We start from the raw sequence: 576,716 nt of genomic DNA, 5'->3' as shown, positions 1-576,716 counted from the left end.
GGGAGATTCAGCAGAAAGCTGATGTTGCTGATCCAGGAAAACACTGAGAGGTAGGCAGTAATCCTTTATAGAGCAAACTGAATGCACGATACTAACAATGTTGCTAGACCCTCTTATTTCTAACATTAAGGATTCTCTTACAGAAACTGCAGTTTTTCTCCCTTTTATTTATGGCGGTGATTTTGCACAAAGTTTAGGTTCCTCACCCATGAAAACGCTGAAAGTTAGGCAGCGTTCCTCTTGAAAACTAACTCAGTTCACCATGCTTAACAAGGTGCAAGACCCTCTTGCTTTTACTATTAATGCTTCTCTTCCAAGAGCTGCAGTGCTTCTCCTTTTCACTTGAGTGGGGTGATTCAACACAAAGGTGATATTGCTCATCCAGGAAAACACTGAGAGGAATGCAGTACTCCTTTAAGGAGCAAACTGAATTCACAATAGTAACCGAGTTCCTAGACCCTCTTGGTTCTAACATTAAGGATTCTCTTAGAAAAGTGCAGGTTTTCTCCCATTTACTTGTATGTGGTGATTTTGCACAAAGTTGATGATCCTCACCCATGAAAACGCTGACGGTTGGGCAGCGTTCCTTTGAAATCTAACTCAGTTCACCATTCTTAACAAGGTGCAAATCCTACTTGCTTGTAACATTAATGCTTCTCTTATAAGAGCTGCAGTGCTTCTCTCATTCACTTGAATGGGGAGATTCAGCCGAAAGGTGATGATGCTGATTAAGGAAAAACTGAGAGCTAGGCAGTACTCCTTTAAAGAGCAAACTGAATTCACCATACTAACCATGTTGCTAGACCCTCTTCTTTCTAACACAAGAGGAAGCTCTTAAAAAACTGCAGTTTTTCTCCCATTCACTTGTACGCGGTGATTTTCCACAAAGGTTCTGTTTCCCACCCATGAAAAGGCTGAAGGTTAGGCAGCGTTCCTTTCAAAAAGAAACACAGTTCACCATGCTTAACAAAGTGCAAGACCCTCTTGCTTGTAAAATTAATCCGTCTCTTACAAGAGCTACAGTGCTTCTCCCTTTCACTTGAATGCGGTGATTCAGCACAAACGTCATGTTTCTCATCCAGGAAACAGTGAGAAGTAGGCAGAATTCCTTTAAAGAGCAAAATGAATTCACAATAATAACCGAGTTAAATGACCCTCTTTTGTCTAACATTAACAATTCTCTTACAAACCTGGAGTCTTTCCCCATTTACCTGTATGTGGTGATGTTGCACAAAGATGAAGATCCTCACCCATGAAAATGCTGACAGATGGGTAGAATTCCTTTCAAAAGCTAACTCAGTTCACCATGCTTAACAAGGTGCAAGGCCCTCTTACTTGAAACAGTAATGCTTCTCTTACAAGAGCTACGGTGCTTCTCCCATTCACCTGAAAAGGGAGATTCAGCAGAAAGGTGATGTTGCTGATCCAGGAAACACTGAGAGCTAGGAAGTACTCCTTTAAACAGCAAACTGAATTCACCATACTAACCATGTTGCTAGACCCTCTTGTTTCTAACATAACAGGATTCTCCTAAAAAACTGCAGTTTTTCTCCCATTCACTTTTATGCGGTGATGTTGCACAAAGTTTATGTTCCTCACCCATGAAAAGGCTGAAGGTTAGGCAGCATTCCTTTCAAAAACTAACACAGTTCACCATGCTTAACAAGGTGCAAGACCGTCTTGCTTGTCAAATTAATCCTTCTCTTACAAGAGCTACAGTGCTTTTCCCTTTCACTTGAATGCGGTGATTCAGCACAAAGGTTATGTTGCTCATCCAGGGAAACGGTGCGAAGTAGGCAGAATTCCTTTAAAGAGCAAAATGAATTCACAATATTAACTAGGTTGCTAGACCCTCTTTTGTCTAACATTAAAGATTCTATTACAAACTTGCAATTTTTCCCCCATTTACTTGTATGTGGTGATTTTGCACAAAGTTGAAGATCCTCACCCATGAAAATGCTGACAGTTGGGCAGCATTCCTTTCAAAAGCTAACGCAGTTCAAAATGCTTAACAAGGTGCAAGGCCCTGTTATTTGTAACATTAATGCTTCTCTTGCAAGAGTTGCAGTGCTTCTCCCTTTCACTTCAATGGGGAGATTCAGCAGAAAAGTTATGTTGCTGATCCAGGAAACCCTGAGAGCTAGGAAGTACTCCTTTAAAGAGCAAACTGAATTCACCATACTAACCATGTTGCTAGACCCTCTTGTTTCTAACATACAAGGATTCTCTTAAAAAACTGCAGTTTTTCTCCCATTCACTTGTATGCGGTGATGCTGCACAAAGTTTATGTTTCTCACATATGAAAATGCTGAAGGTTAGGCTGCGTTCCTTCCAAAAACTAACACAGTTCCCCATGCTTAACGAGGTGCAAGACCCTCTTGCTTTTAGTATGAATGCTTCTCTTATAAGACCTGCAGCGTTTCCCTTTCACTTGAATGGGGAGATTCAGCAGAAAGGTGATGTTGCTGATCCAGGAAACACTGAGAGGTAGGCAGTACTCCTTTAAAGAGCAAAGTGAATTCACCATACTAACCATGTTGCTAGACCCTCTTGTTTCTAACATAAAACGATTCTCTTAAAAAACTGCAGTTTTTCTCCCATTCACTTTTATGCGGTGATGTTGCACAAAGTTTATGTTCCTCACTCATGAAAAGGCTGAAGGTTAGGCAGCATTCCTTTCAAAAACTAACACAGTTCACCATGCTTAACAAAGTGCAAGACCCTCTTGCTTGTAACATTAATCCTTCTCTTACAAGAGCTACAGTGCTTCTCCCTTTCACTTGAATGCGGTGATTCAGCACAAAGGTGATGTTTCTCATCCAGGAAAACAGTGAGAAGTAGGCAGAATTCCTTTAAAGAGCAAAATGAATTCACAATACTAACCAGGTTGCTAGACCCTCTTTTGTCTAACATTAAAGATTCTCTTACAAATCTGGAATCTTTCTGCCATTTACCTGTAGGTGGTGATTTTGCACAAAGTTGAAGATCCTCACCCATGAAAATGCTGACAGTTGGGCTGCATTCCTTTCAAAAGCTAACTCAGTTCACCATGCTTAACAAGGTGCAAGGCCCTGTTGCTTGTAACATTAATGCTTCTCTTGCAAGAGCTGCAGTGCTTCTCCCATTCACTTGAATGGGGTGATTCAGCAGAAAGGTGATGTTGCTCATCCAGGAAAACACTCAGAGTTATGCAGTAGTCCCTTGAAGAGCAAACTGAATTCAAAATGTTAACCATGTTGCTCGACCCTCTTTTTCCTAATATTAAAGATTCTCTTAGAAACCTGCAGTTTTTCTCCCATTTACTTGTATGCGGTGATTTAGCACAGTGTTGAAGATCTTCACCCATGAAAACGCTGACAGTTGGGCAGCGTTTCTTTCAAAAGCTAACTCAGTTCACCATGCTTAACAATGTGCATTAATGCTTCTCGTACAAGAGCTACGGTGCTTCTCCCATTCACCTGAAAAGGGAGATTCAGCAGAAAGGTGATGTTGCTGATCCAGGAAACACTGAGAGCTAGGAAGTACTCCTTTAAACAGCAAACTGAATTCACCATACTAACCATGTTGCTAGACCCTCTTGTTTCTAACATAAAAGGATTCTCCTAAAAAACTGCAGTTTTTCTCCCATTCACTTTTATGCGGTGATGTTGCACAAAGTTTATGTTCCTCACCCATGAAAAGGCTGAAGGTTAGGCAGCATTCCTTTCAAAAACTAACACAGTTCACCATGCTTAACAAGGTGCAAGACCGTCTTGCTTGTCAAATTAATCCTTCTCTTACAAGAGCTACAGTGCTTTTCCCTTTCACTTGAATGCGGTGATTCAGCACAAAGGTTATGTTGCTCATCCAGGGAAACGGTGCGAAGTAGGCAGAATTCCTTTAAAGAGCAAAATGAATTCACAATATTAACTAGGTTGCTAGACCCTCTTTTGTCTAACATTAAAGATTCTATTACAAACTTGCAATTTTTCCCCCATTTACTTGTATGTGGTGATTTTGCACAAAGTTGAAGATCCTCACCCATGAAAATGCTGACAGTTGGGCAGCATTCCTTTCAAAAGCTAACGCAGTTCAAAATGCTTAACAAGGTGCAAGGCCCTGTTATTTGTAACATTAATGCTTCTCTTGCAAGAGTTGCAGTGCTTCTCCCTTTCACTTCAATGGGGAGATTCAGCAGAAAAGTTATGTTGCTGATCCAGGAAACCCTGAGAGCTAGGAAGTACTCCTTTAAAGAGCAAACTGAATTCACCATACTAACCATGTTGCTGGACCCTCTTGTTTCTAACATACAAGGATTCTCTTAAAAAACTGCAGTTTTTCTCCCATTCACTTGTATGCGGTGATGCTGCACAAAGTTTATGTTTCTCACATATGAAAATGCTGAAGGTTAGGCTGCGTTCCTTCCAAAAACTAACACAGTTCCCCATGCTTAACGAGGTGCAAGACCCTCTTGCTTTTAGTATGAATGCTTCTCTTATAAGAGCTGCAGCGTTTCCCTTTCACTTGAATGGGGAGATTCAGCAGAAAGGTGATGTTGCTGATCCAGGAAACACTGAGAGGTAGGCAGTACTCCTTTAAAGAGCAAAGTGAATTCACCATACTAACCATGTTGCTAGACCCTCTTGTTTCTAACATAAAACGATTCTCTTAAAAAACTGCAGTTTTTCTCCCATTCACTTGTATGCGGTGATTTTCCACAAAAGTTATGTTTCTCACCCATGAAAAGGCTGAAGGTTAGGCAGCGTTCCTTTCAAAAACTAACACAGTTCACCATGCTTAACGAAGTGCAAGACCCTCTTGCTTGTAAAATTAATCCGTCTCTTACAAGCGCTACAGTGCTTCTCCCTTTCACTTGAATGCGGGGATTCAGCACAAAGGTGATGTTTCTCATCCAGGAAAACAGTGAGAAGTAGGCAGAATTCCTTTAAAGAGCAAAATGAATTCACAATACTAACCAGGTTGCTAGACCCTCTTTTGTCTAACATTAAAGATTCTCTTACAAACCTGGAATCTTTCTCCCATTTACCTGTATGTGGTGATTTTGCACAAAGTTGAAGATCCTCACCCATGAAAATGCTGACAGTTGGGCAGCGTTCCTTTTAAAAGCTAACTCAGTTCACCATGCTTAACAAGGTGTAAGGCCCTCTTGCTTGTAACATTCATTCTTCTCTTACAAGAGCTGCAGTGCTTCTCCCAATCACTTGAATGGGGAGATTCAGCAGAAAGGTGATGTTGCTCATCCAGGAAAACACTCAGAGTTACGCAGTAGTCCCTTAAAGAGCAAACTGAATTCAGAATATTAACCATGTTGCTCGACCCTCTTTTTCCTAACATTAAAGATTCTCTTAGAAACCTGCAGTTTTTCTCCCATTTGCTTGTATGCGGTGATTTTGCACAATGTTGAAGATCTTCACCCATGAAAACGCTGACAGTTGGGCAGCGTTTCTTTCAAAAGCTAACTCAGTTCACCATGCTTAACAAGGTGCATTAATGCTTCTCTTACAAGTGCTGCAGTGCTTCTCCCATACACCTGAAATGGGAGATTCAGCAGAAAGCTGATGTTGCTGATCCAGGAAAACACTGAGAGGTAGGCAGTAATCCTTTATAGAGCAAACTGAATGCACGATACTAACAATGTTGCTAGACCCTCTTATTTCTAACATTAAGGATTCTCTTACAGAAACTGCAGTTTTTCTCCCTTTTATTTATGGCGGTGATTTTGCACAAAGTTTAGGTTCCTCACCCATGAAAACGCTGAAAGTTAGGCAGCGTTCCTCTTGAAAACTAACTCAGTTCACCATGCTTAACAAGGTGCAAGACCCTCTTGCTTTTACTATTAATGCTTCTCTTCCAAGAGCTGCAGTGCTTCTCCTTTTCACTTGAGTGGGGTGATTCAACACAAAGGTGATATTGCTCATCCAGGAAAACACTGAGAGGAATGCAGTACTCCTTTAAGGAGCAAACTGAATTCACAATAGTAACCGAGTTCCTAGACCCTCTTGGTTCTAACATTAAGGATTCTCTTAGAAAAGTGCAGGTTTTCTCCCATTTACTTGTATGTGGTGATTTTGCACAAAGTTGATGATCCTCACCCATGAAAACACTGACGGTTGGGCAGCGTTCCTTTGAAATCTAACTCAGTTCACCATTCTTAACAAGGTGCAAATCCTACTTGCTTGTAACATTAATGCTTCTCTTATAAGAGCTGCAGTGCTTCTCTCATTCACTTGAATGGGGAGATTCAGCCGAAAGGTGATGATGCTGATTAAGGAAAAACTGAGAGCTAGGCAGTACTCCTTTAAAGAGCAAACTGAATTCACCATACTAACCATGTTGCTAGACCCTCTTCTTTCTAACACAAGAGGATGCTCTTAAAAAACTGCAGTTTTTCTCCCATTCACTTGTACGCGGTGATTATCCACAAAGGTTCTGTTTCCCACCCATGAAAAGGCTGAAGGTTAGGCAGCGTTCCTTTCAAAAAGAAACACAGTTCACCATGCTTAACAAAGTGCAAGACCCTCTTGCTTGTAAAATTAATCCGTCTCTTACAAGAGCTACAGTGCTTCTCCCTTTCACTTGAATGCGGTGATTCAGCACAAACGTCATGTTTCTCATCCAGGAAACAGTGAGAAGTAGGCAGAATTCCTTTAAAGAGCAAAATGAATTCACAATAATAACCGAGTTAAATGACCCTCTTTTGTCTAACATTAACGATTCTCTTACAAACCTGGAGTCTTTCCCCATTTACCTGTATGTGGTGATGTTGCACATAGATGAAGATCCTCACCCATGAAAATGCTGACAGATGGGTAGAATTCCTTTCAAAAGCTAACTCAGTTCACCATGCTTAACAAGGTGCAAGGCCCTCTTACTTGAAACAGTAATGCTTCTCTTACAAGAGCTACGGTGCTTCTCCCATTCACCCGAAAAGGGAGATTCAGCAGAAAGGTGATGTTGCTGATCCAGGAAACACTGAGAGCTAGGAAGTACTCCTTTAAACAGCAAACTGAATTCACCATACTAACCATGTTGCTAGACCCTCTTGTTTCTAACATAACAGGATTCTCCTAAAAAACTGCAGTTTTTCTCCCATTCACTTTTATGCGGTGATGTTGCACAAAGTTTATGTTCCTCACCCATGAAAAGGCTGAAGGTTAGGCAGCATTCCTTTCAAAAACTAACACAGTTCACCATGCTTAACAAGGTGCAAGACCGTCTTGCTTGTCAAATTAATCCTTCTCTTACAAGAGCTACAGTGCTTTTCCCTTTCACTTGAATGCGGTGATTCAGCACAAAGGTTATGTTGCTCATCCAGGGAAACGGTGCGAAGTAGGCAGAATTCCTTTAAAGAGCAAAATGAATTCACAATATTAACTAGGTTGCTAGACCCTCTTTTGTCTAACATTAAAGATTCTATTACAAACTTGCAATTTTTCCCCCATTTACTTGTATGTGGTGATTTTGCACAAAGTTGAAGATCCTCACCCATGAAAATGCTGACAGTTGGGCAGCATTCCTTTCAAAAGCTAACGCAGTTCAAAATGCTTAACAAGGTGCAAGGCCCTGTTATTTGTAACATTAATGCTTCTCTTGCAAGAGTTGCAGTGCTTCTCCCTTTCACTTCAATGGGGAGATTCAGCAGAAAAGTTATGTTGCTGATCCAGGAAACCCTGAGAGCTAGGAAGTACTCCTTTAAAGAGCAAACTGAATTCACCATACTAACCATGTTGCTAGACCCTCTTGTTTCTAACATACAAGGATTCTCTTAAAAAACTGCAGTTTTTCTCCCATTCACTTGTATGCGGTGATGCTGCACAAAGTTTATGTTTCTCACATATGAAAATGCTGAAGGTTAGGCTGCGTTCCTTCCAAAAACTAACACAGTTCCCCATGCTTAACGAGGTGCAAGACCCTCTTGCTTTTAGTATGAATGCTTCTCTTATAAGAGCTGCAGCGTTTCCCTTTCACTTGAATGGGGAGATTCAGCAGAAAGGTGATGTTGCTGATCCAGGAAACACTGAGAGGTAGGCAGTACTCCTTTAAAGAGCAAAGTGAATTCACCATACTAACCATGTTGCTAGACCCTCTTGTTTCTAACATAAAACGATTCTCTTAAAAAACTGCAGTTTTTCTCCCATTCACTTGTATGCGGTGATTTTCCACAAAAGTTATGTTTCTCACCCATGAAAAGGCTGAAGGTTAGGCAGCGTTCCTTTCAAAAACTAACACAGTTCACCATGCTTAACGAAGTGCAAGACCCTCTTGCTTGTAAAATTAATCCGTCTCTTACAAGCGCTACAGTGCTTCTCCCTTTCACTTGAATGCGGGGATTCAGCACAAAGGTGATGTTTCTCATCCAGGAAAACAGTGAGAAGTAGGCAGAATTCCTTTAAAGAGCAAAATGAATTCACAATACTAACCAGGTTGCTAGACCCTCTTTTGTCTAACATTAAAGATTCTCTTACAAACCTGGAATCTTTCTCGCATTTACCTGTATGTGGTGATTTTGCACAAAGTTGAAGATCCTCACCCATGAAAATGCTGACAGTTGGGCAGCGTTCCTTTTAAAAGCTAACTCAGTTCACCATGCTTAACAAGGTGTAAGGCCCTCTTGCTTGTAACATTCATTCTTCTCTTACAAGAGCTGCAGTGCTTCTCCCAATCACTTGAATGGGGAGATTCAGCAGAAAGGTGATGTTGCTCATCCAGGAAAACACTCAGAGTTACGCAGTAGTCCCTTAAAGAGCAAACTGAATTCAGAATATTAACCATGTTGCTCGACCCTCTTTTTCCTAACATTAAAGATTCTCTTAGAAACCTGCAGTTTTTCTCCCATTTGCTTGTATGCGGTGATTTTGCACAATGTTGAAGATCTTCACCCATGAAAACGCTGACAGTTGGGCAGCGTTTCTTTCAAAAGCTAACTCAGTTCACCATGCTTAACAAGGTGCATTAATGCTTCTCTTACAAGTGCTGCGGTGCTTCTCCCATACACCTGAAATGGGAGATTCAGCAGAAAGCTGATGTTGCTGATCCAGGAAAACACTGAGAGGTAGGCAGTAATCCTTTATAGAGCAAACTGAATGCACGATACTAACAATGTTGCTAGACCCTCTTATTTCTAACATTAAGGATTCTCTTACAGAAACTGCAGTTTTTCTCCCTTTTATTTATGGCGGTGATTTTGCACAAAGTTTAGGTTCCTCACCCATGAAAACGCTGAAAGTTAGGCAGCGTTCCTCTTGAAAACTAACTCAGTTCACCATGCTTAACAAGGTGCAAGACCCTCTTGCTTTTACTATTAATGCTTCTCTTCCAAGAGCTGCAGTGCTTCTCCTTTTCACTTGAGTGGGGTGATTCAACACAAAGGTGATATTGCTCATCCAGGAAAACACTGAGAGGAATGCAGTACTCCTTTAAGGAGCAAACTGAATTCACAATAGTAACCGAGTTCCTAGACCCTCTTGGTTCTAACATTAAGGATTCTCTTAGAAAAGTGCAGGTTTTCTCCCATTTACTTGTATGTGGTGATTTTGCACAAAGTTGATGATCCTCACCCATGAAAACGCTGACGGTTGGGCAGCGTTCCTTTGAAATCTAACTCAGTTCACCATTCTTAACAAGGTGCAAATCCTACTTGCTTGTAACATTAATGCTTCTCTTATAAGAGCTGCAGTGCTTCTCTCATTCACTTGAATGGGGAGATTCAGCCGAAAGGTGATGATGCTGATTAAGGAAAAACTGAGAGCTAGGCAGTACTCCTTTAAAGAGCAAACTGAATTCACCATACTAACCATGTTGCTAGACCCTCTTCTTTCTAACACAAGAGGAAGCTCTTAAAAAACTGCAGTTTTTCTCCCATTCACTTGTACGCGGTGATTTTCCACAAAGGTTCTGTTTCCCACCCATGAAAAGGCTGAAGGTTAGGCAGCGTTCCTTTCAAAAAGAAACACAGTTCACCATGCTTAACAAAGTGCAAGACCCTCTTGCTTGTAAAATTAATCCGTCTCTTACAAGAGCTACAGTGCTTCTCCCTTTCACTTGAATGCGGTGATTCAGCACAAACGTCATGTTTCTCATCCAGGAAACAGTGAGAAGTAGGCAGAATTCCTTTAAAGAGCAAAATGAATTCACAATAATAACCGAGTTAAATGACCCTCTTTTGTCTAACATTAACAATTCTCTTACAAACCTGGAGTCTTTCCCCATTTACCTGTATGTGGTGATGTTGCACAAAGATGAAGATCCTCACCCATGAAAATGCTGACAGATGGGTAGAATTCCTTTCAAAAGCTAACTCAGTTCACCATGCTTAACAAGGTGCAAGGCCCTCTTACTTGAAACAGTAATGCTTCTCTTACAAGAGCTACGGTGCTTCTCCCATTCACCTGAAAAGGGAGATTCAGCAGAAAGGTGATGTTGCTAATCCAGGAAACACTGAGAGCTAGGAAGTACTCCTTTAAACAGCAAACTGAATTCACCATACTAACCATGTTGCTAGACCCTCTTGTTTCTAACATAACAGGATTCTCCTAAAAAACTGCAGTTTTTCTCCCATTCACTTTTATGCGGTGATGTTGCACAAAGTTTATGTTCCTCACCCATGAAAAGGCTGAAGGTTAGGCAGCATTCCTTTCAAAAACTAACACAGTTCACCATGCTTAACAAGGTGCAAGACCGTCTTGCTTGTCAAATTAATCCTTCTCTTACAAGAGCTACAGTGCTTTTCCCTTTCACTTGAATGCGGTGATTCAGCACAAAGGTTATGTTGCTCATCCAGGGAAACGGTGCGAAGTAGGCAGAATTCCTTTAAAGAGCAAAATGAATTCACAATATTAACTAGGTTGCTAGACCCTCTTTTGTCTAACATTAAAGATTCTATTACAAACTTGCAATTTTTCCCCCATTTACTTGTATGTGGTGATTTTGCACAAAGTTGAAGATCCTCACCCATGAAAATGCTGACAGTTGGGCAGCATTCCTTTCAAAAGCTAACGCAGTTCAAAATGCTTAACAAGGTGCAAGGCCCTGTTATTTGTAACATTAATGCTTCTCTTGCAAGAGTTGCAGTGCTTCTCCCTTTCACTTCAATGGGGAGATTCAGCAGAAAAGTTATGTTGCTGATCCAGGAAACCCTGAGAGCTAGGAAGTACTCCTTTAAAGAGCAAACTGAATTCACCATACTAACCATGTTGCTAGACCCTCTTGTTTCTAACATACAAGGATTCTCTTAAAAAACTGCAGTTTTTCTCCCATTCACTTGTATGCGGTGATGCTGCACAAAGTTTATGTTTCTCACATATGAAAATGCTGAAGGTTAGGCTGCGTTCCTTCCAAAAACTAACACAGTTCCCCATGCTTAACGAGGTGCAAGACCCTCTTGCTTTTAGTATGAATGCTTCTCTTATAAGACCTGCAGCGTTTCCCTTTCACTTGAATGGGGAGATTCAGCAGAAAGGTGATGTTGCTGATCCAGGAAACACTGAGAGGTAGGCAGTACTCCTTTAAAGAGCAAAGTGAATTCACCATACTAACCATGTTGCTAGACCCTCTTGTTTCTAACATAAAACGATTCTCTTAAAAAACTGCAGTTTTTCTCCCATTCACTTTTATGCGGTGATGTTGCACAAAGTTTATGTTCCTCACTCATGAAAAGGCTGAAGGTTAGGCAGCATTCCTTTCAAAAACTAACACAGTTCACCATGCTTAACGAAGTGCAAGACCCTCTTGCTTGTAAAATTAATCCGTCTCTTACAAGAGCTACAGTGCTTCTCCCTTTCACTTGAATGCGGGGATTCGGCACAAAGGTGATGTTTCTCATCCAGGAAAACAGTGAGAAGTAGGCAGAATTCCTTTAAAGAGCAAAATGAATTCACAATACTAACCAGGTTGCTAGACCCTCTTTTGTCTAACATTAAAGATTCTCTTACAAACCTGGAATCTTTCTCCCATTTACCTGTAGGTGGTGATTGTGCACAAAGTTGAAGATCCTCACCCATGAAAATGCTGACAGTTGGGCTGCATTCCTTTCAAAAGCTAACTCAGTTCACCATGCTTAACAAGGTGCAAGGCCCTGTTGCTTGTAACATTAATGCTTCTCTTGCAAGAGCTGCAGTGCTTCTCCCATTCACTTGAATGGGGTGATTCAGCAGAAAGGTGATGTTGCTCATCCAGGAAAACACTCAGAGTTATGCAGTAGTCCCTTGAAGAGCAAACTGAATTCAAAATGTTAACCATGTTGCTCGACCCTCTTTTTCCTAACATTAAAGATTCTCTTAGAAACCTGCAGTTTTTCTCCCATTTACTTGTATGCGGTGATTTAGCACAATGTTGAAGATCTTCACCCATGAAAACGCTGACAGTTGGGCAGCGTTTCTTTCAAAAGCTAACTCAGTTCACCATGCTTAACAAGGTGCATTAATGCTTCTCTTACAAGAGCTACGGTGCTTCTCCCATTCACCTGAAAAGGGAGATTCAGCAGAAAGGTGATGTTGCTGATCCAGGAAACACTGAGAGCTAGGAAGTACTCCTTTAAACAGCAAACTGAATTCACCATACTAACCATGTTGCTAGACCCTCTTGTTTCTAACATAAAAGGATTCTCCTAAAAAACTGCAGTTTTTCTCCCATTCACTTTTATGCGGTGATGTTGCACAAAGTTTATGTTCCTCACCCATGAAAAGGCTGAAGGTTAGGCAGCATTCCTTTCAAAAACTAACACAGTTCACCATGCTTAACAAGGTGCAAGACCGTCTTGCTTGTCAAATTAATCCTTCTCTTACAAGAGCTACAGTGCTTTTCCCTTTCACTTGAATGCGGTGATTCAGCACAAAGGTTATGTTGCTCATCCAGGGAAACGGTGAGAAGTAGGCAGAATTCCTTTAAAGAGCAAAATGAATTCACAATACTAACCAGGTTGCTAGACCCTCTTTTGTCTAACATTAAAGATTCTATTACAAACTTGCAGTTTTTCTCCCCTTTACTTGTATGTGGTGATTTTGCACAAAGTTGAAGATCCTCACCCATGAAAATGCTGACAGTTGGGCAGCATTCCTTTCAAAAGCTAACTCAGTTCAAAATGCTTAACAAGGTGCAAGGCCCTGTTCCTTGTAACAGTAATGCTTCTCTTGCAAGAGTTGCAGTGCTTCTCCCTTTCACTTGAATGGGGAGATTCAGCAAAAGGTTATGTTGCTGATCCAGGAAACACTGAGAGGTAGGCAGTACTCCTTTAAAGAGCAAACTGAATTCACCATACTAACCATGTTGCTAGACCCTCTTGTTTCTAACATACAAGGATTCTCTTAAAAAACTGCAGTTTTTCTCCCATTCACTTGTATGCGGTGATGCTGCACAAAGTTTATGTTTCTCACATATGAAAATGCTGAAGGTTAGGCTGCGTTCCTTCCAAAAACTAACACAGTTCCCCATGCTTAACGAGGTGCAAGACCCTCTTGCTTTTAGTATGAATGCTTCTCTTATAAGAGCTGCAGCGTTTCCCTTTCACTTGAATGGGGAGATTCAGCAGAAAGGTGATGTTGCTGATCCAGGAAACACTGAGAGGTAGGCAGTACTCCTTTAAAGAGCAAAGTGAATTCACCATACTAACCATGTTGCTAGACCCTCTTGTTTCTAACATAAAACGATTCTCTTAAAAAACTGCAGTTTTTCTCCCATTCACTTGTATGCGGTGATTTTCCACAAAAGTTATGTTTCTCACCCATGAAAAGGCTGAAGGTTAGGCAGCGTTCCTTTCAAAAACTAACACAGTTCACCATGCTTAACGAAGTGCAAGACCCTCTTGCTTGTAAAATTAATCCGTCTCTTACAAGCGCTACAGTGCTTCTCCCTTTCACTTGAATGCGGGGATTCAGCACAAAGGTGATGTTTCTAATCCAGGAAAACAGTGAGAAGTAGGCAGAATTCCTTTAAAGAGCAAAATGAATTCACAATACTAACCAGGTTGCTAGACCCTCTTTTGTCTAACATTAAAGATTCTCTTACAAACCTGGAAACTTTCTCCCATTTACCTGTAGGAGGTGATTTTGCACAAAGTTGAAGATCCTCACCCATGAAAATGCTGACAGTTGGGCTGCATTCCTTTCAAAAGCTAACTCAGTTCACCATGCTTAACAAGGTGCAAGGCCCTGTTGCTTGTAACATTAATGCTTCTCTTGCAAGAGCTGCAGTGCTTCTCCCATTCACTTGAATGGGGTGATTCAGCAGAAAGGTGATGTTGCTCATCCAGGAAAACACTCAGAGTTATGCAGTAGTCCCTTGAAGAGCCAACTGAATTCAAAATGTTAACCATGTTGCTCGACCCTCTTTTTCCTAACATTAAAGATTCTCTTAGAAACCTGCAGTTTTTCTCCCATTTACTTGTATGCGGTGATTTAGCACAATGTTGAAGATCTTCACCCATGAAAACGCTGACAGTTGGGCAGCGTTTCTTTCAAAAGCTAACTCAGTTCACCATGCTTAACAAGGTGCATTAATGCTTCTCTTACAAGAGCTACGGTGCTTCTCCCATTCACCTGAAAAGGGAGATTCAGCAGAAAGTTGATGTTGCTGATCCAGGAAAACACTGAGAGGTAGGCAGTAATCCTTTATAGAGCAAACTGAATGCACGATACTAACAATGTTGCTAGACCCTCTTATTTCTAACATTAAGGATTCTCTTACAGAAACTGCAGTTTTTCTCCCTTTTATTTATGGCGGTGAATTTGCACAAAGTTTAGGTTCCTCACCCATGAAAACGCTGAAAGTTAGGCAGCGTTCCTCTTGAAAACTAACTCAGTTCACCATGCTTAACAAGGTGCAAGACCCTCTTGCTTTTACTATTAATGCTTCTCTTCCAAGAGCTGCAGTGCTTCTCCTTTTCACTTGAGTGGGGTGATTCAACACAAAGGTGATATTGCTCATCCAGGAAAACACTGAGAGGAATGCAGTACTCCTTTAAGGAGCAAACTGAATTCACAATAGTAACCGAGTTCCTAGACCCTCTTGGTTCTAACATTAAGGATTCTCTTAGAAAAGTGCAGGTTTTCTCCCATTTACTTGTATGTGGTGATTTTGCACAAAGTTGATGATCGTCACCCATGAAAACGCTGACAGTTGGGCAGCGTTCCTTTGAAATCTAACTCAGTTCACCATTCTTAACAAGGTGCAAATCCTACTTGCTTGTAACATTAATGCTTCTCTTATAAGAGCTGCAGTGCTTCTCTCATTCACTTGAATGGGGAGATTCAGCCGAAAGGTGATGATGCTGATTAAGGAAAAACTGAGAGCTAGGCAGTACTCCTTTAAAGAGCAAACTGAATTCACCATACTAACCATGTTGCTAGACCCTCTTCTTTCTAACACAAGAGGATGCTCTTAAAAAACTGCAGTTTTTCTCCCATTCACTTGTACGCGGTGATTTTCCACAAAGGTTCTGTTTCTCACCCATGAAAAGGCTGAAGGTTAGGCAGCGTTCCTTTCAAAAAGAAACACAGTTCACCATGCTTAACAAAGTGCAAGACCCTCTTGCTTGTAAAATTAATCCGTCTCTTACAAGAGCTACAGTGCTTCTCCCTTTCACTTGAATGCGGTGATTCAGCACAAACGTCATGTTTCTCATCCAGGAAACAGGGAGAAGTAGGCAGAATTCCTTTAAAGAGCAAAATGAATTCACAATAATAACCGAGTTAAATGACCCTCTTTTGTCTAACATTAACGATTCTCTTACAAACCTGGAGTCTTTCCCCATTCACCTGTATGTGGTGATTTTGCACAAAGATGAAGATCCTCACCCATGAAAATGCTGACAGATGGGTAGAATTCCTTTCAAAAGCTAACTCAGTTCACCATGCTTAACAAGGTGCAAGGCCCTCTTACTTGAAACAGTAATGCTTCTCTTACAAGAGCTGCAGTGCTTCTCCCATTCACTTGAATGGGGAGATTCAGCAGAAAGGTGATGTTGCTGATCCAGGAAACACTGAGAGCTAGGCAGTACTCCTTTAAAGAGCAAACTGAATTCACCATACTAACCATGTTGCTAGACCCTCCTGTTTCTAACATACAAGGATTCTCTTAAAAAACTGCAGATTTTCTCCCATTCACTTGTAGGCGGTGATGTTGAACAAAGTTTATGTTCCTCACATATGAAAAGGCTGAAGGTTAGGCTGCGTTCCTTTCAAAAACAAACACAGTTCACCATGCTTAACGAGGTGCAAGACCCTCTTGCTTTTAGTATTAATGCTTCTCTTATAAGAGCTGCAGTGTTTCCCTTTCACTTGAATGGGGAGATTCAGCAGAAAGGTGATGTTGCTGATCCAGGAAACACTGAGAGGTAGGCAGTACTCCTTTAAAGAGCAAACTGAATTCACCATACTAACCATGTTGCTAGACCCTCTTGTTTCTAACATAAAAAGATTCTCTTAAAAAACTGCAGTTTTTCTCCCATTCACTTGTATGCGGTGATTTTCCACAAAGTTTATGTTTCTCACCCATGAAAAGGCTGAAGGTTAGGCAGCGTTCCTTTCAAAAACTAACACAGTTCACCATGCTTAACGAAGTGCAAGACCCTCTTGCTTGTAAAATTAATCCGTCTCTTACAAGCGCTACAGTGCTTCTCCCTTTCACTTGAATGCGGGGATTCAGCACCAAGGTGATGTTTCTAATCCAGGAAAACAGTGAGAAGTAGGCAGAATTCCTTTAAAGAGCAAAATGAATTCACAATACTAACCAGGTTGCTAGACCCTCTTTTGTCTAACATTAAAGATTCTCTTACAAACCTGGAAACTTTCTCCCATTTACCTGTAGGAGGTGATTTTGCACAAAGTTGAAGATCCTCACCCATGAAAATGCTGACAGTTGGGCTGCATTCCTTTCAAAAGCTAACTCAGTTCACCATGCTTAACAAGGTGCAAGGCCCTGTTGCTTGTAACATTAATGCTTCTCTTGCAAGAGCTGCAGTGCTTCTCCCATTCACTTGAATGGGGTGATTCAGCAGAAAGGTGATGTTGCTCATCCAGGAAAACACTCAGAGTTATGCAGTAGTCCCTTGAAGAGCAAACTGAATTCAAAATGTTAACCATGTTGCTCGACCCTCTTTTTCCTAACATTAAAGATTCTCTTAGAAACCTGCAGTTTTTCTCCCATTTACTTGTATGCGGTGATTTAGCACAATGTTGAAGATCTTCACCCATGAAAACGCTGACAGTTGGGCAGCGTTTCTTTCAAAAGCTAACTCAGTTCACCATGCTTAACAAGGTGCATTAATGCTTCTCTTACAAGAGCTACGGTGCTTCTCCCATTCACCTGAAAAGGGAGATTCAGCAGAAAGTTGATGTTGCTGATCCAGGAAACACTGAGAGCTAGGAAGTACTCCTTTAAACAGCAAACTGAATTCACCATACTAACCATGTTGCTAGACCCTCTTGTTTCTAACATAAAAGGATTCTCCTAAAAAACTGCAGTTTTTCTCCCATTCACTTTTATGCGGTGATGTTGCACAAAGTTTATGTTCCTCACCCATGAAAAGGCTGAAGGTTAGGCAGCATTCCTTTCAAAAACTAACACAGTTCACCATGCTTAACAAGGTGCAAGACCGTCTTGCTTGTCAAATTAATCCTTCTCTTACAAGAGCTACAGTGCTTTTCCCTTTCACTTGAATGCGGTGATTCAGCACAAAGGTTATGTTGCTCATCCAGGGAAACGGTGAGAAGTAGGCAGAATTCCTTTAAAGAGCAAAATGAATTCACAATATTAAGCAGGTTGCTAGACCCTCTTTTGTCTAACATTAAAGATTCTATTACAAACTTGCAATTTTTCCCCCATTTACTTGTATGTGGTGATTTTGCACAAAGTTGAAGATCCTCACCCATGAAAATGCTGACAGTTGGGCAGCATTCCTTTCAAAAGCTAACGCAGTTCAAAATGCTTAACAAGGTGCAAGGCCCTGTTATTTGTAACATTAATGCTTCTCTTGCAAGAGTTGCAGTGCTTCTCCCTTTCACTTCAATGTGGAGATTCAGCAGAAAAGTTATGTTGCTGATCCAGGAAACCCTGAGAGCTAGGAAGTACTCCTTTAAAGAGCAAACTGAATTCACCATACTAACCATGTTGCTAGACCCTCTTGTTTCTAACATACAAGGATTCTCTTAAAAAACTGCAGTTTTTCTCCCATTCACTTGTATGCCGTGATGCTGCACAAAGTTTATGTTTCTCACATATGAAAATGCTGAAGGTTAGGCTGCGTTCCTTCCAAAAACTAACACAGTTCCCCATGCTTAACGAGGTGCAAGACCCTCTTGCTTTTAGTATGAATGCTTCTCTTATAAGAGCTGCAGCGTTTCCCTTTCACTTGAATGGGGAGATTCAGCAGAAAGGTGATGTTGCTGATCCAGGAAACACTGAGAGGTAGGCAGTACTCCTTTAAAGAGCAAAGTGAATTCACCATACTAACCATGTTGCTAGACCCTCTTGTTTCTAACATAAAACGATTCTCTTAAAAAACTGCAGTTTTTCTCCCATTCACTTGTATGCGGTGATTTTCCACAAAAGTTATGTTTCTCACCCATGAAAAGGCTGAAGGTTAGGCAGCGTTCCTTTCAAAAACTAACACAGTTCACCATGCTTAACGAAGTGCAAGACCCTCTTGCTTGTAAAATTAATCCGTCTCTTACAAGAGCTACAGTGCTTCTCCCTTTCACTTGAATGCGGGGATTCAGCACAAAGGTGATGTTTCTCATCCAGGAAAACAGTGAGAAGTAGGCAGAATTCCTTTAAAGAGCAAAATGAATTCACAATACTAACCAGGTTGCTAGACCCTCTTTTGTCTAACATTAAAGATTCTCTTACAAACCTGGAGTCTTTCCCCATTTACCTGTATGTGGTGATCTTGCACAAAGATGAAGATCCTCACCCATGAAAATGCTGACAGATGGGTAGAATTCCTTTCAAAAGCTAACTCAGTTCACCATGCTTAACAAGGTGCAAGGCCCTCATAGTTGAAACAGTAATGCTTCTCTTACAAGAGCTGCAGTGCTTCTCCCATTCACTTGAATGGGGAGATTCAGCAGAAAGGTGATGTTGCTCATCCAGGAAAACACTCAGAGTTACGCAGTAGTCCCTTAAAGAGCAAACTGAATTCAGAATATTAACCATGTTGCTCGACCCTCTTTTTCCTAACATTAAAGATTCTCTTAGAAACCTGCAGTTTTTCTCCCATTTGCTTGTATGCGGTGATTTTGCACAATGTTGAAGATCTTCACCCATGAAAAGGCTGACAGTTGGGCAGCGTTTCTTTCAAAAGCTAACTCAGTTCACCATGCTTAACAAGGTGCATTAATGCTTCTCTTACAAGTGCTGCGGTGCTTCTCCCATACACCTGAAATGGGAGATTCAGCAGAAAGCTGATGTTGCTGATCCAGGAAAACACTGAGAGGTAGGCAGTAATCCTTTATAGAGCAAACTGAATGCACGATACTAACAATGTTGCTAGACCCTCTTATTTCTAACATTAAGGATTCTCTTACAGAAACTGCAGTTTTTCTCCCTTTTATTTATGGCGGTGAATTTGCACAAAGTTTAGGTTCCTCACCCATGAAAACGCTGAAAGTTAGGCAGCGTTCCTCTTGAAAACTAACTCAGTTCACCATGCTTAACAAGGTGCAAGACCCTCTTGCTTTTACTATTAATGCTTCTCTTCCAAGAGCTGCAGTGCTTCTCCTTTTCACTTGAGTGGGGTGATTCAACACAAAGGTGATATTGCTCATCCAGGAAAACACTGAGAGGAATGCAGTACTCCTTTAAGGAGCAAACTGAATTCACAATAGTAACCGAGTTCCTAGACCCTCTTGGTTCTAACATTAAGGATTCTCTTAGAAAAGTGCAGGTTTTCTCCCATTTACTTGTATGTGGTGATTTTGCACAAAGTTGATGATCGTCACCCATGAAAACGCTGACAGTTGGGCAGCGTTCCTTTGAAATCTAACTCAGTTCACCATTCTTAACAAGGTGCAAATCCTACTTGCTTGTAACATTAATGCTTCTCTTATAAGAGCTGCAGTGCTTCTCTCATTCACTTGAATGGGGAGATTCAGCCGAAAGGTGATGATGCTGATTAAGGAAAAACTGAGAGCTAGGCAGTACTCCTTTAAAGAGCAAACTGAATTCACCATACTAACCATGTTGCTAGACCCTCTTCTTTCTAACACAAGAGGATGCTCTTAAAAAACTGCAGTTTTTCTCCCATTCACTTGTACGCGGTGATTTTCCACAAAGGTTCTGTTTCTCACCCATGAAAAGGCTGAAGGTTAGGCAGCGTTCCTTTCAAAAAGAAACACAGTTCACCATGCTTAACAAAGTGCAAGACCCTCTTGCTTGTAAAATTAATCCGTCTCTTACAAGAGCTACAGTGCTTCTCCCTTTCACTTGAATGCGGTGATTCAGCACAAACGTCATGTTTCTCATCCAGGAAACAGGGAGAAGTAGGCAGAATTCCTTTAAAGAGCAAAATGAATTCACAATAATAACCGAGTTAAATGACCCTCTTTTGTCTAACATTAACGATTCTCTTACAAACCTGGAGTCTTTCCCCATTCACCTGTATGTGGTGATTTTGCACAAAGATGAAGATCCTCACCCATGAAAATGCTGACAGATGGGTAGAATTCCTTTCAAAAGCTAACTCAGTTCACCATGCTTAACAAGGTGCAAGGCCCTCTTACTTGAAACAGTAATGCTTCTCTTACAAGAGCTGCAGTGCTTCTCCCATTCACTTGAATGGGGAGATTCAGCAGAAAGGTGATGTTGCTGATCCAGGAAACACTGAGAGCTAGGCAGTACTCCTTTAAAGAGCAAACTGAATTCACCATACTAACCATGTTGCTAGACCCTCCTGTTTCTAACATACAAGGATTCTCTTAAAAAACTGCAGATTTTCTCCCATTCACTTGTAGGCGGTGATGTTGAACAAAGTTTATGTTCCTCACATATGAAAAGGCTGAAGGTTAGGCTGCGTTCCTTTCAAAAACGAACACAGTTCACCATGCTTAACGAGGTGCAACACCCTCTTGCTTTTAGTATTAATGCTTCTCTTATAAGAGCTGCAGTGTTTCCCTTTCACTTGAATGGGGAGATTCAGCAGAAAGGTGATGTTGCTGATCCAGGAAACACTGAGAGGTAGGCAGTACTCCTTTAAAGAGCAAACTGAATTCACCATACTAACCATGTTGCTAGACCCTCTTGTTTCTAACATAAAAAGATTCTCTTAAAAAACTGCAGTTTTTCTCCCATTCACTTGTATGCGGTGATTTTCCACAAAGTTTATGTTTCTCACCCATGAAAAGGCTGAAGGTTAGGCAGCGTTCCTTTCAAAAACTAACACAGTTCACCATGCTTAACGAAGTGCAAGACCCTCTTGCTTGTAAAATTAATCCGTCTCTTACAAGCGCTACAGTGCTTCTCCCTTTCACTTGAATGCGGGGATTCAGCACAAAGGTGATGTTTCTAATCCAGGAAAACAGTGAGAAGTAGGCAGAATTCCTTTAAAGAGCAAAATGAATTCACAATACTAACCAGGTTGCTAGACCCTCTTTTGTCTAACATTAAAGATTCTCTTACAAACCTGGAATCTTTCTCCCATTTACCTGTAGATGGTGATTTTGCACAAAGTTGAAGATCCTCACCCCTGAAAATGCTGACAGTTGGGCTGCATTCCTTTCAAAAGCTAACTCAGTTCACCATGCTTAACAAGGTGCAAGGCCCTGTTGCTTGTCACATTAATGCTTCTCTTGCAAGAGCTGCAGTGCTTCTCCCATTCACTTGAATGGGGTGATTCAGCAGAAAGGTGATGTTGCTCATCCAGGAAAACACTCAGAGTTATGCAGTAGTCCCTTGAAGAGCAAACTGAATTCAAAATGTTAACCATGTTGCTCGACCCTCTTTTTCCTAACATTAAAGATTCTCTTAGAAACCTGCAGTTTTTCTCCCATTTACTTGTATGCGGTGATTTAGCACAATGTTGAAGATCTTCACCCATGAAAACGCTGACAGTTGGGCAGCGTTTCTTTCAAAAGCTAACTCAGTTCACCATGCTTAACAAGGTGCATTAATGCTTCTCTTACAAGAGCTACGGTGCTTCTCCCATTCACCTGAAAAGGGAGATTCAGCAGAAAGTTGATGTTGCTGATCCAGGAAACACTGAGAGCTAGGAAGTACTCCTTTAAACAGCAAACTGAATTCACCATACTAACCATGTTGCTAGACCCTCTTGTTTCTAACATAAAAGGATTCTCCTAAAAAACTGCAGTTTTTCTCCCATTCACTTTTATGCGGTGATGTTGCACAAAGTTTATGTTCCTCACCCATGAAAAGGCTGAAGGTTAGGCAGCATTCCTTTCAAAAACTAACACAGTTCACCATGCTTAACAAGGTGCAAGACCGTCTTGCTTGTCAAATTAATCCTTCTCTTACAAGAGCTACAGTGCTTTTCCCTTTCACTTGAATGCGGTGATTCAGCACAAAGGTTATGTTGCTCATCCAGGGAAACGGTGAGAAGTAGGCAGAATTCCTTTAAAGAGCAAAATGAATTCACAATATTAAGCAGGTTGCTAGACCCTCTTTTGTCTAACATTAAAGATTCTATTACAAACTTGCAATTTTTCCCCCATTTACTTGTATGTGGTGATTTTGCACAAAGTTGAAGATCCTCACCCATGAAAATGCTGACAGTTGGGCAGCATTCCTTTCAAAAGCTAACGCAGTTCAAAATGCTTAACAAGGTGCAAGGCCCTGTTATTTGTAACATTAATGCTTCTCTTGCAAGAGTTGCAGTGCTTCTCCCTTTCACTTCAATGTGGAGATTCAGCAGAAAAGTTATGTTGCTGATCCAGGAAACCCTGAGAGCTAGGAAGTACTCCTTTAAAGAGCAAACTGAATTCACCATACTAACCATGTTGCTAGACCCTCTTGTTTCTAACATACAAGGATTCTCTTAAAAAACTGCAGTTTTTCTCCCATTCACTTGTATGCCGTGATGCTGCACAAAGTTTATGTTTCTCACATATGAAAATGCTGAAGGTTAGGCTGCGTTCCTTCCAAAAACTAACACAGTTCCCCATGCTTAACGAGGTGCAAGACCCTCTTGCTTTTAGTATGAATGCTTCTCTTATAAGAGCTGCAGCGTTTCCCTTTCACTTGAATGGGGAGATTCAGCAGAAAGGTGATGTTGCTGATCCAGGAAACACTGAGAGGTAGGCAGTACTCCTTTAAAGAGCAAAGTGAATTCACCATACTAACCATGTTGCTAGACCCTCTTGTTTCTAACATAAAACGATTCTCTTAAAAAACTGCAGTTTTTCTCCCATTCACTTGTATGCGGTGATTTTCCACAAAAGTTATGTTTCTCACCCATGAAAAGGCTGAAGGTTAGGCAGCGTTCCTTTCAAAAACTAACACAGTTCACCATGCTTAACGAAGTGCAAGACCCTCTTGCTTGTAAAATTAATCCGTCTCTTACAAGAGCTACAGTGCTTCTCCCTTTCACTTGAATGCGGGGATTCAGCACAAAGGTGATGTTTCTCATCCAGGAAAACAGTGAGAAGTAGGCAGAATTCCTTTAAAGAGCAAAATGAATTCACAATACTAACCAGGTTGCTAGACCCTCTTTTGTCTAACATTAAAGATTCTCTTACAAACCTGGAGTCTTTCCCCATTTACCTGTATGTGGTGATCTTGCACAAAGATGAAGATCCTCACCCATGAAAATGCTGACAGATGGGTAGAATTCCTTTCAAAAGCTAACTCAGTTCACCATGCTTAACAAGGTGCAAGGCCCTCATACTTGAAACAGTAATGCTTCTCTTACAAGAGCTGCAGTGCTTCTCCCATTCACTTGAATGGGGAGATTCAGCAGAAAGGTGATGTTGCTCATCCAGGAAAACACTCAGAGTTACGCAGTAGTCCCTTAAAGAGCAAACTGAATTCAGAATATTAACCATGTTGCTCGTCCCTCTTTTTCCTAACATTAAAGATTCTCTTAGAAACCTGCAGTTTTTCTCCCATTTGCTTGTATGCGGTGATTTTGCACAATGTTGAAGATCTTCACCCATGAAAAGGCTGACAGTTGGGCAGCGTTTCTTTCAAAAGCTAACTCAGTTCACCATGCTTAACAAGGTGCATTAATGCTTCTCTTACAAGTGCTGCGGTGCTTCTCCCATACACCTGAAATGGGAGATTCAGCAGAAAGCTGATGTTGCTGATCCAGGAAAACACTGAGAGGTAGGCAGTAATCCTTTATAGAGCAAACTGAATGCACGATACTAACAATGTTGCTAGACCCTCTTATTTCTAACATTAAGGATTCTCTTACAGAAACTGCAGTTTTTCTCCCTTTTATTTATGGCGGTGAATTTGCACAAAGTTTAGGTTCCTCACCCATGAAAACGCTGAAAGTTAGGCAGCGTTCCTCTTGAAAACTAACTCAGTTCACCATGCTTAACAAGGTGCAAGACCCTCTTGCTTTTACTATTAATGCTTCTCTTCCAAGAGCTGCAGTGCTTCTCCTTTTCACTTGAGTGGGGTGATTCAACACAAAGGTGATATTGCTCATCCAGGAAAACACTGAGAGGAATGCAGTACTCCTTTAAGGAGCAAACTGAATTCACAATAGTAACCGAGTTCCTAGACCCTCTTGGTTCTAACATTAAGGATTCTCTTAGAAAAGTGCAGGTTTTCTCCCATTTACTTGTATGTGGTGATTTTGCACAAAGTTGATGATCCTCACCCATGAAAACGCTGACAGTTGGGCAGCGTTCCTTTGAAATCTAACTCAGTTCACCATTCTTAACAAGGTGCAAATCCTACTTGCTTGTAACATTAATGCTTCTCTTATAAGAGCTGCAGTGCTTCTCTCATTCACTTGAATGGGGAGATTCAGCCGAAAGGTGATGATGCTGATTAAGGAAAAACTGAGAGCTAGGCAGTACTCCTTTAAAGAGCAAACTGAATTCACCATACTAACCATGTTGCTAGACCCTCTTCTTTCTAACACAAGAGGATGCTCTTAAAAAACTGCAGTTTTTCTCCCATTCACTTGTACGCGGTGATTTTCCACAAAGGTTCTGTTTCTCACCCATGAAAAGGCTGAAGGTTAGGCAGCGTTCCTTTCAAAAAGAAACACAGTTCACCATGCTTAACAAAGTGCAAGACCCTCTTGCTTGTAAAATTAATCCATCTCTTACAAGAGCTACAGTGCTTCTCCCTTTCACTTGAATGCGGTGATTCAGCACAAACGTCATGTTTCTCATCCAGGAAACAGGGAGAAGTAGGCAGAATTCCTTTAAAGAGCAAAATGAATTCACAATAATAACCGAGTTAAATGACCCTCTTTTGTCTAACATTAACGATTCTCTTACAAACCTGGAGTCTTTCCCCATTTACCTGTATGTGGTGATTTTGCACAAAGATGAAGATCCTCACCCATGAAAATGCTGACAGATGGGTAGAATTCCTTTCAAAAGCTAACTCAGTTCACCATGCTTAACAAGGTGCAAGGCCCTCTTACTTGAAACAGTAATGCTTCTCTTACAAGAGCTGCAGTGCTTCTCCCATTCACTTGAATGGGGAGATTCAGCAGAAAGGTGATGTTGCTGATACAGGAAACACTGAGAGCTAGGCAGTACTCCTTTAAAGAGCAAACTGAATTCAACATACTAACCATGTTGCTAGAACCTCTTGTTTCTAACATGAAAGGATTCTCCTAAAAAACTGCAGTTTTTCTCCCATTCACTTGTATGCGGTGATGTTGCACAAAGTTTATGTTCCTCACCCATGAAAAGGCTGAAGGTTAGGCAGCATTCCTTTCAACAACTAACACAGTTCGCCATGCTTAACAAGGTGCAAGACCGTCTTGCTTGTCAAATTAATCCTTCTCTTACAAGAGCTACAGTGCTTTTCCCTTTCACTTGAATGCGGTGATTCAGCACAAAGGTTATGTTGCTCATCCAGGGTAACGGTGAGAAGTAGGCAGAATTCCTTTAAAGAGCAAAATGAATTCACAATACTAACCAGCTTGCTAGACCCTCTTTTGTGTAACATTAAAGATTCTATTACAAAGTTGCCGTTATTCTCCCATTTAGTTGTATGTGGTGATTTTGCACAAAGTTGAAGATCCTCCCCCATGAAAATGCTGACAGTTGGGCAGCATTCCTTTCAAAAGCTAACTCAGTTCAAAATGCTTAACAAGGTGCAAGGCCCTGTTCCTTGTAACATTAATGCTTCTCTTGCAAGAGTTGCAGTGCTTCTCCCTTTCACTTGAATGGGGAGATTCAGCAAAAGGTTATGTTGCTGATCCAGGAAACCCTGAGAGCTAGGCAGTACTCCTTTAAAGAGCAAACTGAATTCACCATACTAACCATGTTGCTAGACCCTCCTGTTTCTAACATACAAGGATTCTCTTAAAAAACTGCAGATTTTCTCCCATTCACTTGTATGCGGTGATGTTGAACAAAGTTTATGTTCCTCACATATGAAAAGGCTGAAGGTTAGGCTGCGTTCCTTTCAAAAACTAACACAGTTCACCATGCTTAACGAGGTGCAAGACCCTCTTGCTTTTAGTATTAATGCTTCTCTTATAAGAGCTGCAGTGTTTCCCTTTCACTTGAATGGGGAGATTCAGCAGAAAGGTGATGTTGCTGATCCAGGAAACACTGAGAGGTAGGCAGTACTCCTTTAAAGAGCAAACTGAATTCACCATACTAACCATGTTGCTAGACCCTCTTGTTTCTAACATAAAAAGATGCTCTTAAAAAACTGCAGTTTTTCTCCCATTCACTTGTATGCGGTGATTTTCCACAAAGTTTATGTTTCTCAACCATGAAAAGGCTGAAGGTTAGGCAGCGTTCCTTTCAAAAACTAACACAGTTTACCATGCTTAACAAAGTGCAAGACCCTCTTGCTTGTAACATTAATCCTTCTCTTACAAGAGCTACAGTGCTTCTCCCTTTCACTTGAATGCGGTGATTCAGCACAAAGGTGATGTTTCTAATCCAGGAAAACAGTGAGAAGTAGGCAGAATTCCTTTAAAGAGCAAAATGAATTCACAATACTAACCAGGTTGCTAGACCCTCTTTTGTCTAACATTAAAGATTCTCTTACAAATCTGGAATCTTTCTCCCATTTACCTGTAGGAGGTGATTTTGCACAAAATTGAAGATCCTCACCCATGAAAATGCTGACAGTTGGGCTGCATTCCTTTCAAAAGCTAACTCAGTTCACCATGCTTAACAAGGTGCAAGGCCCTGTTGCTTGTAACATTAATGCTTCTCTTGCAAGAGCTGCAGTGCTTCTCCCATTCACTTGAATGGGGTGATTCAGCAGAAAGGTGATGTTGCTCATCCAGGAAAACACTCAGAGTTATGCAGTAGTCCCTTGAAGAGCAAACTGAATTCAAAATGTTAACCATGTTGCTCGACCCTCTTTTTCCTAACATTAAAGATTCTCTTAGAAACCTGCAGTTTTTCTCCCATTTACTTGTATGCGGTGATTTAGCACAATGTTGAAGATCTTCACCCATGAAAACGCTGACAGTTGGGCAGCGTTTCTTTCAAAAGCTAACTCAGTTCACCATGCTTAACAAGGTGCATTAATGCTTCTCTTACAAGAGCTACGGTGCTTCTCCCATTCACCTGAAAAGGGAGATTCAGCAGAAAGGTGATGTTGCTGATCCAGGAAACACTGAGAGCTAGGAAGTACTCCTTTAAACAGCAAACTGAATTCACCATACTAACCATGTTGCTAGACCCTCTTGTTTCTAACATAAAAGGATTCTCCTAAAAAACTGCAGTTTTTCTCCCATTCACTTGTATGCGGTGATGTTGCACAAAGTTTATGTTCCTCACCCATGAAAAGGCTGAAGGTTAGGCAGCATTCCTTTCAAAAACTAACACAGTTCACCATGCTTAACAAGGTGCAAGACCGTCTTGCTTGTAACATTAATCCTTCTCTTACAAGAGCTACAGTGCTTTTCCCTTTCACTTGAATGCGGTGATTCAGCACAAAGGTTATGTTGCTCATCCAGGGAAACGGTGAGAAGTAGGCAGAATTCCTTTAAAGAGCAAAATGAATTCACAATACTAACCAGGTTGCTAGACCCTCTTTTGTCTAACATTAAAGATTCTATTACAAACTTGCAGATTTTCTCCCCTTTACTTGTATGTGGTGATTTTGCACAAAGTTGAAGATCCTCACCCAGGAAAATGCTGACAGTTGGGCAGCATTCCTTTCAAAAGCTAACTCAGTTCAAAATGCTTAACAAGGTGCAAGGCCCTGTTCCTTGTAACATTAATGCTTCTCTTGCAAGAGTTGCAGTGCTTCTCCCTTTCACTTGAATGGGGAGATTCAGCAAAAGGTTGTTGCTGATCCAGGAAACACTGAGAGGTAGGCAGTACTCCTTTAAAGAGCAAACTGAATTCACCATACTAACCATGTTGCTAGACCCTCTTGTTTCTAACATACAAGGATTCTCTTAAAAAACTGCAGTTTTTCTCCCATTCACTTGTATGCGGTGATGCTGCACAAAGTTTATGTTTCTCACATATGAAAATGCTGAAGGTTAGGCTGCGTTCCTTCCAAAAACTAAAACAGTTCACCATGCTTAACCAGGTGCAAGACCCTCTTGCTTTTAGTATTAATGCTTCTCTTATAAGAGCTGCAGTGTTTCCCTTTCACTTGAATGGGGAGATTCAGCAAAAGGTGATGTTGCTGATCCAGGAAACACTGAGAGGTAGGCAGTACTCCTTTAAAGAGCAAAGTGAATTCACCATACTAACCATGTTGCTAGACCCTCTTGTTTCTAACATAAAACGATTCTCTTAAAAAACTGCAGTTTTTCTCCCATTCACTTGTATGCGGTGATTTTCCACAAAAGTTATGTTTCTCACCCATGAAAAGGCTGAAGGTTAGGCAGCGTTCCTTTGAAAAACTAACACAGTTCACCATGCTTAACGAAGTGCAAGACCCTCTTGCTTGTAAAATTAATCCGTCTCTTACAAGCGCTACAGTGCTTCTCCCTTTCACTTGAATGCGGGGATTCAGCACAAAGGTGATGTTTCTAATCCAGGAAAACAGTGAGAAGTAGGCAGAATTCCTTTAAAGAGCTAAATGAATTCACAATACTAACCAGGTTGCTAGACCCTCTTTTGTCTAACATTAAAGATTCTCTTACAAACCTGGAAACTTTCTCCCATTTACCTGTAGGAGGTGATTTTGCACAAAGTTGAAGATCCTCACCCATGAAAATGCTGACAGTTGGGCTGCATTCCTTTCAAAAGCTAACTCAGTTCACCATGCTTAACAAGGTGCAAGGCCCTGTTGCTTGTAACATTAATGCTTCTCTTGCAAGAGCTGCAGTGCTTCTCCCTTTCACTTGAATGGGGTGATTCAGCAGAAAGGTGATGTTGCTCATCCAGGAAAACACTCAGAGTTATGCAGTAGTCCCTTGAAGAGCAAACTGACTTCAAAATGTTAACCATGTTGCTCGACCCTCTTTTTCCTAACATTAAAGATTCTCTTAGAAACCTGCAGTTTTTCTCCCATTTACTTGTATGCGGTGATTTAGCACAATGTTGAAGATCTTCATCCATGAAAACGCTGACAGTTGGGCAGCGTTTCTTTCAAAAGCTAACTCAGTTCACCATGCTTAACAAGGTGCATTAATGCTTCTCTTACAAGAGCTACGGTGCTTCTCCCATTCACCTGAAAAGGGAGATTCAGCAGAAAGGTGATGTTGCTGATCCAGGAAACACTGAGAGCTAGGAAGTACTCTAAACAGCAAACTGAACTCACCATACTAACCATGTTGCTAGACCCTCTTGTTTCTAACATAAAAGGATTCTCCTAAAAAACTGCAGTTTTTCTCCCATTCACTTTTAGGCGGTGATGTTGCACAAAGTTTATGTTTCTCACCCATGAAAGGCTGAAGGTTAGGCAGCATTCCTTTCAAAAACTAACACAGTTCACCGTGCTTAACAAGGTGCACAGACCGTCTTGCTTGTCAAATTAATCCTTCTCTTACAAGAGCTACAGTGCTTTTCCCTTTCACTTGAAAGCGGTGATTCAGCACAAAGGTTATGTTGCTCATCCAGGGAAACGGTGAGAAGTAGGCAGAATTCCTTTAAAGAGCAAAATGAATTCACAATACTAACCAGGTTGCTTGATCCTCTTTTGTCTAACATTAAAGATTCTATTACAAACTTGCAGTTTTTCTCCCGTTTACTTGTATGTGGTGATTTTGCACAAAGTTGAAGATCCTCACCCATGAAAATGCTGACAGTTGGGCAGCATTCCTTTCAAAAGCTAACTCAGTTCAAACTGCTTAACAAGGTGCAAGGCCCTGTTCCTTGTAACATTAATGCTTCTCTTGCAAGAGTTGCAGTGCTTCTCCCTTTCACTTGAATGGGGAGATTCAGCAGAAAGGTTATGTTGCTGATCCAGGAAACCCTGAGAGCTAGGCAGTACTCCTTTAAAGAGCAAACTGAATTCACCATCCTAACCATGTTGCTAGACCCTCTTGTTTCTAACATACAAGGATTTTCTTAAAAAACTGCAGTTTTTCTCCCTTTCACTTGTATGCGGTGATTTTGCACAAAGGTTATGTTTCTCACCCATGAAATGGCTGAAGGTTAGTATGCGTTCCTTTCAAAAACTAACACAGTTCACCATGCTTAACGAGGTGCAAGACCCTCTTGCTTTTAGTATGAATGCTTCTCTTATAAGAGCTGCAGCGTTTCCCTTTCACTTGAATGGGGAGATTCAGCAGAAAGTTGATGTTGCTGATCCAGGAAACACTGAGAGGTAGGCAGTACTCCTTTAAAGAGCAAACTGAATTCACCATACTAACCATGTTGCTAGACCCTCTTGTTTCTAACATAAAAGGATTCTCCTAAAAAACTGCAGTTTTTCTCCCATTCACTTTTAGGCGGTGATGTTGCACAAAGTTTATGTTCCTCACCCAAGAAAAGGCTGAAGGTTAGGCAGCATTCCTTTCAAAAACTAACACAGTTCACCATGCTTAACAAGGTGCAAGACCGTCTTGCTTGTCAAATTAATCCTTCTCTTACAAGAGCTACAGTGCTTCTCCCTTTCACTTGAATGCGGTGATTCAGCACAAAGGTGATGTTTCTCATCCAGGAAAACAGTGAGAAGTAGGCAGAATTCCTTTAAAGAGCAAAATGAATTCACAATACTAACCAGGTTGCTAGACCCTCTTTTGTCTAACATTAAAGATTCTCTTACAAACCTGGAATCTTTCTCCCATTTACCTGTAGGTGGTGATTTTGCACAAAGTTGAAGATCCTCACCCATGAAAATGCTGACAGTTGGGCTGCATTCCTTTCAAAAGCTAACTCAGTTCACCATGCTTAACAAGGTGCAAGGCCCTGTTGCTTGTAACATTAATGCTTCTCTTGCAAGAGCTGCAGTGCTTCTCCCTTTCACTTGAATGGGGAGATTCAGCAGAAAGGTTATGTTGCTGATCCAGGAAACTCTGAGAGCAAGGCAGTACTCCTTTAAAGAGCAAACTGAATTCACCATCCTAACCATGTTGCTAGACCCTCTTGTTTCTAACATACAAGGATTTTCTTAAAAAACTGCAGTTTTTCTCCCTTTCACTTGTATGCGGTGATTTTGCACAAAGGTTATGTTTCTCACCTATGAAATGGCTGAAGGTTAGTATGCGTTCCTTTCAAAAACTAACACAGTTCACCATGCTTAACGAGGTGCAAGACCCTCTTGCTTTTAGTATGAATGCTTCTCTTATAAGAGCGGCAGCGTTTCCCTTTCACTTGAATGGGGAGATTCAGCAGAAAGATGATGTTGCTGATCCAGGAAACACTGAGAGGTATGCTGTACTCCTTTAAAGACCAAACTGAATTCAACATACTAACCATGTTGCTAGACCCTCTTGTTTCTAACATAGAACGATTCTCTTAAAAAACTGCAGTTTTTCTCCCATTCACTTGCATGCGGTGATTTTCCACAAAAGTTATATTTCTCACCCATGAAAAGGCTGAAGGTTAGGCAGCGTTCCTTTCAAAAACTAACACAGTTCACCAAGCTTAACAAAGTGCAAGACCCTCTTGCTTGTAAAATTAATCCTTCTCTTACAAGAGCTACAGTGCTTCTCCCTTTCCCTTGAATGCGGTGATTCAGCACAAAGGTGATGTTTCTCATCCAGGAAAACAGTGAGAAGTAGGCAGAATTCCTTTAAAGAGCAAAATGAATTCACAATACTAACCAGGTTGCTAGACCGTCTTTTGTCTAACATTAACGATTCTCTTACAAACCTGGAGTCTTTCTCCAATTTACCTCTATGTGGTGATTTTGCACAAAGATGAAGATCCTCACCCATGAAAATGCTGACAGTTGGGCAGCATTCCTTTCAAAAGCTAACTCAGTTCACCATGCTTAACAAGGTGCAAGGCCCTCTTACTTGAAACAGTAATGCTTCTCTTACAAGAGCTGCAGTGCTTCTCCCATTCACTTGAAAAGGGAGATTCAGAAGAAAGGTGATGTTGCTGATCCAGGAAACACTGAGAGCTAGGCAGTACTCCTTTAAAGAGCAAACTGAATTCACCATACTAACCATGTTGCTAGACCCTCTTGTTTCTAACATAAAAGGATTCTCCTAAAAAACTGCAGTTTTTCTCCCATTCACTTGTATGCGGTGATGTTGCACAAAGTTTATGTTCCTCACCCATGAAAAGGCTGAAGGTTAGGCAGCATTTCTTTCAAAAACTAACACAGTTCACCATGCTTAACAAGGTGCAAGACCGTCTTGCTTGTCAAATTAATCCTTCTCTTACAAGAGCTACAGTGCTTTTCCCTTTCACTTGAAAGCGGTGATTCAGCACAAAGGTTATGTTGCTCATCCAGGGAAACGGTGAGAAGTAGGCAGAATTCCTTTAAAGAGCAAAATGAATTCACAATACTAACCAGGTTGCTTGATCCTCTTTTGTCTAACATTAAAGATTCTATTACAAACTTGCAGTTTTTCTCCCGTTTACTTGTATGTGGTGATTTTGCACAAAGTTGAAGATCCTCACCCATGAAAATGCTGACAGTTGGGCAGCATTCCTTTCAAAAGCTAACTCAGTTCAAAATGCTTAACAAGGTGCAAGGCCCTGTTCCTTGTAACATTAATGCTTCTCTTGCAAGAGTTGCAGTGCTTCTCCCTTTCACTTGAATGGGGAGATTCAGCAAAAGGTTATGTTGCTGATCCAGGAAACCCTGAGAGCTAGGCAGTACTCCTTTAAAGAGCAAACTGAATTCACCATACTAACCATGTTGCTAGACCCTCCTGTTTCTAACATACAAGGATTCTCTTAAAAAACTGCAGATTTTCTCCCATTCACTTGTATGCGGTGATGTTGAACAAAGTTTATGTTCCTCATATATGAAAAGGCTGAAGGTTAGGCTGCGTTCCTTTCAAAAACTAACACAGTTCACCATGCTTAACGAGGTGCAAGACCCTCTTGCTTTTAGTATTAATGCTTCTCTCATAAGAGCTGCAGTGTTTCCCTTTCACTTGAATGGGGAGATTCAGCAGAAAGGTGATGTTGCTGATCCAGGAAACACTGAGAGGTAGGCAGTACTCCTTTAAAGAGCAAACTGAATTCACCATACTAACCATGTTGCTAGACCCTCTTGTTTCTAACATAAAAAGATTCTCTTAAAAAACTGCAGTTTTTCTCCCATTCACTTGTATGCGGTGATTTTCCACAAAGTTTATGTTTCTCAACCATGAAAAGGCTGAAGGTTAGGCAGCGTTCCTTTCAAAAACTAACAAAGTTTACCATGCTTAACAAAGTGCAAGACCCTCTTGCTTGTAACATTAATCCTTCTCTTACAAGAGCTACAGTGCTTCTCCCTTTCACTTGAATGCGGTGATTCAGCACAAAGGTGATGTTTCTAATCCAGGAAAACAGTGAGAAGTAGGCAGAATTCCTTTAAAGAACAAAATGAATTCACAATACTAACCAGGTTGCTAGACCCTCTTTTGTCTAACATTAAAGATTCTCTTACAAATCTGGAATCTTTCTCCCATTTACCTGTAGGTGGTGATTTTGCACAAAGTTGAAGATCCTCACCCATGAAAATGCTGACAGTTGGGCTGCATTCCTTTCAAAAGCTAACTCAGTTCACCATGCTTAACAAGGTGCAAGGCCCTGTTGCTTGTAACATTAATGCTTCTCTTGCAAGAGCTGCAGTGCTTCTCCCATTCACTTGAATGGGGTGATTCAGCAGAAAGGTGATGTTGCTCATCCAGGAAAACACTCAGAGTTATGCAGTAGTCCCTTGAAGAGCAAACTGAATTCAAAATGTTAACCATGTTGCTCGACCCTCTTTTTCCTAACATTAAAGATTCTCTTAGAAACCTGCAGTTTTTCTCCCATTTACTTGTATGCGGTGATTTAGCACAATGTTGAAGATCTTCACCCATGAAAACGCTGACAGTTGGGCAGCGTTTCTTTCAAAAGCTAACTCAGTTCACCATGCTTAACAAGGTACATTAATGCTTCTCTTACAAGAGCTACGGTGCTTCTCCCATTCACCTGAAAAGGGAGATTCAGCAGAAAGGTGATGTTGCTGATCCAGGAAACACTGAGAGCTAGGAAGTACTCCTTTAAACAGCAACCTGAATTCACCATACTAACCATGTTGCTAGACCCTCTTGTTTCTAACATAAAAGGATTCTCCTAAAAAACTGCAGTTTTTCTCCCATTCACTTTTATGCGGTGATGTTGCACAAAGTTTATGTTCCTCACCCATGAAAAGGCTGAAGGTTAGGCAGCATTCCTTTCAAAAACTAACACAGTTCACCATGCTTAACAAGGTGCAAGACCGTCTTGCTTGTCAAATTAATCCTTCTCTTACAAGAGCTACAGTGCTTTTCCCTTTCACTTGAATGCGGTGATTCAGCACAAAGGTTATGTTGCTCATCCAGGGAAACGGTGAGAAGTAGGCAGAATTCCTTTAAAGAGCAAAATGAATTCACAATATTAAGCAGGTTGCTAGACCCTCTTTTGTCTAACATTAAAGATTCTATTATAAACTTGCAATTTTTCCCCCATTTGCTTGTATGTGGTGATTTTGCACAAAGTTGAAGATCCTCACCCATGAAAATGCTGACAGTTGGGCAGCATTCCTTTCAAAAGCTAACGCAGTTCAAAATGCTTAACAAGGTGCAAGGCCCTGTTATTTGTAACATTAATGCTTCTCTTGCAAGAGTTGTAGTGCTTCTCCCTTTCACTTCAATGGGGAGATTCAGCAGAAAAGTTATGTTGCTGATCCAGGAAACCCTGAGACCTAGGAAGTACTCCTTTAAAGAGCAAACTGAATTCACCATACTAACCATGTTGCTAGACCCTCTTGTTTCTAACATACAAGGATTCTCTTAAAAAACTGCAGTTTTTCTCCCATTCACTTGTATGCGGTGATGCTGCACAAAGTTTATGTTTCTCACATATGATAATGCTGAAGGTTAGGCTGCGTTCCTTCCAAAAACTAACACAGTTCCCCATGCTTAACGAGGTGCAAGACCCTCTTGCTTTTAGTATGAATGCTACTCTTATAAGAGTTGCAACGTTTCCCTTTCACTTGAATGGGGAGATTCAGCAGAAAGGTGATGTTGCTGATCCAGGAAACACTGAGAGGTAGGCAGTACTCCTTTAAAGAGCAAAGTGAATTCACCATACTAACCATGTTGCTAGACCCTCTTGTTTCTAACATAAAACGATTCTCTTAAAAAACTGCAGTTTTTCTCCCATTCACTTGTATGCGGTGATTTTCCATAAAAGTTATGTTTCTCACCCATGAAAAGGCTGAAGGTTAGGCAGCGTTCCTTTCAAAAACTAACACAGTTCACCATGCTTAACGAAGTGCAAGACCCTCTTGCTTGTAAAATTAATCCGTCTCTTACAAGCGCTACAGTGCTTCTCCCTTTCACTTGAATGCGGGGATTCAGCACAAAGGTGATGTTTCTCATCCAGGAAAACAGTGAGAAGTAGACAGAATTCCTTTAAAGAGCAAAATGAATTCACAATACTAACCAGGTTGCTAGACCCTCTTTTGTCTAACATTAAAGATTCTCTTACAAATCTGGAATCTTTCTAACATTTACCTGTAGGTGGTGATTTTGCACAAAGTTGAAGATATTCACCCATGAAAATGCTGACAGTTGGGCTGCATTCCTTTCAAAAGCTAACTCAGTTCACCATGCTTAACAAGGTGCAAGGCCCTGTTGCTTGTAACATTAATGCTTCTCTTGCAAGAGCTGCAGTGCTTCTCCCATTCACTTGAATGGGGTGATTCAGCAGAAAGGTGATGTTGCTCATCCAGGAAAACACTCAGAGTTATGCAGTAGTCCCTTGAAGAGCAAACTGAATTCAAAATGTTAACCATGTTGCTCGACCCTCTTTTTCCTAACATTAAAGATTCTCTTAGAAACCTGCAGTTTTTCTCCCATTTACTTGTATGCGGTGATTTAGCACAATGTTGAAGATCTTCACCCATGAAAACGCTGACAGTTGGGCAGCGTTTCTTTCAAAAGCTAACTCAGTTCACCATGCTTAACAAGGTGCATTAATGCTTCTCTTACAAGAGCTACGGTGCTTCTCCCATTCACCTGAAAAGGGAGATTCAGCAGAAAGGTGATGTTGCTGATCCAGGAAACACTGAGAGCTAGGAAGTACTCCTTTAAACAGCAAACTGAATTCACCATACTAACCATGTTGCTAGACCCTCTTGTTTCTAACATAAAAGGATTCTCCTAAAAAACTGCAGTTTTTCTCCCATTCACTTTTATGCCGTGATGTTGCACAAAGTTTATGTTCCTCACCCATGAAAAGGCTGAAGGTTAGGCAGCATTCCTTTCAAAAACTAACACAGTTCGCCATGCTTAACAAGGTGCAAGACCGTCTTGCTTGTCAAATTAATCCTTCTCTTACTAGATCTACAGTGCTTTTCCCTTTCACTTGAATGCGGTGATTCAGCACAAAGGTTATGTTGCTCATCCAGGGAAACGGTGAGAAGTAGGCAGAATTCCTTTAAAGAGCAAAATGAATTCACAATATTAAGCAGGTTGCTAGACCCTCTTTTGTCTAACATTAAAGATTCTATTACAAACTTGCAATTTTTCCCCCATTTACTTGTATGTGGTGATTTTGCACAAAGTTGAAGATCCTCACCCATAAAAATGCTGACAGTTGGGCAGCATTCCTTTCAAAAGCTAACGCAGTTCAAAATGCTTAACAAAGTGCAAGGCCCTGTTATTTGTAACATTAATGCTTCTCTTGCAAGAGTTGCAGTGCTTCTCCCTTTCACTTCAATGGGGAGATTCAGCAGAAAAGTTATGTTGCTGATCCAGGAAACCCTGAGAGCTAGGAAGTACTCCTTTAAAGAGCAAACTGAATTCACCATACTAACCATGTTGCTAGACCCTCTTGTTTCTAACATACAAGGATTCTCTTAAAAAGCTGCAGTTTTTCTCCCATTCACTTGTATGCCGTGATGCTGCACAAAGTTTATGTTTCTCACATATGAAAATGCTGAAGGTTAGGCTGCGTTCCTTCCAAAAACTAACACAGTTCCCCATGCTTAACGAGGTGCAAGACTCTCTTGCTTTTAGTATGAATGCTTCTCTTATAAGAGCTGCAGCGTTTCCCTTTCACTTGAATGGGGAGATTCAGCAGAAAGGTGATGTTGCTGATCCAGGAAACACTGAGAGGTAGGCAGTACTCCTTTAAAGAGCAAAGTGAATTCACCATACTAACCATGTTGCTAGACCCTCTTGTTTCTAACATAAAACGATTCTCTTAAAATACTGCAGTTTTTCTCCCATTCACTTGTATGCGGTGATTTTCCACAAAAGTTATGTTTCTCACCCATGAAAAGGCTGAAGGTTAGGCAGCGTTCCTTTCAAAAACTAACACAGTTCACCATGCTTAACGAAGTGCAAGACCCTCTTGCTTGTAAAATTAATCCGTCTCTTACAAGAGCTACATTGCTTCTCCCTTTCACTTGAATGCGGGGATTCAGCACAAAGGTGATGTTTCTCATCCAGGAAAACAGTGAGAAGTAGGCAGAATTCCTTTAAAGAGCAAAATGAATTCACAATACTAACCAGGTTGCTAGACCCTCTTTTGTCTAACATTAAAGATTCTCTTACAAACCTGGAGTCTTTCCCCATTTACCTGTATGTGGTGATCTTGCACAAAGATGAAGATCCTCACCCATGAAAATGCTGACAGATGGGTAGAATTCCTTTCAAAAGCTAACTCAGTTCACCATGCTTAACAAGGTGCAAGGCCCTCATACTTGAAACAGTAATGCTTCTCTTACAAGAGCTGCTGTGCTTCTCCCATTCACTTGAATGGGGAGATTCAGCAGAAAGGTGATGTTGCTCATCCAGGAAAACACTCAGAGTTACGCAGTAGTCCCTTAAAGAGCAAACTGAATTCAGAATATTAACCATGTTGCTCGACCCTCTTTTTCCTAACATTAAAGATTCTCTTAGAAACCTGCACTTTTTCTCCCATTTGCTTGTATGCGGTGATTTTGCACAATGTTGAAGATCTTCACCCATGAAAAGGCTGACAGTTGGGCAGCGTTTCTTTCAAAAGCTAACTCAGTTCACCATGCTTAACAAGGTGCATTAATGCTTCTCTTACAAGTGCTGCGGTGCTTCTCCCATACACCTGAAATGGGAGATTCAGCAGAAAGCTGATGTTGCTGATCCAGGAAAACACTGAGAGGTAGGCAGTAATCCTTTATAGAGCAAACTGAATGCACGATACTAACAATGTTGCTAGACCCTCTTATTTCTAACATTAAGGATTCTCTTACAGAAACTGCAGTTTTTCTCCCTTTTATTTATGGCGGTGAATTTGCACAAAGTTTAGGTTCCTCACCCATGAAAACGCTGAAAGTTAGGCACCGTTCCTCTTGAAAACTAACTCAGTTCACCATGCTTAACAAGGTGCAAGACCCTCTTGCTTTTACTATTAATGCTTCTCTTCCAAGAGCTGCAGTGCTTCTCCTTTTCACTTGAGTGGGGTGATTCAACACAAAGGTGATATTGCTCATCCAGGAAAACACTGAGAGGAATGCAGTACTCCTTTAAGGAGCAAACTGAATTCACAATAGTAACCGAGTTCCTAGACCCTCTTGGTTCTAACATTAAGGATTCTCTTAGAAAAGTGCAGGTTTTCTCCCATTTACTTGTATGTGGTGATTTTGCACAAAGTTGATGATCGTCACCCATGAAAACGCTGACAGTTGGGCAGCGTTCCTTTGAAATCTAACTCAGTTCACCATTCTTAACAAGGTGCAAATCCTACTTGCTTGTAACATTAATGCTTCTCTTATAAGAGCTGCAGTGCTTCTCTCATTCACTTGAATGGGGAGATTCAGCCGAAAGGTGATGATGCTGATTAAGGAAAAACTGAGAGCTAGGCAGTACTCCTTTAAAGAGCAAACTGAATTCACCATACTAACCATGTTGCTAGACCCTCTTCTTTCTAACATAAGAGGATGCTCTTAAAAAACTGCAGTTTTTCTCCCATTCACTTGTACGCGGTGATTTTCCACAAAGGTTATGTTTCTCACCCATGAAAAGGCTGAAGGTTAGGCAGCGTTCCTTTCAAAAAGAAACACAGTTCACCATGCTTAACAAAGTGCAAGACCCTCTTGCTTGTAAAATTAATCCGTCTCTTACAAGAGCTACAGTGCTTCTCCCTTTCACTTGAATGCGGTGATTCAGCACAAACGTCATGTTTCTCATCCAGGAAACAGGGAGAAGTAGGCAGAATTCCTTTAAAGAGCAAAATGAATTCACAATAATAACCGAGTTAAATGACCCTCTTTTGTCTAACATTAACGATTCTCTTACAAACCTGGAGTCTTTCCCCATTTACCTGTATGTGGTGATTTTGCACAAAGATGAAGATCCTCACCCATGAAAATGCTGACAGATGGGTAGAATTCCTTTCAAAAGCTAACTCAGTTCACCATGCTTAACAAGGTGCAAGGCCCTCTTACTTGAAACAGTAATGCTTCTCTTACAAGAGCTGCAGTGCTTCTCCCATTCACTTGAATGGGGAGATTCAGCAGAAAGGTGATGTTGCTGATCCAGGAAACACTGAGAGCTAGGCAGTACTCCTTTAAAGAGCAAACTGAATTCACCATACTAACCATGTTGCTAGAACCTCTTGTTTCTAACATGAAAGGATTCTCCTAAAAAACTGCAGTTTTTCTCCCATTCACTTGTATGCGGTGATGTTGCACAAAGTTTATGTTCCTCACCCATGAAAAGGCTGAAGGTTAGGCAGCATTCCTTTCAACAACTAACACAGTTCGCCATGCTTAACAAGGTGCAAGACCGTCTTGCTTGTCAAATTAATCCTTCTCTTACAAGAGCTACAGTGCTTTTCCCTTTCACTTGAATGCGGTGATTCAGCACAAAGGTTATGTTGCTCATCCAGGGTAACGGTGAGAAGTAGGCAGAATTCCTTTAAAGAGCAAAATGAATTCACAATACTAACCAGCTTGCTAGACCCTCTTTTGTGTAACATTAAAGATTCTATTACAAAGTTGCAGTTATTCTCCCATTTAGTTGTATGTGGTGATTTTGCACAAAGTTGAAGATCCTCCCCCATGAAAATGCTGACAGTTGGGCAGCATTCCTTTCAAAAGCTAACTCAGTTCAAAATGCTTAACAAGGTGCAAGGCCCTGTTCCTTGTAACATTAATGCTTCTCTTGCAAGAGTTGCAGTGCTTCTCCCTTTCACTTGAATGGGGAGATTCAGCAAAAGGTTATGTTGCTGATCCAGGAAACCCTGAGAGCTAGGCAGTACTCCTTTAAAGAGCAAACTGAATTCACCATACTAACCATGTTGCTAGACCCTCCTGTTTCTAACATACAAGGATTCTCTTAAAAAACTGCAGATTTTCTCCCTTTCACTTGTATGCAGTGATGTTGAACAAAGTTTATGTTCCTCACATATGAAAAGGCTGAAGGTTAGGCTGCGTTCCTTTCAAAAACTAACACAGTTCACCATGCTTAACGAGGTGCAAGACCCTCTTGCTTTTAGTATTAATGCTTCTCTTATAAGAGCTGCAGTGTTTCCCTTTCACTTGAATGGGGAGATTCAGCAGAAAGGTGATGTTGCTGATCCAGGAAACACTGAGAGGTAGGCAGTACTCCTTTAAAGAGCAAACTGAATTCACCATACTAACCATGTTGCTAGACCCTCTTGTTTCTAACATAAAAAGATTCTCTTAAAAAACTGCAGTTTTTCTCCCATTCACTTGTATGCGGTGATTTTCCACAAAGTTTATGTTTCTCAACCATGAAAAGGCTGAAGGTTAGGCAGCGTTCCTTTCAAAAACTAACACAGTTCACCATGCTTAACGAAGTGCAAGACCCTCTTGCTTGTAAAATTAATCCGTCTCTTACAAGAGCTACAGTGCTTCTCCCTTTCACTTGAATGCGGGGATTCAGCACAAAGGTGATGTTTCTCATCCAGGAAAACAGTGAGAAGTAGGCAGAATTCCTTTAAAGAGCAAAATGAATTCACAATACTAACCAGGTTGCTAGACCCTCTTTTGTCTAACATTAAAGATTCTCTTACAAACATGGAGTCTTTCCCCATTTACCTGTATGTGGTGATCTTGCACAAAGATGAAGATCCTCACCCATGAAAATGCTGACAGATGGGTAGAATTCCTTTCAAAAGCTAACTCAGTTCACCATGCTTAACAAGGTGCATTAATGCTTCTCTTACAAGAGCTACGGTGCTTCTCCCATTCACCTGAAAAGGGAGATTCAGCAGAAAGGTGATGTTGCTGATCCAGGAAACACTGAGAGCTAGGAAGTACTCTAAACAGCAAACTGAACTCACCATACTAACCATGTTGGTAGACCCTCTTGTTTCTAACATAAAAGGATTCTCCTAAAAAACTGCAGTTTTTCTCCCATTCACTTTTAGGCGGTGATGTTGCACAAAGTTTATGTTTCTCACCCATGAAAGGCTGAAGGTTAGGCAGCATTCCTTTCAAAAACTAACACAGTTCACCATGCTTAACAAGGTGCAAGACCGTCTTGCTTGTCAAATTAATCCTTCTCTTACAAGAGCTACAGTGCTTTTCCCTTTCACTTGAATGCGGTGATTCAGCACAAAGGTTATGTTGCTCATCCAGGGAAACGGTGAGAAGTAGGCAGAATTCCTTTAAAGAGCAAAATGAATTCCCAATACTAACCAGGTTGCTAGATCCTCTTTTGTGTAACATTAAAGATTCTATTACAAACTTGCAGTTTTTCTCCCCTTTACTTGTATGTGGTGATTTTGCACAAAGTTGAAGATCCTCACCCATGAAAATGCTGACAGTTGGGCAGCATTCCTTTCAAAAGCTAACTCAGTTCAAAATGCTTAACAAGGTGCAAGGCCCTGTTCCTTGTAACATTAATGCTTCTCTTGCAAGAGTTGCAGTGCTTCTCCCTTTCACTTGAATGGGGAGATTCAGCAGAAAGGTTATGTTGCTGATCCAGGAAACCCTGAGAGCAAGGCAGTACTCCTTTAAAGAGCAAACTGAATTCACCATCCTAACCATGTTGCTAGACCCTCTTGTTTCTAACATACAAGGATTTTCTTAAAAAACTGCAGTTTTTCTCCCTTTCACTTGTATGCGGTGATTTTGCACAAAGGTTATGTTTCTCACCCATGAAAAGGCTGAAGGTTAGGCAGCATTCCTTTCAAAAACTAACACAGTTCACCATGGTTAACAAGGTGCAAGACCGTCTTGCTTGTCAAATTAATCCTTCTCTTACAAGAGCTACAGTGCTTTTCCCTTTCACTTGAAAGCGGTGATTCAGCACAAAGGTTATGTTGCTCATCCAGGGAAACGGTGAGAAGTAGGCAGAATTCCTTTAAAGAGCAAAATGAATTCACAATACTAACCAGGTTGCTTGATCCTCTTTTGTCTAACATTAAAGATTCTATTACAAACTTGCAGTTTTTCTCCCGTTTACTTGTATGTGGTGATTTTGCACAAAGTTGAAGATCCTCACCCATGAAAATGCTGACAGTTGGGCAGCATTCCTTTCAAAAGCTAACTCAGTTCAAACTGCTTAACAAGGTGCAAGGCCCTGTTCCTTGTAACATTAATGCTTCTCTTGCAAGAGTTGCAGTGCTTCTCCCATTCACTTGAATGGGGTGATTCAGCAGAAAGGTGATGTTGCTCATCCAGGAAAACACTCAGAGTTATGCAGTAGTCCCTTGAAGAGCAAACTGAATTCAAAATGTTAACCATGTTGCTCGACCCTCTTTTTCCTAACATTAAAGATTCTCTTAGAAACCTGCAGTTTTTCTCCCATTTACTTGTATGCGGTGATTTAGCACAATGTTGAAGATCTTCACCCATGAAAACGCTGACAGTTGGGCAGCGTTTCTTTCAAAAGCTAACTCAGTTCACCATGCTTAACAAGGTGCATTAATGCTTCTCTTACAAGAGCTACGGTGCTTCTCCCATTCACCTGAAAAGGGAGATTCAGCAGAAAGGTGATGTTGCTGATCCAGGAAACACTGAGAGCTAGGAAGTACTCCTTTAAACAGCAAACTGAATTCACCATACTAACCATGTTGCTAGACCCTCTTGTTTCTAACATAAAAGGATTCTCCTAAAAAACTGCAGTTTTTCTCCCATTCACTTTTATGCGGTGATGTTGCACAAAGTTTATGTTCCTCACCCATGAAAAGGCTGAAGGTTAGGCAGCATTCCTTTCAAAAACTAACACAGTTCACCATGCTTAACAAGGTGCAAGACCGTCTTGCTTGTCAAATTAATCCTTCTCTTACAAGAGCTACAGTGCTTTTCCCTTTCACTTGAATGCGGTGATTCAGCACAAAGGTTATGTTGCTCATCCAGGGAAACGGTGAGAAGTAGGCAGAATTCCTTTAAAGAGCAAAATGAATTCACAATACTAACCAGGTTGCTAGACCCTCTTTTGTCTAACATTAAAGATTCTATTACAAACTTGCAGTTTTTCTCCCCTTTACTTGTATGTGGTGATTTTGCACAAAGTTGAAGATCCTCACCCATGAAAATGCTGACAGTTGGGCAGCATTCCTTTCAAAAGCTAACTCAGTTCAAAATGCTTAACAAGGTGCAAGGCCCTGTTCCTTGTAACAGTAATGCTTCTCTTGCAAGAGTTGCAGTGCTTCTCCCTTTCACTTGAATGGGGAGATTCAGCAAAAGGTTATGTTGCTGATCCAGGAAACACTGAGAGGTAGGCAGTACTCCTTTAAAGAGCAAACTGAATTCACCATACTAACCATGTTGCTAGACCCTCTTGTTTCTAACATACAAGGATTCTCTTAAAAAACTGCAGTTTTTCTCCCATTCACTTGTATGCGGTGATGCTGCACAAAGTTTATGTTTCTCACATATGAAAATGCTGAAGGTTAGGCTGCGTTCCTTCCAAAAACTAACACAGTTCCCCATGCTTAACGAGGTGCAAGACCCTCTTGCTTTTAGTATGAATGCTTCTCTTATAAGAGCTGCAGCGTTTCCCTTTCACTTGAATGGGGAGATTCAGCAGAAAGGTGATGTTGCTGATCCAGGAAACACTGAGAGGTAGGCAGTACTCCTTTAAAGAGCAAAGTGAATTCACCATACTAACCATGTTGCTAGACCCTCTTGTTTCTAACATAAAACGATTCTCTTAAAAAACTGCAGTTTTTCTCCCATTCACTTGTATGCGGTGATTTTCCACAAAAGTTATGTTTCTCACCCATGAAAAGGCTGAAGGTTAGGCAGCGTTCCTTTCAAAAACTAACACAGTTCACCATGCTTAACGAAGTGCAAGACCCTCTTGCTTGTAAAATTAATCCGTCTCTTACAAGCGCTACAGTGCTTCTCCCTTTCACTTGAATGCGGGGATTCAGCACAAAGGTGATGTTTCTAATCCAGGAAAACAGTGAGAAGTAGGCAGAATTCCTTTAAAGAGCAAAATGAATTCACAATACTAACCAGGTTGCTAGACCCTCTTTTGTCTAACATTAAAGATTCTCTTACAAACCTGGAAACTTTCTCCCATTTACCTGTAGGAGGTGATTTTGCACAAAGTTGAAGATCCTCACCCATGAAAATGCTGACAGTTGGGCTGCATTCCTTTCAAAAGCTAACTCAGTTCACCATGCTTAACAAGGTGCAAGGCCCTGTTGCTTGTAACATTAATGCTTCTCTTGCAAGAGCTGCAGTGCTTCTCCCATTCACTTGAATGGGGTGATTCAGCAGAAAGGTGATGTTGCTCATCCAGGAAAACACTCAGAGTTATGCAGTAGTCCCTTGAAGAGCCAACTGAATTCAAAATGTTAACCATGTTGCTCGACCCTCTTTTTCCTAACATTAAAGATTCTCTTAGAAACCTGCAGTTTTTCTCCCATTTACTTGTATGCGGTGATTTAGCACAATGTTGAAGATCTTCACCCATGAAAACGCTGACAGTTGGGCAGCGTTTCTTTCAAAAGCTAACTCAGTTCACCATGCTTAACAAGGTGCATTAATGCTTCTCTTACAAGAGCTACGGTGCTTCTCCCATTCACCTGAAAAGGGAGATTCAGCAGAAAGTTGATGTTGCTGATCCAGGAAAACACTGAGAGGTAGGCAGTAATCCTTTATAGAGCAAACTGAATGCACGATACTAACAATGTTGCTAGACCCTCTTATTTCTAACATTAAGGATTCTCTTACAGAAACTGCAGTTTTTCTCCCTTTTATTTATGGCGGTGAATTTGCACAAAGTTTAGGTTCCTCACCCATGAAAACGCTGAAAGTTAGGCAGCGTTCCTCTTGAAAACTAACTCAGTTCACCATGCTTAACAAGGTGCAAGACCCTCTTGCTTTTACTATTAATGCTTCTCTTCCAAGAGCTGCAGTGCTTCTCCTTTTCACTTGAGTGGGGTGATTCAACACAAAGGTGATATTGCTCATCCAGGAAAACACTGAGAGGAATGCAGTACTCCTTTAAGGAGCAAACTGAATTCACAATAGTAACCGAGTTCCTAGACCCTCTTGGTTCTAACATTAAGGATTCTCTTAGAAAAGTGCAGGTTTTCTCCCATTTACTTGTATGTGGTGATTTTGCACAAAGTTGATGATCGTCACCCATGAAAACGCTGACAGTTGGGCAGCGTTCCTTTGAAATCTAACTCAGTTCACCATTCTTAACAAGGTGCAAATCCTACTTGCTTGTAACATTAATGCTTCTCTTATAAGAGCTGCAGTGCTTCTCTCATTCACTTGAATGGGGAGATTCAGCCGAAAGGTGATGATGCTGATTAAGGAAAAACTGAGAGCTAGGCAGTACTCCTTTAAAGAGCAAACTGAATTCACCATACTAACCATGTTGCTAGACCCTCTTCTTTCTAACACAAGAGGATGCTCTTAAAAAACTGCAGTTTTTCTCCCATTCACTTGTACGCGGTGATTTTCCACAAAGGTTCTGTTTCTCACCCATGAAAAGGCTGAAGGTTAGGCAGCGTTCCTTTCAAAAAGAAACACAGTTCACCATGCTTAACAAAGTGCAAGACCCTCTTGCTTGTAAAATTAATCCGTCTCTTACAAGAGCTACAGTGCTTCTCCCTTTCACTTGAATGCGGTGATTCAGCACAAACGTCATGTTTCTCATCCAGGAAACAGGGAGAAGTAGGCAGAATTCCTTTAAAGAGCAAAATGAATTCACAATAATAACCGAGTTAAATGACCCTCTTTTGTCTAACATTAACGATTCTCTTACAAACCTGGAGTCTTTCCCCATTCACCTGTATGTGGTGATTTTGCACAAAGATGAAGATCCTCACCCATGAAAATGCTGACAGATGGGTAGAATTCCTTTCAAAAGCTAACTCAGTTCACCATGCTTAACAAGGTGCAAGGCCCTCTTACTTGAAACAGTAATGCTTCTCTTACAAGAGCTGCAGTGCTTCTCCCATTCACTTGAATGGGGAGATTCAGCAGAAAGGTGATGTTGCTGATCCAGGAAACACTGAGAGCTAGGCAGTACTCCTTTAAAGAGCAAACTGAATTCACCATACTAACCATGTTGCTAGACCCTCCTGTTTCTAACATACAAGGATTCTCTTAAAAAACTGCAGATTTTCTCCCATTCACTTGTAGGCGGTGATGTTGAACAAAGTTTATGTTCCTCACATATGAAAAGGCTGAAGGTTAGGCTGCGTTCCTTTCAAAAACAAACACAGTTCACCATGCTTAACGAGGTGCAAGACCCTCTTGCTTTTAGTATTAATGCTTCTCTTATAAGAGCTGCAGTGTTTCCCTTTCACTTGAATGGGGAGATTCAGCAGAAAGGTGATGTTGCTGATCCAGGAAACACTGAGAGGTAGGCAGTACTCCTTTAAAGAGCAAACTGAATTCACCATACTAACCATGTTGCTAGACCCTCTTGTTTCTAACATAAAAAGATTCTCTTAAAAAACTGCAGTTTTTCTCCCATTCACTTGTATGCGGTGATTTTCCACAAAGTTTATGTTTCTCACCCATGAAAAGGCTGAAGGTTAGGCAGCGTTCCTTTCAAAAACTAACACAGTTCACCATGCTTAACGAAGTGCAAGACCCTCTTGCTTGTAAAATTAATCCGTCTCTTACAAGCGCTACAGTGCTTCTCCCTTTCACTTGAATGCGGGGATTCAGCACCAAGGTGATGTTTCTAATCCAGGAAAACAGTGAGAAGTAGGCAGAATTCCTTTAAAGAGCAAAATGAATTCACAATACTAACCAGGTTGCTAGACCCTCTTTTGTCTAACATTAAAGATTCTCTTACAAACCTGGAAACTTTCTCCCATTTACCTGTAGGAGGTGATTTTGCACAAAGTTGAAGATCCTCACCCATGAAAATGCTGACAGTTGGGCTGCATTCCTTTCAAAAGCTAACTCAGTTCACCATGCTTAACAAGGTGCAAGGCCCTGTTGCTTGTAACATTAATGCTTCTCTTGCAAGAGCTGCAGTGCTTCTCCCATTCACTTGAATGGGGTGATTCAGCAGAAAGGTGATGTTGCTCATCCAGGAAAACACTCAGAGTTATGCAGTAGTCCCTTGAAGAGCAAACTGAATTCAAAATGTTAACCATGTTGCTCGACCCTCTTTTTCCTAACATTAAAGATTCTCTTAGAAACCTGCAGTTTTTCTCCCATTTACTTGTATGCGGTGATTTAGCACAATGTTGAAGATCTTCACCCATGAAAACGCTGACAGTTGGGCAGCGTTTCTTTCAAAAGCTAACTCAGTTCACCATGCTTAACAAGGTGCATTAATGCTTCTCTTACAAGAGCTACGGTGCTTCTCCCATTCACCTGAAAAGGGAGATTCAGCAGAAAGTTGATGTTGCTGATCCAGGAAACACTGAGAGCTAGGAAGTACTCCTTTAAACAGCAAACTGAATTCACCATACTAACCATGTTGCTAGACCCTCTTGTTTCTAACATAAAAGGATTCTCCTAAAAAACTGCAGTTTTTCTCCCATTCACTTTTATGCGGTGATGTTGCACAAAGTTTATGTTCCTCACCCATGAAAAGGCTGAAGGTTAGGCAGCATTCCTTTCAAAAACTAACACAGTTCACCATGCTTAACAAGGTGCAAGACCGTCTTGCTTGTCAAATTAATCCTTCTCTTACAAGAGCTACAGTGCTTTTCCCTTTCACTTGAATGCGGTGATTCAGCACAAAGGTTATGTTGCTCATCCAGGGAAACGGTGAGAAGTAGGCAGAATTCCTTTAAAGAGCAAAATGAATTCACAATATTAAGCAGGTTGCTAGACCCTCTTTTGTCTAACATTAAAGATTCTATTACAAACTTGCAATTTTTCCCCCATTTACTTGTATGTGGTGATTTTGCACAAAGTTGAAGATCCTCACCCATGAAAATGCTGACAGTTGGGCAGCATTCCTTTCAAAAGCTAACGCAGTTCAAAATGCTTAACAAGGTGCAAGGCCCTGTTATTTGTAACATTAATGCTTCTCTTGCAAGAGTTGCAGTGCTTCTCCCTTTCACTTCAATGTGGAGATTCAGCAGAAAAGTTATGTTGCTGATCCAGGAAACCCTGAGAGCTAGGAAGTACTCCTTTAAAGAGCAAACTGAATTCACCATACTAACCATGTTGCTAGACCCTCTTGTTTCTAACATACAAGGATTCTCTTAAAAAACTGCAGTTTTTCTCCCATTCACTTGTATGCCGTGATGCTGCACAAAGTTTATGTTTCTCACATATGAAAATGCTGAAGGTTAGGCTGCGTTCCTTCCAAAAACTAACACAGTTCCCCATGCTTAACGAGGTGCAAGACCCTCTTGCTTTTAGTATGAATGCTTCTCTTATAAGAGCTGCAGCGTTTCCCTTTCACTTGAATGGGGAGATTCAGCAGAAAGGTGATGTTGCTGATCCAGGAAACACTGAGAGGTAGGCAGTACTCCTTTAAAGAGCAAAGTGAATTCACCATACTAACCATGTTGCTAGACCCTCTTGTTTCTAACATAAAACGATTCTCTTAAAAAACTGCAGTTTTTCTCCCATTCACTTGTATGCGGTGATTTTCCACAAAAGTTATGTTTCTCACCCATGAAAAGGCTGAAGGTTAGGCAGCGTTCCTTTCAAAAACTAACACAGTTCACCATGCTTAACGAAGTGCAAGACCCTCTTGCTTGTAAAATTAATCCGTCTCTTACAAGAGCTACAGTGCTTCTCCCTTTCACTTGAATGCGGGGATTCAGCACAAAGGTGATGTTTCTCATCCAGGAAAACAGTGAGAAGTAGGCAGAATTCCTTTAAAGAGCAAAATGAATTCACAATACTAACCAGGTTGCTAGACCCTCTTTTGTCTAACATTAAAGATTCTCTTACAAACCTGGAGTCTTTCCCCATTTACCTGTATGTGGTGATCTTGCACAAAGATGAAGATCCTCACCCATGAAAATGCTGACAGATGGGTAGAATTCCTTTCAAAAGCTAACTCAGTTCACCATGCTTAACAAGGTGCAAGGCCCTCATACTTGAAACAGTAATGCTTCTCTTACAAGAGCTGCAGTGCTTCTCCCATTCACTTGAATGGGGAGATTCAGCAGAAAGGTGATGTTGCTCATCCAGGAAAACACTCAGAGTTACGCAGTAGTCCCTTAAAGAGCAAACTGAATTCAGAATATTAACCATGTTGCTCGACCCTCTTTTTCCTAACATTAAAGATTCTCTTAGAAACCTGCAGTTTTTCTCCCATTTGCTTGTATGCGGTGATTTTGCACAATGTTGAAGATCTTCACCCATGAAAAGGCTGACAGTTGGGCAGCGTTTCTTTCAAAAGCTAACTCAGTTCACCATGCTTAACAAGGTGCATTAATGCTTCTCTTACAAGTGCTGCGGTGCTTCTCCCATACACCTGAAATGGGAGATTCAGCAGAAAGCTGATGTTGCTGATCCAGGAAAACACTGAGAGGTAGGCAGTAATCCTTTATAGAGCAAACTGAATGCACGATACTAACAATGTTGCTAGACCCTCTTATTTCTAACATTAAGGATTCTCTTACAGAAACTGCAGTTTTTCTCCCTTTTATTTATGGCGGTGAATTTGCACAAAGTTTAGGTTCCTCACCCATGAAAACGCTGAAAGTTAGGCAGCGTTCCTCTTGAAAACTAACTCAGTTCACCATGCTTAACAAGGTGCAAGACCCTCTTGCTTTTACTATTAATGCTTCTCTTCCAAGAGCTGCAGTGCTTCTCCTTTTCACTTGAGTGGGGTGATTCAACACAAAGGTGATATTGCTCATCCAGGAAAACACTGAGAGGAATGCAGTACTCCTTTAAGGAGCAAACTGAATTCACAATAGTAACCGAGTTCCTAGACCCTCTTGGTTCTAACATTAAGGATTCTCTTAGAAAAGTGCAGGTTTTCTCCCATTTACTTGTATGTGGTGATTTTGCACAAAGTTGATGATCGTCACCCATGAAAACGCTGACAGTTGGGCAGCGTTCCTTTGAAATCTAACTCAGTTCACCATTCTTAACAAGGTGCAAATCCTACTTGCTTGTAACATTAATGCTTCTCTTATAAGAGCTGCAGTGCTTCTCTCATTCACTTGAATGGGGAGATTCAGCCGAAAGGTGATGATGCTGATTAAGGAAAAACTGAGAGCTAGGCAGTACTCCTTTAAAGAGCAAACTGAATTCACCATACTAACCATGTTGCTAGACCCTCTTCTTTCTAACACAAGAGGATGCTCTTAAAAAACTGCAGTTTTTCTCCCATTCACTTGTACGCGGTGATTTTCCACAAAGGTTCTGTTTCTCACCCATGAAAAGGCTGAAGGTTAGGCAGCGTTCCTTTCAAAAAGAAACACAGTTCACCATGCTTAACAAAGTGCAAGACCCTCTTGCTTGTAAAATTAATCCGTCTCTTACAAGAGCTACAGTGCTTCTCCCTTTCACTTGAATGCGGTGATTCAGCACAAACGTCATGTTTCTCATCCAGGAAACAGGGAGAAGTAGGCAGAATTCCTTTAAAGAGCAAAATGAATTCACAATAATAACCGAGTTAAATGACCCTCTTTTGTCTAACATTAACGATTCTCTTACAAACCTGGAGTCTTTCCCCATTCACCTGTATGTGGTGATTTTGCACAAAGATGAAGATCCTCACCCATGAAAATGCTGACAGATGGGTAGAATTCCTTTCAAAAGCTAACTCAGTTCACCATGCTTAACAAGGTGCAAGGCCCTCTTACTTGAAACAGTAATGCTTCTCTTACAAGAGCTGCAGTGCTTCTCCCATTCACTTGAATGGGGAGATTCAGCAGAAAGGTGATGTTGCTGATCCAGGAAACACTGAGAGCTAGGCAGTACTCCTTTAAAGAGCAAACTGAATTCACCATACTAACCATGTTGCTAGACCCTCCTGTTTCTAACATACAAGGATTCTCTTAAAAAACTGCAGATTTTCTCCCATTCACTTGTAGGCGGTGATGTTGAACAAAGTTTATGTTCCTCACATATGAAAAGGCTGAAGGTTAGGCTGCGTTCCTTTCAAAAACGAACACAGTTCACCATGCTTAACGAGGTGCAACACCCTCTTGCTTTTAGTATTAATGCTTCTCTTATAAGAGCTGCAGTGTTTCCCTTTCACTTGAATGGGGAGATTCAGCAGAAAGGTGATGTTGCTGATCCAGGAAACACTGAGAGGTAGGCAGTACTCCTTTAAAGAGCAAACTGAATTCACCATACTAACCATGTTGCTAGACCCTCTTGTTTCTAACATAAAAAGATTCTCTTAAAAAACTGCAGTTTTTCTCCCATTCACTTGTATGCGGTGATTTTCCACAAAGTTTATGTTTCTCACCCATGAAAAGGCTGAAGGTTAGGCAGCGTTCCTTTCAAAAACTAACACAGTTCACCATGCTTAACGAAGTGCAAGACCCTCTTGCTTGTAAAATTAATCCGTCTCTTACAAGCGCTACAGTGCTTCTCCCTTTCACTTGAATGCGGGGATTCAGCACAAAGGTGATGTTTCTAATCCAGGAAAACAGTGAGAAGTAGGCAGAATTCCTTTAAAGAGCAAAATGAATTCACAATACTAACCAGGTTGCTAGACCCTCTTTTGTCTAACATTAAAGATTCTCTTACAAACCTGGAATCTTTCTCCCATTTACCTGTAGATGGTGATTTTGCACAAAGTTGAAGATCCTCACCCCTGAAAATGCTGACAGTTGGGCTGCATTCCTTTCAAAAGCTAACTCAGTTCACCATGCTTAACAAGGTGCAAGGCCCTGTTGCTTGTAACATTAATGCTTCTCTTGCAAGAGCTGCAGTGCTTCTCCCATTCACTTGAATGGGGTGATTCAGCAGAAAGGTGATGTTGCTCATCCAGGAAAACACTCAGAGTTATGCAGTAGTCCCTTGAAGAGCAAACTGAATTCAAAATGTTAACCATGTTGCTCGACCCTCTTTTTCCTAACATTAAAGATTCTCTTAGAAACCTGCAGTTTTTCTCCCATTTACTTGTATGCGGTGATTTAGCACAATGTTGAAGATCTTCACCCATGAAAACGCTGACAGTTGGGCAGCGTTTCTTTCAAAAGCTAACTCAGTTCACCATGCTTAACAAGGTGCATTAATGCTTCTCTTACAAGAGCTACGGTGCTTCTCCCATTCACCTGAAAAGGGAGATTCAGCAGAAAGTTGATGTTGCTGATCCAGGAAACACTGAGAGCTAGGAAGTACTCCTTTAAACAGCAAACTGAATTCACCATACTAACCATGTTGCTAGACCCTCTTGTTTCTAACATAAAAGGATTCTCCTAAAAAACTGCAGTTTTTCTCCCATTCACTTTTATGCGGTGATGTTGCACAAAGTTTATGTTCCTCACCCATGAAAAGGCTGAAGGTTAGGCAGCATTCCTTTCAAAAACTAACACAGTTCACCATGCTTAACAAGGTGCAAGACCGTCTTGCTTGTCAAATTAATCCTTCTCTTACAAGAGCTACAGTGCTTTTCCCTTTCACTTGAATGCGGTGATTCAGCACAAAGGTTATGTTGCTCATCCAGGGAAACGGTGAGAAGTAGGCAGAATTCCTTTAAAGAGCAAAATGAATTCACAATATTAAGCAGGTTGCTAGACCCTCTTTTGTCTAACATTAAAGATTCTATTACAAACTTGCAATTTTTCCCCCATTTACTTGTATGTGGTGATTTTGCACAAAGTTGAAGATCCTCACCCATGAAAATGCTGACAGTTGGGCAGCATTCCTTTCAAAAGCTAACGCAGTTCAAAATGCTTAACAAGGTGCAAGGCCCTGTTATTTGTAACATTAATGCTTCTCTTGCAAGAGTTGCAGTGCTTCTCCCTTTCACTTCAATGTGGAGATTCAGCAGAAAAGTTATGTTGCTGATCCAGGAAACCCTGAGAGCTAGGAAGTACTCCTTTAAAGAGCAAACTGAATTCACCATACTAACCATGTTGCTAGACCCTCTTGTTTCTAACATACAAGGATTCTCTTAAAAAACTGCAGTTTTTCTCCCATTCACTTGTATGCCGTGATGCTGCACAAAGTTTATGTTTCTCACATATGAAAATGCTGAAGGTTAGGCTGCGTTCCTTCCAAAAACTAACACAGTTCCCCATGCTTAACGAGGTGCAAGACCCTCTTGCTTTTAGTATGAATGCTTCTCTTATAAGAGCTGCAGCGTTTCCCTTTCACTTGAATGGGGAGATTCAGCAGAAAGGTGATGTTGCTGATCCAGGAAACACTGAGAGGTAGGCAGTACTCCTTTAAAGAGCAAAGTGAATTCACCATACTAACCATGTTGCTAGACCCTCTTGTTTCTAACATAAAACGATTCTCTTAAAAAACTGCAGTTTTTCTCCCATTCACTTGTATGCGGTGATTTTCCACAAAAGTTATGTTTCTCACCCATGAAAAGGCTGAAGGTTAGGCAGCGTTCCTTTCAAAAACTAACACAGTTCACCATGCTTAACGAAGTGCAAGACCCTCTTGCTTGTAAAATTAATCCGTCTCTTACAAGAGCTACAGTGCTTCTCCCTTTCACTTGAATGCGGGGATTCAGCACAAAGGTGATGTTTCTCATCCAGGAAAACAGTGAGAAGTAGGCAGAATTCCTTTAAAGAGCAAAATGAATTCACAATACTAACCAGGTTGCTAGACCCTCTTTTGTCTAACATTAAAGATTCTCTTACAAACCTGGAGTCTTTCCCCATTTACCTGTATGTGGTGATCTTGCACAAAGATGAAGATCCTCACCCATGAAAATGCTGACAGATGGGTAGAATTCCTTTCAAAAGCTAACTCAGTTCACCATGCTTAACAAGGTGCAAGGCCCTCATACTTGAAACAGTAATGCTTCTCTTACAAGAGCTGCAGTGCTTCTCCCATTCACTTGAATGGGGAGATTCAGCAGAAAGGTGATGTTGCTCATCCAGGAAAACACTCAGAGTTACGCAGTAGTCCCTTAAAGAGCAAACTGAATTCAGAATATTAACCATGTTGCTCGTCCCTCTTTTTCCTAACATTAAAGATTCTCTTAGAAACCTGCAGTTTTTCTCCCATTTGCTTGTATGCGGTGATTTTGCACAATGTTGAAGATCTTCACCCATGAAAAGGCTGACAGTTGGGCAGCGTTTCTTTCAAAAGCTAACTCAGTTCACCATGCTTAACAAGGTGCATTAATGCTTCTCTTACAAGTGCTGCGGTGCTTCTCCCATACACCTGAAATGGGAGATTCAGCAGAAAGCTGATGTTGCTGATCCAGGAAAACACTGAGAGGTAGGCAGTAATCCTTTATAGAGCAAACTGAATGCACGATACTAACAATGTTGCTAGACCCTCTTATTTCTAACATTAAGGATTCTCTTACAGAAACTGCAGTTTTTCTCCCTTTTATTTATGGCGGTGAATTTGCACAAAGTTTAGGTTCCTCACCCATGAAAACGCTGAAAGTTAGGCAGCGTTCCTCTTGAAAACTAACTCAGTTCACCATGCTTAACAAGGTGCAAGACCCTCTTGCTTTTACTATTAATGCTTCTCTTCCAAGAGCTGCAGTGCTTCTCCTTTTCACTTGAGTGGGGTGATTCAACACAAAGGTGATATTGCTCATCCAGGAAAACACTGAGAGGAATGCAGTACTCCTTTAAGGAGCAAACTGAATTCACAATAGTAACCGAGTTCCTAGACCCTCTTGGTTCTAACATTAAGGATTCTCTTAGAAAAGTGCAGGTTTTCTCCCATTTACTTGTATGTGGTGATTTTGCACAAAGTTGATGATCCTCACCCATGAAAACGCTGACAGTTGGGCAGCGTTCCTTTGAAATCTAACTCAGTTCACCATTCTTAACAAGGTGCAAATCCTACTTGCTTGTAACATTAATGCTTCTCTTATAAGAGCTGCAGTGCTTCTCTCATTCACTTGAATGGGGAGATTCAGCCGAAAGGTGATGATGCTGATTAAGGAAAAACTGAGAGCTAGGCAGTACTCCTTTAAAGAGCAAACTGAATTCACCATACTAACCATGTTGCTAGACCCTCTTCTTTCTAACACAAGAGGATGCTCTTAAAAAACTGCAGTTTTTCTCCCATTCACTTGTACGCGGTGATTTTCCACAAAGGTTCTGTTTCTCACCCATGAAAAGGCTGAAGGTTAGGCAGCGTTCCTTTCAAAAAGAAACACAGTTCACCATGCTTAACAAAGTGCAAGACCCTCTTGCTTGTAAAATTAATCCATCTCTTACAAGAGCTACAGTGCTTCTCCCTTTCACTTGAATGCGGTGATTCAGCACAAACGTCATGTTTCTCATCCAGGAAACAGGGAGAAGTAGGCAGAATTCCTTTAAAGAGCAAAATGAATTCACAATAATAACCGAGTTAAATGACCCTCTTTTGTCTAACATTAACGATTCTCTTACAAACCTGGAGTCTTTCCCCATTTACCTGTATGTGGTGATTTTGCACAAAGATGAAGATCCTCACCCATGAAAATGCTGACAGATGGGTAGAATTCCTTTCAAAAGCTAACTCAGTTCACCATGCTTAACAAGGTGCAAGGCCCTCTTACTTGAAACAGTAATGCTTCTCTTACAAGAGCTGCAGTGCTTCTCCCATTCACTTGAATGGGGAGATTCAGCAGAAAGGTGATGTTGCTGATACAGGAAACACTGAGAGCTAGGCAGTACTCCTTTAAAGAGCAAACTGAATTCAACATACTAACCATGTTGCTAGAACCTCTTGTTTCTAACATGAAAGGATTCTCCTAAAAAACTGCAGTTTTTCTCCCATTCACTTGTATGCGGTGATGTTGCACAAAGTTTATGTTCCTCACCCATGAAAAGGCTGAAGGTTAGGCAGCATTCCTTTCAACAACTAACACAGTTCGCCATGCTTAACAAGGTGCAAGACCGTCTTGCTTGTCAAATTAATCCTTCTCTTACAAGAGCTACAGTGCTTTTCCCTTTCACTTGAATGCGGTGATTCAGCACAAAGGTTATGTTGCTCATCCAGGGTAACGGTGAGAAGTAGGCAGAATTCCTTTAAAGAGCAAAATGAATTCACAATACTAACCAGCTTGCTAGACCCTCTTTTGTGTAACATTAAAGATTCTATTACAAAGTTGCCGTTATTCTCCCATTTAGTTGTATGTGGTGATTTTGCACAAAGTTGAAGATCCTCCCCCATGAAAATGCTGACAGTTGGGCAGCATTCCTTTCAAAAGCTAACTCAGTTCAAAATGCTTAACAAGGTGCAAGGCCCTGTTCCTTGTAACATTAATGCTTCTCTTGCAAGAGTTGCAGTGCTTCTCCCTTTCACTTGAATGGGGAGATTCAGCAAAAGGTTATGTTGCTGATCCAGGAAACCTGAGAGCTAGGCAGTACTCCTTTAAAGAGCAAACTGAATTCACCATACTAACCATGTTGCTAGACCCTCCTGTTTCTAACATACAAGGATTCTCTTAAAAAACTGCAGATTTTCTCCCATTCACTTGTATGCGGTGATGTTGAACAAAGTTTATGTTCCTCACATATGAAAAGGCTGAAGGTTAGGCTGCGTTCCTTTCAAAAACTAACACAGTTCACCATGCTTAACGAGGTGCAAGACCCTCTTGCTTTTAGTATTAATGCTTCTCTTATAAGAGCTGCAGTGTTTCCCTTTCACTTGAATGGGGAGATTCAGCAGAAAGGTGATGTTGCTGATCCAGGAAACACTGAGAGGTAGGCAGTACTCCTTTAAAGAGCAAACTGAATTCACCATACTAACCATGTTGCTAGACCCTCTTGTTTCTAACATAAAAAGATGCTCTTAAAAAACTGCAGTTTTTCTCCCATTCACTTGTATGCGGTGATTTTCCACAAAGTTTATGTTTCTCAACCATGAAAAGGCTGAAGGTTAGGCAGCGTTCCTTTCAAAAACTAACACAGTTTACCATGCTTAACAAAGTGCAAGACCCTCTTGCTTGTAACATTAATCCTTCTCTTACAAGAGCTACAGTGCTTCTCCCTTTCACTTGAATGCGGTGATTCAGCACAAAGGTGATGTTTCTAATCCAGGAAAACAGTGAGAAGTAGGCAGAATTCCTTTAAAGAGCAAAATGAATTCACAATACTAACCAGGTTGCTAGACCCTCTTTTGTCTAACATTAAAGATTCTCTTACAAATCTGGAATCTTTCTCCCATTTACCTGTAGGAGGTGATTTTGCACAAAATTGAAGATCCTCACCCATGAAAATGCTGACAGTTGGGCTGCATTCCTTTCAAAAGCTAACTCAGTTCACCATGCTTAACAAGGTGCAAGGCCCTGTTGCTTGTAACATTAATGCTTCTCTTGCAAGAGCTGCAGTGCTTCTCCCATTCACTTGAATGGGGTGATTCAGCAGAAAGGTGATGTTGCTCATCCAGGAAAACACTCAGAGTTATGCAGTAGTCCCTTGAAGAGCAAACTGAATTCAAAATGTTAACCATGTTGCTCGACCCTCTTTTTCCTAACATTAAAGATTCTCTTAGAAACCTGCAGTTTTTCTCCCATTTACTTGTATGCGGTGATTTAGCACAATGTTGAAGATCTTCACCCATGAAAACGCTGACAGTTGGGCAGCGTTTCTTTCAAAAGCTAACTCAGTTCACCATGCTTAACAAGGTGCATTAATGCTTCTCTTACAAGAGCTACGGTGCTTCTCCCATTCACCTGAAAAGGGAGATTCAGCAGAAAGGTGATGTTGCTGATCCAGGAAACACTGAGAGCTAGGAAGTACTCCTTTAAACAGCAAACTGAATTCACCATACTAACCATGTTGCTAGACCCTCTTGTTTCTAACATAAAAGGATTCTCCTAAAAAACTGCAGTTTTTCTCCCATTCACTTGTATGCGGTGATGTTGCACAAAGTTTATGTTCCTCACCCATGAAAAGGCTGAAGGTTAGGCAGCATTCCTTTCAAAAACTAACACAGTTCACCATGCTTAACAAGGTGCAAGACCGTCTTGCTTGTAACATTAATCCTTCTCTTACAAGAGCTACAGTGCTTTTCCCTTTCACTTGAATGCGGTGATTCAGCACAAAGGTTATGTTGCTCATCCAGGGAAACGGTGAGAAGTAGGCAGAATTCCTTTAAAGAGCAAAATGAATTCACAATACTAACCAGGTTGCTAGACCCTCTTTTGTCTAACATTAAAGATTCTATTACAAACTTGCAGATTTTCTCCCCTTTACTTGTATGTGGTGATTTTGCACAAAGTTGAAGATCCTCACCCAGGAAAATGCTGACAGTTGGGCAGCATTCCTTTCAAAAGCTAACTCAGTTCAAAATGCTTAACAAGGTGCAAGGCCCTGTTCCTTGTAACATTAATGCTTCTCTTGCAAGAGTTGCAGTGCTTCTCCCTTTCACTTGAATGGGGAGATTCAGCAAAAGGTTGTTGCTGATCCAGGAAACACTGAGAGGTAGGCAGTACTCCTTTAAAGAGCAAACTGAATTCACCATACTAACCATGTTGCTAGACCCTCTTGTTTCTAACATACAAGGATTCTCTTAAAAAACTGCAGTTTTTCTCCCATTCACTTGTATGCGGTGATGCTGCACAAAGTTTATGTTTCTCACATATGAAAATGCTGAAGGTTAGGCTGCGTTCCTTCCAAAAACTAACACAGTTCACCATGCTTAACCAGGTGCAAGACCCTCTTGCTTTTAGTATTAATGCTTCTCTTATAAGAGCTGCAGTGTTTCCCTTTCACTTGAATGGGGAGATTCAGCAAAAGGTGATGTTGCTGATCCAGGAAACACTGAGAGGTAGGCAGTACTCCTTTAAAGAGCAAAGTGAATTCACCATACTAACCATGTTGCTAGACCCTCTTGTTTCTAACATAAAACGATTCTCTTAAAAAACTGCAGTTTTTCTCCCATTCACTTGTATGCGGTGATTTTCCACAAAAGTTATGTTTCTCACCCATGAAAAGGCTGAAGGTTAGGCAGCGTTCCTTTGAAAAACTAACACAGTTCACCATGCTTAACGAAGTGCAAGACCCTCTTGCTTGTAAAATTAATCCGTCTCTTACAAGCGCTACAGTGCTTCTCCCTTTCACTTGAATGCGGGGATTCAGCACAAAGGTGATGTTTCTAATCCAGGAAAACAGTGAGAAGTAGGCAGAATTCCTTTAAAGAGCTAAATGAATTCACAATACTAACCAGGTTGCTAGACCCTCTTTTGTCTAACATTAAAGATTCTCTTACAAACCTGGAAACTTTCTCCCATTTACCTGTAGGAGGTGATTTTGCACAAAGTTGAAGATCCTCACCCATGAAAATGCTGACAGTTGGGCTGCATTCCTTTCAAAAGCTAACTCAGTTCACCATGCTTAACAAGGTGCAAGGCCCTGTTGCTTGTAACATTAATGCTTCTCTTGCAAGAGCTGCAGTGCTTCTCCCATTCACTTGAATGGGGTGATTCAGCAGAAAGGTGATGTTGCTCATCAAGGAAAACACTCAGAGTTATGCAGTAGTCCCTTGAAGAGCAAACTGAATTCAAAATGTTAACCATGTTGCTCGACCCTCTTTTTCCTAACATTAAAGATTCTCTTAGAAACCTGCAGTTTTTCTCCCATTTACTTGTATGCGGTGATTTAGCACAATGTTGAAGATCTTCACCCATGAAAACGCTGACAGTTGGGCAGCGTTTCTTTCAAAAGCTAACTCAGTTCACCATGCTTAACAAGGTGCATTAATGCTTCTCTTACAAGAGCTACGGTGCTTCTCCCATTCACCTGAAAAGGGAGATTCAGCAGAAAGTTGATGTTGCTGATCCAGGAAACACTGAGAGCTAGGAAGTACTCCTTTAAACAGCAAACTGAATTCACCATACTAACCATGTTGCTAGACCCTCTTGTTTCTAACATAAAAGGATTCTCCTAAAAAACTGCAGTTTTTCTCCCATTCACTTTTATGCGGTGATGTTGCACAAAGTTTATGTTCCTCACCCATGAAAAGGCTGAAGGTTAGGCAGCATTCCTTTCAAAAACTAACACAGTTCACCATGCTTAACAAGGTGCAAGACCGTCTTGCTTGTCAAATTAATCCTTCTCTTACAAGAGCTACAGTGCTTTTCCCTTTCACTTGAATGCGGTGATTCAGCACAAAGGTTATGTTGCTCATCCAGGGAAACGGTGAGAAGTAGGCAGAATTCCTTTAAAGAGCAAAATGAATTCACAATATTAAGCAGGTTGCTAGACCCTCTTTTGTCTAACATTAAAGATTCTATTACATACTTGCAATTTTTCCCCCATTTACTTGTATGTGGTGATTTTGCACAAAGTTGAAGATCCTCACCCATGAAAATGCTGACAGTTGGGCAGCATTCCTTTCAAAAGCTAACGCAGTTCAAAATGCTTAACAAGGTGCAAGGCCCTGTTATTTGTAACATTAATGCTTCTCTTGCAAGAGTTGCAGTGCTTCTCCCTTTCACTTCAATGTGGAGATTCAGCAGAAAAGTTATGTTGCTGATCCAGGAAACCCTGAGAGCTAGGAAGTACTCCTTTAAAGAGCAAACTGAATTCACCATACTAACCATGTTGCTAGACCCTCTTGTTTCTAACATACAAGGATTCTCTTAAAAAACTGCAGTTTTTCTCCCATTCACTTGTATGCCGTGATGCTGCACAAAGTTTATGTTTCTCACATATGAAAATGCTGAAGGTTAGGCTGCGTTCCTTCCAAAAACTAACACAGTTCCCCATGCTAAACGAGGTGCAAGACCCTCTTGCTTTTAGTATGAATGCTTCTCTTATAAGAGCTGCAGCGTTTCCCTTTCACTTGAATGGGGAGATTCAGCAGAAAGGTGATGTTGCTGATCCAGGAAACACTGAGAGGTAGGCAGTACTCCTTTAAAGAGCAAAGTGAATTCACCATACTAACCATGTTGCTAGACCCTCTTGTTTCTAACATAAAACGATTCTCTTAAAAAACTGCAGTTTTTCTCCCATTCACTTGTATGCGGTGATTTTCCACAAAAGTTATGTTTCTCACCCATGAAAAGGCTGAAGGTTAGGCAGCGTTCCTTTCAAAAACTAACACAGTTCACCATGCTTAACGAAGTGCAAGACCTTCTTGCTTGTAAAATTAATCCGTCTCTTACAAGAGCTACAGTGCTTCTCCCTTTCACTTGAATGCGGGGATTCAGCACAAAGGTGATGTTTCTCATCCAGGAAAACAGTGAGAAGTAGGCAGAATTCCTTTAAAGAGCAAAATGAATTCACAATACTAACCAGGTTGCTAGACCCTCTTTTGTCTAACATTAAAGATTCTCTTACAAACCTGGAATCTTTCCCCATTTACCTGTATGTGGTGATCTTGCACAAAGATGAAGATCCTCACCCATGAAAATGCTGACAGATGGGTAGAATTCCTTTCAAAAGCTAACTCAGTTCACCATGCTTAACAAGGTGCAAGGCCCTCATACTTGAAACAGTAATGCTTCTCTTACAAGAGCTGCAGTGCTTCTCCCATTCACTTGAATGGGGAGATTCAGCAGAAAGGTGATGTTGCTCATCCAGGAAAACACTCAGAGTTACGCAGTAGTCCCTTAAAGAGCAAACTGAATTCAGAATATTAACCATGTTGCTCGACCCTCTTTTTCCTAACATTAAAGATTCTCTTAGAAACCTGCAGTTTTTCTCCCATTTGCTTGTATGCGGTGATTTTGCACAATGTTGAAGATCTTCACCCATGAAAAGGCTGACAGTTGGGCAGCATTTCTTTCAAAAGCTAACTCAGTTCACCATGCTTAACAAGGTGCATTAATGCTTCTCTTACAAGTGCTGCGGTGCTTCTCCCATACACCTGAAATGGGAGATTCAGCAGAAAGCTGATGTTGCTGATCCAGGAAAACACTGAGAGGTAGGCAGTAATCCTTTATAGAGCAAACTGAATGCACGATACTAACAATGTTGCTAGACCCTCTTATTTCTAACATTAAGGATTCTCTTACAGAAACTGCAGTTTTTCTCCCTTTTATTTATGGCGGTGAATTTGCACAAAGTTTAGGTTCCTCACCCATGAAAACGCTGAAAGTTAGGCAGCGTTCCTCTTGAAAACTAACTCAGTTCACCATGCTTAACAAGGTGCAAGACCCTCTTGCTTTTACTATTAATGCTTCTCTTCCACGAGCTGCAGTGCTTCTCCTTTTCACTTGAGTGGGGTGATTCAACACAAAGGTGATATTGCTCATCCAGGAAAACACTGAGAGGAATGCAGTACTCCTTTAAGGAGCAAACTGAATTCACAATAGTAACCGAGTTCCTAGACCCTCTTGGTTCTAACATTAAGGATTCTCTTAGAAAAGTGCAGGTTTTCTCCCATTTACTTGTATGTGGTGATTTTGCACAAAGTTGATGATCGTCACCCATGAAAACGCTGACAGTTGGGCAGCGTTCCTTTGAAATCTAACTCAGTTCACCATTCTTAACAAGGTGCAAATCCTACTTGCTTGTAACATTAATGCTTCTCTTATAAGAGCTGCAGTGCTTCTCTCATTCACTTGAATGGGGAGATTCAGCCGAAAGGTGATGATGCTGATTAAGGAAAAACTGAGAGCTAGGCAGTACTCCTTTAAAGAGCAAACTGAATTCACCATACTAACCATGTTGCTAGACCCTCTTCTTTCTAACACAAGAGGATGCTCTTAAAAAACTGCAGTTTTTCTCCCATTCACTTGTACGCGGTGATTTTCCACAAAGGTTCTGTTTCTCACCCATGAAAAGGCTGAAGGTTAGGCAGCGTTCCTTTCAAAAAGAAACACAGTTCACCATGCTTAACAAAGTACAAGACCCTCTTGCTTGTAAAATTAATCCGTCTCTTACAAGAGCTACAGTGCTTTTCCCTTTCACTTGAATGCGGTGATTCAGCACAAAGGTTATGTTGCTCATCCAGGGTAACGGTGAGAAGTAGGCAGAATTCCTTTAAAGAGCAAAATGAATTCACAATACTAACCAGCTTGCTAGACCCTCTTTTGTGTAACATTAAAGATTCTATTACAAAGTTGCAGTTATTCTCCCATTTAGTTGTATGTGGTGATTTTGCACAAAGTTGAAGATCCTCCCCCATGAAAATGCTGACAGTTGGGCAGCATTCCTTTCAAAAGCTAACTCAGTTCAAAATGCTTAACAAGGTGCAAGGCCCTGTTCCTTGTAACATTAATGCTTCTCTTGCAAGAGTTGCAGTGCTTCTCCCTTTCACTTGAATGGGGAGATTCAGCAAAAGGTTATGTTGCTGATCCAGGAAACCCTGAGAGCTAGGCAGTACTCCTTTAAAGAGCAAACTGAATTCACCATACTAACCATGTTGCTAGACCCTCCTGTTTCTAACATACAAGGATTCTCTTAAAAAACTGCAGATTTTCTCCCATTCACTTGTATGCGGTGATGTTGAACAAAGTTTATGTTCCTCACATATGAAAAGGCTGAAGGTTAGGCTGCGTTCCTTTCAAAAACTAACACAGTTCACCATGCTTAACGAGGTGCAAGACCCTCTTGCTTTTAGTATTAATGCTTCTCTTATAAGAGCTGCAGTGTTTCCCTTTCACTTGAATGGGGAGATTCAGCAGAAAGGTGATGTTGCTGATCCAGGAAACACTGAGAGGTAGGCAGTACTCCTTTAAAGAGCAAACTGAATTCACCATACTAACCATGTTGCTAGACCCTCTTGTTTCTAACATAAAAAGATTCTCTTAAAAAACTGCAGTTTTTCTCCCATTCACTTGTATGCGGTGATTTTCCACAAAGTTTATGTTTCTCAACCATGAAAAGACTGAAGGTTAGGCAGCGTTCCTTTCAAAAACTAACACAGTTTACCATGCTTAACAAAGTGCAAGACCCTCTTGCTTGTAACATTAATCCTTCTCTTACAAGAGCTACAGTGCTTCTCCCTTTCACTTGAATGCGGTGATTCAGCACAAAGGTTATGTTGCTCATCCAGGGAAACGGTGAGAAGTAGGCAGAATTCCTTTAAAGAGCAAAATGAATTCACAATATTAAGCAGGTTGCTAGACCCTCTTTTGTCTAACATTAAAGATTCTATTATAAACTTGCAATTTTTCCCCCATTTACTTGTATGTGGTGATTTTGCACAAAGTTGAAGATCCTCACCCATGAAAATGCTGACAGTTGGGCAGCATTCCTTTCAAAAGCTAACGCAGTTCAAAATGCTTAACAAGGTGCAAGGCCCTGTTATTTGTAACATTAATGCTTCTCTTGCAAGAGTTGTAGTGCTTCTCCCTTTCACTTCAATGGGGAGATTCAGCAGAAAAGTTATGTTGCTGATCCAGGAAACCCTGAGAGCTAGGAAGTACTCCTTTAAAGAGCAAACTGAATTCACCATACTAACCATGTTGCTAGACCCTCTTGTTTCTAACATACAAGGATTCTCTTAAAAAACTGCAGTTTTTCTCCCATTCACTTGTATGCGGTGATGCTGCACAAAGTTTATGTTTCTCACATATGATAATGCTGAAGGTTAGGCTGCGTTCCTTCCAAAAACTAACACAGTTCCCCATGCTTAACGAGGTGCAAGACCCTCTTGCTTTTAGTATGAATGCTACTCTTATAAGAGCAGCAACGTTTCCCTTTCACTTGAATGGGGAGATTCAGCAGAAAGGTGATGTTGCTGATCCAGGAAACACTGAGAGGTAGGCAGTACTCCTTTAAAGAGCAAAGTGAATTCACCATACTAACCATGTTGCTAGACCCTCTTGTTTCTAACATAAAACGATTCTCTTAAAAAACTGCAGTTTTTCTCCCATTCACTTGTATGCGGTGATTTTCCACAAAAGTTATGTTTCTCACCCATGAAAAGGCTGAAGGTTAGGCAGCGTTCCTTTCAAAAACTAACACAGTTCACCATGCTTAACGAAGTGCAAGACCCTCTTGCTTGTAAAATTAATCCGTCTCTTACAAGCGCTACAGTGCTTCTCCCTTTCACTTGAATGCGGGGATTCAGCACAAAGGTGATGTTTCTAATCCAGGAAAACAGTGAGAAGTAGACAGAATTCCTTTAAAGAGCAAAATGAATTCACAATACTAACCAGGTTGCTAGACCCTCTTTTGTCTAACATTAAAGATTCTCTTACAAATCTGGAATCTTTCTCCCATTTACCTGTAGGTGGTGATTTTGCACAAAGTTGAAGATATTCACCCATGAAAATGCTGACAGTTGGGCTGCATTCCTTTCAAAAGCTAACTCAGTTCACCATGCTTAACAAGGTGCAAGGCCCTGTTGCTTGTAACATTAATGCTTCTCTTGCAAGAGCTGCAGTGCTTCTCCCATTCACTTGAATGGGGTGATTCAGCAGAAAGGTGATGTTGCTCATCCAGGAAAACACTCAGAGTTATGCAGTAGTCCCTTGAAGAGCAAACTGAATTCAAAATGTTAACCATGTTGCTCGACCCTCTTTTTCCTAACATTAAAGATTCTCTTAGAAACCTGCAGTTTTTCTCCCATTTACTTGTATGCGGTGATTTAGCACAATGTTGAAGATCTTCACCCATGAAAACGCTGACAGTTGGGCAGCGTTTCTTTCAAAAGCTAACTCAGTTCACCATGCTTAACAAGGTGCATTAATGCTTCTCTTACAAGAGCTACGGTGCTTCTCCCATTCACCTGAAAAGGGAGATTCAGCAGAAAGGTGATGTTGCTGATCCAGGAAACACTGAGAGCTAGGAAGTACTCTTTTAAACAGCAAACTGAATTCACCATACTAACCATGTTGCTAGACCCTCTTGTTTCTAACATAAAAGGATTCTCCTAATAAACTGCAGTTTTTCTCCCATTCACTTTTATGCCGTGATGTTGCACAAAGTTTATGTTCCTCACCCATGAAAAGGCTGAAGGTTAGGCAGCATTCCTTTCAAAAACTAACACAGTTCGCCATGCTTAACAAGGTGCAAGACCGTCTTGCTTGTCAAATTAATCCTTCTCTTACTAGATCTACAGTGCTTTTCCCTTTCACTTGAATGCGGTGATTCAGCACAAAGGTTATGTTTCTCATCCAGGGAAACGGTGAGAAGTAGGCAGAATTCCTTTAAAGAGCAAAATGAATTCACAATATTAAGCAGGTTGCTAGACCCTCTTTTGTCTAACATTAAAGATTCTATTACAAACTTGCAATTTTTCCCCCATTTACTTGTATGTGGTGATTTTGCACAAAGTTGAAGATCCTCACCCATAAAAATGCTGACAGTTGGGCAGCATTCCTTTCAAAAGCTAACGCAGTTCAAAATGCTTAACAAAGTGCAAGGCCCTGTTATTTGTAACATTAATGCTTCTCTTGCAAGAGTTGCAGTGCTTCTCCCTTTCACTTCAATGGGGAGATTCAGCAGAAAAGTTATGTTGCTGATCCAGGAAACCCTGAGAGCTAGGAAGTACTCCTTTAAAGAGCAAACTGAATTCACCATACTAACCATGTTGCTAGACCCTCTTGTTTCTAACATACAAGGATTCTCTTAAAAAGCTGCAGGTTTTCTCCCATTCACTTGTATGCCGTGATGCTGCACAAAGTTTATGTTTCTCACATATGAAAATGCTGAAGGTTAGGCTGCGTTCCTTCCAAAAACTAACACAGTTCCCCATGCTTAACGAGGTGCAAGACCCTCTTGCTTTTAGTATGAATGCTTCTCTTATAAGAGCTGCAGCGTTTCCCTTTCACTTGAATGGGGAGATTCAGCAGAAAGGTGATGTTGCTGATCCAGGAAACACTGAGAGGTAGGCAGTACTCCTTTAAAGAGCAAAGTGAATTCACCATACTAACCATGTTGCTAGACCCTCTTGTTTCTAACATAAAACGATTCTCTTAAAATACTGCAGTTTTTCTCCCATTCACTTGTATGCGGTGATTTTCCACAAAAGTTATGTTTCTCACCCATGAAAAGGCTGAAGGTTAGGCAGCGTTCCTTTCAAAAACTAACACAGTTCACCATGCTTAACGAAGTGCAAGACCCTCTTGCTTGTAAAATTAATCCGTCTCTTACAAGAGCTACAGTCCTTCTCCCTTTCACTTGAATGCGGGGATTCAGCACAAAGGTGATGTTTCTCATCCAGGAAAACAGTGAGAAGTAGGCAGAATTCCTTTAAAGAGCAAAATGAATTCACAATACTAACCAGGTTGCTAGACCCTCTTTTGTCTAACATTAAAGATTCTCTTACAAACCTGGAGTCTTTCCCCATTTACCTGTATGTGGTGATCTTGCACAAAGATGAAGATCCTCACCCATGAAAATGCTGACAGATGGGTAGAATTCCTTTCAAAAGCTAACTCAGTTCACCATGCTTAACAAGGTGCAAGGCCCTCATACTTGAAACAGTAATGCTTCTCTTACAAGAGCTGCTGTGCTTCTCCCATTCACTTGAATGGGGAGATTCAGCAGAAAGGTGATGTTGCTCATCCAGGAAAACACTCAGAGTTACGCAGTAGTCCCTTAAAGAGCAAACTGAATTCAGAATATTAACCATGTTGCTCGACCCTCTTTTTCCTAACATTAAAGATTCTCTTAGAAACCTGCAGTTTTTCTCCCCTTTGCTTGTATGCGGTGATTTTGCACAATGTTGAAGATCTTCACCCATGAAAAGGCTGACAGTTGGGCAGCGTTTCTTTCAAAAGCTAACTCAGTTCACCATGCTTAACAAGGTGCATTAATGCTTCTCTTACAAGTGCTGCGGTGCTTCTCCCATACACCTGAAATGGGAGATTCAGCAGAAAGCTGATGTTGCTGATCCAGGAAAACACTGAGAGGTAGGCAGTAATCCTTTATAGAGCAAACTGAATGCACGATACTAACAATGTTGCTAGACCCTCTTATTTCTAACATTAAGGATTCTCTTACAGAAACTGCAGTTTTTCTCCCTTTTATTTATGGCGGTGAATTTGCACAAAGTTTAGGTTCCTCACCCATGAAAACGCTGAAAGTTAGGCAGCGTTCCTCTTGAAAACTAACTCAGTTCACCATGCTTAACAAGGTGCAAGACCCTCTTGCTTTTACTATTAATGCTTCTCTTCCAAGAGCTGCAGTGCTTCTCCTTTTCACTTGAGTGGGGTGATTCAACACAAAGGTGATATTGCTCATCCAGGAAAACACTGAGAGGAATGCAGTACTCCTTTAAGGAGCAAACTGAATTCACAATAGTAACCGAGTTCCTAGACCCTCTTGGTTCTAACATTAAGGATTCTCTTAGAAAAGTGCAGGTTTTCTCCCATTTACTTGTATGTGGTGATTTTGCACAAAGTTGATGATCGTCACCCATGAAAACGCTGACAGTTGGGCAGCGTTCCTTTGAAATCTAACTCAGTTCACCATTCTTAACAAGGTGCAAATCCTACTTGCTTGTAACATTAATGCTTCTCTTATAAGAGCTGCAGTGCTTTTCTCATTCACTTGAATGGGGAGATTCAGCCGAAAGGTGATGATGCTGATTAAGGAAAAACTGAGAGCTAGGCAGTACTCCTTTAAAGAGCAAACTGAATTCACCATACTAACCATGTTGCTAGACCCTCTTCTTTCTAACACAAGAGGATGCTCTTAAAAAACTGCAGTTTTTCTCCCATTCACTTGTACGCGGTGATTTTCCACAAAGGTTCTGTTTCTCACCCATGAAAAGGCTGAAGGTTAGGCAGCGTTCCTTTCAAAAAGAAACACAGTTCACCATGCTTAACAAAGTGCAAGACCCTCTTGCTTGTAAAATTAATCCGTCTCTTACAAGAGCTACAGTGCTTCTCCCTTTCACTTGAATGCGGTGATTCAGCACAAACGTCATGTTTCTCATCCAGGAAACAGGGAGAAGTAGGCAGAATTCCTTTAAAGAGCAAAATGAATTCACAATAATAACCGAGTTAAATGACCCTCTTTTGTCTAACATTAACGATTCTCTTACAAACCTGGAGTCTTTCCCCATTTACCTGTATGTGGTGATTTTGCACAAAGATGAAGATCCTCACCCATGAAAATGCTGACAGATGGGTAGAATTCCTTTCAAAAGCTAACTCAGTTCACCATGCTTAACAAGGTGCAAGGCCCTCTTACTTGAAACAGTAATGCTTCTCTTACAAGAGCTGCAGTGCTTCTCCCATTCACTTGAATGGGGAGATTCAGCAGAAAGGTGATGTTGCTGATCCAGGAAACACTGAGAGCTAGGCAGTACTCCTTTAAAGAGCAAACTGAATTCACCATACTAACCATGTTGCTAGAACCTCTTGTTTCTAACATGAAAGGATTCTCCTAAAAAACTGCAGTTTTTCTCCCATTCACTTGTATGCGGTGATGTTGCACAAAGTTTATGTTCCTCACCCATGAAAAGGCTGAAGGTTAGGCAGCATTCCTTTCAACAACTAACACAGTTCGCCATGCTTAACAAAGTGCAAGACCGTCTTGCTTGTCAAATTAATCCTTCTCTTACAAGAGCTACAGTGCTTTTCCCTTTCACTTGAATGCGGTGATTCAGCACAAAGGTTATGTTGCTCATCCAGGGTAACGGTGAGAAGTAGGCAGAATTCCTTTAAAGAGCAAAATGAATTCACAATACTAACCAGCTTGCTAGACCCTCTTTTGTGTAACATTAAAGATTCTATTACAAAGTTGCAGTTATTCTCCCATTTAGTTGTATGTGGTGATTTTGCACAAAGTTGAAGATCCTCCCCCATGAAAATGCTGACAGTTGGGCAGCATTCCTTTCAAAAGCTAACTCAGTTCAAAATGCTTAACAAGGTGCAAGGCCCTGTTCCTTGTAACATTAATGCTTCTCTTGCAAGAGTTGCAGTGCTTCTCCCTTTCACTTGAATGGGGAGATTCAGCAAAAGGTTATGTTGCTGATCCAGGAAACCCTGAGAGCTAGGCAGTACTCCTTTAAAGAGCAAACTGAATTCACCATACTAACCATGTTGCTAGACCCTCCTGTTTCTAACATACAAGGATTCTCTTAAAAAACTGCAGATTTTCTCCCTTTCACTTGTATGCAGTGATGTTGAACAAAGTTTATGTTCCTCACATATGAAAAGGCTGAAGGTTAGGCTGCGTTCCTTTCAAAAACTAACACAGTTCACCATGCTTAACGAGGTGAAAGACCCTCTTGCTTTTAGTATTAATGCTTCTCTTATAAGAGCTGCAGTGTTTCCCTTTCACTTGAATGGGGAGATTCAGCAGAAAGGTGATGTTGCTGATCCAGGAAACACTGAGAGGTAGGCAGTACTCCTTTAAAGAGCAAACTGAATTCACCATACTAACCATGTTGCTAGACCCTCTTGTTTCTAACATAAAAAGATTCTCTTAAAAAACTGCAGTTTTTCTCCCATTCACTTGTATGCGGTGATTTTCCACAAAGTTTATGTTTCTCAACCATGAAAAGGCTGAAGGTTAAGCAGCGTTCCTTTCAAAAACTAACACAGTTTACCATGCTTAACAAAGTGCAAGACCCTCTTGCTTGTAACATTAATCCTTCTCTTACAAGAGCTAAAGTGCTTCTCCCTTTCACTTGAATGCGGTGATTCAGCGCAAAGGTGATGTTTCTCATCCAGGAAAACAGTGAGAAGTAGGCAGAATTCCTTTAAAGAGCAAAATGAATTCACAATACTAACCAGGTTGCTAGACCCTCTTTTGTCTAACATTAAAGATTCTCTTACAAATCTGGAATCTTTCTCCCATTTACCTGTAGGTGGTGATTTTGCACAAAGTTGAAGATATTCACCCATGAAAATGCTGACAGTTGGGCTGCATTCCTTTCAAAAGCTAACTCAGTTCACCATGTTTAACAAGGTGCAAGGCCCTGTTGCTTGTAACATTAATGCTTCTCTTGCAAGAGCTGCAGTGCTTCTCCCATTCACTTGAATGGGGTGATTCAGCAGAAAGGTGATGTTGCTCATCCAGGAAAACACTCAGAGTTATGCAGTAGTCCCTTGAAGAGCAAACTGAATTCAAAATGTTAACCATGTTGCTCGACCCTCTTTTTCCTAACATTAAAGATTCTCTTAGAAACCTGCAGTTTTTCTCCCATTTACTTGTATGCGGTGATTTAGCACAATGTTGAAGATCTTCACCCATGAAAACGCTGACAGTTGGGCAGCGTTTCTTTCAAAAGCTAACTCAGTTCACCATGCTTAACAAGGTGCATTAATGCTTCTCTTACAAGAGCTACGGTGCTTCTCCCATTCACCTGAAAAGGGAGATTCAGCAGAAAGGTGATGTTGCTGATCCAGGAAACACTGAGAGCTAGGAAGTACTCCTTTAAACAGCAAACTGAATTCACCATACTAACCATGTTGCTAGACCCTCTTGTTTCTAACATAAAAGGATTCTCCTAAAAAACTGCAGTTTTTCTCCCATTCACTTTTATGCGGTGATGTTGCACAAAGTTTATGTTCCTCACCCATGAAAAGGCTGAAGGTTAGGCAGCATTCCTTTCAAAAACTAACACAGTTCGCCATGCTTAACAAGGTGCAAGACCGTCTTGCTTGTCAAATTAATCCTTCTCTTACTAGAGCTACAGTGCTTTTCCCTTTCACTTGAATGCGGTGATTCAGCACAAAGGTTATGTTGCTCATCCAGGGAAACGGTGAGAAGTAGGCAGAATTCCTTTAAAGAGCAAAATGAATTCACAATATTAAGCAGGTTGCTAGACCCTCTTTTGTCTAACATTAAAGATTCTATTACAAACTTGCAATTTTTCCCCCATTTACTTGTATGTGGTGATTTTGCACAAAGTTGAAGATCCTCACCCATAAAAATGCTGACAGTTGGGCAGCATTCCTTTCAAAAGCTAACGCAGTTCAAAATGCTTAACAAGGTGCAAGGCCCTGTTATTTGTAACATTAATGCTTCTCTTGCAAGAGTTGCAGTGCTTCTCCCTTTCACTTCAATGGGGAGATTCAGCAGAAAAGTTATGTTGCTGATCCAGGAAACCCTGAGAGCTAGGAAGTACTCCTTTAAAGAGCAAACTGAATTCACCATACTAACAATGTTGCTAGACCCTCTTGTTTCTAACATACAAGGATTCTCTTAAAAAGCTGCAGTTTTTCTCCCATTCACTTGTATGCGGTGATCCTGCACAAAGTTTATGTTTCTCACATATGAAAATGCTGAAGGTTAGGCTGCGTTCTTTCCAAAAACTAACACAGTTCACCATGCTTAACGAGGTGCAAGACCCTCTTGCTTTTAGTATGAATGCTTCTCTTATAAGAGCTGCAGCGTTTCCCTTTCACTTGAATGGGGAGATTCAGCAGAAAGGTGATGTTGCTGATCCAGGAAACACTGAGAGGTAGGCAGTACTCCTTTAAAGAGCAAAGTGAATTCACCATACTAACCATGTTGCTAGACCCTCTTGTTTCTAACATAAAACGATTCTCTTAAAAAACTGCAGTTTTTCTCCCATTCACTTGTATGCGGTGATTTTCCACAAAAGTTATGTTTCTCACCCATGAAAAGGCTGAAGGTTAGGCAGCGTTCCTTTCAAAAACTAACACAGTTCACCATGCTTAACGAAGTGCAAGACCCTCTTGCTTGTAAAATTAATCCGTCTCTTACAAGAGCTACAGTGCTTCTCCCTTTCACTTGAATGCGGGGATTCAGCACAAAGGTGATGTTTCTCATCCAGGAAAACAGTGAGAAGTAGGCAGAATTCCTTTAAAGAGCAAAATGAATTCACAATACTAACCAGGTTGCTAGACCCTCTTTTGTCTAACATTAAAGATTCTCTTACAAACCTGGAATCTTTCTCCCATTTACCTGTAGGTGGTGATTTTGCACAAAGTTGAAGATCCTCACCCATGAAAATCCTGACAGTTGGGCAGCATTCCTTTCAAAAGCTAACTCAGTTCACCATGCTTAACAAGGTGCAAGGCCCTGTTGCTTGTAACATTAATGCTTCTCTTGCAAGAGCTGCAGTGCTTCTCCCTTTCACTTGAATGGGGTGATTCAGCAGAAAGGTGATGTTGCTCATCCAGGAAAACACTCAGAGTTATGCAGTAGTCCCTTGAAGAGCAAACTGACTTCAAAATGTTAACCATGTTGCTCGACCCTCTTTTTCCTAACATTAAAGATTCTCTTAGAAACCTGCAGTTTTTCTCCCATTTACTTGTATGCGGTGATTTAGCACAATGTTGAAGATCTTCATCCATGAAAACGCTGACAGTTGGGCAGCGTTTCTTTCAAAAGCTAACTCAGTTCACCATGCTTAACAAGGTGCATTAATGCTTCTCTTACAAGAGCTACGGTGCTTCTCCCATTCACCTGAAAAGGGAGATTCAGCAGAAAGGTGATGTTGCTGATCCAGGAAACACTGAGAGCTAGGAAGTACTCTAAACAGCAAACTGAACTCACCATACTAACCATGTTGCTAGACCCTCTTGTTTCTAACATAAAAGGATTCTCCTAAAAAACTGCAGTTTTTCTCCCATTCACTTTTAGGCGGTGATGTTGCACAAAGTTTATGTTTCTCACCCATGAAAGGCTGAAGGTTAGGCAGCATTCCTTTCAAAAACTAACACAGTTCACCGTGCTTAACAAGGTGCACAGACCGTCTTGCTTGTCAAATTAATCCTTCTCTTACAAGAGCTACAGTGCTTTTCCCTTTCACTTGAAAGCGGTGATTCAGCACAAAGGTTATGTTGCTCATCCAGGGAAACGGTGAGAAGTAGGCAGAATTCCTTTAAAGAGCAAAATGAATTCACAATACTAACCAGGTTGCTTGATCCTCTTTTGTCTAACATTAAAGATTCTATTACAAACTTGCAGTTTTTCTCCCGTTTACTTGTATGTGGTGATTTTGCACAAAGTTGAAGATCCTCACCCATGAAAATGCTGACAGTTGGGCAGCATTCCTTTCAAAAGCTAACTCAGTTCAAACTGCTTAACAAGGTGCAAGGCCCTGTTCCTTGTAACATTAATGCTTCTCTTGCAAGAGTTGCAGTGCTTCTCCCTTTCACTTGAATGGGGAGATTCAGCAGAAAGGTTATGTTGCTGATCCAGGAAACCCTGAGAGCTAGGCAGTACTCCTTTAAAGAGCAAACTGAATTCACCATCCTAACCATGTTGCTAGACCCTCTTGTTTCTAACATACAAGGATTTTCTTAAAAAACTGCAGTTTTTCTCCCTTTCACTTGTATGCGGTGATTTTGCACAAAGGTTATGTTTCTCACCCATGAAATGGCTGAAGGTTAGTATGCGTTCCTTTCAAAAACTAACACAGTTCACCATGCTTAACGAGGTGCAAGACCCTCTTGCTTTTAGTATGAATGCTTCTCTTATAAGAGTTGCAGCGTTTCCCTTTCACTTGAATGGGGAGATTCAGCAGAAAGTTGATGTTGCTGATCCAGGAAACACTGAGAGGTAGGCAGTACTCCTTTAAAGAGCAAACTGAATTCACCATACTAACCATGTTGCTAGACCCTCTTGTTTCTAACATAAAAGGATTCTCCTAAAAAACTGCAGTTTTTCTCCCATTCACTTTTAGGCGGTGATGTTGCACAAAGTTTATGTTCCTCACCCAAGAAAAGGCTGAAGGTTAGGCAGCATTCCTTTCAAAAACTAACACAGTTCACCATGCTTAACAAGGTGCAAGACCGTCTTGCTTGTCAAATTAATCCTTCTCTTACAAGAGCTACAGTGCTTCTCCCTTTCACTTGAATGCGGTGATTCAGCACAAAGGTGATGTTTCTCATCCAGGAAAACAGTGAGAAGTAGGCAGAATTCCTTTAAAGAGCAAAATGAATTCACAATACTAACCAGGTTGCTAGACCCTCTTTTGTCTAACATTAAAGATTCTCTTACAAACCTGGAATCTTTCTCCCATTTACCTGTAGGTGGTGATTTTGCACAAAGTTGAAGATCCTCACCCATGAAAATGCTGACAGTTGGGCTGCATTCCTTTCAAAAGCTAACTCAGTTCACCATGCTTAACAAGGTGCAAGGCCCTGTTGCTTGTAACATTAATGCTTCTCTTGCAAGAGCTGCAGTGCTTCTCCCTTTCACTTGAATGGGGAGATTCAGCAGAAAGGTTATGTTGCTGATCCAGGAAACTCTGAGAGCAAGGCAGTACTCCTTTAAAGAGCAAACTGAATTCACCATCCTAACCATGTTGCTAGACCCTCTTGTTTCTAACATACAAGGATTTTCTTAAAAAACTGCAGTTTTTCTCCCTTTCACTTGTATGCGGTGATTTTGCACAAAGGTTATGTTTCTCACCTATGAAATGGCTGAAGGTTAGTATGCGTTCCTTTCAAAAACTAACACAGTTCACCATGCTTAACGAGGTGCAAGACCCTCTTGCTTTTAGTATGAATGCTTCTCTTATAAGAGCGGCAGCGTTTCCCTTTCACTTGAATGGGGAGATTCAGCAGAAAGATGATGTTGCTGATCCAGGAAACACTGAGAGGTATGCTGTACTCCTTTAAAGACCAAACTGAATTCAACATACTAACCATGTTGCTAGACCCTCTTGTTTCTAACATAGAACGATTCTCTTAAAAAACTGCAGTTTTTCTCCCATTCACTTGCATGCGGTGATTTTCCACAAAAGTTATATTTCTCACCCATGAAAAGGCTGAAGGTTAGGCAGCGTTCCTTTCAAAAACTAACACAGTTCACCAAGCTTAACAAAGTGCAAGACCCTCTTGCTTGTAAAATTAATCCTTCTCTTACAAGAGCTACAGTGCTTCTCCCTTTCCCTTGAATGCGGTGATTCAGCACAAAGGTGATGTTTCTCATCCAGGAAAACAGTGAGAAGTAGGCAGAATTCCTTTAAAGAGCAAAATGAATTCACAATACTAACCAGGTTGCTAGACCGTCTTTTGTCTAACATTAACGATTCTCTTACAAACCTGGAGTCTTTCTCCAATTTACCTCTATGTGGTGATTTTGCACAAAGATGAAGATCCTCACCCATGAAAATGCTGACAGTTGGGCAGCATTCCTTTCAAAAGCTAACTCAGTTCACCATGCTTAACAAGGTGCAAGGCCCTCTTACTTGAAACAGTAATGCTTCTCTTACAAGAGCTGCAGTGCTTCTCCCATTCACTTGAAAAGGGAGATTCAGAAGAAAGGTGATGTTGCTGATCCAGGAAACACTGAGAGCTAGGCAGTACTCCTTTAAAGAGCAAACTGAATTCACCATACTAACCATGTTGCTAGACCCTCTTGTTTCTAACATAAAAGGATTCTCCTAAAAAACTGCAGTTTTTCTCCCATTCACTTGTATGCGGTGATGTTGCACAAAGTTTATGTTCCTCACCCATGAAAAGGCTGAAGGTTAGGCAGCATTTCTTTCAAAAACTAACACAGTTCACCATGCTTAACAAGGTGCAAGACCGTCTTGCTTGTCAAATTAATCCTTCTCTTACAAGAGCTACAGTGCTTTTCCCTTTCACTTGAAAGCGGTGATTCAGCACAAAGGTTATGTTGCTCATCCAGGGAAACGGTGAGAAGTAGGCAGAATTCCTTTAAAGAGCAAAATGAATTCACAATACTAACCAGGTTGCTTGATCCTCTTTTGTCTAACATTAAAGATTCTATTACAAACTTGCAGTTTTTCTCCCGTTTACTTGTATGTGGTGATTTTGCACAAAGTTGAAGATCCTCACCCATGAAAATGCTGACAGTTGGGCAGCATTCCTTTCAAAAGCTAACTCAGTTCAAAATGCTTAACAAGGTGCAAGGCCCTGTTCCTTGTAACATTAATGCTTCTCTTGCAAGAGTTGCAGTGCTTCTCCCTTTCACTTGAATGGGGAGATTCAGCAAAAGGTTATGTTGCTGATCCAGGAAACCCTGAGAGCTAGGCAGTACTCCTTTAAAGAGCAAACTGAATTCACCATACTAACCATGTTGCTAGACCCTCCTGTTTCTAACATACAAGGATTCTCTTAAAAAACTGCAGATTTTCTCCCATTCACTTGTATGCGGTGATGTTGAACAAAGTTTATGTTCCTCACATATGAAAAGGCTGAAGGTTAGGCTGCGTTCCTTTCAAAAACTAACACAGTTCACCATGCTTAACGAGGTGCAAGACCCTCTTGCTTTTAGTATTAATGCTTCTCTCATAAGAGCTGCAGTGTTTCCCTTTCACTTGAATGGGGAGATTCAGCAGAAAGGTGATGTTGCTGATCCAGGAAACACTGAGAGGTAGGCAGTACTCCTTTAAAGAGCAAACTGAATTCACCATACTAACCATGTTGCTAGACCCTCCTGTTTCTAACATACAAGGATTCTCTTAAAAAACTGCAGTTTTTCTCCCATTCACTTGTATGCGGTGATTTTCCACAAAGTTTATGTTTCTCAACCATGAAAAGGCTGAAGGTTAGGCAGCGTTCCTTTCAAAAACTAACAAAGTTTACCATGCTTAACAAAGTGCAAGACCCTCTTGCTTGTAACATTAATCCTTCTCTTACAAGAGCTACAGTGCTTCTCCCTTTCACTTGAATGCGGTGATTCAGCACAAAGGTGATGTTTCTAATCCAGGAAAACAGTGAGAAGTAGGCAGAATTCCTTTAAAGAACAAAATGAATTCACAATACTAACCAGGTTGCTAGACCCTCTTTTGTCTAACATTAAAGATTCTCTTACAAATCTGGAATCTTTCTCCCATTTACCTGTAGGTGGTGATTTTGCACAAAGTTGAAGATCCTCACCCATGAAAATGCTGACAGTTGGGCTGCATTCCTTTCAAAAGCTAACTCAGTTCACCATGCTTTACAAGGTGCAAGGCCCTGTTGCTTGTAACATTAATGCTTCTCTTGCAAGAGCTGCAGTGCTTCTCCCATTCACTTGAATGGGGTGATTCAGCAGAAAGGTGATGTTGCTCATCCAGGAAAACACTCAGAGTTATGCAGTAGTCCCTTGAAGAGCAAACTGAATTCAAAATGTTAACCATGTTGCTCGACCCTCTTTTTCCTAACATTAAAGATTCTCTTAGAAACCTGCAGTTTTTCTCCCATTTACTTGTATGCGGTGATTTAGCACAATGTTGAAGATCTTCACCCATGAAAACGCTGACAGTTGGGCAGCGTTTCTTTCAAAAGCTAACTCAGTTCACCATGCTTAACAAGGTACATTAATGCTTCTCTTACAAGAGCTACGGTGCTTCTCCCATTCACCTGAAAAGGGAGATTCAGCAGAAAGGTGATGTTGCTGATCCAGGAAACACTGAGAGCTAGGAAGTACTCCTTTAAACAGCAACCTGAATTCACCATACTAACCATGTTGCTAGACCCTCTTGTTTCTAACATAAAAGGATTCTCCTAAAAAACTGCAGTTTTTCTCCCATTCACTTTTATGCGGTGATGTTGCACAAAGTTTATGTTCCTCACCCATGAAAAGGCTGAAGGTTAGGCAGCATTCCTTTCAAAAACTAACACAGTTCACCATGCTTAACAAGGTGCAAGACCGTCTTGCTTGTCAAATTAATCCTTCTCTTACAAGAGCTACAGTGCTTTTCCCTTTCACTTGAATGCGGTGATTCAGCACAAAGGTTATGTTGCTCATCCAGGGAAACGGTGAGAAGTAGGCAGAATTCCTTTAAAGAGCAAAATGAATTCACAATATTAAGCAGGTTGCTAGACCCTCTTTTGTCTAACATTAAAGATTCTATTATAAACTTGCAATTTTTCCCCCATTTGCTTGTATGTGGTGATTTTGCACAAAGTTGAAGATCCTCACCCATGAAAATGCTGACAGTTGGGCAGCATTCCTTTCAAAAGCTAACGCAGTTCAAAATGCTTAACAAGGTGCAAGGCCCTGTTATTTGTAACATTAATGCTTCTCTTGCAAGAGTTGTAGTGCTTCTCCCTTTCACTTCAATGGGGAGATTCAGCAGAAAAGTTATGTTGCTGATCCAGGAAACCCTGAGACCTAGGAAGTACTCCTTTAAAGAGCAAACTGAATTCACCATACTAACCATGTTGCTAGACCCTCTTGTTTCTAACATACAAGGATTCTCTTAAAAAACTGCAGTTTTTCTCCCATTCACTTGTATGCGGTGATGCTGCACAAAGTTTATGTTTCTCACATATGATAATGCTGAAGGTTAGGCTGCGTTCCTTCCAAAAACTAACACAGTTCCCCATGCTTAACGAGGTGCAAGACCCTCTTGCTTTTAGTATGAATGCTACTCTTATAAGAGTTGCAACGTTTCCCTTTCACTTGAATGGGGAGATTCAGCAGAAAGGTGATGTTGCTGATCCAGGAAACACTGAGAGGTAGGCAGTACTCCTTTAAAGAGCAAAGTGAATTCACCATACTAACCATGTTGCTAGACCCTCTTGTTTCTAACATAAAACGATTCTCTTAAAAAACTGCAGTTTTTCTCCCATTCACTTGTATGCGGTGATTTTCCATAAAAGTTATGTTTCTCACCCATGAAAAGGCTGAAGGTTAGGCAGCGTTCCTTTCAAAAACTAACACAGTTCACCATGCTTAACGAAGTGCAAGACCCTCTTGCTTGTAAAATTAATCCGTCTCTTACAAGCGCTACAGTGCTTCTCCCTTTCACTTGAATGCGGGGATTCAGCACAAAGGTGATGTTTCTCATCCAGGAAAACAGTGAGAAGTAGACAGAATTCCTTTAAAGAGCAAAATGAATTCACAATACTAACCAGGTTGCTAGACCCTCTTTTGTCTAACATTAAAGATTCTCTTACAAATCTGGAATCTTTCTCCCATTTACCTGTAGGTGGTGATTTTGCACAAAGTTGAAGATATTCACCCATGAAAATGCTGACAGTTGGGCTGCATTCCTTTCAAAAGCTAACTCAGTTCACCATGCTTAACAAGGTGCAAGGCCCTGTTGCTTGTAACATTAATGCTTCTCTTGCAAGAGCTGCAGTGCTTCTCCCATTCACTTGAATGGGGTGATTCAGCAGAAAGGTGATGTTGCTCATCCAGGAAAACACTCAGAGTTATGCAGTAGTCCCTTGAAGAGCAAACTGAATTCAAAATGTTAACCATGTTGCTCGACCCTCTTTTTCCTAACATTAAAGATTCTCTTAGAAACCTGCAGTTTTTCTCCCATTTACTTGTATGCGGTGATTTAGCACAATGTTGAAGATCTTCACCCATGAAAACGCTGACAGTTGGGCAGCGTTTCTTTCAAAAGCTAACTCAGTTCACCATGCTTAACAAGGTGCATTAATGCTTCTCTTACAAGAGCTACGGTGCTTCTCCCATTCACCTGAAAAGGGAGATTCAGCAGAAAGGTGATGTTGCTGATCCAGGAAACACTGAGAGCTAGGAAGTACTCCTTTAAACAGCAAACTGAATTCACCATACTAACCATGTTGCTAGACCCTCTTGTTTCTAACATAAAAGGATTCTCCTAAAAAACTGCAGTTTTTCTCCCATTCACTTTTATGCCGTGATGTTGCACAAAGTTTATGTTCCTCACCCATGAAAAGGCTGAAGGTTAGGCAGCATTCCTTTCAAAAACTAACACAGTTCGCCATGCTTAACAAGGTGCAAGACCGTCTTGCTTGTCAAATTAATCCTTCTCTTACTAGATCTACAGTGCTTTTCCCTTTCACTTGAATGCGGTGATTCAGCACAAAGGTTATGTTGCTCATCCAGGGAAACGGTGAGAAGTAGGCAGAATTCCTTTAAAGAGCAAAATGAATTCACAATATTAAGCAGGTTGCTAGACCCTCTTTTGTCTAACATTAAAGATTCTATTACAAACTTGCAATTTTTCCCCCATTTACTTGTATGTGGTGATTTTGCACAAAGTTGAAGATCCTCACCCATAAAAATGCTGACAGTTGGGCAGCATTCCTTTCAAAAGCTAACGCAGTTCAAAATGCTTAACAAAGTGCAAGGCCCTGTTATTTGTAACATTAATGCTTCTCTTGCAAGAGTTGCAGTGCTTCTCCCTTTCACTTCAATGGGGAGATTCAGCAGAAAAGTTATGTTGCTGATCCAGGAAACCCTGAGAGCTAGGAAGTACTCCTTTAAAGAGCAAACTGAATTCACCATACTAACCATGTTGCTAGACCCTCTTGTTTCTAACATACAAGGATTCTCTTAAAAAGCTGCAGTTTTTCTCCCATTCACTTGTATGCCGTGATGCTGCACAAAGTTTATGTTTCTCACATATGAAAATGCTGAAGGTTAGGCTGCGTTCCTTCCAAAAACTAACACAGTTCCCCATGCTTAACGAGGTGCAAGACTCTCTTGCTTTTAGTATGAATGCTTCTCTTATAAGAGCTGCAGCGTTTCCCTTTCACTTGAATGGGGAGATTCAGCAGAAAGGTGATGTTGCTGATCCAGGAAACACTGAGAGGTAGGCAGTACTCCTTTAAAGAGCAAAGTGAATTCACCATACTAACCATGTTGCTAGACCCTCTTGTTTCTAACATAAAACGATTCTCTTAAAATACTGCAGTTTTTCTCCCATTCACTTGTATGCGGTGATTTTCCACAAAAGTTATGTTTCTCACCCATGAAAAGGCTGAAGGTTAGGCAGCGTTCCTTTCAAAAACTAACACAGTTCACCATGCTTAACGAAGTGCAAGACCCTCTTGCTTGTAAAATTAATCCGTCTCTTACAAGAGCTACATTGCTTCTCCCTTTCACTTGAATGCGGGGATTCAGCACAAAGGTGATGTTTCTCATCCAGGAAAACAGTGAGAAGTAGGCAGAATTCCTTTAAAGAGCAAAATGAATTCACAATACTAACCAGGTTGCTAGACCCTCTTTTGTCTAACATTAAAGATTCTCTTACAAACCTGGAGTCTTTCCCCATTTACCTGTATGTGGTGATCTTGCACAAAGATGAAGATCCTCACCCATGAAAATGCTGACAGATGGGTAGAATTCCTTTCAAAAGCTAACTCAGTTCACCATGCTTAACAAGGTGCAAGGCCCTCATACTTGAAACAGTAATGCTTCTCTTACAAGAGCTGCTGTGCTTCTCCCATTCACTTGAATGGGGAGATTCAGCAGAAAGGTGATGTTGCTCATCCAGGAAAACACTCAGAGTTACGCAGTAGTCCCTTAAAGAGCAAACTGAATTCAGAATATTAACCATGTTGCTCGACCCTCTTTTTCCTAACATTAAAGATTCTCTTAGAAACCTGCACTTTTTCTCCCATTTGCTTGTATGCGGTGATTTTGCACAATGTTGAAGATCTTCACCCATGAAAAGGCTGACAGTTGGGCAGCGTTTCTTTCAAAAGCTAACTCAGTTCACCATGCTTAACAAGGTGCATTAATGCTTCTCTTACAAGTGCTGCGGTGCTTCTCCCATACACCTGAAATGGGAGATTCAGCAGAAAGCTGATGTTGCTGATCCAGGAAAACACTGAGAGGTAGGCAGTAATCCTTTATAGAGCAAACTGAATGCACGATACTAACAATGTTGCTAGACCCTCTTATTTCTAACATTAAGGATTCTCTTACAGAAACTGCAGTTTTTCTCCCTTTTATTTATGGCGGTGAATTTGCACAAAGTTTAGGTTCCTCACCCATGAAAACGCTGAAAGTTAGGCACCGTTCCTCTTGAAAACTAACTCAGTTCACCATGCTTAACAAGGTGCAAGACCCTCTTGCTTTTACTATTAATGCTTCTCTTCCAAGAGCTGCAGTGCTTCTCCTTTTCACTTGAGTGGGGTGATTCAACACAAAGGTGATATTGCTCATCCAGGAAAACACTGAGAGGAATGCAGTACTCCTTTAAGGAGCAAACTGAATTCACAATAGTAACCGAGTTCCTAGACCCTCTTGGTTCTAACATTAAGGATTCTCTTAGAAAAGTGCAGGTTTTCTCCCATTTACTTGTATGTGGTGATTTTGCACAAAGTTGATGATCGTCACCCATGAAAACGCTGACAGTTGGGCAGCGTTCCTTTGAAATCTAACTCAGTTCACCATTCTTAACAAGGTGCAAATCCTACTTGCTTGTAACATTAATGCTTCTCTTATAAGAGCTGCAGTGCTTCTCTCATTCACTTGAATGGGGAGATTCAGCCGAAAGGTGATGATGCTGATTAAGGAAAAACTGAGAGCTAGGCAGTACTCCTTTAAAGAGCAAACTGAATTCACCATACTAACCATGTTGCTAGACCCTCTTCTTTCTAACATAAGAGGATGCTCTTAAAAAACTGCAGTTTTTCTCCCATTCACTTGTACGCGGTGATTTTCCACAAAGGTTATGTTTCTCACCCATGAAAAGGCTGAAGGTTAGGCAGCGTTCCTTTCAAAAAGAAACACAGTTCACCATGCTTAACAAAGTGCAAGACCCTCTTGCTTGTAAAATTAATCCGTCTCTTACAAGAGCTACAGTGCTTCTCCCTTTCACTTGAATGCGGTGATTCAGCACAAACGTCATGTTTCTCATCCAGGAAACAGGGAGAAGTAGGCAGAATTCCTTTAAAGAGCAAAATGAATTCACAATAATAACCGAGTTAAATGACCCTCTTTTGTCTAACATTAACGATTCTCTTACAAACCTGGAGTCTTTCCCCATTTACCTGTATGTGGTGATTTTGCACAAAGATGAAGATCCTCACCCATGAAAATGCTGACAGATGGGTAGAATTCCTTTCAAAAGCTAACTCAGTTCACCATGCTTAACAAGGTGCAAGGCCCTCTTACTTGAAACAGTAATGCTTCTCTTACAAGAGCTGCAGTGCTTCTCCCATTCACTTGAATGGGGAGATTCAGCAGAAAGGTGATGTTGCTGATCCAGGAAACACTGAGAGCTAGGCAGTACTCCTTTAAAGAGCAAACTGAATTCACCATACTAACCATGTTGCTAGAACCTCTTGTTTCTAACATGAAAGGATTCTCCTAAAAAACTGCGGTTTTTCTCCCATTCACTTGTATGCGGTGATGTTGCACAAAGTTTATGTTCCTCACCCATGAAAAGGCTGAAGGTTAGGCAGCGTTCCTTTCAAAAACTAACACAGTTCACCAAGCTTAACGAAGTGCAAGACCCTCTTGCTTGTAAAATTAATCCTTCTCTTACAAGAGCTACAGTGCTTCTCCCTTTCACTTGAATGCGGTGATTCAGCACAAAGGTGATGTTTCTCATCCATTAAAACAGTGAGAAGTAGGCAGAATTCCTTTAAAGAGCAAAATGAATTCACAATACTAACCAGGTTGCTAGACCCTCTTTTGTCTAACATTAAAGATTCTCTTACAAACCTGGAATCTTTCTCCCATTTACCTGTAGGTGGTGATTTTGCACAAAGTTGAAGATCCTCACCCATGAAAATGCTGACAGTTGGGCTGCATTCCTTTCAAAAGCTAACTCAGTTCACCATGCTTAACAAGGTGCAAGGCCCTGTTGCTTGTAACATTAATGCTTCTCTTGCAAGAGCTGCAGTGCTTCTCCCTTTCACTTGAATGGGGTGATTCAGCAGAAAGGTGATGTTGCTCATCCAGGAAAACACTCAGAGTTATGCAGTAGTCCCTTGAAGAGCAAACTGACTTCAAAATGTTAACCATGTTGCTCGACCCTCTTTTTCCTAACATTAAAGATTCTCTTAGAAACCTGCAGTTTTTCTCCCATTTACTTGTATGCGGTGATTTAGCACAATGTTGAAGATCTTCATCCATGAAAACGCTGACAGTTGGGCAGCGTTTCTTTCAAAAGCTAACTCAGTTCACCATGCTTAACAAGGTGCATTAATGCTTCTCTTACAAGAGCTACGGTGCTTCTCCCATTCATCTGAAAAGGGACATTCAGCAGAAAGGTGATGTTGCTGATCCAGGAAACACTGAGAGCTAGGAAGTACTCTAAACAGCAAACTGAATTCACCATCCTAACCATGTTGCTAGACCCTCTTGTTTCTAACATACAAGGATTCTCCTAAAAAACTGCAGTTTTTCTCCCATTCACTTGTATGCGGTGAGGTTGCACAAAGTTTATGTTCCTCACCCATGAAAAGGCTGAAGGTTAGGCAGCATTCCTTTCAAAAACTAACACAGTTCACCATGGTTAACAAGGTGCAAGACCGTCTTGCTTGTCAAATTAATCCTTCTCTTACAAGAGCTACAGTGCTTTTCCCTTTCACTTGAAAGCGGTGATTCAGCACAAAGGTTATGTTGCTCATCCAGGGAAACGGTGAGAAGTAGGCAGAATTCCTTTAAAGAGCAAAATGAATTCACAATACTAACTAGGTTGCTTGATCCTCTTTTGTCTAACATTAAAGATTCTATTACAAACTTGCAGTTTTTCTCCCGTTTACTTGTATGTGGTGATTTTGCACAAAGTTGAAGATCCTCACCCATGAAAATGCTGACAGTTGGGCAGCATTCCTTTCAAAAGCTAACTCAGTTCAAACTGCTTAACAAGGTGCAAGGCCCTGTTCCTTGTAACATTAATGCTTCTCTTGCAAGAGTTGCAGTGCTTCTCCCTTTCACTTGAATGGGGAGATTCAGCAGAAAGGTTATGTTGCTGATCCAGGAAACCCTGAGAGCTAGGCAGTACTCCTTTAAAGAGCAAACTGAATTCACCATCCTAACCATGTTGCTAGACCCTCTTGTTTCTAACATACAAGGATTTTCTTAAAAAACTGCAGTTTTTCTCCCTTTCACTTGTATGCGGTGATTTTGCACAAAGGTTATGTTCCTCACCCATGAAATGGCTGAAGGTTAGTATGCGTTCCTTTCAAAAACTAACACAGTTCACCATGCTTAACGAGGTGCAAGACCCTCTTGCTTTTAGTATGAATGCTTCTCTTATAAGAGCTGCAGCGTTTCCCTTTCACTTGAATGGGGAGATTCAGCAGAAAGGTGATGTTGCTGATCCAGGAAACACTGAGAGGTATGCAGTACTCCTTTAAAGACCAAACTGAATTCAACATACTAACCATGTTGCTAGACCCTCTTGTTTCTAACATAAAACGATTCTCTTAAAAAACTGCAGTTTTTCTCCCATTCACTTGCATGCGGTGATTTTCCACAAAAGTTATGTTTCTCACCCATGAAAAGGCTGAAGGTTAGGCAGCGTTCCTTTCAAAAACTAACACAGTTCACCAAGCTTAACGAAGTGCAAGACCCTCTTGCTTGTAAAATTAATCCTTCTCTTACAAGAGCTACAGTGCTTCTCCCTTTCACTTGAATGCGGTGATTCAGCACAAAGGTGATGTTTCTCATCCATTAAAACAGTGAGAAGTAGGCAGAATTCCTTTAAAGAGCAAAATGAATTCACAATACTAACCAGGTTGCTAGACCCTCTTTTGTCTAACATTAAAGATTCTCTTACAAACCTGGAATCTTTCTCCCATTTACCTGTAGGTGGTGATTTTGCACAAAGTTGAAGATCCTCACCCATGAAAATGCTGACAGTTGGGCTGCATTCCTTTCAAAAGCTAACTCAGTTCACCATGCTTAACAAGGTGCAAGGCCCTGTTGCTTGTAACATTAATGCTTCTCTTGCAAGAGCTGCAGTGCTTCTCCCTTTCACTTGAATGGGGTGATTCAGCAGAAAGGTGATGTTGCTCATCCAGGAAAACACTCAGAGTTATGCAGTAGTCCCTTGAAGAGCAAACTGACTTCAAAATGTTAACCATGTTGCTCGACCCTCTTTTTCCTAACATTAAAGATTCTCTTAGAAACCTGCAGTTTTTCTCCCATTTACTTGTATGCGGTGATTTAGCACAATGTTGAAGATCTTCATCCATGAAAACGCTGACAGTTGGGCAGCGTTTCTTTCAAAAGCTAACTCAGTTCACCATGCTTAACAAGGTGCATTAATGCTTCTCTTACAAGAGCTACGGTGCTTCTCCCATTCATCTGAAAAGGGACATTCAGCAGAAAGGTGATGTTGCTGATCCAGGAAACACTGAGAGCTAGGAAGTACTCTAAACAGCAAACTGAATTCACCATCCTAACCATGTTGCTAGACCCTCTTGTTTCTAACATACAAGGATTCTCCTAAAAAACTGCAGTTTTTCTCCCATTCACTTGTATGCGGTGAGGTTGCACAAAGTTTATGTTCCTCACCCATGAAAAGGCTGAAGGTTAGGCAGCATTCCTTTCAAAAACTAACACAGTTCACCATGGTTAACAAGGTGCAAGACCGTCTTGCTTGTCAAATTAATCCTTCTCTTACAAGAGCTACAGTGCTTTTCCCTTTCACTTGAAAGCGGTGATTCAGCACAAAGGTTATGTTGCTCATCCAGGGAAACGGTGAGAAGTAGGCAGAATTCCTTTAAAGAGCAAAATGAATTCACAATACTAACCAGGTTGCTTGATCCTCTTTTGTCTAACATTAAAGATTCTATTACAAACTTGCAGTTTTTCTCCCGTTTACTTGTATGTGGTGATTTTGCACAAAGTTGAAGATCCTCACCCATGAAAATGCTGACAGTTGGGCAGCATTCCTTTCAAAAGCTAACTCAGTTCAAACTGCTTAACAAGGTGCAAGGCCCTGTTCCTTGTAACATTAATGCTTCTCTTGCAAGAGTTGCAGTGCTTCTCCCTTTCACTTGAATGGGGAGATTCAGCAGAAAGGTTATGTTGCTGATCCAGGAAACCCTGAGAGCTAGGCAGTACTCCTTTAAAGAGCAAACTGAATTCACCATCCTAACCATGTTGCTAGACCCTCTTGTTTCTAACATACAAGGATTTTCTTAAAAAACTGCAGTTTTTCTCCCTTTCACTTGTATGCGGTGATTTTGCACAAAGGTTATGTTTCTCACCCATGAAATGGCTGAAGGTTAGTATGCGTTCCTTTCAAAAACTAACACAGTTCACCATGCTTAACGAGGTGCAAGACCCTCTTGCTTTTAGTATGAATGCTTCTCTTATAAGAGCTGCAGCGTTTCCCTTTCACTTGAATGGGGAGATTCAGCAGAAAGTTGATGTTGCTGATCCAGGAAACACTGAGAGGTAGGCAGTACTCCTTTAAAGAGCAAACTGAATTCACCATACTAACCATGTTGCTAGACCCTCTTGTTTCTAACATAAAAGGATTCTCCTAAAAAACTGCAGTTTTTCTCCCATTCACTTTTAGGCGGTGATGTTGCACAAAGTTTATGTTCCTCACCCAAGAAAAGGCTGAAGTTTAGGCAGCATTCCTTTCAAAAACTAACACAGTTCACCATGCTTAACAAGGTGCAAGACCGTCTTGCTTGTCAAATTAATCCTTCTCTTACAAGAGCTACAGTGCTTTTCCCTTTCACTTGAATGCGGTGATTCAGCACAAAGGTTATGTTGCTCATCCAGGGAAACGGTGAGAAGTAGGCAGAATTCCTTTAAAGAGCAAAATGAATTCACAATACTAACCAGGTTGCTAGATCCTCTTTTGTCTAACATTAAAGATTCTATTACAAACTTGCAGTTTTTCTCCCCTTTACTTGTATGTGGTGATTTTGCACAAAGTTGAAGATCCTCACCCATGAAAATGCTGACAGTTGGGCAGCATTCCTTTCAAAAGCTAACTCAGTTCAAAATGCTTAACAAGGTGCAAGGCCCTGTTCCTTGTAACATTAATGCTTCTCTTGCAAGAGTTGCAGTGCTTCTCCCTTTCACTTGAATGGGGAGATTCAGCAGAAAGGTTATGTTGCTGATCCAGGAAACCCTGAGAGCAAGGCAGTACTCCTTTAAAGAGCAAACTGAATTCACCATCCTAACCATGTTGCTAGACCCTCTTGTTTCTAACATACAAGGATTTTCTTAAAAAACTGCAGTTTTTCTCCCTTTCACTTGTATGCGGTGATTTTGCACAAAGGTTATGTTTCTCACCCATGAAATGGCTGAAGGTTAGTATGCGTTCCTTTCAAAAACTAACACAGTTCACCATGCTTAACGAGGTGCAAGACCCTCTTGCTTTTAGTATGAATGCTTCTCTTATAAGAGCTGCAGGGTTTCCCTTTCACTTGAATGGGGAGATTCAGCAGAAAGGTGATGTTGCTGATCCAGGAAACACTGAGAGGTATGCAGTACTCCTTTAAAGACCAAACTGAATTCAACATACTAACCATGTTGCTAGACCCTCTTGTTTCTAACATAAAACGATTCTCTTAAAAAACTGCAGTTTTTCTCCCATTCACTTGCATGCGGTGATTTTCCACAAAAGTTATGTTTCTCACCCATGAAAAGGCTGAAGGTTAGGCAGCGTTCCTTTCAAAAACTAACACAGTTCACCAAGCTTAACAAAGTGCAAGACCCTCTTGCTTGTAAAATTAATCCTTCTCTTACAAGAGCTACAGTGCTTCTCCCTTTCACTTGAATGCGGTGATTCAGCACAAAGGTGATGTTTCTCATCCATTAAAACAGTGAGAAGTAGGCAGAATTCCTTTAAAGAGCAAAATGAATTCACAATACTAACCAGGTTGCTAGACCCTCTTTTGTCTAACATTAAAGATTCTCTTACAAACCTGGAATCTTTCTCCCATTTACCTGTAGGTGGTGATTTTGCACAAAGTTGAAGATCCTCACCCATGAAAATGCTGACAGTTGGGCTGCATTCCTTTCAAAAGCTAACTCAGTTCACCATGCTTAACAAGGTGCAAGGCCGTGTTGCTTGTAACATTAATGCTTCTCTTGCAAGAGCTGCAGTGCTTCTCCCTTTCACTTGAATGGGGTGATTCAGCAGAAAGGTGATGTTGCTCATCCAGGAAAACACTCAGAGTTATGCAGTAGTCCCTTGAAGAGCAAACTGACTTCAAAATGTTAACCATGTTGCTCGACCCTCTTTTTCCTAACATTAAAGATTCTCTTAGAAACCTGCAGTTTTTCTCCCATTTACTTGTATGCGGTGATTTAGCACAATGTTGAAGATCTTCATCCATGAAAACGCTGACAGTTGGGCAGCGTTTCTTTCAAAAGCTAACTCAGTTCACCATGCTTAACAAGGTGCATTAATGCTTCTCTTACAAGAGCTACGGTGCTTCTCCCATTCATCTGAAAAGGGAGATTCAGCAGAAAGGTGATGTTGCTGATCCAGGAAACACTGAGAGCTAGGAAGTACTCTAAACAGCAAACTGAATTCACCATCCTAACTATGTTGCTAGACCCTCTTGTTTCTAACATACAAGGATTCTCCTAAAAAACTGCAGTTTTTCTCCCATTCACTTGTATGCGGTGAGGTTGCACAAAGTTTATGTTCCTCACCCATGAAAAGGCTGAAGGTTAGGCAGCATTCCTTTCAAAAACTAACACAGTTCACCATGGTTAACAAGGTTCAAGACCGTCTTGCTTGTCAAATTAATCCTTCTCTTACAAGAGCTACAGTGCTTTTCCCTTTCACTTGAAAGCGGTGATTCAGCACAAAGGTTATGTTGCTCATCCAGGGAAACGGTGAGAAGTAGGCAGAATTCCTTTAAAGAGCAAAATGAATTCACAATACTAACCAGGTTGCTAGATCCTCTTTTGTCTAACATTAAAGATTCTATTACAAACTTGCAGTTTTTCTCCCGTTTACTTGTATGTGGTGATTTTGCACAAAGTTGAAGATCCTCACCCATGAAAATGCTGACAGTTGGGCAGCATTCCTTTCAAAAGCTAACTCAGTTCAAACTGCTTAACAAGGTGCAAGGCCCTGTTCCTTGTAACATTAATGCTTCTCTTGCAAGAGTTGCAGTGCTTCTCCCTTTCACTTGAATGGGGAGATTCAGCAGAAAGGTTATGTTGCTGATCCAGGAAACCCTGAGAGCTAGGCAGTACTCCTTTAAAGAGCAAACTGAATTCACCATCCTAACCATGTTGCTAGACCCTCTTGTTTCTAACATACAAGGATTTTCTTAAAAAACTGCAGTTTTTCTCCCTTTCACTTGTATGCGGTGATTTTGCACAAAGGTTATGTTTCTCACCCATGAAATGGCTGAAGGTTAGTATGCGTTCCTTTCAAAAACTAACACAGTTCACCATGCTTAACGAGGTGCAAGACCCTCTTGCTTTTAGTATGAATGCTTCTCTTATAAGAGCTGCAGCGTTTCCCTTTCACTTGAATGGGGAGATTCAGCAGAAAGTTGATGTTGCTGATCCAGGAAACACTGAGAGGTAGGCAGTACTCCTTTAAAGAGCAAACTGAATTCACCATACTAACCATGTTGCTAGACCCTCTTGTTTCTAACATAAAAGGATTCTCCTAAAAAACTGCAGTTTTTCTCCCATTCACTTTTAGGCGGTGATGTTGCACAAAGTTTATGTTCCTCACCCAAGAAAAGGCTGAAGGTTAGGCAGCATTCCTTTCAAAAACTAACACAGTTCACCATGCTTAACAAGGTGCAAGACGTCTTGCTTGTCAAATTAATCCTTCTCTTACAAGAGCTACAGTGCTTTTCCCTTTCACTTGAATGCGGTGATTCAGCACAAAGGTTATGTTGCTCATCCAGGGAAACGGTGAGAAGTAGGCAGAATTCCTTTAAAGAGCAAAATGAATTCACAATACTAACCAGGTTGCTAGATCCTCTTTTGTCTAACATTAAAGATTCTATTACAAACTTGCAGTTTTTCTCCCCTTTACTTGTATGTGGTGATTTTGCACAAAGTTGAAGATCCTCACCCATGAAAATGCTGACAGTTGGGCAGCATTCCTTTCAAAAGCTAACTCAGTTCAAAATGCTTAACAAGGTGCAAGGCCCTGTTCCTTGTAACATTAATGCTTCTCTTGCAAGAGTTGCAGTGCTTCTCCCTTTCACTTGAATGGGGAGATTCAGCAGAAAGGTTATGTTGCTGATCCAGGAAACCCTGAGAGCAAGGCAGTACTCCTTTAAAGAGCAAACTGAATTCACCATCCTAACCATGTTGCTAGACCCTCTTGTTTCTAACATACAAGGATTTTCTTAAAAAACTGCAGTTTTTCTCCCTTTCACTTGTATGCGGTGATTTTGCACAAAGGTTATGTTTCTCACCCATGAAATGGCTGAAGGTTAGTATGCGTTCCTTTCAAAAACTAACACAGTTCACCATGCTTAACGAGGTGCAAGACCCTCTTGCTTTTAGTATGAATGCTTCTCTTATAAGAGCTGCAGCGTTTCCCTTTCACTTGAATGGGGAGATTCAGCAGAAAGGTGATGTTGCTGATCCAGGAAACACTGAGAGGTATGCAGTACTCCTTTAAAGACCAAACTGAATTCAACATACTAACCATGTTGCTAGACCCTCTTGTTTCTAACATAAAACGATTCTCTTAAAAAACTGCAGTTTTTCTCCCATTCACTTGCATGCGGTGATTTTCCACAAAAGTTATGTTTCTCACCCATGAAAAGGCTGAAGGTTAGGCAGCGTTCCTTTCAAAAACTAACACAGTTCACCAAGCTTAACAAAGTGCAAGACCCTCTTGCTTGTAAAATTAATCCTTCTCTTACAAGAGCTACAGTGCTTCTCCCTTTCACTTGAATGCGGTGATTCAGCACAAAGGTGATGTTTCTCATCCATTAAAACAGTGAGAAGTAGGCAGAATTCCTTTAAAGAGCAAAATGAATTCACAATACTAACCAGGTTGCTAGACCCTCTTTTGTCTAACATTAAAGATTCTCTTACAAACCTGGAATCTTTCTCCCATTTACCTGTAGGTGGTGATTTTGCACAAAGTTGAAGATCCTCACCCATGAAAATGCTGACAGTTGGGCTGCATTCCTTTCAAAAGCTAACTCAGTTCACCATGCTTAACAAGGTGCAAGGCCCTGTTGCTTGTAACATTAATGCTTCTCTTGCAAGAGCTGCAGTGCTTCTCCCTTTCACTTGAATGGGGTGATTCAGCAGAAAGGTGATGTTGCTCATCCAGGAAAACACTCAGAGTTATGCAGTAGTCCCTTGAAGAGCAAACTGACTTCAAAATGTTAACCATGTTGCTCGACCCTCTTTTTCCTAACATTAAAGATTCTCTTAGAAACCTGCAGTTTTTCTCCCATTTACTTGTATGCGGTGATTTAGCACAATGTTGAAGATCTTCATCCATGAAAACGCTGACAGTTGGGCAGCGTTTCTTTCAAAAGCTAACTCAGTTCACCATGCTTAACAAGGTGCATTAATGCTTCTCTTACAAGAGCTACGGTGCTTCTCCCATTCACCTGAAAAGGGAGATTCAGCAGAAAGGTGATGTTGCTGATCCAGGAAACACTGAGAGCTAGGAAGTACTCTAAACAGCAAACTGAATTCACCATACTAACCATGTTGCTAGACCCTCTTGTTTCTAACATAAAAGGATTCTCCTAAAAAACTGCAGTTTTTCTCCCATTCACTTGTATGCGGTGAGGTTGCACAAAGTTTATGTTCCTCACCCATGAAAAGGCTGAAGGTTAGGCAGCATTCCTTTCAAAAACTAACACAGTTCACCATGGTTAACAAGGTGCAAGACCGTCTTGCTTGTCAAATTAATCCTTCTCTTACAAGAGCTACAGTGCTTTTCCCTTTCACTTGAAAGCGGTGATTCAGCACAAAGGTTATGTTGCTCATCCAGGGAAACGGTGAGAAGTAGGCAGAATTCCTTTAAAGAGCAAAATGAATTCACAATACTAATCAGGTTGCTAGATCCTCTTTTGTCTAACATTAAAGATTCTATTACAAACTTGCAGTTTTTCTCCCGTTTACTTGTATGTGGTGATTTTGCACAAAGTTGAAGATCCTCACCCATGAAAATGCTGACAGTTGGGCAGCATTCCTTTCAAAAGCTAACTCAGTTCAAACTGCTTAACAAGGTGCAAGGCCCTGTTCCTTGTAACATTAATGCTTCTCTTGCAAGAGTTGCAGTGCTTCTCCCTTTCACTTGAATGGGGAGATTCAGCAGAAAGGTTATGTTGCTGATCCAGGAAACCCTGAGAGCTAGGCAGTACTCCTTTAAAGAGCAAACTGAATTCACCATCCTAACCATGTTGCTAGACCCTCTTGTTTCTAACATACAAGGATTTTCTTAAAAAACTGCAGTTTTTCTCCCTTTCACTTGTATGCGGTGATTTTGCACAAAGGTTATGTTTCTCACCCATGAAATGGCTGAAGGTTAGTATGCGTTCCTTTCAAAAACTAACACAGTTCACCATGCTTAACGAGGTGCAAGACCCTCTTGCTTTTAGTATGAATGCTTCTCTTATAAGAGCTGCAGCGTTTCCCTTTCACTTGAATGGGGAGATTCAGCAGAAAGGTGATGTTGCTGATCCAGGAAACACTGAGAGGTATGCAGTACTCCTTTAAAGACCAAACTGAATTCAACATACTAACCATGTTGCTAGACCCTCTTGTTTCTAACATAAAACGATTCTCTTAAAAAACTGCAGTTTTTCTCCCATTCACTTGCATGCGGTGATTTTCCACAAAAGTTATGTTTCTCACCCATGAAAAGGCTGAAGGTTAGGCAGCGTTCCTTTCAAAAACTAACACAGTTCACCAAGCTTAACAAAGTGCAAGACCCTCTTGCTTGTAAAATTAATCCTTCTCTTACAAGAGCTACAGTGCTTCTCCCTTTCACTTGAATGCGGTGATTCAGCACAAAGGTGATGTTTCTCATCCATTAAAACAGTGAGAAGTAGGCAGAATTCCTTTAAAGAGCAAAATGAATTCACAATACTAACCAGGTTGCTAGACCCTCTTTTGTCTAACATTAAAGATTCTCTTACAAACCTGGAATCTTTCTCCCATTTACCTGTAGGTGGTGATTTTGCACAAAGTTGAAGATCCTCACCCATGAAAATGCTGACAGTTGGGCTGCATTCCTTTCAAAAGCTAATTCAGTTCACCATGCTTAACAAGGTGCAAGGCCCTGTTGCTTGTAACATTAATGCTTCTCTTGCAAGAGCTGCAGTGCTTCTCCCTTTCACTTGAATGGGGTGATTCAGCAGAAAGGTGATGTTGCTCATCCAGGAAAACACTCAGAGTTATGCAGTAGTCCCTTGAAGAGCAAACTGACTTCAAAATGTTAACCATGTTGCTCGACCCTCTTTTTCCTAACATTAAAGATTCTCTTAGAAACCTGCAGTTTTTCTCCCATTTACTTGTATGCGGTGATTTAGCACAATGTTGAAGATCTTCATCCATGAAAACGCTGACAGTTGGGCAGCGTTTCTTTCAAAAGCTAACTCAGTTCACCATGCTTAACAAGGTGCATTAATGCTTCTCTTACAAGAGCTACGGTGCTTCTCCCATTCATCTGAAAAGGGAGATTCAGCAGAAAGGTGATGTTGCTGATCCAGGAAACACTGAGAGCTAGGAAGTACTCTAAACAGCAAACTGAATTCACCATTCTAACTATGTTGCTAGACCCTCTTGTTTCTAACATACAAGGATTCTCCTAAAAAACTGCAGTTTTTCTCCCATTCACTTGTATGCGGTGAGGTTGCACAAAGTTTATGTTCCTCACCCATGAAAAGGCTGAAGGTTAGGCAGCATTCCTTTCAAAAACTAACAAAGTTCACCATGGTTAACAAGGTGCAAGACCGTCTTGCTTGTCAAATTAATCCTTCTCTTACAAGAGCTACAGTGCTTTTCCCTTTCACTTGAAAGCGGTGATTCAGCACAAAGGTTATGTTGCTCATCCAGGGAAACGGTGAGAAGTAGGCAGAATTCCTTTAAAGAGCAAAATGAATTCACAATACTAACCAGGTTGCTTGATCCTCTTTTGTCTAACATTAAAGATTCTATTACAAACTTGCAGTTTTTCTCCCCTTTACTTGTATGTGGTGATTTTGCACAAAGTTGAAGATCCTCACCCATGAAAATGCTGACAGTTGGGCAGCATTCCTTTCAAAAGCTAACGCAGTTCAAAATGCTTAACAAGGTGCAAGGCCCTGTTCCTTGTAACATTAATGCTTCTCTTGCAAGAGTTGCAGTGCTTCTCCCTTTCACTTGAATGGGGAGATTCAGCAGAAAGGTTATGTTGCTGATCCAGGAAACCCTGAGAGCAAGGCAGTACTCCTTTAAAGAGCAAACTGAATTCACCATCCTAACCATGTTGCTAGACCCTCTTGTTTCTAACATACAAGGATTTTCTTAAAAAACTGCAGTTTTTCTCCCTTTCACTTGTATGCGGTGATTTTGCACAAAGGTTATGTTTCTCACCCATGAAATGGCTGAAGGTTAGTATGCGTTCCTTTCAAAAACTAACACAGTTCACCATGCTTAACGAGGTGCAAGACCCTCTTGCTTTTAGTATGAATGCTTCTCTTATAAGAGCTGCAGCGTTTCCCTTTCACTTGAATGGGGAGATTCAGCAGAAAGGTGATGTTGCTGATCCAGGAAACACTGAGAGGTATGCAGTACTCCTTTAAAGACCAAACTGAATTCAACATACTAACCATGTTGCTAGACCCTCTTGTTTCTAACATAAAACGATTCTCTTAAAAAACTGCAGTTTTTCTCCCATTCACTTGCATGCGGTGATTTTCCACAAAAGTTATGTTTCTCACCCATGAAAAGGCTGAAGGTTAGGCAGCGTTCCTTTCAAAAACTAACACAGTTCCCCAAGCTTAACAAAGTGCAAGACCCTCTTGCTTGTAAAATTAATCCTTCTCTTACAAGAGCTACAGTGCTTCTCCCTTTCACTTGAATGCGGTGATTCAGCACAAAGGTGATGTTTCTCATCCATTAAAACAGTGAGAAGTAGGCAGAATTCCTTTAAAGAGCAAAATGAATTCACAATACTAACCAGGTTGCTAGACCCTCTTTTGTCTAACATTAAAGATTCTCTTACAAACCTGGAATCTTTCTCCCATTTACCTGTAGGTGGTGATTTTGCACAAAGTTGAAGATCCTCACCCATGAAAATGCTGACAGTTGGGCTGCATTCCTTTCAAAAGCTAACTCAGTTCACCATGCTTAACAAGGTGCAATTCCGTGTTGCTTGTAACATTAATGCTTCTCTTGCAAGAGCTGCAGTGCTTCTCCCTTTCACTTGAATGGGGTGATTCAGCAGAAAGGTGATGTTGCTCATCCAGGAAAACACTCAGAGTTATGCAGTAGTCCCTTGAAGAGCAAACTGACTTCAAAATGTTAACCATGTTGCTCGACCCTCTTTTTCCTAACATTAAAGATTCTCTTAGAAACCTGCAGTTTTTCTCCCATTTACTTGTATGCGGTGATTTAGCACAATGTTGAAGATCTTCATCCATGAAAACGCTGACAGTTGGGCAGCGTTTCTTTCAAAAGCTAACTCAGTTCACCATGCTTAACAAGGTGCATTAATGCTTCTCTTACAAGAGCTACGGTGCTTCTCCCATTCATCTGAAAAGGGAGATTCAGCAGAAAGGTGATGTTGCTGATCCAGGAAACACTGAGAGCTAGGAAGTACTCTAAACAGCAAACTGAATTCACCATCCTAACTATGTTGCTAGACCCTCTTGTTTCTAACATACAAGGATTCTCCTAAAAAACTGCAGTTTTTCTCCCATTCACTTGTATGCGGTGAGGTTGCACAAAGTTTATGTTCCTCACCCATGAAAAGGCTGAAGGTTAGGCAGCATTCCTTTCAAAAACTAACACAGTTCACCATGGTTAACAAGGTGCAAGACCGTCTTGCTTGTCAAATTAATCCTTCTCTTACAAGAGCTACAGTGCTTTTCCCTTTCACTTGAAAGCGGTGATTCAGCACAAAGGTTATGTTGCTCATCCAGGGAAACGGTGAGAAGTAGGCAGAATTCCTTTAAAGAGCAAAATGAATTCACAATACTAACCAGGTTGCTTGATCCTCTTTTGTCTAACATTAAAGATTCTATTACAAACTTGCAGTTTTTCTCCCCTTTACTTGTATGTGGTGATTTTGCACAAAGTTGAAGATCCTCACCCATGAAAATGCTGACAGTTGGGCAGCATTCCTTTCAAAAGCTAACGCAGTTCAAAATGCTTAACAAGGTGCAAGGCCCTGTTCCTTGTAACATTAATGCTTCTCTTGCAAGAGTTGCAGTGCTTCTCCCTTTCACTTGAATGGGGAGATTCAGCAGAAAGGTTATGTTGCTGATCCAGGAAACCCTGAGAGCAAGGCAGTACTCCTTTAAAGAGCAAACTGAATTCACCATCCTAACCATGTTGCTAGACCCTCTTGTTTCTAACATACAAGGATTTTCTTAAAAAACTGCAGTTTTTCTCCCTTTCACTTGTATGCGGTGATTTTGCACAAAGGTTATGTTTCTCACCCATGAAATGGCTGAAGGTTAGTATGCGTTCCTTTCAAAAACTAACACAGTTCACCATGCTTAACGAGGTGCAAGACCCTCTTGCTTTTAGTATGAATGCTTCTCTTATAAGAGCTGCAGCGTTTCCCTTTCACTTGAATGGGGAGATTCAGCAGAAAGGTGATGTTGCTGATCCAGGAAACACTGAGAGGTATGCAGTACTCCTTTAAAGACCAAACTGAATTCAACATACTAACCATGTTGCTAGACCCTCTTGTTTCTAACATAAAACGATTCTCTTAAAAAACTGCAGTTTTTCTCCCATTCACTTGCATGCGGTGATTTTCCACAAAAGTTATGTTTCTCACCCATGAAAAGGCTGAAGGTTAGGCAGCGTTCCTTTCAAAAACTAACACAGTTCCCCAAGCTTAACAAAGTGCAAGACCCTCTTGCTTGTAAAATTAATCCTTCTCTTACAAGAGCTACAGTGCTTCTCCCTTTCACTTGAATGCGGTGATTCAGCACAAAGGTGATGTTTCTCATCCATTAAAACAGTGAGAAGTAGGCAGAATTCCTTTAAAGAGCAAAATGAATTCACAATACTAACCAGGTTGCTAGACCCTCTTTTGTCTAACATTAAAGATTCTCTTACAAACCTGGAATCTTTCTCCCATTTACCTGTAGGTGGTGATTTTGCACAAAGTTGAAGATCCTCACCCATGAAAATGCTGACAGTTGGGCTGCATTCCTTTCAAAAGCTAACTCAGTTCACCATGCTTAACAAGGTGCAATTCCGTGTTGCTTGTAACATTAATGCTTCTCTTGCAAGAGCTGCAGTGCTTCTCCCTTTCACTTGAATGGGGTGATTCAGCAGAAAGGTGATGTTGCTCATCCAGGAAAACACTCAGAGTTATGCAGTAGTCCCTTGAAGAGCAAACTGACTTCAAAATGTTAACCATGTTGCTCGACCCTCTTTTTCATAACATTAAAGATTCTCTTAGAAACCTGCAGTTTTTCTCCCATTTACTTGTATGCGGTGATTTAGCACAATGTTGAAGATCTTCATCCATGAAAACGCTGACAGTTGGGCAGCGTTTCTTTCAAAAGCTAACTCAGTTCACCATGCTTAACAAGGTGCATTAATGCTTCTCTTACAAGAGCTACGGTGCTTCTCCCATTCATCTGAAAAGGGAGATTCAGCAGAAAGGTGATGTTGCTGATCCAGGAAACACTGAGAGCTAGGAAGTACTCTAAACAGCAAACTGAATTCACCATCCTAACTATGTTGCTAGACCCTCTTGTTTCTAACATACAAGGATTCTCCTAAAAAACTGCAGTTTTTCTCCCATTCACTTGTATGCGGTGAGGTTGCACAAAGTTTATGTTTCTCACCCATGAAAAGGCTGAAGGTTAGGCAGCATTCCTTTCAAAAACTAACACAGTTCACCATGGTTAACAAGGTGCAAGACCGTCTTGCTTGTCAAATTAATCCTTCTGTTACAAGAGCTACAGTGCTTTTGCCTTTCACTTGAAAGCGGTGATTCAGCACAAAGGTTATGTTGCTCATCCAGGGAAACGGTGAGAAGTAGGCAGAATTCCTTTAAAGAGCAAAATGAATTCACAATACTAACCAGGTTGCTTGATCCTCTTTTGTCTAACATTAAAGATTCTATTACAAACTTGCAGTTTTTCTCCCGTTTACTTGTATGTGGTGATTTTGCACAAAGTTGAAGATCCTCACCCATGAAAATGCTGACAGTTGGGCAGCATTCCTTTCAAAAGCTAACTCAGTTCAAACTGCTTAACAAGGTGCAAGGCCCTGTTCCTTGTAACATTAATGCTTCTCTTGCAAGAGTTGCAGTGCTTCTCCCTTTCACTTGAATGGGGAGATTCAGCAGAAAGGTTATGTTGCTGATCCAGGAAACCCTGAGAGCTAGGCAGTACTCCTTTAAAGAGCAAACTGAATTCACCATCCTAACCATGTTGCTAGACCCTCTTGTTTCTAACATACAAGGATTTTCTTAAAAAACTGCAGTTTTTCTCCCTTTCACTTGTATGCGGTGATTTTGCACAAAGGTTATGTTTCTCACCCATGAAATGGCTGAAGGTTAGTATGCGTTCCTTTCAAAAACTAACAGAGTTCACCATGCTTAACGAGGTGCAAGACCCTCTTGCTTTTAGTATGAATGCTTCTCTTATAAGAGCTGCAGCGTTTCCCTTTCACTTGAATGGGGAGATTCAGCAGAAAGTTGATGTTCCTGATCCAGGAAACACTGAGAGGTAGGCAGTACTCCTTTAAAGAGCAAACTGAATTCAACATACTAACCATGTTGCTAGACCCTCTTGTTTCTAACATAAAACGATTCTCTTAAAAAACTGCAGTTTTTCTCCCATTCACTTGTATGCGGTGATTTTCCACAAAAGTTATGTTTCTCAACCATGAAAAGGCTGAAGGTTAGGCAGCGTTCCTTTCAAAAACTAACACAGTTCACCATGCTTAACAAAGTGCAAGACCCTCTTGCTTGTAACATTAATCCTTCTCTTACAAGAGCTACAGTGCTTCTCCCTTTCACTTGAATGCGGTGATTCAGCACAAAGGTGATGTTTCTCATCCAGGAAAACAGTGAGAAGTAGACAGAATTCCTTTAAAGAGCAAAATGAATTCACAATACTAACCAGGTTGCTAGACCGTCTTTTGTCTAACATTAACGATTCTCTTACAAACCTGGAGTCTTTCTCCCATTTACCTCTATGTGGTGATTTTGCACAAAGATGAAGATCCTCACCCATGAAAATGCTGACAGTTGGGCAGCATTCCTTTCAAAAGCTAACTCAGTTCACCATGCTTAACAAGGTGCAAGGCCCTCTTACTTGAAACAGTAATGCTTCTCTTACAAGAGCTGCAGTGCTTCTCCCATTCACTTGAAAAGGGAGACTCAGAAGAAAGGTGATGTTGCTGATCCAGGAAACACTGAGAGCTAGGCAGTACTCCTTTAAAGAGCAAACTGAATTCACCATACTAACCATGTTGCTAGACCCTCTTGTTTCTAACATAAAAGGATTCTCCTAAAAAACTGCAGTTTTTCTCCCATTCACTTGTATGCGGTGATGTTGCACAAAGTTTATGTTCCTCACCCATGAAAAGGCTGAAGGTTAGGCAGCATTTCTTTCAAAAACTAACACAGTTCACCATGCTTAACAAGGTGCAAGACCGTCTTGCTTGTCAAATTAATCCTTCTCTTACAAGAGCTACAGTGCTTTTCCCTTTCACTTGAAAGCGGTGATTCAGCACAAAGGTTATGTTGCTCATCCAGGGAAACGGTGAGAAGTAGACAGAATTCCTTTAAAGAGCAAAATGAATTCACAATACTAACCAGGTTGCTAGATCCTTTTTTGTCTAACATTAAAGATTCTATTACAAACTTGCAGTTTTTCTCCCGTTTACTTGTATGTGGTGATTTTGCACAAAGTTGAAGATCCTCACCCATGAAAATGCTGACAGTTGGGCAGCATTCCTTTCAAAACTAACTCAGTTCAAACTGCTTAACAAGGTGCAAGGCCCTGTTCCTTGTAACATTAATGCTTTTCTTGCAAGAGTTACAGTGCTTCTCCCTTTCACTTGAATGGGGAGATTCAGCAGAAAGGTTATGTTGCTGATCCAGGAAACCCTGAGAGCTAGGCAGTACTCCTTTAAAGAGCAAACTGAATTCACCATCCTAACCATGTTGCTAGACCCTCTTGTTTCTAACATACAAGGATTTTCTTAAAAAACTGCAGTTTTTCTCCCTTTCACTTGTATGCGGTGATTTTGCACAAAGGTTATGTTTCTCACCCATGAAATGGCTGAAGGTTAGTATGCGTTCCTTTCAAAAACTAACACAGTTCACCACGCTTAACGAGGTGCAAGACCCTCTTGCTTTTAGTATGAATGCTTCTCTTATAAGAGCTGCAGCGTTTCCCTTTCACTTGAATGGGGAGATTCAGCAGAAAGGTGATGTTGCTGATCCAGGAAACACTGAGAGGTAGGCAGTACTCCTTTAAAGAGCAAACTGAATTCACCATACTAACCATGTTGCTAGACCTTCTTGTTTCTAACATAAAACGATTCTCTTAAAAAACTGCAGTTTTTCTCCCATTCACTTGTATGCGGTGATTTTCCACAAAAGTTTTGTTTCTCAACCATGAAAAGGCTGAAGGTTAGGCAGCGTTCCTTTCAAAAACTAACACAGTTCACCATGCTTAACAAAGTGCAAGACCCTCTTGCTTGTAACATTAATCCTTCTCTTACAAGAGCTACAGTGCTTCTCCCTTTCACTTGAATGCGGTGATTCAGCACAAAGGTGATGTTTCTCATCCAGGAAAACAGTGAGAAGTAGACAGAATTCCTTTAAAGAGCAAAATGAATTCACAATACTAACCAGGTTGCTAGACCCTCTTTTGTCTAACATTAAAGATTCTCTTACAAACCTGGAATCTTTCTCCCATTTACCTGTAGGTGGTGATTTTGCACAAAGTTGAAGATCCTCACCCATGAAAATGCTGACAGTTGGGCAGCATTCCTTTCAAAAGCTAACTCAGTTCACCATGCTTAACAAGGTGCAAGGCCCTGTTGCTTGTAACATTAATGCTTCTCTTGCAAGAGCTGCAGTGCTTCTCCCTTTCACTTGAATGGGGTGATTCAGCAGAAAGGTGATGTTGCTCATCCAGGAAAACACTCAGAGTTATGCAGTAGTCCCTTGAAGAGCAAACTGACTTCAAAATGTTAACCATGTTGCTCGACCCTCTTTTTCCTAACATTAAAGATTCTCTTAGAAACCTGCAGTTTTTCTCCCATTTACTTGTATGCGGTGATTTAGCACAATGTTGAAGATCTTCATCCATGAAAACGCTGACAGTTGGGCAGCGTTTCTTTCAAAAGCTAACTCAGTTCACCATGCTTAACAAGGTGCATTAATGCTTCTCTTACAAGAGCTACGGTGCTTCTCCCATTCACCTGAAAAGGGAGATTCAGCAGAAAGGTGATGTTGCTGATCCAGGAAACACTGAGAGCTAGGAAGTACTCTAAACAGCAAACTGAACTCACCATACTAACCATGTTGCTAGACCCTCTTGTTTCTAACATAAAAGGATTCTCCTAAAAAACTGCAGTTTTTCTCCCATTCACTTTTAGGCGGTGATGTTGCACAAAGTTTATGTTTCTCACCCATGAAAGGCTGAAGGTTAGGCAGCATTCCTTTCAAAAACTAACACAGCTCACCATGCTTAACAAGGTGCAAGACCGTCTTGCTTGTCAAATTAATCCTTCTCTTACAAGAGCTACAGTGCTTTTCCCTTTCACTTGAATGCGGTGATTCAGCACAAAGGTTATGTTGCTCATCCAGGGAAACGGTGAGAAGTAGGCAGAATTCCTTTAAAGAGCAAAATGAATTCCCAATACTAACCAGGTTGCTAGGTCCTCTTTTGTGTAACATTAAAGATTCTATTACAAACTTGCAGTTTTTCTCCCCTTTACTTGTATGTGGTGATTTTGCACAAAGTTGAAGATCCTCACCCATGAAAATGCTGACAGTTGGGCAGCATTCCTTTCAAAAGCTAACTCAGTTCAAAATGCTTAACAAGGTGCAAGGCCCTGTTCCTTGTAACATTAATGCTTCTCTTGCAAGAGTTGCAGTGCTTCTCCCTTTCACTTGAATGGGGAGATTCAGCAGAAAGGTTATGTTGCTGATCCAGGAAACCCTGAGAGCAAGGCAGTACTCCTTTAAAGAGCAAACTGAATTCACCATCCTAACCATGTTGCTAGACCCTCTTGTTTCTAACATACAAGGATTTTCTTAAAAAACTGCAGTTTTTCTCCCTTTCACTTGTATGCGGTGATTTTGCACAAAGGTTATGTTTCTCACCCATGAAATGGCTGAAGGTTAGTATGCGTTCCTTTCAAAAACTAACACAGTTCACCATGCTTAACGAGGTGCAAGACCCTCTTGCTTTTAGTATGAATGCTTCTCTTATAAGAGCTGCAGCGTTTCCCTTTCACTTGAATGGGGAGATTCAGCAGAAAGGTGATGTTGCTGATCCAGGAAACACTGAGAGGTATGCAGTACTCCTTTGAAGACCAAACTGAATTCAACATACTAACCATGTTGCTAGACCCTCTTGTTTCTAACATAAAACGATTCTCTTAAAAAACTGCAGTTTTTCTCCCATTCACTTGTATGCGGTGATTTTCCACAAAAGTTATGTTTCTCAACCATGAAAAGGCTGAAGGTTAGGCAGCGTTCCTTTCAAAAACTAACACAGTTCACCATGCTTAACAAAGTGCAAGACCCTCTTGCTTGTAACATTAATCCTTCTCTTACAAGAGCTACAGTGCTTCTCCCTTTCACTTGAATGCGGTGATTCAGCACAAAGGTGATGTTTCTCATCCAGGAAAACAGTGAGAAGTAGACAGAATTCCTTTAAAGAGCAAAATGAATTCACAATACTAACCAGGTTGCTAGACCGTCTTTTGTCTAACATTAACGATTCTCTTACAAACCTGGAGTCTTTCTCCCATTTACCTCTATGTGGTGATTTTGCACAAAGATGAAGATCCTCACCCATGAAAATGCTGACAGTTGGGCAGCATTCCTTTCAAAAGCTAACTCAGTTCACCATGCTTAACAAGGTGCAAGGCCCTCTTACTTGAAACAGTAATGCTTCTCTTGCAAGAGCTGCAGTGCTTCTCCCATTCACTTGAAAAGGGAGATTCAGAAGAAAGGTGATGTTGCTGATCCAGGAAACACTGAGAGCTAGGCAGTACTCCTTTAAAGAGCAAACTGAATTCACCATACTAACCATGTTGCTAGACCCTCTTGTTTCTAACATAAAAGGATTCTCCTAAAAAACTGCAGTTTTTCTCCCATTCACTTGTATGCGGTGATGTTGCACAAAGTTTATGTTCCTCACCCATGAAAAGGCTGAAGGTTAGGCAGCATTTCTTTCAAAAACTAACACAGTTCACCATGCTTAACAAGGTGCAAGACCGTCTTGCTTGTCAAATTAATCCTTCTCTTACAAGAGCTACAGTGCTTTACCCTTTCACTTGAAAGCGGTGATTCAGCACAAAGGTTACGTTGCTCATCCAGGGAAACGGTGAGAAGTAGACAGAATTCCTTTAAAGAGCAAAATGAATTCACAATACTAACCAGGTTGCTAGATCCTTTTTTGTCTAACATTAAAGATTCTATTACAAACTTGCAGTTTTTCTCCCGTTTACTTGTATGTGGTGATTTTGCACAAAGTTGAAGATCCTCACCCATGAAAATGCTGACAGTTGGGCAGCATTCCTTTCAAAACTAACTCAGTTCAAACTGCTTAACAAGGTGCAAGGCCCTGTTCCTTGTAACATTAATGCTTCTCTTGCAAGAGTTGCAGTGCTTCTCCCTTTCACTTGAATGGGGAGATTCAGCAGAAAGGTTATGTTGCTGATCCAGGAAACCCTGAGAGCTAGGCAGTACTCCTTTAAAGAGCAAACTGAATTCACCATCCTAACCATGTTGCTAGACCCTCTTGTTTCTAACATACAAGGATTTTCTTAAAAAACTGCAGTTTTTCTCCCTTTCACTTGTATGCGGTGATTTTGCACAAAGGTTATGTTTCTCACCCATGAAATGGCTGAAGGTTAGTATGCGTTCCTTTCAAAAACTAACAGAGTTCACCATGCTTAACGAGGTGCAAGACCCTCTTGCTTTTAGTATGAATGCTTCTCTTATAAGAGCTGCAGCGTTTCCCTTTCACTTGAATGGGGAGATTCAGCAGAAAGTTGATGTTCCTGATCCAGGAAACACTGAGAGGTAGGCAGTACTCCTTTAAAGAGCAAACTGAATTCAACATACTAACCATGTTGCTAGACCCTCTTGTTTCTAACATAAAACGATTCTCTTAAAAAACTGCAGTTTTTCTCCCATTCACTTGTATGCGGTGATTTTCCACAAAAGTTATGTTTCTCAACCATGAAAAGGCTGAAGGTTAGGCAGCGTTCCTTTCAAAAACTAACACAGTTCACCATGCTTAACAAAGTGCAAGACCCTCTTGCTTGTAACATTAATCCTTCTCTTACAAGAGCTACAGTGCTTCTCCCTTTCACTTGAATGCGGTGATTCAGCACAAAGGTGATGTTTCTCATCCAGGAAAACAGTGAGAAGTAGACAGAATTCCTTTAAAGAGCAAAATGAATTCACAATACTAACCAGGTTGCTAGACCGTCTTTTGTCTAACATTAACGATTCTCTTACAAACCTGGAGTCTTTCTCCCATTTACCTCTATGTGGTGATTTTGCACAAAGATGAAGATCCTCACCCATGAAAATGCTGACAGTTGGGCAGCATTCCTTTCAAAAGCTAACTCAGTTCACCATGCTTAACAAGGTGCAAGGCCCTCTTACTTGAAACAGTAATGCTTCTCTTACAAGAGCTGCAGTGCTTCTCCCATTCACTTGAAAAGGGAGACTCAGAAGAAAGGTGATGTTGCTGATCCAGGAAACACTGAGAGCTAGGCAGTACTCCTTTAAAGAGCAAACTGAATTCACCATACTAACCATGTTGCTAGACCCTCTTGTTTCTAACATAAAAGGATTCTCCTAAAAAACTGCAGTTTTTCTCCCATTCACTTGTATGCGGTGATGTTGCACAAAGTTTATGTTCCTCACCCATGAAAAGGCTGAAGGTTAGGCAGCATTTCTTTCAAAAACTAACACAGTTCACCATGCTTAACAAGGTGCAAGACCGTCTTGCTTGTCAAATTAATCCTTCTCTTACAAGAGCTACAGTGCTTTTCCCTTTCACTTGAAAGCGGTGATTCAGCACAAAGGTTATGTTGCTCATCCAGGGAAACGGTGAGAAGTAGACAGAATTCCTTTAAAGAGCAAAATGAATTCACAATACTAACCAGGTTGCTAGATCCTTTTTTGTCTAACATTAAAGATTCTATTACAAACTTGCAGTTTTTCTCCCGTTTACTTGTATGTGGTGATTTTGCACAAAGTTGAAGATCCTCACCCATGAAAATGCTGACAGTTGGGCAGCATTCCTTTCAAAACTAACTCAGTTCAAACTGCTTAACAAGGTGCAAGGCCCTGTTCCTTGTAACATTAATGCTTCTCTTGCAAGAGTTACAGTGCTTCTCCCTTTCACTTGAATGGGGAGATTCAGCAGAAAGGTTATGTTGCTGATCCAGGAAACCCTGAGAGCTAGGCAGTACTCCTTTAAAGAGCAAACTGAATTCACCATCCTAACCATGTTGCTAGACCCTCTTGTTTCTAACATACAAGGATTTTCTTAAAAAACTGCAGTTTTTCTCCCTTTCACTTGTATGCGGTGATTTTGCACAAAGGTTATGTTTCTCACCCATGAAATGGCTGAAGGTTAGTATGCGTTCCTTTCAAAAACTAACACAGTTCACCACGCTTAACGAGGTGCAAGACCCTCTTGCTTTTAGTATGAATGCTTCTCTTATAAGAGCTGCAGCGTTTCCCTTTCACTTGAATGGGGAGATTCAGCAGAAAGGTGATGTTGCTGATCCAGGAAACACTGAGAGGTAGGCAGTACTCCTTTAAAGAGCAAACTGAATTCACCATACTAACCATGTTGCTAGACCTTCTTGTTTCTAACATAAAACGATTCTCTTAAAAAACTGCAGTTTTTCTCCCATTCACTTGTATGCGGTGATTTTCCACAAAAGTTATGTTTCTCAACCATGAAAAGGCTGAAGGTTAGGCAGCGTTCCTTTCAAAAACTAACACAGTTCACCATGCTTAACAAAGTGCAAGACCCTCTTGCTTGTAACATTAATCCTTCTCTTACAAGAGCTACAGTGCTTCTCCCTTTCACTTGAATGCGGTGATTCAGCACAAAGGTGATGTTTCTCATCCAGGAAAACAGTGAGAAGTAGACAGAATTCCTTTAAAGAGCAAAATGAATTCACAATACTAACCAGGTTGCTAGACCCTCTTTTGTCTAACATTAAAGATTCTCTTACAAACCTGGAATCTTTCTCCCATTTACCTGTAGGTGGTGATTTTGCACAAAGTTGAAGATCCTCACCCATGAAAATGCTGACAGTTGGGCAGCATTCCTTTCAAAAGCTAACTCAGTTCACCATGCTTAACAAGGTGCAAGGCCCTGTTGCTTGTAACATTAATGCTTCTCTTGCAAGAGCTGCAGTGCTTCTCCCTTTCACTTGAATGGGGTGATTCAGCAGAAAGGTGATGTTGCTCATCCAGGAAAACACTCAGAGTTATGCAGTAGTCCCTTGAAGAGCAAACTGACTTCAAAATGTTAACCATGTTGCTCGACCCTCTTTTTCCTAACATTAAAGATTCTCTTAGAAACCTGCAGTTTTTCTCCCATTTACTTGTATGCGGTGATTTAGCACAATGTTGAAGATCTTCATCCATGAAAACGCTGACAGTTGGGCAGCGTTTCTTTCAAAAGCTAACTCAGTTCACCATGCTTAACAAGGTGCATTAATGCTTCTCTTACAAGAGCTACGGTGCTTCTCCCATTCACCTGAAAAGGGAGATTCAGCAGAAAGGTGATGTTGCTGATCCAGGAAACACTGAGAGCTAGGAAGTACTCTAAACAGCAAACTGAACTCACCATACTAACCATGTTGCTAGACCCTCTTGTTTCTAACATAAAAGGATTCTCCTAAAAAACTGCAGTTTTTCTCCCATTCACTTTTAGGCGGTGATGTTGCACAAAGTTTATGTTTCTCACCCATGAAAGGCTGAAGGTTAGGCAGCATTCCTTTCAAAAACTAACACAGCTCACCATGCTTAACAAGGTGCAAGACCGTCTTGCTTGTCAAATTAATCCTTCTCTTACAAGAGCTACAGTGCTTTTCCCTTTCACTTGAATGCGGTGATTCAGCACAAAGGTTATGTTGCTCATCCAGGGAAACGGTGAGAAGTAGGCAGAATTCCTTTAAAGAGCAAAATGAATTCCCAATACTAACCAGGTTGCTAGGTCCTCTTTTGTGTAACATTAAAGATTCTATTACAAACTTGCAGTTTTTCTCCCCTTTACTTGTATGTGGTGATTTTGCACAAAGTTGAAGATCCTCACCCATGAAAATGCTGACAGTTGGGCAGCATTCCTTTCAAAAGCTAACTCAGTTCAAAATGCTTAACAAGGTGCAAGGCCCTGTTCCTTGTAACATTAATGCTTCTCTTGCAAGAGTTGCAGTGCTTCTCCCTTTCACTTTAATGGGGAGATTCAGCAGAAAGGTTATGTTGCTGATCCAGGAAACCCTGAGAGCAAGGCAGTACTCCTTTAAAGAGCAAACTGAATTCACCATCCTAACCATGTTGCTAGACCCTCTTGTTTCTAACATACAAGGATTTTCTTAAAAAACTGCAGTTTTTCTCCCTTTCACTTGTATGCGGTGATTTTGCACAAAGGTTATGTTTCTCACCCATGAAATGGCTGAAGGTTAGTATGCGTTCCTTTCAAAAACTAACACAGTTCACCATGCTTAACGAGGTGCAAGACCCTCTTGCTTTTAGTATGAATGCTTCTCTTATAAGAGCTGCAGCGTTTCCCTTTCACTTGAATGGGGAGATTCAGCAGAAAGGTGATGTTGCTGATCCAGGAAACACTGAGAGGTATGCAGTACTCCTTTGAAGACCAAACTGAATTCAACATACTAACCATGTTGCTAGACCCTCTTGTTTCTAACATAAAACGATTCTCTTAAAAAACTGCAGTTTTTCTCCCATTCACTTGTATGCGGTGATTTTCCACAAAAGTTATGTTTCTCAACCATGAAAAGGCTGAAGGTTAGGCAGCGTTCCTTTCAAAAACTAACACAGTTCACCATGCTTAACAAAGTGCAAGACCCTCTTGCTTGTAACATTAATCCTTCTCTTACAAGAGCTACAGTGCTTCTCCCTTTCACTTGAATGCGGTGATTCAGCACAAAGGTGATGTTTCTCATCCAGGAAAACAGTGAGAAGTAGACAGAATTCCTTTAAAGAGCAAAATGAATTCACAATACTAACCAGGTTGCTAGACCGTCTTTTGTCTAACATTAACGATTCTCTTACAAACCTGGAGTCTTTCTCCCATTTACCTCTATGTGGTGATTTTGCACAAAGATGAAGATCCTCACCCATGAAAATGCTGACAGTTGGGCAGCATTCCTTTCAAAAGCTAACTCAGTTCACCATGCTTAACAAGGTGCAAGGCCCTCTTACTTGAAACAGTAATGCTTCTCTTGCAAGAGCTGCAGTGCTTCTCCCATTCACTTGAAAAGGGAGATTCAGAAGAAAGGTGATGTTGCTGATCCAGGAAACACTGAGAGCTAGGCAGTACTCCTTTAAAGAGCAAACTGAATTCACCATACTAACCATGTTGCTAGACCCTCTTGTTTCTAACATAAAAGGATTCTCCTAAAAAACTGCAGTTTTTCTCCCATTCACTTGTATGCGGTGATGTTGCACAAAGTTTATGTTCCTCACCCATGAAAAGGCTGAAGGTTAGGCAGCATTTCTTTCAAAAACTAACACAGTTCACCATGCTTAACAAGGTGCAAGACCGTCTTGCTTGTCAAATTAATCCTTCTCTTACAAGAGCTACAGTGCTTTACCCTTTCACTTGAAAGCGGTGATTCAGCACAAAGGTTACGTTGCTCATCCAGGGAAACGGTGAGAAGTAGACAGAATTCCTTTAAAGAGCAAAATGAATTCACAATACTAACCAGGTTGCTAGATCCTTTTTTGTCTAACATTAAAGATTCTATTACAAACTTGCAGTTTTTCTCCCGTTTACTTGTATGTGGTGATTTTGCACAAAGTTGAAGATCCTCACCCATGAAAATGCTGACAGTTGGGCAGCATTCCTTTCAAAACTAACTCAGTTCAAACTGCTTAACAAGGTGCAAGGCCCTGTTCCTTGTAACATTAATGCTTCTCTTGCAAGAGTTGCAGTGCTTCTCCCTTTCACTTGAATGGGGAGATTCAGCAGAAAGGTTATGTTGCTGATCCAGGAAACCCTGAGAGCTAGGCAGTACTCCTTTAAAGAGCAAACTGAATTCACCATCCTAACCATGTTGCTAGACCCTCTTGTTTCTAACATACAAGGATTTTCTTAAAAAACTGCAGTTTTTCTCCCTTTCACTTGTATGCGGTGATTTTGCACAAAGGTTATGTTTCTCACCCATGAAATGGCTGAAGGTTAGTATGCGTTCCTTTCAAAAACTAACACAGTTCACCATGCTTAACGAGGTGCAAGACCCTCTTGCTTTTAGTATGAATGCTTCTCTTATAAGAGCTGCAGCGTTTCCCTTTCACTTGAATGGGGAGATTCAGCAGAAAGGTGATGTTGCTGATCCAGGAAACACTGAGAGGTAGGCAGTACTCCTTTAAAGAGCAAACTGAATTCACCATACTAACCATGTTGCTAGACCTTCTTGTTTCTAACATAAAACGATTCTCTTAAAAAACTGCAGTTTTTCTCCCATTCACTTGTATGCGGTGATTTTCCACAAAAGTTATGTTTCTCAACCATGAAAAGGCTGAAGGTTAGGCAGCGTTCCTTTCAAAAACTAACACAGTTCACCATGCTTAACAAAGTGCAAGACCCTCTTGCTTGTAACATTAATCCTTCTCTTACAAGAGCTACAGTGCTTCTCCCTTTCACTTGAATGCGGTGATTCAGCACAAAGGTGATGTTTCTCATCCAGGAAAACAGTGAAAAGTAGACAGAATTCCTTTAAAGAGCAAAATGAATTCACAATACTAACCAGGTTGCTAGACCCTCTTTTGTCTAACATTAAAGATTCTCTTACAAACCTGGAATCTTTCTCCCATTTACCTGTAGGTGGTGATTTTGCACAAAGTTGAAGATCCTCACCCATGAAAATGCTGACAGTTGGGCTGCATTCCTTTCAAAAGCTAACTCAGTTCACCATGCTTAACAAGGTGCAAAGCCCTGTTGCTTGTAACATTAATGCTTCTCTTGCAAGAGCTGCAGTGCTTCTCCCTTTCACTTGAATGGGGTGATTCAGCAGAAAGGTGATGTTGCTCATCCAGGAAAACACTCAGAGTTATGCAGTAGTCCCTTGAAGAGCAAACTGACTTCAAAATGTTAACCATGTTGCTCGACCCTCTTTTTCCTAACATTAAAGATTCTCTTAGAAACCTGCAGTTTTTCTCCCTTTTACTTGTATGCGGTGATTTAGCACAATGTTGAAGATCTTCATCCATGAAAACGCTGACAGTTGGGCAGCGTTTCCTTCAAAAGCTAACTCAGTTCACCATGCTTAACAAGGTGCATTAATGCTTCTCTTACAAGAGCTACGGTGCTTCTCCCATTCACCTGAAAAGGGAGATTCAGCAGAAAGGTGATGTTGCTGATCCAGGAAACACTGAGAGCTAGGAAGTACTCTAAACAGCAAACTGAACTCACCATACTAACCATGTTGCTAGACCCTCTTGTTTCTAACATAAAAGGATTCTCCTAAAAAACTGCAGTTTTTCTCCCATTCACTTTTAGGCGGTGATGTTGCACAAAGTTTATGTTTCTCACCCATGAAAGGCTGAAGGTTAGGCAGCATTCCTTTCAAAAACTAACACAGTTCACCGTGCTTAACAAGGTGCAAGACCGTCTTGCTTGTCAAATTAATCCTTCTCTTACAAGAGCTACAGTGCTTTTCCCTTTCACTTGAAAGCGGTGATTCAGCACAAAGGTTATGTTGCTCATCCAGGGAAACGGTGAGAAGTAGGCAGAATTCCTTTAAAGAGCAAAATGAATTCCCAATACTAACCAGGTTGCTAGATCCTCTTTTGTGTAACATTAAAGATTCTATTACAAACTTGCAGTTTTTCTCCCCTTTACTTGTATGTGGTGATTTTGCACAAAGTTGAAGATCCTCACCCATGAAAATGCTGACAGTTGGGCAGCATTCCTTTCAAAAGCTAACTCAGTTCAAAATGCTTAACAATGTGCAAGGCCCTGTTCCTTGTAACATTAATGCTTCTCTTGCAAGAGTTGCAGTGCTTCTCCCTTTCACTTGAATGGGGAGATTCAGCAGAAAGGTTATGTTGCTGATCCAGGAAACCCTGAGAGCAAGGCAGTACTCCTTTAAAGAGCAAACTGAATTCACCATCCTAACCATGTTGCTAGACCCTCTTGTTTCTAACATACAAGGATTTTCTTAAAAAACTGCAGTTTTTCTCCCTTTCACTTGTATGCGGTGATTTTGCACAAAGGTTATGTTTCTCACCCATGAAATGGCTGAAGGTTAGTATGCGTTCCTTTCAAAAACTAACACAGTTCACCATGCTTAACGAGGTGCAAGACCCTCTTGCTTTTAGTATGAATGCTTCTCTTATAAGAGCTGCAGCGTTTCCCTTTCACTTGAATGGGGAGATTCAGCAGAAAGGTGATGTTGCTGATCCAGGAAACACTGAGAGGTATGCAGTACTCCTTTAAAGACCAAACTGAATTCAACATACTAACCATGTTGCTAGACCCTCTTGTTTCTAACATAAAACGATTCTCTTAAAAAACTGCAGTTTTTCTCCCATTCACTTGTATGCGGTGATTTTCCACAAAAGTTATGTTTCTCAACCATGAAAAGGCTGAAGGTTAGGCAGCGTTCCTTTCAAAAACTAACACAGTTCACCATGCTTAACAAAGTGCAAGACCCTCTTGCTTGTAACATTAATCCTTCTCTTACAAGAGCTACAGTGCTTCTCCCTTTCACTTGAATGCGGTGATTCAGCACAAAGGTAATGTTTCTCATCCAGGAAAACAGTGAGAAGTAGACAGAATTCCTTTAAAGAGCAAAATGAATTCACAATACTAACCAGGTTGCTAGACCGTCTTTTGTCTAACATTAACGATTCTCTTACAAACCTGGAGTCTTTCTCCCATTTACCTCTATGTGGTGATTTTGCACAAAGATGAAGATCCTCACCCATGAAAATGCTGACAGTTGGGCAGCATTCCTTTCAAAAGCTAACTCAGTTCACCATGCTTAACAAGGTGCAAGGCCCTCTTACTTGAAACAGTAATGCTTCTCTTACAAGAGCTGCAGTGCTTCTCCCATTCACTTGAAAAGGGAGATTCAGAAGAAAGGTGATGTTGCTGATCCAGGAAACACTGAGAGCTAGGCAGTACTCCTTTAAAGAGCAAACTGAATTCACCATACTAACCATGTTGCTAGACCCTCTTGTTTCTAACATAAAAGGATTCTCCTAAAAAACTGCAGTTTTTCTCCCATTCACTTGTATGCGGTGATGTTGCACAAAGTTTATGTTCCTCACCCATGAAAAGGCTGAAGGTTAGGCAGCATTTCTTTCAAAAACTAACACAGTTCACCATGCTTAACAAGGTGCAAGACCGTCTTGCTTGTCAAATTAATCCTTCTCTTACAAGAGCTACAGTGCTTTACCCTTTCACTTGAAAGCGGTGATTCAGCACAAAGGTTATGTTGCTCATCCAGGGAAACGGTGAGAAGTAGACAGAATTCCTTTAAAGAGCAAAATGAATTCACAATACTAACCAGGTTGCTAGATCCTTTTTTGTCTAACATTAAAGATTCTATTACAAACTTGCAGTTTTTCTCCCGTTTACTTGTATGTGGTGATTTTGCACAAAGTTGAAGATCCTCACCCATGAAAATGCTGACAGTTGGGCAGCATTCCTTTCAAAACTAACTCAGTTCAAACTGCTTAACAAGGTGCAAGGCCCTGTTCCTTGTAACATTAATGCTTCTCTTGCAAGAGTTGCAGTGCTTCTCCCTTTCACTTGAATGGGGAGATTCAGCAGAAAGGTTATGTTGCTGATCCAGGAAACCCTGAGAGCTAGGCAGTACTCCTTTAAAGAGCAAACTGAATTCACCATCCTAACCATGTTGCTAGACCCTCTTGTTTCTAACATACAAGGATTTTCTTAAAAAACTGCAGTTTTTCTCCCTTTCACTTGTATGCGGTGATTTTGCACAAAGGTTATGTTTCTCACCCATGAAATGGCTGAAGGTTAGTATGCGTTCCTTTCAAAAACTAACACAGTTCACCATGCTTAACGAGGTGCAAGACCCTCTTGCTTTTAGTATGAATGCTTCTCTTATAAGAGCTGCAGCGTTTCCCTTTCACTTGAATGCGGAGATTCAGCAGAAAGGTGATGTTGCTGATCCAGGAAACACTGAGAGGTAGGCAGTACTCCTTTAAAGAGCAAACTGAATTCACCATACTAACCATGTTGCTAGACCTTCTTGTTTCTAACATAAAACGATTCTCTTAAAAAACTGCAGTTTTTCTCCCATTCACTTGTATGCGGTGATTTTCCACAAAAGTTATGTTTCTCAACCATGAAAAGGCTGAAGGTTAGGCAGCGTTCCTTTCAAAAACTAACACAGTTCACCATGCTTAACAAAGTGCAAGACCCTCTTGCTTGTAACATTAATCCTTCTCTTACAAGAGCTACAGTGCTTCTCCCTTTCACTTGAATGCGGTGATTCAGCACAAAGGTGATGTTTCTCATCCAGGAAAACAGTGAGAAGTAGACAGAATTCCTTTAAAGAGCAAAATGAATTCACAATACTAACCAGGTTGCTAGACCCTCTTTTGTCTAACATTAAAGATTCTCTTACAAACCTGGAATCTTTCTCCCATTTACCTGTAGGTGGTGATTTTGCACAAAGTTGAAGATCCTCACCCATGAAAATGCTGACAGTTGGGCAGCATTCCTTTCAAAAGCTAACTCAGTTCACCATGCTTAACAAGGTGCAAGGCCCTGTTGCTTGTAACATTAATGCTTCTCTTGCAAGAGCTGCAGTGCTTCTCCCTTTCACTTGAATGGGGTGATTCAGCAGAAAGGTGATGTTGCTCATCCAGGAAAACACTCAGAGTTATGCAGTAGTCCCTTGAAGAGCAAACTGACTTCAAAATGTTAACCATGTTGCTCGACCCTCTTTTTCCTAACATTAAAGATTCTCTTAGAAACCTGCAGTTTTTCTCCCATTTACTTGTATGCGGTGATTTAGCACAATGTTGAAGATCTTCATCCATGAAAACGCTGACAGTTGGGCAGCGTTTCTTTCAAAAGCTAACTCAGTTCACCATGCTTAACAAGGTGCATTAATGCTTCTCTTACAAGAGCTACGGTGCTTCTCCCATTCACCTGAAAAGGGAGATTCAGCAGAAAGGTGATGTTGCTGATCCAGGAAACACTGAGAGCTAGGAAGTACTCTAAACAGCAAACTGAACTCACCATACTAACCATGTTGCTAGACCCTCTTGTTTCTAACATAAAAGGATTCTCCTAAAAAACTGCAGTTTTTCTCCCATTCACTTTTAGGCGGTGATGTTGCACAAAGTTTATGTTTCTCACCCATGAAAGGCTGAAGGTTAGGCAGCATTCCTTTCAAAAACTAACACAGTTCACCATGCTTAACAAGGTGCAAGACCGTCTTGCTTGTCAAATTAATCCTTCTCTTACAAGAGCTACAGTGCTTTTCCCTTTCACTTGAATGCGGTGATTCAGCACAAAGGTTATGTTGCTCATCCAGGGAAACGGTGAGAAGTAGGCAGAATTCCTTTAAAGAGCAAAATGAATTCACAATACTAACCAGGTTGCTAGATCCTCTTTTGTGTAACATTAAAGATTCTATTACAAACTTGCAGTTTTTCTCCCCTTTACTTGTATGTGGTGATTTTGCACAAAGTTGAAGATCCTCACCCATGAAAATGCTGACAGTTGGGCAGCATTCCTTTCAAAAGCTAACTCAGTTCAAAATGCTTAACAAGGTGCAAGGCCCTGTTCCTTGTAACATTAATGCTGCTCTTGCAAGAGTTGCAGTGCTTCTCCCTTTCACTTGAATGGGGAGATTCAGCAGAAAGGTTATGTTGCTGATCCAGGAAACCCTGAGAGCAAGGCAGTACTCCTTTAAAGAGCAAACTGAATTCACCATCCTAACCATGTTGCTAGACCCTCTTGTTTCTAACATACAAGGATTTTCTTAAAAAACTGCAGTTTTTCTCCCTTTCACTTGTATGCGGTGATTTTGCACAAAGGTTATGTTTCTCACCCATGAAATGGCTGAAGGTTAGTATGCGTTCCTTTCAAAAACTAACACAGTTCACCATGCTTAACGAGGTGCAAGACCCTCTTGCTTTTAGTATGAATGCTTCTCTTATAAGAGCTGCAGCGTTTCCCTTTCACTTGAATGGGGAGATTCAGCAGAAAGGTGATGTTGCTGATCCAGGAAACACTGAGAGGTATGCAGTACTCCTTTAAAGACCAAACTGAATTCAACATACTAACCATGTTGCTAGACCCTCTTGTTTCTAACATAAAACGATTCTCTTAAAAAACTGCAGTTTTTCTCCCATTCACTTGTATGCGGTGATTTTCCACAAAAGTTATGTTGCTCAACCATGAAAAGGCTGAAGGTTAGGCAGCGTTCCTTTCAAAAACTAACACAGTTCACCATGCTTAACAAAGTGCAAGACCCTCTTGCTTGTAACATTAATCCTTCTCTTACAAGAGCTACAGTGCTTCTCCCTTTCACTTGAATGCGGTGATTCAGCACAAAGGTGATGTTTCTCATCCAGGAAAACAGTGAGAAGTAGACAGAATTCCTTTAAAGAGCAAAATGAATTCACAATACTAACCAGGTTGCTAGACCGTCTTTTGTCTAACATTAACGATTCTCTTACAAACTTGGAGTCTTTCTCCCATTTACCTCTATGTGGTAATTTTGCACAAAGATGAAGATCCTCACCCATGAAAATGCTGACAGTTGGGCAGCATTCCTTTCAAAAGCTAACTCAGTTCACCATGCTTAACAAGGTGCAAGGCCCTCTTACTTGAAACAGTAATGCTTCTCTTACAAGAGCTGCAGTGCTTCTCCCATTCACTTGAAAAGGGAGATTCAGAAGAAAGGTGATGTTGCTGATCCAGGAAACACTGAGAGCTAGGCAGTACTCCTTTAAAGAGCAAACTGAATTCACCATACTAACCATGTTGCTAGACCCTCTTGTTTCTAACATAAAAGGATTCTCCTAAAAAACTGCAGTTTTTCTCCCATTCACTTGTATGCGGTGATGTTGCACAAAGTTTATGTTCCTCACCCATGAAAAGGCTGAAGGTTAGGCAGCATTTCTTTCAAAAACTAACACAGTTCACCATGCTTAACAAGGTGCAAGACCGTCTTGCTTGTCAAATTAATCCTTCTCTTACAAGAGCTACAGTGCTTTTCCCTTTCACTTGAAAGCAGTGATTCAGCACAAAGGTTATGTTGCTCATCCAGGGAAACGGTGAGAAGTAGACAGAATTCCTTTAAAGAGCAAAATGAATTCACAATACTAACCAGGTTGCTAGATCCTTTTTTGTCTAACATTAAAGATTCTATTACAAACTTGCAGTTTTTCTCCCGTTTACTTGTATGTGGTGATTTTGCACAAAGCTGAAGATCCTCACCCATGAAAATGCTGACAGTTGGGCAGCATTCCTTTCAAAACTAACTCAGTTCAAACTGCTTAACAAGGTGCAAGGCCCTGTTCCTTGTAACATTAATGCTTCTCTTGCAAGAGTTGCAGTGCTTCTCCCTTTCACTTGAATGGGGAGATTCAGCAGAAAGGTTATGTTCCTGATCCAGGAAACCCTGAGAGCTAGGCAGTACTCCTTTAAAGAGCAAACTGAATTCACCATCCTAACCATGTTGCTAGACCCTCTTGTTTCTAACATACAAGGATTTTCTTAAAAAACTGCAGTTTTTCTCCCTTTCACTTGTATGCGGTGATTTTGCACAAAGGTTATGTTTCTCACCCATGAAATGGCTGAAGGTTAGTATGCGTTCCTTTCAAAAACTAACACAGTTCACCATGCTTAACGAGGTGCAAGACCCTCTTGCTTTTAGTATGAATGCTTCTCTTATAAGAGCTGCAGCGTTTCCCTTTCACTTGAATGGGTAGATTCAGCAGAAAGGTGATGTTGCTGATCCAGGAAACACTGAGAGGTAGGCAGTACTCCTTTAAAGAGCAAACTGAATTCACCATACTAACCATGTTGCTAGACCTTCTTGTTTCTAACATAAAACGATTCTCTTAAAAAACTGCAGTTTTTCTCCCATTCACTTGTATGCGGTGATTTTCCACAAAAGTTATGTTTCTCAACCATGAAAAGGCTGAAGGTTAGGCAGCGTTCCTTTCAAAAACTAACACAGTTCACCATGCTTAACAAAGTGCAAGACCCTCTTGCTTGTAACATTAATCCTTCTCTTACAAGAGCTACAGTGCTTCTCCCTTTCACTTGAATGCGGTGATTCAGCACAAAGGTGATGTTTCTCATCCAGGAAAACAGTGAAAAGTAGACAGAATTCCTTTAAAGAGCAAAATGAATTCACAATACTAACCAGGTTGCTAGACCCTCTTTTGTCTAACATTAAAGATTCTCTTACAAACCTGGAATCTTTCTCCCATTTACCTGTAGGTGGTGATTTTGCACAAAGTTGAAGATCCTCACCCATGAAAATGCTGACAGTTGGGCAGCATTCCTTTCAAAAGCTAACTCAGTTCACCATGCTTAACAAGGTGCAAGGCCCTCTTACTTGAAACAGTAATGCTTCTCTTACAAGATCTGCAGTGCTTCTCCCATTCACTTGAAAAGGGAGATTCAGAAGAAAGGTGATGTTGCTGATCCAGGAAACACTGAGAGCTAGGCAGTACTCCTTTAAAGAGCAAACTGAATTCACCATACTAACCATGTTGCTAGACCCTCTTGTTTCTAACATAAAAGGATTCTCCTAAAAAACTGCAGTTTTTCTCCCATTCACTTGTATGCGGTGATGTTGCACAAAGTTTATGTTCCTCACCCATGAAAAGGCTGAAGGTTAGGCAGCATTTCTTTCAAAAACTAACACAGTTCACCATGCTTAACAAGGTGCAAGACCGTCTTGCTTGTCAAATTAATCCTTCTCTTACAAGAGCTACAGTGCTTTTCCCTTTCACTTGAAAGCAGTGATTCAGCACAAAGGTTATGTTGCTCATCCAGGGAAACGGTGAGAAGTAGACAGAATTCCTTTAAAGAGCAAAATGAATTCACAATACTAACCAGGTTGCTAGATCCTTTTTTGTCTAACATTAAAGATTCTATTACAAACTTGCAGTTTTTCTCCCGTTTACTTGTATGTGGTGATTTTGCACAAAGTTGAAGATCCTCACCCATGAAAATGCTGACAGTTGGGCAGCATTCCTTTCAAAACTAACTCAGTTCAAACTGCTTAACAAGGTGCAAGGCCCTGTTCCTTGTAACATTAATGCTTCTCTTGCAAGAGTTGCAGTGCTTCTCCCTTTCACTTGAATGGGGAGATTCAGCAGAAAGGTTATGTTGCTGATCCAGGAAACCCTGAGAGCTAGGCAGTACTCCTTTAAAGAGCAAACTGAATTCACCATCCTAACCATGTTGCTAGACCCTCTTGTTTCTAACATACAAGGATTTTCTTAAAAAACTGCAGTTTTTCTCCCTTTCACTTGTATGCGGTGATTTTGCACAAAGGTTATGTTTCTCACCCATGAAATGGCTGAAGGTTAGTATGCGTTCCTTTCAAAAACTAACACAGTTCACCATGCTTAACGAGGTGCAAGACCCTCTTGCTTTTAGTATGAATGCTTCTCTTATAAGAGCTGCAGCGTTTCCCTTTCACTTGAATGGGGAGATTCAGCAGAAAGGTGATGTTGCTGATCCAGGAAACACTGAGAGGTAGGCAGTACTCCTTTAAAGAGCAAACTGAATTCACCATACTAACCATGTTGCTAGACCTTCTTGTTTCTAACATAAAACGATTCTCTTAAAAAACTGCAGTTTTTCTCCCATTCACTTGTATGCGGTGATTTTCCACAAAAGTTATGTTTCTCAACCATGAAAAGGCTGAAGGTTAGGCAGCGTTCCTTTCAAAAACTAACACAGTTCACCATGCTTAACAAAGTGCAAGACCCTCTTGCTTGTAACATTAATCCTTCTCTTACAAGAGCTACAGTGCTTCTCCCTTTCACTTGAATGCGGTGATTCAGCACAAAGGTGATGTTTCTCATCCAGGAAAACAGTGAAAAGTAGACAGAATTCCTTTAAAGAGCAAAATGAATTCACAATACTAACCAGGTTGCTAGACCCTCTTTTGTCTAACATTAAAGATTCTCTTACAAACCTGGAATCTTTCTCCCATTTACCTGTAGGTGGTGATTTTGCACAAAGTTGAAGATCCTCACCCATGAAAATGCTGACAGTTGGGCTGCATTCCTTTCAAAAGCTAACTCAGTTCACCATGCTTAACAAGGTGCAAGGCCCTGTTGCTTGTAACATTAATGCTTCTCTTGCAAGAGCTGCAGTGCTTCTCCCTTTCACTTGAATGGGGTGATTCAGCAGAAAGGTGATGTTGCTCATCCAGGAAAACACTCAGAGTTATGCAGTAGTCCCTTGAAGAGCAAACTGACTTCAAAATGTTAACCATGTTGCTCGACCCTCTTTTTCCTAACATTAAAGATTCTCTTAGAAACCTGCAGTTTTTCTCCCATTTACTTGTATGCGGTGATTTAGCACAATGTTGAAGATCTTCATCCATGAAAACGCTGACAGTTGGGCAGCGTTTCTTTCAAAAGCTAACTCAGTTCACCATGCTTAACAAGGTGCATTAATGCTTCTCTTACAAGAGCTACGGTGCTTCTCCCATTCACCTGAAAAGGGAGATTCAGCAGAAAGGTGATGTTGCTGATCCAGGAAACACTGAGAGCTAGGAAGTACTCTAAACAGCAAACTGAATTCACCATACTAACCATGTTGCTAGACCCTCTTGTTTCTAACATAAAAGGATTCTCCTAAAAAACTGCAGTTTTTCTCCCATTCACTTTTAAGCGGTGATGTTGCACAAAGTTTATGTTCCTCACCCATGAAAAGGATGAAGGTTAGGCAGCATTCCTTTCAAAAACTAACACAGTTCACCATGCTTAACAAGGTGCAAGACCGTCTTGCTTGTCAAATTAATCCTTCTCTTAAAAGAGCTACAGTGCTTTTCCCTTTCACTTGAAAGCGGTGATTCAGCACAAAGGTTATGATGCTCATCCAGGGAAACGGTGAGAAGTAGGCAGAATTCCTTTAAAGAGCAAAATGAATTCACAATACTAACCAGGTTGCTAGATCCTCTTTTGTGTAACATTAAAGATTCTATCACAAACTTGCAGTTTTTCTCCCGTTTACTTGTATGTGGTGATTTTGCACAAAGTTGAAGATCCTCACCCATGAAAATGCTGACAGTTGGGCAGCATTCCTTTCAAAAGCTAACTCAGTTCACCATGCTTAACAAGGTGCAAGGCCCTCTTACTTGAAACAGTAATGCTTCTCTTACAAGAGCTGCAGTGCTTCTCCCATTCACTTGAAAAGGAGATTCAGCAGAAAGGTGATGTTGCTGATCCAGGAAACACTGAGAGCTAGGCAGTACTCCTTTAAAGAGCAAACTGAATTCACCATACTAACCATGTTGCTAGACCCTCTTGTTTCTAACATAAAAGGATTCTCCTAAAAAACTGCAGTTTTTCTCCCATTCACTTGTATGCGGTGATGTTGCACAAAGTTTATGTTCCTCACCTATGAAAAGGCTGAAGGTTAGGCAGCATTTCTTTCAAAAACTAACACAGTTCACCATGCTTAACAAGGTGCAAGACCGTCTTGCTTGTCAAATTAATCCTTCTCTTACAAGAGCTACAGTGCTTTTCCCTTTTACTTGAAAGCGGTGATTCAGCACAAAGGTTATGTTGCTCATCCAGGGAAACGGTGAGAAGTAGACAGAATTCCTTTAAAGAGCAAAATGAATTCACAATACTAACAAGGTTGCTAGATCCTTTTTTGTCTAACATTAAAGATTCTATTACAAACTTGCAGTTTTTCTCCCGTTTACTTGTATGTGGTGATTTTGCACAAAGTTGAAGATCCTCACCCATAAAAATGCTGACAGTTGGGCAGCATTCCTTTCAAAAGCTAACTCAGTTAAAACTGCGTAACAAGGTGCAAGGCCCTGTTCCTTGTAACATTAATGCTTCTCTTGCAAGAGTTGCAGTGCTTCTCCCTTTCACTTGAATGGGGAGATTCAGCAGAAAGTTTATGTTGCTGATCCAGGAAACCCTGAGAGCTAGGCAGTACTCCTTTAAAGAGCAAACTGAATTCACCATACTAACCATGTTGCTAGACCCTCTTGTTTCTAACATACAAGGATTCTCCTAAAAAACTGCAGTTTTTCTCCCATTCACTTGTATGCGGTGATGTTGCACAAAGTTTATGTTCCTCACCCATGAAAAGGCTGAAGGTTAGGCAGCATTCCTTTCAAAAACTAACACAGTTCACCATGCTTAACAAGGTGCAAGACCGTCTTGCTTGTCAAATTAATCCTTCTCTTACAAGAGCTACAGTGCTTTTCCCTTTCACTTGAAAGCGGTGATTCAGCACAAAGGTTATGTTGCTCATCCAGGGAAATGGTGAGAAGTAGGCAGAATTCCTTTAAAGAGCAAAATGAATTCCCAATACTAACCAGGTTGCTAGATCCTCTTTTGTCTAACATTAAAGATTCTATTACAAACTTGCAGTTTTTCTCCCGTTTACTTGTATGTGGTGATTTTGCACAAAGTTGAAGATCCTCACCCATGAAAATGCTGACAGTTGGGCAGCATTCCTTTCAAAAGCTAACTCAGTTCAAAATGCTTAAGAAGGTGCAAGGCCCTGTTCCTTGTAACATTAATGTTTCTCTTGCAAGAGTTGCAGTGCTTCTCCCTTTACTTGAATGGGGAGATTCAGCAGAAAGGTTATGTTGTTGATCCAGGAAACCCTGAGAGCTAGGCACTACTCCTTTAAAGAGCAAACTGAATTCACCATACTAACCATGTTGCTAGACCCTCCTCTTTCTAACATACAAGGATTCTCTTAAAAAACTGCAGTTTTTCTCCCATTCACTTGTATGCGGTGATGTTGAACAATGTTTATGTTCCTCACATATGAAAAGGCTGAAGGTTAGGCTGCGTTCCTTTCAAAAACTAACACAGTTCACCATGCTTAACGAGGTGCAAGACCCTCTTGCTTTTAGTATTAATGCTTCTCTTATAAGAGCTGCAGCGTTTCCCTTTCACTTGAATGGGGAGATTCAGCAGAAAGGTGATGTTGCTCATCCAGGAAACACTGAGAGGTAGGCAGTACTCCTTTAAAGAGCAAACTGAATTCACCATACTAACCATGCTGCTAGACCCTCTTGTTTCTAACATAAAACGATTCTCTTAAAAAACTGCAGTTTTTCTCCCATTCACTTGTATGCGGTGATTTTCCACAAAAGTTATGTTTCTCAACCATGAAAAGGCTGAAGGTTAGGCAGCGTTCCTTTCAAAAACTAACACAGTTCACCATGCTTAACAAAGTGCAAGACCCTCTTGCTTGTAACATTAATCCTTCTCTTACAAGAGCTACAGTGCTTCTCCCTTTCACTTGAATGCGGTGATTCAGCACAAAGGTCATGTTTCTCATCCAGGAAAACAGTGAGAAGTAGGCAGAATTCCTTTAAAGAGCAAAATGAATTCACAATACTAACCAGGTTGCTAGACCCTCTTTTGTCTAACATTAAAGATTCTCTTACAAACCTGGAATCTTTCTCCCATTTACCTGTAGGTGGTGATTTTGCACCAAGTTGAAGATCCTCACCCATGAAAATGCTGACAGTTGGGCTGCATTCCTTTCAAAAGCTAACTCAGTTCACCATGCTTAACAAGGTGCAAGGCCCTGTTGCTTGTAACATTAATGCTTCTCTTGCAAGAGCTGCAGTGCTTCTCCCTTTCACTTGAATGGGGTGATTCAGCAGAAAGGTGATGTTGCTCATCCAGGAAAACACTCAGAGTTATGCAGTAGTCCCTTGAAGAGCAAACTGACTTCAAAATGTTAACCATGTTGCTCGAACCTCTTTTTCCTAACATTAAAGATTCTCTTAGAAACCTGCAGTTTTTCTCCCATTTACTTGTATCCGGTGATTTAGCACAATGTTGAAGATCTTCATCCATGAAAACGCTGACAGTTGGGCAGCGTTTCTTTCAAAAGCTAACTCAGTTCACCATGCTTAACAAGGTGCATTAATGCTTCTCTTACAAGAGCTACGGTGCTTCTCCCATTCACCTGAAAAGGGAGATTCAGCAGAAAGGTGATGTTGCTGATCCAGGAAACACTGAGAGCTAGGAAGTACTCTAAACAGCAAACTGAATTCACCATACTAACCATGTTGCTAGACCCTCTTGTTTCTAACATACAAGGATTCTCCTAAAAAACTGCAGTTTTTCTCCCATTCACTTGTAGGCGGTGAGGTTGCACAAAGTTTATGTTCCTCACCCATGAAAAGGCTGAAGGTTAGGCAGCATTCCTTTCAAAAACTAACACAGTTCACCATGCTTAACAAGGTGCAAGACCGTCTTGCTTGTCAAATTAATCCTTCTCTTACAAGAGCTACAGTGCTTTTCCCTTTCACTTGAAAGCGGTGATTCAGCACAAAGGTTATGTTGCTCATCCAGGGAAACGGTGAGAAGTAGGCAGAATTCCTTTAAAGAGCAAAATGAATTCACAATACTAACCAGGTTGCTTGATCCTCTTTTGTCTAACATTAAAGATTCTATTACAAACTTGCAGTTTTTCTCCCGTTTACTTGTATGTGGTGATTTTGCACAAAGTTGAAGATCCTCACCCATGAAAATGCTGACAGTTGGGCAGCATTCCTTTCAAAAGCTAACTCAGTTCAAACTGCTTAACAAGGTGCAAGGCCCTGTTCCTTGTAACATTAATGCTTCTCTTGCAAGAGTTGCAGTGCTTCTCCCTTTCACTTGAATGGGGAGATTCAGCAGAAAGGTTATGTTGCTGATCCAGGAAACCCTGAGAGCTAGGCAGTACTCCTTTAAAGAGCAAACTGAATTCACCATCCTAACCATGTTGCTAGACCCTCTTGTTTCTAACATACAAGGATTTTCTTAAAAAACTGCAGTTTTTCTCCCTTTCACTTGTATGCGGTGATTTTGCACAAAGGTTATGTTTCTCACCCATGAAATGGCTGAAGGTTAGTATGCGTTCCTTTCAAAAACTAACACAGTTCACCATGCTTAACGAGGTGCAAGACCCTCTTGCTTTTAGTATGAATGCTTCTCTTATAAGAGCTGCAGCGTTTCCCTTTCACTTGAATGGGGAGATTCAGCAGAAAGGTGATGTTGCTGATCCAGGAAACACTGAGAGGTAGGCAGTACTCCTTTAAAGAGCAAACTGAATTCACCATACTAACCATGTTGCTAGACCCTCTTGTTTCTAACATAAAACGATTCTCTTAAAAAACTGCAGTTTTTCTCCCATTCACTTGTATGCGGTGATTTTCCACAAAAGTTATGTTTCTCAACCATGAAAAGGCTGAAGGTTAGGCAGCGTTCCTTTCAAAAACTAACACAGTTCACCATGCTTAACAAAGTGCACGACCCTCTTGCTTGTAAAATTAATCCTTCTCTTACAAGAGCTACAGTGCTTCTCCCTTTCACTTGAATGCGGTGATTCAGCACAAAGGTGATGTTTCTCATCCAGGAAAACAGTGAGAAGTAGGCAGAATTCCTTTAAAGAGCAAAATGAATTCACAATACGAACCAGGTTGCTAGACCCTCTTTTGTCTAACATTAAAGATTCTATTACAAATTTGGAGTTATTCTCCCATTTACTTGTATGTGGTGATTTTGCACAAAGTTGAAGATCCTCACCCATGAAAATGCTGACAGTTGGGCAGCATTCCTTTCAAAAGCTAACTCAGTTCAAAATGCTTAAGAAGGTGCAAGGCCCTGTTCCTTGTAACATTAATGTTTCTCTTGCAAGAGTTTCAGTGCTTCTCCCTTTCACTTGAATGGGGAGATTCAGCAGAAAGGTTATGTTGTTGATCCAGGAAACCCTGAGAGCTAGGCACTACTCCTTTAAAGAGCAAACTGAATTCACCATACTAACCATGTTGCTAGACCCTCCTCTTTCTAACATACAAGGATTCTCTTAAAAAACTGCAGTTTTTCTCCCATTCACTTGTATGCGGTGATGTTGAACAATGTTTATGTTCCTCACATATGAAAAGGCTGAAGGTTAGGCTGCGTTCCTTTCAAAAACTAACACAGTTCACCATGCTTAACGAGGTGCAAGACCCTCTTGCTTTTAGTATTAATGCTTCTCTTATAAGAGCTGCAGCGTTTCCCTTTCACTTGAATGGGGAGATTCAGCAGAAAGGTGATGTTGCTGATCCAGGAAACACTGAGAGGTAGGCAGTACTCCTTTAAAGAGCAAACTGAATTCACCATACTAACCATGTTGCTAGACCCTCTTGTTTCTAACATAAAAGGATTCTCCGAAAAAACTGCAGTTTTTCTCCCATTCACTTGTATGCGGTGATGTTGCACAATGTTTATGTTCCTCACCCATGAAAGGCTGAAGGTTAGGCAGCATTCCTTTCAAAAACTAACACAGTTCACCATGCTTAACAAGGTGCAAAGCCGTCTTGCTTGTCAAATTAATCCTTCTCTTACAAGAGCTACAGTGCTTTTCCCTTTCACTTGAATGCGGTGATTCAGCACAAAGGTTATGTTGCTCATCCAGGGAAACGGTGAGAAGTAGGCAGAATTCCTTTAAAGAGCAAAATGAATTCCCAATACTAACCAGGTTGCTAGATCCTCTTTTGTCTAACATTAAAGATTCTATTACAAACTTGCAGTTTTTCTCCCGTTTACTTGTATGTGGTGATTTTGCACAAAGTTGAAGATCCTCACCCATGAAAATGCTGACAGTTGGGCAGCATTCCTTTCAAAAGCTAACTCAGTTCAAAATGCTTAACAAGGTGCAAGGCCCTGTTCCTTGTAACATTAATGCTTCTCTTGCAAGAGTTGCAGTGCTTCTCCCTTTCACTTGAATGGGGAGATTCAGCAGAAAGGTTATGTTGCTGATCCAGGAAACCCTGAGAGCTAGGCAGTACTCCTTTAAAGAGCAAACTGAATTCACCATCCTAACCATGTTGCTAGACCCTCTTGTTTCTAACATACAAGGATTTTCTTAAAAAACTGCAGTTTTTCTCCCTTTCACTTGTATGCGGTGATTTTGCACAAAGGTTATGTTTCTCACCCATGAAATGGCTGAAGGTTAGTATGCGTTCCTTTCAAAAACTAACACAGTTCACCATGCTTAACGAGGTGCAAGACCCTCTTGCTTTTAGTATGAATGCTTCTCTTATAAGAGCTGCAGCGTTTCCCTTTCACTTGAATGGGGAGATTCAGCAGAAAGGTGATGTTGCTGATCCAGGAAACACTGAGAGGTAGGCAGTACTCCTTTAAAGAGCAAACTGAATTCACCATACTAACCATGTTGCTAGACCCTCTTGTTTCTAACATAAAACGATTCTCTTAAAAAACTGCAGTTTTTCTCCCATTCACTTGCATGCGGTGATTTTCCACAAAAGTTATGTTTCTCACCCATGAAAAGGCTGAAGGTTAGGCAGCGTTCCTTTCAAAAACTAACACAGTTCACCAAGCTTAACAAAGTGCAAGACCCTCTTGCTTGTAAAATTAATCCTTCTCTTACAAGAGCTACAGTGCTTCTCCCTTTCACTTGAATGTGGTGATTCAGCACAAAGGTGATGTTTCTCATCCAGGAAAACAGTGAGAAGTAGGCAGAATTCCTTTAAAGAGCAAAATGAATTCACAATACTAACCAGGTTGCTATACCTTCTTTTGTCTAACATTAACGATTCTCTTACAAACCTGGAGTCTTTCTCCCATTTACCTCTATGTGGTGATTTTGCACAAAGATGAAGATCCTCACCCATGAAAATGCTGACCGTAGGGCAGCATTCCTTTCAAAAGCTAACTCAGTTCACCATGCTTAACAAGGTGCAAGGCCCTCTTACTTGAAACAGTAATGCTTCTCTTACAAGAGCTGCAGTGCTTTTCCCTTTCACTTGAAAGCGGTGATTCAGCACAAAGGTTATGTTGCTCATCCAGGGAAACGGTGAGAAGTAGGCAGAATTCCTTTAAAGAGCAAAATGAATTCCCAATACTAACCAGGTTGCTAGATTCTCTTTTGTCTAACATTAAAGATTCTATTACAAACTTGCAGTTTTTCTCCCGTTTACTTGTATGTGGTGATTTTGCACAAAGTTGAAGATCCTCACCCATGAAAATGCTGACAGTTGGGCAGCATTCCTTTCAAAAGCTAACTCAGTTCAAACTGCTTAACAAGGTGCAAGGCCCTGTTCCTTGTAACATTAATGCTTCTCTTGCAAGAGTTCCAGTGCTTCTCCCTTTCACTTGAATGGGGAGATTCAGCAGAAAGGTTATGTTGCTGATCCAGGAAACCCTGAGAGCAAGGCAGTACTCCTTTAAAGAGCAAACTGAATTCACCATCCTAACCATGTTGCTAGACCCTCTTGTTTCTAACATACAAGGATTTTCTTAAAAAACTGCAGTTTTTCTCCCTTTCACTTGTATGCGGTGATTTTGCACAAAGGTTATGTTTCTCACCCATGAAATGGCTGAAGGTTAGTATGCGTTCCTTTCAAAAACTAACACAGTTCACCATGCTTAACGAGGTGCAAGACCCTCTTGCTTTTAGTATGAATGCTTCTATTATAAGAGCTGCAGCGTTTCCCTTTCACTTGAATGGGGAGATTCAGCAGAAAGGTGATGTTGCTGATCCAGGAAACACTGAGAGGTAGGCAGTACTCCTTTAAAGAGCAAACTGAATTCACCATACTAACCATGTTGCTAGACCCTCTTGTTTCTAACATAAGACGATTCTCTGAAAAAACTGCAGTTTTTCTCCCATTCACTTGTATGCGGTGATTTTCCACAAAAGTTATGTTTCTCAACCATGAAAAGGCTGAAGGTTAGGCAGCGTTCCTTTCAAAAACTAACACAGTTCACCATGCTTAACAAAGTGCACGACCCTCTTGCTTGTAAAATTAATCCTTCTCTTACAAGAGCTACAGTGCTTCTCCCTTTCACTTGAATGCGGTGATTCAGCACAAAGGTGATGTTTCTCATCCAGGAAAACAGTGAGAAGTAGGCAGAATTCCTTTAAAGAGCAAAATGAATTCACAATACGAACCAGGTTGCTAGACCCTCTTTTGTCTAACATTAAAGATTCTATTACAAATTTGCAGTTATTCTCCCATTTACTTGTATGTGGTGATTTTGCACAAAGTTGAAGATCCTCACCCATGAAAATGCTGACATTTGGGCAGCATTCCTTTCAAAAGCTAACTCAGTTCAAAATGCTTAAGAAGGTGCAAGGCCCTGTTCCTTGTAACATTAATGTTTCTCTTGCAAGAGTTGCAGTGCTTCTCCCTTTCACTTGAATGGGGAGATTCAGCAGAAAGGTTATGTTGTTGATCCAGGAAACCCTGAGAGCTAGGCACTACTCCTTTAAAGAGCAAACTGAATTCACCATACTAACCATGTTGCTAGACCCTCCTCTTTCTAACATACAAGGATTCTCTTAAAAAACTGCAGTTTTTCTCCCATTCACTTGTATGCGGTGATGTTGAACAATGTTTATGTTCCTCACATATGAAAAGGCTGAAGGTTAGGCTGCGTTCCTTTCAAAAACTAACACAGTTCACCATGCTTAACGAGGTGCAAGACCCTCTTGCTTTTAGTATTAATGCTTCTCTTATAAGAGCTGCAGCGTTTCCCTTTCACTTGAATGGGGAGATTCAGCAGAAAGGTGATGTTGCTGATCCAGGAAACACTGAGAGGTAGGCAGTACTCCTTTAAAGAGCAAACTGAATTCACCATACTAACCATGTTGCTAGACCCTCTTGTTTCTAACATAAAAGGATTCTCCGAAAAAACTGCAGTTTTTCTCCCATTCACTTGTATGCGGTGATGTTGCACAAAGTTTATGTTCCTCACCCATGAAAGGCTGAAGGTTAGGCAGCATTCCTTTCAAAAACTAACACAGTTCACCATGCTTAACAAGGTGCAAGACCGTCTTGCTTGTCAAATTAATCCTTCTCTTACAAGAGCTACAGTGCTTTTCCCTTTCACTTGAATGCGGTGATTCAGCACAAAGATTATGTTGCTCATCCAGGGAAACGGTGAGAAGTAGGCAGAATTCCTTTAAAGAGCAAAATGAATTCCCAATACTAACCAGGTTGCTAGATCCTCTTTTGTCTAACATTAAAGATTCTATTACAAACTTGCAGTTTTTCTCCCGTTTACTTGTATGTGGTGATTTTGCACAAAGTTGAAGATCCTCACCCATGAAAATGCTGACAGTTGGGCAGCATTCCTTTCAAAAGCTAACTCAGTTCAAAATGCTTAACAAGGTGCAAGGCCCTGTTCCTTGTAACATTAATGCTTCTCTTGCAAGAGTTGCAGTGCTTCTCCCTTTCACTTGAATGGGGAGATTCAGCAGAAAGGTTATGTTGCTGATCCAGGAAACCCTGAGAGCTAGGCAGTACTCCTTTAAAGAGCAAACTGAATTCACCATCCTAACCATGTTGCTAGACCCTCTTGTTTCTAACATACAAGGATTTTCTTAAAAAACTGCAGTTTTTCTCCCTTTCACTTGTATGCGGTGATTTTGCACAAAGGTTATGTTTCTCACCCATGAAATGGCTGAAGGTTAGTATGCGTTCCTTTCAAAAACTAACACAGTTCACCATGCTTAACGAGGTGCAAGACCCTCTTGCTTTTAGTATGAATGCTTCTCTTATAAGAGCTGCAGCGTTTCCCTTTCACTTGAATGGGGAGATTCAGCAGAAAGGTGATGTTGCTGATCCAGGAAACACTGAGAGGTAGGCAGTACTCCTTTAAAGAGCAAACTGAATTCACCATACTAACCATGTTGCTAGACCCTCTTGTTTCTAACATAAAACGATTCTCTTAAAAAACTGCAGTTTTTCTCCCATTCACTTGCATGGGGTGATTTTCCACAAAAGTTATGTTTCTCACCCATGAAAAGGCTGAAGGTTAGGCAGCGTTCCTTTCAAAAACTAACACAGTTCACCAAGCTTAACAAAGTGCAAGACCCTCTTGCTTGTAAAATTAATCCTTCTCTTACAAGAGCTACAGTGCTTCTCCCTTTCACTTGAATGTGGTGATTCAGCACAAAGGTGATGTTTCTCATCCAGGAAAACAGTGAGAAGTAGACAGAATTCCTTTAAAGAGCAAAATGAATTCACAATACTAACCAGGTTGCTAGACCCTCTTTTGTCTAACATTAACGATTCTCTTACAAACCTGGAGTCTTTCTCCCATTTACCTCTATGTGGTGATTTTGCACAAAGATGAAGATCCTCACCCATGAAAATGCTGACAGTTGGGCAGCATTCCTTTCAAAAGCTAACTCAGTTCAAAATGCTTAAGAAGGTGCAAGGCCCTGTTCCTTGTAACATTAATGTTTCTCTTGCAAGAGTTGCAGTGCTTCTCCCTTTCACTTGAATGGGGAGATTCAGCAGAAAGGTTATGTTGTTGATCCAGGAAACCCTGAGAGCTAGGCACTACTCCTTTAAAGAGCAAACTGAATTCACCATACTAACCATGTTGCTAGACCCTCCTCTTTCTAACATACAAGGATTCTCTTAAAAAACTGCAGTTTTTCTCCCATTCACTTGTATGCGGTGATGTTGAACAATGTTTATGTTCCTCACATATGAAAAGGCTGAAGGTTAGGCTGCGTTCCTTTCAAAAACTAACACAGCTCACCATGCTTAACGAGGTGCAAGACCCTCTTGCTTTTAGTATTAATGCTTCTCTTATAAGAGCTGCAGCGTTTCCCTTTCACTTGAATGGGGAGATTCAGCAGAAAGGTGATGTTGCTGATCCAGGAAACACTGAGAGGTAGGCAGTACTCCTTTAAAGAGCAAACTGAATTCACCATACTAACCATGTTGCTAGACCCTCTTGTTTCTAACATAAAAGGATTCTCCGAAAAAACTGCAGTTTTTCTCCCATTCACTTGTATGCGGTGATGTTGCACAAAGTTTATGTTCCTCACCCATGAAAGGCTGAAGGTTAGGCAGCATTCCTTTCAAAAACTAACACAGTTCACCATGCTTAACAAGGTGCAAGACCGTCTTGCTTGTCAAATTAATCCTTCTCTTACAAGAGCTACAGTGCTTTTCCCTTTCACTTGAATGCGGTGATTCAGCACAAAGATTATGTTGCTCATCCAGGGAAACGGTGAGAAGTAGGCAGAATTCCTTTAAAGAGCAAAATGAATTCCCAATACCAACCAGGTTGCTAGATCCTCTTTTGTCTAACATTAAAGATTCTATTACAAACTTGCAGTTTTTCTCCCGTTTACTTGTATGTGGTGATTTTGCACAAAGTTGAAGATCCTCACCCATGAAAATGCTGACAGTTGGGCAGCATTCCTTTCAAAAGCTAACTCAGTTCAAAATGCTTAACAAGGTGCAAGGCCCTGTTCCTTGTAACATTAATGCTTCTCTTGCAAGAGGTGCAGTGCTTCTCCCTTTCACTTGAATGGGGAGATTCAGCAGAAAGGTTATGTTGCTGATCCAGGAAACCCTGAGAGCTAGGCAGTACTCCTTTAAAGAGCAAACTGAATTCACCATCCTAACCATGTTGCTAGACCCTCTTGTTTCTAACATACAAGGATTTTCTTAAAAAACTGCAGTTTTTCTCCCTTTCACTTGTATGCGGTGATTTTGCACAAAGGTTATGTTTCTCACCCATGAAATGGCTGAAGGTTAGTATGCGTTCCTTTCAAAAACTAACACAGTTCACCATGCTTAACGAGGTGCAAGACCCTCTTGCTTTTAGTATGAATGCTTCTCTTATAAGAGCTGCAGCGTTTCCCTTTCACTTGAATGGGGAGATTCAGCAGAAAGGTGATGTTGCTGATGCAGGAAACACTGAGAGGTAGGCAGTACTCCTTTAAAGAGCAAACTGAATTCACCATACTAACCATGTTGCTAGACCCTCTTGTTTCTAACATAAAACGATTCTCTTAAAAAACTGCAGTTTTTCTCCCATTCACTTGCATGCGGTGATTTTCCACAAAAGTTATGTTTCTCACCCATGAAAAGGCTGAAGGTTAGGCAGCGTTCCTTTCAAAAACTAACACAGTTCACCAAGCTTAACAAAGTGCAAGACCCTCTTGCTTGTAAAATTAATCCTTCTCTTACAAGAGCTACAGTGCTTCTCCCTTTCACTTGAATGTGGTGATTCAGCACAAAGGTGATGTTTCTCATCCAGGAAAACAGTGAGAAGTAGACAGAATTCCTTTAAAGAGCAAAATGAATTCACAATACTAACCAGGTTGCTAGACCCTCTTTTGTCTAACATTAACGATTCTCTTACAAACCTGGAGTCTTTCTCCCATTTACCTCTATGTGGTGATTTTGCACAAAGATGAAGATCCTCACCCATGAAAATGCTGACAGTTGGGCAGCATTCCTTTCAAAAGCTAACTCAGTTCACCATGCTTAACAAGGTGCAAGGCCCTCTTGCTTGTACCATTAATCCTTCTCTTACAAGAGCTACAGTGCTTCTCCCTTTCACTTGAATGCGGTGATTCAGCACAAAGGTGATGTTTCTCATCCAGGAAAACAGTGAAAAGTAGACAGAATTCCTTTAAAGAGCAAAATGAATTCACAATACTAACCAGGTTGCTAGACCCTCTTTTGTCTAACATTAAAGATTCTCTTACAAACCTGGAATCTTTCTCCCATTTACCTGTAGGTGGTGATTTTGCACAAAGTTGAAGATCCTCACCCATGAAAATGTTGACAGTTGGGCTGCATTCCTTTCAAAAGCTAACTCAGTTCACCATGCTTAACAAGGTGCAAGGCCCTGTTGCTTGAAACATTAATGCTTCTCTTGCAAGAGCTGCAGTGCTTCTCCCTTTCACTTGAATGGGGTGATTCAGCAGAAAGGTGATGTTGCTCATCCAGGAAAACACTCAGAGTTATGCAGTAGTCCCTTGAAGAGGAAACTGACTTCAAAATGTTAACCCTGTTGCTCGACCCTCTTTTTCCTAACATTAAAGATTCTCTTAGAAACCTGCAGTTTTTCTCCCATTTACTTATATGCGGTGATTTAGCACAATGTTGAAGATCTTCATCCATGAAAACGCTGACAGTTGGGCAGCGTTTCTTTCAAAAGCTAACTCAGTTCACCATGCTTAACAAGGTGCATTAATGCTTCTCTTACAAGAGCTACGGTGCTTCTCCCATTCACCTGAAAAGGGAGATTCAGCAGAAAGGTGATGTTGCTGATCCAGGAAACACTGAGAGCTAGGAAGTACTCTAAACAGCAAACTGAATTCACCATACTAACCATGTTGCTAGACCCTCCTCTTTCTAACATACAAGGATTCTCTTAAAAAACTGCAGTTTTTCTCCCATTCACTTGTATGCGGTGATGTTGAAAAATGTTTATGTTCCTCACATATGAAAAGGCTGAAGGTTAGGCTGCGTTCCTTTCAAAAACTAACACAGTTCACCATGCTTAACGTGGTGCAAGACCCTCTTGCTTTTAGTATGAATGCTTCTCTTATAAGAGCTGCAGCGTTTCCCTTTCACTTGAATGGGGAGATTCAGCAGAAAGGTGATGTTGCTGATCCAGGAAACACTGAGAGGTAGGCAGTACTCCTTTAAAGAGCAAACTGAATTCACCATACTAACCATGTTGCTAGACCCTCTTGTTTCTAACATAAAAGGATTCTCCGAAAAAACTGCAGTTTTTCTCCCATTCACTTGTATGCAGTGATGTTGCACAAAGTTTATGTTCCTCACCCATGAAAGGCTGAAGGTTAGGCAGCATTCCTTTCAAAAACTAACACAGTTCACCATGCTTAACAAGGTGCAAGACCGTCTTGCTTGTCAAATTAATCCTTCTCTTACAAGAGCTACAGTGCTTTTCCCTTTCACTTGAATGCGGTGATTCAGCACAAAGGTTATGTTGCTCATCCAGGGAAACGGTGAGAAGTAGGCAGAATTCCTTTAAAGAGCAAAATGAATTCCCAATACTAACCAGGTTGCTAGATCCTCTTTTGTCTAACATTAAAGATTCTATTACAAACTTGCAGTTTTTCTCCCGTTTACTTGTATGTGGTGGTTTTGCACAAAGTTGAAGATCCTCACCCATGAAAATGCTGACAGTTGGGCAGCATTCCTTTCAAAAGCTAACTCAGTTCAAACTGCTTAACAAGGTGCAAGGCCCTGTTCCTTGTAACATTAATGCTTCTCTTGCAAGAGTTGCAGTGCTTCTCCCTTTCACTTGAATGGGGAGATTCAGCAGAAAGGTTATGTTGCTGATCCAGGAAACCCTGAGAGCTAGGCAGTACTCCTTTAAAGAGCAAACTGAATTCACCATCCTAACCATGTTGCTAGACCCTCTTGTTTCTAACATACAAGGATTTTCTTAAAAAACTGCAGTTTTTCTCCCTTTCACTTGTATGCGGTGATTTTGCACAAAGGTTATGTTTCTCACCCATGAAATGGCTGAAGGTTAGTATGCGTTCCTTTCAAAAACTAACACAGTTCACCAAGCTTAACAAAGTGCAAGACCCTCTTGCTTGTAAAATTAATCCTTCTCTTACAAGAGCTACAGTGCTTCTCCCTTTCACTTGAATGTGGTGATTCAGCACAAAGGTGATGTTTCTCATCCAGGAAAACAGTGAGAAGTAGGCAGAATTCCTTTAAAGAGCAAAATGAATTCACAATACTAACCAGGTTGCTAGACCCTCTTTTGTCTAACATTAACGATTCTCTTACAAACCTGGAGTCTTTCTCCCATTTACCTGTAGGTGGTGATTTTGCACAAAGTTGAAGATCCTCACCCATGAAAATGCTGACAGTTGGGCAGCATTCCTTTCAAAAGCTAACTCAGTTCACCATGCTTAACAAGGTGCAAGGCCCTCTTACTTGAAACAGTAATGCTTCTCTTACAAGAGCTGCAGTGCTTCTCCCATTCACTTGAAAGGGAGATTCAGCAGAAAGGTGATGTTGCTGATCCAGGAAACACTGAGAGCTAGGCAGTACTCCTTTAAAGAGCAAACTGAATTCACCATACTAACCATGTTTCTAGACCCTCTTGTTTCTAACATAAAAAGATTCTCCTAAAAAACTGCAGTTTTTCTCCCATTCACTTGTATGCGGTGATGTTGCACAAAGTTTATGTTCCTCACCCATGAAAAGGCTGAAGGTTAGGCAGCATTCCTTTCAAAAACTAACACAGTTCACCATGCTTAACAAGGTGCAAGACCGTCTTGCTTGTCAAATTAATCCTTCTCTTACAAGAGCTACAGTGCTTTTCCCTTTCACTTGAAAGCGGTGATTCAGCACAAAGGTTATGTTGCTCATCCAGGGAAACAGTGAGAAGTAGGCAGAATTCCTTTAAAGAGCAAAATGAATTCTCAATACTAACCAGGTTGCTAGATTCTCTTTTGTCTAACATTAAAGATTCTATTACAAACTTGCAGTTTTTCTCCCCTTTACTTGTATGTGGTGATTTTGCACAAAGTTGAAGATCCTCACCCATGAAAATGCTGACAGTTGGGCAGCATTCCTTTCAAAAGCTAACTCAGTTCAAACTGCTTAACAAGGTGCAAGGCCCTGTTCCTTGTAACATTAATGCTTCTCTTGCAAGAGTTGCAGTGCTTCTCCCTTTCACTTGAATGGGGAGATTCAGCAGAAAGGTTATGTTGCTGATCCAGGAAACCCTGAGAGCAAGGCAGTACTCCTTTAAAGAGCAAACTGAATTCACCATCCTAACCATGTTGCTAGACCCTCTTGTTTCTAACATACAAGGATTTTCTTAAAAAACTGCAGTTTTTCTCCCTTTCACTTGTATGCGGTGATTTTGCACAAAGGTTATGTTTCTCACCCATGAAATGTCTGAAGGTTAGTATGCGTTCCTTTCAAAAACTAACACAGTTCACCATGCTTAACGAGGTGCAAGACCCTCTTGCTTTTAGTATGAATGCTTCTCTTATAAGAGCTGCAGCGTTTCCCTTTCACTTGAATGGGGAGATTCAGCAGAAAGGTGATGTTGCTGATCCAGGAAACACTGAGAGGTAGGCAGTACTCCTTTAAAGAGCAAACTGAATTCACCATACTAACCATGTTGCTAGACCCTCTTGTTTCTAACATAAGACGATTCTCTGAAAAAACTGCAGTTTTTCTCCCATTCACTTGTATGCGGTGATTTTCCACAAAAGTTATGTTTCTCAACCATGAAAAGGCTGAAGGTTAGGCAGCGTTCCTTTCAAAAACTAACACAGTTCACCATGCTTAACAAAGTGCACGACCCTCTTGCTTGTAAAATTAATCCTTCTCTTACAAGAGCTACAGTGCTTCTCCCTTTCACTTGAATGCGGTGATTCAGCACAAAGGTGATGTTTCTCATCCAGGAAAACAGTGAGAAGTAGGCAGAATTCCTTTAAAGAGCAAAATGAATTCACAATACGAACCAGGTTGCTAGACCCTCTTTTGTCTACAATTAAAGACTCTATTACAAATTTGCAGTTATTCTCCCATTTACTTGTATGTGGTGATTTTGCACAAAGTTGAAGATCCTCACCCATGAAAATGCTGACAGTTGGGCAGCATTCCTTTCAAAAGCTAACTCAGTTCAAAATGCTTAAGAAGGTGCAAGGCCCTGTTCCTTGTAACATTAATGTTTCTCTTGCAAGAGTTGCAGTGCTGCTCCCTTTCACTTGAATGGGGAGATTCAGCAGAAAGGTTATGTTGTTGATCCAGGAAACCCTGAGAGCTAGGCACTACTCCTTTAAAGAGCAAACTGAATTCACCATACTAACCATGTTGCTAGACCCTCCTCTTTCTAACATACAAGGATTCTCTTAAAAAACTGCAGTTTTTCTCCCATTCACTTGTATGCGGTGATGTTGAACAATGTTTATGTTCCTCACATATGAAAAGGCTGAAGGTTAGGCTGCGTTCCTTTCAAAAACTAACACAGTTCACCATGCTTAACGAGGTGCAAGACCCTCTTGCTTTTAGTATTAATGCTTCTCTTATAAGAGCTGCAGTGTTTCCCTTTCACTTGAATGGGGAGATTCAGCAGAAAGGTGATGTTGCTGATCCAGGAAACACTGAGAGGTAGGCAGTACTCCTTTAAAGAGCAAACTGAATTCACCATACTAACCATGCTGCTAGACCCTCTTGTTTCTAACATAAAACGATTCTCTTAAAAAACTGCAGTTTTTCTCCCATTCACTTGTATGCGGTGATTTTCCACAAAAGTTATGTTTCTCAACCATGAAAAGGCTGAAGGTTAGGCAGTGTTCCTTTCAAAAACTAACACAGTTCACCATGCTTAACAAAGTGCAAGACCCTCTTGCTTGTAACATTAATCCTTCTCTTACAAGAGCTACAGTGCTTTTCCCTTTCACTTGAATGCGGTGATTCAGCACAAAGGTGATGTTTCTCATCCAGGAAAACAGTGAGAAGTAGGCAGAATTCCTTTAAAGAGCAAAATGAATTCACAATACTAACCAGGTTGCTAGACCCTCTTTTGTCTAACATTAAAGATTCTCTTACAAACCTGGAATCTTTCTCCCATTTACCTGTAGGTGGTGATTTTGCACGAAGTTGAAGATCCTCACCCATGAAAATGCTGACAGTTGGGCTGCATTCCTTTCAAAAGCTAACTCAGTTCACCATGCTTAACAAGGTGCAAGGCCCTGTTGCTTGTAACATTAATGCTTCTCTTGCAAGAGCTGCAGTGCTTCTCCCTTTCACTTGAATGGGGTGATTCAGCAGAAAGGTGATGTTGCTCATCCAGGAAAACACTCAGAGTTATGCAGTAGTCCCTTGAAGAGCAAACTGACTTCAAAATGTTAACCATGTTGCTCGAACCTCTTTTTCCTAACATTAAAGATTCTCTTAGAAACCTGCAGTTTTTCTCCCATTTACTTGTATCCGGTGATTTAGCACAATGTTGAAGATCTTCATCCATGAAAACGCTGACAGTTGGGCAGCGTTTCTTTCATAAGCTAACTCAGTTCACCATGCTTAACAAGGTGCATTAATGCTTCTCTTACAAGAGCTACGGTGCTTCTCCCATTCACCTGAAAAGGGAGATTCAGCAGAAAGGTGATGTTGCTGATCCAGGAAACACTGAGAGCTAGGAAGTACTCTAAACAGCAAACTGAATTCACCATACTAACCATGTTGCTAGACCCTCTTGTTTCTAACATAAAAGGATTCTCCTAAAAAACTGCAGTTTTTCTCCCATTCACTTTTAGGCGGTGATGTTGCACAAAGTTTATGTTCCTCACCCATGAAAAGGATGAAGGTTAGGCAGCATTCCTTTCAAAAACTAACACAGTTCACCATGCTTAACAAGGTGCAAGACCGTCTTGCTTGTCAAATTAATCCTTCTCTTACAAGAGCTACAGTGCTTTTCCCTTTCACTTGAATGCGGTGATTCAGCACAAAGGTTATGTTGCTCATCCAGGCAAACGGTGAGAAGTAGGCAGAATTCCTTTAAAGAGCAAAATGAATTCACAATACTAACCAGGTTGCTAGATCCTCTTTTGTGTAACATTAAAGATTCTATTACAAACTTGCAGTTTTTCTCCCCTTTACTTGTATGTGGTGATTTTGCACAAAGTTGAAGATCCTCACCCATGAAAATGCTGACAGTTGGGCAGCATTCCTTTCAAAAGCTAACTCAGTTAACCATGCTTAACAAGGTGCAAGGCCCTCTTACTTGAAACAGTAATGCTTCTCTTACATGAGCTGCAGTGCTTCTCCCATTCACTTGAAAGGGGAGATTCAGCAGAAAGGTGATGTTGCTGATCCAGGAAACACTGAGAGCTAGGCAGTACCCCTTTAAAGAGCAAACTGAATTCACCATCCTAACCATGTTGCTAGACCCTCTTGTTTCTAACATAAAACGATTCTCTTAAAAAACTGCAGTTTTTCTCCCATTCACTTGTATGCGGTGATGTTGCACAAAGTTTATGTTCCTCACCCATGAAAAGGCTGAAGGTTAGGCAGCATTCCTTTCAAAATCTAACAAAGTTCACCATGCTTAACAAGGTGCAAGACCGTCTTGCTTGTCAAATTAATCCTTCTCTTACAAGAGCTACAGTGCTTTTCCCTTTCACTTGAAAGCGGTGATTCAGCACAAAGGTTATGTTGCTCATCCAGGGAAACGGTGAGAAGTAGGCAGAATTCCTTTAAAGAGCAAAATGAATTCCCAATACTAACCAGGTTGCTAGATTCTCTTTTGTCTAACATTAAAGATTCTATTACAAACTTGCAGTTTTTCTCCCGTTTACTTGTATGTGGTGATTTTGCACAAAGTTGAAGATCCTCACCCATGAAAATGCTGACAGTTGGGCAGCATTCCTTTCAAAAGCTAACTCAGTTCAAACTGCTTAACAAGGTGCAAGGCCCTGTTCCTTGTAACATTAATGCTTCTCTTGCAAGAGTTGCAGTGCTTCTCCCTTTCACTTGAATGGGGAGATTCAGCAGAAAGGTTATGTTGCTGATCCAGGAAACCCTGAGAGCTAGGCAGTACTCCTTTAAAGAGCAAACTGAATTCACCATCCTAACCATGTTGCTAGACCCTCTTGTTTCTAACATACAAGGATTTTCTTAAAAAACTGCAGTTTTTCTCCCTTTCACTTGTATGCGGTGATTTTGCACAAAGGTTATGTTTCTCACCCATGAAATGGCTGAAGGTTAGTATGCGTTCCTTTCAAAAACTAACACAGTTCACCATGCTTAACGAGGTGCAAGACCCTCTTGCTTTTAGTATGAATGCTTCTCTTATAAGAGCTGCAGCGTTTCCCTTTCACTTGAATGGGGAGATTCAGCAGAAAGGTGATGTTGCTGATCCAGGAAACACTGAGAGGTAGGCAGTACTCCTTTAAAGAGCAAACTGAATTCACCATACTAACCATGTTGCTAGACCCTCTTGTTTCTAACATAAAACGATTCTCTTAAAAAACTGCAGTTTTTCTCCCATTCACTTGTATGCGGTGATTTTCCACAAAAGTTATGTTTCTCAACCATGAAAAGGCTGAAGGTTAGGCAGCGTTCCTTTCAAAAACTAACACAGTTCACGATGCTTAACAAAGTGCAAGACCCTCTTGCTTGTAACATTAATCCTTCTATTACAAGAGCTACAGTGCTTCTCCCTTTCACTTGAATGCGGTGATTCAGCACAAAGGTGATGTTTCTCATCCATTAAAACAGTGAGAAGTAGGCAGAATTCCTTTAAAGAGCAAAATGAATTCACAATACTAACCAGGTTGCTAGACCCTCTTTTGTCTAACATTAAAGATTCTCTTACAAACCTGGAATCTTTCTCCCATTTACCTGTAGGTGGTGATTTTGCACAAAGTTGAAGATCCTCACCCATGAAAATGCTGACAGTTGGGCTGCATTCCTTTCAAAAGCTAACTCAGTTCACCATGCTTAACAAGGTGCAAGGCCCTGTTGCTTGTAACATTAATGCTTCTCTTGCAAGAGCTGCAGTGCTTCTCCCTTTCAGTTGAATGGGTGATTCAGCAGAAAGGTGATGTTGCTCATCCAGGAAAACACTCAGAGTTATGCAGTAGTCCCTTGAAGAGCAAACTGACTTCAAAATGTTAACCATGTTGCTCGACCCTCTTTTTCCTAACATTAAAGATTCTCTTAGAAACCTGCAGTTTTTCTCCCATTTACTTGTATGCGGTGATTTAGCACAATGTTGAAGATCTTCATCCATGAAAACGCTGACAGTTGGGCAGCGTTTCTTTCAAAAGCTAACTCAGTTCACCATGCTTAACAAGGTGCATTAATGCTTCTCTTACAAGAGCTACGGTGCTTCTCCCATTCACCTGGAAAGGGAGATTCAGCACAAAGGTGATTTTGCTGATCCAGGAAACACTGAGAGCTAGGAAGTACTCTAAACAGCAAACTGAATTCACCATCCTAACTATGTTGCTAGACCCTCTTGTTTCTAACATACAAGGATTCTCCTAAAAAACTGCAGTTTTTCTCCCATTCACTTGTAGGCGGTGAGGTTGCACAAAGTTTATGTTCCTCACCCATGAAAAGGCTGAAGGTTAGGCAGCATTCCTTTCAAAAGCTAACACAGTTCACCATGGTTAACAAGGTGCAAGACCGTCTTGATTGTCAAATTAATCCTTCTCTTACAAGAGCTACAGTGCTTTTCCCTTTCACTTGAAAGCGGTGATTCAGCACAAAGGTTATGTTGCTCATCCAGGGAAACGGTGAGAAGTAGGCAGAATTCCTTTAAAGAGCAAAATGAATTCACAATACTAACCAGGTTGCTTGATCCTCTTTTGTCTAACATTAAAGATTCTATTACAAACTTGCAGTTTTTCTCCCGTTTACTTGTATGTGGTGATTTTGCACAAAGTTGAAGATCCTCACCCATGAAAATGCTGACAGTTGGGCAGCATTCCTTTCAAAAGCTAACTCAGTTCAAACTGCTTAACAAGGTGCAAGGCCCTGTTCCTTGTAACATTAATGCTTCTCTTGCAAGAGTTGCAGTGCTTCTCCCTTTCACTTGAATGGGGAGATTCAGCAGAAAGGTTATGTTGCTGATCCAGGAAACCCTGAGAGCTAGGCAGTACTCCTTTAAAGAGCAAACTGAATTCACCATCCTAACCATGTTGCTAGACCCTCTTGTTTCTAACATACAAGGATTTTCTTAAAAAACTGCAGTTTTTCTCCCTTTCACTTGTATGCGGTGTTTTTGCACAAAGGTTATGTTTCTCACCCATGAAATGGCTGAAGGTTAGTATGCGTTCCTTTCAAAAACTAACACAGTTCACCATGCTTAACGAGGTGCAAGACCCTCTTGCTTTTAGTATGAATGCTTCTCTTATAAGAGCTGCAGCGTTTCCCTTTCACTTGAATGGGGAGATTCAGCAGAAAGTTGATGTTGCTGATCCAGGAAACACTGAGAGGTAGGCAGTACTCCTTTAAAGAGCAAACTGAATTCACCATACTAACCATGTTGCTAGACCCTCTTGTTTCTAACATAAAAGGATTCTCCAAAAAACTGCAGTTTTTCTCCCATTCACTTTTAGGCGGTGATGTTGCACAAAGTTTATGTTCCTCACCCAAGAAAAGGCTGAAGGTTAGGCAGCATTCCTTTCAAAAACTAACACAGTTCACCATGCTTAACAAGGTGCAAGACCGTCTTGCTTGTCAAATTAATCCTTCTCTTACAAGAGCTACAGTGCTTTTCCCTTTCACTTGAATGCGGTGATTCAGCACAAAGGTTATGTTGCTCATCCAGGGAAACGGTGAGAAGTAGGCAGAATTCCTTTAAAGAGCAAAATGAATTCACAATACTAACCAGGTTGCTAGATCCTCTTTTGTCTAACATTAAAGATTCTATTACAAACTTGCAGTTTTTCTCCCCTTTACTTGTATGTGGTGATTTTGCACAAAGTTGAAGATCCTCACCCATGAAAATGCTGACAGTTGGGCAGCATTCCTTTCAAAAGCTAACTCAGTTCAAAATGCTTAACAAGGTGCAAGGCCCTGTTCCTTGTAACATTAATGCTTCTCTTGCAAGAGTTGCAGTGCTTCTCCCTTTCACTTGAATGGGGAGATTCAGCAAAAGTTATGTTGCTGATCCAGGAAACACTGAGAGGTAGGCAGTACTCCTTTAAAGAGCAAACTGAATTCACCATACTAACCATGTTGCTAGACCCTCTTGTTTTTAACATAAAAAGATTCTCTTAAAAAACTGCAGTTTTTCTCCCATTCACTTGTATGCGGTGATTTTCCACAAAGGTTATGTTTCTCAACCATGAAAAGGCTGAAGGTTAGGCAGCGTTCCTTTCAAAAACTAACACAGTTCACCATGCTTAACAAAGTGCAAGACCCTCTTGCTTGTAATATTAATCCTTCTCTTACAAGAGCTACAGTGCTTCTCCCTTTCACTTGAATGCGGTGATTCAGCACAAACGTGATGTTTCTCATCCAGGAAAACAGTGAGAAGTAGGCAGAATTCCTTTAAAGAGCAAAATGAATTCACAATACTAACCAGGTTGCTAGACCCTCTTTTGTCTAACATTAAAGATACTCTTACAAACCTGGAATCTTTCTCCCATTTACCTGTAGGTGGTGATTTTGCACAAAGTTGAAGATCCTCACCCATGAAAATGCTGACAGTTGGGCTGCATTCCTTTCAAAAGCTAACTCAGTTCACCATGCTTAACAAGGTGCAAGGCCCTGTTGCTTGTAACATTAATGCTTCTCTTGCAAGAGCTGCAGTGCTTCTCCCTTTCACTTGAATGGGGAGATTCAGCAGAAAGGTTATGTTGCTGATCCAGGAAACCCTGAGAGCTAGGCAGTACTCCTTTAAAGAGCAAACTGAATTCACCATACTAACCATGTTGCTAGACCCTCTTGTTTCTAACATAAAACGATTCTCTTAAAAAACTGCAGTTTTTCTCCCATTCACTTGTATGCGGTGATGTTGCACAAAGTTTATGTTCCTCACCCATGAAAAGGCTGAAGGTTAGGCAGCATTCCTTTCAAAATCTAACACAGTTCACCATGCTTAACAAGGTGCAAGACCGTCTTGCTTGTCAAATTAATCCTTCTCTTACAAGAGCTACAGTGCTTTTCCCTTTCACTTGAATGCGGTGATTCAGCACAAAGGTGATGTTTCTCATCCATTAAAATAGTGAGAAGTAGGCAGAATTCCTTTAAAGAGCAAAATGAATTCACAATACTAACCAGGTTGCTAGACCCTCTTTTGTCTAACATTAAAGATTCTCTTACAAACCTGGAATCTTTCTCCCATTTACCTGTAGGTGGTGATTTTGCACAAAGTTGAAGATCCTCACCCATGAAAATGCTGACAGTTGGGCTGCATTCCTTTCAAAAGCTAACTCAGTTCACCATGCTTAACAAGGTGCAAGGCCCTGTTGCTTGTAACATTAATGCTTCTCTTGCAAGAGCTGCAGTGCTTCTCCCTTTCACTTGAATGGGGTGATTCAGCAGAAAGGTGATGTTGCTCATCCAGGAAAACACTCAGAGTTATGCAGTAGTCCCTTGAAGAGCAAACTGACTTCAAAATGTTAACCATGTTGCTCGACCCTCTTTTTCCTAACATTAAAGATTCTCTTAGAAACCTGCAGTTTTTCTCCCATTTACTTGTATGCGGTGATTTAGCACAATGTTGAAGATCTTCATCCATGAAAACGCTGACAGTTGGGCAGCGTTTCTTTCAAAAGCTAACTCAGTTCACCATGCTTAACAAGGTGCATTAATGATTCTCTTACAAGAGCTACGGTGCTTCTCCCATTCACCTGAAAAGGGAGATTCAGCAGAAAGGTGATGTTGCTGATCCAGGAAACACTGAGCTAGGAAGTACTCTAAACAGCAAACTGAATTCACCATCCTAACTATGTTGCTAGACCCTCTTGTTTCTAACATACAAGGATTCTCCTAAAAAACTGCAGTTTTTCTCCCATTCACTTGTATGCGGTGAGGTTGCACAAAGTTTATGTTACTCACCCATGAAAAGGCTGAAGGTTAGGCAGCGTTCCTTTCAAAAACTAACACAGTTCACCATGCTTAACAAAGTGCACGACCCTCTTGCTTGTAAAATTAATCCTTCTCTTACAAGAGCTACAGTGCTTCTCCCTTTCACTTGAATGCGGTGATTCAGCACAAAGGTGATGTTTCTCATCCAGGAAAACAGTGAGAAGTAGGCAGAATTCCTTTAAAGAGCAAAATGAATTCACAATACGAACCAGGTTGCTAGACCCTCTTTTGTCTAACATTAAAGATTCTATTACAAATTTGCAGTTATTCTCCCATTTACTTGTATGTGGTGATTTTGCACAAAGTTGAATATCCTCACCCATGAAAATGCTGACAGTTGGGCAGCATTCCTTTCAAAATCTAACTCAGTTCAAAATGCTTAAGAAGGTGCAAGACCCTGTTCCTTGTAACATTAATGTTTCTCTTGCAAGAGTTGCAGTGCTTCTCCCTTTCACTTGAATGGGGAGATTCAGCAGAAAGGTTATGTTGTTGATCCAGGAAACCCTGAGAGCTAGGCACTACTCCTTTAAAGAGCAAACTGAATTCACCATACTAACCATGTTGCTAGACCCTCCTCTTTCTAACATACAAGGATTCTCTTAAAAAACTGCAGTTTTTCTCCCATTCACTTGTATGCGGTGATGTTGAACAATGTTTATGTTCCTCACATATGAAAAGGCTGAAGGTTAGGCTGCGTTCCTTTCAAAAACTAACACAGTTCACCATGCTTAACGAGGTGCAAGACCCTCTTGCTTTTAGTATTAATGCTTCTCTTATAAGAGCTGCAGCGTTTCCCTTTCACTTGAATGGGGAGATTCAGCAGAAAGGTGATGTTGCTGATCCAGGAAACACTGAGAGGTAGGCAGTACTCCTTTAAAGAGCAAACTGAATTCACCATACTAACCATGTTGCTAGACCCTCTTGTTTCTAACATAAAAGGATTCTCCGAAAAAACTGCAGTTTTTCTCCCATTCACTTGTATGCGGTGATGTTGCACAATGTTTATGTTCCTCACCCATGAAAGGCTGAAGGTTAGGCAGCATTCCTTTCAAAAACTAACACAGTTCACCATGCTTAACAAGGTGCAAGACCGTCTTGCTTGTCAAATTAATCCTTCTCTTACAAGAGCTACAGTGCTTTTCCCTTTCACTTGAATGCGGTGATTCAGCACAAAGGTTATGTTGCTCATCCAGGGAAACGGTGAGAAGTAGGCAGAATTCCTTTAAAGAGCAAAATGAATAACCAATACTAACCAGGTTGCTTGATCCTCTTTTGTCTAACATTAAAGATTCTATTACAAACTTGCAGTTTTTCTCCCGTTTACTTGTATGTGGTGATTTTGCACAAAGTTGAAGATCCTCACCCATGAAAATGCTGACAGTTGGGCAGCATTCCTTTCAAAAGCTAACTCAGTTCAAAATGCTTAACAAGGTGCAAGGCCCTGTTCCTTGTAACATTAATGCTTCTCTTGCAAGAGTTGCAGTGCTTCTCCCTTTCACTTGAATGGGGAGATTCAGCAGAAAGGTTATGTTGCTGATCCAGGAAACCCTGAGAGCTAGGCAGTACTCCTTTAAAGAGCAAACTGAATTCACCATCCTAACCATGTTGCTAGACCCTCTTGTTTCTAACATACAAGGATTTTCTTAAAAAACTGCAGTTTTTCTCCCTTTCACTTGTATGCGGTGATTTTGCACAAAGGTTATGTTTCTCACCCATGAAATGGCTGAAGGTTAGTATGCGTTCCTTTCAAAAACTAACACAGTTCACCATGCTTAACGAGGTGCAAGACCCTCTTGCTTTTAGTATGAATGCTTCTCTTATAAGAGCTGCAGCGTTTCCCTTTCACTTGAATGGGGAGATTCAGCAGAAAGGTGATGTTGCTGATCCAGGAAACACTGAGAGGTAGGCAGTACTCCTTTAAAGAGCAAACTGAATTCACCATACTAACCATGTTGCTAGACCCTCTTGTTTCTAACATAAAACGATTCTCTTAAAAAACTGCAGTTTTTCTCCCATTCACTTGCATGCGGTGATTTTCCACAAAAGTTATGTTTCTCACCCATGAAAAGGCTGAAGGTTAGGCAGCGTTCCTTTCAAAAACTAACACAGTTCACCAAGATTAACAAAGTGCAAGACCCTCTTGCTTGTAAAATTAATCCTTCTCTTACAAGAGCTACAGTGCTTCTCCCTTTCACTTGAATGTGGTGATTCAGCACAAAGGTGATGTTTCTCATCCAGGAAAACAGTGAGAAGTAGGCAGAATTCCTTTAAAGAGCAAAATGAATTCACAATACTAACCAGGTTGCTAGACCCTCTTTTGTCTAACATTAACGATTCTCTTACAAACCTGGAGTCTTTCTCCCATTTACCTCTATGTGGTGATTTTGCACAAAGATGAAGATCCTCACCCATGAAAATGCTGACCGTTGGGCAGCATTCCTTTCAAAAGCTAACTCAGTTCACCATGCTTAACAAGGTGCAAGGCCCTCTTACTTGAAACAGTAATGCTTCTCTTACAAGAGCTGCAGTGCTTCTCCCATTCACTTGAAAGGGGAGATTCAGCAGAAAGGTGATGTTGCTGATCCAGGAAACACTGAGAGCTAGGCAGTACTCCTTTAAAGAGCAAACAGAATTCACCATACTAACCATGTTGCTTGACCCTCTTGTTTCTAACATAAAAGGATTCTCCTAAAAAACTGCAGTTTTTCTCCCATTCACTTGTATGCGGTGATGTTGCACAAAGTTTATGTTCCTCACCCATGAAAAGGCTGAAGGTTAGGCAGCATTCCTTTCAAAAACTAACACAGTTCACCATGCTTAACAAGGTGCAAGACCGTCTTGCTTGTCAAATTAATCCTTCTCTTACAAGAGCTACAGTGCTTTTCCCTTTCACTTGAAAGCGGTGATTCAGCACAAAGGTTATGTTGCTCATCCAGGGAAACGGTGAGAAGTAGGCAGAATTCCTTTAAAGAGCAAAATGAATTCCCAATACTAACCAGGTTGCTAGATTCTCTTTTGTCTAACATTAAAGATTCTATTACAAACTTGCAGTTTTTCTCCCGTTTACTTGTATGTGGTGATTTTGCACAAAGTTGAAGATCCTCACCCATGAAAATGCTGACAGTTGGGCAGCATTCCTTTCAAAAGCTAACTCAGTTCAAACTGCTTAACAAGGTGCAAGGCCCTGTTCCTTGTAACATTAATGCTTCTCTTGCAAGAGTTGCAGTGCTTCTCCCTTTCACTTGAATGGGGAGATTCAGCAGAAAGGTTATGTTGCTGATCCAGGAAACCCTGAGAGCAAGGCAGTACTCCTTTAAAGAGCAAACTGAATTCACCATCCTAACCATGTTGCTAGACCCTCTTGTTTCTAACATACAAGGATTTTCTTAAAAAACTGCAGTTTTTCTCCCTTTCACTTGTATGCGGTGATTTTGCACAAAGGTTATGTTTCTCACCCATGAAATGGCTGAAGGTTAGTATGCGTTCCTTTCAAAAACTAACACAGTTCACCATGCTTAACGAGGTGCAAGACCCTCTTGCTTTTAGTATGAATGCTTCTCTTATAAGAGCTGCAGCGTTTCCCTTTCACTTGAATGGGGAGATTCAGCAGAAAGGTGATGTTGCTGATCCAGGAAACACTGAGAGGTAGGCAGTACTCCTTTAAAGAGCAAACTGAATTCACCATACTAACCATGTTGCTACACCCTCTTGTTTCTAACATAAGACGATTCTCTGAAAAAACTGCAGTTTTTCTCCCATTCACTTGTATGCGGTGATTTTCCACAAAAGTTATGTTTCTCAACCATGAAAAGGCTGAAGGTTAGGCAGCGTTCCTTTCAAAAACTAACACAGTTCACCATGCTTAACAAAGTGCACGACCCTCTTGCTTGTAAAATTAATCCTTCTCTTACAAGAGCTACAGTGCTTCTCCCTTTCACTTGAATGCGGTGATTCAGCACAAAGGTGATGTTTCTCATCCAGGAAAACAGTGAGAAGTAGGCAGAATTCCTTTAAAGAGCAAAATGAATTCACAATACTAACCAGGTTGCTAGACCCTCTTTTGTCTAACATTAACGATTCTCTTACAAACCTGGAGTCTTTCTCCCATTTACCTCTATGTGGTGATTTTGCACAAAGATGAAGATCCTCACCCATGAAAATGCTGACCGTTGGGCAGCATTCCTTTCAAAAGCTAACTCAGTTCACCATGCTTAACAAGGTGCAAGGCCCTCTTACTTGAAACAGTAATGCTTCTCTTACAAGAGCTGCAGTGCTTCTCCCATTCACTTGAAAGGGGAGATTCAGCAGAAAGGTGATGTTGCTGATCCAGGAAACACTGAGAGCTAGGCAGTACTCCTTTAAAGAGCAAACAGAATTCACCATACTAACCATGTTGCTTGACCCTCTTGTTTCTAACATAAAAGGATTCTCCTAAAAAACTGCAGTTTTTCTCCCATTCACTTGTATGCGGTGATGTTGCACAAAGTTTATGTTCCTCACCCATGAAAAGGCTGAAGGTTAGGCAGCATTCCTTTCAAAAACTAACACAGTTCACCATGCTTAACAAGGTGCAAGACCGTCTTGCTTGTCAAATTAATCCTTCTCTTACAAGAGCTACAGTGCTTTTCCCTTTCACTTGAAAGCGGTGATTCAGCACAAAGGTTATGTTGCTCATCCAGGGAAACGGTGAGAAGTAGGCAGAATTCCTTTAAAGAGCAAAATGAATTCCCAATACTAACCAGGTTGCTAGATTCTCTTTTGTCTAACATTAAAGATTCTATTACAAACTTGCAGTTTTTCTCCCGTTTACTTGTATGTGGTGATTTTGCACAAAGTTGAAGATCCTCACCCATGAAAATGCTGACAGTTGGGCAGCATTCCTTTCAAAAGCTAACTCAGTTCAAACTGCTTAACAAGGTGCAAGGCCCTGTTCCTTGTAACATTAATGCTTCTCTTGCAAGAGTTGCAGTGCTTCTCCCTTTCACTTGAATGGGGAGATTCAGCAGAAAGGTTATGTTGCTGATCCAGGAAACCCTGAGAGCAAGGCAGTACTCCTTTAAAGAGCAAACTGAATTCACCATCCTAACCATGTTGCTAGACCCTCTTGTTTCTAACATACAAGGATTTTCTTAAAAAACTGCAGTTTTTCTCCCTTTCACTTGTATGCGGTGATTTTGCACAAAGGTTATGTTTCTCACCCATGAAATGGCTGAAGGTTAGTATGCGTTCCTTTCAAAAACTAACACAGTTCACCATGCTTAACGAGGTGCAAGACCCTCTTGCTTTTAGTATGAATGCTTCTCTTATAAGAGCTGCAGCGTTTCCCTTTCACTTGAATGGGGAGATTCAGCAGAAAGGTGATGTTGCTGATCCAGGAAACACTGAGAGGTAGGCAGTACTCCTTTAAAGAGCAAACTGAATTCACCATACTAACCATGTTGCTACACCCTCTTGTTTCTAACATAAGACGATTCTCTGAAAAAACTGCAGTTTTTCTCCCATTCACTTGTATGCGGTGATTTTCCACAAAAGTTATGTTTCTCAACCATGAAAAGGCTGAAGGTTAGGCAGCGTTCCTTTCAAAAACTAACACAGTTCACCATGCTTAACAAAGTGCACGACCCTCTTGCTTGTAAAATTAATCCTTCTCTTACAAGAGCTACAGTGCTTCTCCCTTTCACTTGAATGCGGTGATTCAGCACAAAGGTGATGTTTCTCATCCAGGAAAACAGTGAGAAGTAGGCAGAATTCCTTTAAAGAGCAAAATGAATTCACAATACGAACCAGGTTGCTAGAACCTCTTTTGTCTAACATTAAAGATTCTATTACAAATTTGCAGTTATTCTCCCATTTACTTGTATGTGGTGATTTTGCACAAAGTTGAAGATCCTCACCCATGAAAATGCTGACAGTTGGGCAGCATTCCTTTCAAAAGCTAACTCAGTTCAAAATGCTTAAGAAGGTGCAAGGCCCTGTTCCTTGTAACATTAATGTTTCTCTTGCAAGAGTTGCAGTGCTTCTCCCTTTCACTTGAATGGGGAGATTCAGCAGAAAGGTTATGTTGTTGATCCAGGAAACCCTGAGAGCTAGGCACTACTCCTTTAAAGAGCAAACTGAATTCACCATACTAACCATGTTGCTAGACCCTCCTCTTTCTAACATACAAGGATTCTCTTAAAAAACTGCAGTTTTTCTCCCATTCACTTGTATGCGGTGATGTTGAAAAATGTTTATGTTCCTCACATATGAAAAGGCTGAAGGTTAGGCTGCGTTCCTTTCAAAAACTAACACAGTTCACCATGCTTAACGAGGTGCAAGACCCTCTTGCTTTTAGTATTAATGCTTCTCTTATAAGAGCTGCAGCGTTTCCCTTTCACTTGAATGGGGAGATTCAGCAGAAAGGTGATGTTGCTGATCCAGGAAACACTGAGAGGTAGGCAGTACTCCTTTAAAGAGCAAACTGAATTCACCATACTAACCATGTTGCTAGACCCTCTTGTTTCTAACATAAAAGGATTCTCCGAAAAAACTGCAGTTTTTCTCCCATTCACTTGTATGCGGTGATGTTGCACAAAGTTTATGTTCCTCACCCATGAAAGGCTGAAGGTTAGGCAGCATTCCTTTCAAAAACTAACACAGTTCACCATGCTTAACAAGGTGCAAGACCGTCTTGCTTGTCAAATTAATCCTTCTCTTACAAGAGCTACAGTGCTTTTCCCTTTCACTTGAATGCGGTGATTCAGCACAAAGGTTATGTTGCTCATCCAGGGAAACGGTGAGAAGTAGGCAGAATTCCTTTAAAGAGCAAAATGAATTCCCAATACTAACCAGGTTGCTAGATCCTCTTTTGTCTAACATTAAAGATTCTATTACAAACTTGCAGTTTTTCTCCCGTTTACTTGTATGTGGTGATTTTGCACAAAGTTGAAGATCCTCACCCATGAAAATGCTGACAGTTGGGCAGCATTCCTTTCAAAAGCTAACTCAGTTCAAAATGCTTAACAAGGTGCAAGGCCCTGTTCCTTGTAACATTAATGCTTCTCTTGCAAGAGTTGCAGTGCTTCTCCCTTTCACTTGAATGGGGAGATTCAGCAGAAAGGTTATGTTGCTGATCCAGGAAACCCTGAGAGCTAGGCAGTACTCCTTTAAAGAGCAAACTGAATTCACCATCCTAACCATGTTGCTAGACCCTCTTGTTTCTAACATACAAGGATTTTCTTAAAAAACTGCAGTTTTTCTCCCTTTCACTTGTATGCGGTGATTTTGCACAAAGGTTATGTTTCTCACCCATGAAATGGCTGAAGGTTAGTATGCGTTCCTTTCAAAAACTAACACAGTTCACCATGCTTAACGAGGTGCAAGACCCTCTTGCTTTTAGTATGAATGCTTCTCTTATAAGAGCTGCAGCGTTTCCCTTTCACTTGAATGGGGAGATTCAGCAGAAAGGTGATGTTGCTGATCCAGGAAACACTGAGAGGTAGGCAGTACTCCTTTAAAGAGCAAACTGAATTCACCATACTAACCATGTTGCTAGACCCTCTTGTTTCTAACATAAAACGATTCTCTTAAAAAACTGCAGTTTTTCTCCCATTCACTTGCATGCGGTGATTTTCCACAAAAGTTATGTTTCTCACCCATGAAAAGGCTGAAGGTTAGGCAGCGTTCCTTTCAAAAACTAACACAGTTCACCAAGCTTAACAAAGTGCAAGACCCTCTTGCTTGTAAAATTAATCCTTCTCTTACAAGAGCTACAGTGCTTCTCCCTTTCACTTGAATGTGGTGATTCAGCACAAAGGTGATGTTTCTCATCCAGGAAAACAGTGAGAAGTAGACAGAATTCCTTTAAAGAGCAAAATGAATTCACAATACTAACCAGGTTGCTAGACCCTCTTTTGTCTAACATTAACGATTCTCTTACAAACCTGGAGTCTTTCTCCGATTTACCTCTATGTGGTGATTTTGCACAAAGATGAAGATCCTCACCCATGAAAATGCTGACAGTTGGGCAGCATTCCTTTCAAAAGCTAACTCAGTTCACCATGCTTAACAAGGTGCAAGGCCCTCTTACTTGAAACAGTAATGCTTCTCTTACAAGAGCTGCAGTGCTTCTCCCATTCACTTGAAAGGGGAGATTCAGCAGAAAGGTGATGTTGCTGATCCAGGAAACACTGAGAGCTAGGCAGTACTCCTTTAAAGAGCAAACTGAATTCACCATACTAACCATGTTGCTAGACCCTCTTGTTTCTAACATAAAAGGATTCTCCTAAAAAACTGCAGTTTTTCTCCCATTCACTTGTATGCGGTGATGTTGCACAAAGTTTATGTTCCTCACCCATGAAAAGGCTGAAGGTTAGGCAGCATTCCTTTCAAAAACTAACACAGTTCACCATGCTTAACAAGGTGCAAGACCGTCTTGCTTGTCAAATTAATCCTTCTCTTACAAGAGCTACAGTGCTTTTCCCTTTCACTTGAAAGCGGTGATTCAGCACAAAGGTTATGTTGCTCATCCAGGGAAACGGTGAGAAGTAGGCAGAATTCCTTTAAAGAGCAAAATGAATTCCCAATACTAACCAGGTTGCTAGATTCTCTTTTGTCTAACATTAAAGATTCTATTACAAACTTGCAGTTTTTCTCCCGTTTACTTGTATGTGGTGATTTTGCACAAAGTTGAAGATCCTCACCCATGAAAATGCTGACAGTTGGGCAGCATTCCTTTCAAAAGCTAACTCAGTTCAAACTGCTTAACAAGGTGCAAGGCCCTGTTCCTTGTAACATTAATGCTTCTCTTGCAAGAGTTGCAGTGCTTCTCCCTTTCACTTGAATGGGGAGATTCAGCAGAAAGGTTATGTTGCTAATCCAGGAAACCCTGTGAGCAAGGCAGTACTCCTTTAAAGAGCAAACTGAATTCACCATCCTAACCATGTTGCTAGACCCTCTTGTTTCTAACATACAAGGATTTTCTTAAAAAACTGCAGTTTTTCTCCCTTTCACTTGTATGCGGTGATTTTGCACAAAGGTTATGTTTCTCACCCATGAAATGGCTGAAGGTTAGTATGCGTTCCTTTCAAAAACTAACACAGTTCACCATGCTTAACGAGGTGCAAGACCCTCTTGCTTTTAGTATGAATGCTTCTCTTATAAGAGCTGCAGCGTTTCCCTTTCACTTGAATGGGGAGATTCAGCAGAAAGGTGATGTTGCTGATCCAGGAAACACTGAGAGGTAGGCAGTACTCCTTTAAAGAGCAAACTGAATTCACCATACTAACCATGTTGCTAGACCCTCTTGTTTCTAACATAAGACGATTCTCTGAAAAAACTGCAGTTTTTCTCCCATTCACTTGTATGCGGTGATTTTCCACAAACGTTATGTTTCTCAACCATGAAAAGGCTGAAGGTTAGGCAGCGTTCCTTTCAAAAACTAACACAGTTCACCATGCTTAACAAAGTGCACGACCCTCTTGCTTGTAAAATTAATCCTTCTCTTACAAGAGCTACAGTGCTTCTCCCTTTCACTTGAATGCGGTGATTCAGCACAAAGGTGATGTTTCTCATCCAGGAAAACAGTGAGAAGTAGGCAGAATTCCTTTAAAGAGCAAAATGAATTCACAATACGAACCAGGTTGCTAGACCCTCTTTTGTCTAACATTAAAGACTCTATTACAAATTTGCAGTTATTCTCCCATTTACTTGTATGTGGTGATTTTGCACAAAGTTGAAGATCCTCACCCATGAAAATGCTGACAGTTGGGCAGCATTCCTTTCAAAAGCTAACTCAGTTCAAAATGCTTAAGAAGGTGCAAGGCCCTGTTCCTTGTAACATTAATGTTTCTCTTGCAAGAGTTGCAGTGCTTCTCCCTTTCACTTGAATGGGGAGATTCAGCAGAAAGGTGATGTTGCTGATCCAGGAAACCCTGAGAGCTAGGCAGTACTCCTTTAAAGAGCAAACTGAATTCACCATACTAACCATGTTGCTAGACCCTCTTGTTTCTAACATACAAGGATTTTCTTAAAAAACTGCAGTTTTTCTCCCTTTCACTTGTATGCGGTGATTTTGCACAAAGGTTATGTTTCTCACCCATGAAATGGCTGAAGGTTAGTATGCGTTCCTTTCAAAAACTAACACAGTTCACCATGCTTAACGAGGTGCAAGACCCTCTTGCTTTTAGTATGAATGCTTCTCTTATAAGAGCTGCAGCATTTCCCTTTCACTTGAATGGGGAGATTCAGCAGAAAGGTGATGTTGCTGATCCAGGAAACACTGAGAGGTAGGCAGTACTCCTTTAAAGAGCAAACTGAATTCACCATACTAACCATGTTGCTAGACCCTCTTGTTTCTAACATAAAACGATTCTCTTAAAAAACTGCAGTTTTTCTCCCATTCACTTGTATGCGGTGATTTTCCACAAAAGTTATGTTTCTCAACCATGAAAAGGCTGAAGGTTAGGCAGCGTTCCTTTCAAAAACTAACACAGTTCACGATGCTTAACAAAGTGCAAGACCCTCTTGCTTGTAACATTAATCCTTCTCTTACAAGAGCTACAGTGCTTCTCCCTTTCACTTGAATGCGGTGATTCAGCACAAAGGTGATGTTTCTCATCCAGGAAAACAGTGAGAAGTAGGCAGAATTCCTTTAAAGAGCAAAATGAATTCACAATACTAACCAGGTTGCTAGACCCTCTTTTGTCTAACATTAAAGATTCTCTTACAAACCTGGAATCTTTCTCCCATTTACCTGTAGGTGGTGATTTTGCACAAAGTTGAAGATCCTCACCCATGAAAATGCTGACAGTTGGGCAGCATTCCTTTCAAAAGCTAACTCAGTTCACCATGCTTAACAAGGTGCAAGGCCCTGTTGCTTGTAACATTAATGCTTCTCTTGCAAGAGCTGCAGTGCTTCTCCCTTTCACTTGAATGGGGTGATTCAGCAGAAAGGTGATGTTGCTCATCCAGGAAAACACTCAGAGTTATGCAGTAGTCCCTTGAAGAGCAAACTGACTTCAAAATGTTAACCATGTTGCTCGACCCTCTTTTTCCTAACATTAAAGATTCTCTTAGAAACCTGCAGTTTTTCTCCCATTTACTTGTATGCGGTGATTTAGCACAATGTTGAAGATCTTCATCCATGAAAACGCTGACAGTTGGGCAGCGTTTCTTTCAAAAGCTAACTCAGTTCACCATGCTTAACAAGGTGCATTAATACTTCTCTTACAGGAGCTACGGTGCTTCTCCCATTCACCTGAAAAGGGAGATTCAGCAGAAAGGTGATGTTGCTGATCCAGGAAACACTGAGAGCTAGGAAGTACTCTAAACAGCAAACTGAATTCACCATCCTAACTATGTTGCTAGACCCTCTTGTTTCTAACATACAAGGATTCTCCTAAAAAACTGCAGTTTTTCTCCCATTCACTTGTATGCGGTGAGGTTGCACAAAGTTTATGTTCCTCACCCATGAAAAGGCTGAAGGTTAGGCAGCATTCCTTTCAAAAACTAACACAGTTCACCATGGTTAACAAGGTGCAAGACCGTCTTGCTTGTCAAATTAATCCTTCTCTTACAAGAGCTACAGTGCTTTTCCCTTTCACTTGAAAGCGGTGATTCAGCACAAAGGTTATGTTGCTCATCCAGGGAAACGGTGAGAAGTAGGCAGAATTCCTTTAAAGAGCAAAATGAATTCACAATACTAACCAGGTTGCTTGATCCTCTTTTGTCTAACATTAAAGATTCTATTACAAACTTGCAGTTTTTCTCCCGTTTACTTGTATGTGGTGATTTTGCACAAAGTTGAAGATCCTCACCCATGAAAATGCTGACAGTTGGGCAGCATTCCTTTCAAAAGCTAACTCAGTTCAAACTGCTTAACAAGGTGCAAGGCCCTGTTCCTTGTAACATTAATGCTTCTCTTGCAAGAGTTGCAGTGCTTCTCCCTTTCACTTGAATGGGGAGATTCAGCAGAAAGGTTATGTTGCTGATCCAGGAAACCCTGAGAGCTAGGCAGTACTCCTTTAAAGAGCAAACTGAATTCACCATCCTAACCATGTTGCTAGACCCTCTTGTTTCTAACATACAAGGATTTTCTTAAAAAACTGCAGTTTTTCTCCCTTTCACTTGTATGCGGTGATTTTGCACAAAGGTTATGTTTCTCACCCATGAAATGGCTGAAGGTTAGTATGCGTTCCTTTCAAAAACTAACACAGTTCACCATGCTTAACGAGGTGCAAGACCCTCTTGCTTTTAGTATGAATGCTTCTCTTATAAGAGCTGCAGCGTTTCCCTTTCACTTGAATGGGGAGATTCAGCAGAAAGTTGATGTTGCTGATCCAGGAAACACTGAGAGGTAGGCAGTACTCCTTTAAAGAGCAAACTGAATTCACCATACTAACCATGTTGCTAGACCCTCTTGTTTCTAACATAAAAGGATTCTCCTAAAAAACTGCAGTTTTTCTCCCATTCACTTTTAGGCGGTGATGTTGCACAAAGTTTATGTTCCTCACCCAAGAAAAGGCTGAAGGTTAGGCAGCATTCCTTTCAAAAACTAACACAGTTCACCATGCTTAACAAGGTGCAAGACCGTCTTGCTTGTCAAATTAATCCTTCTCTTACAAGAGCTACAGTGCTTTTCCCTTTCACTTGAATGCGGTGATTCAGCACAAAGGTTATGTTGCTCATCCAGGGAAACGGTGAGAAGTAGGCAGAATTCCTTTAAAGAGCAAAATGAATTCACAATACTAACCAGGTTGCTAGATCCTCTTTTGTCTAACATTAAAGATTCTATTACAAACTTGCAGTTTTTCTCCCCTTTACTTGTATGTGGTGATTTTGCACAAAGTTGAAGATCCTCACCCATGAAAATGCTGACAGTTGGGCAGCATTCCTTTCAAAAGCTAACTCAGTTCAAAATGCTTAACAAGGTGCAAGGCCCTGTTCCTTGTAACATTAATGCTTCTCTTGCAAGAGTTGCAGTGCTTCTCCCTTTCACTTGAATGGGGAGATTCAGCAAAAGTTATGTTGCTGATCCAGGAAACACTGAGAGGTAGGCAGTACTCCTTTAAAGAGCAAACTGAATTCACCATACTAACCATGTTGCTAGACCCTCTTGTTTTTAACATAAAAAGATTCTCTTAAAAAACTGCAGTTTTTCTCCCATTCACTTGTATGCGGTGATTTTCCACAAAGGTTATGTTTCTCAACCATGAAAAGGCTGAAGGTTAGGCAGCGTTCCTTTCAAAAACTAACACAGTTCACCATGCTTAACAAAGTGCAAGACCCTCTTGCTTGTAACATTAATCCTTCTCTTACAAGAGCTACAGTGCTTCTCCCTTTCACTTGAATGCGGTGATTCAGCACAAAGGTGATGTTTCTCATCCAGGAAAACAGTGAGAAGTAGGCAGAATTCCTTTAAAGAGCAAAATGAATTCACAATACTAACCAGGTTGCTAGACCCTCTTTTGTCTAACATTAAAGATTCTCTTACAAACCTGGAATCTTTCTCCCATTTACCTGTAGGTGGTGATTTTGCACAAAGTTGAAGATCCTCACCCATGAAAATGCTGACAGTTGGGCTGCATTCCTTTCAAAAGCTAACTCAGTTCACCATGCTTAACAAGGTGCAAGGCCCTGTTGCTTGTAACATTTATGCTTCTCTTGCAAGAGCTGCAGTGCTTCTCCCTTTCACTTGAATGGGGTGATTCAGCAGAAAGGTGATGTTGCTCATCCAGGAAAACACTCAGAGTTATGCAGTAGTCCCTTGAAGAGGAAACTGACTTCAAAATGTTAACCCTGTTGCTCGACCCTCTTTTTCCTAACATTAAAGATTCTCTTAGAAACCTGCAGTTTTTCTCCCATTTACTTGTATGCGGTGATTTAGCACAATGTTGAAGATCTTCATCCATGAAAACGCTGACAGTTGGGCAGCGTTTCTTTCAAAAGCTAACTCACTTCACCATGCTTAACAAGGTGCATTAATGCTTCTCTTACAAGAGCTACGGTGCTTCTCCCATTCACCTGAAAAGGGAGATTCAGCAGAAAGGTGATGTTGCTGATCCAGGAAACACTGAGGGCTAGGCAGTATTCCTTTAAAGAGGAAACTGAATTCACCATACTAACCATGTTGCTAGACCCTCTTGTTTCTAACATAAAAGGATTCTCCTAAAAAACTGCAGTTTTTCTCCCATTCACTTTTAGGCGGTGATGTTGCACAAAGTTTATGTTCCTCACCCATGAAAAGGATGAAGGTTAGGCAGCATTCCTTTCAAAGACTAACACAGTTCACCATGCTTAACAAGGTGCAAGACCGTCTTGCTTGTCAAATTAATCCTTCTCTTACAAGAGCTACAGTGCTTTTCCCTTTCACTTGAATGCGGTGATTCAGCACAAAGGTTATGTTGCTCATCCAGGGAAACGGTGAGAAGTAGGCAGAATTCCTTTAAAGAGCAAAATGAATTCACCATACTAACCATGTTGCTAGACCCTCTTGTTTCTAACATAAAAGGATTCTCCTACAAAACTGCAGTTTTTCTCCCATTCACTTTTAGGCGGTGATGTTGCACAAAGTTTATGTTCCTCACCCATGAAAAGGCTGAAGGTTAGGCAGCATTCCTTTCAAAAACTAACACAGTTCACCATGCTTAGCAAGGTGCAAGACCGTCTTGCTTGTCAAATTAATCCTTCTCTTACAAGAGCTACAGTGCTTTTCCCTTTCACTTGAATGCGGTGATTCAGCACAAAGGTTATGTTGCTCATCCAGGGAAACGGTGAGAAGTAGGCAGAATTCCTTTAAAGAGCAAAATGAATTCACAATATTAACCAGGTTGCTAGATCCTCTTTTGTCTAACATTACAAATTCTATTACAAACTTGAAGTTTTTCTCCCCTTTACTTGTATGTGGTGATTTTGCACAAAGTTGAAGATCCTCACCCATGAAAATGCTGACAGTTGGGCAGCATTCCTTTCAAAAGCTAACTCAGTTCAAAATGCATAACAAGGTGCAAGGCCCTGTTCCTTGTAACATTAATGCTTCTCTTGCAAGAGTTGCAGTGCTTCTCCCTTTCACTTGAATGGGGAGATTCAACAGAAAGGTTATGTTGCTGATCCAGGAAACCCTGAGAGCAAGGCAGTACTCCTTTAAAGAGCAAACTGAATTCACCATCCTAACCATGTTGCTAGACCCTCTTGTTTCTAACATACAAGGATTTTCTTAAAAAACTGCAGTTTTTCTCCCTTTCACTTGTATGCGGTGATTTTGCACAAAGGTTATGTTTCTCACCCATGAAATGGCTGAAGGTTAGTATGCGTTCCTTTCAAAAACTAACACAGTTCACCATGCTTAACGAGGTGCAAGGCCCTCTTGCTTTTAGTATGAATGCTTCTCTTATAAGAGCTGCAGCGTTTCCCTTTCACTTGAATGGGGAGATTCAGCAGAAAGGTGATGTTGCTGATCCAGGAAACACTGAGAGGTAGTCAGTACTCCTTTAAAGAGCAAACTGAATTCACCATACTAACCATGTTGCTAGACCCTCTTGTTTCTAACATAAAACGATTCTCTTAAAAAACTGCAGTTTTTCTCCCATTCACTTGTATGCGGTGATTTTCCACAAAAGTTATGTTTCTCAACCATGAAAAGGCTGAAGGTTAGGCAGCGTTCCTTTCAAAAAATAACACAGTTCACCATGCTTAACAAAGTGCACGACCCTCTTGCTTGTAAAATTAATCCTTCTCTTACAAGAGCTACAGTGCTTCTCCCTTTCACTTGAATGCGGTGATTCAGCACAAAGGTGATGTTTCTCATCCAGGAAAACAGTGAGAAGTAGGCAGAATTCCTTTAAAGAGCAAAATGAATTCACAATACTAACCAGGTTGCTAGACCCTCTTTTGTCTAACATTAACGATTCTCTTACAAACCTGGAGTCTTTCTCCCATTTACCTCTATGTGGTGATTTTGCACAAAGATGAAGATCCTCACCCATGAAAATGCTGACAGTTGGGCAGCATTCCTTTCAAAACCTAACTCAGTTCACCATGCTTAACAAGGTGCAAGGCCCTCTTACTTGAAACAGTAATGCTTCTCTTACATGAGCTGCAGTGCTTCTCCCTTTCACTTGAATGGGGAGATTCAGCAAAAGTTATGTTGCTGATCCAGGAAACACTGAGAGGTAGGCAGTACTCCTTTAAAGAGCAAACTGAATTCACCATACTAACCATGTTGCTAGACCCTCTTGTTTTTAACATAAAAAGATTCTCTTAAAAAACTGCAGTTTTTCTCCCATTCACTTGTATGTGGTGATTTTCCACAAAGGTTATGTTTCTCAACCATGAAAAGGCTGAAGGTTAGGCAGCGTTCCTTTCAAAAACCAACACAGTTCACCATGCTTAACAAAGTGCAAGACTCTCTTGCTTGTAACATTAATCCTTCTCTTACAAGAGCTACAGTGCTTCTCCCTTTCACTTGAATGCGGTGATTCAGCACAAAGGTGATGTTTCTCATCCAGGAAAACAGTGAGAAGTAGGCAGAATTCCTTTAAAGAGCAAAATGAATTCACAATACTAACCAGGTTGCTAGACCCTCTTTTGTCTAACATTAAAGATTCTCTTACAAACCTGGAATCTTTCTCCCATTTACCTGTAGGTGGTGATTTTGCACAAAGTTGAAGATCCTCACCCATGAAAATGCTGACAGTTGGGCTGCATTCCTTTCAAAAGCTAACTCAGTTCACCATGCTTAACAAGGTGCAAGGCCCTGTTGCTTGTAACATTAATGCTTCTCTTGCAAGAGCTGCAGTGCTTCTCCCTTTCACTTGAATGGGGTGATTCAGCAGAAAGGTGATGTTGCTCATCCAGGAAAACACTCAGAGTTATGCAGTAGTCCCTTGAAGAGGAAACTGACTTCAAAATGTTAACCCTGTTGCTCGACCCTCTTTTTCCTAACATTAAAGATTCTCTTAGAAACCTGCAGTTTTTCTCCCATTTACTTGTATGCGGTGATTTAGCACAATGTTGAAGATCTTCATCCATGAAAACGCTGACAGTTGGGCAGCGTTTCTTTCAAAAGCTAACTCAGTTCACCATGCTTAACAAGGTGCATTAATGCTTCTCTTACAAGAGCTACGGTGCTTCTCCCATTCACCTGAAAAGGGAGATTCAGCAGAAAGGTGATGTTGCTGATCCAGGAAACACTGAGGGCTAGGCAGTATTCCTTTAAAGAGGAAACTGAATTCACCATACTAACCATGTTGCTAGACCCTCTTGTTTCTAACATAAAAGGATTCTCCTAAAAAACTGCAGTTTTTCTCCCATTCACTTTTAGGCGGTGATGTTGCACAAAGTTTATGTTCCTCACCCATGAAAAGGCTGAAGGTTAGGCAGCATTCCTTTCAAAAACTAACACAGTTCACCATGCTTAGCAAGGTGCAAGACCGTCTTGCTTGTCAAATTAATCCTTCTCTTACAAGAGCTACAGTGCTTTTCCCTTTCACTTGAATGCGGTGATTCAGCACAAAGGTTATGTTGCTCATCCAGGGAAACGGTGAGAAGTAGGCAGAATTCCTTTAAAGAGCAAAATGAATTCACAATACTAACCAGGTTGCTAGATCCTCTTTTGTGTAACATTAAAGATTCTATTACAAACTTGCAGTTTTTCTCCCGTTTACTTGTATGTGGTGATTTTGCACAAAGTTGAAGATCCTCACCCATGAAAATGCTGACAGTTGGGCAGCATTCCTTTCAAAAGCTAACTCAGTTCAAAATGCTTAACAAGGTGAAAGGCCCTGTTCCTTGTAACATTAATGCTTCTTTTGCAAGAGTTGCAGTGCTTCTCCCCGTCACTTGAATGGGGAGATTCAGCAAAAGGTTATGTTGCTGATCCAGGAAACACTGAGAGGTAGGCAGTACTCCTTTAAAGAGCAAACTGAATTCACCATACTAACCATGTTGCTAGACCCTCTTGTTTCTAACATAAAAGGATTCTCCTAAAAAACTGCAGTTTTTCTCCCATTCACTTTTAGGCGGTGATGTTGCACAAAGTTTATGTTCCTCACCCATGAAAAGGCTGAAGGTTAGGCAGCATTCCTTTCAAAAACTAACACAGTTCACCATGCTTAGCAAGGTGCAAGACCGTCTTGCTTGTCAAATTAATCCTTCTCTTACAAGAGCTACAGTGCTTTTCCCTTTCACTTGAATGCGGTGATTCAGCACAAAGGTTATGTTGCTCATCCAGGGAAACGGTGAGAAGTAGGCAGAATTCCTTTAAAGAGCAAAATGAATTCACAATATTAACCAGGTTGCTAGATCCTCTTTTGTCTAACATTACAAATTCTATTACAAACTTGAAGTTTTTCTCCCCTTTACTTGTATGTGGTGATTTTGCACAAAGTTGAAGATCCTCACCCATGAAAATGCTGACAGTTGGGCAGCATTCCTTTCAAAAGCTAACTCAGTTCAAAATGCTTAACAAGGTGCAAGGCCCTGTTCCTTGTAACATTAATGCTTCTCTTGCAAGAGTTGCAGTGCTTCTCCCTTTCACTTGAATGGGGAGATTCAACAGAAAGGTTATGTTGCTGATCCAGGAAACCCTGAGAGCAAGGCAGTACTCCTTTAAAGAGCAAACTGAATTCACCATCCTAACAATGTTGCTAGACCCTCTTGTTTCTAACATACAAGGATTTTCTTAAAAAACTGCAGTTTTTCTCCCTTTCACTTGTATGCGGTGATTTTGCACAAAGGTTATGTTTCTCACCCATGAAATGGCTGAAGGTTAGTATGCGTTCCTTTCAAAAACTAACACAGTTCACCATGCTTAACGAGGTGCAAGACCCTCTTGCTTTTAGTATGAATGCTTCTCTTATAAGAGCTGCAGCGTTTCCCTTTCACTTGAATGGGGAGATTCAGCAGAAAGGTGATGTTGCTGATCCAGGAAACACTGAGAGGTAGGCAGTACTCCTTTAAAGAGCAAACTGAATTCACCATACTAACCATGTTGCTAGACCCTCTTGTTTCTAACATAAAACGATTCTCTTAAAAAACTGCAGTTTTTCTCCCATTCACTTGTATGCGGTGATTTTCCACAAAAGTTATGTTTCTCAACCATGAAAAGGCTGAAGGTTAGGCAGCGTTCCTTTCAAAAAATAACACAGTTCACCATGCTTAACAAAGTGCACGACCCTCTTGCTTGTAAAATTAATCCTTCTCTTACAAGAGCTACAGTGCTTCTCCCTTTCATTTGAATGCGGTGATTCAGCACAAAGGTGATGTTTCTCATCCAGGAAAACAGTGAGAAGTAGGCAGAATTCCTTTAAAGAGCAAAATGAATTCACAATACTAACCAGGTTGCTAGACCCTCTTTTGTCTAACATTAACGATTCTCTTACAAACCTGGAGTCTTTCTCCCATTTACCTCTATGTGGTGATTTTGCACAAAGATGAAGATCCTCACCCATGAAAATGCTGACAGTTGGGCAGCATTCCTTTCAAAAGCTAACTCAGTTCACCATGCTTAACAAGGTGCAAGGCCCTCTTACTTGAAACAGTAATGCTTCTCTTACATGAGCTGCAGTGCTTCTCCCATTCACTTGAAAGGGGAGATTCAGCAGAAAGTTGATGTTGCTGATCCAGGAAACACTGAGAGCTAGGCAGTACCCCTTTAAAGAGCAAACTGAATTCACCATCCTAACCATGTTGCTAGACCCTCTTGTTTCTAACATAAAACGATTCTCTTAAAAAACTGCAGTTTTTCTCCCATTCACTTGTATGCGGTGATGTTGCACAAAGTTTATGTTCCTCACCCATGAAAAGGCTGAAGGTTAGGCAGCATTCCTTTCAAAATCTAACACAGTTCACCATGCTTAACAAGGTGCAAGACCGTCTTGCTTGTCAAATTAATCCTTCTCTTACAAGAGCTACAGTGCTTTTCCCTTTCACTTGAAATCGGTGATTCAGCACAAAGGTTATGTTGCTCATCCAGGGAAACGGTGAGAAGTAGGCAGAATTCCTTTAAAGAGCAAAATGAATTCCCAATACTAACCAGGTTGCTAGATTCTCTTTTGTCTAACATTAAAGATTCTATTACAAACTTGCAGTTTTTCTCCCGTTTACTTGTATGTGGTGATTTTGCACAAAGTTGAAGATCCTCACCCATGAAAATGCTGACAGTTGGGCAGCATTCCTTTCAAAAGCTAACTCAGTTCAAACTGCTTAACAAGGTGCAAGGCCCTGTTACTTGTAACATTAATGCTTCTCTTGCAAGAGTTGCAGTGCTTCTCCCTTTCACTTGAATGGGGAGATTCAGCAGAAAGGTTATGTTGCTGATCCAGGAAACCCTGAGAGCTAGGCAGTACTCCTTTAAAGAACAAACTGAATTCACCATACTAACCATGTTGCTAGACCCTCTTGTTTCTAACATACAAGGATTTTCTTAAAAAACTGCAGTTTTTCTCCCTTTCACTTGTATGCGGTGATTTTGCACAAAGGTTATGTTTCTCACCCATGAAATGGCTGAAGGTTAGTATGCGTTCCTTTCAAAAACTAACACAGTTCACCATGCTTAACGAGGTGCAAGACCCTCTTGCTTTTAGTATGAATGCTTCTCTTATAAGAGCTGCAGCGTTTCCCTTTCACTTGAATGGGGAGATTCAGCAGAAAGGTGATGTTGCTGATCCAGGAAACACTGAGAGGTAGGCAGTACTCCTTTAAAGAGCAAACTGAATTCACCATACTAACCATGTTGCTAGACCCTCTTGTTTCTAACATAAAACGATTCTCTTAAAAAACTGCAGTTTTTCTCCCATTCACTTGTATGCGGTGATTTTCCACAAAAGTTATGTTTCTCAACCATGAAAAGGCTGAAGGTTAGGCAGCGTTCCTTTCAAAAACTAACACAGTTCACGATGCTTAACAAAGTGCAAGACCCTCTTGCTTGTAACATTAATCCTTCTCTTACAAGAGCTACAGTGCTTCTCCCTTTCACTTGAATGCGGTGATTCAGCACAAAGGTTATGTTGCTCATCCAGGGAAACGGTGAGAAGTAGACAGAATTCCTTTAAAGAGCAAAATGAATTCACAATACTAACCAGGTTGCTAGACCCTCTTTTGTCTAACATTAAAGATTCTCTTACAAACCTGGAATCTTTCTCCCATTTACCTGTAGGTGGTGATTTTGCACAAAGTTGAAGATCCTCACCCATGAAAATGCTGACAGTTGGGCTGCATTCCTTTCAAAAGCTAACTCAGTTCACCATGCTTAACAAGGTGCAAGGCCCTGTTGCTTGTAACATTAATGCTTCTCTTGCAAGAGCTGCAGTGCTTCTCCCTTTCACTTGAATGGGGTGATTCAGCAGAAAGGTGATGTTGCTCATCCAGGAAAACACTCAGAGTTATGCAGTAGTCCCTTGAAGAGCAAACTGACTTCAAAATGTTAACCATGTTGCTCGACCCTCTTTTTCCTAACATTAAAGATTCTCTTAGAAACCTGCAGTTTTTCTCCCATTTACTTGTATGCGGTGATTTAGCACAATGTTGAAGATCTTCATCCATGAAAACGCTGACAGTTGGGCAGCGTTTCTTTCAAAAGCTAACTCAGTTCACCATGCTTAACAAGGTGCATTAATGCTTCTCTTACAAGAGCTACGGTGCTTCTCCCATTCACCTGAAAAGGGAGATTCAGCAGAAAGGTGATGTTGCTGATCCAGGAAACACTGAGAGCTAGGAAGTACTCTAAACAGCAAACTGAATTCACCATCCTAACTATGTTGCTAGACCCTCTTGTTTCTAACATACAAGGATTCTCCTAAAAAACTGCAGTTTTTCTCCCATTCACTTGTATGCGGTGAGGTTGCACAAAGTTTATGTTCCTCACCCATGAAAAGGCTGAAGGTTAGGCAGCATTCCTTTCAAAAACTAACACAGTTCACCATGGTTAACAAGGTGCAAGACCGTCTTGCTTGTCAAATTAATCCTTCTCTTACAAGAGCTACAGTGCTTTTCCCTTTCACTTGAAAGCGGTGATTCAGCACAAAGGTTATGTTGCTCATCCAGGGAAACGGTGAGAAGTAGGCAGAATTCCTTTAAAGAGCAAAATGAATTCACAATACTAACCAGGTTGCTTGATCCTCTTTTGTCTAACATTAAAGATTCTATTACAAACTTGCAGTTTTTCTCCCGTTTACTTGTATGTGGTGATTTTGCACAAAGTTGAAGATCCTCACCCATGAAAATGCTGACAGTTGGGCAGCATTCCTTTCAAAAGCTAACTCAGTTCAAACTGCTTAACAAGGTGCAAGGCCCTGTTCCTTGTAACATTAATGCTTCTCTTGCAAGAGTTGCAGTGCTTCTCCCTTTCACTTGAATGGGGAGATTCAGCAGAAAGGTTATGTTGGTGATCCAGGAAACCCTGAGAGCTAGGCAGTACTCCTTTAAAGAGCAAACTGAATTCACCATCCTAACCATGTTGCTAGACCCTCTTGTTTCTAACATACAAGGATTTTCTTAAAAAACTGCAGTTTTTCTCCCTTTCACTTGTATGCGGTGATTTTGCACAAAGGTTATGTTTCTCACCCATGAAATGGCTGAAGGTTAGTATGCGTTCCTTTCAAAAACTAACACAGTTCACCATGCTTAACGAGGTGCAAGACCCTCTTGCTTTTAGTATGAATGCTTCTCTTATAAGAGCTGCAGCGTTTCCCTTTCACTTGAATGGGGAGATTCAGCAGAAAGTTGATGTTGCTGATCCAGGAAACACTGAGAGGTAGGCAGTACTCCTTTAAAGAGCAAACTGAATTCACCATACTAACCATGTTGCTAGACCCTCTTGTTTCTAACATAAAAGGATTCTCCTAAAAAACTGCAGTTTTTCTCCCATTCACTTTTAGGCGGTGATGTTGCACAAAGTTTATGTTCCTCACCCAAGAAAAGGCTGAAGGTTAGGCAGCATTCCTTTCAAAAACTAACACAGTTCACCATGCTTAACAAGGTGCAAGACCGTCTTGCTTGTCAAATTAATCCTTCTCTTACAAGAGCTACAGTGCTTTTCCCTTTCACTTGAATGCGGTGATTCAGCACAAAGGTTATGTTGCTCATCCAGGGAAACGGTGAGAAGTAGGCAGAATTCCTTTAAAGAGCAAAATGAATTCACAATACTAACCAGGTTGCTAGATCCTCTTTTGTCTAACATTAAAGATTCTATTACAAACTTGCAGTTTTTCTCCCCTTTACTTGTATGTGGTGATTTTGCACAAAGTTGAAGATCCTCACCCATGAAAATGCTGACAGTTGGGCAGCATTCCTTTCAAAAGCTAACTCAGTTCAAAATGCTTAACAAGGTGCAAGGCCCTGTTCCTTGTAACATTAATGCTTCTCTTGCAAGAGTTGCAGTGCTTCTCCCTTTCACTTGAATGGGGAGATTCAGCAAAAGTTATGTTGCTGATCCAGGAAACACTGAGAGGTAGGCAGTACTCCTTTAAAGAGCAAACTGAATTCACCATACTAACCATGTTGCTAGACCCTCTTGTTTTTAACATAAAAAGATTCTCTTAAAAAACTGCAGTTTTTCTCCCATTCACTTGTATGCGGTGATTTTCCACAAAGGTTATGTTTCTCAACCATGAAAAGGCTGAAGGTTAGGCAGCGTTCCTTTCAAAAACTAACACAGTTCACCATGCTTAACAAAGTGCAAGACCCTCTTGCTTGTAACATTAATCCTTCTCTTACAAGAGCTACAGTGCTTCTCCCTTTCACTTGAATGCGGTAATTCAGCACAAAGGTGATGTTTCTCATCCAGGAAAACAGTGAGAAGTAGGCAGAATTCCTTTAAAGAGCAAAATGAATTCACAATACTAACCAGGTTGCTAGACCCTCTTTTGTCTAACATTAAAGATTCTCTTACAAACCTGGAATCTTTCTCCCATTTACCTGTAGGTGGTGATTTTGCACAAAGTTGAAGATCCTCACCCATGAAAATGCTGACAGTTGGGCTGCATTCCTTTCAAAAGCTAACTCAGTTCACCATGCTTAACAAGGTGCAAGGCCCTGTTGCTTGTAACATTAATGCTTCTCTTGCAAGAGCTGCAGTGCTTCTCCCTTTCACTTGAATGGGGTGATTCAGCAGAAAGGTGATGTTGCTCATCCAGGAAAACACTCAGAGTTATGCAGTAGTCCCTTGAAGAGGAAACTGACTTCAAAATGTTAACCCTGTTGCTCGACCCTCTTTTTCCTAACATTAAAGATTCTCTTAGAAACCTGCAGTTTTTCTCCCATTTACTTGTATGCGGTGATTTAGCACAATGTTGAAGATCTTCATCCATGAAAACGCTGACAGTTGGGCAGCGTTTCTTTCAAAAGCTAACTCAGTTCACCATGCTTAACAAGGTGCATTAATGCTTCTCTTACAAGAGCTACGGTGCTTCTCCCATTCACCTGAAAAGGGAGATTCAGCAGAAAGGTGATGTTGCTGATCCAGGAAACACTGAGGGCTAGGCAGTATTCCTTTAAAGAGGAAACTGAATTCACCATACTAACCATGTTGCTAGACCCTCTTGTTTCTAACATAAAAGGATTCTCCTAAAAAACTGCAGTTTTTCTCCCATTCACTTTTAGGCGGTGATGTTGCACAAAGTTTATGTTCCTCACCCATGAAAAGGATGAAGGTTAGGCAGCATTCCTTTCAAAAACTAACACAGTTCACCATGCTTAACAAGGTGCAAGACCGTCTTGCTTGTCAAATTAATCCTTCTCTTACAAGAGCTACAGTGCTTTTCCCTTTCACTTGAATGCGGTGATTCAGCACAAAGGTTATGTTGCTCATCCAGGGAAACGGTGAGAAGTAGGCAGAATTCCTTTAAAGAGCAAAATGAATTCACAATACTAACCAGGTTGCTAGATCCTCTTTTGTGTAACATTAAAGATTCTATTACAAACTTGCAGTTTTTCTCCCGTTTACTTGTATGTGGTGATTTTGCACAAAGTTGAAGATCCTCACCCATGAAAATGCTGACAGTTGGGCAGCATTCCTTTCAAAAGCTAACTCAGTTCAAAATGCTTAACAAGGTGAAAGGCCCTGTTCCTTGTAACATTAATGCTTCTCTTGCAAGAGTTGCAGTGCTTCTCCCTTTCACTTGAATGGGGAGATTCAGCAAAAGGTTATGTTGCTGATCCAGGAAACACTGAGAGGTAGGCAGTACTCCTTTAAAGAGCAAACTGAATTCACCATACTAACCATGTTGCTAGACCCTCTTGTTTCTAACATAAAAGGATTCTCCTAAAAAACTGCAGTTTTTCTCCCATTCACTTTTAGGCGGTGATGTTGCACAAAGTTTATGTTCCTCACCCATGAAAAGGCTGAAGGTTAGGCAGCATTCCTTTCAAAAACTAACACAGTTCACCATGCTTAACAAGGTGCAAGACCGTCTTGCTTGTCAAATTAATCCTTCTCTTACAAGAGCTACAGTGCTTTTCCCTTTCACTTGAATGCGGTGATTCAGCACAAAGGTTATGTTGCTCATCCAGGGAAACGGTCAGAAGTAGGCAGAATTCCTTTACAGAGCAAAATGAATTCACAATATTAACCAGGTTGCTAGATCCTCTTTTGTCTAACATTAAAAATTCTATTACAAACTTGAAGTTTTTCTCCCCTTTACTTGTATGTGGTGATTTTGCACAAAGTTGAAGATCCTCACCCATGAAAATGCTGACAGTTGGGCAGCATTCCTTTCAAAAGCTAACTCAGTTCAAACTGCTTAACAAGGTGCAAGGCCCTGTTCCTTGTAACATTAATGCTTCTCTTGCAAGAGTTGCAGTGCTTCTCCCTTTCACTTGAATGGGGAGATTCAGCAGAAAGGTTATGTTGCTGATCCAGGAAACCCTGAGAGCTAGGCAGTACTCCTTTAAAGAGCAAACTGAATTCACCATCCTAACCATGTTGCTAGACCCTCTTGTTTCTAACATACAAGGATTTTCTTAAAAAACTGCAGTTTTTCTCCCTTTCACTTGTATGCGGTGATTTTGCACAAAGGTTATGTTTCTCACCCATGAAATGGCTGAAGGTTAGTATGCGTTCCTTTCAAAAACTAACACAGTTCACCATGCTTAACGAGGTGCAAGACCCTCTTGCTTTTAGTATGAATGCTTCTCTTATAAGAGCTGCAGCGTTTCCCTTTCACTTGAATGGGGAGATTCAGCAGAAAGTTGATGTTGCTGATCCAGGAAACACTGAGAGGTAGGCAGTACTCCTTTAAAGAGCAAACTGAATTCACCATACTAACCATGTTGCTAGACCCTCTTGTTTCTAACATAAAAGGATTCTCCTAAAAAACTGCAGTTTTTCTCCCATTCACTTTTAGGCGGTGATGTTGCACAAAGTTTATGTTCCTCACCCAAGAAAAGGCTGAAGGTTAGGCAGCATTCCTTTCAAAAACTAACACAGTTCACCATGCTTAACAAGGTGCAAGACCGTCTTGCTTTTCAAATTAATCCTTCTCTTACAAGAGCTACAGTGCTTTTCCCTTTCACTTGAATGCGGTGATTCAGCACAAAGGTTATGTTGCTCATCCAGGGAAACGGTGAGAAGTAGGCAGAATTCCTTTAAAGAGCAAAATGAATTCACAATACTAACCAGGTTGCTAGACCCTCTTTTGTCTAACATTAAAGATTCTCTTACAAACCTGGAATCTTTCTCCCATTTACCTGTAGGTGGTGATTTTGCACAAAGTTGAAGATCCTCACCCATGAAAATGCTGACAGTTGGGCTGCATTCCTTTCAAAAGCTAACTCAGTTCACCATGCTTAACAAGGTGCAAGGCCCTGTTGCTTGTAACATTAATGCTTCTCTTGCAAGAGCTGCAGTGCTTCTCCCTTTCACTTGAATGGGGTGATGTTGCTCATCCAGGAAAACACTCAGAGTTATGCAGTAGTCCCTTGAAGAGCAAACTGACTTCAAAATGTTAACCATGTTGCTCGACCCTCTTTTTCCTAACATTAAAGATTCTCTTAGAAACCTGCAGTTTTTCTCCCTTTTACTTGTATGCGGTGATTTAGCACAATGTTGAAGATCTTCATCCATGAAAACGCTGACAGTTGGGCAGCGTTTCTTTCAAAAGCTAACTCAGTTCACCATGCTTAACAAGGTGCATTAATGCTTCTCTTACAAGAGCTACGGTGCTTCTCCCATTCACCTGAAAAGGGAGATTCAGCAGAAAGGTGATGTTGCTGATCCAGGAAACACTGAGAGCTAGGAAGTACTCTAAACAGCAAACTGAATTCACCATACTAACCATGTTGCTAGACCCTCTTGTTTCTAACATAAAAGGATTCTCTTAAAAAACTGCAGTTTTTCTCCCATTCACTTGTATGCGGTGATTTTCCACAAAGGTTATGTTTCTCACCCATGAAAGGCTGAAGGTTAGGCAGCATTCCTTTCAAAAACTAACACAGTTCACCATGCTTAACAAGGTGCAAGACCGTCTTGCTTGTCAAATTAATCCTTCTCTTACAAGAGCTACAGTGCTTTTCCCTTTCACTTGAATGCGGTGATTCAGCACAAAGGTTATGTTGCTCATCCAGGGAAACGGTGAGAAGTAGGCAGAATTCCTTTAAAGAGCAAAATGAATTCCCAATACTAACCAGGTTGCTAGATCCTCTTTTGTGTAACATTAAAGATTCTATTACAAACTTGCAGTTTTTCTCCCCTTTACTTGTATGTGGTGATTTTGCACAAAGTTGAAGATCCTCACCCATGAAAATGCTGACAGTTGGGCAGCATTCCTTTCAAAAGCTAACTCAGTTCAAAATGCTTAACAAGGTGCAAGGCCCTGTTCCTTGTAACATTAATGCTTCTCTTGCAAGAGTTGCAGTGCTTCTCCCTTTCACTTGAATGGGGAGATTCAGCAGAAAGGTTATGTTGCTGATCCAGGAAACCCTGAGAGCAAGGCAGTACTCCTTTAAAGAGCAAACTGAATTCACCATCCTAACCATGTTGCTAGACCCTCTTGTTTCTAACATACAAGGATTTTCTTAAAAAACTGCAGTTTTTCTCCCTTTCACTTGTATGCGGTGATTTTGCACAAAGGTTATGTTTATCACCCATGAAATGGCTGAAGGTTAGTATGCGTTCCTTTCAAAAACTAACACAGTTCACCATGCTTAACGAGGTGCAAGACCCTCTTGCTTTTAGTATGAATGCTTCTCTTATAAGAGATGCAGCGTTTCCCTTTCACTTGAATGGGGAGATTCAGCAGAAAGGTGATGTTGCTGATCCAGGAAACACTGAGAGGTATGCAGTACTCCTTTAAAGACCAAACTGAATTCAACATACTAACCATGTTGCTAGACCCTCTTGTTTCTAACATAGAACGATTCTCTTAAAAAACTGCAGTTTTTCTCCCATTCACTTGCATGCGGTGATTTTCCACAAAAGTTATGTTTCTCACCCATGAAAAGGCTGAAGGTTAGGCAGCGTTCCTTTCAAAAACTAACACAGTTCACCAAGCTTAACAAAGTGAAAGACCCTCTTGCTTGTAAAATTAATCCTTCTCTTACAAGAGCTACAGTGCTTCTCCCTTTCACTTGAATGCGGTGATTCAGCACAAAGGTGATGTTTCTCATCCAGGAAAACAGTGAGAAGTAGGCAGAATTCCTTTAAAGAGCAAAATGAATTCACAATACTAACCAGGTTGCTAGACCGTCTTTTGTCTAACATTAACGATTCTCTTACAAACCTGGAGTCTTTCTCCCATTTACCTCTATGTGGTGATTTTGCACAAAGATGAAGATCCTCACCCATGAAAATGCTGACAGTTGGGCAGCATTCCTTTCAAAAGCTAACTCAGTTCACAATGCTTAACAAGGTGCAAGGCCCTCTTACTTGAAACAGTAATGCTTCTCTTACAAGAGCTGCAGTGCTTCTCCCATTCACTTGAAAAGGGAGATTCAGAAGAAAGGTGATGTTGCTGATCCAGGAAACACTGAGAGCTAGGCAGTACTCCTTTAAAGAGCAAACTGAATTCACCATCCTAACCATGTTGCTAGACCCTCTTGTTTCTAACATAAAAGGATTCTCCTAAAAAACTGCAGTTTTTCTCCCATTCACTTGTATGCGGTGATGTTGCACAAAGTTTATGTTCCTCACCCATGAAAAGGCTGAAGGTTAGGCAGCATTTCTTTCAAAAACTAACACAGTTCACCATGCTTAACAAGGTGCAAGACCGTCTTGCTTGTCAAATTAATCCTTCTCTTACAAGAGCTACAGTGCTTTTCCCTTTCACTTGAAAGCGGTGATTCAGCACAAAGGTTATGTTGCTCATCCAGGGAAACGGTGAGAAGTAGACAGAATTCCTTTAAAGAGCAAAATGAATTCACAATACTAACCAGGTTGCTAGATCCTTTTTTGTCTAACATTAAAGATTCTATTACAAACTTGCAGTTTTTCTCCCGTTTACTTGTATGTGGTGATTTTGCACAAAGTTGAAGATCCTCACCCATGAAAATGCTGACAGTTGGGCAGCATTCCTTTCAAAAGCTAACTCAGTTCAAAATGCTTAACAAGGTGCAAGGCCCTGTTCCTTGTAACATTAATGCTTCTCTTGCAAGAGTTGCAGTGCTTCTCCCTTTCACTTGAATGGGGAGATTCAGCAGAAAGGTTATGTTGCTGATCCAGGAAACCCTGAGAGCAAGGCAGTACTCCTTTAAAGAGCAAACTGAATTCACCATCCTAACCATGTTGCTAGACCCTCTTGTTTCTAACATACAAGGATTTTCTTAAAAAACTGCAGTTTTTCTCCCTTTCACTTGTATGCGGTGATTTTGCACAAAGGTTATGTTTATCACCCATGAAATGGCTGAAGGTTAGTATGCGTTCCTTTCAAAAACTAACACAGTTCACCATGCTTAACGAGGTGCAAGACCCTCTTGCTTTTAGTATGAATGCTTCTCTTATAAGAGATGCAGCGTTTCCCTTTCACTTGAATGGGGAGATTCAGCAGAAAGGTGATGTTGCTGATCCAGGAAACACTGAGAGGTATGCAGTACTCCTTTAAAGACCAAACTGAATTCAACATACTAACCATGTTGCTAGACCCTCTTGTTTCTAACATAGAACGATTCTCTTAAAAAACTGCAGTTTTTCTCCCATTCACTTGCATGCGGTGATTTTCCACAAAAGTTATGTTTCTCACCCATGAAAAGGCTGAAGGTTAGGCAGCGTTCCTTTCAAAAACTAACACATTTCACCAAGCTTAACAAAGTGAAAGACCCTCTTGCTTGTAAAATTAATCCTTCTCTTACAAGAGCTACAGTGCTTCTCCCTTTCACTTGAATGCGGTGATTCAGCACAAAGGTGATGTTTCTCATCCAGGAAAACAGTGAGAAGTAGGCAGAATTCCTTTAAAGAGCAAAATGAATTCACAATACTAACCAGGTTGCTAGACCGTCTTTTGTCTAACATTAACGATTCTCTTACAAACCTGGAGTCTTTCTCCCATTTACCTCTATGTGGTGATTTTGCACAAAGATGAAGATCCTCACCCATGAAAATGCTGACAGTTGGGCAGCATTCCTTTCAAAAGCTAACTCAGTTCACAATGCTTAACAAGGTGCAAGGCCCTCTTACTTGAAACAGTAATGCTTCTCTTACAAGAGCTGCAGTGCTTCTCCCATTCACTTGAAAAGGGAGATTCAGAAGAAAGGTGATGTTGCTGATCCAGGAAACACTGAGAGCTAGGCAGTACTCCTTTAAAGAGCAAACTGAATTCACCATCCTAACCATGTTGCTAGACCCTCTTGTTTCTAACATAAAAGGATTCTCCTAAAAAACTGCAGTTTTTCTCCCATTCACTTGTATGCGGTGATGTTGCACAAAGTTTATGTTCCTCACCCATGAAAAGGCTGAAGGTTAGGCAGCATTTCTTTCAAAAACTAACACAGTTCACCATGCTTAACAAGGTGCAAGACCGTCTTGCTTGTCAAATTAATCCTTCTCTTACAAGAGCTACAGTGCTTTTCCCTTTCACTTGAAAGCGGTGATTCAGCACAAAGGTTATGTTGCTCATCCAGGGAAACGGTGAGAAGTAGACAGAATTCCTTTAAAGAGCAAAATGAATTCACAATACTAACCAGGTTGCTAGATCCTTTTTTGTCTAACATTAAAGATTCTATTACAAACTTGCAGTTTTTCTCCCGTTTACTTGTATGTGGTGATTTTGCACAAAGTTGAAGATCCTCACCCATGAAAATGCTGACAGTTGGGCAGCATTCCTTTCAAAACTAACTCAGTTCAAACTGCTTAACAGGGTGCAAGGCCCAGTTCCTTGTTACATTAATGCTTCTCTTGCAAGAGTTGCAGTGCTTCTCCCTTTCACTTGAATGGGGAGATTCAGCAGAAAGGTTATGTTGCTGATCCAGGAAACCCTGAGAGCTAGGCAGTACTCCTTTAAAGAGCAAACTGAATTCACCATACTAACCATGTTGCTAGACCCTCTTGTTTCTAACATACAAGGATTCTCCTAAAAAACTGCAGTTTTTCTCCCATTCACTTGTATGCGGTGATGTTGCACAAAGTTTATGTTCCTCACCCATGAAAAGGCTGAAGGTTAGGCAGCATTCCTTTCAAAAACTAACACAGTTCACCATGCTTAACAAGGTGCAAGACCGTCTTGCTTGTCAAATTAATCCTTCTCTTACAAGAGCTACAGTGCTTTTCCCTTTCACTTGAAAGCGGTGATTCAGCACAAAGGTTATGTTGCTCATCCAGGGAAACGGTGAGAAGTAGGCAGAATTCCTTTAAAGAGCAAAATGAATTCCCAATACTAACCAGGTTGCTAGATCCTCTTTTGTCTAACATTAAAGATTCTATTACAAACTTGCAGTTTTTCTCCCGTTTACTTGTATGTGGTGATTTTGCACAAAGTTGAAGATCCTCACCCATGAAAATGCTGACAGTTGGGCAGCATTCCTTTCAAAAGCTAACTCAGTTCAAACTGCTTAACAAGGTGCAAGGCCCTGTTCCTTGTAACATTAATGCTTCTCTTGCAAGATTTGCAGTGCTTCTCCCTTTCACTTGAATGGGGAGATTCAGCAGAAAGGTTATGTTGCTGATCCAGGAAACCCTGAGAGCTAGGCAGTACTCCTTTAAAGAGCAAACTGAATTCACCATCCTAACCATGTTGCTAGACCCTCTTGTTTCTAACATACAAGGATTTTCTTAAAAAACTGCAGTTTTTCTCCCTTTCACTTGTATGCGGTGATTTTGCACAAAGGTTATGTTTCTCACCCATGAAATGGCTGAAGGTTAGTATGCGTTCCTTTCAAAAACTAACACAGTTCACCATGCTTAACGAGGTGCAAGACCCTCTTGCTTTTAGTATGAATGCTTCTCTTATAAGAGCTGCAGCGTTTCCCTTTCACTTGAATGGGGAGATTCAGCAGAAAGGTGATGTTGCTGATCCAGGAAACACTGAGAGGTAGGCAGTACTCCTTTAAAGAGCAAACTGAATTCACCATACTAACCATGTTGCTAGACCTTCTTGTTTCTAACATAAAACGATTCTCTTAAAAAACTGCAGTTTTTCTCCCATTCACTTGTATGCGGTGATTTTCCACAAAAGTTATGTTTCTCAACCATGAAAAGGCTGAAGGTTAGGCAGCGTTCCTTTCAAAAACTAACACAGTTCACCATGCTTAACAAAGTGCAAGACCCTCTTGCTTGTAACATTAATCCTTCTCTTACAAGAGCTACAGTGCTTCTCCCTTTCACTTGAATGCGGTGATTCAGCACAAAGGTGATGTTTCTCATCCAGGAAAACAGTGAGAAGTAGACAGAATTCCTTTAAAGAGCAAAATGAATTCACAATACTAACCAGGTTGCTAGACCCTCTTTTGTCTAACATTAAAGATTCTCTTACAAACCTGGAATCTTTCTCCCATTCACCTGTAGGTGGTGATTTTGCACAAAGTTGAAGATCCTCACCCATGAAAATCCTGACAGTTGGGCAGCATTCCTTTCAAAAGCTAACTCAGTTCACCATGCTTAACAAGGTGCAAGGCCCTGTTGCTTGTAACATTAATGCTTCTCTTGCAAGAGCTGCAGTGCTTCTCCCTTTCACTTGAATGGGGTGATTCTGCAGAAAGGTGATGTTGCTCATCCAGGAAAACACTCAGAGTTATGCAGTAGTCCCTTGAAGAGCAAACTGACTTCAAAATGTTAACCATGTTGCTCGACCCTCTTTTTCCTAACATTAAAGATTCTCTTAGAAACCTGCAGTTTTTCTCCCATTTACTTGTATGCGGTGGTTTAGCACAATGTTGAAGATCTTCATCCATGAAAACGCTGACAGTTGGGCAGCGTTTCTTTCAAAAGCTAACTCAGTTCACCATGCTTAACAAGGTGCATTAATGCTTCTCTTACAAGAGCTACGGTGCTTCTCCCATTCACCTGAAAAGGGAGATTCAGCAGAAAGGTGATGTTGCTGATCCAGGAAACACTGAGAGCTAGGAAGTACTCTAAACAGCAAACTGAACTCACCATACTAACCATGTTGCTAGACCCTCTTGTTTCTAACATAAAAGGATTCTCTTAAAAAACTGCAGTTTTTCTCCCATTCACTTGTATGCGGTGATTTTCCACAAAGGTTATGTTTCTCACCCATGAAAGGCTGAAGGTTAGGCAGCATTCCTTTCAAAAACTAACACAGTTCACCATGCTTAACAAGGTGCAAGACCGTCTTGCTTGTCAAATTAATCCTTCTCTTACAAGAGCTACAGTGCTTTTCCCTTTCACTTGAATGCGGTGATTCAGCACAAAGGTTATGTTGCTCATCCAGGGAAACGGTGAGAAGTAGGCAGAATTCCTTTAAAGAGCAAAATGAATTCCCAATACTAACCAGGTTGCTAGATCCTCTTTTGTGTAACATTAAAGATTCTATTACAAACTTGCAGTTTTTCTCCCCTTTACTTGTATGTGGTGATTTTGCACAAAGTTGAAGATCCTCACCCATGAAAATGCTGACAGTTGGGCAGCATTCCTTTCAAAAGCTAACTCAGTTCAAAATGCTTAACAAGGTGCAAGGCCCTGTTCCTTGTAACATTAATGCTTCTCTTGCAAGAGTTGCAGTGCTTCTCCCTTTCACTTGAATGGGGAGATTCAGCAGAAAGGTTATGTTGCTGATCCAGGAAACCCTGAGAGCAAGGCAGTACTCCTTTAAAGAGCAAACTGAATTCACCATCCTAACCATGTTGCTAGACCCTCTTGTTTCTAACATACAAGGATTTTCTTAAAAAACTGCAGTTTTTCTCCCTTTCACTTGTATGCGGTGATTTTGCACAAAGGTTATGTTTATCACCCATGAAATGGCTGAAGGTTAGTATGCGTTCCTTTCAAAAACTAACACAGTTCACCATGCTTAACGAGGTGCAAGACCCTCTTGCTTTTAGTATGAATGCTTCTCTTATAAGAGATGCAGCGTTTCCCTTTCACTTGAATGGGGAGATTCAGCAGAAAGGTGATGTTGCTGATCCAGGAAACACTGAGAGGTATGCAGTACTCCTTTAAAGACCAAACTGAATTCAACATACTAACCATGTTGCTAGACCCTCTTGTTTCTAACATAGAACGATTCTCTTAAAAAACTGCAGTTTTTCTCCCATTCACTTGCATGCGGTGATTTTCCACAAAAGTTATGTTTCTCACCCATGAAAAGGCTGAAGGTTAGGCAGCGTTCCTTTCAAAAACTAACACAGTTCACCAAGCTTAACAAAGTGAAAGACCCTCTTGCTTGTAAAATTAATCCTTCTCTTACAAGAGCTACAGTGCTTCTCCCTTTCACTTGAATGCGGTGATTCAGCACAAAGGTGATGTTTCTCATCCAGGAAAACAGTGAGAAGTAGGCAGAATTCCTTTAAAGAGCAAAATGAATTCACAATACTAACCAGGTTGCTAGACCGTCTTTTGTCTAACATTAACGATTCTCTTACAAACCTGGAGTCTTTCTCCCATTTACCTCTATGTGGTGATTTTGCACAAAGATGAAGATCCTCACCCATGAAAATGCTGACAGTTGGGCAGCATTCCTTTCAAAAGCTAACTCAGTTCACAATGCTTAACAAGGTGCAAGGCCCTCTTACTTGAAACAGTAATGCTTCTCTTACAAGAGCTGCAGTGCTTCTCCCATTCACTTGAAAAGGGAGATTCAGAAGAAAGGTGATGTTGCTGATCCAGGAAACACTGAGAGCTAGGCAGTACTCCTTTAAAGAGCAAACTGAATTCACCATCCTAACCATGTTGCTAGACCCTCTTGTTTCTAACATAAAAGGATTCTCCTAAAAAACTGCAGTTTTTCTCCCATTCACTTGTATGCGGTGATGTTGCACAAAGTTTATGTTCCTCACCCATGAAAAGGCTGAAGGTTAGGCAGCATTTCTTTCAAAAACTAACACAGTTCACCATGCTTAACAAGGTGCAAGACCGTCTTGCTTGTCAAATTAATCCTTCTCTTACAAGAGCTACAGTGCTTTTCCCTTTCACTTGAAAGCGGTGATTCAGCACAAAGGTTATGTTGCTCATCCAGGGAAACGGTGAGAAGTAGACAGAATTCCTTTAAAGAGCAAAATGAATTCACAATACTAACCAGGTTGCTAGATCCTTTTTTGTCTAACATTAAAGATTCTATTACAAACTTGCAGTTTTTCTCCCGTTTACTTGTATGTGGTGATTTTGCACAAAGTTGAAGATCCTCACCCATGAAAATGCTGACAGTTGGGCAGCATTCCTTTCAAAAGCTAACTCAGTTCAAAATGCTTAACAAGGTGCAAGGCCCTGTTCCTTGTAACATTAATGCTTCTCTTGCAAGAGTTGCAGTGCTTCTCCCTTTCACTTGAATGGGGAGATTCAGCAGAAAGGTTATGTTGCTGATCCAGGAAACCCTGAGAGCAAGGCAGTACTCCTTTAAAGAGCAAACTGAATTCACCATCCTAACCATGTTGCTAGACCCTCTTGTTTCTAACATACAAGGATTTTCTTAAAAAACTGCAGTTTTTCTCCCTTTCACTTGTATGCGGTGATTTTGCACAAAGGTTATGTTTATCACCCATGAAATGGCTGAAGGTTAGTATGCGTTCCTTTCAAAAACTAACACAGTTCACCATGCTTAACGAGGTGCAAGACCCTCTTGCTTTTAGTATGAATGCTTCTCTTATAAGAGATGCAGCGTTTCCCTTTCACTTGAATGGGGAGATTCAGCAGAAAGGTGATGTTGCTGATCCAGGAAACACTGAGAGGTATGCAGTACTCCTTTAAAGACCAAACTGAATTCAACATACTAACCATGTTGCTAGACCCTCTTGTTTCTAACATAGAACGATTCTCTTAAAAAACTGCAGTTTTTCTCCCATTCACTTGCATGCGGTGATTTTCCACAAAAGTTATGTTTCTCACCCATGAAAAGGCTGAAGGTTAGGCAGCGTTCCTTTCAAAAACTAACACATTTCACCAAGCTTAACAAAGTGCAAGACCCTCTTGCTTGTAAAATTAACCCTTCTCTTACAAGAGCTACAGTGCTTCTCCCTTTCACTTGAATGCGGTGATTCAGCACAAAGGTGATGTTTCTCATCCATTAAAACAGTGAGAAGTAGGCAGAATTCCTTTAAAGAGCAAAATGAATTTACAATACTAACCAGGTTGCTAGACCCTCTTTTGTCTAACATTAAAGATTCTCTTACAAACCTGGAATCTTTCTCCCATTTACCTGTAGGTGGTGATTTTGCACAAAGTTGAAGATCCTCACCCATGAAAATGCTGACAGTTGGGCTGCATTCCTTTCAAAAGCTAACTCAGTTCACCATGCTTAACAAGGTGCAAGGCCCTGTTGCTTGTAACATTAATGCTTCTCTTGCAAGAGCTGCAGTGCTTCTCCCTTTCACTTGAATGGGTGATTCAGCAGAAAGGTGATGTTGCTCATCCAGGAAAACACTCAGAGTTATGCAGTAGTCCCTTGAAGAGCAAAATGACTTCAAAATGTTAACCATGTTGCTCGACCCTCTTTTTCCTAACATTAAAGATTCTCTTAGAAACCTGCAGTTTTTCTCCCATTTACTTGTATGCGGTGATTTAGCACAATGTTGAAGATCTTCATCCATGAAAACGCTGACAGTTGGGCAGCGTTTCTTTCAAAAGCTAACTCAGTTCACCATGCTTAACAAGGTGCATTAATGCTTCTCTTACAAGAGCTACGGTGCTTCTCCCATTCATCTGAAAAGGGAGATTCACCAGAAAGGTGATGTTGCTGATCCAGGAAACACTGAGAGCTAGGAAGTACTCTAAACAGCAAACTGAATTCACCATCCTAACTATGTTGCTAGACCCTCTTGTTTCTAACATACAAGGATTCTCCTAAAAAACTGCAGTTTTTCTCCCATTCACTTGTATGCGGTGAGGTTGCACAAAGTTTATGTTCCTCACCCATGAAAAGGCTGAAGGTTAGGCAGCATTCCTTTCAAAAACTAACACAGTTCACCATGGTTAACAAGGTGCAAGACCGTCTTGCTTGTCAAATTAATCCTTCTCTTACAAGAGCTACAGTGCTTTTCCCTTTCACTTGAAAGCGGTGATTCAGCACAAAGGTTATGTTGCTCATCCAGGGAAACGGTGAGAAGTAGGCAGAATTCTTTTAAAGAGCAAAATGAATTCACAATACTAACCAGGTTGCTTGATCCTCTTTTGTCTAACATTAAAGATTCTATTACAAACTTGCAGTTTTTCTCCCGTTTACTTGTATGTGGTGATTTTGCACAAAGTTGAAGATCCTCACCCATGAAAATGCTGACAGTTGGGCAGCATTCCTTTCAAAAGCTAACTCAGTTCAAACTGCTTAACAAGGTGCAAGGCCCTGTTCCTTGTAACATTAATGCTTCTCTTGCAAGAGTTGCAGTGCTTCTCCCTTTCACTTGAATGGGGAGATTCAGCAGAAAGGTTATGTTGCTGATCCAGGAAACCCTGAGAGCTAGGCAGTACTCCTTTAAAGAGCAAACTGAATTCACCATCCTAACCATGTTGCTAGACCCTCTTGTTTCTAACATACAAGGATTTTCTTAAAAAACTGCAGTTTTTCTCCCTTTCACTTGTATGCGGTGATGTTGCACAAAGGTTATGTTTCTCACCCATGAAATGGCTGAAGGTTAGTATGCGTTCCTTTCAAAAACTAACACAGTTCACCATGCTTAACGAGGTGCAAGACCCTCTTGCTTTTAGTATGAATGCTTCTCTTATAAGAGCTGCAGCGTTTCCCTTTCACTTGAATGGGGAGATTCAGCAGAAAGTTGATGTTGCTGATCCAGGAAACACTGAGAGGTAGGCAGTACTCCTTTAAAGAGCAAACTGAATTCACCATACTAACCATGTTGCTAGACCCTCTTGTTTCTAACATAAAAGGATTCTCCTAAAAAACTGCAGTTTTTCTCCCATTCACTTTTAGGCAGTGATGTTGCACAAAGTTTATGTTCCTCACCCAAGAAAAGGCTGAAGGTTAGGCAGCATTCCTTTCAAAAACTAACACAGTTCACCATGCTTAACAAGGTGCAAGACCGTCTTGCTTGTCAAATTAATCCTTCTCTTACAAGAGCTACAGTGCTTTTCCCTTTCACTTGAATGCGGTGATTCAGCACAAAGGTTATGTTGCTCATCCAGGGAAACGGTGAGAAGTAGGCAGAATTCCTTTAAAGAGCAAAATGAATTCCCAATACTAACCAGGTTGCTAGATCCTCTTTTGTCTAACATTAAAGATTCTATTACAAACTTGCAGTTTTTCTCCCCTTTACTTGTATGTGGTGATTTTGCACAAAGTTGAAGATCCTCACCCATGAAAATGCTGACAGTTGGGCAGCATTCCTTTCAAAAGCTAACTCAGTTCAAAATGCTTAACAAGGTGCAAGGCCCTGTTCCTTGTAACATTAATGCTTCTCTTGCAAGAGTTGCAGTGCTTCTCCCTTTCACTTGAATGGGGAGATTCAGCAAAAGTTATGTTGCTGATCCAGGAAACACTGAGAGGTAGGCAGTACTCCTTTAAAGAGCAAACTGAATTCACCATACTAACCATGTTGCTAGACCCTCTTGTTTTTAACATAAAAAGATTCTCTTAAAAAACTGCAGTTTTTCTCCCATTCACTTGTATGCGGTGATTTTCCACAAAGGTTATGTTTCTCAACCATGAAAAGGCTGAAGGTTAGGCAGCGTTCCTTTCAAAAACTAACACAGTTCACCATGCTTAACAAAGTGCAAGACCCTCTTGCTTGTAACATAAATCCTTCTCTTACAAGAGCTACAGTGCTTCTCCCTTTCACTTGAATGCGGTGATTCAGCACAAAGGTGATGTTTCTCATCCAGGAAAACAGTGAGAAGTAGGCAGAATTCCTTTAAAGAGCAAAATGAATTCACAATACTAACCAGGTTGCTAGACCGTCTTTTGTCTAACATTAAAGATTCTCTTACAAACCTGGAATCTTTCTCCCATTTACCTGTAGGTGGTGATTTTGCACAAAGTTGAAGATCCTCACCCATGAAAATGCTGACAGTTGGGCTGCATTCCTTTCAAAAGCTAACTCAGTTCACCATGCTTAACAAGGTGCAAGGCCCTGTTGCTTGTAACATTAATGCTTCTCTTGCAAGAGCTGCAGTGCTTCTCCCTTTCACTTGAATGGGGAGATTCAGCAGAAAGGTTATGTTGCTGATCCAGGAAACCCTGAGAGCAAGGCAGTACTCCTTTAAAGAGCAAACTGAATTCACCATCCTAACCATGTTGCTAGACCCTCTTGTTTCTAACATACAAGGATTTTCTTAAAAAACTGCAGTTTTTCTCCCTTTCACTTGTATGCGGTGATTTTGCACAATGTTGAAGATCTTCATCCATGAAAACGCTGACAGTTGGGCAGCGTTTCTTTCAAAAGCTAACTCAGTTCACCATGCTTAAAAAGGTGCATTAATGCTTCTCTTACAAGAGCTACGGTGCTTCTCCCATTCACCTGAAAAGGGAGATTCAGCAGAAAGGTGATGTTGCTGATCCAGGAAACACTGAGAGCTAGGAAGTACTCTAAACAGCAAACTGAACTCACCATACTAACCATGTTGCTAGACCCTCTTGTTTCTAACATAAAAGGATTCTCCTAAAAAACTGCAGTTTTTCTCCCATTCACTTTTAGGCGGTGATGTTGCACAAAGTTTATGTTCCTCACCCATGAAAGGCTGAAGGTTAGGCAGCATTCCTTTCAAAAACTAACACAGTTCACCATGCTTAACAAGGTGCAAGACCGTCTTGCTTGTCAAATTAATCCTTCTCTTACAAGAGCTACAGTGCTTTTCCCTTTCACTTGAATGCGGTGATTCAGCACAAAGGTTATGTTGCTCATCCAGGGAAACGGTGAGAAGTAGGCAGAATTCCTTTAAAGAGCAAAATGAATTCCCAATACTAACCAGGTTGCTAGATCCTCTTTTGTGTAACATTAAAGATTCTATTACAAACTTGCAGTTTTTCTCCCCTTTACTTGTATGTGGTGATTTTGCACAAAGTTGAAGATCCTCACCCATGAAAATGCTGACAGTTGGGCAGCATTCCTTTCAAAAGCTAACTCAGTTCAAAATGCTTAACAAGGTGCAAGGCCCTGTTCCTTGTAACATTAATGCTTCTCTTGCAAGAGTTGCAGTGCTTCTCCCTTTCACTTGAATGGGGAGATTCAGCAGAAAGGTTATGTTGCTGATCCAGGAAACCCTGAGAGCAAGGCAGTACTCCTTTAAAGAGCAAACTGAATTCACCATCCTAACCATGTTGCTAGACCCTCTTGTTTCTAACATACAAGGATTTTCTTAAAAAACTGCAGTTTTTCTCCCTTTCACTTGTATGCGGTGATTTTGCACAAAGGTTATGTTTCTCACCCATGAAATGGCTGAAGGTTAGTATGCGTTCCTTTCAAAAACTAACACAGTTCACCATGCTTAACGAGGTGCAAGACCCTCTTGCTTTTAGTATGAATGCTTCTCTTATAAGAGCTGCAGCGTTTCCCTTTCACTTGAATGGGGAGATTCAGCAGAAAGGTGATGTTGCTGATCCAGGAAACACTGAGAGGTATGCAGTACTCCTTTAAAGACCAAACTGAATTCAACATACTAACCATGTTGCTAGACCCTCTTGTTTCTAACATAAAACGATTCTCTTAAAAAACTGCAGTTTTTCTCCCATTCACTTGTATGCGGTGATTTTCCACAAAAGTTATGTTTCTCAACCATGAAAAGGCTGAAGGTTAGGCAGCGTTCCTTTCAAAAACTAACACAGTTCACCATGCTTAACAAAGTGCAAGACCCTCTTGCTTGTAACATTAATCCTTCTCTTACAAGAGCTACAGTGCTTCTCCCTTTCACTTGAATGCGGTGATTCAGCACAAAGGTGATGTTTCTCATCCAGGAAAACAGTGAGAAGTAGACAGAATTCCTTTAAAGAGCAAAATGAATTCACAATACTAACCAGGTTGCTAGACCGTCTTTTGTCTAACATTAACGATTCTCTTACAAACCTGGAGTCTTTCTCCCATTTACCTCTATGTGGTGATTTTGCACAAAGATGAAGATCCTCACCCATGAAAATGCTGACAGTTGGGCAGCATTCCTTTCAAAAGCTAACTCAGTTCACCATGCTTAACAAGGTGCAAGGCCCTCTTACTTGAAACAGTAATGCTTCTCTTGCAAGAGCTGCAGTGCTTCTCCCATTCACTTGAAAAGGGAGATTCAGAAGAAAGGTGATGTTGCTGATCCAGGAAACACTGAGAGCTAGGCAGTACTCCTTTAAAGAGCAAACTGAATTCACCATCCTAACCATGTTGCTAGACCCTCTTGTTTCTAACATAAAAGGATTCTCCTAAAAAACTGCAGTTTTTCTCCCATTCACTTGTATGCGGTGATGTTGCACAAAGTTTATGTTCCTCACCCATGAAAAGGCTGAAGGTTAGGCAGCATTTCTTTCAAAAACTAACACAGTTCACCATGCTTAACAAGGTGCAAGACCGTCTTGCTTGTCAAATTAATCCTTCTCTTACAAGAGCTACAGTGCTTTTCCCTTTCACTTGAAAGCGGTGATTCAGCACAAAGGTTATGTTGCTCATCCAGGGAAACGGTGAGAAGTAGACAGAATTCCTTTAAAGAGCAAAATGAATTCACAATACTAACCAGGTTGCTAGATCCTTTTTTGTCTAACATTAAAGATTCTATTACAAACTTGCAGTTTTTCTCCCGTTTACTTGTATGTGGTTATTTTGCACAAAGTTGAAGATCCTCACCCATGAAAATGCTGACAGTTGGGCAGCATTCCTTTCAAAACTAACTCAGTTCAAACTGCTTAACAAGGTGCAAGGCCCTGTTCCTTGTAACATTAATGCTTCTCTTGCAAGAGTTGCAGTGCTTCTCCCTTTCACTTGAATGGGGAGATTCAGCAGAAAGGCTATGTTGCTGATCCAGGAAACCCTGAGAGCTAGGCAGTACTCCTTTAAAGAGCAAACTGAATTCACCATCCTAACCATGTTGCTAGACCCTCTTGTTTCTAACATACAAGGATTTTCTTAAAAAACTGCAGTTTTTCTCCCTTTCACTTGTATGCGGTGATTTTGCACAAAGGTTATGTTTCTCACCCATGAAATGGCTGAAGGTTAGTATGCGTTCCTTTCAAAAACTAACACAGTTCACCATGCTTAACGAGGTGCAAGACCCTCTTGCTTTTAGTATGAATGCTTCTCTTATAAGAGCTGCAGCGTTTCCCTTTCACTTGAATGGGGAGATTCAGCAGAAAGGTGATGTTGCTGATCCAGGAAACACTGAGAGGTAGGCAGCACTCCTTTAAAGAGCAAACTGAATTCACCATACTAACCATGTTGCTAGACCTTCTTGTTTCTAACATAAAACGATTCTCTTAAGAAACTGCAGTTTTTCTCCCATTCACTTGTATGCGGTGATTTTCCACAAAAGTTATGTTTCTCAACCATGAAAAGGCTGAAGGTTAGGCAGCGTTCCTTTCAAAAACTAACACAGTTCACCATGCTTAACAAAGTGCAAGACCCTCTTGCTTGTAACATTAATCCTTCTCTTACAAGAGCTACAGTGCTTCTCCCTTTCACTTGATTGCGGTGATTCAGCACAAAGGTGATGTTTCTCATCCAGGAAAACAGTGAGAAGTAGACAGAATTCCTTTAAAGAGCAAAATGAATTCACAATACTAACCAGGTTGCTAGACCCTCTTTTGTCTAACATTAAAGATTCTCTTACAAACCTGGAATCTTTCTCCCATTTACCTGTAGGTGGTGATTTTGCACAAAGTGGAAGATCCTCACCCATGAAAATGCTGACAGTTGGGCAGCATTCCTTTCAAAAGCTAACTCAGTTCACCATGCTTAACAAGGTGCAAGGCCCTGTTGCTTGTAACATTAATGCTTCTCTTGCAAGAGCTGCAGTGCTTCTCCCTTTCACTTGAATGGGGTGATTCAGCAGAAAGGTGATGTTGCTCATCCAGGAAAACACTCAGATTTATGCAGTAGTCCCTTGAAGAGCAAACTGACTTCAAAATGTTAACCACGTTGCTCGACCCTCTTTTTCCTAACATTAAAGATTCTCTTAGAAACCTGCAGTTTTTCTCCCATTTACTTGTATGCGGTGATTTAGCACAATGTTGAAGATCTTCATCCATGAAAACGCTGACAGTTGGGCAGCGTTTCTTTCAAAAGCTAACTCAGTTCACCATGCTTAACAAGGTGCATTAATGCTTCTCTTACAAGAGCTACGGTGCTTCTCCCATTCACCTGAAAAGGGAGATTCAGCAGAAAGGTGATGTTGCTGATCCAGGAAACACTGAGAGCTAGGAAGTACTCTAAACAGCAAACTGAACTCACCATACTAACCATTTTGCTAGACCCTCTTGTTTCTAACATAAAAGGATTCTCCTAAAAAACTGCAGTTTTTCTCCCATTCACTTTTAGGCGGTGATGTTGCACAAAGTTTATGTTTCTCACCCATGAAAGGCTGAAGGTTAGGCAGCATTCCTTTCAAAAACTAACACAGTTCACCATGCTTAACAAGGTGCAAGACCGTCTTGCTTGTCAAATTAATCCTTCTCTTACAAGAGCTTCAGTGCTTTTCCCTTTCACTTGAATGCGGTGATTCAGCACAAAGGTTATGTTGCTCATCCAGGGAAACGGTGAGAAGTAGGCAGAATTCCTTTAAAGAGCAAAATGAATTCCCAATACTAACAAGGTTGCTAGATCCTCTTTTGTGTAACATTAAAGATTCTATTACAAACTTGCAGTTTTTCTCCCCTTTACTTGTATGTGGTGATTTTGCACAAAGTTGAAGATCCTCACCCATGAAAATGCTGACAGTTGGGCAGCATTCCTTTCAAAAGCTAACTCAGTTCAAAATGCTTAACAAGGTGCAAGGCCCTGTTCCTTGTAACATTAATGCTTCTCTTGCAAGAGTTGCAGTGCTTCTCCCTTTCACTTGAATGGGGAGATTCAGCAGAAAGGTTATGTTGCTGATCCAGGAAACCCTGAGAGCAAGGCAGTACTCCTTTAAAGAGCAAACTGAATTCACCATCCTAACCATGTTGCTAGACCCTCTTGTTTCTAACATACAAGGATTTTCTTAAAAAACTGCAGTTTTTCTCCCTTTCACTTGTATGCGGTGATTTTGCACAAAGGTTATGTTTCTCACCCATGAAATGGCTGAAGGTTAGTATGCGTTCCTTTCAAAAACTAACACAGTTCACCATGCTTAACGAGGTGCAAGACCCTCTTGCTTTTAGTATGAATGCTTCTCTTATAAGAGCTGCAGCGTTTCCCTTTCACTTGAATGGGGAGATTCAGCAGAAAGGTGATGTTGCTGATCCAGGAAACACTGAGAGGTATGCAGTACTCCTTTAAAGACCAAACTGAATTCAACATACTAACCATGTTGCTAGACCCTCTTGTTTCTAACATAAAACGATTCTCTTAAAAAACTGCAGTTTTTCTCCCATTCACTTGTATGCGGTGATTTTCCACAAAAGTTATGTTTCTCAACCATGAAAAGGCTGAAGGTTAGGCAGCGTTCCTTTCAAAAACTAACACAGTTCACCATGCTTAACAAAGTGCAAGACCCTCTTGCTTGTAACATTAATCCTTCTCTTACAAGAGCTACAGTGCTTCTCCCTTTCACTTGAATGCGGTGATTCAGCACAAAGGTGATGTTTCTCATCCAGGAAAACAGTGAGAAGTAGACAGAATTCCTTTAAAGAGCAAAATGAATTCACAATACTAACCAGGTTGCTAGACCGTCTTTTGTCTAACATTAACGATTCTCTTACAAACCTGGAGTCTTTCTCCCATTTACCTCTATGTGGTGATTTTGCACAAAGATGAAGATCCTCACCCATGAAAATGCTGACAGTTGGGCAGCATTCCTTTCAAAAGCTAACTCAGTTCACCATGCTTAACAAGGTGCAAGGCCCTCTTACTTGAAACAGTAATGCTTCTCTTACATGAGCTGCAGTGCTTCTCCCATTCACTTGAAAGGGGAGATTCAGCAGAAAGGTGATGTTGCTGATCCAGGAAACACTGAGAGCTAGGCAGTACCCCTTTAAAGAGCAAACTGAATTCACCATCCTAACCATGTTGCTAGACCCTCTTGTTTCTAACATAAAACGATTCTCTTAAAAAACTGCAGTTTTTCTCCCATTCACTTGTATGCGGTGATGTTGCACAAAGTTTATGTTCCTCACCCATGAAAAGGCTGAAGGTTAGGCAGCATTCCTTTCAAAATCTAACACAGTTCACCATGCTTAACAAGGTGCAAGACCGTCTTGCTTGTCAAATTAATCCTTCTCTTACAAGAGCTACAGTGCTTTTCCCTTTCACTTGAAAGCGGTGATTCAGCACAAAGGTTATGTTGCTCATCCAGGGAAACGGTGAGAAGTAGGCAGAATTCCTTTAAAGAGCAAAATGAATTCCCAATACTAACCAGGTTGCTAGATCCTCTTTTGTCTAACATTAAAGATTCTATTACAAACTTGCAGTTTTTCTCCCGTTTACTTGTATGTGGTGATTTTGCACAAAGTTGAAGATCCTCACCCATGAAAATGCTGACAGTTGGGCAGCATTCCTTTCAAAAGCTAACTCAGTTCAAACTGCTTAACAAGGTGCAAGGCCCTGTTACTTGTAACATTAATGCTTCTCTTGCAAGAGTTGCAGTGCTTCTCCCTTTCACTTGAATTGGGAGATTCAGCAGAAAGGTTATGTTGCTGATCCAGGAAACCCTGAGAGCTAGGCAGTACTCCTTTAAAGAGCAAACTGAATTCACCATACTAACCATGTTGCTAGACCCTCTTGTTTCTAACATACAAGGATTTTCTTAAAAAACTGCAGTTTTTCTCCCTTTCACTTGTATGCGGTGATTTTGCACAAAGGTTATGTTTCTCACCCATGAAATGGCTGAAGGTTAGTATGCGTTCCTTTCAAAAACTAACACAGTTCACCATGCTTAACTAGGTGCAAGACCCTCTTGCTTTTAGTATGAATGCTTCTCTTATAAGAGCTGCAGCGTTTCCCTTTCACTTGAATGGGGAGATTCAGCAGAAAGGTGATGTTGCTGATCCAGGAAACACTGAGAGGTAGGCAGTACTCCTTTAAAGAGCAAACTGAATTCACCATACTAACCATGTTGCTAGACCCTCTTGTTTTTAACATAAAAAGATTCTCTTAAAAAACTCCAGTTTTTCTCCCATTCACTTGTATGCGGTGATTTTCCACAAAGGTTATGTTTCTCAACCATGAAAAGGCTGAAGGTTAGGCAGCGTTCCTTTCAAAAACTAACACAGTTCACCATGCTTAACAAAGTGCAAGACCCTCTTGCTTGTAACATTAATCCTTCTCTTACAAGAGCTACAGTGCTTCTCCCTTTCACTTGAATGCGGTGATTCAGCACAAAGGTGATGTTTCTCATCCAGGAAAACAGTGAGAAGTAGGCAGAATTCCTTTAAAGAGCAAAATGAATTCACAATACTAACCAGGTTGCTAGACCCTCTTTTGTCTAACATTAAAGATTCTCTTACAAACCTGGAATCTTTCTCCCATTTACCTGTAGGTGGTGATTTTGCACAAAGTTGAAGATCCTCACCCATGAAAATGCTGACAGTTGGGCTGCATTCCTTTCAAAAGCTAACTCAGTTCAAACTGCTTAACAAGGTGCAAGGCCCTGTTCCTTGTAACATTAATGCTTCTCTTGCAAGAGTTGCAGTGCTTCTCCCTTTCACTTGAATGGGGAGATTCAGCAGAAAGGTTATGTTGTTGATCCAGGAAACCCTGAGAGCTAGGCACTACTCCTTTAAAGAGCAAACTGAATTCACCATACTAACCATGTTGCTAGACCCTCCTCTTTCTAACATGCAAGGATTCTCTTAAAAAACTGCAGTTTTTCTCCCATTCACTTGTATGCGGTGATGTTGAACAATGTTTATGTTCCTCACATATGAAAAGGCTGAAGGTTAGGCTGCGTTCCTTTCAAAAACTAACACAGTTCACCATGCTTAACGAGGTGCAAGACCCTCTTGCTTTTAGTATTAATGCTTCTCTTATAAGAGCTGCAGCGTTTCCCTTTCACTTGAATGGGGAGATTCAGCAGAAAGGTGATGTTGCTGATCCAGGAAACACTGAGAGGTAGGCAGTACTCCTTTAAAGAGCAAACTGAATTCACCATACAAACCATGTTGCTAGACCCTCTTGTTTCTAACATAAAAGGATTCTCCGAAAAAACTGCAGTTTTTCTCCCATTCACTTGTATGCGGTGATGTTGCACAAAGTTTATGTTCCTCACCCATGAAAGGCTGAAGGTTAGGCAGCATTCCTTTCAAAAACTAACACAGTTCACCATGCTTAACAAGGTGCAAGACCGTCTTGCTTGTCAAATTAATCCTTCTCTTACAAGAGCTACAGTGCTTCTCCCTTTCACTTGAATGGGGAGATTCAGCAGAAAGGTTATGTTGCTGATCCAGGAAACCCTGAGAGCAAGGCAGTACTCCTTTAAAGAGCAAACTGAATTCACCATCCTAACCATGTTGCTAGACCCTCTTGTTTCTAACATACAAGGATTTTCTTAAAAAACTGCAGTTTTTCTCCCTTTCACTTGTATGCGGTGATTTTGCACAAAGGTTATGTTTCTCACCCATGAAATGGCTGAAGGTTAGTATGCGTTCCTTTCAAAAACTAACACAGTTCACCATGCTTAACGAGGTGCAAGACCCTCTTGCTTTTAGTATGAATGCTTCTCTTATAAGAGCTGCAGCGTTTCCCTTTCACTTGAATGGGGAGATTCAGCAGAAAGGTGATGTTGCTGATCCAGGAAACACTGAGAGCTAGGAAGTACTCTAAACAGCAAACTGAACTCACCATACTAACCATGTTGCTAGACCCTCTTGTTTCTAACATAAGACGATTCTCTGAAAAAACTGCAGTTTTTCTCCCATTCACTTGTATGCGGTGATTTTCCACAAAAGTTATGTTTCTCAACCATGAAAAGGCTGAAGGTTAGGCAGCGTTCCTTTCAAAAACTAACACAGTTCACCATGCTTAACAAAGTGCACGACCCTCTTGCTTGTAAAATTAATCCTTCTCTTACAAGAGCTACAGTGCTTTTCCCTTTCACTTGAATGCGGTGATTCAGCACAAAGGTTATGTTGCTCATCCAGGGAAACGGTGAGAAGTAGGCAGAATTCCTTTAAAGAGCAAAATGAATTCCCAATACTAACCAGGTTGCTAGATCCTCTTTTGTGTAACATTAAAGATTCTATTACAAACTTGCAGTTTTTCTCCCCTTTACTTGTATGTGGTGATTTTGCACAAAGTTGAAGATCCTCACCCATGAAAATGCTGACAGTTGGGCAGCATTCCTTTCAAAAGCTAACTCAGTTCAAAATGCTTAACAAGGTGCAAGGCCCTGTTCCTTGTAACATTAATGCTTCTCTTGCAAGAGTTGCAGTGCTTCTCCCTTTCACTTGAATGGGGAGATTCAGCAGAAAGGTTATGTTGCTGATCCAGGAAACCCTGAGAGCAAGGCAGTACTCCTTTAAAGAGCAAACTGAATTCACCATCCTAACCATGTTGCTAGACCCTCTTGTTTCTAACATACAAGGATTTTCTTAAAAAACTGCAGTTTTTCTCCCTTTCACTTGTATGCGGTGATTTTGCACAAAGGTTATGTTTCTCACCCATGAAATGGCTGAAGGTTAGTATGCGTTCCTTTCAAAAACTAACACAGTTCACCATGCTTAACGAGGTGCAAGACCCTCTTGCTTTTAGTATGAATGCTTCTCTTATAAGAGCTGCAGCGTTTCCCTTTCACTTGAATGGGGAGATTCAGCAGAAAGGTGATGTTGCTGATCCAGGAAACACTGAGAGGTATGCAGTACTCCTTTAAAGACCAAACTGAATTCAACATACTAACCATGTTGCTAGACCCTCTTGTTTCTAACATAAAACGATTCTCTTAAAAAACTGCTGTTTTTCTCCCATTCACTTGTATGCGGTGATTTTCCACAAAAGTTATGTTTCTCAACCATGAAAAGGCTGAAGGTTAGGCAGCGTTCCTTTCAAAAACTAACACAGTTCACCATGCTTAACAAAGTGCAAGACCCTCTTGCTTGTAACATTAATCCTTCTCTTACAAGAGCTACAGTGCTTCTCCCTTTCACTTGAATGCGGTGATTCAGCACAAAGGTGATGTTTCTCATCCAGGAAAACAGTGAGAAGTAGACAGAATTCCTTTAAAGAGCAAAATGAATTCACAATACTAACCAGGTTGCTAGACCGTCTTTTGTCTAACATTAACGATTCTCTTACAAACCTGGAGTCTTTCTCCCATTTACCTCTATGTGGTGATTTTGCACAAAGATGAAGATCCTCACCCATGAAAATGCTGACAGTTGGGCAGCATTCCTTTCAAAAGCTAACTCAGTTCACCATGCTTAACAAGGTGCAAGGCCCTCTTACTTGAAACAGTAATGCTTCTCTTACATGAGCTGCAGTGCTTCTCCCATTCACTTGAAAGGGGAGATTCAGCAGAAAGGTGATGTTGCTGATCCAGGAAACACTGAGAGCTAGGCAGTACCCCTTTAAAGAGCAAACTGAATTCACCATCCTAACCATGTTGCTAGACCCTCTTGTTTCTAACATAAAACGATTCTCTTAAAAAACTGCAGTTTTTCTCCCATTCACTTGTATGCGGTGATGTTGCACAAAGTTTATGTTCCTCACCCATGAAAAGGCTGAAGGTTAGGCAGCATTCCTTTCAAAATCTAACACAGTTCACCATGCTTAACAAGGTGCAAGACCGTCTTGCTTGTCAAATTAATCCTTCTCTTACAAGAGCTACAGTGCTTTTCCCTTTCACTTGAAAGCGGTGATTCAGCACAAAGGTTATGTTGCTCATCCAGGGAAACGGTGAGAAGTAGGCAGAATTCCTTTAAAGAGCAAAATGAATTCCCAATACTAACCAGGTTGCTAGATCCTCTTTTGTCTAACATTAAAGATTCTATTACAAACTTGCAGTTTTTCTCCCGTTTACTTGTATGTGGTGATTTTGCACAAAGTTGAAGATCCTCACCCATGAAAATGCTGACAGTTGGGCAGCATTCCTTTCAAAAGCTAACTCAGTTCAAACTGCTTAACAAGGTGCAAGGCCCTGTTACTTGTAACATTAATGCTTCTCTTGCAAGAGTTGCAGTGCTTCTCCCTTTCACTTGAATTGGGAGATTCAGCAGAAAGGTTATGTTGCTGATCCAGGAAACCCTGAGAGCTAGGCAGTACTCCTTTAAAGAGCAAACTGAATTCACCATACTAACCATGTTGCTAGACCCTCTTGTTTCTAACATACAAGGATTTTCTTAAAAAACTGCAGTTTTTCTCCCTTTCACTTGTATGCGGTGATTTTGCACAAAGGTTATGTTTCTCACCCATGAAATGGCTGAAGGTTAGTATGCGTTCCTTTCAAAAACTAACACAGTTCACCATGCTTAACGAGGTGCAAGACCCTCTTGCTTTTAGTATGAATGCTTCTCTTATAAGAGCTGCAGCGTTTCCCTTTCACTTGAATGGGGAGATTCAGCAGAAAGGTGATGTTGCTGATCCAGGAAACACTGAGAGGTAGGCAGTACTCCTTTAAAGAGCAAACTGAATTCACCATACTAACCATGTTGCTAGACCCTCTTGTTTCTAACATAAGACGATTCTCTGAAAAAACTGCAGTTTTTCTCCCATTCACTTGTATGCGGTGATTTTCCACAAAAGTTATGTTTCTCAACCATGAAAAGGCTGAAGGTTAGGCAGCGTTCCTTTCAAAAACTAACACAGTTCACCATGCTTAACAAAGTGCACGACCCTCTTGCTTGTAAAATTAATCCTTCTCTTACAAGAGCTACAGTGCTTCTCCCTTTCACTTGAATGCGGTGATTCAGCACAAAGGTGATGTTTCTCATCCAGGAAAACAGTGAGAAGTAGGCAGAATTCCTTTAAAGAGCAAAATGAATTCACAATACGAACCAGGTTGCTAGACCCTCTTTTGTCTACAATTAAAGACTCTATTACAAATTTGCAGTTAATCTCCCATTTACTTGTATGTGGTGATTTTGCACAAAGTTGAAGATCCTCACCCATGAAAATGCTGACAGTTGGGCAGCATTCCTTTCAAAAGCTAACTCAGTTCAAAATGCTTAAGAAGGTGCAAGGCCCTGTTCCTTGTAACATTAATGTTTCTCTTGCAAGAGTTGCAGTGCTTCTCCCTTTCACTTGAATGGGGAGATTCAGCAGAAAGGTTATGTTGTTGATCCAGGAAACCCTGAGAGCTAGGCACTACTCCTTTAAAGAGCAAACTGAATTCACCATACTAACCATGTTGCTAGACCCTCCTCTTTCTAACATGCAAGGATTCTCTTAAAAAACTGCAGTTTTTCTCCCATTCACTTGTATGCGGTGATGTTGAACAATGTTTATGTTCCTCACATATGAAAAGGCTGAAGGTTAGGCTGCGTTCCTTTCAAAAACTAACACAGTTCACCATGCTTAACGAGGTGCAAGACCCTCTTGCTTTTAGTATTAATGCTTCTCTTATAAGAGCTGCAGCGTTTCCCTTTCACTGGAATGGGGAGATTCAGCAGAAAGGTGATGTTGCTGATCCAGGAAACACTGAGAGGTAGGCAGTACTCCTTTAAAGAGCAAACTGAATTCACCATACAAACCATGTTGCTAGACCCTCTTGTTTCTAACATAAAAGGATTCTCCGAAAAAACTGCAGTTTTTCTCCCATTCACTTGTATGCGGTGATGTTGCACAAAGTTTATGTTCCTCGCCCATGAAAGGCTGAAGGTTAGGCAGCATTCCTTTCAAAAACTAACACAGTTCACCATGCTTAACAAGGTGCAAGACCGTCTTGCTTGTCAAATTAATCCTTCTCTTACAAGAGCTACAGTGCTTTTCCCTTTCACTTGAATGCGGTGATTCAGCACAAAGGTTATGTTGCTCATCCAGGGAAACGGTGAGAAGTAGGCAGAATTCCTTTAAAGAGCAAAATGAATTCCCAATACTAACCAGGTTGCTAGATCCTCTTTTGTCTAACATTAAAGATTCTATTACAAACTTGCAGTTTTTCTCCCGTTTACTTGTATGTGGTGATTTTGCACAAAGTTGAAGATCCTCACCCATGAAAATGCTGACAGTTGGGCAGCATTCCTTTCAAAAGCTAACTCAGTTTAAAATGCTTAACAAGGTGCAAGGCCCTGTTCCTTGTAACATTAATGCTTCTCTTGCAAGAGTTGCAGTGCTTCTCCCTTTCACTTGAATGGGGAGATTCAGCAGAAAGGTTATGTTGCTGATCCAGGAATCCCTGAGAGCTAGGCAGTACTCCTTTAAAGAGCAAACTGAATTCACCATCCTAACCATGTTGCTAGACCCTCTTGTTTCTAACATACAAGGATTTTCTTAAAAAACTGCAGTTTTTCTCCCTTTCACTTGTATGCGGTGATTTTGCACAAAGGTTATGTTTCTCACCCATGAAATGGCTGAAGGTTAGTATGCGTTCCTTTCAAAAACTAACACAGTTCACCATGCTCAACGAGGTGCAAGACCCTCTTGCTTTTAGTATGAATGCTTCTCTTATAAGAACTGCAGCGTTTCCCTTTCACTTGAATGGGGAGATTCAGCAGAAAGGTGATGTTGCTGATCCAGGAAACACTGAGAGGTAGGCAGTACTCCTTTAAACAGCAAACTGAATTCACCATACTAACCATGTTGCTAGACCCTCTTGTTTCTAACATAAAACGATTCTCTTAAAAAACTGCAGTTTTTCTCCCATTCACTTGCATGCGGTGATTTTCCACAAAAGTTATGTTTCTCACCCATGAAAAGGCTGAAGGTTAGGCAGCGTTCCTTTCAAAAACTAACACAGTTCACCAAGCTTAACAAAGTGCAAGACCCTCTTGCTTGTAAAATTAATCCTTCTCTTACAAGAGCTACAGTGCTTCTCCCTTTCACTTGAATGTGGTGATTCAGCACAAAGGTGATGTTTCTCATCCAGGAAAACAGTGAGAAGTAGGCAGAATTCCTTTAAAGAGCAAAATGAATTCACAATACTAACCAGGTTGCTAGACCCTCTTTTGTCTAACATTAACGATTCTCTTACAAACCTGGAGTCTTTCTCCCATTTACCTCTAGGTGGTGATTTTGCACAAAGATGAAGATCCTCACCCATGAAAATGCTGACAGTTGGGCAGCATTCCTTTCAAAAGCTAACTCAGTTCACCATGCTTAACAAGGTGCAAGGCCCTCTTACTTGAAACAGTAATGCTTCTCTTACAAGAGCTGCAGTGCTTCTCCCATTCACTTGAAAGGGGAGATTCAGCAGAAAGGTGATGTTGCTGATCCAGGAAACACTGAGAGCTAGGCAGTACTCCTTTAAAGAGCAAACTGAATTCACCATACTAACCATGTTGCTAGACCCTCTTGTTTCTAACATAAAAGGATTCTCCTAAAAAACTGCAGTTTTTCTCCCATTCACTTGTATGCGGTGATGTTGCACAAAGTTTATGTTCCTCACCCATGAAAAGGCTGAAGGTTAGGCAGCATTCCTTTCAAAAACTAACACAGTTCACCATGCTTAACAAGGTGCAAGACCGTCTTGCTTGTCAAATTAATCCTTCTCTTACAAGAGCTACAGTGCTTTTCCCTTTCACTTGAAAGCGGTGATTCAGCACAAAGGTTATGTTGCTCATCCAGGGAAACGGTGAGAAGTAGGCAGAATTCCTTTAAAGAGCAAAATGAATTCCCAATACTAACCAGGTTGCTAGATTCTCTTTTGTCTAACATTAAAGATTCTATTACAAACTTGCAGTTTTTCTCCCGTTTACTTGTATGTGGTGATTTTGCACAAAGTTGAAGATCCTCACCCATGAAAATGCTGACAGTTGGGCAGCATTCCTTTCAAAAGCTAACTCAGTTCAAACTGCTTAACAAGGTGCAAGGCCCTCTTCCTTGTAACATTAATGCTTCTCTTGCAAGAGTTGCAGTGCTTCTCCCTTTCACTTGAATGGGGAGATTCAGCAGAAAGGTTATGTTGCTGATCCAGGAAACCCTGAGAGCTAGGCAGTACTCCTTTAAAGAGCAAACTGAATTCACCATCCTAACCATGTTGCTAGACCCTCTTGTTTCTAACATACAAGGATTTTCTTAAAAAACTGCAGTTTTTCTCCCTTTCACTTGTATGCGGTGATTTTGCACAAAGGTTATGTTTCTCACCCATGAAATGGCTGAAGGTTAGTATGCGTTCCTTTCAAAAACTAACACAGTTCACCATGCTTAACGAGGTGCAAGACCCTCTTGCTTTTAGTATGAATGCTTCTCTTATAAGAGCTGCAGCGTTTCCCTTTCACTTGAATGGGGAGATTCAGCAGAAAGTTGATGTTGCTGATCCAGGAAACACTGAGAGGTAGGCAGTACTCCTTTAAAGAGCAAACTGAATTCACCATACTAACCATGTTGCTAGACCCTCTTGTTTCTAACATAAAAGGATTCTCCTAAAAAACTGCAGTTTTTCTCCCATTCACTTTTAGGCGGTGATGTTGCACAAAGTTTATGTTCCTCACCCAAGAAAAGGCTGAAGGTTAGGAAGCTTTCCTTTCAAAAACTAACACAGTTCACCATGCTTAACAAGGTGCAAGACCGTCTTGCTTGTCAAATTAATCCTTCTCTTACAAGAGCTACAGTGCTTTTCCCTTTCACTTGAATGCGGTGATTCAGCACAAAGGTTATGTTGCTCATCCAGGGAAACGGTGAGAAGTAGGCAGAATTCCTTTAAAGAGCAAAATGAATTCCCAATACTAACCAGGTTGCTAGATCCTCTTTTGTCTAACATTAAAGATTCTATTACAAACTTGCAGTTTTTCTCCCCTTTACTTGTATGTGGTGATTTTGCACAAAGTTGAAGATCCTCACCCATGAAAATGCTGACAGTTGGGCAGCATTCCTTTCAAAAGCTAACTCAGTTCAAACTGCTTAACAAGGTGCAAGGCCCTGTTCCTTGTAACATTAATGCTTCTCTTGCAAGAGTTGCAGTGCTTCTCCCTTTCACTTGAATGGGGAGATTCAGCAAAAGTTATGTTGCTGATCCAGGAAACACTGAGAGGTAGGCAGTACTCCTTTAAATAGCAAACTGAATTCACCATACTAACCATGTTGCTAGACCCTCTTGTTTTTAACATAAAAAGATTCTCTTAAAAAACTGCAGTTTTTCTCCCATTCACTTGTATGCGGTGATTTTCCACAAAGGTTATGTTTCTCAACCATGAAAAGGCTGAAGGTTAGGCAGCGTTCCTTTCAAAAACTAACACAGTTCACCATGCTTAACAAAGTGCAAGACCCTCTTGCTTGTAACATTAATCCTTCTCTTACAAGAGCTACAGTGCTTCTCCCTTTCACTTGAATGCGGTGATTCAGCACAAAGGTTATGTTTCTCATCCAGGAAAACCGTGAGAAGTAGGCAGAATTCCTTTAAAGAGCAAAATGAATTCACAATACTAACCAGGTTGCTAGACCCTCTTTTGTCTAACATTAAAGATTCTCTTACAAACCTGGAATCTTTCTCCCATTTACCTGTAGGTGGTGATTTTGCACAAAGTTGAAGATCCTCACCCATGAAAATGCTGACAGTTGGGCTGCATTCCTTTCAAAAGCTAACTCAGTTCACCATGCTTAACAAGGTGCAAGGCCCTGTTGCTTGTAACATTAATGCTTCTCTTGCAAGAGCTGCAGTGCTTCTCCCTTTCACTTGAATGGGGAGATTCAGCAGAAAGGTTATGTTGCTGATCCAGGAAACCCTGAGAGCTAGGCAGTACTCCTTTAAAGAGCAAACTGAATTCACCATACTAACCATGTTGCTAGACCCTCTTGTTTCTAACATAAAACGATTCTCTTAAAAAACTGCAGTTTTTCTCCCTTTCACTTGTATGCGGTGATGTTGCACAAAGTTTATGTTCCTCACCCATGAAAAGGCTGAAGGTTAGGCAGCATTCCTTTCAAAATCTAACACAGTTCACCATGCTTAACAAGGTGCAAGACCGTCTTGCTTGTCAAATTAATCCTTCTCTTACAAGAGCTACAGTGCTTTTCCCTTTCACTTGAATGCGGTGATTCAGCACAAAGGTGATGTTTCTCATCCATTAAAACAGTGAGAAGTAGGCAGAATTCCTTTAAAGAGCAAAATGAATTCACAATACTAACCAGGTTGCTAGACCCTCTTTTGTCTAACATTAAAGATTCTCTTACAAACCTGGAATCTTTCTCCCATTTACCTGTAGGTGGTGATTTTGCACAAAGTTGAAGATCCTCACCAATGAAAATGCTGACAGTTGGGCTGCATTCCTTTCAAAAGCTAACTCAGTTCACCATGCTTAACAAGGTGCAAGGCCCTGTTGCTTGTAACATTAATGCTTCTCTTGCAAGAGCTGCAGTGCTTCTCCCTTTCACTTGAATGGGGTGATTCAGCAGAAAGGTGATGTTGCTCATCCAGGAAAACACTCAGAGTTATGCAGTAGTCCCTTGAAGAGCAAACTGACTTCAAAACGTTAACCATGTTGCTCGACCCTGTTTTTCCTAACATTAAAGATTCTCTTAGAAACCTGCAGTTTTTCTCCCATTTACTTGTATGCGGTGATTTAGCACAATGTTGAAGATCTTCATCCATGAAAACGCTGACAGTTGGGCAGCGTTTCTTTCAAAAGCTAACTCAGTTCACCATGCTTAACAAGGTGCATTAATGCTTCTCTTACAAGAGCTACGGTGCTTCTCCCATTCACCTGAAAAGGGAGATTCAGCAGAAAGGTGATGTTGCTGATCCAGGAAACACTGAGAGCTAGGAAGTACTCTAAACAGCAAACTGAATTCACCATCCTAACTATGTTGCTAGACCCTCTTGTTTCTAACATACAAGGATTCTCCTAAAAAACTGCAGTTTTTCTCCCATTCACTTGTATGCGGTGAGGTTGCACAAAGTTTATGTTCCTCACCCATGAAAAGGCTGAAGGTTAGGCAGCATTCCTTTCAAAAACTAACACAGTTCACCATGGTTAACAAGGTGCAAGACCGTCTTGCTTGTCAAATTAATCCTTCTCTTACAAGAGCTACAGTGCTTTTCCCTTTCACTTGAAAGCGGTGATTCAGCACAAAGGTTATGTTGCTCATCCAGGGAAACGGTGAGAAGTAGGCAGAATTCCTTTAAAGAGCAAAATGAATTCACAATACTAACCAGGTTGCTTGATCCTCTTTTGTCTAACATTAAAGATTCTATTACAAACTTGCAGTTTTTCTCCCGTTTACTTGTATGTGGTGATTTTGCACAAAGTTGAAGATCCTCACCCATGAAAATGCTGACAGTTGGGCAGCATTCCTTTCAAAAGCTAACTCAGTTCAAACTGCTTAACAAGGTGCAAGGCCCTGTTCCTTGTAACATTAATGCTTCTCTTGCAAGAGTTGCAGTGCTTCTCCCTTTCACTTGAATGGGGAGATTCAGCAGAAAGGTTATGTTGCTGATCCAGGAAACCCTGAGAGCTAGGCAGTACTCCTTTAAAGAGCAAACTGAATTCACCATCCTAACCATGTTGCTAGACCCTCTTGTTTCTAACATACAAGGATTTTCTTAAAAAACTGCAGTTTTTCTCCCTTTCACTTGTATGCGGTGATTTTGCACAAAGGTTATGTTTCTCACCCATGAAATGGCTGAAGGTTAGTATGCGTTCCTTTCAAAAACTAACACAGTTCACCATGCTTAACGAGGTGCAAGACCCTCTTGCTTTTAGTATGAATGCTTCTCTTATAAGAGCTGCAGCGTTTCCCTTTCACTTGAATGGGGAGATTCAGCAGAAAGTTGATGTTGCTGATCCAGGAAACACTGAGAGGTAGGCAGTACTCCTTTAAAGAGCAAACTGAATTCACCATACTAACCATGTTGCTAGACCCTCTTGTTTCTAACATAAAAGGATTCTCCTAAAAAACTGCAGTTTTTCTCCCATTCACTTTTAGGCGGTGATGTTGCACAAAGTTTATGTTCCTCACCCAAGAAAAGGCTGAAGGTTAGGCAGCATTCCTTTCAAAAACTAACACAGTTCACCATGCTTAACAAGGTGCAAGACCGTCTTGCTTGTCAAATTAATCCTTCTCTTACAAGAGCTACAGTGCTTTTCCCTTTCACTTCAATGCGGTGATTCAGCACAAAGGTTATGTTGCTCATCCAGGGAAACGGTGAGAAGTAGGCAGAATTCCTTTAAAGAGCAAAATGAATTCACAATACTAACCAGGTTGCTAGATCCTCTTTTGTCTAACATTAAAGATTCTATTACAAACTTGCAGTTTTTCTCCCCTTTACTTGTATGTGGTGATTTTGCACAAAGTTGAAGATCCTCACCCATGAAAATGCTGACAGTTGGGCAGCATTCCTTTCAAAAGCTAACTCAGTTCAAAATGCTTAACAAGGTGCAAGGCCCTGTTCCTTGTAACATTAATGCTTCTCTTGCAAGAGTTGCAGTGCTTCTCCCTTTCACTTGAATGGGGAGATTCAGCAAAAGTTATGTTGCTGATCCAGGAAACACTGAGAGGTAGGCAGTACTCCTTTAAAGAGCAAACTGAATTCACCATACTAACCATGTTGCTAGACCCTCTTGTTTTTAACATAAAAAGATTCTCTTAAAAAACTGCAGTTTTTCTCCCATTCACTTGTATGCGGTGATTTTCCACAAAAGTTATGTTTCTCAACCATGAAAAGGCTGAAGGTTAGGCAGCGTTCCTTTCAAAAACTAACACAGTTCACCATGCTTAACAAAGTGCAAGACCCTCTTGCTTGTAACATTAATCCTTCTCTTACAAGAGCTACAGTGCTTCTCCCTTTCACTTGAATGCGGTGATTCAGCACAAAGGTGATGTTTCTCATCCAGGAAAACAGTGAGAAGTAGGCAGAATTCCTTTAAAGAGCAAAATGAATTCACAATACTAACCAGGTTGCTAGACCCTCTTTTGTCTAACATTAAAGATTCTCTTACAAACCTGGAATCTTTCTCCCATTTACCTGTAGGTGGTGATTTTGCACAAAGTTGAAGATCCTCACCCATGAAAATGCTGACAGTTGGGCTGCATTCCTTTCAAAAGCTAACTCAGTTCACCATGCTTAACAAGGTGCAAGGCCCTGTTGCTTGTAACATTAATGCTTCTCTTGCAAGAGCTGCAGTGCTTCTCCCTTTCACTTGAATGGGGAGATTCAGCAGAAAGGTTATGTTGCTGATCCAGGAAACCCTGAGAGCTAGGCAGTACTCCTTTAAAGAGCAAACTGAATTCACCATACTAACCATGTTGCTAGACCCTCTTGTTTCTAACATAAAACGATTCTCTTAAAAAACTGCAGTTTTTCTCCCTTTCACTTGTATGCGGTGATGTTGCACAAAGTTTATGTTCCTCACCCATGAAAAGGCTGAAGGTTAGGCAGCATTCCTTTCAAAATCTAACACAGTTCACCATGCTTAACAAGGTGCAAGACCGTCTTGCTTGTCAAATTAATCCTTCTCTTACAAGAGCTACAGTGCTTTTCCCTTTCACTTGAATGCGGTGATTCAGCACAAAGGTTATGTTTCTCATCCAGGAAAACCGTGAGAAGTAGGCAGAATTCCTTTAAAGAGCAAAATGAATTCACAATACTAACCAGGTTGCTAGACCCTCTTTTGTCTAACATTAAAGATTCTCTTACAAACCTGGAATCTTTCTCCCATTTACCTGTAGGTGGTGATTTTGCACAAAGTTGAAGATCCTCACCCATGAAAATGCTGACAGTTGGGCTGCATTCCTTTCAAAAGCTAACTCAGTTCACCATGCTTAACAAGGTGCAAGGCCCTGTTGCTTGTAACATTAATGCTTCTCTTGCAAGAGCTGCAGTGCTTCTCCCTTTCACTTGAATGGGGTGATTCAGCAGAAAGGTGATGTTGCTCATCCAGGAAAACACTCAGAGTTATGCAGTAGTCCCTTGAAGAGCAAACTGACTTCAAAATGTTAACCATGTTGCTCGACCCTGTTTTTCCTAACATTAAAGATTCTCTTAGAAACCTGCAGTTTTTCTCCCATTTACTTGTATGCGGTGATTTAGCACAATGTTGAAGATCTTCATCCATGAAAACGCTGACAGTTGGGCAGCGTTTCTTTCAAAAGCTAACTCAGTTCACCATGCTTAACAAGGTGCATTAATGCTTCTCTTACAAAAGCTACGGTGCTTCTCCCATTCACCTGAAAAGGGAGATTCAGCAGAAAGGTGATGTTGCTGATCCAGGAAACACTGAGAGCTAGGAAGTACTCTAAACAGCAAACTGAATTCACCATCCTAACCATGTTGCTAGACCCTCTTGTTTCTAACATACAAGGATTCTCCTAAAAAACTGCAGTTTTTCTCCCATTCACTTGTATGCGGTGAGGTTGCACAAAGTTTATGTTCCTCACCCATGAAAAGGCTGAAGGTTAGGCAGCATTCCTTTCAAAAACTAACACAGTTCACCATGGTTAACAAGGTGCAAGACCGTCTTGCTTGTCAAATTAATCCTTCTCTTACAAGAGCTACAGTGCTTTTCCCTTTCACTTGAAAGCGGTGATTCAGCACAAAGGTTATGTTGCTCATCCAGGGAAACGGTGAGAAGTAGGCAGAATTCCTTTAAAGAGCAAAATGAATTCACAATACTAACCAGGTTGCTTGATCCTCTTTTGTCTAACATTAAAGATTCTATTACAAACTTGCAGTTTTTCTCCCGTTTACTTGTATGTGGTGATTTTGCACAAAGTTGAAGATCCTCACCCATGAAAATGCTGACAGTTGGGCAGCATTCCTTTCAAAAGCTAACTCAGTTCAAACTGCTTAACAAGGTGCAAGGCCCTGTTCCTTGTAACATTAATGCTTCTCTTGCAAGAGTTGCAGTGCTTCTCCCTTTCACTTGAATGGGGAGATTCAGCAGAAAGGTTATGTTGCTGATCCAGGACACCCTGAGAGCTAGGCAGTACTCCTTTAAAGAGCAAACTGAATTCACCATCCTAACCATGTTGCTAGACCCTCTTGTTTCTAACATACAAGGATTTTCTTAAAAAACTGCAGTTTTTCTCCCTTTCACTTGTATGCGGTGATTTTGCACAAAGGTTATGTTTCTCACCCATGAAATGGCTGAAGGTTAGTATGCGTTCCTTTCAAAAACTAACACAGTTCACCATGCTTAACGAGGTGCAAGACCCTCTTGCTTTTAGTATGAATGCTTCTCTTATAAGAGCTGCAGCGTTTCCCTTTCACTTGAATGGGGAGATTCAGCAGAAAGTTGATGTTGCTGATCCAGGAAACACTGAGAGGTAGGCAGTACTCCTTTAAAGAGCAAACTGAATTCACCATACTAACCATGTTGCTAGACACTCTTGTTTCTAACATAAAAGGATTCTCCTAAAAAACTGCAGTTTTTCTCCCATTCACTTTTAGGCGGTGATGTTGCACAAAGTTTATGTTCCTCACCCAAGAAAAGGCTGAAGGTTAGGCAGCATTCCTTTCAAAAACTAACACAGTTCACCATGCTTAACAAGGTGCAAGACCGTCTTGCTTGTCAAATTAATCCTTCTCTTACAAGAGCTACAGTGCTTTTCCCTTTCACTTCAATGCGGTGATTCAGCACAAAGGTTATGTTGCTCATCCAGGGAAACGGTGAGAAGTAGGCAGAATTCCTTTAAAGAGCAAAATGAATTCACAATACTAACCAGGTTGCTAGATCCTCTTTTGTCTAACATTAAAGATTCTATTACAAACTTGCAGTTTTTCTCCCCTTTACTTGTATGTGGTGATTTTGCACAAAGTTGAAGATCCTCACCCATGAAAATGCTGACAGTTGGGCAGCATTCCTTTCAAAAGCTAACTCAGTTCAAAATGCTTAACAAGGTGCAAGGCCCTGTTCCTTGTAACATTAATGCTTCTCTTGCAAGAGTTGCAGTGCTTCTCCCTTTCACTTGAATGGGGAGATTCAACAGAAAGGTTATGTTGCTGATCCAGGAAACCCTGAGAGCAAGGCAGTACTCCTTTAAAGAGCAAACTGAATTCACCATCCTAACCATGTTGCTAGACCCTCTTGTTTCTAACATACAAGGATTTTCTTAAAAAACTGCAGTTTTTCTCCCTTTCACTTGTATGCGGTGATTTTGCACAAAGGTTATGTTTCTCACCCATGAAATGGCTGAAGGTTAGTATGCATTCCTTTCAAAAACTAACACAGTTCACCATGCTTAACGAGGTGCAAGACCCTCTTGCTTTTAGTATGAATGCTTCTCTTATAAGAGCTGCAGCGTTTCCCTTTCACTTGAATGGGGAGATTCAGCAGAAAGGTGATGTTGCTGATCCAGGAAACACTGAGAGGTAGGCAGTACTCCTTTAAAGAGCAAACTGAATTCACCATACTAACCATGTTGCTAGACCCTCTTGTTTCTAACATAAAACGATTCTCTTAAAAAACTGCAGTTTTTCTCCCATTCACTTGTATGCGGTGATTTTCCACAAAAGTTATGTTTCTCAACCATGAAAAGGCTGAAGGTTAGGCAGCGTTCCTTTCAAAAAATAACACAGTTCACCATGCTTAACAAAGTGCACGACCCTCTTCCTTGTAAAATTAATCCTTCTCTTACAAGAGCTACAGTGCTTCTCCCTTTCACTTGAATGCGGTGATTCAGCACAAAGGTGATGTTTCTCATCCAGGAAAACAGTGAGAAGTAGGCAGAATTCCTTTAAAGAGCAAAATGAATTCACAATACTAACCAGGTTGCTAGACCCTCTTTTGTCTAACATTAACGATTCTCTTACAAACCTGGAGTCTTTCTCCCATTTACCTCTATGTGGTGATTTTGCACAAAGATGAAGATCCTCACCCATGAAAATGCTGACAGTTGGGCAGCATTCCTTTCAAAAGCTAACTCAGTTCACCATGCTTAACAAGGTGCAAGGCCCTCTTACTTGAAACAGTAATGCTTCTCTTACATGAGCTGCAGTGCTTCTCCCTTTCACTTGAATGGGGAGATTCAGCAAAAGTTATGTTGCTGATCCAGGAAACACTGAGAGGTAGGCAGTACTCCTTTAAAGAGCAAACTGAATTCACCATACTAACCATGTTGCTAGACCCTCTTGTTTTTAACATAAAAAGATTCTCTTAAAAAACTGCAGTTTTTCTCCCATTCCCTTGTATGCGGTGATTTTCCACAAAGGTTATGTTTCTCAACCATGAAAAGGCTGAAGGTTAGGCAGCGTTCCTTTCAAAAACCAACACAGTTCACCATGCTTAACAAAGTGCAAGACCCTCTTGCTTGTAACATTAATCCTTCTCTTACAAGAGCTACAGTGCTTCTCCCTTTCACTTGAATGCGGTGATTCAGCACAAAGGTGATGTTTCTCATCCAGGAAAACAGTGAGAAGTAGGCAGAATTCCTTTAAAGAGCAAAATGAATTCACAATACTAACCAGGTTGCTAGACCCTCTTTTGTCTAACATTAAAGATTCTCTTACAAACCTGGAATCTTTCTCCCATTTACCTGTAGGTGGTGATTTTGCACAAAGTTGAAGATCCTCACCCATGAAAATGCTGACAGTTGGGCTGCATTCCTTTCAAAAGCTAACTCAGTTCACCATGCTTAACAAGGTGCAAGGCCCTGTTGCTTGTAACATTAATGCTTCTCTTGTAAGAGCTGCAGTGCTTCTCCCTTTCACTTGAATGGGGTGATTCAGCAGAAAGGTGATGTTGCTCATCCAGGAAAACACTCAGAGTTATGCAGTAGTCCCTTGAAGAGGAAACTGACTTCAAAATGTTAACCCTGTTGCTCGACCCTCTTTTTCCTAACATTAAAGATTCTCTTAGAAACCTGCAGTTTTTCTCCCATTTACTTGTATGCGGTGATTTAGCACAATGTTGAAGATCTTCATCCATGAAAACGCTGACAGTTGGGCAGCGTTTCTTTCAAAAGCTAACTCAGTTCACCATGCTTAACAAGGTGCATTAATGCTTCTCTTACAAGAGCTACGGTGCTTCTCCCATTCACCTGAAAAGGGAGATTCAGCAGAAAGGTGATGTTGCTGATCCAGGAAACACTGAGGGCTAGGCAGTATTCCTTTAAAGAGGAAACTGAATTCACCATACTAACCATGTTGCTAGACCCTCTTGTTTCTAACATAAAAGGATTCTCCTAAAAAACTGCAGTTTTTCTCCCATTCACTTTTAGGCGGTGATGTTGCACAAAGTTTATGTTCCTCACCCATGAAAAGGATGAAGGTTAGGCAGCATTCCTTTCAAAAACTAACACAGTTCACCATGCTTAACAAGGTGCAAGACCGTCTTGCTTGTCAAATTAATCCTTCTCTTACAAGAGCTACAGTGCTTTTCCCTTTCACTTGAATGCGGTGATTCAGCACAAAGGTTATGTTGCTCATCCAGGGAAACGGTGAGAAGTAGGCAGAATTCCTTTAAAGAGCAAAATGAATTCACAATACTAACCAGGTTGCTAGATCCTCTTTTGTGTAACATTAAAGATTCTATTACAAACTTGCAGTTTTTCTCCCGTTTACTTGTATGTGGTGATTTTGCACAAAGTTGAAGATCCTCACCCATGAAAATGCTGACAGTTGGGCAGCATTCCTTTCAAAAGCTAACTCAGTTCAAAATGCTTAACAAGGTGAAAGGCCCTGTTCCTTGTAACATTAATGCTTCTCTTGCAAGAGTTGCAGTGCTTCTCCCTTTCACTTGAATGGGGAGATTCAGCAAAAGGTTATGTTGCTGATCCAGGAAACACTGAGAGGTAGGCAGTACTCCTTTAAAGAGCAAACTGAATTCACCATACTAACCATGTTGCTAGACCCTCTTGTTTCTAACATAAAAGGATTCTCCTAAAAAACTGCAGTTTTTCTCCCATTCACTTTTAGGCGGTGATGTTGCACAAAGTTTATGTTCCTCACCCATGAAAAGGCTGAAGGTTAGGCAGCATTCCTTTCAAAAACTAACACAGTTCACCATGCTTAGCAAGGTGCAAGACCGTCTTGCTTGTCAAATTAATCCTTCTCTTACAAGAGCTACAGTGCTTTTCCCTTTCACTTGAATGCGGTGATTCAGCACAAAGGTTATGTTGCTCATCCAGGGAAACGGTGAGAAGTAGGCAGAATTCCTTTAAAGAGCAAAATGAATTCACAATATTAACCAGGTTGCTAGATCCTCTTTTGTCTAACATTACAAATTCTATTACAAACTTGAAGTTTTTCTCCCCTTTACTTGTATGTGGTGATTTTGCACAAAGTTGAAGATCCTCACCCATGAAAATGCTGACAGTTGGGCAGCATTCCTTTCAAAAGCTAACTCAGTTCAAAATGCTTAACAAGGTGCAAGGCCCTGTTCCTTGTAACATTAATGCTTCTCTTGCAAGAGTTGCAGTGCTTCTCCCTTTCACTTGAATGGGGAGATTCAACAGAAAGGTTATGTTGCTGATCCAGGAAACCCTGAGAGCAAGGCAGTACTCCTTTAAAGAGCAAACTGAATTCACCATCCTAACCATGTTGCTAGACCCTCTTGTTTCTAACATACAAGGATTTTCTTAAAAAACTGCAGTTTTTCTCCCTTTCACTTGTATGCGGTGATTTTGCACAAAGGTTATGTTTCTCACCCATGAAATGGCTGAAGGTTAGTATGCGTTCCTTTCAAAAACTAACACAGTTCACCATGCTTAACGAGGTGCAAGACCCTCTTGCTTTTAGTATGAATGCTTCTCTTATAAGAGCTGCAGCGTTTCCCTTTCACTTGAATGGGGAGATTCAGCAGAAAGGTGATGTTGCTGATCCAGGAAACACTGAGAGGTAGGCAGTACTCCTTTAAAGAGCAAACTGAATTCACCATACTAACCATGTTGCTAGACCCTCTTGTTTCTAACATAAAACGATTCTCTTAAAAAACTGCAGTTTTTCTCCCATTCACTTGTATGCGGTGATTTTCCACAAAAGTTATGTTTCTCAACCATGAAAAGGCTGAAGGTTAGGCAGCGTTCCTTTCAAAAAATAACACAGTTCACCATGCTTAACAAAGTGCACGACCCTCTTGCTTGTAACATTAATCCTTCTCTTACAAGAGCTACAGTGCTTCTCCCTTTCACTTGAATGCGGTGATTCAGCACAAAGGTGATGTTTCTCATCCAGGAAAACAGTGAGAAGTAGGCAGAATTCCTTTAAAGAGCAAAATGAATTCACAATACTAACCAGGTTGCTAGACCCTCTTTTGTCTAACATTAACGATTCTCTTACAAACCTGGAGTCTTTCTCCCATTTACCTCTATGTGGTGATTTTGCACAAAGATGAAGATCCTCACCCATGAAAATGCTGACAGTTGGGCAGCATTCCTTTCAAAAGCTAACTCAGTTCACCATGCTTAACAAGGTGCAAGGCCCTCTTACTTGAAACAGTAATGCTTCTCTTACATGAGCTGCAGTGCTTCTCCCTTTCACTTGAATGGGGAGATTCAGCAAAAGTTATGTTGCTGATCCAGGAAACACTGAGAGGTAGGCAGTACTCCTTTAAAGAGCAAACTGAATTCACCATACTAACCATGTTGCTAGACCCTCTTGTTTTTAACATAAAAAGATTCTCTTAAAAAACTGCAGTTTTTCTCCCATTCCCTTGTATGCGGTGATTTTCCACAAAGGTTATGTTTCTCAACCATGAAAAGGCTGAAGGTTAGGCAGCGTTCCTTTCAAAAACCAACACAGTTCACCATGCTTAACAAAGTGCAAGACCCTCTTGCTTGTAACATTAATCCTTCTCTTACAAGAGCTACAGTGCTTCTCCCTTTCACTTGAATGCGGTGATTCAGCACAAAGGTGATGTTTCTCATCCAGGAAAACAGTGAGAAGTAGGCAGAATTCCTTTAAAGAGCAAAATGAATTCACAATACTAACCAGGTTGCTAGACCCTCTTTTGTCTAACATTAAAGATTCTCTTACAAACCTGGAATCTTTCTCCCATTTACCTGTAGGTGGTGATTTTGCACAAAGTTGAAGATCCTCACCCATGAAAATGCTGACAGTTGGGCTGCATTCCTTTCAAAAGCTAACTCAGTTCACCATGCTTAACAAGGTGCAAGGCCCTGTTGCTTGTAACATTAATGCTTCTCTTGCAAGAGCTGCAGTGCTTCTCCCTTTCACTTGAATGGGGTGATTCAGCAGAAAGGTGATGTTGCTCATCCAGGAAAACACTCGGAGTTATGCAGTAGTCCCTTGAAGAGGAAACTGACTTCAAAATGTTAACCCTGTTGCTCGACCCTCTTTTTCCTAACATTAAAGATTCTCTTAGAAACCTGCAGTTTTTCTCCCATTTACTTGTATGCGGTGATTTAGCACAATGTTGAAGATCTTCATCCATGAAAACGCTGACAGTTGGGCAGCGTTTCTTTCAAAAGCTAACTCAGTTCACCATGCTTAACAAGGTGCATTAATGCTTCTCTTACAAGAGCTACGGTGCTTCTCCCATTCACCTGAAAAGGGAGATTCAGCAGAAAGGTGATGTTGCTGATCCAGGAAACACTGAGGGCTAGGCAGTATTCCTTTAAAGAGGAAACTGAATTCACCATACTAACCATGTTGCTAGACCCTCTTGTTTCTAACATAAAAGGATTCTCCTAAAAAACTGCAGTTTTTCTCCCATTCACTTTTAGGCGGTGATGTTGCACAAAGTTTATGTTCCTCACCCATGAAAAGGATGAAGGTTAGGCAGCATTCCTTTCAAAAACTAACACAGTTCACCATGCTTAACAAGGTGCAAGACCGTCTTGCTTGTCAAATTAATCCTTCTCTTACAAGAGCTACAGTGCTTTTCCCTTTCACTTGAATGCGGTGATTCAGCACAAAGGTTATGTTGCTCATCCAGGGAAACGGTGAGAAGTAGGCAGAATTCCTTTAAAGAGCAAAATGAATTCACAATACTAACCAGGTTGCTAGATCCTCTTTTGTGTAACATTAAAGATTCTATTACAAACTTGCAGTTTTTCTCCCGTTTACTTGTATGTGGGGATTTTGCACAAAGTTGAAGATCCTCACCCATGAAAATGCTGACAGTTGGGCAGCATTCCTTTCAAAAGCTAACTCAGTTCAAAATGCTTAACAAGGTGAAAGGCCCTGTTCCTTGTAACATTAATGCTTCTCTTGCAAGAGTTGCAGTGCTTCTCCCTTTCACTTGAATGGGGAGATTCAGCAAAAGGTTATGTTGCTGATCCAGGAAACACTGAGAGGTAGGCAGTACTCCTTTAAAGAGCAAACTGAATTCACCATACTAACCATGTTGCTAGACCCTCTTGTTTCTAACATAAAAGGATTCTCCTAAAAAACTGCAGTTTTTCTCCCATTCACTTTTAGGCGGTGATGTTGCACAAAGTTTATGTTCCTCACCCATGAAAAGGCTGAAGGTTAGGCAGCATTCCTTTCAAAAACTAACACAGTTCACCATGCTTAGCAAGGTGCAAGACCGTCTTGCTTGTCAAATTAATCCTTCTCTTACAAGAGCTACAGTGCTTTTCCCTTTCACTTGAATGCGGTGATTCAGCACAAAGGTTATGTTGCTCATCCAGGGAAACGGTGAGAAGTAGGCAGAATTCCTTTAAAGAGCAAAATGAATTCACAATATTAACCAGGTTGCTAGATCCTCTTTTGTCTAACATTACAAATTCTATTACAAACTTGAAGTTTTTCTCCCCTTTACTTGTATGTGGTGATTTTGCACAAAGTTGAAGATCCTCACCCATGAAAATGCTGACAGTTGGGCAGCATTCCTTTCAAAAGCTAACTCAGTTCAAAATGCTTAACAAGGTGCAAGGCCCTGTTCCTTGTAACATTAATGCTTCTCTTGCAAGAGTTGCAGTGCTTCTCCCTTTCACTTGAATGGGGAGATTCAACAGAAAGGTTATGTTGCTGATCCAGGAAACCCTGAGAGCAAGGCAGTACTCCTTTAAAGAGCAAACTGAATTCACCATCCTAACCATGTTGCTAGACCCTCTTGTTTCTAACATACAAGGATTTTCTTAAAAAACTGCAGTTTTTCTCCCTTTCACTTGTATGCGGTGATTTTGCACAAAGGTTATGTTTCTCACCCATGAAATGGCTGAAGGTTAGTATGCGTTCCTTTCAAAAACTAACACAGTTCACCATGCTTAACGAGGTGCAAGACCCTCTTGCTTTTAGTATGAATGCTTCTCTTATAAGAGCTGCAGCGTTTCCCTTTCACTTGAATGGGGAGATTCAGCAGAAAGGTGATGTTGCTGATCCAGGAAACACTGAGAGGTAGGCAGTACTCCTTTAAAGAGCAAACTGAATTCACCATACTAACCATGTTGCTAGACCCTCTTGTTTCTAACATAAAACGATTCTCTTAAAAAACTGCAGTTTTTCTCCCATTCACTTGTATGCGGTGATTTTCCACAAAAGTTATGTTTCTCAACCATGAAAAGGCTGAAGGTTAGGCAGCGTTCCTTTCAAAAAATAACACAGTTCACCATGCTTAACAAAGTGCACGACCCTCTTGCTTGTAACATTAATCCTTCTCTTACAAGAGCTACAGTGCTTCTCCCTTTCACTTGAATGCGGTGATTCAGCACAAAGGTGATGTTTCTCATCCAGGAAAACAGTGAGAAGTAGGCAGAATTCCTTTAAAGAGCAAAATGAATTCACAATACTAACCAGGTTGCTAGACCCTCTTTTGTCTAACATTAACGATTCTCTTACAAACCTGGAGTCTTTCTCCCATTTACCTCTATGTGGTGATTTTGCACAAAGATGAAGATCCTCACCCATGAAAATGCTGACAGTTGGGCAGCATTCCTTTCAAAAGCTAACTCAGTTCACCATGCTTAACAAGGTGCAAGGCCCTCTTACTTGAAACAGTAATGCTTCTCTTACATGAGCTGCAGTGCTTCTCCCTTTCACTTGAATGGGGAGATTCAGCAAAAGTTATGTTGCTGATCCAGGAAACACTGAGAGGTAGGCAGTACTCCTTTAAAGAGCAAACTGAATTCACCATACTAACCATGTTGCTAGACCCTCTTGTTTTTAACATAAAAAGATTCTCTTAAAAAACTGCAGTTTTTCTCCCATTCCCTTGTATGCGGTGATTTTCCACAAAGGTTATGTTTCTCAACCATGAAAAGGCTGAAGGTTAGGCAGCGTTCCTTTCAAAAACCAACACAGTTCACCATGCTTAACAAAGTGCAAGACCCTCTTGCTTGTAACATTAATCCTTCTCTTACAAGAGCTACAGTGCTTCTCCCTTTCACTTGAATGCGGTGATTCAGCACAAAGGTGATGTTTCTCATCCAGGAAAACAGTGAGAAGTAGGCAGAATTCCTTTAAAGAGCAAAATGAATTCACAATACTAACCAGGTTGCTAGACCCTCTTTTGTCTAACATTAAAGATTCTCTTACAAACCTGGAATCTTTCTCCCATTTACCTGTAGGTGGTGATTTTGCACAAAGTTGAAGATCCTCACCCATGAAAATGCTGACAGTTGGGCTGCATTCCTTTCAAAAGCTAACTCAGTTCACCATGCTTAACAAGGTGCAAGGCCCTGTTGCTTGTAACATTAATGCTTCTCTTGCAAGAGCTGCAGTGCTTCTCCCTTTCACTTGAATGGGGTGATTCAGCAGAAAGGTGATGTTGCTCATCCAGGAAAACACTCGGAGTTATGCAGTAGTCCCTTGAAGAGGAAACTGACTTCAAAATGTTAACCCTGTTGCTCGACCCTCTTTTTCCTAACATTAAAGATTCTCTTAGAAACCTGCAGTTTTTCTCCCATTTACTTGTATGCGGTGATTTAGCACAATGTTGAAGATCTTCATCCATGAAAACGCTGACAGTTGGGCAGCGTTTCTTTCAAAAGCTAACTCAGTTCACCATGCTTAACAAGGTGCATTAATGCTTCTCTTACAAGAGCTACGGTGCTTCTCCCATTCACCTGAAAAGGGAGATTCAGCAGAAAGGTGATGTTGCTGATCCAGGAAACACTGAGGGCTAGGCAGTATTCCTTTAAAGAGGAAACTGAATTCACCATACTAACCATGTTGCTAGACCCTCTTGTTTCTAACATAAAAGGATTCTCCTAAAAAACTGCAGTTTTTCTCCCATTCACTTTTAGGCGGTGATGTTGCACAAAGTTTATGTTCCTCACCCATGAAAAGGATGAAGGTTAGGCAGCATTCCTTTCAAAAACTAACACAGTTCACCATGCTTAACAAGGTGCAAGACCGTCTTGCTTGTCAAATTAATCCTTCTCTTACAAGAGCTACAGTGCTTTTCCCTTTCACTTGAATGCGGTGATTCAGCACAAAGGTTATGTTGCTCATCCAGGGAAACGGTGAGAAGTAGGCAGAATTCCTTTAAAGAGCAAAATGAATTCACAATACTAACCAGGTTGCTAGATCCTCTTTTGTGTAACATTAAAGATTCTATTACAAACTTGCAGTTTTTCTCCCGTTTACTTGTATGTGGGGATTTTGCACAAAGTTGAAGATCCTCACCCATGAAAATGCTGACAGTTGGGCAGCATTCCTTTCAAAAGCTAACTCAGTTCAAAATGCTTAACAAGGTGAAAGGCCCTGTTCCTTGTAACATTAATGCTTCTCTTGCAAGAGTTGCAGTGCTTCTCCCTTTCACTTGAATGGGGAGATTCAGCAAAAGGTTATGTTGCTGATCCAGGAAACACTGAGAGGTAGGCAGTACTCCTTTAAAGAGCAAACTGAATTCACCATACTAACCATGTTGCTAGACCCTCTTGTTTCTAACATAAAAGGATTCTCCTAAAAAACTGCAGTTTTTCTCCCATTCACTTTTAGGCGGTGATGTTGCACAAAGTTTATGTTCCTCACCCATGAAAAGGCTGAAGGTTAGGCAGCATTCCTTTCAAAAACTAACACAGTTCACCATGCTTAGCAAGGTGCAAGACCGTCTTGCTTGTCAAATTAATCCTTCTCTTACAAGAGCTACAGTGCTTTTCCCTTTCACTTGAATGCGGTGATTCAGCACAAAGGTTATGTTGCTCATCCAGGGAAACGGTGAGAAGTAGGCAGAATTCCTTTAAAGAGCAAAATGAATTCACAATATTAACCAGGTTGCTAGATCCTCTTTTGTCTAACATTACAAATTCTATTACAAACTTGAAATTTTTCTCCCCTTTACTTGTATGTGGTGATTTTGCACAAAGTTGAAGATCCTCACCCATGAAAATGCTGACAGTTGGGCAGCATTCCTTTCAAAAGCTAACTCAGTTCAAAATGCTTAACAAGGTGCAAGGCCCTGTTCCTTGTAACATTAATGCTTCTCTTGCAAGAGTTGCAGTGCTTCTCCCTTTCACTTGAATGGGGAGATTCAACAGAAAGGTTATGTTGCTGATCCAGGAAACCCTGAGAGCAAGGCAGTACTCCTTTAAAGAGCAAACTGAATTCACCATCCTAACCATGTTGCTAGACCCTCTTGTTTCTAACATACAAGGATTTTCTTAAAAAACTGCAGTTTTTCTCCCTTTCACTTGTATGCGGTGATTTTGCACAAAGGTTATGTTTCTCACCCATGAAATGGCTGAAGGTTAGTATGCGTTCCTTTCAAAAACTAACACAGTTCACCATGCTTAACGAGGTGCAAGACCCTCTTGCTTTTAGTATGAATGCTTCTCTTATAAGAGCTGCAGCGTTTCCCTTTCACTTGAATGGGGAGATTCAGCAGAAAGGTGATGTTGCTGATCCAGGAAACACTGAGAGGTAGGCAGTACTCCTTTAAAGAGCAAACTGAATTCACCATACTAACCATGTTGCTAGACCCTCTTGTTTCTAACATAAAACGATTCTCTTAAAAAACTGCAGTTTTTCTCCCATTCACTTGTATGCGGTGATTTTCCACAAAAGTTATGTTTCTCAACCATGAAAAGGCTGAAGGTTAGGCAGCGTTCCTTTCAAAAAATAACACAGTTCACCATGCTTAACAAAGTGCACGACCCTCTTGCTTGTAACATTAATCCTTCTCTTACAAGAGCTACAGTGCTTCTCCCTTTCACTTGAATGCGGTGATTCAGCACAAAGGTGATGTTTCTCATCCAGGAAAACAGTGAGAAGTAGGCAGAATTCCTTTAAAGAGCAAAATGAATTCACAATACTAACCAGGTTGCTAGACCCTCTTTTGTCTAACATTAACGATTCTCTTACAAACCTGGAGTCTTTCTCCCATTTACCTCTATGTGGTGATTTTGCACAAAGATGAAGATCCTCACCCATGAAAATGCTGACAGTTGGGCAGCATTCCTTTCAAAAGCTAACTCAGTTCACCATGCTTAACAAGGTGCAAGGCCCTCTTACTTGAAACACTAATGCTTCTCTTACATGAGCTGCAGTGCTTCTCCCTTTCACTTGAATGGGGAGATTCAGCAAAAGTTATGTTGCTGATCCAGGAAACACTGAGAGGTAGGCAGTACTCCTTTAAAGAGCAAACTGAATTCACCATACTAACCATGTTGCTAGACCCTCTTGTTTTTAACATAAAAAGATTCTCTTAAAAAACTGCAGTTTTTCTCCCATTCCCTTGTATGCGGTGATTTTCCACAAAGGTTATGTTTCTCAACCATGAAAAGGCTGAAGGTTAGGCAGCGTTCCTTTCAAAAACCAACACAGTTCACCATGCTTAACAAAGTGCAAGACCCTCTTGCTTGTAACATTAATCCTTCTCTTACAAGAGCTACAGTGCTTCTCCCTTTCACTTGAATGCGGTGATTCAGCACAAAGGTGATGTTTCTCATCCAGGAAAACAGTGAGAAGTAGGCAGAATTCCTTTAAAGAGCAAAATGAATTCACAATACTAACCAGGTTGCTAGACCCTCTTTTGTCTAACATTAAAGATTCTCTTACAAACCTGGAATCTTTCTCCCATTTACCTGTAGGTGGTGATTTTGCACAAAGTTGAAGATCCTCACCCATGAAAATGCTGACAGTTGGGCTGCATTCCTTTCAAAAGCTAACTCAGTTCACCATGCTTAACAAGGTGCAAGGCCCTGTTGCTTGTAACATTAATGCTTCTCTTGCAAGAGCTGCAGTGCTTCTCCCTTTCACTTGAATGGGGTGATTCAGCAGAAAGGTGATGTTGCTCATCCAGGAAAACACTCAGAGTTATGCAGTAGTCCCTTGAAGAGGAAACTGACTTCAAAATGTTAACCCTGTTGCTCGACCCTCTTTTTCCTAACATTAAAGATTCTCTTAGAAACCTGCAGTTTTTCTCCCATTTACTTGTATGCGGTGATTTAGCACAATGTTGAAGATCTTCATCCATGAAAACGCTGACAGTTGGGCAGCGTTTCTTTCAAAAGCTAACTCAGTTCACCATGCTTAACAAGGTGCATTAATGCTTCTCTTACAAGAGCTACGGTGCTTCTCCCATTCACCTGAAAAGGGAGATTCAGCAGAAAGGTGATGTTGCTGATCCAGGAAACACTGAGGGCTAGGCAGTATTCCTTTAAAGAGGAAACTGAATTCACCATACTAACCATGTTGCTAGACCCTCTTGTTTCTAACATAAAAGGATTCTCCTAAAAAACTGCAGTTTTTCTCCCATTCACTTTTAGGCGGTGATGTTGCACAAAGTTTATGTTCCTCACCCATGAAAAGGATGAAGGTTAGGCAGCATTCCTTTCAAAAACTAACACAGTTCACCATGCTTAACAAGGTGCAAGACCGTCTTGCTTGTCAAATTAATCCTTCTCTTACAAGAGCTACAGTGCTTTTCCCTTTCACTTGAATGCGGTGATTCAGCACAAAGGTTATGTTGCTCATCCAGGGAAACGGTGAGAAGTAGGCAGAATTCCTTTAAAGAGCAAAATGAATTCACAATACTAACCAGGTTGCTAGATCCTCTTTTGTGTAACATTAAAGATTCTATTACAAACTTGCAGTTTTTCTCCCGTTTACTTGTATGTGGTGATTTTGCACAAAGTTGAAGATCCTCACCCATGAAAATGCTGACAGTTGGGCAGCATTCCTTTCAAAAGCTAACTCAGTTCAAAATGCTTAACAAGGTGAAAGGCCCTGTTCCTTGTAACATTAATGCTTCTCTTGCAAGAGTTGCAGTGCTTCTCCCTTTCACTTGAATGGGGAGATTCAGCAAAAGGTTATGTTGCTGATCCAGGAAACACTGAGAGGTAGGCAGTACTCCTTTAAAGAGCAAACTGAATTCACCATACTAACCATGTTGCTAGACCCTCTTGTTTCTAACATAAAAGGATTCTCCTAAAAAACTGCAGTTTTTCTCCCATTCACTTTTAGGCGGTGATGTTGCACAAAGTTTATGTTCCTCACCCATGAAAAGGCTGAAGGTTAGGCAGCATTCCTTTCAAAAACTAACACAGTTCACCATGCTTAGCAAGGTGCAAGACCGTCTTGCTTGTCAAATTAATCCTTCTCTTACAAGAGCTACAGTGCTTTTCCCTTTCACTTGAATGCGGTGATTCAGCACAAAGGTTATGTTGCTCATCCAGGGAAACGGTGAGAAGTAGGCAGAATTCCTTTAAAGAGCAAAATGAATTCACAATATTAACCAGGTTGCTAGATCCTCTTTTGTCTAACATTACAAATTCTATTACAAACTTGAAGTTTTTCTCCCCTTTACTTGTATGTGGTGATTTTGCACAAAGTTGAAGATCCTCACCCATGAAAATGCTGACAGTTGGGCAGCATTCCTTTCAAAAGCTAACTCAGTTCAAAATGCTTAACAAGGTGCAAGGCCCTGTTCCTTGTAACATTAATGCTTCTCTTGCAAGAGTTGCAGTGCTTCTCCCTTTCACTTGAATGGGGAGATTCAACAGAAAGGTTATGTTGCTGATCCAGGAAACCCTGAGAGCAAGGCAGTACTCCTTTAAAGAGCAAACTGAATTCACCATCCTAACCATGTTGCTAGACCCTCTTGTTTCTAACATACAAGGATTTTCTTAAAAAACTGCAGTTTTTCTCCCTTTCACTTGTATGCGGTGATTTTGCACAAAGGTTATGTTTCTCACCCATGAAATGGCTGAAGGTTAGTATGCGTTCCTTTCAAAAACTAACACAGTTCACCATGCTTAACGAGGTGCAAGACCCTCTTGCTTTTAGTATGAATGCTTCTCTTATAAGAGCTGCAGCGTTTCCCTTTCACTTGAATGGGGAGATTCAGCAGAAAGGTGATGTTGCTGATCCAGGAAACACTGAGAGGTAGGCAGTACTCCTTTAAAGAGCAAACTGAATTCACCATACTAACCATGTTGCTAGACCCTCTTGTTTCTAACATAAAACGATTCTCTTAAAAAACTGCAGTTTTTCTCCCATTCACTTGTATGCGGTGATTTTCCACAAAAGTTATGTTTCTCAACCATGAAAAGGCTGAAGGTTAGGCAGCGTTCCTTTCAAAAAATAACACAGTTCACCATGCTTAACAAAGTGCACGACCCTCTTGCTTGTAAAATTAATCCTTCTCTTACAAGAGCTACAGTGCTTCTCCCTTTCACTTGAATGCGGTGATTCAGCACAAAGGTGATGTTTCTCATCCAGGAAAACAGTGAGAAGTAGGCAGAATTCCTTTAAAGAGCAAAATGAATTCACAATACTAACCAGGTTGCTAGACCCTCTTTTGTCTAACATTAACGATTCTCTTACAAACCTGGAGTCTTTCTCCCATTTACCTCTATGTGGTGATTTTGCACAAAGATGAAGATCCTCACCCATGAAAATGCTGACAGTTGGGCAGCATTCCTTTCAAAAGCTAACTCAGTTCACCATGCTTAACAAGGTGCAAGGCCCTCTTACTTGAAACAGTAATGCTTCTCTTACATGAGCTGCAGTGCTAATCCCTTTCACTTGAAAGGGGAGATTCAGCAGAAAGTTGATGTTGCTGATCCAGGAAACACTGAGAGCTAGGCAGTACCCCTTTAAAGAGCAAACTGAATTCACCATCCTAACCATGTTGCTAGACCCTCTTGTTTCTAACATAAAACGATTCTCTTAAAAAACTGCAGTTTTTCTCCCATTCACTTGTATGCGGTGATGTTGCACAAAGTTTATGTTCCTCACCCATGAAAAGGCTGAAGGTTAGGCAGCATTCCTTTCAAAATCTAACACAGTTCACCATGCTTAACAAGGTGCAAGACCGTCTTGCTTGTCAAATTAATCCTTCTCTTACAAGAGCTACAGTGCTTTTCCCTTTCACTTGAAATCGGTGATTCAGCACAAAGGTTATGTTGCTCATCCAGGGAAACGGTGAGAAGTAGGCAGAATTCCTTTAAAGAGCAAAATGAATTCACAATACTAACCAGGTTGCTAGACCCTCTTTTGTCTAACATTAAAGATTCTCTTACAAACCTGGAATCTTTCTCCCATTTACCTGTAGGTGGTGATTTTGCACAAAGTTGAAGATCCTCACCCATGAAAATGCTGACAGTTGGGCTGCATTCCTTTCAAAACCTAACTCAGTTCACCATGCTTAACAAGGTGCAAGGCCCTGTTGCTTGTAACATTAATGCTTCTCTTGCAAGAGTTGCAGTGCTTCTCCCTTTCACTTGAATGGGGTGATTCAGCAGAAAGGTGATGTTGCTCATCCAGGAAAACACTCAGAGTTATGCAGTAGTCCCTTGAAGAGCAAACTGACTTCAAAATGTTAACCATGTTGCTCGACCCTCTTTTTCCTAACATTAAAGATTCTCTTAGAAACCTGCAGTTTTTCTCCCATTTACTTGTATGTGGTGATTTAGCACAATGTTGAAGATCTTCATCCATGAAAACGCTGACAGTTGGGCAGCGTTTCTTTCAAAAGCTAACTCAGTTCACCATGCTTAACAAGGTGCATTAATGATTCTCTTACAAGAGCTACGGTGCTTCTCCCATTCACCTGAAAAGGGAGATTCAGCAGAAAGGTGATGTTGCTGATCCAGGAAACACTGAGCTAGGAAGTACTCTAAACAGCAAACTGAATTCACCATCCTAACTATGTTGCTAGACCCTCTTGTTTCTAACATACAAGGATTCTCCTAAAAAACTGCAGTTTTTCTCCCATTCACTTGTATGCGGTGAGGTTGCACAAAGTTTATGTTCCTCACCCATGAAAAGGCTGAAGGTTAGGCAGCATTCCTTTCAAAAACTAACACAGTTCACCATGGTTAACAAGGTGCAAGACCGTCTTGCTTGTCAAATTAATCCTTCTCTTACAAGAGCTACAGTGCTTTTCCCTTTCACTTGAAAGCGGTGATTCAGCACAAAGGTTATGTTGCTCATCCAGGGAAACGGTGAGAAGTACTCAGAATTCCTTTAAAGAGCAAAATGAATTCACAATACTAACCAGGTTGCTTGATCCTCTTTTGTCTAACATTAAAGATTCTATTACAAACTTGCAGTTTTTCTCCCGTTTACTTGTATGTGGTGATTTTGCACAAAGATGAAGATCCTCACCCATGAAAATGCTGACAGTTGGGCACCATTCCTTTCAAAAGCTAACTCAGTTCAAAATGCTTAACAAGGTGCAAGGCCCTGTTCCTTGTAACATTAATGCTTCTCTTGCAAGAGTTGCAGTGCTTCTCCCTTTCACTTGAATGGGGAGATTCAGCAGAAAGGTTATGTTGCTGATCCAGGAAACCCTGAGAGCTAGGCAGTACTCCTTTAAAGAGCAAACTGAATTCACCATCCTAACCATGTTGCTAGACCCTCTTGTTTCTAACATACAAGGATTTTCTTAAAAAACTGCAGTTTTTCTCCCTTTCACTTGTATGCGGTGATTTTGCACAAAGGTTATGTTTCTCACCCATGAAATGGCTGAAGGTTAGTATGCGTTCCTTTCAAAAACTAACACAGTTCACCATGCTTAACGAGGTGCAAGACCCTCTTGCTTTTAGTATGAATGCTTCTCTTATAAGAGCTGCAGCGTTTCCCTTTCACTTGAATGGGGAGATTCAGCAGAAAGGTGATGTTGCTGATCCAGGAAACACTGAGAGGTAGGCAGTACTCCTTTAAAGAGCAAACTGAATTCACCATACTAACCATGTTGCTAGACCCTCTTGTTTCTAACATAAGACGATTCTCTGAAAAAACTGCAGTTTTTCTCCCATTCACTTGTATGCGGTGATTTTCCACAAAAGTTATGTTTCTCAACCATGAAAAGGCTGAAGGTTAGGCAGCGTTCCTTTCAAAAACTAACACAGTTCACCATGCTTAACAAAGTGCACGACCCTCTTGCTTGTAAAATTAATCCTTCTCTTACAAGAGCTACAGTGCTTCTCCCTTTCACTTGAATGCGGTGATTCAGCACAAAGGTGATGTTTCTCATCCAGGAAAACAGTGAGAAGTAGGCAGAATTCCTTTAAAGAGCAAAATGAATTCACAATACGAACCAGGTTGCTAGACCCTCTTTTGTCTACAATTAAAGACTCTATTACAAATTTGCAGTTAATCTCCCATTTACTTGTATGTGGTGATTTTGCACAAAGTTGAAGATCCTCACCCATGAAAATGCTGACAGTTGGGCAGCATTCCTTTCAAAAGCTAACTCAGTTCAAAATGCTTAAGAAGGTGCAAGGCCCTGTTCCTTGTAACATTAATGTTTCTCTTGCAAGAGTTGCAGTGCTTCTCCCTTTCACTTGAATGGGGAGATTCAGCAGAAAGGTTATGTTGTTGATCCAGGAAACCCTGAGAGCTAGGCACTACTCCTTTAAAGAGCAAACTGAATTCACCATACTAACCATGTTGCTAGACCCTCCTCTTTCTAACATACAAGGATTCTCTTAAAAAACTGCAGTTTTTCTCCCATTCACTTGTATGCGGTGATGTTGAACAATGTTTATGTTCCTCACATATGAAAAGGCTGAAGGTTAGGCTGCGTTCCTTTCAAAAACTAACACAGTTCACCATGCTTAACGAGGTGCAAGACCCTCTTGCTTTTAGTATTAATGCTTCTCTTATAAGAGCTGCAGCGTTTCCCTTTCACTTGAATGGGGAGATTCAGCAGAAAGGTGATGTTGCTGATCCAGGAAACACTGAGAGGTAGGCAGTACTCCTTTAAAGAGCAAACTGAATTCACCATACAAACCATGTTGCTAGACCCTCTTGTTTCTAACATAAAAGGATTCTCCGAAAAAACTGCAGTTTTTCTCCCATTCACTTGTATGCGGTGATGTTGCACAAAGTTTATGTTCCTCACCCATGAAAGGCTGAAGGTTAGGCAGCATTCCTTTCAAAAACTAACACAGTTCACCATGCTTAACAAGGTGCAAGACCGTCTTGCTTGTCAAATTAATCCTTCTCTTACAAGAGCTACAGTGCTTTTCCCTTTCACTTGAATGCGGTGATTCAGCACAAAGGTTATGTTGCTCATCCAGGGAAACGGTGAGAAGTAGGCAGAATTCCTTTAAAGAGCAAAATGAATTCCCAATACTAACCAGGTTGCTAGATCCTCTTTTGTCTAACATTAAAGATTCTATTACAAACTTGCAGTTTTTCTCCCGTTTACTTGTATGTGGTGATTTTGCACAAAGTTGAAGATCCTCACCCATGAAAATGCTGACAGTTGGGCAGCATTCCTTTCAAAAGCTAACTCAGTTTAAAATGCTTAACAAGGTGCAAGGCCCTGTTCCTTGTAACATTAATGCTTCTCTTGCAAGAGTTGCAGTGCTTCTCCCTTTCACTTGAATGGGGAGATTCAGCAGAAAAGTTATGTTGCTGATCCAGGAATCCCTGAGAGCTAGGCAGTACTCCTTTAAAGAGCAAACTGAATTCACCATCCTAACCATGTTGCTAGACCCTCTTGTTTCTAACATACAAGGATTTTCTTAAAAAACTGCAGTTTTTCTCCCTTTCACTTGTATGCGGTGATTTTGCACAAAGGTTATGTTTCTCACCCATGAAATGGCTGAAGGTTAGTATGCGTTCCTTTCAAAAACTAACACAGTTCACCATGCTCAACGAGGTGCAAGACCCTCTTGCTTTTAGTATGAATGCTTCTCTTATAAGAACTGCAGCGTTTCCCTTTCACTTGAATGGGGAGATTCAGCAGAAAGGTGATGTTGCTGATCCAGGAAACACTGAGAGGTAGGCAGTACTCCTTTAAACAGCAAACTGAATTCACCATACTAACCATGTTGCTAGACCCTCTTGTTTCTAACATAAAACGATTCTCTTAAAAAACTGCAGTTTTTCTCCCATTCACTTGCATGCGGTGATTTTCCACAAAAGTTATGTTTCTCACCCATGAAAAGGCTGAAGGTTAGGCAGCGTTCCTTTCAAAAACTAACACAGTTCACCAAGCTTAACAAAGTGCAAGACCCTCTTGCTTGTAAAATTAATCCTTCTCTTACAAGAGCTACAGTGCTTCTCCCTTTCACTTGAATGTGGTGATTCAGCACAAAGGTGATGTTTCTCATCCAGGAAAACAGTGAGAAGTAGGCAGAATTCCTTTAAAGAGCAAAATGAATTCACAATACTAACCAGGTTGCTAGACCCTCTTTTGTCTAACATTAACGATTCTCTTACAAACCTGGAGTCTTTCTCCCATTTACCTCTATGTGGTGATTTTGCACAAAGATGAAGATCCTCACCCATGAAAATGCTGACAGTTGGGCAGCATTCCTTTCAAAAGCTAACTCAGTTCACCATGCTTAACAAGGTGCAAGGCCCTCTTACTTGAAACAGTAATGCTTCTCTTACAAGAGCTGCAGTGCTTCTCCCATTCACTTGAAAGGGGAGATTCAGCAGAAAGGTGATGTTGCTGATCCAGGAAACACTGAGAGCTAGGCAGTACTCCTTTAAAGAGCAAACTGAATTCACCATACTAACCATGTTGCTAGACCCTCTTGTTTCTAACATAAAAGGATTCTCCTAAAAAACTGCAGTTTTTCTCCCATTCACTTGTATGCGGTGATGTTGCACAAAGTTTATGTTCCTCACCCATGAAAAGGCTGAAGGTTAGGCAGCATTCCTTTCAAAAACTAACACAGTTCACCATGCTTAACAAGGTGCAAGACCGTCTTGCTTGTCAAATTAATCCTTCTCTTACAAGAGCTACAGTGCTTTTCCCTTTCACTTGAAAGCGGTGATTCAGCACAAAGGTTATGTTGCTCATCCAGGGAAACGGTGAGAAGTAGGCAGAATTCCTTTAAAGAGCAAAATGAATTCCCAATACTAACCAGGTTGCTAGATTCTCTTTTGTCTAACATTAAAGATTCTATTACAAACTTGCAGTTTTTCTCCCGTTTACTTGTATGTGGTGATTTTGCACAAAGTTGAAGATCCTCACCCATGAAAATGCTGACAGTTGGGCAGCATTCCTTTCAAAAGCTAACTCAGTTCAAACTGCTTAACAAGGTGCAAGGCCCTGTTCCTTGTAACATTAATGCTTCTCTTGCAAGAGTTGCAGTGCTTCTCCCTTTCACTTGAATGGGGAGATTCAGCAGAAAGGTTATGTTGCTGATCCAGGAAACCCTGAGAGCAAGGCAGTACTCCTTTAAAGAGCAAACTGAATTCACCATCCTAACCATGTTGCTAGACCCTCTTGTTTCTAACATACAAGGATTTTCTTAAAAAACTGCAGTTTTTCTCCCTTTCACTTGTATGCGGTGATTTTGCACAAAGGTTATGTTTCTCACCCATGAAATGGCTGAAGGTTAGTATGCGTTCCTTTCAAAAACTAACACAGTTCACCATGCTTAACGAGGTGCAAGACCCTCTTGCTTTTAGTATGAATGCTTCTCTTATAAGAGCTGCAGCGTTTCCCTTTCACTTGAATGGGGAGATTCAGCAGAAAGGTGATGTTGCTGATCCAGGAAACACTGAGAGGTAGGCAGTACTCCTTTAAAGAGCAAACTGAATTCACCATACTAACCATGTTGCTAGACCCTCTTGTTTCTAACATAAGACGATTCTCAGAAAAAACTGCAGTTTTTCTCCCATTCACTTGTATGCGGTGATTTTCCACAAAAGTTATGTTTCTCAACCATGAAAAGGCTGAAGGTTAGGCAGCGTTCCTTTCAAAAACTAACACAGTTCACCATGCTTAACAAAGTGCACGACCCTCTTGCTTGTAAAATTAATCCTTCTCTTACAAGAGCTACAGTGCTTCTCCCTTTCACTTGAATGCGGTGATTCAGCACAAAGGTGATGTTTCTCATCCAGGAAAACAGTGAGAAGTAGGCAGAATTCCTTTAAAGAGCAAAATGAATTCACAATACGAACCAGGTTGCTAGACCCTCTTTTGTCTAACATTAAAGATTCTATTACAAATTTGCAGTTATTCTCCCATTTACTTGTATGTGGTGATTTTGCACAAAGTTGAAGATCCTCACCCATGAAAATGCTGACAGTTGGGCAGCATTCCTTTCAAAAGCTAACTCAGTTCAAAATGCTTAAGAAGGTGCAAGGCCCTGTTCCTTGTAACATTAATGTTTCTCTTGCAAGAGTTGCAGTGCTTCTCCCTTTCACTTGAATGGGGAGATTCAGCAGAAAGGTTATGTTGTTGATCCAGGAAACCCTGAGAGCTAGGCACTACTCCTTTAAAGAGCAAACTGAATTCACCATACTAACCAAGTTGCTAGACCCTCCTCTTTCTAACATACAAGGATTCTCTTTAAAAACTGCAGTTTTTCTCCCATTCACTTGTATGCGGTGATGTTGAACAATGTTTATGTTCCTCACATATGAAAAGGCTGAAGGTTAGGCTGCGTTCCTTTCAAAAACTAACACAGTTCACCATGCTTAACGAGGTGCAAGACCCTCTTGCTTTTAGTATGAATGCTTCTCTTATAAGAGCTGCAGCGTTTCCCTTTCACTTGAATGGGGAGATTCAGCAGAAAGGTGATGTTGCTGATCCAGGAAACACTGAGAGGTAGGCAGTACTCCTTTAAAGAGCAAACTGAATTCACCATACAAACCATGTTGCTAGACCCTCTTGTTTCTAACATAAAAGGATTCTCCGAAAAAACTGCAGTTTTTCTCCCATTCACTTGTATGCGGTGATGTTGCACAAAGTTTATGTTCCTCACCCATGAAAGGCTGAAGGTTAGGCAGCATTCCTTTCAAAAACTAACACAGTTCACCATGCTTAACAAGGTGCAAGACCGTCTTGCTTGTCAAATTAATCCTTCTCTTACAAGAGCTACAGTGCTTTTCCCTTTCACTTGAATGCGGTGATTCAGCACAAAGGTTATGTTGCTCATCCAGGGAAACGGTGAGAAGTAGGCAGAATTCCTTTAAAGAGCAAAATGAATTCCCAATACTAACCAGGTTGCTAGATCCTCTTTTGTCTAACATTAAAGATTCTATTACAAACTTGCAGTTTTTCTCCCGTTTACTTGTATGTGGTGATTTTGCACAAAGTTGAAGATCCTCACCCATGAAAATGCTGACAGTTGGGCAGCATTCCTTTCAAAAGCTAACTCAGTTTAAAATGCTTAACAAGGTGCAAGGCCCTGTTCCTTGTAACATTAATGCTTCTCTTGCAAGAGTTGCAGTGCTTCTCCCTTTCACTTGAATGGGGAGATTCAGCAGAAAGTTTATGTTGCTGATCCAGGAATCCCTGAGAGCTAGGCAGTACTCCTTTAAAGAGCAAACTGAATTCACCATCCTAACCATGTTGCTAGACCCTCTTGTTTCTAACATACAAGGATTTTCTTAAAAAACTGCAGTTTTTCTCCCTTTCACTTGTATGCGGTGATTTTGCACAAAGGTTATGTTTCTCACCCATGAAATGGCTGAAGGTTAGTATGCGTTCCTTTCAAAAACTAACACAGTTCACCATGCTTAACGAGGTGCAAGACCCTCTTGCTTTTAGTATGAATGCTTCTCTTATAAGAACTGCAGCGTTTCCCTTTCACTTGAATGGGGAGATTCAGCAGAAAGGTGATGTTGCTGATCCAGGAAACACTGAGAGGTAGGCAGTACTCCTTTAAACAGCAAACTGAATTCACCATACTAACCATGTTGCTAGACCCTCTTGTTTCTAACATAAAACGATTCTCTTAAAAAACTGCAGTTTTTCTCCCATTCACTTGCATGCGGTGATTTTCCACAAAAGTTATGTTTCTCACCCATGAAAAGGCTGAAGGTTAGGCAGCGTTCCTTTCAAAAACTAACACAGTTCACCAAGCTTAACAAAGTGCAAGACCCTCATGCTTGTAAAATTAATCCTTCTCTTACAAGAGCTACAGTGCTTCTCCCTTTCACTTGAATGTGGTGATTCAGCACAAAGGTGATGTTTCTCATCCAGGAAAACAGTGAGAAGTAGGCAGAATTCCTTTAAAGAGCAAAATGAATTCACAATACTAACCAGGTTGCTAGACCCTCTTTTGTCTAACATTAACGATTCTCTTACAAACCTGGAGTCTTTCTCCCATTTACCTCTATGTGGTGATTTTGCACAAAGATGAAGATCCTCACCCATGAAAATGCTGACAGTTGGGCAGCATTCCTTTCAAAAGCTAACTCAGTTCACCATGCTTAACAAGGTGCAAGGCCCTCTTACTTGAAACAGTAATGCTTCTCTTACAAGAGCTGCAGTGCTTCTCCCATTCACTTGAAAGGGGAGATTCAGCAGAAAGGTGATGTTGCTGATCCAGGAAACACTGAGAGCTAGGCAGTACTCCTTTAAAGAGCAAACTGAATTCACCATACTAACCATGTTGCTAGACCCTCTTGTTTCTAACATAAAAGGATTCTCCTAAAAAACTGCAGTTTTTCTCCCATTCACTTGTATGCGGTGATGTTGCACAAAGTTTATGTTCCTCACCCATGAAAAGGCTGAAGGTTAGGCAGCATTCCTTTCAAAAACTAACACAGTTCACCATGCTTAACAAGGTGCAAGACCGTCTTGCTTGTCAAATTAATCCTTCTCTTACAAGAGCTACAGTGCTTTTCCCTTTCACTTGAAAGCGGTGATTCAGCACAAAGGTTATGTTGCTCATCCAGGGAAACGGTGAGAAGTAGGCAGAATTCCTTTAAAGAGCAAAATGAATTCCCAATACTAACCAGGTTGCTAGATTCTCTTTTGTCTAACATTAAAGATTCTATTACAAACTTGCAGTTTTTCTCCCGTTTACTTGTATGTGGTGATTTTGCACAAAGTTGAAGATCCTCACCCATGAAAATGCTGACAGTTGGGCAGCATTCCTTTCAAAAGCTAACTCAGTTCAAACTGCTTAACAAGGTGCAAGGCCCTGTTCCTTGTAACATTAATGCTTCTCTTGCAAGAGTTGCAGTGCTTCTCCCTTTCACTTGAATGGGGAGATTCAGCAGAAAGGTTATGTTGCTGATCCAGGAAACCCTGAGAGCAAGGCAGTACTCCTTTAAAGAGCAAACTGAATTCACCATCCTAACCATGTTGCTAGACCCTCTTGTTTCTAACATACAAGGATTTTCTTAAAAAACTGCAGTTTTTCTCCCTTTCACTTGTATGCGGTGATTTTGCACAAAGGTTATGTTTCTCACCCATGAAATGGCTGAAGGTTAGTATGCGTTCCTTTCAAAAACTAACACAGTTCACCATGCTTAACGAGGTGCAAGACCCTCTTGCTTTTAGTATGAATGCTTCTCTTATAAGAGCTGCAGCGTTTCCCTTTCACTTGAATGGGGAGATTCAGCAGAAAGGTGATGTTGCTGATCCAGGAAACACTGAGAGGTAGGCAGTACTCCTTTAAAGAGCAAACTGAATTCACCATACTAACCATGTTGCTAGACCCTCTTGTTTCTAACATAAGACGATTCTCAGAAAAAACTGCAGTTTTTCTCCCATTCACTTGTATGCGGTGATTTTCCACAAAAGTTATGTTTCTCAACCATGAAAAGGCTGAAGGTTAGGCAGCGTTCCTTTCAAAAACTAACACAGTTCACCATGCTTAACAAAGTGCACGACCCTCTTGCTTGTAAAATTAATCCTTCTCTTACAAGAGCTACAGTGCTTCTCCCTTTCACTTGAATGCGGTGATTCAGCACAAAGGTGATGTTTCTCATCCAGGAAAACAGTGAGAAGTAGGCAGAATTCCTTTAAAGAGCAAAATGAATTCACAATACGAACCAGGTTGCTAGACCCTCTTTTGTCTAACATTAAAGATTCTATTACAAATTTGCAGTTATTCTCCCATTTACTTGTATGTGGTGATTTTGCACAAAGTTGAAGATCCTCACCCATGAAAATGCTGACAGTTGGGCAGCATTCCTTTCAAAAGCTAACTCAGTTCAAAATGCTTAAGAAGGTGCAAGGCCCTGTTCCTTGTAACATTAATGTTTCTCTTGCAAGAGTTGCAGTGCTTCTCCCTTTCACTTGAATGGGGAGATTCAGCAGAAAGGTTATGTTGTTGATCCAGGAAACCCTGAGAGCTAGGCACTACTCCTTTAAAGAGCAAACTGAATTCACCATACTAACCAAGTTGCTAGACCCTCCTCTTTCTAACATACAAGGATTCTCTTTAAAAACTGCAGTTTTTCTCCCATTCACTTGTATGCGGTGATGTTGAACAATGTTTATGTTCCTCACATATGAAAAGGCTGAAGGTTAGGCTGCGTTCCTTTCAAAAACTAACACAGTTCACCATGCTTAACGAGGTGCAAGACCCTCTTGCTTTTAGTATTAATGCTTCTCTTATAAGAGCTGCAGCGTTTCCCTTTCACTTGAATGGGGAGATTCAGCAGAAAGGTGATGTTGCTGATCCAGGAAACACTGAGAGGTAGGCAGTACTCCTTTAAAGAGCAAACTGAATTCACCATACAAACCATGTTGCTAGACCCTCTTGTTTCTAACATAAAAGGATTCTCCGAAAAAACTGCAGTTTTTCTCCCATTCACTTGTATGCGGTGATGTTGCACAAAGTTTATGTTCCTCACCCATGAAAGGCTGAAGGTTAGGCAGCATTCCTTTCAAAAACTAACACAGTTCACCATGCTTAACAAGGTGCAAGACCGTCTTGCTTGTCAAATTAATCCTTCTCTTACAAGAGCTACAGTGCTTTTCCCTTTCACTTGAATGCGGTGATTCAGCACAAAGGTTATGTTGCTCATCCAGGGAAACGGTGAGAAGTAGGCAGAATTCCTTTAAAGAGCAAAATGAATTCCCAATACTAACCAGGTTGCTAGATCCTCTTTTGTCTAACATTAAAGATTCTATTACAAACTTGCAGTTTTTCTCCCGTTTACTTGTATGTGGTGATTTTGCACAAAGTTGAAGATCCTCACCCATGAAAATGCTGACAGTTGGGCAGCATTCCTTTCAAAAGCTAACTCAGTTTAAAATGCTTAACAAGGTGCAAGGCCCTGTTCCTTGTAACATTAATGCTTCTCTTGCAAGAGTTGCAGTGCTTCTCCCTTTCACTTGAATGGGGAGATTCAGCAGAAAGGTTATGTTGCTGATCCAGGAATCCCTGAGAGCTAGGCAGTACTCCTTTAAAGAGCAAACTGAATTCACCATCCTAACCATGTTGCTAGACCCTCTTGTTTCTAACATACAAGGATTTTCTTAAAAAACTGCAGTTTTTCTCCCTTTCACTTGTATGCGGTGATTTTGCACAAAGGTTATGTTTCTCACCCATGAAATGGCTGAAGGTTAGTATGCGTTCCTTTCAAAAACTAACACAGTTCACCATGCTTAACGAGGTGCAAGACCCTCTTGCTTTTAGTATGAATGCTTCTCTTATAAGAACTGCAGCGTTTCCCTTTCACTTGAATGGGGAGATTCAGCAGAAAGGTGATGTTGCTGATCCAGGAAACACTGAGAGGTAGGCAGTACTCCTTTAAACAGCAAACTGAATTCACCATACTAACCATGTTGCTAGACCCTCTTGTTTCTAACATAAAACGATTCTCTTAAAAAACTGCAGTTTTTCTCCCATTCACTTGCATGCGGTGATTTTCCACAAAAGTTATGTTTCTCACCCATGAAAAGGCTGAAGGTTAGGCAGCGTTCCTTTCAAAAACTAACACAGTTCACCAAGCTTAACAAAGTGCAAGACCCTCATGCTTGTAAAATTAATCCTTCTCTTACAAGAGCTACAGTGCTTCTCCCTTTCACTTGAATGTGGTGATTCAGCACAAAGGTGATGTTTCTCATCCAGGAAAACAGTGAGAAGTAGGCAGAATTCCTTTAAAGAGCAAAATGAATTCACAATACTAACCAGGTTGCTAGACCCTCTTTTGTCTAACATTAACGATTCTCTTACAAACCTGGAGTCTTTCTCCCATTTACCTCTATGTGGTGATTTTGCACAAAGATGAAGATCCTCACCCATGAAAATGCTGACAGTTGGGCAGCATTCCTTTCAAAAGCTAACTCAGTTCACCATGCTTAACAAGGTGCAAGGCCCTCTTACTTGAAACAGTAATGCTTCTCTTACAAGAGCTGCAGTGCTTCTCCCATTCACTTGAAAGGGGAGATTCAGCAGAAAGGTGATGTTGCTGATCCAGGAAACACTGAGAGCTAGGCAGTACTCCTTTAAAGAGCAAACTGAATTCACCATACTAACCATGTTGCTAGACCCTCTTGTTTCTAACATAAAAGGATTCTCCTAAAAAACTGCAGTTTTTCTCCCATTCACTTGTATGCGGTGATGTTGCACAAAGTTTATGTTCCTCACCCATGAAAAGGCTGAAGGTTAGGCAGCATTCCTTTCAAAAACTAACACAGTTCACCATGCTTAACAAGGTGCAAGACCGTCTTGCTTGTCAAATTAATCCTTCTCTTACAAGAGCTACAGTGCTTTTCCCTTTCACTTGAAAGCGGTGATTCAGCACAAAGGTTATGTTGCTCATCCAGGGAAACGGTGAGAAGTAGGCAGAATTCCTTTAAAGAGCAAAATGAATTCCCAATACTAACCAGGTTGCTAGATTCTCTTTTGTCTAACATTAAAGATTCTATTACAAACTTGCAGTTTTTCTCCCGTTTACTTGTATGTGGTGATTTTGCACAAAGTTGAAGATCCTCACCCATGAAAATGCTGACAGTTGGGCAGCATTCCTTTCAAAAGCTAACTCAGTTCAAACTGCTTAACAAGGTGCAAGGCCCTGTTCCTTGTAACATTAATGCTTCTCTTGCAAGAGTTGCAGTGCTTCTCCCTTTCACTTGAATGGGGAGATTCAGCAGAAAGGTTATGTTGCTGATCCAGGAAACCCTGAGAGCAAGGCAGTACTCCTTTAAAGAGCAAACTGAATTCACCATCCTAACCATGTTGCTAGACCCTCTTGTTTCTAACATACAAGGATTTTCTTAAAAAACTGCAGTTTTTCTCCCTTTCACTTGTATGCGGTGATTTTGCACAAAGGTTATGTTTCTCACCCATGAAATGGCTGAAGGTTAGTATGCGTTCCTTTCAAAAACTAACACAGTTCACCATGCTTAACGAGGTGCAAGACCCTCTTGCTTTTAGTATGAATGCTTCTCTTATAAGAGCTGCAGCGTTTCCCTTTCACTTGAATGGGGAGATTCAGCAGAAAGGTGATGTTGCTGATCCAGGAAACACTGAGAGGTAGGCAGTACTCCTTTAAAGAGCAAACTGAATTCACCATACTAACCATGTTGCTAGACCCTCTTGTTTCTAACATAAGACGATTCTCAGAAAAAACTGCAGTTTTTCTCCCATTCACTTGTATGCGGTGATTTTCCACAAAAGTTATGTTTCTCAACCATGAAAAGGCTGAAGGTTAGGCAGCGTTCCTTTCAAAAACTAACACAGTTCACCATGCTTAACAAAGTGCACGACCCTCTTGCTTGTAAAATTAATCCTTCTCTTACAAGAGCTACAGTGCTTCTCCCTTTCACTTGAATGCGGTGATTCAGCACAAAGGTGATGTTTCTCATCCAGGAAAACAGTGAGAAGTAGGCAGAATTCCTTTAAAGAGCAAAATGAATTCACAATACGAACCAGGTTGCTAGACCCTCTTTTGTCTAACATTAAAGATTCTATTACAAATTTGCAGTTATTCTCCCATTTACTTGTATGTGGTGATTTTGCACAAAGTTGAAGATCCTCACCCATGAAAATGCTGACAGTTGGGCAGCATTCCTTTCAAAAGCTAACTCAGTTCAAAATGCTTAAGAAGGTGCAAGGCCCTGTTCCTTGTAACATTAATGTTTCTCTTGCAAGAGTTGCAGTGCTTCTCCCTTTCACTTGAATGGGGAGATTCAGCAGAAAGGTTATGTTGTTGATCCAGGAAACCCTGAGAGCTAGGCACTACTCCTTTAAAGAGCAAACTGAATTCACCATACTAACCAAGTTGCTAGACCCTCCTCTTTCTAACATACAAGGATTCTCTTTAAAAACTGCAGTTTTTCTCCCATTCACTTGTATGCGGTGATGTTGAACAATGTTTATGTTCCTCACATATGAAAAGGCTGAAGGTTAGGCTGCGTTCCTTTCAAAAACTAACACAGTTCACCATGCTTAACGAGGTGCAAGACCCTCTTGCTTTTAGTATTAATGCTTCTCTTATAAGAGCTGCAGCGTTTCCCTTTCACTTGAATGGGGAGATTCAGCAGAAAGGTGATGTTGCTGATCCAGGAAACACTGAGAGGTAGGCAGTACTCCTTTAAAGAGCAAACTGAATTCACCATACAAACCATGTTGCTAGACCCTCTTGTTTCTAACATAAAAGGATTCTCCGAAAAAACTGCAGTTTTTCTCCCATTCACTTGTATGCGGTGATGTTGCACAAAGTTTATGTTCCTCACCCATGAAAGGCTGAAGGTTAGGCAGCATTCCTTTCAAAAACTAACACAGTTCACCATGCTTAACAAGGTGCAAGACCGTCTTGCTTGTCAAATTAATCCTTCTCTTACAAGAGCTACAGTGCTTTTCCCTTTCACTTGAATGCGGTGATTCAGCACAAAGGTTATGTTGCTCATCCAGGGAAACGGTGAGAAGTAGGCAGAATTCCTTTAAAGAGCAAAATGAATTCCCAATACTAACCAGGTTGCTAGATCCTCTTTTGTCTAACATTAAAGATTCTATTACAAACTTGCAGTTTTTCTCCCGTTTACTTGTATGTGGTGATTTTGCACAAAGTTGAAGATCCTCACCCATGAAAATGCTGACAGTTGGGCAGCATTCCTTTCAAAAGCTAACTCAGTTTAAAATGCTTAACAAGGTGCAAGGCCCTGTTCCTTGTAACATTAATGCTTCTCTTGCAAGAGTTGCAGTGCTTCTCCCTTTCACTTGAATGGGGAGATTCAGCAGAAAGGTTATGTTGCTGATCCAGGAATCCCTGAGAGCTAGGCAGTACTCCTTTAAAGAGCAAACTGAATTCACCATCCTAACCATGTTGCTAGACCCTCTTGTTTCTAACATACAAGGATTTTCTTAAAAAACTGCAGTTTTTCTCCCTTTCACTTGTATGCGGTGATTTTGCACAAAGGTTATGTTTCTCACCCATGAAATGGCTGAAGGTTAGTATGCGTTCCTTTCAAAAACTAACACAGTTCACCATGCTTAACGAGGTGCAAGACCCTCTTGCTTTTAGTATGAATGCTTCTCTTATAAGAACTGCAGCGTTTCCCTTTCACTTGAATGGGGAGATTCAGCAGAAAGGTGATGTTGCTGATCCAGGAAACACTGAGAGGTAGGCAGTACTCCTTTAAACAGCAAACTGAATTCACCATACTAACCATGTTGCTAGACCCTCTTGTTTCTAACATAAAACGATTCTCTTAAAAAACTGCAGTTTTTCTCCCATTCACTTGCATGCGGTGATTTTCCACAAAAGTTATGTTTCTCACCCATGAAAAGGCTGAAGGTTAGGCAGCGTTCCTTTCAAAAACTAACACAGTTCACCAAGCTTAACAAAGTGCAAGACCCTCATGCTTGTAAAATTAATCCTTCTCTTACAAGAGCTACAGTGCTTCTCCCTTTCACTTGAATGTGGTGATTCAGCACAAAGGTGATGTTTCTCATCCAGGAAAACAGTGAGAAGTAGGCAGAATTCCTTTAAAGAGCAAAATGAATTCACAATACTAACCAGGTTGCTAGACCCTCTTTTGTCTAACATTAACGATTCTCTTACAAACCTGGAGTCTTTCTCCCATTTACCTCTATGTGGTGATTTTGCACAAAGATGAAGATCCTCACCCATGAAAATGCTGACAGTTGGGCAGCATTCCTTTCAAAAGCTAACTCAGTTCACCATGCTTAACAAGGTGCAAGGCCCTCTTACTTGAAACAGTAATGCTTCTCTTACAAGAGCTGCAGTGCTTCTCCCATTCACTTGAAAGGGGAGATTCAGCAGAAAGGTGATGTTGCTGATCCAGGAAACACTGAGAGCTAGGCAGTACTCCTTTAAAGAGCAAACTGAATTCACCATACTAACCATGTTGCTAGACCCTCTTGTTTCTAACATAAAAGGATTCTCCTAAAAAACTGCAGTTTTTCTCCCATTCACTTGTATGCGGTGATGTTGCACAAAGTTTATGTTCCTCACCCATGAAAAGGCTGAAGGTTAGGCAGCATTCCTTTCAAAAACTAACACAGTTCACCATGCTTAACAAGGTGCAAGACCGTCTTGCTTGTCAAATTAATCCTTCTCTTACAAGAGCTACAGTGCTTTTCCCTTTCACTTGAAAGCGGTGATTCAGCACAAAGGTTATGTTGCTCATCCAGGGAAACGGTGAGAAGTAGGCAGAATTCCTTTAAAGAGCAAAATGAATTCCCAATACTAACCAGGTTGCTAGATTCTCTTTTGTCTAACATTAAAGATTCTATTACAAACTTGCAGTTTTTCTCCCGTTTACTTGTATGTGGTGATTTTGCACAAAGTTGAAGATCCTCACCCATGAAAATGCTGACAGTTGGGCAGCATTCCTTTCAAAAGCTAACTCAGTTCAAACTGCTTAACAAGGTGCAAGGCCCTGTTCCTTGTAACATTAATGCTTCTCTTGCAAGAGTTGCAGTGCTTCTCCCTTTCACTTGAATGGGGAGATTCAGCAGAAAGGTTATGTTGCTGATCCAGGAAACCCTGAGAGCAAGGCAGTACTCCTTTAAAGAGCAAACTGAATTCACCATCCTAACCATGTTGCTAGACCCTCTTGTTTCTAACATACAAGGATTTTCTTAAAAAACTGCAGTTTTTCTCCCTTTCACTTGTATGCGGTGATTTTGCACAAAGGTTATGTTTCTCACCCATGAAATGGCTGAAGGTTAGTATGCGTTCCTTTCAAAAACTAACACAGTTCACCATGCTTAACGAGGTGCAAGACCCTCTTGCTTTTAGTATGAATGCTTCTCTTATAAGAGCTGCAGCGTTTCCCTTTCACTTGAATGGGGAGATTCAGCAGAAAGGTGATGTTGCTGATCCAGGAAACACTGAGAGGTAGGCAGTACTCCTTTAAAGAGCAAACTGAATTCACCATACTAACCATGTTGCTAGACCCTCTTGTTTCTAACATAAGACGATTCTCAGAAAAAACTGCAGTTTTTCTCCCATTCACTTGTATGCGGTGATTTTCCACAAAAGTTATGTTTCTCAACCATGAAAAGGCTGAAGGTTAGGCAGCGTTCCTTTCAAAAACTAACACAGTTCACCATGCTTAACAAAGTGCACGACCCTCTTGCTTGTAAAATTAATCCTTCTCTTACAAGAGCTACAGTGCTTCTCCCTTTCACTTGAATGCGGTGATTCAGCACAAAGGTGATGTTTCTCATCCAGGAAAACAGTGAGAAGTAGGCAGAATTCCTTTAAAGAGCAAAATGAATTCACAATACGAACCAGGTTGCTAGACCCTCTTTTGTCTAACATTAAAGATTCTATTACAAATTTGCAGTTATTCTCCCATTTACTTGTATGTGGTGATTTTGCACAAAGTTGAAGATCCTCACCCATGAAAATGCTGACAGTTGGGCAGCATTCCTTTCAAAAGCTAACTCAGTTCAAAATGCTTAAGAAGGTGCAAGGCCCTGTTCCTTGTAACATTAATGTTTCTCTTGCAAGAGTTGCAGTGCTTCTCCCTTTCACTTGAATGGGGAGATTCAGCAGAAAGGTTATGTTGTTGATCCAGGAAACCCTGAGAGCTAGGCACTACTCCTTTAAAGAGCAAACTGAATTCACCATACTAACCAAGTTGCTAGACCCTCCTCTTTCTAACATACAAGGATTCTCTTTAAAAACTGCAGTTTTTCTCCCATTCACTTGTATGCGGTGATGTTGAACAATGTTTATGTTCCTCACATATGAAAAGGCTGAAGGTTAGGCTGCGTTCCTTTCAAAAACTAACACAGTTCACCATGCTTAACGAGGTGCAAGACCCTCTTGCTTTTAGTATTAATGCTTCTCTTATAAGAGCTGCAGCGTTTCCCTTTCACTTGAATGGGGAGATTCAGCAGAAAGGTGATGTTGCTGATCCAGGAAACACTGAGAGGTAGGCAGTACTCCTTTAAAGAGCAAACTGAATTCACCATACAAACCATGTTGCTAGACCCTCTTGTTTCTAACATAAAAGGATTCTCCGAAAAAACTGCAGTTTTTCTCCCATTCACTTGTATGCGGTGATGTTGCACAAAGTTTATGTTCCTCACCCATGAAAGGCTGAAGGTTAGGCAGCATTCCTTTCAAAAACTAACACAGTTCACCATGCTTAACAAGGTGCAAGACCGTCTTGCTTGTCAAATTAATCCTTCTCTTACAAGAGCTACAGTGCTTTTCCCTTTCACTTGAATGCGGTGATTCAGCACAAAGGTTATGTTGCTCATCCAGGGAAACGGTGAGAAGTAGGCAGAATTCCTTTAAAGAGCAAAATGAATTCCCAATACTAACCAGGTTGCTAGATCCTCTTTTGTCTAACATTAAAGATTCTATTACAAACTTGCAGTTTTTCTCCCGTTTACTTGTATGTGGTGATTTTGCACAAAGTTGAAGATCCTCACCCATGAAAATGCTGACAGTTGGGCAGCATTCCTTTCAAAAGCTAACTCAGTTTAAAATGCTTAACAAGGTGCAAGGCCCTGTTCCTTGTAACATTAATGCTTCTCTTGCAAGAGTTGCAGTGCTTCTCCCTTTCACTTGAATGGGGAGATTCAGCAGAAAGGTTATGTTGCTGATCCAGGAATCCCTGAGAGCTAGGCAGTACTCCTTTAAAGAGCAAACTGAATTCACCATCCTAACCATGTTGCTAGACCCTCTTGTTTCTAACATACAAGGATTTTCTTAAAAAACTGCAGTTTTTCTCCCTTTCACTTGTATGCGGTGATTTTGCACAAAGGTTATGTTTCTCACCCATGAAATGGCTGAAGGTTAGTATGCGTTCCTTTCAAAAACTAACACAGTTCACCATGCTTAACGAGGTGCAAGACCCTCTTGCTTTTAGTATGAATGCTTCTCTTATAAGAACTGCAGCGTTTCCCTTTCACTTGAATGGGGAGATTCAGCAGAAAGGTGATGTTGCTGATCCAGGAAACACTGAGAGGTAGGCAGTACTCCTTTAAACAGCAAACTGAATTCACCATACTAACCATGTTGCTAGACCCTCTTGTTTCTAACATAAAACGATTCTCTTAAAAAACTGCAGTTTTTCTCCCATTCACTTGCATGCGGTGATTTTCCACAAAAGTTATGTTTCTCACCCATGAAAAGGCTGAAGGTTAGGCAGCGTTCCTTTCAAAAACTAACACAGTTCACCAAGCTTAACAAAGTGCAAGACCCTCATGCTTGTAAAATTAATCCTTCTCTTACAAGAGCTACAGTGCTTCTCCCTTTCACTTGAATGTGGTGATTCAGCACAAAGGTGATGTTTCTCATCCAGGAAAACAGTGAGAAGTAGGCAGAATTCCTTTAAAGAGCAAAATGAATTCACAATACTAACCAGGTTGCTAGACCCTCTTTTGTCTAACATTAACGATTCTCTTACAAACCTGGAGTCTTTCTCCCATTTACCTCTATGTGGTGATTTTGCACAAAGATGAAGATCCTCACCCATGAAAATGCTGACAGTTGGGCAGCATTCCTTTCAAAAGCTAACTCAGTTCACCATGCTTAACAAGGTGCAAGGCCCTCTTACTTGAAACAGTAATGCTTCTCTTACAAGAGCTGCAGTGCTTCTCCCATTCACTTGAAAGGGGAGATTCAGCAGAAAGGTGATGTTGCTGATCCAGGAAACACTGAGAGCTAGGCAGTACTCCTTTAAAGAGCAAACTGAATTCACCATACTAACCATGTTGCTAGACCCTCTTGTTTCTAACATAAAAGGATTCTCCTAAAAAACTGCAGTTTTTCTCCCATTCACTTGTATGCGGTGATGTTGCACAAAGTTTATGTTCCTCACCCATGAAAAGGCTGAAGGTTAGGCAGCATTCCTTTCAAAAACTAACACAGTTCACCATGCTTAACAAGGTGCAAGACCGTCTTGCTTGTCAAATTAATCCTTCTCTTACAAGAGCTACAGTGCTTTTCCCTTTCACTTGAAAGCGGTGATTCAGCACAAAGGTTATGTTGCTCATCCAGGGAAACGGTGAGAAGTAGGCAGAATTCCTTTAAAGAGCAAAATGAATTCCCAATACTAACCAGGTTGCTAGATTCTCTTTTGTCTAACATTAAAGATTCTATTACAAACTTGCAGTTTTTCTCCCGTTTACTTGTATGTGGTGATTTTGCACAAAGTTGAAGATCCTCACCCATGAAAATGCTGACAGTTGGGCAGCATTCCTTTCAAAAGCTAACTCAGTTCAAACTGCTTAACAAGGTGCAAGGCCCTGTTCCTTGTAACATTAATGCTTCTCTTGCAAGAGTTGCAGTGCTTCTCCCTTTCACTTGAATGGGGAGATTCAGCAGAAAGGTTATGTTGCTGATCCAGGAAACCCTGAGAGCAAGGCAGTACTCCTTTAAAGAGCAAACTGAATTCACCATCCTAACCATGTTGCTAGACCCTCTTGTTTCTAACATACAAGGATTTTCTTAAAAAACTGCAGTTTTTCTCCCTTTCACTTGTATGCGGTGATTTTGCACAAAGGTTATGTTTCTCACCCATGAAATGGCTGAAGGTTAGTATGCGTTCCTTTCAAAAACTAACACAGTTCACCATGCTTAACGAGGTGCAAGACCCTCTTGCTTTTAGTATGAATGCTTCTCTTATAAGAGCTGCAGCGTTTCCCTTTCACTTGAATGGGGAGATTCAGCAGAAAGGTGATGTTGCTGATCCAGGAAACACTGAGAGGTAGGCAGTACTCCTTTAAAGAGCAAACTGAATTCACCATACTAACCATGTTGCTAGACCCTCTTGTTTCTAACATAAGACGATTCTCAGAAAAAACTGCAGTTTTTCTCCCATTCACTTGTATGCGGTGATTTTCCACAAAAGTTATGTTTCTCAACCATGAAAAGGCTGAAGGTTAGGCAGCGTTCCTTTCAAAAACTAACACAGTTCACCATGCTTAACAAAGTGCACGACCCTCTTGCTTGTAAAATTAATCCTTCTCTTACAAGAGCTACAGTGCTTCTCCCTTTCACTTGAATGCGGTGATTCAGCACAAAGGTGATGTTTCTCATCCAGGAAAACAGTGAGAAGTAGGCAGAATTCCTTTAAAGAGCAAAATGAATTCACAATACGAACCAGGTTGCTAGACCCTCTTTTGTCTAACATTAAAGATTCTATTACAAATTTGCAGTTATTCTCCCATTTACTTGTATGTGGTGATTTTGCACAAAGTTGAAGATCCTCACCCATGAAAATGCTGACAGTTGGGCAGCATTCCTTTCAAAAGCTAACTCAGTTCAAAATGCTTAAGAAGGTGCAAGGCCCTGTTCCTTGTAACATTAATGTTTCTCTTGCAAGAGTTGCAGTGCTTCTCCCTTTCACTTGAATGGGGAGATTCAGCAGAAAGGTTATGTTGTTGATCCAGGAAACCCTGAGAGCTAGGCACTACTCCTTTAAAGAGCAAACTGAATTCACCATACTAACCATGTTGCTAGACCCTCCTCTTTCTAACATACAAGGATTCTCTTAAAAAACTGCAGTTTTTCTCCCATTCACTTGTATGCGGTGATGTTGAACAATGTTTATGTTCCTCACATATGAAAAGGCTGAAGGTTAGGCTGCGTTCCTTTCAAAAACTAACACAGTTCACCATGCTTAACGAGGTGCAAGACCCTCTTGCTTTTAGTATTAATGCTTCTCTTATAAGAGCTGCAGCGTTTCCCTTTCACTTGAATGGGGAGATTCAGCAGAAAGGTGATGTTGCTGATCCAGGAAACACTGAGAGGTAGGCAGTACTCCTTTAAAGAGCAAACTGAATTCACCATACTAACCATGTTGCTAGACCCTCTTGTTTCTAACATAAAAGGATTCTCCGAAAAAACTGCAGTTTTTCTCCCATTCACTTGTATGCGGTGATGTTGCACAAAGTTTATGTTCCTCACCCATGAAAGGCTGAAGGTTAGGCAGCATTCCTTTCAAAAACTAACACAGTTCACCATGCTTAACAAGGTGCAAGACCGTCTTGCTTGTCAAATTAATCCTTCTCTTACAAGAGCTACAGTGCTTTTCCCTTTCACTTGAATGCGGTGATTCAGCACAAAGGTTATGTTGCTCATCCAGGGAAACGGTGAGAAGTAGGCAGAATTCCTTTAAAGAGCAAAATGAATTCCCAATACTAACCAGGTTGCTAGATCCTCTTTTGTCTAACATTAAAGATTCTATTACAAACTTGCAGTTTTTCTCCCGTTTACTTGTATGTGGTGATTTTGCACAAAGTTGAAGATCCTCACCCATGAAAATGCTGACAGTTGGGCAGCATTCCTTTCAAAAGCTAACTCAGTTCAAAATGCTTAACAAGGTGCAAGGCCCTGTTCCTTGTAACATTAATGCTTCTCTTGCAAGAGTTGCAGTGCTTCTCCCTTTCACTTGAATGGGGAGATTCAGCAGAAAGGTTATGTTGCTGATCCAGGAAACCCTGAGAGCTAGGCAGTACTCCTTTAAAGAGCAAACTGAATTCACCATCCTAACCATGTTGCTAGACCCTCTTGTTTCTAACATACAAGGATTTTCTTAAAAAACTGCAGTTTTTCTCCCTTTCACTTGTATGCGGTGATTTTGCACAAAGGTTATGTTTCTCACCCATGAAATGGCTGAAGGTTAGTATGCGTTCCTTTCAAAAACTAACACAGTTCACCATGCTTAACGAGGTGCAAGACCCTCTTGCTTTTAGTATGAATGCTTCTCTTATAAGAGCTGCAGCGTTTCCCTTTCACTTGAATGGGGAGATTCAGCAGAAAGGTGATGTTGCTGATCCAGGAAACACTGAGAGGTAGGCAGTACTCCTTTAAAGAGCAAACTGAATTCACTATACTAACCATGTTGCTAGACCCTCTTGTTTCTAACATAAAACGATTCTCTTAAAAAACTGCAGTTTTTCTCCCATTCACTTGCATGCGGTGATTTTCCACAAAAGTTATGTTTCTCACCCATGAAAAGGCTGAAGGTTAGGCAGCGTTCCTTTCAAAAACTAACACAGTTCACCAAGCTTAACAAAGTGCAAGACCCTCTTGCTTGTAAAATTAATCCTTCTCTTACAAGAGCTACAGTGCTTCTCCCTTTCACTTGAATGTGGTGATTCAGCACAAAGGTGATGTTTCTCATCCAGGAAAACAGTGAGAAGTAGGCAGAATTCCTTTAAAGAGCAAAATGAATTCACAATACTAACCAGGTTGCTAGACCCTCTTTTGTCTAACATTAACGATTCTCTTACAAACCTGGAGTCTTTCTCCCATTTACCTCTATGTGGTGATTTTGCACAAAGATGAAGATCCTCACCCATGAAAATGCTGACAGTTGGGCAGCATTCCTTTCAAAAGCTAACTCAGTTCACCATGCTTAACAAGGTGCAAGGCCCTCTTACTTGAAACAGTAATGCTTCTCTTACAAGAGCTGCAGTGCTTCTCCCATTCACTTGAAAGGGGAGATTCAGCAGAAAGGTGATGTTGCTGATCCAGGAAACACTGAGAGCTAGGCAGTACTCCTTTAAAGAGCAAACTGAATTCACCATACTAACCATGTTGCTAGACCCTCTTGTTTCTAACATAAAAGGATTCTCCTAAAAAACTGCAGTTTTTCTCCCATTCACTTCTTTGCGGTGATGTTGCACAAAGTTTATGTTCCTCACCCATGAAAAGGCTGAAGGTTAGGCAGCATTCCTTTCAAAAACTAACACAGTTCACCATGCTTAACAAGGTGCAAGACCGTCTTGCTTGTCAAATTAATCCTTCTCTTACAAGAGCTACAGTGCTTTTCCCTTTCACTTGAAAGCGGTGATTCAGCACAAAGGTTATGTTGCTCATCCAGGGAAACGGTGAGAAGTAGGCAGAATTCCTTTAAAGAGCAAAATGAATTCCCAATACTAACCAGGTTGCTAGATCCTCTTTTGTCTAACATTAAAGATTCTATTACAAACTTGCAGTTTTTCTCCCGTTTACTTGTATGTGGTGATTTTGCACAAAGTTGAAGATCCTCACCCATGAAAATGCTGACAGTTGGGCAGCATTCCTTTCAAAAGCTAACTCAGTTCAAAATGCTTAACAAGGTGCAAGGCCCTGTTCCTTGTAACATTAATGCTTCTCTTGCAAGAGTTGCAGTGCTTCTCCCTTTCACTTGAATGGGGAGATTCAGCAGAAAGGTTATGTTGCTGATCCAGGAAACCCTGAGAGCAAGGCAGTACTCCTTTAAAGAGCAAACTGAATTCACCATCCTAACCATGTTGCTAGACCCTCTTGTTTCTAACATACAAGGATTTTCTTAAAAAACTGCAGTTTTTCTCCCTTTCACTTGTATGCGGTGATTTTGCACAAAGGTTATGTTTCTCACCCATGAAATGGCTGAAGGTTAGTATGCGTTCCTTTCAAAAACTAACACAGTTCACCATGCTTAACGAGGTGCAAGACCCTCTTGCTTTTAGTATGAATGCTTCTCTTATAAGAGCTGCAGCATTTCCCTTTCACTTGAATGGGGAGATTCAGCAGAAAGGTGATGTTGCTGATCCAGGAAACACTGAGAGGTAGGCAGTACTCCTTTAAAGAGCAAACTGAATTCACCATACTAACCATGTTGCTAGACCCTCTTGTTTCTAACATAAGACGATTCTCTGAAAAAACTGCAGTTTTTCTCCCATTCACTTGTATGCGGTGATTTTCCACAAAAGTTATGTTTCTCAACCATGAAAAGGCTGAAGGTTAGGCAGCGTTCCTTTCAAAAACTAACACAGTTCACCATGCTTAACAAAGTGCACGACCCTCTTGCTTGTAAAATTAATCCTTCTCTTACAAGAGCTACAGTGCTTCTCCCTTTCACTTGAATGCGGTGATTCAGCACAAAGGTGATGTTTCTCATCCAGGAAAACAGTGAGAAATAGGCAGAATTCCTTTAAAGAGCAAAATGAATTCACAATACGAACCAGGTTGCTAGACCCTCTTTTGTCTAACATTAAAGACTCTATTACAAATTTGCAGTTATTCTCCCATTTACTTGTATGTGGTGATTTTGCACAAAGTTGAAGATCCTCACCCATGAAAATGCTGACAGTTGGGCAGCATTCCTTTCAAAAGCTAACTCAGTTCAAAATGCTTAAGAAGGTGCAAGGCCCTGTTCCTTGTAACATTAATGTTTCTCTTGCAAGAGTTGCAGTGCTTCTCCCTTTCACTTGAATGGGGAGATTCAGCAGAAAGGTGATGTTGCTGATCCAGGAAACCCTGAGAGCTAGGCAGTACTCCTTTAAAGAGCAAACTGAATTCACCATCCTAACCATGTTGCTAGACCCTCTTGTTTCTAACATACAAGGATTTTCTTAAAAAACTGCAGTTTTTCTCCCTTTCACTTGTATGCGGTGATTTTGCACAAAGGTTATGTTTCTCACCCATGAAATGGCTGAAGGTTAGTATGCGTTCCTTTCAAAAACTAACACAGTTCACCATGCTTAACGAGGTGCAAGACCCTCTTGCTTTTAGTATGAATGCTTCTCTTATAAGAGCTGCAGCATTTCCCTTTCACTTGAATGGGGAGATTCAGCAGAAAGGTGATGTTGCTGATCCAGGAAACACTGAGAGGTAGGCAGTACTCCTTTAAAGAGCAAACTGAATTCACCATACTAACCATGTTGCTAGACCCTCTTGTTTCTAACATAAAACGATTCTCTTAAAAAACTGCAGTTTTTCTCCCATTCACTTGTATGCGGTGATTTTCCACAAAAGTTATGTTTCTCAACCATGAAAAGGCTGAAGGTTAGGCAGCATTCCTTTCAAAATCTAACACAGTTCACCATGCTTAACAAGGTGCAAGACCGTCTTGCTTGTCAAATTAATCCTTCTCTTACAAGAGCTACAGTGCTTTTCCCTTTCACTTGAATGCGGTGATTCAGCACAAAGGTGATGTTTCTCATCCATTAAAACAGTGAGAAGTAGGCAGAATTCCTTTAAAGAGCAAAATGAATTCACAATACTAACCAGGTTGCTAGACCCTCTTTTGTCTAACATTAAAGATTCTCTTACAAACCTGGAATCTTTCTCCCATTTACCTGTAGGTGGTGATTTTGCACAAAGTTGAAGATCCTCACCCATGAAAATGCTGACAGTTGGGCTGCATTCCTTTCAAAAGCTAACTCAGTTCACCATGCTTAACAAGGTGCAAGGCCCTGTTGCTTGTAACATTAATGCTTCTCTTGCAAGAGCTGCAGTGCTTCTCCCTTTCACTTGAATGGGGTGATTCAGCAGAAAGGTGATGTTTCTCATCCAGGAAAACAGTGAGAAGTAGACAGAATTCCTTTAAAGAGCAAAATGAATTCACAATACTAACCAGGTTGCTAGACCCTCTTTTGTCTAACATTAACGATTCTCTTACAAACCTGGAGTCTTTCTCCCATTTACCTCTATGTGGTGATTTTGCACAAAGATGAAGATCCTCACCCATGAAAATGCTGACAGTTGGGCAGCATTCCTTTCAAAAGCTAACTCAGTTCACCATGCTTAACAAGGTGCAAGGCCCTCTTACTTGAAACAGTAATGCTTCTCTTACATGAGCTGCAGTGCTTCTCCCTTTCACTTGAATGGGGAGATTCAGCAAAAGTTATGTTGCTGATCCAGGAAACACTGAGAGGTAGGCAGTACTCCTTTAAAGAGCAAACTGAATTCACCATACTAACCATGTTGCTAGACCCTCTTGTTTTTAACATAAAAAGATTCTCTTAAAAAACTGCAGTTTTTCTCCCATTCCCTTGTATGCGGTGATTTTCCACAAAGGTTATGTTTCTCAACCATGAAAAGGCTGAAGGTTAGGCAGCGTTCCTTTCAAAAACCAACACAGTTCACCATGCTTAACAAAGTGCAAGACCCTCTTGCTTGTAACATTAATCCTTCTCTTACAAGAGCTACAGTGCTTCTCCCTTTCACTTGAATGCGGTGATTCAGCACAAAGGTGATGTTTCTCATCCAGGAAAACAGTGAGAAGTAGGCAGAATTCCTTTAAAGAGCAAAATGAATTCACAATACTAACCAGGTTGCTAGACCCTCTTTTGTCTAACATTAAAGATTCTCTTACAAACCTGGAATCTTTCTCCCATTTACCTGTAGGTGGTGATTTTGCACAAAGTTGAAGATCCTCACCCATGAAAATGCTGACAGTTGGGCTGCATTCCTTTCAAAAGCTAACTCAGTTCACCATGCTTAACAAGGTGCAAGGCCCTGTTGCTTGTAACATTAATGCTTCTCTTGCAAGAGCTGCAGTGCTTCTCCCTTTCACTTGAATGGGGTGATTCAGCAGAAAGGTGATGTTGCTCATCCAGGAAAACACTCAGAGTTATGCAGTAGTCCCTTGAAGAGGAAACTGACTTCAAAATGTTAACCCTGTTGCTCGACCCTCTTTTTCCTAACATTAAAGATTCTCTTAGAAACCTGCAGTTTTTCTCCCATTTACTTGTATGCGGTGATTTAGCACAATGTTGAAGATCTTCATCCATGAAAACGCTGACAGTTGGGCAGCGTTTCTTTCAAAAGCTAACTCAGTTCACCATGCTTAACAAGGTGCATTAATGCTTCTCTTACAAGAGCTACGGTGCTTCTCCCATTCACCTGAAAAGGGAGATTCAGCAGAAAGGTGATGTTGCTGATCCAGGAAACACTGAGGGCTAGGCAGTATTCCTTTAAAGAGGAAACTGAATTCACCATACTAACCATGTTGCTAGACCCTCTTGTTTCTAACATAAAAGGATTCTCCTAAAAAACTGCAGTTTTTCTCCCATTCACTTTTAGGCGGTGATGTTGCACAAAGTTTATGTTCCTCACCCATGAAAAGGATGAAGGTTAGGCAGCATTCCTTTCAAAAACTAACACAGTTCACCATGCTTAACAAGGTGCAAGACCGTCTTGCTTGTCAAATTAATCCTTCTCTTACAAGAGCTACAGTGCTTTTCCCTTTCACTTGAATGCGGTGATTCAGCACAAAGGTTATGTTGCTCATCCAGGGAAACGGTGAGAAGTAGGCAGAATTCCTTTAAAGAGCAAAATGAATTCACAATACTAACCAGGTTGCTAGATCCTCTTTTGTGTAACATTAAAGATTCTATTACAAACTTGCAGTTTTTCTCCCGTTTACTTGTATGTGGTGATTTTGCACAAAGTTGAAGATCCTCACCCATGAAAATGCTGACAGTTGGGCAGCATTCCTTTCAAAAGCTAACTCAGTTCAAAATGCTTAACAAGGTGAAAGGCCCTGTTCCTTGTAACATTAATGCTTCTCTTGCAAGAGTTGCAGTGCTTCTCCCTTTCACTTGAATGGGGAGATTCAGCAAAAGGTTATGTTGCTGATCCAGGAAACACTGAGAGGTAGGCAGTACTCCTTTAAAGAGCAAACTGAATTCACCATACTAACCATGTTGCTAGACCCTCTTGTTTCTAACATAAAAGGATTCTCCTAAAAAACTGCAGTTTTTCTCCCATTCACTTTTAGGCGGTGATGTTGCACAAAGTTTATGTTCCTCACCCATGAAAAGGCTGAAGGTTAGGCAGCATTCCTTTCAAAAACTAACACAGTTCACCATGCTTAGCAAGGTGCAAGACCGTCTTGCTTGTCAAATTAATCCTTCTCTTACAAGAGCTACAGTGCTTTTCCCTTTCACTTGAATGCGGTGATTCAGCACAAAGGTTATGTTGCTCATCCAGGGAAACGGTGAGAAGTAGGCAGAATTCCTTTAAAGAGCAAAATGAATTCACAATATTAACCAGGTTGCTAGATCCTCTTTTGTCTAACATTACAAATTCTATTACAAACTTGAAGTTTTTCTCCCCTTTACTTGTATGTGGTGATTTTGCACAAAGTTGAAGATCCTCACCCATGAAAATGCTGACAGTTGGGCAGCATTCCTTTCAAAAGCTAACTCAGTTCAAAATGCTTAACAAGGTGCAAGGCCCTGTTCCTTGTAACATTAATGCTTCTCTTGCAAGAGTTGCAGTGCTTCTCCCTTTCACTTGAATGGGGAGATTCAACAGAAAGGTTATGTTGCTGATCCAGGAAACCCTGAGAGCAAGGCAGTACTCCTTTAAAGAGCAAACTGAATTCACCATCCTAACCATGTTGCTAGACCCTCTTGTTTCTAACATACAAGGATTTTCTTAAAAAACTGCAGTTTTTCTCCCTTTCACTTGTATGCGGTGATTTTGCACAAAGGTTATGTTTCTCACCCATGAAATGGCTGAAGGTTAGTATGCGTTCCTTTCAAAAACTAACACAGTTCACCATGCTTAACGAGGTGCAAGACCCTCTTGCTTTTAGTATGAATGCTTCTCTTATAAGAGCTGCAGCGTTTCCCTTTCACTTGAATGGGGAGATTCAGCAGAAAGGTGATGTTGCTGATCCAGGAAACACTGAGAGGTAGGCAGTACTCCTTTAAAGAGCAAACTGAATTCACCATACTAACCATGTTGCTAGACCCTCTTGTTTCTAACATAAAACGATTCTCTTAAAAAACTGCAGTTTTTCTCCCATTCACTTGTATGCGGTGATTTTCCACAAAAGTTATGTTTCTCAACCATGAAAAGGCTGAAGGTTAGGCAGCGTTCCTTTCAAAAAATAACACAGTTCACCATGCTTAACAAAGTGCACGACCCTCTTGCTTGTAAAATTAATCCTTCTCTTACAAGAGCTACAGTGCTTCTCCCTTTCACTTGAATGCGGTGATTCAGCACAAAGGTGATGTTTCTCATCCAGGAAAACAGTGAGAAGTAGGCAGAATTCCTTTAAAGAGCAAAATGAATTCACAATACTAACCAGGTTGCTAGACCCTCTTTTGTCTAACATTAACGATTCTCTTACAAACCTGGAGTCTTTCTCCCATTTACCTCTATGTGGTGATTTTGCACAAAGATGAAGATCCTCACCCATGAAAATGCTGACAGTTGGGCAGCATTCCTTTCAAAAGCTAACTCAGTTCACCATGCTTAACAAGGTGCAAGGCCCTCTTACTTGAAACAGTAATGCTTCTCTTACATGAGCTGCAGTGCTTCTCCCTTTCACTTGAATGGGGAGATTCAGCAAAAGTTATGTTGCTGATCCAGGAAACACTGAGAGGTATTCAGTACTCCTTTAAAGAGCAAACTGAATTCACCATACTAACCATGTTGCTAGACCCTCTTGTTTTTAACATAAAAAGATTCTCTTAAAAAACTGCAGTTTTTCTCCCATTCCCTTGTATGCGGTGATTTTCCACAAAGGTTATGTTTCTCAACCATGAAAAGGCTGAAGGTTAGGCAGCGTTCCTTTCAAAAACCAACACAGTTCACCATGCTTAACAAAGTGCAAGACCCTCTTGCTTGTAACATTAATCCTTCTCTTACAAGAGCTACAGTGCTTCTCCCTTTCACTTGAATGCGGTGATTCAGCACAAAGGTGATGTTTCTCATCCAGGAAAACAGTGAGAAGTAGGCAGAATTCCTTTAAAGAGCAAAATGAATTCACAATACTAACCAGGTTGCTAGACCCTCTTTTGTCTAACATTAAAGATTCTCTTACAAACCTGGAATCTTTCTCCCATTTACCTGTATGTGGTGATTTTGCACAAAGTTGAAGATCCTCACCCATGAAAATGCTGACAGTTGGGCTGCATTCCTTTCAAAAGCTAACTCAGTTCACCATGCTTAACAAGGTGCAAGGCCCTGTTGCTTGTAACATTAATGCTTCTCTTGCAAGAGCTGCAGTGCTTCTCCCTTTCACTTGAATGGGGTGATTCAGCAGAAAGGTGATGTTGCTCATCCAGGAAAACACTCAGAGTTATGCAGTAGTCCCTTGAAGAGGAAACTGACTTCAAAATGTTAACCCTGTTGCTCGACCCTCTTTTTCCTAACATTAAAGATTCTCTTAGAAACCTGCAGTTTTTCTCCCATTTACTTGTATGCGGTGATTTAGCACAATGTTGAAGATCTTCATCCATGAAAACGCTGACAGTTGGGCAGCGTTTCTTTCAAAAGCTAACTCAGTTCACCATGCTTAACAAGGTGCATTAATGCTTCTCTTACAAGAGCTACGGTGCTTCTCCCATTCACCTGAAAAGGGAGATTCAGCAGAAAGGTGATGTTGCTGATCCAGGAAACACTGAGGGCTAGGCAGTATTCCTTTAAAGAGGAAACTGAATTCACCATACTAACCATGTTGCTAGACCCTCTTGTTTCTAACATAAAAGGATTCTCCTAAAAAACTGCAGTTTTTCTCCCATTCACTTTTAGGCGGTGATGTTGCACAAAGTTTATGTTCCTCACCCATGAAAAGGATGAAGGTTAGGCAGCATTCCTTTCAAAAACTAACACAGTTCACCATGCTTAACAAGGTGCAAGACCGTCTTGCTTGTCAAATTAATCCTTCTCTTACAAGAGCTACAGTGCTTTTCCCTTTCACTTGAATGCGGTGATTCAGCACAAAGGTTATGTTGCTCATCCAGGGAAACGGTGAGAAGTAGGCAGAATTCCTTTAAAGAGCAAAATGAATTCACAATACTAACCAGGTTGCTAGATCCTCTTTTGTGTAACATTAAAGATTCTATTACAAACTTGCAGTTTTTCTCCCGTTTACTTGTATGTGGTGATTTTGCACAAAGTTGAAGATCCTCACCCATGAAAATGCTGACAGTTGGGCAGCATTCCTTTCAAAAGCTAACTCAGTTCAAAATGCTTAACAAGGTGAAAGGCCCTGTTCCTTGTAACATTAATGCTTCTCTTGCAAGAGTTGCAGTGCTTCTCCCTTTCACTTGAATGGGGAGATTCAGCAAAAGGTTATGTTGCTGATCCAGGAAACACTGAGAGGTAGGCAGTACTCCTTTAAAGAGCAAACTGAATTCACCATACTAACCATGTTGCTAGACCCTCTTGTTTCTAACATAAAAGGATTCTCCTAAAAAACTGCAGTTTTTCTCCCATTCACTTTTAGGCGGTGATGTTGCACAAAGTTTATGTTCCTCACCCATGAAAAGGCTGAAGGTTAGGCAGCATTCCTTTCAAAAACTAACACAGTTCACCATGCTTAACAAGGTGCAAGACCGTCTTGCTTGTCAAATTAATCCTTCTCTTACAAGAGCTACAGTGCTTTTCCCTTTCACTTGAATGCGGTGATTCAGCACAAAGGTTATGTTGCTCATCCAGGGAAACGGTGAGAAGTAGGCAGAATTCCTTTAAAGAGCAAAATGAATTCACAATATTAACCAGGTTGCTAGATCCTCTTTTGTCTAACATTACAAATTCTATTACAAACTTGAAGTTTTTCTCCCCTTTACTTGTATGTGGTGATTTTGCACAAAGTTGAAGATCCTCACCCATGAAAATGCTGACAGTTGGGCAGCATTCCTTTCAAAAGTTAACTCAGTTCAAAATGCTTAACAAGGTGCAAGGCCCTGTTCCTTGTAACATTAATGCTTCTCTTGCAAGAGTTGCAGTGCTTCTCCCTTTCACTTGAATGGGGAGATTCAACAGAAAGGTTATGTTGCTGATCCAGGAAACCCTGAGAGCAAGGCAGTACTCCTTTAAAGAGCAAACTGAATTCACCATCCTAACCATGTTGCTAGACCCTCTTGTTTCTAACATACAAGGATTTTCTTAAAAAACTGCAGTTTTTCTCCCTTTCACTTATATGCGGTGATTTTGCACAAAGGTTATGTTTCTCACCCATGAAATGGCTGAAGGTTAGTATGCGTTCCTTTCAAAAACTAACACAGTTCACCATGCTTAACGAGGTGCAAGACCCTCTTGCTTTTAGTATGAATGCTTCTCTTATAAGAGCTGCAGCGTTTCCCTTTCACTTGAATGGGGAGATTCAGCAGAAAGGTGATGTTGCTGATCCAGGAAACACTGAGAGGTAGGCAGTACTCCTTTAAAGAGCAAACTGAATTCACCATACTAACCATGTTGCTAGACCCTCTTGTTTCTAACATAAAACGATTCTCTTAAAAAACTGCAGTTTTTCTCCCATTCACTTGTATGCGGTGATTTTCCACAAAAGTTATGTTTCTCAACCATGAAAAGGCTGAAGGTTAGGCAGCGTTCCTTTCAAAAAATAACACAGTTCACCATGCTTAACAAAGTGCACGACCCTCTTGCTTGTAAAATTAATCCTTCTCTTACAAGAGCTACAGTGCTTCTCCCTTTCACTTGAATGCGGTGATTCAGCACAAAGGTGATGTTTCTCATCCAGGAAAACAGTGAGAAGTAGGCAGAATTCCTTTAAAGAGCAAAATGAATTCACAATACTAACCAGGTTGCTAGACCCTCTTTTGTCTAACATTAACGATTCTCTTACAAACCTGGAGTCTTTCTCCCATTTACCTCTATGTGGTGATTTTGCACAAAGATGAAGATCCTCACCCATGAAAATGCTGACAGTTGGGCAGCATTCCTTTCAAAAGCTAACTCAGTTCACCATGCTTAACAAGGTGCAAGGCCCTCTTACTTGAAACAGTAATGCTTCTCTTACATGAGCTGCAGTGCTTCTCCCTTTCACTTGAATGGGGAGATTCAGCAAAAGTTATGTTGCTGATCCAGGAAACACTGAGAGGTAGGCAGTACTCCTTTAAAGAGCAAACTGAATTCACCATACTAACCATGTTGCTAGACCCTCTTGTTTTTAACATAAAAAGATTCTCTTAAAAAACTGCAGTTTTTCTCCCATTCCCTTGTATGCGGTGATTTTCCACAAAGGTTATGTTTCTCAACCATGAAAAGGCTGAAGGTTAGGCAGCGTTCCTTTCAAAAACCAACACAGTTCACCATGCTTAACAAAGTGCAAGACCCTCTTGCTTGTAACATTAATCCTTCTCTTACAAGAGCTACAGTGCTTCTCCCTTTCACTTGAATGCGGTGATTCAGCACAAAGGTGATGTTTCTCATCCAGGAAAACAGTGAGAAGTAGGCAGAATTCCTTTAAAGAGCAAAATGAATTCACAATACTAACCAGGTTGCTAGACCCTCTTTTGTCTAACATTAAAGATTCTCTTACAAACCTGGAATCTTTCTCCCATTTACCTGTATGTGGTGATTTTGCACAAAGTTGAAGATCCTCACCCATGAAAATGCTGACAGTTGGGCTGCATTCCTTTCAAAAGCTAACTCAGTTCACCATGCTTAACAAGGTGCAAGGCCCTGTTGCTTGTAACATTAATGCTTCTCTTGCAAGAGCTGCAGTGCTTCTCCCTTTCACTTGAATGGGGTGATTCAGCAGAAAGGTGATGTTGCTCATCCAGGAAAACACTCAGAGTTATGCAGTAGTCCCTTGAAGAGGAAACTGACTTCAAAATGTTAACCCTGTTGCTCGACCCTCTTTTTCCTAACATTAAAGATTCTCTTAGAAACCTGCAGTTTTTCTCCCATTTACTTGTATGCGGTGATTTAGCACAATGTTGAAGATCTTCATCCATGAAAACGCTGACAGTTGGGCAGCGTTTCTTTCAAAAGCTAACTCAGTTCACCATGCTTAACAAGGTGCATTAATGCTTCTCTTACAAGAGCTACGGTGCTTCTCCCATTCACCTGAAAAGGGAGATTCAGCAGAAAGGTGATGTTGCTGATCCAGGAAACACTGAGGGCTAGGCAGTATTCCTTTAAAGAGGAAACTGAATTCACCATACTAACCATGTTGCTAGACCCTCTTGTTTCTAACATAAAAGGATTCTCCTAAAAAACTGCAGTTTTTCTCCCATTCACTTTTAGGCGGTGATGTTGCACAAAGTTTATGTTCCTCACCCATGAAAAGGATGAAGGTTAGGCAGCATTCCTTTCAAAAACTAACACAGTTCACCATGCTTAACAAGGTGCAAGACCGTCTTGCTTGTCAAATTAATCCTTCTCTTACAAGAGCTACAGTGCTTTTCCCTTTCACTTGAATGCGGTGATTCAGCACAAAGGTTATGTTGCTCATCCAGGGAAACGGTGAAAAGTAGGCAGAATTCCTTTAAAGAGCAAAATGAATTCACAATACTAACCAGGTTGCTAGATCCTCTTTTGTGTAACATTAAAGATTCTATTACAAACTTGCAGTTTTTCTCCCGTTTACTTGTATGTGGTGATTTTGCACAAAGTTGAAGATCCTCACCCATGAAAATGCTGACAGTTGGGCAGCATTCCTTTCAAAAGCTAACTCAGTTCAAAATGCTTAACAAGGTGAAAGGCCCTGTTCCTTGTAACATTAATGCTTCTCTTGCAAGAGTTGCAGTGCTTCTCCCTTTCACTTGAATGGGGAGATTCAGCAAAAGGTTATGTTGCTGATCCAGGAAACACTGAGAGGTAGGCAGTACTCCTTTAAAGAGCAAACTGAATTCACCATACTAACCATGTTGCTAGACCCTCTTGTTTCTAACACAAAAGGATTCTCCTAAAAAACTGCAGTTTTTCTCCCATTCACTTTTAGGCGGTGATGTTGCACAAAGTTTATGTTCCTCACCCATGAAAAGGCTGAAGGTTAGGCAGCATTCCTTTCAAAAACTAACACAGTTCACCATGCTTAGCAAGGTGCAAGACCGTCTTGCTTGTCAAATTAATCCTTCTCTTACAAGAGCTACAGTGCTTTTCCCTTTCACTTGAATGCGGTGATTCAGCACAAAGGTTATGTTGCTCATCCAGGGAAACGGTGAGAAGTAGGCAGAATTCCTTTAAAGAGCAAAATGAATTCACAATATTAACCAGGTTGCTAGATCCTCTTTTGTCTAACATTACAAATTCTATTACAAACTTGAAGTTTTTCTCCCCTTTACTTGTATGTGGTGATTTTGCACAAAGTTGAAGATCCTCACCCATGAAAATGCTGACAGTTGGGCAGCATTCCTTTCAAAAGCTAACTCAGTTCAAAATGCTTAACAAGGTGCAAGGCCCTGTTCCTTGTAACATTAATGCTTCTCTTGCAAGAGTTGCAGTGCTTCTCCCTTTCACTTGAATGGGGAGATTCAACAGAAAGGTTATGTTGCTGATCCAGGAAACCCTGAGAGCAAGGCAGTACTCCTTTAAAGAGCAAACTGAATTCACCATCCTAACCATGTTGCTAGACCCTCTTGTTTCTAACATACAAGGATTTTCTTAAAAAACTGCAGTTTTTCTCCCTTTCACTTATATGCGGTGATTTTGCACAAAGGTTATGTTTCTCACCCATGAAATGGCTGAAGGTTAGTATGCGTTCCTTTCAAAAACTAACACAGTTCACCATGCTTAACGAGGTGCAAGACCCTCTTGCTTTTAGTATGAATGCTTCTCTTATAAGAGCTGCAGCGTTTCCCTTTCACTTGAATGGGGAGATTCAGCAGAAAGGTGATGTTGCTGATCCAGGAAACACTGAGAGGTAGGCAGTACTCCTTTAAAGAGCAAACTGAATTCACCATACTAACCATGTTGCTAGACCCTCTTGTTTCTAACATAAAACGATTCTCTTAAAAAACTGCAGTTTTTCTCCCATTCACTTCTATGCGGTGATTTTCCACAAAAGTTATGTTTCTCAACCATGAAAAGGCTGAAGGTTAGGCAGCGTTCCTTTCAAAAACTAACACAGTTCACCAAGCTTAACAAAGTGCAAGACCCTCTTGCTTGTAAAATTAATCCTTCTCTTACAAGAGCTACAGTGCTTCTCCCTTTCACTTGAATGCGGTGATTCAGCACAAAGGTGATGTTTCTCATCCAGGAAAACAGTGAGAAGTAGGCAGAATTCCTTTAAAGAGCAAAATGAATTCACAATACTAACCAGGTTGCTAGACCGTCTTTTGTCTAACATTAACGATTCTCTTACAAACCTGGAGTCTTTCTCCCATTTACCTCTATGTGGTGATTTTGCACAAAGATGAAGATCCTCACCCATGAAAATGCTGACAGTTGGGCAGCATTCCTTTCAAAAGCTAACTCAGTTCACCATGCTTAACAAGGTGCAAGGCCCTGTTGCTTGTAACATTAATGCTTCTCTTGCAAGAGCTGCAGTGCTTCTCCCTTTCACTTGAATGGGGTGATTCAGCAGAAAGGTGATGTTGCTCATCCAGGAAAACACTCAGAGTTATGCAGTAGTCCCTTGAAGAGCAAACTGACTTCAAAATGTTAACCATGTTGCTCGACCCTCTTTTTCCTAACATTAAAGATTCTCTTAGAAACCTGCAGTTTTTCTCCCATTTACTTGTATGCGGTGATTTAGCACAATGTTGAAGATCTTCATCCATGAAAACGCTGACAGTTGGGCAGCGTTTCTTTCAAAAGCTAACTCAGTTCACCATGCTTAACAAGGTGCATTAATGCTTCTCTTACAAGAGCTACGGTGCTTCTCCCATTCACCTGAAAAGGGAGATTCAGCAGAAAGGTGATGTTGCTGATCCAGGAAACACTGAGAGCTAGGAAGTACTCTAAACAGCAAACTGAACTCACCATACTAACCATGTTGCTAGACCCTCTTGTTTCTAACATAAAAGGATTCTCCTAAAAAACTGCAGTTTTTCTCCCATTCACTTTTAGGCGGTGATGTTGCACAAAGTTTATGTTTCTCACCCATGAAAGGCTGAAGGTTAGGCAGCATTCCTTTCAAAAACTAACACAGTTCACCATGCTTAACAAGGTGCAAGACCGTCTTGCTTGTCAAATTAATCCTTCTCTTACAAGAGCTACAGTGCTTTTCCCTTTCACTTGAATGCGGTGATTCAGCACAAAGGTTATGTTGCTCATCCAGGGAAACGGTGAGAAGTAGGCAGAATTCCTTTAAAGAGCAAAATGAATTCCCAATACTAACCAGGTTGCTAGATCCTCTTTTGTGTAACATTAAAGATTCTATTACAAACTTGCAGTTTTTCTCCCCTTTACTTGTATGTGGTGATTTTGCACAAAGTTGAAGATCCTCACCCATGAAAATGCTGACAGTTGGGCAGCATTCCTTTCAAAAGCTAACTCAGTTCAAAATGCTTAACAAGGTGCAAGGCCCTGTTCCTTGTAACATTAATGCTTCTCTTGCAAGAGTTGCAGTGCTTCTCCCTTTCACTTGAATGGGGAGATTCAGCAGAAAGGTTATGTTGCTGATCCAGGAAACCCTGAGAGCAAGGCAGTACTCCTTTAAAGAGCAAACTGAATTCACCATCCTAACCATGTTGCTAGACCCTCTTGTTTCTAACATACAAGGATTTTCTTAAAAAACTGCAGTTTTTCTCCCTTTCACTTGTATGCGGTGATTTTGCACAAAGGTTATGTTTCTCACCCATGAAATGGCTGAAGGTTAGTATGCGTTCCTTTCAAAAACTAACACAGTTCACCATGCTTAACGAGGTGCAAGACCCTCTTGCTTTTAGTATGAATGCTTCTCTTATAAGAGCTGCAGCGTTTCCCTTTCACTTGAATGGGGAGATTCAGCAGAAAGGTGATGTTGCTGATCCAGGAAACACTGAGAGGTATGCAGTACTCCTTTAAAGACCAAACTGAATTCAACATACTAACCATGTTGCTAGACCCTCTTGTTTCTAACATAAAACGATTCTCTTAAAAAACTGCAGTTTTTCTCCCATTCACTTGTATGCGGTGATTTTCCACAAAAGTTATGTTTCTCAACCATGAAAAGGCTGAAGGTTAGGCAGCGTTCCTTTCAAAAACTAACACAGTTCACCATGCTTAACAAAGTGCAAGACCCTCTTGCTTGTAACATTAATCCTTCTCTTACAAGAGCTACAGTGCTTCTCCCTTTCACTTGAATGCGGTGATTCAGCACAAAGGTGATGTTTCTCATCCAGGAAAACAGTGAGAAGTAGACAGAATTCCTTTAAAGAGCAAAATGAATTCACAATACTAACCAGGTTGCTAGACCGTCTTTTGTCTAACATTAACGATTCTCTTACAAACCTGGAGTCTTTCTCCCATTTACCTCTATGTGGTGATTTTGCACAAAGATGAAGATCCTCACCCATGAAAATGCTGACAGTTGGGCAGCATTCCTTTCAAAAGCTAACTCAGTTCACCATGCTTAACAAGGTGCAAGGCCCTCTTACTTGAAACAGTAATGCTTCTCTTACAAGAGCTGCAGTGCTTCTCCCATTCACTTGAAAAGGGAGATTCAGAAGAAAGGTGATGTTGCTGATCCAGGAAACACTGAGAGCTAGGCAGTACTCCTTTAAAGAGCAAACTGAATTCACCATCCTAACCATGTTGCTAGACCCTCTTGTTTCTAACATAAAAGGATTCTCCTAAAAAACTGCAGTTTTTCTCCCATTCACTTGTATGCGGTGATGTTGCACAAAGTTTATGTTCCTCACCCATGAAAAGGCTGAAGGTTAGGCAGCATTTCTTTCAAAAACTAACACAGTTCACCATGCTTAACAAGGTGCAAGACCGTCTTGCTTGTCAAATTAATCCTTCTCTTACAAGAGCTACAGTGCTTTTCCCTTTCACTTGAAAGCGGTGATTCAGCACAAAGGTTATGTTGCTCATCCAGGGAAACGGTGAGAAGTAGACAGAATTCCTTTAAAGAGCAAAATGAATTCACAATACTAACCAGGTTGCTAGATCCTTTTTTGTCTAACATTAAAGATTCTATTACAAACTTGCAGTTTTTCTCCCGTTTACTTGTATGTGGTGATTTTGCACAAAGTTGAAGATCCTCACCCATGAAAATGCTGACAGTTGGGCAGCATTCCTTTCAAAACTAACTCAGTTCAAACTGCTTAACAAGGTGCAAGGCCCTGTTCCTTGTAACATTAATGCTTCTCTTGCAAGAGTTGCAGTGCTTCTCCCTTTCACTTGAATGGGGAGATTCAGCAGAAAGGTTATGCTGCTGATCCAGGAAACGCTGAGAGCTAGGCAGTACTCCTTTAAAGAGCAAACTGAATTCACCATCCTAACCATGTTGCTAGACCCTCTTGTTTCTAACATACAAGGATTTTCTTAAAAAACTGCAGTTTTTCTCCCTTTCACTTGTATGCGGTGATTTTGCACAAAGGTTATGTTTCTCACCCATGAAATGGCTGAAGGTTAGTATGCGTTCCTTTCAAAAACTAACACAGTTCACCATGCTTAACGAGGTGCAAGACCCTCTTGCTTTTAGTATGAATGCTTCTCTTATAAGAGCTGCAGCGTTTCCCTTTCACTTGAATGGGGAGATTCAGCAGAAAGGTGATGTTGCTGATCCAGGAAACACTGAGAGGTAGGCAGTACTCCTTTAAAGAGCAAACTGAATTCGCCATACTAACCATGTTGCTAGACCTTCTTGTTTCTAACATAAAACGATTCTCTTAAAAAACTGCAGTTTTTCTCCCATTCACTTGTATGCGGTGATTTTCCACAAAAGTTATGTTTCTCAACCATGAAAAGGCTGAAGGTTAGGCAGCGTTCCTTTCAAAAACTAACACAGTTCACCATGCTTAACAAAGTGCAAGACCCTCTTGCTTGTAACATTAATCCTTCTCTTACAAGAGCTACAGTGCTTCTCCCTTTCACTTGAATGCGGTGATTCAGCAAAAAGGTGATGTTTCTCATCCAGGAAAACAGTGAAAAGTAGACAGAATTCCTTTAAAGAGCAAAATGAATTCACAATACTAACCAGGTTGCTAGACCCTCTTTTGTCTAACATTAAAGATTCTCTTACAAACCTGGAATCTTTCTCCCATTTACCTGTAGGTGGTGATTTTGCACAAAGTTGAAGATCCTCACCCATGAAAATGCTGACAGTTGGGCTGCATTCCTTTCAAAAGCTAACTCAGTTCACCATGCTTAACAAGGTGCAAGGCCCTGTTGCTTGTAACATTAATGCTTCTCTTGCAAGAGCTGCAGTGCTTCTCCCTTTCACTTGAATGGGGTGATTCAGCAGAAAGGTGATGTTGCTCATCCAGGAAAACACTCAGAGTTATGCAGTAGTCCCTTGAAGAGCAAACTGACTTCAAAATGTTAACCATGTTGCTCGACCCTCTTTTTCCTAACATTAAAGATTCTCTTAGAAACCTGCAGTTTTTCTCCCTTTTACTTGTATGCGGTGATTTAGCACAATGTTGAAGATCTTCATCCATGAAAACGCTGACAGTTGGGCAGCGTTTCTTTCAAAAGCTAACTCAGTTCACCATGCTTAACAAGGTGCATTAATGCTTCTCTTACAAGAGCTACGGTGCTTCTCCCATTCACCTGAAAAGGGAGATTCAGCAGAAAGGTGATGTTGCTGATCCAGGAAACACTGAGAGCTAGGAAGTACTCTAAACAGCAAACTGAACTCACCATACTAACCATGTTGCTAGACCCTCTTGTTTCTAACATAAAAGGATTCTCCTAAAAAACTGCAGTTTTTCTCCCATTCACTTTTAGGCGGTGATGTTGCACAAAGTTTATGTTTCTCACCCATGAAAGGCTGAAGGTTAGGCAGCATTCCTTTCAAAAACTAACACAGTTCACCATGCTTAACAAGGTGCAAGACCGTCTTGCTTGTCAAATTAATCCTTCTCTTACAAGAGCTTCAGTGCTTTTCCCTTTCACTTGAATGCGGTGATTCAGCACAAAGGTTATGTTGCTCATCCAGGGAAACGGTGAGAAGTAGGCAGAATTCCTTTAAAGAGCAAAATGAATTCCCAATACTAACCAGGTTGCTAGATCCTCTTTTGTGTAACATTAAAGATTATATTACAAACTTGCAGTTTTTCTCCCCTTTACTTGTATGTGGTGATTTTGCACAAAGTTGAAGATCCTCACCCATGAAAATGCTGACAGTTGGGCAGCATTCCTTTCAAAAGCTAACTCAGTTCAAAATGCTTAACAAGGTGCAAGGCCCTGTTCCTTGTAACATTAATGCTTCTCTTGCAAGAGTTGCAGTGCTTCTCCCTTTCACTTGAATGGGGAGATTCAGCAGAAAGGTTATGTTGCTGATCCAGGAAACCCTGAGAGCAAGGCAGTACTCCTTTAAAGAGCAAACTGAATTCACCGTCCTAACCATGTTGCTAGACCCTCTTGTTTCTAACATACAAGGATTTTCTTAAAAAACTGCAGTTTTTCTCCCTTTCACTTGTATGCGGTGATTTTGCACAAAGGTTATGTTTCTCACCCATGAAATGGCTGAAGGTTAGTATGCGTTCCTTTCAAAAACTAACACAGTTCACCATGCTTAACGAGGTGCAAGACCCTCTTGCTTTTAGTATGAATGCTTCTCTTATAAGAGCTGCAGCGTTTCCCTTTCACTTGAATGGGGAGATTCAGCAGAAAGGTGATGTTGCTGATCCAGGAAACACTGAGAGGTATGCAGTACTCCTTTAAAGACCAAACTGAATTCAACATACTAACCATGTTGCTAGACCCTCTTGTTTCTAACATAAAACGATTCTCTTAAAAAACTGCAGTTTTTCTCCCATTCACTTGTATGCGGTGATTTTCCACAAAAGTTATGTTTCTCAACCATGAAAAGGCTGAAGGTTAGGCAGCGTTCCTTTCAAAAACTAACACAGTTCACCATGCTTAACAAAGTGCAAGACCCTCTTGCTTGTAACATTAATCCTTCTCTTACAAGAGCTACAGTGCTTCTCCCTTTCACTTGAATGCGGTGATTCAGCACAAAGGTGATGTTTCTCATCCAGGAAAACAGTGAGAAGTAGACAGAATTCCTTTAAAGAGCAAAATGAATTCACAATACTAACCAGGTTGCTAGACCGTCTTTTGTCTAACATTAACGATTCTCTTACAAACCTGGAGTCTTTCTCCCATTTACCTCTATGTGGTGATTTTGCACAAAGATGAAGATCCTCACCCATGAAAATGCTGACAGTTGGGCAGCATTCCTTTCAAAAGCTAACTCAGTTCACCATGCTTAACAAGGTGCAAGGCCCTCTTACTTGAAACAGTAATGCTTCTCTTACAAGAGCTGCAGTGCTTCTCCCATTCACTTGAAAAGGGAGATTCAGAAGAAAGGTAATGTTGCTGATCCAGGAAACACTGAGAGCTAGGCAGTACTCCTTTAAAGAGCAAACTGAATTCACCATACTAACCAGGTTGCTAGATCCTTTTTTGTCTAACATTAAAGATTCTATTACAAACTTGCAGTTTTTCTCCCGTTTACTTGTATGTGGTGATTTTGCACAAAGTTGAAGATCCTCACCCATGAAAATGCTGACAGTTGGGCAGCATTCCTTTCAAAACTAACTCAGTTCAAACTGCTTAACAAGGTGCAAGGCCCTGTTCCTTGTAACATTAATGCTTCTCTTGCAAGAGTTGCAGTGCTTCTCCCTTTCACTTGAATGGGGAGATTCAGCAGAAAGGTTATGTTGCTGATCCAGGAAACCCTGAGAGCTAGGCAGTACTCCTTTAAAGAGCAAACTGAATTCACCATCCTAACCATGTTGCTAGACCCTCTTGTTTCTAACATACAAGGATTTTCTTAAAAAACTGCAGTTTTTCTCCCTTTCACTTGTATGCGGTGATTTTGCACAAAGGTTATGTTTCTCACCCATGAAATGGCTGAAGGTTAGTATGCGTTCCTTTCAAAAACTAACACAGTTCACCATGCTTAACGAGGTGCAAGACCCTCTTGCTTTTAGTATGAATGCTTCTCTTATAAGAGCTGCAGCGTTTCCCTTTCACTTGAATGGGGAGATTCAGCAGAAAGGTGATGTTGCTGATCCAGGAAACACTGAGAGGTAGGCAGTACTCCTTTAAAGAGCAAACTGAATTCACCATACTAACCATGTTGCTAGACCTTCTTGTTTCTAACATAAAACGATTCTCTTAAAAAACTGCAGTTTTTCTCCCATTCACTTGTATGCGGTGATTTTCCACAAAAGTTATGTTTCTCAACCATGAAAAGGCTGAAGGTTAGGCAGCGTTCCTTTCAAAAACTAACACAGTTCACCATGCTTAACAAAGTGCAAGACCCTCTTGCTTGTAACATTAATCCTTCTCTTACAAGAGCTACAGTGCTTCTCCCTTTCACTTGAATGCGGTGATTCAGCACAAAGGTGATGTTTCTCATCCAGGAAAACAGTGAGAAGTAGACAGAATTCCTTTAAAGAGCAAAATGAATTCACAATACTAACCAGGTTGCTAGACCCTCTTTTGTCTAACATTAAAGATTCTCTTACAAACCTGGAATCTTTCTCCCATTTACCTGTAGGTTGTGATTTTGCACAAAGTTGAAGATCCTCACCCATGAAAATGCTGACAGTTGGGCAGCATTCCTTTCAAAAGCTAACTCAGTTCACCATGCTTAACAAGGTGCAAGGCCCTGTTACTTGTAACATTAATGCTTCTCTTGCAAGAGCTGCAGTGCTTCTCCCTTTCACTTGAATGGGGTGATTCAGCAGAAAGGTGATGTTGCTCATCCAGGAAAACACTCAGAGTTATGCAGTAGTCCCTTGAAGAGCAAACTGACTTCAAAATGTTAACCATGTTGCTCGACCCTCTTTTTCCTAACATTAAAGATTCTCTTAGAAACCTGCAGTTTTTCTCCCATTTACTTGTATGCGGTGATTTAGCACAATGTTGAAGATCTTCATCCATGAAAACGCTGACAGTTGGGCAGCGTTTCTTTCAAAAGCTAACTCAGTTCACCATGCTTAACAAGGTGCATTAATGCTTCTCTTACAAGAGCTACGGTGCTTCTCCCATTCACCTGAAAAGGGAGATTCAGCAGAAAGGTGATGTTGCTGATCCAGGAAACACTGAGAGCTAGGAAGTACTCTAAACAGCAAACTGAACTCACCATACTAACCATGTTGCTAGACCCTCTTGTTTCTAACATAAAAGGATTCTCCTAAAAAACTGCAGTTTTTCTCCCATTCACTTTTAGGCGGTGATGTTGCACAAAGTTTATGTTTCTCACCCATGAAAGGCTGAAGGTTAGGCAGCATTCCTTTCAAAAACTAACACAGTTCACCATGCTTAACAAGGTGCAAGACCGTCTTGCTTGTCAAATTAATCCTTCTCTTACAAGAGCTACAGTGCTTTTCCCTTTCACTTGAATGCGGTGATTCAGCACAAAGGTTATGTTGCTCATCCAGGGAAACGGTGAGAAGTAGGCAGAATTCCTTTAAAGAGCAAAATGAATTCCCAATACTAACCAGGTTGCTAGATCCTCTTTTGTGTAACATTAAAGATTCTATTACAAACTTGCAGTTTTTCTCCCCTTTACTTGTATGTGGTGATTTTGCACAAAGTTGAAGATCCTCACCCATGAAAATGCTGACAGTTGGGCAGCATTCCTTTCAAAAGCTAACTCAGTTCAAAATGCTTAACAAGGTGCAAGGCCCTGTTCCTTGTAACATTAATGCTTCTCTTGCAAGAGTTGCAGTGCTTCTCCCTTTCACTTGAATGGGGAGATTCAGCAGAAAGGTTATGTTGCTGATCCAGGAAACCCTGAGAGCAAGGCAGTACTCCTTTAAAGAGCAAACTGAATTCACCATCCTAACCATGTTGCTAGACCCTCTTGTTTCTAACATACAAGGATTTTCTTAAAAAACTGCAGTTTTTCTCCCTTTCACTTGTATGCGGTGATTTTGCACAAAGGTTATGTTTCTCACCCATGAAATGGCTGAAGGTTAGTATGCGTTCCTTTCAAAAACTAACACAGTTCACCATGCTTAACGAGGTGCAAGACCCTCTTGCTTTTAGTATGAATGCTTCTCTTATAAGAGCTGCAGCGTTTCCCTTTCACTTGAATGGGGAGATTCAGCAGAAAGGTGATGTTGCTGATCCAGGAAACACTGAGAGGTAGGCAGTACTCCTTTAAAGAGCAAACTGAATTCACCATACTAACCATGTTGCTAGACCCTCTTGTTTCTAACATAAAACGATTCTCTTAAAAAACTGCAGTTTTTCTCCCATTCACTTGTATGCGGTGATTTTCCACAAAAGTTATGTTTCTCAACCATGAAAAGGCTGAAGGTTAGGCAGCGTTCCTTTCAAAAACTAACACAGTTCACCATGCTTAACAAAGTGCAAGACCCTCTTGCTTGTAACATTAATCCTTCTCTTACAAGAGCTACAGTGCTTCTCCCTTTCACTTGAATGCGGTGATTCAGCACAAAGGTGATGTTTCTCATCCAGGAAAACAGTAAGAAGTAGACAGAATTCCTTTAAAGAGCAAAATGAATTCACAATACTAACCAGGTTGCTAGACCGTCTTTTGTCTAACATTAACGATTCTCTTACAAACCTGGAGTCTTTCTCCCATTTACCTCTATGTGGTGATTTTGCACAAAGATGAAGATCCTCACCCATGAAAATGCTGACAGTTGGGCAGCATTCCTTTCAAAAGCTAACTCAGTTCACCATGCTTAACAAGGTGCAAGGCCCTCTTACTTGAAACAGTAATGCTTCTCTTACAAGAGCTGCAGTGCTTCTCCCATTCACTTGAAAAGGGAGATTCAGAAGAAAGGTGATGTTGCTGATCCAGGAAACACTGAGAGCTAGGCAGTACTCCTTTAAAGAGCAAACTGAATTCACCATACTAACCATGTTGCTAGACCCTCTTGTTTCTAACATAAAAGGATTCTCCTAAAAAACTGCAGTTTTTCTCCCATTCACTTGTATGCGGTGATGTTGCACAAAGTTTATGTTCCTCACCCATGAAAAGGCTGAAGGTTAGGCAGCATTTCTTTCAAAAACTAACACAGTTCACCATGCTTAACAAGGTGCAAGACCGTCTTGCTTGTCAAATTAATCCTTCTCTTACAAGAGCTACAGTGCTTTTCCCTTTCACTTGAAAGCGGTGATTCAGCACAAAGGTTATGTTGCTCATCCAGGGAAACGGTGAGAAGTAGACAGAATTCCTTTAAAGAGCAAAATGAATTCACAATACTAACCAGGTTGCTAGATCCTTTTTTGTCTAACATTAAAGATTCTATTACAAACTTGCAGTTTTTCTCCCGTTTACTTGTATGTGGTGATTTTGCACAAAGTTGAAGATCCTCACCCATGAAAATGCTGACAGTTGGGCAGCATTCCTTTCAAAACTAACTCAGTTCAAACTGCTTAACAAGGTGCAAGGCCCTGTTCCTTGTAACATTAATGCTTCTCTTGCAAGAGTTGCAGTGCTTCTCCCTTTCACTTGAATGGGGAGATTCAGCAGAAAGGTTATGTTGCTGATCCAGGAAACCCTGAGAGCTAGGCAGTACTCCTTTAAAGAGCAAACTGAATTCACCATCCTAACCATGTTGCTAGACCCTCTTGTTTCTAACATACAAGGATTTTCTTAAAAAACTGCAGTTTTTCTCCCTTTCACTTGTATGCGGTGATTTTGCACAAAGGTTATGTTTCTCACCCATGAAATGGCTGAAGGTTAGTATGCGTTCCTTTCAAAAACTAACACAGTTCACCATGCTTAACGAGGTGCAAGACCCTCTTGCTTTTAGTATGAATGCTTCTCTTATAAGAGCTGCAGCGTTTCCCTTTCACTTGAATGGGGAGATTCAGCAGAAAGGTGATGTTGCTGATCCAGGAAACACTGAGAGGTAGGCAGTACTCCTTTAAAGAGCAAACTGAATTCACCATACTAACCATGTTGCTAGACCTTCTTGTTTCTAACATAAAACGATTCTCATAAAAAACTGCAGTTTTTCTCCCATTCACTTGTATGCGGTGATTTTCCACAAAAGTTATGTTTCTCAACCATGAAAAGGCTGAAGGTTAGGCAGCGTTCCTTTCAAAAACTAACACAGTTCACCATGCTTAACAAAGTGCAAGACCCTCTTGCTTGTAACATTAATCCTTCTCTTACAAGAGCTACAGTGCTTCTCCCTTTCACTTGAATGCGGTGATTCAGCACAAAGGTGATGTTTCTCATCCAGGAAAACAGTGAGAAGTAGACAGAATTCCTTTAAAGAGCAAAATGAATTCACAATACTAACCAGGTTGCTAGACCCTCTTTTGTCTAACATTAAAGATTCTCTTACAAACCTGGAATCTTTCTCCCATTTACCTGTAGGTTGTGATTTTGCACAAAGTTGAAGATCCTCACCCATGAAAATGCTGACAGTTGGGCAGCATTCCTTTCAAAAGCTAACTCAGTTCACCATGCTTAACAAGGTGCAAGGCCCTGTTACTTGTAACATTAATGCTTCTCTTGCAAGAGCTGCAGTGCTTCTCCCTTTCACTTGAATGGGGTGATTCAGCAGAAAGGTGATGTTGCTCATCCAGGAAAACACTCAGAGTTATGCAGTAGTCCCTTGAAGAGCAAACTGACTTCAAAATGTTAACCATGTTGCTCGACCCTCTTTTTCCTAACATTAAAGATTCTCTTAGAAACCTGCAGTTTTTCTCCCATTTACTTGTATGCGGTGATTTAGCACAATGTTGAAGATCTTCATCCATGAAAACGCTGACAGTTGGGCAGCGTTTCTTTCAAAAGCTAACTCAGTTCACCATGCTTAACAAGGTGCATTAATGCTTCTCTTACAAGAGCTACGGTGCTTCTCCCATTCACCTGAAAAGGGAGATTCAGCAGAAAGGTGATGTTGCTGATCCAGGAAACACTGAGAGCTAGGAAGTACTCTAAACAGCAAACTGAACTCACCATACTAACCATGTTGCTAGACCCTCTTGTTTCTAACATAAAAGGATTCTCCTAAAAAACTGCAGTTTTTCTCCCATTCACTTTTAGGCGGTGATGTTGCACAAAGTTTATGTTTCTCACCCATGAAAGGCTGAAGGTTAGGCAGCATTCCTTTCAAAAACTAACACAGTTCACCATGCTTAACAAGGTGTAAGCCCGTCTTGCTTGTCAAATTAATCCTTCTCTTTCAAGAGCTACAGTGCTTTTCCCTTTCACTTGAATGCGGTGATTCAGCACAAAGGTTATGTTGCTCATCCAGGGAAATGGTGAGAAGTAGGCAGAATTCCTTTAAAGAGCAAAATGAATTCCCAATACTAACCAGGTTGCTAGATCCTCTTTTGTGTAACATTAAAGATTCTATTACAAACTTGCAGTTTTTCTCCCCTTTACTTGTATGTGGTGATTTTGCACAAAGTTGAAGATCCTCACCCATGAAAATGCTGACAGTTGGGCAGCATTCCTTTCAAAAGCTAACTCAGTTCAAAATGCTTAACAAGGTGCAAGGCCCTGTTCCTTGTAACATTAATGCTTCTCTTGCAAGAGTTGCAGTGCTTCTCCCTTTCACTTGAATGGGGAGATTCAGCAGAAAGGTTATGTTGCTGATCCAGGAAACCCTGAGAGCAAGGCAGTACTCCTTTAAAGAGCAAACTGAATTCACCATCCTAACCATGTTGCTAGACCCTCTTGTTTCTAACATACAAGGATTTTCTTAAAAAACTGCAGTTTTTCTCCCTTTCACTTGTATGCGGTGATTTTGCACAAAGGTTATGTTTCTCACCCATGAAATGGCTGAAGGTTAGTATGCGTTCCTTTCAAAAACTAACACAGTTCACCATGCTTAACGAGGTGCAAGACCCTCTTGCTTTTAGTATGAATGCTTCTCTTATAAGAGCTGCAGCGTTTCCCTTTCACTTGAATGGGGAGATTCAGCAGAAAGGTGATGTTGCTGATCCAGGAAACACTGAGAGGTATGCAGTACTCCTTTAAAGACCAAACTGAATTCAACATACTAACCATGTTGCTAGACCCTCTTGTTTCTAACATAAAACGATTCTCTTAAAAAACTGCAGTTTTTCTCCCATTCACTTGTATGCGGTGATTTTCCACAAAAGTTATGTTTCTCAACCATGAAAAGGCTGAAGGTTAGGCAGCGTTCCTTTCAAAAACTAACACAGTTCACCATGCTTAACAAAGTGCAAGACCCTCTTGCTTGTAACATTAATCCTTCTCTTACAAGAGCTACAGTGCTTCTCCCTTTCACTTGAATGCGGTGATTCAGCACAAAGGTGATGTTTCTCATCCAGGAAAACAGTGAGAAGTAGACAGAATTCCTTTAAAGAGCAAAATGAATTCACAATACTAACCAGGTTGCTAGACCGTCTTTTGTCTAACATTAACGATTCTCTTACAACCTGGAGTCTTTCTCCCATTTACCTGTAGGTGGTGATTTTGCACAAAGATGAAGATCCTCACCCATGAAAATGCTGACAGTTGGGCAGCATTCCTTTCAAAAGCTAACTCAGTTCACCATGCTTAACAAGGTGCAAGGCCCTCTTACTTGAAACAGTAATGCTTCTCTTACAAGAGCTGCAGTGCTTCTCCCATTCACTTGAAAAGGGAGATTCAGAAGAAAGGTGATGTTGCTGATCCAGGAAACACTGAGAGCTAGGCAGTACTCCTTTAAAGAGCAAACTGAATTCACCATACTAACCATGTTGCTAGACCCTCTTGTTTCTAACATAAAAGGATTCTCCTAAAAAACTGCAGTTTTTCTCCCATTCACTTGTATGCGGTGATGTTGCACAAAGTTTATGTTCCTCACCCATGAAAAGGCTGAAGGTTAGGCAGCATTTCTTTCAAAAACTAACACAGTTCACCATGCTTAACAAGGTGCAAGACCGTCTTGCTTGTCAAATTAATCCTTCTCTTACAAGAGCTACAGTGCTTTTCCCTTTCACTTGAAAGCGGTGATTCAGCACAAAGGTTATGTTGCTCATCCAGGGAAACGGTGAGAAGTAGACAGAATTCCTTTAAAGAGCAAAATGAATTCACAATACTAACCAGGTTGCTAGATCCTTTTTTGTCTAACATTAAAGATTCTATTACAAACTTGCAGTTTTTCTCCCGTTTACTTGTATGTGGTGATTTTGCACAAAGTTGAAGATCCTCACCCATGAAAATGCTGACAGTTGGGCAGCATTCCTTTCAAAACTAACTCAGTTCAAAATGCTTAACAAGGTGCAAGGCCCTGTTCCTTGTAACATTAATGCTTCTCTTGCAAGAGTTGCAGTGCTTATCCCTTTCACTTGAATGGGGAGATTCAGCAGAAAGGTTATGCTGCTGATCCAGGAAACCCTGAGAGCTAGGCAGTACTCCTTTAAAGAGCAAACTGAATTCACCATCCTAACCATGTTGCTAGACCCTCTTGTTTCTAACATACAAGGATTTTCTTAAAAAACTGCAGTTTTTCTCCCTTTCACTTGTATGCGGTGATTTTGCACAAAGGTTATGTTTCTCACCCATGAAATGGCTGAAGGTTAGTATGCGTTCCTTTCAAAAACTAACACAGTTCACCATGCTTAACGAGGTGCAAGACCCTCTTGCTTTTAGTATGAATGCTTCTCTTATAAGAGCTGCAGCGTTTCCCTTTCACTTGAATGGGGAGATTCAGCAGAAAGGTGATGTTGCTGATCCAGGAAACACTGAGAGGTAGGCAGTACTCCTTTAAAGAGCAAACTGAATTCACCATACTAACCATGTTGCTAGACCTTCTTGTTTCTAACATAAAACGATTCTCTTAAAAAACTGCAGTTTTTCTCCCATTCACTTGTATGCGGTGATTTTCCACAAAAGTTATGTTTCTCAACCATGAAAAGGCTGAAGGTTAGGCAGCGTTCCTTTCAAAAACTAACACAGTTCACCATGCTTAACAAAGTGCAAGACCCTCTTGCTTGTAACATTAATCCTTCTCTTACAAGAGCTACAGTGCTTCTCCCTTTCACTTGAATGCGGTGATTCAGCACAAAGGTGATGTTTCTCATCCAGGAAAACAGTGAAAAGTAGACAGAATTCCTTTAAAGAGCAAAATGAATTCACAATACTAACCAGGTTGCTAGACCCTCTTTTGTCTAACATTAAAGATTCTCTTACAAACCTGGAATCTTTCTCCCATTTACCTGTAGGTGGTGATTTTGCACAAAGTTGAAGATCCTCACCCATGAAAATGCTGACAGTTGGGCTGCATTCCTTTCAAAAGCTAACTCAGTTCACCATGCTTAACAAGGTGCAAGGCCCTGTTGCTTGTAACATTAATGCTTCTCTTGCAAGAGCTGCAGTGCTTCTCCCTTTCACTTGAATGGGGTGATTCAGCAGAAAGGTGATGTTGCTCATCCAGGAAAACACTCAGAGTTATGCAGTAGTCCCTTGAAGAGCAAACTGACTTCAAAATGTTAACCATGTTGCTCGACCCTCTTTTTCCTAACATTAAAGATTCTCTTAGAAACCTGCAGTTTTTTTCCCTTTTACTTGTATGCGGTGATTTAGCACAATGTTGAAGATCTTCATCCATGAAAACGCTGACAGTTGGGCAGCGTTTCTTTCAAAAGCTAACTCAGTTCACCATGCTTAACAAGGTGCATTAATGCTTCTCTTACAAGAGCTACGGTGCTTCTCCCATTCACCTGAAAAGGGAGATTCAGCAGAAAGGTGATGTTGCTGATCCAGGAAACACTGAGAGCTAGGAAGTACTCTAAACAGCAAACTGAACTCACCATACTAACCATGTTGCTAGACCCTCTTGTTTCTAACATAAAAGGATTCTCCTAAAAAACTGCAGTTTTTCTCCCATTCACTTTTAGGCGGTGATGTTGCACAAAGTTTATGTTTCTCACCCATGAAAGGCTGAAGGTTAGGCAGCGTTCCTTTCAAAAACTAACACAGTTCACCATGCTTAACAAGGTGCAAGACCGTCTTGCTTGTCAAATTAATCCTTCTCTTACAAGAGCTTCAGTGCTTTTCCCTTTCACTTGAATGCGGTGATTCAGCACAAAGGTTATGTTGCTCATCCAGGGAAACGGTGAGAAGTAGGCAGAATTCCTTTAAAGAGCAAAATGAATTCCCAATACTAACCAGGTTGCTAGATCCTCTTTTGTGTAACATTAAAGATTCTATTACAAACTTGCAGTTTTTCTCCCCTTTACTTGTATGTGGTGATTTTGCACAAAGTTGAAGATCCTCACCCATGAAAATGCTGACAGTTGGGCAGCATTCCTTTCAAAAGCTAACTCAGTTCAAAATGCTTAACAAGGTGCAAGGCCCTGTTCCTTGTAACATTAATGCTTCTCTTGCAAGAGTTGCAGTGCTTCTCCCTTTCACTTGAATGGGGAGATTCAGCAGAAAGGTTATGTTGCTGATCCAGGAAACCCTGAGAGCAAGGCAGTACTCCTTTAAAGAGCAAACTGAATTCACCATCCTAACCATGTTGCTAGACCCTCTTGTTTCTAACATACAAGGATTTTCTTAAAAAACTGCAGTTTTTCTCCCTTTCACTTGTATGCGGTGATTTTGCACAAAGGTTATGTTTCTCACCCATGAAATGGCTGAAGGTTAGTATGCGTTCCTTTCAAAAACTAACACAGTTCACCATGCTTAACGAGGTGCAAGACCCTCTTGCTTTTAGTATGAATGCTTCTCTTATAAGAGCTGCAGCGTTTCCCTTTCACTTGAATGGGGAGATTCAGCAGAAAGGTGATGTTGCTGATCCAGGAAACACTGAGAGGTATGCAGTACCCCTTTAAAGACCAAACTGAATTCAACATACTAACCATGTTGCTAGACCCTCTTGTTTCTAACATAAAACGATTCTCTTAAAAAACTGCAGTTTTTCTCCCATTCACTTGTATGCGGTGATTTTCCACAAAAGTTATGTTTCTCAACCATGAAAAGGCTGAAGGTTAGGCAGCGTTCCTTTCAAAAACTAACACAGTTCACCATGCTTAACAAAGTGCAAGACCCTCTTGCTTGTAACATTAATCCTTCTCTTACAAGAGCTACAGTGCTTCTCCCTTTCACTTGAATGCGGTGATTCAGCACAAAGGTGATGTTTCTCATCCAGGAAAACAGTGAGAAGTAGACAGAATTCCTTTAAAGAGCAAAATGAATTCACAATACTAACCAGGTTGCTAGACCGTCTTTTGTCTAACATTAACGATTCTCTTACAAACCTGGAGTCTTTCTCCCATTTACCTCTATGTGGTGATTTTGCACAAAGATGAAGATCCTCACCCATGAAAATACTGACAGTTGGGCAGCATTCCTTTCAAAAGCTAACTCAGTTCACCATGCTTAACAAGGTGCAAGGCCCTCTTACTTGAAACAGTAATGCTTCTCTTACAAGAGCTGCAGTGCTTCTCCCATTCACTTGAAAAGGGAGATTCAGAAGAAAGGTGATGTTGCTGATCCAGGAAACACTGAGAGCTAGGCAGTACTCCTTTAAAGAGCAAACTGAATTCACCATACTAACCAGGTTGCTAGATCCTTTTTTGTCTAACATTAAAGATTCTATTACAAACTTGCAGTTTTTCTCCCGTTTACTTGTATGTGGTGATTTTGCACAAAGTTGAAGATCCTCACCCATGAAAATGCTGACAGTTGGGCAGCATTCCTTTCAAAACTAACTCAGTTCAAACTGCTTAACAAGGTGCAAGGCCCTGTTCCTTGTAACATTAATGCTTCTCTTGCAAGAGTTGCAGTGCTTCTCCCTTTCACTTGAATGGGGAGATTCAGCAGAAAGGTTATGTTGCTGATCCAGGAAACCCTGAGAGCTAGGCAGTACTCCTTTAAAGAGCAAACTGAATTCACCATCCTAACCATGTTGCTAGACCCTCTTGTTTCTAACATACAAGGATTTTCTTAAAAAACTGCAGTTTTTCTCCCTTTCACTTGTATGCGGTGATTTTGCACAAAGGTTATGTTTCTCACCCATGAAATGGCTGAAGGTTAGTATGCGTTCCTTTCAAAAACTAACACAGTTCACCATGCTTAACGAGGTGCAAGACCCTCTTGCTTTTAGTATGAATGCTTCTCTTATAAGAGCTGCAGCGTTTCCCTTTCACTTGAATGGGGAGATTCAGCAGAAAGGTGATGTTGCTGATCCAGGAAACACTGAGAGGTAGGCAGTACTCCTTTAAAGAGCAAACTGAATTCACCATACTAACCATGTTGCTAGACCTTCTTGTTTCTAACATAAAACGATTCTCTTAAAAAACTGCAGTTTTTCTCCCATTCACTTGTATGCGGTGATTTTCCACAAAAGTTATGTTTCTCAACCATGAAAAGGCTGAAGGTTAGGCAGCGTTCCTTTCAAAAACTAACACAGTTCACCATGCTTAACAAAGTGCAAGACCCTCTTGCTTGTAACATTAATCCTTCTCTTACAAGAGCTACAGTGCTTCTCCCTTTCACTTGAATGCGGTGATTCAGCACAAAGGTGATGTTTCTCATCCAGGAAAACAGTGAGAAGTAGACAGAATTCCTTTAAAGAGCAAAATGAATTCACAATACTAACCAGGTTGCTAGACCCTCATTTGTCTAACATTAAAGATTCTCTTACAAACCTGGAATCTTTCTCCCATTTACCTGTAGGTTGTGATTTTGCACAAAGTTGAAGATCCTCACCCATGAAAATGCTGACAGTTGGGCAGCATTCCTTTCAAAAGCTAACTCAGTTCACCATGCTTAACAAGGTGCAAGGCCCTGTTACTTGTAACATTAATGCTTCTCTTGCAAGAGCTGCAGTGCTTCTCCCTTTCACTTGAATGGGGTGATTCAGCAGAAAGGTGATGTTGCTCATCCAGGAAAACACTCAGAGTTATGCAGTAGTCCCTTGAAGAGCAAACTGACTTCAAAATGTTAACCATGTTGCTCGACCCTCTTTTTCCTAACATTAAAGATTCTCTTAGAAACCTGCAGTTTTTCTCCCATTTACTTGTATGCGGTGATTTAGCACAATGTTGAAGATCTTCATCCATGAAAACGCTGACAGTTGGGCAGCGTTTCTTTCAAAAGCTAACTCAGTTCACCATGCTTAACAAGGTGCATTAATGCTTCTCTTACAAGAGCTACGGTGCTTCTCCCATTCACCTGAAAAGGGAGATTCAGCAGAAAGGTGATGTTGCTGATCCAGGAAACACTGAGAGCTAGGAAGTACTCTAAACAGCAAACTGAACTCACCATACTAACCATGTTGCTAGACCCTCTTGTTTCTAACATAAAAGGATTCTCCTAAAAAACTGCAGTTTTTCTCCCATTCACTTTTAGGCGGTGATATTGCACAAAGTTTATGTTTCTCACCCATGAAAGGCTGAAGGTTAGGCAGCATTCCTTTCAAAAACTAACACAGTTCACCATGCTTAACAAGGTGCAAGACCGTCTTGCTTGTCAAATTAATCCTTCTCTTTCAAGAGCTACAGTGCTTTTCCCTTTCACTTGAATGCGGTGATTCAGCACAAAGGTTATGTTGCTCATCCAGGGAAACGGTGAGAAGTAGGCAGAATTCCTTTAAAGAGCAAAATGAATTCCCAATACTAACCAGGTTGCTAGATCCTCTTTTGTGTAACATTAAAGATTCTATTACAAACTTGCAGTTTTTCTCCCCTTTACTTGTATGTGGTGATTTTGCACAAAGTTGAAGATCCTCACCCATGAAAATGCTGACAGTTGGGCAGCATTCCTTTCAAAAGCTAACTCAGTTCAAAATGCTTAACAAGGTGCAAGGCCCTGTTCCTTGTAACATTAATGTTTCTCTTGCAAGAGTTGCAGTGCTTCTGCCTTTCACTTGAATGGGGAGATTCAGCAGAAAGGTTATGTTGTTGATCCAGGAAACCCTGAGAGCTAGGCACTACTCCTTTAAAGAGCAAACTGAATTCACCATACTAACCATGTTGCTAGACCCTCCTCTTTCTAACATACAAGGATTCTCTTAAAAAACTGCAGTTTTTCTCCCATTCACTTGTATGCGGTGATGTTGAACAATGTTTATGTTCCTCACATATGAAAAGGCTGAAGGTTAGGCTGCGTTCCTTTCAAAAACTAACACAGTTCACCATGCTTAACGAGGTGCAAGACCCTCTTGCTTTTAGTATTAATGCTTCTCTTATAAGAGCTGCAGCGTTTCCCTTTCACTTGAATGGGGAGATTCAGCAGAAAGGTGATGTTGCTGATCCAGGAAACACTGAGAGGTAGGCAGTACTCCTTTAAAGAGCAAACTGAATTCACCATACTAACCATGCTGCTAGACCCTCTTGTTTCTAACATAAAACGATTCTCTTAAAAAACTGCAGTTTTTCTCCCATTCACTTGTATGCGGTGATTTTCCACAAAAGTTATGTTTCTCAACCATGAAAAGGCTGAAGGTTAGGCAGCGTTCCTTTCAAAAACTAACACAGTTCACCATGCTTAACAAAGTGCAAGACCCTCTTGCTTGTAACATTAATCCTTCTCTTACAAGAGCTACAGTGCTTCTCCCTTTCACTTGAATGCGGTGATTCAGCACAAAGGTGATGTTTCTCATCCAGGAAAACAGTGAGAAGTAGGCAGAATTCCTTTAAAGAGCAAAATGAATTCACAATACTAACCAGGTTGCTAGACCCTCTTTTGTCTAACATTAAAGATTCTCTTACAAACCTGGAATCATTCTCCCATTTACCTGTAGGTGGTGATTTTGCACAAAGTTGAAGATCCTCACCCATGAAAATGCTGACAGTTGGGCTGCATTCCTTTCAAAAGCTAACTCAGTTCACCATGCTTAACAAGGTGCAAGGCCCTGTTGCTTGTAACATTAATGCTTCTCTTGCAAGAGCTGCAGTGCTTCTCCCTTTCACTTGAATGGGGTGATTCAGCAGAAAGGTGATGTTGCTCATCCAGGAAAACACTCAGAGTTATGCAGTAGTCCCTTGAAGAGCAAACTGACTTCAAAATGTTAACCATGTTGCTCGAACCTCTTTTTCCTAACATTAAAGATTCTCTTAGAAACCTGCAGTTTTTCTCCCATTTACTTGTATCCGGTGATTTAGCACAATGTTGAAGATCTTCATCCATGAAAACGCTGACAGTTGGGCAGCGTTTCTTTCAAAAGCTAACTCAGTTCACCATGCTTAACAAGGTGCATTAACGCTTCTCTTACAAGAGCTACGGTGCTTCTCCCATTCACCTGAAAAGGGAGATTCAGCAGAAAGGTGATGTTGCTGATCCAGGAAACACTGAGAGCTAGGAAGTACTCTAAACAGCAAACTGAATTCACCATACTAACCATGTTGCTAGACCCTCTTGTTTCTAACATAAAAGGATTCTCCTAAAAAACTGCAGTTTTTCTCCCATTCACTTTTAGGCGGTGATGTTGCACAAAGTTTATGTTCCTCACCCATGAAAAGGATGAAGGTTAGGCAGCATTCCTTTCAAAAACTAACACAGTTCACCATGCTTAACAAGGTGCAAGACCGTCTTGCTTGTCAAATTAATCCTTCTCTTACAAGAGCTACAGTGCTTTTCCCTTTCACTTGAATGCGGTGATTCAGCACAAAGGTTATGTTGCTCATCCAGGGAAACGGTGAGAAGTAGGCAGAATTCCTTTAAAGAGCAAAATGAATTCACAATACTAACCAGGTTGCTAGATCCTCTTTTGTGTAACATTAAAGATTCTATTACAAACTTGCAGTTTTTCTCCCCTTTACTTGTATGTGGTGATTTTGCACAAAGTTGAAGATCCTCACCCATGAAAATGCTGACAGTTGGGCAGCATTCCTTTCAAAAGCTAACTCAGTTCACCATGCTTAACAAGGTGCAAGGCCCTCTTACTTGAAACAGTAATGCTTCTCTTACATGAGCTGCAGTGCTTCTCCCATTCACTTGAAAGGGGAGATTCAGCAGAAAGGTGATGTTGCTGATCCAGGAAACACTGAGAGCTAGGCAGTACCCCTTTAAAGAGCAAACTGAATTCACCATCCTAACCATGTTGCTAGACCCTCTTGTTTCTAACATAAAACGATTCTCTTAAAAAACTGCAGTTTTTCTCCCATTCACTTGTATGCGGTGATGTTGCACAAAGTTTATGTTCCTCACCCATGAAAAGGCTGAAGGTTAGGCAGCATTCCTTTCAAAATCTAACACAGTTCACCATGCTTAACAAGGTGCAAGACCGTCTTGCTTGTCAAATTAATCCTTCTCTTACAAGAGCTACAGTGCTTTTCCCTTTCACTTGAAAGCGGTGATTCAGCACAAAGGTTATGTTGCTCATCCAGGGAAACGGTGAGAAGTAGGCAGAATTCCTTTAAAGAGCAAAATGAATTCCCAATACTAACCAGGTTGCTAGATTGTCTTTTGTCTAACATTAAAGATTCTATTACAAACTTGCAGTTTTTCTCCCGTTTACTTGTATGTGGTGATTTTGCACAAAGTTGAAGATCCTCACCCATGAAAATGCTGACAGTTGGGCAGCATTCCTTTCAAAAGCTAACTCAGTTCAAACTGCTTAACAATGTGCAAGGCCCTGTTCCTTGTAACATTAATGCTTCTCTTGCAAGAGTTGCAGTGCTTCTCCCTTTCACTTGAATGGGGAGATTCAGCAGAAAGGTTATGTTGCTGATCCAGGAAACCCTGAGAGCAAGGCAGTACTCCTTTAAAGAGCAAACTGAATTCACCATACTAACCATGTTGCTAGACCCTCTTGTTTCTAACATACAAGGATTTTCTTAAAAAACTGCAGTTTTTCTCCCTTTCACTTGTATGCGGTGATTTTGCACAAAGGTTATGTTTCTCACCCATGAAATGGCTGAAGGTTAGTATGCGTTCCTTTCAAAAACTAACACAGTTCACCATGCTTAACTAGGTGCAAGACCCTCTTGCTTTTAGTATGAATGCTTCTCTTATAAGAGCTGCAGCGTTTCCCTTTCACTTGAATGGGGAGATTCAGCAGAAAGGTTATGTTGCTGATCCAGGAAACCCTGAGAGCAAGGCAGTACTCCTTTAAAGAGCAAACTGAATTCACCATACTAACCATGTTGCTAGACCCTCTTGTTTCTAACATAAAACGATTCTCTTAAAAAACTGCAGTTTTTCTCCCATTCACTTGTATGCGGTGATTTTCCACAAAAGTTATGTTTCTCAACCATGAAAAGGCTGAAGGTTAGGCAGCGTTCCTTTCAAAAACTAACACAGTTCACCATGCTTAACAAAGTGCACGACCCTCTTGCTTGTAAAATTAATCCTTCTCTTACAAGAGCTACAGTGCTTCTCCCTTTCACTTGAATGCGGTGATTCAGCACAAAGGTGATGTTTCTCATCCAGGAAAACAGTGAGAAGTAGGCAGAATTCCTTTAAAGAGCAAAATGAATTCCCAATACTAACCAGGTTGCTTGATCCTCTTTTGTCTAACATTAAAGATTCTATTACAAACTTGCAGTTTTTCTCCCGTTTACTTGTATGTGGTGATTTTGCACAAAGTTGAAGATCCTCACCCATGAAAATGCTGACAGTTGGGCAGCATTCCTTTCAAAAGCTAACTCAGTTCAAACTGCTTAACAAGGTGCAAGGCCCTGTTCCTTGTAACATTAATGCTTCTCTTGCAAGAGTTGCAGTGCTTCTCCCTTTCACTTGAATGGGGAGATTCAGCAGAAAGGTTATGTTGCTGATCCAGGAAACCCTGAGAGCTAGGCAGTACTCCTTTAAAGAGCAAACTGAATTCACCATCCTAACCATGTTGCTAGACCCTCTTGTTTCTAACATACAAGGATTTTCTTAAAAAACTACAGTTTTTCTCCCTTTCACTTGTATGCGGTGATTTTGCACAAAGGTTATGTTTCTCACCCATGAAATGGCTGAAGGTTAGTATGCGTTCCTTTCAAAAACTAACACAGTTCACCATGCTTAACGAGGTGCAAGACCCTCTTGCTTTTAGTATGAATGCTTCTCTTATAAGAGCTGCAGCGTTTCCCTTTCACTTGAATGGGGAGATTCAGCAGAAAGGTGATGTTGCTGATCCAGGAAACACTGAGAGGTAGGCAGTACTCCTTTAAAGAGCAAACTGAATTCACCATACTAACCATGTTGCTAGACCCTCTTGTTTCTAACATAAAACGATTCTCTTAAAAAACTGCAGTTTTTCTCCCATTCACTTGCATGCGGTGATTTTCCACAAAACTTATGTTTCTCACCCATGAAAAGGCTGAAGGTTAGGCAGCGTTGCTTTCAAAAACTAACACAGTTCACCAAGCTTAACAAAGTGCAAGACCCTCTTGCTTGTAAAATTAATCCTTCTCTTACAAGAGCTACAGTGCTTCTCCCTTTCACTTGAATGTGGTGATTCAGCACAAAGGTGATGTTTCTCATCCAGGAAAACAGTGAGAAGTAGGCAGAATTCCTTTAAAGAGCAAAATGAATTCACAATACTAACCAGGTTGCTAGACCCTCTTTTGTCTAACATTAACGATTCTCTTACAAACCTGGAGTCTTTCTCCCATTTACCTCTATGTGGTGATTTTGCACAAAGATGAAGATCCTCACCCATGAAAATGCTGACAGTTGGGCAGCATTCCTTTCAAAAGCTAACTCAGTTCACCATGCTTAACAAGGTGCAAGGCCCTCTTACTTGAAACAGTAATGCTTCTCTTACAAGAGCTGCAGTGCTTCTCCCATTCACTTGAAAGGGAGATTCAGCAGAAAGGTGATGTTGCTGATCCAGGAAACACTGAGAGCTAGGCAGTACTCCTTTAAAGAGCAAACTGAATTCACCATACTAACCATGTTGCTAGACCCTCTTGTTTCTAACATAAAAGGATTCTCCTAAAAAACTGCAGTTTTTCTCCCATTCACTTGTATGCGGTGATGTTGCACAAAGTTTATGTTCCTCACCCATGAAAAGGCTGAAGGTTAGGCAGCATTCCTTTCAAAAACTAACACAGTTCACCATGCTTAACAAGGTGCAAGACCGTCTTGCTTGTCAAATTAATCCTTCTCTTACAAGAGCTACAGTGCTTTTCCCTTTCACTTGAAAGCGGTGATTCAGCACAAAGGTTATGTTGCTCATCCAGGGAAACGGTGAGAAGTAGGCAGAATTCCTTTAAAGAGCAAAATGAATTCCCAATACTAACCAGGTTGCTAGATTCTCTTTTGTCTAACATTAAAGATTCTATTACAAACTTGCAGTTTTTCTCCCGTTTACTTGTATGTGGTGATTTTGCACAAAGTTGAAGATCCTCACCCATGAAAATGCTGACAGTTGGGCAGCATTCCTTTCAAAAGCTAACTCAGTTCAAACTGCTTAACAAGGTGCAAGGCCCTGTTCCTTGTAACATTAATGCTTCTCTTGCAAGAGTTGCAGTGCTTCTCCCTTTCACTTGAATGGGGAGATTCAGCAGAAAGGTTATGTTGCTGATCCAGGAAACCCTGAGAGCAAGGCAGTACTCCTTTAAAGAGCAAACTGAATTCACCATCCTAACCATGTTGCTAGACCCTCTTGTTTCTAACATACAAGGATTTTCTTAAAAAACTGCAGTTTTTCTCCCTTTCACTTGTAAGCGGTGATTTTGCATAAAGGTTATGTTTCTCACCCATGAAATGGCTGAAGGTTAGTATGCGTTCCTTTCAAAAACTAACACAGTTCACCATGCTTAACGAGGTGCAAGACCCTCTTGCTTTTAGTATGAATGCTTCTCTTATAAGAGCTGCAGCGTTTCCCTTTCACTTGAATGGGGAGATTCAGCAGAAAGGTGATGTTGCTGATCCAGGAAACACTGAGAGGTAGGCAGTACTCCTTTAAAGAGCAAACTGAATTCACCATACTAACCATGTTGCTAGACCCTCTTGTTTCTAACATAAGACGATTCTCTGAAAAAACTGCAGTTTTTCTCCCATTCACTTGTATGCGGTGATTTTCCACAAAAGTTATGTTTCTCAACCATGAAAAGTTTGAAGGTTAGGCAGCGTTCCTTTCAAAAACTAACACAGTTCACCATGCTTAACAAAGTGCACGACCCTCTTGCTTGTAAAATTAATCCTTCTCTTACAAGAGCTACAGTGCTTCTCCCTTTCACTTGAATGCGGTGATTCAGCACAAAGGTGATGTTTCTCATCCAGGAAAACAGTGAGAAGTAGGCAGAATTCCTTTAAAGAGCAAAATGAATTCACAATACGAACCAGGTTGCTAGACCCTCTTTTGTCTACAATTAAAGACTCTATTACAAATTTGCAGTTATTCTCCCATTTACTTGTATGTGGTGATTTTGCACAAAGTTGAAGATCCTCACCCATGAAAATGCTGACAGTTGGGCAGCATTCCTTTCAAAAGCTAACTCAGTTCAAAATGCTTAAGAAGGTGCAAGGCCCTGTTCCTTGTAACATTAATGTTTCTCTTGCAAGAGTTGCAGTGCTTCTCCCTTTCACTTGAATGGGGAGATTCAGCAGAAAGGTTATGTTGTTGATCCAGGAAACCCTGAGAGCTAGGCACTACTCCTTTAAAGAGCAAACTGAATTCACCATACTAACCATGTTGCTAGACCCTCCTCTTTCTAACATACAAGGATTCTCTTAAAAAACTGCACTTTTTCTCCCATTCACTTGTATGCGGTGATGTTGAACAATGTTTATGTTCCTCACATATGAAAAGGCTGAAGGTTAGGCTGCGTTCCTTTCAAAAACTAACACAGTTCACCATGCTTAACGAGGTGCAAGACCCTCTTGATTTTAGTATTAATGCTTCTCTTATAAGAGCTGCAGTGTTTCCCTTTCACTTGAATGGGGAGATTCAGCAGAAAGGTGATGTTGCTGATCCAGGAAACACTGAGAGGTAGGCAGTACTCCTTTAAAGAGCAAACTGAATTCACCATACTAACCATGTTGCTAGACCCTCTTGTTTCTAACATAAAAGGATTCTCCTAAAAAACTGCAGTTTTTCTCCCATTCACTTTTAGGCGGTGATGTTGCACAAAGTTTATGTTCCTCACCCAAGAAAAGGCTGAAGGTTAGGCAGCATTCCTTTCAAAAACTAACACAGTTCACCATGCTTAACAAGGTGCAAGACCGTCTTGCTTGTCAAATTAATCCTTCTCTTACAAGAGCTACAGTGCTTTTCCCTTTCACTTGAATGCGGTGATTCAGCACAAAGGTTATGTTGCTCATCCAGGGAAACGGTGAGAAGTAGGCAGAATTCCTTTAAAGAGCAAAATGAATTCACAATACTAACCAGGTTGCTAGACCCTCTTTTGTCTAACATTAAAGATTCTCTTACAAACCTGGAATCTTTCTCCCATTTACCTGTAGGTGGTGATTTTGCACAAAGTTGAAGATCCTCACCCATGAAAATGCTGACAGTTGGGCTGCATTCCTTTCAAAAGCTAACTCAGTTCACCATGCTTAACAAGGTGCAAGGCCCTGTTGCTTGTAACATTAATGCTTCTCTTGCAAGAGCTGCAGTGCTTCTCCCTTTCACTTGAATGGGGTGATTCAGCAGAAAGGTAATGTTGCTCATCCAGGAAAACACTCAGAGTTATGCAGTAGTCCCTTGAAGAGCAAACTGACTTCAAAATGTTAACCATGTTGCTCGACCCTCTTTTTCCTAACATTAAAGATTCTCTTAGAAACCTGCAGTTTTTCTCCCATTTACTTGTATGCGGTGATTTAGCACAATGTTGAAGATCTTCATCCATGAAAACGCTGACAGTTGGGCAGCGTTTCTTTCAAAAGCTAACTCAGTTCACCATGCTTAACAAGGTGCATTAATGCTTCTCTTACAAGAGCTACGGTGCTTCTCCCATTCACCTGAAAAGGGAGATTCAGCAGAAAGTTGATGTTGCTGATCCAGGAAACACTGAGCTAGGAAGTACTCTAAACAGCAAACTGAATTCACCATCCTAACTATGTTGCTAGACCCTCTTGTTTCTAACATACAAGGATTCTCCTAAAAAACTGCAGTTTTTCTCCCATTCACTTGTATGCGGTGAGGTTGCACAAAGTTTATGTTCCTCACCCATGAAAAGGCTGAAGGTTAGGCAGCATTCCTTTCAAAAACTAACACAGTTCACCATGGTTAACAAGGTGCAAGACCGTCTTGCTTGTCAAATTAATCCTTCTCTTACAAGAGCTACAGTGCTTTTCCCTTTCACTTAAAAGCGGTGATTCAGCACAAAGGTTATGTTGCTCATTCAGGGAAACGGTGAGAAGTAGGCAGAATTCCTTTAAAGAGCAAAATGAATTCCCAATACTAACCAGGTTGCTAGATCCTCTTTTGTCTAACATTAAAGATTCTATTACACACTTCCAGTTTTTCTCCCGTTTACTTGTATGTGGTGATTTTGCACAAAGTTGAAGATCCTCACCCATGAAAATGCTGACAGTTGGGCAGCATTCCTTTCAAAAGCTAACTCAGTTCAAAATGCTTAACAAGGTGCAAGGCCCTGTTCCTTGTAACATTAATGCTTCTCTTGGAAGAGTTGCAGTGCTTCTCCCTTTCACTTGAATGGGGAGATTCAGCAGAAAGGTTATGTTGCTGATCCAGGAAACCCTGAGAGCTAGGCAGTACTCCTTTAAAGAGCAAACTGAATTCACCATCCTAACCATGTTGCTAGACCCTCTTGTTTCTAACATACAAGGATTTTCTTAAAAAACTGCAGTTTTTCTCCCTTTCACTTGTATGCGGTGATTTTGCACAAAGGTTATGTTTCTCACCCATGAAATGGCTGAAGGTTAGTATGCGTTCCTTTCAAAAACTAACACAGTTCACCATGCTTAACGAGGTGCAAGACCCTCTTGCTTTTAGTATGAATGCTTCTCTTATAAGAGCTGCAGCGTTTCCCTTTCACTTGAATGGGGAGATTCAGCAGAAAGGTGATGTTGCTGATCCAGGAAACACTGAGAGGTAGGCAGTACTCCTTTAAAGAGCAAACTGAATTCACCATACTAACCATGTTGCTAGACCCTCTTGTTTCTAACATAAAACGATTCTCTTAAAAAACTACAGTTTTTCTCCCATTCACTTGCATGCGGTGATTTTCCACAAAAGTTATGTTTCTCACCCATGAAAAGGCTGAAGGTTAGGCAGCGTTCCTTTCAAAAACTAACACAGTTCACCAAGCTTAACAAAGTGCAAGACCCTCTTGCTTGTAAAATTAATCCTTCTCTTACAAGAGCTACAGTGCTTCTCCCTTTCACTTGAATGTGGTGATTCAGCACAAAGGTGATGTTTCTCATCCAGGAAAACAGTGAGAAGTAGGCAGAATTCCTTTAAAGAGCAAAATGAATTCACAATACTAACCAGGTTGCTAGACCCTCTTTTGTCTAACATTAACGATTCTCTTACAAACCTGGAGTCTTTCTCCCATTTACCTCTATGTGGTGATTTTGCACAAAGATGAAGATCCTCACCCATGAAAATGCTGACAGTTGGGCAGCATTCCTTTCAAAAGCTAACTCAGTTCACCATGCTTAACAAGGTGCAAGGCCCTCTTACTTGAAACAGTAATGCTTCTCTTACAAGAGCTGCAGTGCTTCTCCCATTCACTTGAAAGGGAGATTCAGCAGAAAGGTGATGTTGCTGATCCAGGAAACACTGAGAGCTAGGCAGTACTCCTTTAAAGAGCAAACTGAATTCACCATACTAACCATGTTGCTAGACCCTCTTGTTTCTAACATAAAAGGATTCTCCTAAAAAACTGCAGTTTTTCTCCCATTCACTTGTATGCGGTGATGTTGCACAAAGTTTATGTTCCTCACCCATGAAAAGGCTGAAGGTTAGGCAGCATTCCTTTCAAAAACTAACACAGTTCACCATGCTTAACAAGGTGCAAGACCGTCTTGCTTGTCAAATTAATCCTTCTCTTACAAGAGCTACAGTGCTTTTCCCTTTCACTTGAAAGCGGTGATTCAGCACAAAGGTTATGTTGCTCATCCAGGGAAACGGTGAGAAGTAGGCAGAATTCCTTTAAAGAGCAAAATGAATTCCCAATACTAACCAGGTTGCTAGATTCTCTTTTGTCTAACATTAAAGATTCTATTACAAACTTGCAGTTTTTCTCCCGTTTACTTGTATGTGGTGATTTTGCACAAAGTTGAAGATCCTCACCCATGAAAATGCTGACAGTTGGGCAGCATTCCTTTCAAAAGCTAACTCAGTTCAAACTGCTTAACAAGGTGCAAGGCCCTGTTCCTTGTAACATTAATGCTTCTCTTGCAAGAGTTGCAGTGCTTCTCCCTTTCACTTGAATGGGGAGATTCAGCAGAAAGGTTATGTTGCTGATCCAGGAAACCCTGAGAGCAAGGCAGTACTCCTTTAAAGAGCAAACTGAATTCACCATCCTAACCGTGTTGCTAGACCCTCTTGTTTCTAACATACAAGGATTTTCTTAAAAAACTGCAGTTTTTCTCCCTTTCACTTGTATGCGGTGATTTTGCATAAAGGTTATGTTTCTCACCCATGAAATGGCTGAAGGTTAGTATGCGTTCCTTTCAAAAACTAACACAGTTCACCATGCTTAACGAGGTGCAAGACCCTCTTGCTTTTAGTATGAATGCTTCTCTTATAAGAGCTGCAGCGTTTCCCTTTCACTTGAATGGGGAGATTCAGCAGAAAGGTGATGTTGCTGATCCAGGAAACACTGAGAGGTAGGCAGTACTCCTTTAAAGAGCAAACGGAATTCACCATACTAACCATGTTGCTAGACCCTCTTGTTTCTAACATAAGACGATTCTCTGAAAAAACTGCAGTTTTTCTCCCATTCACTTGTATGCGGTGATTTTCCACAAAAGTTATGTTTCTCAACCATGAAAAGGCTGAAGGTTAGGCAGCGTTCCTTTCAAAAACTAACACAGTTCACCATGCTTAACAAAGTGCACGACCCTCTTGCTTGTAAAATTAATCCTTCTCTTACAAGAGCTACAGTGCTTCTCCCTTTCACTTGAATGCGGTGATTCAGCACAAAGGTGATGTTTCTCATCCAGGAAAACAGTGAGAAGTAGGCAGAATTCCTTTAAAGAGCAAAATGAATTCACAATACGAACCAGGTTGCTAGACCCTCTTTTGTCTACAATTAAAGACTCTATTACAAATTTGCAGTTATTCTCCCATTTACTTGTATGTGGTGATTTTGCACAAAGTTGAAGATCCTCACCCATGAAAATGCTGACAGTTGGGCAGCATTCCTTTCAAAAGCTAACTCAGTTCAAAATGCTTAAGAAGGTGCAAGGCCCTGTTCCTTGTAACATTAATGTTTCTCTTGCAAGAGTTGCAGTGCTTCTCCCTTTCACTTGAATGGGGAGATTCAGCAGAAAGGTTATGTTGTTGATCCAGGAAACCCTGAGAGCTAGGCACTACTCCTTTAAAGAGCAAACTGAATTCACCATACTAACCATGTTGCTAGACCCTCCTCTTTCTAACATACAAGGATTCTCTTAAAAAACTGCACTTTTTCTCCCATTCACTTGTATGCGGTGATGTTGAACAATGTTTATGTTCCTCACATATGAAAAGGCTGAAGGTTAGGCTGCGTTCCTTTCAAAAACTAACACAGTTCACCATGCTTAACGAGGTGCAAGACCCTCTTGCTTTTAGTATTAATGCTTCTCTTATAAGAGCTGCAGTGTTTCCCTTTCACTTGAATGGGGAGATTCAGCAGAAAGGTGATGTTGCTGATCCAGGAAACACTGAGAGGTAGGCAGTACTCCTTTAAAGAGCAAACTGAATTCACCATACTAACCATGCTGCTAGACCCTCTTGTTTCTAACATAAAACGATTCTCTTAAAAAACTGCAGTTTTTCTCCCATTCACTTGTATGCGGTGATTTTCCACAAAAGTTATGTTGCTCAACCATGAAAAGGCTGAAGGTTAGGCAGCGTTCCTTTCAAAAACTAACACAGTTCACCATGCTTAACAAAGTGCAAGACCCTCTTGCTTGTAACATTAATCCTTCTCTTACAAGAGCTACAGTGCTTCTCCCTTTCACTTGAATGCGGTGATTCAGCACAAAGGTGATGTTTCTCATCCAGGAAAACAGTGAGAAGTAGACAGAATTCCTTTAAAGAGCAAAATGAATTCACAATACTAACCAGGTTGCTAGACCCTCTTTTGTCTAACATTAAAGATTCTCTTACAAACCTGGAATCTTTCTCCCATTTACCTGTAGGTGGTGATTTTGCACAAAGTTGAAGATCCTCACCCATGAAAATGCTGACAGTTGGGCTGCATTCCTTTCAAAAGCTAACTCAGTTCACCATGCTTAACAAGGTGCAAGGCCCTGTTGCTTGTAACATTAATGCTTCTCTTGCAAGAGCTGCAGTGCTTCTCCCTTTCACTTGAATGGGGTGATTCAGCAGAAAGGTGATGTTGCTCATCCAGGAAAACACTCAGAGTTATGCAGTAGTCCCTTGAAGAGCAAACTGACTTCAAAATGTTAACCATGTTGCTCGACCCTCTTTTTCCTAACATTAAAGATTCTCTTAGAAACCTGCAGTTTTTCTCCCTTTTACTTGTATGCGGTGATTTACCACAATGTTGAAGATCTTCATCCATGAAAACGCTGACAGTTGGGCAGCGTTTCTTTCAAAAGCTAACTCAGTTCACCATGCTTAACAAGGTGCATTAATGCTTCTCTTACAAGAGCTACGGTGCTTCTCCAATTCACCTGAAAAGGGAGATTCAGCAGAAAGGTGATGTTGCTGATCCAGGAAACACTGAGAGCTAGGAAGTACTCTAAACAGCAAACTGAATTCACCATACTAACCATGTTGCTAGACCCTCTTGTTTCTAACATAAAAGGATTCTCCTAAAAAATTGCAGTTTTTCTCCCATTCACTTTTAGGCGGTGATGTTGCACAAAGTTTATGTTCCTCACCAATGAAAAGGATGAAGGTTAGGCAGCATTCCTTTCAAAAACTAACACAGTTCACCATGCTTAAAAAGGTGCAAGACCGTCTTGCTTGTCAAATTAATCCTTCTCTTACAAGAGCTACAGTGCTTTTCCCTTTCACTTGAAAGCGGTGATTCAGCACAAAGGTTATGTTGCTCATCCAGGGAAACGGTGAGAAGTAGGCAGAATTCCTTTAAAGAGCAAAATGAATTCACAATACTAACCAGGTTGCTAGATCCTCTTTTGTGTAACATTAAAGATTCTATTACAAACTTGCAGTTTTTCTCCCGTTTACTTGTATGTGGTGATTTTGCACAAAGTTGAAGATCCTCACCCATGAAAATGCTGACAGTTGGGCAGCATTCCTTTCAAAAGCTAACTCAGTTCAAACTGCTTAACAAGGTGCAAGGCCCTGTTCCTTGTAACATTAATGCTTCTCTTGCAAGAGTTGCAGTGCTTCTCCCTTTCACTTGAATGGGGAGATTCAGCAGAAAGGTTATGTTGCTGATCCAGGAAACCCTGAGAGCAAGGCAGTACTCCTTTAAAGAGCAAACTGAATTCACCATCCTAACCGTGTTGCTAGACCCTCTTGTTTCTAACATACAAGGATTTTCTTAAAAAACTGCAGTTTTTCTCCCTTTCACTTGTATGCGGTGATTTTGCACAAAGGTTATGTTTCTCACCCATGAAATGGCTGAAGGTTAGTATGCGTTCCTTTCAAAAACTAACACAGTTCACCATGCTTAACGAGGTGCAAGACCCTCTTGCTTTTAGTATGAATGCTTCTCTTATAAGAGCTGCAGCGTTTCCCTTTCACTTGAAAGGGGAGATTCAGCAGAAAGGTGATGTTGCTGATCCAGGAAACACTGAGAGGTAGGCAGTACTCCTTTAAAGAGCAAACTGAATTCACCATACTAACCATGTTGCTAGACCCTCTTGTTTCTAACATAAAACGATTCTCTTAAAAAACTGCAGTTTTTCTCCCATTCACTTGTATGCGGTGATTTTCCACAAAAGTTATGTTTCTCAACCATGAAAAGGCTGAAGGTTAGGCAGCGTTCCTTTCAAAAACTAACACAGTTCACCATGCTTAACAAAGTGGAAGACCCTCTTGCTTGTAACATTAATCCTTCTCTTACAAGAGCTACAGTGCTTCTCCCTTTCACTTGAATGCGGTGATTCAGCACAAAGGTGATGTTTCTCATCCAGGAAAACAGTGAGAAGTAGGCAGAATTCCTTTAAAGAGCAAAATGAATTCACAATACTAACCAGGTTGCTAGACCCTCTTTTGTCTAACATTAAAGATTCTCTTACAAACCTGGAATCTTTCTCCCATTTACCTCTAGGTGGTGATTTTGCACAAAGTTGAAGATCCTCACCCATGAAAATGCTGACAGTTGGGCTGCATTCCTTTCAAAAGCTAACTCAGTTCACCATGCTTAACAAGGTGCAAGGCCCTGTTGCTTGTAACATTAATGCTTCTCTTGCAAGAGCTGCAGTGCTTCTCCCTTTCACTTGAATGGGGTGATTCAGCAGAAAGGTGATGTTGCTCATCCAGGAAAACACACAGAGTTATGCAGTAGTCCCTTGAAGAGCAAACTGACTTCAAAATGTTAACCATGTTGCTCGACCCTCTTTTTCCTAACATTAAAGATTCTCTTAGAAACCTGCAGTTTTTCTCCCATTTACTTATATGCGGTGATTTAGCACAATGTTGAAGATCTTCATCCATGAAAACGCTGACAGTTGGGCAGCGTTTCATCAAAAGCTAACTCAGTTCACCATGCTTAACAAGGTGCATTAATGCTTCTCTTACAAGAGCTACGGTGCTTCTCCCATTCACCTGAAAAGGGAGATTCAGCAGAAAGGTGATGTTGCTGATCCAGGAAACACTGAGAGCTAGGAAGTACTCTAAACAGCAAACTGAATTCACCATACTAACCATGTTGCTAGACCCTCCTCTTTCTAACATACAAGGATTCTCTTAAAAAACTGCAGTTTTTCTCCCATTCACTTGTATGCGGTGATGTTGAACAATGTTTATGTTCCTCACATATGAAAAGGCTGAAGGTTAGGCTGCGTTCCTTTCAAAAACTAACACAGTTCACCATGCTTAACGAGGTGCAAGACCCTCTTGCTTTTAGTATTAACGCTTCTCTTATAAGAGCTGCAGCGTTTCCCTTTCACTTGAATGGGGAGATTCAGCAGAAAGGTGATGTTGCTGATCCAGGAAACACTGAGAGGTAAGCAGTACTCCTTTAAAGAGCAAACTGAATTCACCATACTAACCATGTTGCTTGACCCACTTGTTTCTAACATAAAAGGATTCTCCGAAAAAACTGCAGTTTTTCTCCCATTCACTTGTATGCGGTGATGTTGCACAAAGTTTATGTTCCTCACCCATGAAAGGCTGAAGGTTAGGCAGCATTCCTTTCAAAAACTAACACAGTTCACCTTGCTTAACAAAGTGCAAGACCCTCTTGCTTGTAACATTAATCCTTCTCTTACAAGAGCTACAGTGCTTCTCCCTTTCACTTGAATGCGGTGATTCAGCACAAAGGTGATGTTTCTCATCCAGGAAAACAGTGAGAAGTAGGCAGAATTCCTTTAAAGAGCAAAATGAATTCACAATACTAACCAGGTTGCTAGACCCTCTTTTGTCTAACATTAAAGATACTCTTACAAACCTGGGATCTTTCTCCCATTTACCTGTAGGTGGTGATTTTGCACAAAGTTGAAGATCCTCACCCATGAAAATGCTGACAGTTGGGCTGCATTCCTTTCAAAAGCTAACTCAGTTCACCATGCTTAACAAGGTGCAAGGCCCTGTTGCTTGTAACATTAATGCTTCTCTTGCAAGAGCTGCAGTGCTTCTCCCTTTCACTTGAATGGGGAGATTCAGCAGAAAGGTTATGTTGCTGATCCAGGAAACCCTGAGAGCTAGGCAGTACTCCTTTAAAGAGCAAACTGAATTCACCATACTAACCATGTTGCTAGACCCTCTTGTTTCTAACATAAAACGATTCTCTTAAAAAACTGCAGTTTTTCTCCCTTTCACTTGTATGCGGTGATGTTGCACAAAGTTTATGTTCCTCACCCATGAAAAGGCTGAAGGTTAGGCAGCATTCCTTTCAAAATCTAACACAGTTCACCATGCTTAACAAGGTGCAAGACCGTCTTGCTTGTCAAATTAATCCTTCTCTTACAAGAGCTACAGTGCTTTTCCCTTTCACTTGAATGCGGTGATTCAGCACAAAGGTGATGTTTCTCATCCATTAAAACAGTGAGAAGTAGGCAAAATTCCTTTAAAGAGCAAAATGAATTCACAATACTAACCAGGTTGCTAGACCCTCTTTTGTCTAACATTAAAGATTCTCTTACAAACCTGGAATCTTTCTCCCATTTACCTGTAGGTGGTGATTTTGCACAAAGTTGAAGATCCTCACCCATGAAAATGCTGACAGTTGGGCTGCATTCCTTTCAAAAGCTAACTCAGTTCACCATGCTTAACAAGGTGCAAGGCCCTGTTGCTTGTAACATTAATGCTTCTCTTGCAAGAGCTGCAGTGCTTCTCCCTTTCACTTGAATGGGGTGATTCAGCAGAAAGGTGATGTTGCTCATCCAGGAAAACACTCAGAGTTATGCAGTAGTCCCTTGAAGAGCAAACTGACTTCAAAATGTTAACCATGTTGCTCGACCCTCTTTTTCCTAACATTAAAGATTCTCTTAGAAACCTGCAGTTTTTCTCCCATTTACTTGTATGCGGTGATTTAGCACAATGTTGAAGATCTTCATCCATGAAAACGCTGACAGTTGGGCAGCGTTTCTTTCAAAAGCTAACTCAGTTCACCATGCTTAACAAGGTGCATTAATGCTTCTCTTACAAGAGCTACGGTGCTTCTCCCATTCACCTGAAAAGGGAGATTCAGCAGAAAGGTGATGTTGCTGATCCAGGAAACACTGAGCTAGGAAGTACTCTAAACAGCAAACTGAATTCACCATCCTAACTATGTTGCTAGACCCTCTTGTTTCTAACATACAAGGATTCTCCTAAAAAACTGCAGTTTTTCTCCCATTCACTTGTATGCGGTGAGGTTGCACAAAGTTTATGTTCCTCACCCATGAAAAGGCTGAAGGTTAGGCAGCATTCCTTTCAAAAACTAACACAGTTCACCATGGTTAACAAGGTGCAAGACCGTCTTGCTTGTCAAATTAATCCTTCTCTTACAAGAGCTACAGTGCTTTTCCCTTTCACTTGAAAGCGGTGATTCAGCACAAAGGTTATGTTGCTCATCCAGGGAAACGGTGAGAAGTAGGCAGAATTCCTTTAAAGAGCAAAATGAATTCACAATACTAACCAGGTTGCTTGATCCTCTTTTGTCTAACATTAAAGATTCTACTACAAACTTGCAGTTTTTCTCCCGTTTACTTGTATGTGTTGATTTTGCACAAAGTTGAAGATCCTCACCCATGAAAATGCTGACAGTTGGGCAGCATTCCTTTCAAAAGCTAACTCAGTTCAAACTGCTTAACAAGGTGCAAGGCCCTGTTCCTTGTAACATTAATGCTTCTCTTGCAAGAGTTGCAGTGCTTCTCCCTTTCACTTGAATGGGGAGATTCAGCAGAAAGGTTATGTTGCTGATCCAGGAAACCCTGAGAGCTAGGCAGTACTCCTTTAAAGAGCAAACTGAATTCACCATCCTAACCATGTTGCTAGACCCTCTTGTTTCTAACATACAAGGATTTTCTTAAAAAACTGCAGTTTTTAACCTTTCACTTGTATGCGGTGATTTTGCACAAAGGCTATGTTTCTCACCCATGAAATGGCTGAAGGTTAGTATGCGTTCCTTTCAAAAACTAACACAGTTCACCATGCTTAACGAGGTGCAAGACCCTCTTGCTTTTAGTATGAATGCTTCTCTTATAAGAGCTGCAGCGTTTCCCTTTCACTTGAATGGGGAGATTCAGCAGAAAGGTGATGTTGCTGATCCAGGAAACACTGAGAGGTAGGCAGTACTCCTTTAAAGAGCAAACTGAATTCACCATACTAACCATGTTGCTAGACCCTCTTGTTTCTAACATAAAACGATTCTCTTAAAAAACTGCAGTTTTTCTCCCATTCACTTGTATGCGGTGATTTTCCACAAAAGTTATGTTTCTCAACCATGAAAAGGCTGAAGGTTAGGCAGCGTTCCTTTCAAAAACTAACACAGTTCACCATGCTTAACAAAGTACACGACCCTCTTGCTTGTAAAATTAATCCTTCTCTTACAAGAGCTACAGTGCTTCTCCCTTTCACTTGAATGCGGTGATTCAGCACAAAGGTTATGTTGCTCATCCAGGAAAACAGTGAGAAGTAGGCAGAATTCCTTTAAAGAGCAAAATGAATTCACAATACGAACCAGGTTGCTAGACCCTCTTTTGTCTAACATTAAAGATTCTATTACAAATTTGCAGTTATTCTCCCATTTACTTGTATGTGGTGATTTTGCACAAAGTTGAAGATCCTCACCCATGAAAATGCTGACAGTTGGGCAGCATTCCTTTCAAAAGCTAACTCAGTACAAAATGCTTAAGAAGGTGCAAGGCCCTGTTCCTTGTAACATTAATGTTTCTCTTGCAAGAGTTGCAGTGCTTCTCCCTTTCACTTGAATGGGGAGATTCAGCAGAAAGGTTATGTTGTTGATCCAGGAAACCCTGAGAGCTAGGCACTACTCCTTTAAAGAGCAAACTGAATTCACCATACTAACCATGTTGCTAGACCCTCCTCTTTCTAACATACAAGGATTCTCTTAAAAAACTGCAGTTTTTCTCCCATTCACTTGTATGCGGTGATGTTGAACAATGTTTATGTTCCTCACATATGAAAAGGCTGAAGGTTAGGCTGCGTTCCTTTCAAAAACTAACACAGTTCACCATGCTTAACGAGGTGCAAGACCCTCTTGCTTTTAGTATTAATGCTTCTCTTATAAGAGCTGCAGCGTTTCCCTTTCACTTGAATGGGGAGATTCAGCAGAAAGGTGATGTTGCTGATCCAGGAAACACTGAGAGGTAGGCAGTACTCCTTTAAAGAGCAAACTGAATTCACCATACTAACCATGTTGCTAGACCCTCTTTTTTCTAACATAAAAGGATTCTCCGAAAAAACTGCAGTTTTTCTCCCATTCACTTGTATGCGGTGATGTTGCACAAAGTTTATGTTCCTCACCCATGAAAGGCTGAAGGTTAGGCAGCATTCCTTTCAAAAACTAACACAGTTCACCATGCTTAACAAGGTGCAAGACCGTCTTGCTTGTCAAATTAATCCTTCTCTTACAAGAGCTACAGTGCTTTTCCCTTTCACTTGAATGCGGTGATTCAGCACAAAGGTTATGTTGCTCATCCAGGGAAACGGTGAGAAGTAGGCAGAATTCCTTTAAAGAGCAAAATGAATTCCCAATACTAACCAGGTTGCTAGATCCTCTTTTGTCTAACATTAAAGATTCTATTACAAACTTGCAGTTTTTCTCCCGTTTACTTGTATGTGGTGATTTTGCACAAAGTTGAAGATCCTCACCCATGAAAATGCTGACAGTTGGGCAGCAGTCCTTTCAAAAGCTAACTCAGTTCAAACTGCTTAACAAGGTGCAAGGCCCTGTTCCTTGTAACATTAATGCTTCTCTTGCAAGAGTTGCAGTGCTTCTCCCTTTCACTTGAATGGGGAGATTCAGCAGAAAGGTTATGTTGCTGATCCAGGAAACCCTGAGAGCTAGGCAGTACTCCTTTAAAGAGCAAACTGAATTCACCATCCTAACCATGTTGCTAGACCCTCTTGTTTCTAACATACAAGGATTTTCTTAAAAAACTGCAGTTTTTCTCCCTTTCACTTGTATGCGGTGATTTTGCACAAAGGTTATGTTTCTCACCCATGAAATGGCTGAAGGTTAGTATGCGTTCCTTTCAAAAACTAACACAGTTCACCATGCTTAACGAGGTGCAAGACCCTCTTGCTTTTAGTATGAATGCTTCTCTTATAAGAGCTGCAGCGTTTCCCTTTCACTTGAATGGGGAGATTCAGCAGAAAGGTGATGTTGCTGATCCAGGAAACACTGAGAGGTAGGCAGTACTCCTTTAAAGAGCAAACTGAATTCACCATACTAACCATGTTGCTAGACCCTCTTGTTTCTAACATAAAACGATTCTCTTAAAAAACTGCAGTTTTTCTCCCATTCACTTGCATGCGGTGATTTTCCACAAAAGTTATGTTTCTCAACCATGAAAAGGCTGAAGGTGAGGCAGCGTTCCTTTCAAAAACTAACACAGTTCACCAAGCTTAACAAAGTGCAAGACCCTCTTGCTTGTAAAATTAATCCTTCTCTTACAAGAGCTACAGTGCTTCTCCCTTTCACTTGAATGTGGTGATTCAGCACAAAGGTGATGTTTCTCATCCAGGAAAACAGTGAGAAGTAGGCAGAATTCCTTTAAAGAGCAAAATGAATTCACAATACTAACCAGGTTGCTAGACCCTCTTTTGTCTAACATTAACGATTCTCTTACAAACCTGGAGTCTTTCTCCCATTTACCTCTATGTGGTGATTTTGCACAAAGATGAAGATCCTCACCCATGAAAATGCTGACAGTTGGGCAGCATTCCTTTCAAAAGCTAACTCAGTTCAAAATGCTTAAAAAGGTGCAAGGCCCTGTTCCTTGTAACATTAATGTTTCTCTTGCAAGAGTTGCAGTGCTTCTCCCTTTCACTTGAATGGGGAGATTCAGCAGAAAGGTGATGTTGCTGATCCAGGAAACACTGAGAGCTAGGCAGTACTCCTTTAAAGAGCAAACTGAATTCACCATACTAACCATGTTGCTAGACCCTCTTGTTTCTAACATACAAGGATTTTCTTAAAAAACTGCAGTTTTTCTCCCTTTCACTTGTATGCGGTGATTTTGCACAAAGGTTATGTTTCTCACCCATGAAATGGCTGAAGGTTAGTATGCGTTCCTTTCAAAAACTAACACAGTTCACCATGCTTAACGAGGTGCAAGACCCTCTTGCTTTTAGTATGAATGCTTCTCTTATAAGAGCTGCAGCATTTCCCTTTCACTTGAATGGGGAGATTCAGCAGAAAGGTGATGTTGCTGATCCAGGAAACACTGAGAGGTAGGCAGTACTCCTTTAAAGAGCAAACTGAATTCACCATACTAACCATGTTGCTAGACCCTCTTGTTTCTAACATAAAACGATTCTCTTAAAAAACTGCAGTTTTTCTCCCATTCACTTGTATGCGGTGATTATCCACAAAAGTTATGTTTCTCAACCATGAAAAGGCTGAAGGTTAGGCAGCGTTCCTTTCAAAAACTAACAGAGTTCACGATGCTTAACAAAGTGCAAGACCCTCTTGCTTGTAACATTAATCCTTCTCTTACAAGAGCTACAGTGCTTCTCCCTTTCACTTGAATGCGGTGATTCAGCACAAAGGTGATGTTTCTCATCCAGGAAAACAGTGAGAAGTAGGCAGAATTCCTTTAAAGAGCAAAATGAATTCACAATACTAACCAGGTTGCTAGACCCTCTTTTGTCTAACATTAAAGATTCTCTTACAAACCTGGAATCTTTCTCCCATTTACCTGTAGGTGGTGATTTTGCACAAAGTTGAAGATCCTCACCCATGAAAATGCTGACAGTTGGGCAGCATTCCTTTCAAAAGCTAACTCAGTTCACCATGCTTAACAAGGTGCAAGGCCCTGTTGCTTGTAACATTAATGCTTCTCTTGCAAGAGCTGCAGTGCTTCTCCCTTTCACTTGAATGGGGTGATTCAGCAGAAAGGTGATGTTGCTCATCCAGGAAAACACTCAGAGTTATGCAGTAGTCCCTTGAAGAGCAAACTGACTTCAAAATGTTAACCATGTTGCTCGACCCTCTTTTTCCTAACATTAAAGATTCTCTTAGAAACCTGCAGTTTTTCTCCCATTTACTTGTATGCGGTGATTTAGCACAATGTTGAAGATCTTCATCGATGAAAACGCTGACAGTTGGGCAGCGTTTCTTTCAAAAGCTAACTCAGTTCACCATGCTTAACAAGGTGCATTAATGCTTCTCTTACAAGAGCTACGGTGCTTCTCCCATTCACCTGAAAAGGGAGATTCAGCAGAAAGGTGATGTTGCTGATCCAGGAAACACTGAGAGCTAGGAAGTACTCTAAACAGCAAACTGAATTCACCATCCTAACTATGTTGCTAGACCCTCTTGTTTCTAACATACAAGGATTCTCCTAAAAAACTGCAGTTTTTCTCCCATTCACTTGTATGCGGTGAGGTTGCACAAAGTTTATGTTCCTCACCCATGAAAAGGCTGAAGGTTAGGCAGCATTCCTTTCAAAAACTAACACAGTTCACCATGGTTAACAAGGTGCAAGACCGTCTTGCTTGTCAAATTAATCCTTCTCTTACAAGAGCTACAGTGCTTTTCCCTTTCACTTGAAAGCGGTGATTCAGCACAAAGGTTATGTTGCTCATCCAGGGAAACGGTGAGAAGTAGGCAGAATTCCTTTAAAGAGCAAAATGAATTCACAATACTAACCAGGTTGCTTGATCCTCTTTTGTCTAACATTAAAGATTCTATTACAAACTTGCAGTTTTTCTCCCGTTTACTTGTATGTGGTGATTTTGCACAAAGTTGAAGATTCTCACCCATGAAAATGCTGACAGTTGGGCAGCATTCCTTTCAAAAGCTAACTAAGTTCAAACTGCTTAACAAGGTGCAAGGCCCTGTTCCTTGTAACATTAATGCTTCTCTTGCAAGAGTTGCAGTGCTTCTCCCTTTCACTTGAATGGGGAGATTCAGCAGAAAGGTTATGTTGCTGATCCAGGAAACCCTGAGAGCTAGGCAGTACTCCTTTAAAGAGCAAACTGAATTCACCATCCTAACCATGTTGCTAGACCCTCTTGTTTCTAACATACAAGGATTTTCTTAAAAAACTGCAGTTTTTAACCTTTCACTTGTATGCGGTGATTTTGCACAAAGGTTATGTTTCTCACCCATGAAATGGCTGAAGGTTAGTATGCGTTCCTTTCAAAAACTAACACAGTTCACCATGCTTAACGAGGTGCAAGACCCTCTTGCTTTTAGTATGAATGCTTCTCTTATAAGAGCTGCAGCGTTTCCCTTTCACTTGAATGGGGAGATTCAGCAGAAAGGTGATGTTGCTGATCCAGGAAACACTGAGAGGTAGGCAGTACTCCTTTAAAGAGCAAACTGAATTCACCATACTAACCATGTTGCTAGACCCTCTTGTTTCTAACATAAAAGGATTCTCCTAAAAAACTGCAGTTTTTCTCCCATTCACTTTTAGGCGGTGATGTTGCACAAAGTTTATGTTCCTCACCCAAGAAAAGGCTGAAGGTTAGGCAGCTTTCCTTTCAAAAACTAACACAGTTCACCATGCTTAACAAGGTGCAAGACCGTCTTGCTTGTCAAATTAATCCTTCTCTTACAAGAGCTACAGTGCTTTTCCCTTTCACTTGAATGCGGTGATTCAGCACAAAGGTTATGTTGCTCATCCAGGGAAACGGTGAGAAGTAGGCAGAATTCCTTTAAAGAGCAAAATGAATTCCCAATACTAACCAGGTTGCTAGATCCTCTTTTGTCTAACATTAAAGATTCTATTACAAACTTGCAGTTTTTCTCCCCTTTACTTGTATGTGGTGATTTTGCACAAAGTTGAAGATCCTCACCCATGAAAATGCTGACAGTTGGGCAGCATTCCTTTCAAAAGCTAACTCAGTTCAAACTGCTTAACAAGGTGCAAGGCCCTGTTCCTTGTAACATTAATGCTTCTCTTGCAAGAGTTGCAGTGCTTCTCCCTTTCACTTGAATGGGGAGATTCAGCAAAAGTTATGTTGCTGATCCAGGAAACACTGAGAGGTAGGCAGTACTCCTTTAAAGAGCAAACTGAATTCACCATCCTAACCATGTTGCTAGACCCTCTTGTTTTTAACATAAAAAGATTCTCTTAAAAAACTGCAGTTTTTCTCCCATTCACTTCTATGCGGTGATTTTCCACAAAGGTTATGTTTCTCAACCATGAAAAGGCTGAAGGTTAGGCAGCGTTCCTTTCAAAAACTAACACAGTTCACCATGCTTAACAAAGTGCAAGACCCTCTTGCTTGTAACATTAATCCTTCTCTTACAAGAGCTACAGTGCTTCTCCCTTTCACTTGAATGCGGTGATTCAGCACAAAGGTGATGTTTCTCATCCAGGAAAACAGTGAGAAGTAGGCAGAATTCCTTTAAAGAGCAAAATGAATTCACAATACTAACCAGGTTGCTAGACCCTCTTTTGTCTAACATTAAAGATTCTCTTACAAACCTGGAATCTTTCTCCCATTTACCTGTAGGTGGTGATTTTGCACAAAGTTGAAGATACTCACCCATGAAAATGCTGACAGTTGGGCTGCATTCCTTTCAAAAGCTAACTCAGTTCACCATGCTTAACAAGGTGCAAGGCCCTGTTGCTTGTAACATTAATGCTTCTCTTGCAAGAGCTGCAGTGCTTCTCCCTTTCACTTGAATGGGGAGATTCAGCAGAAAGGTTATGTTGCTGATCCAGGAAACCATGAGAGCTAGGCAGTACTCCTTTAAAGAGCAAACTGAATTCACCATACTAACCATGTTGCTAGACCCTCTTGTTTCTAACATAAAACGATTCTCTTAAAAAACTGCAGTTTTTCTCCCTTTCACTTGTATGCGGTGATGTTGCACAAAGTTTATGTTCCTCACCCATGAAAAGGCTGAAGGTTAGGCGGCATTCCTTTCAAAATCTAACACAGTTCACCATGCTTAACAAGGTGCAAGACCGTCTTGCTTGTCAAATTAATCCTTCTCTTACAAGAGCTACAGTGCTTTTCCCTTTCACTTGAATGCGGTGATTCAGCACAAAGGTGATGTTTCTCATCCATTAAAACAGTGAGAAGTAGGCAGAATTCCTTTAAAGAGCAAAATGAATTCACAATACTAACCAGGTTGCTAGACCCTCTTTTTTCTAACAGTAAAGATTCTCTTACAAACCTGGAATCTTTCTCCCATTTACCTGTAGGTGGTGATTTTGCACAAAGTTGAAGATCCTCACCCATGAAAATGCTGACAGTTGGGCTGCATTCCTTTCAAAAGCTAACTCAGTTCACCATGCTTAACAAGGTGCAAGGCCCTGTTGCTTGTAACATTAATGCTTCTCTTGCAAGAGCTGCAGTGCTTCTCCCTTTCACTTGAATGGGGTGATTCAGCAGAAAGGTGATGTTGCTCATCCAGGAAAACACTCAGAGCTATGCAGTAGTCCCTTGAAGAGCAAACTGACTTCAAAATGTTAACCATGTTGCTCGACCCTCTTTTTCCTAACATTAAAGATTCTCTTAGAAACCTGCAGTTTTTCTCCCATTTACTTGTATGCGGTGATTTAGCACAATGTTGAAGATCTTCATCCATGAAAAGGCTGACAGTTGGGCAGCGTTTCTTTCAAAAGCTAACTCAGTTCACCATGCTTAACAAGGTGCATTAATGCTTCTCTTACAAGAGCTACGGTGCTTCTCCCATTCACCTGAAAAGGGAGATTCAGCAGAAAGGTGATGTTGCTGATCCAGGAAACACTGAGAGCTAGGAAGTACTCTAAACAGCAAACTGAATTCACCATCCTAACTATGTTGCTAGACCCTCTTGTTTCTAACATACAAGGATTCTCCTAAAAAACTGCAGTTTTTCTCCCATTCACTTGTATGCGGTGAGGTTGCACAAAGTTTATGTTCCTCACCCATGAAAAGGCTGAAGGTTAGGCAGCATTCCTTTCAAAAACTAACACAGTTCACCATGGTTAACAAGGTGCAAGACCGTCTTGCTTGTCAAATTAATCCTTCTCTTACAAGAGCTACAGTGCTTTTCCCTTTCACTTGAAAGCGGTGATTCAGCACAAAGGTTAGGTTGCTCATCCAGGGAAACGGTGAGAAGTAGGCAGAATTCCTTTAAAGAGCAAAATGAATTCACAATACTAACCAGGTTGCTTGATCCTCTTTTGTCTAACATTAAATATTCTATTACAAACTTGCAGTTTTTCTCCCGTTTACTTGTATGTGGTGATTTTGCACAAAGTTGAAGATCCTCACCCATGAAAATGCTGACAGTTGGGCAGCATTCCTTTCAAAAGCTAACTCAGTTCAAACTGCTTAACAAGGTGCAAGGCCCTGTTCCTTGTAACATTAATGCTTCTCTTGCAAGAGTTGCAGTGCTTCTCCCTTTCACTTGAATGGGGAGATTCAGCAGAAAGGTTATGTTGCTGATCCAGGAAACCCTGAGAGCAAGGCAGTACTCCTTTAAAGAGGAAACTGAATTCACCATCCTAACCATGTTGCTAGACCCTCTTGTTTCTAACATACAAGGATTTTCTTAAAAAACTGCAGTTTTTCTCCCTTTCACTTGTATGCGGTGATTTTGCACAAAGGTTATGTTTCTCACCCATGAAATGGCTGAAGGTTAGTATGCGTTCCTTTCAAAAACTAACACAGTTCACCATGCTTAACGAGGTGCAAGACCCTCTTGCTTTTAGTATGAATGCTTCTCTTATAAGAGCTGCAGCGTTTCCCTTTCACTTGAATGGGGAGATTCAGCAGAAAGGTGATGTTGCTGATCCAGGAAACACTGAGAGGTAGGCAGTACTCCTTTAAAGAGCAAACTGAATTCACCATACTAACCATGTTGCTAGACCCTCTTGTTTCTAACATAAGACGATTCTCTGAAAAAACTGCAGTTTTTCTCCCATTCACTTGTATGCGGTGATTTTCCACAAAAGTTATGTTTCTCAACCATGAAAAGGCTGAAGGTTAGGCAGCGTTCCTTTCAAAAACTAACACAGTTCACCATGCTTAACAAAGTGCACGACCCTCTTGCTTGTAAAATTAATCCTTCTCTTACAAGAGCTACAGTGCTTCTCCCTTTCACTTGAATGCGGTGATTCAGCACAAAGGTGATGTTTCTCATCCAGGAAAACAGTGAGAAGTAGGCAGAATTCCTTTAAAGAGCAAAATGAATTCACAATACGAACCAGGTTGCTAGACCCTCTTTTGTCTACAATTAAAGACTCTATTACAAATTTGCAGTTATTCTCCCATTTACTTGTATGTGGTGATTTTGCACAAAGTTGAAGATCCTCACCCATGAAAATGCTGACAGTTGGGCAGCATTCCTTTCAAAAGCTAACTCAGTTCAAAATGCTTAAGAAGGTGCAAGGCCCTGTTCCTTGTAACATTAATGTTTCTCTTGCAAGAGTTGCAGTGCTTCTCCCTTTCACTTGAATGGGGAGATTCAGCAGAAAGGTTATGTTGTTGATCCAGGAAACCCTGAGAGCTAGGCACTACTCCTTTAAAGAGCAAACTGAATTCACCATACTAACCATGTTGCTAGACCCTCCTCTTTCTAACATACAAGGATTCTCTTAAAAAACTGCAGTTTTTCTCCCATTCACTTGTATGCGGTGATGTTGAACAATGTTTATGTTCCTCACATATGAAAAGGCTGAAGGTTAGGCTGCGTTCCTTTCAAAAACTAACACAGTTCACCATGCTTAACGAGGTGCAAGACCCTCTTGCTTTTAGTATTAATGCTTCTCTTATAAGAGCTGCAGTGTTTCCCTTTCACTTGAATGGGGAGATTCAGCAGAAAGGTGATGTTGCTGATCCAGGAAACACTGAGAGGTAGGCAGTACTCCTTTAAAGAGCAAACTGAATTCACCATACTAACCATGTTGCTAGACCCTCTTGTTTCTAACATAAAAGGATTCTCCTAAAAAACTGCAGTTTTTCTCCCATTCACTTTTAGGCGGTGATGTTGCACAAAGTTTATGTTGCTCACCCAAGAAAAGGCTGAAGGTTAGGCAGCTTTCCTTTCAAAAACTAACACAGTTCACCATGCTTAACAAGGTGCAAGACCGTCTTGCTTGTCAAATTAATCCTTCTCTTACAAGAGCTACAGTGCTTTTCCCTTTCACTTGAAAGCGGTGATGCAAGCACAAAGGTTATGTTGCTCATCCAGGGAAACGGTGAGAAGTAGGCAGAATTCCTTTAAGCAGCAAAATGAATTCCCAATACTAACCAGGTTGCTAGATCCTCTTTTGTCTAACATTAAAGATTCTATTACAAACTTGCAGTTTTTCTCCCCTTTACTTGTATGTGGTGATTTTGCACAAAGTTGAAGATCCTCACCCATGAAAATGCTGACAGTTGGGCAGCATTCCTTTCAAAAGCTAACTCAGTTCAAACTGCTTAACAAGGTGCAAGGCCCTGTTCCTTGTAACATTAATGCTTCTCTTGCAAGAGTTGCAGTGCTTCTCCCTTTCACTTGAATGGGGAGATTCAGCAGAAAGGTTATGTTGCTGATCCAGGAAACCCTGAGAGCAAGGCAGTACTCCTTTAAAGAGCAAACTGAATTCACCATCCTAACCATGTTGCTAGACCCTCTTGTTTCTAACATACAAGGATTTTCTTAAAAAACTGCAGTTTTTCTCCCTTTCACTTGTATGCGGTGATTTTGCACAAAGGTTATGTTTCTCACCCATGAAATGGCTGAAGGTTAGTATGCGTTCCTTTCAAAAACTAACACAGTTCACCATGCTTAACGAGGTGCAAGACCCTCTTGCTTTTAGTATGAATGCTTCTCTTATAAGAGCTGCAGCGTTTCCCTTTCACTTGAATGGGGAGATTCAGCAGAAAGGTGATGTTGCTGATCCAGGAAACACTGAGAGGTAGGCAGTACTCCTTTAAAGAGCAAACTGAATTCACCATACTAACCATGTTGCTAGACCCTCTTGTTTCTAACATAAGACGATTCTCTGAAAAAACTGCAGTTTTTCTCCCATTCACTTGTAGGCGGTGATTTTCCACAAAAGTTATGTTTCTCAACCATGAAAAGGCTGAAGGTTAGGCAGCGTTCCTTTCAAAAACTAACACAGTTCACCATGCTTAACAAAGTGCACGACCCTCTTGCTTGTAAAATTAATCCTTCTCTTACAAGAGCTACAGTGCTTCTCCCTTTCACTTGAATGCGGTGATTCAGCACAAAGGTGATGTTTCTCATCCAGGAAAACAGTGAGAAGTAGGCAGAATTCCTTTAAAGAGCAAAATGAATTCACAATACGAACCAGGTTGCTAGACCCTCTTTTGTCTACAATTAAAGACTCTATTACAAATTTGCAGTTATTCTCCCATTTACTTGTATGTGGTGAATTTGCACAAAGTTGAAGATCCTCACCCATGAAAATGCTGACAGTTGGGCAGCATTCCTTTCAAAAGCTAACTCAGTTCAAAATGCTTAAGAAGGTGCAAGGCCCTGTTCCTTGTAACATTAATGTTTCTCTTGCAAGAGTTGCAGTGCTTCTCCCTTTCACTTGAATGGGGAGATTCAGCAGAAAGGTTATGTTGTTGATCCAGGAAACCCTGAGAGCTAGGCACTACTCCTTTAAAGAGCAAACTGAATTCACCATACTAACCATGTTGCTAGACCCTCCTCTTTCTAACATACAAGGATTCTCTTAAAAAACTGCAGTTTTTCTCCCATTCACTTGTATGCGGTGATGTTTAACAATGTTTATGTTCCTCACATATGAAAAGGCTGAAGGTTAGGCTGCGTTCCTTTCAAAAACTAACACAGTTCACCATGCTTAACGAGGTGCAAGACCCTCTTGCTTTTAGTATTAATGCTTCTCTTATAAGAGCTGCAGTGTTTCCCTTTCACTTGAATGGGGAGATTCAGCAGAAAGGTGATGTTGCTGATCCAGGAAACACTGAGAGGTAGGCAGTACTCCTTTAAAGAGCAAACTGAATTCACCATACTAACCATGCTGCTAGACCCTCTTGTTTCTAACATGAAACGATTCTCTAAAAAAACTGCAGTTTTTCTCCCATTCACTTGTATGCGGTGATTTTCCACAAAAGTTATGTTTCTCAACCATGAAAAGGCTGAAGGTTAGGCAGCGTTCCTTTCAAAAACTAACACAGTTCACCATGCTTAACAAAGTGCAAGACCCTCTTGCTTGTAACATTAATCCTTCTCTTACAAGAGCTACAGTGCTTCTCCCTTTCACTTGAATGCGGTGATTCAGCACAAAGGTGATGTTTCTCATCCAGGAAAACAGTGAGAAGTAGACAGAATTCCTTTAAAGAGCAAAATGAATTCACAATACTAACCAGGTTGCTAGACCCTCTTTTGTCTAACATTAAAGATTCTCTTACAAACCTGGAATCTTTCTCCCATTTACCTGTAGGTGGTGATTTTGCACAAAGTTGAAGATCCTCACCCATGAAAATGCTGACAGTTGGGCTGCATTCCTTTCAAAAGCTAACTCAGTTCACCATGCTTAACAAGGTGCAAGGCCCTGTTGCTTGTAACATTAATGCTTCTCTTGCAAGAGCTGCAGTGCTTCTCCCTTTCACTTGAATGGGGTGATTCAGCAGAAAGGTGATGTTGCTCATCCAGGAAAACACTCAGAGTTATGCAGTAGTCCCTTGAAGAGCAAACTGACTTCAAAATGTTAACCATGTTGCTCGACCCTCTTTTTCCTAACATTAAAGATTCTCTTAGAAACCTGCAGTTTTTCTCCCATTTACTTGTATGCGGTGATTTAGCACAATGTTGAAGATCTTCATCCATGAAAACGCTGACAGTTGGGCAGCGTTTCTTTCAAAAGCTAACTCAGTTCACCATGCTTAACAAGGTGCATTAATGCTTCTCTTACAAGAGCTACGGTGCTTCTCCCATTCACCTGAAAAGGGAGATTCAGCAGAAAGGTGATGTTGCTGATCCAGGAAACACTGAGAGCTAGGAAGTACTCTAAACAGCAAACTGAATTCACCATACTAACCATGTTGCTAGACCCTCTTGTTTCTAACATAAAAGGATTCTCCTAAAAAACTGCAGTTTTTCTCCCATTCACTTTTAGGCGGTGATGTTGCACAAAGTTTATGTTCCTCACCCATGAAAAGGATGAAGGTTAGGCAGCATTCCTTTCAAAAACTAACACAGTTCACCAAGCTTAACAAGGTGCAAGACCGTCTTGCTTGTCAAATTAATCCTTCTCTTACAAGAGCTACAGTGCTTTTCCCTTTCACTTGAATGCGGTGATTCAGCACAAAGGTTATGTTGCTCATCCAGGGAAACGGTGAGAAGTAGGCAGAATTCCTTTAAAGAGCAAAATGAATTCACAATACTAACCAGGTTGCTAGATCCTCTTTTGTGTAACATTAAAGATTCTATTACAAACTTGCAGTTTTTCTCCCCTTTACTTGTATGTGGTGATTTTGCACAAAGTTGAAGATCCTCACCCATGAAAATGCTGACAGTTGGGCAGCATTCCTTTCAAAAGCTAACTCAGTTCACCATGCTTAACAAGGTGCAAGGCCCTCTTACTTGAAACAGTAATGCTTCTCTTACATGAGCTGCAGTGCTTCTCCCATTCACTTGAAAGGGGAGATTCAGCAGAAAGGTGATGTTGCTGATCCAGGAAACACTGAGAGCTAGGCAGTACCCCTTTAAAGAGCAAACTGAATTCACCATCCTAACCATGTTGCTAGACCCTCTTGTTTCTAACATAAAACGATTCTCTTAAAAAACTGCAGTTTTTCTCCCTTTCACTTGTATGCGGTGAGGTTGCACAAAGTTTATGTTCCTCACCCATGAAAAGGCTGAAGGTTAGGCAGCATTCCTTTCAAAAACTAACACAGTTCACCATGGTTAACAAGGTGCAAGACCGTCTTGCTTGTCAAATTAATCCTTCTCTTACAAGAGCTACAGTGCTTTTCCCTTTCACTTGAAAGCGGTGATTCAGCACAAAGGTTATGTTGCTCATCCAGGGAAACGGTGAGAAGTAGGCAGAATTCCTTTAACGAGCAAAATGAATTCACAATACTAACCAGGTTGCTTGATCCTCTTTTGTCTAACATTAAAGATTCTATTACAAACTTGCAGTTTTTCTCCCGTTTACTTGTATGTGGTGATTTTGCACAAAGTTGAAGATCCTCACCCATGAAAATGCTGACAGTTGGGCAGCATTCCTTTCAAAAGCTAACTCAGTTCAAACTGCTTAACAAGGTGCAAGGCCCTGTTCCTTGTAACATTAATGCTTCTCTTGCAAGAGTTGCAGTGCTTCTCCCTTTCACTTGAATGGGGAGATTCAGCAGAAAGGTTATGTTGCTGATCCAGGAAACCCTGAGAGCAAGGCAGTACTCCTTTAAAGAGCAAACTGAATTCACCATCCTAACCATGTTGCTAGACCCTCTTGTTTCTAACATACAAGGATTTTCTTAAAAAACTGCAGTTTTTCTCCCTTTCACTTGTATGCGGTGATTTTGCACAAAGGTTATGTTTCTCACCCATGAAATGGCTGAAGGTTAGTATGCGTTCCTTTCAAAAACTAACACAGTTCACCATGCTTAACGAGGTGCAAGACCCTCTTGCTTTTAGTATGAATGCTTCTCTTATAAGAGCTGCAGCGTTTCCCTTTCACTTGAATGGGGAGATTCAGCAGAAAGGTGATGTTGCTGATCCAGGAAACACTGAGAGGTAGGCAGTACTTCTTTAAAGAGCAAACTGAATTCACCATACTAACCATGTTGCTAGACCCTCTTGTTTCTAACATAAGACGATTCTCTGAAAAAACTGCAGTTTTTCTCCCATTCACTTGTATGCGGTGATTTTCCACAAAAGTTATGTTTCTCAACCATGAAAAGGCTGAAGGTTAGGCAGCGTTCCTTTCAAAAACTAACACAGTTCACCATGCTTAACAAAGTGCACGACCCTCTTGCTTGTAAAATTAATCCTTCTCTTACAAGAGCTACAGTGCTTCTCCCTTTCACTTGAATGCGGTGATTCAGCACAAAGGTGATGTTTCTCATCCAGGAAAACAGTGAGAAGTAGGCAGAATTCCTTTAAAGAGCAAAATGAATTCACAATACGAACCAGGTTGCTAGACCCTCTTTTGTCTACAATTAAAGACTCTATTACAAATTTGCAGTTATTCTCCCATTTACTTGTATGTGGTGATTTTGCACAAAGTTGAAGATCCTCACCCATGAAAATGCTGACAGTTGGGCAGCATTCCTTTCAAAAGCTAACTCAGTTCAAAATGCTTAAGAAGGTGCAAGGCCCTGTTCCTTGTAACATTAATGTTTCTCTTGCAAGAGTTGCAGTGCTTCTCCCTTTCACTTGAATGGGGAGATTCAGCAGAAAGGTTATGTTGTTGATCCAGGAAACCCTGAGAGCTAGGCACTACTCCTTTAAAGAGCAAACTGAATTCACCATACTAACCATGTTGCTAGACCCTCCTCTTTCTAACATACAAGGATTCTCTTAAAAAACTGCATTTTTTCTCCCATTCACTTGTATGCGGTGATGTTGAACAATGTTTATGTTCCTCACATATGAAAAGGCTGAAGGTTAGGCTGCGTTCCTTTCAAAAACTAACACAGTTCACCATGCTTAACGAGGTGCAAGACCCTCTTGGTTTTAGTATTAATGCTTCTCTTATAAGAGCTGCAGTGTTTCCCTTTCACTTGAATGGGGAGATTCAGCAGAAAGGTGATGTTGCTGATCCAGGAAACACTGAGAGGTAGGCAGTACTCCTTTAAAGAGCAAACTGAATTCACCATACTAACCATGCTGCTAGACCCTCTTGTTTCTAACATAAAACGATTCTCTTAAAAAACTGCAGTTTTTCTCCCATTCACTTGTATGCGGTGATTTTCCACAAAAGTTATGTTTCTCAACCATGAAAAGGCTGAAGGTTAGGCAGCGTTCCTTTCAAAAACTAACACAGTTCACCATGCTTAACAAAGTGCAAGACCCTCTTGCTTGTAACATTAATCCTTCTCTTACAAGAGCTACAGTGCTTCTCCCTTTCACTTGAATGCGGTGATTCAGCACAAAGGTGATGTTTCTCATCCAGGAAAACAGTGAGAAGTAGACAGAATTCCTTTAAAGAGCAAAATGAATTCACAATACTAACCAGGTTGCTAGACCCTCTTTTGTCTAACATTAAAGATTCTCTTACAAACCTGGAATCTTTCTCCCATTTACCTGTAGGTGGTGATTTTGCACAAAGTTGAAGATCCTCACCCATGAAAATGCTGACAGTTGGGCTGCATTCCTTTCAAAAGCTAACTCAGTTCACCATGCTTAACAAGGTGCAAGGCCCTGTTGCTTGTAACATTAATGCTTCTCTTGCAAGAGCTGCAGTGCTTCTCCCTTTCACTTGAATGGGGTGATTCAGCAGAAAGTTGATGTTGCTCATCCAGGAAAACACTCAGAGTTATGCAGTAGTCCCTTGAAGAGCAAACTGACTTCAAAATGTTAACCATGTTGCTCGACCCTCTTTTTCCTAACATTAAAGATTCTCTTAGAAACCTGCAGTTTTTCTCCCTTTTACTTGTATGCGGTGATTTAGCACAATGTTGAAGATCTTCATCCATGAAAATGCTGACAGTTGGGCAGCGTTTCTTTCAAAAGCTAACTCAGTTCACCATGCTTAACAAGGTGCATTAATGCTTCTCTTACAAGAGCTACGGTGCTTCTCCCATTCACCTGAAAAGGGAGATTCAGCAGAAAGGTGATGTTGCTGATCCAGGAAACACTGAGAGCTAGGAAGTACTCTAAACAGCAAACTGAATTCACCATACTAACCATGTTGCTAGACCCTCTTGTTTCTAACATAAAAGGATTCTCCTAAAAAACTGCAGTTTTTCTCCCATTCACTTTTAGGCGGTGATGTTGCACAAAGTTTATGTTCCTCACCCATGAAAAGGATGAAGGTTAGGCAGCATTCCTTTCAAAAACTAACACAGTTCACCATGCTTAACAAGGTGCAAGACCGTCTTGCTTGTCAAATTAATCCTTCTCTTACAAGAGCTACAGTGCTTTTCCCTTTCACTTGAAAGCGGTGATTCAGCACAAAGGTTATGTTGCTCATCCAGGGAAACGGTGAGAAGTAGGCAGAATTCCTTTAAAGAGCAAAATGAATTCACAATACTAACCAGGTTGCTAGATCCTCTTTTGTGTAACATTAAAGATTCTATTACAAACTTGCAGTTTTTCTCCCGTTTACTTGTATGTGGTGATTTTGCACAAAGTTGAAGATCCTCACCCATGAAAATGCTGACAGTTGGGCAGCATTCCTTTCAAAAGCTAACTCAGTTCAAAATGCTTAACAAGGTGCAAGGCCCTGTTCCTTGTAACATTAATGCTTCTCTTGCAAGAGTTGCAGTGCTTCTCCCTTTCACTTGAATGGGGAGATTCAGCAGAAAGGTTATGTTGCTGATCCAGGAAACCCTGAGAGCTAGGCAGTACTCCTTTAAAGAGCAAACTGAATTCACCATCCGAACCATGTTGCTAGACCCTCTTGTTTCTAACATACAAGGATTTTCTTAAAAAACTGCAGTTTTTCTCCCTTTCACTTGTATGCGGTGATTTTGCACAAAGGTTATGTTTCTCACCCATGAAATGGCTGAAGGTTAGTACGCGTTCCTTTCAAAAACTAACACAGTTCACCATGCTTAACGAGGTGCAAGACCCTCTTGCTTTTAGTATGAATGCTTCTCTTATAAGAGCTGCAGTGTTTCCCTTTCACTTGAAAGGGGAGATTCAGCAGAAAGGTGATGTTGCTGATCCAGGAAACACTGAGAGGTAGGCAGTACTCCTTTAAAGAGCAAACTGAATTCACCATACTAACCATGTTGCTAGACCCTCTTGTTTCTAACATAAAACGATTCTCTTAAAAAACTGCAGTTTTTCTCCCATTCACTTGTATGCGGTGATTTTCCACAAAAGTTATGTTTCTCAACCATGAAAAGGCTGAAGGTTAGGCAGCGTTCCTTTCAAAAACTAACACAGTTCACCATGCTTAACAAAGTGGAAGACCCTCTTGCTTGTAACATTAATCCTTCTCTTACAAGAGCTACAGTGCTTCTCCCTTTCACTTGAATGCGGTGATTCAGCACAAAGGTGATGTTTCTCATCCAGGAAAACAGTGAGAAGTAGGCAGAATTCCTTTAAAGAGCAAAATGAATTCACAATACTAACCAGGTTGCTAGACCCTCTTTTGTCTAACATTAAAGATTCTCTTACAAACCTGGAATCTTTCTCCCATTTACCTGTAGGTGGTGATTTTGCACAAAGTTGAAGATCCTCACCCATGAAAATGCTGACAGTTGGGCTGCATTCCTTTCAAAAGCTAACTCAGTTCACCATGCTTAACAAGGTGCAAGGCCCTGTTGCTTGTAACATTAATGCTTCTCTTGCAAGAGCTGCAGTGCTTCTCCCTTTCACTTGAATGGGGTGATTCAGCAGAAAGGTGATGTTGCTCATCCAGGAAAACACTCAGAGTTATGCAGTAGTCCCTTGAAGAGCAAACTGACTTCAAAATGTTAACCATGTTGCTCGACCCTCTTTTTCCTAACATTAAAGATTCTCTTAGAATCCTGCAGTTTTTCTCCCATTTACTTGTATCCGGTGATTTAGCACAATGTTGAAGATCTTCATCCATGAAAACGCTGACAGTTGGGCAGCGTTTCATCAAAAGCTAACTCAGTTCACCATGCTTAACAAGGTGCATTAATGCTTCTCTTACAAGAGCTACGGTGCTTCTCCCATTCACCTGAAAAGGGAGATTCAGCAGAAAGGTGATGTTGCTGATCCAGGAAACACTGAGAGCTAGGAAATACTCTAAACAGCAAACTGAATTCACCATACTAACCATGTTGCTAGACCCTCCTCTTTCTAACATACAAGGATTCTCTTAAAAAACTGCAGTTTTTCTCCCATTCACTTGTATGCGGTGATGTTGAACAATGTTTATGTTCCTCACATATGAAAAGGCTGAAGGTTAGGCTGCGTTCCTTTCAAAAACTAACACAGTTCACCATGCTTAACGAGGTGCAAGACCCTCTTGCTTTTAGTATTAATGCTTCTCTTATAAGAGCTGCAGCGTTTCCCTTTCACTTGAATGGGGAGATTCAGCAGAAAGGTGATGTTGCTGATCCAGGAAACACTGAGAGGTAGGCAGTACTCCTTTAAAGAGCAAACTGAATTCACCATACTAACCATGTTGCTAGACCCTCTTGTTTCTAACATAAAAGGATTCTCCGAAAAAACTGCAGTTTTTCTCCCATTCACTTGTATGCGGTGATGTTGCACAAAGTTTATGTTCCTCACCCATGAAAGGCTGAAGGTTAGGCAGCATTCCTTTCAAAAACTAACACAGTTCACCATGCTTAACAAGGTGCAAGACCGTCTTGCTTGTCAAATTAATCCTTCTCTTACAAGAGCTACAGTGCTTTTCCCTTTCACTTGAATGCGGTGATTCAGCACAAAGGTTATGTTGCTCATCCAGGGAAACGGTGAGAAGTAGGCAGAATTCCTTTAAAGAGCAAAATGAATTCACAATACTAACCAGGTTGCTAGATCCTCTTTTGTGTAACATTAAAGATTCTATTACAAACTTGCAGTTTTTCTCCCCTTTACTTGTATGTGGTGATTTTGCACAAAGTTGAAGATCCTCACCCATGAAAATGCTGACAGTTGGGCAGCATTCCTTTCAAAAGCTAACTCAGTTCACCATGCTTAACAAGGTGCAAGGCCCTCTTACTTGAAACAGTAATGCTTCTCTTACATGAGCTGCAGTGCTTCTCCCATTCACTTGAAAGGGGAGATTCAGCAGAAAGGTGATGTTGCTGATCCAGGAAACACTGAGAGCTAGGCAGTACCCCTTTAAAGAGCAAACTGAATTCACCATCCTAACCATGTTGCTAGACCCTCTTGTTTCTAACATAAAACGATTCTCTTAAAAAACTGCAGTTTTTCTCCCATTCACTTGTATGCGGTGATGTTGCACAAAGTTTATGTTCCTCACCCATGAAAAGGCTGAAGGTTAGGCAGCATTCCTTTCAAAATCTAACACAGTTCACCATGCTTAACAAGGTGCAAGACCGTCTTGCTTGTCAAATTAATCCTTCTCTTACAAGAGCTACAGTGCTTTTCCCTTTCACTTGAAAGCGGTGATTCAGCACAAAGGTTATGTTGCTCATCCAGGGAAACGGTGAGAAGTAGGCAGAATTCCTTTAAAGAGCAAAATGAATTCCCAATACTAACCAGGTTGCTAGACCCTCTTTTGTCTAACATTAAAGATTCTCTTACAAACCTGGAATCTTTCTCCCATTTACCTGTAGGTGGTGATTTTGCACAAAGTTGAAGATCCTCACCCATGAAAATGCTGACAGTTGGGCTGCATTCCTTTCAAAAGCTAACTCAGTTCACCATGCTTAACAAGGTGCAAGGCCCTGTTGCTTGTAACATTAATGCTTCTCTTGCAAGAGCTGCAGTGCTTCTCCCTTTCACTTGAATGGGGTGATTCAGCAGAAAGGTGATGTTGCTCATCCAGGAAAACACTCAGAGTTATGCAGTAGTACCTTGAAGAGCAAACTGACTTCAAAATGTTAACCATGTTGCTCGACCCTCTTTTTCCTAACATTAAAGATTCTCTTAGAAACCTGCAGTTTTTCTCCCTTTTACTTGTATGCGGTGATTTAGCACAATGTTGAAGATCTTCATCCATGAAAATGCTGACAGTTGGGCAGCGTTTCTTTCAAAAGCTAACTCAGTTCACCATGCTTAACAAGGTGCATTAATGCTTCTCTTACAAGAGCTACGGTGCTTCTCCCATTCACCTGAAAAGGGAGATTCAGCAGAAAGGTGATGTTGCTGATCCAGGAAACACTGAGAGCTAGGAAGTACTCTAAACAGCAAACTGAATTCACCATACTAACCATGTTGCTAGACCCTCTTGTTTCTAACATAAAAGGATTCTCCTAAAAAACTGCAGTTTTTCTCCCATTCACTTTTAGGCGGTGATGTTGCACAAAGTTTATGTTCCTCACCCATGAAAAGGATGAAGGTTAGGCAGCATTCCTTTCAAAAACTAACACAGTTCACCATGCTTAACAAGGTGCAAGACCGTCTTGCTTGTCAAATTAATCCTTCTCTTACAAGAGCTACAGTGCTTTTCCCTTTCACTTGAAAGCGGTGATTCAGCACAAAGGTTATGTTGCTCATCCAGGGAAACGGTGAGAAGTAGGCAGAATTCCTTTAAAGAGCAAAATGAATTCACAATACTAACCAGGTTGCTAGATCCTCTTTTGTGTAACATTAAAGATTCTATTACAAACTTGCAGTTTTTCTCCCGTTTACTTGTATGTGGTGATTTTGCACAAAGTTGAAGATCCTCACCCATGAAAATGCTGACAGTTGGGCAGCATTCCTTTCAAAAGCTAACTCAGTTCAAAATGCTTAACAAGGTGCAAGGCCCTGTTCCTTGTAACATTAATGCTTCTCTTGCAAGAGTTGCAGTGCTTCTCCCTTTCACTTGAATGGGGAGATTCAGCAGAAAGGTTATGTTGCTGATCCAGGAAACCCTGAGAGCTAGGCAGTACTCCTTTAAAGAGCAAACTGAATTCACCATACTAACCATGTTGCTAGACCCTCTTGTTTCTAACATACAAGGATTTTCTTAAAAAACTGCAGTTTTTCTCCCTTTCACTTGTATGCGGTGATTTTGCACAAAGGTTATGTTTCTCACCCATGAAATGGCTGAAGGTTAGTACGCGTTCCTTTCAAAAACTAACACAGTTCACCATGCTTAACGAGGTGCAAGACCCTCTTGCTTTTAGTATGAATGCTTCTCTTATAAGAGCTGCAGCGTTTCCCTTTCACTTGAAAGGGGAGATTCAGCAGAAAGGTGATGTTGCTGATCCAGGAAACACTGAGAGGTAGGCAGTACTCCTTTAAAGAGCAAACTGAATTCACCATACTAACCATGTTGCTAGACCCTCTTGTTTCTAACATAAAACGATTCTCTTAAAAAACTGCAGTTTTTCTCCCATTCACTTGTATGCGGTGATTTTCCACAAAAGTTATGTTTCTCAACCATGAAAAGGCTGAAGGTTAGGCAGCGTTCCTTTCAAAAACTAACACAGTTCACCATGCTTAACAAAGTGGAAGACCCTCTTGCTTGTAACATTAATCCTTCTCTTACAAGAGCTACAGTGCTTCTCCCTTTCACTTGAATGCGGTGATTCAGCACAAAGGTGATGTTTCTCATCCAGGAAAACAGTGAGAAGTAGGCAGAATTCCTTTAAAGAGCAAAATGAATTCACAATACTAACCAGGTTGCTAGACCCTCTTTTGTCTAACATTAAAGATTCTCTTACAAACCTGGAATCTTTCTCCCATTTACCTGTAGGTGGTGATTTTGCACAAAGTTGAAGATCCTCACCCATGAAAATGCTGACAGTTGGGCTGCATTCCTTTCAAAAGCTAACTCAGTTCACCATGCTTAACAAGGTGCAAGGCCCTGTTGCTTGTAACATTAATGCTTCTCTTGCAAGAGCTGCAGTGCTTCTCCCTTTCACTTGAATGGGGTGATTCAGCAGAAAGGTGATGTTGCTCATCCAGGAAAATACTCAGAGTTATGCAGTAGTCCCTTGAAGAGCAAACTGACTTCAAAATGTTAACCATGTTGCTCGACCCTCTTTTTCCTAACATTAAAGATTCTCTTAGAATCCTGCAGTTTTTCTCCCATTTACTTGTATCCGGTGATTTAGCACAATGTTGAAGATCTTCATCCATGAAAACGCTGACAGTTGGGCAGCGTTTCATCAAAAGCTAACTCAGTTCACCATGCTTAACAAGGTGCATTAATGCTTCTCTTACAAGAGCTACGGTGCTTCTCCCATTCACCTGAAAAGGGAGATTCAGCAGAAAGGTGATGTTGCTGATCCAGGAAACACTGAGAGCTAGGAAGTACTCTAAACAGCAAACTGAATTCACCATACTAACCATGTTGCTAGACCCTCCTCTTTCTAACATACAAGGATTCTCTTAAAAAACTGCAGTTTTTCTCCCATTCACTTGTATGCGGTGATGTTGAACAATGTTTATGTTCCTCACATATGAAAAGGCTGAAGGTTAGGTTGCGTTCCTTTCAAAAACTAACACAGTTCACCATGCTTAACGAGGTGCAAGACCCTCTTGCTTTTAGTATTAATGCTTCTCTTATAAGAGCTGCAGCGTTTCCCTTTCACTTGAATGGGGAGATTCAGCAGAAAGGTGATGTTGCTGATCCAGGAAACACTGAGAGGTAGGCAGTACTCCTTTAAAGAGCAAACTGAATTCACCATACTAACCATGTTGCTAGACCCTCTTGTTTCTAACATAAAAGGATTCTCCGAAAAAACTGCAGTTTTTCTCCCATTCACTTGTATGCGGTGATGTTGCACAAAGTTTATGTTCCTCACCCATGAAAGGCAGAAGGTTAGGCAGCATTCCTTTCAAAAACTAACACAGTTCACCATGCTTAACAAGGTGCAAGACCGTCTTGCTTGTCAAATTAATCCTTCTCTTACAAGAGCTACAGTGCTTTTCCCTTTCACTTGAATGCGGTGATTCAGCACAAAGGTTATGTTGCTCATCCAGGGAAACGGTGAGAAGTAGGCAGAATTCCTTTAAAGAGCAAAATGAATTCACAATACTAACCAGGTTGCTAGATCCTCTTTTGTGTAACATTAAAGATTCTATTACAAACTTGCAGTTTTTCTCCCCTTTACTTGTATGTGGTGATTTTGCACAAAGTTGAAGATCCTCACCCATGAAAATGCTGACAGTTGGGCAGCATTCCTTTCAAAAGCTAACTCAGTTCACCATGCTTAACAAGGTGCAAGGCCCTCTTACTTGAAACAGTAATGCTTCTCTTACATGAGCTGCAGTGCTTCTCCCATTCACTTGAAAGGGGAGATTCAGCAGAAAGGTGATGTTGCTGATCCAGGAAACACTGAGAGCTAGGCAGTACCCCTTTAAAGAGCAAACTGAATTCACCATCCTAACCATGTTGCTAGACCCTCTTGTTTCTAACATAAAACGATTCTCTTAAAAAACTGCAGTTTTTCTCCCATTCACTTGTATGCGGTGATGTTGCACAAAGTTTATGTTCCTCACCCATGAAAAGGCTGAAGGTTAGGCAGCATTCCTTTCAAAATCTAACACAGTTCACCATGCTTAACAAGGTGCAAGACCGTCTTGCTTGTCAAATTAATCCTTCTCTTACAAGAGCTACAGTGCTTTTCCCTTTCACTTGAAAGCGGTGATTCAGCACAAAGGTTATGTTGCTCATCCAGGGAAACGGTGAGAAGTAGGCAGAATTCCTTTAAAGAGCAAAATGAATTCCCAATACTAACCAGGTTGCTAGATTCTCTTTTGTCTAACATTAAAGATTCTATTACAAACTTGCAGTTTTTCTCCCGTTTACTTGTATGTGGTGATTTTGCACAAAGTTGAAGATCCTCACCCATGAAAATGCTGACAGTTGGGCAGCATTCCTTTCAAAAGCTAACTCAGTTCAAACTGCTTAACAAGGTGCAAGGCCCTGTTACTTGTAACATTAATGCTTCTCTTGCAAGAGTTGCAGTGCTTCTCCCTTTCACTTGAATGGGGAGATTCAGCAGAAAGGTTATGTTGCTGATCCAGGAAACCCTGAGAGCTAGGCAGTACTCCTTTAAAGAGCAAACTGAATTCACCATCCTAACCATGTTGCTAGACCCTCTTGTTTCTAACATACAAGGATTTTCTTAAAAAACTGCAGTTTTTCTCCCTTTCACTTGTATGCGGTGATTTTGCACAAAGGTTATGTTTCTCACCCATGAAATGGCTGAAGGTTAGTATGCGTTCCTTTCAAAAACTAACACAGTTCACCATGCTTAACGAGGTGCAAGACCCTCTTGCTTTTAGTATGAATGCTTCTCTTATAAGAGCTGCAGCGTTTCCCTTTCACTTGAATGGGGAGATTCAGCAGAAAGTTGATGTTGCTGATCCAGGAAACACTGAGAGGTAGGCAGTACTCCTTTAAAGAGCAAACTGAATTCACCATACTAACCATGTTGCTAGACCCTCTTGTTTCTAACATAAAAGGATTCTCCTAAAAAACTGCAGTTTTTCTCCCTTTCACTTTTAGGCGGTGATGTTGCACAAAGTTTATGTTCCTCACCCAAGAAAAGGCTGAAGGTTAGGCAGCATTCCTTTCAAAAACTAACACAGTTCACCATGCATAACAAGGTGCAAGACCGTCTTGCTTGTCAAATTAATCCTTCTCTTACAAGAGCTACAGTGCTTTTCCCTTTCACTTGAATGCGGTGATTCAGCACAAAGGTTATGTTGCTCATCCAGGGAAACGGTGAGAAGTAGGCAGAATTCCTTTAAAGAGCAAAATGAATTCACAATACTAACCAGGTTGCTAGATCCTCTTTTGTCTAACATTAAAGATTCTATTACAAACTTGCAGTTTTTCTCCCCTTTACTTGTATGTGGTGATTTTGCACAAAGTTGAAGATCCTCACCCATGAAAATGCTGACAGTTGGGCAGCATTCCTTTCAAAAGCTAACTCAGTTCAAAATGCTTAACAAGGTGCAAGGCCCTGTTCCTTGTAACATTAATGCTTCTCTTGCAAGAGTTGCAGTGCTTCTCCCTTTCACTTGAATGGGGAGATTCAGCAAAAGTTATGTTGCTGATCCAGGAAACACTGAGAGGTAGGCAGTACTCCTTTAAAGAGCAAACTGAATTCACCATACTAACCATGTTGCTAGACGCTCTTGTTTTTAACATAAAAAGATTCTCTTAAAAAACTGCAGTTTTTCTCCCATTCACTTGTATGCGGTGATTTTCCACAAAGGTTATGTTTCTCAACCATGAAAAGGCTGAAGGTTAGGCAGCGTTCCTTTCAAAAACTAACACAGTTCACCATGCTTAACAAAGTGCAAGATCCTCTTGCTTGTAACATTAATCCTTCTCTTACAAGAGCTACAGTGCTTCTCCCTTTCACTTGAATGCGGTGATTCAGCACAAAGGTGATGTTTCTCATCCAGGAAAACAGTGAGAAGTAGGCAGAATTCCTTTAAAGAGCAAAATGAATTCACAATACTAACCAGGTTGCTAGACCCTCTTTTGTCTAACATTAAAGATACTCTTACAAACCTGGAATCTTTCTCCCATTTACCTGTAGGTGGTGATTTTGCACAAAGTTGAAGATCCTCACCCATGAAAATGCTGACAGTTGGGCTGCATTCCTTTCAAAAGCTAACTCAGTTCACCATGCTTAACAAGGTGCAAGGCCCTGTTGCTTGTAACATTAATGCTTCTCTTGCAAGAGCTGCAGTGCTTCTCCCTTTCACTTGAATGGGGAGATTCAGCAGAAAGGTTATGTTGCTGATCCAGGAAACCCTGAGAGCTAGGCAGTACTCCTTTAAAGAGCAAACTGAATTCACCATACTAACCATGTTGCTAGACCCTCTTGTTTCTAACATAAGACGATTCTCTGAAAAAACTGCAGTTTTTCTCCCATTCACTTGTATGCGGTGATTTTCCACAAAAGTTATGTTTCTCAACCATGAAAAGGCTGAAGGTTAGGCAGCGTTCCTTTCAAAAACTAACACAGTTCACCATGCTTAACAAAGTGCACGACCCTCTTGCTTGTAAAATTAATCCTTCTCTTACAAGAGCTACAGTGCTTCTCCCTTTCACTTGAATGCGGTGATTCAGCACAAAGGTGATGTTTCTCTTCCAGGAAAACAGTGAGAAGTAGGCAGAATTCCTTTAAAGAGCAAAATGAATTCACAATACGAACCAGGTTGCTAGACCCTCTTTTGTCTACAATTAAAGACTCTATTACAAATTTGCAGTTATTCTCCCTTTTACTTGTATGTGGTGATTTTGCACAAAGTTAAGATCCTCACCCATGAAAATGCTGACAGTTGGGCAGCATTCCTTTCAAAAGCTAACTCAGTTCAAAATGCTTAAGAAGGTGCAAGGCCCTGTTCCTTGTAACATTAATGTTTCTCTTGCAAGAGTTGCAGTGCTTCTCCCTTTCACTTGAATGGGGAGATTCAGCAGAAAGGTTATGTTGTTGATCCAGGAAACCCTGAGAGCTAGGCACTACTCCTTTAAAGAGCAAACTGAATTCACCATACTAACCATGTTGCTAGACCCTCCTCTTTCTAACATACAAGGATTCTCTTAAAAAACTGCAGTTTTTCTCCCATTCACTTGTATGCGGTGATGTTGAACAATGTTTATGTTCCTCACATATGAAAAGGCTGAAGGTTAGGCTGCGTTCCTTTCAAAAACTAACACAGTTCACCATGCTTAACGAGGTGCAAGACCCTCTTGCTTTTAGTATTAATGCTTCTCTTATAAGAGCTGCAGTGTTTCCCTTTCACTTGAATGGGGAGATTCAGCAGAAAGGTGATGTTGCTGATCCAGGAAACACTGAGAGGTAGGCAGTACTCCTTTAAAGAGCAAACTGAATTCACCATACTAACCATGCTGCTAGACCCTCTTGTTTCTAACATAAAACGATTCTCTTAAAAAACTGCAGTTTTTCTCCCATTCACTTGTATGCGGTGATTTTCCACAAAAGTTATGTTTCTCAACCATGAAAAGGCTGAAGGTTAGGCAGCGTTCCTTTCAAAAACTAACACAGTTCACCATGCTTAACAAAGTGCAAGACCCTCTTGCTTGTAACATTAATCCTTCTCTTACAAGAGCTACAGTGCTTCTCCCTTTCACTTGAATGCGGTGATTCAGCACAAAGGTGATGTTTCTCATCCAGGAAAACAGTGAGAAGTAGACAGAATTCCTTTAAAGAGCAAAATGAATTCACAATACTAACCAGGTTGCTAGACCGTCTTTTGTCTAACATTAAAGATTCTCTTGCAAACCTGGAATCTTTCTCCCATTTACCTGTAGGTGGTGATTTTGCACAAAGTTGAAGATCCTCACCCATGAAAATGCTGACAGTTGGGCTGCATTCCTTTCAAAAGCTAACTCAGTTCACCATGCTTAACAAGGTGCAAGGCCCTGTTGCTTGTAACATTAATGCTTCTCTTGCAAGAGCTGCAGTGCTTCTCCCTTTCACTTGAATGGGGTGATTCAGCAGAAAGGTGATGTTGCTCATCCAGGAAAACACTCAGAGTTATGCAGTAGTCCCTTGAAGAGCAAACTGACTTCAAAATGTTAACCATGTTGCTCGACCCTCTTTTTCCTAACATTAAAGATTCTCTTAGAAACCTGCAGTTTTTCTCCCTTTTACTTGTATGCGGTGATTTAGCACAATGTTGAAGATCTTCATCCATGAAAACGCTGACAGTTGGGCAGCGTTTCTTTCAAAAGCTAACTCAGTTCACCATGCTTAACAAGGTGCATTAATGCTTCTCTTACAAGAGCTACGGTGCTTCTCCCATTCACCTGAAAAGGGAGATTCAGCAGAAAGGTGATGTTGCTGATCCAGGAAACACTGAGAGCTAGGAAGTACTCTAAACAGCAAACTGAATTCACCATACTAACCATGTTGCTAGACCCTCTTGTTTCTAACATAAAAGGATTCTCCTAAAAAACTGCAGTTTTTCTCCCATTCACTTTTAGGCGGTGATGTTGCACAAAGTTTATGTTCCTCACCCATGAAAAGGATGAAGGTTAGGCAGCATTCCTTTCAAAAACTAACACAGTTCACCATGCTTAACAAGGTGCAAGACCGTCTTGCTTGTCAAATTAATCCTTCTCTTACAAGAGCTACAGTGCTTTTCCCTTTCACTTGAAAGCGGTGATTCAGCACAAAGGTTATGTTGCTCATCCAGGGAAACGGTGAGAAGTAGGCAGAATTCCTTTAAAGAGCAAAATGAATTCACAATACTAACCAGGTTGCTAGATCCTCTTTTGTGTAACATTAAAGATTCTATTACAAACTTGCAGTTTTTCTCCCGTTTACTTGTATGTGGTGATTTTGCACAAAGTTGAAGATCCTCACCCATGAAAATGCTGACAGTTGGGCAGCATTCCTTTCAAAAGCTAACTCAGTTCACCATGCTTAACAAGGTGCAAGGCCCTCTTACTTGAAACAGTAATGCTTCTCTTACATGAGCTGCAGTGCTTCTCCCATTCACTTGAAAGGTGAGATTCAGCAGAAAGGTGATGTTGCTGATCCAGGAAACACTGAGAGCTAGGCAGTACCCCTTTAAAGAGCAAACTGAATTCACCATCCTAACCATGTTGCTAGACCCTCTTGTTTCTAACATAAAACGATTCTCTTAAAAAACTGCAGTTTTTCTCCCATTCACTTGTATGCAGTGATGTTGCACAAAGTTTATGTTCCTCACCCATGAAAAGGCTGAAGGTTAGGCAGCATTCCTTTCAAAATCTAACACAGTTCACCATGCTTAACAAGGTGCAAGACCGTCTTGCTTGTCAAATTAATCCTTCTCTTACAAGAGCTACAGTGCTTTTCCCTTTCACTTGAAAGCGGTGATTCAGCACAAAGGTTATGTTGCTCATCCAGGGAAACGGTGAGAAGTAGGCAGAATTCCTTTAAAGAGCAAAATGAATTCCCAATACTAACCAGGTTGCTAGATTCTCTTTTGTCTAACATTAAAGATTCTATTACAAACTTGCAGTTTTTCTCCCGTTTACTTGTATGTGGTGATTTTGCACAAAGTTGAAGATCCTCACCCATGAAAATGCTGACAGTTGGGCAGCATTCCTTTCAAAAGCTAACTCAGTTCAAACTGCTTAACAAGGTGCAAGGCCCTGTTACTTGTAACATTAATGCTTCTCTTGCAAGAGTTGCAGTGCTTCTCCCTTTCACTTGAATGGGGAGATTCAGCAGAAAGGTTATGTTGCTGATCCAGGAAACCCTGAGAGCTAGGCAGTACTCCTTTAAAGAGCAAACTGAATTCACCATACTAACCATGTTGCTAGACCCTCTTGTTTCTAACATACAAGGATTTTCTTAAAAAACTGCAGTTTTTCTCCCTTTCACTTGTATGCGGTGATTTTGCACAAAGGTTATGTTTCTCACCCATGAAATGGCTGAAGGTTAGTATGCGTTCCTTTCAAAAACTAACACAGTTCAACATGCTTAACTAGGTGCAAGACCCTCTTGCTTTTAGTATGAATGCTTCTCTTATAAGAGCTGCAGCGTTTCCCTTTCACTTGAATGGGGAGATTCAGCAGAAAGGTGATGTTGCTGATCAGGGAAACACTGAGAGGTAGGCAGTACTCCTTTAAAGAGCAAACTGAATTCACCATACTAACCATGTTGCTAGACCCTCTTGTTTCTAACATAAAACGATTCTCTTAAAAAACTGCAGTTTTTCTCCCATTCACTTGTATGCGGTGATTTTCCACAAAAGTTATGTTTCTCAACCATGAAAAGGCTGAAGGTTAGGCAGCGTTCCTTTCAAAAACTAACACAGTTCACGATGCTTAACAAGGATTCTCCTAAAAAACTGCAGTTTTTCTCCCATTCACTTTTAGGCGGTGATGTTGCACAAAGTTTATGTTCCTCACCCAAGAAAAGGCTGAAGGTTAGGCAGCTTTCCTTTCAAAAACTAACACAGTTCACCATGCTTAACAAAGTGCACGACCCTCTTGCTTGTAAAATTAATCCTTCTCTTACAAGAGCTACAGTGCTTCTCCCTTTCACTTGAATGCGGTGATTCAGCACAAAGGTGATGTTTCTCATCCAGGAAAACAGTGAGAAGTAGGCAGAATTCCTTTAAAGAGCAAAATGAATTCACAATACGAACCAGGTTGCTAGACCCTCTTTTGTCTACAATTAAAGACTCTATTACAAATTTGCAGTTATTCTCCCATTTACTTGTATGTGGTGAATTTGCACAAAGTTGAAGATCCTCACCCATGAAAATGCTGACAGTTGGGCAGCATTCCTTTCAAAAGCTAACTCAGTTCAAAATGCTTAAGAAGGTGCAAGGCCCTGTTCCTTGTAACATTAATGTTTCTCTTGCAAGAGTTGCAGTGCTTCTCCCTTTCACTTGAATGGGGAGATTCAGCAGAAAGGTTATGTTGTTGATCCAGGAAACCCTGAGAGCTAGGCACTACTCCTTTAAAGAGCAAACTGAATTCACCATACTAACCATGTTGCTAGACCCTCCTCTTTCTAACATACAAGGATTCTCTTAAAAAACTGCAGTTTTTCTCCCATTCACTTGTATGCGGTGATGTTGAACAATGTTTATGTTCCTCACATATGAAAAGGCTGAAGGTTAGGCTGCGTTCCTTTCAAAAACTAACACAGTTCACCATGCTTAACGAGGTGCAAGACCCTCTTGCTTTTAGTATTAATGCTTCTCTTATAAGAGCTGCAGTGTTTCCCTTTCACTTGAATGGGGAGATTCAGCAGAAAGGTGATGTTGCTGATCCAGGAAACACTGAGAGGTAGGCAGTACTCCTTTAAAGAGCAAACTGAATTCACCATACTAACCATGCTGCTAGACCCTCTTGTTTCTAACATGAAACGATTCTCTAAAAAAACTGCAGTTTTTCTCCCATTCACTTGTATGCGGTGATTTTCCACAAAAGTTATGTTTCTCAACCATGAAAAGGCTGAAGGTTAGGCAGCGTTCCTTTCAAAAACTAACACAGTTCACCATGCTTAACAAAGTGCAAGACCCTCTTGCTTGTAACATTAATCCTTCTCTTACAAGAGCTACAGTGCTTCTCCCTTTCACTTGAATGCGGTGATTCAGCACAAAGGTGATGTTTCTCATCCAGGAAAACAGTGAGAAGTAGACAGAATTCCTTTAAAGAGCAAAATGAATTCACAATACTAACCAGGTTGCTAGACCCTCTTTTGTCTAACATTAAAGATTCTCTTACAAACCTGGAATCTTTCTCCCATTTACCTGTAGGTGGTGATTTTGCACAAAGTTGAAGATCCTCACCCATGAAAATGCTGACAGTTGGGCTGCATTCCTTTCAAAAGCTAACTCAGTTCACCATGCTTAACAAGGTGCAAGGCCCTGTTGCTTGTAACATTAATGCTTCTCTTGCAAGAGCTGCAGTGCTTCTCCCTTTCACTTGAATGGGGTGATTCAGCAGAAAGGTGATGTTGCTCATCCAGGAAAACACTCAGAGTTATGCAGTAGTCCCTTGAAGAGCAAACTGACTTCAAAATGTTAACCATGTTGCTCGACCCTCTTTTTCCTAACATTAAAGATTCTCTTAGAAACCTGCAGTTTTTCTCCCATTTACTTGTATGCGGTGATTTAGCACAATGTTGAAGATCTTCATCCATGAAAACGCTGACAGTTGGGCAGCGTTTCTTTCAAAAGCTAACTCAGTTCACCATGCTTAACAAGGTGCATTAATGCTTCTCTTACAAGAGCTACGGTGCTTCTCCCATTCACCTGAAAAGGGAGATTCAGCAGAAAGGTGATGTTGCTGATCCAGGAAACACTGAGAGCTAGGAAGTACTCTAAACAGCAAACTGAATTCACCATACTAACCATGTTGCTAGACCCTCTTGTTTCTAACATAAAAGGATTCTCCTAAAAAACTGCAGTTTTTCTCCCATTCACTTTTAGGCGGTGATGTTGCACAAAGTTTATGTTCCTCACCCATGAAAAGGATGAAGGTTAGGCAGCATTCCTTTCAAAAACTAACACAGTTCACCAAGCTTAACAAGGTGCAAGACCGTCTTGCTTGTCAAATTAATCCTTCTCTTACAAGAGCTACAGTGCTTTTCCCTTTCACTTGAATGCGGTGATTCAGCACAAAGGTTATGTTGCTCATCCAGGGAAACGGTGAGAAGTAGGCAGAATTCCTTTAAAGAGCAAAATGAATTCACAATACTAACCAGGTTGCTAGATCCTCTTTTGTGTAACATTAAAGATTCTATTACAAACTTGCAGTTTTTCTCCCCTTTACTTGTATGTGGTGATTTTGCACAAAGTTGAAGATCCTCACCCATGAAAATGCTGACAGTTGGGCAGCATTCCTTTCAAAAGCTAACTCAGTTCACCATGCTTAACAAGGTGCAAGGCCCTCTTACTTGAAACAGTAATGCTTCTCTTACATGAGCTGCAGTGCTTCTCCCATTCACTTGAAAGGGGAGATTCAGCAGAAAGGTGATGTTGCTGATCCAGGAAACACTGAGAGCTAGGCAGTACCCCTTTAAAGAGCAAACTGAATTCACCATCCTAACCATGTTGCTAGACCCTCTTGTTTCTAACATAAAACGATTCTCTTAAAAAACTGCAGTTTTTCTCCCATTCACTTGTATGCGGTGAGGTTGCACAAAGTTTATGTTCCTCACCCATGAAAAGGCTGAAGGTTAGGCAGCATTCCTTTCAAAAACTAACACAGTTCACCATGGTTAACAAGGTGCAAGACCGTCTTGCTTGTCAAATTAATCCTTCTCTTACAAGAGCTACAGTGCTTTTCCCTTTCACTTGAAAGCGGTGATTCAGCACAAAGGTTATGTTGCTCATCCAGGGAAACGGTGAGAAGTAGGCAGAATTCCTTTAACGAGCAAAATGAATTCACAATACTAACCAGGTTGCTTGATCCTCTTTTGTCTAACATTAAAGATTCTATTACAAACTTGCAGTTTTTCTCCCGTTTACTTGTATGTGGTGATTTTGCACAAAGTTGAAGATCCTCACCCATGAAAATGCTGACAGTTGGGCAGCATTCCTTTCAAAAGCTAACTCAGTTCAAACTGCTTAACAAGGTGCAAGGCCCTGTTCCTTGTAACATTAATGCTTCTCTTGCAAGAGTTGCAGTGCTTCTCCCTTTCACTTGAATGGGGAGATTCAGCAGAAAGGTTATGTTGCTGATCCAGGAAACCCTGAGAGCAAGGCAGTACTCCTTTAAAGAGCAAACTGAATTCACCATCCTAACCATGTTGCTAGACCCTCTTGTTTCTAACATACAAGGATTTTCTTAAAAAACTGCAGTTTTTCTCCCTTTCACTTGTATGCGGTGATTTTGCACAAAGGTTATGTTTCTCACCCATGAAATGGCTGAAGGTTAGTATGCGTTCCTTTCAAAAACTAACACAGTTCACCATGCTTAACGAGGTGCAAGACCCTCTTGCTTTTAGTATGAATGCTTCTCTTATAAGAGCTGCAGCGTTTCCCTTTCACTTGAATGGGGAGATTCAGCAGAAAGGTGATGTTGCTGATCCAGGAAACACTGAGAGGTAGGCAGTACTCCTTTAAAGAGCAAACTGAATTCACCATACTAACCATGTTGCTAGACCCTCTTGTTTCTAACATAAGACGATTCTCTGAAAAAACTGCAGTTTTTCTCCCATTCACTTGTATGCGGTGATTTTCCACAAAAGTTATGTTTCTCAACCATGAAAAGGCTGAAGGTTAGGCAGCGTTCCTTTCAAAAACTAACACAGTTCACCATGCTTAACAAAGTGCACGACCCTCTTGCTTGTAAAATTAATCCTTCTCTTACAAGAGCTACAGTGCTTCTCCCTTTCACTTGAATGCGGTGATTCAGCACAAAGGTGATGTTTCTCATCCAGGAAAACAGTGAGAAGTAGGCAGAATTCCTTTAAAGAGCAAAATGAATTCACAATACGAACCAGGTTGCTAGACCCTCTTTTGTCTACAATTAAAGACTCTATTACAAATTTGCAGTTATTCTCCCATTTACTTGTATGTGGTGATTTTGCACAAAGTTGAAGATCCTCACCCATGAAAATGCTGACAGTTGGGCAGCATTCCTTTCAAAAGCTAACTCAGTTCAAAATGCTTAAGAAGGTGCAAGGCCCTGTTCCTTGTAACATTAATGTTTCTCTTGCAAGAGTTGCAGTGCTTCTCCCTTTCACTTGAAAGGGGAGATTCAGCAGAAAGGTTATGTTGTTGATCCAGGAAACCCTGAGAGCTAGGCACTACTCCTTTAAAGAGCAAACTGAATTCACCATACTAACCATGTTGCTAGACCCTCCTCTTTCTAACATACAAGGATTCTCTTAAAAAACTGCAGTTTTTCTCCCATTCACTTGTATGCGGTGATGTTGAACAATGTTTATGTTCCTCACATATGAAAAGGCTGAAGGTTAGGCTGCGTTCCTTTCAAAAACTAACACAGTTCACCATGCTTAACGAGGTGCAAGACCCTCTTGGTTTTAGTATTAATGCTTCTCTTATAAGAGCTGCAGTGTTTCCCTTTCACTTGAATGGGGAGATTCAGCAGAAAGGTGATGTTGCTGATCCAGGAAACACTGAGAGGTAGGCAGTACTCCTTTAAAGAGCAAACTGAATTCACCATACTAACCATGCTGCTAGACCCTCTTGTTTCTAACATAAAACGATTCTCTTAAAAAACTGCAGTTTTTCTCCCATTCACTTGTATGCGGTGATTTTCCACAAAAGTTATGTTTCTCAACCATGAAAAGGCTGAAGGTTAGGCAGCGTTCCTTTCAAAAACTAACACAGTTCACCATGCTTAACAAAGTGCAAGACCCTCTTGCTTGTAACATTAATCCTTCTCTTACAAGAGCTACAGTGCTTCTCCCTTTCACTTGAATGCGGTGATTCAGCACAAAGGTGATGTTTCTCATCCAGGAAAACAGTGAGAAGTAGACAGAATTCCTTTAAAGAGCAAAATGAATTCACAATACTAACCAGGTTGCTAGACCCTCTTTTGTCTAACATTAAAGATTCTCTTACAAACCTGGAATCTTTCTCCCATTTACCTGTAGGTGGTGATTTTGCACAAAGTTGAAGATCCTCACCCATGAAAATGCTGACAGTTGGGCTGCATTCCTTTCAAAAGCTAACTCAGTTCACCATGCTTAACAAGGTGCAAGGCCCTGTTGCTTGTAACATTAATGCTTCTCTTGCAAGAGCTGCAGTGCTTCTCCCTTTCACTTGAATGGGGTGATTCAGCAGAAAGGTGATGTTGCTCATCCAGGAAAACACTCAGAGTTATGCAGTAGTCCCTTGAAGAGCAAACTGACTTCAAAATGTTAACCATGTTGCTCGACCCTCTTTTTCCTAACATTAAAGATTCTCTTAGAAACCTGCAGTTTTTCTCCCTTTTACTTGTATGCGGTGATTTAGCACAATGTTGAAGATCTTCATCCATGAAAATGCTGACAGTTGGGCAGCGTTTCTTTCAAAAGCTAACTCAGTTCACCATGCTTAACAAGGTGCATTAATGCTTCTCTTACAAGAGCTACGGTGCTTCTCCCATTCACCTGAAAAGGGAGATTCAGCAGAAAGGTGATGTTGCTGATCCAGGAAACACTGAGAGCTAGGAAGTACTCTAAACAGCAAACTGAATTCACCATACTAACCATGTTGCTAGACCCTCTTGTTTCTAACATAAAAGGATTCTCCTAAAAAACTGCAGTTTTTCTCCCATTCACTTTTAGGCGGTGATGTTGCACAAAGTTTATGTTCCTCACCCATGAAAAGGATGAAGGTTAGGCAGCATTCCTTTCAAAAACTAACACAGTTCACCATGCTTAACAAGGTGCAAGACCGTCTTGCTTGTCAAATTAATCCTTCTCTTACAAGAGCTACAGTGCTTTTCCCTTTCACTTGAAAGCGGTGATTCAGCACAAAGGTTATGTTGCTCATCCAGGGAAACGGTGAGAAGTAGGCAGAATTCCTTTAAAGAGCAAAATGAATTCACAATACTAACCAGGTTGCTAGATCCTCTTTTGTGTAACATTAAAGATTCTATTACAAACTTGCAGTTTTTCTCCCGTTTACTTGTATGTGGTGATTTTGCACAAAGTTGAAGATCCTCACCCATGAAAATGCTGACAGTTGGGCAGCATTCCTTTCAAAAGCTAACTCAGTTCAAAATGCTTAACAAGGTGCAAGGCCCTGTTCCTTGTAACATTAATGCTTCTCTTGCAAGAGTTGCAGTGCTTCTCCCTTTCACTTGAATGGGGAGATTCAGCAGAAAGGTTATGTTGCTGATCCAGGAAACCCTGAGAGCTAGGCAGTACTCCTTTAAAGAGCAAACTGAATTCACCATCCGAACCATGTTGCTAGACCCTCTTGTTTCTAACATACAAGGATTTTCTTAAAAAACTGCAGTTTTTCTCCCTTTCACTTGTATGCGGTGATTTTGCACAAAGGTTATGTTTCTCACCCATGAAATGGCTGAAGGTTAGTACGCGTTCCTTTCAAAAACTAACACAGTTCACCATGCTTAACGAGGTGCAAGACCCTCTTGCTTTTAGTATGAATGCTTCTCTTATAAGAGCTGCAGCGTTTCCCTTTCACTTGAAAGGGGAGATTCAGCAGAAAGGTGATGTTGCTGATCCAGGAAACACTGAGAGGTAGGCAGTACTCCTTTAAAGAGCAAACTGAATTCACCATACTAACCATGTTGCTAGACCCTCTTGTTTCTAACATAAAACGATTCTCTTAAAAAACTGCAGTTTTTCTCCCATTCACTTGTATGCGGTGATTTTCCACAAAAGTTATGTTTCTCAACCATGAAAAGGCTGAAGGTTAGGCAGCGTTCCTTTCAAAAACTAACACAGTTCACCATGCTTAACAAAGTGGAAGACCCTCTTGCTTGTAACATTAATCCTTCTCTTACAAGAGCTACAGTGCTTCTCCCTTTCACTTGAATGCGGTGATTCAGCACAAAGGTGATGTTTCTCATCCAGGAAAACAGTGAGAAGTAGGCAGAATTCCTTTAAAGAGCAAAATGAATTCACAATACTAACCAGGTTGCTAGACCCTCTTTTGTCTAACATTAAAGATTCTCTTACAAACCTGGAATCTTTCTCCCATTTACCTGTAGGTGGTGATTTTGCACAAAGTTGAAGATCCTCACCCATGAAAATGCTGACAGTTGGGCTGCATTCCTTTCAAAAGCTAACTCAGTTCACCATGCTTAACAAGGTGCAAGGCCCTGTTGCTTGTAACATTAATGCTTCTCTTGCAAGAGCTGCAGTGCTTCTCCCTTTCACTTGAATGGGGTGATTCAGCAGAAAGGTGATGTTGCTCATCCAGGAAAACACTCAGAGTTATGCAGTAGTCCCTTGAAGAGCAAACTGACTTCAAAATGTTAACCATGTTGCTCGACCCTCTTTTTCCTAACATTAAAGATTCTCTTAGAATCCTGCAGTTTTTCTCCCATTTACTTGTATCCGGTGATTTAGCACAATGTTGAAGATCTTCATCCATGAAAACGCTGACAGTTGGGCAGCGTTTCATCAAAAGCTAACTCAGTTCACCATGCTTAACAAGGTGCATTAATGCTTCTCTTACAAGAGCTACGGTGCTTCTCCCATTCACCTGAAAAGGGAGATTCAGCAGAAAGGTGATGTTGCTGATCCAGGAAACACTGAGAGCTAGGAAGTACTCTAAACAGCAAACTGAATTCACCATACTAACCATGTTGCTAGACCCTCCTCTTTCTAACATACAAGGATTCTCTTAAAAAACTGCAGTTTTTCTCCCATTCACTTGTATGCGGTGATGTTGAACAATGTTTATGTTCCTCACATATGAAAAGGCTGAAGGTTAGGCTGCGTTCCTTTCAAAAACTAACACAGTTCACCATGCTTAACGAGGTGCAAGACCCTCTTGCTTTTAGTATTAATGCTTCTCTTATAAGAGCTGCAGCGTTTCCCTTTCACTTGAATGGGGAGATTCAGCAGAAAGGTGATGTTGCTGATCCAGGAAACACTGAGAGGTAGGCAGTACTCCTTTAAAGAGCAAACTGAATTCACCATACTAACCATGTTGCTAGACCCTCTTGTTTCTAACATAAAAGGATTCTCCGAAAAAACTGCAGTTTTTCTCCCATTCACTTGTATGCGGTGATGTTGCACAAAGTTTATGTTCCTCACCCATGAAAGGCTGAAGGTTAGGCAGCATTCCTTTCAAAAACTAACACAGTTCACCATGCTTAACAAGGTGCAAGACCGTCTTGCTTGTCAAATTAATCCTTCTCTTACAAGAGCTACAGTGCTTTTCCCTTTCACTTGAATGCGGTGATTCAGCACAAAGGTTATGTTGCTCATCCAGGGAAACGGTGAGAAGTAGGCAGAATTCCTTTAAAGAGCAAAATGAATTCACAATACTAACCAGGTTGCTAGATCCTCTTTTGTGTAACATTAAAGATTCTATTACAAACTTGCAGTTTTTCTCCCCTTTACTTGTATGTGGTGATTTTGCACAAAGTTGAAGATCCTCACCCATGAAAATGCTGACAGTTGGGCAGCATTCCTTTCAAAAGCTAACTCAGTTCACCATGCTTAACAAGGTGCAAGGCCCTCTTACTTGAAACAGTAATGCTTCTCTTACATGAGCTGCAGTGCTTCTCCCATTCACTTGAAAGGGGAGATTCAGCAGAAAGGTGATGTTGCTGATCCAGGAAACACTGAGAGCTAGGCAGTACCCCTTTAAAGAGCAAACTGAATTCACCATCCTAACCATGTTGCTAGACCCTCTTGTTTCTAACATAAAACGATTCTCTTAAAAAACTGCAGTTTTTCTCCCATTCACTTGTATGCGGTGATGTTGCACAAAGTTTATGTTCCTCACCCATGAAAAGGCTGAAGGTTAGGCAGCATTCCTTTCAAAATCTAACACAGTTCACCATGCTTAACAAGGTGCAAGACCGTCTTGCTTGTCAAATTAATCCTTCTCTTACAAGAGCTACAGTGCTTTTCCCTTTCACTTGAAAGCGGTGATTCAGCACAAAGGTTATGTTGCTCATCCAGGGAAACGGTGAGAAGTAGGCAGAATTCCTTTAAAGAGCAAAATGAATTCCCAATACTAACCAGGTTGCTAGACCCTCTTTTGTCTAACATTAAAGATTCTCTTACAAACCTGGAATCTTTCTCCCATTTACCTGTAGGTGGTGATTTTGCACAAAGTTGAAGATCCTCACCCATGAAAATGCTGACAGTTGGGCTGCATTCCTTTCAAAAGCTAACTCAGTTCACCATGCTTAACAAGGTGCAAGGCCCTGTTGCTTGTAACATTAATGCTTCTCTTGCAAGAGCTGCAGTGCTTCTCCCTTTCACTTGAATGGGGTGATTCAGCAGAAAGGTGATGTTGCTCATCCAGGAAAACACTCAGAGTTATGCAGTAGTCCCTTGAAGAGCAAACTGACTTCAAAATGTTAACCATGTTGCTCGACCCTCTTTTTCCTAACATTAAAGATTCTCTTAGAAACCTGCAGTTTTTCTCCCTTTTACTTGTATGCGGTGATTTAGCACAATGTTGAAGATCTTCATCCATGAAAATGCTGACAGTTGGGCAGCGTTTCTTTCAAAAGCTAACTCAGTTCACCATGCTTAACAAGGTGCATTAATGCTTCTCTTACAAGAGCTACGGTGCTTCTCCCATTCACCTGAAAAGGGAGATTCAGCAGAAAGGTGATGTTGCTGATCCAGGAAACACTGAGAGCTAGGAAGTACTCTAAACAGCAAACTGAATTCACCATACTAACCATGTTGCTAGACCCTCTTGTTTCTAACATAAAAGGATTCTCCTAAAAAACTGCAGTTTTTCTCCCATTCACTTTTAGGCGGTGATGTTGCACAAAGTTTATGTTCCTCACCCATGAAAAGGATGAAGGTTAGGCAGCATTCCTTTCAAAAACTAACACAGTTCACCATGCTTAACAAGGTGCAAGACCGTCTTGCTTGTCAAATTAATCCTTCTCTTACAAGAGCTACAGTGCTTTTCCCTTTCACTTGAAAGCGGTGATTCAGCACAAAGGTTATGTTGCTCATCCAGGGAAACGGTGAGAAGTAGGCAGAATTCCTTTAAAGAGCAAAATGAATTCACAATACTAACCAGGTTGCTAGATCCTCTTTTGTGTAACATTAAAGATTCTATTACAAACTTGCAGTTTTTCTCCCGTTTACTTGTATGTGGTGATTTTGCACAAAGTTGAAGATCCTCACCCATGAAAATGCTGACAGTTGGGCAGCATTCCTTTCAAAAGCTAACTCAGTTCAAAATGCTTAACAAGGTGCAAGGCCCTGTTCCTTGTAACATTAATGCTTCTCTTGCAAGAGTTGCAGTGCTTCTCCCTTTCACTTGAATGGGGAGATTCAGCAGAAAGGTTATGTTGCTGATCCAGGAAACCCTGAGAGCTAGGCAGTACTCCTTTAAAGAGCAAACTGAATTCACCATACTAACCATGTTGCTAGACCCTCTTGTTTCTAACATACAAGGATTTTCTTAAAAAACTGCAGTTTTTCTCCCTTTCACTTGTATGCGGTGATTTTGCACAAAGGTTATGTTTCTCACCCATGAAATGGCTGAAGGTTAGTACGCGTTCCTTTCAAAAACTAACACAGTTCACCATGCTTAACGAGGTGCAAGACCCTCTTGCTTTTAGTATGAATGCTTCTCTTATAAGAGCTGCAGCGTTTCCCTTTCACTTGAAAGGGGAGATTCAGCAGAAAGGTGATGTTGCTGATCCAGGAAACACTGAGAGGTAGGCAGTACTCCTTTAAAGAGCAAACTGAATTCACCATACTAACCATGTTGCTAGACCCTCTTGTTTCTAACATAAAACGATTCTCTTAAAAAACTGCAGTTTTTCTCCCATTCACTTGTATGCGGTGATTTTCCACAAAAGTTATGTTTCTCAACCATGAAAAGGCTGAAGGTTAGGCAGCGTTCCTTTCAAAAACTAACACAGTTCACCATGCTTAACAAAGTGGAAGACCCTCTTGCTTGTAACATTAATCCTTCTCTTACAAGAGCTACAGTGCTTCTCCCTTTCACTTGAATGCGGTGATTCAGCACAAAGGTGATGTTTCTCATCCAGGAAAACAGTGAGAAGTAGGCAGAATTCCTTTAAAGAGCAAAATGAATTCACAATACTAACCAGGTTGCTAGACCCTCTTTTGTCTAACATTAAAGATTCTCTTACAAACCTGGAATCTTTCTCCCATTTACCTGTAGGTGGTGATTTTGCACAAAGTTGAAGATCCTCACCCATGAAAATGCTGACAGTTGGGCTGCATTCCTTTCAAAAGCTAACTCAGTTCACCATGCTTAACAAGGTGCAAGGCCCTGTTGCTTGTAACATTAATGCTTCTCTTGCAAGAGCTGCAGTGCTTCTCCCTTTCACTTGAATGGGGTGATTCAGCAGAAAGGTGATGTTGCTCATCCAGGAAAATACTCAGAGTTATGCAGTAGTCCCTTGAAGAGCAAACTGACTTCAAAATGTTAACCATGTTGCTCGACCCTCTTTTTCCTAACATTAAAGATTCTCTTAGAATCCTGCAGTTTTTCTCCCATTTACTTGTATCCGGTGATTTAGAACAATGTTGAAGATCTTCATCCATGAAAACGCTGACAGTTGGGCAGCGTTTCATCAAAAGCTAACTCAGTTCACCATGCTTAACAAGGTGCATTAATGCTTCTCTTACAAGAGCTACGGTGCTTCTCCCATTCACCTGAAAAGGGAGATTCAGCAGAAAGGTGATGTTGCTGATCCAGGAAACACTGAGAGCTAGGAAGTACTCTAAACAGCAAACTGAATTCACCATACTAACCATGTTGCTAGACCCTCCTCTTTCTAACATACAAGGATTCTCTTAAAAAACTGCAGTTTTTCTCCCATTCACTTGTATGCGGTGATGTTGAACAATGTTTATGTTCCTCACATATGAAAAGGCTGAAGGTTAGGTTGCGTTCCTTTCAAAAACTAACACAGTTCACCATGCTTAACGAGGTGCAAGACCCTCTTGCTTTTAGTATTAATGCTTCTCTTATAAGAGCTGCAGCGTTTCCCTTTCACTTGAATGGGGAGATTCAGCAGAAAGGTGATGTTGCTGATCCAGGAAACACTGAGAGGTAGGCAGTACTCCTTTAAAGAGCAAACTGAATTCACCATACTAACCATGTTGCTAGACCCTCTTGTTTCTAACATAAAAGGATTCTCCGAAAAAACTGCAGTTTTTCTCCCATTCACTTGTATGCGGTGATGTTGCACAAAGTTTATGTTCCTCACCCATGAAAGGCTGAAGGTTAGGCAGCATTCCTTTCAAAAACTAACACAGTTCACCATGCTTAACAAGGTGCAAGACCGTCTTGCTTGTCAAATTAATCCTTCTCTTACAAGAGCTACAGTGCTTTTCCCTTTCACTTGAATGCGGTGATTCAGCACAAAGGTTATGTTGCTCATCCAGGGAAACGGTGAGAAGTAGGCAGAATTCCTTTAAAGAGCAAAATGAATTCACAATACTAACCAGGTTGCTAGATCCTCTTTTGTGTAACATTAAAGATTCTATTACAAACTTGCAGTTTTTCTCCCCTTTACTTGTATGTGGTGATTTTGCACAAAGTTGAAGATCCTCACCCATGAAAATGCTGACAGTTGGGCAGCATTCCTTTCAAAAGCTAACTCAGTTCACCATGCTTAACAAGGTGCAAGGCCCTCTTACTTGAAACAGTAATGCTTCTCTTACATGAGCTGCAGTGCTTCTCCCATTCACTTGAAAGGGGAGATTCAGCAGAAAGGTGATGTTGCTGATCCAGGAAACACTGAGAGCTAGGCAGTACCCCTTTAAAGAGCAAACTGAATTCACCATCCTAACCATGTTGCTAGACCCTCTTGTTTCTAACATAAAACGATTCTCTTAAAAAACTGCAGTTTTTCTCCCATTCACTTGTATGCGGTGATGTTGCACAAAGTTTATGTTCCTCACCCATGAAAAGGCTGAAGGTTAGGCAGCATTCCTTTCAAAATCTAACACAGTTCACCATGCTTAACAAGGTGCAAGACCGTCTTGCTTGTCAAATTAATCCTTCTCTTACAAGAGCTACAGTGCTTTTCCCTTTCACTTGAAAGCGGTGATTCAGCACAAAGGTTATGTTGCTCATCCAGGGAAACGGTGAGAAGTAGGCAGAATTCCTTTAAAGAGCAAAATGAATTCCCAATACTAACCAGGTTGCTAGATTCTCTTTTGTCTAACATTAAAGATTCTATTACAAACTTGCAGTTTTTCTCCCGTTTACTTGTATGTGGTGATTTTGCACAAAGTTGAAGATCCTCACCCATGAAAATGCTGACAGTTGGGCAGCATTCCTTTCAAAAGCTAACTCAGTTCAAACTGCTTAACAAGGTGCAAGGCCCTGTTACTTGTAACATTAATGCTTCTCTTGCAAGAGTTGCAGTGCTTCTCCCTTTCACTTGAATGGGGAGATTCAGCAGAAAGGTTATGTTGCTGATCCAGGAAACCCTGAGAGCTAGGCAGTACTCCTTTAAAGAGCAAACTGAATTCACCATCCTAACCATGTTGCTAGACCCTCTTGTTTCTAACATACAAGGATTTTCTTAAAAAACTGCAGTTTTTCTCCCTTTCACTTGTATGCGGTGATTTTGCACAAAGGTTATGTTTCTCACCCATGAAATGGCTGAAGGTTAGTATGCGTTCCTTTCAAAAACTAACACAGTTCACCATGCTTAACGAGGTGCAAGACCCTCTTGCTTTTAGTATGAATGCTTCTCTTATAAGAGCTGCAGCGTTTCCCTTTCACTTGAATGGGGAGATTCAGCAGAAAGTTGATGTTGCTGATCCAGGAAACACTGAGAGGTAGGCAGTACTCCTTTAAAGAGCAAACTGAATTCACCATACTAACCATGTTGCTAGACCCTCTTGTTTCTAACATAAAAGGATTCTCCTAAAAAACTGCAGTTTTTCTCCCTTTCACTTTTAGGCGGTGATGTTGCACAAAGTTTATGTTCCTCACCCAAGAAAAGGCTGAAGGTTAGGCAGCATTCCTTTCAAAAACTAACACAGTTCACCATGCATAACAAGGTGCAAGACCGTCTTGCTTGTCAAATTAATCCTTCTCTTACAAGAGCTACAGTGCTTTTCCCTTTCACTTGAATGCGGTGATTCAGCACAAAGGTTATGTTGCTCATCCAGGGAAACGGTGAGAAGTAGGCAGAATTCCTTTAAAGAGCAAAATGAATTCACAATACTAACCAGGTTGCTAGATCCTCTTTTGTCTAACATTAAAGATTCTATTACAAACTTGCAGTTTTTCTCCCCTTTACTTGTATGTGGTGATTTTGCACAAAGTTGAAGATCCTCACCCATGAAAATGCTGACAGTTGGGCAGCATTCCTTTCAAAAGCTAACTCAGTTCAAAATGCTTAACAAGGTGCAAGGCCCTGTTCCTTGTAACATTAATGCTTCTCTTGCAAGAGTTGCAGTGCTTCTCCCTTTCACTTGAATGGGGAGATTCAGCAAAAGTTATGTTGCTGATCCAGGAAACACTGAGAGGTAGGCAGTACTCCTTTAAAGAGCAAACTGAATTCACCATACTAACCATGTTGCTAGACGCTCTTGTTTTTAACATAAAAAGATTCTCTTAAAAAACTGCAGTTTTTCTCCCATTCACTTGTATGCGGTGATTTTCCACAAAGGTTATGTTTCTCAACCATGAAAAGGCTGAAGGTTAGGCAGCGTTCCTTTCAAAAACTAACACAGTTCACCATGCTTAACAAAGTGCAAGATCCTCTTGCTTGTAACATTAATCCTTCTCTTACAAGAGCTACAGTGCTTCTCCCTTTCACTTGAATGCGGTGATTCAGCACAAAGGTGATGTTTCTCATCCAGGAAAACAGTGAGAAGTAGGCAGAATTCCTTTAAAGAGCAACATGAATTCACAATACTAACCAGGTTGCTAGACCCTCTTTTGTCTAACATTAAAGATACTCTTACAAACCTGGAATCTTTCTCCCATTTACCTGTAGGTGGTGATTTTGCACAAAGTTGAAGATCCTCACCCATGAAAATGCTGACAGTTGGGCTGCATTCCTTTCAAAAGCTAACTCAGTTCACCATGCTTAACAAGGTGCAAGGCCCTGTTGCTTGTAACATTAATGCTTCTCTTGCAAGAGCTGCAGTGCTTCTCCCTTTCACTTGAATGGGGAGATTCAGCAGAAAGGTTATGTTGCTGATCCAGGAAACCCTGAGAGCTAGGCAGTACTCCTTTAAAGAGCAAACTGAATTCACCATACTAACCATGTTGCTAGACCCTCTTGTTTCTAACATAAGACGATTCTCTGAAAAAACTGCAGTTTTTCTCCCATTCACTTGTATGCGGTGATTTTCCACAAAAGTTATGTTTCTCAACCATGAAAAGGCTGAAGGTTAGGCAGCGTTCCTTTCAAAAACTAACACAGTTCACCATGCTTAACAAAGTGCACGACCCTCTTGCTTGTAAAATTAATCCTTCTCTTACAAGAGCTACAGTGCTTCTCCCTTTCACTTGAATGCGGTGATTCAGCACAAAGGTGATGTTTCTCTTCCAGGAAACAGTGAGAAGTAGGCAGAATTCCTTTAAAGAGCAAAATGAATTCACAATACGAACCAGGTTGCTAGACCCTCTTTTGTCTACAATTAAAGACTCTATTACAAATTTGCAGTTATTCTCCCTTTTACTTGTATGTGGTGATTTTGCACAAAGTTAAGATCCTCACCCATGAAAATGCTGACAGTTGGGCAGCATTCCTTTCAAAAGCTAACTCAGTTCAAAATGCTTAAGAAGGTGCAAGGCCCTGTTCCTTGTAACATTAATGTTTCTCTTGCAAGAGTTGCAGTGCTTCTCCCTTTCACTTGAATGGGGAGATTCAGCAGAAAGGTTATGTTGTTGATCCAGGAAACCCTGAGAGCTAGGCACTACTCCTTTAAAGAGCAAACTGAATTCACCATACTAACCATGTTGCTAGACCCTCCTCTTTCTAACATACAAGGATTCTCTTAAAAAACTGCAGTTTTTCTCCCATTCACTTGTATGCGGTGATGTTGAACAATGTTTATGTTCCTCACATATGAAAAGGCTGAAGGTTAGGCTGCGTTCCTTTCAAAAACTAACACAGTTCACCATGCTTAACGAGGTGCAAGACCCTCTTGCTTTTAGTATTAATGCTTCTCTTATAAGAGCTGCAGTGTTTCCCTTTCACTTGAATGGGGAGATTCAGCAGAAAGGTGATGTTGCTGATCCAGGAAACACTGAGAGGTAGGCAGTACTCCTTTAAAGAGCAAACTGAATTCACCATACTAACCATGCTGCTAGACCCTCTTGTTTCTAACATAAAACGATTCTCTTAAAAAACTGCAGTTTTTCTCCCATTCACTTGTATGCGGTGATTTTCCACAAAAGTTATGTTTCTCAACCATGAAAAGGCTGAAGGTTAGGCAGCGTTCCTTTCAAAAACTAACACAGTTCACCATGCTTAACAAAGTGCAAGACCCTCTTGCTTGTAACATTAATCCTTCTCTTACAAGAGCTACAGTGCTTCTCCCTTTCACTTGAATGCGGTGATTCAGCACAAAGGTGATGTTTCTCATCCAGGAAAACAGTGAGAAGTAGACAGAATTCCTTTAAAGAGCAAAATGAATTCACAATACTAACCAGGTTGCTAGACCGTCTTTTGTCTAACATTAAAGATTCTCTTGCAAACCTGGAATCTTTCTCCCATTTACCTGTAGGTGGTGATTTTGCACAAAGTTGAAGATCCTCACCCATGAAAATGCTGACAGTTGGGCTGCATTCCTTTCAAAAGCTAACTCAGTTCACCATGCTTAACAAGGTGCAAGGCCCTGTTGCTTGTAACATTAATGCTTCTCTTGCAAGAGCTGCAGTGCTTCTCCCTTTCACTTGAATGGGGTGATTCAGCAGAAAGGTGATGTTGCTCATCCAGGAAAACACTCAGAGTTATGCAGTAGTCCCTTGAAGAGCAAACTGACTTCAAAATGTTAACCATGTTGCTCGACCCTCTTTTTCCTAACATTAAAGATTCTCTTAGAAACCTGCAGTTTTTCTCCCTTTTACTTGTATGCGGTGATTTAGCACAATGTTGAAGATCTTCATCCATGAAAACGCTGACAGTTGGGCAGCGTTTCTTTCAAAAGCTAACTCAGTTCACCATGCTTAACAAGGTGCATTAATGCTTCTCTTACAAGAGCTACGGTGCTTCTCCCATTCACCTGAAAAGGGAGATTCAGCAGAAAGGTGATGTTGCTGATCCAGGAAACACTGAGAGCTAGGAAGTACTCTAAACAGCAAACTGAATTCACCATACTAACCATGTTGCTAGACCCTCTTGTTTCTAACATAAAAGGATTCTCCTAAAAAACTGCAGTTTTTCTCCCATTCACTTTTAGGCGGTGATGTTGCACAAAGTTTATGTTCCTCACCCATGAAAAGGATGAAGGTTAGGCAGCATTCCTTTCAAAAACTAACACAGTTCACCATGCTTAACAAGGTGCAAGACCGTCTTGCTTGTCAAATTAATCCTTCTCTTACAAGAGCTACAGTGCTTTTCCCTTTCACTTGAAAGCGGTGATTCAGCACAAAGGTTATGTTGCTCATCCAGGGAAACGGTGAGAAGTAGGCAGAATTCCTTTAAAGAGCAAAATGAATTCACAATACTAACCAGGTTGCTAGATCCTCTTTTGTGTAACATTAAAGATTCTATTACAAACTTGCAGTTTTTCTCCCGTTTACTTGTATGTGGTGATTTTGCACAAAGTTGAAGATCCTCACCCATGAAAATGCTGACAGTTGGGCAGCATTCCTTTCAAAAGCTAACTCAGTTCACCATGCTTAACAAGGTGCAAGGCCCTCTTACTTGAAACAGTAATGCTTCTCTTACATGAGCTGCAGTGCTTCTCCCATTCACTTGAAAGGGGAGATTCAGCAGAAAGGTGATGTTGCTGATCCAGGAAACACTGAGAGCTAGGCAGTACCCCTTTAAAGAGCAAACTGAATTCACCATCCTAACCATGTTGCTAGACCCTCTTGTTTCTAACATAAAACGATTCTCTTAAAAAACTGCAGTTTTTCTCCCATTCACTTGTATGCGGTGATGTTGCACAAAGTTTATGTTCCTCACCCATGAAAAGGCTGAAGGTTAGGCAGCATTCCTTTCAAAATCTAACACAGTTCACCATGCTTAACAAGGTGCAAGACCGTCTTGCTTGTCAAATTAATCCTTCTCTTACAAGAGCTACAGTGCTTTTCCCTTTCACTTGAAAGCGGTGATTCAGCACAAAGGTTATGTTGCTCATCCAGGGAAACGGTGAGAAGTAGGCAGAATTCCTTTAAAGAGCAAAATGAATTCCCAATACTAACCAGGTTGCTAGATTCTCTTTTGTCTAACATTAAAGATTCTATTACAAACTTGCAGTTTTTCTCCCGTTTACTTGTATGTGGTGATTTTGCACAAAGTTGAAGATCCTCACCCATGAAAATGCTGACAGTTGGGCAGCATTCCTTTCAAAAGCTAACTCAGTTCAAACTGCTTAACAAGGTGCAAGGCCCTGTTACTTGTAACATTAATGCTTCTCTTGCAAGAGTTGCAGTGCTTCTCCCTTTCACTTGAATGGGGAGATTCAGCAGAAAGGTTATGTTGCTGATCCAGGAAACCCTGAGAGCTAGGCAGTACTCCTTTAAAGAGCAAACTGAATTCACCATACTAACCATGTTGCTAGACCCTCTTGTTTCTAACATACAAGGATTTTCTTAAAAAACTGCAGTTTTTCTCCCTTTCACTTGTATGCGGTGATTTTGCACAAAGGTTATGTTTCTCACCCATGAAATGGCTGAAGGTTAGTATGCGTTCCTTTCAAAAACTAACACAGTTCAACATGCTTAACTAGGTGCAAGACCCTCTTGCTTTTAGTATGAATGCTTCTCTTATAAGAGCTGCAGCGTTTCCCTTTCACTTGAATGGGGAGATTCAGCAGAAAGGTGATGTTGCTGATCCAGGAAACACTGAGAGGTAGGCAGTACTCCTTTAAAGAGCAAACTGAATTCACCATACTAACCATGTTGCTAGACCCTCTTGTTTCTAACATAAAACGATTCTCTTAAAAAACTGCAGTTTTTCTCCCATTCACTTGTATGCGGTGATTTTCCACAAAAGTTATGTTTCTCAACCATGAAAAGGCTGAAGGTTAGGCAGCGTTCCTTTCAAAAACTAACACAGTTCACGATGCTTAACAAAGTGCAAGACCCTCTTGCTTGTAACATGAATCCTTCTCTTACAAGAGCTACAGTGCTTCTCCCTTTCACTTGAATGCGGTGATTCAGCACAAAGGTGATGTTTCTCATCCATTAAAACAGTGAGAAGTAGGCAGAATTCCTTTAAAGAGCAAAATGAATTCACAATACTAACCAGGTTGCTAGACCCTCTTTTGTCTAACATTAAAGATTCTCTTACAAACCTGGAATCTTTCTCCCATTTACCTGTAGGTGGTGATTTTGCACAAAGTTGAAGATCCTCACCCATGAAAATGCTGACAGTTGGGCTGCATTCCTTTCAAAAGCTAACTCAGTTCACCATGCTTAACAAGGTGCAAGGCCCTGTTGCTTGTAACATTAATGCTTCTCTTGCAAGAGCTGCAGTGCTTCTCCCTTTCACTTGAATGGGTGATTCAGCAGAAAGGTGATGTTGCTCATCCAGGAAAACACTCAGAGTTATGCAGTAGTCCCTTGAAGAGCAAACTGACTTCAAAATGTTAACCATGTTGCTCGACCCTCTTTTTCCTAACATTAAAGATTCTCTTAGAAACCTGCAGTTTTTCTCCCATTTACTTGTATGCGGTGATTTAGCACAATGTTGAAGATCTTCATCCATGAAAACGCTGACAGTTGGGCAGCGTTTCTTTCAAAAGCTAACTCAGTTCACCATGCTTAACAAGGTGCATTAATGCTTCTCTTACAAGAGCTACGGTGCTTCTCCCATTCACATGGAAAGGGAGATTCAGCACAAAGGTGATGTTGCTGATCCAGGAAACACTGAGAGCTAGGCAGTACTCCTTTAAAGAGCAAACTGAATTCACCATCCTAACCATGTTGCTAGACCCTCTTGTTTCTAACATACAAGGATTTTCTTAAAAAACTGCAGTTTTTCTCCCTTTCACTTGTATGCGGTGATTTTGCACAAAGGTTATGTTTCTCACCCATGAAATGGCTGAAGGTTAGTATGCGTTCCTTTCAAAAACTAATACAGTTCACCATGCTTAACGAGGTGCAAGACCCTCTTGCTTTTAGTATGAATGCTTCTCTTATAAGAGCTGCAGCGTTTCCCTTTCACTTGAATGGGGAGATTCAGCAGAAAGTTGATGTTGCTGATCCAGGAAACACTGAGAGGTAGGCAGTACTCCTTTAAAGAGCAAACTGAATTCACCATACTAACCATGTTGCTAGACCCTCTTGTTTCTAACATAAAAGGATTCTCCTAAAAAACTGCAGTTTTTCTCCCATTCACTTTTAGGCGGTGATGTTGCACAAAGTTTATGTTCCTCACCCAAGAAAAGGCTGAAGGTTAGGCAGCATTCCTTTCAAAAACTAACACAGTTCACCATGCTTAACAAGGTGCAATACCGTCTTGCTTGTCAAATTAATCCTTCTCTTACAAGAGCTACACTGCTTTTCCCTTTCACTTGAATGCGGTGATTCAGCACAAAGGTTATGTTGCTCATCCAGGGAAACGGTGAGAAGTAGGCAGAATTCCTTTAAAGAGCAAAATGAATTCACAATACTAACCAGGTTGCTAGATCCTCTTTTGTCTAACATTAAAGATTCTATTACAAACTTGCAGTTTTTCTCCCCTTTACTTGTATGTGGTGATTTTGCACAAAGTTGAAGATCCTCACCCATGAAAATGCTGACAGTTGGGCAGCATTCCTTTCAAAAGCTAACTCAGTTCAAAATGCTTAACAAGGTGCAAGGCCCTGTTCCTTGTAACATTAATGCTTCTCTTGCAAGAGTTGCAGTGCTTCTCCCTTTCACTTGAATGGGGAGATTCAGCAAAAGTTATGTTGCTGATCCAGGAAACACTGAGAGGTAGGCAGTACTCCTTTAAAGAGCAAACTGAATTCACCATACTAACCATGTTGCTAGACCCTCTTGTTTTTAACATAAAAAGATTCTCTTAAAAAACTGCAGTTTTTCTCCCATTCACTTGTATGCGGTGATTTTCCACAAAGGTTATGTTTCTCAACCATGAAAAGGCTGAAGGTTAGGCAGCGTTCCTTTCAAAAACTAACACAGTTCACCATGCTTAACAAAGTGCAAGACCCTCTTGCTTGTAACATTAATCCTTCTCTTACAAGAGCTACAGTGCTTCTCCCTTTCACTTGAATGCGGTGATTCAGCACAAAGGTGATGTTTCTCATCCAGGAAAACAGTGAGAAGTAGGCAGAATTCCTTTAAAGAGCAAAATGAATTCACAATACTAACCAGGTTGCTAGACCCTCTTTGGTCTAACATTAAAGATACTCTTACAAACCTGGAATCTTTCTCCCATTTACCTGTAGGTGGTGATTTTGCACAAAGTTGAAGATCCTCACCCATGAAAATGCTGACAGTTGGGCTGCATTCCTTTCAAAAGCTAACTCAGTTCACCATGCTTAACAAGGTGCAAGGCCCTGTTGCTTGTAACATTAATGCTTCTCTTGCAAGAGCTGCAGTGCTTCTCCCTTTCACTTGAATGGGGAGATTCAGCAGAAAGGTTATGTTGCTGATCCAGGAAACCCTGAGAGCTAGGCAGTACTCCTTTAAAGAGCAAACTGAATTCACCATACTAACCATGTTGCTAGACCCTCTTGTTTCTAACATAAAACGATTCTCTTAAAAAACTGCAGTTTTTCTCCCATTCACTTGTATGCGGTGATGTTGCACAAAGTTTATGTTCCTCACCCATGAAAAGGCTGAAGGTTAGGCAGCATTCCTTTCAAAATCTAACACAGTTCACCATGCTTAACAAGGTGCAAGACCGTCTTGCTTGTCAAATTAATCCTTCTCTTACAAGAGCTACAGTGCTTTTCCCTTTCACTTGAATGCGGTGATTCAGCACAAAGGTGATGTTTCTCATCCATTAAAACAGTGAGAAGTAGGCAGAATTCCTTTAAAGAGCAAAATGAATTCACAATACTAACCAGGTTGCTAGACCCTCTTTTGTCTAACATTAAAGATTCTCTTACAAACCTGGAATCTTTCTCCCATTTACCTGTAGGTGGTGATTTTGCACAAAGTTGAAGATCCTCACCCATGAAAATGCTGACAGTTGGGCTGCATTCCTTTCAAAAGCTAACTCAGTTCACCATGCTTAACAAGGTGCAAGGCCCTGTTGCTTGTAACATTAATGCTTCTCTTGCAAGAGCTGCAGTGCTTCTCCCTTTCACTTGAATGGGGTGATTCAGCAGAAAGGTGATGTTGCTCATCCAGGAAAACACTCAGAGTTATGCAGTAGTCCCTTGAAGAGCAAACTGACTTCAAAATGTTAACCATGTTGCTCGACCCTCTTTTTCCTAACATTAAAGATTCTCTTAGAAACCTGCAGTTTTTCTCCCATTTACTTGTATGCGGTGATTTAGCACAATGTTGAAGATCTTCATCCATGAAAACGCTGACAGTTGGGCAGCGTTTCTTTCAAAAGCTAACTCAGTTCACCATGCTTAACAAGGTGCATTAATGCTTCTCTTACAAGAGCTACGGTGCTTCTCCCATTCACCTGAAAAGGGAGATTCAGCAGAAAGGTGATGTTGCTGATCCAGGAAACACTGAGCTAGGAAGTACTCTAAACAGCAAACTGAATTCACCATCCTAACTATGTTGCTAGACCCTCTTGTTTCTAACATACAAGGATTCTCCTAAAAAACTGCAGTTTTTCTCCCATTCACTTGTATGCGGTGAGGTTGCACAAAGTTTATGTTCCTCACCCATGAAAAGGCTGAAGGTTAGGCAGCATTCCTTTCAAAAACTAACACAGTTCACCATGGTTAACAAGGTGCAAGACCGTCTTGCTTGTCAAATTAATCCTTCTCTTACAAGAGCTACAGTGCTTTTCCCTTTCACTTGAAAGCGGTGATTCAGCACAAAGGTTATGTTGCTCATCCAGGGAAACGGTGAGATGTAGGCAGAATTCCTTTAAAGAGCAAAATGAATTCACAATACTAACCAGGTTGCTTGATCCTCTTTTGTCTAACATTAAAGATTCTATTACAAACTTGCAGTTTTTCTCCCGTTTACTTGTATGTGGTGATTTTGCACAAAGTTGAAGATCCTCACCCATGAAAATGCTGACAGTTGGGCAGCATTCCTTTCAAAAGCTAACTCAGTTCAAACTGCTTAACAAGGTGCAAGGCCCTGTTCCTTGTAACATTAATGCTTCTCTTGCAAGAGTTGCAGTGCTTCTCCCTTTCACTTGAATGGGGAGATTCAGCAGAAAGGTTATGTTGCTGATCCAGGAAACCCTGAGAGCTAGGCAGTACTCCTTTAAAGAGCAAACTGAATTCACCATCCTAACCATGTTGCTAGACCCTCTTGTTTCTAACATACAAGGATTTTCTTAAAAAACTGCAGTTTTTCTCCCTTTCACTTGTATGCAGTGATTTTGCACAAAGGTTATGTTTCTCACCCATGAAATGGCTGAAGGTTAGTATGCGTTCCTTTCAAAAACTAACACAGTTCACCATGCTTAACGAGGTGCAAGACCCTCTTGCTTTTAGTATGAATGCTTCTCTTATAAGAGCTGCAGCGTTTCCCTTTCACTTGAATGGGGAGATTCAGCAGAAAGGTGATGTTGCTGATCCAGGAAACACTGAGAGGTACGCAGTACTCCTTTAAAGAGCAAACTGAATTCACCATACTAACCATGCTGCTAGACCCTCTTGTTTCTAACATAAAACGATTCTCTTAAAAAACTGCAGTTTTTCTCCCATTCTCTTGTATGCGGTGATTTTCCACAAAAGTTATGTTTCTCAACCATGAAAAGGCTGAAGGTTAGGCAGCGTTCCTTTCAAAAACTAACACAGTTCACCATGCTTAACAAAGTGCAAGACCCTCTTGCTTGTAACATTAATCCTTCTCTTACAAGAGCTACAGTGCTTCTCCCTTTCACTTGAATGCGGTGATTCAGCACAAAGGTGATGTTTCTCATCCAGGAAAACAGTGAGAAGTAGGCAGAATTCCTTTAAAGAGCAAAATGAATTCACAATACTAACCAGGTTGCTAGACCCTCTTTTGTCTAACATTAAAGATTCTCTTACAAACCTGGAATCTTTCTCCCATTTACCTGTAGGTGGTGATTTTGCACAAAGTTGAAGATCCTCACCCATGAAAATGCTGACAGTTGGGCAGCATTCCTTTCAAAAGCTAACTCAGTTCACCATGCTTAACAAGGTGCAAGGCCCTCTTACTTGAAACAGTAATGCTTCTCTTACATGAGCTGCAGTGCTTCTCCCATTCACTTGAAAGGGGAGATTCAGCAGAAAGTTGATGTTGCTGATCCAGGAAACACTGAGAGCTAGGCAGTACCCCTTTAAAGAGCAAACTGAATTCACCATCCTAACCATGTGGCTAGACCCTCTTGTTTCTAACATAAAACGATTCTCTTAAAAAACTGCAGTTTTTCTCCCATTCACTTGTATGCGGTGATGTTGCACAAAGTTTATGTTCCTCACCCATGAAAAGGCTGAAGGTTAGGCAGCATTCCTTTCAAAATCTAACACAGTTCACCATGCTTAACAAGGTGCAAGACCGTCTTGCTTGTCAAATTAATCCTTCTCTTACAAGAGCTACAGTGCTTTTCCCTTTCACTTGAAATCGGTGATTCAGCACAAAGGTTATGTTGCTCATCCAGGGAAACGGTGAGAAGTAGGCAGAATTCCTTTAAAGAGCAAAATGAATTCCCAATACTAACCAGGTTGCTAGATTCTCTTTTGTCTAACATTAAAGATTCTATTACAAACTTGCAGTTTTTCTCCGGTTTACTTGTATGTGGTGATTTTGCACAAAGTTGAAGATCCTCACCCATGAAAATGCTGACAGTTGGGCAGCATTCCTTTCAAAAGCTAACTCAGTTCAAACTGCTTAACAAGGTGCAAGGCCCTGTTCCTTGTAACATTAATGCTTCTCTTGCAAGAGTTGCAGTGCTTCTCCCTTTCACTTGAATGGGGAGATTCAGCAGAAAGGTTATGTTGCTGATCCAGGAAACCCTGAGAGCTAGGCAGTACTCCTCTAAAGAACAAACTGAATTCACCATACTAACCATGTTGCTAGACCCTCTTGTTTCTAACATACAAGGATTTTCTTAAAAAACTGCAGTTTTTCTCCCTTTCACTTGTATGCGGTGATTTTGCACAAAGGTTATGTTTCTCACCCATGAAATGGCTGAAGGTTAGTATGCGTTCCTTTCAAAAACTAACACAGTTCACCATGCTTAACGAGGTGCAAGACCCTCTTGCTTTTAGTATGAATGCTTCTCTTATAAGAGCTGCAGCGTTTCCCTTTCACTTGAATGGGGAGATTCAGCAGAAAGGTGATGTTGCTGATCCAGGAAACCCTGAGAGGTAGGCAGTACTCCTTTAAAGAGCAAACGGAATTCACCATACTAACCATGTTGCTAGACCCTCTTGTTTCTAACATAAAACGATTCTCTTAAAAAACTGCAGTTTTTCTCCCATTCACTTGTATGCGGTGATTTTCCACAAAAGTTATGTTTCTCAACCATGAAAAGGCTGAAGGTTAGGCAGCGTTCCTTTCAAAAACTAACACAGTTCACGATGCTTAACAAAGTGCAAGACCCTCTTGCTTGTAACATTAATCCTTCTCTTACAAGAGCTACAGTGCTTCTCCCTTTCACTTGAATGCGGTGATTCAGCACAAAGGTTATGTTGCTCATCCAGGGAAACGGTGAGAAGTAGACAGAATTCCTTTAAAGAGCAAAATGAATTCACAATACTAACCAGGTTGCTAGACCCTCTTTTGTCTAACATTAATGATTCTCTTACAAACCTGGAATCTTTCTCCCATTTACCTGTAGGTGGTGATTTTGCACAAAGTTGAAGATCCTCACCCATGAAAATGCTGACAGTTGGGCTGCATTCCTTTCAAAAGCTAACTCAGTTCACCATGCTTAACAAGGTGCAAGGCCCTGTTGCTTGTAACATTAATGCTTCTCTTGCAAGAGCTGCAGTGCTTCTCCCTTTCACTTGAATGGGGTGATTCAGCAGAAAGGTGATGTTGCTCATCCAGGAAAACACTCAGAGTTATGCAGTAGTCCCTTGAAGAGCAAACTGACTTCAAAATGTTAACCATGTTGCTCGACCCTCTTTTTCCTAACATTAAAGATTCTCTTAGAAACCTGCAGTTTTTCTCCCATTTACTTGTATGCGGTGATTTAGCACAATGTTGAAGATCTTCATCCATGAAAACGCTGACAGTTGGGCAGCGTTTCTTTCAAAAGCTAACTCAGTTCACCATGCTTAACAAGGTGCATTAATGCTTCTCTTACAAGAGCTACGGTGCTTTTCCCATTCACCTGAAAAGGGAGATTCAGCAGAAAGGTGATGTTGCTGATCCAGGAAACACTGAGAGCTAGGAAGTACTCTAAACAGCAAACTGAATTCACCATCCTAACTATGTTGCTAGACCCTCTTGTTTCTAACATACAAGGATTCTCCTAAAAAACTGCAGTTTTTCTCCCATTCACTTGTATGCAGTGAGCTTGCACAAAGTTTATGTTCCTCACCCATGAAAAGGCTGAAGGTTAGGCAGCATTCCTTTCAAAAACTAACACAGTTCACCATGGTTAACAAGGTGCAAGACCGTCTTGCTTGTCAAATTAATCCTTCTCTTACAAGAGCTACAGTGCTTTTCCCTTTCACTTGAAAGCGGTGATTCAGCACAAAGGTTATGTTGCTCATCCAGGGAAACGGTGAGAAGTAGGCAGAATTCCTTTAAAGAGCAAAATGAATTCACAATACTAACCAGGTTGCTAGATTCTCTTTTGTCTAACATTAAAGATTCTATTACAAACTTGCAGTTTTTCTCCCGTTTACTTGTATGTGGTGATTTTGCACAAAGTTGAAGATCCTCACCCATGAAAATGCTGACAGTTGGGCAGCATTCCTTTCAAAAGCTAACTCAGTTCAAACTGCTTAACAAGGTGCAAGGCCCTGTTACTTGTAACATTAATGCTTCTCTTGCAAGAGTTGCAGTGCTTCTCCCTTTCACTTGAATGGGGAGATTCAGCAGAAAGGTTATGTTGCTGATCCAGGAAACCCTGAGAGCTAGGCAGTACTCCTTTAAAGAGCAAACTGAATTCACCATCCTAACCATGTTGCTAGACCCTCTTGTTTCTAACATACAAGGATTTTCTTAAAAAACTGCAGTTTTTCTCCCTTTCACTTGTATGCGGTGATTTTGCACAAAGGTTATGTTTCTCACCCATGAAATGGCTGAAGGTTAGTATGCGTTCCTTTCAAAAACTAACACAGTTCACCATGCTTAACGAGGTGCAAGACCCTCTTGCTTTTAGTATGAATGCTTCTCTTATAAGAGCTGCAGCGTTTCCCTTTCACTTGAATGGGGAGATTCAGCAGAAAGTTGATGTTGCTGATCCAGGAAACACTGAGAGGTAGGCAGTACTCCTTTAAAGAGCAAACTGAATTCACCATACTAACCATGTTGCTAGACCCTCTTGTTTCTAACATAAAAGGATTCTCCTAAAAAACTGCAGTTTTTCTCCCTTTCACTTTTAGGCGGTGATGTTGCACAAAGTTTATGTTCCTCACCCAAGAAAAGGCTGAAGGTTAGGCAGCATTCCTTTCAAAAACTAACACAGTTCACCATGCATAACAAGGTGCAAGACCGTCTTGCTTGTCAAATTAATCCTTCTCTTACAAGAGCTACAGTGCTTTTCCCTTTCACTTGAATGCGGTGATTCAGCACAAAGGTTATGTTGCTCATCCAGGGAAACGGTGAGAAGTAGGCAGAATTCCTTTAAAGAGCAAAATGAATTCACAATACTAACCAGGTTGCTAGATCCTCTTTTGTCTAACATTAAAGATTCTATTACAAACTTGCAGTTTTTCTCCCCTTTACTTGTATGTGGTGATTTTGCACAAAGTTGAAGATCCTCACCCATGAAAATGCTGACAGTTGGGCAGCATTCCTTTCAAAAGCTAACTCAGTTCAAAATGCTTAACAAGGTGCAAGGCCCTATTCCTTGTAACATTAATGCTTCTCTTGCAAGAGTTGCAGTGCTTCTCCCTTTCACTTGAATGGGGAGATTCAGCAAAAGTTATGTTGCTGATCCAGGAAACACTGAGAGGTAGGCAGTACTCCTTTAAAGAGCAAACTGAATTCACCATACTAACCATGTTGCTAGACGCTCTTGTTTTTAACATAAAAAGATTCTCTTAAAAAACTGCAGTTTTTCTCCCATTCACTTGTATGCGGTGATTTTCCACAAAGGTTATGTTTCTCAACCATGAAAAGGCTGAAGGTTAGGCAGCGTTCCTTTCAAAAACTAACACAGTTCACCATGCTTAACAAAGTGCAAGATCCTCTTGCTTGTAACATTAATCCTTCTCTTACAAGAGCTACAGTGCTTCTCCCTTTCACTTGAATGCGGTGATTCAGCACAAAGGTGATGTTTCTCATCCAGGAAAACAGTGAGAAGTAGGCAGAATTCCTTTAAAGAGCAGAATGAATTCACAATACTAACCAGGTTGCTAGACCCTCTTTTGTCTAACATTAAAGATACTCTTACAAACCTGGAATCTTTCTCCCATTTACCTGTAGGTGGTGATTTTGCACAAAGTTGAAGATCCTCACCCATGAAAATGCTGACAGTTGGGCTGCATTCCTTTCAAAAGCTAACTCAGTTCACCATGCTTAACAAGGTGCAAAGCCCTGTTGCTTGTAACATTAATGCTTCTCTTGCAAGAGCTGCAGTGCTTCTCCCTTTCACTTGAATGGGGAGATTCAGCAGAAAGGTTATGTTGCTGATCCAGGAAACCCTGAGAGCTAGGCAGTACTCCTTTAAAGAGCAAACTGAATTCACCATACTAACCATGTTGCTAGACCCTCTTGTTTCTAACATAAGACGATTCTCTGAAAAAACTGCAGTTTTTCTCCCATTCACTTGTATGCGGTGATTTTCCACAAAAGTTATGTTTCTCAACCATGAAAAGGCTGAAGGTTAGGCAGCGTTCCTTTCAAAAACTAACACAGTTCACCATGCTTAACAAAGTGCACGACCCTCTTGCTTGTAAAATTAATCCTTCTCTTACAAGAGCTACAGTGCTTCTCCCTTTCACTTGAATGCGGTGATTCAGCACAAAGGTGATGTTTCTCTTCCAGGAAAACAGTGAGAAGTAGGCAGAATTCCTTTAAAGAGCAAAATGAATTCACAATACGAACCAGGTTGCTAGACCCTCTTTTGTCTACAATTAAAGACTCTATTACAAATTTGCAGTTATTCTCCCTTTTACTTGTATGTGGTGATTTTGCACAAAGTTAAGATCCTCACCCATGAAAATGCTGACAGTTGGGCAGCATTCCTTTCAAAAGCTAACTCAGTTCAAAATGCTTAAGAAGGTGCAAGGCCCTGTTCCTTGTAACATTAATGTTTCTCTTGCAAGAGTTGCAGTGCTTCTCCCTTTCACTTGAATGGGGAGATTCAGCAGAAAGGTTATGTTGTTGATCCAGGAAACCCTGAGAGCTAGGCACTACTCCTTTAAAGAGCAAACTGAATTCACCATACTAACCATGTTGCTAGACCCTCCTCTTTCTAACATACAAGGATTCTCTTAAAAAACTGCAGTTTTTCTCCCATTCACTTGTATGCGGTGATGTTGAACAATGTTTATGTTCCTCACATATGAAAAGGCTGAAGGTTAGGCTGCGTTCCTTTCAAAAACTAACACAGTTCACCATGCTTAACGAGGTGCAAGACCCTCTTGCTTTTAGTATTAATGCTTCTCTTATAAGAGCTGCAGTGTTTCCCTTTCACTTGAATGGGGAGATTCAGCAGAAAGGTGATGTTGCTGATCCAGGAAACACTGAGAGGTAGGCAGTACTCCTTTAAAGAGCAAACTGAATTCACCATACTAACCATGCTGCTAGACCCTCTTGTTTCTAACATAAAACGATTCTCTTAAAAAACTGCAGTTTTTCTCCCATTCACTTGTATGCGGTGATTTTCCACAAAGGTTATGTTTCTCAACCATGAAAAGGCTGAAGGTTAGGCAGCGTTCCTTTCAAAAACTAACACAGTTCACCATGCTTAACAAAGTGCAAGACCCTCTTGCTTGTAACATTAATCCTTCTCTTACAAGAGCTACAGTGCTTCTCCCTTTCACTTGAATGCGGTGATTCAGCACAAAGGTGATGTTTCTCATCCAGGAAAACAGTGAGAAGTAGACAGAATTCCTTTAAAGAGCAAAATGAATTCACAATACTAACCAGGTTGCTAGACCCTCTTTTGTCTAACATTAAAGATTCTCTTGCAAACCTGGAATCTTTCTCCCATTTACCTGTAGGTGGTGATTTTGCACAAAGTTGAAGATCCTCACCCATGAAAATGCTGACAGTTGGGCTGCATTCCTTTCAAAAGCTAACTCAGTTCACCATGCTTAACAAGGTGCAAGGCCCTGTTGCTTGTAACATTAATGCTTCTCTTGCAAGAGCTGCAGTGCTTCTCCCTTTCACTTGAATGGGGTGATTCAGCAGAAAGGTGATGTTGCTCATCCAGGAAAACACTCAGAGTTATGCAGTAGTCCCTTGAAGAGCAAACTGACTTCAAAATGTTAACCATGTTGCTCGACCCTCTTTTTCCTAACATTAAAGATTCTCTTAGAAACCTGCAGTTTTTCTCCCTTTTACTTGTATGCGGTGATTTAGCACAATGTTGAAGATCTTCATCCATGAAAACGCTGACAGTTGGGCAGCGTTTCTTTCAAAAGCTAACTCAGTTCACCATGCTTAACAAGGTGCATTAATGCTTCTCTTACAAGAGCTACGGTGCTTCTCCCATTCACATGGAAAGGGAGATTCAGCACAAAGGTGATGTTGCTGATCCAGGAAACACTGAGAGCTAGGCAGTACTCCTTTAAAGAGCAAACTGAATTCACCATCCTAACCATGTTGCTAGACCCTCTTGTTTCTAACATACAAGGATTTTCTTAAAAAACTGCAGTTTTTCTCCCTTTCACTTGTATGCGGTGATTTTGCACAAAGGTTATGTTTCTCACCCATGAAATGGCTGAAGGTTAGTATGCGTTCCTTTCAAAAACTAATACAGTTCACCATGCTTAACGAGGTGCAAGACCCTCTTGCTTTTAGTATGAATGCTTCTCTTATAAGAGCTGCAGCGTTTCCCTTTCACTTGAATGGGGAGATTCAGCAGAAAGTTGATGTTGCTGATCCAGGAAACACTGAGAGGTAGGCAGTACTCCTTTAAAGAGCAAACTGAATTCACCATACTAACCATGTTGCTAGACCCTCTTGTTTCTAACATAAAAGGATTCTCCTAAAAAACTGCAGTTTTTCTCCCATTCACTTTTAGGCGGTGATGTTGCACAAAGTTTATGTTCCTCACCCAAGAAAAGGCTGAAGGTTAGGCAGCATTCCTTTCAAAAACTAACACAGTTCACCATGCTTAACAAGGTGCAATACCGTCTTGCTTGTCAAATTAATCCTTCTCTTACAAGAGCTACACTGCTTTTCCCTTTCACTTGAATGCGGTGATTCAGCACAAAGGTTATGTTGCTCATCCAGGGAAACGGTGAGAAGTAGGCAGAATTCCTTTAAAGAGCAAAATGAATTCACAATACTAACCAGGTTGCTAGATCCTCTTTTGTCTAACATTAAAGATTCTATTACAAACTTGCAGTTTTTCTCCCCTTTACTTGTATGTGGTGATTTTGCACAAAGTTGAAGATCCTCACCCATGAAAATGCTGACAGTTGGGCAGCATTCCTTTCAAAAGCTAACTCAGTTCAAAATGCTTAACAAGGTGCAAGGCCCTGTTCCTTGTAACATTAATGCTTCTCTTGCAAGAGTTGCAGTGCTTCTCCCTTTCACTTGAATGGGGAGATTCAGCAAAAGTTATGTTGCTGATCCAGGAAACACTGAGAGGTAGGCAGTACTCCTTTAAAGAGCAAACTGAATTCACCATACTAACCATGTTGCTAGACCCTCTTGTTTTTAACATAAAAAGATTCTCTTAAAAAACTGCAGTTTTTCTCCCATTCACTTGTATGCGGTGATTTTCCACAAAGGTTATGTTTCTCAACCATGAAAAGGCTGAAGGTTAGGCAGCGTTCCTTTCAAAAACTAACACAGTTCACCATGCTTAACAAAGTGCAAGACCCTCTTGCTTGTAACATTAATCCTTCTCTTACAAGAGCTACAGTGCTTCTCCCTTTCACTTGAATGCGGTGATTCAGCACAAAGGTGATGTTTCTCATCCAGGAAAACAGTGAGAAGTAGGCAGAATTCCTTTAAAGAGCAAAATGAATTCACAATACTAACCAGGTTGCTAGACCCTCTTTGGTCTAACATTAAAGATACTCTTACAAACCTGGAATCTTTCTCCCATTTACCTGTAGGTGGTGATTTTGCACAAAGTTGAAGATCCTCACCCATGAAAATGCTGACAGTTGGGCTGCATTCCTTTCAAAAGCTAACTCAGTTCACCATGCTTAACAAGGTGCAAGGCCCTGTTGCTTGTAACATTAATGCTTCTCTTGCAAGAGCTGCAGTGCTTCTCCCTTTCACTTGAATGGGGAGATTCAGCAGAAAGGTTATGTTGCTGATCCAGGAAACCCTGAGAGCTAGGCAGTACTCCTTTAAAGAGCAAACTGAATTCACCATACTAACCATGTTGCTAGACCCTCTTGTTTCTAACATAAAACGATTCTCTTAAAAAACTGCAGTTTTTCTCCCATTCACTTGTATGCGGTGATGTTGCACAAAGTTTATGTTCCTCACCCATGAAAAGGCTGAAGGTTAGGCAGCATTCCTTTCAAAATCTAACACAGTTCACCATGCTTAACAAGGTGCAAGACCGTCTTGCTTGTCAAATTAATCCTTCTCTTACAAGAGCTACAGTGCTTTTCCCTTTCACTTGAATGCGGTGATTCAGCACAAAGGTGATGTTTCTCATCCATTAAAACAGTGAGAAGTAGGCAGAATTCCTTTAAAGAGCAAAATGAATTCACAATACTAACCAGGTTGCTAGACCCTCTTTTGTCTAACATTAAAGATTCTCTTACAAACCTGGAATCTTTCTCCCATTTACCTGTAGGTGGTGATTTTGCACAAAGTTGAAGATCCTCACCCATGAAAATGCTGACAGTTGGGCTGCATTCCTTTCAAAAGCTAACTCAGTTCACCATGCTTAACAAGGTGCAAGGCCCTGTTGCTTGTAACATTAATGCTTCTCTTGCAAGAGCTGCAGTGCTTCTCCCTTTCACTTGAATGGGGTGATTCAGCAGAAAGGTGATGTTGCTCATCCAGGAAAACACTCAGAGTTATGCAGTAGTCCCTTGAAGAGCAAACTGACTTCAAAATGTTAACCATGTTGCTCGACCCTCTTTTTCCTAACATTAAAGATTCTCTTAGAAACCTGCAGTTTTTCTCCCATTTACTTGTATGCGGTGATTTAGCACAATGTTGAAGATCTTCATCCATGAAAACGCTGACAGTTGGGCAGCGTTTCTTTCAAAAGCTAACTCAGTTCACCATGCTTAACAAGGTGCATTAATGCTTCTCTTACAAGAGCTACGGTGCTTCTCCCATTCACCAGAAAAGGGAGATTCAGCAGAAAGGTGATGTTGCTGATCCAGGAAACACTGAGCTAGGAAGTACTCTAAACAGCAAACTGAATTCACCATCCTAACTATGTTGCTAGACCCTCTTGTTTCTAACATACAAGGATTCTCCTAAAAAACTGCAGTTTTTCTCCCATTCACTTGTATGCGGTGAGGTTGCACAAAGTTTATGTTCCTCACCCATGAAAAGGCTGAAGGTTAGGCAGCATTCCTTTCAAAAACTAACACAGTTCACCATGGTTAACAAGGTGCAAGACCGTCTTGCTTGTCAAATTAATCCTTCTCTTACAAGAGCTACAGTGCTTTTCCCTTTCACTTGAAAGCGGTGATTCAGCACAAAGGTTATGTTGCTCATCCAGGGAAACGGTGAGATGTAGGCAGAATTCCTTTAAAGAGCAAAATGAATTCACAATACTAACCAGGTTGCTTGATCCTCTTTTGTCTAACATTAAAGATTCTATTACAAACTTGCAGTTTTTCTCCCGTTTACTTGTATGTGGTGATTTTGCACAAAGTTGAAGATCCTCACCCATGAAAATGCTGACAGTTGGGCAGCATTCCTTTCAAAAGCTAACTCAGTTCAAACTGCTTAACAAGGTGCAAGGCCCTGTTCCTTGTAACATTAATGCTTCTCTTGCAAGAGTTGCAGTGCTTCTCCCTTTCACTTGAATGGGGAGATTCAGCAGAAAGGTTATGTTGCTGATCCAGGAAACCCTGAGAGCTAGGCAGTACTCCTTTAAAGAGCAAACTGAATTCACCATCCTAACCATGTTGCTAGACCCTCTTGTTTCTAACATACAAGGATTTTCTTAAAAAACTGCAGTTTTTCTCCCTTTCACTTGTATGCAGTGATTTTGCACAAAGGTTATGTTTCTCACCCATGAAATGGCTGAAGGTTAGTATGCGTTCCTTTCAAAAACTAACACAGTTCACCATGCTTAACGAGGTGCAAGACCCTCTTGCTTTTAGTATGAATGCTTCTCTTATAAGAGCTGCAGCGTTTCCCTTTCACTTGAATGGGGAGATTCAGCAGAAAGGTGATGTTGCTGATCCAGGAAACACTGAGAGGTACGCAGTACTCCTTTAAAGAGCAAACTGAATTCACCATACTAACCATGCTGCTAGACCCTCTTGTTTCTAACATAAAACGATTCTCTTAAAAAACTGCAGTTTTTCTCCCATTCTCTTGTATGCGGTGATTTTCCACAAAAGTTATGTTTCTCAACCATGAAAAGGCTGAAGGTTAGGCAGCGTTCCTTTCAAAAACTAACACAGTTCACCATGCTTAACAAAGTGCAAGACCCTCTTGCTTGTAACATTAATCCTTCTCTTACAAGAGCTACAGTGCTTCTCCCTTTCACTTGAATGCGGTGATTCAGCACAAAGGTGATGTTTCTCATCCAGGAAAACAGTGAGAAGTAGGCAGAATTCCTTTAAAGAGCAAAATGAATTCACAATACTAACCAGGTTGCTAGACCCTCTTTTGTCTAACATTAAAGATTCTCTTACAAACCTGGAATCTTTCTCCCATTTACCTGTAGGTGGTGATTTTGCACAAAGTTGAAGATCCTCACCCATGAAAATGCTGACAGTTGGGCTGCATTCCTTTCAAAAGCTAACTCAGTTCACCATGCTTAACAAGGTGCAAGGCCCTGTTGCTTGTAACATTAATGCTTCTCTTGCAAGAGCTGCAGTGCTACTCCCTTTCACTTGAATGGGGTGATTCAGCAGAAAGGTGATGTTGCTCATCCAGGAAAACACTCAGAGTTATGCAGTAGTCCCTTGAAGAGCAAACTGACTTCAAAATGTTAACCATGTTGCTCGAACCTCTTTTTCCTAACATTAAAGATTCTCTTAGAAACCTGCAGTTTTTCTCCCATTTACTTGTATCCGGTGATTTAGCACAATGTTGAAGATCTTCATCCATGAAAACGCTGACAGTTGGGCAGCGTTTCTTTCAAAAGCTAACTCAGTTCACCATGCTTAACAAGGTGCATTAATGCTTCTCTTACAAGAGCTACGGTGCTTCTCCCATTCACCTGAAAAGGGAGATTCAGCAGAAAGGTGATGTTGCTGATCCAGGAAACACTGAGAGCTAGGAAGTACTCTAAACAGCAAACTGAATTCACCATACTAACCATGTTGCTAGACCCTCTTGTTTCTAACATAAAAGGATTCTCCTAAAAAACTGCAGTTTTTCTCCCATTCACTTTTAGGCGGTGATGTTGCACAAAGTTTATGTTCCTCACCCATGAAAAGGATGAAGGTTAGGCAGCATTCCTTTCAAAAACTAACACAGTTCACCATGCTTAACAAGGTGCAAGACCGTCTTGCTTGTCAAATTAATCCTTCTCTTACAAGAGCTACGGTGCTTTTCCCTTTCACTTGAATGCGGTGATTCAGCACAAAGGTTATGTTGCTCATCCAGGGAAATGGTGAGAAGTAGGCAGAATTCCTTTAAAGAGCAAAATGAATTCACAATACTAACCAGGTTGCTAGATCCTCTTTTGTGTAACATTAAAGATTCTATTACAAACTTGCAGTTTTTCTCCCCTTTACTTGTATGTGGTGATTTTGCACAAAGTTGAAGATCCTCACCCATGAAAATGCTGACAGTTGGGCAGCATTCCTTTCAAAAGCTAACTCAGTTCACCATGCTTAACAAGGTGCAAGGCCCTCTTACTTGAAACAGTAATGCTTCTCTTACATGAGCTGCAGTGCTTCTCCCATTCACTTGAAAGGGGAGATTCAGCAGAAAGTTGATGTTGCTGATCCAGGAAACACTGAGAGCTAGGCAGTACCCCTTTAAAGAGCAAACTGAATTCACCATCCTAACCATGTGGCTAGACCCTCTTGTTTCTAACATAAAACGATTCTCTTAAAAAACTGCAGTTTTTCTCCCATTCACTTGTATGCGGTGATGTTGCACAAAGTTTATGTTCCTCACCCATGAAAAGGCTGAAGGTTAGGCAGCATTCCTTTCAAAATCTAACACAGTTCACCATGCTTAACAAGGTGCAAGACCGTCTTGCTTGTCAAATTAATCCTTCTCTTACAAGAGCTACAGTGCTTTTCCCTTTCACTTGAAATCGGTGATTCAGCACAAAGGTTATGTTGCTCATCCAGGGAAACGGTGAGAAGTAGGCAGAATTCCTTTAAAGAGCAAAATGAATTCCCAATACTAACCAGGTTGCTAGATTCTCTTTTGTCTAACATTAAAGATTCTATTACAAACTTGCAGTTTTTCTCCGGTTTACTTGTATGTGGTGATTTTGCACAAAGTTGAAGATCCTCACCCATGAAAATGCTGACAGTTGGGCAGCATTCCTTTCAAAAGCTAACTCAGTTCAAACTGCTTAACAAGGTGCAAGGCCCTGTTCCTTGTAACATTAATGCTTCTCTTGCAAGAGTTGCAGTGCTTCTCCCTTTCACTTGAATGGGGAGATTCAGCAGAAAGGTTATGTTGCTGATCCAGGAAACCCTGAGAGCTAGGCAGTACTCCTCTAAAGAACAAACTGAATTCACCATACTAACCATGTTGCTAGACCCTCTTGTTTCTAACATACAAGGATTTTCTTAAAAAACTGCAGTTTTTCTCCCTTTCACTTGTATGCGGTGATTTTGCACAAAGGTTATGTTTCTCACCCATGAAATGGCTGAAGGTTAGTATGCGTTCCTTTCAAAAACTAACACAGTTCACCATGCTTAACGAGGTGCAAGACCCTCTTGCTTTTAGTATGAATGCTTCTCTTATAAGAGCTGCAGCGTTTCCCTTTCACTTGAATGGGGAGATTCAGCAGAAAGGTGATGTTGCTGATCCAGGAAACCCTGAGAGGTAGGCAGTACTCCTTTAAAGAGCAAACGGAATTCACCATACTAACCATGTTGCTAGACCCTCTTGTTTCTAACATAAAACGATTCTCTTAAAAAACTGCAGTTTTTCTCCCATTCACTTGTATGCGGTGATTTTCCACAAAAGTTATGTTTCTCAACCATGAAAAGGCTGAAGGTTAGGCAGCGTTCCTTTCAAAAACTAACACAGTTCACGATGCTTAACAAAGTGCAAGACCCTCTTGCTTGTAACATTAATCCTTCTCTTACAAGAGCTACAGTGCTTCTCCCTTTCACTTGAATGCGGTGATTCAGCACAAAGGTTATGTTGCTCATCCAGGGAAACGGTGAGAAGTAGACAGAATTCCTTTAAAGAGCAAAATGAATTCACAATACTAACCAGGTTGCTAGACCCTCTTTTGTCTAACATTAATGATTCTCTTACAAACCTGGAATCTTTCTCCCATTTACCTGTAGGTGGTGATTTTGCACAAAGTTGAAGATCCTCACCCATGAAAATGCTGACAGTTGGGCTGCATTCCTTTCAAAAGCTAACTCAGTTCACCATGCTTAACAAGGTGCAAGGCCCTGTTGCTTGTAACATTAATGCTTCTCTTGCAAGAGCTGCAGTGCTTCTCCCTTTCACTTGAATGGGGTGATTCAGCAGAAAGGTGATGTTGCTCATCCAGGAAAACACTCAGAGTTATGCAGTAGTCCCTTGAAGAGCAAACTGACTTCAAAATGTTAACCATGTTGCTCGACCCTCTTTTTCCTAACATTAAAGATTCTCTTAGAAACCTGCAGTTTTTCTCCCATTTACTTGTATGCGGTGATTTAGCACAATGTTGAAGATCTTCATCCATGAAAACGCTGACAGTTGGGCAGCGTTTCTTTCAAAAGCTAACTCAGTTCACCATGCTTAACAAGGTGCATTAATGCTTCTCTTACAAGAGCTACGGTGCTTCTCCCATTCACCTGAAAAGGGAGATTCAGCAGAAAGGTGATGTTGCTGATCCAGGAAACACTGAGAGCTAGGAAGTACTCTAAACAGCAAACTGAATTCACCATCCTAACTATGTTGCTAGACCCTCTTGTTTCTAACATACAAGGATTCTCCTAAAAAACTGCAGTTTTTCTCCCATTCACTTGTATGCAGTGAGCTTGCACAAAGTTTATGTTCCTCACCCATGAAAAGGCTGAAGGTTAGGCAGCATTCCTTTCAAAAACTAACACAGTTCACCATGGTTAACAAGGTGCAAGACCGTCTTGCTTGTCAAATTAATCCTTCTCTTACAAGAGCTACAGTGCTTTTCCCTTTCACTTGAAAGCGGTGATTCAGCACAAAGGTTATGTTGCTCATCCAGGGAAACGGTGAGAAGTAGGCAGAATTCCTTTAAAGAGCAAAATGAATTCACAATACTAACCAGGTTGCTTGATCCTCTTTTGTCTAACATTAAAGATTCTATTACAAACTTGCAGTTTTTCTCCCGTTTACTTGTATGTGGTGATTTTGCACAAAGTTGAAGATCCTCACCCATGAAAATGCTGACAGTTGGGCAGCATTCCTTTCAAAAGCTAACTCAGTTCAAACTGCTTAACAAGTTGCAAGGCCCTGTTCCTTGTAACATTAATGCTTCTCTTGCAAGAGTTGCAGTGCTTCTCCCTTTCACTTGAATGGGGAGATTCAGCAGAAAGGTTATGTTGCTGATCCAGGAAACCCTGAGAGCTAGGCAGTACTCCTTTAAAGAGCAAACTGAATTCACCATCCTAACCATGTTGCTAGACCCTCTTGTTTCTAACATACAAGGATTTTCTTAAAAAACTGCAGTTTTTCTCCCTTTCACTTGTATGCGGTGATTTTGCACAAAGGTTATGTTTCTCACCCATGAAATGGCTGAAGGTTAGTATGCGTTCCTTTCAAAAACTAACACAGTTCACCATGCTTAACGAGGTGCAAGACCCTCTTGCTTTTAGTATGAATGCTTCTCTTATAAGAGCTGCAGCGTTTCCCTTTCACTTGAATGGGGAGATTCAGCAGAAAGTTGATGTTGCTGATCCAGGAAACACTGAGAGGTAGGCAGTACTCCTTTAAAGAGCAAACGGAATTCACCATACTAACCATGTTGCTAGACCCTCTTGTTTCTAACATAAAAGGATTCTCCTAAAAAACTGCAGTTTTTCTCCCATTCACTTTTAGGCGGTGATGTTGCACAAAGTTTATGTTCCTCACCCAAGAAAAGGCTGAAGGTTAGGCAGCATTCCTTTCAAAAACTAACACAGTTCACCATGCTTAACAAGGTGCAAGACCGTCTTGCTTGTCAAATTAATCCTTCTCTTACAAGAGCTACAGTGCTTTTCCCTTTCACTTGAATGCGGTGATTCAGCACAAAGGTTATGTTGCTCATCCAGGGAAACGGTGAGAAGTAGGCAGAATTCCTTTAAAGAGCAAAATGAATTCCCAATACTAACCAGGTTGCTAGATCCTCTTTTGTCTAACATTAAAGATTCTATTACAAACTTGCAGTTTTTCTCCCCTTTACTTGTATGTGGTGATTTTGCACAAAGTTGAAGATCCTCACCCATGAAAATGCTGACAGTTGGGCAGCATTCCTTTCAAAAGCTAACTCAGTTCAAAATGCTTAACAAGGTGCAAGGCCCTGTTCCTTGTAACATTAATGCTTCTCTTGCAAGAGTTGCAGTGCTTCTCCCTTTCACTTGAATGGGGAGATTCAGCAAAAGTTATGTTGCTGATCCAGGAAACACTGAGAGGTAGGCAGTACTCCTTTAAAGAGCAAACTGAATTCACCATACTAACCATGTTGCTAGATCCTCTTGTTTTTAACATAAAAAGATTCTCTTAAAAAACTGCAGTTTTTCTCCCATTCACTTGTATGCGGTGATTTTCCACAAAAGTTATGTTTCTCAACCATGAAAAGGCTGAAGGTTAGGCAGCGTTCCTTTCAAAAACTAACACAGTTCACCATGCTTAACGAGGTGCAAGACCCTCTTGCTTTTAGTATGAATGCTTCTCTTATAAGAGCTGCAGCGTTTCCCTTTCACTTGAATGGGGAGATTCAGCAGAAAGGTGATGTTGCTGATCCAGGAAACACTGAGAGGTACGCAGTACTCCTTTAAAGAGCAAACTGAATTCACCATACTAACCATGCTGCTAGACCCTCTTGTTTCTAACATAAAACGATTCTCTTAAAAAACTGCAGTTTTTCTCCCATTCTCTTGTATGCGGTGATTTTCCACAAAAGTTATGTTTCTCAACCATGAAAAGGCTGAAGGTTAGGCAGCGTTCCTTTCAAAAACTAACACAGTTTACCATGCTTAACAAAGTGCAAGACCCTCTTGCTTGTAACATTAATCCTTCTCTTACAAGAGCTACAGTGCTTCTCCCTTTCACTTGAATGCGGTGATTCAGCACAAAGGTGATGTTTCTCATCCAGGAAAACAGTGAGAAGTAGGCAGAATTCCTTTAAAGAGCAAAATGAATTCACAATACTAACCAGGTTGCTAGACCCTCTTTTGTCTAACATTAAAGATTCTCTTACAAACCTGGAATCTTTCTCCCATTTACCTGTAGGTGGTGATTTTGCACAAAGTTGAAGATCCTCACCCATGAAAATGCTGACAGTTGGGCTGCATTCCTTTCAAAAGCTAACTCAGTTCACCATGCTTAACAAGGTGCAAGGCCCTGTTGCTTGTAACATTAATGCTTCTCTTGCAAGAGCTGCAGTGCTTCTCCCTTTCACTTGAATGGGGTGATTCAGCAGAAAGGTGATGTTGCTCATCCAGGAAAACACTCAGAGTTATGCAGTAGTCCCTTGAAGAGCAAACTGACTTCAAAATGTTAACCATGTTGCTCGAACCTCTTTTTCCTAACATTAAAGATTCTCTTAGAAACCTGCAGTTTTTCTCCCATTTACTTGTATCCGGTGATTTAGCACAATGTTGAAGATCTTCATCCATGAAAACGCTGACAGTTGGGCAGCGTTTCTTTCAAAAGCTAACTCAGTTCACCATGCTTAACAAGGTGCATTAATGCTTCTCTTACAAGAGCTACGGTGCTTCTCCCATTCACCTGAAAAGGGAGATTCAGCAGAAAGGTGATGTTGCTGATCCAGGAAACACTGAGAGCTAGGAAGTACTCTAAACAGCAAACTGAATTCACCATACTAACCATGTTGCTAGACCCTCTTGTTTCTAACATAAAAGGATTCTCCTAAAAAACTGCAGTTTTTCTCCCATTCACTTTTAGGCGGTGATGTTGCACAAAGTTTATGTTCCTCACCCATGAAAAGGATGAAGGTTAGGCAGCATTCCTTTCAAAAACTAACACAGTTCACCATGCTTAACAAGGTGCAAGACCGTCTTGCTTGTCAAATTAATCCTTCTCTTACAAGAGCTACAGTGCTTTTCCCTTTCACTTGAATGCGGTGATTCAGCACAAAGGTTATGTTGCTCATCCAGGGAAATGGTGAGAAGTAGGCAGAATTCCTTTAAAGAGCAAAATGAATTCACAATACTAACCAGGTTGCTAGATCCTCTTTTGTGTAACATTAAAGATTCTATTACAAACTTGCAGTTTTTCTCCCCTTTACTTGTATGTGGTGATTTTGCACAAAGTTGAAGATCCTCACCCATGAAAATGCTGACAGTTGGGCAGCATTCCTTTCAAAAGCTAACTCAGTTCACCATGCTTAACAAGGTGCAAGGCCCTCTTACTTGAAACAGTAATGCTTCTCTTACATGAGCTGCAGTGCTTCTCCCATTCACTTGAAAGGGGAGATTCAGCAGAAAGTTGATGTTGCTGATCCAGGAAACACTGAGAGCTAGGCAGTACCCCTTTAAAGAGCAAACTGAATTCACCATCCTAACCATGTGGCTAGACCCTCTTGTTTCTAACATAAAACGATTCTCTTAAAAAACTGCAGTTTTTCTCCCATTCACTTGTATGCCGTGATGTTGCACAAAGTTTATGTTCCTCACCCATGAAAAGGCTGAAGGTTAGGCAGCATTCCTTTCAAAATCTAACACAGTTCACCATGCTTAACAAGGTGCAAGACCGTCTTGCTTGTCAAATTAATCCTTCTCTTACAAGAGCTACAGTGCTTTTCCCTTTCACTTGAAAGCGGTGATTCAGCACAAAGGTTATGTTGCTCATCCAGGGAAACGGTGAGAAGTAGGCAGAATTCCTTTAAAGAGCAAAATGAATTCACAATACTAACCAGGTTGCTTGATCCTCTTTTGTCTAACATTAAAGATTCTATTACAAACTTGCAGTTTTTCTCCCGTTTACTTGTATGTGGTGATTTTGCACAAAGTTGAAGATCCTCACCCATGAAAATGCTGACAGTTGGGCAGCATTCCTTTCAAAAGCTAACTCAGTTCAAACTGCTTAACAAGTTGCAAGGCCCTGTTCCTTGTAACATTAATGCTTCTCTTGCAAGAGTTGCAGTGCTTCTCCCTTTCACTTGAATGGGGAGATTCAGCAGAAAGGTTATGTTGCTGATCCAGGAAACCCTGAGAGCTAGGCAGTACTCCTTTAAAGAGCAAACTGAATTCACCATCCTAACCATGTTGCTAGACCCTCTTGTTTCTAACATACAAGGATTTTCTTAAAAAACTGCAGTTTTTCTCCCTTTCACTTGTATGCGGTGATTTTGCACAAAGGTTATGTTTCTCACCCATGAAATGGCTGAAGGTTAGTATGCGTTCCTTTCAAAAACTAACACAGTTCACCATGCTTAACGAGGTGCAAGACCCTCTTGCTTTTAGTATGAATGCTTCTCTTATAAGAGCTGCAGCGTTTCCCTTTCACTTGAATGGGGAGATTCAGCAGAAAGTTGATGTTGCTGATCCAGGAAACACTGAGAGGTAGGCAGTACTCCTTTAAAGAGCAAACGGAATTCACCATACTAACCATGTTGCTAGACCCTCTTGTTTCTAACATAAAAGGATTCTCCTAAAAAACTGCAGTTTTTCTCCCATTCACTTTTAGGCGGTGATGTTGCACAAAGTTTATGTTCCTCACCCAAGAAAAGGCTGAAGGTTAGGCAGCATTCCTTTCAAAAACTAACACAGTTCACCATGCTTAACAAGGTGCAAGACCGTCTTGCTTGTCAAATTAATCCTTCTCTTACAAGAGCTACAGTGCTTTTCCCTTTCACTTGAATGCGGTGATTCAGCACAAAGGTTATGTTGCTCATCCAGGGAAACGGTGAGAAGTAGGCAGAATTCCTTTAAAGAGCAAAATGAATTCACAATACTAACCAGGTTGCTAGATCCTCTTTTGTCTAACATTAAAGATTCTATTACAAACTTGCAGTTTTTCTCCCCTTTACTTGTATGTGGTGATTTTGCACAAAGTTGAAGATCCTCACCCATGAAAATGCTGACAGTTGGGCAGCATTCCTTTCAAAAGCTAACTCAGTTCAAAATGCTTAACAAGGTGCAAGGCCCTGTTCCTTGTAACATTAATGCTTCTCTTGCAAGAGTTGCAGTGCTTCTCCCTTTCACTTGAATGGGGAGATTCAGCAAAAGTTATGTTGCTGATCCAGGAAACACTGAGAGGTAGGCAGTACTCCTTTAAAGAGCAAACTGAATTCACCATACTAACCATGTTGCTAGATCCTCTTGTTTTTAACATAAAAAGATTCTCTTAAAAAACTGCAGTTTTTCTCCCATTCACTTGTATGCGGTGATTTTCCACAAAAGTTATGTTTCTCAACCATGAAAAGGCTGAAGGTTAGGCAGCGTTCCTTTCAAAAACTAACACAGTTCACCATGCTTAACGAGGTGCAAGACCCTCTTGCTTTTAGTATGAATGCTTCTCTTATAAGAGCTGCAGCGTTTCCCTTTCACTTGAATGGGGAGATTCAGCAGAAAGGTGATGTTGCTGATCCAGGAAACACTGAGAGGTACGCAGTACTCCTTTAAAGAGCAAACTGAATTCACCATACTAACCATGCTGCTAGACCCTCTTGTTTCTAACATAAAACGATTCTCTTAAAAAACTGCAGTTTTTCTCCCATTCTCTTGTATGCGGTGATTTTCCACAAAAGTTATGTTTCTCAACCATGAAAAGGCTGAAGGTTAGGCAGCGTTCCTTTCAAAAACTAACACAGTTTACCATGCTTAACAAAGTGCAAGACCCTCTTGCTTGTAACATTAATCCTTCTCTTACAAGAGCTACAGTGCTTCTCCCTTTCACTTGAATGCGGTGATTCAGCACAAAGGTGATGTTTCTCATCCAGGGAAACGGTGAGAAGTAGGCAGAATTCCTTTAAAGAGCAAAATGAATTCACAATACTAACCAGGTTGCTAGACCCTCTTTTGTCTAACATTAATGATTCTCTTACAAACCTGGAATCTTTCTCCCATTTACCTGTAGGTGGTGATTTTGCACAAAGTTGAAGATCCTCACCCATGAAAATGCTGACAGTTGGGCAGCATTCCTTTCAAAAGCTAACTCAGTTCAAACTGCTTAACAAGGTGCAAGGCCCTGTTCCTTGTAACATTAATGCTTCTCTTGCAAGAGTTGCAGTGCTTCTCCCTTTCACTTGAATGGGGAGATTCAGCAGAAAGGTTATGTTGCTGATCCAGGAAACCCTGAGAGCTAGGCAGTACTCCTCTAAAGAACAAACTGAATTCACCATACTAACCATGTTGCTAGACCCTCTTGTTTCTAACATACAAGGATTTTCTTAAAAAACTGCAGTTTTTCTCCCTTTCACTTGTATGCGGTGATTTTGCACAAAGGTTATGTTTCTCACCCATGAAATGGCTGAAGGTTAGTATGCGTTCCTTTCAAAAACTAACACAGTTCACCATGCTTAACGAGGTGCAAGACCCTCTTGCTTTTAGTATGAATGCTTCTCTTATAAGAGCTGCAGCGTTTCCCTTTCACTTGAATGGGGAGATTCAGCAGAAAGGTGATGTTGCTGATCCAGGAAACCCTGAGAGGTAGGCAGTACTCCTTTAAAGAGCAAACGGAATTCACCATACTAACCATGTTGCTAGACCCTCTTGTTTCTAACATAAAACGATTCTCTTAAAAAACTGCAGTTTTTCTCCCATTCACTTGTATGCGGTGATTTTCCACAAAAGTTATGTTTCTCAACCATGAAAAGGCTGAAGGTTAGGCAGCGTTCCTTTCAAAAACTAACACAGTTCACGATGCTTAACAAAGTGCAAGACCCTCTTGCTTGTAACATTAATCCTTCTCTTACAAGAGCTACAGTGCTTCTCCCTTTCACTTGAATGCGGTGATTCAGCACAAAGGTTATGTTGCTCATCCTGGGAAACGGTGAGAAGTAGACAGAATTCCTTTAAAGAGCAAAATGAATTCACAATACTAACCAGGTTGCTAGACCCTCTTTTGTCTAACATTAATGATTCTCTTACAAACCTGGAATCTTTCTCCCATTTACCTGTAGGTGGTGATTTTGCACAAAGTTGAAGATCCTCACCCATGAAAATGCTGACAGTTGGGCTGCATTCCTTTCAAAAGCTAACTCAGTTCACCATGCTTAACAAGGTGCAAGGCCCTGTTGCTTGTAACATTAATGCTTCTCTTGCAAGAGCTGCAGTGCTTCTCCCTTTCACTTGAATGGGGTGATTCAGCAGAAAGGTGATGTTGCTCATCCAGGAAAACACTCAGAGTTATGCAGTAGTCCCTTGAAGAGCAAACTGACTTCAAAATGTTAACCATGTTGCTCGACCCTCTTTTTCCTAACATTAATGATTCTCTTAGAAACCTGCAGTTTTTCTCCCATTTACTTGTATGCGGTGATTTAGCACAATGTTGAAGATCTTCATCCATGAAAACGCTGACAGTTGGGCAGCGTTTCTTTCAAAAGCTAACTCAGTTCACCATGCTTAACAAGGTGCATTAATGCTTCTCTTACAAGAGCTACGGTGCTTCTCCCATTCACCTGAAAAGGGAGATTCAGCAGAAAGGTGATGTTGCTGATCCAGGAAACACTGAGAGCTAGGAAGTACTCTAAACAACAAACTGAATTCACCATCCTAACCATGTTGCTAGACCCTCTTGTTTCTAACATACAAGGATTTTCTGAAAAAACTGCAGTTTTTCTCCCTTTCACTTGTATGCGGTGATTTTGCACAAAGGTTATGTTTCTCACCCATGAAATGGCTGAAGGTTAGTATGCGTTCCTTTCAAAAACTAATACAGTTCACCATGCTTAACGAGGTGCAAGACCCTCTTGCTTTTAGTATGAATGCTTCTCTTATAAGAGCTGCAGCGTTTCCCTTTCACTTGAATGGGGAGATTCAGCAGAAAGTTGATGTTGCTGATCCAGGAAACACTGAGAGGTAGGCAGTACTCCTTTAAAGAGCAAACTGAATTCACCATACTAACCATGTTGCTAGACCCTCTTGTTTCTAACATAAAAGGATTCTCCTAAAAAACTGCAGTTTTTCTCCCATTCACTTTTAGGCGGTGATGTTGCACAAAGTTTATGTTCCTCACCCAAGAAAAGGCTGAAGGTTAGGCAGCATTCCTTTCAAAAACTAACACAGTTCACCATGCTTAACAAGGTGCAATACCGTCTTGCTTGTCAAATTAATCCTTCTCTTACAAGAGCTACACTGCTTTTCCCTTTCACTTGAATGCGGTGATTCAGCACAAAGGTTATGTTGCTCATCCAGGGAAACGGTGAGAAGTAGGCAGAATTCCTTTAAAGAGCAAAATGAATTCACAATACTAACCAGGTTGCTAGATCCTCTTTTGTCTAACATTAAAGATTCTATTACAAACTTGCAGTTTTTCTCCCCTTTACTTGTATGTGGTGATTTTGCACAAAGTTGAAGATCCTCACCCATGAAAATGCTGACAGTTGGGCAGCATTCCTTTCAAAAGCTAACTCAGTTCAAAATGCTTAACAAGGTGCAAGGCCCTGTTCCTTGTAACATTAATGCTTCTCTTGCAAGAGTTGCAGTGCTTCTCCCTTTCACTTGAATGGGGAGATTCAGCAAAAGTTATGTTGCTGATCCAGGAAACACTGAGAGGTAGGCAGTACTCCTTTAAAGAGCAAACTGAATTCACCATACTAACCATGTTGCTAGACCCTCTTGTTTTTAACATAAAAAGATTCTCTTAAAAAACTGCAGTTTTTCTCCCATTCACTTGTATGCGGTGATTTTCCACAAAGGTTATGTTTCTCAACCATGAAAAGGCTGAAGGTTAGGCAGCGTTCCTTTCAAAAACTAACACAGTTCACCATGCTTAACAAAGTGCAAGACCCTCTTGCTTGTAACATTAATCCTTCTCTTACAAGAGCTACAGTGCTTCTCCCTTTCACTTGAATGCGGTGATTCAGCACAAAGGTGATGTTTCTCATCCAGGAAAACAGTGAGAAGTAGGCAGAATTCCTTTAAAGAGCAAAATGAATTCACAATACTAACCAGGTTGCTAGACCCTCTTTGGTCTAACATTAAAGATACTCTTACAAACCTGGAATCTTTCTCCCATTTACCTGTAGGTGGTGATTTTGCACAAAGTTGAAGATCCTCACCCATGAAAATGCTGACAGTTGGGCTGCATTCCTTTCAAAAGCTAACTCAGTTCACCATGCTTAACAAGGTGCAAGGCCCTGTTGCTTGTAACATTAATGCTTCTCTTGCAAGAGCTGCAGTGCTTCTCCCTTTCACTTGAATGGGGAGATTCAGCAGAAAGGTTATGTTGCTGATCCAGGAAACCCTGAGAGCTAGGCAGTACTCCTTTAAAGAGCAAACTGAATTCACCATACTAACCATGTTGCTAGACCCTCTTGTTTCTAACATAAAACGATTCTCTTAAAAAACTGCAGTTTTTCTCCCATTCACTTGTATGCGGTGATGTTGCACAAAGTTTATGTTCCTCACCCATGAAAAGGCTGAAGGTTAGGCAGCATTCCTTTCAAAATCTAACACAGTTCACCATGCTTAACAAGGTGCAAGACCGTCTTGCTTGTCAAATTAATCCTTCTCTTACAAGAGCTACAGTGCTTTTCCCTTTCACTTGAATGCGGTGATTCAGCACAAAGGTGATGTTTCTCATCCATTAAAACAGTGAGAAGTAGGCAGAATTCCTTTAAAGAGCAAAATGAATTCACAATACTAACCAGGTTGCTAGACCCTCTTTTGTCTAACATTAAAGATTCTCTTACAAACCTGGAATCTTTCTCCCATTTACCTGTAGGTGGTGATTTTGCACAAAGTTGAAGATCCTCACCCATGAAAATGCTGACAGTTGGGCTGCATTCCTTTCAAAAGCTAACTCAGTTCACCATGCTTAACAAGGTGCAAGGCCCTGTTGCTGGTAACATTAATGCTTCTCTTGCAAGAGCTGCAGTGCTTCTCCCTTTCACTTGAATGGGGTGATTCAGCAGAAAGGTGATGTTGCTCATCCAGGAAAACACTCAGAGTTATGCAGTAGTCCCTTGAAGAGCAAACTGACTTCAAAATGTTAACCATGTTGCTCGACCCTCTTTTTCCTAACATTAAAGATTCTCTTAGAAACCTGCAGTTTTTCTCCCATTTACTTGTATGCGGTGATTTAGCACAATGTTGAAGATCTTCATCCATGAAAATGCTGACAGTTGGGCAGCGTTTCTTTCAAAAGCTAACTCAGTTCACCATGCTTAACAAGGTGCATTAATGCTTCTCTTACAAGAGCTACGGTGCTTCTCCCATTCACCTTAAAAGGGAGATTCAGCAGAAAGGTGATGTTGCTGATCCAGGAAACACTGAGCTAGGAAGTACTCTAAACAGCAAACTGAATTCACCATCCTAACTATGTTGCTAGACCCTCTTGTTTCTAACATACAAGGATTCTCCTAAAAAACTGCAGTTTTTCTCCCATTCACTTGTATGCGGTGAGGTTGCACAAAGTTTATGTTCCTCACCCATGAAAAGGCTGAAGGTTAGGCAGCATTCCTTTCAAAAACTAACACAGTTCACCATGGTTAACAAGGTGCAAGACCGTCTTGCTTGTCAAATTAATCCTTCTCTTACAAGAGCTACAGTGCTTTTCCCTTTCACTTGAAAGCGGTGATTCAGCACAAAGGTTATGTTGCTCATCCAGGGAAACGGTGAGATGTAGGCAGAATTCCTTTAAAGAGCAAAATGAATTCACAATACTAACCAGGTTGCTTGATCCTCTTTTGTCTAACATTAAAGATTCTATTACAAACTTGCAGTTTTTCTCCCGTTTACTTGTATGTGGTGATTTTGCACAAAGTTGAAGATCCTCACCCATGAAAATGCTGACAGTTGGGCAGCATTCCTTTCAAAAGCTAACTCAGTTCAAACTGCTTAACAAGGTGCAAGGCCCTGTTCCTTGTAACATTAATGCTTCTCTTGCAAGAGTTGCAGTGCTTCTCCCTTTCACTTGAATGGGGAGATTCAGCAGAAAGGTTATGTTGCTGATCCAGGAAACCCTGAGAGCTAGGCAGTACTCCTTTAAAGAGCAAACTGAATTCACCATCCTAACCATGTTGCTAGACCCTCTTGTTTCTAACATACAAGGATTTTCTTAAAAAACTGCAGTTTTTCTCCCTTTCACTTGTATGCAGTGATTTTGCACAAAGGTTATGTTTCTCACCCATGAAATGGCTGAAGGTTAGTATGCGTTCCTTTCAAAAACTAACACAGTTCACCATGCTTAACGAGGTGCAAGACCCTCTTGCTTTTAGTATGAATGCTTCTCTTATAAGAGCTGCAGCGTTTCCCTTTCACTTGAATGGGGAGATTCAGCAGAAAGGTGATGTTGCTGATCCAGGAAACACTGAGAGGTAGGCAGTACTCCTTTAAAGAGCAAACTGAATTCACCATACTAACCATGCTGCTAGACCCTCTTGTTTCTAACATAAAACGATTCTCTTAAAAAACTGCAGTTTTTCTCCCATTCTCTTGTATGCGGTGATTTTCCACAAAAGTTATGTTTCTCAACCATGAAAAGGCTGAAGGTTAGGCAGCGTTCCTTTCAAAAACTAACACAGTTCACCATGCTTAACAAAGTGCAAGACCCTCTTGCTTGTAACATTAATCCTTCTCTTACAAGAGCTACAGTGCTTCTCCCTTTCACTTGAATGCGGTGATTCAGCACAAAGGTGATGTTTCTCATCCAGGAAAACAGTGAGAAGTAGGCAGAATTCCTTTAAAGAGCAAAATGAATTCACAATACTAACCAGGTTGCTAGACCCTCTTTTGTCTAACATTAAAGATTCTCTTACAAACCTGGAATCTTTCTCCCATTTACCTGTAGGTGGTGATTTTGCACAAAGTTGAAGATCCTCACCCATGAAAATGCTGACAGTTGGGCTGCATTCCTTTCAAAAGCTAACTCAGTTCACCATGCTTAACAAGGTGCAAGGCCCTGTTGCTTGTAACATTAATGCTTCTCTTGCAAGAGCTGCAGTGCTTCTCCCTTTCACTTGAATGGGGTGATTCAGCAGAAAGGTGATGTTGCTCATCCAGGAAAACACTCAGAGTTATGCAGTAGTCCCTTGAAGAGCAAACTGACTTCAAAATGTTAACCATGTTGCTCGAACCTCTTTTTCCTAACATTAAAGATTCTCTTCGAAACCTGCAGTTTTTCTCCCATTTACTTGTATCCGGTGATTTAGCACAATGTTGAAGATCTTCATCCATGAAAACGCTGACAGTTGGGCAGCGTTTCTTTCAAAAGCTAACTCAGTTCACCATGCTTAACAAGGTGCATTAATGCTTCTCTTACAAGAGCTACGGTGCTTCTCCCATTCACCTGAAAAGGGAGATTCAGCAGAAAGGTGATGTTGCTGATCCAGGAAACACTGAGAGCTAGGAAGTACTCTAAACAGCAAACTGAATTCACCATACTAACCATGTTGCTAGACCCTCTTGTTTCTAACATAAAAGGATTCTCCTAAAAAACTGCAGTTTTTCTCCCATTCACTTTTAGGCGGTGATGTTGCACAAAGTTTATGTTCCTCACCCAAGAAAAGGCTGAAGGTTAGGCAGCATTCCTTTCAAAAACTAACACAGTTCACCATGCTTAACAAGGTGCAAGACCGTCTTGCTTGTCAAATTAATCCTTCTCTTACAAGAGCTACAGTGCTTTTCCCTTTCACTTCAATGCGGTGATTCAGCACAAAGGTTATGTTGCTCATCCAGGGAAACGGTGAGAAGTAGGCAGAATTCCTTTAAAGAGCAAAATGAATTCACAATACTAACCAGGTTGCTAGATCCTCTTTTGTCTAACATTAAAGATTCTATTACAAACTTGCAGTTTTTCTCCCCTTTACTTGTATGTGGTGATTTTGCACAAAGTTGAAGATCCTCACAAATGAAAATGCTGACAGTTGGGCAGCATTCCTTTCAAAAGCTAACTCAGTTCAAAATGCTTAACAAGGTGCAAGGCCCTGTTCCTTGTAACATTAATGCTTCTCTTGCAAGAGTTGCAGTGCTTCTCCCTTTCACTTGAATGGGGAGATTCAGCAAAAGTTATGTTGCTGATCCAGGAAACACTGAGAGGTAGGCAGTACTCCTTTAAAGAGCAAACTGAACTCACCATACTAACCATGTTGCTAGATCCTCTTGTTTTTAACATAAAAAGATTCTCTTAAAAAACTGCAGTTTTTCTCCCATTCACTTGTATGCGGTGATTTTCCACAAAAGTTATGTTTCTCAACCATGAAAAGGCTGAAGGTTAGGCAGCGTTCCTTTCAAAAACTAACACAGTTCACCATGCTTAACAAAGTGCAAGACCCTCTTGCTTGTAACATTAATCCTTCTCTTACAAGAGCTACAGTGCTTCTCCCTTTCACTTGAATGCGGTGATTCAGCACAAAGGTGATGTTTCTCATCCAGGAAAACAGTGAGAAGTAGGCAGAATTCCTTTAAAGAGCAAAATGAATTCACAATACTAACCAGGTTGCTAGACCCTCTTTTGTCTAACATTAAAGATTCTCTTACAAACCTGGAATCTTTCTCCCATTTACCTGTAGGTGGTGATTTTGCACAAAGTTGAAGATCCTCACCCATGAAAATGCTGACAGTTGGGCTGCATTCCTTTCAAAAGCTAACTCAGTTCACCATGCTTAACAAGGTGCAAGGCCCTGTTGCTTGTAACATTAATGCTTCTCTTGCAAGAGCTGCAGTGCTTCTCCCTTTCACTTGAATGGGTGATTCAGCAGAAAGGTGATGTTGCTCATCCAGGAAAACACTCAGAGTTATGCAGTAGTCCCTTGAAGAGCAAACTGACTTCAAAATGTTAACCATGTTGCTCGACCCTCTTTTTCCTAACATTAAAGATTCTCTTAGAAACCTGCAGTTTTTCTCCCATTTACTTGTATGCGGTGATTTAGCACAATGTTGAAGATCTTCATCCATGAAAACGCTGACAGTTGGGCAGCGTTTCTTTCAAAAGCTAACTCAGTTCACCATGCTTAACAAGGTGCATTAATGCTTCTCTTACAAGAGCTACGGTGCTTCTCCCATTCACATGGAAAGGGAGATTCAGCACAAAGGTGATGTTGCTGATCCAGGAAACACTGAGAGCTAGGCAGTACTCCTTTAAAGAGCAAACTGAATTCACCATCCTAACCATGTTGCTAGACCCTCTTGTTTCTAACATACAAGGATTTTCTTAAAAAACTGCAGTTTTTCTCCCTTTCACTTGTATGCGGTGATTTTGCACAAAGGTTATGTTTCTCACCCATGAAATGGCTGAAGGTTAGTATGCGTTCCTTTCAAAAACTAATACAGTTCACCATGCTTAACGAGGTGCAAGACCCTCTTGCTTTTAGTATGAATGCTTCTCTTATAAGAGCTGCAGCGTTTCCCTTTCACTTGAATGGGGAGATTCAGCAGAAAGTTGATGTTGCTGATCCAGGAAACACTGAGAGGTAGGCAGTACTCCTTTAAAGAGCAAACTGAATTCACCATACTAACCATGTTGCTAGACCCTCTTGTTTCTAACATAAAAGGATTCTCCTAAAAAACTGCAGTTTTTCTCCCATTCACTTTTAGGCGGTGATGTTGCACAAAGTTTATGTTCCTCACCCAAGAAAAGGCTGAAGGTTAGGCAGCATTCCTTTCAAAAACTAACACAGTTCACCATGCTTAACAAGGTGCAATACCGTCTTGCTTGTCAAATTAATCCTTCTCTTACAAGAGCTACACTGCTTTTCCCTTTCACTTGAATGCGGTGATTCAGCACAAAGGTTATGTTGCTCATCCAGGGAAACGGTGAGAAGTAGGCAGAATTCCTTTAAAGAGCAAAATGAATTCACAATACTAACCAGGTTGCTAGATCCTCTTTTGTCTAACATTAAAGATTCTATTACAAACTTGCAGTTTTTCTCCCCTTTATTTGTATGTGGTGATTTTGCACAAAGTTGAAGATCCTCACCCATGAAAATGCTGACAGTTGGGCAGCATTCCTTTCAAAAGCTAACTCAGTTCAAAATGCTTAACAAGGTGCAAGGCCCTGTTCCTTGTAACATTAATGCTTCTCTTGCAAGAGTTGCAGTGCTTCTCCCTTTCACTTGAATGGGGAGATTCAGCAAAAGTTATGTTGCTGATCCAGGAAACACTGAGAGGTAGGCAGTACTCCTTTAAAGAGCAAACTGAATTCACCATACTAACCATGTTGCTAGACCCTCTTGTTTTTAACATAAAAAGATTCTCTTAAAAAACTGCAGTTTTTCTCCCATTCACTTGTATGCGGTGATTTTCCACAAAGGTTATGTTTCTCAACCATGAAAAGGCTGAAGGTTAGGCAGCGTTCCTTTCAAAAACTAACACAGTTCACCATGCTTAACAAAGTGCAAGACCCTCTTGCTTGTAACATTAATCCTTCTCTTACAAGAGCTACAGTGCTTCTCCCTTTCACTTGAATGCGGTGATTCAGCACAAAGGTGATGTTTCTCATCCAGGAAAACAGTGAGAAGTAGGCAGAATTCCTTTAAAGAGCAAAATGAATTCACAATACTAACCAGGTTGCTAGACCCTCTTTGGTCTAACATTAAAGATACTCTTACAAACCTGGAATCTTTCTCCCATTTACCTGTAGGTGGTGATTTTGCACAAAGTTGAAGATCCTCACCCATGAAAATGCTGACAGTTGGGCTGCATTCCTTTCAAAAGCTAACTCAGTTCACCATGCTTAACAAGGTGCAAGGCCCTGTTGCTTGTAACATTAATGCTTCTCTTGCAAGAGCTGCAGTGCTTCTCCCTTTCACTTGAATGGGGAGATTCAGCAGAAAGGTTATGTTGCTGATCCAGGAAACCCTGAGAGCTAGGCAGTACTCCTTTAAAGAGCAAACTGAATTCACCATACTAACCATGTTGCTAGACCCTCTTGTTTCTAACATAAAACGATTCTCTTAAAAAACTGCAGTTTTTCTCCCATTCACTTGTATGCGGTGATGTTGCACAAAGTTTATGTTCCTCACCCATGAAAAGGCTGAAGGTTAGGCAGCATTCCTTTCAAAATCTAACACAGTTCACCATGCTTAACAAGGTGCAAGACCGTCTTGCTTGTCAAATTAATCCTTCTCTTACAAGAGCTACAGTGCTTTTCCCTTTCACTTGAATGCGGTGATTCAGCACAAAGGTGATGTTTCTCATCCATTAAAACAGTGAGAAGTAGGCAGAATTCCTTTAAAGAGCAAAATGAATTCACAATACTAACCAGGTTGCTAGACCCTCTTTTGTCTAACATTAAAGATTCTCTTACAAACCTGGAATCTTTCTCCCATTTACCTGTAGGTGGTGATTTTGCACAAAGTTGAAGATCCTCACCCATGAAAATGCTGACAGTTGGGCTGCATTCCTTTCAAAAGCTAACTCAGTTCACCATGCTTAACAAGGTGCAAGGCCCTGTTGCTGGTAACATTAATGCTTCTCTTGCAAGAGCTGCAGTGCTTCTCCCTTTCACTTGAATGGGGTGATTCAGCAGAAAGGTGATGTTGCTCATCCAGGAAAACACTCAGAGTTATGCAGTAGTCCCTTGAAGAGCAAACTGACTTCAAAATGTTAACCATGTTGCTCGACCCTCTTTTTCCTAACATTAAAGATTCTCTTAGAAACCTGCAGTTTTTCTCCCATTTACTTGTATGCGGTGATTTAGCACAATGTTGAAGATCTTCATCCATGAAAACGCTGACAGTTGGGCAGCGTTTCTTTCAAAAGCTAACTCAGTTCACCATGCTTAACAAGGTGCATTAATGCTTCTCTTACAAGAGCTACGGTGCTTCTCCCATTCACCTGAAAAGGGAGATTCAGCAGAAAGGTGATGTTGCTGATCCAGGAAACACTGAGCTAGGAAGTACTCTAAACAGCAAACTGAATTCACCATCCTAACTATGTTGCTAGACCCTCTTGTTTCTAACATACAAGGATTCTCCTAAAAAACTGCAGTTTTTCTCCCATTCACTTGTATGCGGTGAGGTTGCACAAAGTTTATGTTCCTCACCCATGAAAAGGCTGAAGGTTAGGCAGCATTCCTTTCAAAAACTAACACAGTTCACCATGGTTAACAAGGTGCAAGACCGTCTTGCTTGTCAAATTAATCCTTCTCTTACAAGAGCTACAGTGCTTTTCCCTTTCACTTGAAAGCGGTGATTCAGCACAAAGGTTATGTTGCTCATCCAGGGAAACGGTGAGATGTAGGCAGAATTCCTTTAAAGAGCAAAATGAATTCACAATACTAACCAGGTTGCTTGATCCTCTTTTGTCTAACATTAAAGATTCTATTACAAACTTGCAGTTTTTCTCCCGTTTACTTGTATGTGGTGATTTTGCACAAAGTTGAAGATCCTCACCCATGAAAATGCTGACAGTTGGGCAGCATTCCTTTCAAAAGCTAACTCAGTTCAAACTGCTTAACAAGGTGCAAGGCCCTGTTCCTTGTAACATTAATGCTTCTCTTGCAAGAGTTGCAGTGCTTCTCCCTTTCACTTGAATGGGGAGATTCAGCAGAAAGGTTATGTTGCTGATCCAGGAAACCCTGAGAGCTAGGCAGTACTCCTTTAAAGAGCAAACTGAATTCACCATCCTAACCATGTTGCTAGACCCTCTTGTTTCTAACATACAAGGATTTTCTTAAAAAACTGCAGTTTTTCTCCCTTTCACTTGTATGCAGTGATTTTGCACAAAGGTTATGTTTCTCACCCATGAAATGGCTGAAGGTTAGTATGCGTTCCTTTCAAAAACTAACACAGTTCACCATGCTTAACGAGGTGCAAGACCCTCTTGCTTTTAGTATGAATGCTTCTCTTATAAGAGCTGCAGCGTTTCCCTTTCACTTGAATGGGGAGATTCAGCAGAAAGGTGATGTTGCTGATCCAGGAAACACTGAGAGGTAGGCAGTACTCCTTTAAAGAGCAAACTGAATTCACCATACTAACCATGCTGCTAGACCCTCTTGTTTCTAACATAAAACGATTCTCTTAAAAAACTGCAGTTTTTCTCCCATTCTCTTGTATGCGGTGATTTTCCACAAAAGTTATGTTTCTCAACCATGAAAAGGCTGAAGGTTAGGCAGCGTTCCTTTCAAAAACTAACACAGTTCACCATGCTTAACAAAGTGCAAGACCCTCTTGCTTGTAACATTAATCCTTCTCTTACAAGAGCTACAGTGCTTCTCCCTTTCACTTGAATGCGGTGATTCAGCACAAAGGTGATGTTTCTCATCCAGGAAAACAGTGAGAAGTAGGCAGAATTCCTTTAAAGAGCAAAATGAATTCACAATACTAACCAGGTTGCTAGACCCTCTTTTGTCTAACATTAAAGATTCTCTTACAAACCTGGAATCTTTCTCCCATTTACCTGTAGGTGGTGATTTTGCACAAAGTTGAAGATCCTCACCCATGAAAATGCTGACAGTTGGGCTGCATTCCTTTCAAAAGCTAACTCAGTTCACCATGCTTAACAAGGTGCAAGGCCCTGTTGCTTGTAACATTAATGCTTCTCTTGCAAGAGCTGCAGTGCTTCTCCCTTTCACTTGAATGGGGTGATTCAGCAGAAAGGTGATGTTGCTCATCCAGGAAAACACTCAGAGTTATGCAGTAGTCCCTTGAAGAGCAAACTGACTTCAAAATGTTAACCATGTTGCTCGAACCTCTTTTTCCTAACATTAAAGATTCTCTTCGAAACCTGCAGTTTTTCTCCCATTTACTTTTATCCGGTGATTTAGCACAATGTTGAAGATCTTCATCCATGAAAACGCTGACAGTTGGGCAGCGTTTCTTTCAAAAGCTAACTCAGTTCACCATGCTTAACAAGGTGCATTAATGCTTCTCTTACAAGAGCTACGGTGCTTCTCCCATTCACCTGAAAAGGGAGATTCAGCAGAAAGGTGATGTTGCTGATCCAGGAAACACTGAGAGCTAGGAAGTACTCTAAACAGCAAACTGAATTCACCATACTAACCATGTTGCTAGACCCTCTTGTTTCTAACATAAAAGGATTCTCCTAAAAAACTGCAGTTTTTCTCCCATTCACTTTTAGGCGGTGATGTTGCACAAAGTTTATGTTCCTCACCCAAGAAAAGGCTGAAGGTTAGGCAGCATTCCTTTCAAAAACTAACACAGTTCACCATGCTTAACAAGGTGCAAGACCGTCTTGCTTGTCAAATTAATCCTTCTCTTACAAGAGCTACAGTGCTTTTCCCTTTCACTTGAATGCGGTGATTCAGCACAAAGGTTATGTTGCTCATCCAGGGAAACGGTGAGAAGTAGGCAGAATTCCTTTAAAGAGCAAAATGAATTCACAATACTAACCAGGTTGCTAGATCCTCTTTTGTCTAACATTAAAGATTCTATTACAAACTTGCAGTTTTTCTCCCCTTTACTTGTATGTGGTGATTTTGCACAAAGTTGAAGATCCTCACCCATGAAAATGCTGACAGTTGGGCAGCATTCCTTTCAAAAGCTAACTCAGTTCAAAATGCTTAACAAGGTGCAAGGCCCTGTTCCTTGTAACATTAATGCTTCTCTTGCAAGAGTTGCAGTGCTTCTCCCTTTCACTTGAATGGGGAGATTCAGCAAAAGTTATGTTGCTGATCCAGGAAACACTGAGAGGTAGGCAGTACTCCTTTAAAGAGCAAACTGAATTCACCATACTAACCATGTTGCTAGATCCTCTTGTTTTTAACATAAAAAGATTCTCTTAAAAAACTGCAGTTTTTCTCCCATTCACTTGTATGCGGTGATTTTCCACAAAAGTTATGTTTCTCAACCATGAAAAGGCTGAAGGTTAGGCAGCGTTCCTTTCAAAAACTAACACAGTTCACCATGCTTAACAAAGTGCAAGACCCTCTTGCTTGTAACATTAATCCTTCTCTTACAAGAGCTACAGTGCTTCTCCCTTTCACTTGAATGCGGTGATTCAGCACAAAGGTGATGTTTCTCATCCAGGAAAACAGTGAGAAGTAGGCAGAATTCCTTTAAAGAGCAAAATGAATTCACAATATTAACCAGGTTGCTAGACCCTCTTTTGTCTAACATTAAAGATTCTCTTACAAACCTGGAATCTTTCTCCCATTTACATGTAGGTGGTGATTTTGCACAAAGTTGAAGATCCTCACCCATGAAAATGCTGACAGTTGGGCTGCATTCCTTTCAAAAGCTAACTTAGTTCACCATGCTTAACAAGGTGCAAGGCCCTGTTGCTTGTAACATTAATGCTTCTCTTGCAAGAGCTGCAGTGCTTCTCCCTTTCACTTGAATGGGGAGATTCAGCAGAAAGGTTATGTTGCTGATCCAGGAAACCCTGAGAGCTAGGCAGTACTCCTTTAAAGAGCAAACTGAATTCACCATACTAACCATGTTGCTAGACCCTCTTGTTTCTAACATAAAACGATTCTCTTAAAAAACTGCAGTTTTTCTCCCATTCACTTGTATGCGGTGATGTTGCAGAAAGTTTATGTTCCTCACCCATGAAAAGGCTGAAGGTTAGGCAGCATTCCTTTCAAAATCTAACACAGTTCACCATGCTTAACAAGGTGCAAGACCGTCTTGCTTGTCAAATTAATCCTTCTCTTACAAGAGCTACAGTGCTTTTCCCTTTCACTTGAATGCGGTGATTCAGCACAAAGGTGATGTTTCTCATCCATTAAAACAGTGAGAAGTAGGCAGAATTCCTTTAAAGAGCAAAATGAATTCACAATACTAACCAGGTTGCTAGACCCTCTTTTGTCTAACATTAAAGATTCTCTTACAAACCTGGAATCTTTCTCCCATTTACCTGTAGGTGGTGATTTTGCACAAAGTTGAAGATCCTCACCCATGAAAATGCTGACAGTTGGGCTGCATTCCTTTCAAAAGCTAACTCAGTTCACCATGCTTAACAAGGTGCAAGGCCCTGTTGCTTGTAACATTAATGCTTCTCTTGCAAGAGCTGCAGTGCTTCTCCCTTTCACTTGAATGGGGTGATTCAGCAGAAAGGTGATGTTGCTCATCCAGGAAAACACTCAGAGTTATGCAGTAGTCCCTTGAAGAGCAAACTGACTTCAAAATGTTAACCATGTTGCTCGACCCTCTTTTTCCTAACATTAAAGATTCTCTTAGAAACCTGCAGTTTTTCTCCCATTTACTTGTATGCGGTGATTTAGCACAATGTTGAAGATCTTCATCCATGAAAACGCTGACAGTTGGGCAGCGTTTCTTTCAAAAGCTAACTCAGTTCACCATGCTTAACAAGGTGCATTAATGCTTCTCTTACAAGAGCTACGGTGCTTCTCCAATTCACCTGAAAAGGGAGATTCAGCAGAAAGGTGATGTTGCTGATCCAGGAAACACTGAGAGCTAGGAAGTACTCTAAACAGCAAACTGAATTCACCTTCCTAACTATGTTGCTAGACCCTCTTGTTTCTAACATACAAGGATTCTCCTAAAAAACTGCAGTTTTTCTCCCATTCACTTGTATGCGGTGAGGTTGCACAAAGTTTATGTTCCTCACCCATGAAAAGGCTGAAGGTTAGGCAGCATTCCTTTCAAAAACTAACACAGTTCACCATGGTTAACAAGGTGCAAGACCGTCTTGCTTGTCAAATTAATCCTTCTCTTACAAGAGCTACAGTGCTTTTCCCTTTCACTTGAAAGCGGTGATTCAGCACAAAGGTTATGTTGCTCATCCAGGGAAACGGTGAGAAGTAGGCAGAATTCCTTTAAAGAGCAAAATGAATTCACAATACTAACCAGGTTGCTTGATCCTCTTTTGTCTAACATTAAAGATTCTATTACAAACTTGCAGTTTTTCTCCCGTTTACTTGTATGTGTTGATTTTGCACAAAGTTGAAGATCCTCACCCATGAAAATGCTGACAGTTGGGCAGCATTCCTTTCAAAAGCTAACTCAGTTCAAACTGCTTAACAAGGTGCAAGGCCCTGTTCCTTGTAACATTAATGCTTCTCTTGCAAGAGTTGCAGTGCTTCTCCCTTTCACTTGAATGGGGAGATTCAGCAGAAAGGTTATGTTGCTGATCCAGGAAACCCTGAGAGCTAGGCAGTACTCCTTTAAAGAGCAAACTGAATTCACCATCCTAACCATGTTGCTAGACCCTCTTGTTTCTAATATACAAGGATTTTCTTAAAAAACTGCAGTTTTTCTCCCTTTCACTTGTATGCGGTGATTTTGCACAAAGGTTATGTTTCTCACCCATGAAATGGCTGAAGGTTAGTATGCGTTCCTTTCAAAAACTAACACAGTTCACCATGCTTAACGAGGTGCAAGACCCTCTTGCTTTTAGTATGAATGCTTCTCTTATAAGAGCTGCAGCGTTTCCCTTTCACCTGAATGGGGAGATTCAGCAGAAAGGTGATGTTGCTCATCCAGGAAACACTGAGAGGTAGGCAGTACTCCTTTAAAGAGCAAACTGAATTCACCATACTAACCATGTTGCTAGACCCTCTTGTTTCTAACATAAAAGGATTCTCCTAAAAAACTGCAGTTTTTCTCCCATTCACTTTTAGGCGGTGATGTTGCACAAAGTTTATGTTCCTCACCCAAGAAAAGGCTGAAGGTTAGGCAGCATTCCTTTCAAAAACTAACACAGTTCACCATGCTTAACAAGGTGCAAGACCGTCTTGCTTGTCAAATTAATCCTTCTCTTACAAGAGCTACAGTGCTTTTCCCTTTCACTTGAATGCGGTGATTCAGCACAAAGGTTATGTTGCTCATCCAGGGAAACGGTGAGAAGTAGGCAGAATTCCTTTAAAGAGCAAAATGAATTCACAATACTAACCAGGTTGCTAGATCCTCTTTTGTCTAACATTAAAGATTCTATTACAAACTTGCAGTTTTTCTCCCCTTTACTTGTATGTGGTGATTTTGCACAAAGTTGAAGATCCTCACCCATGAAAATGCTGACAGTTGGGCAGCATTCCTTTCAAAAGCTAACTCAGTTCAAAATGCTTAACAAGGTGCAAGGCCCTGTTCCTTGTAACATTAATGCTTCTCTTGCAAGAGTTGCAGTGCTTCTCCCTTTCACTTGAATGGGGAGATTCAGCAAAAGTTATGTTGCTGATCCAGGAAACACTGAGAGGTAGGCAGTACTCCTTTAAAGAGCAAACTGAATTCACCATACTAACCATGTTGCTAGACCCTCTTGTTTTTAACATAAAAAGATTCTCTTAAAAAACTGCAGTTTTTCTCCCATTCACTTGTATGCGGTGATTTTCCACAAAGGTTATGTTTCTCAACCATGAAAAGGCTGAAGGTTAGGCAGCGTTCCTTTCAAAAACTAACACAGTTCACCATGCTTAACAAAGTGCAAGACCCTCTTGCTTGTAACATTAATCCTTCTCTTACAAGAGCTACAGTGCTTCTCCCTTTCACTTGAATGCGGTGATTCAGCACAAAGGTGATGTTTCTCATCCAGGAAAACAGTGAGAAGTAGGCAGAATTCCTTTAAAGAGCAAAATGAATTCACAATACTAACCAGGTTGCTAGACCCTCTTTTGTCTAACATTAAAGATTCTCTTACAAACCTGGAATCTTTCTCCCATTTACCTGTAGGTGGTGATTTTGCACAAAGTTGAAGATCCTCACCCATGAAAATGCTGACAGTTGGGCTGCATTCCTTTCAAAAGCTAACTCAGTTCACCATGCTTAACAAGGTGCAAGGCCCTGTTGCTTGTAACATTAATGCTTTTCTTGCAAGAGCTGCAGTGCTTCTCCCTTTCACTTGAATGGGGTGATTCAGCAGAAAGGTGATGTTGCTCATCCAGGAAAACACTCAGAGTTATGCAGTAGTCCCTTGAAGAGGAAACTGACTTCAAAATGTTAACCCTGTTGCTCGACCCTCTTTTTCCTAACATTAAAGATTCTCTTAGAAACCTGCAGTTTTTCTCCCATTTACTTGTATGCGGTGATTTAGCACAATGTTGAAGATCTTCATCCATGAAAACGCTGACAGTTGGGCAGCGTTTCTTTCAAAAGCTAACTCAGTTCACCATGCTTAACAAGGTGCAAGGCCCTGTTGCTTGTAACATTAATGCTTCTCTTGCAAGAGCTGCAGTGCTTCTCCCTTTCACTTGAATGGGGAGATTCAGCAGAAAGGTTATGTTGCTGATCCAGGAAACCCTGAGAGCTAGGCAGTACTCCTTTAAAGAGCAAACTGAATTCACCATACTAACCATGTTGCTAGACCCTCTTGTTTCTAACATAAAACGATTCTCTTAAAAAACTGCAGTTTTTCTCCCATTCACTTGTATGCGGTGATGTTGCACAAAGTTTATGTTCCTCACCCATGAAAAGGCTGAAGGTTAGGCAGCATTCCTTTCAAAATCTAACACAGTTCACCATGCTTAACAAGGTGCAAGACCGTCTTGCTTGTCAAATTAATCCTTCTCTTACAAGAGCTACAGTGCTTTTCCCTTTCACTTGAATGCGGTGATTCAGCACAAAGGTGATGTTTCTCATCCATTAAAACAGTGAGAAGTAGGCAGAATTCCTTTAAAGAGCAAAATGAATTCACAATACTAACCAGGTTGCTAGACCCTCTTTTGTCTAACATTAAAGATTCTCTTACAAACCTGGAATCTTTCTCCCATTTACCTGTAGGTGGTGATTTTGCACAAAGTTGAAGATCCTCACCCATGAAAATGCTGACAGTTGGGCTGCATTCCTTTCAAAAGCTAACTCAGTTCACCATGCTTAACAAGGTGCAAGGCCCTGTTGCTTGTAACATTAATGCTTCTCTTGCAAGAGCTGCAGTGCTTCTCCCTTTCACTTGAATGGGGTGATTCAGCAGAAAGGTGATGTTGCTCATCCAGGAAAACACTCAGAGTTATGCAGTAGTCCCTTGAAGAGCAAACTGACTTCAAAATGTTAACCATGTTGCTCGACCCTCTTTTTCCTAACATTAAAGATTCTCTTAGAAACCTGCAGTTTTTCTCCCATTTACTTGTATGCGGTGATTTAGCACAATGTTGAAGATCTTCATCCATGAAAACGCTGACAGTTGGGCAGCGTTTCTTTCAAAAGCTAACTCAGTTCACCATGCTTAACAAGGTGCATTAATGCTTCTCTTACAAGAGCTACGGTGCTTCTCCCATTCACCTGAAAAGGGAGATTCAGCAGAAAGGTGATGTTGCTGATCCAGGAAACACTGAGAGCTAGGAAGTACTCTAAACAGCAAACTGAATTCACCTTCCTAACTATGTTGCTAGACCCTCTTGTTTCTAACATACAAGGATTCTCCTAAAAAACTGCAGTTTTTCTCCCATTCACTTGTACGCGGTGAGGTTGCACAAAGTTTATGTTCCTCACCCATGAAAAGGCTGAAGGTTAGGCAGCATTCCTTTCAAAAACTAACACAGTTCACCATGGTTAACAAGGTGCAAGACCGTCTTGCTTGTCAAATTAATCCTTCTCTTACAAGAGCTACAGTGCTTTTCCCTTTCACTTGAAAGCGGTGATTCAGCACAAAGGTTATGTTGCTCATCCAGGGAAACGGTGAGAAGTAGGCAGAATTCCTTTAAAGAGCAAAATGAATTCACAATACTAACCAGGTTGCTTGATCCTCTTTTGTCTAACATTAAAGATTCTATTACAAACTTGCAGTTTTTCTCCCGTTTACTTGTATGTGGTGATTTTGCACAAAGTTGAAGATCCTCACCCATGAAAATGCTGACAGTTGGGCAGCATTCCTTTCAAAAGCTAACTCAGTTCAAACTGCTTAACAAGGTGCAAGGCCCTGTTCCTTGTAACATTAATGCTTCTCTTGCAAGAGTTGCAGTGCTTCTCCCTTTCACTTGAATGGGGAGATTCAGCAGAAAGGTTATGTTGCTGATCCAGGAAACCCTGAGAGCTAGGCAGTACTCCTTTAAAAAGCAAACTGAATTCACCATCCTAACCATGTTGCTAGACCCTCTTGTTTCTAACATACAAGGATTTTCTTAAAAAACTGCAGTTTTTCTCCCTTTCACTTGTATGCGGTGATTTTGCACAAAGGTTATGTTTCTCACCCATGAAATGGCTGAAGGTTAGTATGCGTTCCTTTCAAAAACTAACACAGTTCACCATGCTTAACGAGGTGCAAGACCCTCTTGCTTTTAGTATGAATGCTTCTCTTATAAGAGCTGCAGCGTTTCCCTTTCACCTGAATGGGGAGATTCAGCAGAAAGGTGATGTTGCTCATCCAGGAAACACTGAGAGGTAGGCAGTACTCCTTTAAAGAGCAAACTGAATTCACCATACTAACCATGTTGCTAGACCCTCTTGTTTCTAACATAAAAGGATTCTCCTAAAAAACTGCAGTTTTTCTCCCATTCACTTTTAGGCGGTGATGTTGCACAAAGTTTATGTTCCTCACCCAAGAAAAGGCTGAAGGTTAGGCAGCATTCCTTTCAAAAACTAACACAGTTCACCATGCTTAACAAGGTGCAAGACCGTCTTGCTTGTCAAATTAATCCTTCTCTTACAAGAGCTACAGTGCTTTTCCCTTTCACTTGAATGCGGTGATTCAGCACAAAGGTTATGTTGCTCATCCAGGGAAACGGTGAGAAGTAGGCAGAATTCCTTTAAAGAGCAAAATGAATTCACAATACTAACCAGGTTGCTAGATCCTCTTTTGTCTAACATTAAAGATTCTATTACAAACTTGCAGTTTTTCTCCCCTTTACTTGTATGTGGTGATTTTGCACAAAGTTGAAGATCCTCACCCATGAAAATGCTGACAGTTGGGCAGCATTCCTTTCAAAAGCTAACTCAGTTCAAAATGCTTAACAAGGTGCAAGGCCCTGTTCCTTGTAACATTAATGCTTCTCTTGCAAGAGTTGCAGTGCTTCTCCCTTTCACTTGAATGGGGAGATTCAGCAAAAGTTATGTTGCTGATCCAGGAAACACTGAGAGGTAGGCAGTACTCCTTTAAAGAGCAAACTGAATTCACCATACTAACCATGTTGCTAGACCCTCTTGTTTTTAACATAAAAAGATTCTCTTAAAAAACTGCAGTTTTTCTCCCATTCACTTGTATGCGGTGATTTTCCACAAAGGTTATGTTTCTCAACCATGAAAAGGCTGAAGGTTAGGCAGCGTTCCTTTCAAAAACTAACACAGTTCACCATGCTTAACAAAGTGCAAGACCCTCTTGCTTGTAACATTAATCCTTCTCTTACAAGAGCTACAGTGCTTCTCCCTTTCACTTGAATGCGGTGATTCAGCACAAAGGTGATGTTTCTCATCCAGGAAAACAGTGAGAAGTAGGCAGAATTCCTTTAAAGAGCAAAATGAATTCACAATACTAACCAGGTTGCTAGACCCTCTTTTGTCTAACATTAAAGATTCTCTTACAAACCTGGAATCTTTCTCCCATTTACCTGTAGGTGGTGATTTTGCACAAAGTTGAAGATCCTCACCCATGAAAATGCTGACAGTTGGGCTGCATTCCTTTCAAAAGCTAACTCAGTTCACCATGCTTAACAAGGTGCAAGGCCCTGTTGCTTGTAACATTAATGCTTCTCTTGCAAGAGCTGCAGTGCTTCTCCCTTTCACTTGAATGGGGTGATTCAGCAGAAAGGTGATGTTGCTCATCCAGGAAAACACTCAGAGTTATGCAGTAGTCCCTTGAAGAGGAAACTGACTTCAAAATGTTAACCCTGTTGCTCGACCCTCTTTTTCCTAACATTAAAGATTCTCTTTGAAACCTGCAGTTTTTCTCCCCTTTACTTGTATGCGGTGATTTAGCACAATGTTGAAGATCTTCATCCATGAAAACGCTGACAGTTGGGCAGCGTTTCTTTCAAAAGCTAACTCAGTTCACCATGCTTAACAAGGTGCATTAATGCTTCTCTTACAAGAGCTACGGTGCTTCTCCCATTCACCTGAAAAGGGAGATTCAGCAGAAAGGTGATGTTGCTGATCCAGGAAACACTGAGGGCTAGGCAGTATTCCTTTAAAGAGGAAACTGAATTCACCATACTAACCATGTTGCTAGATCCTCTTGTTTCTAACATACAAGGATTTTCTTAAAAAACTGCACTTTTTCTCCCTTTCACTTGTATGCGGTGATTTTGCACAAAGGTTATGTTTCTCAACCATGAAAAGGCTGAAGGTTAGGCAGCGTTCCTTTCAAAAACTAACACAGTTCACCATGCTTAACAAAGTGCACGACCCTCTTGCTTGTAAAATTAATCCTTCTCTTACAAGAGCTACAGTGCTTCTCCCTTTCACTTGAATGCGGTGATTCAGCACAAAGGTGATGTTTCTCTTCCAGGAAAACAGTGAGAAGTAGGCAGAATTCCTTTAAAGAGCAAAATGAATTCACAATACGAACCAGGTTGCTAGACCCTCTTTTGTCTACAATTAAAGACTCTATTACAAATTTGCAGTTATTCTCCCATTTACTTGTATGTGGTGATTTTGCACAAAGTTGAAGATCCTCACCCATGAAAATGCTGACAGTTGGGCAGCATTCCTTTCAAAAGCTAACTCAGTTCAAAATGCTTAAGAAGGTGCAAGGCCCTGTTCCTTGTAACATTAATGTTTCTCTTGCAAGAGTTGCAGTGCTTCTCCCTTTCACTTGAATGGGGAGATTCAGCAGAAAGGTTATGTTGTTGATCCAGGAAACCCTGAGAGCTAGGCACTACTCCTTTAAAGAGCAAACTGAATTCACCATACTAACCATGTTGCTAGACCCTCCTCTTTCTAACATACAAGGATTCTCTTAAAAAACTGCAGTTTTTCTCCCATTCACTTGTATGCGGTGATGTTGAACAATGTTTATGTTCCTCACATATGAAAAGGCTGAAGGTTAGGCTGCGTTCCTTTCAAAAACTAACACAGTTCACCATGCTTAACGAGGTGCAAGACCCTCTTGCTTTTAGTATTAATGCTTCTCTTATAAGAGCTGCAGTGTTTCCCTTTCACTTGAATGGGGAGATTCAGCAGAAAGGTGATGTTGCTGATCCAGGAAACACTGAGAGGTAGGCAGTACTCCTTTAAAGAGCAAACTGAATTCACCATACTAACCATGCTGCTAGACCCTCTTGTTTCTAACATAAAACGATTCTCTTAAAAAACTGCAGTTTTTCTCCCATTCACTTGTATGCGGTGATTTTCCACAAAAGTTATGTTTCTCAACCATGAAAAGGCTGAAGGTTAGGCAGCGTTCCTTTCAAAAACTAACACAGTTCACCATGCTTAACAAAGTGCAAGACCCTCTTGCTTGTAACATTAATCCTTCTCTTACAAGAGCTACAGTGCTTCTCCCTTTCACTTGAATGCGGTGATTCAGCACAAAGGTGATGTTTCTCATCCAGGAAAACAGTGAGAAGTAGACAGAATTCCTTTAAAGAGCAAAATGAATTCACAATACTAACCAGGTTGCTAGACCCTCTTTTGTCTAACATTAAAGATTCTCTTACAAACCTGGAATCTTTCTCCCATTTACCTGTAGGTGGTGATTTTGCACAAAGTTGAAGATCCTCACCCATGAAAATGCTGACAGTTGGGCTGCATTCCTTTCAAAAGCTAACTCAGTTCACCATGCTTAACAAGGTGCAAGGCCCTGTTGCTTGTAACATTAATGCTTCTCTTGCAAGAGCTGCAGTGCTTCTCCCTTTCACTTGAATGGGGTGATTCAGCAGAAAGGTGATGTTGCTCATCCAGGAAAACACTCAGAGTTATGCAGTAGTCCCTTGAAGAGCAAACTGACTTCAAAATGTTAACCATGTTGCTCGACCCTCTTTTTCCTAACATTAAAGATTCTCTTAGAAACCTGCAGTTTTTCTCCCTTTTACTTGTATGCGGTGATTTAGCACAATGTTGAAGATCTTCATCCATGAAAACGCTGACAGTTGGGCAGCGTTTCTTTCAAAAGCTAACTCAGTTCACCATGCTTAACAAGGTGCATTAATGCTTCTCTTACAAGAGCTACGGTGCTTCTCCCATTCACCTGAAAAGGGAGATTCAGCAGAAAGGTGATGTTGCTGATCCAGGAAACACTGAGAGCTAGGAAGTACTCTAAACAGCAAACTGAATTCACCATACTAACCATGTTGCTAGACCCTCTTGTTTCTAACATAAAAGGATTCTCCTAAAAAACTGCAGTTTTTCTCCCATTCACTTTTAGGCGGTGATGTTGCACAAAGTTTATGTTCCTCACCCATGAAAAGGATGAAGGTTAGGCAGCATTCCTTTCAAAAACTAACACAGTTCACCATGCTTAACAAGGTGCAAGACCGTCTTGCTTGTCAAATTAATCCTTCTCTTACAAGAGCTACAGGGCTTTTCCCTTTCACTTGAAAGCGGTGATTCAGCACAAAGGTTATGTTGCTCATCCAGGGAAACGGTGAGAAGTAGGCAGAATTCCTTTAAAGAGCAAAATGAATTCACAATACTAACCAGGTTGCTAGATCCTCTTTTGTGTAACATTAAAGATTCTATTACAAACTTGCAGTTTTTCTCCCGTTTACTTGTATGTGGTGATTTTGCACAAAGTTGAAGATCCTCACCCATGAAAATGCTGACAGTTGGGCAGCATTCCTTTCAAAAGCTAACTCAGTTCACCATGCTTAACAAGGTGCAAGGCCCTCTTACTTGAAACAGTAATGCTTCTCTTACATGATCTGCAGTGCTTCTCCCATTCACTTGAAAGGGGAGATTCAGCAGAAAGGTGATGTTGCTGATCCAGGAAACACTGAGAGCTAGGCAGTACCCCTTTAAAGAGCAAACTGAATTCACCATCCTAACCATGTTGCTAGACCCTCTTGTTTCTAACATAAAACGATTCTCTTAAAAAACTGCAGTTTTTCTCCCATTCACTTGTATGCGGTGATGTTGCACAAAGTTTATGTTCCTCACCCATGAAAAGGCTGAAGGTTAGGCAGCATTCCTTTCAAAATCTAACACAGTTCACCATGCTTAACAAGGTGCAAGACCGTCTTGCTTGTCAAATTAATCCTTCTCTTACAAGAGCTACAGTGCTTTTCCCTTTCACTTGAAAGCGGTGATTCAGCACAAAGGTTATGTTGCTCATCCAGGGAAACGGTGAGAAGTAGGCAGAATTCCTTTAAAGAGCAAAATGAATTCCCAATACTAACCAGGTTGCTAGATTCTCTTTTGTCTAACATTAAAGATTCTATTACAAACTTGCAGTTTTTCTCCCGTTTACTTGTATGTGGTGATTTTGCACAAAGTTGAAGATCCTCACCCATGAAAATGCTGACAGTTGGGCAGCATTCCTTTCAAAAGCTAACTCAGTTCAAACTGCTTAACAAGGTGCAAGGCCCTGTTACTTGTAACATTAATGCTTCTCTTGCAAGAGTTGCAGTGCTTCTCCCTTTCACTTGAATGGGGAGATTCAGCAGAAAGGTTATGTTGCTGATCCAGGAAACCCTGAGAGCTAGGCAGTACTCCTTTAAAGAGCAAACTGAATTCACCATACTAACCATGTTGCTAGACCCTCTTGTTTCTAACATACAAGGATTTTCTTAAAAAACTGCAGTTTTTCTCCCTTTCACTTGTATGCGGTGATTTTGCACAAAGGTTATGTTTCTCACCCATGAAATGGCTGAAGGTTAGTATGCGTTCCTTTCAAAAACTAACACAGTTCAACATGCTTAACTAGGTGCAAGACCCTCTTGCTTTTAGTATGAATGCTTCTCTTATAAGAGCTGCAGCGTTTCCCTTTCACTTGAATGGGGAGATTCAGCAGAAAGGTGATGTTGCTGATCCAGGAAACACTGAGAGGTAGGCAGTACTCCTTTAAAGAGCAAACTGAATTCACCATACTAACCATGTTGCTAGACCCTCTTGTTTCTAACATAAAACGATTCTCTTAAAAAACTGCAGTTTTTCTCCCATTCACTTGTATGCGGTGATTTTCCAAAAAAGTTATGTTTCTCAACCATGAAAAGGCTGAAGGTTAGGCAGCGTTCCTTTCAAAAACTAACACAGTTCACGATGCTTAACAAAGTGCAAGACCCTCTTGCTTGTAACATTAATCCTTCTCTTACAAGAGCTACAGTGCTTCTCCCTTTCACTTGAATGCGGTGATTCAGCACAAAGGTGATGTTTCTCATCCATTAAAACAGTGAGAAGTAGGCAGAATTCCTTTAAAGAGCAAAATGAATTCACAATACTAACCAGGTTGCTAGACCCTCTTTTGTCTAACATTAAAGATTCTCTTACAAACCTGGAATCTTTCTCCCATTTACCTGTAGGTGGTGATTTTGCACAAAGTTGAAGATCCTCACCCATGAAAATGCTGACAGTTGGGCTGCATTCCTTTCAAAAGCTAACTCAGTTCACCATGCTTAACAAGGTGCAAGGCCCTGTTGCTTGTAACATTAATGCTTCTCTTGCAAGAGCTGCAGTGCTTCTCCCTTTCACTTGAATGGGTGATTCAGCAGAAAGGTGATGTTGCTCATCCAGGAAAACACTCAGAGTTATGCAGTAGTCCCTTGAAGAGCAAACTGACTTCAAAATGTTAACCATGTTGCTCGACCCTCTTTTTCCTAACATTAAAGATTCTCTTAGAAACCTGCAGTTTTTCTCCCATTTACTTGTATGCGGTGATTTAGCACAATGTTGAAGATCTTCATCCATGAAAACGCTGACAGTTGGGCAGCGTTTCTTTCAAAAGCTAACTCAGTTCACCATGCTTAACAAGGTGCATTAATGCTTCTCTTACAAGAGCTACGGTGCTTCTCCCATTCACATGGAAAGGGAGATTCAGCACAAAGGTGATGTTGCTGATCCAGGAAACACTGAGAGCTAGGCAGTACTCCTTTAAAGAGCAAACTGAATTCACCATCCTAACCATGTTGCTAGACCCTCTTGTTTCTAACATACAAGGATTTTCTTAAAAAACTGCAGTTTTTCTCCCTTTCACTTGTATGCGGTGATTTTGCACAAAGGTTATGTTTCTCACCCATGAAATGGCTGAAGGTTAGTATGCGTTCCTTTCAAAAACTAATACAGTTCACCATGCTTAACGAGGTGCAAGACCCTCTTGCTTTTAGTATGAATGCTTCTCTTATAAGAGCTGCAGCGTTTCCCTTTCACTTGAATGGGGAGATTCAGCAGAAAGTTGATGTTGCTGATCCAGGAAACACTGAGAGGTAGGCAGTACTCCTTTAAAGAGCAAACTGAATTCACCATACTAACCATGTTGCTAGACCCACTTGTTTCTAACATAAAAGGATTCTCCTAAAAAACTGCAGTTTTTCTCCCATTCACTTTTAGGCGGTGATGTTGCACAAAGTTTATGTTCCTCACCCAAGAAAAGGCTGAAGGTTAGGCAGCATTCCTTTCAAAAACTAACACAGTTCACCATGCTTAACAAGGTGCAATACCGTCTTGCTTGTCAAATTAATCCTTCTCTTACAAGAGCTACACTGCTTTTCCCTTTCACTTGAATGCGGTGATTCAGCACAAAGGTTATGTTGCTCATCCAGGGAAACGGTGAGAAGTAGGCAGAATTCCTTTAAAGAGCAAAATGAATTCACAATACTAACCAGGTTGCTAGATCCTCTTTTGTCTAACATTAAAGATTCTATTACAAACTTGCAGTTTTTCTCCCCTTTACTTGTATGTGGTGATTTTGCACAAAGTTGAAGATCCTCACCCATGAAAATGCTGACAGTTGGGCAGCATTCCTTTCAAAAGCTAACTCAGTTCAAAATGCTTAACAAGGTGCAAGGCCCTGTTCCTTGTAACATTAATGCTTCTCTTGCAAGAGTTGCAGTGCTTCTCCCTTTCACTTGAATGGGGAGATTCAGCAAAAGTTATGTTGCTGATCCAGGAAACACTGAGAGGTAGGCAGTACTCCTTTAAAGAGCAAACTGAATTCACCATACTAACCATGTTGCTAGACCCTCTTGTTTTTAACATAAAAAGATTCTCTTAAAAAACTGCAGTTTTTCTCCCATTCACTTGTATGCGGTGATTTTCCACAAAGGTTATGTTTCTCAACCATGAAAAGGCTGAAGGTTAGGCAGCGTTCCTTTCAAAAACTAACACAGTTCACCATGCTTAACAAAGTGCAAGACCCTCTTGCTTGTAACATTAATCCTTCTCTTACAAGAGCTACAGTGCTTCTCCCTTTCACTTGAATGCGGTGATTCAGCACAAAGGTGATGTTTCTCATCCAGGAAAACAGTGAGAAGTAGGCAGAATTCCTTTAAAGAGCAAAATGAATTCACAATACTAACCAGGTTGCTAGACCCTCTTTGGTCTAACATTAAAGATACTCTTACAAACCTGGAATCTTTCTCCCATTTACCTGTAGGTGGTGATTTTGCACAAAGTTGAAGATCCTCACCCATGAAAATGCTGACAGTTGGGCTGCATTCCTTTCAAAAGCTAACTCAGTTCACCATGCTTAACAAGGTGCAAGGCCCTGTTGCTTGTAACATTAATGCTTCTCTTGCAAGAGCTGCAGTGCTTCTCCCTTTCACTTGAATGGGGAGATTCAGCAGAAAGGTTATGTTGCTGATCCAGGAAACCCTGAGAGCTAGGCAGTACTCCTTTAAAGAGCAAACTGAATTCACCATACTAACCATGTTGCTAGACCCTCTTGTTTCTAACATAAAACGATTCTCTTAAAAAACTGCAGTTTTTCTCCCATTCACTTGTATGCGGTGATGTTGCACAAAGTTTATGTTCCTCACCCATGAAAAGGCTGAAGGTTAGGCAGCATTCCTTTCAAAATCTAACACAGTTCACCATGCTTAACAAGGTGCAAGACCGTCTTGCTTGTCAAATTAATCCTTCTCTTACAAGAGCTACAGTGCTTTTCCCTTTCACTTGAATGCGGTGATTCAGCACAAAGGTGATGTTTCTCATCCATTAAAACAGTGAGAAGTAGGCAGAATTCCTTTAAAGAGCAAAATGAATTCACAATACTAACCAGGTTGCTAGACCCTCTTTTGTCTAACATTAAAGATTCTCTTACAAACCTGGAATCTTTCTCCCATTTACCTGTAGGTGGTGATTTTGCACAAAGTTGAAGATCCTCACCCATGAAAATGCTGACAGTTGGGCTGCATTCCTTTCAAAAGCTAACTCAGTTCACCATGCTTAACAAGGTGCAAGGCCCTGTTGCTTGTAACATTAATGCTTCTCTTGCAAGAGCTGCAGTGCTTCTCCCTTTCACTTGAATGGGGTGATTCAGCAGAAAGGTGATGTTGCTCATCCAGGAAAACACTCAGAGTTATGCAGTAGTCCCTTGAAGAGCAAACTGACTTCAAAATGTTAACCATGTTGCTCGACCCTCTTTTTCCTAACATTAAAGATTCTCTTAGAAACCTGCAGTTTTTCTCCCATTTACTTGTATGCGGTGATTTAGCACAATGTTGAAGATCTTCATCCATGAAAACGCTGACAGTTGGGCAGCGTTTCTTTCAAAAGCTAACTCAGTTCACCATGCTTAACAAGGTGCATTAATGCTTCTCTTACAAGAGCTACGGTGCTTCTCCCATTCACCTGAAAAGGGAGATTCAGCAGAAAGGTGATGTTGCTGATCCAGGAAACACTGAGCTAGGAAGTACTCTAAACAGCAAACTGAATTCACCATCCTAACTATGTTGCTAGACCCTCTTGTTTCTAACATACAAGGATTCTCCTAAAAAACTGCAGTTTTTCTCCCATTCACTTGTATGCGGTGAGGTTGCACAAAGTTTATGTTCCTCACCCATGAAAAGGCTGAAGGTTAGGCAGCATTCCTTTCAAAAACTAACACAGTTCACCATGGTTAACAAGGTGCAAGACCGTCTTGCTTGTCAAATTAATCCTTCTCTTACAAGAGCTACAGTGCTTTTCCCTTTCACTTGAAAGCGGTGATTCAGCACAAAGGTTATGTTGCTCATCCAGGGAAACGGTGAGATGTAGGCAGAATTCCTTTAAAGAGCAAAATGAATTCACAATACTAACCAGGTTGCTTGATCCTCTTTTGTCTAACATTAAAGATTCTATTACAAACTTGCAGTTTTTCTCCCGTTTACTTGTATGTGGTGATTTTGCACAAAGTTGAAGATCCTCACCCATGAAAATGCTGACAGTTGGGCAGCATTCCTTTCAAAAGCTAACTCAGTTCAAACTGCTTAACAAGGTGCAAGGCCCTGTTCCTTGTAACATTAATGCTTCTCTTGCAAGAGTTGCAGGGCTTCTCCCTTTCACTTGAATGGGGAGATTCAGCAGAAAGGTTATGTTGCTGATCCAGGAAACCCTGAGAGCTAGGCAGTACTCCTTTCAAGAGCAAACTGAATTCACCATCCTAACCATGTTGCTAGACCCTCTTGTTTCTAACATACAAGGATTTTCTTAAAAAACTGCAGTTTTTCTCCCTTTCACTTGTATGCAGTGATTTTGCACAAAGGTTATGTTTCTCACCCATGAAATGGCTGAAGGTTAGTATGCGTTCCTTTCAAAAACTAACACAGTTCACCATGCTTAACGAGGTGCAAGACCCTCTTGCTTTTAGTATGAATGCTTCTCTTATAAGAGCTGCAGCGTTTCCCTTTCACTTGAATGGGGAGATTCAGCAGAAAGGTGATGTTGCTGATCCAGGAAACACTGAGAGGTAGGCAGTACTCCTTTAAAGAGCAAACTGAATTCACCATACTAACCATGCTGCTAGACCCTCTTGTTTCTAACATAAAACGATTCTCTTAAAAAACTGCAGTTTTTCTCCCATTCACTTGTATGCGGTGATTTTCCACAAAAGTTATGTTTCTCAACCATGAAAAGGCTGAAGGTTAGGCAGCGTTCCTTTCAAAAACTAACACAGTTCACCATGCTTAACAAAGTGCAAGACCCTCTTGCTTGTAACATTAATCCTTCTCTTACAAGAGCTACAGTGCTTCTCCCTTTCACTTGAATGCGGTGATTCAGCACAAAGGTGATGTTTCTCATCCAGGAAAACAGTGAGAAGTAGGCAGAATTCCTTTAAAGAGCAAAATGAATTCACAATACTAACCAGGTTGCTAGACCCTCTTTTGTCTAACATTAAAGATTCTCTTACAAACCTGGAATCTTTCTCCCATTTACCTGTAGGTGGTGATTTTGCACAAAGTTGAAGATCCTCACCCATGAAAATGCTGACAGTTGGGCTGCATTCCTTTCAAAAGCTAACTCAGTTCACCATGCTTAACAAGGTGCAAGGCCCTGTTGCTTGTAACATTAATGCTTCTCTTGCAAGAGCTGCAGTGCTTCTCCCTTTCACTTGAATGGGGTGATTCAGCAGAAAGGTGATGTTGCTCATCCAGGAAAACACTCAGAGTTATGCAGTAGTCCCTTGAAGAGCAAACTGACTTCAAAATGTTAACCATGTTGCTCGAACCTCTTTTTCCTAACATTAAAGATTCTCTTAGAAACCTGCAGTTTTTCTCCCATTTACTTGTATCCGGTGATTTAGCACAATGTTGAAGATCTTCATCCATGAAAACGCTGACAGTTGGGCAGCGTTTCTTTCAAAAGCTAACTCAGTTCACCATGCTTAACAAGGTGCATTAATGCTTCTCTTACAAGAGCTACGGTGCTTCTCCCATTCACCTGAAAAGGGAGATTCAGCAGAAAGGTGATGTTGCTGATCCAGGAAACACTGAGAGCTAGGAAGTACTCTAAACAGCAAACTGAATTCACCATACTAACCATGTTGCTAGACCCTCTTGTTTCTAACATACAAGGATTCTCCTAAAAAACTGCAGTTTTTCTCCCATTCACTTTTAGGCGGTGATGTTGCACAAAGTTTATGTTCCTCACCCATGAAAAGGATGAAGGTTAGGCAGCATTCCTTTCAAAAACTAACACAGTTCACCATGCTTAACAAGGTGCAAGACCGTCTTGCTTGTCAAATTAATCCTTCTCTTACAAGAGCTACAGTGCTTTTCCCTTTCACTTGAATGCGGTGATTCAGCACAAAGGTTATGTTGCTCATCCAGGGAAACGGTGAGAAGTAGGCAGAATTCCTTTAAAGAGCAAAATGAATTCACAATACTAACCAGGTTGCTAGATCCTCTTTTGTGTAACATTAAAGATTCTATTACAAACTTGCAGTTTTTCTCCCCTTTACTTGTATGTGGTGATTTTGCACAAAGTTGAAGATCCTCACCCATGAAAATGCTGACAGTTGGGCAGCATTCCTTTCAAAAGCTAACTCAGTTCACCATGCTTAACAAGGTGCAAGGCCCTCTTACTTGAAACAGTAATGCTTCTCTTACATGAGCTGCAGTGCTTCTCCCATTCACTTGAAAGGGGAGATTCAGCAGAAAGTTGATGTTGCTGATCCAGGAAACACTGAGAGCTAGGCAGTACCCCTTTAAAGAGCAAACTGAATTCACCATCCTAACCATGTGGCTAGACCCTCTTGTTTCTAACATAAAACGATTCTCTTAAAAAACTGCAGTTTTTCTCCCATTCACTTGTATGCGGTGATGTTGCACAAAGTTTATGTTCCTCACCCATGAAAAGGCTGAAGGTTAGGCAGCATTCCTTTCAAAATCTAACACAGTTCACCGTGCTTAACAAGGTGCAAGACCGTCTTGCTTGTCAAATTAATCCTTCTCTTACAAGAGCTACAGTGCTTTTCCCTTTCACTTGAAATCGGTGATTCAGCACAAAGGTTATGTTGCTCATCCAGGGAAACGGTGAGAAGTAGGCAGAATTCCTTTAAAGAGCAAAATGAATTCCCAATACTAACCAGGTTGCTAGATTCTCTTTTGTCTAACATTAAAGATTCTATTACAAACTTGCAGTTTTTCTCCGGTTTACTTGTATGTGGTGATTTTGCACAAAGTTGAAGATCCTCACCCATGAAAATGCTGACAGTTGGGCAGCATTCCTTTCAAAAGCTAACTCAGTTCAAACTGCTTAACAAGGTGCAAGGCCCTGTTCCTTGTAACATTAATGCTTCTCTTGCAAGAGTTGCAGTGCTTCTCCCTTTCACTTGAATGGGGAGATTCAGCAGAAAGGTTATGTTGCTGATCCAGGAAACCCTGAGAGCTAGGCAGTACTCCTCTAAAGAACAAACTGAATTCACCATACTAACCATGTTGCTAGACCCTCTTGTTTCTAACATACAAGGATTTTCTTAAAAAACTGCAGTTTTTCTCCCTTTCACTTGTATGCGGTGATTTTGCACAAAGGTTATGTTTCTCACCCATGAAATGGCTGAAGGTTAGTATGCGTTCCTTTCAAAAACTAACACAGTTCACCATGCTTAACGAGGTGCAAGACCCTCTTGCTTTTAGTATGAATGCTTCTCTTATAAGAGCTGCAGCGTTTCCCTTTCACTTGAATGGGGAGATTCAGCAGAAAGGTGATGTTGCTGATCCAGGAAACCCTGAGAGGTAGGCAGTACTCCTTTAAAGAGCAAACTGAATTCACCATACTAACCATGTTGCTAGACCCTCTTGTTTCTAACATAAAACGATTCTCTTAAAAAACTGCAGTTTTTCTCCCATTCACTTGTATGCGGTGATTTTCCACAAAAGTTATGTTTCTCAACCATGAAAAGGCTGAAGGTTAGGCAGCGTTCCTTTCAAAAACTAACACAGTTCACGATGCTTAACAAAGTGCAAGACCCTCTTGCTTGTAACATTAATCCTTCTCTTACAAGAGCTACAGTGCTTCTCCCTTTCACTTGAATGCGGTGATTCAGCACAAAGGTTATGTTGCTCATCCAGGGAAACGGTGAGAAGTAGACAGAATTCCTTTAAAGAGCAAAATGAATTCACAATACTAACCAGGTTGCTAGACCCTCTTTTGTCTAACATTAAAGATTCTCTTACAAACCTGGAATCTTTCTCCCATTTACCTGTAGGTGGTGATTTTGCACAAAGTTGAAGATCCTCACCCATGAAAATGCTGACAGTTGGGCTGCATTCCTTTCAAAAGCTAACTCAGTTCACCATGCTTAACAAGGTGCAAGGCCCTGTTGCTTGTAACATTAATGCTTCTCTTGCAAGAGCTGCAGTGCTTCTCCCTTTCACTTGAATGGGGTGATTCAGCAGAAAGGTGATGTTGCTCATCCAGGAAAACACTCAGAGTTATGCAGTAGTCCCTTGAAGAGCAAACTGACTTCAAAATGTTAACCATGTTGCTCGACCCTCTTTTTCCTAACATTAAAGATTCTCTTAGAAACCTGCAGTTTTTCTCCCATTTACTTGTATGCGGTGATTTAGCACAATGTTGAAGATCTTCATCCATGAAAACGCTGACAGTTGGGCAGCGTTTCTTTCAAAAGCTAACTCAGTTCACCATGCTTAACAAGGTGCATTAATGCTTCTCTTACAAGAGCTACGGTGCTTCTCCCATTCACCTGAAAAGGGAGATTCAGCAGAAAGGTGATGTTGCTGATCCAGGAAACACTGAGAGCTAGGAAGTACTCTAAACAGCAAACTGAATTCACCATCCTAACTATGTTGCTAGACCCTCTTGTTTCTAACATACAAGGATTCTCCTAAAAAACTGCAGTTTTTCTCCCATTCACTTGTATGCAGTGAGCTTGCACAAAGTTTATGTTCCTCACCCATGAAAAGGCTGAAGGTTAGGCAGCATTCCTTTCAAAAACTAACACAGTTCACCATGCTTAACAAGGTGCAAGACCGTCTTGCTTGTCAAATTAATCCTTCTCTTACAAGAGCTACAGTGCTTTTCCCTTTCACTTGAAAGCGGTGATTCAGCACAAAGGTTATGTTGCTCATCCAGGGAAACGGTGAGAAGTAGGCAGAATTCCTTTAAAGAGCAAAATGAATTCACAATACTAACCAGGTTGCTTGATCCTCTTTTGTCTAACATTAAAGATTCTATTACAAACTTGCAGTTTTTCTCCCGTTTACTTGTATGTGGTGATTTTGCACAAAGTTGAAGATCCTCACCCATGAAAATGCTGACAGTTGGGCAGCATTCCTTTCAAAAGCTAACTCAGTTCAAACTGCTTAACAAGTTGCAAGGCCCTGTTCCTTGTAACATTAATGCTTCTCTTGCAAGAGTTGCAGTGCTTCTCCCTTTCACTTGAATGGGGAGATTCAGCAGAAAGGTTATGTTGCTGATCCAGGAAACCCTGAGAGCTAGGCAGTACTCCTTTAAAGAGCAAACTGAATTCACCATCCTAACCATGTTGCTAGACCCTCTTGTTTCTAACATACAAGGATTTTCTTAAAAAACTGCAGTTTTTCTCCCTTTCACTTGTATGCGGTGATTTTGCACAAAGGTTATGTTTCTCACCCATGAAATGGCTGAAGGTTAGTATGCGTTCCTTTCAAAAACTAACACAGTTCACCATGCTTAACGAGGTGCAAGACCCTCTTGCTTTTAGTATGAATGCTTCTCTTATAAGAGCTGCAGCGTTTCCCTTTCACTTGACTGGGGAGATTCAGCAGAAAGTTGATGTTGCTGATCCAGGAAACACTGAGAGGTAGGCAATACTCCTTTAAAGAGCAAACTGAATTCACCATACTAACCATGTTGCTAGACCCTCTTGTTTCTAACATAAAAGGATTCTCCTAAAAAACTGCAGTTTTTCTCCCATTCACTTTTAGGCGGTGATGTTGCACAAAGTTTATGTTCCTCACCCAAGAAAAGGCTGAAGGTTAGGCAGCATTCCTTTCAAAAACTAACACAGTTCACCATGCTTAACAAGGTGCAAGACCGTCTTGCTTGTCAAATTAATCCTTCTCTTACAAGAGCTACAGTGCTTTTCCCTTTCACTTGAATGCGGTGATTCAGCACAAAGGTTATGTTGCTCATCCAGGGAAACGGTGAGAAGTAGGCAGAATTCCTTTAAAGAGCAAAATGAATTCACAATACTAACCAGGTTGCTAGATCCTCTTTTGTCTAACATTAAAGATTCTATTACAAACTTGCAGTTTTTCTCCCCTTTACTTGTATGTGGTGATTTTGCACAAAGTTGAAGATCCTCACCCATGAAAATGCTGACAGTTGGGCAGCATTCCTTTCAAAAGCTAACTCAGTTCAAAATGCTTAACAAGGTGCAAGGCCCTGTTCCTTGTAACATTAATGCTTCTCTTGCAAGAGTTGCAGTGCTTCTCCCTTTCACTTGAATGGGGAGATTCAGCAAAAGTTATGTTGCTGATCCAGGAAACACTGAGAGGTAGGCAGTACTCCTTTAAAGAGCAAACTGAATTCACCATACTAACCATGTTGCTAGATCCTCTTGTTTTTAACATAAAAAGATTCTCTTAAAAAACTGCAGTTTTTCTCCCATTCACTTGTATGCGGTGATTTTCCACAAAAGTTATGTTTCTCAACCATGAAAAGGCTGAAGGTTAGGCAGCGTTCCTTTCAAAAACTAACACAGTTCACCATGCTTAACAAAGTGCAAGACCCTCTTGCTTGTAACATTAATCCTTCTCTTACAAGAGCTACAGTGCTTCTCCCTTTCACTTGAATGCGGTGATTCAGCACAAAGGTGATGTTTCTCATCCAGGAAAACAGTGAGAAGTAGGCAGAATTCCTTTAAAGAGCAAAATGAATTCACAATACTAACCAGGTTGCTAGACCCTCTTTTGTCTAACATTAAAGATTCTCTTACAAACCTGGAATCTTTCTCCCATTTACCTGTAGGTGGTGATTTTGCACAAAGTTGAAGATCCTCACCCATGAAAATGCTGACAGTTGGGCTGCATTCCTTTCAAAAGCTAACTCAGTTCACCATGCTTAACAAGGTGCAAGGCCCTGTTGCTTGTAACATTAATGCTTCTCTTGCAAGAGCTGCAGTGCTTCTCCCTTTCACTTGAATGGGGTGATTCAGCAGAAAGGTGATGTTGCTCATCCAGGAAAACACTCAGAGTTATGCAGTAGTCCCTTGAAGAGCAAACTGACTTCAAAATGTTAACCATGTTGCTCGACCCTCTTTTTCCTAACATTAAAGATTCTCTTAGAAACCTGCAGTTTTTCTCCCATTTACTTGTATGCGGTGATTTAGCACAATGTTGAAGATCTTCATCCATGAAAACGCTGACAGTTGGGCAGCGTTTCTTTCAAAAGCTAACTCAGTTCACCATGCTTAACAAGGTGCATTAATGCTTCTCTTACAAGAGCTACGGTGCTTCTCCCATTCACCTGAAAAGGGAGATTCAGCAGAAAGGTGATGTTGCTGATCCAGGAAACACTGAGAGCTAGGAAGTACTCTAAACAGCAAACTGAATTCACCTTCCTAACTATGTTGCTAGACCCTCTTGTTTCTAACATACAAGGATTCTCCTAAAAAACTGCAGTTTTTCTCCCATTCACTTGTATGCGGTGAGGTTGCACAAAGTTTATGTTCCTCACCCATGAAAAGGCTGAAGGTTAGGCAGCATTCCTTTCAAAAACTAACACAGTTCACCATGGTTAACAAGGTGCAAGACCGTCTTGCTTGTCAAATTAATCCTTCTCTTACAAGAGCTACAGTGCTTTTCCCTTTCACTTGAAAGCGGTGATTCAGCACAAAGGTTATGTTGCTCATCCAGGGAAACGGTGAGAAGTAGGCAGAATTCCTTTAAAGAGCAAAATGAATTCACAATACTAACCAGGTTGCTTGATCCTCTTTTGTCTAACATTAAAGATTCTATTACAAACTTGCAGTTTTTCTCCCGTTTACTTGTATGTGGTGATTTTGCACAAAGTTGAAGATCCTCACCCATGAAAATGCTGACAGTTGGGCAGCATTCCTTTCAAAAGCTAACTCAGTTCAAACTGCTTAACAAGGTGCAAGGCCCTGTTCCTTGTAACATTAATGCTTCTCTTGCAAGAGTTGCAGTGCTTCTCCCTTTCACTTGAATGGGGAGATTCAGCAGAAAGGTTATGTTGCTGATCCAGGAAACCCTGAGAGCTAGGCAGTACTCCTTTAAAGAGCAAACTGAATTCACCATCCTAACCATGTTGCTAGACCCTCTTGTTTCTAACATACAAGGATTTTCTTAAAAAACTGCAGTTTTTCTCCCTTTCACTTGTATGCGGTGATTTTGCACAAAGGTTATGTTTCTCACCCATGAAATGGCTGAAGGTTAGTATGCGTTCCTTTCAAAAACTAACACAGTTCACCATGATTAACGAGGTGCAAGACCCTCTTGCTTTTAGTATGAATGCTTCTCTTATAAGAGCTGCAGCGTTTCCCTTTCACCTGAATGGGGAGATTCAGCAGAAAGGTGATGTTGCTCATCCAGGAAACACTGAGAGGTAGGCAGTACTCCTTTAAAGAGCAAACTGAATTCACCATACTAACCATGTTGCTAGACCCTCTTGTTTCTAACATAAAAGGATTCTCCTAAAAAACTGCAGTTTTTCTCCCATTCACTTTTAGGCGGTGATGTTGCACAAAGTTTATGTTCCTCACCCAAGAAAAGGCTGAAGGTTAGGCAGCATTCCTTTCAAAAACTAACACAGTTCACCATGCTTAACAAGGTGCAAGACCGTCTTGCTTGTCAAATTAATCCTTCTCTTACAAGAGCTACAGTGCTTTTCCCTTTCACTTGAATGCGGTGATTCAGCACAAAGGTTATGTTGCTCATCCAGGGAAACGGTGAGAAGTAGGCAGAATTCCTTTAAAGAGCAAAATGAATTCACAATACTAACCAGGTTGCTAGATCCTCTTTTGTCTAACATTAAAGATTCTATTACAAACTTGCAGTTTTTCTCCCCTTTACTTGTATGTGGTGATTTTGCACAAAGTTGAAGATCCTCACCCATGAAAATGCTGACAGTTGGGCAGCATTCCTTTCAAAAGCTAACTCAGTTCAAAATGCTTAACAAGGTGCAAGGCCCTGTTCCTTGTAACATTAATGCTTCTCTTGCAAGAGTTGCAGTGCTTCTCCCTTTCACTTGAATGGGGAGATTCAGCAAAAGTTATGTTGCTGATCCAGGAAACACTGAGAGGTAGGCAGTACTCCTTTAAAGAGCAAACTGAATTCACCATACTAACCATGTTGCTAGACCCTCTTGTTTTTAACATAAAAAGATTCTCTTAAAAAACTGCAGTTTTTCTCCCATTCACTTGTATGCGGTGATTTTCCACAAAGGTTATGTTTCTCAACCATGAAAAGGCTGAAGGTTAGGCAGCGTTCCTTTCAAAAACTAACACAGTTCACCATGCTTAACAAAGTGCAAGACCCTCTTGCTTGTAACATTAATCCTTCTCTTACAAGAGCTACAGTGCTTCTCCCTTTCACTTGAATGCGGTGATTCAGCACAAAGGTGATGTTTCTCATCCAGGAAAACAGTGAGAAGTAGGCAGAATTCCTTTAAAGAGCAAAATGAATTCACAATACTAACCAGGTTGCTAGACCCTCTTTTGTCTAACATTAAAGATTCTCTTACAAACCTGGAATCTTTCTCCCATTTACCTGTAGGTGGTGATTTTGCACAAAGTTGAAGATCCTCACCCATGAAAATGCTGACAGTTGGGCTGCATTCCTTTCAAAAGCTAACTCAGTTCACCATGCTTAACAAGGTGCAAGGCCCTGTTGCTTGTAACATTAATGCTTCTCTTGCAAGAGCTGCAGTGCTTCTCCCTTTCACTTGAATGGGGTGATTCAGCAGAAAGGTGATGTTGCTCATCCAGGAAAACACTCAGAGTTATGCAGTAGTCCCTTGAAGAGGAAACTGACTTCAAAATGTTAACCCTGTTGCTCGACCCTCTTTTTCCTAACATTAAAGATTCTCTTAGAAACCTGCAGTTTTTCTCCCATTTACTTGTATGCGGTGATTTAGCACAATGTTGAAGATCTTCATCCATGAAAACGCTGACAGTTGGGCAGCGTTTCTTTCAAAAGCTAACTCAGTTCACCATGCTTAACAAGGTGCATTAATGCTTCTCTTACAAGAGCTACGGTGCTTCTCCCATTCACCTGAAAAGGGAGATTCAGCAGAAAGGTGATGTTGCTGATCCAGGAAACACTGAGGGCTAGGCAGTATTCCTTTAAAGAGGAAACTGAATTCACCATACTAACCATGTTGCTAGACCCTCTTGTTTCTAACATACAAGGATTTTCTTAAAAAACTGCACTTTTTCTCCCTTTCACTTGTATGCGGTGATTTTGCACAAAGGTTATGTTTCTCAACCATGAAAAGGCTGAAGGTTAGGCAGCGTTCCTTTCAAAAACTAACACAGTTCACCATGCTTAACAAAGTGCACGACCCTCTTGCTTGTAAAATTAATCCTTCTCTTACAAGAGCTACAGTGCTTCTCCCTTTCACTTGAATGCGGTGATTCAGCACAAAGGTGATGTTTCTCTTCCAGGAAAACAGTGAGAAGTAGGCAGAATTCCTTTAAAGAGCAAAATGAATTCACAATACGAACCAGGTTGCTAGACCCTCTTTTGTCTACAATTAAAGACTCTATTACAAATTTGCAGTTATTGCCCCATTTACTTGTATGTGGTGATTTTGCACAAAGTTGAAGATCCTCACCCATGAAAATGCTGACAGTTGGGCAGCATTCCTTTCAAAAGCTAACTCAGTTCAAAATGCTTAAGAAGGTGCAAGGCCCTGTTCCTTGTAACATTAATGTTTCTCTTGCAAGAGTTGCAGTGCTTCTCCCTTTCACTTGAATGGGGAGATTCAGCAGAAAGGTTATGTTGTTGATCCAGGAAACCCTGAGAGCTAGGCACTACTCCTTTAAAGAGCAAACTGAATTCACCATACTAACCATGTTGCTAGACCCTCCTCTTTCTAACATACAAGGATTCTCTTAAAAAACTGCAGTTTTTCTCCCATTCACTTGTATGCGGTGATGTTGAACAATGTTTATGTTCCTCACATATGAAAAGGCTGAAGGTTAGGCTGCGTTCCTTTCAAAAACTAACACAGTTCACCATGCTTAACGAGGTGCAAGACCCTCTTGCTTTTAGTATTAATGCTTCTCTTATAAGAGCTGCAGTGTTTCCCTTTCACTTGAATGGGGAGATTCAGCAGAAAGGTGATGTTGCTGATCCAGGAAACACTGAGAGGTAGGCAGTACTCCTTTAAAGAGCAAACTGAATTCACCATACTAACCATGCTGCTAGACCCTCTTGTTTCTAACATAAAACGATTCTCTTAAAAAACTGCAGTTTTTCTCCCATTCACTTGTATGCGGTGATTTTCCACAAAAGTTATGTTTCTCAACCATGAAAAGGCTGAAGGTTAGGCAGCGTTCCTTTCAAAAACTAACACAGTTCACCATGCTTAACAAAGTGCAAGACCCTCTTGTTTCTAACATAAAAGGATTCTCCTAAAAAACTGCAGTTTTTCTCCCATTCACTTTTAGGCGGTGATGTTGCACAAAGTTTATGTTCCTCACCCAAGAAAAGGCTGAAGGTTAGGCAGCATTCCTTTCAAAAACTAACACAGTTCACCATGCTTAACAAGGTGCAAGACCGTCTTGCTTGTCAAATTAATCCTTCTCTTACAAGAGCTACAGTGCTTTTCCCTTTCACTTGAATGCGGTGATTCAGCACAAAGGTTATGTTGCTCATCCAGGGAAACGGTGAGAAGTAGGCAGAATTCCTTTAAAGAGCAAAATGAATTCACAATACTAACCAGGTTGCTAGATCCTCTTTTGTCTAACATTAAAGATTCTATTACAAACTTGCAGTTTTTCTCCCCTTTACTTGTATGTGGTGATTTTGCACAAAGTTGAAGATCCTCACCCATGAAAATGCTGACAGTTGGGCAGCATTCCTTTCAAAAGCTAACTCAGTTCAAAATGCTTAACAAGGTGCAAGGCCCTGTTCCTTGTAACATTAATGCTTCTCTTGCAAGAGTTGCAGTGCTTCTCCCTTTCACTTGAATGGGGAGATTCAGCAAAAGTTATGTTGCTGATCCAGGAAACACTGAGAGGTAGGCAGTACTCCTTTAAAGAGCAAACTGAATTCACCATACTAACCATGTTGCTAGATCCTCTTGTTTTTAACATAAAAAGATTCTCTTAAAAAACTGCAGTTTTTCTCCCATTCACTTGTATGCGGTGATTTTCCACAAAAGTTATGTTTCTCAACCATGAAAAGGCTGAAGGTTAGGCAGCGTTCCTTTCAAAAACTAACACAGTTCACCATGCTTAACAAAGTGCAAGACCCTCTTGCTTGTAACATTAATCCTTCTCTTACAAGAGCTACAGTGCTTCTCCCTTTCACTTGAATGCGGTGATTCAGCACAAAGGTGATGTTTCTCATCCAGGAAAACAGTGAGAAGTAGGCAGAATTCCTTTAAAGAGCAAAATGAATTCACAATACTAACCAGGTTGCTAGACCCTCTTTTGTCTAACATTAAAGATTCTCTTACAAACCTGGAATCTTTCTCCCATTTACCTGTAGGTGGTGATTTTGCACAAAGTTGAAGATCCTCACCCATGAAAATGCTGACAGTTGGGCTGCATTCCTTTCAAAAGCTAACTTAGTTCACCATGCTTAACAAGGTGCAAGGCCCTGTTGCTTGTAACATTAATGCTTCTCTTGCAAGAGCTGCAGTGCTTCTCCCTTTCACTTGAATGGGGAGATTCAGCAGAAAGGTTATGTTGCTGATCCAGGAAACCCTGAGAGCTAGGCAGTACTCCTTTAAAGAGCAAACTGAATTCACCATACTAACCATGTTGCTAGACCCTCTTGTTTCTAACATAAAACGATTCTCTTAAAAAACTGCAGTTTTTCTCCCATTCACTTGTATGCGGTGATGTTGCACAAAGTTTATGTTCCTCACCCATGAAAAGGCTGAAGGTTAGGCAGCATTCCTTTCAAAATCTAACACAGTTCACCATGCTTAACAAGGTGCAAGACCGTCTTGCTTGTCAAATTAATCCTTCTCTTACAAGAGCTACAGTGCTTTTCCCTTTCACTTGAATGCGGTGATTCAGCACAAAGGTGATGTTTCTCATCCATTAAAACAGTGAGAAGTAGGCAGAATTCCTTTAAAGAGCAAAATGAATTCACAATACTAACCAGGTTGCTAGACCCTCTTTTGTCTAACATTAAAGATTCTCTTACAAACCTGGAATCTTTCTCCCATTTACCTGTAGGTGGTGATTTTGCACAAAGTTGAAGATCCTCACCCATGAAAATGCTGACAGTTGGGCTGCATTCCTTTCAAAAGCTAACTCAGTTCACCATGCTTAACAAGGTGCAAGGCCCTGTTGCTTGTAACATTAATGCTTCTCTTGCAAGAGCTGCAGTGCTTCTCCCTTTCACTTGAATGGGTGATTCAGCAGAAAGGTGATGTTGCTCATCCAGGAAAACACTCAGAGTTATGCAGTAGTCCCTTGAAGAGCAAACTGACTTCAAAATGTTAACCATGTTGCTCGACCCTCTTTTTCCTAACATTAAAGATTCTCTTAGAAACCTGCAGTTTTTCTCCCATTTACTTGTATGCGGTGATTTAGCACAATGTTGAAGATCTTCATCCATGAAAACGCTGACAGTTGGGCAGCGTTTCTTTCAAAAGCTAACTCAGTTCACCATGCTTAACAAGGTGCATTAATGCTTCTCTTACAAGAGCTACGGTGCTTCTCCCATTCACCTGAAAAGGGAGATTCAGCAGAAAGGTGATGTTGCTGATCCAGGAAACACTGAGAGCTAGGAAGTACTCTAAACAGCAAACTGAATTCACCTTCCTAACTATGTTGCTAGACCCTCTTGTTTCTAACATACAAGGATTCTCCTAAAAAACTGCAGTTTTTCTCCCATTCACTTGTATGCGGTGAGGTTGCACAAAGTTTATGTTCCTCACCCATGAAAAGGCTGAAGGTTAGGCAGCATTCCTTTCAAAAACTAACACAGTTCACCATGGTTAACAAGGTGCAAGACCATCTTGCTTGTCAAATTAATCCTTCTCTTACAAGAGCTACAGTGCTTTTCCCTTTCACTTGAAAGCGGTGATTCAGCACAAAGGTTATGTTGCTCATCCAGGGAAACGGTGAGAAGTAGGCAGAATTCCTTTAAAGAGCAAAATGAATTCACAATACTAACCAGGTTGCTTGATCCTCTTTTGTCTAACATTAAAGATTCTATTACAAACTTGCAGTTTTTCTCCCGTTTACTTGTATGTGGTGATTTTGCACAAAGTTGAAGATCCTCACCCATGAAAATGCTGACAGTTGGGCAGCATTCCTTTCAAAAGCTAACTCAGTTCAAACTGCTTAACAAGGTGCAAGGCCCTGTTCCTTGTAACATTAATGCTTCTCTTGCAAGAGTTGCAGTGCTTCTCCCTTTCACTTGAATGGGGAGATTCAGCAGAAAGGTTATGTTGCTGATCCAGGAAATCCTGAGAGCTAGGCAGTACTCCTTTAAAGAGCAAACTGAATTCACCATCCTAACCATGTTGCTAGACCCTCTTGTTTCTAACATACAAGGATTTTCTTAAAAAACTGCAGTTTTTCTCCCTTTCACTTGTATGCGGTGATTTTGCACAAAGGTTATGTTTCTCACCCATGAAATGGCTGAAGGTTAGTATGCGTTCCTTTCAAAAACTAACACAGTTCACCATGCTTAACGAGGTGCAAGACCCTCTTGCTTTTAGTATGAATGCTTCTCTTATAAGAGCTGCAGCGTTTCCCTTTCACCTGAATGGGGAGATTCAGCAGAAAGGTGATGTTGCTCATCCAGGAAACACTGAGAGGTAGGCAGTACTCCTTTAAAGAGCAAACTGAATTCACCATACTAACCATGTTGCTAGACCCTCTTGTTTCTAACATAAAAGGATTCTCCTAAAAAACTGCAGTTTTTCTCCCATTCACTTTTAGGCGGTGATGTTGCACAAAGTTTATGTTCCTCACCCAAGAAAAGGCTGAAGGTTAGGCAGCATTCCTTTCAAAAACTAACACAGTTCACCATGCTTAACAAGGTGCAAGACCGTCTTGCTTGTCAAATTAATCCTTCTCTTACAAGAGCTACAGTGCTTTTCCCTTTCACTTGAATGCGGTGATTCAGCACAAAGGTTATGTTGCTCATCCAGGGAAACGGTGAGAAGTAGGCAGAATTCCTTTAAAGAGCAAAATGAATTCACAATACTAACCAGGTTGCTAGATCCTCTTTTGTCTAACATTAAAGATTCTATTACAAACTTGCAGTTTTTCTCCCCTTTACTTGTATGTGGTGATTTTGCACAAAGTTGAAGATCCTCACCCATGAAAATGCTGACAGTTGGGCAGCATTCCTTTCAAAAGCTAACTCAGTTCAAAATGCTTAACAAGGTGCAAGGCCCTGTTCCTTGTAACATTAATGCTTCTCTTGCAAGAGTTGCAGTGCTTCTCCCTTTCACTTGAATGGGGAGATTCAGCAAAAGTTATGTTGCTGATCCAGGAAACACTGAGAGGTAGGCAGTACTCCTTTAAAGAGCAAACTGAATTCACCATACTAACCATGTTGCTAGACCCTCTTGTTTTTAACATAAAAAGATTCTCTTAAAAAACTGCAGTTTTTCTCCCATTCACTTGTATGCGGTGATTTTCCACAAAGGTTATGTTTCTCAACCATGAAAAGGCTGAAGGTTAGGCAGCGTTCCTTTCAAAAACTAACACAGTTCACCATGCTTAACAAAGTGCAAGACCCTCTTGCTTGTAACATTAATCCTTCTCTTACAAGAGCTACAGTGCTTCTCCCTTTCACTTGAATGCGGTGATTCAGCACAAAGGTGATGTTTCTCATCCAGGAAAACAGTGAGAAGTAGGCAGAATTCCTTTAAAGAGCAAAATGAATTCACAATACTAACCAGGTTGCTAGACCCTCTTTTGTCTAACATTAAAGATTCTCTTACAAACCTGGAATCTTTCTCCCATTTACCTGTAGGTGGTGATTTTGCACAAAGTTGAAGATCCTCACCCATGAAAATGCTGACAGTTGGGCTGCATTCCTTTCAAAAGCTAACTCAGTTCACCATGCTTAACAAGGTGCAAGGCCCTGTTGCTTGTAACATTAATGCTTCTCTTGCAAGAGCTGCAGTGCTTCTCCCTTTCACTTGAATGGGGTGATTCAGCAGAAAGGTGATGTTGCTCATCCAGGAAAACACTCAGAGTTATGCAGTAGTCCCTTGAAGAGGAAACTGACTTCAAAATGTTAACCCTGTTGCTCGACCCTCTTTTTCCTAACATTAAAGATTCTCTTAGAAACCTGCAGTTTTTCTCCCATTTACTTGTATGCGGTGATTTAGCACAATGTTGAAGATCTTCATCCATGAAAACGCTGACAGTTGGGCAGCGTTTCTTTCAAAAGCTAACTCAGTTCACCATGCTTAACAAGGTGCATTAATGCTTCTCTTACAAGAGCTACGGTGCTTCTCCCATTCACCTGAAAAGGGAGATTCAGCAGAAAGGTGATGTTGCTGATCCAGGAAACACTGAGGGCTAGGCAGTATTCCTTTAAAGAGGAAACTGAATTCACCATACTAACCATGTTGCTAGACCCTCTTGTTTCTAACATACAAGGATTTTCTTAAAAAACTGCACTTTTTCTCCCTTTCACTTGTATGCGGTGATTTTGCACAAAGGTTATGTTTCTCAACCATGAAAAGGCTGAAGGTTAGGCAGCGTTCCTTTCAAAAACTAACACAGTTCACCATGCTTAACAAAGTGCACGACCCTCTTGCTTGTAAAATTAATCCTTCTCTTACAAGAGCTACAGTGCTTCTCCCTTTCACTTGAATGCGGTGATTCAGCACAAAGGTGATGTTTCTCTTCCAGGAAAACAGTGAGAAGTAGGCAGAATTCCTTTAAAGAGCAAAATGAATTCACAATACGAACCAGGTTGCTAGACCCTCTTTTGTCTACAATTAAAGACTCTATTACAAATTTGCAGTTATTCTCCCATTTACTTGTATGTGGTGATTTTGCACAAAGTTGAAGATCCTCACCCATGAAAATGCTGACAGTTGGGCAGCATTCCTTTCAAAAGCTAACTCAGTTCAAAATGCTTAAGAAGGTGCAAGGCCCTGTTCCTTGTAACATTAATGTTTCTCTTGCAAGAGTTGCAGTGCTTCTCCCTTTCACTTGAATGGGGAGATTCAGCAGAAAGGTTATGTTGTTGATCCAGGAAACCCTGAGAGCTAGGCACTACTCCTTTAAAGAGCAAACTGAATTCACCATACTAACCATGTTGCTAGACCCTCCTCTTTCTAACATACAAGGATTCTCTTAAAAAACTGCAGTTTTTCTCCCATTCACTTGTATGCGGTGATGTTGAACAATGTTTATGTTCCTCACATATGAAAAGGCTGAAGGTTAGGCTGCGTTCCTTTCAAAAACTAACACAGTTCACCATGCTTAACGAGGTGCAAGACCCTCTTGCTTTTAGTATTAATGCTTCTCTTATAAGAGCTGCAGTGTTTCCCTTTCACTTGAATATGGAGATTCAGCAGAAAGGTGATGTTGCTGATCCAGGAAACACTGAGAGGTAGGCAGTACTCCTTTAAAGAGCAAACTGAATTCACCATACTAACCATGCTGCTAGACCCTCTTGTTTCTAACATAAAACGATTCTCTTAAAAAACTGCAGTTTTTCTCCCATTCACTTGTATGCGGTGATTTTCCACAAAAGTTATGTTTCTCAACCATGAAAAGGCTGAAGGTTAGGCAGCGTTCCTTTCAAAAACTAACACAGTTCACCATGCTTAACAAAGTGCAAGACCCTCTTGTTTCTAACATAAAAGGATTCTCCTAAAAAACTGCAGTTTTTCTCCCATTCACTTTTAGGCGGTGATGTTGCACAAAGTTTATGTTCCTCACCCAAGAAAAGGCTGAAGGTTAGGCAGCATTCCTTTCAAAAACTAACACAGTTCACCATGCTTAACAAGGTGCAAGACCGTCTTGCTTGTCAAATTAATCCTTCTCTTACAAGAGCTACAGTGCTTTTCCCTTTCACTTGAATGCGGTGATTCAGCACAAAGGTTATGTTGCTCATCCAGGGAAACGGTGAGAAGTAGGCAGAATTCCTTTAAAGAGCAAAATGAATTCACAATACTAACCAGGTTGCTAGATCCTCTTTTGTCTAACATTAAAGATTCTATTACAAACTTGCAGTTTTTCTCCCCTTTACTTGTATGTGGTGATTTTGCACAAAGTTGAAGATCCTCACCCATGAAAATGCTGACAGTTGGGCAGCATTCCTTTCAAAAGCTAACTCAGTTCAAAATGCTTAACAAGGTGCAAGGCCCTGTTCCTTGTAACATTAATGCTTCTCTTGCAAGAGTTGCAGTGCTTCTCCCTTTCACTTGAATGGGGAGATTCAGCAAAAGTTATGTTGCTGATCCAGGAAACACTGAGAGGTAGGCAGTACTCCTTTAAAGAGCAAACTGAATTCACCATACTAACCATGTTGCTAGATCCTCTTGTTTTTAACATAAAAAGATTCTCTTAAAAAACTGCAGTTTTTCTCCCATTCACTTGTATGCGGTGATTTTCCACAAAAGTTATGTTTCTCAACCATGAAAAGGCTGAAGGTTAGGCAGCGTTCCTTTCAAAAACTAACACAGTTCACCATGCTTAACAAAGTGCAAGACCCTCTTGCTTGTAACATTAATCCTTCTCTTACAAGAGCTACAGTGCTTCTCCCTTTCACTTGAATGCGGTGATTCAGCACAAAGGTGATGTTTCTCATCCAGGAAAACAGTGAGAAGTAGGCAGAATTCCTTTAAAGAGCAAAATGAATTCACAATACTAACCAGGTTGCTAGACCCTCTTTTGTCTAACATTAAAGATTCTCTTACAAACCTGGAATCTTTCTCCCATTTACCTGTAGGTGGTGATTTTGCACAAAGTTGAAGATCCTCACCCATGAAAATGCTGACAGTTGGGCTGCATTCCTTTCAAAAGCTAACTTAGTTCACCATGCTTAACAAGGTGCAAGGCCCTGTTGCTTGTAACATTAATGCTTCTCTTGCAAGAGCTGCAGTGCTTCTCCCTTTCACTTGAATGGGGAGATTCAGCAGAAAGGTTATGTTGCTGATCCAGGAAACCCTGAGAGCTAGGCAGTACTCCTTTAAAGAGCAAACTGAATTCACCATACTAACCATGTTGCTAGACCCTCTTGTTTCTAACATAAAACGATTCTCTTAAAAAACTGCAGTTTTTCTCCCATTCACTTGTATGCGGTGATGTTGCACAAAGTTTATGTTCCTCACCCATGAAAAGGCTGAAGGTTAGGCAGCATTCCTTTCAAAATCTAACACAGTTCACCATGCTTAACAAGGTGCAAGACCGTCTTTCTTGTCAAATTAATCCTTCTCTTACAAGAGCTACAGTGCTTTTCCCTTTCACTTGAATGCGGTGATTCAGCACAAAGGTGATGTTTCTCATCCATTAAAACAGTGAGAAGTAGGCAGAATTCCTTTAAAGAGCAAAATGAATTCACAATACTAACCAGGTTGCTAGACCCTCTTTTGTCTAACATTAAAGATTCTCTTACAAACCTGGAATCTTTCTCCCATTTACCTGTAGGTGGTGATTTTGCACAAAGTTGAAGATCCTCACCCATGAAAATGCTGACAGTTGGGCTGCATTCCTTTCAAAAGCTAACTCAGTTCACCATGCTTAACAAGGTGCAAGGCCCTGTTGCTTGTAACATTAATGCTTCTCTTGCAAGAGCTGCAGTGCTTCTCCCTTTCACTTGAATGGGTGATTCAGCAGAAAGGTGATGTTGCTCATCCAGGAAAACACTCAGAGTTATGCAGTAGTCCCTTGAAGAGCAAACTGACTTCAAAATGTTAACCATGTTGCTCGACCCTCTTTTTCCTAACATTAAAGATTCTCTTAGAAACCTGCAGTTTTTCTCCCATTTACTTGTATGCGGTGATTTAGCACAATGTTGAAGATCTTCATCCATGAAAACGCTGACAGTTGGGCAGCGTTTCTTTCAAAAGCTAACTCAGTTCACCATGCTTAACAAGGTGCATTAATGCTTCTCTTACAAGAGCTACGGTGCTTCTCCCATTCACCTGAAAAGGGAGATTCAGCAGAAAGGTGATGTTGCTGATCCAGGAAACACTGAGAGCTAGGAAGTACTCTAAACAGCAAACTGAATTCACCTTCCTAACTATGTTGCTAGACCCTCTTGTTTCTAACATACAAGGATTCTCCTAAAAAACTGCAGTTTTTCTCCCATTCACTTGTATGCGGTGAGGTTGCACAAAGTTTATGTTCCTCACCCATGAAAAGGCTGAAGGTTAGGCAGCATTCCTTTCAAAAACTAACACAGTTCACCATGGTTAACAAGGTGCAAGACCATCTTGCTTGTCAAATTAATCCTTCTCTTACAAGAGCTACAGTGCTTTTCCCTTTCACTTGAAAGCGGTGATTCAGCACAAAGGTTATGTTGCTCATCCAGGGAAACGGTGAGAAGTAGGCAGAATTCCTTTAAAGAGCAAAATGAATTCACAATACTAACCAGGTTGCTTGATCCTCTTTTGTCTAACATTAAAGATTCTATTACAAACTTGCAGTTTTTCTCCCGTTTACTTGTATGTGGTGATTTTGCACAAAGTTGAAGATCCTCACCCATGAAAATGCTGACAGTTGGGCAGCATTCCTTTCAAAAGCTAACTCAGTTCAAACTGCTTAACAAGGTGCAAGGCCCTGTTCCTTGTAACATTAATGCTTCTCTTGCAAGAGTTGCAGTGCTTCTCCCTTTCACTTGAATGGGGAGATTCAGCAGAAAGGTTATGTTGCTGATCCAGGAAATCCTGAGAGCTAGGCAGTACTCCTTTAAAGAGCAAACTGAATTCACCATCCTAACCATGTTGCTAGACCCTCTTGTTTCTAACATACAAGGATTTTCTTAAAAAACTGCAGTTTTTCTCCCTTTCACTTGTATGCGGTGATTTTGCACAAAGGTTATGTTTCTCACCCATGAAATGGCTGAAGGTTAGTATGCGTTCCTTTCAAAAACTAACACAGTTCACCATGCTTAACGAGGTGCAAGACCCTCTTGCTTTTAGTATGAATGCTTCTCTTATAAGAGCTGCAGCGTTTCCCTTTCACCTGAATGGGGAGATTCAGCAGAAAGGTGATGTTGCTCATCCAGGAAACACTGAGAGGTAGGCAGTACTCCTTTAAAGAGCAAACTGAATTCACCATACTAACCATGTTGCTAGACCCTCTTGTTTCTAACATAAAAGGATTCTCCTAAAAAACTGCAGTTTTTCTCCCATTCACTTTTAGGCGGTGATGTTGCACAAAGTTTATGTTCCTCACCCAAGAAAAGGCTGAAGGTTAGGCAGCATTCCTTTCAAAAACTAACACAGTTCACCATGCTTAACAAGGTGCAAGACCGTCTTGCTTGTCAAATTAATCCTTCTCTTACAAGAGCTACAGTGCTTTTCCCTTTCACTTGAATGCGGTGATTCAGCACAAAGGTTATGTTGCTCATCCAGGGAAACGGTGAGAAGTAGGCAGAATTCCTTTAAAGAGCAAAATGAATTCACAATACTAACCAGGTTGCTAGATCCTCTTTTGTCTAACATTAAAGATTCTATTACAAACTTGCAGTTTTTCTCCCCTTTACTTGTATGTGGTGATTTTGCACAAAGTTGAAGATCCTCACCCATGAAAATGCTGACAGTTGGGCAGCATTCCTTTCAAAAGCTAACTCAGTTCAAAATGCTTAACAAGGTGCAAGGCCCTGTTCCTTGTAACATTAATGCTTCTCTTGCAAGAGTTGCAGTGCTTCTCCCTTTCACTTGAATGGGGAGATTCAGCAAAAGTTATGTTGCTGATCCAGGAAACACTGAGAGGTAGGCAGTACTCCTTTAAAGAGCAAACTGAATTCACCATACTAACCATGTTGCTAGACCCTCTTGTTTTTAACATAAAAAGATTCTCTTAAAAAACTGCAGTTTTTCTCCCATTCACTTGTATGCGGTGATTTTCCACAAAGGTTATGTTTCTCAACCATGAAAAGGCTGAAGGTTAGGCAGCGTTCCTTTCAAAAACTAACACAGTTCACCATGCTTAACAAAGTGCAAGACCCTCTTGCTTGTAACATTAATCCTTCTCTTACAAGAGCTACAGTGCTTCTCCCTTTCACTTGAATGCGGTGATTCAGCACAAAGGTGATGTTTCTCATCCAGGAAAACAGTGAGAAGTAGGCAGAATTCCTTTAAAGAGCAAAATGAATTCACAATACTAACCAGGTTGCTAGACCCTCTTTTGTCTAACATTAAAGATTCTCTTACAAACCTGGAATCTTTCTCCCATTTACCTGTAGGTGGTGATTTTGCACAAAGTTGAAGATCCTCACCCATGAAAATGCTGACAGTTGGGCTGCATTCCTTTCAAAAGCTAACTCAGTTCACCATGCTTAACAAGGTGCAAGGCCCTGTTGCTTGTAACATTAATGCTTCTCTTGCAAGAGCTGCAGTGCTTCTCCCTTTCACTTGAATGGGGTGATTCAGCAGAAAGGTGATGTTGCTCATCCAGGAAAACACTCAGAGTTATGCAGTAGTCCCTTGAAGAGGAAACTGACTTCAAAATGTTAACCCTGTTGCTCGACCCTCTTTTTCCTAACATTAAAGATTCTCTTAGAAACCTGCAGTTTTTCTCCCATTTACTTGTATGCGGTGATTTAGCACAATGTTGAAGATCTTCATCCATGAAAACGCTGACAGTTGGGCAGCGTTTCTTTCAAAAGCTAACTCAGTTCACCATGCTTAACAAGGTGCATTAATGCTTCTCTTACAAGAGCTACGGTGCTTCTCCCATTCACCTGAAAAGGGAGATTCAGCAGAAAGGTGATGTTGCTGATCCAGGAAACACTGAGGGCTAGGCAGTATTCCTTTAAAGAGGAAACTGAATTCACCATACTAACCATGTTGCTAGACCCTCTTGTTTCTAACATACAAGGATTTTCTTAAAAAACTGCACTTTTTCTCCCTTTCACTTGTATGCGGTGATTTTGCACAAAGGTTATGTTTCTCAACCATGAAAAGGCTGAAGGTTAGGCAGCGTTCCTTTCAAAAACTAACACAGTTCACCATGCTTAACAAAGTGCACGACCCTCTTGCTTGTAAAATTAATCCTTCTCTTACAAGAGCTACAGTGCTTCTCCCTTTCACTTGAATGCGGTGATTCAGCACAAAGGTGATGTTTCTCTTCCAGGAAAACAGTGAGAAGTAGGCAGAATTCCTTTAAAGAGCAAAATGAATTCACAATACGAACCAGGTTGCTAGACCCTCTTTTGTCTACAATTAAAGACTCTATTACAAATTTGCAGTTATTCTCCCATTTACTTGTATGTGGTGATTTTGCACAAAGTTGAAGATCCTCACCCATGAAAATGCTGACAGTTGGGCAGCATTCCTTTCAAAAGCTAACTCAGTTCAAAATGCTTAAGAAGGTGCAAGGCCCTGTTCCTTGTAACATTAATGTTTCTCTTGCAAGAGTTGCAGTGCTTCTCCCTTTCACTTGAATGGGGAGATTCAGCAGAAAGGTTATGTTGTTGATCCAGGAAACCCTGAGAGCTAGGCACTACTCCTTTAAAGAGCAAACTGAATTCACCATACTAACCATGTTGCTAGACCCTCCTCTTTCTAACATACAAGGATTCTCTTAAAAAACTGCAGTTTTTCTCCCATTCACTTGTATGCGGTGATGTTGAACAATGTTTATGTTCCTCACATATGAAAAGGCTGAAGGTTAGGCTGCGTTCCTTTCAAAAACTAACACAGTTCACCATGCTTAACGAGGTGCAAGACCCTCTTGCTTTTAGTATTAATGCTTCTCTTATAAGAGCTGCAGTGTTTCCCTTTCACTTGAATGGGGAGATTCAGCAGAAAGGTGATGTTGCTGATCCAGGAAACACTGAGAGGTAGGCAGTACTCCTTTAAAGAGCAAACTGAATTCACCATACTAACCATGCTGCTAGACCCTCTTGTTTCTAACATAAAACGATTCTCTTAAAAAACTGCAGTTTTTCTCCCATTCACTTGTATGCGGTGATTTTCCCCAAAAGTTATGTTTCTCAACCATGAAAAGGCTGAAGGTTAGGCAGCGTTCCTTTCAAAAACTAACACAGTTCACCATGCTTAACAAAGTGCAAGACCCTCTTGCTTGTAACATTAATCCTTCTCTTACAAGAGCTACAGTGCTTCTCCCTTTCACTTGAATGCGGTGATTCAGCACAAAGGTGATGTTTCTCATCCAGGAAAACAGTGAGAAGTAGACAGAATTCCTTTAAAGAGCAAAATGAATTCACAATACTAACCAGGTTGCTAGACCCTCTTTTGTCTAACATTAAAGATTCTCTTACAAACCTGGAATCTTTCTCCCATTTACCTGTAGGTGGTGATTTTGCACAAAGTTGAAGATCCTCACCCATGAAAATGCTGACAGTTGGGCTGCATTCCTTTCAAAAGCTAACTCAGTTCACCATGCTTAACAAGGTGCAAGGCCCTGTTGCTTGTAACATTAATGCTTCTCTTGCAAGAGCTGCAGTGCTTCTCCCTTTCACTTGAATGGGGTGATTCAGCAGAAAGGTGATGTTGCTCATCCAGGAAAACACTCAGAGTTATGCAGTAGTCCCTTGAAGAGCAAACTGACTTCAAAATGTTAACCATGTTGCTCGACCCTCTTTTTCCTAACATTAAAGATTCTCTTAGAAACCTGCAGTTTTTCTCCCTTTTACTTGTATGCGGTGATTTAGCACAATGTTGAAGATCTTCATCCATGAAAACGCTGACAGTTGGGCAGCGTTTCTTTCAAAAGCTAACTCAGTTCACCATGCTTAACAAGGTGCATTAATGCTTCTCTTACAAGAGCTACGGTGCTTCTCCCATTCACCTGAAAAGGGAGATTCAGCAGAAAGGTGATGTTGCTGATCCAGGAAACACTGAGAGCTAGGAAGTACTCTAAACAGCAAACTGAATTCACCATACTAACCATGTTGCTAGACCCTCTTGTTTCTAACATAAAAGGATTCTCCTAAAAAACTGCAGTTTTTCTCCCATTCACTTTTAGGCGGTGATGTTGCACAAAGTTTATGTTCCTCACCCATGAAAAGGATGAAGGTTAGGCAGCATTCCTTTCAAAAACTAACACAGTTCACCATGCTTAACAAGGTGCAAGACCGTCTTGCTTGTAAAATTAATCCTTCTCTTACAAGAGCTACAGTGCTTTTCCCTTTCACTTGAAAGCGGTGATTCAGCACAAAGGTTATGTTGCTCATCCAGGGAAACGGTGAGAAGTAGGCAGAATTCCTTTAAAGAGCAAAGTGAATTCACAATACTAACCAGGTTGCTAGATCCTCTTTTGTGTAACATTAAAGATTCTATTACAAACTTGCAGTTTTTCTCCCGTTTACTTGTATGTGGTGATTTTGCACAAAGTTGAAGATCCTCACCCATGAAAATGCTGACAGTTGGGCAGCATTCCTTTCAAAAGCTAACTCAGTTCACCATGCTTAACAAGGTGCAAGGCCCTCTTACTTGAAACAGTAATGCTTCTCTTACATGATCTGCAGTGCTTCTCCCATTCACTTGAAAGGGGAGATTCAGCAGAAAGGTGATGTTGCTGATCCAGGAAACACTGAGAGCTAGGCAGTACCCCTTTAAAGAGCAAACTGAATTCACCATCCTAACCATGTTGCTAGACCCTCTTGTTTCTAACATAAAACGATTCTCTTAAAAAACTGCAGTTTTTCTCCCTTTCACTTGTATGCGGTGATGTTGCACAAAGTTTATGTTCCTCACCCATGAAAAGGCTGAAGGTTAGGCAGCATTCCTTTCAAAATCTAACACAGTTCACCATGCTTAACAAGGTGCAAGACCGTCTTGCTTGTCAAATTAATCCTTCTCTTACAAGAGCTACAGTGCTTTTCCCTTTCACTTGAGAGCGGTGATTCAGCACAAAGGTTATGTTGCTCATCCAGGGAAACGGTGAGAAGTAGGCAGAATTCCTTTAAAGAGCAAAATGAATTCCCAATACTAACCAGGTTGCTAGATTCTCTTTTGTCTAACATTAAAGATTCTATTACAAACTTGCAGTTTTTCTCCCGTTTACTTGTATGTGGTGATTTTGCACAAAGTTGAAGATCCTCACCCATGAAAATGCTGACAGTTGGGCAGCATTCCTTTCAAAAGCTAACTCAGTTCAAACTGCTTAACAAGGTGCAAGGCCCTGTTACTTGTAACATTAATGCTTCTCTTGCAAGAGTTGCAGTGCTTCTCCCTTTCACTTGAATGGGGAGATTCAGCAGAAAGGTTATGTTGCTGATCCAGGAAACCCTGAGAGCTAGGCAGTACTCCTTTAAAGAGCAAACTGAATTCACCATACTAACCATGTTGCTAGATCCTCTTGTTTTTAACATAAAAAGATTCTCTTAAAAAACTGCAGTTTTTCTCCCATTCACTTGTATGCGGTGATTTTCCACAAAAGTTATGTTTCTCAACCATGAAAAGGCTGAAGGTTAGGCAGCGTTCCTTTCAAAAACTAACACAGTTCACCATGCTTAACAAAGTGCAAGACCCTCTTGCTTGTAACATTAATCCTTCTCTTACAAGAGCTACAGTGCTTCTCCCTTTCACTTGAATGCGGTGATTCAGCACAAAGGTGATGTTTCTCATCCAGGAAAACAGTGAGAAGTAGGCAGAATTCCTTTAAAGAGCAAAATGAATTCACAATACTAACCAGGTTGCTAGACCCTCTTTTGTCTAACATTAAAGATTCTCTTACAAACCTGGAATCTTTCTCCCATTTACCTATAGGTGGTGATTTTGCACAAAGTTGAAGATCCTCACCCATGAAAATGCTGACAGTTGGGCTGCATTCCTTTCAAAAGCTAACTCAGTTCACCATGCTTAACAAGGTGCAAGGCCCTGTTGCTTGTAACATTAATGCTTCTCTTGCAAGAGCTGCAGTGCTTCTCCCTTTCACTTGAATGGGGAGATTCAGCAGAAAGGTTATGTTGCTGATCCAGGAAACCCTGAGAGCTAGGCAGTACTCCTTTAAAGAGCAAACTGAATTCACCATACTAACCATGTTGCTAGACCCTCTTGTTTCTAACATAAAACGATTCTCTTAAAAAACTGCAGTTTTTCTCCCATTCACTTGTATGCGGTGATGTTGCACAAAGTTTATGTTCCTCACCCATGAAAAGGCTGAAGGTTAGGCAGCATTCCTTTCAAAATCTAACACAGTTCACCATGCTTAACAAGGTGCAAGACCGTCTTGCTTGTCAAATTAATCCTTCTCTTACAAGAGCTACAGTGCTTTTCCCTTTCACTTGAATGCGGTGATTCAGCACAAAGGTGATGTTTCTCATCCATTAAAACAGTGAGAAGTAGGCAGAATTCCTTTAAAGAGCAAAATGAATTCACAATACTAACCAGGTTGCTAGACCCTCTTTTGTCTAACATTAAAGATTCTCTTACAAACCTGGAATCTTTCTCCCATTTACCTGTAGGTGGTGATTTTGCACAAAGTTGAAGATCCTCACCCATGAAAATGCTGACAGTTGGGCTGCATTCCTTTCAAAAGCTAACTCAGTTCACCATGCTTAACAAGGTGCAAGGCCCTGTTGCTTGTAACATTAATGCTTCTCTTGCAAGAGCTGCAGTGCTTCTCCCTTTCACTTGAATGGGGTGATTCAACAGAAAGGTGATGTTGCTCATCCAGGAAAACACTCAGAGTTATGCAGTAGTCCCTTGAAGAGCAAACTGACTTCAAAATGTTAACCATGTTGCTCGACCCTCTTTTTCCTAACATTAAAGATTCTCTTAGAAACCTGCAGTTTTTCTCCCATTTACTTGTATGCGGTGATTTAGCACAATGTTGAAGATCTTCATCCATGAAAACGCTGACAGTTGGGCAGCGTTTCTTTCAAAAGCTAACTCAGTTCACCATGCTTAACAAGGTGCATTAATGCTTCTCTTACAAGAGCTACGGTGCTTCTCCCATTCACCTGAAAAGGGAGATTCAGCAGAAAGGTGATGTTGCTGATCCAGGAAACACTGAGCTAGGAAGTACTCTAAACAGCAAACTGAATTCACCATCCTAACTATGTTGCTAGACCCTCTTGTTTCTAACATACAAGGATTCTCCTAAAAAACTGCAGTTTTTCTCCCATTCACTTGTATGCGGTGAGGTTGCACAAAGTTTATGTTCCTCACCCATGAAAAGGCTGAAGGTTAGGCAGCATTCCTTTCAAAAACTAACACAGTTCACCATGGTAAACAAGGTGCAAGACCGTCTTGCTTGTCAAATTAATCCTTCTCTTACAAGAGCTACAGTGCTTTTCCCTTTCACTTGAAAGCGGTGATTCAGCACAAAGGTTATGTTGCTCATCCAGGGAAACGGTGAGAAGTAGGCAGAATTCCTTTAAAGAGCAAAATGAATTCACAATACTAACCAGGTTGCTTGATCCTCTTTTGTCTAACATTAAAGATTCTATTACAAACTTGCAGTTTTTCTCCCGTTTACTTGTATGTGTTGATTTTGCACAAAGTTGAAGATCCTCACCCATGAAAATGCTGACAGTTGGGCAGCATTCCTTTCAAAAGCTAACTCAGTTCAAACTGCTTAACAAGGTGCAAGGCCCTGTTCCTTGTAACATTAATGCTTCTCTTGCAAGAGTTGCAGTGCTTCTCCCTTTCACTTGAATGGGGAGATTCAGCAGAAAGGTTATGTTGCTGATCCAGGAAACCCTGAGAGCTAGGCAGTACTCCTTTAAAGAGCAAACTGAATTCACCATCCTAACCATGTTGCTAGACCCTCTTGTTTCTAACATACAAGGATTTTCTTAAAAAACTGCAGTTTTTCTCCCTTTCACTTGTATGCAGTGATTTTGCACAAAGGTTATGTTTCTCACCCATGAAATGGCTGAAGGTTAGTATGCGTTCCTTTCAAAAACTAACACAGTTCACCATGCTTAACGAGGTGCAAGACCCTCTTGCTTTTAGTATGAATGCTTCTCTTATAAGAGCTGCAGCGTTTCCCTTTCACTTGAATGGGGAGATTCAGCAGAAAGGTGATGTTGCTGATCCAGGAAACACTGAGAGGTAGGCAGTACTCCTTTAAAGAGCAAACTGAATTCACCATACTAACCATGCTGCTAGACCCTCTTGTTTCTAACATAAAACGATTCTCTTAAAAAACTGCAGTTTTTCTCCCATTCTCTTGTATGCGGTGATTTTCCACAAAAGTTATGTTTCTCAACCATAAAAAGGCTGAAGGTTAGGCAGCGTTCCTTTCAAAAACTAACACAGTTCACCATGCTTAACAAAGTGCAAGACCCTCTTGCTTGTAACATTAATCCTTCTCTTACAAGAGCTACAGTGCTTCTCCCTTTCACTTGAATTCGGTGATTCAGCACAAAGGTGATGTTTCTCATCCAGGAAAACAGTGAGAAGTAGGCAGAATTCCTTTAAAGAGCAAAATGAATTCACAATACTAACCAGGTTGCTAGACCCTCTTTTGTCTAACATTAAAGATTCTCTTACAAACCTGGAATCTTTCTCCCATTTACCTGTAGGTGGTGATTTTGCACAAAGTTGAAGATCCTCACCCATGAAAATGCTGACAGTTGGGCTGCATTCCTTTCAAAAGCTAACTCAGTTCACCATGCTTAACAAGGTGCAAGGCCCTGTTGCTTGTAACATTAATGCTTCTCTTGCAAGAGCTGCAGTGCTTCTCCCTTTCACTTGAATGGGGTGATTCAGCAGAAAGGTGATGTTGCTCATCCAGGAAAACACTCAGAGTTATGCAGTAGTCCGTTGAAGAGCAAACTGACTTCAAAATGTTAACCATGTTGTTCGAACCTCTTTTTCCTAACATTAAAGATTCTCTTAGAAACCTGCAGTTTTTCTCCCATTTACTTGTATCCGGTGATTTAGCACAATGTTGAAGATCTTCATCCATGAAAACGCTGACAGTTGGGCAGCGTTTCTTTCAAAAGCTAACTCAGTTCACCATGCTTAACAAGGTGCATTAATGCTTCTCTTACAAGAGCTACGGTGCTTCTCCCATTCACCTGAAAAGGGAGATTCAGCAGAAAGGTGATGTTGCTGATCCAGGAAACACTGAGAGCTAGGAAGTACTCTAAACAGCAAACTGAATTCACCATACTAACCATGTTGCTAGACCCTCTTGTTTCTAACATAAAAGGATTCTCCTAAAAAACTGCAGTTTTTCTTCCATTCACTTTTAGGCGGTGATGTTGCACAAAGTTTATGTTCCTCACCCATGAAAAGGCTGAAGGTTAGGCAGCATTCCTTTCAAAAACTAACACAGTTCACCATGCTTAACAAGGTGCAAGACCGTCTTGCTTGTCAAATTAATCCTTCTCTTACAAGAGCTACAGTGCTTTTCCCTTTCACTTGAATGCGGTGATTCAGCACAAAGGTTATGTTGCTCATCCAGGGAAACGGTGAGAAGTAGGCAGAATTCCTTTAAAGAGCAAAATGAATTCACAATACTAACCAGGTTGCTAGATCCTCTTTTGTGTAACATTAAAGATTCTATTACAAACTTGCAGTTTTTCTCCCCTTTACTTGTATGTGGTGATTTTGCACAAAGTTGAAGATCCTCACCCATGAAAATGCTGACAGTTGGGCAGCATTCCTTTCAAAAGCTAACTCAGTTCACCATGCTTAACAAGGTGCAAGGCCCTCTTACTTGAAACAGTAATGCTTCTCTTACATGAGCTGCAGTGCTTCTCCCATTCACTTGAAAGGGGAGATTCAGCAGAAAGTTGATGTTGCTGATCCAGGAAACACTGAGAGCTAGGCAGTACCCCTTTAAAGAGCAAACTGAATTCACCATCCTAACCATGTTGCTAGACCCTCTTGTTTCTAACATAAAACGATTCTCTTAAAAAACTGCAGTTTTTCTCCCATTCACTTGTATGCGGTGATGTTGCACAAAGTTTATGTTCCTCACCCATGAAAAGGCTGAAGGTTAGGCAGCATTCCTTTCAAAATCTAACACAGTTCACCATGCTTAACAAGGTGCAAGACCGTCTTGCTTGTCAAATTAATCCTTCTCTTACAAGAGCTACAGTGCTTTTCCCTTTCACTTGAAATCGGTGATTCAGCACAAAGGTTATGTTGCTCATCCAGGGAAACGGTGAGAAGTAGGCAGAATTCCTTTAAAGAGCAAAATGAATTCCCAATACTAACCAGGTTGCTAGATTCTCTTTTGTCTAACATTAAAGATTCTATTACAAACTTGCAGTTTTTCTCCCGTTTACTTGTATGTGGTGATTTTGCACAAAGTTGAAGATCCTCACCCATGAAAATGCTGACAGTTGGGCAGCATTCCTTTCAAAAGCTAACTCAGTTCAAACTGCTTAACAAGGTGCAAGGCCCTGTTCCTTGTAACATTAATGCTTCTCTTGCAAGAGTTGCAGTGCTTCTCCCTTTCACTTGAATGGGGAGATTCAGCAGAAAGGTTATGTTGCTGATCCAGGAAACCCTGAGAGCTAGGGAGTACTCCATTAAAGAGCAAACTGAATTCACCATCCTAACCATGTTGCTAGACCCTCTTGTTTCTAACATACAAGGATTTTCTTAAAAAACTGCAGTTTTTCTCCCTTTCACTTGTATGCGGTGATTTTGCACAAAGGTTATGTTTCTCACCCATGAAATGGCTGAAGGTTAGTATGCGTTCCTTTCAAAAACTAACACAGTTCACCATGCTTAACGAGGTGCAAGACCCTCTTGCTTTTAGTATGAATGCTTCTCTTATAAGAGCTGCAGCGTTTCCCTTTCACTTGAATGGGGAGATTCAGCAGAAAGGTGATGTTGCTCATCCAGGAAACACTGAGAGGTAGGCAGTACTCCTTTAAAGAGCAAACTGAATTCACCATACTAACCATGTTGCTAGACCCTCTTGTTTCTAACATAAAAGGATTCTCCTAAAAAACTGCAGTTTTTCTCCCATTCACTTTTAGGCGGTGATGTTGCACAAAGTTTATGTTCCTCACCCAAGAAAAGGCTGAAGGTTAGGCAGCATTCCTTTCAAAAACTAACACAGTTCACCATGCTTAACAAGGTGCAAGACCGTCTTGCTTGTCAAATTAATCCTTCTCTTACAAGAGCTACAGTGCTTTTCCCTTTCACTTGAATGCGGTGATTCAGCACAAAGGTGATGTTTCTCATCCAGGAAAACAGTGAGAAGTAGGCAGAATTCCTTTAAAGAGCAAAATGAATTCACAATACTAACCAGGTTGCTAGACCCTCTTTTGTCTAACATTAAAGATTCTCTTACAAACCTGGAATCTTTCTCCCATTTACCTGTAGGTGGTGATTTTGCACAAAGTTGAAGATCCTCACCCATGAAAATGCTGACAGTTGGGCTGCATTCCTTTCAAAAGCTAACTCAGTTCACCATGCTTAACAAGGTGCAAGGCCCTGTTGCTTGTAACATTAATGCTTCTCTTGCAAGAGCTGCAGTGCTTCTCCCTTTCACTTGAATGGGGTGATTCAGCAGAAAGGTGATGTTGCTCATCCAGGAAAACACTCAGAGTTATGCAGTAGTCCCTTGAAGAGGAAACTGACTTCAAAATGTTAACCCTGTTGCTCGACCCTCTTTTTCCTAACATTAAAGATTCTCTTAGAAACCTGCAGTTTTTCTCCCATTTACTTGTATGCGGTGATTTAGCACAATGTTGAAGATCTTCATCCATGAAAACGCTGACAGTTGGGCAGCGTTTCTTTCAAAAGCTAACTCAGTTCACCATGCTTAACAAGGTGCATTAATGCTTCTCTTACAAGAGCTACGGTGCTTCTCCCGTTCACCTGAAAAGGGAGATTCAGCAGAAAGGTGAAGTTGCTGATCCAGGAAACACTGAGGGCTAGGCAGTATTCCTTTAAAGAGGAAACTAATTCACCATACTAACCATGTTGCTAGACCCTCTTGTTTCTAACATACAAGGATTTTCTTAAAAAACTGCAGTTTTTCTCCCTTTCACTTGTATGCGGTGATTTTGCACAAAGGTTATGTTTCTCAACCATGAAAAGGCTGAAGGTTAGGCAGCGTTCCTTTCAAAAACTAACACAGTTCACCATGCTTAACAAAGTGCACGACCCTCTTGCTTGTAAAATTAATCCTTCTCTTACAAGAGCTACAGTGCTTCTCCCTTTCACTTGAATGCGGTGATTCAGCACAAAGGTGATGTTTCTCTTCCAGGAAAACAGTGAGAAGTAGGCAGAATTCCTTTAAAGAGCAAAATGAATTCACAATACGAACCAGGTTGCTAGACCCTCTTTTGTCTACAATTAAAGACTCTATTACAAATTTGCAGTTATTCTCCCATTTACTTGTATGTGGTGATTTTGCACAAAGTTGAAGATCCTCACCCATGAAAATGCTGACAGTTGGGCAGCATTCCTTTCAAAAGCTAACTCAGTTCAAAATGCTTAAGAAGGTGCAAGGCCCTGTTCCTTGTAACATTAATGTTTCTCTTGCAAGAGTTGCAGTGCTTCTCCCTTTCACTTGAATGGGGAGATTCAGCAGAAAGGTTATGTTGTTGATCCAGGAAACCCTGAGAGCTAGGCACTACTCCTTTAAAGAGCAAACTGAATTCACCATACTAACCATGTTGCTAGACCCTCCTCTTTCTAACATACAAGGATTCTCTTAAAAAACTGCAGTTTTTCTCCCATTCACTTGTATGCGGTGATGTTGAACAATGTTTATGTTCCTCACATATGAAAAGGCTGAAGGTTAGGCTGCGTTCCTTTCAAAAACTAACACAGTTCACCATGCTTAACGAGGTGCAAGACCCTCTTGCTTTTAGTATTAATGCTTCTCTTATAAGAGCTGCAGTGTTTCCCTTTCACTTGAATGGGGAGATTCAGCAGAAAGGTGATGTTGCTGATCCAGGAAACACTGAGAGGTAGGCAGTACTCCTTTAAAGAGCAAACTGAATTCACCATACTAACCATGCTGCTAGACCCTCTTGTTTCTAACATAAAACGATTCTCTTAAAAAACTGCAGTTTTTCTCCCATTCACTTGTATGCGGTGATTTTCCACAAAAGTTATGTTTCTCAACCATGAAAAGGCTGAAGGTTAGGCAGCGTTCCTTTCAAAAACTAACACAGTTCACCATGCTTAACAAAGTGCAAGACCCTCTTGCTTGTAACATTAATCCTTCTCTTACAAGAGCTACAGTGCTTCTCCCTTTCACTTGAATGCGGTGATTCAGCACAAAGGTGATGTTTCTCATCCAGGAAAACAGTGAAAATTAGACAGAATTCCTTTAAAGAGCAAAATGAATTCACAATACTAACCAGGTTGCTAGACCCTCTTTTGTCTAACATTAAAGATTCTCTTACAAACCTGGAATCTTTCTCCCATTTACCTGTAGGTGGTGATTTTGCACAAAGTTGAAGATCCTCACCCATGAAAATGCTGACAGTTGGGCTGCATTCCTTTCAAAAGCTAACTCAGTTCACCATGCTTAACAAGGTGCAAGGCCCTGTTGCTTGTAACATTAATGCTTCTCTTGCAAGAGCTGCAGTGCTTCTCCCTTTCCCTTGAATGGGGTGATTCAGCAGAAAGGTGATGTTGCTCATCCAGGAAAACACTCAGAGTTATGCAGTAGTCCCTTGAAGAGCAAACTGACTTCAAAATGTTAACCATGTTGCTCGACCCTCTTTTTCCTAACATTAAAGATTCTCTTAGAAACCTGCAGTTTTTCTCCCTTTTACTTGTATGCGGTGATTTAGCACAATGTTGAAGATCTTCATCCATGAAAACGCTGACAGTTGGGCAGCGTTTCTTTCAAAAGCTAACTCAGTTCACCATGCTTAACAAGGTGCATTAATGCTTCTCTTACAAGAGCTACGGTGCTTCTCCCATTCACCTGAAAAGGGAGATTCAGCAGAAAGGTGATGTTGCTGATCCAGGAAACACTGAGAGCTAGGAAGTACTCTAAACAGCAAACTGAATTCACCATACTAACCATGTTGCTAGACCCTCTTGTTTCTAACATAAAAGGATTCTCCTAAAAAACTGCAGTTTTTCTCCCATTCACTTTTAGGCGGTGATGTTGCACAAAGTTTATGTTCCTCACCCATGAAAAGGATGAAGGTTAGGCAGAATTCCTTTCAAAAACTAACACAGTTCACCATGCTTAACAAGGTGCAAGACCGTCTTGCTTGTCAAATTAATCCTTCTCTTACAAGAGCTACAGTGCTTTTCCCTTTCACTTGAAAGCGGTGATTCAGCACAAAGGTTATGTTGCTCATCCAGGGAAACGGTGAGAAGTAGGCAGAATTCCTTTAAAGAGCAAAATGAATTCACAATACTAACCAGGTTGCTAGATCCTCTTTTGTGTAACATTAAAGATTCTATTACAAACTTGCAGTTTTTCTCCCGTTTACTTGTATGTGGTGATTTTGCACAAAGTTGAAGATCCTCACCCATGAAAATGCTGACAGTTGGGCAGCATTCCTTTCAAAAGCTAACTCAGTTCACCATGCTTAACAAGGTGCAAGGCCCTCTTACTTGAAACAGTAATGCTTCTCTTACATGAGCTGCAGTGCTTCTCCCATTCACTTGAAAGGGGAGATTCAGCAGAAAGGTGATGTTGCTGATCCAGGAAACACTGAGAGCTAGGCAGTACCCCTTTAAAGAGCAAACTGAATTCACCATCCTAACCATGTTGCTAGACCCTCTTGTTTCTAACATAAAACGATTCTCTTAAAAAACTGCAGTTTTTCTCCCATTCACTTGTATGCGGTGATGTTGCACAAAGTTTATGTTCCTCACCCATGAAAAGGCTGAAGGTTAGGCAGCATTCCTTTCAAAATCTAACACAGTTCACCATGCTTAACAAGGTGCAAGACCGTCTTGCTTGTCAAATTAATCCTTCTCTTACAAGAGCTACAGTGCTTTTCCCTTTCACTTGAAAGCGGTGATTCAGCACAAAGGTTATGTTGCTCATCCAGGGAAACGGTGAGAAGTAGGCAGAATTCCTTTAAAGAGCAACATGAATTCCCAATACTAACCAGGTTGCTAGATTCTCTTTTGTCTAACATTAAAGATTCTATTACAAACTTGCAGTTTTTCTCCCGTTTACTTGTATGTGGTGATTTTGCACAAAGTTGAAGATCCTCACCCATGAAAATGCTGACAGTTGGGCAGCATTCCTTTCAAAAGCTAACTCAGTTCAAACTGCTTAACAAGGTGCAAGGCCCTGTTACTTGTAACATTAATGCTTCTCTTGCAAGAGTTGCAGTGCTTCTCCCTTTCACTTGAATGGGGAGATTCAGCAGAAAGGTTATGTTGCTGATCCAGGAAACCCTGAGAGCTAGGCAGTACTCCTTTAAAGAGCAAACTGAATTCACCATACTAACCATGTTGCTAGATCCTCTTGTTTTTAACATAAAAAGATTCTCTTAAAAAACTGCAGTTTTTCTCCCATTCACTTGTATGCGGTGATTTTCCACAAAAGTTATGTTTCTCAACCATGAAAAGGCTGAAGGTTAGGCAGCGTTCCTTTCAAAAACTAACACAGTTCACCATGCTTAACAAAGTGCAAGACCCTCTTGCTTGTAACATTAATCCTTCTCTTACAAGAGCTACAGTGCTTCTCCCTTTCACTTGAATTCGGTGATTCAGCACAAAGGTGATGTTTCTCATCCAGGAAAACAGTGAGAAGTAGGCAGAATTCCTTTAAAGAGCAAAATGAATTCACAATACTAACCAGGTTGCTAGACCCTCTTTTGTCTAACATTAAAGATTCTCTTACAAACCTGGAATCTTTCTCCCATTTACCTGTAGGTGGTGATTTTGCACAAAGTTGAAGATCCTCACCCATGAAAATGCTGACAGTTGGGCTGCATTCCTTTCAAAAGCTAACTCAGTTCACCATGCTTAACAAGGTGCAAGGCCCTGTTGCTTGTAACATTAATGCTTCTCTTGCAAGAGCTGCAGTGCTTCTCCGTTTCACTTGAATGGGGAGATTCAGCAGAAAGGTTATGTTGCTGATCCAGGAAACCCTGAGAGCTAGGCAGTACTCCTTTAAAGAGCAAACTGAATTCACCATACTAACCATGTTGCTAGACCCTCTTGTTTCTAACATAAAACGATTCTCTTAAAAAACTGCAGTTTTTCTCCCATTCACTTGTATGCGGTGATGTTGCACAAAGTTTATGTTCCTCACCCATGAAAAGGCTGAAGGTTAGGCAGCATTCCTTTCAAAATCTAACACAGTTCACCATGCTTAACAAGGTGCAAGACCGTCTTGCTTGTCAAATTAATCCTTCTCTTACAAGAGCTACAGTGCTTTTCCCTTTCACTTGAATGCGGTGATTCAGCACAAAGGTGATGTTTCTCATCCATTAAAACAGTGAGAAGTAGGCAGAATTCCTTTAAAGAGCAAAATGAATTCACAATACTAACCAGGTTGCTAGATCCTCTTTTGTGTAACATTAAAGATTCTATTACAAACTTGCAGTTTTTCTCCCGTTTACTTGTATGTGGTGATTTTGCACAAAGTTGAAGATCCTCACCCATGAAAATGCTGACAGTTGGGCAGCATTCCTTTCAAAAGCTAACTCAGTTCACCATGCTTAACAAGGTGCAAGGCCCTCTTACTTGAAACAGTAATGCTTCTCTTACATGAGCTGCAGTGCTTCTCCCATTCACTTGAAAGGGGAGATTCAGCAGAAAGGTGATGTTGCTGATCCAGGAAACACTGAGAGCTAGGCAGTACCCCTTTAAAGAGCAAACTGAATTCACCATCCTAACCATGTTGCTAGACCCTCTTGTTTCTAACATAAAACGATTCTCTTAAAAAACTGCAGTTTTTCTCCCATTCACTTGTATGCGGTGATGTTGCACAAAGTTTATGTTCCTCACCCATGAAAAGGCTGAAGGTTAGGCAGCATTCCTTTCAAAATCTAACACAGTTCACCATGCTTAACAAGGTGCAAGACCGTCTTGCTTGTCAAATTAATCCTTCTCTTACAAGAGCTACAGTGCTTTTCCCTTTCACTTGAAAGCGGTGATTCAGCACAAAGGTTATGTTGCTCATCCAGGGAAACGGTGAGAAGTAGGCAGAATTCCTTTAAAGAGCAACATGAATTCCCAATACTAACCAGGTTGCTAGATTCTCTTTTGTCTAACATTAAAGATTCTATTACAAACTTGCAGTTTTTCTCCCGTTTACTTGTATGTGGTGATTTTGCACAAAGTTGAAGATCCTCACCCATGAAAATGCTGACAGTTGGGCAGCATTCCTTTCAAAAGCTAACTCAGTTCAAACTGCTTAACAAGGTGCAAGGCCCTGTTACTTGTAACATTAATGCTTCTCTTGCAAGAGTTGCAGTGCTTCTCCCTTTCACTTGAATGGGGAGATTCAGCAGAAAGGTTATGTTGCTGATCCAGGAAACCCTGAGAGCTAGGCAGTACTCCTTTAAAGAGCAAACTGAATTCACCATACTAACCATGTTGCTAGATCCTCTTGTTTTTAACATAAAAAGATTCTCTTAAAAAACTGCAGTTTTTCTCCCATTCACTTGTATGCGGTGATTTTCCACAAAAGTTATGTTTCTCAACCATGAAAAGGCTGAAGGTTAGGCAGCGTTCCTTTCAAAAACTAACACAGTTCACCATGCTTAACAAAGTGCAAGACCCTCTTGCTTGTAACATTAATCCTTCTCTTACAAGAGCTACAGTGCTTCTCCCTTTCACTTGAATGCGGTGATTCAGCACAAAGGTGATGTTTCTCATCCAGGAAAACAGTGAGAAGTAGGCAGAATTCCTTTAAAGAGCAAAATGAATTCACAATACTAACCAGGTTGCTAGACCCTCTTTTGTCTAACATTAAAGATTCTCTTACAAACCTGGAATCTTTCTCCCATTTACCTGTAGGTGGTGATTTTGCACAAAGTTGAAGATCCTCACCCATGAAAATGCTGACAGTTGGGCTGCATTCCTTTCAAAAGCTAACTCAGTTCACCATGCTTAACAAGGTGCAAGGCCCTGTTGCTTGTAACATTAATGCTTCTCTTGCAAGAGCTGCAGTGCTTCTCCGTTTCACTTGAATGGGGAGATTCAGCAGAAAGGTTATGTTGCTGATCCAGGAAACCCTGAGAGCTAGGCAGTACTCCTTTAAAGAGCAAACTGAATTCACCATACTAACCATGTTGCTAGACCCTCTTGTTTCTAACATAAAACGATTCTCTTAAAAAACTGCAGTTTTTCTCCCATTCACTTGTATGCGGTGATGTTGCACAAAGTTTATGTTCCTCACCCATGAAAAGGCTGAAGGTTAGGCAGCATTCCTTTCAAAATCTAACACAGTTCACCATGCTTAACAAGGTGCAAGACCGTCTTGCTTGTCAAATTAATCCTTCTCTTACAAGAGCTACAGTGCTTTTCCCTTTCACTTGAATGCGGTGATTCAGCACAAAGGTGATGTTTCTCATCCATTAAAACAGTGAGAAGTAGGCAGAATTCCTTTAAAGAGCAAAATGAATTCACAATACTAACCAGGTTGCTAGACCCTCTTTTGTCTAACATTAAAGATTCTCTTACAAACCTGGAATCTTTCTCCCATTTACCTGTAGGTGGTGATTTTGCACAAAGTTGAAGATCCTCACCCATGAAAATGCTGACAGTTGGGCTGCATTCCTTTCAAAAGCTAACTCAGTTCACCATGCTTAACAAGGTGCAAGGCCCTGTTGCTTGTAACATTAATGCTTCTCTTGCAAGAGCTGCAGTGCTTCTCCCTTTCACTTGAATGGGGTGATTCAGCAGAAAGGTGATGTTGCTCATCCAGGAAAACACTCAGAGTTATGCAGTAGTCCCTTGAAGAGCAAACTGACTTCAAAATGTTAACCATGTTGCTCGACCCTCTTTTTCCTAACATTAAAGATTCTCTTAGAAACCTGCAGTTTTTCTCCCATTTACTTGTATGCGGTGATTTAGCACAATGTTGAAGATCTTCATCCATGAAAACGCTGACAGTTGGGCAGCGTTTCTTTCAAAAGCTAACTCAGTTCACCATGCTTAACAAGGTGCATTAATGCTTCTCTTACAAGAGCTACGGTGCTTCTCCCATTCACCTGAAAAGGGAGATTCAGCAGAAAGGTGATGTTGCTGATCCAGGAAACACTGAGCTAGGAAGTACTCTAAACAGCAAACTGAATTCACCATCCTAACTATGTTGCTAGACCCTCTTGTTTCTAACATACAAGGATTCTCCTAAAAAACTGCAGTTTTTCTCCCATTCACTTGTATGCGGTGAGGTTGCACAAAGTTTATGTTCCTCACCCATGAAAAGGCTGAAGGTTAGGCAGCATTCCTTTCAAAAACTAACACAGTTCACCATGCTTAACAAGGTGCAATACCGTCTTGCTTGTCAAATTAATCCTTCTCTTACAAGAGCTACAGTGCTTTTCCCTTTCACTTGAAAGCGGTGATTCAGCACAAAGGTTATGTTGCTCATCCAGGGAAACGGTGAGAAGTAGGCAGAATTCCTTTAAAGAGCAAAATGAATTCACAATACTAACCAGGTTGCTTGATCCTCTTTTGTCTAACATTAAAGATTCTATTACAAACTTGCAGTTTTTCTCCCGTTTACTTGTATGTGTTGATTTTGCACAAAGTTGAAGATCCTCACCCATGAAAATGCTGACAGTTGGGCAGCATTCCTTTCAAAAGCTAACTCAGTTCAAACTGCTTAACAAGGTGCAAGGCCCTGTTCCTTGTAACATTAATGCTTCTCTTGCAAGAGTTGCAGTGCTTCTCCCTTTCACTTGAATGGGGAGATTCAGCAGAAAGGTTATGTTGCTGATCCAGGAAACCCTGAGAGCTAGGCAGTACTCCTTTAAAGAGCAAACTGAATTCACCATCCTAACCATGTTGCTAGACCCTCTTGTTTCTAACATACAAGGATTTTCTTAAAAAACTGCAGTTTTTCTCCCTTTCACTTGTATGCAGTGATTTTGCACAAAGGTTATGTTTCTCACCCATGAAATGGCTGAAGGTTAGTATGCGTTCCTTTCAAAAACTAACACAGTTCACCATGCTTAACGAGGTGCAAGACCCTCTTGCTTTTAGTATGAATGCTTCTCTTATAAGAGCTGCAGCGTTTCCCTTTCACTTGAATGGGGAGATTCAGCAGAAAGGTGATGTTGCTGATCCAGGAAACACTGAGAGGTAGGCAGTACTCCTTTAAAGAGCAAACTGAATTCACCATACTAACCATGCTGCTAGACCCTCTTGTTTCTAACGTAAAACGATTCTCTTAAAAAACTGCAGTTTTTCTCCCATTCTCTTGTATGCGGTGATTTTCCACAAAAGTTATGTTTCTCAACCATGAAAAGGCTGAAGGTTAGGCAGCGTTCCTTTCAAAAACTAACACAGTTCACCATGCTTAACAAAGTGCAAGACCCTCTTGCTTGTAACATTAATCCTTCTCTTACAAGAGCTACAGTGCTTCTCCCTTTCACTTGAATGCGGTGATTCAGCACAAAGGTGATGTTTCTCATCCAGGAAAACAGTGAGAAGTAGGCAGAATTCCTTTAAAGAGCAAAATGAATTCACAATACTAACCAGGTTGCTAGACCCTCTTTTGTCTAACATTAAAGATTCTCTTACAAACCTGGAATCTTTCTCCCATTTACCTGTAGGTGGTGATTTTGCACAAAGTTCAAGATCCTCACCCATGAAAATGCTGACAGTTGGGCTGCATTCCTTTCAAAAGCTAACTCAGTTCACCATGCTTAACAAGGTGCAAGGCCCTGTTGCTTGTAACATTAATGCTTCTCTTGCAAGAGCTGCAGTGCTTCTCCCTTTCACTTGAATGGGGTGATTCAGCAGAAAGGTGATGTTGCTCATCCAGGAAAACACTCAGAGTTATGCAGTAGTCCCTTGAAGAGCAAACTGACTTCAAAATGTTAACCATGTTGCTCGAACCTCTTTTTCCTAACATTAAAGATTCTCTTAGAAACCTGCAGTTTTTCTCCCATTTACTTGTATCCGGTGATTTAGCACAATGTTGAAGATCTTCATCCATGAAAACGCTGACAGTTGGGCAGCGTTTCTTTCAAAAGCTAACTCAGTTCACCATGCTTAACAAGGTGCATTAATGCTTCTCTTACAAGAGCTACGGTGCTTCTCCCATTCACCTGAAAAGGGAGATTCAGCAGAAAGGTGATGTTGCTGATCCAGGAAACACTGAGAGCTAGGAAGTACTCTAAACAGCAAACTGAATTCACCATACTAACCATGTTGCTAAACCCTCTTGTTTCTAACATAAAAGGATTCTCCTAAAAAACTGCAGTTTTTCTCCCATTCACTTTTAGGCGGTGATGTTGCACAAAGTTTATGTTCCTCACCCATGAAAAGGATGAAGGTTAGGCAGCATTCCTTTCAAAAACTAACACAGTTCACCATGCTTAACAAGGTGCAAGACCGTCTTGCTTGTCAAATTAATCCTTCTCTTACAAGAGCTACAGTGCTTTTCCCTTTCACTTGAATGCGGTGATTCAGCACAAAGGTTATGTTGCTCATCCAGGGAAACGGTGAGAAGTAGGCAGAATTCCTTTAAAGAGCAAAATGAATTCACAATACTAACCAGGTTGCTAGATCCTCTTTTGTGTAACATTAAAGATTCTATTACAAACTTGCAGTTTTTCTCCCCTTTACTTGTATGTGGTGATTTTGCACAAAGTTGAAGATCCTCACCCATGAAAATGCTGACAGTTGGGCAGCATTCCTTTCAAAAGCTAACTCAGTTCACCATGCTTAACAAGGTGCAAGGCCCTCTTACTTGAAACAGTAATGCTTCTCTTACATGAGCTGCAGTGCTTCTCCCATTCACTTGAAAGGGGAGATTCAGCAGAAAGTTGATGTTGCTGATCCAGGAAACACTGAGAGCTAGGCAGTACCCCTTTAAAGAGCAAACGGAATTCACCATCCTAACCATGTTGCTAGACCCTCTTGTTTCTAACATAAAACGATTCTCTTAAAAAACTGCAGTTTTTCTCCCATTCACTTGTATGCGGTGATGTTGCACAAAGTTTATGTTCCTCACCCATGAAAAGGCTGAAGGTTAGGCAGCATTCCTTTCAAAATCTAACACAGTTCACCATGCTTAACAAGGTGCAAGACCGTCTTGCTTGTCAAATTAATCCTTCTCTTACAAGAGCTACAGTGCTTTTCCCTTTCACTTGAAATCGGTGATTCAGCACAAAGGTTATGTTGCTCATCCAGGGAAACGGTGAGAAGTAGGCAGAATTCCTTTAAAGAGCAAAATGAATTCCCAATACTAACCAGGTTGCTAGATTCTCTTTTGTCTAACATTAAAGATTCTATTACAAACTTGCAGTTTTTCTCCCGTTTACTTGTATGTGGTGATTTTGCACAAAGTTGAAGATCCTCACCCATGAAAATGCTGACAGTTGGGCAGCATTCCTTTCAAAAGCTAACTCAGTTCAAACTGCTTAACAAGGTGCAAGGCCCTGTTCCTTGTAACATTAATGCTTCTCTTGCAAGAGTTGCAGTGCTTCTCCCTTTCACTTGAATGGGGAGATTCAGCAGAAAGGTTATGTTGCTGATCCAGGAAACCCTGAGAGCTAGGCAGTACTCCTTTAAAGAACAAACTGAATTCACCATACTAACCATGTTGCTAGACCCTCTTGTTTTAACATACAAGGATTTTCTTAAAAAACTGCAGTTTTTCTCCCTTTCACTTGTATGCGGTGATTTTGCACAAAGGTTATGTTTCTCACCCATGAAATGGCTGAAGGTTAGTATGCGTTCCTTTCAAAAACTAACACAGTTCACCATGCTTAACGAGGTGCAAGACCCTCTTGCTTTTAGTATGAATGCTTCTCTTATAAGAGCTGCAGCGTTTCCCTTTCACTTGAATGGGGAGATTCAGCAGAAAGGTGATGTTGCTGATCCAGGAAACCCTGAGAGGTAGGCAGTACTCCTTTAAAGAGCAAACTGAATTCACCATACTAACCATGTTGCTAGACCCTCTTGTTTCTAACATAAAAGGATTCTCTTAAAAAACTGCAGTTTTTCTCCCATTCACTTGTATGCGGTGATTTTCCACAAAAGTTATGTTTCTCAACCATGAAAAGGCTGAAGGTTAGGCAGCGTTCCTTTCAAAAACTAACACAGTTCACGATGCTTAACAAAGTGCAAGACCCTCTTGCTTGTAACATTAATCCTTCTCTTACAAGAGCTACAGTGCTTCTCCCTTTCACTTGAATGCGGTGATTCAGCACAAAGGTTATGTTGCTCATCCAGGGAAACGGTGAGAAGTAGACAGAATTCCTTTAAAGAGCAAAATGAATTCACAATACTAACCAGGTTGCTAGACCCTCTTTTGTCTAACATTAAAGATTCTCTTACAAACCTGGAATCTTTCTCCCATTTACCTGTAGGTGGTGATTTTGCACAAAGTTGAAGATCCTCACCCATGAAAATGCTGACAGTTGGGCTGCATTCCTTTCAAAAGCTAACTCAGTTCACCATGCTTAACAAGGTGCAAGGCCCTGTTGCTTGTAACATTAATGCTTCTCTTGCAAGAGCTGCAGTGCTTCTCCCTTTCACTTGAATGGGGTGATTCAGCAGAAAGGTGATGTTGCTCATCCAGGAAAACACTCAGAGTTATGCAGTAGTCCCTTGAAGAGCAAACTGACTTCAAAATGTTAACCATGTTGCTCGACCCTCTTTTTCCTAACATTAAAGATTCTCTTAGAAACCTGCAGTTTTTCTCCCATTTACTTGTATGCGGTGATTTAGCACAATGTTGAAGATCTTCATCCATGAAAACGCTGACAGTTGGGCAGCGTTTCTTTCAAAAGCTAACTCAGTTCACCATGCTTAACAAGGTGCATTAATGCTTCTCTTACAAGAGCTACGGTGCTTCTCCCATTCACCTGAAAAGGGAGATTCAGCAGAAAGGTGATGTTGCTGATCCAGGAAACACTGAGAGCTAGGAAGTACTCTAAACAGCAAACTGAATTCACCATCCTAACTATGTTGCTAGACCCTCTTGTTTCTAACATACAAGGATTCTCCTAAAAAACTGCAGTTTTTCTCCCATTCACTTGTATGCAGTGAGCTTGCACAAAGTTTATGTTCCTCACCCATGAAAAGGCTGAAGGTTAGGCAGCATTCCTTTCAAAAACTAACACAGTTCACCATGGTTAACAAGGTGCAAGACCGTCTTGCTTGTCAAATTAATCCTTCTCTTACAAGAGCTACAGTGCTTTTCCCTTTCACTTGAAAGCGGTGATTCAGCACAAAGGTTATGTTGCTCATCCAGGGAAACGGTGAGAAGTAGGCAGAATTCCTTTAAAGAGCAAAATGAATTCACAATACTAACCAGGTTGCTTGATCCTCTTTTGTCTAACATTAAAGATTCTATTACAAACTTGCAGTTTTTCTCCCGTTTACTTGTATGTGGTGATTTTGCACAAAGTTGAAGATCCTCACCCATGAAAATGCTGACAGTTGGGCAGCATTCCTTTCAAAAGCTAACTCAGTTCACCATGCTTAACAAGGTGCAAGGCCCTCTTACTTGAAACAGTAATGCTTCTCTTACATGAGCTGCAGTGCTTCTCCCATTCACTTGAATGGGGAGATTCAGCAGAAAGGTGATGTTGCTGATCCAGGAAACACTGAGAGCTAGGCAGTACCCCTTTAAAGAGCAAACTGAATTCACCATCCTAACCATGTTGCTAGACCCTCTTGTTTCTAACATAAAACGATTCTCTTAAAAAACTGCAGTTTTTCTCCCATTCACTTGTATGCGGTGATGTTGCACAAAGTTTATGTTCCTCACCCATGAAAAGGCTGAAGGTTAGGCAGCATTCCTTTCAAAATCTAACACAGTTCACCATGCTTAACAAGGTGCAAGACCGTCTTGCTTGTCAAATTAATCCTTCTCTTACAAGAGCTACAGTGCTTTTCCCTTTCACTTGAAAGCGGTGATTCAGCACAAAGGTTATGTTGCTCATCCAGGGAAACGGTGAGAAGTAGGCAGAATTCCTTTAAAGAGCAACATGAATTCCCAATACTAACCAGGTTGCTAGATTCTCTTTTGTCTAACATTAAAGATTCTATTACAAACTTGCAGTTTTTCTCCCGTTTACTTGTATGTGGTGATTTTGCACAAAGTTGAAGATCCTCACCCATGAAAATGCTGACAGTTGGGCAGCATTCCTTTCAAAAGCTAACTCAGTTCAAACTGCTTAACAAGGTGCAAGGCCCTGTTACTTGTAACATTAATGCTTCTCTTGCAAGAGTTGCAGTGCTTCTCCCTTTCACTTGAATGGGGAGATTCAGCAGAAAGGTTATGTTGCTGATCCAGGAAACCCTGAGAGCTAGGCAGTACTCCTTTAAAGAGCAAACTGAATTCACCATACTAACCATGTTGCTAGATCCTCTTGTTTTTAACATAAAAAGATTCTCTTAAAAAACTGCAGTTTTTCTCCCATTCACTTGTATGCGGTGATTTTCCACAAAAGTTATGTTTCTCAACCATGAAAAGGCTGAAGGTTAGGCAGCGTTCCTTTCAAAAACTAACACAGTTCACCATGCTTAACAAAGTGCAAGACCCTCTTGCTTGTAACATTAATCCTTCTCTTACAAGAGCTACAGTGCTTCTCCCTTTCACTTGAATGCGGTGATTCAGCACAAAGGTGATGTTTCTCATCCAGGAAAACAGTGAGAAGTAGGCAGAATTCCTTTAAAGAGCAAAATGAATTCACAATACTAACCAGGTTGCTAGACCCTCTTTTGTCTAACATTAAAGATTCTCTTACAAACCTGGAATCTTTCTCCCATTTACCTGTAGGTGGTGATTTTGCACAAAGTTGAAGATCCTCACCCATGAAAATGCTGACAGTTGGGCTGCATTCCTTTCAAAAGCTAACTCAGTTCACCATGCTTAACAAGGTGCAAGGCCCTGTTGCTTGTAACATTAATGCTTCTCTTGCAAGAGCTGCAGTGCTTCTCCGTTTCACTTGAATGGGGAGATTCAGCAGAAAGGTTATGTTGCTGATCCAGGAAACCCTGAGAGCTAGGCAGTACTCCTTTAAAGAGCAAACTGAATTCACCATACTAACCATGTTGCTAGACCCTCTTGTTTCTAACATAAAACGATTCTCTTAAAAAACTGCAGTTTTTCTCCCATTCACTTGTATGCGGTGATGTTGCACAAAGTTTATGTTCCTCACCCATGAAAAGGCTGAAGGTTAGGCAGCATTCCTTTCAAAATCTAACACAGTTCACCATGCTTAACAAGGTGCAAGACCGTCTTGCTTGTCAAATTAATCCTTCTCTTACAAGAGCTACAGTGCTTTTCCCTTTCACTTGAATGCGGTGATTCAGCACAAAGGTGATGTTTCTCATCCATTAAAACAGTGAGAAGTAGGCAGAATTCCTTTAAAGAGCAAAATGAATTCACAATACTAACCAGGTTGCTAGACCCTCTTTTGTCTAACATTAAAGATTCTCTTACAAACCTGGAATCTTTCTCCCATTTACCTGTAGGTGGTGATTTTGCACAAAGTTGAAGATCCTCACCCATGAAAATGCTGACAGTTGGGCTGCATTCCTTTCAAAAGCTAACTCAGTTCACCATGCTTAACAAGGTGCAAGGCCCTGTTGCTTGTAACATTAATGCTTCTCTTGCAAGAGCTGCAGTGCTTCTCCCTTTCACTTGAATGGGGTGATTCAGCAGAAAGGTGATGTTGCTCATCCAGGAAAACACTCAGAGTTATGCAGTAGTCCCTTGAAGAGCAAACTGACTTCAAAATGTTAACCATGTTGCTCGACCCTCTTTTTCCTAACATTAAAGATTCTCTTAGAAACCTGCAGTTTTTCTCCCATTTACTTGTATGCGGTGATTTAGCACAATGTTGAAGATCTTCATCCATGAAAACGCTGACAGTTGGGCAGCGTTTCTTTCAAAAGCTAACTCAGTTCACCATGCTTAACAAGGTGCATTAATGCTTCTCTTACAAGAGCTACGGTGCTTCTCCCATTCACCTGAAAAGGGAGATTCAGCAGAAAGGTGATGTTGCTGATCCAGGAAACACTGAGCTAGGAAGTACTCTAAACAGCAAACTGAATTCACCATCCTAACTATGTTGCTAGACCCTCTTGTTTCTAACATACAAGGATTCTCCTAAAAAACTGCAGTTTTTCTCCCATTCACTTGTATGCGGTGAGGTTGCACAAAGTTTATGTTCCTCACCCATGAAAAGGCTGAAGGTTAGGCAGCATTCCTTTCAAAAACTAACACAGTTCACCATGGTTAACAAGGTGCAAGACCGTCTTGCTTGTCAAATTAATCCTTCTCTTACAAGAGCTACAGTGCTTTTCCCTTTCACTTGAAAGCGGTGATTCAGCACAAAGGTTATGTTGCTCATCCAGGGAAACGGTGAGAAGTAGGCAGAATTCCTTTAAAGAGCAAAATGAATTCACAATACTAACCAGGTTGCTTGATCCTCTTTTGTCTAACATTAAAGATTCTATTACAAACTTGCAGTTTTTCTCCCGTTTACTTGTATGTGTTGATTTTGCACAAAGTTGAAGATCCTCACCCATGAAAATGCTGACAGTTGGGCAGCATTCCTTTCAAAAGCTAACTCAGTTCAAACTGCTTAACAAGGTGCAAGGCCCTGTTCCTTGTAACATTAATGCTTCTCTTGCAAGAGTTGCAGTGCTTCTCCCTTTCACTTGAATGGGGAGATTCAGCAGAAAGGTTATGTTGCTGATCCAGGAAACCCTGAGAGCTAGGCAGTACTCCTTTAAAGAGCAAACTGAATTCACCATCCTAACCATGTTGCTAGACCCTCTTGTTTCTAACATACAAGGATTTTCTTAAAAAACTGCAGTTTTTCTCCCTTTCACTTGTATGCAGTGATTTTGCACAAAGGTTATGTTTCTCACCCATGAAATGGCTGAAGGTTAGTATGCGTTCCTTTCAAAAACTAACACAGTTCACCATGCTTAACGAGGTGCAAGACCCTCTTGCTTTTAGTATGAATGCTTCTCTTATAAGAGCTGCAGCGTTTCCCTTTCACTTGAATGGGGAGATTCAGCAGAAAGGTGATGTTGCTGATCCAGGAAACACTGAGAGGTAGGCAGTACTCCTTTAAAGAGCAAACTGAATTCACCATACTAACCATGCTGCTAGACCCTCTTGTTTCTAACGTAAAACGATTCTCTTAAAAACCTGCAGTTTTTCTCCCATTCTCTTGTATGCGGTGATTTTCCACAAAAGTTATGTTTCTCAACCATGAAAAGGCTGAAGGTTAGGCAGCGTTCCTTTCAAAAACTAACACAGTTCACCATGCTTAACAAAGTGCAAGACCCTCTTGCTTGTAACATTAATCCTTCTCTTACAAGAGCTACAGTGCTTCTCCCTTTCACTTGAATGCGGTGATTCAGCACAAAGGTGATGTTTCTCATCCAGGAAAACAGTGAGAAGTAGGCAGAATTCCTTTAAAGAGCAAAATGAATTCACAATACTAACCAGGTTGCTAGACCCTCTTTTGTCTAACATTAAAGATTCTCTTACAAACCTGGAATCTTTCTCCCATTTACCTGTAGGTGGTGATTTTGCACAAAGTTCAAGATCCTCACCCATGAAAATGCTGACAGTTGGGCTGCATTCCTTTCAAAAGCTAACTCAGTTCACCATGCTTAACAAGGTGCAAGGCCCTGTTGCTTGTAACATTAATGCTTCTCTTGCAAGAGCTGCAGTGCTTCTCCCTTTCACTTGAATGGGGTGATTCAGCAGAAAGGTGATGTTGCTCATCCAGGAAAACACTCAGAGTTATGCAGTAGTCCCTTGAAGAGCAAACTGACTTCAAAATGTTAACCATGTTGCTCGAACCTCTTTTTCCTAACATTAAAGATTCTCTTAGAAACCTGCAGTTTTTCTCCCATTTACTTGTATCCGGTGATTTAGCACAATGTTGAAGATCTTCATCCATGAAAACGCTGACAGTTGGGCAGCGTTTCTTTCAAAAGCTAACTCAGTTCACCATGCTTAACAAGGTGCATTAATGCTTCTCTTACAAGAGCTACGGTGCTTCTCCCATTCACCTGAAAAGGGAGATTCAGCAGAAAGGTGATGTTGCTGATCCAGGAAACACTGAGAGCTAGGAAGTACTCTAAACAGCAAACTGAATTCACCATACTAACCATGTTGCTAAACCCTCTTGTTTCTAACATAAAAGGATTCTCCTAAAAAACTGCAGTTTTTCTCCCATTCACTTTTAGGCGGTGATGTTGCACAAAGTTTATGTTCCTCACCCATGAAAAGGATGAAGGTTAGGCAGCATTCCTTTCAAAAACTAACACAGTTCACCATGCTTAACAAGGTGCAAGACCGTCTTGCTTGTCAAATTAATCCTTCTCTTACAAGAGCTACAGTGCTTTTCCCTTTCACTTGAATGCGGTGATTCAGCACAAAGGTTATGTTGCTCATCCAGGGAAACGGTGAGAAGTAGGCAGAATTCCTTTAAAGAGCAAAATGAATTCACAATACTAACCAGGTTGCTAGATCCTCTTTTGTGTAACATTAAAGATTCTATTACAAACTTGCAGTTTTTCTCCCCTTTACTTGTATGTGGTGATTTTGCACAAAGTTGAAGATCCTCACCCATGAAAATGCTGACAGTTGGGCAGCATTCCTTTCAAAAGCTAACTCAGTTCACCATGCTTAACAAGGTGCAAGGCCCTCTTACTTGAAACAGTAATGCTTCTCTTACATGAGCTGCAGTGCTTCTCCCATTCACTTGAAAGGGGAGATTCAGCAGAAAGTTGATGTTGCTGATCCAGGAAACACTGAGAGCTAGGCAGTACCCCTTTAAAGAGCAAACTGAATTCACCATCCTAACCATGTTGCTAGACCCTCTTGTTTCTAACATAAAACGATTCTCTTAAAAAACTGCAGTTTTTCTCCCATTCACTTGTATGCGGTGATGTTGCACAAAGTTTATGTTCCTCACCCATGAAAAGGCTGAAGGTTAGGCAGCATTCCTTTCAAAATCTAACACAGTTCACCATGCTTAACAAGGTGCAAGACCGTCTTGCTTGTCAAATTAATCCTTCTCTTACAAGAGCTACAGTGCTTTTCCCTTTCACTTGAAATCGGTGATTCAGCACAAAGGTTATGTTGCTCATCCAGGGAAACGGTGAGAAGTAGGCAGAATTCCTTTAAAGAGCAAAATGAATTCCCAATACTAACCAGGTTGCTAGATTCTCTTTTGTCTAACATTAAAGATTCTATTACAAACTTGCAGTTTTTCTCCCGTTTACTTGTATGTGGTGATTTTGCACAAAGTTGAAGATCCTCACCCATGAAAATGCTGACAGTTGGGCAGCATTCCTTTCAAAAGCTAACTCAGTTCAAACTGCTTAACAAGGTGCAAGGCCCTGTTCCTTGTAACATTAATGCTTCTCTTGCAAGAGTTGCAGTGCTTCTCCCTTTCACTTGAATGGGGAGATTCAGCAGAAAGGTTATGTTGCTGATCCAGGAAACCCTGAGAGCTAGGCAGTACTCCTTTAAAGAACAAACTGAATTCACCATACTAACCATGTTGCTAGACCCTCTTGTTTCTAACATACAAGGATTTTCTTAAAAAACTGCAGTTTTTCTCCCTTTCACTTGTATGCGGTGATTTTGCACAAAGGTTATGTTTCTCACCCATGAAATGGCTGAAGGTTAGTATGCGTTCCTTTCAAAAACTAACACAGTTCACCATGCTTAACGAGGTGCAAGACCCTCTTGCTTTTAGTATGAATGCTTCTCTTATAAGAGCTGCAGCGTTTCCCTTTCACTTGAATGGGGAGATTCAGCAGAAAGGTGATGTTGCTGATCCAGGAAACCCTGAGAGGTAGGCAGTACTCCTTTAAAGAGCAAACTGAATTCACCATACTAACCATGTTGCTAGACCCTCTTGTTTCTAACATAAAACGATTCTCTTAAAAAACTGCAGTTTTTCTCCCATTCACTTGTATGCGGTGATTTTCCACAAAAGTTATGTTTCTCAACCATGAAAAGGCTGAAGGTTAGGCAGCGTTCCTTTCAAAAACTAACACAGTTCACGATGCTTAACAAAGTGCAAGACCCTCTTGCTTGTAACATTAATCCTTCTCTTACAAGAGCTACAGTGCTTCTCCCTTTCACTTGAATGCGGTGATTCAGCACAAAGGTTATGTTGCTCATCCAGGGAAACGGTGAGAAGTAGACAGAATTCCTTTAAAGAGCAAAATGAATTCACAATACTAACCAGGTTGCTAGACCCTCTTTTGTCTAACATTAAAGATTCTCTTACAAACCTGGAATCTTTCTCCCATTTACCTGTAGGTGGTGATTTTGCACAAAGTTGAAGATCCTCACCCATGAAAATGCTGACAGTTGGGCTGCATTCCTTTCAAAAGCTAACTCAGTTCACCATGCTTAACAAGGTGCAAGGCCCTGTTGCTTGTAACATTAATGCTTCTCTTGCAAGAGCTGCAGTGCTTCTCCCTTTCACTTGAATGGGGTGATTCAGCAGAAAGGTGATGTTGCTCATCCAGGAAAACACTCAGAGTTATGCAGTAGTCCCTTGAAGAGCAAACTGACTTCAAAATGTTAACCATGTTGCTCGACCCTCTTTTTCCTAACATTAAAGATTCTCTTAGAAACCTGCAGTTTTTCTCCCATTTACTTGTATGCGGTGATTTAGCACAATGTTGAAGATCTTCATCCATGAAAACGCTGACAGTTGGGCAGCGTTTCTTTCAAAAGCTAACTCAGTTCACCATGCTTAACAAGGTGCATTAATGCTTCTCTTACAAGAGCTACGGTGCTTCTCCCATTCACCTGAAAAGGGAGATTCAGCAGAAAGGTGATGTTGCTGATCCAGGAAACACTGAGAGCTAGGAAGTACTCTAAACAGCAAACTGAATTCACCATCCTAACTATGTTGCTAGACCCTCTTGTTTCTAACATACAAGGATTCTCCTAAAAAACTGCAGTTTTTCTCCCATTCACTTGTATGCAGTGAGCTTGCACAAAGTTTATGTTCCTCACCCATGAAAAGGCTGAAGGTTAGGCAGCATTCCTTTCAAAAACTAACACAGTTCACCATGGTTAACAAGGTGCAAGACCGTCTTGCTTGTCAAATTAATCCTTCTCTTACAAGAGCTACAGTGCTTTTCCCTTTCACTTGAAAGCGGTGATTCAGCACAAAGGTTATGTTGCTCATCCAGGAAAACAGTGAGAAGTAGGCAGAATTCCTTTAAAGAGCAAAATGAATTCACAATACTAACCAGGTTGCTTGATCCTCTTTTGTCTAACATTAAAGATTCTATTACAAACTTGCAGTTTTTCTCCCGTTTACTTGTATGTGGTGATTTTGCACAAAGTTGAAGATCCTCACCCATGAAAATGCTGACAGTTGGGCAGCATTCCTTTCAAAAGCTAACTCAGTTCAAACTGCTTAACAAGGTGCAAGGCCCTGTTCCTTGTAACATTAATGCTTCTCTTGCAAGAGTTGCAGTGCTTCTCCCTTTCACTTGAATGGGGAGATTCAGCAGAAAGGTTATGTTGCTGATCCAGGAAACCCTGAGAGCTAGGCAGTACTCCTTTAAAGAGCAAACTGAATTCACCATCCTAACCATGTTGCTAGACCCTCTTGTTTCTAACATACAAGGATTTTCTTAAAAAACTGCAGTTTTTCTCCCTTTCACTTGTATGCGGTGATTTTGCACAAAGGTTATGTTTCTCACCCATGAAATGGCTGAAGGTTAGTATGCGTTCCTTTCAAAAACTAACACAGTTCACCATGCTTAACGAGGTGCAAGACCCTCTTGCTTTTAGTATGAATGCTTCTCTTATAAGAGCTGCAGCGTTTCCCTTTCACTTGAATGGGGAGATTCAGCAGAAAGGTGATGTTGCTGATCCAGGAAACCCTGAGAGGTAGGCAGTACTCCTTTAAAGAGCAAACTGAATTCACCATACTAACCATGTTGCTAGACCCTCTTGTTTCTAACATAAAACGATTCTCTTAAAAAACTGCAGTTTTTCTCCCATTCACTTGTATGCGGTGATTTTCCACAAAAGTTATGTTTCTCAACCATGAAAAGGCTGAAGGTTAGGCAGCGTTCCTTTCAAAAACTAACACAGTTCACGATGCTTAACAAAGTGCAAGACCCTCTTGCTTGTAACATTAATCCTTCTCTTACAAGAGCTACAGTGCTTCTCCCTTTCACTTGAATGCGGTGATTCAGCACAAAGGTTATGTTGCTCATCCAGGGAAACGGTGAGAAGTAGACAGAATTCCTTTAAAGAGCAAAATGAATTCACAATACTAACCAGGTTGCTAGACCCTCTTTTGTCTAACATTAAAGATTCTCTTACAAACCTGGAATCTTTCTCCTATTTACCTGTAGGTGGTGATTTTGCACAAAGTTGAAGATCCTCACCCATGAAAATGCTGACAGTTGGGCTGCATTCCTTTCAAAAGCTAACTCAGTTCACCATGCTTAACAAGGTGCAAGGCCCTGTTGCTTGTAACATTAATGCTTCTCTTGCAAGAGCTGCAGTGCTTCTCCCTTTCACTTGAATGGGGTGATTCAGCAGAAAGGTGATGTTGCTCATCCAGGAAAACACTCAGAGTTATGCAGTAGTCCCTTGAAGAGCAAACTGACTTCAAAATGTTAACCATGTTGCTCGACCCTCTTTTTCCTAACATTAAAGATTCTCTTAGAAACCTGCAGTTTTTCTCCCATTTACTTGTATGCGGTGATTTAGCACAATGTTGAAGATCTTCATCCATGAAAACGCTGACAGTTGGGCAGCGTTTCTTTCAAAAGCTAACTCAGTTCACCATGCTTAACAAGGTGCATTAATGCTTCTCTTACAAGAGCTACGGTGCTTCTCCCATTCACCTGAAAAGGGAGATTCAGCAGAAAGGTGATGTTGCTGATCCAGGAAACACTGAGAGCTAGGAAGTACTCTAAACAGCAAACTGAATTCACCATCCTAACTATGTTGCTAGACCCTCTTGTTTCTAACATACAAGGATTCTCCTAAAAAACTGCAGTTTTTCTCCCATTCACTTGTATGCAGTGAGCTTGCACAAAGTTTATGTTCCTCACCCATGAAAAGGCTGAAGGTTAGGCAGCATTCCTTTCAAAAACTAACACAGTTCACCATGGTTAACAAGGTGCAAGACCGTCTTGCTTGTCAAATTAATCCTTCTCTTACAAGAGCTACAGTGCTTTTCCCTTTCACTTGAAAGCGGTGATTCAGCACAAAGGTTATGTTGCTCATCCAGGGAAACGGTGAGAAGTAGGCAGAATTCCTTTAAAGAGCAAAATGAATTCCCAATACTAACCAGGTTGCTTGATCCTCTTTTGTCTAACATTAAAGATTCTATTACAAACTTGCAGTTTTTCTCCCGTTTACTTGTATGTGGTGATTTTGCACAAAGTTGAAGATCCTCACCCATGAAAATGCTGACAGTTGGGCAGCATTCCTTTCAAAAGCTAACTCAGTTCAAACTGCTTAACAAGGTGCAAGGCCCTGTTCCTTGTAACATTAATGCTTCTCTTGCAAGAGTTGCAGTGCTTCTCCCTTTCACTTGAATGGGGAGATTCAGCAGAAAGGTTATGTTGCTGATCCAGGAAACCCTGAGAGCTAGGCAGTACTCCTTTAAAGAGCAAACTGAATTCACCATCCTAACCATGTTGCTAGACCCTCTTGTTTCTAACATACAAGGATTTTCTTAAAAAACTGCAGTTTTTCTCCCTTTCACTTGTATGCGGTGATTTTGCACAAAGGTTATGTTTCTCACCCATGAAATGGCTGAAGGTTAGTATGCGTTCCTTTCAAAAACTAACACAGTTCACCATGCTTAACGAGGTGCAAGACCCTCTTGCTTTTAGTATGAATGCTTCTCTTATAAGAGCTGCAGCGTTTCCCTTTCACTTGAATGGGGAGATTCAGCAGAAAGTTGATGTTGCTGATCCAGGAAACACTGAGAGGTAGGCAGTACTCCTTCAAAGAGCAAACTGAATTCACCATACTAACCATGTTGCTAGACCCTCTTGTTTCTAACATAAAAGGATTCTCCTAAAAAACTGCAGTTTTTCTCCCATTCACTTTTAGGCGGTGATGTTGCACAAAGTTTATGTTCCTCACCCAAGAAAAGGCTGAAGGTTAGGCAGCATTCCTTTCAAAAACTAACACAGTTCACCATGCTTAACAAGGTGCAAGACCGTCTTGCTTGTCAAATTAATCCTTCTCTTACAAGAGCTACAGTGCTTTTCCCTTTCACTTGAATGCGGTGATTCAGCACAAAGGTTATGTTGCTCATCCAGGGAAACGGTGAGAAGTAGGCAGAATTCCTTTAAAGAGCAAAATGAATTCACAATACTAACCAGGTTGCTAGATCCTCTTTTGTCTAACATTAAAGATTCTATTACAAACTTGCAGTTTTTCTCCCCTTTACTTGTATGTGGTGATTTTGCACAAAGTTGAAGATCCTCACCCATGAAAATGCTGACAGTTGGGCAGCATTCCTTTCAAAAGCTAACTCAGTTCAAACTGCTTAACAAGGTGCAAGGCCCTGTTACTTGTAACATTAATGCTTCTCTTGCAAGAGTTGCAGTGCTTCTCCCTTTCACTTGAATGGGGAGATTCAGCAAAAGTTATGTTGCTGATCCAGGAAACACTGAGAGGTAGGCAGTACTCCTTTAAAGAGCAAACTGAATTCACCATACTAACCATGTTGCTAGATCCTCTTGTTTTTAACATAAAAAGATTCTCTTAAAAAACTGCAGTTTTTCTCCCATTCACTTGTATGCGGTGATTTTCCACAAAGGTTATGTTTCTCAACCATGAAAAGGCTGAAGGTTAGGCAGCGTTCCTTTCAAAAACTAACACAGTTCACCATGCTTAACAAAGTGCAAGACCCTCTTGCTTGTAACATTAATCCTTCTCTTACAAGAGCTACAGTGCTTCTCCCTTTCACTTGAATGCGGTGATTCAGCACAAAGGTGATGTTTCTCATCCAGGAAAACAGTGAGAAGTAGGCAGAATTCCTTTAAAGAGCAAAATGAATTCACAATACTAACCAGGTTGCTAGACCCTCTTTTGTCTAACATTAAAGATTCTCTTACAAACCTGGAATCTTTCTCCCATTTACCTGTAGGTGGTGATTTTGCACAAAGTTGAAGATCCTCACCCATGAAAATGCTGACAGTTGGGCTGCATTCCTTTCAAAAGCTAACTCAGTTCACCATGCTTAACAAGGTGCAAGGCCCTGTTCCTTGTAACATTAATGCTTCTCTTGCAAGAGCTGCAGTGCTTCTCCCTTTCACTTGAATGGGGTGATTCAGCAGAAAGGTGATGTTGCTCATCCAGGAAAACACTCAGAGTTATGCAGTAGTCCCTTGAAGAGGAAACTGACTTCAAAATGTTAACCCTGTTGCTCGACCCTCTTTTTCCTAACATTAAAGATTCTCTTAGAAACCTGCAGTTTTTCTCCCATTTACTTGTATGCGGTGATTTAGCACAATGTTGAAGATCTTCATCCATGAAAACGCTGACAGTTGGGCAGCGTTTCTTTCAAAAGCTAACTCAGTTCACCATGCTTAACAAGGTGCATTAATGCTTCTCTTACAAGAGCTACAGTGCTTCTCCCATTCACCTGAAAACGGAGATTCAGCAGAAAGGTGATGTTGCTGATCCAGGAAACACTGAGGGCTAGGCAGTATTCCTTTAAAGAGGAAACTGAATTCACCATACTAACCATGTTGCTAGACCCTCTTGTTTCTAACATACAAGGATTTTCTTAAAAAACTGCACTTTTTCTCCCTTTCACTTGTATGCGGTGATTTTGCACAAAGGTTATGTTTCTCAACCATGAAAAGGCTGAAGGTTAGGCAGCGTTCCTTTCAAAAACTAACACAGTTCACCATGCTTAACAAAGTGCACGACCCTCTTGCTTGTAAAATTAATCCTTCTCTTACAAGAGCTACAGTGCTTCTCCCTTTCACTTGAATGCGGTGATTCAGCACAAAGGTGATGTTTCTCTTCCAGGAAAACAGTGAGAAGTAGGCAGAATTCCTTTAAAGAGCAAAATGAATTCACAATACGAACCAGGTTGCTAGACCCTCTTTTGTCTACAATTAAAGACTCTATTACAAATTTGCAGTTATTCTCCCATTTACTTGTATGTGGTGATTTTGCACAAAGTTGAAGATCCTCACCCATGAAAATGCTGACAGTTGGACAGCATTCCTTTCAAAAGCTAACTCAGTTCAAAATGCTTAAGAAGGTGCAAGGCCCTGTTCCTTGTAACATTAATGTTTCTCTTGCAAGAGTTGCAGTGCTTCTCCCTTTCACTTGAATGGGGAGATTCATCAGAAAGGTTATGTTGTTGATCCAGGAAACCCTGAGAGCTAGGCACTACTCCTTTAAAGAGCAAACTGAATTCACCATACTAACCATGTTGCTAGACCCTCCTCTTTCTAACATACAAGGATTCTCTTAAAAAACTGCAGTTTTTCTCCCATTCACTTGTATGCGGTGATGTTGAACAATGTTTATGTTCCTCACATATGAAAAGGCTGAAGGTTAGGCTGCGTTCCTTTCAAAAACTAACACAGTTCACCATGCTTAACGAGGTGCAAGACCCTCTTGCTTTTAGTATTAATGCTTCTCTTATAAGAGCTGCAGTGTTTCCCTTTCACTTGAATGGGGAGATTCAGCAGAAAGGTGATGTTGCTGATCCAGGAAACACTGAGAGGTAGGCAGTACTCCTTTAAAGAGCAAACTGAATTCACCATACTAACCATGCTGCCAGACCCTCTTGTTTCTAACATAAAACGATTCTCTTAAAAAACTGCAGTTTTTCTCCCATTCACTTGTATGCGGTGATTTTCCACAAAAGTTATGTTTCTCAACCATGAAAAGGCTGAAGGTTAGGCAGCGTTCCTTTCAAAAACTAACACAGTTCACCATGCTTAACAAAGTGCAAGACCCTCTTGCTTGTAACATTAATCCTTCTCTTACAAGAGCTACAGTGCTTCTCCCTTTCACTTGAATGCGGTGATTCAGCACAAAGGTGATGTTTCTCATCCAGGAAAACAGTGAGAAGTAGACAGAATTCCTTTAAAGAGCAAAATGAATTCACAATACTAACCAGGTTGCTAGACCCTCTTTTGTCTAACATTAAAGATTCTCTTACAAACCTGGAATCTTTCTCCCATTTACCTGTAGGTGGTGATTTTGCACAAAGTTGAAGATCCTCACCCATGAAAATGCTGACAGTTGGGCTGCATTCCTTTCAAAAGCTAACTCAGTTCACCATGCTTAACAAGGTGCAAGGCCCTGTTGCTTGTAACATTAATGCTTCTCTTGCAAGAGCTGCAGTGCTTCTCCCTTTCACTTGAATGGGGTGATTCAGCAGAAAGGTGATGTTGCTCATCCAGGAAAACACTCAGAGTTATGCAGTAGTCCCTTGAAGAGCAAACTGACTTCAAAATGTTAACCATGTTGCTCGACCCTCTTTTTCCTAACATTAAAGATTCTCTTAGAAACCTGCAGTTTTTCTCCCTTTTACTTGTATGCGGTGATTTAGCACAATGTTGAAGATCTTCATCCATGAAAACGCTGACAGTTGGGCAGCGTTTCTTTCAAAAGCTAACTCAGTTCACCATGCTTAACAAGGTGCATTAATGCTTCTCTTACAAGAGCTACGGTGCTTCTCCCATTCACCTGAAAAGGGAGATTCAGCAGAAAGGTGATGTTGCTGATCCAGGAAACACTGAGAGCTAGGAAGTACTCTAAACAGCAAACTGAATTCACCATACTAACCATGTTGCTAGACCCTCTTGTTTCTAACATAAAAGGATTCTCCTAAAAAACTGCAGTTTTTCTCCCATTCACTTTTAGGCGGTGATGTTGCACAAAGTTTATGTTCCTCACCCATGAAAAGGATGAAGGTTAGGCAGCATTCCTTTCAAAAACTAACACAGTTCACCATGCTTAACAAGGTGCAAGACCGTCTTGCTTGTCAAATTAATCCTTCTCTTACAAGAGCTACAGTGCTTTTCCCTTTCACTTGAAAGCGGTGATTCAGCACAAAGGTTATGTTGCTCATCCAGGGAAACGGTGAGAAGTAGGCAGAATTCCTTTAAAGAGCAAAATGAATTCACAATACTAACCAGGTTGCTAGATCCTCTTTTGTGTAACATTAAAGATTCTATTACAAACTTGCAGTTTTTCTCCCGTTTACTTGTATGTGGTGATTTTGCACAAAGTTGAAGATCCTCACCCATGAAAATGCTGACAGTTGGGCAGCATTCCTTTCAAAAGCTAACTCAGTTCACCATGCTTAACAAGGTGCAAGGCCCTCTTACTTGAAACAGTAATGCTTCTCTTACATGAGCTGCAGTGCTTCTCCCATTCACTTGAAAGGGGAGATTCAGCAGAAAGGTTATGTTGCTGATCCAGGAAACCCTGAGAGCTAGGCAGTACTCCTTTAAAGAGCAAACTGAATTCACCATACTAACCATGTTGCTAGATCCTCTTGTTTTTAACATAAAAAGATTCTCTTAAAAAACTGCAGTTTTTCTCCCATTCACTTGTATGCGGTGATTTTCCACAAAAGTTATGTTTCTCAACCATGAAAAGGCTGAAGGTTAGGCAGCGTTCCTTTCAAAAACTAACACAGTTCACCATGCTTAACAAAGTGCAAGACCCTCTTGCTTGTAACATTAATCCTTCTCTTACAAGAGCTACAGTGCTTCTCCCTTTCACTTGAATGCGGTGATTCAGCACAAAGGTGATGTTTCTCATCCAGGAAAACAGTGAGAAGTAGGCAGAATTCCTTTAAAGAGCAAAATGAATTCACAATACTAACCAGGTTGCTAGACCCTCTTTTGTCTAACATTAAAGATTCTCTTACAAACCTGGAATCTTTCTCCCATTTACCTGTAGGTGGTGATTTTGCACAAAGTTGAAGATCCTCACCCATGAAAATGCTGACAGTTGGGCTGCATTCCTTTCAAAAGCTAACTCAGTTCACCATGCTTAACAAGGTGCAAGGCCCTGTTGCTTGTAACATTAATGCTTCTCTTGCAAGAGCTGCAGTGCTTCTCCCTTTCACTTGAATGGGGAGATTCAGCAGAAAGGTTATGTTGCTGATCCAGGAAACCCTGAGAGCTAGGCAGTACTCCTTTAAAGAGCAAACTGAATTCACCATACTAACCATGTTGCTAGACCCTCTTGTTTCTAACATAAAACGATTCTCTTAAAAAACTGCAGTTTTTCTCCCATTCACTTGTATGCGGTGATGTTGCACAAAGTTTATGTTCCTCACCCATGAAAAGGCTGAAGGTTAGGCAGCATTCCTTTCAAAATCTAACACAGTTCACCATGCTTAACAAGGTGCAAGACCGTCTTGCTTGTCAAATTAATCCTTCTCTTACAAGAGCTACAGTGCTTTTCCCTTTCACTTGAATGCGGTGATTCAGCACAAAGGTGATGTTTCTCATCCATTAAAACAGTGAGAAGTAGGCAGAATTCCTTTAAAGAGCAAAATGAATTCACAATACTAACCAGGTTGCTAGACCCTCTTTTGTCTAACATTAAAGATTCTCTTACAAACCTGGAATCTTTCTCCCATTTACCTGTAGGTGGTGATTTTGCACAAAGTTGAAGATCCTCACCCATGAAAATGCTGACAGTTGGGCTGCATTCCTTTCAAAAGCTAACTCAGTTCACCATGCTTAACAAGGTGCAAGGCCCTGTTGCTTGTAACATTAATGCTTCTCTTGCAAGAGCTGCAGTGCTTCTCCCTTTCACTTGAATGGGGTGATTCAGCAGAAAGGTGATGTTGCTCATCCAGGAAAACACTCAGAGTTATGCAGTAGTCCCTTGAAGAGCAAACTGACTTCAAAATGTTAACCATGTTGCTCGACCCTCTTTTTCCTAACATTAAAGATTCTCTTAGAAACCTGCAGTTTTTCTCCCATTTACTTGTATGCGGTGATTTAGCACAATGTTGAAGATCTTCATCCATGAAAACGCTGACAGTTGGGCAGCGTTTCTTTCAAAAGCTAACTCAGTTCACCATGCTTAACAAGGTGCATTAATGCTTCTCTTACAAGAGCTACGGTGCTTCTCCCATTCACCTGAAAAGGGAGATTCAGCAGAAAGGTGATGTTGCTGATCCAGGAAACACTGAGAGCTAGGAAGTACTCTAAACAGCAAACTGAATTCACCATACTAACCATGTTGCTAGACCCTCTTGTTTCTAACATAAAAGGATTCTCCTAAAAAACTGCAGTTTTTCTCCCATTCACTTTTAGGCGGTGATGTTGCACAAAGTTTATGTTCCTCACCCATGAAAAGGATGAAGGTTAGGCAGCATTCCTTTCAAAAACTAACACAGTTCACCATGCTTAACAAGGTGCAAGACCGTCTTGCTTGTCAAATTAATCCTTCTCTTACAAGAGCTACAGTGCTTTTCTCTTTCACTTGAATGCGGTGATTCAGCACAAAGGTTATGTTGCTCATCCAGGGAAACGGTGAGAAGTAGGCAGAATTCCTTTAAAGAGCAAAATGAATTCACAATACTAACCAGGTTGCTAGATCCTCTTTTGTGTAACATTAAAGATTCTATTACAAACTTGCAGTTTTTCTCCCCTTTACTTGTATGTGGTGATTTTGCACAAAGTTGAAGATCCTCACCCATGAAAATGCTGACAGTTGGGCAGCATTCCTTTCAAAAGCTAACTCAGTTCACCATGCTTAACAAGGTGCAAGGCCCTCTTACTTGAAACAGTAATGCTTCTCTTACATGAGCTGCAGTGCTTCTCCCATTCACTTGAAAGGGGAGATTCAGCAGAAAGTTGATGTTGCTGATCCAGGAAACACTGAGAGCTAGGCAGTACCCCTTTAAAGAGCAAACTGAATTCACCATCCTAACCATGTTGCTAGACCCTCTTGTTTCTAACATAAAACGATTCTCTTAAAAAACTGCAGTTTTTCTCCCATTCACTTGTATGCGGTGATGTTGCACAAAGTTTATGTTCCTCACCCATGAAAAGGCTGAAGGTTAGGCAGCATTCCTTTCAAAATCTAACACAGTTCACCATGCTTAACAAGGTGCAAGACCGTCTTGCTTGTCAAATTAATCCTTCTCTTACAAGAGCTACAGTGCTTTTCCCTTTCACTTGAAATCGGTGATTCAGCACAAAGGTTATGTTGCTCATCCAGGGAAACGGTGAGAAGTAGGCAGAATTCCTTTAAAGAGCAAAATGAATTCCCAATACTAACCAGGTTGCTAGATTCTCTTTTGTCTAACATTAAAGATTCTATTACAAACTTGCAGTTTTTCTCCCGTTTACTTGTATGTGGTGATTTTGCACAAAGTTGAAGATCCTCACCCATGAAAATGCTGACAGTTGGGCAGCATTCCTTTCAAAAGCTAACTCAGTTCAAACTGCTTAACAAGGTGCAAGGCCCTGTTCCTTGTAACATTAATGCTTCTCTTGCAAGAGTTGCAGTGCTTCTCCCTTTCACTTGAATGGGGAGATTCAGCAGAAAGGTTATGTTGCTGATCCAGGAAACCCTGAGAGCTAGGCAGTACTCCTTTAAAGAACAAACTGAATTCACCATACTAACCATGTTGCTAGACCCTCTTGTTTCTAACATACAAGGATTTTCTTTAAAAACTGCAGTTTTTCTCCCTTTCACTTGTATGCGGTGATTTTGCACAAAGGTTATGTTTCTCACCCATGAAATGGCTGAAGGTTAGTATGCGTTCCTTTCAAAAACTAACACAGTTCACCATGCTTAACGAGGTGCAAGACCCTCTTGCTTTTAGTATGAATGCTTCTCTTATAAGAGCTGCAGCGTTTCCCTTTCACTTGAATGGGGAGATTCAGCAGAAAGGTGATGTTGCTGATCCAGGAAACCCTGAGAGGTAGGCAGTACTCCTTTAAAGAGCAAACTGAATTCACCATACTAACCATGTTGCTAGACCCTCTTGTTTCTAACATAAAACGATTCTCTTAAAAAACTGCAGTTTTTCTCCCATTCACTTGTATGCGGTGATTTTCCACAAAAGTTATGTTTCTCAACAATGAAAAGGCTGAAGGTTAGGCAGCGTTCCTTTCAAAAACTAACACAGTTCACGATGCTTAACAAAGTGCAAGACCCTCTTGCTTGTAACATTAATCCTTCTCTTACAAGAGCTACAGTGCTTCTCCCTTTCACTTGAATGCGGTGATTCAGCACAAAGGTTATGTTGCTCATCCAGGGAAACGGTGAGAAGTAGACAGAATTCCTTTAAAGAGCAAAATCAATTCACAATACTAACCAGGTTGCTAGACCCTCTTTTGTCTAACATTAAAGATTCTCTTACAAACCTGGAATCTTTCTCCCATTTACCTGTAGGTGGTGATTTTGCACAAAGTTGAAGATCCTCACCCATGAAAATGCTGACAGTTGGGCTGCATTCCTTTCAAAAGCTAACTCAGTTCACCATGCTTAACAAGGTGCAAGGCCCTGTTGCTTGTAACATTAATGCTTCTCTTGCAAGAGCTGCAGTGCTTCTCCCTTTCACTTGAATGGGGTGATTCAGCAGAAAGGTGATGTTGCTCATCCAGGAAAACACTCAGAGTTATGCAGTAGTCCCTTGAAGAGCAAACTGACTTCAAAATGTTAACCATGTTGCTCGACCCTCTTTTTCCTAACATTAAAGATTCTCTTAGAAACCTGCAGTTTTTCTCCCATTTACTTGTATGCGGTGATTTAGCACAATGTTGAAGATCTTCATCCATGAAAACGCTGACAGTTGGGCAGCGTTTCTTTCAAAAGCTAACTCAGTTCACCATGCTTAACAAGGTGCATTAATGCTTCTCTTACAAGAGCTACGGTGCTTCTCCCATTCACCTGAAAAGGGAGATTCAGCAGAAAGGTGATGTTGCTGATCCAGGAAACACTGAGAGCTAGGAAGTACTCTAAACAGCAAACTGAATTCACCATCCTAACTATGTTGCTAGACCCTCTTGTTTCTAACATACAAGGATTCTCCTAAAAAACTGCAGTTTTTCTCCCATTCACTTGTATGCAGTGAGCTTGCACAAAGTTTATGTTCCTCACCCATGAAAAGGCTGAAGGTTAGGCAGCATTCCTTTCAAAAACTAACACAGTTCACCATGGTTAACAAGGTGCAAGACCGTCTTGCTTGTCAAATTAATCCTTCTCTTACAAGAGCTACAGTGCTTTTCCCTTTCACTTGAAAGCGGTGATTCAGCACAAAGGTTATGTTGCTCATCCAGGGAAACGGTGAGAAGTAGGCAGAATTCCTTTAAAGAGCAAAATGAATTCCCAATACTAACCAGGTTGCTTGATCCTCTTTTGTCTAACATTAAAGATTCTATTACAAACTTGCAGTTTTTCTCCCGTTTACTTGTATGTGGTGATTTTGCACAAAGTTGAAGATCCTCACCCATGAAAATGCTGACAGTTGGGCAGCATTCCTTTCAAAAGCTAACTCAGTTCAAACTGCTTAACAAGGTGCAAGGCCCTGTTCCTTGTAACATTAATGCTTCTCTTGCAAGAGTTGCAGTGCTTCTCCCTTTCACTTGAATGGGGAGATTCAGCAGAAAGGTTATGTTGCTGATCCAGGAAACCCTGAGAGCTAGGCAGTACTCCTTTAAAGAGCAAACTGAATTCACCATCCTAACCATGTTGCTAGACCCTCTTGTTTCTAACATACAAGGATTTTCTTAAAAAACTGCAGTTTTTCTCCCTTTCACTTGTATGCGGTGATTTTGCACAAAGGTTATGTTTCTCACCCATGAAATGGCTGAAGGTTAGTATGCGTTCCTTTCAAAAACTAACACAGTTCACCATGCTTAACGAGGTGCAAGACCCTCTTGCTTTTAGTATGAATGCTTCTCTTATAAGAGCTGCAGCGTTTCCCTTTCACTTGAATGGGGAGATTCAGCAGAAAGTTGATGTTGCTGATCCAGGAAACACTGAGAGGTAGGCAGTACTCCTTCAAAGAGCAAACTGAATTCACCATACTAACCATGTTGCTAGACCCTCTTGTTTCTAACATAAAAGGATTCTCCTAAAAAACTGCAGTTTTTCTCCCATTCACTTTTAGGCGGTGATGTTGCACAAAGTTTATGTTCCTCACCCAAGAAAAGGCTGAAGGTTAGGCAGCATTCCTTTCAAAAACTAACACAGTTCACCATGCTTAACAAGGTGCAAGACCGTCTTGCTTGTCAAATTAATCCTTCTCTTACAAGAGCTACAGTGCTTTTCCCTTTCACTTGAATGCGGTGATTCAGCACAAAGGTTATGTTGCTCATCCAGGGAAACGGTGAGAAGTAGGCAGAATTCCTTTAAAGAGCAAAATGAATTCACAATACTAACCAGGTTGCTAGATCCTCTTTTGTCTAACATTAAAGATTCTATTACAAACTTGCAGTTTTTCTCCCCTTTACTTGTATGTGGTGATTTTGCACAAAGTTGAAGATCCTCACCCATGAAAATGCTGACAGTTGGGCAGCATTCCTTTCAAAAGCTAACTCAGTTCAAAATGCTTAGCAAGGTGCAAGGCCCTGTTCCTTGTAACATTAATGCTTCTCTTGCAAGAGTTGCAGTGCTTCTCCCTTTCACTTGAATGGGGAGATTCAGCAAAAGTTATGTTGCTGATCCAGGAAACACTGAGAGGTAGGCAGTACTCCTTTAAAGAGCAAACTGAATTCACCATACTAACCATGTTGCTAGATCCTCTTGTTTTTAACATAAAAAGATTCTCTTAAAACACTGCAGTTTTTCTCCCATTCACTTGTATGCGGTGATTTTCCACAAAAGTTATGTTTCTCAACCATGAAAAGGCTGAAGGTTAGGCAGCGTTCCTTTCAAAAACTAACACAGTTCACCATGCTTAACAAAGTGCAAGACCCTCTTGCTTGTAACATTAATCCTTCTCTTACAAGAGCTACAGTGCTTCTCCCTTTCACTTGAATGCGGTGATTCAGCACAAAGGTGATGTTTCTCATCCAGGAAAACAGTGAGAAGTAGGCAGAATTCCTTTAAAGAGCAAAATGAATTCACAATACTAACCAGGTTGCTAGACCCTCTTTTGTCTAACATTAAAGATTCTCTTACAAACCTGGAATCTTTCTCCCATTTACCTGTAGGTGGTGATTTTGCACAAAGTTGAAGATCCTCACCCATGAAAATGCTGACAGTTGGGCTGCATTCCTTTCAAAAGCTAACTCAGTTCACCATGCTTAACAAGGTGCAAGGCCCTGTTGCTTGTAACATTAATGCTTCTCTTGCAAGAGCTGCAGTGCTTCTCCCTTTCACTTGAATGGGGAGATTCAGCAGAAAGGTTATGTTGCTGATCCAGGAAACCCTGAGAGCTAGGCAGTACTCCTTTAAAGAGCAAACTGAATTCACCATACTAACCATGTTGCTAGACCCTCTTGTTTCTAACATAAAACGATTCTCTTAAAAAACTGCAGTTTTTCTCCCATTCACTTGTATGCGGTGATGTTGCACAAAGTTTATGTTCCTCACCCATGAAAAGGCTGAAGGTTAGGCAGCATTCCTTTCAAAATCTAACACAGTTCACCATGCTTAACAAGGTGCAAGACCGTCTTGCTTGTCAAATTAATCCTTCTCTTACAAGAGCTACAGTGCTTTTCCCTTTCACTTGAATGCGGTGATTCAGCACAAAGGTGATGTTTCTCATCCATTAAAACAGTGAGAAGTAGGCAGAATTCCTTTAAAGAGCAAAATGAATTCACAATACTAACCAGGTTGCTAGACCCTCTTTTGTCTAACATTAAAGATTCTCTTACAAACCTGGAATCTTTCTCCCATTTACCTGTAGGTGGTGATTTTGCACAAAGTTGAAGATCCTCACCCATGAAAATGCTGACAGTTGGGCTGCATTCCTTTCAAAAGCTAACTCAGTTCACCATGCTTAACAAGGTGCAAGGCCCTGTTGCTTGTAACATTAATGCTTCTCTTGCAAGAGCTGCAGTGCTTCTCCCTTTCACTTGAATGGGGTGATTCAGCAGAAAGGTGATGTTGCTCATCCAGGAAAACACTCAGAGTTATGCAGTAGTCCCTTGAAGAGCAAACTGACTTCAAAATGTTAACCATGTTGCTCGACCCTCTTTTTCCTAACATTAAAGATTCTCTTAGAAACCTGCAGTTTTTCTCCCATTTACTTGTATGCGGTGATTTAGCACAATGTTGAAGATCTTCATCCATGAAAACGCTGACAGTTGGGCAGCGTTTCTTTCAAAAGCTAACTCAGTTCACCATGCTTAACAAGGTGCATTAATGCTTCTCTTACAAGAGCTACGGTGCTTCTCCCATTCACCTGAAAAGGGAGATTCAGCAGAAAGGTGATGTTGCTGATCCAGGAAACACTGAGAGCTAGGAAGTACTCTAAACAGCAAACTGAATTCACCATCCTAACTATGTTGCTAGACCCTCTTGTTTCTAACATACAAGGATTCTCCTAAAAAACTGCAGTTTTTCTCCCATTCACTTGTATGCGGTGAGGTTGCACAAAGTTTATGTTCCTCACCCATGAAAAGGCTGAAGGTTAGGCAGCATTCCTTTCAAAAACTAACACAGTTCACCATGGTTAACAAGGTGCAAGACCGTCTTGCTTGTCAAATTAATCCTTCTCTTACAAGAGCTACAGTGCTTTTCCCTTTCACTTGAAAGCGGTGATTCAGCACAAAGGTTATGTTGCTCATCCAGGGAAACGGTGAGAAGTAGGCAGAATTCCTTTAAAGAGCAAAATGAATTCACAATACTAACCAGGTTGCTTGATCCTCTTTTGTCTAACATTAAAGATTCTATTACAAACTTGCAGTTTTTCTCCCGTTTACTTGTATGTGTTGATTTTGCACAAAGTTGAAGATCCTCACCCATGAAAATGCTGACAGTTGGGCAGCATTCCTTTCAAAAGCTAACTCAGTTCAAACTGCTTAACAAGGTGCAAGGCCCTGTTCCTTGTAACATTAATGCTTCTCTTGCAAGAGTTGCAGTGCTTCTCCCTTTCACTTGAATGGGGAGATTCAGCAGAAAGGTTATGTTGCTGATCCAGGAAACCCTGAGAGCTAGGCAGTACTCCTTTAAAGAGCAAACTGAATTCACCATCCTAACCATGTTGCTAGACCCTCTTGTTTCTAACATACAAGGATTTTCTTAAAAAACTGCAGTTTTTCTCCCTTTCACTTGTATGCGGTGATTTTGCACAAAGGTTATGTTTCTCACCCATGAAATGGCTGAAGGTTAGTATGCGTTCCTTTCAAAAACTAACACAGTTCACCATGCTTAACGAGGTGCAAGACCCTCTTGCTTTTAGTATGAATGCTTCTCTTATAAGAGCTGCAGCGTTTCCCTTTCACTTGAATGGGGAGATTCAGCAGAAAGGTGATGTTGCTCATCCAGGAAACACTGAGAGGTAGGCAGTACTCCTTTAAAGAGCAAACTGAATTCACCATACTAACCATGTTGCTAGACCCTCTTGTTTCTAACATAAAAGGATTCTCCTAAAAAACTGCAGTTTTTCTCCCATTCACTTTTAGGCGGTGATGTTGCACAAAGTTTATGTTCCTCACCCAAGAAAAGGCTGAAGGTTAGGCAGCATTCCTTTCAAAAACTAACACAGTTCACCATGCTTAACAAGGTGCAAGACCGTCTTGCTTGTCAAATTAATCCTTCTCTTACAAGAGCTACAGTGCTTTTCCCTTTCACTTGAATGCGGTGATTCAGCACAAAGGTTATGTTGCTCATCCAGGGAAACGGTGAGAAGTAGGCAGAATTCCTTTAAAGAGCAAAATGAATTCACAATACTAACCAGGTTGCTAGATCCTCTTTTGTCTAACATTAAAGATTCTATTACAAACTTGCAGTATTTCTCCCCTTTACTTGTATGTGGTGATTTTGCACAAAGTTGAAGATCCTCACCCATGAAAATGCTGACAGTTGGGCAGCATTCCTTTCAAAAGCTAACTCAGTTCAAAATGCTTAACAAGGTGCAAGGCCCTGTTCCTTGTAACATTAATGCTTCTCTTGCAAGAGTTGCAGTGCTTCTCCCTTTCACTTGAATGGGGAGATTCAGCAAAAGTTATGTTGCTGATCCAGGAAACACTGAGAGGTAGGCAGTACTCCTTTAAAGAGCAAACTGAATTCACCATACTAACCATGTTGCTAGACCCTCTTGTTTTTAACATAAAAAGATTCTCTTAAAAAACTGCAGTTTTTCTCCCATTCACTTGTATGCGGTGATTTTCCACAAAGGTTATGTTTCTCAACCATGAAAAGGCTGAAGGTTAGGCAGCGTTCCTTTCAAAAACTAACACAGTTCACCATGCTTAACAAAGTGCAAGACCCTCTTGCTTGTAACATTAATCCTTCTCTTACAAGAGCTACAGTGCTTCTCCCTTTCACTTGAATGCGGTGATTCAGCACAAAGGTGATGTTTCTCATCCAGGAAAACAGTGAGAAGTAGGCAGAATTCCTTTAAAGAGCAAAATGAATTCACAATACTAACCAGGTTGCTAGACCCTCTTTTGTCTAACATTAAAGATTCTCTTACAAACCTGGAATCTTTCTCCCATTTACCTGTAGGTGGTGATTTTGCACAAAGTTGAAGATCCTCACCCATGAAAATGCTGACAGTTGGGCTGCATTCCTTTCAAAAGCTAACTCAGTTCACCATGCTTAACAAGGTGCAAGGCCCTGTTGCTTGTAACATTAATGCTTCTCTTGCAAGAGCTGCAGTGCTTCTCCCTTTCACTTGAATGGGGTGATTCAGCAGAAAGGTGATGTTGCTCATCCAGGAAAACACTCAGAGTTATGCAGTAGTCCCTTGAAGAGGAAACTGACTTCAAAATGTTAACCCTGTTGCTCGACCCTCTTTTTCCTAACATTAAAGATTCTCTTAGAAACCTGCAGTTTTTCTCCCATTTACTTGTATGCGGTGATTTAGCACAATGTTGAAGATCTTCATCCATGAAAACGCTGACAGTTGGGCAGCGTTTCTTTCAAAAGCTAACTCAGTTCACCATGCTTAACAAGGTGCATTAATGCTTCTCTTACAAGAGCTACGGTGCTTCTCCCATTCACCTGAAAACGGAGATTCAGCAGAAAGGTGATGTTGCTGATCCAGGAAACACTGAGGGCTAGGCAGTATTCCTTTAAAGAGGAAACTGAATTCACCATACTAACCATGTTGCTAGACCCTCTTGTTTCTAACATACAAGGATTTTCTTAAAAAACTGCACTTTTTCTCCCTTTCACTTGTATGCGGTGATTTTGCACAAAGGTTATGTTTCTCAACTATGAAAAGGCTGAAGGTTAGGCAGCGTTCCTTTCAAAAACTAACACAGTTCACCATGCTTAACAAAGTGCACGACCCTCTTGCTTGTAAAATTAATCCTTCTCTTACAAGAGCTACAGTGCTTCTCCCTTTCACTTGAATGCGGTGATTCAGCACAAAGGTGATGTTTCTCTTCCAGGAAAACAGTGAGAAGTAGGCAGAATTCCTTTAAAGAGCAAAATGAATTCACAATACGAACCAGGTTGCTAGACCCTCTTTTGTCTACAATTAAAGACTCTATTACAAATTTGCAGTTATTCTCCCATTTACTTGTATGTGGTGATTTTGCACAAAGTTGAAGATCCTCACCCATGAAAATGCTGACAGTTGGGCAGCATTCCTTTCAAAAGCTAACTCAGTTCAAAATGCTTAAGAAGGTGCAAGGCCCTGTTCCTTGTAACATTAATGTTTCTCTTGCAAGAGTTGCAGTGCTTCTCCCTTTCACTTGAATGGGGAGATTCAGCAGAAAGGTTATGTTGTTGATCCAGGAAACCCTGAGAGCTAGGCACTACTCCTTTAAAGAGCAAACTGAATTCACCTTACTAACCATGTTGCTAGACCCTCCTCTTTCTAACATACAAGGATTCTCTTAAAAAACTGCAGTTTTTCTCCCATTCACTTGTATGCGGTGATGTTGAACAATGTTTATGTTCCTCACATATGAAAAGGCTGAAGGTTAGGCTGCGTTCCTTTCAAAAACTAACACAGTTCACCATGCTTAACGAGGTGCAAGACCCTCTTGCTTTTAGTATTAATGCTTCTCTTATAAGAGCTGCAGTGTTTCCCTTTCACTTGAATGGGGAGATTCAGCAGAAAGGTGATGTTGCTGATCCAGGAAACACTGAGAGGTAGGCAGTACTCCTTTAAAGAGCAAACTGAATTCACCATACTAACCATGCTGCCAGACCCTCTTGTTTCTTACATAAAACGATTCTCTTAAAAAACTGCAGTTTTTCTCCCATTCACTTGTATGCGGTGATGTTGCACAAAGTTTATGTTCCTCACCCATGAAAAGGCTGAAGGTTAGGCAGCATTCCTTTCAAAATCTAACACAGTTCACCATGCTTAACAAGGTGCAAGACCGTCTTGCTTGTCAAATTAATCCTTCTCTTACAAGAGCTACAGTGCTTTTCCCTTTCACTTGAAAGCGGTGATTCAGCACAAAGGTTATGTTGCTCATCCAGGGAAACGGTGAGAAGTAGGCAGAATTCCTTTAAAGAGCAAAATGAATTCCCAATACTAACCAGGTTGCTAGATTCTCTTTTGTCTAACATTAAAGATTCTATTACAAACTTGCAGTTTTTCTCCCGTTTACTTGTATGTGGTGATTTTGCACAAAGTTGAAGATCCTCACCCATGAAAATGCTGACAGTTGGGCAGCATTCCTTTCAAAAGCTAACTCAGTTCAAAATGCTTAACAAGGTGCAAGGCCCTGTTACTTGTAACATTAATGCTTCTCTTGCAAGAGTTGCAGTGCTTCTCCCTTTCACTTGAATGGGGAGATTCAGCAGAAAGGTTATGTTGCTGATCCAGGAAACCCTGAGAGCTAGGCAGTACTCCTTTAAAGAGCAAACTGAATTCACCATACTAACCATGTTGCTAGATCCTCTTGTTTTTAACATAAAAAGATTCTCTTAAAAAACTGCAGTTTTTCTCCCATTCACTTGTATGCGGTGATTTTCCACAAAAGTTATGTTTCTCAACCATGAAAAGGCTGAAGGTTAGGCAGCGTTCCTTTCAAAAACTAACACAGTTCACCATGCTTAACAAAGTGCAAGACCCTCTTGCTTGTAACATTAATCCTTCTCTTACAAGAGCTACAGTGCTTCTCCCTTTCACTTGAATGCGGTGATTCAGCACAAGGGTGATGTTTCTCATCCAGGAAAACAGTGAGAAGTAGGCAGAATTCCTTTAAAGAGCAAAATGAATTCACAATACTAACCAGGTTGCTAGACCCTCTTTTGTCTAACATTAAAGATTCTCTTACAAACCTGGAATCTTTCTCCCATTTACCTGTAGGTGGTGATTTTGCACAAAGTTGAAGATCCTCACCCATGAAAATGCTGACAGTTGGGCTGCATTCCTTTCAAAAGCTAACTCAGTTCACCATGCTTAACAAGGTGCAAGGCCCTGTTGCTTGTAACATTAATGCTTCTCTTGCAAGAGCTGCAGTGCTTCTCCCTTTCACTTGAATGGGGAGATTCAGCAGAAAGGTTATGTTGCTGATCCAGGAAACCCTGAGAGCTAGGCAGTACTCCTTTAAAGAGCAAACTGAATTCACCATACTAACCATGTTGCTAGACCCTCTTGTTTCTAACATAAAACGATTCTCTTAAAAAACTGCAGTTTTTCTCCCATTCACTTGTATGCGGTGATGTTGCTCAAAGTTTATGTTCCTCACCCATGAAAAGGCTGAAGGTTAGGCAGCATTCCTTTCAAAATCTAACACAGTTCACCATGCTTAACAAGGTGCAAGACCGTCTTGCTTGTCAAATTAATCCTTCTCTTACAAGAGCTACAGTGCTTTTCCCTTTCACTTGAATGCGGTGATTCAGCACAAAGGTGATGTTTCTCATCCATTAAAACAGTGAGAAGTAGGCAGAATTCCTTTAAAGAGCAAAATGAATTCACAATACTAACCAGGTTGCTAGACCCTCTTTTGTCTAACATTAAAGATTCTCTTACAAACCTGGAATCTTTCTCCCATTTACCTGTAGGTGGTGATTTTGCACAAAGTTGAAGATCCTCACCCATGAAAATGCTGACAGTTGGGCTGCATTCCTTTCAAAAGCTAACTCAGTTCACCATGCTTAACAAGGTGCAAGGCCCTGTTGCTTGTAACATTAATGCTTCTCTTGCAAGAGCTGCAGTGCTTCTCCCTTTCACTTGAATGGGGTGATTCAGCAGAAAGGTGATGTTGCTCATCCAGGAAAACACTCAGAGTTATGCAGTAGTCCCTTGAAGAGCAAACTGACTTCAAAATGTTAACCATGTTGCTCGACCCTCTTTTTCCTAACATTAAAGATTCTCTTAGAAACCTGCAGTTTTTCTCCCATTTACTTGTATGCGGTGATTTAGCACAATGTTGAAGATCTTCATCCATGAAAACGCTGACAGTTGGGCAGCGTTTCTTTCAAAAGCTAACTCAGTTCACCATGCTTAACAAGGTGCATTAATGCTTCTCTTACAAGAGCTACGGTGCTTCTCCCATTCACCTGAAAAGGGAGATTCAGCAGAAAGGTGATGTTGCTGATCCAGGAAACACTGAGAGCTAGGAAGTACTCTAAACAGCAAACTGAATTCACCATCCTAACTATGTTGCTAGACCCTCTTGTTTCTAACATACAAGGATTCTCCTAAAAAACTGCAGTTTTTCTCCCATTCACTTGTATGCGGTGAGGTTGCACAAAGTTTATGTTCCTCACCCATGAAAAGGCTGAAGGTTAGGCAGCATTCCTTTCAAAAACTAACACAGTTCACCATGGTTAACAAGGTGCAAGACCGTCTTGCTTGTCAAATTAATCCTTCTCTTACAAGAGCTACAGTGCTTTTCCCTTTCACTTGAAAGCGGTGATTCAGCACAAAGGTTATGTTGCTCATCCAGGGAAACGGTGAGAAGTAGGCAGAATTCCTTTAAAGAGCAAAATGAATTCACAATACTAACCAGGTTGCTTGATCCTCTTTTGTCTAACATTAAAGATTCTATTACAAACTTGCAGTTTTTCTCCCGTTTACTTGTATGTGTTGATTTTGCACAAAGTTGAAGATCCTCACCCATGAAAATGCTGACAGTTGGGCAGCATTCCTTTCAAAAGCTAACTCAGTTCAAACTGCTTAACAAGGTGCAAGGCCCTGTTCCTTGTAACATTAATGCTTCTCTTGCAAGAGTTGCAGTGCTTCTCCCTTTCACTTGAATGGGGAGATTCAGCAGAAAGGTTATGTTGCTGATCCAGGAAACCCTGAGAGCTAGGCAGTACTCCTTTAAAGAGCAAACTGAATTCACCATCCTAACCATGTTGCTAGACCCTCTTGTTTCTAACATACAAGGATTTTCTTAAAAAACTGCAGTTTTTCTCCCTTTCACTTGTATGCGGTGATTTTGCACAAAGGTTATGTTTCTCACCCATGAAATGGCTGAAGGTTAGTATGCGTTCCTTTCAAAAACTAACACACTTCACCATGCTTAACGAGGTGCAAGACCCTCTTGCTTTTAGTATGAATGCTTCTCTTATAAGAGCTGCAGCGTTTCCCTTTCACTTGAATGGGGAGATTCAGCAGAAAGGTGATGTTGCTCATCCAGGAAACACTGAGAGGTAGGCAGTACTCCTTTAAAGAGCAAACTGAATTCACCATACTAACCATGTTGCTAGACCCTCTTGTTTCTAACATAAAAGGATTCTCCTAAAAAACTGCAGTTTTTCTCCCATTCACTTTTAGGCGGTGATGTTGCACAAAGTTTATGTTCCTCACCCAAGAAAAGGCTGAAGGTTAGGCAGCATTCCTTTCAAAAACTAACACAGTTCACCATGCTTAACAAGGTGCAAGACCGTCTTGCTTGTCAAATTAATCCTTCTCTTACAAGAGCTACAGTGCTTTTCCCTTTCACTTGAATGCGGTGATTCAGCACAAAGGTTATGTTGCTCATCCAGGGAAACGGTGAGAAGTAGGCAGAATTCCTTTAAAGAGCAAAATGAATTCACAATACTAACCAGGTTGCTAGATCCTCTTTTGTCTAACATTAAAGATTCTATTACAAACTTGCAGTTTTTCTCCCCTTTACTTGTATGTGGTGATTTTGCACAAAGTTGAAGATCCTCACCCATGAAAATGCTGACAGTTGGGCAGCATTCCTTTCAAAAGCTAACTCAGTTCAAAATGCTTAACAAGGTGCAAGGCCCTGTTCCTTGTAACATTAATGCTTCTCTTGCAAGAGTTGCAGTGCTTCTCCCTTTCACTTGAATGGGGAGATTCAGCAAAAGTTATGTTGCTGATCCAGGAAACACTGAGAGGTAGGCAGTACTCCTTTAAAGAGCAAACTGAATTCACCATACTAACCATGTTGCTAGACCCTCTTGTTTTTAACATAAAAAGATTCTCTTAAAAAACTGCAGTTTTTCTCCCATTCACTTTTATGCGGTGATTTTCCACAAAGGTTATGTTTCTCAACCATGAAAAGGCTGAAGGTTAGGCAGCGTTCCTTTCAAAAACTAACACAGTTCACCATGCTTAACAAAGTGCAAGACCCTCTTGCTTGTAACATTAATCCTTCTCTTACAAGAGCTACAGTGCTTCTCCCTTTCACTTGAATGCGGTGATTCAGCACAAAGGTGATGTTTCTCATCCAGGAAAACAGTGAGAAGTAGGCAGAATTCCTTTAAAGAGCAAAATGAATTCACAATACTAACCAGGTTGCTAGACCCTCTTTTGTCTAACATTAAAGATTCTCTTACAAACCTGGAATCTTTCTCCCATTTACCTGTAGGTGGTGATTTTGCACAAAGTTGAAGACCCTCACCCATGAAAATGCTGACAGTTGGGCTGCATTCCTTTCAAAAGCTAACTCAGTTCACCATGCTTAACAAGGTGCAAGGCCCTGTTGCTTGTAACATTAATGCTTCTCTTGCAAGAGCTGCAGTGCTTCTCCCTTTCACTTGAATGGGGTGATTCAGCAGAAAGGTGATGTTGCTCATCCAGGAAAACACTCAGAGTTATGCAGTAGTCCCTTGAAGAGGAAACTGACTTCAAAATGTTAACCCTGTTGCTCGACCCTCTTTTTCCTAACATTAAAGATTCTCTTAGAAACCTGCAGTTTTTCTCCCATTTACTTGTATGCGGTGATTTAGCACAATGTTGAAGATCTTCATCCATGAAAACGCTGACAGTTGGGCAGCGTTTCTTTCAAAAGCTAACTCAGTTCACCATGCTTAACAAGGTGCATTAATGCTTCTCTTACAAGAGCTACGGTGCTTCTCCCATTCACCTGAAAACGGAGATTCAGCAGAAAGGTGATGTTGCTGATCCAGGAAACACTGAGGGCTAGGCAGTATTCCTTTAAAGAGGAAACTGAATTCACCATACTAACCATGTTGCTAGACCCTCTTGTTTCTAACATACAAGGATTTTCTTAAAAAACTGCACTTTTTCTCCCTTTCACTTGTATGCGGTGATTTTGCACAAAGGTTATGTTTCTCAACTATGAAAAGGCTGAAGGTTAGGCAGCGTTCCTTTCAAAAACTAACACAGTTCACCATGCTTAACAAAGTGCACGACCCTCTTGCTTGTAAAATTAATCCTTCTCTTACAAGAGCTACAGTGCTTCTCCCTTTCACTTGAATGCGGTGATTCAGCACAAAGGTGATGTTTCTCTTCCAGGAAAACAGTGAGAAGTAGGCAGAATTCCTTTAAAGAGCAAAATGAATTCACAATACGAACCAGGTTGCTAGACCCTCTTTTGTCTACAATTAAAGACTCTATTACAAATTTGCAGTTATTCTCCCATTTACTTGTATGTGGTGATTTTGCACAAAGTTGAAGATCCTCACCCATGAAAATGCTGACAGTTGGGCAGCATTCCTTTCAAAAGCTAACTCAGTTCAAAATGCTTAAGAAGGTGCAAGGCCCTGTTCCTTGTAACATTAATGTTTCTCTTGCAAGAGTTGCAGTGCTTCTCCCTTTCACTTGAATGGGGAGATTCAGCAGAAAGGTTATGTTGTTGATCCAGGAAACCCTGAGAGCTAGGCACTACTCCTTTAAAGAGCAAACTGAATTCACCATACTAACCATGTTGCTAGAACCTCCTCTTTCTAACATACAAGGATTCTCTTAAAAAACTGCAGTTTTTCTCCCATTCACTTGTATGCGGTGATGTTGAACAATGTTTATGTTCCTCACATATGAAAAGGCTGAAGGTTAGGCTGCGTTCCTTTCAAAAACTAACACAGTTCACCATGCTTAACGAGGTGCAAGACCCTCTTGCTTTTAGTATTAATGCTTCTCTTATAAGAGCTGCAGTGTTTCCCTTTCACTTGAATGGGGAGATTCAGCAGAAAGGTGATGTTGCTGATCCAGGCAACACTGAGAGGTAGGCAGTACTCCTTTAAAGAGCAAACTGAATTCACCATACTAACCATGCTGCCAGACCCTCTTGTTTCTAACATAAAACGATTCTCTTAAAAAACTGCAGTTTTTCTCCCATTCACTTGTATGCGGTGATTTTCCACAAAAGTTATGTTTCTCAACCATGAAAAGGCTGAAGGTTAGGCAGCGTTCCTTTCAAAAACTAACACAGTTCACCATGCTTAACAAAGTGCAAGACCCTCTTGCTTGTAACATTAATCCTTCTCTTACAAGATCTACAGTGCTTCTCCCTTTCACTTGAATGCGGTGATTCAGCACAAAGGTGATGTTTCTCATCCAGGAAAACAGTGAGAAGTAGACAGAATTCCTTTAAAGAGCAAAATGAATTCACAATACTAACCAGGTTGCTAGACCCTCTTTTGTCTAACATTAAAGATTCTCTTACAAACCTGGAATCTTTCTCCCATTTACCTGTAGGTGGTGATTTTGCACAAAGTTGAAGATCCTCACCCATGAAAATGCTGACAGTTGGGCTGCATTCCTTTCAAAAGCTAACTCAGTTCACCATGCTTAACAAGGTGCAAAGCCCTGTTGCTTGTAACATTAATGCTTCTCTTGCAAGAGCTGCAGTGCTTCTCCCTTTCACTTGAATGGGGTGATTCAGCAGAAAGGTGATGTTGCTCATCCAGGAAAACACTCAGAGTTATGCAGTAGTCCCTTGAAGAGCAAACTGACTTCAAAATGTTAACCATGTTGCTCGACCCTCTTTTTCCTAACATTAAAGATTCTCTTAGAAACCTGCAGTTTTTCTCCCTTTTACTTGTATGCGGTGATTTAGCACAATGTTGAAGATCTTCATCCATGAAAACGCTGACAGTTGGGCAGCGTTTCTTTCAAAAGCTAACTCAGTTCACCATGCTTAACAAGGTGCATTAATGCTTCTCTTACAAGAGCTACGGTGCTTCTCCCATTCACCTGAAAAGGGAGATTCAGCAGAAAGGTGATGTTGCTGATCCAGGAAACACTGAGAGCTAGGAAGTACTCTAAACAGCAAACTGAATTCACCATACTAACCATGTTGCTAGACCCTCTTGTTTCTAACATAAAAGGATTCTCCTAAAAAACTGCAGTTTTTCTCCCATTCACTTTTAGGCGGTGATGTTGCACAAAGTTTATGTTCCTCACCCATGAAAAGGATGAAGGTTAGGCAGCATTCCTTTCAAAAACTAACACAGTTCACCATGCTTAACAAGGTGCAAGACCGTCTTGCTTGTCAAATTAATCCTTCTCTTACAAGAGCTACAGTGCTTTTCCCTTTCACTTGAAAGCGGTGATTCAGCACAAAGGTTATGTTGCTCATCCAGGGAAACGGTGAGAAGTAGGCAGAATTCCTTTAAAGAGCAAAATGAATTCACAATACTAACCAGGTTGCTAGATCCTCTTTTGTGTAACATTAAAGATTCTATTACAAACTTGCAGTTTTTCTCCCGTTTACTTGTATGTGGTGATTTTGCACAAAGTTGAAGATCCTCACCCATGAAAATGCTGACAGTTGGGCAGCATTCCTTTCAAAAGCTAACTCAGTTCACCATGCTTAACAAGGTGCAAGGCCCTCTTACTTGAAACAGTAATGCTTCTCTTACATGAGCTGCAGTGCTTCTCCCATTCACTTGAAAGGGGAGATTCAGCAGAAAGGTGATGTTGCTGATCCAGGAAACACTGAGAGCTAGGCAGTACCCCTTTAAAGAGCAAACTGAATTCACCATCCTAACCATGTTGCTAGACCCTCTTGTTTCTAACATAAAACGATTCTCTTAAAAAACTGCAGTTTTTCTCCCATTCACTTGTATGCGGTGATGTTGCACAAAGTTTATGTTCCTCACCCATGAAAAGGCTGAAGGTTAGGCAGCATTCCTTTCAAAATCTAACACAGTTCACCATGCTTAACAAGGTGCAAGACCGTCTTGCTTGTCAAATTAATCCTTCTCTTACAAGAGCTACAGTGCTTTTCCCTTTCACTTGAAAGCGGTGATTCAGCACAAAGGTTATGTTGCTCATCCAGGGAAACGGTGAGAAGTAGGCAGAATTCCTTTAAAGAGCAACATGAATTCCCAATACTAACCAGGTTGCTAGATTCTCTTTTGTCTAACATTAAAGATTCTATTACAAACTTGCAGTTTTTCTCCCGTTTACTTGTATGTGGTGATTTTGCACAAAGTTGAAGATCCTCACCCATGAAAATGCTGACAGTTGGGCAGCATTCCTTTCAAAAGCTAACTCAGTTCAAACTGCTTAACAAGGTGCAAGGCCCTGTTACTTGTAACATTAATGCTTCTCTTGCAAGAGTTGCAGTGCTTCTCCCTTTCACTTGAATGGGGAGATTCAGCAGAAAGGTTATGTTGCTGATCCAGGAAACCCTGAGAGCTAGGCAGTACTCCTTTAAAGAGCAAACTGAATTCACCATACTAACCATGTTGCTAGATCCTCTTGTTTTTAACATAAAAAGATTCTCTTAAAAAACTGCAGTTTTTCTCCCATTCACTTGTATGCGGTGATTTTCCACAAAAGTTATGTTTCTCAACCATGAAAAGGCTGAAGGTTAGGCAGCGTTCCTTTCAAAAACTAACACAGTTCACCATGCTTAACAAAGTGCAAGACCCTCTTGCTTGTAACATTAATCCTTCTCTTACAAGAGCTACAGTGCTTCTCCCTTTCACTTGAATGCGGTGATTCAGCACAAAGGTGATGTTTCTCATCCAGGAAAACAGTGAGAAGTAGGCAGAATTCCTTTAAAGAGCAAAATGAATTCACAATACTAACCAGGTTGCTAGACCCTCTTTTGTCTAACATTAAAGATTCTCTTACAAACCTGGAATCTTTCTCCCATTTACCTGTAGGTGGTGATTTTGCACAAAGTTGAAGATCCTCACCCATGAAAATGCTGACAGTTGGGCTGCATTCCTTTCAAAAGCTAACTCAGTTCACCATGCTTAACAAGGTGCAAGGCCCTGTTGCTTGTAACATTAATGCTTCTCTTGCAAGAGCTGCAGTGCTTCTCCCTTTCACTTGAATGGGGAGATTCAGCAGAAAGGTTATGTTGCTGATCCAGGAAACCCTGAGAGCTAGGCAGTACTCCTTTAAAGAGCAAACTGAATTCACCATACTAACCATGTTGCTAGACCCTCTTGTTTCTAACATAAAACGATTCTCTTAAAAAACTGCAGTTTTTCTCCCATTCACTTGTATGCGGTGATGTTGCACAAAGTTTATGTTCCTCACCCATGAAAAGGCTGAAGGTTAGGCAGCATTCCTTTCAAAATCTAACACAGTTCACCATGCTTAACAAGGTGCAAGACCGTCTTGCTTGTCAAATTAATCCTTCTCTTACAAGAGCTACAGTGCTTTTCCCTTTCACTTGAATGCGGTGATTCAGCACAAAGGTGATGTTTCTCATCCATTAAAACAGTGAGAAGTAGGCAGAATTCCTTTAAAGAGCAAAATGAATTCACAATACTAACCAGGTTGCTAGACCCTCTTTTGTCTAACATTAAAGATTCTCTTACAAACCTGGAATCTTTCTCCCATTTACCTGTAGGTGGTGATTTTGCACAAAGTTGAAGATCCTCACCCATGAAAATGCTGACAGTTGGGCTGCATTCCTTTCAAAAGCTAACTCAGTTCACCATGCTTAACAAGGTGCAAGGCCCTGTTGCTTGTAACATTAATGCTTCTCTTGCAAGAGCTGCAGTGCTTCTCCCTTTCACTTGAATGGGGTGATTCAGCAGAAAGGTGATGTTGCTCATCCAGGAAAACACTCAGAGTTATGCAGTAGTCCCTTGAAGAGCAAACTGACTTCAAAATGTTAACCATGTTGCTCGACCCTCTTTTTCCTAACATTAAAGATTCTCTTAGAAACCTGCAGTTTTTCTCCCATTTACTTGTATGCGGTGATTTAGCACAATGTTGAAGATCTTCATCCATGAAAACGCTGACAGTTGGGCAGCGTTTCTTTCAAAAGCTAACTCAGTTCACCATGCTTAACAAGGTGCATTAATGCTTCTCTTACAAGAGCTACGGTGCTTCTCCCATTCACCTGAAAAGGGAGATTCAGCAGAAAGGTGATGTTGCTGATCCAGGAAACACTGAGAGCTAGGAAGTACTCTAAACAGCAAACTGAATTCACCATACTAACCATGTTGCTAGACCCTCTTGTTTCTAACATAAAAGGATTCTCCTAAAAAACTGCAGTTTTTCTCCCATTCACTTTTAGGCGGTGATGTTGCACAAAGTTTATGTTCCTCACCCATGAAAAGGATGAAGGTTAGGCAGCATTCCTTTCAAAAACTAACACAGTTCACCATGCTTAACAAGGTGCAAGACCGTCTTGCTTGTCAAATTAATCCTTCTCTTACAAGAGCTACAGTGCTTTTCCCTTTCACTTGAATGCGGTGATTCAGCACAAAGGTTATGTTGCTCATCCAGGGAAACGGTGAGAAGTAGGCAGAATTCCTTTAAAGAGCAAAATGAATTCACAATACTAACCAGGTTGCTAGATCCTCTTTTGTGTAACATTAAAGATTCTATTACAAACTTGCAGTTTTTCTCCCCTTTACTTGTATGTGGTGATTTTGCACAAAGTTGAAGATCCTCACCCATGAAAATGCTGACAGTTGGGCAGCATTCCTTTCAAAAGCTAACTCAGTTCACCATGCTTAACAAGGTGCAAGGCCCTCTTACTTGAAACAGTAATGCTTCTCTTACATGAGCTGCAGTGCTTCTCCCATTCACTTGAAAGGGGAGATTCAGCAGAAAGTTGATGTTGCTGATCCAGGAAACACTGAGAGCTAGGCAGTACCCCTTTAAAGAGCAAACTGAATTCACCATCCTAACCATGTTGCTAGACCCTCTTGTTTCTAACATAAAACGATTCTCTTAAAAAACTGCAGTTTTTCTCCCATTCACTTGTATGCGGTGATGTTGCACAAAGTTTATGTTCCTCACCCATGAAAAGGCTGAAGGTTAGGCAGCATTCCTTTCAAAATCTAACACAGTTCACCATGCTTAACAAGGTGCAAGACCGTCTTGCTTGTCAAATTAATCCTTCTCTTACAAGAGCTACAGTGCTTTTCCCTTTCACTTGAATGCGGTGATTCAGCACAAAGGTTATGTTGCTCATCCAGGGAAACGGTGAGAAGTAGGCAGAATTCCTTTAAAGAGCAAAATGAATTCCCAATACTAACCAGGTTGCTAGATTCTCTTTTGTCTAACATTAAAGATTCTATTACAAACTTGCAGTTTTTCTCCCGTTTACTTGTATGTGGTGATTTTGCACAAAGTTGAAGATCCTCACCCATGAAAATGCTGACAGTTGGGCAGCATTCCTTTCAAAAGCTAACTCAGTTCAAACTGCTTAACAAGGTGCAAGGCCCTGTTCCTTGTAACATTAATGCTTCTCTTGCAAGAGTTGCAGTGCTTCTCCCTTTCACTTGAATGGGGAGATTCAGCAGAAAGGTTATGTTGCTGATCCAGGAAACCCTGAGAGCTAGGCAGTACTCCTTTAAAGAACAAACTGAATTCACCATACTAACCATGTTGCTAGACCCTCTTGTTTCTAACATACAAGGATTTTCTTTAAAAACTGCAGTTTTTCTCCCTTTCACTTGTATGCGGTGATTTTGCACAAAGGTTATGTTTCTCACCCATGAAATGGCTGAAGGTTAGTATGCGTTCCTTTCAAAAACTAACACAGTTCACCATGCTTAACGAGGTGCAAGACCCTCTTGCTTTTAGTATGAATGCTTCTCTTATAAGAGCTGCAGCGTTTCCCTTTCACTTGAATGGGGAGATTCAGCAGAAAGGTGATGTTGCTGATCCAGGAAACCCTGAGAGCTAGGCAGTACTCCTTTAAAGAGCAAACTGAATTCACCATACTAACCATGTTGCTAGACCCTCTTGTTTCTAACATAAAACGATTCTCTTAAAAAACTGCAGTTTTTCTCCCATTCACTTGTATGCGGTGATTTTCCACAAAAGTTATGTTTCTCAACCATGAAAAGGCTGAAGGTTAGGCAGCGTTCCTTTCAAAAACTAACACAGTTCACGATGCTTAACAAAGTGCAAGACCCTCTTGCTTGTAACATTAATCCTTCTCTTACAAGAGCTACAGTGCTTCTCCCTTTCACTTGAATGCGGTGATTCAGCACAAAGGTTATGTTGCTCATCCAGGGAAACGGTGAGAAGTAGACAGAATTCCTTTAAAGAGCAAAATGAATTCACAATACTAACCAGGTTGCTAGACCCTCTTTTGTCTAACATTAAAGATTCTCTTACAAACCTGGAATCTTTCTCCCATTTACCTGTAGGTGGTGATTTTGCACAAAGTTGAAGATCCTCACCCATGAAAATGCTGACAGTTGGGCTGCATTCCTTTCAAAAGCTAACTCAGTTCACCATGCTTAACAAGGTGCAAGGCCCTGTTGCTTGTAACATTAATGCTTCTCTTGCAAGAGCTGCAGTGCTTCTCCCTTTCACTTGAATGGGGTGATTCAGCAGAAAGGTGATGTTGCTCATCCAGGAAAACACTCAGAGTTATGCAGTAGTCCCTTGAAGAGCAAACTGACTTCAAAATGTTAACCATGTTGCTCGACCCTCTTTTTCCTAACATTAAAGATTCTCTTAGAAACCTGCAGTTTTTCTCCCATTTACTTGTATGCGGTGATTTAGCACAATGTTGAAGATCTTCATCCATGAAAACGCTGACAGTTGGGCAGCGTTTCTTTCAAAAGCTAACTCAGTTCACCATGCTTAACAAGGTGCATTAATGCTTCTCTTACAAGAGCTACGGTGCTTCTCCCATTCACCTGAAAAGGGAGATTCAGCAGAAAGGTGATGTTGCTGATCCAGGAAACACTGAGAGCTAGGAAGTACTCTAAACAGCAAACTGAATTCACCATCCTAACTATGTTGCTAGACCCTCTTGTTTCTAACATACAAGGATTCTCCTAAAAAACTGCAGTTTTTCTCCCATTCACTTGTATGCAGTGAGCTTGCACAAAGTTTATGTTCCTCACCCATGAAAAGGCTGAAGGTTAGGCAGCATTCCTTTCAAAAACTAACACAGTTCACCATGGTTAACAAGGTGCAAGACCGTCTTGCTTGTCAAATTAATCCTTCTCTTACAAGAGCTACAGTGCTTTTCCCTTTCACTTGAAAGCGGTGATTCAGCACAAAGGTTATGTTGCTCATCCAGGGAAACGGTGAGAAGTAGGCAGAATTCCTTTAAAGAGCAAAATGAATTCCCAATACTAACCAGGTTGCTTGATCCTCTTTTGTCTAACATTAAAGATTCTATTACAAACTTGCAGTTTTTCTCCCGTTTACTTGTATGTGGTGATTTTGCACAAAGTTGAAGATCCTCACCCATGAAAATGCTGACAGTTGGGCAGCATTCCTTTCAAAAGCTAACTCAGTTCAAACTGCTTAACAAGGTGCAAGGCCCTGTTCCTTGTAACATTAATGCTTCTCTTGCAAGAGTTGCAGTGCTTCTCCCTTTCACTTGAATGGGGAGATTCAGCAGAAAGGTTATGTTGCTGATCCAGGAAACCCTGAGAGCTAGGCAGTACTCCTTTAAAGAGCAAACTGAATTCACCATCCTAACCATGTTGCTAGACCCTCTTGTTTCTAACATACAAGGATTTTCTTAAAAAACTGCAGTTTTTCTCCCTTTCACTTGTATGCGGTGATTTTGCACAAAGGTTATGTTTCTCACCCATGAAATGGCTGAAGGTTAGTATGCGTTCCTTTCAAAAACTAACACAGTTCACCATGCTTAACGAGGTGCAAGACCCTCTTGCTTTTAGTATGAATGCTTCTCTTATAAGAGCTGCAGCGTTTCCCTTTCACTTGAATGGGGAGATTCAGCAGAAAGTTGATGTTGCTGATCCAGGAAACACTGAGAGGTAGGCAGTACTCCTTCAAAGAGCAAACTGAATTCACCATACTAACCATGTTGCTAGACCCTCTTGTTTCTAACATAAAAGGATTCTCCTAAAAAACTGCAGTTTTTCTCCCATTCACTTTTAGGCGGTGATGTTGCACAAAGTTTATGTTCCTCACCCAAGAAAAGGCTGAAGGTTAGGCAGCATTCCTTTCAAAAACTAACACAGTTCACCATGCTTAACAAGGTGCAAGACCGTCTTGCTTGTCAAATTAATCCTTCTCTTACAAGAGCTACAGTGCTTTTCCCTTTCACTTGAATGCGGTGATTCAGCACAAAGGTTATGTTGCTCATCCAGGGAAACGGTGAGAAGTAGGCAGAATTCCTTTAAAGAGCAAAATGAATTCACAATACTAACCAGGTTGCTAGATCCTCTTTTGTCTAACATTAAAGATTCTATTACAAACTTGCAGTTTTTCTCCCCTTTACTTGTATGTGGTGATTTTGCACAAAGTTGAAGATCCTCACCCATGAAAATGCTGACAGTTGGGCAGCATTCCTTTCAAAAGCTAACTCAGTTCAAAATGCTTAGCAAGGTGCAAGGCCCTGTTCCTTGTAACATTAATGCTTCTCTTGCAAGAGTTGCAGTGCTTCTCCCTTTCACTTGAATGGGGAGATTCAGCAAAAGTTATGTTGCTGATCCAGGAAACACTGAGAGGTAGGCAGTACTCCTTTAAAGAGCAAACTGAATTCACCATACTAACCATGTTGCTAGATCCTCTTGTTTTTAACATAAAAAGATTCTCTTAAAACACTGCAGTTTTTCTCCCATTCACTTGTATGCGGTGATTTTCCACAAAAGTTATGTTTCTCAACCATGAAAAGGCTGAAGGTTAGGCAGCGTTCCTTTCAAAAACTAACACAGTTCACCATGCTTAACAAAGTGCAAGACCCTCTTGCTTGTAACATTAATCCTTCTCTTACAAGAGCTACAGTGCTTCTCCCTTTCACTTGAATGCGGTGATTCAGCACAAAGGTGATGTTTCTCATCCAGGAAAACAGTGAGAAGTAGGCAGAATTCCTTTAAAGAGCAAAATGAATTCACAATACTAACCACGTTGCTAGACCCTCTTTTGTCTAACATTAAAGATTCTCTTACAAACCTGGAATCTTTCTCCCATTTACCTGTAGGTGGTGATTTTGCACAAAGTTGAAGATCCTCACCCATGAAAATGCTGACAGTTGGGCTGCATTCCTTTCAAAAGCTAACTCAGTTCACCATGCTTAACAAGGTGCAAGGCCCTGTTGCTTGTAACATTAATGCTTCTCTTGCAAGAGCTGCAGTGCTTCTCCCTTTCACTTGAATGGGGAGATTCAGCAGAAAGGTTATGTTGCTGATCCAGGAAACCCTGAGAGCTAGGCAGTACTCCTTTAAAGAGCAAACTGAATTCACCATACTAACCATGTTGCTAGACCCTCTTGTTTCTAACATAAAACGATTCTCTTAAAAAACTGCAGTTTTTCTCCCATTCACTTGTATGCGGTGATGTTGCACAAAGTTTATGTTCCTCACCCATGAAAAGGCTGAAGGTTAGGCAGCATTCCTTTCAAAATCTAACACAGTTCACCATGCTTAACAAGGTGCAAGACCGTCTTGCTTGTCAAATTAATCCTTCTCTTACAAGAGCTACAGTGCTTTTCCCTTTCACTTGAATGCGGTGATTCAGCACAAAGGTGATGTTTCTCATCCATTAAAACAGTGAGAAGTAGGCAGAATTCCTTTAAAGAGCAAAATGAATTCACAATACTAACCAGGTTGCTAGACCCTCTTTTGTCTAACATTAAAGATTCTCTTACAAACCTGGAATCTTTCTCCCATTTACCTGTAGGTGGTGATTTTGCACAAAGTTGAAGATCCTCACCCATGAAAATGCTGACAGTTGGGCTGCATTCCTTTCAAAAGCTAACTCAGTTCACCATGCTTAACAAGGTGCAAGGCCCTGTTGCTTGTAACATTAATGCTTCTCTTGCAAGAGCTGCAGTGCTTCTCCCTTTCACTTGAATGGGGTGATTCAGCAGAAAGGTGATGTTGCTCATCCAGGAAAACACTCAGAGTTATGCAGTAGTCCCTTGAAGAGCAAACTGACTTCAAAATGTTAACCATGTTGCTCGACCCTCTTTTTCCTAACATTAAAGATTCTCTTAGAAACCTGCAGTTTTTCTCCCATTTACTTGTATGCGGTGATTTAGCACAATGTTGAAGATCTTCATCCATGAAAACGCTGACAGTTGGGCAGCGTTTCTTTCAAAAGCTAACTCAGTTCACCATGCTTAACAAGGTGCATTAATGCTTCTCTTACAAGAGCTACGGTGCTTCTCCCATTCACCTGAAAAGGGAGATTCAGCAGAAAGGTGATGTTGCTGATCCAGGAAACACTGAGAGCTAGGAAGTACTCTAAACAGCAAACTGAATTCACCATCCTAACTATGTTGCTAGACCCTCTTGTTTCTAACATACAAGGATTCTCCTAAAAAACTGCAGTTTTTCTCCCATTCACTTGTATGCGGTGAGGTTGCACAAAGTTTATGTTCCTCACCCATGAAAAGGCTGAAGGTTAGGCAGCATTCCTTTCAAAAACTAACACAGTTCACCATGGTTAACAAGGTGCAAGACCGTCTTGCTTGTCAAATTAATCCTTCTCTTACAAGAGCTACAGTGCTTTTCCCTTTCACTTGAAAGCGGTGATTCAGCACAAAGGTTATGTTGCTCATCCAGGGAAACGGTGAGAAGTAGGCAGAATTCCTTTAAAGAGCAAAATGAATTCACAATACTAACCAGGTTGCTTGATCCTCTTTTGTCTAACATTAAAGATTCTATTACAAACTTGCAGTTTTTCTCCCGTTTACTTGTATGTGTTGATTTTGCACAAAGTTGAAGATCCTCACCCATGAAAATGCTGACAGTTGGGCAGCATTCCTTTCAAAAGCTAACTCAGTTCAAACTGCTTAACAAGGTGCAAGGCCCTGTTCCTTGTAACATTAATGCTTCTCTTGCAAGAGTTGCAGTGCTTCTCCCTTTCACTTGAATGGGGAGATTCAGCAGAAAGGTTATGTTGCTGATCCAGGAAACCCTGAGAGCTAGGCAGTACTCCTTTAAAGAGCAAACTGAATTCACCATCCTAACCATGTTGCTAGACCCTCTTGTTTCTAACATACAAGGATTTTCTTAAAAAACTGCAGTTTTTCTCCCTTTCACTTGTATGCGGTGATTTTGCACAAAGGTTATGTTTCTCACCCATGAAATGGCTGAAGGTTAGTATGCGTTCCTTTCAAAAACTAACACAGTTCACCATGCTTAACGAGGTGCAAGACCCTCTTGCTTTTAGTATGAATGCTTCTCTTATAAGAGCTGCAGCGTTTCCCTTTCACTTGAATGGGGAGATTCAGCAGAAAGGTGATGTTGCTCATCCAGGAAACACTGAGAGGTAGGCAGTACTCCTTTAAAGAGCAAACTGAATTCACCATACTAACCATGTTGCTAGACCCTCTTGTTTCTAACATAAAAGGATTCTCCTAAAAAACTGCAGTTTTTCTCCCATTCACTTTTAGGCGGTGATGTTGCACAAAGTTTATGTTCCTCACCCAAGAAAAGGCTGAAGGTTAGGCAGCATTCCTTTCAAAAACTAACACAGTTCACCATGCTTAACAAGGTGCAAGACCGTCTTGCTTGTCAAATTAATCCTTCTCTTACAAGAGCTACAGTGCTTTTCCCTTTCACTTGAATGCGGTGATTCAGCACAAAGGTTATGTTGCTCATCCAGGGAAACGGTGAGAAGTAGGCAGAATTCCTTTAAAGAGCAAAATGAATTCACAATACTAACCAGGTTGCTAGATCCTCTTTTGTCTAACATTAAAGATTCTATTACAAACTTGCAGTTTTTCTCCCCTTTACTTGTATGTGGTGATTTTGCACAAAGTTGAAGATCCTCACCCATGAAAATGCTGACAGTTGGGCAGCATTCCTTTCAAAAGCTAACTCAGTTCAAAATGCTTAACAAGGTGCAAGGCCCTGTTCCTTGTAACATTAATGCTTCTCTTGCAAGAGTTGCAGTGCTTCTCCCTTTCACTTGAATGGGGAGATTCAGCAAAAGTTATGTTGCTGATCCAGGAAACACTGAGAGGTAGGCAGTACTCCTTTAAAGAGCAAACTGAATTCACCATACTAACCATGTTGCTAGACCCTCTTGTTTTTAACATAAAAAGATTCTCTTAAAAAACTGCAGTTTTTCTCCCATTCACTTGTATGCGGTGATTTTCCACAAAGGTTATGTTTCTCAACCATGAAAAGGCTGAAGGTTAGGCAGCGTTCCTTTCAAAAACTAACACAGTTCACCATGCTTAACAAAGTGCAAGACCCTCTTGCTTGTAACATTAATCCTTCTCTTACAAGAGCTACAGTGCTTCTCCCTTTCACTTGAATGTGGTGATTCAGCACAAAGGTGATGTTTCTCATCCAGGAAAACAGTGAGAAGTAGGCAGAATTCCTTTAAAGAGCAAAATGAATTCACAATACTAACCAGGTTGCTAGACCCTCTTTTGTCTAACATTAAAGATTCTCTTACAAACCTGGAATCTTTCTCCCATTTACCTGTAGGTGGTGATTTTGCACAAAGTTGAAGATCCTCACCCATGAAAATGCTGACAGTTGGGCTGCATTCCTTTCAAAAGCTAACTCAGTTCACCATGCTTAACAAGGTGCAAGGCCCTGTTGCTTGTAACATTAATGCTTCTCTTGCAAGAGCTGCAGTGCTTCTCCCTTTCACTTGAATGGGGTGATTCAGCAGAAAGGTGATGTTGCTCATCCAGGAAAACACTCAGAGTTATGCAGTAGTCCCTTGAAGAGGAAACTGACTTCAAAATGTTAACCCTGTTGCTCGACCCTCTTTTTCCTAACATTAAAGATTCTCTTAGAAACCTGCAGTTTTTCTCCCATTTACTTGTATGCGGTGATTTAGCACAATGTTGAAGATCTTCATCCATGAAAACGCTGACAGTTGGGCAGCGTTTCTTTCAAAAGCTAACTCAGTTCACCATGCTTAACAAGGTGCATTAATGCTTCTCTTACAAGAGCTACGGTGCTTCTCCCATTCACCTGAAAACGGAGATTCAGCAGAAAGGTGATGTTGCTGATCCAGGAAACACTGAGGGCTAGGCAGTATTCCTTTAAAGAGGAAACTGAATTCACCATACTAACCATGTTGCTAGACCCTCTTGTTTCTAACATACAAGGATTTTCTTAAAAAACTGCACTTTTTCTCCCTTTCACTTGTATGCGGTGATTTTGCACAAAGGTTATGTTTCTCAACTATGAAAAGGCTGAAGGTTAGGCAGCGTTCCTTTCAAAAACTAACACAGTTCACCATGCTTAACAAAGTGCACGACCCTCTTGCTTGTAAAATTAATCCTTCTCTTACAAGAGCTACAGTGCTTCTCCCTTTCACTTGAATGCGGTGATTCAGCACAAAGGTGATGTTTCTCTTCCAGGAAAACAGTGAGAAGTAGGCAGAATTCCTTTAAAGAGCAAAATGAATTCACAATACGAACCAGGTTGCTAGACCCTCTTTTGTCTACAATTAAAGACTCTATTACAAATTTGCAGTTATTCTCCCATTTACTTGTATGTGGTGATTTTGCACAAAGTTGAAGATCCTCACCCATGAAAATGCTGACAGTTGGGCAGCATTCCTTTCAAAAGCTAACTCAGTTCAAAATGCTTAACAAGGTGCAAGGCCCTGTTCCTTGTAACATTAATGCTTCTCTTGCAAGAGTTGCAGTGCTTCTCCCTTTCACTTGAATGGGGAGATTCAGCAGAAAGGTTATGTTGCTGATCCAGGAAACCCTGAGAGCTAGGCAGTACTCCTTTAAAGAGCAAACTGAATTCACCATACTAACCATGTTGCTAGATCCTCTTGTTTTTAACATAAAAAGATTCTCTTAAAACACTGCAGTTTTTCTCCCATTCACTTGTATGCGGTGATTTTCCACAAAAGTTATGTTTCTCAACCATGAAAAGGCTGAAGGTTAGGCAGCGTTCCTTTCAAAAACTAACACAGTTCACCATGCTTAACAAAGTGCAAGACCCTCTTGCTTGTAACATTAATCCTTCTCTTACAAGAGCTACAGTGCTTCTCCCTTTCACTTGAATGCGGTGATTCAGCACAAAGGTGATGTTTCTCATCCAGGAAAACAGTGAGAAGTAGGCAGAATTCCTTTAAAGAGCAAAATGAATTCACAATACTAACCAGGTTGCTAGACCCTCTTTTGTCTAACATTAAAGATTCTCTTACAAACCTGGAATCTTTCTCCCATTTACCTGTAGGTGGTGATTTTGCACAAAGTTGAAGATCCTCACCCATGAAAATGCTGACAGTTGGGCTGCATTCCTTTCAAAAGCTAACTCAGTTCACCATGCTTAACAAGGTGCAAGGCCCTGTTGCTTGTAACATTAATGCTTCTCTTGCAAGAGCTGCAGTGCTTCTCCCTTTCACTTGAATGGGGAGATTCAGCAGAAAGGTTATGTTGCTGATCCAGGAAACCCTGAGAGCTAGGCAGTACTCCTTTAAAGAGCAAACTGAATTCACCATACTAACCATGTTGCTAGACCCTCTTGTTTCTAACATAAAACGATTCTCTTAAAAAACTGCAGTTTTTCTCCCATTCACTTGTATGCGGTGATGTTGCACAAAGTTTATGTTCCTCACCCATGAAAAGGCTGAAGGTTAGGCAGCATTCCTTTCAAAATCTAACACAGTTCACCATGCTTAACAAGGTGCAAGACCGTCTTGCTTGTCAAATTAATCCTTCTCTTACAAGAGCTACAGTGCTTTTCCCTTTCACTTGAATGCGGTGATTCAGCACAAAGGTGATGTTTCTCATCCATTAAAACAGTGAGAAGTAGGCAGAATTCCTTTAAAGAGCAAAATGAATTCACAATACTAACCAGGTTGCTAGACCCTCTTTTGTCTAACATTAAAGATTCTCTTACAAACCTGGAATCTTTCTCCCATTTACCTGTAGGTGGTGATTTTGCACAAAGTTGAAGATCCTCACCCATGAAAATGCTGACAGTTGGGCTGCATTCCTTTCAAAAGCTAACTCAGTTCACCATGCTTAACAAGGTGCAAGGCCCTGTTGCTTGTAACATTAATGCTTCTCTTGCAAGAGCTGCAGTGCTTCTCCCTTTCACTTGAATGGGGTGATTCAGCAGAAAGGTGATGTTGCTCATCCAGGAAAACACTCAGAGTTATGCAGTAGTCCCTTGAAGAGCAAACTGACTTCAAAATGTTAACCATGTTGCTCGACCCTCTTTTTCCTAACATTAAAGATTCTCTTAGAAACCTGCAGTTTTTCTCCCATTTACTTGTATGCGGTGATTTAGCACAATGTTGAAGATCTTCATCCATGAAAACGCTGACAGTTGGGCAGCGTTTCTTTCAAAAGCTAACTCAGTTCACCATGCTTAACAAGGTGCATTAATGCTTCTCTTACAAGAGCTACGGTGCTTCTCCCATTCACCTGAAAAGGGAGATTCAGCAGAAAGGTGATGTTGCTGATCCAGGAAACACTGAGAGCTAGGAAGTACTCTAAACAGCAAACTGAATTCACCATACTAACCATGTTGCTAGACCCTCTTGTTTCTAACATAAAAGGATTCTCCTAAAAAACTGCAGTTTTTCTCCCATTCACTTTTAGGCGGTGATGTTGCACAAAGTTTATGTTCCTCACCCATGAAAAGGATGAAGGTTAGGCAGCATTCCTTTCAAAAACTAACACAGTTCACCATGCTTAACAAGGTGCAAGACCGTCTTGCTTGTCAAATTAATCCTTCTCTTACAAGAGCTACAGTGCTTTTCCCTTTCACTTGAATGCGGTGATTCAGCACAAAGGTTATGTTGCTCATCCAGGGAAACGGTGAGAAGTAGGCAGAATTCCTTTAAAGAGCAAAATGAATTCACAATACTAACCAGGTTGCTAGATCCTCTTTTGTGTAACATTAAAGATTCTATTACAAACTTGCAGTTTTTCTCCCCTTTACTTGTATGTGGTGATTTTGCACAAAGTTGAAGATCCTCACCCATGAAAATGCTGACAGTTGGGCAGCATTCCTTTCAAAAGCTAACTCAGTTCACCATGCTTAACAAGGTGCAAGGCCCTCTTACTTGAAACAGTAATGCTTCTCTTACATGAGCTGCAGTGCTTCTCCCATTCACTTGAAAGGGGAGATTCAGCAGAAAGTTGATGTTGCTGATCCAGGAAACACTGAGAGCTAGGCAGTACCCCTTTAAAGAGCAAACTGAATTCACCATCCTAACCAGGTTGCTAGACCCTCTTGTTTCTAACATAAAACGATTCTCTTAAAAAACTGCAGTTTTTCTCCCATTCACTTGTATGCGGTGATGTTGCACAAAGTTTATGTTCCTCACCCATGAAAAGGCTGAAGGTTAGGCAGCATTCCTTTCAAAATCTAACACAGTTCACCATGCTTAACAAGGTGCAAGACCGTCTTGCTTGTCAAATTAATCCTTCTCTTACAAGAGCTACAGTGCTTTTCCCTTTCACTTGAATGCGGTGATTCAGCACAAAGGTTATGTTGCTCATCCAGGGAAACGGTGAGAAGTAGGCAGAATTCCTTTAAAGAGCAAAATGAATTCCCAATACTAACCAGGTTGCTAGATTCTCTTTTGTCTAACATTAAAGATTCTATTACAAACTTGCAGTTTTTCTCCCGTTTACTTGTATGTGGTGATTTTGCACAAAGTTGAAGATCCTCACCCATGAAAATGCTGACAGTTGGGCAGCATTCCTTTCAAAAGCTAACTCAGTTCAAACTGCTTAACAAGGTGCAAGGCCCTGTTCCTTGTAACATTAATGCTTCTCTTGCAAGAGTTGCAGTGCTTCTCCCTTTCACTTGAATGGGGAGATTCAGCAGAAAGGTTATGTTGCTGATCCAGGAAACCCTGAGAGCTAGGCAGTACTCCTTTAAAGAACAAACTGAATTCACCATACTAACCATGTTGCTAGACCCTCTTGTTTCTAACATACAAGGATTTTCTTTAAAAACTGCAGTTTTTCTCCCTTTCACTTGTATGCGGTGATTTTGCACAAAGGTTATGTTTCTCACCCATGAAATGGCTGAAGGTTAGTATGCGTTCCTTTCAAAAACTAACACAGTTCACCATGCTTAACGAGGTGCAAGACCCTCTTGCTTTTAGTATGAATGCTTCTCTTATAAGAGCTGCAGCGTTTCCCTTTCACTTGAATGGGGAGATTCAGCAGAAAGGTGATGTTGCTGATCCAGGAAACCCTGAGAGCTAGGCAGTACTCCTTTAAAGAGCAAACTGAATTCACCATACTAACCATGTTGCTAGACCCTCTTGTTTCTAACATAAAACGATTCTCTTAAAAAACTGCAGTTTTTCTCCCATTCACTTGTATGCGGTGATTTTCCACAAAAGTTATGTTTCTCAACCATGAAAAGGCTGAAGGTTAGGCAGCGTTCCTTTCAAAAACTAACACAGTTCACGATGCTTAACAAAGTGCAAGACCCTCTTGCTTGTAACATTAATCCTTCTCTTACAAGAGCTACAGTGCTTCTCCCTTTCACTTGAATGCGGTGATTCAGCACAAAGGTTATGTTGCTCATCCAGGGAAACGGTGAGAAGTAGACAGAATTCCTTTAAAGAGCAAAATGAATTCACAATACTAACCAGGTTGCTAGACCCTCTTTTGTCTAACATTAAAGATTCTCTTACAAACCTGGAATCTTTCTCCCATTTACCTGTAGGTGGTGATTTTGCACAAAGTTGAAGATCCTCACCCATGAAAATGCTGACAGTTGGGCTGCATTCCTTTCAAAAGCTAACTCAGTTCACCATGCTTAACAAGGTGCAAGGCCCTGTTGCTTGTAACATTAATGCTTCTCTTGCAAGAGCTGCAGTGCTTCTCCCTTTCACTTGAATGGGGTGATTCAGCAGAAAGGTGATGTTGCTCATCCAGGAAAACACTCAGAGTTATGCAGTAGTCCCTTGAAGAGCAAACTGACTTCAAAATGTTAACCATGTTGCTCGACCCTCTTTTTCCTAACATTAAAGATTCTCTTAGAAACCTGCAGTTTTTCTCCCATTTACTTGTATGCGGTGATTTAGCACAATGTTGAAGATCTTCATCCATGAAAACGCTGACAGTTGGGCAGCGTTTCTTTCAAAAGCTAACTCAGTTCACCATGCTTAACAAGGTGCATTAATGCTTCTCTTACAAGAGCTACGGTGCTTCTCCCATTCACCTGAAAAGGGAGATTCAGCAGAAAGGTGATGTTGCTGATCCAGGAAACACTGAGAGCTAGGAAGTACTCTAAACAGCAAACTGAATTCACCATCCTAACTATGTTGCTAGACCCTCTTGTTTCTAACATACAAGGATTCTCCTAAAAAACTGCAGTTTTTCTCCCATTCACTTGTATGCAGTGAGCTTGCACAAAGTTTATGTTCCTCACCCATGAAAAGGCTGAAGGTTAGGCAGCATTCCTTTCAAAAACTAACACAGTTCACCATGGTTAACAAGGTGCAAGACCGTCTTGCTTGTCAAATTAATCCTTCTCTTACAAGAGCTACAGTGCTTTTCCCTTTCACTTGAAAGCGGTGATTCAGCACAAAGGTTATGTTGCTCATCCAGGGAAACGGTGAGAAGTAGGCAGAATTCCTTTAAAGAGCAAAATGAATTCCCAATACTAACCAGGTTGCTTGATCCTCTTTTGTCTAACATTAAAGATTCTATTACAAACTTGCAGTTTTTCTCCCGTTTACTTGTATGTGGTGATTTTGCACAAAGTTGAAGATCCTCACCCATGAAAATGCTGACAGTTGGGCAGCATTCCTTTCAAAAGCTAACTCAGTTCAAACTGCTTAACAAGGTGCAAGGCCCTGTTCCTTGTAACATTAATGCTTCTCTTGCAAGAGTTGCAGTGCTTCTCCCTTTCACTTGAATGGGGAGATTCAGCAGAAAGGTTATGTTGCTGATCCAGGAAACCCTGAGAGCTAGGCAGTACTCCTTTAAAGAGCAAACTGAATTCACCATCCTAACCATGTTGCTAGACCCTCTTGTTTCTAACATACAAGGATTTTCTTAAAAAACTGCAGTTTTTCTCCCTTTCACTTGTATGCGGTGATTTTGCACAAAGGTTATGTTTCTCACCCATGAAATGGCTGAAGGTTAGTATGCGTTCCTTTCAAAAACTAACACAGTTCACCATGCTTAACGAGGTGCAAGACCCTCTTGCTTTTAGTATGAATGCTTCTCTTATAAGAGCTGCAGCGTTTCCCTTTCACTTGAATGGGGAGATTCAGCAGAAAGTTGATGTTGCTGATCCAGGAAACACTGAGAGGTAGGCAGTACTCCTTCAAAGAGCAAACTGAATTCACCATACTAACCATGTTGCTAGACCCTCTTGTTTCTAACATAAAAGGATTCTCCTAAAAAACTGCAGTTTTTCTCCCATTCACTTTTAGGCGGTGATGTTGCACAAAGTTTATGTTCCTCACCCAAGAAAAGGCTGAAGGTTAGGCAGCATTCCTTTCAAAAACTAACACAGTTCACCATGCTTAACAAGGTGCAAGACCGTCTTGCTTGTCAAATTAATCCTTCTCTTACAAGAGCTACAGTGCTTTTCCCTTTCACTTGAATGCGGTGATTCAGCACAAAGGTTATGTTGCTCATCCAGGGAAACGGTGAGAAGTAGGCAGAATTCCTTTAAAGAGCAAAATGAATTCACAATACTAACCAGGTTGCTAGATCCTCTTTTGTCTAACATTAAAGATTCTATTACAAACTTGCAGTTTTTCTCCCCTTTACTTGTATGTGGTGATTTTGCACAAAGTTGAAGATCCTCACCCATGAAAATGCTGACAGTTGGGCAGCATTCCTTTCAAAAGCTAACTCAGTTCAAAATGCTTAGCAAGGTGCAAGGCCCTGTTCCTTGTAACATTAATGCTTCTCTTGCAAGAGTTGCAGTGCTTCTCCCTTTCACTTGAATGGGGAGATTCAGCAAAAGTTATGTTGCTGATCCAGGAAACACTGAGAGGTAGGCAGTACTCCTTTAAAGAGCAAACTGAATTCACCATACTAACCATGTTGCTAGATCCTCTTGTTTTTAACATAAAAAGATTCTCTTAAAACACTGCAGTTTTTCTCCCATTCACTTGTATGCGGTGATTTTCCACAAAAGTTATGTTTCTCAACCATGAAAAGGCTGAAGGTTAGGCAGCGTTCCTTTCAAAAACTAACACAGTTCACCATGCTTAACAAAGTGCAAGACCCTCTTGCTTGTAACATTAATCCTTCTCTTACAAGAGCTACAGTGCTTCTCCCTTTCACTTGAATGCGGTGATTCAGCACAAAGGTGATGTTTCTCATCCAGGAAAACAGTGAGAAGTAGGCAGAATTCCTTTAAAGAGCAAAATGAATTCACAATACTAACCAGGTTGCTAGACCCTCTTTTGTCTAACATTAAAGATTCTCTTACAAACCTGGAATCTTTCTCCCATTTACCTGTAGGTGGTGATTTTGCACAAAGTTGAAGATCCTCACCCATGAAAATGCTGACAGTTGGGCTGCATTCCTTTCAAAAGCTAACTCAGTTCACCATGCTTAACAAGGTGCAAGGCCCTGTTGCTTGTAACATTAATGCTTCTCTTGCAAGAGCTGCAGTGCTTCTCCCTTTCACTTGAATGGGGAGATTCAGCAGAAAGGTTATGTTGCTGATCCAGGAAACCCTGAGAGCTAGGCAGTACTCCTTTAAAGAGCAAACTGAATTCACCATACTAACCATGTTGCTAGACCCTCTTGTTTCTAACATAAAACGATTCTCTTAAAAAACTGCAGTTTTTCTCCCATTCACTTGTATGCGGTGATGTTGCACAAAGTTTATGTTCCTCACCCATGAAAAGGCTGAAGGTTAGGCAGCATTCCTTTCAAAATCTAACACAGTTCACCATGCTTAACAAGGTGCAAGACCGTCTTGCTTGTCAAATTAATCCTTCTCTTACAAGAGCTACAGTGCTTTTCCCTTTCACTTGAATGCGGTGATTCAGCACAAAGGTGATGTTTCTCATCCATTAAAACAGTGAGAAGTAGGCAGAATTCCTTTAAAGAGCAAAATGAATTCACAATACTAACCAGGTTGCTAGACCCTCTTTTGTCTAACATTAAAGATTCTCTTACAAACCTGGAATCTTTCTCCCATTTACCTGTAGGTGGTGATTTTGCACAAAGTTGAAGATCCTCACCCATGAAAATGCTGACAGTTGGGCTGCATTCCTTTCAAAAGCTAACTCAGTTCACCATGCTTAACAAGGTGCAAGGCCCTGTTGCTTGTAACATTAATGCTTCTCTTGCAAGAGCTGCAGTGCTTCTCCCTTTCACTTGAATGGGGTGATTCAGCAGAAAGGTGATGTTGCTCATCCAGGAAAACACTCAGAGTTATGCAGTAGTCCCTTGAAGAGCAAACTGACTTCAAAATGTTAACCATGTTGCTCGACCCTCTTTTTCCTAACATTAAAGATTCTCTTAGAAACCTGCAGTTTTTCTCCCATTTACTTGTATGCGGTGATTTAGCACAATGTTGAAGATCTTCATCCATGAAAACGCTGACAGTTGGGCAGCGTTTCTTTCAAAAGCTAACTCAGTTCACCATGCTTAACAAGGTGCATTAATGCTTCTCTTACAAGAGCTACGGTGCTTCTCCCATTCACCTGAAAAGGGAGATTCAGCAGAAAGGTGATGTTGCTGATCCAGGAAACAATGAGAGCTAGGAAGTACTCTAAACAGCAAACTGAATTCACCATCCTAACTATGTTGCTAGACCCTCTTGTTTCTAACATACAAGGATTCTCCTAAAAAACTGCAGTTTTTCTCCCATTCACTTGTATGCGGTGAGGTTGCACAAAGTTTATGTTCCTCACCCATGAAAAGGCTGAAGGTTAGGCAGCATTCCTTTCAAAAACTAACACAGTTCACCATGGTTAACAAGGTGCAAGACCGTCTTGCTTGTCAAATTAATCCTTCTCTTACAAGAGCTACAGTGCTTTTCCCTTTCACTTGAAAGCGGTGATTCAGCACAAAGGTTATGTTGCTCATCCAGGGAAACGGTGAGAAGTAGGCAGAATTCCTTTAAAGAGCAAAATGAATTCACAATACTAACCAGGTTGCTTGATCCTCTTTTGTCTAACATTAAAGATTCTATTACAAACTTGCAGTTTTTCTCCCGTTTACTTGTATGTGTTGATTTTGCACAAAGTTGAAGATCCTCACCCATGAAAATGCTGACAGTTGGGCAGCATTCCTTTCAAAAGCTAACTCAGTTCAAACTGCTTAACAAGGTGCAAGGCCCTGTTCCTTGTAACATTAATGCTTCTCTTGCAAGAGTTGCAGTGCTTCTCCCTTTCACTTGAATGGGGAGATTCAGCAGAAAGGTTATGTTGCTGATCCAGGAAACCCTGAGAGCTAGGCAGTACTCCTTTAAAGAGCAAACTGAATTCACCATCCTAACCATGTTGCTAGACCCTCTTGTTTCTAACATACAAGGATTTTCTTAAAAAACTGCAGTTTTTCTCCCTTTCACTTGTATGCGGTGATTTTGCACAAAGGTTATGTTTCTCACCCATGAAATGGCTGAAGGTTAGTATGCGTTCCTTTCAAAAACTAACACAGTTCACCATGCTTAACGAGGTGCAAGACCCTCTTGCTTTTAGTATGAATGCTTCTCTTATAAGAGCTGCAGCGTTTCCCTTTCACTTGAATGGGGAGATTCAGCAGAAAGGTGATGTTGCTCATCCAGGAAACACTGAGAGGTAGGCAGTACTCCTTTAAAGAGCAAACTGAATTCACCATACTAACCATGTTGCTAGACCCTCTTGTTTCTAACATAAAAGGATTCTCCTAAAAAACTGCAGTTTTTCTCCCATTCACTTTTAGGCGGTGATGTTGCACAAAGTTTATGTTCCTCACCCAAGAAAAGGCTGAAGGTTAGGCAGCATTCCTTTCAAAAACTAACACAGTTCACCATGCTTAACAAGGTGCAAGACCGTCTTGCTTGTCAAATTAATCCTTCTCTTACAAGAGCTACAGTGCTTTTCCCTTTCACTTGAATGCGGTGATTCAGCACAAAGGTTATGTTGCTCATCCAGGGAAACGGTGAGAAGTAGGCAGAATTCCTTTAAAGAGCAAAATGAATTCACAATACTAACCAGGTTGCTAGATCCTCTTTTGTCTAACATTAAAGATTCTATTACAAACTTGCAGTTTTTCTCCCCTTTACTTGTATGTGGTGATTTTGCACAAAGTTGAAGATCCTCACCCATGAAAATGCTGACAGTTGGGCAGCATTCCTTTCAAAAGCTAACTCAGTTCAAAATGCTTAACAAGGTGCAAGGCCCTGTTCCTTGTAACATTAATGCTTCTCTTGCAAGAGTTGCAGTGCTTCTCCCTTTCACTTGAATGGGGAGATTCAGCAAAAGTTATGTTGCTGATCCAGGAAACACTGAGAGGTAGGCAGTACTCCTTTAAAGAGCAAACTGAATTCACCATACTAACCATGTTGCTAGACCCTCTTGTTTTTAACATAAAAAGATTCTCTTAAAAAACTGCAGTTTTTCTCCCATTCACTTGTATGCGGTGATTTTCCACAAAGGTTATGTTTCTCAACCATGAAAAGGCTGAAGGTTAGGCAGCGTTCCTTTCAAAAACTAACACAGTTCACCATGCTTAACAAAGTGCAAGACCCTCTTGCTTGTAACATTAATCCTTCTCTTACAAGAGCTACAGTGCTTCTCCCTTTCACTTGAATGCGGTGATTCAGCACAAAGGTGATGTTTCTCATCCAGGAAAACAGTGAGAAGTAGGCAGAATTCCTTTAAAGAGCAAAATGAATTCACAATACTAACCAGGTTGCTAGACCCTCTTTTGTCTAACATTAAAGATTCTCTTACAAACCTGGAATCTTTCTCCCATTTACCTGTAGGTGGTGATTTTGCACAAAGTTGAAGATCCTCACCCATGAAAATGCTGACAGTTGGGCTGCATTCCTTTCAAAAGCTAACTCAGTTCACCATGCTTAACAAGGTGCAAGGCCCTGTTGCTTGTAACATTAATGCTTCTCTTGCAAGAGCTGCAGTGCTTCTCCCTTTCACTTGAATGGGGTGATTCAGCAGAAAGGTGATGTTGCTCATCCAGGAAAACACTCAGAGTTATGCAGTAGTCCCTTGAAGAGGAAACTGACTTCAAAATGTTAACCCTGTTGCTCGACCCTCTTTTTCCTAACATTAAAGATTCTCTTAGAAACCTGCAGTTTTTCTCCCATTTACTTGTATGCGGTGATTTAGCACAATGTTGAAGATCTTCATCCATGAAAACGCTGACAGTTGGGCAGCGTTTCTTTCAAAAGCTAACTCAGTTCACCATGCTTAACAAGGTGCATTAATGCTTCTCTTACAAGAGCTACGGTGCTTCTCCCATTCACCTGAAAACGGAGATTCAGCAGAAAGGTGATGTTGCTGATCCAGGAAACACTGAGGGCTAGGCAGTATTCCTTTAAAGAGGAAACTGAATTCACCATACTAACCATGTTGCTAGACCCTCTTGTTTCTAACATACAAGGATTTTCTTAAAAAACTGCACTTTTTCTCCCTTTCACTTGTATGCGGTGATTTTGCACAAAGGTTATGTTTCTCAACTATGAAAAGGCTGAAGGTTAGGCAGCGTTCCTTTCAAAAACTAACACAGTTCACCATGCTTAACAAAGTGCACGACCCTCTTGCTTGTAAAATTAATCCTTCTCTTACAAGAGCTACAGTGCTTCTCCCTTTCACTTGAATGCGGTGATTCAGCACAAAGGTGATGTTTCTCTTCCAGGAAAACAGTGAGAAGTAGGCAGAATTCCTTTAAAGAGCAAAATGAATTCACAATACGAACCAGGTTGCTAGACCCTCTTTTGTCTACAATTAAAGACTCTATTACAAATTTGCAGTTATTCTCCCATTTACTTGTATGTGGTGATTTTGCACAAAGTTGAAGATCCTCACCCATGAAAATGCTGACAGTTGGGCAGCATTCCTTTCAAAAGCTAACTCAGTTCAAAATGCTTAAGAAGGTGCAAGGCCCTGTTCCTTGTAACATTAATGTTTCTCTTGCAAGAGTTGCAGTGCTTCTCCCTTTCACTTGAATGGGGAGATTCAGCAGAAAGGTTATGTTGTTGATCCAGGAAACCCTGAGAGCTAGGCACTACTCCTTTAAAGAGCAAACTGAATTCACCATACTAACCATGTTGCTAGACCCTCCTCTTTCTAACATACAAGGATTCTCTTAAAAAACTGCAGTTTTTCTCCCATTCACTTGTATGCGGTGATGTTGAACAATGTTTATGTTCCTCACATATGAAAAGGCTGAAGGTTAGGCTGCGTTCCTTTCAAAAACTAACACAGTTCACCATGCTTAACGAGGTGCAAGACCCTCTTGCTTTTAGTATTAATGCTTCTCTTATAAGAGCTGCAGTGTTTCCCTTTCACTTGAATGGGGAGATTCAGCAGAAAGGTGATGTTGCTGATCCAGGAAACACTGAGAGGTAGGCAGTACTCCTTTAAAGAGCAAACTGAATTCACCATACTAACCATGCTGCCAGACCCTCTTGTTTCTTACATAAAACGATTCTCTTAAAAAACTGCAGTTTTTCTCCCATTCACTTGTATGCGGTGATGTTGCACAAAGTTTATGTTCCTCACCCATGAAAAGGCTGAAGGTTAGGCAGCATTCCTTTCAAAATCTAACACAGTTCACCATGCTTAACAAGGTGCAAGACCGTCTTGCTTGTCAAATTAATCCTTCTCTTACAAGAGCTACAGTGCTTTTCCCTTTCACTTGAAAGCGGTGATTCAGCACAAAGGTTATGTTGCTCATCCAGGGAAACGGTGAGAAGTAGGCAGAATTCCTTTAAAGAGCAAAATGAATTCCCAATACTAACCAGGTTGCTAGATTCTCTTTTGTCTAACATTAAAGATTCTATTACAAACTTGCAGTTTTTCTCCCGTTTACTTGTATGTGGTGATTTTGCACAAAGTTGAAGATCCTCACCCATGAAAATGCTGACAGTTGGGCAGCATTCCTTTCAAAAGCTAACTCAGTTCAAAATGCTTAACAAGGTGCAAGGCCCTGTTACTTGTAACATTAATGCTTCTCTTGCAAGAGTTGCAGTGCTTCTCCCTTTCACTTGAATGGGGAGATTCAGCAGAAAGGTTATGTTGCTGATCCAGGAAACCCTGAGAGCTAGGCAGTACTCCTTTAAAGAGCAAACTGAATTCACCATACTAACCATGTTGCTAGATCCTCTTGTTTTTAACATAAAAAGATTCTCTTAAAAAACTGCAGTTTTTCTCCCATTCACTTGTATGCGGTGATTTTCCACAAAAGTTATGTTTCTCAACCATGAAAAGGCTGAAGGTTAGGCAGCGTTCCTTTCAAAAACTAACACAGTTCACCATGCTTAACAAAGTGCAAGACCCTCTTGCTTGTAACATTAATCCTTCTCTTACAAGAGCTACAGTGCTTCTCCCTTTCACTTGAATGCGGTGATTCAGCACAAAGGTGATGTTTCTCATCCAGGAAAACAGTGAGAAGTAGGCAGAATTCCTTTAAAGAGCAAAATGAATTCACAATACTAACCAGGTTGCTAGACCCTCTTTTGTCTAACATTAAAGATTCTCTTACAAACCTGGAATCTTTCTCCCATTTACCTGTAGGTGGTGATTTTGCACAAAGTTGAAGATCCTCACCCATGAAAATGCTGACAGTTGGGCTGCATTCCTTTCAAAAGCTAACTCAGTTCACCATGCTTAACAAGGTGCAAGGCCCTGTTGCTTGTAACATTAATGCTTCTCTTGCAAGAGCTGCAGTGCTTCTCCCTTTCACTTGAATGGGGAGATTCAGCAGAAAGGTTATGTTGCTGATCCAGGAAACCCTGAGAGCTAGGCAGTACTCCTTTAAAGAGCAAACTGAATTCACCATACTAACCATGTTGCTAGACCCTCTTGTTTCTAACATAAAACGATTCTCTTAAAAAACTGCAGTTTTTCTCCCATTCACTTGTATGCCGTGATGTTGCACAAAGTTTATGTTCCTCACCCATGAAAAGGCTGAAGGTTAGGCAGCATTCCTTTCAAAATCTAACACAGTTCACCATGCTTAACAAGGTGCAAGACCGTCTTGCTTGTCAAATTAATCCTTCTCTTACAAGAGCTACAGTGCTTTTCCCTTTCACTTGAATGCGGTGATTCAGCACAAAGGTGATGTTTCTCATCCATTAAAACAGTGAGAAGTAGGCAGAATTCCTTTAAAGAGCAAAATGAATTCACAATACTAACCAGGTTGCTAGACCCTCTTTTGTCTAACATTAAAGATTCTCTTACAAACCTGGAATCTTTCTCCCATTTACCTGTAGGTGGTGATTTTGCACAAAGTTGAAGATCCTCACCCATGAAAATGCTGACAGTTGGGCTGCATTCCTTTCAAAAGCTAACTCAGTTCACCATGCTTAACAAGGTGCAAGGCCCTGTTGCTTGTAACATTAATGCTTCTCTTGCAAGAGCTGCAGTGCTTCTCCCTTTCACTTGAATGGGGTGATTCAGCAGAAAGGTGATGTTGCTCATCCAGGAAAACACTCAGAGTTATGCAGTAGTCCCTTGAAGAGCAAACTGACTTCAAAATGTTAACCATGTTGCTCGACCCTCTTTTTCCTAACATTAAAGATTCTCTTAGAAACCTGCAGTTTTTCTCCCATTTACTTGTATGCGGTGATTTAGCACAATGTTGAAGATCTTCATCCATGAAAACGCTGACAGTTGGGCAGCGTTTCTTTCAAAAGCTAACTCAGTTCACCATGCTTAACAAGGTGCATTAATGCTTCTCTTACAAGAGCTACGGTGCTTCTCCCATTCACCTGAAAAGGGAGATTCAGCAGAAAGGTGATGTTGCTGATCCAGGAAACACTGAGAGCTAGGAAGTACTCTAAACAGCAAACTGAATTCACCATCCTAACTATGTTGCTAGACCCTCTTGTTTCTAACATACAAGGATTCTCCTAAAAAACTGCAGTTTTTCTCCCATTCACTTGTATGCGGTGAGGTTGCACAAAGTTTATGTTCCTCACCCATGAAAAGGCTGAAGGTTAGGCAGCATTCCTTTCAAAAACTAACACAGTTCACCATGGTTAACAAGGTGCAAGACCGTCTTGCTTGTCAAATTAATCCTTCTCTTACAAGAGCTACAGTGCTTTTCCCTTTCACTTGAAAGCGGTGATTCAGCACAAAGGTTATGTTGCTCATCCAGGGAAACGGTGAGAAGTAGGCAGAATTCCTTTAAAGAGCAAAATGAATTCACAATACTAACCAGGTTGCTTGATCCTCTTTTGTCTAACATTAAAGATTCTATTACAAACTTGCAGTTTTTCTCCCGTTTACTTGTATGTGGTGATTTTGCACAAAGTTGAAGATCCTCACCCATGAAAATGCTGACAGTTGGGCAGCATTCCTTTCAAAAGCTAACTCAGTTCAAACTGCTTAACAAGGTGCAAGGCCCTGTTCCTTGTAACATTAATGCTTCTCTTGCAAGAGTTGCAGTGCTTCTCCCTTTCACTTGAATGGGGAGATTCAGCAGAAAGGTTATGTTGCTGATCCAGGAAACCCTGAGAGCTAGGCAGTACTCCTTTAAAGAGCAAACTGAATTCACCATCCTAACCATGTTGCTAGACCCTCTTGTTTCTAACATACAAGGATTTTCTTAAAAAACTGCAGTTTTTCTCCCTTTCACTTGTATGCGGTGATTTTGCACAAAGGTTATGTTTCTCACCCATGAAATGGCTGAAGGTTAGTATGCGTTCCTTTCAAAAACTAACACACTTCACCATGCTTAACGAGGTGCAAGACCCTCTTGCTTTTAGTATGAATGCTTCTCTTATAAGAGCTGCAGCGTTTCCCTTTCACTTGAATGGGGAGATTCAGCAGAAAGGTGATGTTGCTCATCCAGGAAACACTGAGAGGTAGGCAGTACTCCTTTAAAGAGCAAACTGAATTCACCATACTAACCATGTTGCTAGACCCTCTTGTTTCTAACATAAAAGGATTCTCCTAAAAAACTGCAGTTTTTCTCCCATTCACTTTTAGGCGGTGATGTTGCACAAAGTTTATGTTCCTCACCCAAGAAAAGGCTGAAGGTTAGGCAGCATTCCTTTCAAAAACTAACACAGTTCACCATGCTTAACAAGGTGCAAGACCGTCTTGCTTGTCAAATTAATCCTTCTCTTACAAGAGCTACAGTGCTTTTCCCTTTCACTTGAATGCGGTGATTCAGCACAAAGGTTATGTTGCTCATCCAGGGAAACGGTGAGAAGTAGGCAGAATTCCTTTAAAGAGCAAAATGAATTCACAATACTAACCAGGTTGCTAGATCCTCTTTTGTCTAACATTAAAGATTCTATTACAAACTTGCAGTTTTTCTCCCCTTTACTTGTATGTGGTGATTTTGCACAAAGTTGAAGATCCTCACCCATGAAAATGCTGACAGTTGGGCAGCATTCCTTTCAAAAGCTAACTCAGTTCAAAATGCTTAACAAGGTGCAAGGCCCTGTTCCTTGTAACATTAATGCTTCTCTTGCAAGAGTTGCAGTGCTTCTCCCTTTCACTTGAATGGGGAGATTCAGCAAAAGTTATGTTGCTGATCCAGGAAACACTGAGAGGTAGGCAGTACTCCTTTAAAGAGCAAACTGAATTCACCATACTAACCATGTTGCTAGACCCTCTTGTTTTTAACATAAAAAGATTCTCTTAAAAAACTGCAGTTTTTCTCCCATTCACTTGTATGCGGTGATTTTCCACAAAGGTTATGTTTCTCAACCATGAAAAGGCTGAAGGTTAGGCAGCTTTCCTTTCAAAAACTAACACAGTTCACCATGCTTAACAAAGTGCAAGACCCTCTTGCTTGTAACATTAATCCTTCTCTTACAAGAGCTACAGTGCTTCTCCCTTTCACTTGAATGCGGTGATTCAGCACAAAGGTGATGTTTCTCATCCAGGAAAACAGTGAGAAGTAGGCAGAATTCCTTTAAAGAGCAAAATGAATTCACAATACTAACCAGGTTGCTAGACCCTCTTTTGTCTAACATTAAAGATTCTCTTACAAACCTGGAATCTTTCTCCCATTTACCTGTAGGTGGTGATTTTGCACAAAGTTGAAGATCCTCACCCATGAAAATGCTGACAGTTGGGCTGCATTCCTTTCAAAAGCTAACTCAGTTCACCATGCTTAACAAGGTGCAAGGCCCTGTTGCTTGTAACATTAATGCTTCTCTTGCAAGAGCTGCAGTGCTTCTCCCTTTCACTTGAATGGGGTGATTCAGCAGAAAGGTGATGTTGCTCATCCAGGAAAACACTCAGAGTTATGCAGTAGTCCCTTGAAGAGGAAACTGACTTCAAAATGTTAACCCTGTTGCTCGACCCTCTTTTTCCTAACATTAAAGATTCTCTTAGAAACCTGCAGTTTTTCTCCCATTTACTTGTATGCGGTGATTTAGCACAATGTTGAAGATCTTCATCCATGAAAACGCTGACAGTTGGGCAGCGTTTCTTTCAAAAGCTAACTCAGTTCACCATGCTTAACAAGGTGCATTAATGCTTCTCTTACAAGAGCTACGGTGCTTCTCCCATTCACCTGAAAACGGAGATTCAGCAGAAAGGTGATGTTGCTGATCCAGGAAACACTGAGGGCTAGGCAGTATTCCTTTAAAGAGGAAACTGAATTCACCATACTAACCATGTTGCTAGACCCTCTTGTTTCTAACATACAAGGATTTTCTTAAAAAACTGCACTTTTTCTCCCTTTCACTTGTATGCCGTGATGTTGCACAAAGTTTATGTTCCTCACCCATGAAAAGGCTGAAGGTTAGGCAGCATTCCTTTCAAAATCTAACACAGTTCACCATGCTTAACAAGGTGCAAGACCGTCTTGCTTGTCAAATTAATCCTTCTCTTACAAGAGCTACAGTGCTTTTCCCTTTCACTTGAATGCGGTGATTCAGCACAAAGGTGATGTTTCTCATCCATTAAAACAGTGAGAAGTAGGCAGAATTCCTTTAAAGAGCAAAATGAATTCACAATACTAACCAGGTTGCTAGACCCTCTTTTGTCTAACATTAAAGATTCTCTTACAAACCTGGAATCTTTCTCCCATTTACCTGTAGGTGGTGATTTTGCACAAAGTTGAAGATCCTCACCCATGAAAATGCTGACAGTTGGGCTGCATTCCTTTCAAAAGCTAACTCAGTTCACCATGCTTAACAAGGTGCAAGGCCCTGTTGCTTGTAACATTAATGCTTCTCTTGCAAGAGCTGCAGTGCTTCTCCCTTTCACTTGAATGGGGTGATTCAGCAGAAAGGTGATGTTGCTCATCCAGGAAAACACTCAGAGTTATGCAGTAGTCCCTTGAAGAGCAAACTGACTTCAAAATGTTAACCATGTTGCTCGACCCTCTTTTTCCTAACATTAAAGATTCTCTTAGAAACCTGCAGTTTTTCTCCCATTTACTTGTATGCGGTGATTTAGCACAATGTTGAAGATCTTCATCCATGAAAACGCTGACAGTTGGGCAGCGTTTCTTTCAAAAGCTAACTCAGTTCACCATGCTTAACAAGGTGCATTAATGCTTCTCTTACAAGAGCTACGGTGCTTCTCCCATTCACCTGAAAAGGGAGATTCAGCAGAAAGGTGATGTTGCTGATCCAGGAAACACTGAGAGCTAGGAAGTACTCTAAACAGCAAACTGAATTCACCATCCTAACTATGTTGCTAGACCCTCTTGTTTCTAACATACAAGGATTCTCCTAAAAAACTGCAGTTTTTCTCCCATTCACTTGTATGCGGTGAGGTTGCACAAAGTTTATGTTCCTCACCCATGAAAAGGCTGAAGGTTAGGCAGCATTCCTTTCAAAAACTAACACAGTTCACCATGGTTAACAAGGTGCAAGACCGTCTTGCTTGTCAAATTAATCCTTCTCTTACAAGAGCTACAGTGCTTTTCCCTTTCACTTGAAAGCGGTGATTCAGCACAAAGGTTATGTTGCTCATCCAGGGAAACGGTGAGAAGTAGGCAGAATTCCTTTAAAGAGCAAAATGAATTCACAATACTAACCAGGTTGCTTGATCCTCTTTTGTCTAACATTAAAGATTCTATTACAAACTTGCAGTTTTTCTCCCGTTTACTTGTATGTGGTGATTTTGCACAAAGTTGAAGATCCTCACCCATGAAAATGCTGACAGTTGGGCAGCATTCCTTTCAAAAGCTAACTCAGTTCAAACTGCTTAACAAGGTGCAAGGCCCTGTTCCTTGTAACATTAATGCTTCTCTTGCAAGAGTTGCAGTGCTTCTCCCTTTCACTTGAATGGGGAGATTCAGCAGAAAGGTTATGTTGCTGATCCAGGAAACCCTGAGAGCTAGGCAGTACTCCTTTAAAGAGCAAACTGAATTCACCATCCTAACCATGTTGCTAGACCCTCTTGTTTCTAACATACAAGGATTTTCTTAAAAAACTGCAGTTTTTCTCCCTTTCACTTGTATGCGGTGATTTTGCACAAAGGTTATGTTTCTCACCCATGAAATGGCTGAAGGTTAGTATGCGTTCCTTTCAAAAACTAACACAGTTCACCATGCTTAACGAGGTGCAAGACCCTCTTGCTTTTAGTATGAATGCTTCTCTTATAAGAGCTGCAGCGTTTCCCTTTCACTTGAATGGGGAGATTCAGCAGAAAGGTGATGTTGCTCATCCAGGAAACACTGAGAGGTAGGCAGTACTCCTTTAAAGAGCAAACTGAATTCACCATACTAACCATGTTGCTAGACCCTCTTGTTTCTAACATAAAAGGATTCTCCTAAAAAACTGCAGTTTTTCTCCCATTCACTTTTAGGCGGTGATGTTGCACAAAGTTTATGTTCCTCACCCAAGAAAAGGCTGAAGGTTAGGCAGCATTCCTTTCAAAAACTAACACAGTTCACCATGCTTAACAAGGTGCAAGACCGTCTTGCTTGTCAAATTAATCCTTCTCTTACAAGAGCTACAGTGCTTTTCCCTTTCACTTGAATGCGGTGATTCAGCACAAAGGTTATGTTGCTCATCCAGGGAAACGGTGAGAAGTAGGCAGAATTCCTTTAAAGAGCAAAATGAATTCACAATACTAACCAGGTTGCTAGATCCTCTTTTGTCTAACATTAAAGATTCTATTACAAACTTGCAGTTTTTCTCCCCTTTACTTGTATGTGGTGATTTTGCACAAAGTTGAAGATCCTCACCCATGAAAATGCTGACAGTTGGGCAGCATTCCTTTCAAAAGCTAACTCAGTTCAAAATGCTTAACAAGGTGCAAGGCCCTGTTCCTTGTAACATTAATGCTTCTCTTGCAAGAGTTGCAGTGCTTCTCCCTTTCACTTGAATGGGGAGATTCAGCAAAAGTTATGTTGCTGATCCAGGAAACACTGAGAGGTAGGCAGTACTCCTTTAAAGAGCAAACTGAATTCACCATACTAACCATGTTGCTAGACCCTCTTGTTTTTAACATAAAAAGATTCTCTTAAAAAACTGCAGTTTTTCTCCCATTCACTTGTATGCGGTGATTTTCCACAAAGGTTATGTTTCTCAACCATGAAAAGGCTGAAGGTTAGGCAGCGTTCCTTTCAAAAACTAACACAGTTCACCATGCTTAACAAAGTGCAAGACCCTCTTGCTTGTAACATTAATCCTTCTCTTACAAGAGCTACAGTGCTTCTCCCTTTCACTTGAATGCGGTGATTCAGCACAAAGGTGATGTTTCTCATCCAGGAAAACAGTGAGAAGTAGGCAGAATTCCTTTAAAGAGCAAAATGAATTCACAATACTAACCAGGTTGCTAGACCCTCTTTTGTCTAACATTAAAGATTCTCTTACAAACCTGGAATCTTTCTCCCATTTACCTGTAGGTGGTGATTTTGCACAAAGTTGAAGATCCTCACCCATGAAAATGCTGACAGTTGGGCTGCATTCCTTTCAAAAGCTAACTCAGTTCACCATGCTTAACAAGGTGCAAGGCCCTGTTGCTTGTAACATTAATGCTTCTCTTGCAAGAGCTGCAGTGCTTCTCCCTTTCACTTGAATGGGGTGATTCAGCAGAAAGGTGATGTTGCTCATCCAGGAAAACACTCAGAGTTATGCAGTAGTCCCTTGAAGAGGAAACTGACTTCAAAATGTTAACCCTGTTGCTCGACCCTCTTTTTCCTAACATTAAAGATTCTCTTAGAAACCTGCAGTTTTTCTCCCATTTACTTGTATGCGGTGATTTAGCACAATGTTGAAGATCTTCATCCATGAAAACGCTGACAGTTGGGCAGCGTTTCTTTCAAAAGCTAACTCAGTTCACCATGCTTAACAAGGTGCATTAATGCTTCTCTTACAAGAGCTACGGTGCTTCTCCCATTCACCTGAAAACGGAGATTCAGCAGAAAGGTGATGTTGCTGATCCAGGAAACACTGAGGGCTAGGCAGTATTCCTTTAAAGAGGAAACTGAATTCACCATACTAACCATGTTGCTAGACCCTCTTGTTTCTAACATACAAGGATTTTCTTAAAAAACTGCACTTTTTCTCCCTTTCACTTGTATGCGGTGATTTTGCACAAAGGTTATGTTTCTCAACTATGAAAAGGCTGAAGGTTAGGCAGCGTTCCTTTCAAAAACTAACACAGTTCACCATGCTTAACAAAGTGCACGACCCTCTTGCTTGTAAAATTAATCCTTCTCTTACAAGAGCTACAGTGCTTCTCCCTTTCACTTGAATGCGGTGATTCAGCACAAAGGTGATGTTTCTCTTCCAGGAAAACAGTGAGAAGTAGGCAGAATTCCTTTAAAGAGCAAAATGAATTCACAATACGAACCAGGTTGCTAGACCCTCTTTTGTCTACAATTAAAGACTCTATTACAAATTTGCAGTTATTCTCCCATTTACTTGTATGTGGTGATTTTGCACAAAGTTGAAGATCCTCACCCATGAAAATGCTGACAGTTGGGCAGCATTCCTTTCAAAAGCTAACTCAGTTCAAAATGCTTAAGAAGGTGCAAGGCCCTGTTCCTTGTAACATTAATGTTTCTCTTGCAAGAGTTGCAGTGCTTCTCCCTTTCACTTGAATGGGGAGATTCAGCAGAAAGGTTATGTTGTTGATCCAGGAAACCCTGAGAGCTAGGCACTACTCCTTTAAAGAGCAAACTGAATTCACCATACTAACCATGTTGCTAGAACCTCCTCTTTCTAACATACAAGGATTCTCTTAAAAAACTGCAGTTTTTCTCCCATTCACTTGTATGCGGTGATGTTGAACAATGTTTATGTTCCTCACATATGAAAAGGCTGAAGGTTAGGCTGCGTTCCTTTCAAAAACTAACACAGTTCACCATGCTTAACGAGGTGCAAGACCCTCTTGCTTTTAGTATTAATGCTTCTCTTATAAGAGCTGCAGTGTTTCCCTTTCACTTGAATGGGGAGATTCAGCAGAAAGGTGATGTTGCTGATCGAGGCAACACTGAGAGGTAGGCAGTACTCCTTTAAAGAGCAAACTGAATTCACCATACTAACCATGCTGCCAGACCCTCTTGTTTCTAACATAAAACGATTCTCTTAAAAAACTGCAGTTTTTCTCCCATTCACTTGTATGCGGTGATTTTCCACAAAAGTTATGTTTCTCAACCATGAAAAGGCTGAAGGTTAGGCAGCGTTCCTTTCAAAAACTAACACAGTTCACCATGCTTAACAAAGTGCAAGACCCTCTTGCTTGTAACATTAATCCTTCTCTTACAAGAGCTACAGTGCTTCTCCCTTTCACTTGAATGCGGTGATTCAGCACAAAGGTGATGTTTCTCATCCAGGAAAACAGTGAGAAGTAGACAGAATTCCTTTAAAGAGCAAAATGAATTCACAATACTAACCAGGTTGCTAGACCCTCTTTTGTCTAACATTAAAGATTCTCTTACAAACCTGGAATCTTTCTCCCATTTACCTGTAGGTGGTGATTTTGCACAAAGTTGAAGATCCTCACCCATGAAAATGCTGACAGTTGGGCTGCATTCCTTTCAAAAGCTAACTCAGTTCACCATGCTTAACAAGGTGCAAAGCCCTGTTGCTTGTAACATTAATGCTTCTCTTGCAAGAGCTGCAGTGCTTCTCCCTTTCACTTGAATGGGGTGATTCAGCAGAAAGGTGATGTTGCTCATCCAGGAAAACACTCAGAGTTATGCAGTAGTCCCTTGAAGAGCAAACTGACTTCAAAATGTTAACCATGTTGCTCGACCCTCTTTTTCCTAACATTAAAGATTCTCTTAGAAACCTGCAGTTTTTCTCCCTTTTACTTGTATGCGGTGATTTAGCACAATGTTGAAGATCTTCATCCATGAAAACGCTGACAGTTGGGCAGCGTTTCTTTCAAAAGCTAACTCAGTTCACCATGCTTAACAAGGTGCATTAATGCTTCTCTTACAAGAGCTACGGTGCTTCTCCCATTCACCTGAAAAGGGAGATTCAGCAGAAAGGTGATGTTGCTGATCCAGGAAACACTGAGAGCTAGGAAGTACTCTAAACAGCAAACTGAATTCACCATACTAACCATGTTGCTAGACCCTCTTGTTTCTAACATAAAAGGATTCTCCTAAAAAACTGCAGTTTTTCTCCCATTCACTTTTAGGCGGTGATGTTGCACAAAGTTTATGTTCCTCACCCATGAAAAGGATGAAGGTTAGGCAGCATTCCTTTCAAAAACTAACACAGTTCACCATGCTTAACAAGGTGCAAGACCGTCTTGCTTGTCAAATTAATCCTTCTCTTACAAGAGCTACAGTGCTTTTCCCTTTCACTTGAAAGCGGTGATTCAGCACAAAGGTTATGTTGCTCATCCAGGGAAACGGTGAGAAGTAGGCAGAATTCCTTTAAAGAGCTAAATGAATTCACAATACTAACCAGGTTGCTAGATCCTCTTTTGTGTAACATTAAAGATTCTATTACAAACTTGCAGTTTTTCTCCCGTTTACTTGTATGTGGTGATTTTGCACAAAGTTGAAGATCCTCACCCATGAAAATGCTGACAGTTGGGCAGCATTCCTTTCAAAAGCTAACTCAGTTCACCATGCTTAACAAGGTGCAAGGCCCTCTTACTTGAAACAGTAATGCTTCTCTTACATGAGCTGCAGTGCTTCTCCCATTCACTTGAAAGGGGAGATTCAGCAGAAAGGTGATGTTGCTGATCCAGGAAACACTGAGAGCTAGGCAGTACCCCTTTAAAGAGCAAACTGAATTCACCATCCTAACCATGTTGCTAGACCCTCTTGTTTCTAACATAAAACGATTCTCTTAAAAAACTGCAGTTTTTCTCCCATTCACTTGTATGCGGTGATGTTGCACAAAGTTTATGTTCCTCACCCATGAAAAGGCTGAAGGTTAGGCAGCATTCCTTTCAAAATCTAACACAGTTCACCATGCTTAACAAGGTGCAAGACCGTCTTGCTTGTCAAATTAATCCTTCTCTTACAAGAGCTACAGTGCTTTTCCCTTTCACTTGAAAGCGGTGATTCAGCACAAAGGTTATGTTGCTCATCCAGGGAAACGGTGAGAAGTAGGCAGAATTCCTTTAAAGAGCAAAATGAATTCCCAATACTAACCAGGTTGCTAGATTCTCTTTTGTCTAACATTAAAGATTCTATTACAAACTTGCAGTTTTTCTCCCGTTTACTTGTATGTGGTGATTTTGCACAAAGTTGAAGATCCTCACCCATGAAAATGCTGACAGTTGGGCAGCATTCCTTTCAAAAGCTAACTCAGTTCAAACTGCTTAACAAGGTGCAAGGCCCTGTTACTTGTAACATTAATGCTTCTCTTGCAAGAGTTGCAGTGCTTCTCCCTTTCACTTGAATGGGGAGATTCAGCAGAAAGGTTATGTTGCTGATCCAGGAAACCCTGAGAGCTAGGCAGTACTCCTTTAAAGAGCAAACTGAATTCACCATACTAACCATGTTGCTAGATCCTCTTGTTTTTAACATAAAAAGATTCTCTTAAAAAACTGCAGTTTTTCTCCCATTCACTTGTATGCGGTGATTTTCCACAAAAGTTATGTTTCTCAACCATGAAAAGGCTGAAGGTTAGGCAGCGTTCCTTTCAAAAACTAACACAGTTCACCATGCTTAACAAAGTGCAAGACCCTCTTGCTTGTAACATTAATCCTTCTCTTACAAGAGCTACAGTGCTTCTCCCTTTCACTTGAATGCGGTGATTCAGCACAAAGGTGATGTTTCTCATCCAGGAAAACAGTGAGAAGTAGGCAGAATTCCTTTAAAGAGCAAAATGAATTCACAATACTAACCAGGTTGCTAGACCCTCTTTTGTCTAACATTAAAGATTCTCTTACAAACCTGGAATCTTTCTCCCATTTACCTGTAGGTGGTGATTTTGCACAAAGTTGAAGATCCTCACCCATGAAAATGCTGACAGTTGGGCTGCATTCCTTTCAAAAGCTAACTCAGTTCACCATGCTTAACAAGGTGCAAGGCCCTGTTGCTTGTAACATTAATGCTTCTCTTGCAAGAGCTGCAGTGCTTCTCCCTTTCACTTGAATGGGGAGATTCAGCAGAAAGGTTATGTTGCTGATCCAGGAAACCCTGAGAGCTAGGCAGTACTCCTTTAAAGAGCAAACTGAATTCACCATACTAACCATGTTGCTAGACCCTCTTGTTTCTAACATAAAACGATTCTCTTAAAAAACTGCAGTTTTTCTCCCATTCACTTGTATGCGGTGATGTTGCACAAAGTTTATGTTCCTCACCCATGAAAAGGCTGAAGGTTAGGCAGCATTCCTTTCAAAATCTAACACAGTTCACCATGCTTAACAAGGTGCAAGACCGTCTTGCTTGTCAAATTAATCCTTCTCTTACAAGAGCTACAGTGCTTTTCCCTTTCACTTGAATGCGGTGATTCAGCACAAAGGTGATGTTTCTCATCCATTAAAACAGTGAGAAGTAGGCAGAATTCCTTTAAAGAGCAAAATGAATTCACAATACTAACCAGGTTGCTAGACCCTCTTTTGTCTAACATTAAAGATTCTCTTACAAACCTGGAATCTTTCTCCCATTTACCTGTAGGTGGTGATTTTGCACAAAGTTGAAGATCCTCACCCATGAAAATGCTGACAGTTGGGCTGCATTCCTTTCAAAAGCTAACTCAGTTCACCATGCTTAACAAGGTGCAAGGCCCTGTTGCTTGTAACATTAATGCTTCTCTTGCAAGAGCTGCAGTGCTTCTCCCTTTCACTTGAATGGGGTGATTCAGCAGAAAGGTGATGTTGCTCATCCAGGAAAACACTCAGAGTTATGCAGTAGTCCCTTGAAGAGCAAACTGACTTCAAAATGTTAACCATGTTGCTCGACCCTCTTTTTCCTAACATTAAAGATTCTCTTAGAAACCTGCAGTTTTTCTCCCATTTACTTGTATGCGGTGATTTAGCACAATGTTGAAGATCTTCATCCATGAAAACGCTGACAGTTGGGCAGCTTTTCTTTCAAAAGCTAACTCAGTTCACCATGCTTAACAAGTTGCATTAATGCTTCTCTTACAAGAGCTACGGTGCTTCTCCCATTCACCTGAAAAGGGAGATTCAGCAGAAAGGTGATGTTGCTGATCCAGGAAACACTGAGAGCTAGGAAGTACTCTAAACAGCAAACTGAATTCACCATCCTAACTATGTTGCTAGACCCTCTTGTTTCTAACATACAAGGATTCTCCTAAAAAACTGCAGTTTTTCTCCCACTCACTTGTATGCGGTGAGGTTGCACAAAGTTTATGTTCCTCACCCATGAAAAGGCTGAAGGTTAGGCAGCATTCCTTTCAAAAACTAACACAGTTCACCATGGTTAACAAGGTGCAAGACCGTCTTGCTTGTCAAATTAATCCTTCTCTTACAAGAGCTACAGTGCTTTTCCCTTTCACTTGAAAGCGGTGATTCAGCACAAAGGTTATGTTGCTCATCCAGGGAAACGGTGAGAAGTAGGCAGAATTCCTTTAAAGAGCAAAATGAATTCACAATACTAACCAGGTTGCTTGATCCTCTTTTGTCTAACATTAAAGATTCTATTACAAACTTGCAGTTTTTCTCCCGTTTACTTGTATGTGGTGATTTTGCACAAAGTTGAAGATCCTCACCCATGAAAATGCTGACAGTTGGGCAGCATTCCTTTCAAAAGCTAACTCAGTTCAAACTGCTTAACAAGGTGCAAGGCCCTGTTCCTTGTAACATTAATGCTTCTCTTGCAAGAGTTGCAGTGCTTCTCCCTTTCACTTGAATGGGGAGATTCAGCAGAAAGGTTATGTTGCTGATCCAGGAAACCCTGAGAGCTAGGCAGTACTCCTTTAAAGAGCAAACTGAATTCACCATCCTAACCATGTTGCTAGACCCTCTTGTTTCTAACATACAAGGATTTTCTTAAAAAACTGCAGTTTTTCTCCCTTTCACTTGTATGCGGTGATTTTGCACAAAGGTTATGTTTCTCACCCATGAAATGGCTGAAGGTTAGTATGCGTTCCTTTCAAAAACTAACACAGTTCACCATGCTTAACGAGGTGCAAGACCCTCTTGCTTTTAGTATGAATGCTTCTCTTATAAGAGCTGCAGCGTTTCCCTTTCACTTGAATGGGGAGATTCAGCAGAAAGGTGATGTTGCTCATCCAGGAAACACTGAGAGGTAGGCAGTACTCCTTTAAAGAGCAAACTGAATTCACCATACTAACCATGTTGCTAGACCCTCTTGTTTCTAACATAAAAGGATTCTCCTAAAAAACTGCAGTTTTTCTCCCATTCACTTTTAGGCGGTGATGTTGCACAAAGTTTATGTTCCTCACCCAAGAAAAGGCTGAAGGTTAGGCAGCATTCCTTTCAAAAACTAACACAGTTCACCATGCTTAACAAGGTGCAAGACCGTCTTGCTTGTCAAATTAATCCTTCTCTTACAAGAGCTACAGTGCTTTTCCCTTTCACTTGAATGCGGTGATTCAGCACAAAGGTTATGTTGCTCATCCAGGGAAACGGTGAGAAGTAGGCAGAATTCCTTTAAAGAGCAAAATGAATTCACAATACTAACCAGGTTGCTAGATCCTCTTTTGTCTAACATTAAAGATTCTATTACAAACTTGCAGTTTTTCTCCCCTTTACTTGTATGTGGTGATTTTGCACAAAGTTGAAGATCCTCACCCATGAAAATGCTGACAGTTGGGCAGCATTCCTTTCAAAAGCTAACTCAGTTCAAAATGCTTAACAAGGTGCAAGGCCCTGTTCCTTGTAACATTAATGCTTCTCTTGCAAGAGTTGCAGTGCTTCTCCCTTTCACTTGAATGGGGAGATTCAGCAAAAGTTATGTTGCTGATCCAGGAAACACTGAGAGGTAGGCAGTACTCCTTTAAAGAGCAAACTGAATTCACCATACTAACCATGTTGCTAGACCCTCTTGTTTTTAACATAAAAAGATTCTCTTAAAAAACTGCAGTTTTTCTCCCATTCACTTGTATGCGGTGATTTTCCACAAAGGTTATGTTTCTCAACCATGAAAAGGCTGAAGGTTAGGCAGCGTTCCTTTCAAAAACTAACACAGTTCACCATGCTTAACAAAGTGCAAGACCCTCTTGCTTGTAACATTAATCCTTCTCTTACAAGAGCTACAGTGCTTCTCCCTTTCACTTGAATGCGGTGATTCAGCACAAAGGTGATGTTTCTCATCCAGGAAAACAGTGAGAAGTAGGCAGAATTCCTTTAAAGAGCAAAATGAATTCACAATACTAACCAGGTTGCTAGACCCTCTTTTGTCTAACATTAAAGATTCTCTTACAAACCTGGAATCTTTCTCCCATTTACCTGTAGGTGGTGATTTTGCACAAAGTTGAAGATCCTCACCCATGAAAATGCTGACAGTTGGGCTGCATTCCTTTCAAAAGCTAACTCAGTTCACCATGCTTAACAAGGTGCAAGGCCCTGTTGCTTGTAACATTAATGCTTCTCTTGCAAGAGCTGCAGTGCTTCTCCCTTTCACTTGAATGGGGTGATTCAGCAGAAAGGTGATGTTGCTCATCCAGGAAAACACTCAGAGTTATGCAGTAGTCCCTTGAAGAGGAAACTGACTTCAAAATGTTAACCCTGTTGCTCGACCCTCTTTTTCCTAACATTAAAGATTCTCTTAGAAACCTGCAGTTTTTCTCCCATTTACTTGTATGCGGTGATTTAGCACAATGTTGAAGATCTTCATCCATGAAAACGCTGACAGTTGGGCAGCGTTTCTTTCAAAAGCTAACTCAGTTCACCATGCTTAACAAGGTTTATTAATGCTTCTCTTACAAGAGCTACGGTGCTTCTCCCATTCACCTGAAAAGGGAGATTCAGCAGAAAGGTGATGTTGCTGATCCAGGAAACACTGAGGGCTAGGCAGTATTCCTTTAAAGAGGAAACTGAATTCACCATACTAACCATGTTGCTAGACCCTCTTGTTTCTAACATACAAGGATTTTCTTAAAAAACTGCAGTTTTTCTCCCTTTCACTTGTATGCGGTGATTTTGCACAAAGGTTATGTTTCTCAACCATGAAAAGGCTGAAGGTTAGGCAGCGTTCCTTTCAAAAACTAACACAGTTCACCATGCTTAACAAAGTGCACGACCCTCTTGCTTGTAAAATTAATCCTTCTCTTACAAGAGCTACAGTGCTTCTCCCTTTCACTTGAATGCGGTGATTCAGCACAAAGGTGATGTTTCTCTTCCAGGAAAACAGTGAGAAGTAGGCAGAATTCCTTTAAAGAGCAAAATGAATTCACAATACGAACCAGGTTGCTAGACCCTCTTTTGTCTACAATTAAAGACTCTATTACAAATTTGCAGTTATTCTCCCATTTACTTGTATGTGGTGATTTTGCACAAAGTTGAAGATCCTCACCCATGAAAATGCTGACAGTTGGGCAGCATTTCTTTCAAAAGCTAACTCAGTTCAAAATGCTTAAGAAGGTGCAAGGCCCTGTTCCTTGTAACATTAATGTTTCTCTTGCAAGAGTTGCAGTGCTTCTCCCTTTCACTTGAATGGGGAGATTCAGCAGAAAGGTTATGTTGTTGATCCAGGAAACCCTGAGAGCTAGGCACTACTCCTTTAAAGAGCAAACTGAATTCACCATACTAACCATGTTGCTAGACCCTCCTCTTTCTAACATACAAGGATTCTCTTAAAAAACTGCAGTTTTTCTCCCATTCACTTGTATGCGGTGATGTTGAACAATGTTTATGTTCCTCACATATGAAAAGGCTGAAGGTTAGGCTGCGTTCCTTTCAAAAACTAACACAGTTCACCATGCTTAACGAGGTGCAAGACCCTCTTGCTTTTAGTATTAATGCTTCTCTTATAAGAGCTGCAGTGTTTCCCTTTCACTTGAATGGGGAGATTCAGCAGAAAGGTGATGTTGCTGATCCAGGAAACACTGAGAGGTAGGCAGTACTCCTTTAAAGAGCAAACTGAATTCACCATACTAACCATGCTGCTAGACCCTCTTGTTTCTAACATAAAACGATTCTCTTAAAAAACTGCAGTTTTTCTCCCATTCACTTGTATGCGGTGATTTTCCACAAAAGTTATGTTTCTCAACCATGAAAAGGCTGAAGGTTAGGCAGCGTTCCTTTCAAAAACTAACACAGTTCACCATGCTTAACAAAGTGCAAGACCCTCTTGCTTGTAACATTAATCCTTCTCTTACAAGAGCTGCAGTGCTTCTCCCTTTCACTTGAATGGGGTGATTCAGCAGAAAGGTGATGTTGCTCATCCAGGAAAACACTCAGAGTTATGCAGTAGTCCCTTGAAGAGCAAACTGACTTCAAAATGTTAACCATGTTGCTCGACCCTCTTTTTCCTAACATTAAAGATTCTCTTAGAAACCTGCAGTTTTTCTCCCTTTTACTTGTATGCGGTGATTTAGCACAATGTTGAAGATCTTCATCCATGAAAACGCTGACAGTTGGGCAGCGTTTCTTTCAAAAGCTAACTCAGTTCACCATGCTTAACAAGGTGCATTAATGCTTCTCTTACAAGAGCTACGGTGCTTCTCCCATTCACCTGAAAAGGGAGATTCAGCAGAAAGGTGATGTTGCTGATCCAGGAAACACTGAGAGCTAGGAAGTACTCTAAACAGCAAACTGAATTCACCATACTAACCATGTTGCTAGACCCTCTTGTTTCTAACATAAAAGGATTCTCCTAAAAAACTGCAGTTTTTCTCCCATTCACTTTTAGGCGGTGATGTTGCACAAAGTTTATGTTTCTCACCCATGAAAAGGATGAAGGTTAGGCAGCATTCCTTTCAAAAACTAACACAGTTCACCATGCTTAACAAGGTGCAAGACCGTCTTGCTTGTCAAATTAATCCTTCTCTTACAAGAGCTACAGTGCTTTTCCCTTTCACTTGAAAGCGGTGATTCAGCACAAAGGTTATGTTGCTCATCCAGGGAAACGGTGAGAAGTAGGCAGAATTCCTTTAAAGAGCAAAATGAATTCACAATACTAACCAGGTTGCTAGATCCTCTTTTGTGTAACATTAAAGATTCTATTACAAACTTGCAGTTTTTCTCCCGTTTACTTGTATGTGGTGATTTTGCACAAAGTTGAAGATCCTCACCCATGAAAATGCTGACAGTTGGGCAGCATTCCTTTCAAAAGCTAACTCAGTTCAAACTGCTTAACAAGGTGCAAGGCCCTGTTCCTTGTAAAATTAATGCTTCTCTTGCAAGAGTTGCAGTGCTTCTCCCTTTCACTTGAATGGGGAGATTCAGCAGAAAGGTTATGTTGCTGATCCAGGAAACCCTGAGAGCAAGGCAGTACTCCTTTAAAGAGCAAACTGAATTCACCATCCTAACCATGTTGCTAGACCCTCTTGTTTCTAACATACAAGGATTTTCTTAAAAAACTGCAGTTTTTCTCCCTTTCACTTGTATGCAGTGATTTTGCACAAAGGTTATGTTTCTCACCCATGAAATGGCTGAAGGTTAGTATGCGTTCCTTTCAAAAACTAACACAGTTCACCATGCTTAACGAGGTGCAAGACCCTCTTGCTTTTAGTATGAATGCTTCTCTTATAAGAGCTGCAGCGTTTCCCTTTCACTTGAATGCGGTGATTCAGCACAAAGGTGATGTTTCTCATCCAGGAAAACAGTGAGAAGTAGGCAGAATTCCTTTAAAGAGCAAAATGAATTCACAATACTAACCAGGTTGCTAGACCCTCTTTTGTCTAACATTAAAGATTCTCTTACAAACCTGGAATCTTTCTCCCATTTACCTGTAGGTGGTGATTTTGCACAAAGTTGAAGATCCTCACCCATGAAAATGCTGACAGTTGGGCTGCATTCCTTTCAAAAGCTAACTCAGTTCACCATGCTTAACAAGGTGCAAGGCCCTGTTGCTTGTAACATTAATGCTTCTCTTGCAAGAGCTGCAGTGCTTCTCCCTTTCACTTGAATGGGGTGATTCAGCAGAAAGGTGATGTTGCTCATCCAGGAAAACACTCAGAGTTATGCAGTAGTCCCTTGAAGAGCAAACTGACTTCAAAATGTTAACCATGTTGCTCGAACCTCTTTTTCCTAACATTAAAGATTCTCTTAGAAACCTGCAGTTTTTCTCCCATTTACTTGTATCCGGTGATTTAGCACAATGTTGAAGATCTTCATCCATGAAAACGCTGACAGTTGGGCAGCGTTTCTTTCAAAAGCTAACTCAGTTCAACATGCTTAACAAGGTGCATTAATGCTTCTCTTACAAGAGCTACGGTGCTTCTCCCATTCACCTGAAAAGGGAGATTCAGCAGAAAGGTGATGTTGCTGATCCAGGAAACACTGAGAGCTAGGAAGTACTCTAAACAGCAAACTGAATTCACCATACTAACCATGTTGCTAGACCCTCTTGTTTCTAACATAAAAGGATTCTCCTAAAAAACTGCAGTTTTTCTCCCATTCACTTTTAGGTGGTGATGTTGCTCAAAGTTTATGTTCCTCACCCATGAAAAGGATGAAGGTTAGGCAGCATTCCTTTCAAAAACTAACACAGTTCACCATGCTTAACAAGGTGCAAGACCGTCTTGCTTGTCAAATTAATCCTTCTCTTACAAGAGCTACAGTGCTTTTCCCTTTCACTTGAATGCGGTGATTCAGCACAAAGGTTATGTTGCTCATCCAGGGAAACGGTGAGAAGTAGGCAGAATTCCTTTAAAGAGCAAAATGAATTCACAATACTAACCAGGTTGCTAGATCCTCTTTTGTGTAACATTAAAGATTCTATTACAAACTTGCAGTTTTTCTCCCCTTTACTTGTATGTGGTGATTTTGCACAAAGATGAAGATCCTCACCCATGAAAATGCTGACAGTTGGGCAGCATTCCTTTCAAAAGCTAACTCAGTTCACCATGCTTAACAAGGTGCAAGGCCCTCTTACTTGAAACAGTAATGCTTCTCTTACAAGAGCTGTAGTGCTTCTCCCATTCACTTGAAAGGGGAGATTCAGCAGAAAGGTGATGTTGCTGATCCAGGAAACACTGAGAGCTAGGCAGTACTCCTTTAAAGAGCAAACTGAATTCACCATACTAACCATGTTGCTAGACCCTCTTGTTTCTAACATAAGACGATTCTCTGAAAAAACTGCAGTTTTTCTCCCATTCACTTGTATGCGGTGATTTTCCACAAAAGTTATGTTTCTCAACCATGAAAAGGCTGAAGGTTAGGCAGCGTTCCTTTCAAAAACTAACACAGTTCACCATGCTTAACAAAGTGCACGACCCTCTTGCTTGTAAAATTAATCCTTCTCTTACAAGAGCTACAGTGCTTCTCCCTTTCACTTGAATGCGGTGATTCAGCACAAAGGTTATGTTGCTCATCCAGGAAAACAGTGAGAAGTAGGCAGAATTCCTTTAAAGAGCAAAATGAATTCACAATACGAACCAGGTTGCTAGACCCTCTTTTGTCTAACATTAAAGATTCTATTACAAATTTGCAGTTATTCTCCCATTTACTTGTATGTGGTGATTTTGCACAAAGTTGAAGATCCTCACCCATGAAAATGCTGACAGTTGGGCAGCATTCCTTTCAAAAGCTAACTCAGTTCAAAATGCTTAAGAAGGTGCAAGGCCCTGTTCCTTGTAACATTAATGTTTCTCTTGCAAGAGTTGCAGTGCTTCTCCCTTTCACTTGAATGGGGAGATTCAGCAGAAAGGTTATGTTGTTGATCCAGGAAACCCTGAGAGCTAGGCACTACTCCTTTAAAGAGCAAACTGAATTCACCATACTAACCATGTTGCTAGACCCTCCTCTTTCTAACATACAAGGATTCTCTTAAAAAACTGCAGTTTTTCTCCCATTCACTTGTATGCGGTGATGTTGAACAATGTTTATGTTCCTCACATATGAAAAGGCTGAAGGTTAGGCTGCGTTCCTTTCAAAAACTAACACAGTTCACCATGCTTAACGAGGTGCAAGACCCTCTTGCTTTTAGTATTAATGCTTCTCTTATAAGAGCTGCAGCGTTTCCCTTTCACTTGAATGGGGAGATTCAGCAGAAAGGTGATGTTGCTGATCCAGGAAACACTGAGAGGTAGGCAGTACTCCTTTAAAGAGCAAACTGAATTCACCATACTAACCATGTTGCTAGACCCTCTTGTTTCTAACATAAAAGGATTCTCCGAAAAAACTGCAGTTTTTCTCCCATTCACTTGTATGCGGTGATGTTGCACAAAGTTTATGTTCCTCACCCAAGAAAGGCTGAAGGTTAGGCAGCATTCCTTTCAAAAACTAACACAGTTCACCATGCTTAACAAGGTGCAAGACCGTCTTGCTTGTCAAATTAATCCTTCTCTTACAAGAGCTACAGTGCTTTTCCCTTTCACTTGAATGCGGTGATTCAGCACAAAGGTTATGTTGCTCATCCAGGGAAACGGTGAGAAGTAGGCAGAATTCCTTTAAAGAGCAAAATGAATTCCCAATACTAACCAGGTTGCTTGATCCTCTTTTGTCTAACATTAAAGATTCTATTACAAACTTGCAGTTTTTCTCCCGTTTACATGTATGTGGTGATTTTGCACAAAGTTGAAGATCCTCACCCATGAAAATGCTGACAGTTGGGCAGCATTCCTTTCAAAAGCTAACTCAGTTCAAAATGCTTAACAAGGTGCAAGGCCCTGTTCCTTGTAACATTAATGCTTCTCTTGCAAGAGTTGCAGTGCTTCTCCCTTTCACTTGAATGGGGAGATTCAGCAGAAAGGTTATGTTGCTGATCCAGGAAACCCTGAGAGCTAGGCAGTACTCCTTTAAAGAGCAAACTGAATTCACCATCCTAACCATGTTGCTAGACCCTCTTGTTTCTAACATACAAGGATTTTCTTAAAAAACTGCAGTTTTTCTCCCTTTCACTTGTATGCGGTGATTTTGCACAAAGGTTATGTTTCTCACCCATGAAATGGCTGAAGGTTAGTATGCGTTCCTTTCAAAAACTAACACAGTTCACCATGCTTAACGAGGTGCAAGACCCTCTTGCTTTTAGTATGAATGCTTCTCTTATAAGAGCTGCAGCGTTTCCCTTTCACTTGAATGGGGAGATTCAGCAGAAAGGTGATGTTGCTGATCCAGGAAACACTGAGAGGTAGGCAGTACTCCTTTAAAGAGCAAACTGAATTCACCATACTAACCATGTTGCTAGACCCTCTTGTTTCTAACATAAAACGATTCTCTTAAAAAACTGCAGTTTTTCTCCCATTCACTTGCATGCGGTGATTTTCCACAAAAGTTATGTTTCTCAACCATGAAAAGGCTGAAGGTTAGGCAGCGTTCCTTTCAAAAACTAACACAGTTCACCAAGCTTAACAAAGTGCAAGACCCTCTTGCTTGTAAAATTAATCCTTCTCTTACAAGAGCTACAGTGCTTCTCCCTTTCACTTGAATGTGGTGATTCAGCACAAAGGTGATGTTTCTCATCCAGGAAAACAGTGAGAAGTAGGCAGAATTCCTTTAAAGAGCAAAATGAATTCACAATACTAACCAGGTTGCTAGACCCTCTTTTGTCTAACATTAACGATTCTCTTACAAACCTGGAGTCTTTCTCCCATTTACCTCTATGTGGTGATTTTGCACAAAGATGAAGATCCTCACCCATGAAAATGCTGACAGTTGGGCAGCATTCCTTTCAAAAGCTAACTCAGTTCACCATGCTTAACAAGGTGCAAGGCCCTCTTACTTGAAACAGTAATGCTTCTCTTACAAGAGCTGTAGTGCTTCTCCCATTCACTTGAAAGGGGAGATTCAGCAGAAAGGTGATGTTGCTGATCCAGGAAACACTGAGAGCTAGGCAGTACTCCTTTAAAGAGCAAACTGAATTCACCATACTAACCATGTTGCTAGACCCTCTTGTTTCTAACATAAGACGATTCTCTGAAAAAACTGCAGTTTTTCTCCCATTCACTTGTATGCGGTGATTTTCCACAAAAGTTATGTTTCTCAACCATGAAAAGGCTGAAGGTTAGGCAGCGTTCCTTTCAAAAACTAACACAGTTCACCATGCTTAACAAAGTGCACGACCCTCTTGCTTGTAAAATTAATCCTTCTCTTACAAGAGCTACAGTGCTTCTCCCTTTCACTTGAATGCGGTGATTCAGCACAAAGGTTATGTTGCTCATCCAGGAAAACAGTGAGAAGTAGGCAGAATTCCTTTAAAGAGCAAAATGAGTTCACAATACGAACCAGGTTGCTAGACCCTCTTTTGTCTAACATTAAAGATTCTATTACAAATTTGCAGTTATTCTCCCATTTACTTGTATGTGGTGATTTTGCACAAAGTTGAAGATCCTCACCCATGAAAATGCTGACAGTTGGGCAGCATTCCTTTCAAAAGCTAACTCAGTTCAAAATGCTTAAGAAGGTGCAAGGCCCTGTTCCTTGTAACATTAATGTTTCTCTTGCAAGAGTTGCAGTGCTTCTCCCTTTCACTTGAATGGGGAGATTCAGCAGAAAGGTTATGTTGTTGATCCAGGAAACCCTGAGAGCTAGGCACTACTCCTTTAAAGAGCAAACTGAATTCACCATACTAACCATGTTGCTAGACCCTCCTCTTTCTAACATACAAGGATTCTCTTAAAAAACTGCAGTTTTTCTCCCATTCACTTGTATGCGGTGATGTTGAACAATGTTTATGTTCCTCACATATGAAAAGGCTGAAGGTTAGGCTGCGTTCCTTTCAAAAACTAACACAGTTCACCATGCTTAACGAGGTGCAAGACCCTCTTGCTTTTAGTATTAATGCTTCTCTTATAAGAGCTGCAGCGTTTCCCTTTCACTTGAATGGGGAGATTCAGCAGAAAGGTGATGTTGCTGATCCAGGAAACACTGAGAGGTAGGCAGTACTCCTTTAAAGAGCAAACTGAATTCACCATACTAACCATGTTGCTAGACCCTCTTGTTTCTAACATAAAAGGATTCTCCGAAAAAACTGCAGTTTTTCTCCCATTCACTTGTATGCGGTGATGTTGCACAAAGTTTATGTTCCTCACCCAAGAAAGGCTGAAGGTTAGGCAGCATTCCTTTCAAAAACTAACACAGTTCACCATGCTTAACAAGGTGCAAGACCGTCTTGCTTGTCAAATTAATCCTTCTCTTACAAGAGCTACAGTGCTTTTCCCTTTCACTTGAATGCGGTGATTCAGCACAAAGGTTATGTTGCTCATCCAGGGAAACGGTGAGAAGTAGGCAGAATTCCTTTAAAGAGCAAAATGAATTCCCAATACTAACCAGGTTGCTTGATCCTCTTTTGTCTAACATTAAAGATTCTATTACAAACTTGCAGTTTTTCTCCCGTTTACATGTATGTGGTGATTTTGCACAAAGTTGAAGATCCTCACCCATGAAAATGCTGACAGTTGGGCAGCATTCCTTTCAAAAGCTAACTCAGTTCAAAATGCTTAACAAGGTGCAAGGCCCTGTTCCTTGTAACATTAATGCTTCTCTTGCAAGAGTTGCAGTGCTTCTCCCTTTCACTTGAATGGGGAGATTCAGCAGAAAGGTTATGTTGCTGATCCAGGAAACCCTGAGAGCTAGGCAGTACTCCTTTAAAGAGCAAACTGAATTCACCATCCTAACCATGTTGCTAGACCCTCTTGTTTCTAACATACAAGGATTTTCTTAAAAAACTGCAGTTTTTCTCCCTTTCACTTGTATGCGGTGATTTTGCACAAAGGTTATGTTTCTCACCCATGAAATGGCTGAAGGTTAGTATGCGTTCCTTTCAAAAACTAACACAGTTCACCATGCTTAACGAGGTGCAAGACCCTCTTGCTTTTAGTATGAATGCTTCTCTTATAAGAGCTGCAGCGTTTCCCTTTCACTTGAATGGGGAGATTCAGCAGAAAGGTGATGTTGCTGATCCAGGAAACACTGAGAGGTAGGCAGTACTCCTTTAAAGAGCAAACTGAATTCACCATACTAACCATGTTGCTAGACCCTCTTGTTTCTAACATAAAACGATTCTCTTAAAAAACTGCAGTTTTTCTCCCATTCACTTGCATGCGGTGATTTTCCACAAAAGTTATGTTTCTCAACCATGAAAAGGCTGAAGGTTAGGCAGCGTTCCTTTCAAAAACTAACACAGTTCACCAAGCTTAACAAAGTGCAAGACCCTCTTGCTTGTAAAATTAATCCTTCTCTTACAAGAGCTACAGTGCTTCTCCCTTTCACTTGAATGTGGTGATTCAGCACAAAGGTGATGTTTCTCATCCAGGAAAACAGTGAGAAGTAGGCAGAATTCCTTTAAAGAGCAAAATGAATTCACAATACTAACCAGGTTGCTAGACCCTCTTTTGTCTAACATTAACGATTCTCTTACAAACCTGGAGTCTTTCTCCCATTTACCTCTATGTGGTGATTTTGCACAAAGATGAAGATCCTCACCCATGAAAATGCTGACAGTTGGGCAGCATTCCTTTCATAAGCTAACTCAGTTCACCATGCTTAACAAGGTGCAAGGCCCTCTTACTTGAAACAGTAATGCTTCTCTTACAAGAGCTGTAGTGCTTCTCCCATTCACTTGAAAGGGGAGATTCAGCAGAAAGGTGATGTTGCTGATCCAGGAAACACTGAGAGCTAGGCAGTACTCCTTTAAAGAGCAAACTGAATTCACCATACTAACCATGTTGCTAGACCCTCTTGTTTCTAACATAAGACGATTCTCTGAAAAAACTGCAGTTTTTCTCCCATTCACTTGTATGCGGTGATTTTCCACAAAAGTTATGTTTCTCAACCATGAAAAGGCTGAAGGTTAGGCAGCGTTCCTTTCAAAAACTAACACAGTTCACCATGCTTAACAAAGTGCACGACCCTCTTGCTTGTAAAATTAATCCTTCTCTTACAAGAGCTACAGTGCTTCTCCCTTTCACTTGAATGCGGTGATTCAGCACAAAGGTTATGTTGCTCATCCAGGAAAACAGTGAGAAGTAGGCAGAATTCCTTTAAAGAGCAAAATGAATTCACAATACGAACCAGGTTGCTAGACCCTCTTTTGTCTAACATTAAAGATTCTATTACAAATTTGCAGTTATTCTCCCATTTACTTGTATGTGGTGATTTTGCACAAAGTTGAAGATCCTCACCCATGAAAATGCTGACAGTTGGGCAGCATTCCTTTCAAAAGCTAACTCAGTTCAAAATGCTTAAGAAGGTGCAAGGCCCTGTTCCTTGTAACATTAATGTTTCTCTTGCAAGAGTTGCAGTGCTTCTCCCTTTCACTTGAATGGGGAGATTCAGCAGAAAGGTTATGTTGCTGATCCAGGAAACACTGAGAGGTAGGCAGTACTCCTTTAAAGAGCAAACTGAATTCACCATACTAACCATGTTGCTAGATCCTCTTGTTTTTAACATAAAAAGATTCTCTTAAAACACTGCAGTTTTTCTCCCATTCACTTGTATGCGGTGATTTTCCACAAAAGTTATGTTTCTCAACCATGAAAAGGCTGAAGGTTAGGCAGCGTTCCTTTCAAAAACTAACACAGTTCACCATGCTTAACAAAGTGCAAGACCCTCTTGCTTGTAACATTAATCCTTCTCTTACAAGAGCTACAGTGCTTCTCCCTTTCACTTGAATGCGGTGATTCAGCACAAAGGTGATGTTTCTCATCCAGGAAAACAGTGAGAAGTAGGCAGAATTCCTTTAAAGAGCAAAATGAATTCACAATACTAACCAGGTTGCTAGACCCTCTTTTGTCTAACATTAAAGATTCTCTTACAAACCTGGAATCTTTCTCCCATTTACCTGTAGGTGGTGATTTTGCACAAAGTTGAAGATCCTCACCCATGAAAATGCTGACAGTTGGGCTGCATTCCTTTCAAAAGCTAACTCAGTTCACCATGCTTAACAAGGTGCAAGGCCCTGTTGCTTGTAACATTAATGCTTCTCTTGCAAGAGCTGCAGTGCTTCTCCCTTTCACTTGAATGGGGAGATTCAGCAGAAAGGTTATGTTGCTGATCCAGGAAACCCTGAGAGCTAGGCAGTACTCCTTTAAAGAGCAAACTGAATTCACCATACTAACCATGTTGCTAGACCCTCTTGTTTCTAACATAAAACGATTCTCTTAAAAAACTGCAGTTTTTCTCCCATTCACTTGTATGCGGTGATGTTGCACAAAGTTTATGTTCCTCACCCATGAAAAGGCTGAAGGTTAGGCAGCATTCCTTTCAAAATCTAACACAGTTCACCATGCTTAACAAGGTGCAAGACCGTCTTGCTTGTCAAATTAATCCTTCTCTTACAAGAGCTACAGTGCTTTTCCCTTTCACTTGAATGCGGTTATTCAGCACAAAGGTGATGTTTCTCATCCATTAAAACAGTGAGAAGTAGGCAGAATTCCTTTAAAGAGCAAAATGAATTCACAATACTAACCAGGTTGCTAGACCCTCTTTTGTCTAACATTAAAGATTCTCTTACAAACCTGGAATCTTTCTCCCATTTACCTGTAGGTGGTGATTTTGCACAAAGTTGAAGATCCTCACCCATGAAAATGCTGACAGTTGGGCTGCATTCCTTTCAAAAGCTAACTCAGTTCACCATGCTTAACAAGGTGCAAGGCCCTGTTGCTTGTAACATTAATGCTTCTCTTGCAAGAGCTGCAGTGCTTCTCCCTTTCACTTGAATGGGGTAATTCAGCAGAAAGGTGATGTTGCTCATCCAGGAAAACACTCAGAGTTATGCAGTAGTCCCTTGAAGAGCAAACTGACTTCAAAATGTTAACCATGTTGCTCGACCCTCTTTTTCCTAACATTAAAGATTCTCTTAGAAACCTGCAGTTTTTCTCCCATTTACTTGTATGCGGTGATTTAGCACAATGTTGAAGATCTTCATCCATGAAAACGCTGACAGTTGGGCAGCGTTTCTTTCAAAAGCTAACTCAGTTCACCATGCTTTACAAGGTGCATTAATGCTTCTCTTACAAGAGCTACGGTGCTTCTCCCATTCACCTGAAAAGGGAGATTCAGCAGAAAGGTGATGTTGCTGATCCAGGAAACACTGAGAGCTAGGAAGTACTCTAAACAGCAAACTGAATTCACCATCCTAACTATGTTGCTAGACCCTCTTGTTTCTAACATACAAGGATTCTCCTAAAAAACTGCAGTTTTTCTCCCATTCACTTGTATGCGGTGAGGTTGCACAAAGTTTATGTTCCTCACCCATGAAAAGGCTGAAGGTTAGGCAGCATTCCTTTCAAAAACTAACACAGTTCACCATGGTTAACAAGGTGCAAGACCGTCTTGCTTGTCAAATTAATCCTTCTCTTACAAGAGCTACAGTGCTTTTCCCTTTCACTTGAAAGCGGTGATTCAGCACAAAGGTTATGTTGCTCATCCAGGGAAACGGTGAGAAGTAGGCAGAATTCCTTTAAAGAGCAAAATGAATTCACAATACTAACCAGGTTGCTTGATCCTCTTTTGTCTAACATTAAAGATTCTATTACAAACTTGCAGTTTTTCTCCCGTTTACTTGTATGTGTTGATTTTGCACAAAGTTGAAGATCCTCACCCATGAAAATGCTGACAGTTGGGCAGCATTCCTTTCAAAAGCTAACTCAGTTCAAACTGCTTAACAAGGTGCAAGGCCCTGTTCCTTGTAACATTAATGCTTCTCTTGCAAGAGTTGCAGTGCTTCTCCCTTTCACTTGAATGGGGAGATTCAGCAGAAAGGTTATGTTGCTGATCCAGGAAACCCTGAGAGCTAGGCAGTACTCCTTTAAAGAGCAAACTGAATTCACCATCCTAACCATGTTGCTAGACCCTCTTGTTTCTAACATACAAGGATTTTCTTAAAAAACTGCAGTTTTTCTCCCTTTCACTTTTATGCGGTGATTTTGCACAAAGGTTATGTTTCTCACCCATGAAATGGCTGAAGGTTAGTATGCGTTCCTTTCAAAAACTAACACAGTTCACCATGCTTAACGAGGTGCAAGACCCTCTTGCTTTTAGTATGAATGCTTCTCTTATAAGAGCTGCAGCGTTTCCCTTTCACTTGAATGGGGAGATTCAGCAGAAAGGTGATGTTGCTCATCCAGGAAACACTGAGAGGTAGGCAGTACTCCTTTAAAGAGCAAACTGAATTCACCATACTAACCATGTTGCTAGACCCTCTTGTTTCTAACATAAAAGGATTCTCCTAAAAAACTGCAGTTTTTCTCCCATTCACTTTTAGGCGGTGATGTTGCACAAAGTTTATGTTCCTCACCCAAGAAAAGGCTGAAGGTTAGGCAGCATTCCTTTCAAAAACTAACACAGTTCACCATGCTTAACAAGGTGCAAGACCGTCTTGCTTGTCAAATTAATCCTTCTCTTACAAGAGCTACAGTGCTTTTCCCTTTCACTTGAATGCGGTGATTCAGCACAAAGGTTATGTTGCTCATCCAGGGAAACGGTGAGAAGTAGGCAGAATTCCTTTAAAGAGCAAAATGAATTCACAATACTAACCAGGTTGCTAGATCCTCTTTTGTCTAACATTAAAGATTCTATTACAAACTTGCAGTTTTTCTCCCCTTTACTTGTATGTGGTGATTTTGCACAAAGTTGAAGATCCTCACCCATGAAAATGCTGACAGTTGGGCAGCATTCCTTTCAAAAGCTAACTCAGTTCAAAATGCTTAACAAGGTGCAAGGCCCTGTTCCTTGTAACATTAATGCTTCTCTTGCAAGAGTTGCAGTGCTTCTCCCTTTCACTTGAATGGGGAGATTCAGCAAAAGTTATGTTGCTGATCCAGGAAACACTGAGAGGTAGGCAGTACTCCTTTAAAGAGCAAACTGAATTCACCATACTAACCATGTTGCTAGACCCTCTTGTTTTTAACATAAAAAGATTCTCTTAAAAAACTGCAGTTTTTCTCCCATTCACTTGTATGCGGTGATTTTCCACAAAGGTTATGTTTCTCAACCATGAAAAGGCTGAAGGTTAGGCAGCGTTCCTTTCAAAAACTAACACAGTTCACCATGCTTAACAAAGTGCAAGACCCTCTTGCTTGTAACATTAATCCTTCTCTTACAAGAGCTACAGTGCTTCTCCCTTTCACTTGAATGCGGTGATTCAGCACAAAGGTGATGTTTCTCATCCAGGAAAACAGTGAGAAGTAGGCAGAATTCCTTTAAAGAGCAAAATGAATTCACAATACTAACCAGGTTGCTAGACCCTCTTTTGTCTAACATTAAAGATTCTCTTACAAACCTGGAATCTTTCTCCCATTTACCTGTAGGTGGTGATTTTGCACAAAGTTGAAGATCCTCACCCATGAAAATGCTGACAGTTGGGCTGCATTCCTTTCAAAAGCTAACTCAGTTCACCATGCTTAACAAGGTGCAAGGCCCTGTTGCTTGTAACATTAATGCTTCTCTTGCAAGAGCTGCAGTGCTTCTCCCTTTCACTTGAATGGGGTGATTCAGCAGAAAGGTGATGTTGCTCATCCAGGAAAACACTCAGAGTTATGCAGTAGTCCCTTGAAGAGGAAACTGACTTCAAAATGTTAACCCTGTTGCTCGACCCTCTTTTTCCTAACATTAAAGATTCTCTTAGAAACCTGCAGTTTTTCTCCCATTTACTTGTATGCGGTGATTTAGCACAATGTTGAAGATCTTCATCCATGAAAACGCTGACAGTTGGGCAGCGTTTCTTTCAAAAGCTAACTCAGTTCACCATGCTTAACAAGGTGCATTAATGCTTCTCTTACAAGAGCTACGGTGCTTCTCCCATTCACCTGAAAACGGAGATTCAGCAGAAAGGTGATGTTGCTGATCCAGGAAACACTGAGGGCTAGGCAGTATTCCTTTAAAGAGGAAACTGAATTCACCATACTAACCATGTTGCTAGACCCTCTTGTTTCTAACATACAAGGATTTTCTTAAAAAACTGCACTTTTTCTCCCTTTCACTTGTATGCGGTGATTTTGCACAAAGGTTATGTTTCTCAACTATGAAAAGGCTGAAGGTTAGGCAGCGTTCCTTTCAAAAACTAACACAGTTCACCATGCTTAACAAAGTGCACGACCCTCTTGCTTGTAAAATTAATCCTTCTCTTACAAGAGCTACAGTGCTTCTCCCTTTCACTTGAATGCGGTGATTCAGCACAAAGGTGATGTTTCTCTTCCAGGAAAACAGTGAGAAGTAGGCAGAATTCCTTTAAAGAGCAAAATGAATTCACAATACGAACCAGGTTGCTAGACCCTCTTTTGTCTACAATTAAAGACTCTATTACAAATTTGCAGTTATTCTCCCATTTACTTGTATGTGGTGATTTTGCACAAAGTTGAAGATCCTCACCCATGAAAATGCTGACAGTTGGGCAGCATTCCTTTCAAAAGCTAACTCAGTTCAAAATGCTTAAGAAGGTGCAAGGCCCTGTTCCTTGTAACATTAATGTTTCTCTTGCAAGAGTTGCAGTGCTTCTCCCTTTCACTTGAATGGGGAGATTCAGCAGAAAGGTTATGTTGTTGATCCAGGAAACCCTGAGAGCTAGGCACTACTCCTTTAAAGAGCAAACTGAATTCACCATACTAACCATGTTGCTAGAACCTCCTCTTTCTAACATACAAGGATTCTCTTAAAAAACTGCAGTTTTTCTCCCATTCACTTGTATGCGGTGATGTTGAACAATGTTTATGTTCCTCACATATGAAAAGGCTGAAGGTTAGGCTGCGTTCCTTTCAAAAACTAACACAGTTCACCATGCTTAACGAGGTGCAAGACCCTCTTGCTTTTAGTATTAATGCTTCTCTTATAAGAGCTGCAGTGTTTCCCTTTCACTTGAATGGGGAGATTCAGCAGAAAGGTGATGTTGCTGATCCAGGAAACACTGAGAGGTAGGCAGTACTCCTTTAAAGAGCAAACTGAATTCACCATACTAACCATGCTGCCAGACCCTCTTGTTTCTAACATAAAACGATTCTCTTAAAAAACTGCAGTTTTTCTCCCATTCACTTGTATGCGGTGATTTTCCACAAAAGTTATGTTTCTCAACCATGAAAAGGCTGAAGGTTAGGCAGCGTTCCTTTCAAAAACTAACACAGTTCACCATGCTTAACAAAGTGCAAGACCCTCTTGGTTGTAACATTAATCCTTCTCTTACAAGAGCTACAGTGCTTCTCCCTTTCACTTGAATGCGGTGATTCAGCACAAAGGTGATGTTTCTCATCCAGGAAAACAGTGAGAAGTAGACAGAATTCCTTTAAAGAGCAAAATGAATTCACAATACTAACCAGGTTGCTAGACCCTCTTTTGTCTAACATTAAAGATTCTCTTACAAACCTGGAATCTTTCTCCCATTTACCTGTAGGTGGTGATTTTGCACAAAGTTGAAGATCCTCACCCATGAAAATGCTGACAGTTGGGCTGCATTCCTTTCAAAAGCTAACTCAGTTCACCATGCTTAACAAGGTGCAAAGCCCTGTTGCTTGTAACATTAATGCTTCTCTTGCAAGAGCTGCAGTGCTTCTCCCTTTCACTTGAATGGGGTGATTCAGCAGAAAGGTGATGTTGCTCATCCAGGAAAACACTCAGAGTTATGCAGTACTCCCTTGAAGAGCAAACTGACTTCAAAATGTTAACCATGTTGCTCGACCCTCTTTTTCCTAACATTAAAGATTCTCTTAGAAACCTGCAGTTTTTCTCCCTTTTACTTGTATGCGGTGATTTAGCACAATGTTGAAGATCTTCATCCATGAAAACGCTGACAGTTGGGCAGCGTTTCTTTCAAAAGCTAACTCAGTTCACCATGCTTAACAAGGTGCATTAATGCTTCTCTTACAAGAGCTACGGTGCTTCTCCCATTCACCTGAAAAGGGAGATTCAGCAGAAAGGTGATGTTGCTGATCCAGGAAACACTGAGAGCTAGGAAGTACTCTAAACAGCAAACTGAATTCACCATACTAACCATGTTGCTAGACCCTCTTGTTTCTAACATAAAAGGATTCTCCTAAAAAACTGCAGTTTTTCTCCCATTCACTTTTAGGCGGTGATGTTGCACAAAGTTTATGTTCCTCACCCATGAAAAGGATGAAGGTTAGGCAGCATTCCTTTCAAAAACTAACACAGTTCACCATGCTTAACAAGGTGAAAGACCGTCTTGCTTGTCAAATTACTCCTTCTCTTACAAGAGCTACAGTGCTTTTCCCTTTCACTTGAAAGCGGTGATTCAGCACAAAGGTTATGTTGCTCATCCAGGGAAACGGTGAGAAGTAGGCAGAATTCCTTTAAAGAGCAAAATGAATTCACAATACTAACCAGGTTGCTAGATCCTCTTTTGTGTAACATTAAAGATTCTATTACAAACTTGCAGTTTTTCTCCCGTTTACTTGTATGTGGTGATTTTGCACAAAGTTGAAGATCCTCACCCATGAAAATGCTGACAGTTGGGCAGCATTCCTTTCAAAAGCTAACTCAGTTCACCATGCTTAACAAGGTGCAAGGCCCTCTTACTTGAAACAGTAATGCTTCTCTTACATGAGCTGCAGTGCTTCTCCCATTCACTTGAAAGGGGAGATTCAGCAGAAAGGTGATGTTGCTGATCCAGGAAACACTGAGAGCTAGGCAGTACCCCTTTAAAGAGCAAACTGAATTCACCATCCTAACCATGTTGCTAGACCCTCTTGTTTCTAACATAAAACGATTCTCTTAAAAAACTGCAGTTTTTCTCCCATTCACTTGTATGCGGTGATGTTGCACAAAGTTTATGTTCCTCACCCATGAAAAGGCTGAAGGTTAGGCAGCATTCCTTTCAAAATCTAACACAGTTCACCATGCTTAACAAGGTGCAAGACCGTCTTGCTTGTCAAATTAATCCTTCTCTTACAAGAGCTACAGTGCTTTTCCCTTTCACTTGAAAGCGGTGATTCAGCACAAAGGTTATGTTGCTCATCCAGGGAAACGGTGAGAAGTAGGCAGAATTCCTTTAAAGAGCAAAATGAATTCCCAATACTAACCAGGTTGCTAGATTCTCTTTTGTCTAACATTAAAGATTCTATTACAAACTTGCAGTTTTTCTCCCGTTTACTTGTATGTGGTGATTTTGCACAAAGTTGAAGATCCTCACCCATGAAAATGCTGACAGTTGGGCAGCATTCCTTTCAAAAGCTAACTCAGTTCAAACTGCTTAACAAGGTGCAAGGCCCTGTTACTTGTAACATTAATGCTTCTCTTGCAAGAGTTGCAGTGCTTCTCCCTTTCACTTGAATGGGGAGATTCAGCAGAAAGGTTATGTTGCTGATCCAGGAAACCCTGAGAGCTAGGCAGTACTCCTTTAAAGAGCAAACTGAATTCACCATACTAACCATGTTGCTAGATCCTCTTGTTTTTAACATAAAAAGATTCTCTTAAAAAACTGCAGTTTTTCTCCCATTCACTTGTATGCGGTGATTTTCCACAAAAGTTATGTTTCTCAACCATGAAAAGGCTGAAGGTTAGGCAGCGTTCCTTTCAAAAACTAACACAGTTCACCATGCTTAACAAAGTGCAAGACCCTCTTGCTTGTAACATTAATCCTTCTCTTACAAGAGCTACAGTGCTTCTCCCTTTCACTTGAATGCGGTGATTCAGCACAAAGGTGATGTTTCTCATCCAGGAAAACAGTGAGAAGTAGGCAGAATTCCTTTAAAGAGCAAAATGAATTCACAATACTAACCAGGTTGCTAGACCCTCTTTTGTCTAACATTAAAGATTCTCTTACAAACCTGGAATCTTTCTCCCATTTACCTGTAGGTGGTGATTTTGCACAAAGTTGAAGATCCTCACCCATGAAAATGCTGACAGTTGGGCTGCATTCCTTTCAAAAGCTAACTCAGTTCACCATGCTTAACAAGGTGCAAGGCCCTGTTGCTTGTAACATTAATGCTTCTCTTGCAAGAGCTGCAGTGCTTCTCCCTTTCACTTGAATGGGGAGATTCAGCAGAAAGGTTATGTTGCTGATCCAGGAAACCCTGAGAGCTAGGCAGTACTCCTTTAAAGAGCAAACTGAATTCACCATACTAACCATGTTGCTAGACCCTCTTGTTTCTAACATAAAACGATTCTCTTAAAAAACTGCAGTTTTTCTCCCATTCACTTGTATGCGGTGATGTTGCACAAAGTTTATGTTCCTCACCCATGAAAAGGCTGAAGGTTAGGCAGCATTCCTTTCAAAATCTAACACAGTTCACCATGCTTAACAAGGTGCAAGACCGTCTTGCTTGTCAAATTAATCCTTCTCTTACAAGAGCTACAGTGCTTTTCCCTTTCACTTGAATGCGGTGATTCAGCACAAAGGTGATGTTTCTCATCCATTAAAACAGTGAGAAGTAGGCAGAATTCCTTTAAAGAGCAAAATGAATTCACAATACTAACCAGGTTGCTAGACCCTCTTTTGTCTAACATTAAAGATTCTCTTACAAACCTGGAATCTTTCTCCCATTTACCTGTAGGTGGTGATTTTGCACAAAGTTGAAGATCCTCACCCATGAAAATGCTGACAGTTGGGCTGCATTCCTTTCAAAAGCTAACTCAGTTCACCATGCTTAACAAGGTGCAAGGCCCTGTTGCTTGTAACATTAATGCTTCTCTTGCAAGAGCTGCAGTGCTTCTCCCTTTCACTTGAATGGGGTGATTCAGCAGAAAGGTGATGTTGCTCATCCAGGAAAACACTCAGAGTTATGCAGTAGTCCCTTGAAGAGCAAACTGACTTCAAAATGTTAACCATGTTGCTCGACCCTCTTTTTCCTAACATTAAAGATTCTCTTAGAAACCTGCAGTTTTTCTCCCATTTACTTGTATGCGGTGATTTAGCACAATGTTGAAGATCTTCATCCATGAAAACGCTGACAGTTGGGCAGCGTTTCTTTCAAAAGCTAACTCAGTTCAGCATGCTTAACAAGGTGCATTAATGCTTCTCTTACAAGAACTACGGTGCTTCTCCCATTCACCTGAAAAGGGAGATTCAGCAGAAAGGTGATGTTGCTGATCCAGGAAACACTGAGAGCTAGGAAGTACTCTAAACAGCAAACTGAATTCACCATCCTAACTATGTTGCTAGACCCTCTTGTTTCTAACATACAAGGATTCTCCTAAAAAACTGCAGTTTTTCTCCCACTCACTTGTATGCGGTGAGGTTGCACAAAGTTTATGTTCCTCACCCATGAAAAGGCTGAAGGTTAGGCAGCATTCCTTTCAAAAACTAACACAGTTCACCATGGTTAACAAGGTGCAAGACCGTCTTGCTTGTCAAATTAATCCTTCTCTTACAAGAGCTACAGTGCTTTTCCCTTTCACTTGAAAGCGGTGATTCAGCACAAAGGTTATGTTGCTCATCCAGGGAAACGGTGAGAAGTAGGCAGAATTCCTTTAAAGAGCAAAATGAATTCACAATACTAACCAGGTTGCTTGATCCTCTTTTGTCTAACATTAAAGATTCTATTACAAACTTGCAGTTTTTCTCCCGTTTACTTGTATGTGGTGATTTTGCACAAAGTTGAAGATCCTCACCCATGAAAATGCTGACAGTTGGGCAGCATTCCTTTCAAAAGCTAACTCAGTTCAAACTGCTTAACAAGGTGCAAGGCCCTGTTCCTTGTAACATTAATGCTTCTCTTGCAAGAGTTGCAGTGCTTCTCCCTTTCACTTGAATGGGGAGATTCAGCAGAAAGGTTATGTTGCTGATCCAGGAAACCCTGAGAGCTAGGCAGTACTCCTTTAAAGAGCAAACTGAATTCACCATCCTAACCATGTTGCTAGACCCTCTTGTTTCTAACATACAAGGATTTTCTTAAAAAACTGCAGTTTTTCTCCCTTTCACTTGTATGCGGTGATTTTGCACAAAGGTTATGTTTCTCACCCATGAAATGGCTGAAGGTTAGTATGCGTTCCTTTCAAAAACTAACACAGTTCACCATGCTTAACGAGGTGCAAGACCCTCTTGCTTTTAGTATGAATGCTTCTCTTATAAGAGCTGCAGCGTTTCCCTTTCACTTGAATGGGGAGATTCAGCAGAAAGGTGATGTTGCTGATCCAGGAAACACTGAGAGGTAGGCAGTACTCCTTTAAAGAGCAAACTGAATTCACCATACTAACCATGTTGCTAGACCCTCTTGTTTCTAACATAAAAGGATTCTCCTAAAAAACTGCAGTTTTTCTCCCATTCACTTTTAGGCGGTGATGTTGCACAAAGTTTATGTTCCTCACCCAAGAAAAGGCTGAAGGTTAGGCAGCATTCCTTTCAAAAACTAACACAGTTCACCATGCTTAACAAGGTGCAAGACCGTCTTGCTTGTCAAATTAATCCTTCTCTTACAAGAGCTACAGTGCTTTTCCCTTTCACTTGAATGCGGTGATTCAGCACAAAGGTTATGTTGCTCATCCAGGGAAACGGTGAGAAGTAGGCAGAATTCCTTTAAAGAGCAAAATGAATTCACAATACTAACCAGGTTGCTAGATCCTCTTTTGTCTAACATTAAAGATTCTATTACAAACTTGCAGTTTTTCTCCCCTTTACTTGTATGTGGTGATTTTGCACAAAGTTGAAGATCCTCACCCATGAAAATGCTGACAGTTGGGCAGCATTCCTTTCAAAAGCTAACTCAGTTCAAAATGCTTAACAAGGTGCAAGGCCCTGTTCCTTGTAACATTAATGCTTCTCTTGCAAGAGTTGCAGTGCTTCTCCCTTTCACTTGAATGGGGAGATTCAGCAAAAGTTATGTTGCTGATCCAGGAAACACTGAGAGGTAGGCAGTACTCCTTTAAAGAGCAAACTGAATTCACCATACTAACCATGTTGCTAGACCCTCTTGTTTTTAACATAAAAAGATTCTCTTAAAAAACTGCAGTTTTTCTCCCATTCACTTGTATGCGGTGATTTTCCACAAAGGTTATGTTTCTCAACCATGAAAAGGCTGAAGGTTAGGCAGCGTTCCTTTCAAAAACTAACACAGTTCACCATGCTTAACAAAGTGCAAGACCCTCTTGCTTGTAACATTAATCCTTCTCTTACAAGAGCTACAGTGCTTCTCCCTTTCACTTGAATGCGGTGATTCAGCACAAAGGTGATGTTTCTCATCCAGGAAAACAGTGAGAAGTAGGCAGAATTCCTTTAAAGAGCAAAATGAATTCACAATACTAACCAGGTTGCTAGACCCTCTTTTGTCTAACATTAAAGATTCTCTTACAAACCTGGAATCTTTCTCCCATTTACCTGTAGGTGGTGATTTTGCACAAAGTTGAAGATCCTCACCCATGAAAATGCTGACAGTTGGGCAGCATTCCTTTCAAAAGCTAACTCAGTTCACCATGCTTAACAAGGTGCAAGGCCCTGTTGCTTGTAACATTAATGCTTCTCTTGCAAGAGCTGCAGTGCTTCTCCCTTTCACTTGAATGGGGTGATTCAGCAGAAAGGTGATGTTGCTCATCCAGGAAAACACTCAGAGTTATGCAGTAGTCCCTTGAAGAGGAAACTGACTTCAAAATGTTAACCCTGTTGCTCGACCCTCTTTTTCCTAACATTAAAGATTCTCTTAGAAACCTGCAGTTTTTCTCCCATTTACTTGTATGCGGTGATTTAGCACAATGTTGAAGATCTTCATCCATGAAAACGCTGACAGTTGGGCAGCGTTTCTTTCAAAAGCTAACTCAGTTCACCATGCTTAACAAGGTGCATTAATGCTTCTCTTACAAGAGCTACGGTGCTTCTCCCATTCACCTGAAAAGGGAGATTCAGCAGAAAGGTGATGTTGCTGATCCAGGAAACACTGAGGGCTAGGCAGTATTCCTTTAAAGAGGAAACTGAATTCACCATACTAACCATGTTGCTAGACCCTCTTGTTTCTAACATACAAGGATTTTCTTAAAAAACTGCAGTTTTTCTCCCTTTCACTTGTATGCGGTGATTTTGCACAAAGGTTATGTTTCTCAACCATGAAAAGGCTGAAGGTTAGGCAGCGTTCCTTTCAAAAACTAACACAGTTCACCATGCTTAACAAAGTGCACGACCCTCTTGCTTGTAAAATTAATCCTTCTCTTACAAGAGCTACAGTGCTTCTCCCTTTCACTTGAATGCGGTGATTCAGCACAAAGGTGATGTTTCTCTTCCAGGAAAACAGTGAGAAGTAGGCAGAATTCCTTTAAAGAGCAAAATGAATTCACAATACGAACCAGGTTGCTAGACCCTCTTTTGTCTACAATTAAAGACTCTATTACAAATTTGCAGTTATTCTCCCATTTACTTGTATGTGGTGATTTTGCACAAAGTTGAAGATCCTCACCCATGAAAATGCTGACAGTTGGGCAGCATTCCTTTCAAAAGCTAACTCAGTTCAAAATGCTTAAGAAGGTGCAAGGCCCTGTTCCTTGTAACATTAATGTTTCTCTTGCAAGAGTTGCAGTGCTTCTCCCTTTCACTTGAATGGGGAGATTCAGCAGAAAGGTTATGTTGTTGATCCAGGAAACCCTGAGAGCTAGGCACTACTCCTTTAAAGAGCAAACTGAATTCACCATACTAACCATGTTGCTAGACCCTCCTCTTTCTAACATACAAGGATTCTCTTAAAAAACTGCAGTTTTTCTCCCATTCACTTGTATGCGGTGATGTTGAACAATGTTTATGTTCCTCACATATGAAAAGGCTGAAGGTTAGGCTGCGTTCCTTTCAAAAACTAACACAGTTCACCATGCTTAACGAGGTGCAAGACCCTCTTGCTTTTAGTATTAATGCTTCTCTTATAAGAGCTGCAGTGTTTCCCTTTCACTTGAATGGGGAGATTCAGCAGAAAGGTGATGTTGCTGATCCAGGAAACACTGAGAGGTAGGCAGTACTCCTTTAAAGAGCAAACTGAATTCACCATACTAACCATGCTGCTAGACCCTCTTGTTTCTAACATAAAACGATTCTCTTAAAAAACTGCAGTTTTTCTCCCATTCATTTGTATGCGGTGATTTTCCACAAAAGTTATGTTTCTCAACCATGAAAAGGCTGAAGGTTAGGCAGCGTTCCTTTCAAAAACTAACACAGTTCACCATGCTTAACAAAGTGCAAGACCCTCTTGCTTGTAACATTAATCCTTCTCTTACAAGAGCTACAGTGCTTCTCCCTTTCACTTGAATGCGGTGATTCAGCACAAAGGTGATGTTTCTCATCCAGGAAAACAGTGAGAAGTAGACAGAATTCCTTTAAAGAGCAAAATGAATTCACAATACTAACCAGGTTGCTAGACCCTCTTTTGTCTAACATTAAAGATTCTCTTACAAACCTGGAATCTTTCTCCCATTTACCTGTAGGTGGTGATTTTGCACAAAGTTGAAGATCCTCACCCATGAAAATGCTGACAGTTGGGCTGCATTCCTTTCAAAAGCTAACTCAGTTCACCATGCTTAACAAGGTGCAAGGCCCTGTTGCTTGTAACATTAATGCTTCTCTTGCAAGAGCTGCAGTGCTTCTCCCTTTCACTTGAATGGGGTGATTCAGCAGAAAGGTGATGTTGCTCATCCAGGAAAACACTCAGAGTTATGCAGTAGTCCCTTGAAGAGCAAACTGACTTCAAAATGTTAACCATGTTGCTCGACCCTCTTTTTCCTAACATTAAAGATTCTCTTAGAAACCTGCAGTTTTTCTCCCTTTTACTTGTATGCGGTGATTTAGCACAATGTTGAAGATCTTCATCCATGAAAACGCTGACAGTTGGGCAGCGTTTCTTTCAAAAGCTAACTCAGTTCACCATGCTTAACAAGGTGCATTAATGCTTCTCTTACAAGAGCTACGGTGCTTCTCCCATTCACCTGAAAAGGGAGATTCAGCAGAAAGGTGATGTTGCTGATCCAGGAAACACTGAGAGCTAGGAAGTACTCTAAACAGCAAACTGAATTCACCATACTAACCATGTTGCTAGACCCTCTTGTTTCTAACATAAAAGGATTCTCCTAAAAAACTGCAGTTTTTCTCCCATTCACTTTTAGGCGGTGATGTTGCACAAAGTTTATGTTTCTCACCCATGAAAAGGATGAAGGTTAGGCAGCATTCCTTTCAAAAACTAACACAGTTCACCATGCTTAACAAGGTGCAAGACCGTCTTGCTTGTCAAATTAATCCTTCTCTTACAAGAGCTACAGTGCTTTTCCCTTTCACTTGAAAGCGGTGATTCAGCACAAAGGTTATGTTGCTCATCCAGGGAAACGGTGAGAAGTAGGCAGAATTCCTTTAAAGAGCAAAATGAATTCACAATACTAACCAGGTTGCTAGATCCTCTTTTGTGTAACATTAAAGATTCTATTACAAACTTGCAGTTTTTCTCCCGTTTACTTGTATGTGGTGATTTTGCACAAAGTTGAAGATCCTCACCCATGAAAATGCTGACAGTTGGGCAGCATTCCTTTCAAAAGCTAACTCAGTTCACCATGCTTAACAAGGTGCAAGGCCCTCTTACTTGAAACAGTAATGCTTCTCTTACATGAGCTGCAGTGCTTCTCCCATTCACTTGAAAGGGGAGATTCAGCAGAAAGGTGATGTTGCTGATCCAGGAAACACTGAGAGCTAGGCAGTACCCCTTTAAAGAGCAAACTGAATTCACCATCCTAACCATGTTGCTAGACCCTCTTGTTTCTAACATAAAACGATTCTCTTAAAAAACTGCAGTTTTTCTCCCATTCACTTGTATGCGGTGATGTTGCACAAAGTTTATGTTCCTCACCCATGAAAAGGCTGAAGGTTAGGCAGCATTCCTTTCAAAATCTAACACAGTTCACCATGCTTAACAAGGTGCAAGACCGTCTTGCTTGTCAAATTAATCCTTCTCTTACAAGAGCTACAGTGCTTTTCCCTTTCACTTGAAAGCGGTGATTCAGCACAAAGGTTATGTTGCTCATCCAGGGAAACGGTGAGAAGTAGGCAGAATTCCTTTAAAGAGCAAAATGAATTCCCAATACTAACCAGGTTGCTAGATTCTCTTTTGTCTAACATTAAAGATTCTATTACAAACTTGCAGTTTTTCTCCCGTTTACTTGTATGTGGTGATTTTGCACAAAGTTGAAGATCCTCACCCATGAAAATGCTGACAGTTGGGCAGCATTCCTTTCAAAAGCTAACTAAGTTCAAACTGCTTAACAAGGTGCAAGGCCCTGTTACTTGTAACATTAATGCTTCTCTTGCAAGAGTTGCAGTGCTTCTCCCTTTCACTTGAATGGGGAGATTCAGCAGAAAGGTTATGTTGCTGATCCAGGAAACCCTGAGAGCTAGGCAGTACTCCTTTAAAGAGCAAACTGAATTCACCATACTAACCATGTTGCTAGATCCTCTTGTTTTTAACATAAAAAGATTCTCTTAAAAAACTGCAGTTTTTCTCCCATTCACTTGTATGCGGTGATTTTCCACAAAAGTTATGTTTCTCAACCATGAAAAGGCTGAAGGTTAGGCAGCGTTCCTTTCAAAAACTAACACAGTTCACCATGCTTAACAAAGTGCAAGACCCTCTTGCTTGTAACATTAATCCTTCTCTTACAAGAGCTACAGTGCTTCTCCCTTTCACTTGAATGCGGTGATTCAGCACAAAGGTGATGTTTCTCATCCAGGAAAACAGTGAGAAGTAGGCAGAATTCCTTTAAAGAGCAAAATGAATTCACAATACTAACCAGGTTGCTAGACCCTCTTTTGTCTAACATTAAAGATTCTCTTACAAACCTGGAATCTTTCTCCCATTTACCTGTAGGTGGTGATTTTGCACAAAGTTGAAGATCCTCACCCATGAAAATGCTGACAGTTGGGCTGCATTCCTTTCAAAAGCTAACTCAGTTCACCATGCTTAACAAGGTGCAAGGCCCTGTTGCTTGTAACATTAATGCTTCTCTTGCAAGAGCTGCAGTGCTTCTCCCTTTCACTTGAATGGGGTGATTCAGCAGAAAGGTGATGTTGCTCATCCAGGAAAACACTCAGAGTTATGCAGTAGTCCCTTGAAGAGGAAACTGACTTCAAAATGTTAACCCTGTTGCTCGACCCTCTTTTTCCTAACATTAAAGATTCTCTTAGAAACCTGCAGTTTTTCTCCCATTTACTTGTATGCGGTGATTTAGCACAATGTTGAAGATCTTCATCCATGAAAACGCTGACAGTTGGGCAGCGTTTCTTTCAAAAGCTAACTCAGTTCACCATGCTTAACAAGGTGCATTAATGCTTCTCTTACAAGAGCTACGGTGCTTCTCCCATTCACCTGAAAAGGGAGATTCAGCAGAAAGGTGATGTTGCTGATCCAGGAAACACTGAGGGCTAGGCAGTATTCCTTTAAAGAGGAAACTGAATTCACCATACTAACCATGTTGCTAGACCCTCTTGTTTCTAACATACAAGGATTTTCTTAAAAAACTGCAGTTTTTCTCCCTTTCACTTGTATGCGGTGATTTTGCACAAAGGTTATGTTTCTCAACCATGAAAAGGCTGAAGGTTAGGCAGCGTTCCTTTCAAAAACTAACACAGTTCACCATGCTTAACAAAGTGCACGACCCTCTTGCTTGTAAAATTAATCCTTCTCTTACAAGAGCTACAGTGCTTCTCCCTTTCACTTGAATGCGGTGATTCAGCACAAAGGTGATGTTTCTCTTCCAGGAAAACAGTGAGAAGTAGGCAGAATTCCTTTAAAGAGCAAAATGAATTCACAATACGAACCAGGTTGCTAGACCCTCTTTTGTCTACAATTAAAGACTCTATTACAAATTTGCAGTTATTCTCCCATTTACTTGTATGTGGTGATTTTGCACAAAGTTGAAGATCCTCACCCATGAAAATGCTGACAGTTGGGCAGCATTCCTTTCAAAAGCTAACTCAGTTCAAAATGCTTAAGAAGGTGCAAGGCCCTGTTCCTTGTAACATTAATGTTTCTCTTGCAAGAGTTGCAGTGCTTCTCCCTTTCACTTGAATGGGGAGATTCAGCAGAAAGGTTATGTTGTTGATCCAGGAAACCCTGAGAGCTAGGCACTACTCCTTTAAAGAGCAAACTGAATTCACCATACTAACCATGTTGCTAGACCCTCCTCTTTCTAACATACAAGGATTCTCTTAAAAAACTGCAGTTTTTGTCCCATTCACTTGTATGCGGTGATGTTGAACAATGTTTATGTTCCTCACATATGAAAAGGCTGAAGGTTAGGCTGCGTTCCTTTCAAAAACTAACACAGTTCACCATGCTTAACGAGGTGCAAGACCCTCTTGCTTTTAGTATTAATGCTTCTCTTATAAGAGCTGCAGTGTTTCCCTTTCACTTGAATGGGGAGATTCAGCAGAAAGGTGATGTTGCTGATCCAGGAAACACTGAGAGGTAGGCAGTACTCCTTTAAAGAGCAAACTGAATTCACCATACTAACCATGCTGCTAGACCCTCTTGTTTCTAACATAAAACGATTCTCTTAAAAAACTGCAGTTTTTCTCCCATTCACTTGTATGCGGTGATTTTCCACAAAAGTTATGTTTCTCAACCATGAAAAGGCTGAAGGTTAGGCAGCGTTCCTTTCAAAAACTAACACAGTTCACCATGCTTAACAAAGTGCAAGACCCTCTTGCTTGTAACATTAATCCTTCTCTTACAAGAGCTACAGTGCTTCTCCCTTTCACTTGAATGCGGTGATTCAGCACAAAGGTGATGTTTCTCATCCAGGAAAACAGTGAGAAGTAGACAGAATTCCTTTAAAGAGCAAAATGAATTCACAATACTAACCAGGTTGCTAGACCCTCTTTTGTCTAACATTAAAGATTCTCTTACAAACCTGGAATCTTTCTCCCATTTACCTGTAGGTGGTGATTTTGCACAAAGTTGAAGATCCTCACCCATGAAAATGCTGACAGTTGGGCTGCATTCCTTTCAAAAGCTAACTCAGTTCACCATGCTTAACAAGGTGCAAGGCCCTGTTGCTTGTAACATTAATGCTTCTCTTGCAAGAGCTGCAGTGCTTCTCCCTTTCACTTGAATGGGGTGATTCAGCAGAAAGGTGATGTTGCTCATCCAGGAAAACACTCAGAGTTATGCAGTAGTCCCTTGAAGAGCAAACTGACTTCAAAATGTTAACCATGTTGCTCGACCCTCTTTTTCCTAACATTAAAGATTCTCTTAGAAACCTGCAGTTTTTCTCCCTTTTACTTGTATGCGGTGATTTAGCACAATGTTGAAGATCTTCATCCATGAAAACGCTGACAGTTGGGCAGCGTTTCTTTCAAAAGCTAACTCAGTTCACCATGCTTAACAAGGTGCATTAATGCTTCTCTTACAAGAGCTACGGTGCTTCTCCCATTCACCTGAAAAGGGAGATTCAGCAGAAAGGTGATGTTGCTGATCCAGGAAACACTGAGAGCTAGGAAGTACTCTAAACAGCAAACTGAATTCACCATACTAACCATGTTGCTAGACCCTCTTGTTTCTAACATAAAAGGATTCTCCTAAAAAACTGCAGTTTTTCTCTCATTCACTTTTAGGCGGTGATGTTGCACAAAGTTTATGTTCCTCACCCATGGAAAGGATGAAGGTTAGGCAGCATTCCTTTCAAAAACTAACACAGTTCACCATGCTTAACAAGGTGCAAGACCGTCTTGCTTGTCAAATTAATCCTTCTCTTACAAGAGCTACAGTGCTTTTCCCTTTCACTTGAAAGCGGTGATTCAGCACAAAGGTTATGTTGCTCATCCAGGGAAACGGTGAGAAGTAGGCAGAATTCCTTTAAAGAGCAAAATGAATTCACAATACTAACCAGGTTGCTAGATCCTCTTTTGTGTAACATTAAAGATTCTATTACAAACTTGCAGTTTTTCTCCCGTTTACTTGTATGTGGTGATTTTGCACAAAGTTGAAGATCCTCACCCATGAAAATGCTGACAGTTGGGCAGCATTCCTTTCAAAAGCTAACTCAGTTCACCATGCTTAACAAGGTGCAAGGCCCTCTTACTTGAAACAGTAATGCTTCTCTTACATGAGCTGCAGTGCTTCTCCCATTCACTTGAAAGGGGAGATTCAGCAGAAAGGTGATGTTGCTGATCCAGGAAACACTGAGAGCTAGGCAGTACCCCTTTAAAGAGCAAACTGAATTCACCATCCTAACCATGTTGCTAGACCCTCTTGTTTCTAACATAAAACGATTCTCTTAAAAAACTGCAGTTTTTCTCCCATTCACTTGTATGCGGTGATGTTGCACAAAGTTTATGTTCCTCACCCATGAAAAGGCTGAAGGTTAGGCAGCATTCCTTTCAAAATCTAACACAGTTCACCATGCTTAACAAGGTGCAAGACCGTCTTGCTTGTCAAATTAATCCTTCTCTTACAAGAGCTACAGTGCTTTTCCCTTTCACTTGAAAGCGGTGATTCAGCACAAAGGTTATGTTGCTCATCCAGGGAAACGGTGAGAAGTAGGCAGAATTCCTTTAAAGAGCAAAATGAATTCCCAATACTAACCAGGTTGCTAGATTCTCTTTTGTCTAACATTAAAGATTCTATTACAAACTTGCAGTTTTTCTCCCGTTTACTTGTATGTGGTGATTTTGCACAAAGTTGAAGATCCTCACCCATGAAAATGCTGACAGTTGGGCAGCATTCCTTTCAAAAGCTAACTCAGTTCAAACTGCTTAACAAGGTGCAAGGCCCTGTTACTTGTAACATTAATGCTTCTCTTGCAAGAGTTGCAGTGCTTCTCCCTTTCACTTGAATGGGGAGATTCAGCAGAAAGGTTATGTTGCTGATCCAGGAAACCCTGAGAGCTAGGCAGTACTCCTTTAAAGAGCAAACTGAATTCACCATACTAACCATGTTGCTAGATCCTCTTGTTTTTAACATAAAAAGATTCTCTTAAAAAACTGCAGTTTTTCTCCCATTCACTTGTATGCGGTGATTTTCCACAAAAGTTATGTTTCTCAACCATGAAAAGGCTGAAGGTTAGGCAGCGTTCCTTTCAAAAACTAACACAGTTCACCATGCTTAACAAAGTGCAAGACCCTCTTGCTTGTAACATTAATCCTTCTCTTACAAGAGCTACAGTGCTTCTCCCTTTCACTTGAATGCGGTGATTCAGCACAAAGGTGATGTTTCTCATCCAGGAAAACAGTGAGAAGTAGGCAGAATTCCTTTAAAGAGCAAAATGAATTCACAATACTAACCAGGTTGCTAGACCCTCTTTTGTCTAACATTAAAGATTCTCTTACAAACCTGGAATCTTTCTCCCATTTATCTGTAGGTAGTGATTTTGCACAAAGTTGAAGATCCTCACCCATGAAAATGCTGACAGTTGGGCTGCATTCCTTTCAAAAGCTAACTCAGTTCACCATGCTTAACAAGGTGCAAGGCCCTGTTGCTTGTAACATTAATGCTTCTCTTGCAAGAGCTGCAGTGCTTCTCCCTTTCACTTGAATGGGGTGATTCAGCAGAAAGGTGATGTTGCTCATCCAGGAAAACACTCAGAGTTATGCAGTAGTCCCTTGAAGAGGAAACTGACTTCAAAATGTTAACCCTGTTGCTCGACCCTCTTTTTCCTAACATTAAAGATTCTCTTAGAAACCTGCAGTTTTTCTCCCATTTACTTGTATGCGGTGATTTAGCACAATGTTGAAGATCTTCATCCATGAAAACGCTGACAGTTGGGCAGCGTTTCTTTCAAAAGCTAACTCAGTTCACCATGCTTAACAAGGTGCATTAATGCTTCTCTTACAAGAGCTACGGTGCTTCTCCCATTCACCTGAAAAGGGAGATTCAGCAGAAAGGTGATGTTGCTGATCCAGGAAACACTGAGGGCTAGGCAGTATTCCTTTAAAGAGGAAACTGAATTCACCATACTAACCATGTTGCTAGACCCTCTTGTTTCTAACATACAAGGATTTTCTTAAAAAACTGCACTTTTTCTCCCTTTCACTTGTATGCGGTGATTTTGCACAAAGGTTATGTTTCTCAACCATGAAAAGGCTGAAGGTTAGGCAGCGTTCCTTTCAAAAACTAACACAGTTCACCATGCTTAACAAAGTGCACGACCCTCTTGCTTGTAAAATTAATCCTTCTCTTACAAGAGCTACAGAGCTTCTCCCTTTCACTTGAATGCGGTGATTCAGCACAAAGGTGATGTTTCTCTTCCAGGAAAACAGTGAGAAGTAGGCAGAATTCCTTTAAAGAGCAAAATGAATTCACAATACGAACCAGGTTGCTAGACCCTCTTTTGTCTACAATTAAAGACTCTATTACAAATTTGCAGTTATTCTCCCATTTACTTGTATGTGGTGATTTTGCACAAAGTTGAAGATCCTCACCCATGAAAATGCTGACAGTTGGGCAGCATTCCTTTCAAAAGCTAACTCAGTTCAAACTGCTTAACAAGGTGCAAGGCCCTGTTACTTGTAACATTAATGCTTCTCTTGCAAGAGTTGCAGTGCTTCTCCCTTTCACTTGAATGGGGAGATTCAGCAGAAAGGTTATGTTGCTGATCCAGGAAACCCTGAGAGCTAGGCAGTACTCCTTTAAAGAGCAAACTGAATTCACCATACTAACCATGTTGCTAGATCCTCTTGTTTTTAACATAAAAAGATTCTCTTAAAAAACTGCAGTTTTTCTCCCATTCACTTGTATGCGGTGATTTTCCACAAAAGTTATGTTTCTCAACCATGAAAAGGCTGAAGGTTAGGCAGCGTTCCTTTCAAAAACTAACACAGTTCACCATGCTTAACAAAGTGCAAGACCCTCTTGCTTGTAACATTAATCCTTCTCTTACAAGAGCTACAGTGCTTCTCCCTTTCACTTGAATGCGGTGATTCAGCACAAAGGTGATGTTTCTCATCCAGGAAAACAGTGAGAAGTAGGCAGAATTCCTTTAAAGAGCAAAATGAATTCACAATACTAACCAGGTTGCTAGACCCTCTTTTGTCTAACATTAAAGATTCTCTTACAAACCTGGAATCTTTCTCCCATTTACCTGTAGGTGGTGATTTTGCACAAAGTTGAAGATCCTCACCCATGAAAATGCTGACAGTTGGGCTGCATTCCTTTCAAAAGCTAACTCAGTTCACCATGCTTAACAAGGTGCAAGGCCCTGTTGCTTGTAACATTAATGCTTCTCTTGCAAGAGCTGCAGTGCTTCTCCCTTTCACTTGAATGGGGTGATTCAGCAGAAAGGTGATGTTGCTCATCCAGGAAAACACTCAGAGTTATGCAGTAGTCCCTTGAAGAGGAAACTGACTTCAAAATGTTAACCCTGTTGCTCGACCCTCTTTTTCCTAACATTAAAGATTCTCTTAGAAACCTGCAGTTTTTCTCCCATTTACTTGTATGCGGTGATTTAGCACAATGTTGAAGATCTTCATCCATGAAAACGCTGACAGTTGGGCAGCGTTTCTTTCAAAAGCTAACTCAGTTCACCATGCTTAACAAGGTGCATTAATGCTTCTCTTACAAGAGCTACGGTGCTTCTCCCATTCACCTGAAAAGGGAGATTCAGCAGAAAGGTGATGTTGCTGATCCAGGAAACACTGAGGGCTAGGCAGTATTCCTTTAAAGAGGAAACTGAATTCACCATACTAACCATGTTGCTAGACCCTCTTGTTTCTAACATACAAGGATTTTCTTAAAAAACTGCAGTTTTTCTCCCTTTCACTTGTATGCGGTGATTTTGCACAAAGGTTATGTTTCTCAACCATGAAAAGGCTGAAGGTTAGGCAGCGTTCCTTTCAAAAACTAACACAGTTCACCATGCTTAACAAAGTGCACGACCCTCTTGCTTGTAAAATTAATCCTTCTCTTACAAGAGCTACAGTGCTTCTCCCTTTCACTTGAATGCGGTGATTCAGCACAAAGGTGATGTTTCTCTTCCAGGAAAACAGTGAGAAGTAGGCAGAATTCCTTTAAAGAGCAAAATGAATTCACAATACGAACCAGGTTGCTAGACCCTCTTTTGTCTACAATTAAAGACTCTATTACAAATTTGCAGTTATTCTCCCATTTACTTGTATGTGGTGATTTTGCACAAAGTTGAAGATCCTCACCCATGAAAATGCTGACAGTTGGGCAGCATTCCTTTCAAAAGCTAACTCAGTTCAAACTGCTTAACAAGGTGCAAGGCCCTGTTACTTGTAACATTAATGCTTCTCTTGCAAGAGTTGCAGTGCTTCTCCCTTTCACTTGAATGGGGAGATTCAGCAGAAAGGTTATGTTGCTGATCCAGGAAACCCTGAGAGCTAGGCAGTACTCCTTTAAAGAGCAAACTGAATTCACCATACTAACCATGTTGCTAGATCCTCTTGTTTTTAACATAAAAAGATTCTCTTAAAAAACTGCAGTTTTTCTCCCATTCACTTGTATGCGGTGATTTTCCACAAAAGTTATGTTTCTCAACCATGAAAAGGCTGAAGGTTAGGCAGCGTTCCTTTCAAAAACTAACACAGTTCACCATGCTTAACAAAGTGCAAGACCCTCTTGCTTGTAACATTAATCCTTCTCTTACAAGAGCTACAGTGCTTCTCCCTTTCACTTGAATGCGGTGATTCAGCACAAAGGTGATGTTTCTCATCCAGGAAAACAGTGAGAAGTAGGCAGAATTCCTTTAAAGAGCAAAATGAATTCACAATACTAACCAGGTTGCTAGACCCTCTTTTGTCTAACATTAAAGATTCTCTTACAAACCTGGAATCTTTCTCCCATTTACCTGTAGGTGGTGATTTTGCACAAAGTTGAAGATCCTCACCCATGAAAATGCTGACAGTTGGGCTGCATTCCTTTCAAAAGCTAACTCAGTTCACCATGCTTAACAAGGTGTAAGGCCCTGTTGCTTGTAACATTAATGCTTCTCTTGCAAGAGCTGCAGTGCTTCTCCCTTTCACTTGAATGCGGTGATTCAGCAGAAAGGTGATGTTGCTCATCCAGGAAAACACTCAGAGTTATGCAGTAGTCCCTTGAAGAGGAAACTGACTTCAAAATGTTAACCCTGTTGCTCGACCCTCTTTTTCCTAACATTAAAGATTCTCTTAGAAACCTGCAGTTTTTCTCCCATTTACTTGTATGCGGTGATTTAGCACAATGTTGAAGATCTTCATCCATGAAAACGCTGACAGTTGGGCAGCGTTTCTTTCAAAAGCTAACTCAGTTCACCATGCTTAACAAGGTGCATTAATGCTTCTCTTACAAGAGCTACGGTGCTTCTCCCATTCACCTGAAAAGGGAGATTCAGCAGAAAGGTGATGTTGCTGATCCAGGAAACACTGAGGGCTAGGCAGTATTCCTTTAAAGAGGAAACTGAATTCACCATACTAACCATGTTGCTAGACCCTCTTGTTTCTAACATACAAGGATTTTCTTAAAAAACTGCAGTTTTTCTCCCTTTCACTTGTATGCGGTGATTTTGCACAAAGGTTATGTTTCTCAACCATGAAAAGGCTGAAGGTTAGGCAGCGTTCCTTTCAAAAACTAACACAGTTCACCATGCTTAACAAAGTGCACGACCCTCTTGCTTGTAAAATTAATCCTTCTCTTACAAGAGCTACAGTGCTTCTCCCTTTCACTTGAATGCGGTGATTCAGCACAAAGGTGATGTTTCTCTTCCAGGAAAACAGTGAGAAGTAGGCAGAATTCCTTTAAAGAGCAAAATGAATTCACAATACGAACCAGGTTGCTAGACCCTCTTTTGTCTACAATTAAAGACTCTATTACAAATTTGCAGTTATTCTCCCATTTACTTGTATGTGGTGATTTTGCACAAAGTTGAAGATCCTCACCCATGAAAATGCTGACAGTTGGGCAGCATTCCTTTCAAAAGCTAACTCAGTTCAAACTGCTTAACAAGGTGCAAGGCCCTGTTACTTGTAACATTAATGCTTCTCTTGCAAGAGTTGCAGTGCTTCTCCCTTTCACTTGAATGGGGAGATTCAGCAGAAAGGTTATGTTGCTGATCCAGGAAACCCTGAGAGCTAGGCAGTACTCCTTTAAAGAGCAAACTGAATTCACCATACTAACCATGTTGCTAGATCCTCTTGTTTTTAACATAAAAAGATTCTCTTAAAAAACTGCAGTTTTTCTCCCATTCACTTGTATGCGGTGATTTTCCACAAAAGTTATGTTTCTCAACCATGAAAAGGCTGAAGGTTAGGCAGCGTTCCTTTCAAAAACTAACACAGTTCACCATGCTTAACAAAGTGCAAGACCCTCTTGCTTGTAACATTAATCCTTCTCTTACAAGAGCTACAGTGCTTCTCCCTTTCACTTGAATGCGGTGATTCAGCACAAAGGTGATGTTTCTCATCCAGGAAAACAGTGAGAAGTAGGCAGAATTCCTTTAAAGAGCAAAATGAATTCACAATACTAACCAGGTTGCTAGACCCTCTTTTGTCTAACATTAAAGATTCTCTTACAAACCTGGAATCTTTCTCCCATTTATCTGTAGGTGGTGATTTTGCACAAAGTTGAAGATCCTCACCCATGAAAATGCTGACAGTTGGGCTGCATTCCTTTCAAAAGCTAACTCAGTTCACCATGCTTAACAAGGTGCAAGGCCCTGTTGCTTGTAACATTAATGCTTCTCTTGCAAGAGCTGCAGTGCTTCTCCCTTTCACTTGAATGGGGTGATTCAGCAGAAAGGTGATGTTGCTCATCCAGGAAAACACTCAGAGTTATGCAGTAGTCCCTTGAAGAGGAAACTGACTTCAAAATGTTAACCATGTTGCTCGACCCTCTTTTTCCTAACATTAAAGATTCTCTTAGAAACCTGCAGTTTTTCTCCCATTTACTTGTATGCGGTGATTTAGCACAATGTTGAAGATCTTCATCCATGAAAACGCTGACAGTTGGGCAGCGTTTCTTTCAAAAGCTAACTCAGTTCACCATGCTTAACAAGGTGCATTAATGCTTCTCTTACAAGAGCTACGGTGCTTCTCCCATTCACCTGAAAAGGGAGATTCAGCAGAAAGGTGATGTTGCTGATCCAGGAAACACTGAGGGCTAGGCAGTATTCCTTTAAAGAGGAAACTGAATTCACCATACTAACCATGTTGCTAGACCCTCTTGTTTCTAACATACAAGGTTTTTCTTAAAAAACTGCACTTTTTCTCCCTTTCACTTGTATGCGGTGATTTTGCACAAAGGTTATGTTTCTCAACCATGAAAAGGCTGAAGGTTAGGCAGCGTTCCTTTCAAAAACTAACACAGTTCACCATGCTTAACAAAGTGCACGACCCTCTTGCTTGTAAAATTAATCCTTCTCTTACAAGAGCTACAGAGCTTCTCCCTTTCACTTGAATGCGGTGATTCAGCACAAAGGTGATGTTTCTCTTCCAGGAAAACAGTGAGAAGTAGGCAGAATTCCTTTAAAGAGCAAAATGAATTCACAATACGAACCAGGTTGCTAGACCCTCTTTTGTCTACAATTAAAGACTCTATTACAAATTTGCAGTTATTCTCCCATTTACTTGTATGTGGTGATTTTGCACAAAGTTGAAGATCCTCACCCATGAAAATGCTGACAGTTGGGCAGCATTCCTTTCAAAAGCTAACTCAGTTCAAACTGCTTAACAAGGTGCAAGGCCCTGTTACTTGTAACATTAATGCTTCTCTTGCAAGAGTTGCAGTGCTTCTCCCTTTCACTTGAATGGGGAGATTCAGCAGAAAGGTTATGTTGCTGATCCAGGAAACCCTGAGAGCTAGGCAGTACTCCTTTAAAGAGCAAACTGAATTCACCATACTAACCATGTTGCTAGATCCTCTTGTTTTTAACATAAAAAGATTCTCTTAAAAAACTGCAGTTTTTCTCCCATTCACTTGTATGCGGTGATTTTCCACAAAAGTTATGTTTCTCAACCATGAAAAGGCTGAAGGTTAGGCAGCGTTCCTTTCAAAAACTAACACAGTTCACCATGCTTAACAAAGTGCAAGACCCTCTTGCTTGTAACATTAATCCTTCTCTTACAAGAGCTACAGTGCTTCTCCCTTTCACTTGAATGCGGTGATTCAGCACAAAGGTGATGTTTCTCATCCAGGAAAACAGTGAGAAGTAGGCAGAATTCCTTTAAAGAGCAAAATGAATTCACAATACTAACCAGGTTGCTAGACCCTCTTTTGTCTAACATTAAAGATTCTCTTACAAACCTGGAATCTTTCTCCCATTTACCTGTAGGTGGTGATTTTGCACAAAGTTGAAGATCCTCACCCATGAAAATGCTGACAGTTGGGCTGCATTCCTTTCAAAAGCTAACTCAGTTCACCATGCTTAACAAGGTGCAAGGCCCTGTTGCTTGTAACATTAATGCTTCTCTTGCAAGAGCTGCAGTGCTTCTCCCTTTCACTTGAATGCGGTGATTCAGCAGAAAGGTGATGTTGCTCATCCAGGAAAACACTCAGAGTTATGCAGTAGTCCCTTGAAGAGGAAACTGACTTCAAAATGTTAACCCTGTTGCTCGACCCTCTTTTTCCTAACATTAAAGATTCTCTTAGAAACCTGCAGTTTTTCTCCCATTTACTTGTATGCGGTGATTTAGCACAATGTTGAAGATCTTCATCCATGAAAACGCTGACAGTTGGGCAGCGTTTCTTTCAAAAGCTAACTCAGTTCACCATGCTTAACAAGGTGCATTAATGCTTCTCTTACAAGAGCTACGGTGCTTCTCCCATTCACCTGAAAAGGGAGATTCAGCAGAAAGGTGATGTTGCTGATCCAGGAAACACTGAGGGCTAGGCAGTATTCCTTTAAAGAGGAAACTGAATTCACCATACTAACCATGTTGCTAGACCCTCTTGTTTCTAACATACAAGGATTTTCTTAAAAAACTGCAGTTTTTCTCCCTTTCACTTGTATGCGGTGATTTTGCACAAAGGTTATGTTTCTCAACCATGAAAAGGCTGAAGGTTAGGCAGCGTTCCTTTCAAAAACTAACACAGTTCACCATGCTTAACAAAGTGCACGACCCTCTTGCTTGTAAAATTAATCCTTCTCTTACAAGAGCTACAGTGCTTCTCCCTTTCACTTGAATGCGGTGATTCAGCACAAAGGTGATGTTTCTCTTCCAGGAAAACAGTGAGAAGTAGGCAGAATTCCTTTAAAGAGCAAAATGAATTCACAATACGAACCAGGTTGCTAGACCCTCTTTTGTCTACAATTAAAGACTCTATTACAAATTTGCAGTTATTCTCCCATTTACTTGTATGTGGTGATTTTGCACAAAGTTGAAGATCCTCACCCATGAAAATGCTGACAGTTGGGCAGCATTCCTTTCAAAAGCTAACTCAGTTCAAACTGCTTAACAAGGTGCAAGGCCCTGTTACTTGTAACATTAATGCTTCTCTTGCAAGAGTTGCAGTGCTTCTCCCTTTCACTTGAATGGGGAGATTCAGCAGAAAGGTTATGTTGCTGATCCAGGAAACCCTGAGAGCTAGGCAGTACTCCTTTAAAGAGCAAACTGAATTCACCATACTAACCATGTTGCTAGATCCTCTTGTTTTTAACATAAAAAGATTCTCTTAAAAAACTGCAGTTTTTCTCCCATTCACTTGTATGCGGTGATTTTCCACAAAAGTTATGTTTCTCAACCATGAAAAGGCTGAAGGTTAGGCAGCGTTCCTTTCAAAAACTAACACAGTTCACCATGCTTAACAAAGTGCAAGACCCTCTTGCTTGTAACATTAATCCTTCTCTTACAAGAGCTACAGTGCTTCTCCCTTTCACTTGAATGCGGTGATTCAGCACAAAGGTGATGTTTCTCATCCAGGAAAACAGTGAGAAGTAGGCAGAATTCCTTTAAAGAGCAAAATGAATTCACAATACTAACCAGGTTGCTAGACCCTCTTTTGTCTAACATTAAAGATTCTCTTACAAACCTGGAATCTTTCTCCCATTTACCTGTAGGTGGTGATTTTGCACAAAGTTGAAGATCCTCACCCATGAAAATGCTGACAGTTGGGCTGCATTCCTTTCAAAAGCTAACTCAGTTCACCATGCTTAACAAGGTGTAAGGCCCTGTTGCTTGTAACATTAATGCTTCTCTTGCAAGAGCTGCAGTGCTTCTCCCTTTCACTTGAATGCGGTGATTCAGCAGAAAGGTGATGTTGCTCATCCAGGAAAACACTCAGAGTTATGCAGTAGTCCCTTGAAGAGGAAACTGACTTCAAAATGTTAACCCTGTTGCTCGACCCTCTTTTTCCTAACATTAAAGATTCTCTTAGAAACCTGCAGTTTTTCTCCCATTTACTTGTATGCGGTGATTTAGCACAATGTTGAAGATCTTCATCCATGAAAACGCTGACAGTTGGGCAGCGTTTCTTTCAAAAGCTAACTCAGTTCACCATGCTTAACAAGGTGCATTAATGCTTCTCTTACAAGAGCTACGGTGCTTCTCCCATTCACCTGAAAAGGGAGATTCAGCAGAAAGGTGATGTTGCTGATCCAGGAAACACTGAGGGCTAGGCAGTATTCCTTTAAAGAGGAAACTGAATTCACCATACTAACCATGTTGCTAGACCCTCTTGTTTCTAACATACAAGGATTTTCTTAAAAAACTGCAGTTTTTCTCCCTTTCACTTGTATGCGGTGATTTTGCACAAAGGTTATGTTTCTCAACCATGAAAAGGCTGAAGGTTAGGCAGCGTTCCTTTCAAAAACTAACACAGTTCACCATGCTTAACAAAGTGCACGACCCTCTTGCTTGTAAAATTAATCCTTCTCTTACAAGAGCTACAGTGCTTCTCCCTTTCACTTGAATGCGGTGATTCAGCACAAAGGTGATGTTTCTCTTCCAGGAAAACAGTGAGAAGTAGGCAGAATTCCTTTAAAGAGCAAAATGAATTCACAATACGAACCAGGTTGCTAGACCCTCTTTTGTCTACAATTAAAGACTCTATTACAAATTTGCAGTTATTCTCCCATTTACTTGTATGTGGTGATTTTGCACAAAGTTGAAGATCCTCACCCATGAAAATGCTGACAGTTGGGCAGCATTCCTTTCAAAAGCTAACTCAGTTCAAACTGCTTAACAAGGTGCAAGGCCCTGTTACTTGTAACATTAATGCTTCTCTTGCAAGAGTTGCAGTGCTTCTCCCTTTCACTTGAATGGGGAGATTCAGCAGAAAGGTTATGTTGCTGATCCAGGAAACCCTGAGAGCTAGGCAGTACTCCTTTAAAGAGCAAACTGAATTCACCATACTAACCATGTTGCTAGATCCTCTTGTTTTTAACATAAAAAGATTCTCTTAAAAAACTGCAGTTTTTCTCCCATTCACTTGTATGCGGTGATTTTCCACAAAAGTTATGTTTCTCAACCATGAAAAGGCTGAAGGTTAGGCAGCGTTCCTTTCAAAAACTAACACAGTTCACCATGCTTAACAAAGTGCAAGACCCTCTTGCTTGTAACATTAATCCTTCTCTTACAAGAGCTACAGTGCTTCTCCCTTTCACTTGAATGCGGTGATTCAGCACAAAGGTGATGTTTCTCATCCAGGAAAACAGTGAGAAGTAGGCAGAATTCCTTTAAAGAGCAAAATGAATTCACAATACTAACCAGGTTGCTAGACCCTCTTTTGTCTAACATTAAAGATTCTCTTACAAACCTGGAATCTTTCTCCCATTTACCTGTAGGTGGTGATTTTGCACAAAGTTGAAGATCCTCACCCATGAAAATGCTGACAGTTGGGCTGCATTCCTTTCAAAAGCTAACTCAGTTCACCATGCTTAACAAGGTGCAAGGCCCTGTTGCTTGTAACATTAATGCTTCTCTTGCAAGAGCTGCAGTGCTTCTCCCTTTCACTTGAATGGGGTGATTCAGCAGAAAGGTGATGTTGCTCATCCAGGAAAACACTCAGAGTTATGCAGTAGTCCCTTGAAGAGGAAACTGACTTCAAAATGTTAACCCTGTTGCTCGACCCTCTTTTTCCTAACATTAAAGATTCTCTTAGAAACCTGCAGTTTTTCTCCCATTTACTTGTATGCGGTGATTTAGCACAATGTTGAAGATCTTCATCCATGAAAACGCTGACAGTTGGGCAGCGTTTCTTTCAAAAGCTAACTCAGTTCACCATGCTTAACAAGGTGCATTAATGCTTCTCTTACAAGAGCTACGGTGCTTCTCCCATTCACCTGAAAAGGGAGATTCAGCAGAAAGGTGATGTTGCTGATCCAGGAAACACTGAGGGCTAGGCAGTATTCCTTTAAAGAGGAAACTGAATTCACCATACTAACCATGTTGCTAGACCCTCTTGTTTCTAACATACAAGGATTTTCTTAAAAAACTGCAGTTTTTCTCCCTTTCACTTGTATGCAGTGATTTTGCACAAAGGTTATGTTTCTCAACCATGAAAAGGCTGAAGGTTAGGCAGCGTTCCTTTCAAAAACTAACACAGTTCACCATGCTTAACAAAGTGCACGACCCTCTTGCTTGTAAAATTAATCCTTCTCTTACAAGAGCTACAGTGCTTCTCCCTTTCACTTGAATGCGGTGATTCAGCACAAAGGTGATGTTTCTCTTCCAGGAAAACAGTGAGAAGTAGGCAGAATTCCTTTAAAGAGCAAAATGAATTCACAATACGAACCAGGTTGCTAGACCCTCTTTTGTCTACAATTAAAGACTCTATTACAAATTTGCAGTTATTCTCCCATTTACTTGTATGTGGTGATTTTGCACAAAGTTGAAGATCCTCACCCATGAAAATGCTGACAGTTGGGCAGCATTCCTTTCAAAAGCTAACTCAGTTCAAACTGCTTAACAAGGTGCAAGGCCCTGTTACTTGTAACATTAATGCTTCTCTTGCAAGAGTTGCAGTGCTTCTCCCTTTCACTTGAATGGGGAGATTCAGCAGAAAGGTTATGTTGCTGATCCAGGAAACCCTGAGAGCTAGGCAGTACTCCTTTAAAGAGCAAACTGAATTCACCATACTAACCATGTTGCTAGATCCTCTTGTTTTTAACATAAAAAGATTCTCTTAAAAAACTGCAGTTTTTCTCCCATTCACTTGTATGCGGTGATTTTCCACAAAAGTTATGTTTCTCAACCATGAAAAGGCTGAAGGTTAGGCAGCGTTCCTTTCAAAAACTAACACAGTTCACCATGCTTAACAAAGTGCAAGACCCTCTTGCTTGTAACATTAATCCTTCTCTTACAAGAGCTACAGTGCTTCTCCCTTTCACTTGAATGCGGTGATTCAGCACAAAGGTGATGTTTCTCATCCAGGAAAACAGTGAGAAGTAGGCAGAATTCCTTTAAAGAGCAAAATGAATTCACAATACTAACCAGGTTGCTAGACCCTCTTTTGTCTAACATTAAAGATTCTCTTACAAACCTGGAATCTTTCTCCCATTTACCTGTAGGTGGTGATTTTGCACAAAGTTGAAGATCCTCACCCATGAAAATGCTGACAGTTGGGCTGCATTCCTTTCAAAAGCTAACTCAGTTCACCATGCTTAACAAGGTGCAAGGCCCTGTTGCTTGTAACATTAATGCTTCTCTTGCAAGAGCTGCAGTGCTTCTCCCTTTCACTTGAATGGGGAGATTCAGCAGAAAGGTTATGTTGCTGATCCAGGAAACCCTGAGAGCTAGGCAGTACTCCTTTAAAGAGCAAACTGAATTCACCATACTAACCATGTTGCTAGACCCTCTTGTTTCTAACATAAAACGATTCTCTTAAAAAACTGCAGTTTTTCTCCCATTCACTTGTATGCGGTGATGTTGCACAAAGTTTATGTTCCTCACCCATGAAAAGGCTGAAGGTTAGGCAGCATTCCTTTCAAAATCTAACACAGTTCACCATGCTTAACAAGGTGCAAGACCGTCTTGCTTGTCAAATTAATCCTTCTCTTACAAGAGCTACAGTGCTTTTCCCTTTCACTTGAAAGCGGTGATTCAGCACAAAGGTTATGTTGCTCATCCAGGGTAACGGTGAGAAGTAGGCAGAATTCCTTTAAAGAGCAAAATGAATTCACAATACTAACCAGGTTGCTTGATCCTCTTTTGTCTAACATTAAAGATTCTATTACAAACTTGCAGTTTTTCTCCCGTTTACTTGTATGTGGTGATTTTGCACAAAGTTGAAGATCCTCACCCATGAAAATGCTGACAGTTGGGCAGCATTCCTTTCAAAAGCTAACTCAGTTCAAACTGCTTAACAAGGTGCAAGGCCCTGTTCCTTGTAACATTAATGCTTCTCTTGCAAGAGTTGCAGTGCTTCTCCCTTTCACTTGAATGGGGAGATTCAGCAGAAAGGTTATGTTGCTGATCCAGGAAACCCTGAGAGCTAGGCAGTACTCCTTTAAAGAGCAAACTGAATTCACCATCCTAACCATGTTGCTAGACCCTCTTGTTTCTAACATACAAGGATTTTCTTAAAAAACTGCAGTTTTTCTCCCTTTCACTTGTATGCGGTGATTTTGCACAAAGGTTATGTTTCTCACCCATGAAATGGCTGAAGGTTAGTATGCGTTCCTTTCAAAAACTAACACAGTTCACCATGCTTAACGAGGTGCAAGACCCTCTTGCTTTTAGTATGAATGCTTCTCTTATAAGAGCTGCAGCGTTTCCCTTTCACTTGAATGGGGAGATTCAGCAGAAAGGTGATGTTGCTGATCCAGGAAACACTGAGAGGTAGGCAGTACTCCTTTAAAGAGCAAACTGAATTCACCATACTAACCATGTTGCTAGACCCTCTTGTTTCTAACATAAAAGGATTCTCCTAAAAAACTGCAGTTTTTCTCCCATTCACTTTTAGGCGGTGATGTTGCACAAAGTTTATGTTCCTCACCCAAGAAAAGGCTGAAGGTTAGGCAGCATTCCTTTCAAAAACTAACACAGTTCACCATGCTTAACAAGGTGCAAGACCGTCTTGCTTGTCAAATTAATCCTTCTCTTACAAGAGCTACAGTGCTTTTCCCTTTCACTTGAATGCGGTGATTCAGCACAAAGGTTATGTTGCTCATCCAGGGAAACGGTGAGAAGTAGGCAGAATTCCTTTAAAGAGCAAAATGAATTCACAATACTAACCAGGTTGCTAGATCCTCTTTTGTCTAACATTAAAGATTCTATTACAAACTTGCAGTTTTTCTCCCCTTTACTTGTATGTGGTGATTTTGCACAAAGTTGAAGATCCTCACCCATGAAAATGCTGACAGTTGGGCAGCATTCCTTTCAAAAGCTAACTCAGTTCAAAATGCTTAACAAGGTGCAAGGCCCTGTTCCTTGTAACATTAATGCTTCTCTTGCAAGAGTTGCAGTGCTTCTCCCTTTCACTTGAATGGGGAGATTCAGCAAAAGTTATGTTGCTGATCCAGGAAACACTGAGAGGTAGGCAGTACTCCTTTAAAGAGCAAACTGAATTCACCATACTAACCATGTTGCTAGACCCTCTTGTTTTTAACATAAAAAGATTCTCTTAAAAAACTGCAGTTTTTCTCCCATTCACTTGTATGCGGTGATTTTCCACAAAGGTTATGTTTCTCAACCATGAAAAGGCTGAAGGTTAGGCAGCGTTCCTTTCAAAAACTAACACAGTTCACCATGCTTAACAAAGTGCAAGACCCTCTTGCTTGTAACATTAATCCTTCTCTTACAAGAGCTACAGTGCTTCTCCCTTTCACTTGAATGCGGTGATTCAGCACAAAGGTGATGTTTCTCATCCAGGAAAACAGTGAGAAGTAGGCAGAATTCCTTTAAAGAGCAAAATGAATTCACAATACTAACCAGGTTGCTAGACCCTCTTTTGTCTAACATTAAAGATTCTCTTACAAACCTGGAATCTTTCTCCCATTTACCTGTAGGTGGTGATTTTGCACAAAGTTGAAGATCCTCACCCATGAAAATGCTGACAGTTGGGCTGCATTCCTTTCAAAAGCTAACTCAGTTCACCATGCTTAACAAGGTGCAAGGCCCTGTTGCTTGTAACATTAATGCTTCTCTTGCAAGAGCTGCAGTGCTTCTCCCTTTCACTTGAATGGGGTGATTCAGCAGAAAGGTGATGTTGCTCATCCAGGAAAACACTCAGAGTTATGCAGTAGTCCCTTGAAGAGGAAACTGACTTCAAAATGTTAACCCTGTTGCTCGACCCTCTTTTTCCTAACATTAAAGATTCTCTTAGAAACCTGCAGTTTTTCTCCCATTTACTTGTATGCGGTGATTTAGCACAATGTTGAAGATCTTCATCCATGAAAACGCTGACAGTTGGGCAGCGTTTCTTTCAAAAGCTAACTCAGTTCACCATGCTTAACAAGGTGCATTAATGCTTCTCTTACAAGAGCTACGGTGCTTCTCCCATTCACCTGAAAAGGGAGATTCAGCAGAAAGGTGATGTTGCTGATCCAGGAAACACTGAGGGCTAGGCAGTATTCCTTTAAAGAGGAAACTGAATTCACCATACTAACCATGTTGCTAGACCCTCTTGTTTCTAACATACAAGGATTTTCTTAAAAAACTGCAGTTTTTCTCCCTTTCACTTGTATGCGGTGATTTTGCACAAAGGTTATGTTTCTCAACCATGAAAAGGCTGAAGGTTAGGCAGCGTTCCTTTCAAAAACTAACACAGTTCACCATGCTTAACAAAGTGCACGACCCTCTTGCTTGTAAAATTAATCCTTCTCTTACAAGAGCTACAGTGCTTCTCCCTTTCACTTGAATGCGGTGATTCAGCACAAAGGTGATGTTTCTCTTCCAGGAAAACAGTGAGAAGTAGGCAGAATTCCTTTAAAGAGCAAAATGAATTCACAATACGAACCAGGTTGCTAGACCCTCTTTTGTCTACAATTAAAGACTCTATTACAAATTTGCAGTTATTCTCCCATTTACTTGTATGTGGTGATTTTGCACAAAGTTGAAGATCCTCACCCATGAAAATGCTGACAGTTGGGCAGCATTCCTTTCAAAAGCTAACTCAGTTCAAACTGCTTAACAAGGTGCAAGGCCCTGTTACTTGTAACATTAATGCTTCTCTTGCAAGAGTTGCAGTGCTTCTCCCTTTCACTTGAATGGGGAGATTCAGCAGAAAGGTTATGTTGCTGATCCAGGAAACCCTGAGAGCTAGGCAGTACTCCTTTAAAGAGCAAACTGAATTCACCATACTAACCATGTTGCTAGATCCTCTTGTTTTTAACATAAAAAGATTCTCTTAAAAAACTGCAGTTTTTCTCCCATTCACTTGTATGCGGTGATTTTCCACAAAAGTTATGTTTCTCAACCATGAAAAGGCTGAAGGTTAGGCAGCGTTCCTTTCAAAAACTAACACAGTTCACCATGCTTAACAAAGTGCAAGACCCTCTTGCTTGTAACATTAATCCTTCTCTTACAAGAGCTACAGTGCTTCTCCCTTTCACTTGAATGCGGTGATTCAGCACAAAGGTGATGTTTCTCATCCAGGAAAACAGTGAGAAGTAGGCAGAATTCCTTTAAAGAGCAAAATGAATTCACAATACTAACCAGGTTGCTAGACCCTCTTTTGTCTAACATTAAAGATTCTCTTACAAACCTGGAATCTTTCTCCCATTTATCTGTAGGTGGTGATTTTGCACAAAGTTGAAGATCCTCACCCATGAAAATGCTGACAGTTGGGCTGCATTCCTTTCAAAAGCTAACTCAGTTCACCATGCTTAACAAGGTGCAAGGCCCTGTTGCTTGTAACATTAATGCTTCTCTTGCAAGAGCTGCAGTGCTTCTCCCTTTCACTTGAATGGGGTGATTCAGCAGAAAGGTGATGTTGCTCATCCAGGAAAACACTCAGAGTTATGCAGTAGTCCCTTGAAGAGGAAACTGACTTCAAAATGTTAACCCTGTTGCTCGACCCTCTTTTTCCTAACATTAAAGATTCTCTTAGAAACCTGCAGTTTTTCTCCCATTTACTTGTATGCGGTGATTTAGCACAATGTTGAAGATCTTCATCCATGAAAACGCTGACAGTTGGGCAGCGTTTCTTTCAAAAGCTAACTCAGTTCACCATGCTTAACAAGGTGCATTAATGCTTCTCTTACAAGAGCTACGGTGCTTCTCCCATTCACCTGAAAAGGGAGATTCAGCAGAAAGGTGATGTTGCTGATCCAGGAAACACTGAGGGCTAGGCAGTATTCCTTTAAAGAGGAAACTGAATTCACCATACTAACCATGTTGCTAGACCCTCTTGTTTCTAACATACAAGGATTTTCTTAAAAAACTGCACTTTTTCTCCCTTTCACTTGTATGCGGTGATTTTGCACAAAGGTTATGTTTCTCAACCATGAAAAGGCTGAAGGTTAGGCAGCGTTCCTTTCAAAAACTAACACAGTTCACCATGCTTAACAAAGTGCACGACCCTCTTGCTTGTAAAATTAATCCTTCTCTTACAAGAGCTACAGAGCTTCTCCCTTTCACTTGAATGCGGTGATTCAGCACAAAGGTGATGTTTCTCTTCCAGGAAAACAGTGAGAAGTAGGCAGAATTCCTTTAAAGAGCAAAATGAATTCACAATACGAACCAGGTTGCTAGACCCTCTTTTGTCTACAATTAAAGACTCTATTACAAATTTGCAGTTATTCTCCCATTTACTTGTATGTGGTGATTTTGCACAAAGTTGAAGATCCTCACCCATGAAAATGCTGACAGTTGGGCAGCATTCCTTTCAAAAGCTAACTCAGTTCAAACTGCTTAACAAGGTGCAAGGCCCTGTTACTTGTAACATTAATGCTTCTCTTGCAAGAGTTGCAGTGCTTCTCCCTTTCACTTGAATGGGGAGATTCAGCAGAAAGGTTATGTTGCTGATCCAGGAAACCCTGAGAGCTAGGCAGTACTCCTTTAAAGAGCAAACTGAATTCACCATACTAACCATGTTGCTAGATCCTCTTGTTTTTAACATAAAAAGATTCTCTTAAAAAACTGCAGTTTTTCTCCCATTCACTTGTATGCGGTGATTTTCCACAAAAGTTATGTTTCTCAACCATGAAAAGGCTGAAGGTTAGGCAGCGTTCCTTTCAAAAACTAACACAGTTCACCATGCTTAACAAAGTGCAAGACCCTCTTGCTTGTAACATTAATCCTTCTCTTACAAGAGCTACAGTGCTTCTCCCTTTCACTTGAATGCGGTGATTCAGCACAAAGGTGATGTTTCTCATCCAGGAAAACAGTGAGAAGTAGGCAGAATTCCTTTAAAGAGCAAAATGAATTCACAATACTAACCAGGTTGCTAGACCCTCTTTTGTCTAACATTAAAGATTCTCTTACAAACCTGGAATCTTTCTCCCATTTACCTGTAGGTGGTGATTTTGCACAAAGTTGAAGATCCTCACCCATGAAAATGCTGACAGTTGGGCTGCATTCCTTTCAAAAGCTAACTCAGTTCACCATGCTTAACAAGGTGCAAGGCCCTGTTGCTTGTAACATTAATGCTTCTCTTGCAAGAGCTGCAGTGCTTCTCCCTTTCACTTGAATGCGGTGATTCAGCAGAAAGGTGATGTTGCTCATCCAGGAAAACACTCAGAGTTATGCAGTAGTCCCTTGAAGAGGAAACTGACTTCAAAATGTTAACCCTGTTGCTCGACCCTCTTTTTCCTAACATTAAAGATTCTCTTAGAAACCTGCAGTTTTTCTCCCATTTACTTGTATGCGGTGATTTAGCACAATGTTGAAGATCTTCATCCATGAAAACGCTGACAGTTGGGCAGCGTTTCTTTCAAAAGCTAACTCAGTTCACCATGCTTAACAAGGTGCATTAATGCTTCTCTTACAAGAGCTACGGTGCTTCTCCCATTCACCTGAAAAGGGAGATTCAGCAGAAAGGTGATGTTGCTGATCCAGGAAACACTGAGGGCTAGGCAGTATTCCTTTAAAGAGGAAACTGAATTCACCATACTAACCATGTTGCTAGACCCTCTTGTTTCTAACATACAAGGATTTTCTTAAA

This window comes from Castor canadensis, chromosome 7 (assembly GCF_047511655.1).
Source record: "Castor canadensis chromosome 7, mCasCan1.hap1v2, whole genome shotgun sequence".
Taxonomy (NCBI): Eukaryota; Metazoa; Chordata; class Mammalia; order Rodentia; family Castoridae; genus Castor; species Castor canadensis.
This window is presented reverse-complemented; position numbering follows the sequence as displayed.